Raw genomic sequence first — 470,281 nt, 5'->3', positions numbered from 1 at the left:
ATGCACGCTCACACTCATTAGTTATTCTCAATTTCAGCAGTCTCGAGTCATTAAAAGGAGCGGCTTGTTTCCAAGAACGGACACGCATCCTCTTATACGCTGCACATGCAGGGAAATGTCAAGGAGGTTTTTAGACGAGGCAGCCAAACTATATGAATGACAGACATATTGTACAACATTCACATTCATTCATACCATAACTGGTCCTGATTGAGAAGCGCAGAGTGGACATATTTGAAAAGAAAACTTTAAGTCTGTTCCAATTTGAAAGTATTTTCAAATAAGTTAAATATGGTCGAATTTTTGTTTGATGTGATTTTTGTAGGTCTTGGGTTGTTCCATAAAAACAAAAGTGGGTAGTTTTTTGCAGAAACTACGTTTTTGTCAAACATTTGTGCACTACTGAGACATTTTCTTTTAAAAAACATGTGAGAACATGCATGTTTAAAAGTTCAAATGCATGCTGCGTGTTGCCACAGCAACAGTGTTTTGTGAAAACTTGTTTCAACATCATGAAGGTCTAAACACTCTTCCAAGCAAATAAGTAGATCTGGTTAACCGGCTTGAAAGAATAAAACATTTATTTCCTGTAGCCAACAGGTAAAGCTAACACTATGACAAAAAGTAAGTCCGTAGATGTCTTCAGGCCTTAGATTCTCACCAATTGTATAAAATGTAGATATCATCATGAGTCTCAATTTAGAGTTGTTTTAATGAATCCGATCTGAACCCGGATAATTTCATTTGAGTCTCGTACCACCTGTGTCAAAATACTGTATATATTTTCGGACACTAGAAGAAAGCCAGATTACCTCAAGAACAACCATACAAGGACAAGGAGAAGTCCACAAAGAAATATCGTCAGATTGCACTCCTAGTTATTTTACCGGGCTTCATAAAGGCAATGCTGCTTTAAGACGGACACATAAAAACACATTGAAGGTTCAGATGGGCAAATGCCTGCAGAGACAGAGGAGGGGACAGGACTCCAGAGCGGCCACTGGAGGTCAGCAATTAGAATGTTTGCAAAAACTGCATGTCCCATATTGTTGAAAGAGTCTAATTAGTAAGATACAAAATGAATGATTATTATGAATGCTTTAAATAATAAATCACTTTTAAAATTATTAAAAGTACTGACATATCGATTAGGTTTTCTTAGCTTTTTGACATATAGAAAAGGAATAAAGATCGGTAGATTTACTGGGATGGACATGGACGAGTAGATGGTGGGGGGTTGGAGTCTTGAGTTGCGTCGGGTTTCTTTTTTACCTTGTGACACTGAACCGGATACACATTAAAGAAAATGGATGGATGGTCTTACAATGTGCTTATTAAATAACCTACTATCTTGAGGGGTCGGGATAATTTGGGACGAGTGCATCCCAAGCAATGAGTATGGCTTTCTTGCTGCTTCATTAGCCAGAAGCAGCAGAGCACTGTGGGCCAGTGTGAAGAAGCAAAAAGAGGGTTTGTAATCCTCTGTGGCTTGCAAGACAGCCCGATGTCTGTCCAGGGACACATGAGGACAGTTTTGTTCCACAAACAAGGGACGCACACAAATACACACATAAATGCACACACAGGCACAACTCTAGAAATCCTACTGCTTCTGGGCTCGTAATCTTCATTAGGTATTCTGACAGAGTTTTGCTTTGGACACCAAGTTGACAGACAGAGTAAGAGAGGAACAGAGAAAGGGTGCAAAAGGAGGGGGCGAATCAGACAAAAAAAAAATCCCCTTTACTGCTCTCCCTGCCATCATTGGTAGATGGCACAAGGTCTTTTCTGTGCTTTTTGCTAATTGGCCACCCAGGCATTGACTCTGGCATCAGTTCTCTGCCAAAACACATTCTAGCTCCCACCCCCTGGCTATTCTGCACTCACCTTGCCATTTAAATGTCTCTGATATCCTTGTTGCCATGGTGAATGAAAACAACCACTGAAGATGGTGGCAACAAGTCCTTTTTTTAGTCTCTCGATTACAAGTTTTGCCTTACACAATCTAATACAATCCAATACAAGAGTGGATCATAAATTCTGCCTTTAGAAAGATAATATTGCTCAGTGTGTACCGGCCCAAAGAAATCAGCTTTTTCAATAGTCATATCCATGAAGGTCCTCAGCTTTGAAGCAAAGAAGTCGGTGGACAAAAGCTGACGTCATTATTTCATTAACTTATTAGCAGAGGTCATCCTGCACGTTTGCCTTTCCTGCCTTGGAGTGGCAAAAGGCATGCAATAATTTATTTAGACAACCTGAAAGAAAGAACAGAGAATGGGGGAGAGGAGAAGAAGTAATTTGATTGTCAGAGGGTCCATATGGTTCTGTGGCATTTTGCTTCACCCTGACTGGCTGATGCCTTTCTTGTTTCAAGCTAATGACAAACTTCCTTATCCTCCCCGCGTCCATCTCTCAATAGCACCATGCCAACAACCAATCCTCCCCCCCCGCCCCCCAATCCCCAAACGCTGTGAATCTGTTGAGAGAAAGAATAGGCAAGGCAACAATACCGGTGTGTGAGGGGGTGTCAAGTGACCCGCAGAAAATACTATCAAACAAAACTGGAACTCTGAGGGCTCCACAATAGAGCGCCTTGCTCTGTTCTGTGCTGTGACACTGGTGAGGAAAGATAAGGGAATTTCTAAATACACCAAAAAGGAAAAAAAGGAGAGTTTTGCTTTTCAGTTATTCAAACCTTCAATCTAACCGTCCGTCCCCCCCAAATAGATTAGGTCTTGTGTGTTTAAAAGGGTCGCTGAAATAAAGAAGCACTTTGTTGGACAAGTTAGCCTTGTTGGTGTTGATCTGTGCATTATGAGCAGCGGTTTGATGGTGCTTTATGCAGATGGTGGGGAAATTTGCAAAGCCCTTGAAACTAACTTATAATGTGCACATCAAAGGCAATACATTTATCACACGCTTCTATAGAGTTTCCAGATGCAGACTCACTGCATCATCACACATATCAGATCTTTTCATCGTCGAGGTTTATTTCCCATGATGCTCTAAACTGTGTGTTCTAAAAGATAAACAGGGAATTTAAATTAGCCTGGAGGAAAGAACAATGAAATTTTGAATCATTCTAGTCACACACAAAACCAATCCCACCTGTTGTTGTTTTTTTATTATTGCTACAAAAATATGGTAAAGTTAACACATCACCCAATATTTAGTTGGTGACCCTTGATGAATGTTTTTAAAAAAAACCAACTCATTTTGCATTCTTCATTTTCTTGTATTCTTTCATAATCATGTCTTTCCACCAAATCGAATCATAACTTCAAAGTCTGTTTCAATGTAGTTGCTTTAAGACAATCGAGCCTCCATGTTTAAATAATTCCCAGTGTTAGCATATTCACTGGGTATGGGAGAGAATCAAAAATAGAAGACCGTTAAGACATTTCCCTGAAAAAAAAAAAACTAACCGAATGCTTATCTCAACGTTTGGGCCAGAAGGGGCTTTACTTTGGACAGAGCTACTCAAAAATGCGTTATTTGCACAGCATACAACTTCCCAGTCACTTTGGATTAGGCAAACAATACAGCTACCCCTATTCTGTCGTCCCCCCACCCCACCCAAAAAAAAGAAAGCCTCCACCCAAATTAGTCTTTCTTTGGCGAGTTATAAAGACCTGAGTATGAATGAGGGCCTCTGTTTGTCCAGAGAAGATAACACACGCACACTCACAGTGAGGGGGAAAACACTGTTGTGTGTTCCTATGCGCCATTTTATTGGCAATACAAGACCGGTCTCATCCGTTCCCACATATATATATATATATATATATATATATATATATATATATATATATATATATATATATATTGCACTGATTGTATATATTTTTTTTAATGATCGTGCCGCAAAAAAATACATATTTGTGTCTCCAAAAATCATCTTAACCAATTGGAGTCAATGTATAGTCAGAAAAATGAATGTTTTTTTTAACCGAAGTTTGTATGATAGTGTATGAATTGAATTGGTTTTTTGATGGTAAGATGAGTGCTTGAATATATTATTTCCATTAAGTTGGGGATTTACATAAACAAAATGCTTATTTGAGAAGTTAAAACAGAATGACATGATGAGTATGTTTTAGACATTATCAGATGACTTACTCATAGATGCCTCGGGCACATTCCTCATAGTCCTAATGTTGTATTCCATGTACTCCTCTGATAATTTGATCGAAGAACAGGACTTGTCTATTCTGCAATACTTGCATGCAATCCTCCTTTGAGGTGTCACTCAAGCCCTACTGTATGTAATGAAGGAACATTGTTGAAACAAGTCCAAAATGCTCAACTTCATCAAGTCCATCAGCCTGTTTACAAGGCAAATGGTTTGACTCGTCTGAGTTGAAAGCTTTTTGCCCCTCGCCGCCCTCCTGAAGATCCACCTGTAATTGGAAGACATGGCCAGATGCTAATGACAAGCCACTGAGCATGCTTTTTAAACCCCAACAAAGAATCCCAAGAAACAACAAAGAATCTGCTGGATGGATGGATGGATGGATGGATGGATGGATGGATGGACGGACGGACGGACGGACGGACGGACGGATGGGAGGTTGACTTTTGCAAGAATCGTTTTGCCATTGTAAAACGTTTTTTTTTTTGTTACTGACAATCCCAAAATAGTGGCAACAAATTGTGATTTAGAGATAAGTGATGGACTAAAGGATTGAGCTGGCTAGAAATAATGACGGATTGTTGATGACGGACTGGCGGTTGGGCCACTGGCGAATGACGGATTGGCAACATTTATACCACCACGTGCGACCTCATTAGGGTTCATTTGCAAAAAAAGGAACAGAAGATTTGTGATTGATCCTGCTGTTTTCCAACTTGATGAAGAGCACTTTCTGATGTGGCCGGTAGAACTAAGATTAGCGCTCTTCAGGTCCGACATGCAGACAAACTCTCTCCAGGATGTCTGAGTGACTAGGCAGCTCAGAGTTCGAGCCCCCTGCGCCTCAACCCTGTTCTCTTTATAGCCACAGCCAATCCAACTGTGCTCAGGGTCAACCCCTCACACAGTGGATTCACAGGGGGCAGTTTGCTCAACCTCAGCCTGTACCAGCATACATCCCGTTGACACCACCACTCCGGCTGGCAAATTCACACTTTTACAAACAACACTTCATTACGCTCCCCAAAGCACTGCAGACGGAGTTAAATAAAAAAGACCAGCACAACTCAAAACAAAGAAGTAGGCATTACTGTATTTGGTAAACATACACAAAGGAAGCATGTTTTTACTCTGGTAGGTACAAGTGTTACACAAACACAACTTGTTAACTAATTTAGGAATTGAAATGTGATGGCAGTGTAGCCAATTATGTTCGAGTGAGATCAACATTCTTGTGCAGACAAAGTACAATCAACAAGCGGGGATAATTTGATTAAGTGGCTGCTTTGCTGTTTCCGCTCGTAGTAGTCAAGTAAAATAAATACTGCTCCATTCACAAGTTAATACCCCATTTCAGTAATAGATGGAATGTAAATGGTGGAGGCCTCAACATGGAACAATCAACAGGGATTAAAGTGATCTCCTCAGCAGCACGTTTTCAAATTTCAAATGTCGCTCTGGAAACTGGAACATTTGAGACACAGTATATGGAACCTGTCTACTGTAGATAAAACAGTTTTCTAAATAGTTTTGAAAAATAACGGTCATCTTTGTAAGTTCTAAAGAAATTCTGATTTATAATACAAAAAATATATTGTGTTTTCATGCACTGGGACTCCCACAAAGTTATGTGTTACATTTTGCTGCTGAATCGTAAAACCTTGTTAATTTTATTGGAAGATGATATGGGGGGGAAAATGTGTTAGTGATGACAACATCAAACGTTACACATGGATGCAGAGCAGTAAAGTGGACTCTTCAACAAGTTGATTGATCAGTTCAACCATTACTATATACCTCATCCAACTATGCATCGAGGAGATGTATGTTTTGAAATTATAGCATACATTCACTTGACATATTGTTCTTACCTTCATTCAATTACCCTCAAATCTAACTGATAGTAGGATAAATAAGGGCATTTCTTTATAGATGTCCACCAAAAAGAATGGAGGTTGAACCACAGCTAAGGGAGTAGTTAGTTATTATCGATCAATATTAAACCGACTCGTAGACATGGACACGATCGGCACGTCTCTTCCCAATCACTCCTGTTTGGTGATAGCAGCAGAGCAAGCTCCCTTCCTGGGAAGGTTATGCTTATCTCTGTTTATCTAGCTGCAGGCCTTCATCATCTGATTCGTAACTGTCATAATCATTTGGACCACACAAAGCAGCTCAGTCATAAACCTGCACTACGTTTTAAATCACCTTCTAGTAACTAGTAGAAACTATCCATTGCTTGTCCTCATGGGTCTTAAGCATCTTTTGAATACGCCTGAGTCAATTTGTAAAGCCTTATATTTTTACTTTACAAACTGAGAACTTTAACGCTGTGTTCCACCATTATTGTTTAGGTTGCACTTTGTGAGAATGAACACTAAACAGGCAAAGTATTTCACAGATATATAATCATCTCAGAAATGCTCAGGTGGTGGTGTGTTTACAAATGTTTGCATTTTCAGTTTCCAAAGTATTGTAATGTAGAACAGTTAATCAACTTGTATTTTCTTGAAATATTGACATATGGTAATTTAGATTTTTTTCCATGTATGAATACAAGTAACTATTGCCTTTTGGATGAATGATAAAATATTACTCTCCAAATGAACGACAAGTAACGTATTTTACTTTACACGGGGTCCTCAGCTAATGACGTTCCACTCCTAGAAATTTTTACGCAAGTCAGGACATGTAGCCTACAGTAACACAGAAGTAAAGGCACGATGACGGTGAATGCAGCCCAAAATGAACCCCGACCACTTGTTCACAATCACTGATCTAAATGAATGCCATATGTTTTATATTCCTTTTAACTTAATAAAAAAATAGACACAAAAGTCACCTTATTAGTCAGTAAGACCTAACTGATGTCTGTACAGATGGTCAATGTGAACATTGACATAGAAATATTATTCATAAATCCACAATTGGTTTCCCATCAGATTTGAAGCCCAACATGTGTGTTTGTCTGAGGTTGTCTCTGTGTGCGCAAGAACCCACTGGTGAAAGTGTGTGTCTCGAGGACTTGCCTCTGGGATTTGGATCCAAATGAGTGGAGTGTTGGTGCATTAATGAGTAACACACATCCCTCATTTTCAACAAAAGCCCCTCCCACCCCAAACAAAACACACATGCATTCAAAACACACCAACACTCTTCGCTTGCTCCTTCCCCTTTTGACATTTCAAGGCCGTGTTGGGAGCCAAAGGAGGAACTTCTTCATTTGGAGTGTGAGACAATGTGGCAGCCTGGTTGGCTTTGTGCGCCTGACATCCCACCGAGGCACAATATGGCTCCGTCAGGGATCAGTGGGAATACACAATGCCCATTACCCACGGGGCTGTGCAGAGGACCACAAGGGCAGGGCTGCGACGGGCCCGTTTCCAGACTACAGGGTGTCTAGGCCACACTGAGAGAGCCATGGAAGGGTAGAACAAGGATCAGGGATGGCTGGTGCCACAGAAGATTTAAAGATGAAAGACAGCTAAGATAAAGAGAAAAGATAACTCGAAGAGAAATGCGCATGATGCAGATTTAAAAGAGAGGTTATGAGAAAATGGCAAGATCGAGGCATGCAAAGACAGAAGGAAATAAAAGAGGCCAGTGAAAAAAAATGAAGCAGGTCTTGTGCCAGTGAAAAATAAAGAGACAACGTTCTTCTGGGAGAAGAGGGGAGTCTTAGAGCTGAACTTGGTGCCTTGATCTGCATCAAGGCCACCTTGAACAAACAGATGAGGTCAGAGATGGATTTTCACCTTCACTGCTGCACCTTTGACCCCTCACTTCTTTGAGTGGGCACTGGGGGCGGACATCAGGCCCCTGAGAGCCAAAGGTGGTGACCAAGGGTCACGCAGGGGCACCAAAAGGGACAGAGACACAGATAGAGAGGGTGGATGAGGGTCAATGAGCCAGCTGAACTTAACCATCAATATCCCTGGAGAATCTTCCTGCCACTTCTTTTCCTACTCCAGTAAGAAGTGTTAAACCAGTTAGCTCAGCAAACAAATCTACAATGCGGCGATCCTACCTTTGAAGTTGGGTGGGAAACGGTGGCAAAAGCGATACAGTGACATCTGTGTTGAAGCTCAAGGTCAGCTAGATCCATTCAGTCTTATCGGGCGTGCTGACCTTACTTGAATTTCACACCAAATGTCACAGCGCTCCACTGATCTGAGCTTGGGAGCTAACTGGTACGAACCTTTAGAATACACTGATTTCAATGTTATCACATAGCCATTCTGTGCATTTCGGGTAATTCCATAACATGTAAACATTACATGTACGTATATGATTGTGGAAAGATAAATTAACTCTGGATGCCCAAGTTATTTGGGGAGAAAATGTAACCAATTTGCATCATTTGTGAAGAATATAAACTGAAATATCACATGCAGGTTCTCATTGAAAAGGGATGTTGTAATCTGTATTTTATCCCATTTCTGTGCATATCTAAAATAATCTAGATATCTATTGAAGCTGCATTTGCTCTTTAGTTTGACACAAGTTCATAGGACTGTCCACTACTACTAGATTTAGTAGGACTCCAATGAGGGCTGGGCAATCATGGGAAAAATAATCATCACAAATATTTGGATTGATATTGAAATCAAATTTAATAAAATAATTATTCATTGATTTCAGAACGTAGTATTTATTTCGCTATCAAAACTCGACTACTCAAAATTACCATCACTGTATGTTGAACACTATATACTCAAATATCCTACTCTCTTTTTGTCAAAAACAAAATCACTTTTTTGTCACGTGTTTTCATCCTGCTGCATCCACACCTTGCTACGTTGCAGCTTTCCACACTTTCAAAGAATAAAATAAGCACCTCAATGATATATTTATTGTATGTATTTTGCTGTTACATTTTAGTTTTGACAAGATTTTGGGACTTACTGTGCTAACCTGGGATCTCGAGTTATCCTATTTTCGTGGTATACCGTGTCGAACTGTTATTATGGTATGACAATAAAAATTTATTGAATCCTTGAAATCTCAACTTCAAATATAACTTAAAGAACAATTTTGAAAATAAAGTCAAACAGGGATACAGTAAGATAAATGCAACAAAACCATAAATCAACATAAATACCGGCTGTTCCTTCTTTGCACATGTTGTCCTCTTGGGACCTGAGGACTGCCGCGCATAGATGGAATACACACAAATAAATCAAGACTCAAAGAAGAAAGTTGCACTTGAGCTCCATTTAATTTTTTACAGATTAGGAAGAATATGTGCTTTTGAGTAGTGATGGGGCATTTAGGGTACTTTCACAACATTGGGTACTTTAAAACACATTGTGCCGTCCGGCACATTAATCATTTTACTTTGATTATAGTGATTTAAGAGAAGCCAAAACCTTTAAGAGAAGACAAAATCTTCAACATCACAATTCAATTTCAAGTAATTGCCCATGCAGTTCTATCTCCCAATATTATTATTTTTTACAAACTAAGAAATGCAGGGCAAAGGACAGTATAATGTATGTACAATGTGCTGCCAAAACCAGATTGATATGTTTTTATTGATTCCTGGGAAATAACGTTCACCTACCTAATGTCTGTTGTCCTCTGATACTACCCTGGTTGCTGCCACAGGTTTCAGGAGCTGAAAGACTCCACATTGCACAGCTTGTCTGAATGGAAACTTGGGCCATGTAGCGCCCCCACCCCTTACCAGCACTCACCATCTGGCCTGGTCCTTTCTGCACCATGAGAGCATGCACAGATGTAGGATGAAAATATTCCCATGCTTGGGAGCATATGGATCACCTCTTTTTGTTTCCTTTTTCTGCAGCCCATAGTTTTTTTATCACTAGTAATGAATCATGTAATACAATGAAAATTTCATCAGACTGTTGTATGACTGTTGGAAGCTGGCTATCGATAGTGATGTGTAACGTGATACCCGTGTTTTGAAATCATTGCACCAAAAGGGGGTTGGTCACAAATTTCATTCACAATGTCTGACAGTCGTGTGAGGACACGTTTCGTCAATGTAGCAAAATGTGAACATATTCAAAATATGAAGATTAGATTTCTCCCCCTTCATGCATGTGAGACTGACAAAAGGGGTGAATAGTTGATGGAAAAATATTTAGGAAGCCAGAGAGCTCAGAGGGTGAGATTGTGATTTGAGGTGGATATTGGATGGGTGACGGGAAAGAGCCCAGTGACCACCATGGTGGAGTACAGCCTGTTGTGGGGCTGCCAGTCCCATCTGTCTACGTTCACATCACCTTTGTCAAACACACAGAGAAAGAGACATAAATAAGTATTGAAGAGAGAGTAAATTAACCCTTGAATGGCCGACAAGTTGACATCATGGCCGCATATGTGATTTTAATAGCATGTCCCTGCACAGGGGCAGTGTACAAGTGATTGGTTTGAGTATGAAAGCCTGGAAAAGATGGATCACTGATATATAACCTGCATGTGTCTTCAACTGGATGTTACACGTCTCTGGAGTCGTTTACGCTCTGCCCTGATCAAAGTGGCTCATTCTTTCTTGACACAAAACAAATGTTCAACATTAAAGGTGTGCCTTATGCTTCCAGTCATCTCATTTGCGTAGTACCAAGAAGTACTGTGTTTGTTTCTGGGGGAAGGCTGTGTTGTAACAGTTAAAAGCCAAGTGAAGTTGGCCAAGTATCTAAGTATACACTTAGGGGAAACCCATGCTCAAGTGCAATGGTCTACCAAGTTTGCAAAGTAAACAAGTGAATGGCCAGAGGTCAGCCAGTGTGATGTAACTCTGCTGGAAATAGGGTTAGTATTGTATTGCATTGCGCATTGCATAGGACATGCTATTCAATGGTTAATGCAATGAAAATAAAAGCTGAATTGTCAGTATATGTAGTCCCTATAAGTAAATGGGGGTCGGAGTGTGTACAAGTCAATGATTTATAACTGTGTAAAAGAGACCGACCTAAACCTTCTAACAATAGTCGTGTCTTTTTTAATCAGTTTTATCTCTATCGCTTTTATCTCTCGAGGCGGTTGGTGTGCGTCAGCAACACAGGGCATTACCACCCGGTGGTGCACCTGAGGTCAACCAGGTGGAGTCAGCAACCCAAGCCGTCACAGGGGAGGGCGGGAAAAACTCCCCAGGAACAGCGATGGTGCCGCCAAAAAATAGGTGAAACGTAGAGTCCTTCTTTTGGGGTCGTGTGCATGCCAAAAAGTACCCATGCTGGAGCTGTGCCTTCCGGTCAGGTCCGGTGAAGTTGGCCATCAGGGCAGCTTTCAGTGCACGATGAGTGCGTTCGCTGCGGGATTGTACCTAAAAGAAATCAAAGAAACGGCCTCAAAGAGAAATGAGACATCAGAGAGTGTAGAGTAACAAATTGTGTGTGGACAAAGTGGGTGCTGCCACACTACCATGTTTCTGCTTGTGTGAGTTGCGTGCCAGACATACTATAGACACATTTATACAGATTTAAACTGTATATCTGCACACTGCATATTTATACAGAGGCAGGAAACAATGTGAAAACAGAGTAACCACTATATTTAGTAAGTAAGTAAGCTAGTAAGTACGGGAGCTCAATACAATGATAAGTACTAGGCCCTGTTGTAGAAAACACCCTATGTATATATTCCATTGCCAGCATCCTTTTTCCACTAGGTACTAGTACTTCCTGATGGTGTTAATGTGAATAGTTGTTTGTTTCCACAGATATAGACATACAGCCTTATTGCTAATATTTGTAGCTTCTATTGTCTTCAAGTCTACTGAATTACCATAGTGTCTTTGCAGAAAATTTCCGAGAGACTTTTCTCCATCCAATATGCCTTTCTATCAGCTCAGACCAGAGCCCGCTCCATTCGTAAAACCAAAGCAAACCTCGTGTCTGAGCAAATGATTAGATCATTGTTCAAACATTGACATCAGCTGGAAGCGCCTTATTCCCTGCTCTCTTTAACCAGACAAGGCTTTCCTGGTGCTACACTAATATTGACTCATAGTGGCTAATCCCTCACTGTCTTGTCAGGCCTCAAAACTCTGAATGCTCACATCAAACAAGCGATTTATCATATTTCAGAGACCCGGTCCAAATGGTTGCCCCCGTAACTTGTCCTGTCCCCACTCACACTTTCTTTGCCTACTGATTGTTTGGCTAATGCAGAGTTCAATGCCTGTCTGCACTTTCAGTTTTGTTGTTTGGTTTTTGTCACCCCTCCCACTTTTGCTATGCTCCCTAACGGACTTACAATGAGCTTCATTCTCTCTACTTGTTGTACTCTCCCTGTTTGACTTGCGCGTATGTTGTCTGTCTTTACATTACGTCCACACATGCATTGTGAATAATTGCCCTCCATGACCCCAAACGGTTCCCTCCCCAAGTAGCAACAAATCACCGCGCGTCAGTTTGTGTGTCTATTCGTATGCTTCTACAACTGAGTGAACATTTGCATTGCTGATGTGCACGGTCAAACTTTCTGAGTGAAGTCATGGTATTGTTTTCACGAACGTCTTTTACATTGCACAAATCGGACCTAATTCACCTGTGGCAAAATGAGTTATGCACAAAAAGGAAGAATAAAATCCGTTTGTTATGCACAGTTTTACAAATTGCGTTTTACATCTTTTAATGGTTCTCCTCCTCTGGGTGTGTAGTTAGACAGTTCAATCCTTTGCTCCCTCTGAACTGCTCTGAGTCCTCCGCCTCCTCCTTTTCCTCCTTATTTACAGGGGCACTGGTGTGCCTCATGCTCCTTATAGGGCCCCACTTTGCATTTTCCTGCATATGTGTGTGTGTATGTATGTGTGTGTGTGCGTGTGTGTGTGTGTGTCTGTGTGCATGCGTGCGTGCGTGGGTGCGTGTGTTTGTGTGAGTGTGTGTAAGAGCCGCCATGACTCCCCCCATACCATCCCATCACTAGCTGAAAACATAGAGACAGCGTCCCACTCCTTCAGCCGGAGGATAAGTCTACTATCATGCTAATGTCCATGTCCTGAGACTAATAGGGCCTTTTACACTGGAGGTTTTCATTCCCCTTGCCTCACTAAAGGGTTTAGTGGCAAGGTTCTTTCTCTTCTTCCTAAACTTTTAAACAGGATAAATATTTCTGTGATTCCACCGCCTGGATGAGATGTTGGTGGAGCGCTCCTTGTATAATTGGCCTCCATAGTTCAGTTACGCCAGCTGTAAATACATTGCTTAGATGGAGAAAGGTGCCGATCAAAACAAAAAGAAGATACAGGGTGGGGCTTTGCATTAAAGGGAGGCTTTAGGCATACATTTGTGTGTCATGTTGATAGTAGGATGATTTAGATGGGGCCCTCAGCCCCTCAACTCCTTACGTGCAGATTTAGATGTGGTGGTAAATTAAAAGGCTATTAGTCTATGACCTCAAGTGGGAATCACTATTTCAGTTATTTTCAATGAATTCCTTGAATATGACAAGATTTGATTTTAATGCTTCTTACATTTGTTAAAGAGTCTACAGTTCATTTATTTTCATTTTAGCTGTAGTTGTCGTGTCTCGCTCATTCATTTGTTTTTGTTTCCACCTGTGCTTGTCAACCTGGTTTCTTGTGTCAACCACTCAGCTCCCTCAGTCACTTATGTCATGTCCAGGTATCCCGTGTTGTCACTTCAGTTTTCTTGTATTTTAGAAACACAAATAAGATAAGAGTTAACCCTTTTATAAGTATAATGAGATCAAGTTAGCTCCAAATGAACAAGGCATTGGTTTGTCTTCTGCGCACATTCTTGCTCTACTCGCAAGGAATCTTGGTCTTTTTAATAAAGTATGTACTTCTAAGGGCGTCATCCTCGCAAGACAAACTTTAATACATTGTTTTCTATGCAGCATATTCACATTATTTCTGTCTCTATGGCAAAAATGACGTAACGTGTACAAACATGCTCATATGTGTGTGCTTAAGTTTGTCGAGATGGCCTAAACAATCTTGGCGAAGCTTAGAGACAGGACGGAAAAGCACATTTTTGGAATGACGGTCAAACCCAGATTGTTCTATTTCTGCGGTGAGTGACATCAATATATTGTGTTTTATTAACGGTGGAAAGTAACAAGCGGAAATCACATCTGGTTGTGTAACATCTGTGCATCAAGTTTCAAATCGGGTTATTAAAATATGGAACTCTGCTCATTCATGTAAACGGGTTCTTCCGAATATTTCCAAAATGGGAATTTCGACCTTAACCGGAATATTGACTGCATGTCAGTGACGTGACCAGTGCAGAACAACGTGATGACAAAACCGGTGTAGAATGAGCTGAGGAAACATGCAATGAAGTGAGTTGGCATCAACGTAACAATCTTGGACTCTTCCATTTTTCACCATGACGTAAGATCAATCCATCATTCAATGTGAATAAAATGGAGACTCTGTGTGGTCGTTTTAAAATCATTTTCATTTGTATAACAAACTTTCAAGTCATGTTTATACTCTAAACCCACAATTAATTTTACCGTTGATAAGGCAGGGAGTTCTGTAATTGGCTGGTGTCCAACCCAGGTTGTACCATACCTGTCGCCCAAAGTCTGCTGCGATAGCTTCCAAAAATAATGGATTGAGGCAGTTTGTGTGTGTGTTTTACCTGACAACACTGAGATCTGATTGGATAAGAGCTCTACCATGCACAAATTCAGCACTCAAGACTTATGAAATGAAGATCTACAGTAATGAAAACATGTAATATTCATATTTAAAAAAACTGAATAAGGTGAATCTGCCAGCGTTTTAACCAGCAGATAAATGCCTCGCTGCCAGTAATACCTCAAAACTAGTTCTCAGCCACAACCCAAGGCATTTTCTCCATACTTTTTGCATCACTCCAAATGACCTTTAATAAACAAGATAAAGCTCTTTTTTTCCACTGCACAGCCACATAAAGTTCAATTTGAAGGCATGCAGTCAGGAAGCGTTCCATGTTGAGCGTTTACAATGTTTTGGGTTAGCCTTATCTCACTGTGCAAAATACAAACACGCACCAACGTTGGCTACAGACATCAAAGTGTAGGCCAGCTGCCAATCCATCATTCCATGTGACGCACACACACGTAACATACTGGAGGCCCTGCTAGTGTTTTATTTACACTATTCTAATGTGATGATGGCGTGTGATTTTAACTTTAACTTTGTATTTGTAGTTCACTCTACAGTAGACTTCATCCTGGATCATCATAATTTAATGTCTTTGTTATCCATACATAATGTTAACTGTATTGTTTGCTTTAAACCATTTTGATCAGGGCGGTGACTATTAATTCGTAATATAATCATGCAGTAATCAAGAAAAAGAGCAAAATTTGGTTGAGAACATTGATATGAGGCAGGTATGATTTATGCATTTTGCCAACAGAGTAATTCATAGTTGTTGTTGTTGTTTTGCTTGCAGATTTGTAGAGCCAAAAACAAACTTAATCAAATTGTATATTGTACAAAGTGTTTCATATGTTTGCACACAAACAAGTCATTTGGCAGTTAGAGGGGCTGCCCGTCAGGTAAAAGGCAGGCCTGTTCACGTTTCACTGTCGAAAATGAACGTGGCTTGAAGCAAGGTTGGATAACGTCTAACAGTGTGAGTGTCAGCAGATCTCTGTAAGCAAAGATTAACATCACCAAATCATTGTTTGTAGAGATATTTCAGAGTTAATTATGCTTACATTTGCTTAAGTCACCAAGTGACACACTCCACTGTACGGAGGACCGTGCTTCCTGGATGATGAGCAGTACAGGAGCGTGACTCACAGGACGGATGGCTCGCAGGGCCCATCAGACCGTGTCCTACTCCACTGACTGGCAATGTCACTTTCTGTATGTTTGAAAGTCTGCTACTGCCTTTGTGCGGATGTGTCCGTCCTTATGGACAAAGACACCTCCCAGGTCATGTCCTCCCATTCTTGGATAGAAGAATGCATGCCCTGAACTCCTGACAGGCAGCGCCCAGGCCAATGTATTCTGACAGCTCTGTCAAGCACAAGAAATGACTGCTGGCTGTCGCTGCCATTGCTGCCACATCTTGCTCTGGCCACCAAGCAAGATGTCAACAAATGTTTCATTATTTCACATTCTTTCTGTAAGACAAACTACACTCTTCTGTATGTATTATAGTTTGATGGTGGGTACTTGGATTATACCACTGGTCAGAAGGCCTCCAAACAGTCTATTCTATCGATTTTGTTGTGTTTCTCTTGCCTTTTAAATTTCAGGATATAAAATGTTGATATGATAAATGAAAAAAAAGGTGAAAAATGCACAGAACAAATCAAATTCACATTTTTACTCTGTAGTCATGTAAAAGTGGAGTTTAAAATAAAGCAAAAGTCTTATCAGAAAAACGGAGGAGTACGTCACATATAATACATGACATTTAAGCATCAGCAAAAGTGGAAGCAAAAATTATTTTGTTTTTGAAGTTGTTGGAGGAAACAATGTAAAAATACATGCACAATAGTATTTTCAACTAAACGTAGGTTACAAAAATATTTGCTGTAAGACAGGGCGTTTACATGACAACAATGTTTTGGCACACTTGACAAACGATGAGTAAATGGGCTTTTTTCAAATGGTACCAGCGTCGTTCCTTTGAAAACAGAACATGAGCACACGCATTGAGTCATTCATGACGTCAAGACGGGCCAGACCACTCATAACCGTATTCCTTTTCAAAATATGTTGCCAAAAGAAATAATATAAAACAGGGTGGTTCCAAAGGACCAGACTTAGAGATCACTGATGTTAACTAATAAAATTGTATAATGACACAAGTAGTGCAAGTACTACTTTCACTGTGTGTTGTATTTTATTATATTGGTATTCATGAAACTATATTATATTAACATTCATATTTACAGCACCATTCTAACATAAGTGTTCATGGAAATCAAATGTAAAAATTTACCAATAATGTAGATAAAATATAAAAAGTTAATCCCAGTTTAATTAAAGCAAATTATTATACCCATTATGCATGACAATTATTTACAATCTATTGTACATTCATTGTCTGTTATTCCGTCCATAGTAGTAAAATTATATCTATCTACTTGTCCATCTGTGCGGTTTTGATGTTTATTGAAGCCAAGGCCTGTGAGCTGTGGCATGTTGGAATTGACAGGTAACCTTGGGGGGGTGACAGCCAGGTGTGCACACGTCTCCTCCACATGTGTGAACACTTGATAGCTCATGACAGGAAACGGCACCGGGCTAACTTTGCTTACCTTCACTCTTTTACAGTAAATGTCTCCAAGACAAACCACACAAAAAAAAAATGTATCAATTTTTGTCATAATAAAGGAGGTGCATTTGTAGGATGTTGTTTCATGATATCATTTCTCATAATGGTGGGATAATAGCTGTAGACCTGCTGGTCTTGATAGCCACTTACCAGCTATTGTGTCATGCCAATCTTAAAGACCACATGAAAAGGCACAAACATAAGGACATGTAGATTTATTTCACAGGTACTCTATTAAAACAGGTGATTTGTATTGACAGATTTATGTCTCTAAGTCTGTTTATCTTAAACCCTTATACACATGTTTGCACAGCTGACCTGCGACGGTTAACAGATGCAAGTATCCGTTTGAATAAATATACATAATACATAGTTAGGTTAAAGAAATGTTCACTGCTGCTCTTTATATCTTGTGTGGTGTTGTTGTCTGTAAAACAGCCTAACAGGATTACAGAAGCCTAAAAATGCATGTAAAAATGATTGTAGCTTCAGATTCCAAGGTCGTTTCATTCTTCATATGACATGGCGTTCAAGCTCATTTATAATATATTGATTCAGTTTTGGATCGTCAGCCAATTGCAATGCACTTATAAACAAAGAACCTGTCACACTCACATTCACAGCTATGAACAATTTTGAGTCTTCAACAAGATGGGAAGAAGAGTACCTGCAGAAAATCTACAAATGCAGGGATTTCATGCAAAGGCCATACAGGGTGGCCTGAGTTCCATCCGAATCCATCTTTAAAGTAAGGCAGATGTGCTAAAGACTACATGAAGCGAGTAAATTCATCCATCTGTGGGAGTCTTTTATTTAGGGCCCGATTAAAAAACAACAACAAAATGAATCTTCTATGGATGGGTAATAATCATTATTCATGCTCATGAGAAAAGAAAGAATTTACTGAGAGCATTTTATCATGATGTGAAAATATTTGCACCCAAATGACATCCCCATAAAGCTCGAACTAAAATATGAACAGTGGTTCATCAACTCATAATTAAAATCTGTAACAGAGACCAGCTCTCAAAAGAAAAGACAAAGTGGTTCATAATTAGCTGACTTCCCATCCCTCCTAGTACATATATATTTTGGGTCCTTCTGACATTTTTATGTCCATATATCATTTTCACAAAAATGTTTATGAATTTTACAGTTTGCAGGTTTCTATCAACGTTCGCTTGTGTTACTTCTTCAAATGTAAATGTTACATGTTGGTTCAAATATCACATGTTGCAACTTTGGTTTATTCCATCCGGGGTTGCCCCAACAAGTCACTCACATGATTTGTTTGGCATGGTTTTTTTTTGTAATGGATTCCTTTCCTGACGCAACAAACCGATTGTTTCATCAACCGGCAGAGGCTGACTTTTGTGCGTGTGCGTGCGTGTGTGTGTGTGTGTGTGTGTGTGTGTGTGTGTGTGTGTGTGTGTGTGTGTGTGTGTGTGTGTGTGTGTGCGTGCGTGCGTGTGTGTGTAGGTATTCTTTTAAGACTGGGGGAATATGCTTAGGCCCGCCTACAGCTGTGATGAATGGGTCGAGGCCTTTATTCCACAATGATCCTCACTTCATTACTGTCACATGGAACAGATGGTGCCTTTCACCATCACATCACTCGTACACAAACTTACAAACATACACACACGTTCGGGGATGTTGTCACTCTTTGTCGTTCAAACACTTGCGAGGGACAAGCAGGCTTAATGAATTCTACAGCGCATCCAGCATGCTCAGTAGATCGGGACATTAATTTACAGATCTGTGGTGCAACCAAACAAGAAATTAGATCATGAGTATGAAATGTTTAACAAACAAGAGAGGCTAATCGAATGGAGAAAATGAATAAACAAAGAGCCGTGATGCACGTTCCTATTGAAAAATGTTTTTTGTCCTCGGGAATGTAAATCTGCCAGCACAGCAATACACACCGTTTTTTTTACCTTGTGTGTGTACACTCGTGTCTCAAGAAGACAGCAGGCTGATCATTTCTCTTTTCATGCAATGTTTTAACAACATGGCAAACAAGCAAAGTGCACAATTTGCTCAAGTGCATTTTGTTGACATCATCAAAGCACAATAAATATTGATGCCAACAATATGCACTCGCTGTGTGTGGCCAGAGGCAAATGGAGCTCAAGCTATAGTGAAGGAGGTGTGACAAAGCAATGTGCTGTATTGAAAGCCCATTGGGTATTTGTTCAAAATCATCCTATGGAGAAACTCTCTGTACTCACAATAATTCAGCACTCAAATAGAACAATTGTCCAACTAGTAAGGTTTTCAACTACTATAGTGCCCCTTTTGGACTACTAGTACTGCAATAACACTTACTAGTGAACTACTCTGCTTTCCTAGTAACAATGGGATAGTATGTCCCCCTGGGATACAGAATAAAATCTCAAACAGGTTTATGGATGAATGTTTCTATTTTAGACTAAAGAGACACCATCTCTTTGCTGTTGTGTGCAACAATGATTGTCCACTTAAAGTATCTTTACTTGATAATGCTATTCTAAAAGAAGGCATAATTTCCTGGATTTGTGTCAAATTCAAGATGAATGATATTTGGGAAAACAAGGCCCATCAACAATAAAGTTCATTAGTTTGAACATAAAACATACTGCAGTGTATTTAATTGACTTTACATAGATTGAAAAAGATTTGCAGATCATTGTATTTTACTTCTATGGAATTTGGTTTTGTTTACATGTTTAAATAATGTTTTTAATATTAAAGGTTTGAATTAGTGCATGTTAAAGTAGCATCCACAAATCTCACAACATACAGTTTGGCCCGAGGAAGGGTTTTGTCAGTGCAACACAGAGGACAGAGTTCTCTTTGAAATGTGTGGAACAAATTCATTTTAGTAATTAGTATAAAAGAAACTTGAATCAATCCAGTATTCATTTTAATGTCTCCACCAACCACATATGTTCTCCCTGTTATCTCCCTGTTATCTTATTTTGTCATCCTGATCTAAGCCATAACTCACCTGTATTTATGAATGGTGAAGGGCAAAGTTCATAAGGCAGCACGCTTGCCAATTAGCAAGCCAGTAAACGCTATCTTTAGCTTTGCCCACATATACACAGCCACACATTGACCTCGCTATCTAACTGAAAATCAACGTGACTGATAAAAGGCTTAGACTACAAGCCTTACAGAACCCAAATCAAACGCTATCTATAAATGGAGCGAGTCTAGACTACACAGTGTCTGCATTATCTTGTTGGTTTAGCATTGAGCAAACTGTGGCAGCACACCAGACCACGAGTCGCTGACTTGTCACCTTTATCATATTTCTGTTTGCACTCCTTTACGGCAGCTATCTTGAAGGGACCCATTAAAGATGCATCTCTCTTTGCAAACACACCAAGAAAGTGTGTATGTGTGTGTCCAATGACTGTTGAGGTACGATCAGAAAAAGTAGGTCAAGGGGTCAATCAAATGAAGTCAGGAATTAACTATAGAAACTAAGAGATCAAATAATTTTAGGAAATCATTTAGTACGTATAATCCGCAATTGGTTTATTGGGGTGAAAAAAAAAGAATGGTGTGCAGCCAATAGAATTAGTTTTTGGATCATTAGTGCAGTAACTGGTCCCAAGGGCAGCAGATGCACGACAACCTCCCCACTATGCAACAATAGCTTCCAGGCTGCGCTCAACGTCATCTGCATTTGTCCAATACAGTAAAGAATCCCTGCAGGAAACCCAACTGGCCTTCTTCGGTTGTCTATTGTGTTAGAATTATCACTGGAATGAATCATTACGAAGACAAGCCAAACCAGTTCTGTGATCCCAAACGGAAAATCGACTTTGATTGATCAGGAACCAACTGGAGCTGATTCTTGCCGCCTGCCTTTCTGTGTCCAGACTAGCAAGTGAATGGCTAACTCGGTTAATTTCTGTGGCCTATAGCCTTATCCTTGTCAAAAGCTGACAGAGTGGCTCCCTCCAATAGGTGGCTCATGTAATGGCTTAGAGGGGGTGGAGGTTAATTCTGAAAAGCTACTGCTGCTGTTGGTATCCAGTATACGTGCAACAAATATAAATATATATAGTGGTATATATATATATATATATATATATATATATATATATATAATCCTGCGATTAGGATTATATACTGTCATATAACTGTATATATATATATATATATATATATATATATACTGCGAACCTGAACAGGATGAGCGGTGTTGAAAATGGATGGATGGATAGTAAAGGTGGATGTACAGGTTAACTGTCATCTGTTCCGCCATCTAGTGGAAGAGGTTTCATTTGTTCTATCAGTGTATGTTGCTGGTATAGGTAGACGAACAATGATACATTATTTGGAGTAAGACCAGTTAAGTGAAGTTGGATAATTACCCACTGCATACCTGATGATCACCAACAGAACAATCATTACGGAAGTACACCAGCTATTACTTACTGGTTTTGTGTTTTTTGCCGTTTTTCTAATAAATCAAGATGATTCTGTCTTTTCAGTGTGTGTTGTTTCTTGGTGTTCGAAGACATTGGATGATATACTATGTTGAAAATGTTGAACAGTTCACTCATTTTCAAAAGGCACTGGTCGTCAAACTATTTGGAATGAAGTGTTTGTCAGAAGTCTGTTCGTGCTCAACAAAGCATCTGTGCAGAGGAGGAGCAAAGAGCTAAGGGTGCTTTTCATCCTTTATTGCTCTTAAAGACTTGAGTTCAGGAAAAAAAAAAGGAAGAAAGAAAAAAAACGCTTAACACCTGCCTGAATGTTGACTTAAAATCTTTATCACCAATACCTAATCGCTTGGCCTCACACCTCCACCACTCGCTGATAAATAGTCTCATGTTGGAATTCTCCTCCTCGAACGAAGACATGCTAAACACAGGTGTGAGCGTATGGCGGACGGAATCAGATAGAGAGGAAATGTGAGCATTTGGTCACTGGTGACCATAGTTAATGCTTAAGCAGGTTGTGGTGTGTGTGTGTGTGTGTGTGTGTGTGTGTGTGTGTGTGTGTGTGTGTGTGTGTGTGTGTGTGTGTGTGTGTGTGTGTGTGTGTGTGTGTGTGTGTGAGTTTGTGTGGGCATTTAACACTGGATGGTGCATACATATGGGGGCCATGAACATGGGCGGGTCGCTAAGAGAAGGCTGTTAACACACTGTCATTAACGGGGAACTGTGCCGACTTGCAGCCACACGCCATTAAAATGGCCGAAACCGAACACCATTGACAACATTTGAACAGAAAGCTGCTTTATTATTACTATGTGGTTCTTAAAAATGAATGCATGTGATGATTCATCGAGTTTTCTTTCTTTTTTAGCATGCAAAATGAAGTTCTGACATTCCTTGCGATGACTAATAAGCAGAAAGGAGAATGAAGTGCAGCTAAAAGCTGAATGCAGCTGAGCGGCTCCCTTGGATCAACAACAATGATAGTTCTCTTTGGTGTGCTGCGTGATGGGCGATAGTGGCACACTTCAAAGTGTCTGGATTACACTCCTTTGGTCCTGTTAATCCCAGGAGTCGCATGACAGCAGCTCCCACATAATGACGCTTTAGCCTGAGGTTTGAGTACTAGCAGCAAAAACATATTGGGGGGAAACCTCAAGAGTATCTAAATATTGACTTTATTGCTGCCATTCACACAAGAACAAGGTGAGTCAAGATGAAAGCAAATGTGTTTACTGGAAAGCTTTACAAATAATGTACAAGGGATTTATAATAGTTTGGGATTTTTTATGATAGTTTTCAATTCATTTTGATTTATTATTATTTTATTTTTTTAATTCACTTCGTCCTAATTGGTTATGCTTGATTTTAGTTATGTTTGTGCTAGTTTTAGTTTTTTTAATACATGGTATAGTTGTTGAGTTCAAGGTTAAAAAAATGATTCACTTAGTATTGTGCAAACATGAATCAATGCGCTGTATTCAATATAAACCTCTGTAGGGTTGTTCAAGTAACACACGGGTGAGCATAATTTGGTTCAAGTCTTGGGACATATTTAGAAGGTCATTCACTTGCCTGTCTGTGGAGTGGAACAGACACACTGTCACACACACTGTCAGGAGAACTCAAGTCCCACGACACCCAGAGGTAGATGTTAGAAATGACCTAATGTTGATGGACTAAAGCCTAAACATGTGCAGTATATGCACGCATGCAACAGTGGTTACTAATGTCGCCATCATCCGCTCTAAGAAATCTATTTTCTGTAACTGCTAAACTTGTTGTGTTATTTTATGGATTTGCATAGAGGAGTTAGGACATGGAAGTAGAAGAAGCAAGGCAGGAGTGCAGGATGTTCTTACAGTTTTAATTGCTTTGAACTTTTTGAAGAAACTGGGAACCTCTCAGTCTTCATCATCACGAACAAGACTGGACACAAACCACAGGAAATCCGGACATAACATGAAGCAAAACTAAAATCTGGTTTCAATGAGTCAATGGCAGTGTAGTGGGTCACTTCTCTCATTTCTCTTCAAGCAATGTGGGTTTAGTTCCCATTCAGTGATTGTGCGAACTTGACTATGAAATGTTTGTATTTATAAAATGCCCTGTCATTGACTGAAGACCATTCCAGATCATAATCTGCCATTAATCTGTCTACCAGGAGAATCCCCTGTGTCTCCTGCAACCCTGAACTGAATAAGCTGCATAGAAAATGAACGGGCAGATAGATGTTTTCAATGAATTTTATGCTCAGCGTGCTGTATGTGATCTGCTCAAAACGATATCATATTGTTATTTCTCCCTAAATAATTCCTTCACAAATACATCTGCATTGAATGACATCAATGGCAAAGTAAATGGGACATCCGGGCACTGAGTATAACTCCACCTAATGCTCCATTTTGAGAATTAAATCCTATAATCATTAATCATAGTCCAACCTAAAACAAACCACTTTCCCTCAAATGACAGATTTACTATGTTTGAGTAGATTTCTTTCCAGAAGGTTTATCCATTGAAGCTCATTTTTTCCCATTGCTTTACAGACCACACCGGTATGAGTTTGCTTACTATCAGGAGTTTATGGAATAACACAGACCCTACAAGAATGTACAAAGAAAGTGAGGTGAAAGTACACAAATTATTAGAGATACCACCTAGAGAGCAGGTGAAAACACACTGTGAGCAAACTGAAGGTGTCACAGAACAATAGAAGGCCAGACACCTTTGGGAACGTAAACACACACTGATAGAGATCATCATGGTCATAAAAAAAAAGTGAGAGTTTTACCAATGAGACCACACAAGATCACCAGTAGTATACAAATAAGTGTGTTTTCTGGCTTGTGGGAGCCCATCACTGAATCACTCTAGCACACTTTTGTCTACTGTGTTACATTTGAAATACAGTAGATTGGCTGCTTGTGCCCTTGGTGTCGCTGAATACATCTGAAATGGGATTACATGGTGACTTGTCTTCATCTCTGTCCTGCACCCTTTCCTTTGCTCTGGACACAGTTAACCCTTCACTGGGTTCTAGAAAGCCACGCTGATGAGCCCAATTGGTCTGAACTCTTAGGGCCAGCAGTAATCTCTCTTTAGCCTCTCAGAAGGCTGAGAGGGTGGAGTGAGCAATAAGAACCCTCTCTGTCAGCTTGAACCAGCCAGTAGAAAGAAAAAGTCATAATTATAGTGCTCTCTCTGACTGGATTTGAATAAAGCTTCCTAGTCGGGGGCCCTATATGCGCACACACACACACACACACACACACACACACACACACACACACACACACACACACACTGCAATGCACTTCAATAAAAAGGCACTAATCAATCAGAGGTTCCCCTGCCATGGCTTCATTGAAGGCCCAGTCTGAAAGAGGGACTGACAGCCCTCAACCTCCCCGCATTGTTAGACGAGACTGATTAGGCCTCTGACTGGCTACCTCAGCCACCAGCCAGAAAAGCGCACAGGTCAAAGGGTTGCCATTTGAAATCGACAAGCACTGAAAAGTTCTGGACACCTGCTTTTTAAAGTGATGCTTGTCTCTGCGCTTCTATCCTCCTTTTTTGTCGTGTGCAATTTGAGGGCAACACAGGGTAGATGGAGAGAGTTGTTTGAGAGACGTGTGTGTCCGTGTGTGGCTCAAGTTTTAGAGGAGGAGCTTGGCTGTGGGCCCCAGGGCTATAACAAAGAGATGAGGCTTTTTACATGCACATCCAGACAGAGTAAACTGACCTGCGGCACTGACAGGCAAATACCATGTTTGAAAATATTGAGAAAAAAGAAAAATAGCGTTGTGTTTAGCTCACAGAAAAGGTGCTGAACCATTCAAACTGATTAGAATTGACATTTGTCTTCAATAGCATGTTGTGCTCTGTGGCCATGAATAATCATTATTCTTTTGCTCATACCAGTAATGAATGAATATTGTCATGGAGCATACATATATGGAACACGGGAGACAGAAGCATGGAACTTAACAGTATATGGAATTTAAAAGTATGGGCAATGTTTTGTTTATTTCGAATGGTCCCTATAGCGAATCAATCCTGAGTTGATATTTTGTACTCTGTCCATCCCAAGATTGTAAGAATGTGGACTGGTTTATCGTTTTTCTATATTCTTTCCTCCCTTTGACCAGAATGAGCTTTAAGCTTTGCAACAATTTCACCCTTTTAAAAACGAGAGCCACTCCATCAATGGGGGACAATAGCATATACTGACAAAAAGTCTGAAGGCTTTACGCCACCCTGCCATCACTGCTCCTTTCCATACAGCCGCTCCTGGTGACTGGTAAATGCCACTCTCAATCTTTCTCCTTTCTCTCCTCATCCCATTTTACTCCTCCTATTCCTTGGCCTCAATGGGTGTGTTAAGTATTGTGCACTGATGGGGGCGGTGAGTAAGTCAGCATCATTAAACGCAGGCCAGGCCTGTGGCCAGATCAAAATAATTAACTGGAGAGGTCACAAGCTAATGAAATGAAACGAGGGACTGAAAGGAGGCCCTAAAGGGTGCTCACTAATCCCCCTTTACCTTGTTTTAGGGAGGGGGCAGGACTTTATAAGCCAGGGCATCTCTGTTGAAAATAGAGGGGACTTGTGGTGTGCGCATGCAAATGCATGCTCGTCTGGATGCGTCTTTGCATGCTCAAGCACTTTTGACCACTGATTACATTTTCTAGACATATCATTCATGTGAGATATTGTTTGTCTTTTTCACATTTTTGTACAGTGTAACAATAAACTTGTGTACACAATTAGTTTTCTTATGTGACCCCCATACATAACGAGAAAAAACGTGTTTGCCACGGAATCCAGGGAGCGCCAAAACCGATAATGTCACTAATTTCCATGAACTTTTAGAAATGGAAAAACTAGTAGACCTATGCATTAAACTGCAAAGCAATACCCATAATTCCGAAAAATTCCGACGACGATACACCCCCCTCCTCCTCCCAGCTACTTCCCTCTGCTGCCCTCTCTTGGCTGATATCTGACCTTGGCTGATATCGAACTTGTCATTGAGACAAACTTAGTGAACATGTCAAAAAGACACCAACTGTAATGAGCAGAGGGAGGTGTATAAGAATAAGAATAATATGGTGAAATGAAGCATACATCATATTTCCCTAAAATCCAGTAACATTCTCTGCACCACTTGTCCCCACAGGGGTCACCGACGTGCTGGAGCCTATCCCAGCAGTCATTGGGCAGTAGGCGGGGGACACCCTAAACCGATTGCCAGCCAATCGCAGGGCACACAGAAACGAACAACCATCCGCACTCGCTCTCACACCAATTTGGAGTGCTCAATCAGCCTACCATGCATGTTTTTTGGGATGTGGGAGGAGAAAATCCATCCAGGCATGGGGAGAACATGCAAACTCCACACAGGGATGGCTGGAGGTGGAATCGAAATGGTAAAAGTGATGTTCAGGGTTTTTTTTTTGTTATAGTATGTATTTTATATAATAGAGAATCCTGACCTGAGAGGCAGCATGGTGGCACAAGACCAGAAAGCTAAGTTTCCGCAACCCTGGAAACTTAAAAAAAGAACGCACAGTAATAGAAATACTATTGAAGCTAGCCTGAAGAGAAATCCTATTTATTCATCTGCAACCTCAATTCTGACTCCTCTTACCTTCTTATGACAAAAACTGAAAATAAAAGACTAAATTTAAATCTATTAATGGTCCTGCAGCTAGTACATGCCCATTTTCATACAGTATGTCACTGTCAAGGGGGTAAAACACTTCCACAAAAGAAACTTCAATGACTCTTCACTTAGCTCGTCAAGGATGCTTGATTACACCTCATTGTGCATGTAAGACAAATGAAATCTTCATTCATTTGTCAGCTTGATTCCGAGCTAATCAAAGCATTTATATTGAACTGCAAGAAGAGCTACACTTGGGCATGATGATGTGAGGTGGGCACTTGGAGACTGTGTTCCACACCTGATCGTTCATCTCTGTGGGTTAGGGTTTGCAGTGTGAAGCACAGGATCAAAGTCAACCGTGTAAGCTAAAATCAGCAATAGTTTTGTCATTCCAACCATTTATAGTATCTATCCTCATTAGTAATAGTAGTTGTCTTTGTTCATGGAAAAGAATACTGCCCGTGACCCTAATGTGGAAAAGCGGTTCAGAGGATGGATGGACGGATGGACGGATGGCTGGATGTTTTTTATTTTACAGTACTCAAGTTTAGAGCTTCTACTGTGAATTCAGAGGCAACATTTCTGTCCAAACCGGGATTTAATTTGACAAACTCAAAGGTTGAATGTCTGGGTGTGCAACAGTAAGCTTATATAATGCAACAATGCACATGAGACAAAAAATACCTCTGTCTTAGATGAACAATAGACACATGTGCCTTATTGAGGATAGTGCGTGTGTTGCAGTGTGTCACTGATCAGGTTCTGCAGGAGCATGCACCAACCTGCTAAGAACTCAGACGTAGAACTTTGTGAGTACATGTGCGGGTGCATGCGCGTGTGCGTGCGTGTGTGTGTGTGCGTAGGTGTGCGTAGGTGTGTGTGTTTGGTGCATGTTTGTGTAAAACTGAGACCTTTAGACAGACAGCAAATTTACACAGCGGCCCATCTTTAAGACGTTACAACGTTTTGCTGAGTGAAAGAAAACACCTGATGGTGGCAAAAGAAAGGAGACAAGCCTTTTAAACTGTACCTAGAAAGGACATGTCTACACATGAGACATATTCAGACCGTTTGAAGCGTTCGTTACTGAGTTAGGAAAGAAGACTATAAATCAAGAGATTATTATTATTACGATCTTTATTATACAAAGTATTTCATCATCTTCTTCAAGTCAAAGTCAAAAGTCAAAGTCAAAGTCTGCTTTATTGTCAATTTCTTCACATGTTAAGACACACAAAGAGATCGAAATTACGTTTCCCACCGTCCCATATAATCAAATCATATTTTGATTAAAAATGTGTCTTTTGCATTAAACATCTTCTCAGGATGCTGACCACCTCTGCAAATATCGGCTTCATCTTTAATGAAATAATTCATTTGATTCTAACCCTGAAATAAAATCACGAATAAATATGATATAATAAGTATTTGTTTCTGTGTTTTTGTGTTTTCAGAAAATTTAAAACTGAGTTGGACCATGATTTAAGGAAGAGGATGATTTTTTTGCATCACCCCCCTGGCCATGGCATGTGCCCTGTGTTCTACTGGTGACAAGTCCAGGGAATATAACACTTCCCCATACGGCCCAAATGAAAAGCATCAAATGACAGGAGTCCATCAATAATTAGCAAATCCACGAGAGTAGACTTAACCTGTAAAATGAGACAAAAGAGAAAGAAATTTGGAGCTGTGAGTAAACGGGGAAAAGAGAAATGAGAGTGGACAGCAAGGATTAAAATTGTTTGAATTAGGTCCACGCTCGCCCCATTCATTTGGTATTCTGCTCAAATCAGCGCTTTTGTTGAGCCTGGTGTAAAGTAGTGTCAATCATCTCGACCCGGTTTTGTAGACTGGGCAAATTTATTATGAATTTCCCCCTGCAAATAATGAGTGGTACCCCCTGCCTGCGCTTTCCTTCTCCCCCAAGCCACCTCTTCTCACTCTGCCTTGCTTCCACCCCCGTATCAATGCTGCAGAATAGGCAATAGAGGGTGAAGTTAGCAATCTCAGGGCAACTTGCATTCTGGACCCACATCAAAGTGACACAGACGTCCAATCAGATTTGTCTTACAGGCATTACATGATGAATATGGTGCGGCCAGAGCACAAAAGCGCCTTTGTGTCTCCTCCAAGCAGAGACTATTCACAGCCCACCACAGCCAGCCAGAGTGGAAGTAAATGGCCAAAAGGGCCCGGGACAGAAAAAAAACACCCAAACTTGGGCAGCACAATAGCCCATGCAAATTGCAGCCCCCGCCACCTCCACACAACACACTACTACACAGACCCCCGTCCCCCCCACCACCCCACCCTGAGCTTAGGTCCTTACACGCAGGGGTGTCAGGGATTCACGTCTACGCTCCTTTCATTCCGTAGACTGAGGACTGACTTTTTTTTTCCTTCCCTAAGCACAAGTGACTTTGTGGTTGTCAACAGAAGACATCTATATAAGACTTTTGCTTGAGTGTGTATTTTCTGCCCCATCGAGAGGAAGAACAAATTCACGTTTGAGAGGTCTAATTAAATCTTCTGTCATTTATTCATTGACTCGATACACTCCGCGTAAACTGTAGCTATGTCTCGAAACAAACAAAAACCAAAACAAAACACACTATAGTTCATTTTGAAACTACTCAGATGTGTTTCACAAGCTCCATCAGGTTGGATGGGAAACGGCGGTGCACAGCCATTTTCAGACTTCTCCATAGATGTTCAAATGGTGACGCTAGGACCTCTTAAGCACACTCACTGAGTTGGCCTGAAGATAATGGCTCTGTGCTTTGGGTCATTGTCCTGCTGACAGATGAACCATCACCCCTGTCTGAGGTCAAGAGCGCGGGAGGAGGCTTGCATCCAGGATGTCTCTTTACCTTACTGCTTTCATCTGTCCCTCGATCATTTCCTGCCACTGAAAATCATCCCCACAGCATGTTGCTTCCACCGCCATGCATTACTGTAGCGATGATATTGGCCATTTTCTGCATACACATAGTGGCTTCTTTGATACAGGTGTGATTGGTAGATTGTTGGAAAGATGGTTGTTCTTTTGGAAGATTCTCTTCCTCCTACAGTGAAACACCGGAGCTCTGACGGAGCTTCCATCACTCAGTTTAAACGTGCGGTCTGTTCCAGAAAGAGTCCTGGGGGTTTCCAAAGTTCTTTCATCTACGGATGATGGAAGGGGGGGAGATGTTTATTGGGATTTTTAAAGCAACAGAAATGTTTCCGTCCCTCTTCTCAGATCTGTTGATCCTGTCTCAGTCATCTCCACGGTTCCTTTTACATACACTGTCAACTAAGGGATCTCCAGTAACTGCTGGAGCAACAACAACCTCATTTCTGTTAAAAAAAAAAAAATGGACCAATTTAGGAAGCCCGATAAATTTCACCCAAATTCTTGGGTCGGTCCAGTTATTTTAAGGGTGTGCCTTCCCAAATCATGTTCAATCAACTAAATTCACCAAATATAAATTCCAATTTAATTGTCCTTTCTTGCTGTGGCTAAATCTTGTCTATGTATGTATGTGTGTATGTTCATGACTTTTCTTCTGTACTGTATGAATACAACTGAGTACAAAAAAAACTACTTTGTGAATTCTCACTCATCTTAAATGTGTTTTACACACACACTGGTAAACATATTTTAGGTTTACACTTGCTTGCCACTTATTCAACAAGACATTTTGGCACGAGCACACACGCGCGCTACTCTTGACTCCTGTCACATTGGGCTGCACGCCCAAATGGGCTGCACATGATGGATTATTTCATGATGGATTGAAGTGAACATGGCCCTTATATTTGCAACATGAAAATGACCCTACAAGACAAAGTAGCATGAATAAATTTATCTTGTTACGCTATAGCTGAGGGGAAAATTGTGTATCAATCAATCCGTCAGTGGACAAACGTTTTCATTCATTGAGGGAGTTGGCCTCTGGTTGACACTAAAGGACATCACAGACATCATCAAGCGTGTCATAATGGGGCAGCGGGGTGTTGCACGCCCCAATTTGATTTGTCTTTTGCAGTCCTGGAGACGTAGGAGGGTTTTATACGACACATTATGTCCTTTAAGTCATTTATCACTTGTTTGATCCTGACTGTGCCACTGACCAGTAGATGCACCAAAGCTTTTGTCAGCCCCCACCCAAGTGCAGGCACGTGGCTAACACCTGCAAGTGGTGTGTGTGCGTGTGTGTGTGCGTGTGTGCGTGCATGCGTGTGTGTGCGTGTGTGTAGCCTTCTTACAGAGCATTCAAGGACCTGTAACTTAAACTCGAGCTGAATAGAACTCACGCCCTTCGACTCCCAATGAGACGTAAGAACCATAATATCTCACAGAGCCCATCAGAGAATAAATGTAGTCACAAAAATAAAAATGTTCTGACTTGAAAATGGTTTTATTTTGGATTTTGGGTCATGCCAACACTGTTAATTGTAACAGTGAGAAAGTGAGAGGAATTTGGAATGATAAACATAGAACCTGAAAGAGAACTTGCCATGTCAGAAAGAGGCACATGGAGAAAGTGAGTTAACATCACACTTGTTACTGTGCCACAATTGCACACATGCTATCAAAGTTTATTGTTAGTTGTTTAGGGATGCAACAGTACAGTTGTTAACTTATTTTTATACTGACATGAGAGCTGAGTACGGGGACAGAATAATTTACATTGCTTGTTATAGGGTATTTGTTTTGAAATGAAACTGGATTGTATTTGCTGTCAGAGGGTTTACGCTATTATAAATATGATCATTATTGTGCTTTCAATTGTGTACATTAAGACTTAAACAATATATTATTATCATTATTATTATTATTATTAATACTATTATATCAGAATGACTATTTTAATTCACGTTATATTTATATAAGTTTAGTAAATATTTATTTTATGTATAAAATATACATTATTTCAAACAAATATAAGATATGTACACAAAAAGTAATTGGGAACTATTATGAAATCCTACACATGACATCAGGAGGAAAAAATACATTTTGACTGATGGGCTGTTTTTTTCCATCAGACTTTGATGGCTATAATCATAAAGGCAATAATTGAGTTTAATCATTTACAATAAAGGCCCCAAATTTAAATAATGAGGCGCAAAGGAAGCACAATGGCGCCCACAGTGGGGTGTTGTGCTCCCTATTTTGAGAGAGGTGTGCTAGTGATTGAGCCCTGCTTGAAAAACACAGCAGGGATACAACTAGTCTACAAGGCCAGGTTTTTATTTAGATTGATTTTAGTCAGGCCAATACGAATTTTGACCTGACGTATTGTCTTGCTGACTTTCCCGGGGCCGTATTTCAAATGGGCTTTGAGAAGGGTGAATTGCCTCGTCCTCCTCCCCCCCCCAAACACTCTCCCTGCAGGCGAAATAGAGCACGCCTGAAACAATGCAATGCAAGAAAAGTAATATTAATCTCCCTTGCCTGAATGCAGACAAAGAGTCGTGGAAGGTGCGCGTCTCTAATGCGTACACACCCAGCTGCGCAATTTTAGCCCCATGCGCCCAATCAAGTCGGGGTGAGGTCATTGGAGAGGGGGGCCGGGGAGTGAACTTGAATGCAAATGCTCCATAGTTTGCTCAATTACCGCCATAAACGCGTGAACATAAAGTCATAAAGATGGAAGGACACCAACACATCCACGCAAACATGTAATATAAATAGATTATTTTATTTATAAAACTCGTTTTACACAAATATATCTGTTAAAATCAAATATGTACAATTGGAGGCTGCAGGAAGTGGAGAACAAGTGCATACATCAAAAGAGATCTCCTTATCACCTCCTATTACATATACATATATTTATATAAAAAAAAAGGGGAAATAAACTACAATTCGTCCCAGGTAGTAGCCTTGATATTGCTGATAAAACTTAGTCCATCAGTCAGTGACAATTTTCAGTGTACAAAAATAGGTCTTCGTGTTACAATGAATGACAAGAAAGTCTGTCCGTCTTCAGTCATTTGAGGACAGTTGTGGCCGTGGCTGCGCGCGCGTGTGTGAGCGTCTCCTAATAATTGCACTTCTTCAACAGTGTTTACTTCAGCGCGTCAACATGACACAGTCCAACTCCTTTACTCCTTCAACTTCTGTTGTTATTATTGCTTGGCTGCTTTGCTCGCAGAGTCAGGTGAGGGCGGGACGTCACAACACTCTTGGAACCCGGCACCGGTTCGCTTTTACGCACGGGCGCCGCCGTGTGGTGCTGCGTCAGTAGCGGTCGAACCAGGTGGTGAAGTCCAACAACTCCTGCTCTTCGGAGCTCAGAGGCTCGTCGGACGAGTACGTGGAGTGGGGTGACTCCGGGTCGGCCGAGTAGGTGTTGGAAAGCGTCGGCGAGGGCAGACCGCACTGGAACGCCGCCGACACCGCGTCGTGCTCGTCTAAAAGCTGCTGTAAAGCTCGGATGTACTCCACCGCGGAGCGCAGAGTCTCCACCTTGCTCATCTTCTTGTTGGCGGCTCCGTTGGGTACGTGCTGGCGCAGCGTTTGGAAGCCCATGTTGACCTGCTTAACCCGGTTCCGCTCCCGTTCGTTTCGCCGAGCCACGGCCACGGGTTGCTGCTGCGGGATGGAGTAGCCCAGGCCGTTGAAGCTCAGGCGCCGTTTGCAGCGCAGAAGCTCCGGCGAGTTGGAGCGCTGTCTTTTCAGCACCTTGCTACGGTTCTGCTCGTGCGCGGTCGGGAGCGAGCAATCCTGAGCCCCGGCGTGCACGCTCAAGCCGGAGCGTCTCTCAGTGAGCGCGAAGGAGAAAGCGGTCTGCGTGGTGGTGATGGTTGCCATGTCTGTGACAGCTCCCGTGATGGATGCGTTGACGCTTGGCTCTCGTGTCCTTCGCGTGGGGGGACCGTGCGGCGGCCGACTGTCGTCCAAGTCTCTCTTGACTGCTCTTCTGCACGAGCCGATGTGACCCAAACTTTGGCAGCACTCTTCTTTTTCAACACGCGCCCTGACGCACACCCCACCCCCTCCTCGCACGCTCCGTGGCGAGGCCCCGCCCCCGCTGTGTGATTCTTCCGCGGGCCGGCTCCCTCGGGCCAGGCGCGTGGCTCCGGGAGCTCAATAAACAATCTGAGCTTTCACTGGGCCCCGAGCACGCGCTGGCCTCATTTGCATTCCAATGTCTCCAACTTGAAGGCCCATTGGTCCATTCAAACGGCCTGCAACCGTGCGAGAAGAAAGCAGGAAGCTTGAGGGGCGGGCGGGGCGGGGGGGGGGGGGCACAAAAAAAAGACTGGAAAAAGGAGAGAGTGAAAAAAGTGAATGGTTGGACTCTTTGAAATGCCTTTTGAATTTGACAATGTACCCCTGGCAAGTCTTCAAATTATAAGTCCTCGCCCCCACCACCGTTCTCCTCTGGCTCTTTACGATCACAAATACCAAGACGCTCGGTGCTGTATCCAGGTTACAGCTTTACGCGGCCAAATGGATGATAAGCGTGTCGCTGAGCACAGTAATTGGCAATTAGACAAGTGGCGCGAGTGCGCGATTCACTACAAAGTAAATATTGCGTTTATGACATGCAAGTTCACCCCTGTAGGAATTTTAAGACATTGTTGTTTTATTCAAATGCAAGCAGAGGGAGTTCATAATCCCAAATCGAACTGCAGGTGCCAGGAGGCATTTCAGCACCACCTCAGAGTGATCGATCACTCATTCATCGTGCTAAGAGAATTAAACATGCCAGTGTAAATGTTCAAAATGTTTTGAAAAACTCAAGGAGAAAAGCACTGCTTTCTTTGAGTTCAGTTGACGAACATCTATGCATTGTCGGTCTTTGTGGAACAAACTCAGTTGCGATCCATGCGAAGGGGTGGAAAACAAGATCATTTTGCCATCTTGTGGTATGAATCAGTAATTGCAACAAATTCACCCTCTGGTTCAGGAAAGACGCCAAGATTTGTTTTCCTCCCACTCCTGCGGTTGGAGGCTTGACGTTTTGTGCGTGCGTGCGTGCGTGCGTGCGTGCGTGCGTGCGTGCGTGTGTGTGTGTGTGTGTGTGCATGAGGAGCGTGTAAAATGATTGCAAATTATGTTTCATTCATCAATGACGTTAACGTAAACCGAGGCAGATGACATGGCAATGACATATTATTCCACTAGATGGCAGAAGGTACAATTCACCTGCGTGCCAACCTGTTAGAATCTGACAATGGAGCAGGGCGATAAAAAGCCAATAATGCTTTTGCGTTAAAGATTACGAGTTCACACATGAGATTATTATGCTGAGATTTACGTATACAACATCAAAACATGTCTATGTGCCCCCAATTAACTATTATTCTCATTTAATTTCATTATGATTATTTTTTGCCCAGGTAGACTTCTGTTTTTATGAAAGTTATTTTGCTATTCAGCATTACTGTTGCTGTCCCATGAGAAGTGCCAAAGGTCAGACATACCACAATGCTTTCATGCCTGAAAGTGTCAACACGCACACACTTCACACTCACAGTGACATCTTGTGCAAAGTTTTCATTACATTTCCTGTTTGAATATGGCAATCTTGCCATAGTAGAGTGGCCTTTCATATTGATTGATTGATTGATTGATTGATTGATTGATTGATTGATTGATTGATTGATTGATTGATTGATTGATTGATTGATTGATTGATTGATTGATTGATTGATTGATATAACTTTATTTATTCTACAGTGGGAAAATTTTCTTTTCACAGCAGCATATCCTAACATCCCAACTTGACAAACATATCCTATAAGGAACAAGTTAGCAACAGCATTACTCAAAGTGTCGTGACATGCTGTATTTTGTTCACAGGGGGGAGGGAGAATGAGAGAAAGGTGTGTGAGAGCTTGGGTGTACAGTGTGCAAGCCATTGTGAAAAGGAGCGTGACGAGAAGGAGGAGGGACAACAACACAATTGAAAAAATTCCCTTTTTAAATCATTTCATCATATTACTGGTTACAACGGTACAAAATAAAATGTCATCATCAAGTTTGGATGAGGCAACAGTTATGACAGCAAAGGAGGAAATTATCAATATAATCATTCCAGAATAATGTATGCATTTAGGAAGTTCATGGCTGGAAATAAATATTGAAGTCTTCTAAATCCCAGAAGAATGCTGGTGAACATGAGCATCACAGGCTAGCTAACCTACCAAAAAGAGCAGAAACCATTGCAAACCATTTTTGCTAATCTTGAAAAATAGTTTTTCATAAGTCAATTCAGTCAAGCATCTTGTCAGGTTCTTCGTGGGCGAGAAGTGTGGTCACATGAAACGAACAGCCATGAGAAGTGAAACTCAAAGAAATGCAGTCAAGGCATTAGAGAAAATCAACACACAACAAATTTCAAACGCTGTCACGTCTCAATCTACAATCCTGTAATGAGGCTCTCATGCATTCCTCACCCCAATGGTGGCGCTAGATGGGGGGCCACAGCCCCCCACACACACACACCGGGTGCCAGGCCAGGTAATTGATTTTGGGGTATTTTCCAATTTTTCTGGGATTTATTTCCCCCACTAAGTATATCCCCAGGCCTCGTATGGAACATATTGAATGTTTAGCAGTGTTTTCTGAAATTCTCGGGGTGGGATGGGCGGGTTTAAAAAAAAAAAAAAAAAAAAAAAAAAAAAAAAAAAAAAGTCTGGTTTGCGGCCCCCGCGAGATATCCTCTCTCTCATCCTGCCTGATACAGAGTCCACATAGCTGTAATGGGGAAGTGTCCACATTAGCTATGTATCACTTCTGTATTACTGAGATCTCAACTGTGCATGTTTCTAAAGAACAAAGCTGGGGTAGGGGGGAGTTTAAGCAAAACATACTATGACCAAAATCCATTGGACTGCTAGCTAAGAAAATTGACAAGCCACTAATAGAAACCAACTCGATTTTCCAGTTTTGCGCGCCACTCAGCTGTGAAAGACTAAGTACGTCATGAAACCGGTTTGCACCTCCACAGGTTATTAATACACAGTTGCACATCTGCAGGGTCCTGATGTCAAAAGCCCTTCAGTATGGATTATGACACCTCATTTAGAGAAGAGAACTCAAAATCCATGAGTAGTTTCTTATTCACTAAAACCAAATAAAGCCAGGGCAGGTGGACAAGAGTCCATGCCACATAATGAGTCGCGATAACTCTTTCAGACACAGAAATTACATGCGTGTATCTAAGATCTATTATTATCTTAGATTGAAGTAGATACTGTGAATTATCTGTGACAACCTGTCATGTTTTAACATGAAGCGAGCAAAGTGGCTTCAACAAATTTTTGAGTTCACTAAAGTGCAATAAATCATAAGTGGGAGCTCAGTGACAATAATGATTCACTCAAGGGATTTTGACCTCAAGGTTACTGTTGGTTGAAAGAGCTGATGAAATACCAACGTAATTATACAAGAAAGGAGATGACGTCACGCTTCATTGACTGCTTTCATTTTCTCCCAATACCGAAAGTACACGCCAGTACAGGCAAACAGTTCAGGGTGTTCCCCGCCTACTGCCCGATGATGGCTAGGATAGGCACACTCGCGACCCTTGTGGGGATACAGATAGATGGGTGGATGGATGGACCGAAAGTATACCGGTTTGCTTAATTTATGTACCTGAAGCAGATTGTAGTGCAGTGTGCAATACACACTGAAACTGTCTCAAGCAGGGAAGAGTAGAGGAAATCCCCACCTCCCACCCCTTCTTAGGAGGAGGTAAGCCATGCTGTGTGTGAGCATGTATAAAATCTCACACAGGGCGAGAGAGAACCAGATCCAGCCCTGCTTAAGGAAGCAAAAACAAGAAATGGAATGGTAAGATTTTCCTCTGTCTTTATCTCATTTTCTTCTTGGACAATATGTGATTGTATCGTAGCAATTAAAGACAATGTCAATTGGTTAATTCTGCTCCTGTTTATCTGGTCGAGTTGTTGATAGAATATATCTTCCTGAGTGTCAGAAAAACAACTGGTGATGATTTAATCCAACATGTTTCTTTTCAGCCCTCACAAACCACCGTTTACCAGCTGGCTCATAGAGCAAGTGAATTCAGGCCAGTATGAGGGTCTGTACTACGTCGCTCCAAACAGAATCCGAATTCCCTGGAAGCACAACTCCAAAAGTGACTGCAGTGATGTCGACACTAAAATCTTTCATGTAGGTCTGAGTTCCTTCAGTGAGCTGTAACACTGCTGGCACAGTTGTTTGCCACATCTGGTTCAATATTTAATGAGCTTTCAATTTTGTAATAATAATGCTTTTACATTTTTTGCCTGTCAATCGCAGGGCACACATAGACAAACAACTAGTCACACTCACGATCACACCTAAAGACAATTTCAAATGCTGAATTAATCCTACCATGCATGTTTTCAAAATTTGGGAAGAAACCAGACTAGATGTACAGTTAAGACTAAATTTGGAGTTAAGGGCAATTTTAATGTCAATTTGACAAGTTTTGAGTTGGAAATGTCATTAGAATGAGACAAACATTATGTTTAATATTAAGCATTTTTGTTCGTATTTTTTCATGGAATTTATTCTAAATAGTCAAAACAATTAATTAGTTTGCACCAATCTAAAAAAATCTTAATTTCTTGGATAATCTAGTAAACAGTTTGGGCATTGAGAACACCGGACTGGACAATTTTCCTTTTTTTTTTTTTAGATAGATATTGAATAATTTTGGCCATGGAACATTTCCTTTAAAGAAAAAAATAATAATATTCAAAATAAAATAAATTCAAATTGATTTGACTGCAAACTTGGCTAGAGTATGAATAACTTTCAGCATAAATCAATACTACTGCTTCTCAACTGTTGGCACCCTGGGAATTGTATTGTTGCAAAGTCATGCCCCACTTTTATTGAGGTTAAAACCAATCAGCTATTTTTGCGCGTGTGCTTGACAATAGCCTCTGAAACGTTTGACACCGCCAAGAGCATATTGCTACCTATGCATTTGCTAGCCAAAGTGAATAGTTCCTGACACCTCGCCAATGCTGCAGTCTTCTAAAAAACACATTTTGTGACATTACATTTTCAACTAGCTGGCGACCCACGTTTGGGTCCCGGCCCCTCATCTAGACTGTATATTTACACCGACATACAGATCATAGAAACTAAAGACAGAGTTCAGCAAAACTGAATGGAAGTTCAGTTCAAACTGAGACACTGTATTCCACCTCCTGAGATGTTCCTGTATGGTTCACAGGAATGGGCAGTTATCAGTGGTAAAATCAGTGTTTACCCGGATAATAAGGCCAAATGGAAAACCAACTTTCGCTGTAACCTGAACAACCTCCAGCAGTACTTCAAATTGATTGAAGATAACTCCAAGACTACAGACCCTCATAAAATCTATGAGATTATCAACACTAAGAGTAAGTCGCTATTGATTGAACCTAGATCTCTCGTCAAAGCAAATGTATTGATTTTAATCTTTGTTTTTGTTTTTCATTCATTTGTAGGCACAGAAGAAAATAAACACTTTGCTGCTGTTTTTGTCTCCGAACAGCAACAATTTGCGAATAACTCTATAGCCTTAGAGCCTGGTTGTCATCTGTCTGGTACGTGCCATTTGTTTAAAGAAAGATAACATTTCTCCCGCTTTTAATTCTGGTCATTGAAATTTCATTTACTCTCTCTCTCAGGCGGGTGTTTAACAGAATATTTCCAATATCCAACCGTCTATTTCGGTGATGCAATTGTTGAGAATGCTGTTCCTCCTTTACAAGGTGAGCATTTCTTTTTCATTCTGTGTGGATAAACACCATTGCCTTACAATAGATACCGAAAGAAGACATTTTGGAAAAATATGTTCCCTGTGCAGGAAATGCATTGAATTGAATTGCATTGCTCACCTCCCATTCTGACAATGAAAAATTGCATAATACTTGCCCATCCGTTCACCTACCTTCTTCTTAGATGGGGGTTAGTTGAGGGGGTAGCATGGCAGAAAAGTCTTCACTCCAGCAACTTTGTCCGACTTCTTCCAGCAGGATTCTAAGGCCTCCTCAGGCCATCTGAGAGACAGTCTCTCAGGGACAACCCCAAGGCCCCCTCCCAGTGGTTCATGCCCCAACACCTCACCAGAGAGGTGTCCGTCCATGAAGCATTCTAACCATATATAGAGGGGGCTCTATTTTCAACCCCTCCCTATTGACGGAGATTCTCACCCTATCTATCAAGGAGAGCCTGGGCACTATCGTGCATCCTTGTTCAATGAACTTGTTCTTTCAGTCATGACTAAAACGTTGTTTACTTTTCTCTTCCCAGTAAATCCATACCTATCTCATAGGAACATTGACTTAGAGGTCTCCATCCATTACAAAAATAAACAAATGTTAAAGACTAGAGTGAACACAGCCCGTCTCCAACTCCACTACTTCCAAGAAGCTTTTGAGAACAACTCCTACCCTCTCTGCTTTCCCACCACTGAAGGCCTGCGGGACCACAAACAGGTGCCTTGTAACATTCGAGAGACACAATGTGACAATCAATGTGATTTAAGACTCGTATTTGATTGTCTGATTCAACAGCCATTAGCATTTTTGCAAGAAACCATCTACCATTTTATGTTGAATGGTTCAATTTTCCACTATAATATGCAAAGAACTTGACTCATATGAGCATAACTCGTCCGATACAGTCCGTTGTTGTCCAACTTAAAAACAAATGGGATGAACGTTTCGAGACGATAATAGGGAATGGATTTTCTACCCACATCTGTCTTTCCACCAGATTGAGTACACCAACCGCATCCTCAACAGCATCCAGAGAGGTCTACTTCTTGAAGTCCATGAGTCTGGCATTTATGGAATCAGGCAGGACACTTGCCGCGTGTTTGCTAGCATTGATAAACCCAGCGTGGCTCAAGCGCACCCGAGAAAATTACCCCAAAACACTAAAATGGAGCTCTTTAATTTTCAAAAGTTTTATTATGGTAGGCATAATTATCTAAAACCAATTAATATTGTAGAATTGTTGAATGAAAAGTCATCTTTTTTTATTTACATCTGTTTCAGAACTAAATCAGTTTAAGGAGAACAAGGGAGGCTCACCTAACTATACTATCACAATATGTTTTGGAGAGATGTTCCCGGATGGCAAACCACTGGAGAAGAAGCTTATAGTAGTCCAGGTGAGGCTAACCTTAGGTTTCATCATTCGTCTTTCAAACACACAAATGCTGTAAAAAGTCCTTCCCTGTTGCTAATACAAGGTGGTCCCGCTGATCTTCCAAAACTTTCATGAGATGGCCCTGAGTGAGGGAGCGTCTTCTCTCAACAGCGCCAACATCAGCCTCCAATTGTCACGCAACAGCTTATATGATTTTATATCTTCTCACCTAAGCCCACCGACAACTGAGTTCAGCCAACAGTCCAGTGGAGATTTTTGTCCCTAATTGTTCCATTTACCAATAAAGTCTTAGTAAACCCAAGTGTTTTTTTACAGTGCTGAGCCTATGTGACTAAAAAAGGTTCCAACAGACACATTTAATCTCGTGGTATTTTTTTTTAACTTTACTTCCTGACAAAAAGTCAAACAGTAAAAATGAGTGAAAATGACTTACAGTCCTAATCTCCAAATCAAAGCAGAAAAAAAACAATTTTTCTTCAGTACGCTCCTAAAATGTGCTTTTAATGCTGCAGCGCTACCTTAGCCGACCTAAACACAATGTTGTCCTCCCCTTTCTCTCTGTCTACATGTTCATAGTTGTGTCCTTCAGGAGGAAGTTCTTGGCTATATTTGGCATTGTTATTTTGGATGCTGCTATGTACCAATTAGTGAAAAAGACGTTCAATTAACAAAATCTTGCTCCATTTATTAAATTGAGACAACAGAAACAGGCAGAAATGACTGAAATAAACAGTTAAGTGGTACTAATGAAATCAAAAATATTTACAATATTGAAATTTCCTAATAAGACTATTGACATGTTTGCCAAATATTTAATAACAGTGACTTTCCTTAATGATACATTTAAATAGCTGCAAAAACTGCCTTTGAACCAAAACAGGAGCTTTGGCCACGGATGAATATTCTATTGACAAAAGGTTATGCCTGCCGAGAGTGGAAGTACTTAGAGAACAGTCTCTTAACAGCACAACTTTGGCTGTGCACAAAAAGGAAAGGTTTTGCCCCTGCAAAAGATCAAAATCCATGCTTGTCCACCGTGATGAAGAAAAGAAATGCAATATTGCACATTTCTCTCCTGCAAAAACTGTGCACGAGTGTTGATGGGATTTCAATCAGTGGCCAGACGTCTTCTCGGGCTTAGTTTCAGTTTTCTGGTGTTTCCGAGCGTGCTTGTATTTGTCCACATAAGCCTTTACCAGATTGCCGACTTTCACTGGGTTAATTTCCCCACTCTTGCTGTGGCAAACCTAGTGGAACAAATGTTGACTTCAACAATTCTTCAGTCTGAGCTGAAAACTAGCAATTTCATCTTACTTATCCTACAACCCACCTTCCGCACAGCTTTGCGTAGAATGTCCTTATATTCCTCTTTGTTGATGTCCCTCTTCTGGTAGAAGGGTTTGATGGCCAGTTTCACCTCTTCAACGGCTCGCTCCTGCATGTGAAGCTTCTTCAAATAATCCTGACAGCCGCTGCCACTTGGCAGAGTACCGTCGTCTCCCTTGGCCGAATCACCGACTGAAGCAGGTCCACTTCTGTCCTGTTACAAAATGCAAAGTGACCCAACTTAAAGCCGATCACAACAGAGCCATAAGGTTTTGGTGGAAGTCCGTTTTCCTGAGTTGTGAAGAATGTCAGTGAGAAATATTAGAATCAGAAAGACACTGATCATAGCAAAGTTCCGGAATAGTAAGTACCATGAACCAGATTTTTACCAAACTTTCAGTCATTACTATTTTAGGGCTAGACATAGCATCTTAATTTATAGATGCTGTTATTGTTATTATTCCCCGAGTAATATAATGCACTATATTTCATGATGTGGGGTTCAGTTTGATATAATCTGAAATGTCACCACTTGCCGATTTTAGTTTTAATGACGACACCATAAAAGGTTGCTCCATCAATGTTTGTTGAATAAACACTGCCATCTATTGGTGATTCGATTAACAGACATGTTATTGATGGGTGCATAACTGCACTTACTAAAATATAACTGTTGATGTAGACAGAAATAAGCATTAAGAAAAGCCAAAGCCACTAGAGTCACGCCTTGCAAAGATTTGTATTTTTGCATTTGACTTTGTTTAATTAATGGCTGGAAGTGCATCAGCAGCTTTCTTTGCGCGTCTGGCTTGCAACACCAAAAAATAAAATAAAACAAATCAAAGATGTCTTGGACCGCCCAAAAAGTACACACACGCACGCACGCACGTTCATATATAAAGGGGGCATATTTTGTAACCGTCTGAGTGTCATAGGTCTTACCTGGCTAATGTTAATAGGTGCGGGTTTATGAGTTGCCTCCTGCTTCCGCTTTTCTTTAAACAAAGCCAGCTCTGAGAGAAAGCATAGTGAATGAAATCAAGGAGATGCAGATACAATTACCGGACAGCCAAATGTGGAAATGAGAATAGCGACGCTTACTGTCAGCATATTTGTCTGGTTGGGCTTCATCGGTATCTTGTACATTCCACGTCACCCTTTTGCTTTGAATCTTCATTCTGGATGGCGTCAGCAGCTGTTGTGCCTCAGTGTTACCTTCTTGTCTGATATTTTGCGGTTTGATATTGGCACCATTGTCCACGGTGTGCTCTTGCTTCACACAGTCCAGAATGTCAAGCAACATATCCACAGAGATGTCCTCGTCGTATTCGGAGATGTGCTTCGTTGGGACGCTCAACTCAATTGCGTTTGCCTGGTCCACTGGGGCCTTCACGTCGGGCTGAAAGTGTTTGGGTGCCTCCTGGTGACCGCCTGAGGTGTGAGGCGAGGTGACTGGCAATTCTGAGGACACTGACTCCGCTTTAATTGGAGTGATTTCAGCCGTTTCTTCCATCTTGATTGTTTCAGACACTTGAATCTCGATGGGCTCTTTTTTTATTTCTTGGATGGATGAAGGTGCATCTTCTTTCTCGGTGCGTTGGGGGGTGGGACAACTTTCAAACATGTCTAAAGATGGTTGCTCAATTTTCTTTACCTTCTTAAAGATTTGTACTTCTTTCTTACTTTCTACAGATGTGGCCGTGGCGTCCGCACTGTCATTTTCCTTTTTAATTTTTGGAACAAAGGGAGAATCGGGCAAATCTTTTTTGACTTCTGGATTGTTTTCATCTTTTACAGAACTTAGTGAGACTCTGTTTTTGTTTTGAGTGTCCTTGTTATATTTTGAGGGTGGAAAACCAGTCACTGAAGCTTTTCTAAAGCTTTTAGATGAACCATCCTCCTTGCTTTTCTCTCTTGAGCTTGATCTCGACCGGGATCTCCTTTTGTATTTTGGTCGAGCCTTCACGTCTTCATTACGCGAGTGTGTGCGCTCTTTCCATTGTTCTTTGGATCTGGACTTGTGTGATGACTTCGATGGGGATTTAGGGCGGGAGCGTCCATGTTTCTGGGCCTTGGCTTTATCTCTGGATCGTGATCTGGACCGAGAACAGCCGTGTGTCCTATTCTTTGACACCCTACTTCTCTCGGGGCCACTTCTGCTGTCATCACTTCTTTCCGGGCTGCTTTCTTCATGTCTTTTTCTCCTTGAACGCTCTCTGCTGCTCGACGTGGAGCTAGACCTTCAGATCGAAAATCATAGAGGAACAATTAACAGAACAAGCGTATTTGGTACTTGGTAAATAGAACAAAAAAAAAAAACCTGTCACCGTACCTTGATCTGTGTCGTCTCTTATTTTTACGAGAGCGCTTGGGAGAACTGGACAGAGAGCTTCCCGACGATGAATGTGTTCTTCTGTCTCGCGACCTTGACCGCCTTTCTCTGTCTTTGTCTGTTTTCTTCTGCCGGTCTCCCTGCTTTGAGACAAGATGGTCCTTAGTCTTGTCTCTGTCAGATTCTGAGATGCTTGATGTAGTGTGTTGTTTAGATGGAACCACTTGGCTGGACGTTTTCTTTTCATGACTCAAATCCTTTGGAGGAGACCCGGAATCAGGTTTTTCTTGCTTTAGTCTTATATTGATAAAAGATCCAGAGCCCGAAGAATCAATCTTTCTGTCATTGGCGTTTTTGGAACTAATAGCATGATGCCCACTTTCCTCCTCTGTCTTCAAGTGGTCCAAGCTGTGTTGAGCAGGTGAAAACGTGACTGTTGTCTTTGAACCGAAACAACTTTTCACACTGTGTCCAAATATGTTGTCTATTCTTGAATCAACAAGTCGTGTCTGCCTCTGGATGCCACCAAATGGGGTTCGGTTGTCCATTTTTATGTCCACCAATATTGAGTCCTTTTCAACTTTGACAACTCTTGAAGTGCAGCTGCCCATCCGTGAGGGAGTTTGTAAATGAGCACTCCTCGGTTCTTCTTGTGCAACTTTACTCTCGGGTGTTTCGTTTTTTGTTTGAAGCAGCTTCTGCTTACTTTGTGCTCCGTCATAGGTGAACGCTGACCTGGAGAGTGAATTGAACCGACAAATGCTTCTGTCTATGCTCTCACTTTCACTGTCGGAACTGCTTGAGTCTGATATAGTTGGGTTCGAGGGGTCGTAGACATTCATGTCTTTTTTGTTCGCGGCAGCTGTGCGTGATGCCAACATTTTTTGTTGATCTCTGTGCTCTTGTCTCTTCCTTGCCTCATCCACCTTCTCTCTACTTTCACCTTGTGTGCTGCTTCCGCTGGCAGAAAATGATGGGAGGACCAGACGTCGCGAATGCAACGAGTTCCCGCTAGCGTTAATGCGGAAGCTTATGGATGAAGAAGTTGAGGATGATGCAGAGGAATTCGATAGTGATGCAGGAGAGACACTGGAGGAGCAAATAGAGAATGAGTTGGAGAAGGCTTGCGAGGAGCCAGCTCTTTGATTTTCAGGCTGGCGGTCAGTGTTGCTTTGTTGGCCAACATGTTGCTGCCTATTTTTGTCCCCGGCAAAGCTGACCACGGCTGTCTCTGGCATGCCAGAATTATTAATACTGGAGGAAGAATTACTATTGCTTTTATTAGAGCCACTATTACCATGATTAGTGGCATCTCGTTTTATTTTTGGTATCCTTGGGACGTTGTCCACGTCCATCCACATGGGCTTTGTAGGTGCTTTATTAGGTTGACATTGTGATTGAAGTGTTGTTTTGCTATAAGAGCTCAGGTTTGAGTCCCGACATGAAGCGAGGGCGCTGCACATGGAGGACCCATTGGTTCTCTGGACACCAAACGATGGTGCGGGTCGTTTTTTAAGAGGTGGCTGAAGACACAAATGGCCTCTTGATGACAAATCAGGAAAGTGAGGAGGCTGGATATTGTTGACATCTGAAGGTGCTGGCGAAGAACACTGAGAGAGAAGTCTCCTCAAGTTGCTGTGGGAGGCTCCTGGTAGATGTCTGTTGTCATAATTGGATGAAGAACTTTCTGCTAGGCTGGCTGAAATCACTGGCTGGGGCAGACGACTGGATTCCTCGGAGCTATTGCGCTTTTTTAAACCTGGCTCCAGCGTAGACAAACTGGCTGTGGAAGTTAAAGCACAATGTAAGCCACAACATGCTAATCATTGCAGGTATTCATATTCATGCTCACTGAAGTGAAGAAAAGTAGCCAACAGTGATTGCTAACTCTACTTGTGAATCTCTCCAGTCAGTGCGTCTGTCAATAAACCATTATGACTGAGGCCAAGTCTACAGGGTTTGTTATTGTGCGCGAGTGTATATCGGTTATCCTGTATGATCGTAGCATGTTAAAATGAAAAAGGGACTTTCCCCCTTGTCATACAATGGAGGAGATCTTATCTTTGAGCATTAAAAGTCATGTGAATAATTGGCGTGTTATTATTTGGATGAACTAAATTGAAGGTAAATATTCACCTCCTTTGAAAAGGAGCCAACTTCTCTAATCATGACTGTTGATCTTCAGCAAAAAGTGAGTTGTTGGGTTGAAAAACCTTCTATCCCCGTAAGATGATTAAATAAAAAAGGTCTAAGGTATAGTTGCACTATGTTCATTTTGTTTTCACTTGTCAATTATTTTACTGGTTCTTTTATCACAAACACTAAAAGATAAAAGAACCAGTAAAATAATAGGTCTACGGTATGATTATGAAGCTGTGATAAGAATTTCTAAACGTACCTGATTGAGAGGCATTAAGAGAACCATCCCGACTAATGACGACATCAGAGCTGTCCATTAAGAGCTGGCTTTGGCCCGAAAGAATGCTTCCAAGCAGGTCAGGCACTGGCACTGCCTCCACAACAACTCCAGTTTGGGGAGTATCCATACCCCGCCTGGCATCACACAAAAGGGAGTAAGTTGTCTCTTCATTTCGAAAAGAACATCTTGAAATTTTACCTTGGCACACAGCTTCTTTTTTTGAAATGTAAGATTCTATATTTTGCAATTGATAAACTCAAATATACACAGGACATTTATCACAGGGAAGTCAAAACCCCTAGACATCAGGATGGAATTTACCTTGACATACCCACACCGACAGGTCGGGCAACAGGCTGGTGAGAGCGAAAAGCAGAGTGAGAGATTCCTCTTCTCTTTGCCTCCAGCAAGGATGAAACTGTTTCTTCTTGCTCAGCTTCATCACTGATAAACAAAAAACAGTAGGATCAAATTGCTCAACCACTATCGGGTAAGTCATCACAGTACAAAGAACCAACAATCATACCGATCAGCAAAAGGATCCAGGTCGAAAGGACCCCCATAGATTGAAAGGGATGCAGCCCCTATGTCCACTCGCATGCTGCTTAGTGTGTGCTCTGAGGGTCGACATATTGTAGGAAGTGAACAGTTGTTCTTGCCCTTTGATAGTCCGAGACTATTGGCGATGCGGCTCTGAGGAGTCGCTACCTTTTTTCCCACCTATGATAAAGCATAAACAAAGACAAGAAAGACATTTGACATTGCGCTGACTATTGTGGAAGGCTCACAATTACTGATCAGAGACTCACCATTGTCCTTTTGGATTTAGTCTTCCTCCCTTTCCGTTTCTTTCTCGGTTTTGTTGAACGACCTTTTTTACCCTTGTTAGAGATCACCTTCTTTTTTGTGGTCTTTCTGCGAGTACCTGTTTGATTAACTGATTGATTGATTTACTGAACATTTATTACACAAAATTATATTACATTTGTTTATATATTATTAAATATGTTTTACATGAAAGGTTAAAAATTTGGAAGTATGAAAAGAAACTCATCACATATCATGGATCAAAGCTGTTTTATGTGCAAAAGGGGAGTGACAAGTACAAAATAACGTATCTAGCCCCCACCCCTTGTTTTCTGTCATATTTCACATCTAACAAATATTTTTGTTGCCGTTTAATTAAATGAACCCAACAACAAAAGCAGACCGAACACAAACACATTCCTATTAACAAGCTATTTCAAATAAACATATATACCGTATTTTCTGCACCATAAGACACACTTAAAAACCTTTAATTTTCTCAAAAAAAACAAACAAACGTGACAACGACGAGAGAACTGTCTTGCTCCTGTGACGTTTTTTTGTTTACCGTAAATTATGGCATGCATGCGCCCTATAACACGGTGCACCCTATGTGTGGAATAAGTACAGAGTGGCGCTCGCAATTGAGTCCCCGCCTTTTAATCCAAAGCGCTTTATGGTGCAGAAAATACTAAAACAATACATATAAGAGACACATACGTATAGTGTGTGCTACTTTTCTTTCTGATTTACTTATTCCCCACTCTTGTATTGTCTTAATCCTACTTACCAGTCGTACGCCTGCGTCTAGTTGGAGGATGAGGTGTGAGGTCCCTTACATATATTGCTGTGTTCAGCCCAGAAACCACTGCATTGATGGTCTCATCCAGCCAATTAGAGTGGTTCTGGTATGTTTGAGCAAACTGGAAAAGAATAGCGGCATATGAACGAGTGTCCAGGGTTTATTTTATCAGTCCATTCTGGTACAAGGGCCAAACACATGCATATGTAGTATTATATGACATGCATCACACTCCTGTTTCAATGGCACTTTAAAGGGAAGTGCATTTTCTATCCACTAAATGCTGCTGCAAATAAGGACATACTGATCCAGAGCCATACATGCGTATAAAAGAAGCAACACGTCATCATGCCAAACCTGCGATGTGCGTGCCTGTGAGATACGATGTCGATTCACATTGGCCCGAACCCGCTCACTGTGCTGAGTGCGAGCGATGGCTCGTATTGGACCCACAGCTCGAGACTGGGAACGACTGGTAGTCGGCCGGCCAGTAGAGGGGCGCCTTTGGGTTTGATTCCGTTCTTCTACTGATCCTTCAAAAACAAATGCTCTTGAGTGAAAGCATGCATAAGCTTTGACACTTGACAAAATGTACTGTTTGCTTCTATAGAAATCGTTGGGTCTCCTCTTTGTTAACAACTAAGTCTTTTGTTATTTCACTAGTACTTCTGAAAATGTATCTCTTTTAACCGATACATGTGTGAGGTGTAGCATATGAATCGCAATAACAACAACTGAATTCACTAAATAATACAGGAAGATATAATCAAATACATTGAAGCAGATTGTATCTCCAAAACCAAATGATGTCTAACTTACCTGAGTTGTTGTTATTAGCAACACATTCAGGACAGAACCATTCCTCAACAGGAACAGTGTCCAGGGGTGGTGTCAGACATTCCATGTGGTAGCTGTCAACAAAGGGAAGTTGGCCAATAACTCGAGTGCTTTGCTAGTGTGCGAGAATATTTGTTTTGCAAAAGGTTAGTGAAGACCTACCACAAAAGAGCAGTACAGTCAAATAATATCTCAAATTTAATTTAATAATCAATGATGAAGACTATGTTATTGCATAATGATTCAGTAATGACACAAAAAAACATTGGCACCCCTGTGCTACTGTTAGATCATGCACCACTTCCAATTACCAATTATTCGCTATGTACCTTTATTTCTTTTATTTGCACTGAAACAACACAAAAAGGAGAAACAAAATCGAAATGCTTTTGCTCTTCATATGTATGTAGATTGCTACAACTTCCCTCAGAACAAATGCCAGGTTAGTAATTCTCCAGAAAAATCAATCGGCTGCAGTTATGAAAGTTTAAAGATTTGAATATTATCAAGTTTAGCTTGAGCTTTTTGCTGCGTGTTTTTTAAACCTAAGAGTATAAGAGTAGAGCCAGAGGTTTTCGTCTGTCCCTTTCGGACAGAGATATGACACTGCCACAAAATTTGCACTTCCACAACTGTCGCGGCTTTGTGCTGAAGATAATTAGATGTGTGGCAGGGGTAGTAACTGGCTGGGTTTCATGTAAAAGACAGCAAGTAGCAAAGGAGGCTGCAAAATGTCAGTCTAAATGGCCCGTTTGATGTGAAAAGGTGTAACGTGTCATAGAATGAATGTCTCACCCAGCGTCACAGCCATCGCAGAGCAGAAGACGGTCCTCTCGATCACTGCCCTGACACACCTCACAGTTAGTCTGTTCCAAGTCCAAATCCACCGTCACCTCATCAACTTTCTTTGCTGGTTTTTGTACTGTAATCTGTATTGAGCATACAGTAAGTACATCAAACACTGCACTGTACAATATTGTACATCTTGAGATAACAAAGTCATGTCTGGTGTACACTTTTGTACACCACCTTTGTACGAATGACTTAAGATATTAAAGGGATAAGAAAGTCATATTATAGCAAACATACACTCATTAAAATTTTCATTCATCTGTTACATATGATGGAATATGCACTTGCCATTTTCTGCACTTTGCCTCCATAAGATATCCGTAGGTATATGCTGTTGAATGTAATACGGTCCACAGGGCATGAGTTTGCATTCTAAAATTAGGGATAAAAGCATCAGGAATTAAATGCTAACCTTCTCTCTTCTACTTGTAAAGACTTTTATGATGTAAGTCATGTCCACTCATCCAAACATGATAAAACAGACTTAGCAAAGAATGTAAATCAAAAGTACAGTAACAGTCAAATGAATAGCATCTATTCACCCATTTTCATACAATTGCCAACAATTTAAATAATAACATCCTATTACACATATCGCATTTATTGTACTCAGTGATCTTATAAACATTTGGAACAAGCCCCACATTACCCCCACTTTCTCCACCATGTTGATGTTGCGAACAAAATAAACACGTCTTACCTTGGACCAAGCAAGGATGCAGTCGAGGCAAAAGTAGTGTTCACAGTTCTCTGGTGTGGCCACAGGTTGATTGCTGAAAGTGTTCAGGCAGATGGGACATTTATCTGCATCCTCGTCTGAGCTCATGGCTGGAATGGTTGCAGAGGTCTCGCCTAAAACTCCATCCTCCGCCTTAGCGTCTTCTTCTTCATCCTCATCTTATGTAGATAATACACAGTATAGTTATATAGAGGAGCTTTAACACAAATAGAAAATAAGACGTAGTCAAGAGGATTTATCAATTAACTGTCATATCTGTATTCCCTTAATACGATGGACTGTATGGCAGGCAAACTTAACCATGTTACTAACATTAAACATTATTTACTATGCTTATAAACTGAGAGGAACCTATACGACACCGTGACGTAGGAAGACTATTACACACACACAGTTAAGCACACAATAATCATAGTTTGGTCAATTTCTACACAAGTTTAAAATCTGTCCATCATAGTATTTGTTGTGCACGATGAATGAAATATTCATTTGTTGAGGGCTTATTTTAATTGCGGTAATAGAAAAATTACACATTTGACACCAGAACGTAACATGATGTGGAGATACCAACGTGATGGATGGATCGTTTAAATGCATCTAACAAAAATGACATTACTATTACCATCCTCCACTTCATTGTCTTCTCCCTCCTCTCCCTCTAAATCATCGTCGTCAACATCTTCTTCATTGCTGCTCTCTGATTCTCCCTCTTCAGACCCATCAATGTCATCATCAGAATCTAAAACAACATTAGTGTAAGTATATATATATATATGACAAGACTGAAATATTTTAGTGTACAAGTTATTCATGTATGAAATGCCATGATTTTGTGTCAAACACAGATCACACACGACCTGAAATGTCCCATGGCACATCTCTTTTTTTGTGAACGCTGGGCCTTATCAGCTCTTCTGGACTGTCATCATCATCCATGACTGATTATTAAAAGGATTTTCACTCCAAAGCACGTCTATAATAAAGATGAAAAAACAATTTTAAAAACCACTGTTCTAACTATAAATGTTATTATGATTGTCACGGTTTAACTGGATTGCGTGTCCGATTACTCACTGTTTGGAAGAGAGGGCAAGATGATATGATCAAACAGAAAAGTTGATTTCTACGATGTTGCCTGTGTCAAATTAACATAAAAGTGAGCGTGAAGAATGCAAATACAGATCGTTACTAATACAAAAATCAGTGTTGTGAAAAATAAAGACTTTATGACATCATGTGATCCAAACTAAAGGGTGATTATTTATAGGCTAAGAAAGGAGTAAGGGTGTTTTCTAAACATTATTTACATGGGGAAAGATGCATGCATGTACAAAAGACAGGGGCTACATACAGTATGTAAACAAAGATGCAAACTCAGCACGAACGATACGTACGTCGTGTACTGCAGGAATTATTAACCAAGGGCAAACAGAGATATTTTATTACAAATATGTGCACTAATAAGATCATAACATCAAAAAGATTGTTTAGTTTAAAAACAACGACAAGCAAGTTAAATTTGCAGGAGCATGAATCCGTGTACTTAGCTAACCTTCGAGTAGCATAAGCTACATTTAGCATTGAGCTTTCACAGTTGAAATTTCCTCTTAATCGTTCCGCGCACGCGGAACATGCACTACATGCACCAACTCAAAGTCGCAATCGTATATAAAAGGCTATAAAAATAATTAAATAAAAATACCTACCATATTTGGTGGCAAATTGATAGCTACGCTGAGAGTAAATGATGTTTCTATGGGAAAGGTTTTGAGTGACACGGCCGGGTGTTTCGACGGAAATCGCCGAGTAGATCTTCTTTGCTGTTAATAGCGAATGGTAAATATTGTTGAAGTTTATGTTACCGCCATCTAACGGTATGGCGTGTATAAGACGTTTACAGTATTTTACAGTACAATATATCTTTTACATACCTTATTTTCATTTTGTCATTTGTCCTATTTCCAGACCATATTTTTGACATGTTCAATCGTTTCTCCATGTCCACAACATTGATATTTCCAAATTACCTTTGTTTTTCTGTTTTGAGGTGTGCGAAGAGCATGGTAAAATGCATTCCTTGAGAAAAGTATCTTTTTTTTTTTTTTAGAAATAAAACCAGTTTGAATATCGACATCATATGTACAAAAATATGTTTTGGGAGGATTATTGAGCTTTTTTTTGATAAAAGAAAATGGAAAATCATTGAAAAGGGCATCTTACCCCACCGCCTGGGGAATTTTTACTTGCCGTCTCTGTGAACTAATATCATCACGGAACTATTGTCTCATTTCTACATTTGTTTCTCCTCCTGCCTCACTATTATTCCACCAATCTCCTTCTCTTCTTGATGTGCCCACAAAAGGGTAATCAGTGTCAGGCAAAGCACAAACAAATGTTAACGGAGGTTGCCAGGGGTGAAGGCTGTGCCCGGGTCACAGCATCGCTGACAGGTGTCAGCCTGACACCACCCTCTACACATCCCTGAAGGTACACTAGTGCATGATGTCATGGCACTTTGTGCAAAGTCCATTGCATTATTCCTCTTTCTCTCACACCCCTTCATGTTCCACCACACCAACTCCTGTAATCTGTCACATAATGCAAGGTAATCCTTATTTAGTACTCTATGCCATTGGGGTTATGTGTATCCTGGATAGGAATAATCCAGCCTTTGGTTCATAGCCAAATGCTGTTTAGACAGAAAGGTTCAAATAAAGGTCTCAAACCGGATGCGTGTCTAGCAATATACAGTTCATAATGTTCTTGGTGAAAAGATGGTAAAGTGGAACCCCAGTGTTTCCTTTTCACATACTTGATTTTATTGTTTTATTATAAAATCTATTTCCTTTATTATATTTTTCAGGCCACGGTCAAATGAAACTACACATCATGTACAATATAGTCCCAGAATTTAGAACACATGATACTCTTATAATATGAATAATTAATAAGTATTTTTGATGGGCTCAGAATGTTCCCGAATGTCACGTCGTAAATATTGAAGTGCTCTCCAGGTCGTCATCGTGAGATCAGATTGTCATGCAGCATCCTTGCTACGTGCACAATCTCCCTCTGCTCATGGCAACACTGTACACAAGCGAGTCGAGTCCAACCACTTTGCATTGCACGCATAGGGGCGTCATTTGTTCAAAGAAGTTCAAACTACACGTATTACGTAAATAACAGCAGTTATATACACCCGACGCGTTTATATAAATATAAATACGGCTATTCTGGATAAAACTTTGAGTAAATAATGACATCATAGAAATTGGATTAAAAGTGGAATGGTTTGTTCCTAATGTAAGACGTGCGAAAATGAACGCACCGCACCCCAACTAGAGCGTGAACGGTAAAGTAACTGCTGGTTGTGGTAGGGCCACCTTTCTGGGGATTTCATTCGTCGATAACGGATTATAGGCGGGGCGTGGTTTGATTAGCAGAATGTTCATTGGCTGGACGCTGTGCCTGTTGACTTGTTAGTTTACATATCCAGGTCAGGTTGTCGTCGCACGGGAATGGGCTGGGTAGAGCCAGTGCAAGTGAAGTCAACTTCGGCTGCGTTGGGTATACTATAATCGAAAAATGACCCCAAGTTTTATTAAGATCTGTGGTTTCTGTAAAGAGAAAAAAAAATAATGTGATTAGAAGTAGGCGAGATATGCAAGAAATCACATTCAATTATTTTTGGTATGCATTTAGGAATACTGTACAACAAGAAAAACTTGGGACCGGTAAGTGCAGCTTTATTTATACACCACTGTTATACGGTATAGAAAATTGACGGATGGATAAACGCTCTATCTAGCTGAAGTGAATGAAATGGACTACATCCCACCTGTCTTTGGACTACAATTCCTGTAATGTTTATTACATATTTTGATGATTTGAATTAAAAATAAAACTCCAATCGCTATGTGCACTACACCGTTTGCAATGGGCCATTTAAACTACTTTATAATTATTTTTATAACATGTCTTATACATGTAAGTGACCTAATCTCACCGAATAGACTGCCCTGTCTTGTTTGACCATACAATGTGTGATATTCATGATATATCCATTCATATATACAAATAAAATTGTATGTGTTTTTTTTGCTGCCAGGGCAGTGATTGAAAAGCTCTAAAAGCAGGTAAGCCACTGACTAACGCACATTGCGCCCAATGCCAGTTCCACTGTGCGTGTGACAGCGGCTAACCTGGTTTTGGGAATGCGCCTTGGAGCAGGCAAGACATCATTCAACAAGCACGCCTTCACCATGTCCCAGTACTGTATTGCCATTCGGTCAGGCCTACGTTGGAGGTCCTGCCCCTCCCTTTGTGCACCTACTGTACTTTATTTATGGCCTGCATAACGAGTGCACGTACTTGTTGGTCCGACCTCTGTGACCTGTTCTCTCAAATACAACTTTCGTAACATTCATACTGGATACTAAATATAAAACGATTGCAGCAATTTAGCTGCAAACTAAACCAGGACATCTTATTACAGAAATTCCTTTGTGTGACATAATATGTGTTTTATAAAGAGACTATTTGAATAAGTGGGTGATTTAATTCCTTTTTTGTAAGAAGTCTTTGAATTTATGGGCTATATCATGTGAAGACAAGCAGCTTTACGTGTTCCTGGCAAGTGGGTGAGTTTACCTTACATTTAAAAGAATAACATATTTAATCGAAAGTCTTGAACCAATTTAGCCATTGTTGTTTCAAGGAGGACACACTGCATCGCTTTCGATTTGACTAAAAAAGCAGCAGTTTGGACAATTGAATGGAAACCCCTGGACGGCATGCAAGACTATTTATGTCCACAAGTGGGCGTAAGAGGTCCACCGTCTCGGGTCTGTCCAGACAGTGGAGCAAACACATGGATTTGGGAGATTACATAACCCTCCCAGACAGATCTCACTGTAATCCAATTCTTCATAAGTAATCATATCAAAAGTGGCCACTTTGTGAAGCTTTAATACCCCATTTATACAAGTAAATGGAGTTGAAGGTAAAAATTGAAGGTAAAAAAAGTTGACTGAGTGATGAGAGTGCCAAATAGTCGAGGTCATGCTTTCCAGTCCAAAGGTGGCCCGCAGCCTAAAAGCCACATCAAATATGCGGAATGTTGTATGTACAACATTCCGCATATTTGCACATTACGGGTGAACATGAGGAAGTGAGTGGAGTTTTATGTTGTGGTAATCACACATATATGGTTTTTAGCAATCGATTTCAATAAAAAAATTTTTTAGCAAGTTCTGATCATGCTTGTGTATTTCTTGAGAATACTTGTCGAACGTACTCAATGCTCAACATCACTGAGGTCAGCTAGCAGTCAGATCCACTTTAAGGGACAATGTAAAGCAGCTCCTTAGGTGGCAATAAAGAGCTGTGGTAGGTAGGAGGTAGGTTGGTCGATAATACAACAGTAGGGCCTACTTAAGGCGCAAACTGTTCAGTTTTTGGACAATGACAATTTTCATGATTTTTATGTTTTTATTTATGTATCGGTCGCTTTAATTGAAAAACGTTGCGATGGTTTTGGATGTTGATTTATTTCTTTGAATAAATCCAAAACAACTCATTGGCCTAATAATGCATATTAATGTTGTGTGTGTTGGCACTATTCTGAAATAAAACTTTGAGACTATATTCTATAATTTTGTTGCCAGAATTCTTAACTACTGTAAATATCTACACATAAACTCACTCACTCACTCACTCACTCACTCACTCACTCACTCACTCACTCACTCACTCACTCACTCACTCAAATATTACCCGTTTGGCTAGGGTAATAAACTGCTTTTGGTCTCCACGAGGCCCACACGTGTAGTGTCTTCATCGTCACATCTTGACAATCTACAATGTTCCATCACCTGGAACGCCAGCAGATGTGAAGCCACGGTGCCTGCTACATTTGCAGCAGCTGAACACAAGAGTGTACTTTTCAATCATCTGTGACTGCTTCCAGTAAAAAGCGAAGAAATAATCACTATGCATCACTGGGCCCATTGTGCCACGAGGAACAGAAAGGAGCATGAATAATTCAAAACTTATAATATATTTATATTTCATTTCAATTTTTTGGAATACTGTGTTGATTATTTACTGCTAGAGGTTAGCAATACATGAGTTTACGTTATATAATTACAATGATTCATAATGTATGTAATAAAGTACAATGAAAGCACAATAGATTCTCTAAAACATTCAGACATTTTTATTACATTTAAATACATTGTAATAATTACTCTAAGTAAAAGGTTTTACATTTGTCGGATATTTTGTAGCGCTTACAGTAGCAAAACTCTGTAAATATATTTGTCTTAAGTATTTACAGTATTTACGTCTATCATGGAATGAGAATTGCAAAGAAAGAGGTTAAATAGGAGGTGATGGTGACATAAAAAGTGAACAAGTTTCTCTTGGCTCTGTGGTCCATGTTTTATCGCCACGACGACTCTTGGGAGGTCAGGACTGCAAGACACAAAAACAAGCAGGGATAATGATCCCTTTGTTTACAAAAAAAAAACTTCAGGAGAAACCTATGGCATCAGGATATTTACACAAGATGGGGTGGATTCATTCTTCCACCATGAAACAAAGCAGAAGTAAAACACATCATTAAAAACAAATTCAACTGGCAGAGAAGAAAGCGTCAAAAGGAAAGGACTCCCAAAACACAGACTTCATTTTGAGCTGTCACCACATTATAAGTGCTTAGTATACAATCAACACTGGCTTGAGGGATTTGAAATTCATATTTCAACTCTTGATCACTTCAGATGAACACACCCTAAAGCTACAGTACACTGAGGAACAGTGTAGGTTTTGTCAGGTAAAATGTTAAGTGCAAAAATGTCGAACAACCAGGCACATTCAGATCAAGCAGAAAAAAATAAGCATCCTATACCTTGGCCTTTTTGCACATTTTGAAGACCTAGTCCCTTCTTTTAGTGTGGAGTTTACAAGATGACAATTGTTGTAGCTCCAGTTAAATACAGCAGAAATACATTTTGACTGATTTGCAAATAGGCCAAGGTTTTACACAGGAAGAGAATGGGACAGTGCAAAACATGCAGAGCCCTCTGTGAAAGGCTCTTGCTCTTTGGATGTTGATGGTCACCAAAGTACAAGGCAGTGGATACACCCAGCCCCTTACACATAAATAGCATTCACATATCAACGGAATCACATCTTTACATATAATAAAACAAATGCACATTATGCATGTGCTATCATTGTGGCAATACAGTGGAAAAGAAAAGGCAGCAGTCAAGAGTTAATGAGAATTGGCGACATAGTAAGAACGTTGTTCTGATTAATGCCCTGGGCAAATTTTCAGACACAAACACACTCATGCACACACACAGAGATAGGCAGACAGACAGACAGACAGACAGACAGTCAGACAGACACACCCCTCACTCAGTAAAACTTCAGTCGGTGAAAATTTGGCCAGGGTACAAATCTTTTATGTTCGTGTTAAGTGTGCCAATGCACAAAAGTAAACATAAGACAGAAAGCAGATAGTCCAGAAGAAAGACAGAAGGAAAGATAACAGATTAGGGCAATAAATGAAGAAAAATAAAGAAAATATCATTGGAAGAAGGAATGTGAAATTTCATCCAACAAAATAAAAGGGGAATCAGAGAGGATTGTTTAGTGGAGCTTTGAAAAGTAGAGCACGAGGAAGGCAGTTGAGAAGTTGCAGGAACCTCCACCTTATAAATGCTTCCACAACTCAACGCCAAAAACAGCAGCCTCAAACCCAAAAGAAGCCAGGATGGAGAAAAGTATGGGTGGGGGGGCAATAGTCCCGGGAACCAGGGAGGGGGGGGGGGGGTGCGGGCAGGGCAGGAGAGGGGCAGAGCGGGATGGACGTGGAAGGCGGCAGGGTCTCACACATACACACCCTCAGGGTTGAGGCTGGACACGAGGGGGTTCTGTAGGTTGCGTGGGTGTCCCAGAAACTGCTTGGCAGTAGGACGAGGCGGCGATTCAGCTAGAGTTATAGGGACAAATACAAAACAAAAAACATCAAGTGTCAAGAATAAATCCATAGGAAACAGTTGAATATTTCTGACTTGTGCCCTTACTGCCATTTGTGTATCCATCCTGGAGAAGATGCGCAAGTTCTAACTGCTCCAGTTGCTCTTGGAGATCTGTACGTGATTGGCTGTGTGCAGGCAGGACGCCGGCTTGTTGGATAAATTGCTGCAGGTTACACTGCCGCAGCTCCTTGTTCAATTCCTCCAGCTCATCCTGTTTGGCCTGAGATTAAAAAAACAAAAGAAAAAAATAGAGGGTAACATAAGAGAAGATGGCATATCGTGCCAAACACTAGTGGCAAATGACAAATGTGTTGAGAATGCGGATGTTTGCATTTCTAAGTGTGTTATTGAATATAGTATAATTAGACAACTCATCACCTCATTACTGGTGCTAGTGGTATTTCCTGCCATAGGGGGGCATCAGAGTGAGCAAGTCGATACTACTGAGCCTGCAGGGTCACCATTAGCAGACACATCCGCAGTGAATTGTTTCAGCGACGTTACAGTCTTCAATTAGCTTTTGTCATGTCATCAAATAACAGAAACGGTTAAACTCAGTTGCTTGATTCATTTACTGATCTGAGAGGCCAGGGTGACCATGGGGGAAATTTTTCAGTTATTGAAAATGAAAACACTCACAGATCAATGAACTGATTCTCTGTGTTTAATTACTGTATGCAAATACTGCATGCAAAACAGCCGTGAGCCATGATCCTCCAACATTGTGTTTGTTTCTGGACATATATGTGTGTGTGTATGTGTGTGCATGTATGGTGGTGGTGGTAATTTGACTGTGGCAGCCTTCTGCGTTTCACACTTGCAGGTCTGTCTCCATTAACCTAATGGCAGTAAAGTTAAACTCATTACACCTATAGCAATAAATAGTCTTGAGGCCGTAATGGCTGACAGTGCCTTCTTTTTTTTTTTTTTTTGTATGGTAATAATAAGCATATTTTTCCAGTGATATATCTCCACTATAATTGCTACACTTATAATGCTGTGTGCATATTATTATTCAAAATATAAATAAACCTGCATGTGGAAAAAAAAAAACAGAAGCCTAATACGTTGGTCTTGGTACGCAAATATATATAGTTGCACTGATGACTATGACAACGAGCCAGTCTCAGAGCATCAATCAGAGGTCCGCCAAGGGAATGACTTGCTGAAAGGCAAATGAGCTCTTAATTATTCTTTAATCACTTTTGCAACCACTTAACGATGACTTGGAACAGGACACAATGGTCAAACCTCCTGACTAAAAGTTGTCGCTGTACTTTTTTTTTTGGCGTGGAATACATCTCCAGGATGTTCCTGAACTCATCATCAGTGATGTAACCTTCAAGAGCTCACGACACGGATATTCAAGTCTCTGGTTTCACGTGGCCTACATGGAAAGTTTTCAACTTGGTTAAGCATTTATTGACATAGCCGCACCCAAGACAACATTCATCACTAAATAAATAACCAAGATAAGTCTTTGTTGATCCAATAAAGTGAAGCTCTTGTGCTAGAAAACAAGTCCCTTTAATCTCATTTCTATATCGTACAGAAATAGTTCAATAGACAATGTGTATGTGTTTAGAAAATGTATACAAAATGAGACATGCCAAGATGGCTAAGCAAAACACCTAATGGTTCCTATAATAACATGTAATAAAGTGGTTAGTGGAATAGTGGTTGAATATCGTTAGTTCAATACACAAGATGAATTCATAAAGTTATAATTTCACGCATTTGTATTTGGTAACTGTCTTTGTGCTGTCTGCTGCAGTGTTTACGCGGAGGAGAGGGATACTGTCTGTATATTCTACAGTCTAGGTAGAAAAGGGTCTGATCTACACGCTCAAATAAAAAAAACATCATGGCCTATCACGGCTTCACAGCCCCTTTTCCAAAACTAGAGCCTCTCTCCTTACCTGCAGCAGAGACTCTGTCTTCCCCAGAGCTTTATCAGTCTCTGAGAGGTGCTCCTCCAACTCAGTTCCATGCCTCTCCTGGCTCAGGAGCTCTGCTTTCACGGCATCAATGGACTCCTCTGGAACTTTGCTTTTGGCTTCCATTTGACTTTCTCGTTGAATCTCTTGCTCTAGCTGAGCGGAGCGTACCGAGAAGTCATGGAGCCGCCTTCCGCAGTCATCTAGCTGAACATGGAGGTCGCCCAGCTTTCTCCTCATTCCTCGCTCTCGCTCCGTCTCCGCTTGAAACTCCTCCTCCCAATATTGCTCGTGGGCGAGCTCAGCCTGGTTCATCCGCATTGTTTGCTCCAGAGTGTCCAACTCTTCTTGGAAGTGAGCATCATTGATGGGTGAAGGAGACAGAGATGGATAGTGGCGCTCCCATGTATCAGACTCCCTTTCTAAGGTTTCCAGTTGTACTTCAATGGCCCGTAGTCTCTCTTGTTGCTGAAGAACAGCCTTAAAGACCTCCTCTTTGGATGGGCCAATTGGTGGCGAAGGATATGGAGCATGAGGAGATGCAGGGATGGGAGAAGAGGAAGGTGAGGCTCTCTGGTCTGGGGAATCCTGAGGAGACCTCTGGAATTGCTTGGCTCTGGGAGATGTTGATGGGCCCAGGTTGAATGTGAGTGACTTTTTGGGTTGGCTGCGTTTTAAAAGGTCTGGCTCGCTATACTTGGGCAGGGGGGTTGGTTTGTCTTGTTTTGAGCCAGGACCGTCACTGCTGCTTGGACCAGTGCGACGCAGGAAGAACTGAACCTCATTGCCGTGTTGGCCTAACTTGGCCAGAGACTCAAGAGGTCTTTCTGTGGCCAGCAACTGTCTCTCTGTATCCCGCAGACGTTGGATTAGAACATAGCGGCCTGTCTGACCTGGGAACAAAGGGGGAAAAAAATAACAAGTTCAGAGCACATAAACAACTGTTACTTTACTAAAAACTTACGTTACCAATGTAAAACAAGAAATTGTTGTAGCTAACTTATGATGTTTCTGATATATGCCTCTGAGAACAAAAAAATGCAAACGTGAAAAAAACGCTCAAATAAACTAAAATTTCCACTAGGACCTTGAAATTAGGACAAATCCTCCCTTATGGCTCAGCAGGCATCACTGGTGGAAAATAGCTAGTGCTAAATCTGGTCTTATATTGTTTAATGCAGCCGCATTGTATGGCTTGAAAAAAGCCAGAGAATACATGAGCCGACTCAAATCCAAAATGACCTCATGGCAATCCAGCGGAGCTTTTTACTTTGTGCAAAGCTGCAACTGTAGGATTAAACATTATGCCCTCTGTTTTGTCCACATTATTTTTTTTTTTAACATCCAGCCACGTTTCCATTGTGGCCAATGAAGATGGCTTCATCAGCTACATCATTATTGGGACCTCACATTAGTTAGAGAGGAGAGACAAAGACAAACTAACAATCATCTCTCCATCGAACCACTAAATTGTGATTACTTTCTTTTTACACTCGTGTGACAGTTAAAAAGGCAGAAAAGTGAGACGACACCTGGAACAACTGATTCAGCACTGCTCGTGAAACCCTAAAAATGCACTTAAAGGTACAACTAGATGGAAACAGGTGACACTGCCATATCAAGAGCTGGGGTCACTCACCTATTGCCTGGGCCAGAGCGATGACCACATCCTGGCAAGATGTCTCTTCTGATAGTCCGCATACCACCCGCACCACTCCGTCCACCCACACTTTGAGTTCCATCCGGGATCGAACGAAGTGAGCCGATTGGTAAGATGGTCTTCCAAAGAGATCTCGATAGTTCAGTTGGGCTCAGCTCAGCAATGCATGTCCTCAAATCTGTATGGGATGGACCACAGAGACACACAGGTGTTGAAAGTTGTGAACAAATTGTGTCTACCTTACACACAACAGAGTCTGTTGACAGTGAGTTCACGTTCCACTTCATGTGATTACTAATTCATGCTGAGTAATTCATTTATGACCACACCAGAATATAAAGGGTGTAGCAGCAATCCTAGTGGTCTGTTAAGAGCTCAGCCAAGATCTTGAGGACCTAGGAGCATAACCGGCAATCTGTAACCCAATTAAACGCTCCGCTACCCTCCTTCAAAGCCGTTATGATAGCTTACTGCCAAAGGGAATGGACAGGAGAAGTGGAGCAACTCAAGCTTGCGTGCATCTGGTGGATGGTGTTTGTGTGGGTGGAAAAAAACATTGAGAAAAAAGGGAATGGTGTGTTTTCTAAGTGTCCTCCCAGTTTGACACCACTCAGCAGGATCAAAGGTGACTTGAGGTGGTAAATCAACAACCTCTCTCCAGGCAGGTTCTAAATTAATATCATTATGTTGACTTCTGTCTCCATCAGTATGTACTTTCACAGCCAAGCTTCAAAACAAGGTAATAAAATACTGCAATGTTCATAAAAAGAGGAGAGCCTCAGGCAGTTAAGGTTTATCTACAAAAGTTGGCACCAAGAAAGAAACTCTGTGGGTAAAACACAAGACTCAGACAGATGGCGTTCTCTTTCCGTCTGACTTTCTAATTCTCATTGGGAGCTGTTTTAAGTCAAGACCCCCCCCCCCCCCCCGCCCCCCAACACCCCACCTTATCTTGGCCTTCTTTCAGTGCCTGGCCGTGCTCTGTTGGCTGCCACTAAGATGTTGCCTCTGAGGAATGCACTGACTTCATCAACCAGCCGGATGAATTCCTACTTTCTTTAACAGATTACAGCCTTGCCCAGCCTACCCTTGCAACGTCACCACTGTACACCACCATTATTTCTCCACTTGTTTAGACAGCAAACCCACTGGGCAACAACATTATATCACACAATGAAGGTCTGTCGTCACCGCAATAAGACCAGCAAGCTTGATGGCAAATAGTAATGTCAGTATAATGTAGGCAAATGAATCTGACAAAAAAACAAAAACAAGAAATGAAATGGAAGTGCTAATCAAAACTAAACAACACTGCAGTGATGTCAATATTTTTCCTTGGAATGACAAACAGTGTTGCAAGACATTAATTAAACCTGTGCGGTTGAGCCATGGAGTGAAGAATCATCTACTTTGGCAGAGAGGCTTTTTTTTTTTCCTCTTTCTATCTGATATACAGGAAGCAACATTTCAGATCTTGGGGCCATCAACAGTGGAATGACACTCTGCAAGCCACGTCACAGGAAATACCGGAACACCTGCCTCACTTGAAATAAGTTCAAAACACTTCCACAGTCCAAGATAACCTATAAAAGTGAAGCTGAAATGGAGGATGAACTTTGCCCTGCATTTACCAGTAAATTAGGTTTTCAATGCAATTATGCAAACATTCTCTAGTCTTTATTCTAGTTGAAGGTTTCTATGTACCAAAAACAATGAAAAAGGGAACACAAGAATGCCACTCTCCCATGTTATTTAGATCTACTTCTCACTGGTTCGCGAAACATGATAAGCTGTACGAACAAGAATCAGACAGACCTGTGAGTTTCAGGTTGCGATCAGTTCCCTCTTTTGAAACCAACAACAGTGAGAACCTGATTCTTTCTAATCTCTACTATTAGTACTGGCTCAGATTTGCGTAGAGCTAGTTCTCCACTCAGCCTTCCACCAAACCACCCATTCCAACATGAGTTGTATACTGCACTCTGTGAAACAGCATGAAAAAAATCAATAATCACTTCCGCTGCTCTATACGTCATTGCCCAACCCACCAAAACAACCTGACACCCAGTTTCACCTGAAACCATGTCACATGTTGACTCAGTGCAAGGAATGAAGAAAATGCTCTCACTGGGGCTAATCAGCAACCTCGATCTAATCTCCATCTTAGCGATAAAACTACTTGAGGACGTTGTCTGTTCAATGTATGATGAAAGACAGGGAAAGAAAAAGGAAGACTAGAAGACAGACAATGAGCAAGGCGGTTTGGGAGATACATGTGAAAAATAGATAAAAGAAGCGGAAGAGTGGCTAAGAAAATAGCTATGATTGGAGCCATGTGCTTGCCATTCTCTCCTCTCTCATCAGTCATCTAAAAAAAAACGCCTCGCGTCTTTTATCACCCCGTCTGCGCCTCGTTCTGTCTCTCTTCAAAAACAGTCAGAGGCTCCTCTGTGAATTCCACTGAAGGCACAAGTGGTGACCACCGCTCAGAGCCCAGGGCGTGTTTCAGCCCATCTGAGTGGGGAAACAATGCTTGTTTGCAATTTACAGTTTCCCCTCCCACCCAACTGTTAGGTGGATGGTAGAAGTGCTCACTAAAACGAATTTGAAGACATTAGTTTACAATATTTGTATAAAAAGACTTACAGCTTTGAATTTGGAAGCAAAAACAAAGGTTTTGCGTTCAGATTTCTGCTCTCCATCAACCGTGCCAAAAAGTATCTGAAAATTCTGCACAAGGTTGATATTCTGCAGAGACACAGACAAGTGCAATACCATCGCTTTGGTCACAGGTTGGATACGCCTGCATTCATGTGTAAGCAGACAGGCCATTAACGCTCATCTTCCAGCTCACAGTGCTATCGCTGTAGCAACAGGAGGACAAGAGACAATGCAGAATGCGCATCACACCACGCATCTGGGCAACACAAAGCGGCAGTGTCAAAACAAACTGCACTTGTTTTTGCTTAAAATCCCTAACGATGGCCCTGCCTGGTTAAAGACTGTTGTAGGTTAGACATTGTTGCTTGATGACAATGTACAGTGATGGAAGAACATCCGTGTCGCTCTGCTCGAGATTGGCACAGACGACACTCAAATACTTTATTCCGCTGGCATGGATCGGCCCGCTCTCATCACAAGCGCAGACATATTGTTGTTCTGTTTTCACACTGGCCTCTTTTGTGGCCTCTGGTATCACTGGGTTGTGTGCAGTGCCAATTATTGTGGCCATTCTGCTGCGTCCACATGTTATGACTGATAAAACTAATAAAGTGCTTGCCTTTGTGTTCCCTGACGCCCCATTTGCATTCTTTATTCAGCCGCTCCTTCTTTGTCATCCCAAGTTTCAGCCTGCTGGGAGAGCACAGTTGCTGTGTTCAAATACCCATGAGGACAAAAACAAACCGTTTAAGTCCACAACATGCCCGTCGTCAAGAGCGGCAGTCATTATCATCCACTAAACCGTTTTGGTTGAGAAATTGCAGAGAGGGAATGAGTCATACATGTTTTCCCCCAATGCATATCAATTTATATTTTCTCTGAATAATGTCTTCTTTAGACTTTAATTTTAAAGCAGATCTTTTTGCCTCTGCATCTGTGCGGTAGTGGATGAGACAACCTGGAATAATGAGGTAGCTTTTTTTTTTTCAGAGCCCAAAGGGAAAATCCCATTTAACCACTTTAATGACCAAGCATTTTCACTTTCATTTTACCCATTTGGCATCCTCCTGAGCCAGCTGTGTTTTCCTTCAGTATTTATGAGGCCATACTAAAGCAGTAACAACCTCTTGGTAAGATGAGTCCAATGAGGAAAATGTTGAACGTGTACCTTTTCTAATGCTCAACAGGAGGAGTCCATCCATATTATTCTTTCCTTGCTCAACCCTCCTTTTATATGGCGATATGAGAATTAAAAAGATATCCCTTTGTTTTCAAAGGCATCCAATGTTACATTCTCATCAGTTTGTCAAGGTTAGTTCAAGGTCGCAAATGTTCACCAAACGGTCGCCAGATGCTCGGCAGATGTTTGCCTCTACGTTATTTGTCAGAAGAGAATTTTGAACCTCTTCAAATCACTAAAATTGTTGGTGAACTTATGTCAAATGTTTTGCAAACATTTGCAACCTTGAACGAACCTCGACGAACTGACGAGAACGCAACATTCGCTGTCTTTGTAAACACAATTGTTTGTGGTTAAGTAGGACAGGGGCTATACTAGGCACATACAAAAACAAAAAAGAACTGGTTGGACTGTTTTAAGCGGGTGAAAAAATGACATCGTATTGCGCTTGATTTTGTCACAATGTCAGTAGTTTGATGAGACCTCACCATAGGGAAAGAATAGTTTTATGACTCAAACGACAAAGGAAACACTCGTCCCCAAAAATTTTAAAAAGTAACATCAGTGCCTGCTTCATAAAAAAATGATGAAAGACATTAGGAATGGATAGGGAGATCCAATTTGCATTTAAGGGAATGAGGGGAACGTTTTCTTTTGACTCGCCATTTTTATCAAAATGGAATGGCGTCTTTTTTTTCAGATGTCATCCTTCCGAATAGTTCGATGAGACTCAGTCGTTGCTTTTGTGTAATGTGCATTTTCACTCTGGGCCTATTTAAAATGAATATAATTCGAGATTCAACTCAAAACACTGGAATGCCAGCTGTCTTCCAGTGATCCTTTGAGAAAGCAAAGAACGACCCCTGGCTTCAAAATAGCACAATGTTCCACAAATCAATAAATCTTAACCGGAGATTTGCAGTGTGTAGGTCAGACAGCAGGAAGTGGACCACTGAGTCAGGAAACTAAATCAAAGATTTGAGGGTCTCGATGAGTCACTCAATCACTGACATTTAGTGTGACGTAGTAATAAATGGTGGGAAAAATAACAGCTGAATAGTTTAGCAATTGTGTTTTTATTTGTGCTTTAAAGAACCAGGCAAAACACTAGAACATAGACATAAGTTGTATATTTTAAGCTCTAATCCTTCTTAGAAGGGAGGCTCGGCTTTCCTAAAATTCCAATTAATATCAGCTCACTGTTAAGAAACACGTGATAAAGGCATTCTTCTCACAGCACATTCATTTGGAAAATATTTCTTTGAAAAATGTGCTTACTTAATGTGCTTAGAATTGTCTGTCCCCAGTCTGCCTTAGCCTCCCTTTTTATTGGTTATGAAAATGGACTTACAATAAGGGAAGTAAAAACAACACTAATAAGATTTAGTCATTATAGTTGCATTGAGGCCCGGTATCAAGCACTGCACCGACTGGCTTGACCAACTGTGAACTTTTTAAATTAAATTTACTAAATATTTACAACCAATAATGTTAAGGCCACAGTATTGCCTTCAATTTTAGTTGCCCCACCATAATTTGCACATATCTTAAAGAATTCAAGACGTAAGCTAATCATGATTATATAAGAGTGGTTGATTTTTGGTGAGATGCCCTATAATTCAGATATGACCTAATTAGTCGACTAATCGCAGTTACAATTAGTGATTAGCTGAATAGCGCAATAATCATCTGTGGCAGCCCTAGTAGAGACAAGAACAATTATTTAAAATGCATCCATATGTCCATCACCAGTGACACAAACATAACTATTAATGCATTGCAAACCAGCGAGAGCAATGATTATTCACTGTTACAAACATTGTGAGGTATGTCAACATCTGGTGAAAATGAACAGGACCGTGAAACCACACCACATGAAATTGATGACTGAGGTGGGTTTATTGCTAATGTCGACAAGCTGAAGCAGAATTGGACATGGTCAGTGAGAGTCTATCACCTGTCACTGACAGTCTTGGCCAAGTCTAACTGTGGAGAACACCTCTGAGAAGTGTCAGTCGTTGTGAATCCTCACCAGTCATTTTCACAAAGATGGTTTAACTGGCCTGAGCAGGAAGCAATCAAAGGACAAGATGCAATGAGGAATTTCATTGTTGGTTGTAACTTTTTGTTCTTTTCAAAGATAATAACGGGACTTTCCAGAGAACGTGGCCAAAATGTGACCAAAATACTTTAAAGCATTGCCCCTTCATTATTGCTGCATAATTCATATGACCTAGAGACTTACTAATACCTGGCTTGTTAGTTATTTGTATCAGCTGAGAAACCAAGCAGAGCAGAGAATATCAGAGACAGGGACTTTGTTTGCGCTGACTCATGGGTACACACACACGCACACACACACGCACAGCCAGCAGCAAGCAGCAAATGGTGAGAATGATAACGGTAGCTTGCACAGGCAGCTCAAGCCTCCACAGAGAGCTGGGCTCAGGATGAGTGGGTTGGCCAGCCGCGGGCTTAGCCCTCCAAGCGCAATTCATATTGTCAGATGAGCCACAAAAAAAAAAAAGGTTCTCAGACTGCTGATGAGCACCCATGTGTAATTATACACCGCCAATATGAGTCAGCAATGCTGGTCAGGGAACGAGGACACTGCTCCTTTCCCAATCAAGCTTAAACACACAAACTGACAAGTATAGTGTGTGTGAAGTACAAACACAAAGCCAAAAATGAAATGATACTGAGTTGTTGTCAATGCTCTATGGAGGACAAAAGTAACTTCTGTAGTCAACTTTTAATTTCCGAAAATATTGTGTTTTGCAGATGAACAAATGCGAGTAGCACTCAGTTGCTGTATGCGTGCTTGCATCTGCCACAGGGGATTCACGTCTGCCGCAGCGTCCAGTGTCACAGGTTTGAAGCTTAAACTCATTAGTAATTTAAAACATTCCTCCACGTCTTCTCATATGAATTATTCACTGCTGTTTTTTTTTCATTTACCTTTCTTCTTTACTCTTATCAAATACTCTTTAAAATCAATTTCTAATATTGCTCAAGAAAATAATTGTAGGCTATGAGAAAGAAGTGATTTGCATATACCATAAAAAAGTGATTATTATGAATCCATTTTGATTTACATTGGATGGACTTCAGTCTTCAAGATGTATGTGTTGACTTCTAAAAGTACCTTAGAAGCCAAGCTGTAAAAAAAAAAAAAAAAACATGCACCTGCTCGAGTGTATACTTAAACATTGGAGTTATCTTTAACTGAGGTGAAATTCACCTGGTGTGTAATAAATTATAACACACCAACACACCACGATCCTCTTAAGATGAAAAGCTAAAAAATATTTAGTTTGTTTGGGTTTTTGTTTTTACAATGATTTGTTTTAATGGATTCAAACATATTTTCAAAATAAGTTTGTTTCCTGTAACTGTCTGCTTTATATGGTTCTATGTCTTATCGATCCTCTTAAGGTGAAAAGCGAAAAACGTTTTTGTTTAATTGGGTTTTTGTTTTTACAATGATTTCTTTTAATGGATTCAAACATATTTTCAAAATCAGTTTGTTTCTTGTAACTGTCTGCTTTTCATGGTTTTATGTCTTATTTTAATGTTTTGCTTTTACTTCTGTAAAACCATTTGAACTGCGTGTTTTAGGAATAGTGCTGTATACAAATAAACTTGCCTTGCCTAAAGTAAAGAACCAACATTAAAACTGTTGGCAAACAGTTTGCGACTTTGAATGAACCCTGACATCAACGTGCATTGGCTGCTTTGGCCCACACTTGCAAAGATTCGCTCCTCAGTGCGAAATGGGATTAAGCCTGCAACACACCACACCACGTAAGAAGAGAGAAGATGGAGAAGGTAATTCCTAAGATAATGTGAAATGTAGAGTCATGAAAGCAGAATAAGTACTAAGGTGTACAGAACACTTTTAAAAGTCGTCTGTCTGGAACTGCGTGAGGGCAATGAGCAAGCAGCTGCAAGCAGTAAATTAACATTAAAATAAATGTTGAGAGAGAGAATGATAGAACAGGTACACAGTAAGCACATGCTTCAAAATGAATCAGCAATCATATATTCGCAATGGTATTTACAATTGTTTACTTTATTTTGCAACATAGAGTGCTAAGATTTTCTCAGATTTACACAATAAAAGATCTTAAAATGATATTTTTTGCAACATTAATAATGTTGCAAAAAGTTATGTTATGAATGAATGAATTTAGCAAAATTTCATGTTTAAAAAAGGTTGCAAAAAGTTATGTTTACAGGAAACTTTGCTAAATTCATTCAGCCCTTATTCAAGGACTTGGATTGTTTCCTTTTTTGAGCAGCCGTTGGTGATAATGCTTTCAAAGGTACTAAAGCCGACTGATCGTGATAATATCTGCTCTAATCCTCTTCCTTAAAAGTACTCATATCGGCACAGTCCGAAGAATTGTTTTTTTTCATTGGCCTTAGATCATAGACTGTCAGACAGCCATCTTCCATTCATCAATTCAATTGAATATGTAAGATTACTGTTGAAGGCACAAAATGGTTTAATAATCATGCTGACAGCTAAATAGTGAGTGATTTCAATTGAAAAGGTGGTTAAGGCATGCATTTTAGTTTCCCTTAAAAAAAAAAAGTGCAATATGGTGAAAAACGTGGGTCTTTAAAACACATGTATCTATTTTAAATTCACAGAAACCAATGAATAGCATATGCTGGGTGAGGATCACAAGCGGCGAGATTGGACCCAAATTTATAGTTTGTATAGTTTGATGAGGTTGTATCATACACAACTGGACTCAATGCCCTGTCATTACTCCAAGGGGAGGCCGAGTATCAAGCCTGCCAATACTGCATGACTCGAAGATTTTGTGTGTGGCAAAGAAAAAAAATCCCAACTGTACCTCTGAGCCGTATTTTCTATCACAAGGAACATATGTAATACACACACAGACACCATGAACCCCAATGTTTCAGTCACCTGTCGTAACAAGTTAGACTACACCTCTACATCCATGCTCAATGTGGCCACAAAGTTTTGCAAAATGGACGACCAGTCTGTCAAATGCACCTGCCTGTCCTTTGTCCACTTGGCTGATTTAGTACGTCCAAGTCCCAAGGCAGACATTTCTCTCTTCTGGGTGTTTGACCTCCAACCCTCCCCCTCCCACACCGTCCAGGGCTTTTGGCAGAGGCACCCTTTTATTTACCACCAAGAGAATTCTGTGCGTCAAAACAGCATGGCTGGTTGAGCAAGGGGAGCAACCTGCTGCTGCTGCTCACTCACACAAAGAAGCTACGTGGCCATCCCAAAGGGCGGCAGAGATGTTTACTACAATACATTCACAATGGACAGGGAAGCAAATAGACTTGGACTCCATAACCCCTTCAACTAAAAGCTGTCTCTCCTGTTGAGGAAATACAAGAGTAGATATGTGGCAATGGGTTTTTAGTGACGTGACAGAACAAAGAGCCCTGAACCCATTGAGCCAACAACAAGTTTCCCATGACAGACCATGGCAGCATTCTCAAAGTGGAACTTTATGGCCAGTTGGACTGACTTGGGAACATGACCTTAGGTGGACAAAGCTCTGAAAGTTAATCCTGAGAATCATTGATGCAGCTCAACTACGAAGCAGGATATGTTAGTTCAATGAAAAGGGATTTAGAGAAGGGATCTCAAATAAACTTTACCCTATTGACTAAGCAAGGCCATTTGTGGAGTGGGTGTTTTTTTTTTTTTCAACAAAACGTTTTATTTGTTTCAGTGGTGTGGTATGGCTGTGTGTCAAGTAGGGCAAGGCATAGAATGTTGACAATCAATTGTAACCCAAACTAACAATATAATTCTCCCAAAATTGTTGATATATTTTTTTTTAATTCACACAAAATACATAGTAGATGCCAAAATGGCATCGGTTAAGGAAAGGGGTTTTTCAAAACGTATGCTGGTTTGGTGGTTTCCAACAATAACGTATTTGCAAAGGCACTTAAAACATCTTGAGGTCTAAATGCAGAACCACAATGAAATTCCTTTTTTAAATCCCCGCCTTCCTCTCAGTAATTATAGTCTACAAGCTGACAAAGCATAGGTCTGTTGTGTTTATCTTTGCCTCTTCAGATACAACAGGTGAAGTGGGGCTTACTGGGCTGTATGCCATTCTTTTTTGACTAGTTTTGTGAGCCAAATATATTTTTCCCATCATGGATCCGCAGACACACCTAAGTTATGAGAAGCCTCCCTTAGCTGCCAAAGCCCTCAAAAAAATAATGGGACAGAAATACTGTCACTGTGTATATCTGTCACTGCCAGCATGCATAATTTTTGAACGGGCGGGACCCTACCAAAAAAAAAAAAACCCCAGTATGGTCCCCGTTCATCAAACCGTGGGAAAAGTTAACTCTGTGAGGATGATTTATTTAAATGAGCAGAAAAGAGAGTGAAAAATCATAAACTGGGTTGACTTTGGATTGGAAAAGGGGTGCGAGGAAGGATGATGGGGCTGGGTGTGAGATGTGATGCAAGGAGGACCGGATCAATCTTTTATCACTGCAGTGTACTTTCATCCCTAATGGATCTGACATGAGCCTTCCGTCCCATTGCACAAGGACACGTGGAACAAGGAGTGTGAGACTTAGACGGAGCTACACTTAAGAAAAAAGACATTTACAGAGGCAAAGAAAGTGGTCTGAACCACATTCCCAAAATAATCATAGCCTGAAACTATGCAGACATATTATTTCATGTCCTAGCGTCATCCAATTACCCCTAGCCCTGAGTGCATCTGCGGGAGCCGGTAAACATGCCTGATAAGGACCCGAGAAATGAAGTCACTTCACAGCATGAAAAATTACTTTGTAAATTTCCATCAAGAATTCCCAACGATATCGTGCTGTGCATGGCCGAGCCCGCTTTCCTTTCCACGTGAGCTAAATGACAGACAGGCACTTTGACAGATGGGACAGACTACCTTACTTGATGGAAAGCCATCTTCGACATAAAGCAGAGAAAGAACATGGAGAACATGACTATCAGAGGATGCTCCACTCTCAGTATCCTTAACAGGCCCACGGAAGGACAATAAGAAAAGTCACTTAGACTAAGGAAGCTGTACGCTTAGTAGGAGGAGAGACGAAATAAGCTATATATAAAGTTGAGATCACTCTACAGTAAAACATACTACCGCCCTGCTGTGTGATCAGAGACAATAGCACTGGTACACTTTCCGGAACTCAAATGTTGGTTCTCTCCTTTGCAATAGCTTCCACTTTTTTGCACGATATGGGACTTTTTTTAAGTGCACATATCCAATTTCGGATATGGACACTATGATGATAACAGTGGTACACAAGGTGTAACAACATTAGAGTCCAAGTTTAAAAACTATTTTATATTTTGGGCGGTAATTGTTTTGAAATTTCGCGTTGGAACAGATAATTTGGTGAACAATGCAAAAAGTCTACTTCCTTTGACTGATTCTGGGAAACACAAAACATTCCAATACAGTCCAAGTTTAAAGACTATTTTATATTTTGGCCGGTAATTGTTTTGAAATTTGGCTTTGTAGGAGATAATCTGGTAAACAATGCAAAAAGTCTACTTCCTTTAACTGATTCTAGAAAACGCAAAACATTCCTACTAGTGGTCAGTGATATTATTACGTCAGCCTTTACATTTAAAGGCACTCGGACGTGTTAGTGGCAACTTATACAAGACAAGGTAAGCTAAATGAATGAAAAAAACTAAAATCTAGTTAGCTATCATCAATTGATTAGTAACCTGTACCTGGTTGAGATAACACACAGGGTGGGGAAGTTCCAATTGATAATCAAAATTGGTTAGAAAGAATGTTGGGCTTTGGATTTCGGAAGTTTATTTCCTGGTCATTAGCATACTGAGGAATGTTAACAAGAAGCTTGTCATGTGAGAGTCAATAATTAAAAAGGCTTTGACACTTGCATCGCTTGATATTATTTGAAATATGTAGCACTTTAACAGTTAAATGAGGCTGGGGCATGCAGTACTGAACTCTGCTCGGTCTGCCAATGAATTAATCTTTAATCCTCCAGTGATAAAAGCAGCAGCTGACTACAAGAAGCATGCACTTGTCTCATAGTTCTAATACCGAATGCTCCCTTTTGACGGAAAAACACGGACGCTGCTCTTAACTACTTAATTAAAAAAAAAAAAAAAACCACACACATGGAGAAGTAAAAAAAAAAAAAATCACATGAGTACAAAGAGGTTTCGCCAAACAGGTTTGAGTCTATATTACGTCAAGTTTGTTGTAAAGAAATAGTTGTTGAAACACAGAGTACCTAATTAAGATGTCTATTCATCTGCTTAGAAATAGATAGAGCCTATACGATAGTCATTCCTCTCTGCAAGTGTGCCATTATTCAATATGCAAAGACTAGAGCGTATGCCCCACAGCAAACAGTCGACTTTAGAGAAACTTCCCCGCACTGTCATTCAAAGGACACATTCAAACAAATAAAAACAAAAAAACAAAACTTTGCACTCACCAGGAAGAATATTTTTCTCTGTCTTTACCCTCCTTAGATCACACTCCTTCTCTGCCAAAATTCCAATAAAACTGGCACAGCAGAATACCTCTGGTGTGTGAGTGTATGTAAGGATGTACGTATGAGTAGGTGTGGACGACAACGACAGTCAGAGGCAGTCGGACGTGGTGCCCAAGCGATATCGAGGATGTGGCTTATTTTTTTCTGGCTCCGTCTGGCTGGCTGCCTCAGGAATGCACTGCTCCTGGGTGTCTCCACCACAGTCAAGATCTGAAAGCTTGGAAGAGTTTGCTTTTTTTTCCCCCTCTCTCTCTGTTTGTCTCTCTTTCTCTCTCTGTGGCTGACTATTCCCCTCCTCCTCTCTCACCCACAGAGAAGCACACCCTATCAGTCACTCCTCCTTCTGTCACTCTTTCTCCCCACCCTTTCCTGCTGTGCTGACAGATCAGGTACCTACCTCCTCCTTTTTCAGGTAAGTGTTTATACAACGTCATACTCTCTCTATATCCGTTTCCTTTTTTATCTGACAAATATACTGCATCTAGGCCTGCAAATAAAACTGTTTGCACAATTTATAACCAGAGGCATTAAGAATCCCACCCCTGACCTTGTGTGAAATGAACAGCTGATTACGCAAGTGAATGTCAGGTTTGTTTGTTTTTGCTTGCTTTGCTCAAGAATGACATCATAGATCAGGAGACCAGGTGCACCTACATCGTAGAAAAGAATGTGTTTAAGCGAAGACCCAACGAAAAACAACATTAAACTTAACTCTCTTGTTTTCAAAGCACCTTAAAACTGGTCTTTCTCTCTTCACTTTAGGGCTTGCCCACCGCCCATACATGAAACTTAAAACTGATGACTGATACTACACCTGATACCAACAAGACTTTGTGCGGAACAAAAAGACTGCTGTTAATCATGAAAATAAATACAGCAATGTCTGACCCAGAGAATTGTCTAGGTTAGGTTAGTATACTAAGAGGAAGTGGACAGTAGTATATTGGGTCAAAAGTTTATTATTGTATTTACCGAGACAGGCTGTACTGTACTTGACAAGGTTAAGCTCATTTTCATTGCGGGAACAGTTTTATGGTCTCTCTCGGTAGTGACTAAAAAAAAACAATTACATACAGCAATTGTAATCATGTCATATTATTAATTATTGGAACAAATCAACACTGATCGTGATTGGCATACAGTTTGTCATTCAATGCCCTTTATTGGCAACCACAAAAAAAAAGATCACCGTACTTTGGAGCCTGCAGCCAACCAGAGACCAGCCTGTGTGCTTTCCTTAACATTGCATGCCCATCCAGCAAACCAAACATTTCTGCAACACTTCCTCTATTGTCTGACACGTAACAGATCAAATAAGTGACCAATCATATGTTTGTGAATGTTCTGCACTGTTAATTTGAAATGAGGTCATGGTTTTTTTTTTGTAGGAATAAAGGGATGGAAATGTGGATATAATTTTTTTTTTTATCTTTCATATATTAATTGACAAGTCCTCTTTCACCAGCGGATGAGAAGCGTCATGATCTTAGCGTGCATGACATCACATACGTCTGCTACAAGATAGGTTTGATAAGTAAACATCTACTACAAGATAAGTTTGATGAGTAAATAATTAGATGTAGCAAATAGAGACTGAGAGAGGATGCTTCAGTTCCCCTGTCCCATTTAGATACGTGTTAACTCCAAGCACCGAGTTGCATTTCTAAGTACACCTCTATATTACGCGTTATATGATACAGCATGATATATTATTTAGTTTTGTTGTTTTTCAATACTTGCTAAACTTACATCCCTTTTTTAAACCAGACGAGAAGTGTTATTTCATACAATAAAGTTCTTTCAAATTCAAGGCAAATCAGATGCAGATCAAATTCGGGCCAAAGTCAAAACCGGCTTCATACAATTTTTTATATGGCATCTGATGTACAATATTCCAAATGAACACATAAACAACAAACATAGTGCTGCTATAAATATGTTAAGTAATGTAAAATAAGTTTCCATACAAGAAACTGCAGTAAGGTACATTATGCAAATAAAAGCACACACACACACACACACACACACACACACACACCGAGACCCTTTCGTCAGGCTAGCCCCCATGAGGAATTCTTTTCACTTCTGAGGGCTTTCGTGTTCGGTCTATGAAGCAATGCTTTTGGCACATCTAAGTTGTGCTGTCAGACAAATCACTTAAAGAACAGTCAAGAGTAAAAGTCTCCGGAGGACTTACTATACCAAAGGCCAAAGTGAGAAAAGGTTAAGGTGCCGCTGAGGGGTGACATTTTGAAGTAGCAGAAAAGTAATCACATCCAGTACCATGACAGCGTATAAAGCTTAAGAGGATGATGTGTGTGTCCATCATCTCAAATCTACAGACTTTTTTCAAGGGCTTTTTGTGAGATTTCCAAAATCATGCACAAATGTTTTATAGAGCTGAAGATAGAAACACAACAGGCCCGCAAGGAGGATTAGCAGTCCAAAGCCTCCCAAAGTTTCCTGACACCTTCCAGGCATTCTTCGGGGCACCTCCTACTGCTGTGCCTTCTTCAGTCCACCCTTCTCTGTCCAACCCCACATATATCATCCCTCATTTTCTGTGACTCAAACATTCTTGAACCCCCCCCTTTCTTTGCTCCTACTTGTCTGCCCCTCTTCATTCAACAATGAAGCCAAAGAAAACAGACAACCGAGCCCTAAAACGCATTACAAACAGTTCTTTCATAAGATTCAGTTGCTGTTTTTCCATTATTCATCACCACAAAAAAAATTACAATAATCTCAAACCAAGTGATATTTTCCCACCCACCTAACGAGTGGTGATCAAAACCATAAGTCCACTAAGAGGGGAGAAGAAGATCAATATAGTCCAAGTGGGTTTGCCAGGGGTTAAAAAAGGTTCAGAGTAGTGGAGGGCAAAGGGGAATGCATGCTGATTATGTCTTTGTTGGCTTTTATGCACCATGAATGAATAGCATTAAGGTCCGAATGCGCTTTGCCTCCTCCCCTCGTCCTTGTTGACACCATCTTCTCATCTAGTCAACTTCTTACAGTCGACCAAGCCTGGACAGTGAATAAAGAAGCATCATACTACCAAAAACTCTCCAAAAGACTGAGTCATTGTTTAAATCACTCTTAAAGCTAAAAAGGTGAGGTAGTACGCATGCCACTTCATGTGAAAAATGCCTTAATATAGTATGGCTGTCTCATTATGGTTTTAATTTATTTCATTTTTTTATGTTTTTTTGATTTTGCATACTTGTTTTAGCCTTTTCTGAGGATTTTCAAGATTTATGTCACATATTTGTACACGACTGTAAATTTTCTATTGAAAGCAGTCGGGTAATAAATCAGCCCTTACAAGGCAATTTCTTCATTGACATTTTTTCCCTATTTTTCTTCTTTCAACCAGTTCAGGCTGGCTTTACAACAGGTGTCGCATTTTTGGGAACCTGTATACAAAATGCTTTTAACCTAAACATCTGACCTACACTACCGTTCAAAAGTTTGTGGTCACATAGAAATGTTCTTATTTTTAAAATAAAATGGCTATTTTTCAATGAGGATAACAATAAACTAATGAAGAATACACTCTATAAATTGTCAATGAGGTAAATGACTATTCTAGCAGCAAACCTCTGGTTATTAATGCAATGTCTACATACTAGGTGTGTAAAGGCCCATTTCAGCCAACCATCCATCCAGTGTTAAAAACTCAGATAGTGACCATTGTTTTGTTGTATCTATAAAACTCTTAACAATGCATTTTTTTCATTCCTATTGGACGACATTTTTCATCCCCACCAACCTTTTAGCAAATGCACACTAATAGCAAGCCAGTCATCTGAGACAGTCATTATTTATTGTAAAACAAGATGGTGGCCAGTGTTAGGGTTACAACTGCTGATTTTACCTTTATCTAAACAAAAACCAAAACCAAAGGAGGAGTTGGGTGTCTAAAGAGACAGGAAATGTGGGTTTGTGGCCTGGGAGCTGTCAGGTGGTCCAGGTCAGGGGTCAGAGGTGAACAAAAGCTTCATAAGCCCCACACAGACCAAGGCTGAGGCCACCGGACATTCTCGCTCAGTGTTTGTCTCCGTTTACCTCACAGCGTTTGTTTGACTTTTTAAGTACTGCATCAATTTGTCAAGTCCAAAGGGTCTTCCAATTGGTCCCTTCACAGATCAGTTGTCTGTGCATTTACTCCCAACATTGTTTATCATATGGTTAAAAAGAACAATCCAAACACCTGCAGGAACAAGACTTTCAATTTCACTGGACCAGCCTTGTCAGCCTTTTCCCTCTGTGGTTTTCCAGGTCAAAACCAAGCGGTAGCTGTCAAAGTTAGAAGTCCTTTGTAGCTTGGATCATGCATTATGCACACAAGAAGCAAAAAACAAACATGTTGACAAAATTGCATATTAAGACTTGGCGTTCTCTTTTCTCACAACCACAACAAGAGATGCTGTGTTTTCAAGCAGAGTAGATATGCAAAACAGATTTCCCCCCAACTGCAAGCGTAATGACCTGTTGAATTTTAAAGAGTCCCATCACCATCCTCTTCAGGGTTGGAGTGTGAGCAAGACTGGGCGCACGTGAGTCTGAATTAATGATTGTCTGTTATCAGATATGCTATCTTACTCATCAGCTCCTAGACAATGGCCATGTGTGAAGGTTTTTGCCGCTTGCTGTCAGATGCCATGCCGACATATCACGAATAAGCTGATATGTTTGTATTCTCTGCACAACAGTGGTGACATAATGGCATTTGGTCAAATGCTTCAACAGGGCATTAGTGCCTGATTCGTCCTGGTGACTACCACCAGTAGCAAAACCCTCCTTTCAATATGTGCCTTTTAATGAAAGGGTGAAGTTTTTCCCAAACAGATGCTGGTTATGTGAATAGCAGAAGGTCCTTCAGGTCATCAGATAGAGGGCACGAAAAGGGAGGGGCAGGGAATGGGCGTCTCGCGTTTCCATAGAAACTAAACACAGACACAACCACCTGGTTGGTGGAGCCCAAGAAGGGGAGCAGGATGGTCACCACCGCACGTTTTGATTCATGTGTTTATTTGTATTCTGATGGGCAATATTTTCGGGCAAGTCAAGAGGAAAATGGACCACAGAACAAACATTACCATTACTTTATGGTTATTCATTTCAAGTCAATTGAAGTTCATGTGCTTTAGCGTAACAAAGGAATTTGTCCCAAAAACTAACTAGGTAAATAAAAAAATGTACAATTTTCACCCACAGGGATTGAAATCTGTTGTTTGACTCTTTTCAAAAAACACAATTAGTTGAATAAAACCCACCTCATCAATCCAGTTTTCAATCCACAAGACAACCTTAATAATATAAAGGCACAATGAAATAAGAAAAAAAAAATAAAACAAAACCCAAGAAGAACTCAACTTTATGTTTTACAATTATGGTCATTTTTGTCACTCACCTCTTGCAGCCAGCCTGTCTCTGTTAAGTGTCTGTCTTGTGAAAAAGGAGAAGAGGGAGCAGAGGAAGAGTGAGCCAAGCCTGCTTCTGACAGTTTGCACTACCTGATCCACCGCTGCCTATGGGAGAGACACATACATGCTTAGTAGAGCAGTGCAGAGGGGAGGAGGCAGCTGAAGAGCAATGTGAAGTGGTGCCGCCATTCCCCGTTGCCTACGCAACCGACGCGCTTTGAAAGAAATCATCCAATGGCAAACATAAGCAATTGTTCAGACAAAAAGTCACATGACTGCTCCAACACCACTCCCAAATGGCAGAGTTGAGGAGGGAGGGGGAGACAAGCGTGGTGCTTGTGGGTGGCATGTGAAGACAAGGAGAGCAGGGGGGGGGAGACGAACAAAAAAGATGATTGTTGAGAACTTACCAATGCTTGCTAGCACAAGAAAAATAGTGTGATTTTAGAATATATTGAACTTAATTTGCAACCCCAACATATATTAAGAGCTCCAAAATTGAGTGCAGAAATCTGTATGCGTGTGTGTGATTGTGTATGTATGCATACGTGTACACTTTGAATTCATTAGATTAAAGTTCGGATATTTATGTAAAAGTACTACTTTTATGAGTTCATAGAATGATAGATCACTGTTCTTATGTACCTACCTGTGTGACATTTCATAATCTGTGCAGATTTATTTTTTTTAAACCTGTTGTGTTTGGCCTTTTAATCAACCCCATCTATGAGAAACTGTCCTTGACATATTTGTTGGCTTTCAATTGGTATCATAGAGGCCACAATATTAGGTACAGACAAATGAAAGCCAAAACAGTCATATTAAGCGTTGCATCAAAAATGTTAGTCCAAAATTAATATGAATAATAATGTCAAAATATACTCTTTGCTGATTTGCATTACCACATTATATATTATTTGTGCAACTAGTGTTGCTGGGCCCAATGTAACAATTTTGATGAACTTAGACAGCGAGACGTGCAACTGCAGTATTTTTCTTTTTTAACGGGTTCGCAAAGACCGCACTGCAACTTTCTACCGAGAATAAATCTGCAGGTGCACCACTTGTTGCATCACCGAGCGAGTCTCTTATACAGTGCTGTATACCACATAAGCGACACCCAGCAACACACCAGATGGAATACAACTGAACGCAACTTACAGTGAGCGGTGCAGCAGCGATCGGCGTTTGATCGATACGATCAAGAACCGACTCTCGTCCCTGACAGTCCTTGATTGTTACGCCATCCCGGAAAATATATTTTAAGATTTCCGGTTTTTCATTTCAAATTAAAGCAAACGTTTTTTTTTTTTTTTTACCCGAACCGCTTCATCCTCACAAGGGTCACGGGTGTGCTGGAGCCTATTAAGAATTTCATTAGACCACGTCTTTGTTTTCGTGAGTTAAAAGGAAACAAATGAGTCATTTTTGCACCAATACAATTTGACAATGTGGATATAATATATAATTTTAAAAATTACTGATACAAGTATAGGCAGCACAGGTGGGGCACAGGTAAACACGTTTGCCTTAGTTTGGAGGGTGTGGTTTCGATTTCACCTCGGGTCCTCCCTGTGCATGTTCTCTCTCTGCCTGCATGGGTTTTCTGAGGGCACTCTGTTTTCCTCCCACATCCCAAAAACATGAATGGGAGGCTGATTGGGCACTCCAAATTGCCCCTAGGTGTGAGTGCGAGTGTGGATGGTTGCTCGTCTCTGTGTGCCCTGCGATTGGCTGGCAACCGGTTCAGGGTGTCCTCTGCCTACTGCCCGATGTCTGCTGGGATAGGCTCCAGCACGCCCCCAACCTCCATAGGGACTGGCATTACGGATGGATGGACTGATACAAATAAGACAACTTACTTGCAACATCCAGGAAATACCAATACAAATAAGACAACTTACTTGCAACATCCAGGAAACAGGATATTTCAATTCTAAATTATTTCAGTTTTAAAATTCGGTTCACAGAAAATAAGCTTATCTTGCCGACTATCGAACGTTCCTCGTGAAGAGAACTTTCTATTGACAGTACTTTACAAACAGCATGTCCCAAACCTGTCTCAACTCGTACTATCCGTGTTTCCAGGTATTCTGAGGTAGCGTTCCTGAATAAGAATGACTCATCTGAAGTCAAAACAAAGTTGTTTCTTAAGGCGAAAACACATTCCAGCAGTTTTCATGGAATGAGGGAAGTGTACATTACTTCTCCAAAAGTTTCCCTCCACAGCAGGGAATGGAAAACCATCCGTGCTCGCACTCACACCTACGGGGAATTTGGAGTGCTCAATCTGCCTATCATGCATGTTTTTTGGCAACTGGGAGGAAACCGGAGTGCCCGGAGAAAACCCACGCAGGCACGGGGAGAACATGCAAACTCCACACAGAGAGGGCCGGAGGTGGAATCGAACCCACATCCTCTGAACTGTGAGGCAGATATGCTAACTAGTGCTATGACATGCCACTGAAATGGGAAATAATTGTAACATTTTAATGATAAAATTGATTTATTATTTAGACTATTTATTTTCCAGCTAATTTTGTGAATCATTTACTCATCCAAATTATGTCAAATGTAGCTGAGGTTCCCAAAATAGACAGAAATGCAGATAAATAGCCTGTATAGGTCTATCCTCCTTTGGTGCAAAATAAAATAATATTCCGTCAAAGCAGTGGTCCCCGAGTGGCTTCTTGGTTATAGTGGTGGTCCCTTGGACAAAACCAATTGAAAACCCCTGCTCTACACTACTGTATTGCATTGAGTCTTTGTTTGATAACCTTACAGTCAAGATTTTAGCAATATGTTGGCGCAGTTGAAATAGATGTTTCACGTCTATACTCGTCAATGGCAGTGAATGAGTTAACTGTAAAATATTGTAGGATTGCATTGACATGTTACTCTGAATTTGCATTCTGGGAATTACACCTGCTTTAAGCATATTGACTTCATGGAGATGACATTTAAATTTTACAACAGTCTAAGGGGACAAAGTACTGGAGAAATGGATACTGTTTTGTAAAATCTGAACAGGACAAACCCTTTAATATGGATGATACAGCCATTAAGTGTTATTTATACATATTGTTTTGGTGACCTACCTTCTTTTTCTTTTCTCTTGATTTTCCTCATTCATTCTTTTTATGTTTGTATTCCAAAAAAAAAGTATAAATAAAAAAAAGTTTCATTTCTAAACGAAGGGTTTCAGCTCTGTTATGTAAAAACCAGTTTCATGGCTGAATGGCGAAGTTCACATACTGTACTTTAAACATTCCTGTTCACAACATGTTTACAAGCCTAAATCAACACTGCAGAATGTGCCTCAAGGATGTACAGCCAACAGCAAGTTTTTAACTCTGCAATTGGATCTTGATAAGATCCAGTCGGCGGCTGGCTGACTAAAAAATATTAAACTCTGAAAGACAATACACTGCCCGTAATCTTACAAAACACAGTACACCTAGTGTTTTTATTTAGAAGGATTACGTCATATCACATGGCTTTGATGATGTCACAGAATTGTTACAATATAATGATATCATGCCTATGATATGCCATCAAACATAATCTTGGGAGAGTATCTTTTGTTGAGATGCATGACCTTATAAGAAAGGTAGTTCACCCACATATTGACTTCATGTATTTCAATGACATTTTCCCCTGAAAGAAGACACTTCCAATCATGTTACCGGATAAGGTTAGGTTAGCAAATTGTTTTCATGGATTCCACAACCACTACTGCTCTCAATAGCATATTCTCAACTATATGTATGTATATGTTGTAGCCGTCACTTAGCTACTGAGGATTTATTCTCGACTGCTCAGTACAGCATAGTAGCCTATTGTCCATCCATGTATACTCACTCATCACATACAATATCACTCGACTATGTGTCATATTCTGTTTATCTACATTCAGCTCTGATTGTATTTGCGATTATTATTGCTGGTGTTTAATACATTCTCAACATCTGATGTCCACAAATTCTTGATGCAAGTATAGTTTAGAGTTTTTCATGCTACATTCAATGCTCCTGTCTATTTCTACTCTACTATTCCCAATCATTCCTGTATTTATTCATGTCCAGTCTGCCATTATGTGAATCTGCATGCTTTAAGCTGTTTAATGGCATCGCATTGAAGTTTACAAGCATTACACACATTCTATATTGAAATACAATAGAACATTCAAACATTGCCAGTGCTAATGCAAATCCCATTGACATGCGAACAGAAAAGTTTGCTTTATTAATTGTGATTCCAATATGCCTAAAAATAATCACGTGATTACTAGTTTTTCCATAACTGCCCAGCACTTGTCTGCCGTTTGCATCCACATACTGTATGGTATTTATTATTAATGTACAGTTGCCATATGTATTGCCACTCTATTCCTGCTCACTCTCATGATGTTCCGAGATATATATAGAGCACTTTTTGCGTTGTGTTATTTAAAGTGCTCTACAAATAAAACTGAGGTGGATAGAGATATTGTAAACATACACATAAATATTGTAGTTTTTTTTTTTTTTTATATTTATATTTTATGTGTGCTGATGTCCACTGAGCAGCTGCAAAAGTCGAATTTCCAAGTAGCGGTACAAAATTCGATTCTATTAATAATAAATAAATAAAAGAAGCGCTGCAAAGAGCAGCAGCTTTATGATAAAGTAATGCCCAACAATATTTAGGCAATTACAATTTCCACACCATGAATTTTACAATACAAAAGACAACCAAATGTAGACTGCAGAATATGTACAATTTCTCAAGTATTTGGACAGTTGACATACTATAATTGAAAACTAATTGGATGAAAATGCTTTGTAGTCATTGACTGTCTGAAGTCTAGAAGCCCTGGACATCATTCAACTCTGAGTTGGTGGAAATTCTTTTAGACAGTTTGTGGGTCTTCCTACATTGCCTTCAGTAAGTGACAAGCATGTTGCATGTTGTCGGGTTGAGATCAAGACACTGATGCGGTCACTTAAAGATATTCAATATCTTTGTCTTTAATTTTTTGTGTGGTATACTATCCATCTGTACTATAAAGAGCCATATCACATTTTTAAAATCATTTTGGATCATGTGAGAAGACTTGAGTTACAGTCAATACATCTGCTTGCAATCAAATCCTGGAGAGCCCGTTCATTAAGCAGCTGTCGAGTTGTTCCTTTTCTTGTCCATAGTTTTCTCTCTCCTTCATTCTGATACAAGTTGGCGTTGGTTTGGCCCAAAGAATCCAATTCCAGAACAGGTGACGCTGTATGGATGTTTTCTGACTTTCCTGCACTCACTATACTACACTTTTTTGTTTCAGAAAGATGTCTCGTGACGAGATTGACAATCACGCCCCTACTTTCACCAGCGTATTCTTGGTTTTTGTTAATGTTTCACTCACAGACAAAACAGTCTTCCTTCATCGATTTCAGTGGTTTTATTGCGACAGAAAAAAAATGAACCAAGACAATCTGACAGTACATAATTGAATGTTCAATGACAAAGTCAGTCACCTGATCTCAACTTTATACTTGCTGTGGACAAACATTCGGAGCAGCTAGACCCACAAACAAGCAGTGATTTTCTCCAAGTGTCAAATTACTGTTGTAAAAGTTAGGTCGCAAATTGCATACACACATAAATGTAGTGCCAACCAAGTAGAAGATGAATAGTCTTCATAAATGCATCTATACATACTCACAGTTAAACACCACTGAAAACATCAACCACAATTGTAAATTGCAAATTAAATTACTGTTCAAACAGATAAATAGGAACACATTATTGTGTCACATTTGGTAGTAAGTAAGTTATATATTCTTAAAAATGTTCTTTGTCGATTGTGCGACGAAAAATAAGTCACATCATATTACAACATTAATTCTTGCATTCTGCGTATTTTTGTCTCCAAGGTTGCTGCTGCAAGAACCAATCCGCCGCATATACCAATTCACAAGATTTGCTTACATCTCTCTGGGAATACCGTAAAAAAGTTGCGGAGTTTTCTGCAAGCTATCACCTTTGGCCTTCAGGAAACAGAGCTCAGTTGCCGTCCTTCCCAGCAGAGTCTCTTCCGCCATAAGCGTGAGCCTAACAACAAACCTGTGAGACAAGCTCCCTTAAAACCTGTGGCCCCCTATGTAACCAAACTGCGGAACAACATCCCAGAAAAAAGCACTGGTCCACCAAGGGCAACTAAACAAAGGAGTAGTGCACGGCAGTCTAGAGTCTTTCAACAAAGAACCCGCCCATCGATACATCGGTGTCCCAAGCACACGAAGAACACACTACCAATGGCTATTGGCCCTCAAATAACCAAATTGGATGTTAAAGTCAATCAAAAGAAAGTCCCCCCACCAATTTACAAGAATGCTAGTGGCACTCAGGAAGTTCCATTTCAAACCATCACCCTGGACTTTGACAAATCCAAAAAGAAGCTACCCATCCAACAGCAGACTACACGTCAACCAAGGACACATACTCAGAAAACCGACCTCCAGTGTAGTTCAGAAGTTAACCATATCTATCCACCAATCTACAGTGATGTAAGACACGGTGGTGAAGATATTCCACCACCAATTCCCTCGGTCCCTTATGTAACACAAGTGCAGCCTAGGCCACATCAGAAGAAAACCAACCCAGAATGCAGGCACAATCCACACCGCGTCCGTCCGCCAGTCCGCAAGGATTGTAAACACAGTCATCAAGAAATCTCAAAGGGTCTTCAGATAACCCAACTGGAATGTCCAAATAGGCAGACTTTGCACCCAATCCACAGGCATGAAAAAGACATTCAAGGTGCTATCCAACCCATCACCATAGTCCCTGATCTATGCCAACTGATGGGAGTCCAACATGGTGTCCGCCGACCAAATGACAAGCCGGCAAAAGTGTCTCATCAAGATATTCCCGAACCCGTCACCATGGGCCTTCAGATAACCGAAGTCAAGCACAGCACGGATCATCCATTTGTCCACGCATCAGTCCAAAAGAAAACTTGTGACACATGCTCTTACTTCACCCGGGTGGATTTTTGTCCTCATCAAAAGAACAGTAATGAAGTCCACAAGGGGACTGGGCACACTTGGCCAGTTGACCCAACTCCCATTTCTATGTGCCTTCAGATAACCCCACTCTAGCGTGGTCTCCTCTATACACCCAGTAATTCACAAAGATGCTCGACTCATTAAACTACAATTCGATGGAGGCCATTCAGAAACTGGATACATTTTGTGCACCCATCACCGTCAGCAGCAAAGCCACCACTATTCTATGCAAAGGTTCACGCTGGTTCCCAAAAACAAACGTGTGGACTTGTAGTTTTACGTGAACCATACAAGATTCCATCGGACTTCACTCAGGTCAGAGGTTTATTCTGAGAGCTCTTATCAGAGCTCTGTGGGCTGCATTTCAAATGGGATCATCGTTGTTTTTTACAGTCAAGGACCGTAGAGGTTTTTAAATCTGTCTCAAGAGGGGAAGAGGCTGTACAAGAGATACAAATCCCTGGATAGTACTCTGTCAGAATTTCATCTACAATACTGTATCTTCAAACGTCAGGTCAACAAAGACACATGATGTAGGGGCTTTAAGATCCGTCGAACTGTAATCACTTTGCAGAGACTACTCCAGGACTACTACGGCAATTGTTTTAGCTAAACGTTTTCGCTTTTACCTTTTGTTATAGTGTGTTGTGCGAATTATCACTTCGACAGCTGCGTGAGCTGAACTTGATAAGAAAATAAGTGAAGTGAAATAAAATACAAAAACTGGGGTGTGCTTGAGTCGTTAAGACGTTTTCCTACGTACCAGGGTTGGAAGCAGAATTATTACCCAAACCCGTGACCCTGCAGATTTGCCACCTGTAAGGTCAAGCTAAAGGGCCATTGTGGGCCTGTCAGAACTTCAACTAGATCAGGTTTCACCCATTTGGGTCCTCGGCATCTGGTGTGCTGCATGTTTTATATTTCTCCCTGGTGCAACACAGCTGATTGGCCCGTGACTGATGGGGCCTGAGAAAATATTCTTGTTCTCAACACTGACATGACAACCATTTCTTAGAGCACCCTGAGGTAGGCAGTGGCACATTACAGACCTTAGCAGAACTGAGTTTTTTCATTGACCAAGGATAACATGTTCCCCATGCACTTAATTTGGAATACATTTGTATTGCCAATTTGCCATTTACCCATCAAGATATTCTGGCTACCTCCAGATCTAATAACTTGAATTCAAGACTTGTCTGCTGAAATGCATCCTTTTGACATAGTGCCCTCATGTGGCATGTAGGGCTATCACACCACGAGTAACCAGTATGTACAGCAGTGAAACAATAAAAACATTTTTTTTTCACCTGAAACCTGAGCCTAAAGGTAATCACAATATGTATTCATATTTCTAATACAGTTTGTGTGAAAGAACGGTTTCAATAAAGGGACGGGCACTTGCAGGAAAGTGTTGTGCACTTGCAGAAATAAAAATAGATTCAAACCCCCCCAAAAAAGCATAAAAATAATAGACTTTCTAATCCTGATAATTCTGGTGTCAGTCTTAATTTGTGCTCACTCTGAAGGCATTTGAAGCTGGTGCTCTGTCCAGGATCTTTGACAGTTCGCTTTTGTTGCCAGGCTGTACACGTCCATCTCTAAACTGAAAGACAGAGAGATGTAATCTAATTAAATTCAAGTACAATTTATAAGTGAGTGAGTGAGTGAGTGAGTGAGTGAGTGAGTGAGTGAGTGAGTGAGTGAGTGAGTGAGTGAGTGAGTGAGTGAGTGAGTGAGTGAGTGAGTGAGTGAGTGAGTGAGTGAGTGAGTGAGGGCATGAATCAATCAATCAATCAATAAAAGCCAAAGTTTGTATCAAAAAAATATTTTAGCGTGACACCAACATATGGAATCCAACTGAAACATGATGTTTGTGTAACATTGCACTACTAAGAATTTGGTGGAAAAAAAAAAGACTTGAGAAACATTTTTGACAATGGAATGCAATAATTTCTCACCAGGAATCCTTGCTTTGTCCTCCCAGGCTACTTAATTTATATGGACGGGTAATGTTTAAAGGCAATGACGGGCAAAGCTTATTCATTTGTGTCAACTTCTGGTTAAATGGCAGGCCAGTCTGTGCAGTACTTGAGGCCTTTAAAACTTTGCATCCTTCGCTGCAGGAATGAAGATTGTGTTCTGAATTGGCCGGGTTGGTTCGAATCCGATGTGCACGGATTCCTATGGGCTTCTTCCTACTAGAGGCTGATTTGGAACTTAGTGGAGGACAAGGTGAAAATGCGTTGTCACTGAAAAAGGGATCCACATGAGTCGACATGGATTCAAATTCATCTGAAAATGATGTGCAAAAAAATGGGCAGAATTAGCAGCTCTCACTAAGTCACCTTTTACAACTTGACATCACATTAGGTTCAGCCTACGCTTCAGTTAACTGTTAACATTTTTATTATTAAAATTATAATTGTATTCAGTGTGCGTTTTTACCTGAACATATAGATTTGGAAGATGAATTTGATGGACTTGCGTCTCGAATATCCTCACAATGTTCTTCATCACAACTGTCGCTCATACAATCAAATCCTTTCTCTTCATCATCAGCCTCCTCATCATCGTTGCCGTGTCGAACAACCAGTATTTGTGGTCGTCTATCTCTTTGTACTTCTTCGAGATACCTGGATGTGTGTGTCACGTATCTGGTGAAGTCGCTTAAAGGGGAAGTAAATCCCAAAATGTTCTTTCCAATAATATGTTGTATGTGCCCCCACTAGTCTAAACATAGCATTTTGATGAATATTAATTTTGTGGAATATGAGTTAAGCCACAAAATTCAAATTTTTATGCATCTCCTGTCGACTGAAAACAAAATTACAGTTGGCAGGTCTCAGGTCACAACCAATCACGGCTCAGCTTCAGAAAACTGGTGAGCTGTGATTAGTTGACTGGCAAATTCAGCCTACAGCCCAAAGACTGCTGGGATAGGCTCCAGTGCACCCGCGACCCTTGGGAGGATAAGCGGTTCAGATACTGGATGGACAAATTGAAAAAAAAATGCTATTGTTCTGAAGCGGCCATCACAAATACATTCTTCAGTAAGTATTTCCCATGTCATCAAAAATGTCGGCACTGCACATTTCCTTGAAATAACATGATATAGTTTTGACAAAAAAATATAATTACTTGGCAACCCCTCTTACAAGGCCTATAATTTGATGATTTTTTTATCGAGTCCCACCCTTTGTATTTATATCCATTTCAGACTTCCATGAATTGACAGTCAGATTTTTAAGTGAGTTGTTGTTTTTCATCAAAAAAAGAATAATCTGAGTAGGTTACCTGCAGTGTTTTTCCTTCCAAGTTCTCAGTTCAGCAAGCACGTCACCACCACTCTCTTTGCCATCAGGGTCTTGAGGGGTAATCGTGTGCTCTGGCACATAGATGGGCAGGTTAAGGGGGGTGAAAGTAGATGTACAGGGTGCTGTCTGTGAGGAAACACAAACATATACACTAAATCAATGTATTAATCTAATATGGCTAGGTAAACAGACACCAAAATACAGAAAAAAAGTAAGCATGACAGCAGAGGCGACGCATAAGCACATATATAACATAATAAAAGTTAATAAAATGTATGCATAAAATTGTCTCCCTTCAAAAATAATGCCCAACCAAAATATTGAAGTTGTGGTTTCAGATGGATCCCAGAGCAAAATGTACTTTCACAACAGAGTGAAATAAATCTCTATTTTATGCCACTTACCCTCAACTTTTCACGTCTTGCTCGTATTGCCTTGACAGGGTTTCCACAGAATAGAATCTTACCAGCTCCTGCATACAGGATATAAAGATGCGGCCTCAATCCTGCTTTTTTGGATTATTTTTGTTAAGAGTTTGTCATTGTGAACCAATACTAAAAAGGGACCCAGAATCAAAAAAATCCATAACAGGAAAATACTATTTTTTTAAAAGTCTACAGTAAGTTAGCATTCATGTGAAAGATCAGAATATGTAACCATGCGTCAGGAAACTGCTGTCTTCTTCAACTTCAGCTAAGTCTGAATCCACAGAACCAGGTGTGGACACTGGACTGGATCGAAACCCGGATGAACTTGCTGATAGAGGTCTGGATACAGGTGTGCTCGCTGATGACCGAGGCCGGAGGCTGGAGGCAGGGCGCTTGGCTGAGCTGGACCAGCTATATGCACTATTTCCTTCGGCTTCTACAAAGAAATTGAGTGTGTCATTAAAACATCTTGGAACAACAGGTGAGACCACAACAAAAACATACGGTCTCCATTCAATGTCGGGGTGGGGTCCCTGAGGTAGTTTCGGAGAATTGCCCAGTCTTCCCACAAGTTGCTGCTTGAGCCCAACCGGCCATCCTCCACTCTTGCGTTGTCAAGGTAACGTAGCTGTGGAACCAACTCCCTCACCGCATGGTAATAATTGTACTCGATCTGGTGGGGTGAGCAAAATAGGCCAAATAAACTACTGTGATTGCAATTTTAGAGATGGCACAGTTTCAACAAGGCTTATTTAGATCAAATCTCGTCAAGTTTGAACCGAACATTTCTCATCTTCCGTCGTGCAGAAGAGAACAAATAACTAACTAATAAAGGGGAAAAGTAAGCAATGAGAGAGTGTGAGACTTTTGAGAGAGGAAGTGAGTGGTTGTTTGTGTTTGTGCGTTTGAAAGAGACTTTGGCAAACTCAAGTTGCCAAGTCAAACCCACAGCTGCTACAAAGCGCAAGCCTAATACATATTCAGCTCAGCCTCTCCCTTCATTGCTCTAGTTTCCTAATTAATTCTCTACTGGCGACCGTAAACTCTCTTACAGTGGATCCCAACTTTCCAAACTGTTGTAAATCAGCAGAAGCCGCAAACCATTGTGGCCAATGATGGCCATGGCCAACATTAACCACTCGCTCACAGGCCACCTGAATGGCCACCCACACGTCTTGGGGAAGATTTTGAGAAACCAGACGTCCGTCTTACCACATGGGTGCGTTACATTGGGGCATTTACATATGTACATTTAAATAAAAAAATCAAAAAGCAAGATTTTACTCCGAAAAAGTATAATTATCATTATTGTAAAGTACTGTTACATTATTCAGAATTTGAGCATGATTGCTTAAATCTTTTTTTTTTATTCAAAATGCAGTGCGGTTTAACAACCGTGCCTCTATAAACGGCCATCCTCCACTCGTATGCTAGCAAAAGATCAAATTCTAATATTGTTTGGTTGTATTTATTCCATGCCGGTGATTATCTTGCATACCACTAGAAGGATCCAGCGTACTAGAAGTATTTGTACCACATTTGAGAATTTCTGAGTTTCTGTATAAAAACACATATCGACCTACTTGTGTGGTAGTGGGGTTTGGCTGCTGGCACACCGGGTTTCCCTCCAAGGTGAGTGTGTGTAGTTTGCCACATAACCTGAGATATTGAACCTGGACAAGGTCATTCACATCATTTCCTTCCAGATCTAACACCTGTAGATTTTCCAGCATGCCAACCTGACTCAAGTCGGACACTTGGTTAAAGGCCAGGTACAACTCCTGAAAAAGAAGATAAAATGCCCCCCAAAAAACAACACTACAGCTTGTATATATTTGAACTAAACAAGTACTTGACAAGAAACTATAATTTGTGAATGATACCCTGAGAGCGGAAATAGTCGAAATGCCATCCAAGGCTTGTAGATGGCAACAAGACATCCATAGAACCTGCAGGTTTGACAGGGTGGTTCCCAGGTCTCTATGGCAAATTAAAGAGGACAAAGGTATATTACACCTGACTGTATTTATAGCGTCGTAAGATTGGTGCTCATTTTTAAGTTTATTTTTTTAATAGATCGGAATACTCAAAATTCAAAATCCTCACCAAATAAATTTGTTAGTGAGAGGTTATGAAAATGATTATCTTACACCTGTCCTACAATATAGGTATTCTATTCTATTCTATTCTATTCTATTCTAATCGAATACTACCTTACAAAAGACAAGATATTTAATGTTCAAACTGATAAACTGTATTTTTGTATATATAATCCATTCATGTTTATTTTAATGCCTGTAACAAGTTCCCCAAAAAACTGTGACACTGGCATGCTCGCCATTATTTTACATCACCAATGCTTTTAACAACACTCAATGAATGTTTGAGAACTGAAGACAGTAATAGTTGCTTTGTAGGTGGAATTCTTTGCCAATTGAATAACTAGGAACCTTACCCTTTTGCTTGAACACATTTCCCATTGTTCATGTTTTATGACATTTTATACACTCGGAAGAGAAACATTAGTGTCACTATTGCATATTTACTTCCTTAAAAACATTTAACTACACGATATGTATTGAACACAAGTGGTAGAGAAATTGATGGGTGGTTTAAACGCATGTTCACTGTGGAAGCTGATGTCAACAAATATGCAAACTCCATACGAGGTAGACAACACAAGGACGATAAGGTCAAGTATTGTGTCGGTTTTACTCACCTTACAGACATGAGCACACTGTTGCTCATTTTAAGCAGCACCAGCTGAGGCAAGTAAGAGCCTAGAAAACGATATCAGCTATTTAAAAGAGGAAAAATATGACCATTTGAAGCCCCTAAATTAAATTCCAGAAGGACAGTTCACCACTTTTGATTCTTACTGAAATAATTCATTTCCTAAAATGGCAATATTACCTTTTATATTTCCAAGCATATAAAAACTGTGACTTGTACCGTATTTTCCAGACTATAAGGCGCACATAAAAACCTCAAATTTTCTCAAAAGCCGACAGTACGCCTTATAGTCAGGTGCGCCTTATATATGGACAAAGTTGCGGCCCGCGTCTAAATCTAAACTGGCCCGAAGCATTGTGTCATAAAATCAATCATAAGTGGCCCACTGAAGACTATAAATCATGAATCAAAAAGACTATGGATCATTATTTTGTGATTATAAAGTAATTTGTTGCTTCTGAAGTTGAAATAAAAAAGATCAAATGGAGAATGATTTAATTTGTATTAAAAATCTGACATGATGCAACCTGGCCTTTTACTGCAGTTACAAACACCAATATCAGCCTTCTTATTCATACAACAATTACAACAATAAAACAAACTTAATACAAATTCATTCAACTTTCATAAAATTGTTAATTTGTAATTATTTTAATCTTTAACTTTGACTTTTAAAATGTACTGATCTATCTGACTGTTTTGTACTTATTAAAGTAAGCTTGACATGTTTATTTTGTGTGTTGTGTGATATTAACATTATTGGTATATTGTTATTGTTTTCACAATTTCAAATCATTATATTGTGATTGCATTAATGGTGCGCCTTATAGTCCGGTGCGCCTTATATATGGACAAAGTTTTAAAACGGGCCATTTATTGAAGGTGCGCCTTATAGTCTGGTGCACCTTATAGTCCGGAAATACGGTACATTGAAATATTGACATTACATACAAATATCTATCACAAGGATGAGTATTCTTATAAAAAGAACATACATAGATACTGCAAATGTATTCTTTCTCCAAGAATGACTCCACATTCAACACTGCATATGCATTGATGAGGTATGTCGCTCACCAAAGTTACCAAGGCTGTTTTCTCGAGTGTCCACGCAGATTTCCAGTGAGGTCACCTGAGTCAGATCTTTTGTTCCACACAGTAATTCCTGTGGAGGACAGTCTCAACTCAGCACAATTACCCAAGATGTATTGCTGATATCAAGGATTTCCATCTATTATAAAGGAAATTCACTTTGATGAAGCTACAACATGTAAGTTTACATCATAAAAATATAGAAGCCAGTGACAGCTTTTTGCCGCCCAAGTTGATAGACGATAGACGACTGCCAACAGTGAACCCAAATGATATACAGTGGAGCCTCGGTTTTCGAACGTCGGTTCTCGAACAATTCGGTACTCGAACAAAAAAGTCGATATTTTTTTGCTTTGGATGTCGGACGAAATCCGGTAGTCGAACCTCGCGAGATGAGCCGAGAGGCATGCCAACTGACTCCGTTCGTTATTACGTTCTCGTTACTCTGAGGATTGCATCAAATCTAATCATGCCTCCAAATGAAGCAAGTGGGAGCAAGAAAGCCATCCTAAAACACAAAGACGCTCCTCAAGCAATGCGACAGTGAGCGCCCGGCCGGCGCAACTGTCGCGATCGGACCAAATTAAGCTCCCTGCGCACTGAGGTCCACTTAAATTTTGGAAAGTTCATTAGGACTTTGAAAATATTTTCAAAATTTTAGCGACCGCTCTGTCACAATAATGCGACACGCGGTCAGCGGCGCGCTGCGGTTGCGCATTCGGACAAAATTAAGCTCCCTGCGCATTTAGGTGCACTAAAATTCTGGAAACTAAATCAGGACTCTGAAAATATTTTCTAAATTTCAGTGACGGCTCTGTCACAATAATGCGACCAGCGCGGTGCAGTTGTGCGGTGGGCGACGCGCTATGGTTGCGCGTTTGGCGGTGCCCTGCAGTTGCGCGATCGGACAAAATTAAACTTCCTGCGCACTGAGGTCCACTTAAATTTTGGGCAGTACATCAGGACTTTTGAAATATTTTCTAAATTTCAGCGACGGCTCTGTCACAATAATGCGACCAGCGCGGTACAGTTGCGCGGTCGGTGACGCGCTACGGTTTCGCGTTCGGCGGTGCCCTGCAGTTGCGAGATCGGACACAATTAAACTTTCCGCGCACTGAGGTCCACTTAAATTTTGAAAAGTACATCAGGACTTTAAAAATATTTTTTAAATTTCAGCAATCGGACAGAAATGCGCAAATGAAAAAAATGCTTAAAAAGGCGGGTTTTTTTCTTGGAACGGATTTTTCCCCCCATTATTTGTAATGGGAAAACATGATACGGAATTTGAACGATTCATTTCTGAACAGCCTTCTGGAACGGATTGTGTTAAAAAAAACCGAGGCTTCACTGTATTATGAATCGATTCAATATGCCATGCTGCATCGAACGAATACAACTAATTCATGCACAGCACTAATACACGTATCTAGGTAGGTAGGTAGGTAGGTAGGTAGGTAGGTAGGTAGGTAGGTAGGTAGGTAGGTAGGTAGGTAGGTAGGTAGGTAGGTATGGAATAGAATAGAATAGAATAGAATAGAATACAATACAATACAATACAATACAATACAATACAATACAATACAATACAATACAACTTGATTTATATCGCACATTTTACAAGCTTACCAGCCTCTCCTGGGATAGATAGAGTTCCACTTCACCCTCCTCACAGACTTTCATGGCAGGAGCTGGGTTGAAGGGGCCTGATTCATCCATCACAGTCACCTGGACCCGGCCAGAAGCAGGCCGAACTTCCCGTTTTGTTAATGTGCGATCCATTCTTCTCTGCTAACAATATGGCATTGCAAAAAAGGACCAGGCTTTACTTTGACCTTCGTCTTGTGGGAAAGATAATTCAGCCATGTTATTCATCCAATGATGGCCATCAGTGCGGTTGAATGTTTGCTTGGCAACCATTCTCATCTTCCTGGATACGGACGGCAAAGGCGGTCGAGTAGCTTCTTGGGAAATGTAGTTTCTTTAGTTTACGCCCGCTCTGAAAAGGTGTGGTACGCAAAATAACCTTAAAACGTTGGTCGTATTCATACGCATTTAAAGTTTTATGCGCATGTGTGTGTGTGTGTGTGTGTGTGTGTGGGGGGGGGGGTTATCATACACAAAGCCTCCTCGCTGCTTGAAACCGACTAGGAGCTTACTTGGACGCAAAGACAATTAATTCTTCTCTGAAATTGAATTGACAATTTGCTCAGAGCAACGTAGGTCGGTTTGTTGTTTTTTTCTGTTATTTGTGCGTGAACGCGCAAAGAGCGCGCGACAGACGGGCATGGCGCGTGCACATCGGGGCGGTTCTGCGTGGGTCTGCGCTGGGCGTGGGCTACACGCACTCCCCATTGCCCACTCCTCATCCTCTCGCCTGCTCTCACACTGGAGCCACATTGTTCGATCAGGACACATTTCGGTCTCACCAATGAGTGCCTCCAAGTCGCTCGGTGCTATTTAGGAAAAGTGAAGCGTTCGTGGCAAATAATAAAAATTTGGTGATTTGAAGACGACCGGAAACGGTGCGAAAACTGTTTGGAGATATTCAGTTGAAGAAGGAACTTGAGTTGGAGCATCTTTTTTTATTTTCCCCCTTTTTTTTTAACCCCTCTCCTCCGGAATAGGAAAAATCGCTAATTGCAGCCCGCTTGTTGTAAGTATGAAGCAAACACGTTCCAGTCTCGGAAATATGTTAATTACGATCTTGTGCGCCTTTGCACGCCGTGTTGTGTCTTGGTGCCCACAGTTACACGTTAGCTAGCAATGGTGAGGGTTTAATTGACAACCAGGACGCTTTTCCATTTACAGGCGTGAATTTAGTTCGAGAGCCGTGTGTGTTCCTAATAAATAATACATGTGGCATTATCATTCCGAACAACGACCCCTGAGCAGTATTTAACTTGGGTGGGGGTGACTGGATGTCTCTGCTGCCCATAAAACAGAACACGGAGTCATAGAAATGCCTGCACAGCTTAACTGATTGCATTGTTAAAGAAATAAAAATAAACGAGACTACTGTCGTCGCTAACAGGGGCCACCAGAAGGGAGACACCCTGCTCCACCGTGGGAAAACTGCAAATGTATCACTGCGGAAGTTTCATATACAGCAAGTGCTGCATCATAAACATCCGCCCTGATGTACATAATAATGCCGAGATTTGATTTGATTGACACTGTCACTTTGGTATTCATAACAGTGATTATTGTCGTTATCGGTTGCAGTGATGCACTGCATCATTCTGATAGCTGTTTGGTAAATCTATCTATCTATCTATCTATCTATCTATCTATCTATCTATCTATCTATCTATCTATCTATCTATCTATCTATCTATCTATCTATCTATCTATCTATCTATCTATCTATCTATCTATCTATCTATCTATCCATTCAACCAACCCATCCAACTTTCCATCCATCCATCAATCCATCCATCCATCCATCCATCCATCCATCCATCCATCCATCCATCCATCCATCCATCCATCCATCCATCCATCCATCCATCCATCCATCCATCCATCCAACTTTCCATCGGTTCATCGATCCATCCATCGATCCATCCATCCATCCATCCATCCATCCATCCATCCATCCATCCATCCATCCATCCATCCATCCATCCATTTTTAACATCGCTTATCCTGGTCAGGGTCGCGGGAGGGTGCTGGAGCCTTTCCCAGTTGACATTGGGTGAAAGGCAGACTGCACCCTGAACTGTTTGCCAGCCAGTTGCAGGTTTATGGCGAAATAGAGTGCACTATAGAGTAGACTTGCCACAAACAACTATTTTGCTATTTGACTTAACTGGTTATGTTGAGTGTTATAACATGTCCCTGCAATAATACACCAGAGTACAAATTTGGGCTCATGCTTGATTAAAAAAATATATATATATGATTATCTTGGTGATACAGTGGAGCCTCGGTTTTCGAACACAATCCGTTCCAGAAGGCTTGTTCGAGAAGTGAATCGTTCGAATTCCGTATCATGTTTTCCCATTACGAATAATAGAAGAAATAAAATCCGTTCCAAGAAAAAAAACCCGCCTTTTTTTGAGCATTTTTTTCATTTGTGCATTTCTGTCCGATCGCGCAACTGCCGCGCACTGCCGAACGCGCGACCGTAGCGCGTCACCGACCGCTCTACTGCAACGCGCTGGTTGCAATATTGTGACAGAGCCATCGCTGAAATCTAAAAAATATTTTTAAAGTCCTGATGTACTTTCCAAAATTTAAGTGGACCTCAGTGCGCAGGAAGTTTAATTTTGTCCGATCGCGCAACTGCAGCGCATTGCCGAACGCGCAACTGCACCGCGCTGGTCGCATTATTGTGACAAAGCGGTCGTTAAAATTTAGAAAATATTTTTAAATTCCTAATGGACTTTCCAAAATTGAAGTGGACCTCAGTGCGCAGGTAGCTTAATTTGGTCCTATCGCGCAACCGCATCGCGCCGGCCGGGCGCTCACTGCCGCACTGCTTGTGGAGCGTCTTTGTGTTTTAGGATGGCTTTACTGCTCCCACTTGCTTCATTTGGAGGCATGATTAGAGTTGATGCAATCCTCAGAGTAACGACAACGTAATAACGAACGGAGTCAGTTGGCATGCGTGTCGTCTCGGCTCATCTCGCGAGGTTCGACAACCGAATTTCGTCCCACATCTGAAGCAAAAAAATCTCGAATTTTTTGTTCGAATACCGAATTGTTCGAGAACCGGGATGTTCAAAAACCGAATCTCCACTGTAACTGAATTCACAGTTATTGAAACGATGTTATTTTTTGGTATAAAACAAGAACATATTTAAACATGTAAAAAAATATTAATTTCTTGGAACGCGATAATTATCTAAGTTTTTTTTGGACCAAGCAACAATAATAAAATTGGTCATTTTAAAATGAAAAAAAAGGAACTTATAAATTATTCAATATTTGAATTCAAATATGATTCCCTTGTATAATTCAACATATTTAATTGGCCATTAATGCATATTACAGTATTATTAGGGTTTTTAATAGTCATGCCAACTTTGTAATTGGGGAGTGTAATAACCGTAATTGTCATTTTATTTTGTATTAATTGCACAGCCCTAAAATGACAAGGAAACCTGACTTCTACCCTTTCCTCCCTCATACTACTTACTGCTTCTTCATTTACGACTAGTACAATCCCTTCCTCCCTAACTTTTTCCCATTCGTCGATGCAATACATTTAAATCAGCTTAGACAGATTTTAATTATTTTATATGTGTCAAATGAGGGACCTTCTGTGTTTCTGAAATGGTGACCCAGTCCTCTGCTTGCAAGAATTACCAAGCAGTGAATTTAGCAGTATTCTGTGTCTGATGATAAGCCACTTGGCTTCTATAGCCAATTGTGCTTTGTGGAGGTCAGCTGGCCTTTTCATCTCTGCTGCTGCCTGCATGGTCTCACTCTGCTCCAGCTGCCCAGAGAACGACCCCCGCCGGGAAAAGGTCACCTGCACACAAAATCTTTAGGAGAGAAACTGTTGAGATGGCACTTGTTTGAAAATGCAAAATGGAGGGTTTTCTTTACTGAGCTTTGCGCTTTTGGTCAGGCTTCCACTTGGCTGAAGAATGAATGCATTGCATGCATGCATGCTGAAGAATGAATGCATTGCATGCATGCATTCAGCATTGTTAGGCATACTTTACATGTGCATTTTGTAAAAATGTACATTAGGCTACCTTGGAATACCTAGTTCTTCTGGAATGGTCAAACCTGTAGCCTCAGAAAGCAGAATTGAGATAGTTGGCTGGCTCATCTGCCAGTCAACACTTGTTTGGATGCCGTTTAGGAGGATGATGTCATTGTAGTGGGTGGGTGTAGCGAGCTGTCCTGGAGCCTTGTATTGGATTGTGATACCTCCCTTGGGAGGGTCTCCTTACCATCAACGCTCCACTAAATATCTATTATCTCGGCAGTAGACTTGTGGCTCTGCCAGTATTGATTCTTTAACCAATTAAGCACTTAAATTGACATCAGAAATTATACTAGGAAAGATTACCCTCTTTGCACTTTTCTTTTTACACAGGTTGTGTCTTGACTAGTGCTGAAATACTGTACTGTCTATATTTACAGATAATCTAGAAAAAGATGAGCAGAAAGTTGGTTTAAAAATTGGAAAACTTTTTTTTTCTATTGCGGTTTTTCTTTCGTTTTGCAATAATCCTGAATTCACGTGCAAGACTGCCCATCAGTTCCCTTCATTTGCGCCCACCTTAAACTGTCATGTAAGATTATCCTCTCGGCTCAGGCAGGGGTCTAGGGTTTCCAAACCAACTGTTAATTTCCCAGGCTGGAGGTGGCAAGTTATAAAAAAAAACTCCAAACACAGACACACTAGTGATCCTTCCTCCGGCCGAGCCATGCAAAGATTTTGCGAGCTGCACATGTCAAAATATAGAATAAAACACTTCGACATAAACTGTATGCATAAAACCTAATGGACTTGCTTGTGAGAAGACAGGTGTAAAAATGGCCAACTGTAGTTCCAACTACTACTAACTATTACGACTACTACTACTACTAATAATAATGATAATAATACTAATGCGACCAGTTGCTGATGGTGTAGGGGTACATTCGCCTGACTTGTGAGCGGGCAGTCGGATCGATTCCCGATCAGTGGCAGTGTGCATGTTGGTTTGGCTGGTTGTTAATCTCCATGTGTGCCCTGCGACTGGCTGGCGACCAGTTCAGGTTGTAGTGGGCCTTTCGCCTGATGTCAGCTGGGATAGGCTGGGGCATCCCACACAACCCTGAACAGGATAAAAGGTGTTGAAAATCAACGGAAAGAGGTTTTATGATGAAAATGAAGGGTGACATAAAGAAGGATTCCTAAAGGTTCACATACAGTGCTAACATGATGATTATTGCTTTGTGTATGTTGTTCAACTTCCCATAGCGAATGCCATGTTGTAGAGACAAACGAGTTGATACGAAATCAACAGTCCCTCTTCAGGTTGCAGCCGAGCCCACCGTGTCATTTTGTAATCAACAATTCATTTTATACAAAAGACTAAAATGTCAACACTTTGATGATTGATAAACAGACCAGAGACCATCTTCATTTAGCCATTCTCAATTTTTATGGGAGAAAATTCCTATCAAAGGCACCCAAATATGATCCAGGTTTTAAGAGACAGACAGCACACTTTCTTCAGTCAACATTCTTCACTGAGCATTCTCAGCGCTTTTTATCTCCATGTGATGAAATATATTACAAAAATGATGTGCTCAACCTATTGATACATCAGCCCATGCAGAAGCTCAGTGTAAGCTCAATATTGACAAGTGACTTGAAGAAAGCAACAGCATCTTTAAGCATGATGAAGTTTTCGATTCATCTTCATGTGTGGATTATTTATCAGCGGCTGACATGGCCTAGTTTGAGAGGAAATGGCAAGGCTGTCTGGTTTCCTGCCTCCAATGTGCCAGCAGCATTCACGGTACTGTTGAATTTTCAATTTCAACTGTCAGTTACATCCATTAGGCAGGTGTGCACTTTCGATCCTGTGTGGCACGTATTTGTGTCAATTCTTTTTGTGGAGGTCTCACTGTTCATTCATATTGTGCCACCTCGCCACAGTTACTAAGTTTCTACGTAGTTTTAGTCTTAGATAAAAGATAGCAAATCTTTGTGACTGTTTTTAAAGGAAAATAAAATGACAGTAGTTGACACATCTTACTGCACGTTCACCTGAGCCTCCAGGTGTTCCAGCAGCTACATTTCTCGACACAACTATCACCTTGACACAACTCCTGCTTCTATCAGCAGACGCCTCATCAATAAACATTAGTGACGATCCAGTTCCATTGGCAGCCATGCCGTTACGGTGCCTCCAGAATATTTGGCATGCAATCTACAATGCCTTGATTCCTGACATGTCTTCCTTTCCCACCCTTCTAATGTATGTTTTCTCTGATCTCAATTCTTGACTCTAGACTGTCGAAATGACATGTTAGCTTCCTTTGACAATGCAATCCTAGATGATCGTGTTTTATTTACCATTGAAATAACATTTACGTTTAACTGTACGTATGTGGTCTTTCCACAAGCAGCCACCCAACAACGGAACTGCCTCTGGACATTATTTTGTCATGAAAATAGCCAAAAGCTTGAGGCTTAGAGAGTCAGACAGATTGCTGTTATGCCAGCGTGTTACATGAAGGAGGCTTTCGCTGACATTGGTTACAATGCTCAGAACCACCTGTTCCTGCAAGGCTCAGCAACAGTTTAGTCATGTCAGGATCTATTGCTGCAGCTAATGGCTATGTCCTTAGTTATGGAGTCTGCCTTTCAGTCAATCATTAACATCAGTGAGCAAGGCATGGCTAATCTTAGCGTGCTTCACAAAGAGGTTATTAAAGACTCACCACTCAAAGGCACATAGTATGTAAAATCATGCAATTATTCATTTGTTCTGAAATCAAATACTCGTAGTCCAACCTGAAGCACTTTAGCTACTTGACCAGAGTTGCTCCATACGTATTCTTAGGGTTGCTCAACAATTAGCGATATGATAATTATGGGGTTGACGTTGGGTTAACGTCATAAATCCGATAACATTCAAAGTTATGATTAAAGCGTAATAATAATAATAATAATATATCCAATAATGTTGATGAAAATCCAGTAAAGCCGTAATTTACTGTACTTGTGCTCCTTTCCTTGTGAAAATAGGCTAGTCCTAAACTCTCCTCGTGTGAACTCGCTCAGCGTCACTCATAACAAACAAGGTGAGGGTCATGTAGGACTTCTCGGTGAGCATGATTTAACAAGGGGCCAAGTACTTTTTAGCACTGGGTCAGATAGTTTTGAAAAGTTTTATTCTTTATTAATTTATCAGCCATTGAGTTGTCTTTTTCTGATCTTTGTATTTCCTTGATGATCTTAAACATTATAGAGGGAATGCTATGCAATACAATAAGAATTTTATAAGGGGCTTGTACTTTTTTATGGCACAGTTTATCAAGATGAAATCTAAGCCTTTCATTAAAAAAAAAGAAGGAAGCTGCACCCTAAATGTTGCAGGGATTCACAGTGATTTTCCTCTTGTAAATTTTAGTGAGACATTATCCTCATGACGACATTGCCTTGTCACTTATTATCATTATTATGCACAGTATGTGAAATTGTGATTGTAACCATAGGGTTGCTAGGAGCCTCTGGCAGAATGAATGTGCGGTTGGCCATGGATTACTAGCCCCAACTTGCATCTGATGTAATCTTGCTAAACCTCCATGGAAGCGTCACTATGGCGCTGACTCATCATGTACCATCATGCCTGCCACTGGTCTGTTTTCAGGTCATTTGCAGGGTATAGACTTGTTTTTTAGTAATCCAAGAAATAGAAGTGAGGACATTTCATTTAAAACACCTAGGACTTATAGTTTAGTGTGTTTTATATTGTATGAACAAAGCAGGATTTTCCCCTCATTTTAGCTGGTGTGGCTTATATTCAGGTGCGTTTTATAGTCCGGAAATTACAGTCCATGTTTCCACTGCATGTGACAGCTACGCCCCTATGACTGCTTTGTTTATACTTTGATTTCATCACAATAGCAAGAAATGTGTCTTGTCTGGCCACAATGTTAACCATTTAAAATTTCCCAAATTAGAAACTAGAGGTAAAGAACATTTTTACATGCAGTGTAGTAAATGACAACAAACGCTCAGACATGATCCCGGGTTTAGGCAAAGCTGCCCCTCGGGAACGTGTAGCCTAGACATCTCCCTATGTCACGTTTCTTTTTCTGTCCTCTCACAGTGAGCGGGAGAGTCGAACGCTGAGTACCTTCAGCACATTTTTTACATTCCCCTGTGAGGATCCTAACACAGGCCCTCTCTATTCGCTCTCTCATCATTGAATTCTAATAGTAACATCTGCTTTCTTTCTGTCCCTGATCATAGAGCATATCTCAAAGTGTGTTTAAACATTTTGAACACTAATGTGCTTTGGGTTTGTCAGTTTTCTAAATGGCAGCCTGTGTCTGCTTGCTTTTCTTCTCTACAGCTGCAGCAGCAGTGTGTGTGTGTGTGTGTGTGTGTGTGTGTGTGCGTGTGTGTGTATATGTGTGTGTATGCGTGTGTGAGCCGCATCGGGAAAGATGACAGAGTACAAGCTGGTGGTGGTGGGCGCTGGAGGCGTGGGCAAGAGTGCACTCACCATCCAACTCATCCAGAACCACTTTGTGGATGAATATGACCCCACCATAGAGGTACAACAATCTTTCTTTTTTTTTCCATTACATTGTATGTATTCCCGCTCCAGCCCTATTGGAATCTTCGGCAAAAAGGAAGTGAACACGCAAAACCATTTAATTTGAAATCACTATCACATCCCTGCTGTTCTTTAACATTTACTTTTCTTATGAATTCATAAAATTGGGTAGACTCGCGGATTGTTTCTGAAATTATTAACTGGCCAATGTTAGCGTGAGTACAACCTTCTTACATAGGTATCAGACATATTTGAAAAGTCATTTCCATGCTTGCTTGTAAGGTTTTGGTTCCCCCCCCCACCCTCGTTCTCTCCCATTTTTGTTCTCTTTTCTCACCACGCCTGCCTCTGGCCAGACAATGTCCTTTTTGTGTATTTGCATTCCTGGCTCCTATGCTCTAATAAACAAAGGGAAGGCACTCCCATGTTTTTGTGGCTGCACATTGGAGGGCTAAATACGGACTTGGTTCTTTGATTGTGGTGTTCATATGAGATGATATTCGACAGAGAAATTATTGGTAGCTGGTTAAGTCCAATGGAAAACTACAGAGCTATTTACGTCGCGACATCAATTTAAAAAGTTCTACACTGTGTGTCTTCAAAAGAGCTTTAAAAACGATATACATCATAATCTGTTCTGGAATGACTGACAATTTGTTCGAATTTAAAAGCAAACCTCAAACTCTCCATAAAACACCCGTATAACTAGTCAGTTTGAAGATAGTATTTGAACTTGTTTTTTTAAGAAATGCAAGAGTAAAAGAAAAAAATGACCTACCGTTGATATCACAATCTAAAAACAAGACACTGTACCTTACCGCAGCTGTTTTCGCACTGCATTCCCGGCTAATTGGCGCAACAGAGGAGTAACAGTAGAGTATAGAGTTGGGACTTATTTGCCTGTGCATCTCAGCTAGAACTCGCCAAAGTGTGAAATTGCCATGTACAATGTGTGCATTCACACAGGAGTTGTGGCTTACCCCTTAAACTTGCGCACACCGAGAAACGCAAGGATCGCCTGTACACAACATTGCAAGGACACAGATGAAACGATTAATCAAAAATCCACGACCCGACAGGTTACCTCTTATGGGTAGCCGCCCATCCCTCTTATATACTGCACATATTTTATATTCATTGTGTTTCTTAAATACTTTCAGATGCACCTGTAGTTAGAAATCAAAAGCGTATTGAGTCTGTGTTGCCGAAATGAACAGATCCAGTCAAACGGGCGCTCAATAGATATCAACAGCCTCTCGAAATGTCTTGATTCATCTTTTTTGTGGCTATTTGCTTCTTCTTTGTTAATCGTGCTATCTTTCCATGGTTCAATAAAAGAATATTACAGCACAGGTATATTTTATGTGGAGCTGCAAAATCTAGTACATCTTTGAAGTTTTTGGTGCTGTGCCACTTTGTGTGCGACTAAGACTTGCATCATTTTTTGTGATGGTTCACTTCAGTTGCTTTTGGCTGCATGGCTCAGGGCAGGCCATAGAATAATACTTCAATGTGTTACGACATCAGCATGTCAGCAACAATGGTTTTCGACGGAAAGCGTCATGGGCTTTGAGTTTTGAGTGGAAAAATACTCTGGACCCGACTGATGGCATTTTAATTGTTATGGGTCTGATTGTTTTATGGCGGCCAACAAATTAAACATCAAAACCTCATCTTGAATCAGTACACAGGGCAGCAAGCTGGAAATAATCTGGAAAAAAGGTCATTTTTAGGTGGCAGCTGTGGAAGAGGTTTTATTCATGTAGTATAATACTTCACTTAGTATCTCAATAATTTTTGATGAACACCTGACGCTGGCCCACATTTTGGAATACCTGTTGCAAAAAAAGACAAGAAAAAGCTAAACAGATTTACAGATCTGAGGTGTAACAAAAAATGCTGGGGACTTGTGTACCATCTGCAAACTTTCGTGCGACTTTAGAGATCAGGTCTATTGAGGGGCCAGAAAATGCCTTGCTATATTTTATGAGATGGTATCTCTTAAATTTGCTTTGCAGGACTCGTACAGGAAACAGGTTGTGATTGACGGAGAGACCTGCCTACTGGACATCCTTGATACTGCAGGTCAGGAGGAATACAGCGCAATGAGGGACCAGTACATGAGGACGGGAGAGGGATTCCTCTGCGTGTTCGCAATCAACAACACCAAATCCTTTGAAGACATTCATCAATACAGGTGTGGCAAAATGATAAGACTGGGAAAATTACGGCCTTGGATTTTGGCATGATGGGCACTGTGCTTGACAGTCCAAAGAGAGCGGCATGTGTGTGTGCCAGCTCTCTGCAGTGGTTAGGAGATGTCAGGCATTTAACACGGCTAAAGAATGCTTAGCCCCAACTGAAGGATTACAGCACCATGCCAATGACATCGATCCTGACTCATAGGGAAGCTGGCCATGGGACTCCCAAGGATGGAGAATGAAAAAGAGGAAGAGAGAGGAAGGATGAGAGGAGTTTCCTGTATCTTCTTTGAATTTGCAACATGCCAAGTAAACAAGGCAATATATATCTTTGATAGCTCTCCCTTCATTCAATTAGTCAAAGTGCCCCCAAAAAAAAGTGAATAGTTTTTGACAGATGATTTTAGTAATGCTCCGATTGTTGCAACACAACACTGGTCAAGACCGTAGCTCTTACTATTTGAATATTGTATATGAAGTAGGTTTATGTTGTGTGGCAAACACCTACGTAATTTGACTTATAATAAGGTAAACAGCATTAGTGGTGTTGATGGCAGATGGTCTAGCTTTGATTCATGTGGATGTGTCCTGCTGCACTGCAACTGGGGGGAAAGGAGTACGTAGATTGATCAGACACCCTCCTTTCTGTCAGTTTCCTTTCACTGCTGGCTGCTGTAGCAATGAGGTAATGCTCTTTGCCGCCTGCCTGTCGTCCATCTCCACCCCCCACCTCCCAGCATGCTCCCTCCTTCAGTAGATCAGCAGTCCCCTGCACCACCAGGGAACTGGATCTTCCTCAAGGTCCTAGTGCTCTCTGGATGTTTGTTTTTACAGTGGTGAAACAGCTGCTGTTTACAGTTTAAGCCAGGGAATTCTCTGATGAGGGGTGTGGCACTTGATATAACATTGCATTGTTGGGGCAAGTCAAGAAACAACTTAAGACTGCTCGTGTTGAATTATGTCTTCATTTTTGTTTTGTTTGCGACCTACAGAGAACAGATTAAACGCGTAAAGGACTCGGATGATGTTCCCATGGTGCTTGTGGGCAACAAATGTGACCTCCCAGCACGTACGGTGGACACAAGGCAAGCCCAGGAACTCGCCCGTTCCTATGGCATCCCTTACATTGAAACCTCCGCTAAGACACGACAGGTACATCTTGTGAAGCTTGAGCTCAAATAACAGTCATGTCGTCAAAAAAAACCCCCACATCGATCTGTTTTATTGTTTTGGTACATTTTAAGGCTTTCTCTCAGCCTAGAAATTAATTGTGCAAAATAAATAAATAAACGTGCATTGACAGCTGTTAAATCTGTTGAGATTTTATTGCTGTGTTGCGCTGGGGTCAGTGACTCATAACCAAGTTACCTGGACTGGAGAGCAGAAACCCATTTGAAAAGATTCAAAGATAGCGATAAAACTTTATATGCATCTGCATACAAACTAAGCTATTCATCAATAGACTAGCAGAAAGTCTATCATTCAAATGGAGGCAGTACAAAGAATTAAATAGGACATATTTTCATTGATATCTTGATGAAGAGCAGTTGAGATGATTGCCATGGTAACATTGTCACACGTCTCCACGATGTGCTCTCCTGAAGGCTCTGCTCTCCCTGAGGTGGGGGGAAGGGGGGGGCAGTGTTTGTTGTCCAACTCTCTTATGATTGATCATAGTTAAAGAATTCAACAGCTCTATATCTTGACCCGTTGATTAATCATGGAAACTTGAACGGGTTGACATAAACATACAGCAAAAACAGCAAATTTCGGTCTCATATTTTTTACAGGGAGTAGAGGATGCTTTCTACACACTGGTCAGGGAAATTAGGCAACACAAGCTGAGGAAGCTGAATCCGCCAGATGAGAGTGGTCAGGACTGTATGAGCTGTCGCTGTGTGGTATCGTGATGAAGGTGAGACTACTTTTGATTTTAATTTCGAAGCCCACACCCCACTGAGCGGTAAATGCTTGCGAACGTAGCCAATATCAGTTTTTTTTTCAGAAATGTTGCAAAAGGTTGCAAAGAGTGGCAATGTGTTTTTCTTCACTGTAAAGAATTTCTCTGGAAAAAAACACCAACTTGTCTGACAGCAAGGACACTAGTAATTTACTGTTATTTTACAATTCACCCACTGCAGTTTAACAGTATAGTACTGAATTATAAATTATAGTATACTACCATAGGATAACAGTGGGTGGGGTGGTAATTTTACATTATGTACTTTAACAGAATAGAACTGCTTTTTGGATTAAATTACCTGACAGTAGGACAACTGTGTTATTGTATTTTTGCAGTACACACCAGTTTTTATGACAATAATAATGTGATTGCATCCAATTTATACGGCGCTTTTCAGTCATGCATGCAAAGCGCCCACAATTCACACTCTGGTGCGGGTAAACGACGTATTAACCACAACAACACAATAACTCGGACAGAGCGGGATTCCAACAGCAGACCCTTTTGTTATTGGATGACACGCACTGCCACCTGAGCCACAGCGGCAGTTTGATGTCTCTTTAATTCTACTTAAGTTGTGTACCTGCTTGTGCTCCTAAAGTCTATAATACGAATACATCGGGCTACAAACTCCTGTAGAGGGTTGACGCAACAGTGCTAGTATTTCCATTTAGAGTGTAATACATTTATACTTTTGCATCCTGCCATCTTTTTCCCCTCAGGTCCTCTTCACAGCTTGGAAAGAAATGCTACAGCACAAGACGTCGCAGCATGGACTTGAAAATAGAATGAAAAAAACTGAATGATGAAAATGAAATAAATGGTTGCAATTTTTTTGTCTCTTGAGAAGAACCTGAACCAGAGCCGTTTTTATGGAAAGAAGGATTTGGACTGACTATTGCCTGCGTGGCTACCTGAGCAAGCTTGGCCAGCCCTCTCCCTTTTTTTTTTGCGCTTCATGTCGACAGGTGAGCAAAACCACGAATCACTATAATCAACTCCAACGTGGTCTTGCTGGTAACTAACTTATTGTTTTCAGTCTCTACACTGGTCTTATAGGGAGAGCCTTGAATTCCCAACCCCCTTTCAGCTCACCCTGAAACACTCAATCCACTTGCACCCCGGTTTTGCACTGGTCTTGGGTAGGCAATGGACATTTGTTTGCTCTATAACCACTCATGTAACCCACTTTGAAAAAAAAAAAAATCCAACTACCTCCCTTTAAAGGTGAAGGCTGACTTGGGAATTTGTAGAATGTGTTGCTGTTGTTTTAACAGTTAGCCTCATTGTAAAAGATGTGCATTTTGGTTTTGAACTGGAACATATTTAGTGGGTGGATAATTAAAAAAAAAATATTGAGCTCAACTGAGTGAGTTAAAAGAGCTCAACATTTTTCATGACTTGCCCATACATTTACTGACATAAAAAAAAAAAGAAAACACGTACGTCCATACAAAAATACAATCATGTTGTCACTAATTTCATTGATGTGAAACTACCCCCCTGTATATAATCTAGGGGTTATTAAAAAAAATGAATTGGTTTTGATTTAAAAGATGAGTGCATTCAATCAAACCAAATTGAATTGTTCCACTTCAAAATACTGTATATAGGTATACGTATCGAATTATCTTTGATTGCAGAGATTTGTCTTTGACGGAAAGACACTTTTACACTTACCTACAGACAAGTTAATTCCTATTGTAATATGACAACAAGAAACTCATTGCATCATATCCTCTCAGCCGTACTGCAAAGAATTGTAATCACACTGAATCGAAACAAATCAAAACATTCCACTCTAATATAAATCTTGAACTGTATCAACTCCCCAAGTGTCAAGATACGTACTGAATCGCCTTTTTTTGGAGAGAGAAATACATTTTGGTTCTGAATGCAGCTGCCTTACTTTCTTTGGTAAAAGTTGTTTTTGTGGAATAATAGTGATGGTGACGATGATGATGATGATAATAATAATCATAGCTTATTAACAGCAATGGTTACTGTATATTGGTGTGGGTATAGTAGGATTTATATCTGTTAAATTCACATTGCACTGGAAGCAAGGGAGGGTACAGTGCTTTTGCACAGTGCTACAGCTGGAGACATTTGCCTATATCATAAGAGCAACATGCTATGCTTGCACGGTTACAGGTTTTTGGTGGAGACACAATTTTCTTTCGAAAACAACTCTCTATTATCGTTTTATGCGCTTTTAACATGCTTTTTAATCTGCTTCTTAACCCCAATACAGAGGGGATTTTTTTTTCAAAGTGTCACCCTTTGCAGAGTGTAACACACACATTAGATTGCTTAAACTTTCCACACACTCCAATACCCTCCAAAACCTCAAAATGTGTCCTGTACATGAATGTGAGTGACTAATATGTGTCATGAATGCTGGATCATGGGGTGCGTCGCTGTGTTTCTCAAGTGTTGACTCGCTTGTGTTCTCGACTGTTGCATTCATTTGCTACTTTATTCAAAAGACTGCGCTTACCTGTTTCTATTTTGTAGCTTATTCCATATGCACAGGAGAAGTTTTGTCTGTTTACTTTGTGTGCAACTACAGAAAAAGCATTGGGTTAAGACATGCCGTGCACTGTACACAGATCTTGAAGGTAAAACTGCAACATTTTGAAGTGTGTCTAAAAGAATGAGTTTTTTGGTCGTGTATATCCAATAAAAACCAAATTGCCTCATTCTTGCTTGATTACATTTAGTTAGTTTAGTTGGTTACATTTAGTGGCTCTATTGGTTTATGAATCCCACTCATATCCAGAGTAAACATAAAACTGCTTTCAATTTACAGTGGAGGTGAGGTCACGTTTTTTTCCCCGCTACAAAGGATAAGTCATAAATAGCAGAAACAACCGTGCTTCAGTGTGAAAGCTAAGTAATTATTAACCATTCATTTTTGCTCGAATGAAGTGTATGAACTGTGAATGTGTCATCTGAAAGTTTTCAGCTAAAAGTCTGTTTAAAATTAATTTGGTTCAAACTGTTGTACTGAAATATTTTGATGGAATCTTTGTCTCGTCCTAAATGCTTGTTGTCGCCTTGTCAAACTTTATACTGTATAGCAAATCCATAATAATGCCACAACTCCACAAATCTATGCATAAATTCTCATCGTCTTAGAATGTCTCATATTGTTGCCGCATGGATACTTAGCCAGTAACCCCGAGAATACATGTCACAAAATGACTTGTACAGACCTGTAGAGGTTTGGACTTCTCTACTTACAATTGTATCAAGGGCTTCTCTCTCCCTTGAACACTATTGAATGAAAGTGTGTTTGGAATTTATAAAAAAAATGTTGGCTGTTTAGCTATTCAAGATGTATGTACTCTTTAAAAAAAATGTCAGATGTGTTGCAGGGCAGGAATAAAGATGTTATGATAAACATGTTATGTTATGATAGTCTTGTCATTTTTGTGTATGCCTTTCCGTTGTACAATTGCGTCTTCAATTTGCTGCCTCTTACAGGCGAGAGATGAAATATCAAATCACATCAAAATGATAAGTTTGCAGTCACATTATTGTTGTACTAAATAAAGCTGTCTTACAGAGGCCCTGAAATGCAGAACACAAGAGAAAATAAATAAAAGCTAATCAAAAACTACAACAGCAAATAAAAAAAAAACACGACAAAAAATAGCTAAACACAACAGCCATTTAAAAAACACAACATTTAACAAAACACAACTGTAAATAACTAAAAACAACAGCAAATATAGAACAACAACAAACAATTGAAGACAATACCAAATTACAGATGGATTATTGTTTTTTCTTCAACAACTTAAACTTAACAACTTATATGTAATATACACAGTGTAAAATTGGGATTTTACCTACAGTTGTTAGTAAGTTGGTTAAAAACACAAGAATTACTTTTATCAAGACTTAAAACTCACGTACAATAGCAGACAACAGTAGTAAAACATATTCTTTATTTATTGAAAGAAATGACCTTCTATGTAACAAACACGTTCATTTAATGGGTCACGGAACAGAGAACAGTGTTTTTTTGGGCCATATAACCTAATTATATTATGGTTAAGATAAGTCACCTGTTTGTACTATCATTATGCTGTTCTCTTATTGGTTCTTAGGGGGTCCATAAAGTTGTGTTCTTGCCCTTAAACACACAGAAAGAAAAAGTCAAAACTTAGTGAGTGTTGGTGAGCTAAAGACAAGGCAAGACATTTTTTTTTTTGCTTTTAGATCCACACGCAATCATGGCAACCTACAAAAACATAAAGAAAATGCTTCCAAAGGTAAGGGAACATAATATTGTATACTGTGTGTATGGTGAGAAAAATATTCCAATTCCTATTATTCTCTTTTGAGTGTATGCATACTTGTTTCCGTTGTACAGACTTATCTTTGTAAACATGTGGCTGATGAAATATGTGTTGCATTGATCCATTTCAAAGACCTTGTTCCAGTGGTGGATAAATACAGTAAGGAGCTTACACATACAAAATATTCATTTTTCTTTGATAATTGTGGGTTTTAAAACAGTATTCAAAACACTCATGTTCCTTTGTATAGTTTACACTGATGGAACCACCAAGGTCTTGATGAGTCTAACAGGAACTATCCCCATTCGTTTTGAAGGTAATAATTTCACATTTTATATCAGGTACAATAAAGCATTGTACGATCGTTGAGAAATATTCTAACTGTTCCCGGGATTCGTTTAGACACAAGTTACAACATCCCTATATGTGTGTGGCTCGAGGAATGCTACCCTAAGTCAGCCCCCATCTGCTACGTCAGGCCCACGAGGGAGATGATGATCCTGCGGGGAAACTACGTCTCCAGCAATGGTGACGTCTTGTTGCCATACTTGCAGGAGTGGAAGCAGGTGAGCAGCACACGTGAGAGGTTTGCAGTATGTGCATAGGATACGCTGACTTTTTTTGTGGCACTTTCTCAGAGGAAGTGTGACCTGGTGAGTCTCCTGCAGGTGATGGTTGTCATGTTTGGAGACCTCCCTCCTATCTGTATGCGGCCTCATCATCACCCTGCACAAACATCCTGTGAGTAAATATCATCACGTGTTTTGGCAAAAATGCATAAGATGCAGAAAGTAAAAAACAGATAGGCAACTTTCCACACAGAATTTGTGCACTAACCAACCATATCATTACAATGTGTTGCCTTGCACATACCAAAGTCAAATTCAAGTGCTGTATCCAAGAAAATAATGTCAAAAATGTAATCATGCTTAGTATTGATTGACGTTAGAGTGAAAAAAACAAAGAATAATTCCATGTGGTGTAATTTGTTTTGATTTAAGTTTGCAATGAATAAGAAAAATCAGGAAAAGAAAAAACATTATTCAAAAACAAAGAATAATTCCATATGCAGTAATGTGTTTTGATTTAAGTTTGCAATGAATTAGAAAAATCAGGAAAAGAAAAAACATTCTTCCGTGTCCAAGATATCAGCTAAGTTATAACTGGGTCATATCTAATCAAGTCTGAGATATTGTATTGATAGACTTTGTCATTCATTACCTGTCCTCAATATAGGTTCGCTGCAGTTCCACAAACAATCACAGGTGCTTTCCCGGACGGACGGCAGTTTGTATTTGTCTTTATCAACAGAAGATGGCCAACCTGTCCTTCAAGGAAATGAAACCAGCTGTTAATACGTAGATTTCAACATTAACTTGTTGCTTGTGAAACATATCGCGGGCACAGTATAACATGAACACAATTGGTTGTTGTTTGGTTCATTTCATTCTTTTGTCAATCAAGAACTGTAACATTTTGTCATTACATGTATATAAATTACTTGCAATGTAATCATCTGTAAGATTTAAGATGCATTCCCTCATATATACTGTTTACTATCATATTGTACATTAACCCTATGTGTGTGTGTATTGTAAATCATGCATGTATGTGTATATACGTATTTATTTAACATATACTACACATACTTATTATCCATCCATCCATCCATCCATCCATCCATCCATCCATCCATCCATCCATCCATCCATCCATCCATCCATCCATCCATCCATCCATCCATCCATCCATCCATCATTCAGCCATCCACCCATTCATACATCATTCATTCATTCATTCATTCATTCATTCATTCATTCATTCTCTGAACGGCTTTATTCTTGTGAGGTTCACGGAGACTATCCCAACAGTCTTTGAGCAGTAAGTGGGTGACACCCTGAACTGGTCACCAGGGAATTGCAGGGCACACAGAGACAAACAGCCATTCACAATCACACCTACAGACACTTTGAAATGGTTAAGCGGCTTCCCATCCATGTTTTTGGAATATGAAATAAGCGCTTTCTGTCACTAAAGTATTATGACAAGAGAACAAACTAAATTCCCGTTTCAATTGTTTCTGTGATCCATCTGATGGTTAATGCTGTATCATATGATGTTGCTAATAAAGTTTTTACAAATAAGACGTCATCATTTCCCCGGAAAATGTCAGACATAATACCGGAAATACGTCGTGTTGTTAGTCTCATACGAAGATATAATGTTGTTTGTACTGAGCAGTCAGTGTACCATTAGTCTTGCGTGTACTGCTTCGATCTGAGTTAACAAGATAAACATCCACTCTTTTCAATTGGACGATTTAATTCAAATAGCCGGATTTTTTGTGTTTAGTCTGTCCCGGGGCTTTGCTAATATTAGCATAGCATTTTCTGGATTCTCGCTAGCGAGGTTCAGGTTCTGCTAGCTACTGACTTATTTATTCGATTTTTATCATTAACAAAACACTTTAACAGGGAAACAATGGCGGTTGTCAACGAGGGAGCCCTGAAGAAAATGCTAAAGGTAAACCTTTCTCTTGCGGAGTATCGTAACTTGTTAGCATGTTAGTTAACATAAACGTAACATAACAGTACAGTGACCATTTCCTGGTTTGTTAAATGGCGTGTTAGTTTAAACATTGAATTGTTTAAGCCGTTTATTGTACTCCTTAACCCGATCGGTGTCATCAGTTTTTGTTGTTGATTAACCAAAATCTGTATTTTCTGATGCACTAACTTTTTTTTTTTCGTTTAGGATAACCATTTCACACCTTGAAGGAATGTTTAACATATTAACCCGCAATTTAGCTTGTTCCGTCAAAAACAAGTAGTAAGGAACTACATATGTGGGGTTTACACGATAGTGTTGGTACATGACAACAACTTGACCCCCCCAGACCAATGTCACCAGAAAGATCTTGAACAAAGGAATAAACCATTTTGTGAAGTATGTTTAGAATAAAGGAAATTGTGACATTTTAAAAGCTTCCAATAGCGGGCAAAAATGTCGTGCTGTCAAAACAATGGAATGCCCTGTGACTGAGTTTTTGTGCGAATGATTGGGACGTGTAAGAGAATTATTTAGAGTTGAGAAAAGCGTAGCAAACGACTACGTGTGCCATTAAAGCCATATTAGTTGTGCTACCCCCTTCTGCCTGTTGTTTACTTGGTTACCGGTGCTCTGGAATTCCTTCTTACCCGTCGAGACGTCCTACCAATGCCCTGTGCGCTTGTGTGCTCATGCTCACAACCTTCGCTCAGAACCTGCTTTTCTATGTATCTTTATATATATATACTATATTATAAATGAGTAAATTCAATTGTTGGAACGCCCTACCTGCTTATATGTATTCAGACGTATCATCTTAGGTTATTTGAATTGTCAGGATTGTCCTACCTGCTTGTAGTATTTTCTCAAGGGATCTTGAGAAGGTTCTACCTGTATTCATCTTAATAAAGCCAACTGAAAGCACACAATATTGTACTTCTGCTGTCAAATTGGCCATCGGTAGGACGTTTCTCAACGGGTAGGACATTTTGGCAGAACACTTCCAAAGTGAAGCAACAGATTCCTAAAGCAGCATAGCATGCATAACATAGATGCGATAAACACATTTTTAACTGGGCAGAACTGTTTTTTCAGAGAAGAGAATTTTTGTGCTCCCCACCAATACTACAGATTTCCTGTTGCAATTAAAAAAAATGACTAACACGTCAAACTTTTCATTTAGCTTTAGGTTGTTTTTAAACTATAGGGAAAAACTGTTGTCATCACTCATTTCTTGTTTATCATATTCCAGCAATATAAATACAGGGACCTGACTGTTCGTGAAATCACCAACGTCATCTCTCATTACAAAGACTTGAAGCCCGTAATGGATGGCTATGGTAAGCCAATCTTCTTATTCATTCCTTTCCTATAGTCATAGGTCAAACACAATCTGCTCTGAGTCCAAAGTCCAAGTTATATTAGAGATTCCACGCTACATCATTCTTGGATGACTGAATATACAGTGATAGTTAGTTAGCATCTCCTCACTGGCTCAACTTGCTTTTCAGTGTTCAACGATGGATCTACAAGGGACCTGATGAGTTTAACAGGAACAGTCCCTGTAACCTATCGAGGTACATACAGTGTTCTTATTTTTGTTTTGGATGTCACTGTAAAACTATTGATTCATTATTCTGTTAAGTATTTTGATCAGGTCACTTAAACATACAGTTTCATGCTGGTGCACTGCACATTAGCAAATGAAATAAATGGTTTTATGCCTGTCATTGTGGGGAGATGTGGCTAGAGATGAGACGTATTCCCGCTTTCTCTAATGTGTGCATTTCCTTGTAGGCAACATCTATAACATCCCAGTGTGTCTTTGGATGTTGGACACATATCCCTTCAACCCACCAATTTGTTTTGTTAAACCAACCAGCACCATGATGATCAAAACTGGTAAACATATTGATGCCAATGGAAAAATCTATCTACCTTATCTACACGAGTGGAAGCATGTAAGTCTATTAGCATTAGAGGCTACACTGAACACTTTGTTTGGCCAATAGGGCTGAAATTCTGAACAACTCACCTGTATTTTAAATAACCTACCTAGTAAATTCTGCTAAATACAAATTATTTTTTCTGAGAGATCTTTCACCGTCTCCGCTTTGTTTTCCAGCCCCAGTCAGACCTGTTTGGTCTCATTCAGGTGATGATCGTGGTGTTTGGAGACGAGCCACCAGTGTTTTCTCGTCCCACCACACAAGCGCCTTACCAGGCTTTCCAAGCTTCTGGACCACCTAATTGTAAGTGGTACAGGTTACTATTGTCCTTCTTTCCGCATGTGGTTAAATGACTATTACCCAGTCTAACACCAGGTGGCGCCTAATCCCCATGAGGAAATATTTTTAAAAACGCAGGCACCCAGATAATATGGGCTTTGAGACCACTAAGGCTAGACGATTATTGAAAAAATAATAATAAACACAATTATTCTGATTAAGATTAACATTGTGATTATTTGAAGAATTATTCATTGACATTTAAAACATAAAGTAGGGTGAAACCATTCTGATATTCTGATGTGACTCCAGACAGACCCTGCAGGGAATGTACCCTGATAGGTAGTATTGGCGTATCTGAAAGAAAACATCATTAATTCAACTAATTGATGCTTAATATCGAAATGAATTAGTTATTGCTGTGACTACCTTTCCTACTGTTCTACAAGTTCTTACGACCAGGTACTCCTTCTGCCAGGAATACAAAGTTCTTGGGCTTTTCAGTCTGAAAGCCACTGATGTGATTGTGTGTCCTCTTCCTCTCGCATCAGCTTCCTATGTACCTGGCATGCCCGCAGTTTCACCTTATGGCCCAAGTCCTAACGCAGGGTAAGGTGTTTCACCATCATGCGCAAACACTAGTTTTGTGTAATAAGCATGCTCAGTAGCAAGAGCTGTTCAATTGCTTCACTCCTTCAGTCTTGTATGTTGAGCCACAGTATGATTATCGAATCTTATTTTGCAGAGGTTACCCAGGTTACCAGTACACAGGGGGCAACTCTTACCCGGCTACTTCCGGTCCCACTCACTACCCCGCCCAGACTCCCGTGTCCACAGTGGGTGTGTATTACGTCTAACAGCTCTCATCATGACACACTCTTTGCAATGACACTCAATTCAAATTCTATAGTTTTGTAAAATACAACAACATAGCAATAGTTTCTCATTGTGACAATAGTTTTGCTCTACCTGAACATAGAGCAGGTACTTTTTTTTACTTTACCACATATGTTACAAAGTTGCTGACATCGCACAATAGTTTGTGCATTGGTGGCGTAAGATAGGTTAGGAATAGGTTTCACATGAAAAGGAGGGAGGGGGGGAAACCGTGTTTTTGTACAGTAAAGGAAAAAGAAGCTCGGTTACAGTGTTATATGTTGGAGTACCACTTAAATGATTTATAGTGAAGCCGATCAGATCAAATGAAGCGTCCCCATCCTTCTGTGGAGTCAACTGCAAATTCAGCCATGTGACCTTACTGAAACCCTCTCACCCTGGACCTGACTTTGGTGGCATGCTGAACCGACAAGCGAAAGGTCATCTGATGTAACTAGAGTTGGGAGCAATAAAGGCCAACAGGACCTACAGTATGGAAGAAAGAGAGTACTCTCTGGTTATTTGTGCTATATTTGGAGAGGTCAAAGTTACGCCACACAAAGACGGACCTGTGATCAGCTGGTTGGAAGCAGTATTGAAACACCAGTAGACTGTCTGCCATTTGTAGGACTTTTGGTGCTCTCCTATATTTAGTAGTGGGGTGGGGTGGGGGATCATCTCTGACATTTGTAGTGCTGACCTGTACACGCTGTAGTGGTGACTTGAAGAAGATGTACCGAATGCACATATTTAGGTGCTTTTATAAATCAGGTTTTGTCACTTTAAAAAAAAAAATGGCCTCGCAACTGTGATTTAATTTTCAGTTGACAGCAATAGGCGAAATGGCCACCCGCTGAAATGCATAAAAACGGCTCGATTTTGTTGCTTAAATCCAATTCTATCAACGCAATTTTAATCTGAATGCCACATGTTGACTTCCCCTGAAATTATTTCAAATGAGCTCTCGTGAGGTGCACTGATATCAAGCAGTATGTTGACTTTTGAGGCCAATGTTTCCTGAAAGTGGAATCCCATATTGAGAAAGGAGGCCAAAGAACACATCTCTATTAATCATGACAGGCTTAAAACAAGTGTCACTTTGTTTAGGCGCCAACAGAGACGGCACCATAGGTGAAGACACGATCCGTGCCTCGCTGATCTCAGCTGTTAGCGACAAGCTTCGCAGGAGGATGAAGGAGGAAATGGACAGGGCTCAGGCCGAGTTGGATGCCCTCAAGCGAACAGAAGAAGATCTCAAAAAGGGCCATCAGAAACTGGAGGACATGATCTCCAGATTGGACCAGGAAGTGGTAATGGGTTTATTTCTTTTTATGAATTTGCCCGCTGCATGTGACACGGTTCATCATTTGTGCCCACGCCATCTCGAAAGATAATTTGTTCACTGGACTGTCATCTTTTGGGTCAGGCTGACGTCGACAGGAACATTGAGTTGCTGAACCGCAAGGATGAGGAGCTGACCGAGGCCCTGGAGAAGATGGAGAACCAGTCTGAGAACAACGACATCGATGACATCATTGTGCCGACGGCCCCCCTGTACAAACAGATCCTGAACCTGTACGCTGAGGAAAATGCCATCGAGGACACCATCTTCTACCTGGGAGAAGCCCTACGTAGGGGCGTCATAGACCTGGAGGTTTTTCTCAAGGTGGCCATTTCAACACAACTTTTAGATTACAAACACATCCTACGTAATGTATGTGTATCAGTATTGATTCATCCCTTCTTTTCTTCCAGCACGTACGCCTTCTGTCCAGAAAGCAGTTCCAACTCCGCGCCCTCATGCAGAAAGCCCGCAAGACCGCCGGCCTCAGCGATCTCTACTGAGGGACACGAGCAGAAAACAGACATGTCTTTGGGCCCTCTGGTTCTCTTTCTTGTCCCTCTGTGTTGTGTTCCATCTTTAATGGACCACTGGGTTGTTTAGACACTCCTAAGATTTGTCCGTGACTTGGATCAAACCAAATGCTTGAGAGATTTTCCCAACACTCACACCCATGATCAGATTATGTGCACCATGTCTATTTTTAACCCAGGCAGCCTTGTTTGTTGAGTAAGCACAAAATATCGGGTGCTCGCTGTTGAGGGACCCCTTGTCAGGAAAAAGTTAAGCTCTGATATGAACACCCAAAGTGATTAAGAAGACCCTTGATATGCATGCAGCCTGAGCCACATTCAGAAGGCCTCCCCCCCCCTCTATTATGGATATGCTTTACTCCATCAATCTGTATTGTCTTGTTTTGCCTCTTCTCTTTCCATTTTTATTGTACGTGTCAGCTGCTCAGGTTAGCCCTCCTATTTGACTGTTTGGCTGCATTCGCAACTAATCATGTACAGTAGCTCTTCTACTCTGTACAGTCTCTCTAGAGGACATTTTTACAAAGAATATCCACTTTTTTTGGTGTCCTCTGTTGTTTCTGGTAAGAAATTAGTTCACTGTATACATCTTTTTTGTAGGGTACAAAAGATTATTACTAATCAAATGTTAAGTTAAGACACCTCTTGTTTAACTTAGCCCACTACTAAATGCACTTTGAAATGTATCATAGCGTATCTGCTGTTATTTTTTGTTTCCAGTTAAACCGTAAATCATCTTTTGTATCTGTAAATTTATGTAAATCCATTCAAATTAAAGACCCAATTTGATGGCAAATCAATAAGATTTTGTGGGAAAGACCAGTGCTCTTCAAATTGAGCCGGTCACATTCCCACCAGGTACAATGCACCAATTCACAACTCTATCCACGTTTCCAATTATTTGACCAGGATGGGCATCAAAACTTTTGATTGTTCCTCAATCAGTTGTTTTGAGACCATTGAGGGCATGAAAAGAGGCTGAGATGAGGATCGTGGGCACATTCACATCAGAGATATTTCCAGTGGGCCTTCCGGACGTTTTTGGAAAAATCCAAGGAAAAAAAAAAAAAAAAAGTCTAAACCTTGTAGCATATGGCATCATAACAACCTTAGTTTGGAATCGCTCTTCTATCACACTTGGCCTCATTCGTCTTGTGGGGCACATATAGACAAGACTGGAGCTATTTTTTTACCTCCTTTGTCAAAAACATTAAGATGAGCCTGGTAATTTTAAGACTTGAATATGATTTATTGATCATACTAAGCGTGACCTATGAAAGTCATACTGCGAAAACAAGCGGTAAATCTTAACGCTGCTTTTTATAAATTACTCTAGAGTCCTGTTATAAATGAAATGAAAAGGCAGACAGTTAAGTTCTTGTTTCTGTATCCTGGCTTTATTTGATGCTACAGAATGTAAAAATATGTCCAGATACAGTTGATCATCTTAATGATAAATAACACTGGAAACAATAAATATGTATCATCTGCAGTAACGGCTATTCAGAAAATAACACCGTTACACTTTGTTAATGTCCTTGAGAAATTAGATGGAGAAAAAAATATATATAATTCCCTTTGAGGGCATTATGGTGTGCAAACAACATATTTTTGTCTATATTGATGATTTCTATTCAGTAGCATCCCCAAACAGGAGTGAAGTGAATTTCCAATGTCTCTTATCTGACTTGTCAGTGCACTTTGTGTGTGAAGAAGGCCTTAGATTACTATTACAACATCAGTTGGACAGGAAATCTGCCCCCACTGAGAATGGAATGTCTCCATCAGACTCAAGAAAAAGAAAGACAAGGGGACCAAATGGACAAAAAACGGACATACAGCCTTTCCAGTGTTGACAGACTATACACAAAGCATACAAGGAGTGTATAGAATCAGCCCAAACAGTGCACAGTAACAATATTTATGTAGTATTTTAGACACAAATTCCCAGCTCTCAACACAGTGTGACCTGTAAAGCTAAATAGTTGTGATTCTTGTTATACGTATGGCGAAAGGAGCGGACAGCAAAAAGAATAATACACTTAATGCTTGTTAATATGTCAAAGTAGCTTCTACTTTTTGCAACTTCATAGGTCTTAATGGAGGCCTTTTACCACAGAGGGACACAACACAGAATGGATGCGCTAGGGCTAGGTTTTTTTTTTCGTTTGGGGTTGAAGTACTATACCGTGGGGCGCTACACTCTTCACAGAGTGAGCTCCTTCTGGACGGCCCACAGTGTCTCGGCGCTCTTCACCAGATGCTGTTGCTCCTCGGGCTTCAGGCTCATGTTGACGATGTCTGACAGGCCCTTGTTGCCCAGAACGCAGGGGACGCTAAGGAAAACGTCCTCTTTCACGCCGTACATCCCCTGCCGAACGTTACATGCATTAGCTGTAATATATCACTCAGCACAATCTTATAAGAAACCACATAAGAGCTTTAGCCACACTCTTTTTTTTTTAATTAATGGCACAGTAAAGTGTTTAACAGCTCTTGTAGAGATTGAGTTGCACAATACCTTGATGAGTGTGGACACGGGATGAACTTTGTGCATGTTCTTGGTGATGCTCGCCACCAGGTCAGCCACAGACATCCCGATGGCCCAAGAAGTGTAACCCTTCAGTCGGATCACCTCATAAGCTCTGCAGAGAACACGCACGCACGCACGCACAACACAGGATATGACACAATTACACACATTTCGAAATGCCTTTTTTCATATGAGCCGTATTGCTAACATGATAAGGTATTATTGCCCCTAATCTTAACCAGGAAGCCTATTGTCCTGCAATAAGAACACTGTGAGGCAGAAAAGTCATGTTTATTTATGATTGTGTCCTATTGCTGCAATCTGACCATTGGCGGCTGTTCCTAGAGACACTATATCTTATATATAAGCAGAAGTTCAGAGGGTATAAAGTTTTTTCTGTTCACCGACTCAACTATGGAATAACATAGCACACGCTAGACAACCCCCCCCCCCTCCCCCCCGACTCCTGATGCTATTATTCGACTCCCTATTCATTTTATGGTTTATACAGTTTTATTTTATGTTTAGTATGTTATTTGTTATGTTTCATTTTAATGTATCCACAGCATGTTGTTTCAACTGCGGTTGAAAATTCTCTCCAAATGCAATTGAGAAGACGATTTTTGATGATTTGTGAATTAACAGTAGTAACATGATATGTAAGGGGGTGAGGCAAATGCAGGCCGCTCTGTTCTTTAATCCAGTCCGTCAATCATTTACAAAGCAAGTCACCAATGTTCAACATTTATTTTACCTTATATTTGAATGACCTGGCCCTTCTCCCTGTTTTGAAAAAATTATATGGCCATGAAGTAGAAATGTTTGACCAAGCCGGGTCTAAGCGCATACTGTCGTGCTATGCTGTATAACCATCAAACGCCAGGATGAAGTTCCTCACTCGGGATGGTCAGCTAGCCTGAATCCAATTGTGGACTTTGTGCCGATTAAACTTTACTGCTATCTCACAGAGGAACGGAGAGCATGCAAGTACGTGATGGGTTTGCTTTGCAGAGTTGCGGGAAATGTACTCACCCATCAACCACCATTTTGTGCACCGCCTTCCAGTCTTCGCTATCTCCTTCAGTGCCCATCTTAGGGTTGAGGCCCTGAAGACTGACGCCAGCAACGTTCACGCCACTCCACACGGGCACTAAGAGAAGTCAAATAGCTCAGATAAGCCAAATTCAATGACTGGCAACCAATATGATGCTATATTTGCACTGTGCCTGCATATCAGCTCCCATTTTATTTATAGTGATGACACATACCACTGGAGTCCCCGTGCTCTCCGATGATCCAGCCATGGCAACTTGAAGGGTGGAGGTTCAGTTTCTCCCCCATGAGGTGGCGGAAACGGGCAGTGTCCAGGTTGGTTCCGGAGCCGATGACGCGATGATGTGGAAAACCGCTAAGCTTCCAAGCAACGTAAGTCAAGATGTCCACTGTGAGGGGAAAGAAGGACAATGCGATTACTAAACTGTATAGTAAGGCACAATGAGTCTAAAAATAAAGAAAATAAAAAGGCGAACAAATAAAGCTAGCTTCAGCCTTACTCTCAAACCTTATGACAGAAACATGACCAATCAGCTACTAATAAAGCTACTAATAAGCAAAAGTTACAAGCTACAACGCAGCTACAAGTTACGCCGAAAGCTGCAAGCTGCAAGCCACAAAGCTGCAGGACAGAGGACAACATCGTGCCTGTAGATAGACACGGGGGTCGATCTTGGAAACGAGGAACCTCCTCGCGACCAGCATTGACAATCCTGTCTGTGAACATCGAAGGGCTCTCCTCTGCAACACGAACAATCTTAGCCGATCTATGCAGCAAACAACATCCCTGCACAGCACCGGACTTAGCAGAGTTTAATGACACCATCTTCCAGCCACTTTTCATAATTTCTTCACATTTGTATCAGACGTTCATTCATAACCAACAAGACAGAGGGACAATCTCTACCCACCTTCCTGTCGAACATCACGCCATCAATACAACATCCATTTTAGAGGGCCCTCACTCTGGAATGAGCTACCAGTCCATATTCGATCCATATCTTCACAGGCTGCTTTTAGAAAACACCTGAAACATCACCTTCTCCACTCATAATCCTACCAGTCCATAATTATTCCACTGCACTCAGCTGATCCATCCTAAGAACATCAACCTAAACTACAATTCATACTTGGATTCTTCTTTGTGTTATTTTGTGTTTCGCAGTTCTTTTGTTCCCTTTTGGTTATTTCTACCTGGTGTCTCTTCGATTGCTTAAACATCGCTCAGTGTTTATTTTGTTTCGCTTGTTTCTTATTTTTATAGTGTATCTGATTATGTATATATACATATATGTATATATGCAAATATGAATATGATGAATTAATATTTAGCTTGTTATGCTTTTGTTTATTTATTTTTGCAAACACTTGAGAGATATTTGCCTTCACAGCACTTTATTGTATATATATATATAACAGGAGTGGAGCTCTCTACAAGCCCTAGGCTTCGTCTCCCTCCTTGCACTGTTATTGCTGTAATAATATGTGCTAAACAATAAACTACACTAAATTAAACTAAACTAATGAGAAGGGACAGAAATGTGTTCAGCTGTGGCTGAACCACATCTAGCCAAGCCTTGCAACTAACTGCCTTGTAGACACGATAAGAAGAAGAAGCTACTAATAAATAACCCTTAGTTATTTATGGATTAATACAGCTATTAAGAGCAGAGCAACAAGCCGTCTAAGTACTCCAGCAGGGAATGGACAGCGTCTTTCAAGCGAGTGCCAGTAGTCGGACTCCTTCCTTACCTGGGTTAGAGACGACCATCAGGATGCAGTTGGGGCTGTACTTGACAATGTTGGGGATGATAAACTTGAAGATGTTGACGTTGCGCTGCACCAGATTGAGGCGACTCTCTCCCTCCTGCTGGCGTGCACCAGCGGTCACCACCACCACCCTGGAGCCAGCTGTCACGCTGTAGTCTGGAGAATTCAAACATGCCAGCCTGATTGTAAGATCACCAGATAGTTGTGATGGTCGTCAATTTGTTTCTCACCTTTGTCTCCCACGATCTTGTGCGTCTTCAGGAAGAAAGAGCCATGTTGCAGGTCCATTGCTTCACCCTTCAGTTTGTCCTCCATCACATCCACCAGTGCCAGCTCATCACACAGATCCTGATCAAGCAAATACAAAATGTACACATTCAAGTGTGAGGCCATCAACTGTGCTGCAGGAAATATAATCCAATTCTAGTTATCTAGTCTAAAAATATATATTAGTTATTGACTATATGCCAGCAATGGAAAGTGCCAGGCGGAACAATTCGCTATTCTAATATATTTTTGAGTAAACCAACTCTATACATGTATATAATTTTGTAACATTTTTCTATGGCGGCGTGCCATGGCAATGTTATGCACTGTGGCTCAAGAAAGGCTTGACTGCTGTAGAGCGTATTCTAGCCATTACCAAAATTACAGAGAGGCCCACTCAAATTCCGAAAGAGGGATTGTAAAGCCCGAGAGCCACATCATGCATTTTCATGCTGCCCAGCTTTTGTTTTGGGGGGCCCTCTTTGACAGTGCCTCCATTATTCCGAAAGGCCAATTGTCAAGTGCATAGAATAAAAGGTAGGAATGTTCTTTAATAAAGCAAAGGTTGCATTTTCCATTAAATTCTAGCAGTCATTCATAAAATATATACATGCAACATGAACCTTTTTTCCTTACAGTTTCTATACACGAGTACAAACATCCACTTTATTTGATACCATTATTATCATACAATATGAATTATGACAGCTGCATTGTATGGCCAATGTTAGAGTCAGCAGACATTACTATATGCTTGTTTTTCTTGTCTCTTACCTTGAGCAGAACACTCATGGCAGTGGCCATGCCCACCATGCCTACGCCCACCACCGTCACCTTGTTCCTGCTGCTCCCTGGCTCCTCCTTCAGCACTTGGGTGATCAGTTTGTCTTTGGTGGCCATCTACGGAAAGAAAAATGAGACTGGATCAGCCAAATGGACACAATGGATGTGCAAATAGGTGCTGAAACATGAGTAAGGGAGTTTAAATTATTTGTATTGTAATGAAAGGCTCATTTAGTAAGAGGAGAAGCAAAAAGCAAAATACTAGAAACACACTCTGTATGACTGCTAAGACATTGTTATGAATATCTCTGGAACACCTGTCACTTGCTCTGATGGATTCTGCCATTGATTTGTTTGCTGAGTGAACTCATTGATTCCCAGAATCTCCCTTCCCCAGATCCCCATAGCAACCACTGCCTGGAAAAGTGCGCCCTGCTTCGTAACGTCCCTAGCGAGACGCCCGTAGTTTCTCAGGACAGGGGGGTGGGGATCATGTGTACGTGCAGCACAACCCATCCCCCAGCCAGCGTCACTCACCCACACACAATACTATTTATGGTTGGTTCCTTGACAGTTCACTACTTACAAGCCTTTGCATGTCAATGTGATGTGGAGGTTACACACTAATGTGGAGATGTCACACTCAATAGCAGGATGTCCTGTGGTAGGTGTGATGCAAGAGCTTTTGTGTTGGAAAGTTGAGCTTTGTTACCACAAAAAAGATCTTCTGTCACTTTCTGTACAGCTTCAAACTGCCACTGATAGACCATTCTTTTAGGGGAGCTTTAATTGTAGTACTTTGAAATTGAAATGTGTAAGGCAATCTATCCCATGAGAGATTTTTAAGATATGTTTTGAATGTGGATGACAATGCAAGTAATTTTATGAAAACACACATCCATAGAAACCATAGAAAATGGTTACATAAACCAGATCCGGTCTGTTATCAAAAAACCCTGGGTTTTTGGCATTCTTTCCTATCACTGGTCAACACGCAGGAAGAGAGTCAACATTGGAAGCACAAATAGACACACAGCAGTGGAATGTCACTAACAGGGCAGACACAATTTCCACTTTGCATTCATTACGTTCGATTGTTGAGGCTATTTTTTTATGCACTGGGGTTATGTTTGTACCACACATACGTTTAGGAGAGAAAAGGGTGGCAACGGATAGCTTAGTTCGTTATTACATTCTCGCTACGCTGAGGATTGCATCAACTCTAATCATGCCTCCAAATGAAGCAAGTGGGAGCCATCCTAAAACACAAAGACGCTCCTAAAGCAATGCGACAGTGAGCGCCCGGGGGAAAGTCCATTTGGATTTTAAAAATATTTTAAAATTTTTAGCGACCGTTCTGTCACAATAATGCGACCAGCGCGGTGCAGTTGCGCGGTCGGCGGCGCGCTACGGTTGCGCGTTCGGTGGTGCGCTGCAGTTGCGCGATCGGACAAAATTAAGCTCCCTGCGCACTGAGGTCCACTAAAATTTTGAAAGTACATCAGGACTTAAAAATATATTTTCTAAATTTCAGCGACGGCTCTGTCACAATAATGCGACCAGTGCGGTGCAGTTGCGCGGTCAGTTACGCGCTAGGGTTGCGCGATCGGCGGAGCGCTGCAGTTGTGCGATCGGAAAAAATTAAACTTGCTGCGCACTGAGGTCCACTAAAATCTTGGAAAGTACATCAGGACTTACAAAATATTTTCTAAATTTCAGCGGCCGCTCTGTCACAATAATGCGACCAGCGCGGTGCAGTTGCGTGGTCGGTGACGCGCCACGGTTGCGCGTTCGGCGGTGCGCTGCAGTTGCGCGATCGGACAAAGATGCGCAAATGAAAAAATGACGGGGTTTTTTTTTTTGCTTGGAATGGATTAAACATTTTTTCCATTATTTGTAATGGGAAAAAATGATTCGGAATTCGAATGATTCACTTCTCGAACAGCCTTCTGGAACGGATTGTGTTCGAATACTGAGGCTCCACTGTACCTGCGTCGGACTATAAAAATCGTCGCGTATATTACTAAAGCGCTCAAAACTCAGTTTGATACTACATTCTTGGAACAAGCTATAACGTTTAAATTCATCATATCATGTTTTAGAGTCAGAATCGATTATACAGATCTCTATTCTACATCAGGCGTTGTTGGTCAAGCAGGAATGTCAGGATGGAGACCACGACCAGTGGAGAAGAGGAAGGGAGCCTCCATTTCACACTTACACTGCGACACGCACGCAAAGACCCTCGATCAGTTGGCGATGGAGGTTTTTAAAACCCTGTCGACTGGCATTGCATTTAATGTAAACGTCGACAGTGGTCAAGGTTTTTACGCTGTCTGCAACAAGTAGGAAACCTAGGTGAGCAAATGTGATTGGCAGAAATCACTATGATCCAGCGAAAAGTGTCTGGCTACCGTCTCCAATTTGTGTTAACGCATCATGTGTATGTATTGGCCGTCTAAAACAGATTGTTTTTGTTTTGTAACTAAATAAGCATGGGATGTCTCGCCTGTTTGGCCATTGATTTCAAGCTTATTCTCAAAATAATGCATGCGAGTTTATCACGCCCCTTTCCGGTCAAATAAATCTTATCCACTCGGAAATCATCTTCGCTTTTTAGTTCATCTTACCGTTTAAGCTTCGATGTAAAGGCTGGAATGCTTGTCGTTGGTTGCTGTCGCAGTTTTCCCGCAGAAGAGGTGCCGCTGGGTGGAAGGCTTCGCTTGTTATTTAAACGCTATTAACGCCTCCTCTTCGCTCTCTCCTCCCCTTCGTTGTAATACGTATTCCGAAACACGAATGAAAACTACCGGATGAGGGAGTGGCCACCGGGCAGACTGCGTGCTGGATGTCACGTCCGAGTTAGGATGCGGAAGAAAGCAACCTGTCCAGCCGCACTGATCAAGCATCGGTACCAGAACTGGAATTATGGAGGGCAACCACAATACCAACCAGTTTTCCAATCGTATTTTACGCAAAGACGAAGCTTCATTGCATTGGATCCATCCATCCATTAACTTTTCTGGGTTATTACAAAACAAGTAAAACCTACAGTTATCATAGGTATGGTTTTAATTTCACCATGCATACATTTAGCACATTATTCAGGTTAACTTTAATAATGCTACAAAATATTATTGTATTCGAGAATGTGACTACTAAACCGCAATGCATTTTTTTTTTCAATTGCGTCATATATCTGACCAGCGCAGCTTTTGCGTCCCCAACTGTCAGCTTTTAGTAATGACAACAAAAGGATATCTTGCGCAACTGGTTTATACAAAAAGCTGTTGCAACGAGCAATTGTTGCGTTATTACAAGTACAATTACGACATCATTCTTTCTGTTAATTAGTATTCCATGGTGTGACCCAACCCACGATGAGTCACTTTTGAACTACTGGTATGTAATAAAACCTGCAGGTTTAATAATCATGATTATTAAACTTCCGCGATGCACACTTGGAGAGCTGTTGCCTCAAGTTAACGAACATGGATCGCGGCTCGAACACGAGTGATGCCAATGGAAACAAAGGACGGCATTATCAAACTTCTTATCAAAGATACATCATCAATGTTGCAAAATTCACAGTCAGTTGTACATCTTCAATGAATTTTGAGCACTTTTTCCATCAGGACATTTGGGGATCATTAAATAATGTACAAATTGATAATTCATCTAGCCATAAGGCAAAATCTTGAAAGAAAGAAAGAAAAAAGAAAGAAAGACATTATATACATAGATATTATGGCCTTCAAATATCCCGGATCTGAGTCCAATTGAACATCTTTGGTGGACGTTGAAGAAAATGGTCTATGACAAGGCTCCAACCTGCAAATCGGAGCTATTAAAAGCAATCCGAGTATATGGTACTGTTTTATCTCTCATTAAGCCTCTGAGACAGTGAGCTGTTAGAAAACAAGTCAGAGGTGGTGCAAAAAAGTACTCGTGGTGTGTTGAAGAGTTCTTTTATCCTTGTTGTAATCATTCCGTATTCCCACCCCCCCTCAGAAATTTATCTTTTTATTTATTTTTTTCTATCCGGAGGAACTCTCGAGATAAATACTGGAGCAAGATGTGAGTATATCAACCAGTGGTCCATTAAACGCAGTTCGCCAGCAGATGGTGCTATCATAAAGAGAATATGAATCTTCAAATGTACAGCACGATTAATTAACACGATGGCGTTTTAATTCATCCGAGGTAATGGAATTATAAACAGAAAAGAGAAGAATCTGTATAAAACTTTGTCAAAGTTCTGCTTATTCATTTATTTTCTAAGTTTGCTTCTCCTCCACTACAATATAATTAATATATAATTCAAAGCGAGCTGTGCCGCACTGGTTTGCATGCCCGCCTCACAGTTAGGAGGGTGCCTGTTCGATTCCACGACCAGACCTCCCTGTGTGGAGTTTGCATGTTCTCCCCGTGCCCGCGTGGGTTTTTCCCGGGCACTCCGGTTTCCTCCCACATCCCCAAAACATGCTTGGGAGGCTCCCGTGGGGACAGGCGGTATAGAAAATGGATGGATGGATGGATGGATGGATGGATGGATGGATGGAGAGATGGACGGTCCAGGGTGACTCCTGCCTACTGCCCAATGACTGCTGGGATAGGCTCCAGGACGCCCGTGACCCCCGTGGGGACAAGCGGTATAGAAAATGAATAGATGGATGGATCCAGGGTGCCTGTCACGGAAGTCTTTGGGCGGAAGGCATGGTTAACTCTGCCTGAACTAATCGCAAGCCAAACCACACCTACGGATAATTTGCAGCACACAGGAAGGTCAGAGCCGGAATTGACCCCTGCACCTCTGAACTGCGAGGCAAAAGTGCTGACCAGTGCGTCACCGTGCCGCCCCCTAGATTGCTCAGTAACATATATGTTTTAAAAAATTAGTCACACGTGTGCACTGACCAATAGAACAGATTAATAAAAAAATACTATAGTAAGTGATATGGAAAAACAACCATTCACACTTCTGTGGACACGTACAGAAAATACAGAACAGGGGTCGCTAACATGGTGACCTCTACGGACCATATGAGTAGCGCTCAAGCCTTTTGTAGCAATATCTCACCAGTGATGGGAAATTAAAATTTTCCAAGGCCAGTTAGAAATCCGATCTGGGTTGCATTTCCTTACCTGCAGTGTGTGTGAACTTTCCCCTTGCTACATGTTCTAATTTGCATCCGCCTCCATTTGGAATGTGATCAGTTAGTTGTATTCCTATCAGCCTTGCGGAGAAACTAGTTTGTCACATTAGCGCCTCCGTTTGCTCCACAGGGTCAACAGTTTGCTATTGCACAGAGCATTGGGAACACAATGTGTCTGCTTGAAGGTGATAGCATACACCCCTCGCAGGTTGTTGTATGCTGCAGAGCTATCTAATCGCCTCCGCACACCTTCCTCCTCTGTTTAGAAATGGGGCCAATGAACACAGAGCCATCAATCATATGACGCTCAACTCACGATGCATACTGTTTGCAGTTTCTTGATGAATTTGTCTCACTCCTCTTGCACATCTCCTTATCTCACCTTCCTTCCCATCTCCTCCACTTTCCTCACTCCCTCTGACTTCTTTTCTGGGTCCTAACACTCTGCTTGCCATTGATAACATCCCAGCTGGAGCTTCTTTTATTAGCCACCCACAGCCAGATTAAGCGGGGTAATAATATAGCAATCAACAGCAATTACACACCGTTAAGCCCAGGGAGAACTCTGCTGTGTACAGCAACAAAAGTGACACTTTTACACAAATTGGATGTGTTTTAATGCAGGATGAAAGAGTGTGTGCCTGTACATATATTTGCATGTGTTAGGCAAGTAGGGCAAATTCATTGTACCTTGTTTTGCCTGCAGTGCCAATTCCTTCCTTATTATCACTACTTAGATAAAACCCAGACTCCCTGCAGGTCATAATCAAGTGCTAATTAAAGCCCCGATTGGACAGATTGTATGCACATCTGTGAAATTATTATTGAAAAATATGAGCAGCAATGAAGTACATCAGAGCAGCTGAATGATGAAACATATCCAGTCCTGTGATCTTTATTGTCACTGGTGGAGTTACATGTGTAATGTATAATAATCACCTAGGAGAATACCTAGGAGTGCCTCAATCTCTACTGGCCAGACGCCACTGGTGGAAGACGTCAAAGTCGATAGACAACGAAAATGTGCTCACTATTTTGTTTTGAACTCTACATTTTCACAAACATGTGAGTGTTTAACAAACATATACACTACAATACAATTTTGTTGTAGGTCCTGATCACGGATACAGAAAAATTCTACCACCACTATTTTGTTCTGTGCAGTAACTTCTTTTAAATCTCAACCACTGGTGGAGCTAGAAGGGACCCTGCAGGGGCACTGAACCCCCCCCCCCCCGAATTATGATTGCCCCCCCACACACATACATAGGTTCAGCACCAAATAATTGACTTTTGGGTATTTTCCATTTATTTCAACATTTCTAGCTAATAAATAATCTTTAACAGCTTTTACTCAAGAATTCTTGGGGTGGTTTGTTAATTTGTCCACCAAAGGAAAAATAGCAGAGCTTTGCCAGTGCTTTTAATAGTGTTAACAAGTTGATTAAGAACCCACTTTAACTACCTTTACTGTGATAAATAATTGATCGTCTTATAACACGTCTGAGTCACAGTTCTGAGGTTGAGTATTTAAAACTGGGCTCCGGCTTAACTTTGTGGTGTTTGCATGATACCTATATGGTTGAGTGTTTTTTTTTTTTTTTTTCAGATACTCAAGCTTCCTCTCACCTTCCAAACACATGCATGTTAGGCTAATCAATGGTTATTTGTCTCTACAATGTGCCCTAACAAGCAGTGCACAGTGTAGTCCAACGCTTGCCCCAAGTCGGGTGAGCTGTCAGCGGTCAGCGTATAGAAAACTAATGTATAACAACAAATAAAACATAAATTTTCATTTTAGTGTCTCACCTTGCCGCTAAATCCTCCTCAATTCTTGTAACAAAAAGGCTGCCTTTCTCTCATGGGTCTATGTTGCTAATACACGTTGGTGACCACGTTGACAGTTGTTAGTGTCAGATTGAACAGCTGGCTGGCATTGTTTCAGAGTACATGATGGTGAAAACGGGTGGACGCATTGATAGGAGCTTCCAGCCTGCAGGCATTCACGCTCAACAGCCATTTTGGGTTTCAGGAACATCTGTGTGGTTTTGTTGTGCAACAAGCCCTACAGCCAACCCCCACGCAGCCTCCATCCCATCTTGTTTTTAGCCACACATATGAACACTAATTGAAAATACCTGTATTAGCTTACACAAGCAGAAAACACGCAATAGGATCAGAGAGTTCAATATAATCTCATTGGGCCACCAAGATATCGGGTTTAGAACACAATTATCTAAATCAGTCTTTGTGTTGGGGCAGTTTCCATTGAGTTGCTTTTTATCAGAGGAAATAATCATAGATTTCTGCAATTTAGTTGATGTTCCAGCATGCACACTTTTCTTCACAATAGGGATTTTTGAATTCTTCTTTGTTACGATATATTAACTCTTGTCCTTTATCTCGGATACAAATAATGTAGACAGTATAGTATTTTTATGTGACGACAATACGTAACAGACGGTGACAGGATGAACGTCTTTGCGACTTTTTGTAACCTTGAACGAACCCTGACAAAAAATCAACAGAACGCTCCGGGAGATACAGGCCTAATACGTACGATACAACGAAGTCATAAATAGTTGGAGGTCATAATGTTTACAACACGGTCATCTATCGTAGTTTTGTTTATTATTGCAAAAAAACTTTTGGGTTTCCAGTGCATAAAAAGTAGTGGGTGGCCTTACATACCTTTACATAATGCAGCAGAAACTGTGTGTCCGGAGAGCTTAACACCTGTGATTGATATAAAGGCGAGTGGGATATCCATGTGTGTGTGTGTGTGTGTGTGTGTGTGTGTGTGTGTGTGCGCGCATGAAGGGGTAAGGTTAATTGAAGTTGTTAGAGTGAAAATGATTCCCTCTGGGAGGATAGAAGGTGGAGGCGGTGGGTGGGTTCAGCAGTGGGTGACCAGAGGAGAGGGATGAGGTAGTGCGGAAAACCGAAAGAGGAGGAGGAGGAGGAGGTAAGAGAACTGCCCCTTTCCCCCTTTTGCTGGGAGGCAGTGACACATGAGGATGGCGAGGAGAATGATTCATCTAAAGGTCAGGTGTGTCCATCCCTTCATCCATCAGCACTGTTTTGTATGTTACTTTACATGTTTTTCTTCTTTGGAATTTGATTGATTTCTGATTCCTCATCCTCCTCACACTATGTCTGTCCAGCTCTTGGCTGTTTGTCTCCCCCCATGCGACCTTTCCCCTCTTTTCCCATTCTCGCTTTCAGATGACAGGTTGGCTCACTGTTTAGTCCAACAGATGCCAGGGCGGGCAGGCCTGACCAACTGTTTTAACTCCAATCAACTTTTATTGCTCTCCTGAGGAACTCCTACAGCGCTTTGCCAGCCTGACATTTTCAGAGTGGGAGAGACAAAATGAAAGGAAAGGAGATACAAACATTTGCCTTATACAGAGTTGATATTCCAAATCGTGGTACGGTGCACATTTTTCAAGAAGTACAGTTGATAGCGTTGACTTGAGTATTCTGTGACAAAAATAGACTAAATGCAGAATCAGCTAATAATAGCCACAGGAAAACACAACACTTGCGTGTGAGTTTTCAGATTTGACAGAATTTTTAACACCAGAAGTCGATGGTTTTTAAGCTGACGCAGGCCTCAAAGCATTTACCATAAATCCTTTTTGAATCCAGCACCACATCAAAAAAATTCTCCTAAATAAGACCATGGATGGGGATTATCTTGCTACTCTGAATTTTTTTTGCGCCGTGTTCATTAATGCTCCCTGGTTCATGTTCTTCTGTATTGCTGCTATTGCTATTCTTTTTCCAATTAATCAAGATCTCAACCACGACTTCGCCTCTCTCTATCTGATGTTTTACTTTGGTTTGGCATCCAAGAAGGTTGAAAAAAAGCAATGATCTTTTGTCAAATCAATATACATAATGAAGTACTGAGTATGTAACATACAGATACCTGAAAAAGTACCGTGATGAAGTATTTGAACTTCGCTACTTCCCACCACCATTTATGTGCATCAGTGTGTATCCATAAGTGTGCATTGATTAAGGCATGGGATCTGATTGCGAGTTATTATGGGCTGTGACAACTGCTGGCTTCAATCAACTGAGATTGAGTAAAAGTATGAATGTGCATGCGACAGCAAGTAAGAGAGAGAGAGAGAGAGAGAGAGAGAGAGAGAGAGAGCGAGAGAGAGAGAGAGAGAGAGAGAGAGAGAGAGGGGGGGGGTCTCAGCGGGGATGGAGACGTAATGTTAAGGCCGGCAGGTAATGCATCTGCCGCTGTCATTTGCTCCCCGACAGCTTGAGCCGCCCCTGCTTGGCCCACGTCTCTCGCCTTTTTTCTATTCTCCATCCATCTCGGCTGTGGCATCTCACCCTTCAGGTTCCTCCTCCACCTCCATCCATCCATCCATCCATCCATCCATCCATCCATCCATCCATCCATCCATCCATCCATCCATCCATCCATCCATCCATCCATCCATCCATCCATCCATCCATCCATCCATCCAACGAAATCTATTGGTCATATGATAAAAAGGGACCTGTGCTTACCTGATGAATAATTGGGTTTTATAGTCGTTGCGGGCCCACTTGAACTCGAACCAAACCTGCTGGGTATTAAAGCCACCAACAACCAATGGGGATCATCAGATTGTTTTTACTTCTCACATGTCGGGCTCAGTCAGCTCTGTGAGACCAATAAGACCATGACAAGGCAATCATGGGATATTGATCACATAACCTTTCCACAGTGTATAGCATGCCTCTTCTAATGGATTTGTTCTTATCCAAGCCTGCTATTCAAAATGAGAGTACACACTTCACGATTTTCTCCAACTATTCGGTGTAAGATATTCCACAACAGCAAAACAATCTCTATTTATGGTGAAACACAAACATACAGTACCAGTTTAAAGGTCATATAGGACAGCACAATTCATCACATTTCTGACAGAGTGTGTAATTTATGAGATATGAAGGTTTTATGGACTACAACATGGCCTACATGATATACAGTCACCAGACACAAATCTAATGAGATCCAACAGTGTATCCGAAAGTCTCCCTTTAATAAGATTCTAATGCCCTGTTTATTTTGGTGGCTGTATTGACCTTTTCATCGAGCTCAGTATGTAGCAGTGTATGTTGACTACAATAAGCTAATCATGTACTATCATTTTTTACTAAATTGCAGATCTTGGTCAAGGAGATGATTCTTCCGGACTTCAGTTGACTTTTTCTTGGATGGTCAACTTAAGTGAACCACTACAACCACTTGGACAACCACTAGGGGCCTTCAAGATCAATTATCATAAGAGTTTTCAAATCCTGTCACGCGTCCCTTTTTTTAGGTCTATGTTTCTCATTAAGTTGCTGTGTCCATCTGTGCTTGTCAATTTTTATTACAGTTTATTTGTATTTCGTCATCATTCATTCATTCATTTATTCATTTTTAACGTGAGACCAGCTCACACAACTGGGCCCCAAAGAATCCATCCAGGTTCCCGACAGCATTTGTATTTCTAACTGCATGGAGAGGAAAGCGTGCATTCGAATTTGTCTGAGTCATTTTCAAAGGTAGCCAGCCGGCGTGTGACTGAGTATGAGTTAAAGGTCATCCCTCTTACCAGTGTCACTTGCGCACAAACTGTTAAGATAAAACAGGACTGTACATATTTCTCCAGATTTATATTTATGGTAGTGCCCAGATGTTAACACAACATTAAAAAATCCACTTTACCCGAAAGTCAAAGTCAGCTAGGAAAGAACCCCCACACCAAATGTTAGAAAAAGAATGAATGGATGTTTTTCTTCACAACAGGCCAACCCATAATAGCGCCAGAGAGAAAGCAGGGGTTGTGCATGCATAATTAGTGACCGACGACATTAATTACAGCTACAGTAAATGTAGTTGTTTTAATCCAATGTACCACAAGTGTTTTATCAGTGATTAGTGAAGCAAGCAATTAGCCTTGCCATCTTAATTGCCCAATGATATCATTAGTTCATCCCCAATAATAACCAACTCTGCATTGTTTAACATTACATCTATGTAAAGTATTATGCATGTAATCATTTACATCCAGCAGAATCAAAAGTGGTTTGTATCAGCATTATGCATGTATTTAAATTAAAAACGGATATTTTACGGAGGTTGTTGAAGTTTTGCTTTGCGGCGAATGGATCCAATTTTCCGTCTTATGACTCACGAGAGGATAGAGATGTCTATTTTACATATTTGGCTGTGAAGCGACAGGATGTGCACAACTTGAGGGCTGTGTAAAACAGATGCAAAGTGGGTCAGATAAGCGCACGGAGAGATTTCATCATGCCAGTGGTGCTGCAAGAACCCGCGTTAGTCGACAGAATGCTTGCTTTGCAACAATTGGGTAAAATCACGCAATGACCATGTCTCCAGATTTTATTCTATAAAAAAATGATGGTGTCGTGAGTGTATGTTGAGTAATGATGCGGACCAGCAGGCGGCAATGTTGTGCTAAAGTGTCTTATGATTTGTGTGCTTTGCAGTACAGTGCATTTCCATATTGCATTTCAAACTCATTTGCATGCAGATGCCGCCGGATCAATTGTACGGTCGGCTACTATGCTCCAAAGGCTTCTTCATTCTCAGACAAGCGTCCTCAGGTGCAGAGATAATATGAAGCTTCATGCATGTGTGCGACAACATCTTTTGCGTACGTTTCAGTTCCACAATAGTTTCGGAAGAATTTAACCAATCAATATCTATCATGTTTTATTTGGACATGTGCACAATTCTGTATGTAAAAATATACCCATGAGATCCACTGCAGACCAGTTCGACTTACTATCTGATGAACGTGATGGTGAGAGCATCATGCCATGTTCTGTTTGTTGCCTAGAGTGTGCCCCTCTTTTAGTCCTTGCAAACACACACAACCCTTTTGTGTCTGCTGTAAGCGACAATAGATGTCTTGAGAAACAGTGTCACCTGAAATTCTATCAAAGAAGGATACTTCCCCTCATCAATTTTTCACTACCCTTTTGCTTTCTTCTGTGAAGTACTCTATGGAGGTCACATTTTACTGGCAGAGGTCAAACTGCAGCTTCATTCATTTTTCAGTCACCCCTCTCCCCTCCAGTTTTGTAAATGTTTTCAGGTGAACACTGATAGCCTCCACTGGATGTGGATGACAGAAATTAATCAAGCCCACCATGCTGGCCAAACCACTAACTGCCGACAGCATGCAGCTTTTTGCTAGCTGGTCCATTTTGTACAACCCTGAAGGGTTGAGAGTTCCAGCGCATCTGTTCTTCCTGGATAGACTTACACAATATTCTAATACAAGACGTTTAAGTTTGTGAGTGTGTGTGTGTGTGGGGGGGGGGGGGGGGTCCTATTGTGGGGGTGTTTTGTGTAAATGGGTACATACATAAATTTACGTGGTCAGATTATCCATCATCCATCTATTCCACATATGATCATACAAGGCACAGTGTGATGAGACCTTTCATTCTCTGAAATAATGATGATATGAAATAATAATTAGAATGAATTTATATATTTTCAAAATACATATTACTACAATTGTCAATCATTAATTTTTCGACACCAATGAAAAACTCAAACTATAACTGTGTGTTAATTTCCACTGCACTTGGAGATGAGATTTTTCTGCTTCCAATTAATTCCATGACAGGCTTTGTAACTGGGTCACATGGGAGACAAAAAGCCTCAACAAAGTAGAGTGAATTGAAACTAAATCAGCACGCTCAGTGTAATTTGTCCGTGCGGCGTTGCTTGGTTTCTTTCAGTATGTGTCCATTTGGTATTGTTGATGGTGTCGTCTTCCCCAATCAGGTCATATTTTGTTTCATCTTGTGGCGAGCCACCTCTATGTGCAGGCCAGAGTCTGACACCACTGTTTAAAGCTTTATGAGAGGGGGGGGGGCTTTGATAATTTAGCATTTTGATTCTTACCAGTGCATTTGTTGCGTATTTGTTTTAAAAATGAATTATTTTTAAGTGATACAATTGCTCCACTACATTTGAGCCCTTTACCTTTTGCCACAACACCGCACAAACTTGTCACATTAAATAGAATAATGCTATTGTGGGGGTTTCAAAATCTCAACTCTATCTCATCTTTCATTTTGCTGGAGCGCTACAGATTAAAGAATAAACTGCAAAATCATAGGTAATGTAAGAACAATGCATTATGGAAGGGCTTGTTATCGCACTGTTTGGTTATTAAGAAAAATACGATCAGCAATACTGCCTAACATGCAATCATGGAGAATTATTGTTAGACTGTTGGTAGATGAATAAATGGATAAAATAAATGTATTCTCTGAAACATCCAGAAGGAGTAATAAATTGTTGTGTTCATTGAATCAGCTTGAAAACGTAACGCATCTTCATTGAACTCCATACACATCCAAGCAGCACTTTTCATTGATTTCTTGCAAAAGGGTGGGGTAGAGGGGCGTCGGTAGGGAAGCGGGGTGGTACAGACGAGGTGATTAAAAACTCAGGCTACAGATGTTCTTAGAGCACTTCAAAGTGGCACTCCTGCCAGCACCATTGCCAGGCGTGATGCATTATTGAGAAGGTGCCCACCTGCCTGCACCTGGCACTGGATTCACATGCCTGGTCCACCTGATATCAAGCAGTCACCTGTATGGCACTTTGGGTCGCCCCTCCCCAAACAGACTGGCTCACGGTGGGATGAAGGGCAGCAGAGGAAATGACACACACTTGCATCAAGGACCTCAAAGGCACTCAACTAGGGCATATGCTTATGAACTCCATTAATGAAAGGCTACAAACAAGGAAGTGTTCTTGTCAAGTATTGCAATTACATTTCCTCACTTCCTCTGAAGGAGACATACAACTATTTTCCTGCAGAATTTGAAACAGATAATCTATGTCTTATTAATGATTTCTGACATTCAAAATACACAGTGGATTGCCATCCACCATTTAAAAGTGATTAATTCAAAATTATGCGATCATAGTAGGCCCCTCCTTGAGCTGTCACCTTATTGTGTACTGATGTCACTCGTGGCAAAAAAGGGTCCAAGGAACCAAAATCACTAGCTCACGTTTTCCCTTGCCCGGATGTAGGTCACGTATGATGTGAGGTGCCAAGCTTATACGTTCTTGTTGACCTTTGCTCGTCCCCTGCACATTGGGGTTCACCCCAGTGGGCAAGAGGAGGTCCTCTCCCCGATGTCCATGCGATGTTCGAGAGGTGTGTCAACTAGTGTCAGTACCAAATTCGCCCACCAAATGACAAATAGGTTATAATAAAATCTCCTCAAATAGGATTGGAACTTCCACTATCAGAAACATTTTGTGAATTGCAACGAATTCATATTTCTGGAACAATGAAAGCTGTTTATACTTCTTGGAACGTCCTTAGTCTTGAGGGACACGACTTTGTGTTAATCATCCAGTATTTGCTACTTGCTATTTCAGACACCCCTTTAACTTTGTCCTCTGTTTAAGAAGATTTGGAGGTCAAATTGCACATTAGTTTATGAAAGCGCCAGCTTGTATGTGTGTCCCTTGCATGCGTCCCTTGACATCTGTGCTCTCTCAGGGTGCGAGGAATAGACAGAGGCCAGAGCCACAGTCACAGGTCTCAGACCAGTGGGGTGTGAAATGAATTGGAAATCCAACACACACTCCAACCCCCCGCCCCATCCTGCACTCACACAATCACTTGAAAGTTTGTGTTGAGTGAGCGTCTGTGTGTGTGTGTTTAAAGAGCTGATCTAAAAAACAGAGCACAAGGAGTGGACAATGACAGAGACAAGAAACTCTTTGCAGACAGTATAAATATTTATGAACACATTTGGCACTTACAACATGTGCATTTTACAGAGAAACACATCTGCATTTTCTGGATTTTGTCCATTACAATACTGTCTCTTATTAGAAACAAAGCAAAGACTACATGTTGATACTTTAACCAATATATTGGCTAAGGTTTATATAGACAGTGGAGCCTCGGTTTTCGAACACAATCCGTTCCAGAAGGCTGATCGAGAATCGTTTGAATTCTGAATCATATTTTCCAATTACAAATAATGGGAAAAAAATTGAATCCGTTCCAAGACAAAAAACGCATTTTTTAAGCATTTTTTCATTTGCGCATTTTTGTCCGATCGGGCAACTGCAGCGCACTGCCGAACGCGCAACCATAGCGCGTCGCCGATCACGCAACTGCACCGCGCTGGTCACATTATTGTGACAGAGCCGTTGCTGAAATTTAGAAAATATTTCGAAAGTCCTAATGGACTTTCCAAAATTTAAGTGGACCTCAGTGCGCAGGGAGCTTAATTTGGTCCGATCGCGCAACTGCAGCGCATCGCCGAACGCGCAACCTGTAGCGCGCCGACGACCGCCGAATTGCACTGCGCTGGACGCATTATTGTTACAGAGCGGTCGCTGAAATATAGAAAATATTTCTAACGTCCTAATGGACTTACCAAAATTTAAGTGGACCTCAGTGTGCAGGGAGCTTAATTTTGTCCGATTGCGCAACTGCAGCGCACCGCCGAACGCGCAACCATAGCGCGCCGCTGACCGCGGAACTGCACCGCGATGGTCGCGTTATTGTGACAGAACGGTCGCTAAAATTTATAAAATATTTAAAAACCCCTAATGTACTTTCCAAAATTTAAGTGGACCTCAGTGCGCAGGGAGCTTAATTTAGTCCGATCGCGCAACTGCAGCGCGTCGGCCGGGCGCTCACTGTCGCATTGCTTTAGGAGCGTCTTTGTGTTTTAGGATGGCTTTACTACTCCCACTTGCTTCCTTTGGAGGCATAATTGTTGATGCAATCCTCAGAGTAAAGAGAACATAATAACGAACGGAGTCAGTTGGCATGCAGGTCCTCTCGGCTCATCTCGCGAGGTTCGACAACCGAATTTTGTCCGACATCCGAAGCAAAACAATCTCGATTGTTTTGTTCGAATACCGATTTGTTTGAGAACCGGGACGTTCGAAAACCGAGGCTCCACTGTATATTGATTGGGTATAAATGATAGGCATAATTTAACCAATATATTGCTTAAGGTTTATATGTATTCACTGTAATTGTGGTCATTTTATAACTTCTTTTCGTCCAATGAATGTATCGGGCATTAAGTTCAAAATATAATAATCAGGGCTGCTGGGAGGTCAAGGGTCTTCAGTCTAGACAGTTGCTGGAGACAGAGATTTCTAACGAATGAAATGTGGCACAATGATTTATTTCAACAACATCCACTTCAAGAGAAAGCTTTCTATTGTTGTGCCTCCACCTCCATATTTCCGTTTTGAAATAACACAAACCATTTTCATTTTCTGTAGAATTTATAACATTGTCACTGGTAGAGAAATTGCATTAGGATACAAGCGGTCAGTTTACCACTTGGTTTTAAAGATTACTGCTGTTTTTCCTGTGCCATGTATTCTCAGGTTCTAGCCCCTCCATTTTTCTCCATGAAGAAACTGTCATGTAAAACAAGGGAAAATCAATAGAAACGGAATTGGATTACTATTTGGTTAAAATATTAATGAAATAGTTTATTTGAAGTGGATGTTCCGCCATAGTTTCAGCAAAGCTCCTAAAGTCCAAGGTAATTAGATCAGCAGGAAGATGCTGGGGTGTGTCTGCTTCTAGTGTGCACCAATTTGCAGCAAATTATTGACACTTTTTTGGTTTTACCTTCGAGCTCTGTTTAGTTGTTTTTTCCTCGTTTTGCTGTTGTTGTTGAGGTTCTTGTGTTTATGTTTTTGGGGGATGGGGCGGGTTAGGGGATACAAACTTAACAAATTAACTGACAACTCTAAATTGTCTTAGGTGTGAATCAATGTGTGCAACCTCCTCCTGCCAAAAGCCTGCTGGGATTGAGTTCGGGTCACCTGCGACCCTACTGTAAAAAGGATGGATGCATGAATGAAAAATTAGTAAATTTCACCTTCGTATTTCAGATTTGTGAAACTTGTTTTCATAGTACATGTCAACACCCCCGCGTGCACCCAAAATGTTTGCAAACAGGTTAAGAGATGCTGGTCCAGCGACACAGGATTCCTCTGTGATTGGCTAAGAGCACCGCCAATCATCTCATACGCCTCCGCAGCACCTCCCACAGTCGCGCTGAGGCAGCGCAGCTCGTTCCTACAATGCTTTGAAGGCACTTGGCTGCACGTCTTCGGTGATTGGAGAGCTGTGCAGAAAGAAAAGGAACAACCTCGCCTCCTCAAACACCGAGCGAGGTTGTGGGCTGCGGAGACCGAGGGCATCAGAAGCAGGTGAGCCACAAGAAGAGGAGGTGACGTTGGTGGAGTTTTAAAAGCAAGACCTCAAAGCGGCTCGGACCTCCGAGGAGGAGTGCTTTTCATCGCCTGCTCTTCGTTTTAGAAAGTAACTGATCTCCAGCTGCATTCGTCATGTCATCGTCCGGTAAAGACAACAGCGGAGCCCTGCATGCCAATTACGTGGGACCGTACCGATTGGAGAAGACGTTGGGCAAAGGACAGACAGGTTAGTAGGCAAGCTTTGCGACTTGCTCCGTGCATCCTTTTTGCAAGTGCTTCATTCATTTGATGAAATCTTGCGCAGAGCGTGTGCATGTCATTTAAGCGTTTAGTTCGAACCCCCTCTCCGCGGCTCCTTGTGCTCTGCTGTTTCCCACTGATCCGCTGACATAATCATTGTTCGCGCAGTGTGGGACATGGGAGTCGGGAGGGGTTGATGTGGATTTAGGCGATGCTGGTTTACATTAGTTTGGACTGGCACTTTGTGCACGCGTGTGCATCCCGGGCCGACTGTTAGAATAAAGTTTTGGGGGCGTTATTCCCGCGCGTGTGCGTGCGTCCGTGCGTGCGTGTGTTTGTGCGTGCTCAGGTTGCAACCCTGTTAATCCCCATTTGCCCGATGCAACGATCTATTCTTAGTCCCATGGCAGGCAAGGCAAGGGAAGCAATCAGTCAGGCGGTTCTCCTCTAGGCCGTGGTTGCATGACGTGGGTTTCCTCCAACATGGTGCCGTGGGTACCACCCTGACAGGTGCTGGGAAATAAGAGCAACATGAATCTGTCTTCATATCGCCTCGGGCATATTAGTGGTTTCCCTGAAAAAAACGGCACATAGCTCACTATTGACTCCAATGACACTGCAGTTTGTTGTTTGTTCCTTGAGGTAATTCATAATGGAAACAGGACTTCACACCATCAAATTTGATTTGAGGGGATGTTTGGTTGAGTGTGGATTCTGTAAAGTGAGGTATGTGTTGCCCGTGGAGCCATGCATGCAAAAGAAAGCTCAAATGCAGAACTTGTAAGCCGCTAAAAAGAGAGAATTTTCTCCCATCTGTTGTTTAAAACGCAGCAAATAGGCGTTACTTGTGTTACCTGGCCCAGCTGGTCATGCTGCGCAGCCGTGTATGCGTGTAAATTGCATTTTCTTGGCCAGCGTTTTCTTCTTTCTGTCCATTTCCCGATTATTTTATGGGGATTTCCTCCCAGTTCAGGTATGTTCCATATTTCACCTTTCCCCCGCACTTTGTTATTGCTTTTTGCACTTCTGGTTGGATGTCAAAGTTCTTTTCGCTGTACTGTACTTGTGCTGTACATTGACAATACATTTGAATCTAATCTAATTTGGAATATCTTGTCAAGTTTTAATGGCAAGCTTCTACAGAAACCTATGCACAAGCAGCAACAGCATCAGGTGCACATGCAAAATCAAGCTGAATCAAGAAGTCCACGAGCCGCCAGTAATGTTTTCTTTTGCAAAATATTATACTTCTCAAGATGCTGATTGCTGTGGATTTTCTTTCCAGTACTGTAGAACTGCATCATCAAGCAAGCTAGCCAGTGTTACACCACTAAACAGCAAACATATTGTTAATTTAATACTCCTGACTCAAAACTTGAGAAATGTAATCCTATTAAAGATGGAATGTTTGGCAGTTTTGTTCAGTTAGCCACAATAATGTTCCATTCAAGTAAATCCTGATCAGGCTTGCGAAAATGGATTTGAAGGCAGAATGGCCAGACAGTCGTAATATAATTTGCTGACACAGAACAACATGGAGTTAGCCCAGTAATTAAACAGAAACTGAATAAGATGCAATGTTGTGGTTTGCCGATGGTACACCTGAACAAATAAACTCGTTTAAATCATCACTCTGTCATAATCTAGATTCATTTTTTCCATCCATCCATCCATCCATCCATCCATCCATCCATCCATCCATCCATCCATCCATCCATCCATCCATCCATCCATCCATCCATCCATCCATCCATCCATCCATCCATCCATCATTTTCTATTCTGCTTGTCCCCATTTCGGGCCATAGGTGAGCTGGAGTCTATCCCTGTGAACCGAGGCAGGGTAAACACTGGACTGGTTGCTTGCACATACAGCCAAACCAGAGCCATTTACACCTGTGGGTAAATTACAATCTTCAAATGACCAATCTATATTTCTGCAGTGTAGGAGGAAGCCGGAGAACCCCGGGAAAGACCCACGCAAGCACGAAAAGATCATGCAAAGTCCACAAAGGATGTCGAGATGCGAAGCACAAGACTGTGAAGTCGAGCTGTTCAGGTCGGCTTCGCAAAGGATTGAAACGGCGTATGAAGGGAACTGAACCGCACTAAAGCTCAAGTGTTGCACAAGTGTAGTTTCTGTTGTTGTTGGCTTGTGGTTAATAAACTCACTATATGATATCTGCCACATCTGCACAATCCTATAATGGAAATAAATGTTGCATGGTGTTTTCCACAAAAGATTAATTATGAATATATCGCCACAAGTGCCTGTGCGCTGCTTCCTCTCCGCTGCTCCTCCTGTACAATCGTCACTTGCAGAAAGACCCAGTTCAGTTTGCTCTCAGGAGAGGCTTTTGCTGGTGGTATGCTGCTGGCGCAATGGTCTACCGGGTATAGACTGCAAATGATATGGTGTCACCCGCATCATCCATGCCTCATGATGCATTTATGAGCTGCTTTTGTCCCAATTTCTGGCAAGGCTCGTTTGTCAGACCCATGTAAGCATAGATAAGCTCAAGTGTCAGAATTGCATCCTTAGCTGTCCTGTGTTGACATTTCATTTGTGAAATTCAGTGCCATTGAGACAATTATTAGATCAATCATTTTAATGTGACATTTACCTGCACTGAAGTAAAAGGCTTGTGTGTTCTGTTTGAAAAACAATTACATATCCATCCATATCCAGACTCCGTGCGGCTAATCCACGCTAGACCTATTTAGATTGATGACATGCATGCATAATATCCTGTTTGACCGTTGATGAAATATGTTAGCGCTCTCAGCCAGGTCTTTCAGAAAGGGCCGGCCTGAAACTGTGCATGCCTCACCCAGTCAGGAGTGACAGCAGGCACCATCCAGTGGGCTAAAGCTGTGGTGCTTGGGTGGTATTATTAGAGGAGAGGAGTATGTCCTCTGCTTTAGCTGAGCAGTGGTGCTCTTCCCCGTTCATTAAGTGATTAGTCCTGACACAAACGCACACGCACAGACACACACAGCCACCAAAGTGGTTCTGGTTTGGCTTCCTGATTTAATCCCCTACGCAGCCAAAGTCTCCAGTCGCTCACACAATCACGTGGCCCATTGGGCAGGCCCGCTCTAAGCTTAGCGACGTAGCCCTCGCGTGTTGCCAAATGCAGACTCATTGCGCAGACTTCTGTTCTGTAAAGTGATACATAATCATGTTTTTATGGTCTAGTGACGACAGATGGAGATGACATTTGCTTGCTCTACGCAAGCAGTTTCTGTCTGTCTTTACTGCTGTTTTTTTCTGTATTTCCTTGGGTTAGCTGGCTTTTTGTCCAGTATGTGTACCCGCACGGGCCAGAACAGCGTCCTTTAATAGGTTGTGTCTGCATGAGCGACTGCTCATTAGGGTTGGAGCCACAGAGCCAGTCTTAAACAGTTATTGTGCTCAAGGGTTGGGACTTAGTCAGACCTGTGTATCCGCTAGGTGAGCATTGCAGTCCTGCTTCTGTCCGGATGCTCGTTCTACTCTGGCTTTTCCCATTCAAGAACAAAGTGAACTGTTTCTGCTCTTGGTGCTTAAGATGTCAATAGTCACATAGGTAAAAACATTTGTACACTTGCAGAAAATACACTGTGTGTGTGTGTGTGTGTGAACTAACTTATTTCTTGCAATTTATGAAACCTTGCTATAGAAGGTTCACAATTCTGGATTTGTATTGTCCTCAGAATACCAGGAGCTGAATCATTGTTTTGTTTGTTTATACTTCAGAAACCGAAACCCAAATGTTTTGTTGTTGGTTGGTTTGTTTGTTTTTCCGTTGATTCGTGAGTTCGTTCTTTCCCTCTTTCTCTCTTTCTCTTGTAAGTATTTGACTAATGGAATAAATGCAGGCCATTGTTTGGCTAAAAAGGCCTCTTAATCTGGTGTAAATCCTTGTTCTTGCAAGATTTAGCTATTGACAAGCTGTGAGCTCAGGGTTGTGTAGTCTCCTTGATTCTACGCTGGACATTTAGCAAACCATGAGCTAGGCCTTCATTTTGACATATGCACCCAACAAAATGCATCCTGCAATGTTGTGTTGGTCTGTATCTCAGTTTGTATATGTGCTAAGGTGTTCTCTTTATGTGTTTGCTGCATTTATTCTGGAATCTAGCAGTTTCATTTGTCTTTGTGTCAGCACTGGTCCTGTTGTAGTTTATATAAGGACTTCACAGTGCATGACGACGCAAGAACAAACAAAATGATTTCTCTCTCCTCGTGCACACAGACAGATGATGGCTTGGACATTCCATGATAATGAAAAAACGTTAATTTGGTTTTGATTAATTGCTGGTGAGTTGGAGTGGTTCATTGAGATCAATTTCAAAGATTTCCTGTCTGGTGGAAGCAATCCATGGGTGTTTCACACTACATGATATTCCTCCCTGATTATGACAAGTGAGGAGAGAATGTTCACTCGATGGTGTCAATAAAAAAATAAACCCCTTGGCCAAAGCATGAAAAAACACCCCCGTCGCCTGTTGCTGATGCCGTTAAAAGCCATGCTGGGCGCTAACACAAGTGGTGACCCCCACCCAGGGTGTTTGCTGAATGACTCAGAATTTTTCGTGAGACTCTTTGTTAGTCCGGCAAATGAGGGAAATAAATTTCAATTAGTGTTTGGTGGATTTGTTTTAAAGGCTTGACCCAGTGGCTACTTTGTGTTACTCCTAGCTGAAAACCAGCCAGCCATACAGTATGTTAGCGCTGTGGAACTGAGCAGGGTCACATGAAGCCAAAACTATCTGGGCCCAGCTGTTTGATTCTCAAGCCAAAACCATGCTATCCCTGACTTGAAATGTAAACTAATTGGTGGGATGCGACTACACGTGTACTTCATCTGAGCCATATGTTCTGTCTTTGACGAGAATTACTTTATGATGACAACTTCCATCATAGGGCTGCGCTCCTGTCTCCGTTGGCTTCCCTCGGCGAGTCAACATTCATACAGGGATTCAACCATTCGGTAAATAAAACAAGACCTTGGTAGAATTGCATCGATTGGGAAGAATGTATGCAGCCGACGATTTTCAGAGATTAATGATGAGGAAAGAGGTGGAGAAGCAGTGGGGAGTAGAGTGAAAGATAAAGGTGAAAAGTAGTAATAGTAGTAAAAGAAAACAGGGGACCATGAACAGAAACACATGAAGAGGTCTTGATGTTTGTGAGTGCATAGAAAATTATTGAGTCAAGCAAAGTATTGATCATTTTATTCATTATGCTCCATTCTCATTCTTCTATTCCTGACCTCAAGAAGGGGAAGGGGTCGATCTTTAGATGGGAGGTCAGTGGATTAGTTAAGCATTCCCGAAAGTGATTTCTTTTTTAAAATTTGCCTCTCTCTTGCGTTACAACACTCCCATAATGTAAACGTAATGTATTAACATGAAATTCCTATCCCTTTGTCATACCAGGGGCTACAATGTAAAGCTTACTCGTCCATAGTGACTTAAAAATAAATGCAATCACCTGACACAATGACTATATTGTCTCATTCCAACTCAAACGCAGGCAGCCGCACTGTCACTGACCATCCAAAACATTTCCCCTCTCGAAAAAACATCAGCTAACTCCTACCTAACAACATAAAATGCAGCAAAAATGAAGACTGTTAATGAAATTAGCGTGTTGGTATTCACTGGCAGAACCAAGCAAGGTACTTACACGACTGTATATCACTGAAAAGCAAGCAGCGTATTGCTCTGTGTCGGAGAGAGGTGGGAGGGAGGAACTGGGCGGTACAAATCAATTTTGAGGCAAGGCGGGTGCTGTAATTTAGTGGTTGGAATATTACATTTCAGTTAAGTATTCTATGATAATACACATTTCTATTTAGTTTCAAAAGAGCACAGTAAAAAAATAATCGAAATTTTAGGGGTGGTAGAATGCAATACAAAGGTGATTGAGCACCTATAAAATGAGCTAGAAATGTCTGTCTTCTATCACAAGTTCCCCAATGAAAGGGATGGAGATATATTGGGAATCTTTAACAATGGGAACGACACAGGACATTACAAGAGCCATCACAGCAAGACACTTTTTTTCTCCCTAGATTAGTGTAGTTCTTTGCTTGCCATAGGTTTGTTTTATGTTCTCATGCCATTTAGGATTTCACGGTGATTGTGCTCCAGTGCAGTGGAGAGTGTGTACACCACTTCTTCCCCCCCTGCTGCTCCAAATTGTGATGATAAAATGTCTATTTTTATGTCCTACTGATCCTTGTCATTGCTACTCACTGTGTTTTGTCTTGTTTGGACAGTCATTACAAGTCAGCTACCACCAGGTCTTTTGTGTCAGTTCAATTTTAACCCTTGCTTAGCTGCCTGCCTAGCTAAAAGTGTGTGAACGCTGGGTCGGCTGCCAAGGTTGGTTGTCTGGTTGTCATGGTTTCTCCGCTTCTTGCTGGTTCCCAATCTGCCTTCATGAAAAACGGAAGGGATCGCTCTCTCTCTTCTTCCACCTACTCACTCTTCTGTTTTCTCTCGCTCTCAACCTCTGCAAGCGGCTGCAATCAGAAATCAGCATCATGTCTACATTTGAATAGTGCCAGTAAAATATGCAGCACGTTAGTTTAACTCATTCATACTGAGTGCCCCCCCATTTGTTCTGCTTCGTTGCTGGAGCATGTGCGTTGCATGGTTCACACATGCTTGTGCAGGCTGCATGGTTTTGCGTGTCGTCAGACATACGGCCATGGATCAGACAGGCTTGTCCTGCTCTTTGCTCTGCGCTGCGTTCTGTGTTCCCATTTTAAATCTGCGAGATTAGCACATGTGGGGAGCCTCGGCTTTAGTGACTGTCGGCTCAGCGTGCCTTGGCAGGATGTCCTGTGATTGGGGGGAGCTCCGTCCTCATCCCCCTCAGTGCTGGCTGTCCTGCTCTACTTCATCCATTAACAAATAGATAGGTAGGCCATTGACCTTGACTTTGGTACAGTTTTCCTCATTGCACCACCCTTGCACCTCATACTAGTGCTCCAGAATCCACCATAGGCCCTCTCTATAGACCATTAATCAAAGCAATATGGTAATTGGAAGATTATTCTTATTTTGATCGATACTTATCGCATTACTATTTTGCGTAACTCAGAAAGATCAGCATAAAACTTGGAGTTGGTTCATTTGCTGGATGAGCTCAAAAGAGTATGGATTTTTGGACTGATGTATTATATTTTGATTTGATTGTATTCCAGAGTTAAAAGAGGTTGTCATTTGACTTTTTTTTTTTTAAATCAACTATTTGGAAAATTTATGACCACTTCATCAATTGATTGTCGTTCCATCCATCTCATTTTCCTGCTTAATCTCACATAGGGTCCCAGATGGGCTGGCGCCAATAATGTCTGTCTGTGTCAAATGTAAATGACGGCATTTTGGCAGGATAGAAAAGTTGAACGCGGAATCAGGATATTCCCATTTGGCTCAGAACTGTCAAAGCATATTGTCGTCAGAGAGGAATGTTTGGATGGCACATCCTGTCCCCCTATGTCTGACCTATCTATGAGGGGAGTGCACTCGGGGGGGCTTGATTCTCTAAAATCTTAATCTGATTACAGTCACAATTTAATTTGATTCTCTGGTATATAATACTTGTTTTCTGCAGTGCATAATAATAATAAGACATTTGTAATAAACAAACAGGTTTTCAAGTAATATTATTTGCCTGGCAGGTCAAATGCTGTAATGAACTGAGCCTACTGTAATAAATTAGAAATTATTGAATTTTTCCCTTCCTGTTTTGGGGGATTTTGTTCATTAATTGTAGGTTTGTGAAGCCCTTTGAGACACTTGTGATTGAGAGCAATACACATAAACTTGACTTGACTTATAGGCCCCCCTATTACCTTTTGAGTCCATTGCATCACTGTAATTTCAATCTTATCTATTTTCCTTAGATTCTTTATGTGGTTTGAAATCACTGTTACCAATAGATCTGACTGAGTGACCATAATGGAAACAAAAGGGGCATTGCTCCATCTTCATCCCTGATGGCTGCTTTTTTTTACTCTAGGCGTAAAGCTGCTTCTTCATGACAATGCTAGTGATGCACTTGTGTGCGTGTGTTTGTGTCTGTGCGCTCCAGCTTCCTCCTCCACATCAGTCTGATGATCCATAACAGTGCCAGAGAGGCATAAATCACAGGAGTTTTAGCACATGAGATAGGCAGAGTGGACTCAGTGCAGCCTCAAAAGAGGAGGAGGTTTCTGAGTGTGATGAAAAAAAAAAACAACAACAGCGCAGTAAAGCACCTCTCAGGGTCAGCGCCTCTATTATCATTCAAATCCAGGACACAGCATGGGTGTCTCTCCCTCTCTTTCCTTCTTTCTCTCTGTCTCTCACATTCTCGCATTGTACAATGAGAACTCACTGCGTTCACACAGAGCAAAATGTGCTGCGCAGCTGTATTGTCGGAGAGGAATCCCAGTTATCCATTTGCCCACAGCAAGGATGTGACGTCGTGATAGAGAAAATGCAGCCACAGCAGGAAGGGCTGCACAAATGTTACGCCTGAGGGTTAAGGACACTCACCTCTTAATTAATTAATCAACTAGGGGTCGCCCACACAGTTCCCCCTGATTCTCAGTTATTTATTGCAGACCATTTTATGCTTCTGACTTTGTGGGGACAATTTAGATAAGGCCCTTTTCTATTCCAGCATCCCCCAGTGTGCAGAGCAAGGTGCATAAAAGCACTGAAAAATGCGCCGTTGTGTGGAAGAATGTACAAAAGTCACTGACCGTCTCTAAAACCTGAGCTACAACAGAGATTGTCACCGGGTTACCTGACCTGATACATGTTCTTCTCAGTGAATCCAAAAACATACACTGTAAAAAGCCCTCATGGAAGAGTGGGGAAACTACATTTTGTTCAGTTTGTGCATTTAGCACTTCATTGGTTCCTTTATCTCAAACAATGTATTTTAGGATGCATTACCTGACATGTTTCGGTGATTTACAAGTAAAATAAAATGAACTTAGTACAACTTGTGCATTTGTCCTTAAAGTGGACATGCTTTTGTTGCTTTTTGGACCATGTCCTCAGTTTCACCTTAGACGCCTTTATACTTGTCATTGTAAGCAAGTATACGTATATTGACTCTGTTGATAGCGTACATAGGGACGTGTATGCAAATCTATATTTGTCTTTTCTAGTGGCAGCATCTATTTTGATGTCTGTTGCCATAGCAACATGGTTATGGCTGTGACTGTCCTTGAGCAATTTCTTTTTTGTTAGCCTGTTCTTTTGCTGTCCTTAGTCCTACTTTGGTGTGTTACAGTGTGTTAAGTACATAGAAGCAAAGATGTACAGCCAGCAGTGGATATTTCCATTTGTTTGTGACTGTTTAAACAAAACTGAAAATGTGGAGGTCAACGCTTGGCAGAGCATTATTTATTGAGTGGCTTGTGTTTATAATGCCGATTTTCCTTGAAAATTTAATTACATCTAGAGTCAAATTAAATTATGTACATATACATTTAGCAGTGTCCACCCATTCTCTAATTTCTGTACGCTTATCTTCAGCCTTAACATATCCCAGCTGATTTGGGGTGAGAGGCAGAGCATACCCTGAACTTGTCGCCAGCCAATCACAGGTTATACAGTAAATAAACAAACATTCACACATATAAACGATTTAGATACTTTGGATTATTTAATTACCTAACTATGTATGTTTTTGGAAAACCCGTTAACTCCACACACGAAGGCCAAAGACCGAATTTGAGCCTATGCCTTCTGCTAACCATCCACCATGCCGCCAATTTTGGTGTCTGGTGGATTTTTCTTTTGTGCATTCACTCTGGGGAAAAACATTTCGAGTTAGCACAATTGGTGAATGTAAAGTATACACATAGACATACAACGTCCCTTGGAAGTTAAGCTGATGCATCCTCCTTTCAAATCTCAACCACAGTCCATTACTACTGGCAACGTTGTCATCTTACTTTTCTTTCTCTCTGTATTTTGCTATCCTTGGGTCTTTTTTTTCCCTTCATGTCTTATCACCCTCTTTCTTCTCGACCTTTGCTCCTCCTGCTTCCTCATTTCCTTGTTTCATGCCTAATGGATATTTCCCTGCCCCCTCCAGACCTTACATTACTGTTCTGCTCAGGTAGGTCTCATTTCATGCGGAGGTGATTAGATCTCACCGGAAGCAATTCAGTACTGATAAGCTGCAGTTTTTTGGATTCATACAACGCAGATAGAATTAAATTCAAGCATTTCATATGCTTCTTGCAGAATGCACCTGTCAATCACGGGACTGGTATCTCTTACTCATGTTCACATATTAAACAAACTTGAATCTAGAAAGCCTAGCCCGCACACAGTATACATTTAAGATTTATCTGGGGGGAGGCTTTCAATTAACAATGCAAACGTTTAGTGTTCACCCCCTCATCCCACTGTTCTATCTTTCCTGCTGGGGTAAAGAGGCGAAAACAAAACGTTTTTTTTGAATAAATATTACAAATCTCACACATAACCATGTGCAAGCATGCGTACAAATGGGTTAATTTAATGCGAAGGCAGACTAATGGAAGAGGAAGATGCTGTGTTGTCTTTTAATAGGCCTGTGCTTGTAAGTGCTTGTGAATACCATATTGAATAGAATGTGTCATCATACTTCATGTTATAAGTCATAGTCGTAAAAATAAGAAGTAGGTGCGCATATACTAATTCTAAAGCTTTCTACTTGGAATGAATTAAAACAAAACAGTTTTATGTGGTCCTGTATTTTCGATTGTCTTACAATATAATCTATATTGTGATTCAAGTAGAATTGTGTTTCATTATCCTGAATCTGTTCTTGATAATCCGATACTGAGTCACACATGGAAATGCACACAGACCGGTTACACAGTAAAGGCTTATGAAGCTCTAATTCGTATTCAACAGGAGTGTACGTCTCTCCAATAAAACATGATTCGATACATATGTATCTTGATACATAGGATAAGACATAATTCAGGTACACAATTCAATACAGTTTGATTCAGTGGAATTGCAATCCGATTCACAACGGGATAGCTGTAGCCTTTGTGACGTTTATTAATATGTAACCAGATATCCAAAGCCCACCCTATTCAAGTCAATTAAATTCAAAGAAACAGCAAATGATCAGCATTGTATATACCAGGTGCTCATAAAGGAAAAAGTCGGTACATTTCTCCAGACATGGGGTGCAATACGACTGAAGGACGATACATTTTCAAATGTAAAAATCTAATTCAGTTTGCTTCAATCAAAACTGATTCAAATCAGTTTTATTTACACCCCTATTATTTACTGGTACCACTACTGTTGCCCATAAGACATTGTTAACTGGGCATTGATGCAAATGCAATGTACACACAGGATACACCGCAACCCTCTCCTCCTTTTCCATAGCATTTTTATGATTGCACGTCAAATCCCTCCACTGAGAGATGAAAGAACACAGCATAATTTCTGATGTACTTAACGCTTCCATTTGTCCAAGAGAGGTACTTAATGTCCCTCTCATTTTGTTCGGCTTCAGGAAAATGTCCCCACCTCATGCGCTGGTACCCTTTCAAGCTCTCTTTACTGAAGTGCTCTTCATTGGCAATTATACAACAGTATCTGTGTCACGTAGAAGTCACATGTATGAAGGCAAGAAGAAAGATGAGCTCATAGTGGCTCCCTCCTGGAGTCTGAGGGATGTGTCCATCCTTGGAAGTGATTCATTAGCCTGCCCCCAGGACGAGCGCCAGGCCCCTTGTGGTCCAGACAGACTCCATGCTTGACACAGTCCTGTTTTTGTTCTTCTCTCGTGTAATCTGTCACACAACAGGGTGAGAATGATAGAGTGCCCATGTGGCACAACCTCTGCCTGGACATATATAGAGGCAGCTTTGCATTAAGTAGTGATGCAATGGAAACAACATGAATGATCGTCATTATAGAATAGCTTGAAGGTAGTTTTTGTTGTTGTTGTTAGTGTAACTGAGTTGAATGTAGACTGTAGTGTAAGGAGCAGTGAGGTAGGAGATGCTGTTTGATTACAAATATGGGTTTCCATGTTGTCATGATTTGATTAAATTCCATCCCCAGTCATCCTGTGTGGAGTTTGCATGTTCTCCCCGTACCTGCGTGGGTTTTCTCCGGGCACTCGAGTTTCCACCCACATTCCAAAGACATGCATGGTAGGCTCATTGACCACTCCAAATTGCCTCGAGGTGTGAGTGTGATTGGTTGTTTGTCTATGTGTGGCCTGCGATTGACCGGAAACCAGTTCTGCCTACTGTCCGAAGTCAGCTGGAATAGGCACCAACGTGCCTGGGACCCTCGTGAGGAAAAGTGGTTCAGATTATGGATGAATAGATGGACATTGGTTCGTGATTGATACATATCTTTTAACAATACTTCAAATGCCAGCGTTCCCTAAGAAAGAGGCCTCGTGTACCAGGAAATGTGGAGTGTGCAGACTCTTGCCGGTGGACTGTGGCGGTTGCCTACGATCTTGTCCTGGTGCAAATGGCTCCTTAAGATGGTGTTTCTTCAGCCAGATGTTTCGTACCCACCCTCCGCCTCTTTTTTTGGTGACTACGGAATAATTTTCAACTACTAATATGTATGTGAGTGTGTGTTATGGGATCATTTTTATCCTGAATGTGTGTATTTGTGTGTACTACAGTTTGACTGACTGACGGATTGATTGATTACCAGATTGACCTCTTAAGGCTTCAGTGATTGTGAGCGAAGCACATACTTCCCATAGCAACCTTTTTCCTCTTTTTGAATGTGTACTGTTCACTTCCATGTGATTAATCTCTGTGTACAAGAGGTAATAGGGTCAGTCTGGAGGTGCCTGTTGAGCAAATGACAGTGATTAAGATAGGAGTTGGTGGGCTCTGACCTTCTTCAGGTTTTCTTCCTTAAAACACTAGCCCCCCCAAGACATGTGTAACCTTATCACTGATGAGATGAGGAGAGTGTTGGAAGGTAAAACTAGCTGACTCACTCCACCGGAATTGATTCAGAAGCTCGTACAAGGACGAACCAACATTTGAAAATAATTTGATAGCCATTATCATTGCAGGGATTCGTGACTGGTCAAATGTCCCTGGAGTGATATCATTTTATATTCCAACAAAATATGCAGGGAACATTATAATGCTAATCATGTGTGTTTTGCTTCTTCTTTAGCGTTATGGCTTCAAAAATACAGACCACGGTGATGCATGATGCCATGCAATAAGACCTGTACTCAGCATCAATGTGTTTGGTCTCCTTTGTTTTTTCTTTGGCTTTTTTGTTTTCATTTTGCAGCACCTTGTCCAAAAAAGAAACAACATCAATGAGCAGTATTACAAAGAACTTACTATATACCCGTCAGTGAACTCACCGGTAAGTATCATGCTTAAAAAACATGCATTGAAAGCTAATGTCCAGTGTTTTGGTCTGTACACTTGACTGGTTAACTGTTAAACAATTTATTGTGTGATGCACGCCTGAGATCATCACTCCCATGTAATTTATGATTAAAGTTAAGAGCCAGTGTGATATAATAGTTGCAGCTTTTTTTGGTATCCTGGTATATTTATTTTGTTACTCCCCAAGCCTCCATATCTGGATACTTTTACTTGAACCTGATGTATTTATAAGAAGATGACTCAAACTTCAACTAGCCTCAACTTGCACATAACATCTTTAATATTTGATGTTAGATGAAATCCATGAACACTACCAACTCATCACTCGATTGAGCAAATAATACTCTCATTACCCAAATAACGACTGGCACTTCATTCATTCAGCCTGTAATGAAAATGAGGTTAATTAAAAGCTAAGCAACTTCAGTAATTGCAGTATTAACAGTTTTAAATAACTTTTAAATTGCCTCGATGGTTACAAATGTCTTATCAAAAATGTCAGCTTTTTTGTATCATCTTTAAATCACCTGGCTCTCTGCTTTAAAGGGGCTTCCTCAAATTTCCCAAGCCTGCCTTGGTATGAGCTGAACCCATATCTAAAATTCTGTCCTTTGGTGAGCCTTCTTAGGTGAGGGGCTCCTTATAATGAGTTTTCATTAAAGTCATTCGTTATCAAAGAGACTTATTTTCTGCTCAACTTCACCCCTTTTCGCCAGCCCCCCCCCTTTTTTTTTTACCCTGCCATGCCTTTCCCTTTTACTTTTCTCCACACAGATTCCAGTGTCACCCTTCTAATTGTCTTGTCTCCCGTCTCTGTATTCCTGCTGTCCCTTTCTAATAAGATCACCACTGAGCATGCCTCCCTCTCTGGCTTTGCTCTTCACTATATCCTCATTAATTGCTTGAAGTTAATAAAATGGAGTACCCCTTCTTCAATTGCCTTACCCCGTTCTTGCCGAGTTTCTTCACCCTTCATTTCTCAGGCAACCTGTGTCTTATTAATAACTAGGTCCTCCTTGGACATGATGTTGAAACATTATTACATGAGGTGCGCCCTTTCTTTCTCTTAGACTGCAAAGTCTTTTTTTCACATACAATGTGATACATTTGGCTGGACAGGTTTTTACAATTGTCAGGTATGACAATTGGTATGACATTCCAAAGTATTGGATTTGTTAAGGAACCGCTAACATTTCAAAACCCAAAACAAATTATATCGTGTATTTTTGGATTGTCAGAAAGAAAATATTTTGATATGGTCGATTGATTTAGCCTTTGCAGCAATAACAATAATTTGTGCATTTGCAATTCCTTGATTTTAGTGCAATGCAGTCATTGCCTTGAATGTAATCATCGAGTAAAATGATACTTAAATATTAAATAATGACTTATATCATAAATTTGTTAGAGGCCACTTCTGACAGAGCCAATACAAGCTGGCTCATGGGCCACCATTCAGAAAGGCTTAATATCGGACCCTGTGCATCTGTGAAATATTTGCAACCAGGTAGCACATAGCAGGGTTTCAAATGAGACAGCAGATGGGGCAACCAGGTGTCTCCCACCACCGAGAATGGCTGGAATTCAATTATTTTTCGGGTCATGCATTTAGCCTTCTGACTGTCACACTCATACGGGCGCGTGTTGCCCAGTGTGGGCCGCGTGAACTGCTTTTTCGCGGTTGCCGTTTTGTTGGTGTTTTTTTAAATGTCTCTGCCGTGTTCCTCTAAAACTCACCATGTTCCAACAAGTGTTTTTTCTTCAAATGTCATATTGAAGTCATTGTTTTGAAGCTTCAAAACATGAGGTGTTTGGTTTTGGGCTGCAAAGTACAAGTTACAGTGATTACCTTTTTTTGATCATCAATGGAAGGCACCAATCAAGATATGCCAATGACCTCCTTTTTCACGGCAATTGCCCGATCATGGTCTTTGATGGAACGATCTGCAAAACCAGACCACTTTGTTAAAATTTGCTATAGGAGGAGGCGCTTGAGAGAGGGGTAGTGGGAGAATCATGTACCATATGCCTCATTTCTACATTCGCTACACCCTCTTCTGACTTCCCCACATATGCACACCAATTTCTTGTCCTCCTGGTCACATCAAAAGTATTTTTCTAAATCACATCACAAGTATTTTTCTAAAGATGTAATGTGTCTCAGCTGACCACTGTAAATGTGCACATCAGGTGCAAAATTTTAAACGTACCTCCGTCCCAAACTCAAATAAAGCAATGAAAGTGTGAGTACCAACAGGAAAAGAATAGATGGATAGATAACGTCATAGAAAATGATTCAGGTTAGATGCTGGGATTAAATCTCCCCATGGCTCGGACTAGAGAGATTACCAATTTGCAGAAAAATGCTACAAGATTAGAAATACACATGTGATTGCACACATGCGGTGCCCTTACACGCACACATGCATGCACCAACAATGCGGTGTTTTAGGGCTCACTACTGACCCCAGGCCCAGGGTGAAGCAGATGGCTGCTCTTTGAATTGTTATGTAAGCTCAATGACTAAATCTTTTCTTGATACATGTGCAAACTGTTGTTAGACTCTATGCATGTCTATAAATGATATAAATATTGATTACTGATAAGACTATTTTAATTTGAATTTACTGAATGGAAGTCGAATCCCATGTTGACAACATGGGTTTTAAAAATAGAATGTGGTTGTGCTATTAAAATTTGAAGTGCGGAAAGAAGACAGACGGATTGTCAAGAAGTGGGAGGGCAGCGGTATGGTGCCAGGGAGGACTAATGAATTGCCAGATAAGCATCTACGCGCGTAGGCACACACAGTGACATCAGTCAGCCCTGTTGGCATGGCGACCCTCCCATCACTTTGTGTGGTCACCTTGACTTGTCCCAGCGCCCTAACATGGTAGTGTGTGCGTGTGTGTACGTGATTGAGTAACTCTTGACAAACTGAAATTAAGAGTCTCCTTATGGTAGGGGGCTATTACAGGGGTGAAATATCTTTCACAGTGTTCGGTCTTCATACTGGTATTACCCACTACAAAATGTGCCTCTCGGTTGTAATGGGAAATAGTTAACTTATATCCTCACTGATCATTTCACTTATATTGCCCGTGATTCTATGAGTTGCTTTTTTTTTTAGCCTTGCCCTGCTCATGGGACTCTTTGGCAGGTAGTGAGGCGAACAATGGCTTCATATATTCCCCTCCTTCTCCCATAAAGTTGGAACGTAAGACGGTAAAGGCAACTAATTATGGTTTTAGCACAGACTTCCATTAACCAATGAGTGACTGTAGTGATCAAATAGGTTTGAGTCATATGTCGTTTTAAAAAAAATCTTTTAGACACGTGTTATATATCACATATTTTATATTTTGCATTCCGATGCAGTTTACTCACTTTTTCTTACATTGGATTGCTTAAAAACTTCTCTGAGTCAAGTCTAACATGTTTATGCACCTTCAATGAGATTATTCTGAAATCAAACTCAGTGGGGTATGCAAGAAAACATGAGCAGTCTACTCTGACAAATGTATCCAGCATTAATAAAATACATTCGTATTATAAATAGAAGATCTATAATACTGTCATAAATAAGTAAATAAAAATCATATGGTATCTATTTGTAACAATTCCATTAGTTTTGTAAAAATATATTTATTATATTGATTTATGGATATATAAAAAATTTGTATTGAACTGTGGGTCAGAAATTGACGTACAAATCGAATCTCAACTTTGGTGCATAGTTACAGCCTTAATAGATACTTCGACATACTCAAAGCTGTGCAGTAAGTGTTTGAGTTCCATTTCAATTTTCTTTTCCATTTTATGGCAGCATACACCATCATCAGTCAGTGAATGACTGAACGAGGCAATGTCTTAAAAGCACTTTGCGTAATTTAAAGATAGAAAAGCAATATAGTCCACTGTATCGTTTGCCTTAGAATCTATACCACCGGCTGGTGTATTGTAACTGTGCATAAGGCATATTAATTGGAGGGCTATGTTTTTCATGAGAAACAATTGGTTGTGTAAGCATACTGTTGATTTCTTGTTGATATTTTTCATATGTACAATGAGATTGAGTTTTTGTTCACATCAATGAGTTTATTATGCATTTTAAGCTGTGTATTGAAAACATAGCATTTGGTTGAATCTGAAAATGTTTTATTCTTTCCATTCTGAGGTGCAGGAAGACACTCGGGATTACTGGGTTTGAGTTAGTATTTCGTCTTTTGATATCAGTTTTTATTTGTAGACTCATCCTAGTCATCGATAGCACAAGCACACCATCAGTTCTGACTGACTCATGGCCTTCCAAATATCAACACAGAATTTATAACATACAGGCAGTAACTGATGGATACTAAAACATTTTCTTGATTCTCATTAGTAGTGCTTGATATGAACTAGTTAAACACGTTAACCTAATCCGGGATGCACAATGAAGTGTTAAGACAAGTCATATCAGGTTTGGTTTAGAACAAAGGGCCGAGCAGCAGGAAACCTGTAAAGACATTGTTGCAGCAAAGGTTACACTAAGGTTAGTTCCTACTACAGCTTGTCTGTGAGCGTTCTCCTGGGAAACAAGCATTCAGCAGCTTTTCCCCCTCACTGTTACACTTGGGATGACGCTTGTCGGCCGTTGAGTGTCTGCTTTGAGTTCATTTCTTATTTATGTATACATAACATGCATACCTAAGATGTAGTACCACCAGTGTGGGGGCTAGTGTCATGGGCTCACATGACTTGACGAGGAATCTGAGGCAGTCAAGCAGAAGATGCGCATTTGAAGTAGGGGGGGGGACATGCTCAAACAGAAGTGCACTCCGCTGTACACGTGCATACTCATAGTGGAGGCGTTCATTATGGTCAATGTAATGCAACCTAATCAACATTTTTTTCTTTATTTATATTTTTATTACAGTTCCTATGAGATTTGCGAACCCCTGATGTGACAGAACCTCCACGGCTGGCAAGAATCAGAACCATGGCGCAATTTACCTTTCTAAATAGGCAGTGCTGCTTCACCTTCTCTCTCGCTCTCTGTCTCGTGCTCTCTTGCTTCGTCTCTCTGTTTCTCGCTCTGATGTTTTGACTTGGAGTAGGATTCATCAGTTGATGCAGGAGGTTTCCACCCAGTGACAACAACAATTTGGATTCAAGAACCATGATACCATTTGTGTTTGGGGAATGCTTCTGTTTTGGAGCAAAAATTGTTAAATTTGCCATTCTTAAAGCCCTTATACCACACTGAACAATTTTCAAAGGCAGCAAATGTTCTCGTCTAGGTGCATTCAAGGTCACAAATGCTCGGCAAGTGGTCACCAGACGTTCACCTGTACTTTAATGTCACAAGAGAATTTTGAACATCACAAAATCTGTCAGAGGTCTGGCAAACATTTTGCATATATCTGTGACCTTGAACGAACCTTGACTAACTCTTGACGTGAATGGAACATTTGCGGCCTTTGAAAACACAGTTGTTCGCTGCTCAGTGGGATAGGGGCTTAACTTGCTGGTGCAATCCGAACCAAACTTTGCTGCATGAATTTCTGAAGCCTACCCAGAGAAGAGGTGAAATGTTTTTGCCGACAAATCAATCCAATCCTCTGAGAAGGTTGGATTTTTTTTTTTTCTAGGCAACATGGCCATGAACTCTTTCTTACCCTCTTTTAATCATCATGACTAACAAGGCTAGAAAACTACAAGAAGAACTTGGGTAAAATTATTTTGCATCCTTGTCGAATTTCAACAAATTTCATTAAGTAGAGAAAGAGGAAATTGAAAGGTTAACAGTAATCCAACCATTAACAGCCCACCCTTTTGGGGGAATGGAATTACTATGTTTAAAACATCAATTGGACTCAGCTAGGTACACTTTCAACTTTGATCTGCATGCACCCCGTCACATATGCCAGACCTGTGTGTGTGTGTATGAGAGAGAGCGTGTGAATGCCTCTGTGTGTATGTGCACTACCCTAGGCTTCTTGAGACTGAACGCTGCTCCGTATCAGGACTGATCACCGCTTCAGGCCGGTTCTCGAGCGTTCGCCCCAGGCTCGTCTTCCTGAGTGGTCCCTGTGTGCTCCTCAAACTGACACTACTCATGCATGCTCACTCACGTTCAAGCACTTGTGGGAGCACACCTGGGGATTGCCACGTCTGTGTAAATGCGCACACGGCGTGTAGCCTATGCCAATGCGCAGTATGAATGTAGAGTACTTGTCATGATGCATGTACTGTACTGTACAATCTGCTGAGTTTAAAACCACACACAGGCAGGTTTTCACGTAGTGGACCCAGACATTAAAGATCACATGTTGCTTAGGATGGCTCAGCTCAGGTCATGGCTTAAGGTCAATAATTCACACATTAAGACAATGCTGTCAGTGAGCAACAACCATGAAAAATACAGATTTATTGTGAGACCAACAACCTTGTGCTCTTCTTGCTATTGCTGAGTCATGTCCGTTGACAGATACACTCTTTGAGTCTTTTGCAGCATTTGTTTCTGCATCTGCTTGGGGTGGCAGGCGCCAGGTATCAGGTCCAGTGTGTGCATGTGCTGAATAATTGTTGTGCCTCTGAGTGAGTTGATTCCTGTCAAAACAAGAACAGGGCATTTAAAGTCTACTTTAGGATTTGCTAGTAGTTCAGGCTAAGTGAAGTGTCTGTCCATCCGTGACACAGTAGAAGTTAACATTTGATTGAAATGTGAAGTGAGCTAAAGCAGAAGTAAGGAGGAAACGGCACTAGCGGAGGAGTTCACTGTGCTGGAATGAATTGCTTTGGAGCTGAAAAGTTTGCAAAGCGTAAAAGACAGAAATCGCTCTAGCCCTTATGAAATAGACACAGAGACTGTACATCGGTCATCTTGCTATGGGGAAGTGAAACATTTATTTTGGTTTTTACCTGTTTTGGGATGTTGTTTTTTTTAGTAGGGGGTGTCAGGAAAAAAAAATCCAGAACCGTTGTCAGGAAAGATTTATTTCACTCACTGCAAGTTTCCCTCGTCAATGTAGGTCAGACAATCAACCAGCGTGAGAGTTGCTACGCCATTTGCTTTGTTCAGTATTTAAAAAAAAAAAAAAAAAGATGAGAGGTGTGGTAGGAAAATAACAGAATAATTTTATCTGCAGGTCAAACATGTAGGATTGATTTTGTTAACATTTTCAGTAGGGATGGGCGTGTACCTACAGCAATACCAGTGAATAGAATCAAAACTCTCATTACTGTGAAAATAAACAGACTTTTATCATAAGGGCGTATCACTCAGTGCTACCACGAGTGTTCAAATATCAAGTTTCCATTGTACAGGCTTAGCATGATTAAAAAATGCTCAAAGGTCAGTAAGAATAAAAACTGGTCGAGAATGAAGACAATGTATTTAGATTTCATTCTCTCTGCTTCAAATTGAAATTGATATGGTTACAATTTTAGTCACCAATAGTTTTGTCCTTGTTTCTTGTAATAAATCACACTTTCTCATAAAGTACAACATTTGTTTTCCATCTCCTTCTGCATCTACTTCTTCACATGTGCCACTGGACCTCATGATTGTATTAGAGAATGAGATATGATGTCAATGGAAGATAATCTGATGGGAGTGACACAGCCATCAAAGTATAAAAAGGAGTCACAAAAAAATAGATTGGATGGTGAGGGTGTGGTGTTGCTATGGGTGATTGGCAGCGCAGATGATTTGTGACGCACTGTGTGTGTGTGTGTGTGTGTGTGTGTGTGTGTGTGTGTGTGTGTGCGCGTATACGTGTGTGTGACAAGCAGAGAGCAGCAGCAGGTTAGACAGGAGGTCAGTTTGATCTCATCGGCCTCTGCTGATTGAAGCTTTAAGATATGAAAGAAAATTGTGTGTGCTTGTGGTTGTGCGTATGTGTGTGTCTTTTTTTCAACAGTGTGCTTGATTGTGTACTTGCCATTAAAGCGGGAGCTGGTCGGGGGATGGTGAACTTGTCAAGAGGTCTCTGTATGTGACGTCAGTGATGGAGAACATAGGTTTGGGAGCCGGAAGAAGTGTTGGGATCGCCACTCATCCGCTTTGACAAAGGCATTCTGTTGTTTGTGTGAGACAATATTGAGTCCAACATGTATACAAGTTTCACAAGTGTGTGTGTGTTAATAGAGGTGGGAATTTTTTGGCCCTTCACGATTCAAATGCAATTCTGATTCAGGGGCTACCATGTGATTATAAAACGATGATTGATGCATCTTTGATTTATTTGTAATGATACACTTTTTTACGACACACATTTCTATTTTTTCACTTCACATTCCTATTTTTTCAATTTTTAAAACGTGTAATTTTCTCAGGATGCATCTATCTGTTTGCATTACATTTGATCAAACTAAAGGGAATGAGTACAAACTGGAAAGTTACAGAATGTCTGCAAGAGAGTAAAAATATGACTCTACTACTAAAATGCTATACCAAACTAAAAGGCAGCATTTCATGGAAAATAAAGCTTCTGTTTTGGCTGCTCAATATAAAATACAATTAAATATGAGCACTAAAACATTGCAGTTCATTCCAAATGTGTGTTCCAAAGTTCCAAAAAAATGAACTTGAATTCAGACTAAATGCTCAACACAGAATCCCTTTGACTACACAAAATATTGTTTTACAAGTGCTTTCAAGAAGCAATTGTAACAAAAAACTTAAAACCAGTCACAGGTCAATTGAAATGTGCTTAGCTAGTGAAGGTTGTGTAAATCCAACAAAACTTGGTTGACAGGTAGAGGGAATAGTGTACCTGATGCAGGAGTGCTCGAGATTCCTCATTTTCTATGATGGAATAAGGCTGCAAATCATTGCCAATAAATGCTAGGATGGTTCATAATTCACGTCGCCTTTTCTGATGAGGCTGGCAGCTTTCCATTTGCTTCCTCGATTCTTCTCTGGTCGGCCGCGCCACTCGTCCCTTCAGCACCAACAGCCAGCCGTCTCCTAGTGCAACACAGCATTTTACAAATTGGCGCACGTCCTGTTCGCTTCTGCTGTCGACATTGTCGAATCCAAAGTGTTTCCACGCTATGGACACATTTGTTTTTAAATTAAAAGGAGCTTTTAGTATATCACAGTGAGGTGGGTGGCGGTCATCCATTTTTTTGTATGTGTGTCAGATAAGATGGGTACGGCGCTTCTGAGTTCCAAATTATTTAGAACCTTGTATTACTTTAATGTGTTTAAATAATGGAAATTAGGATGTTTGTGGATCAATTCAGAATCGTTCACGTCTGAATCGCAATGCAATTAATATTCAGAAATACCCCCCCCCCCATTGTATTAATGTGACATTTTACATCTGGCTGCCACAGCAAGATTTAAATGATAATGGCTCCATTGACCCTGAAGAAATGCTGCAATAGCGAGAGTTTTATGGATGCATGCACGTGTGTGCACGCGCGTTTGTGGGTACTGGAAGCGGCTGTGTATTTGCTGTGGTCAGTCTTTTTCCCAGTTTTGTCTGAGAAAGTGAAACAACGAATCTCTAAATAAATTTGCCCAATCCTTTGTGTTTATTTTTTGGAGGCAGGGGGTTTGCAGCAAGACTCGCCAAGATATATATATATATATATATATATATATATATATATATATATATATATATATATATATATATATATATATATATATATATATATATATATATATTTTTTTTTTTATTATTTATTATTTTTTTTTTAACATTTTCTCTCTCAATATGCTCATTTCTGTCTACTGCATGTATTTTTGCTTTTCACATTCATTTTTCCACCTTGTGGGTCTGCCCTACATAATTTGTTTATATTTTGCTTCCTCTCCCCCTTCTTTGTCCTGAATGTGTTGATCTGGTCTCCTTCCCAACTGTGCCCTCCTGTCTAAATGATGCATTAATCCAGGTTACCCCAGCCTGTTGTTTATGCCACACAATGGCCTCGCACGCGCACGCATATTTGCTCACAAAGGCTCCCCTTGTCTTAACCGTCACACAGGCTTGACTCATAGCAGGCAAAGAACAAAAAGCCGATTGGGGCACTCTGCGTTGTTGTACATAATCCCACATCTTTAGGCACAGGCGTCATTTACAATACATTAAATTAAAAGATGTCATTGCTAATCATGTCAACAGGAATGTCTGAAATGAATTCATTGCATATTTCAGTTTGGTCACTTCCCTGCTGCTCAGTGTATCGATGTTGCTGTTATCTTTAAATAGTTTCCATGATGCCTAGCTGCGGCATTTTGCTCATTTTACATCATGTGATCAGGTGCCATAAATATCAGTGACTATTTCTCTGCGTTCCTGATTGGGATTATACATGTCTGTTGTGATTAAGCTTTGTGAAGGTCATATGGATAAGAGTCTGTTTGCTGTTTGATTAAGTATTAAGTCAACTTTCTGGAATATTCACAATTATGCTCGAGGGTATTTAGAAATCAGTTGAAGCTGTATTCTTTGGAAGACTGATTAATTTCCTTTGGAGGTTTGGCACTGAGAGCACTCTGCTCCTTTGTATGTTTTATTGTTGAATGGGCTAAGTATCAGTAAGTCCATCGTTGTTGTGTCCAATACGTGTCAGATGAAGAACTTTTTTTCTCCCACTTATCTCCCTCTCAATTGGAATATAAAGGTGAGCCTTTCACAGCTGACTGGGCGTGGGTGATTTTAGATTGCTTTCCAGTGAATCCCTGCACTCAAGTCAATACATGGGAGTCCCTGTGATGACCAGAGGAACGCACATGCATTTGTTGTACAAAAGGTACAATTGAAGATTCAACTCCCTCCAAACTAATGCTTGGGTTTACATGATGCTGTCAAAAATTAATTTACACTATATTTATTGCTCTTGCATATCTGTCTCAAAATAAATGATTTGGAATCTTGGCTCTGACTGTGATAAGCACTGGAAAGTAGATGAATTTCTACCTGATTGCTGTTTCGCAACCACACTATTTCCTCTGTCCTTTCATGCCTGTGGGAAAGGCGACAATGAAGACAGACTGGAAGAACGCTTTTTTCGCACTCACGCACCCACACACGTTCATGAACAAGGACACACGTTTCCTTCGGGCCCCATTGCACTTTTAGCCGCAAGTCAATCCTTACGAAACACTCTGAAATTATTTCTTCACTTTATCCTCTTTTATAGTCACTGCACAGTTTTTAAACGAAGTCGAGTTTGACCTGACCACTTAAAGTAATTTGAGCAACTTTCTTTTTGTACTCAGTCGGTGGAATATCTGTATCCAAGTTTCCATGACAAAGGTTGAGCTCAATCTGTTACACATACAAGTGCAATAAACAAGAGCAGCCGGTGCACTTCTCAAATCTGTTTGTCTAACGTTATGATGATTTCATCGTATCTCTGAATGAATTTTCAGTCTCTTCCTTCAAGCGTGTGATGCTCCCATTATTTGGTTTTGCAAGCCAATCATTTTGTCAGCGCCATAGCCATGTTTTCTGCTCCAGCTGATATTAGAGATTCCACTACACCCATTTATGCTTCATTGTCCAATATAGTGCATGTCACTCCCCATCACTGCTCCTTTGGAGCGCATCTTACAATTGCGTCTGTAAACTCTACGACAAACCCCGAACACGTTTCTGATTATTTTTCTCAGGCTTCGTTCATACCTTGACAACTCCCTCGCTTAATTAGTTCTTCACATTCAGTCGAGCATCCCGATGTGTTCATGCCTCAATGGAGGGATAACCAAAGTGATAATAGGGAATGAAAAGGGCTCTCAACCTGTGCATCATCCACTAAAGGAAATTGAAGGCTAATAATGACGGCACGTCTGTTCCCCGTGTCTCTCAGGGGGGGGCGCAGTACTTATTGAATGCTGGCAAGGCATCATCGAGTAGCAGAAAAGAAGTCCCCTTTAGTACCACAGTTGACCTCCTGTAAGAAAATACAAGTCCTCTTAACTTAATGGGCCCTACAGCCTCTCTTTTTATTGTTCCACTCACTCATTCTTTGTGAGCATTGTTGTGGGGCGGCAAGCACCATTTCCTTAAAGGCAATAATAACACACCTGAAAGGGATATGCCGTGTCCTCTTGGTAGCTCCCTAACCTGCCATGCCCCATCCAGCTTTATCACTGCCTCCCAAATCGATCGTGAGATGTGGACTGTCATAAAGCTTGGATTCAAAACGAAACAGAAAAAACGCCCCCCTCCCCCCCAAAAATAAAAAAAATATTTGCGCAGCACACATTTGTGAACCGTATAACGACGAAATCTGTCTATGATGTTTCGTTGCTATATTACTTTTTGCATTTCTGTTTCCATTAGCCCAACATTTTGTGTTTCTTGCCAAAGCCAATCAGTAAACACATGCATGGAGGAAATCATTCCATGAAATAAGGATGGTCCTCCCATCAGAAAGAACAATACATAGTATAGATGGATAGGTAGATCGATAGATAGATGGATATTGGAAATCCAGTCCTCTAGAGCTGTCTTTTCTTGGACTGCAATCTAATGTTATTACCTGGTAAAGGGATTTTAAATGGCTTTTATTGAGAATTGGTGAAAATTGCATCACATCACAGGGACATGTTATATTCTTGGGAGCATATGTACATTACTGGCAGCATTCTACCCTGATGTTACACTAAACAAGCCTTCAAGAGGGAAATGACTGTGCTTTCAGAAACAGCTCAGCAGGTACCTTTTGGAGACTGAGCCTTTCTTTGATCATTATAAAAGACCTTTTCTCTCTTCTAATTTGTTCGCATCTTACTTGCGACCAGAGGCTAGAACAGTGCAAGAAAACATGGAACCTTCTGAACAATTTGAAATGAGGAGAGGAACGGGTATGAAATACCAGAACGAGATGGATACTCGTCATTCAGTGTCCATCTTGCTACTATCTATTAGAAATATTTGATGAACAGAAGTTTCATGTTTTATTGAATATATTGTGCTCACAATGTTCTTTTATGCATTTGCTGAGGCAAAAACACCCCGTTTGTTGTAAAAGCAGCCTATCCTTTTTAACGAGACGCCTCTTTGCACCAAACTGCATACTAATGTAATGCCATATGGTTTATTCAACAGTCATTATTATTCTGCTGTCAAAAGCCATTGATTGCCACAATTCACCTATCGTCATGCTTGATGTGCCACACAGCACTTGACCCATTCGGAATGTTTGTTACTGACAGGGTCAGAATGATGTCACGTGAGTCACAGAGGAACTGTTGTGTTTTTTGAATGTCCAAATTCTTTGTTTTATGGGACTTGATACCCTAAAGGTGTGTATAGAATGCAATCAATCACGTTAAGGCATATTAAGAACTCATAGAGCAAGTGGTGTGAATAAAAGTGAGAATTTATAAAACAAATAAATTAATGGAAATGATTATGTATTATTTTCATCTAGGCTTTTTGGGTATATACTAATGTATTCTAACTAAATTCCAGTGAGAACATTCTGGAAGATGATGAGAGGAAGAAAAAGAATAAGAACTAAGGGTCAAATTTGACTTTATTTTCAAGATCATTTTTCCCGGGGGGGGGACCATGTAGGAAAATAGAAGGGAAAACGCAAGACTGTCAATCACACGCCAGAGGAAATTTAATTATTTTTCTTTAAAGATAAGAAACATGCAAATGTCATTTTCTTTAAAGCCTGAGCAAGAACAAGAGAGGATTGTGTTTGCACCACTGAATACAGCCTGGTCTCCAACTTGAAAGAAATGTAAACCAATTAAGTGTCATTGATGATAGTCTGTCATGTTGGGGGCAAATGCATTGTGTGTGAAGACGTGCGTGAAAAGGTCACCGAGGTCACTGTGAGTCAGCGCTAAGAAATGTATGACAACTTGTAAAGAGCATGAAAGGACAACAAGATGGCCACTGACCTGCAGAGCCAAATATTCAAATCAGTGACATATTTGTTCAGTCCTTCTCATTTCCTTTGGCATTTCTCTTGTGAATATAGATTGGTTTTAAGATGGATTTACTGAGGGATGCAGCGACAGGGTTACAGTGTACAGGTGGTTGAGAGAAAGGTGCTTTACTCTTAGATGGGCCTCATGCAATTTTGAGCTGGGCTCATAGATGATACAGGAATAAAAAAGCGCCAGGTGGAGGCCAAAACCTATTTGCACCTTAATACAAGAAGTGGCTTATCATTCCAAAAGGGTTCATTTTTTTCAAATTTATTTTTTGCATCAGTAGTGCACTTCATCTCCCCTTCCCTTCAATGCAAACTCTTTTGTCAAGCGTGGCTTTGAACGTTGAACATGTCCGTCACTTTTCTTCCAAATTGCTAATTATTTCAGCGGAAATGGCATTACCGAGATTCATTTATTCAGTTATTCTCACCCAAACTATCAGAATTCCAAAAGCTTTATTGACTGCTAAGTGAAATTCGTTCACCTCCACACAAGATTCTCCTGCGTGTCTTACGTGATACATGATGAAGGAACATTTTTGAAGATGTTGAAAGACGTGGGTGTTTGATTTTGGAGATTCCACTGTATTCAATCAGACTTAGTATTTGACACTCCAGTTTGTATTGAGCGTGCGCTGGAAGACGAAAGCCTCACTTTCTAATTTCCTCTAATTAGAGTGTCAATGTTTTGCACCTCTTTCAGATTGGCTCGCAGCTCTGTGAGGACCAAATCGGATGAGTGCTCCCCCATTACCTTCTAACTGCTTGGTAATAGCATGTCTGTGTAAGGAAATAGGAGCTGTGTGTATGCTTTTTCCAAAAATCTTTATGCTGCAGAATAGTTGCCTTGAAGCAAATATTTGTTTTTACCTGTCTGATGTAATGTTGACATATTTCAACGCCGTTGCTGTTTGATTTTGAGCTGTGCTGACAAATTCACATACCTCAGCTTTCATATAGGCAGCATCAGCAGAATATTGCAGACGAGACCTTCTGGACCTGTGAGTGCAGCACAGACTTCATGTGCAATTTACATGTTAATATGCCTGCGAAAGCTGCACAGGGACTTTTATGATTGTGCGTATTGGTGACCAAGTGTGAAAGTGAAACCTTAATTAGTTCTCATGTGTTTTCTCATTCATCCACATCTGAACATTACTGATGCAAAAGTCTCCAAGGTTTCTTCATTCCTTATTCTCCTTTCCTGGTTACTCTTAGCATTACCCGCTTGGTTAGGCTTTGCCCGTCTTACAGATGTTTGGGCCATTCTGTGATTTAGATGACTGAGGAGAAAGTAGCTGGAATTTGACCTGCCATAACTTGATTTCTCAGCATATCTAGTCAGACTGCAGCTCAAGGAGTATAGGAAAAAACAGAACTGTGAGTGTAGTTTTTGTACTAACTGATAAGAACCACAGCAAAGAATAATGGGAAAAAGATGAGTGCAAAATGGCTTCGTGGACAAACATGAAATTCTTTCATAAAATATTGCCTGTGCAATTAAAAGTGATTCATCGTGACAGTAGTTTTTAACTGATTACTTATACTTTCATTATTCCCAGTAGGAAAAAAATGGTTCCCTAATTGAAGCAAATTTTTTGGAGGTTGACCAGCAATCTGGAAGGCATTGGATTCAACCACGTTAAAAGCAACCCCCCCCCACTTTATTCTCATTTTGGAAGTGGGCCATTGTCATCCAACAGTGGTAATTGTCTCACACACACACACACGCACGCACGCACGCACGCACGCACGCACACACACACACACACACACACACACACACACACACACACACACACACACACACACACACACACCACACACGCGCACGCACGCACGCACACTATCAAGGTCACAGTCCGCACCTCCTCCCCTTGGCTTGTCCCCATTTATCCAGTATATAATGGGAAGTGCTGACTGGTTTAGGACATGCTTAACAGCCCCATCACATCTGTTTGTTAAAAATATAACCATGTCCATTTAAAGGTTTGCATTCAGTGTTTCTTTACCACAAAGAATTCAAATAAACCTTCAGCAGCTGATATGTTGGTGTCAATGTATTTATTCTATCGTGAGGAATTTAGCGTTTTATCATCTAGTAACTAAAATGTCAGCTTTTTGTATGAACTAATGGCGTTTACTAATGTTTTCCTATGAACACCCACTCTGGATTTGTGATCAAGGTCCAAGGTAGAACATGGAGGTCAATAGGAGCGGTGGATGCACTTCAATTGGTTTGCCTCCTCCTTTCTTTATTAGCTGTGTGCAGCTGCATTAGGATTTCCCCCCGGGAGGAGGGAAAGAAATTAAAAATGGGTAGAGTCAGTGGACCTGACCAACATTCATATTTATTGTGCCTTCCTCGACACATATTGCATTGCTATGTGTGTGTGTGTGTGTGTGTGTGTGTGTGTTTGCAAATATAGGGTAACAACTCCGAAGCCCCTGGGTCTATAGCTGCTGTAACCCTGACAGTTAGTGAGGCCAGGTAATTACCTTAGAATGACAAGTCTGCAGGGCATCGTATGTATGTATGTGTGTGTCTGCGCGCTCGTGTGTGTGTCTGTGAGTGTGTGCGTGCGCGTGTGTGTGTGTGTGTGTGTGTGCATGTGCAAAAATACATGTTTGCAGGGTTTGTGTCTGTATCCTATCATTTTATATTCAGGATAGGCACAGGTGAGTGTATTTTGGGAGGTTTTGAGAGATAAGAAATAAACAGTGAAGCGCAGTTTTTCCCATTCAATTTAATTAAACAGCATCAATTGATGTGTGCAGAAGACCACGTGCTTGCGTATGCAAAGTGTGCAGAGAGGCTCAGGCCAAATGCAGCCTTGTAAGAACAGCACAAACTGTATATTGTAGTTTGTGGGTAGACAATATTTTCCTCCAAACAATACTATGTTCTATTTTTATTATCATAATCACTTGTTGCAATTCTGACGTGAATGCACTCTAAACTATGCATGGTGTTTGTTTACAGATATATCTTTGTTACTAGATGGGGATCTGTTTTAATAATTTGAATAATTAATACTTAAATTGATTTTATCACAACTATATTGTTCTGTTTATTGGTTTCCTTCATGTATATAATTAAACAAAGCTGTGCCAACGTAATAATGATCAGGGACATTTTAACACCCTCGCTCGATATGTGGGTCTCCATAGGCCATTTCTTTGTCTTCACTGCTGGATGCTCAACTCATTCATCTTCTATTTTTTACATCTTGTTTTTCCTTTTGTGGCTTGTTTGTAATGTGTATGTGTGTCTGTGTTTGTGTGTAAAAACTCAAAGGAGAGGATTTAGGTTTCTCAGCCCTCGTCATGATTCCACTGAGGTGGGATTTGTCCAAGTGTGTGTTCAAAATGACGCCTCCAGCACAGCACATTACAACACCTTAATCCATAGTGGTTTATACAGAGGAGGAGTAGAAAAAGAGAGGACAGAACGGGCAAGGATAAAAGGCACAGCGGAAAAGACAAGGAGCAGGATTTGGAGTATTATGGTAAGGAAATTTCAAGGTCATACAGAATCGTAAAGAAGGATTGACAGCAGTTGAAGTTAAGGAGTTTCATTAAGTTTCTGTTCACTATAGGAGTGAATTGATTCATCTGCAACTAGTCAATTATCAAATCATTGATAATTACTTTGAAACACTGGTCAACAAATGTTTTTTTTTATCAGAGACAAGTTAACATTTATAGATTATTTTGAATCAAAATCTTATAATGATAATTAGTTGCAGCCTCAATTTACTACATACAACTCACGATAAAATAACATGCAGTTTACCACTAACTATAAGGAGAGATTTGTTTTAAAATTTTCTTTACAAATTCATTCGCAATTTTACGCGTTTTTCAGATCCCCAAATACATTTGTGATTTTCATGCGTTTTTAGATCCATCAATATATTTGAGACTTTTACATGTTTATTGTCGTGCATGCATTCATTATTTGTAAATATTCAATTTTACATATATGCGTTTGTGGATCAGCAAACACACACATTTATTTTTGACACAAATATCACGCTGTTTTAAGAGATTATATACACATACACGTACACACATAACTCTCAGGTATTCGTGTTGAAAGGCCATATTCCTAAATTTTGACATAAATCTCTCGCCATAACTAGTAACAACCACAATAAAAAGTGTTCTACGATGCATCTCATGTATTGGATGGACGAGGTTATACAGATATGGTTGTGGCCGGTGAGTGCACTAAATTATTTATTTCTACAACCATAACAACAATAATGGCTTTTATATCCCAGATTGCCTTGTACATTCATGCTGTGTGAATCAGACCAGACCCAGTACATCTTGTTGACTCCTTGGTTATTGCCAAGGTAACAAGTCAATGGCAGTTCTTTATGCTGCTGACTTTATTGAGTTTGTGTATATATTCTCGCGTCTGTAATGTTTAAGTGTGTGTGTGGATATAGCTGGGAGAAGCCAAGAAATGAACGGGTGGGAAACTCGCTTGTCCTCAAAGTCATTTTTTATAGGAATACATCAGGTAGCATTTCTCTCTCTCTCTCATAAAACACAGTGGTATATAAATTTTATTGCTGATTTCAAGATTCTTTGCTATAAGATGGAGATCCAATAGTAGATAGTAGGAGAGTTGTTTGTCTGAAGCAGCTAGGTCTGATCACATTTCTTGGGGGGGCGTCAAAACATGATCCATCCGTTATTAAGGATGGGCAATATGGTTGAAATATGTATTTTATATTAGTTGACATCAATACTTGATCCCCTCCAATCATAAGAAAATATACAATAGATCAAAAATAACATACAGAGCAAAAAACACCTTCCACAATATCTGAGCCTCTGAACGCTTGGATTTCACGTGACCATCTGTAGGCCTAATTCAACCTGCAGTTAGATTGGGGTGTTTACTATTTGTTTTTCCAAGATATTTTTTTTTCTATGGAACATTCTTTCAAAAAAAAAAAAAAAATTCTGTTTATATGGATCACGTGTGTATCGTAATCTTGGTTCAAAATATTTCTTCTTCCTTTGCGGAGCAGTTTTGCGAATCAATGACTATGTTTATATGATGTTAATATTCAGAGATTAAGGTCAAGTCACAAGTCTCTGCTTAAATGTCTTGACAGCTGTTTATTGTGGTCCTTGCACCATACAATTAATCTGGATTAGTCAATATCTTTCCTTTTTTTTTAACTCACTAAACACTTGTTCATAAACCACTGTAATATGATTGAGCATCCATCTTTTCATGATATCGTTTATGTAAATACTATAAAGTTGTTAAACTCAACAGCCAGGTGTCAATAATAAAAACAACTTCTATTAAGTCTTCAATGTCACAACATCATTTTAAAGATAAAGCCTATTGTAAAGCCACAGTCGGATGCAAATGTATGTAAAACTATGTACGACATGCATATTGCCCCAGAAAGGTTTCTGAACAATATGTTTTTATTTTTCTCTTCAACTGTGGCTTCTCCTTCTCCATATTGTAACCCCCAACTCGTCATCCCCAGCCTTCCCTCTTCACCTCCTATCTGTTTAACTGCCTGTTGTGTTCTTAAAAAAAATCTCTCCTGGCCACATCATCTTGGTCCACTTTTTAAGCAGCTTCTCACTTTGTAATATGTGCAGAAATTCCCCCTGGGCGTGAGCGTTTTCTGTGCTTCCTGACTATTTGTGTTCCACCTTTTTGTCCTACACTCACTATAAAGGAAACTCATTTCAAGGGCTTTTTATGTGTAATCTTTTAAGCTACACCTCTACTCCATAATACCTCTCTTGTGGTTGCCTGTGTGGGGCTACTCAGGGTAGATTTTTTTTCTACTTAAATATTTCATAATCGCTATGATCTTGTTTCATGGGCTTAAAATTCTTTTATTCAACTGGGCCTCAGCTGGATGGAACAGTAGGCTTTTGTAGAAAGTTTTAAAAAATGTTCCCTTACCATTGGAAAGGTATTAAATGATGTCAAAGGTGGCTGGCAGGCGGCAGTGTAACACCACCAATAGTTAAATTTGATTTATTATACACTTTAATTAGTTCCCCAACCCCAATTTTTTTTAAACTAGGCCAAACTCACGCTTTATTCATTTCATTTTCAGTTGAACATGTCCACCATGTTTGTGGGTGGTTTTTTTTTGTATATTCTTGAAAACATTTTAGTAAATTCATTTAGAGTTCTGCTATTTTTCTCTTGAAATATTCATTTTTTTCAATGTCTGAAATGTGTTTGCCTTTAAATGTATGTCAATCACGTTGAGTCACCCTCAATACAAAATGTGCCATAAAAATAAAGTCGTCTTGTTTACGGAAGTCACGACATCAGCTATGGGATGTTGCACAACATCCATGCAACTCCCCCAGACAGCCTTTTGCTGCTTCCGTTGTTTCTGTAAACAGGGGACATTAGGATTGTTATCATCCTCAATTACATGCGATAAGAAATGCAAATAATGGTAATATCATAGGTGGAATTGCAAAGTCTCCTCTACTGCAGGATGACTCCCCCCACTAAGTAAATATGAGAGCTGTGCTAACCAGGAAGAGTGAAAAGCTTTTATTTTTTATCTTGACAGAAAAGAGGGGCTTCATACTCGGGGTATATCCCCCTCCCCCCTCACTCACTGCTGTTTCCCCAGAAAGATTACTGAGCTTTGAAGGCATCCGACTTTCAAAATGGGGTCTGCTGGATTGGATGGAGGGGAAATGAGGGGAGATGAGAATTACTACAGTGCTTTGAGGGTTGGGGGGCGAGGGGGGGGGGGGGGGGGGGGCTGTCACACAGGGACTACCACATCGAATAGTCGGAGTCTTCATGCTCTAGAAGCACAAGTGCTGATGTCTTTTCAAAACGTGAAATATTTGTGGGTACAGTCGCACTCATCTATTGCTCTCTACCTCCCGCTCCTCTGGATTGTAATCCATTCAGACATATTTTTGATATATTTTTTTTCTTTCTATTTTTGTGCTGGCACTTGCCCACATACTCCCATTAGATCACTCCTACATGCTGTCTGTATTTTTCATTCCTCCCTTGAGTGCACCCATTTTTCTTTATGGACTGCTGTATTTAAGGCAGCCAGGATGTGAATCTGTTGTTGTTTTTATTGTTGTTGGTTTTAAGAACACTAGAGGCGGTGTGAAGAAGGCAGCCCTTGTCAATTTTTTTAAACTTGTTCATTGAAGCAATAACTACTGCTTGCTACTAGTTGCATAAATATAGATCCAGACAGATTTCAGAAGGTAATCAGAAAGCAGTTCAAGCAATATTCAGTTCGATTTTTTTTTGTGTGTTAGTGTCGATTTAGCCTCTGCTGTGGCTGTTGTGCAGGAACACTGTGCAAAAGAGGGTTGTCTTTTCTTTCCCTGCCCAACATGATTTGGGGCTCACTAACAGGCAATGCAATTTTGGGAAGAAACATGATGAACATGCTCAAAACCTACTTGTCCTTATTGACAAAAACATCCTTTGTTCTTGTCTCTGCGCAGAATGTAAAAGTAGGACTGTATAATTGCATTCAGTGTTTACAGGGAAAAAATAATCACATCTTCATTGAAACCATTCTTCCATCCATCCATCCATTATCTGAACCTCTTATCCTCACCAGAGTGGCGTGCGTGCTTGAGACTATCCCAGCAGTCAATGAGTGGTAGGCGGGGTACACCCTGAACTGGTCACCCAAACCCACAGAGGCTTGGGGAGAACATGCAAACTCCACGCAGGAAGGCCGGAACCAAACTCTGCACCACTCAACTATGAGGAAGATGTGCTATAATTGTGGTCAAAGCAGCAGTGTTCAGTCAAAAGATGACATAAATTGTACTGGATTTATGTATACAGAACAACAACAAATCATGCATGGGTACTTGTGGAGCAAAATGTCATCAAGTCATTGACGTCACATTGTCTCCTCTACTTCTACTTACTTTTTTTAGTCATTTGTCCATTACCCATTCATTAACGCTGAATAAAAACTAAATACCAAGGTCTTCCCTCCAGAGTGAACTTTACCTCCCAGGCGTGAGAATACCCATAATGCAACACATTGTTAATCCTATTGGCTGCTGACGACTCATTACCATTCTGCAGTATGCGTCACTGCAGAGAAGAGACCCAGAACCAGACAAAGCTAAATGCTTAACTGCTGCTTAAGCTTGTCAGATATGAATGAGCAGGAGGACACAAAAGCAAGTCGGTCTTAGATCGGTGTCATTTTGTATGTGTGCACAAATAAAATGTATGCGGTTGTATTGCTTATGTGCATGTGTGTGTCTGACATTTTATCATATTTTGGTTTTTTTAGGAGACCTCCCTTCCCAGTGAAGTTGAATTAGTAGAGTTTATGCAATAATTTCCAGATAATACTTGCAAATGCAGTCCCTTAATCTGGCATGATTCCTTGTGCAGCATGGATTTGCTTGCTGAAAAGACCCTGATTATTGTAACGCATTCATTAACTTTTACCCCTCTCTTTAGTTAAAAGCTTTAGCCTAATTTATTTCCACTCGTATGGTAACGTAGGTGCTGTGGAGCGGTGTTCGGGGTGAAGAACAAGAAAACGGGGCTAGAGGGGAAGGAGGAACATTCAGGGCCCAGGATTTAATTTCCGCTTTGCACCATGCGATAAGTCAAGTTTAATGAGCTGACAGAGTGTGATGGGCGAGGCAGGCGGGCAAGAGCCGGGGCACACATAGCAGGGCAAGGGGGAGTAAGAATTTTAAAAGGGAGAGAACGACAGGATATCCTGCAGATTTGTCGGGCACAAGGGTGAGGTGTTCACAGTCCTGTAAATTGGAGCGGTTTAGCATTTTCATTTTTATACACAGTTCATGTGTGTACGTACAGTTTGAGGGCATCCCGTCAGGGCCTTCAAGGCCTTCTCTGCCGGCCTAAACGCTATCAAAATACTGGCCCATGACACATGAGTAATTGGAGTTTTTGGTTTTAACCAATCAGATTTCAGATTTCTGTACAGGGTTTTGACATTGGCAAAAATTCATTTTCAATCAGACTTTTCAAGAAAAACATTGCTCGCTGGAGGATTTGTTTGGCACGCCATTAGCATGTCATTTTATCGTCTAGAAGTTTCTGGTTTGCACAAAATGATGTTTAAACTTTTCAAACCTAGGTTTCATTCTGATATTCTTTCAAACATTCATACATTATACAGTGCATGACTCAGTTGCATCAACAACAACAAAAAGCATCTTATGGAATGACTTCTGTTTGTCTGCAATGCTGTGTGATCTTGGCCCGGGTTATATTCTGTCTGAAAGAGGGTGAAAGGTTACTCTGCGATTAAGAAGCCCTCCTGCTGCTGATGGTTGGGGAAGCGGACAACTGGAGCTCTCCTTGGTGCTGAATGTACCTTGGCTGCTTCCATTCACTGTTGCTTTCCCTCTTAAAGACAGTTCAGAGTTGTATTGACAACGTTTCACATTATGGCAGTGGGCCAATAAATCCTCCCTTTATTAGACCCTGCGTATTGATCCATTTTCTCTCCCCTCAGACCTCTAATTCTATCGGCCCATCTCTGATTAATCCCCGTTTCCCCCCTTTCTGCTGCCTCTTGCTTTTTCATTCAGAGGAAAATGTCAGGCTCTATCTCTGTGTCTTCGCTCACTCCTGAGTGTAGGAGGGTATTGGTGGGGGGTTGTTTTATGAACCCATTTTAGTACTTTCTGGTCAGTTATTCGATTAAATATCAGCAAGTCAGTAGTGGTGGCAATAATGCCACTAAGGTAATATTTGATTTTTTTGTCACTGTGGCCTTATCACAGAAAAGCATCCAACTAAATCATATAGGTTGATGGTTTATGTCTCTTCATACACATTCTTCTGAATGTATTATTTCCTTTGTCTCCCTTGATACTGATACGATGTTGCATTTACACAGCATCGGGAAATGGTTAACAGGTGGAGGGTAAGCTTGAGTGATTTCCCGCACGATTTTCTGTTTGTGTAATGTGTGCACACCTGCGATAAAGTTCCCTAGAGATGTGACTTCTGATGTGTGATGACACATTTAAGTGTGTGTGTCTGGGCGTGTGTGTGTATATGTAGGCGTGGCTGTGATTAATCTGACTGTCACACTAAGACTGGTTTCTGCAGGGAAATCCTGTTATATCTGGAGTTCTCCATAGGCCTATCCAGAATGATTGCTTTCTTCTGTCTATTTTCCTTCCTTGACTGTTTGCCATAATTTAGATTTTTTTTGCCTCCCAGTTTTTTTCTGAATTTTCCTGCCTGTTTCCTCCCTGCATGTCGTGAAAAACATACTGAATGTTTATATGCGTTTTTCAAAGAATTTGTTGGGTTTGTAAAAAAACATGATCCATCCGTGATTAAGGATGTGTGGTATGGTTGAAATATGCAGATAAGAAAATCTAAAAATAAAAAAGTAATTAAAAATAAAGAAATGGGGCCACTCTGGATTTGTAGTTTCCAGTTGCCCATTGCTTTTTTAGAATATGTCTTTTATGAATGATCTTTTATGTACATCAGCATCAAACCAAATTACGTCAAACCAGATTCATTTGTCAATTTCATCAAGGTGAGGTGGCTCTTTCAACTAAAATTAATTGATTTGTTTTTGTCCGCACCCAACTTCAATTAGCTGTTCACACTTGACTAAACAAACCAAAATAATGATACAAGCAAAACAGCAGCAATTCATTTCCCTAAATTAATTGAAACACTGCCAAAAATGTGTATGCTTGAAAGGTAGCAAATGAGTTTGCTACTTTTGACTCCATCTGATCCAACAAAACACAAGACCTTATACATGCGTACATTAGTGCCTTGAGTTATGAGTGACTCAGCACTGTAATTTACATACAAGCACCGGCAGCAAATTTCACGATAAATTGAACTCACTTCATAACAAACAACAATTTGGCAATTTTCATCATTAAAGAAACCTGTTGAAGTTGTTTTTCCCACTGCCAATTGACATTTGAGCTCCAACTACATGGAGGAAAAGAGAAAAAATTGTCATTTTAAGGCATAGCTATGTGGTTGTTAAGTTTGCTTAGCTTAAACGGGAAGCAAATTTTCTTTACAATAACACAGTAGAACCTTGGAACTCAACTGCCTTGGAACTCAACAACAACCCAACAAGAAAACCCGTCCAGCTGTTGCACATGGTATTTGATCAATGATATTGTCAATGCATATATTGTAAGGCTATGACTAAACTGTATTGATAAATACTAACCATTAAGTCATCAGTATCCATAGTTAACTGTCTAGGAAAGTACAGAGAAGAAACTATAGGCAACAGTTTCCATCCGTACCCCCTGTCACATAATATAGCTGTTCACACTGTGCACATCTGTACACACACCCGCAGAGCCCAGAGGGGTGGTTGTCAATTGGACAACCTCGCCTTGACTGGCTGCTGAAACCACAACTCACACACGTGAACACACTCTTGCTTTGTATATTCTGTAAACACGCACGCATGCACGCACGCACACTGGCCGAAGGGCTGTCATTTGTCTTCTGTTATCCATTAGTGTAGATGGACGGAGCAACGGAAAGAAACAGGAAGCCACAACTGAGAGGAAAGCCATACAGCAAAATAGTTTGTGAGTTGCTTGCTGCAGGTTAGAAAAAGTATGTGAGACAGAGGGGAGCTGTCTACAGGAGTTTGTGTGTAGCAGTCTTCCCTGTGCACGCCCCTCTGTTGAAGTGAGTTGTAACAGACAGCAAGGCCTAATGTTCCAAAGGCCAGCAAGCTCTCGGCATTTGCATTATCAGTTGTCCACTTGTATCTTCTTCACAGCTGTCAGGGTTACGCTCGACAAGGCAGACCTTGGCATTTCTGACTGTCCAGTTAGCCCTGCACACACACACACACACACACACACACGCACGCACGCATGCCCGCCCACACAAAACACACCTTCACACGCACGCTTCCATGCACATACAAATGATCTTCTGTTTTGTTTTGTTAAAGGGTAGATGGTACTTGATACACACATTGAGGATCTATCCAAAAATCCATTTTCTGTAACAACCTCAAAAGGGTTGCAGGTCATATAATGACATCCTATCTCAGTTGCATAGTCAGTCGCAGTATAATGAAGACAATTGCATTTGTTTTTTTTATATATACACATTTTTTCCACGTGAAAACAATCTCTGAGACCAGAAACCCCAGAATTGAGATGATGGAACATCAGGACAACTGTTGCGAAATGCCAAGGCCTTTCTTATCAAAGAATAAGATGTTTCATTTCCTATAGACTGCTTTCTCTTTCTGGATGTGCGCATGCGTAAGTGAGTGAGTATGAGGGAGTGAGTGATGAGATGAGCGGTTTTCAGATGCTGTTAATCACACTCCATCTTTGACAGAAGCACTATGCTGCGGCCACCGCTGAGCTCTCCATCGCCACTGCTCCCCACTTGAGGCAGCTATTCTTTCCATCTCCTCCTTCAACAGGTCTCCTTGATCCCAAGAACCACATCGACAGTCGCAATGATAAATTCCTCTTAAATCTGTCTTAGCTCATTCTTCTTGCACCTGCTTGCACTAAAGATTTGCGACGCTTAATCATCCCCCCTCTAGAGCCCAGAGATGAATGGTTCATTTGGCATATTCCTGTTGATAAGCTTAATCACCATAATTACTGCCCTATCACTTCAATCAATCAAAGTTTGACTCCCTTAATAATTTTATCAGTGAAGCCTGTTCAGTATAAGTAAGCTAAAGTATTAGTATAGGATCCCCTGGCCAATCCACCAATAAGAGTTGGAGGAAAAAAATGATTTCCACTGAAAAAAAAACAAAATGGGAAAACACAAATGACATCGGTAGCTGCTTTCTTGGGACACATGATGATGACATATTCTTAAACCACTGTGTAACCTCAAAACATTACTCTGGTTGTCCCTGTCTATATTTCGATGTCTGACCCCAAACAAGTCCTGACATGAAAGCAAACACATCTACACCTTACTTCACTGACCCCAAATCACACACTACTCTTCCTGGGGGACTACAAGGTGTTAACGTGACAGCTGCCTGGGCTCCATATGGTGCTGAGACACACATAACCAGCGACACAGAGGGAGGGACACAGATATCGATGGCGAGGGAACACACAGGACTGTAGTTATAGCACACCGAATTGCTCGCAGCGATGGCATGGGGGTGGGTGGTGTAAAGCTGATCAAACCTGATAGCTGACCTTCTTACCAAATAGCTACATGCCTGAAATATTCCCCCTCGTGGGCTCATTTGTAAAAAGGAGACTGAACTTTGTCTGCCATTGTCTTATATCACGAAAAGGTCGCTGTGACATCTTTTTCCTAAATGTGGTTCTTTGCTTAAAAATATAAAGTTTAGTGTAGTAGTTTAGTGGTCCGCTGAAACTTTCAGTGAACTCCAGCGTCTTTCTTCACTTCCAGCCTTTTAGCCGGCGGGTTCTTTTCCGTACCAGATGGTGTAGCCCATCCCTGTTAACAGGCAGAAACTGCAGAAAGAAGTAAGAGTGAGGTAGGGTAGGAATTTCCAGGGAGGGGAGTCAATGTATTATTAATTGTGAGTAATTGGGGCATATTGTATGGCTTTATACATTATTTAGGGCACGTTATTCTGAGGGCATTTAAGCTGAAGTGGCACTTGGTTTAATAGATGGGCACAGAGTCACATTTACCAAGTGACAGGTTAAAGTTCACACGTATTTATAGCATTCTTCAATCAGACACTACATAGAACAAAGATTCAAATTGAGTTCCCGTTCCGCTGCATGCAATTTAATGAGTTAGAAAATTCCAATGAAGTTAGACATTGAATAAAATGTTAATTAAAAACAGAATGCAGTGATCTGCCAAAGACAAGATATTTCAGGTACCATCTGATACTTTTTCTATTTTACAAGTATTTATTCATTTTTAATTTGATGACTGCAACACATTCCCCCAAAACAAGGACAGGTGGATTTTAAGCTTTTGGGAAATGAAGACACTAATTGCCACCATGCTGTAGGTGAAATAGTTTTCCAATTTTTGCTTGATTTACAATTAAATTGCTCAACAGCCCGGGGTCTCCGTTGACGTTTTGCGCATCATAATGCAGAACATTTTCAATGGCAGACAGGTCTGGACTGCTGGCAGTCTTTTACCATGACGCACTGTTATAGCACATGCAGAATATGTCTCAGCATTGATAATGTCCCATTTTCGTTGGAGTTGGATTTTTACTTTGTATAGAATTTCTTCTGAAGGAACCTTGACTTACTTGAACACTCTAAATTATGGTAGTAGTGGTTCACATCGTTTTTTTGCAGCAGGCGATCAGTCTGGGGAATAGACTTCCTTTTCCCTTAGGTCAGCTGGGATATGTTCTGTCTTCCCCTGAGGCCCTCAATCAAGATAAGCGATAGAAAATAAAATTAGCACGTAAAAAGTGTATCTCAATTAAAGTTAATCAAATTCCTCATATTAACCTTCACTAACATATGTGAAGGGTGCCTGCCAGTCATCAAGGTCAGGCTGTCCAAGTGTTCAATTAGAAAAATGCAATTAAACTTAGCCAGTCAATTTAGGCTAAACGTTGAGGCATGTCAGTCATTTGTCAACACTTAAATGAACAGTTTTAGACTTAAGTGAAATACGCTTTCTCACTGCTTATGCCCTGAGGTGTTTATTCAAATTTCCGTTTCTGTCTCCGTGGCAAGAAGTTTGGCCAAGTGGTATTGTCGCACAACGTTTGCTGAAAATTTACCTCTGTATTCAGTTTGGGGAAATACAGCTCATATTATTTTATCAGTGGAAGTCCATTTGACAAGAGGTGAAAAGAATTCCAAAGCCAGTTCAATTGGACTTTCTGTTTTCACTGAGTCTAACTGTAAGTCAAGCAGCACTCACATAGATTGGCCAAACCCTGCCTAGTTTATTATGAAATGTTTCATCCCCAAGTTATAGCCCCACACTGATGTTCAGAAGCTGATGGTAGCGTGATTACGCTTCTATTTCTCTGCTTGCATGGTCAGCAACAAATGCAAAGTATGCGGTATCATGTGCACACTGCATAAAACAAAAAAGCACATTTTAGGGCTTCGTGTAATCTGGAGTAAACGAGATCTCGCAACTCATCACCCTGTTGAGCCTCAACAATATTCACAGTTTGATACAATCTGTTTGCTGTTCATGTGTGCCTTTTAATACCTTTCACTGCACCGATCAAATCTAATATTAACAGAATTGTGTTCCAGGTCTATTTTGCATGCAGCACCGATTTCTTTCCATTTCTTATGAACCCATTGGAATTATAGAGAATCTGATATAGAGTTTTTGGAAGGTGTTTGCTGTCGCATGAGTAATCTTGTATCAGCAGACTTCACACATAGACACACTAAGCTGTGTGCTGCCAGGATGAGTGTGAATGTCGCTCTAGGGAGGGTGGGAGGGTGGGTGGTTGGTGTGTTCGGGATCCTCTCAGCTTGCTGGCAGGTGCTGTCATTGGGAAGAACTGTATCACTATGCATTTACATTGATCCTTATTAGCCCTACTAGAGATTAAACTATCTGTAAATGCATGCCTGCACACACGCCTGTGCGCGCACACATACACACACTCGCACACACGCTTCTTGGACATAGTTATCCAGGGAAATTTTTATTTTCTAATTTTGTGCCCGATGACGGCTGGGATAGGCTCCAGCACGCCCGCGACCCCCGTGGGGACAAAATGGTTCAGAAAATGGATGGATGGATGGATGGATGTTTCACAACAAGTCAATGGTGTTTTTATTGTATTTAGTTTGTCACTGTCCAATTTCTTGCAAATTGATTATTTCATCTTTTTTTCCATATTTGTTTGTTGTAATATTTGTTCAACCTTTGTTACCCTAGAACCTCTTTTTAAATGAAAACTTCAACAAGAACCAGCCTTAATTTGTGGTTTCCTTCCTAGATATTTTTTTTCTTTTAATTTGAAGTTAAATCATGCCATGCACAAATGGATTTTCTTGTGTAGCACAGTATTTTGTATGTGTGGAGGTCTCCGCAGTAACAGGACGTCTCTAATAGTTTAAAGATGTTGTCATAAGGTATTGTTGGCTCCAAGCATTGATAAACAGTACACGACATCAACATTAGACACTCAATAGGCTTAAAAGTATGTATTAATAAAACAAATGTGTGGTTGCTCATGGTTTTATTTTTGTAGAACTGCATAACTAAATTGCACATAGTTTCCCTAATAATTTGAATGCCAAATATTTGTTGCGGTTACAATTATGGTATGTTTAAAGCAGGACCTTGTGCAACTCTGTTAAGATCAATAAGCAACACTTTGACCTCCCAAAATCTCTGCAAAAGTTTAGACTTTGAAATAATATAGTCTGCATCATTCCTAGAAAAGAAAAAGCGTCTATGACTAGCCAACTAGTTTTAGAACACTAACAGGATGCCCCTTGGTGTTGTCTAGTGACCATAGAATAAAATCAGAGGAGCATAGAGGACCAGCGCAAAAGGCAGCAATCTCTGCATTGGCTCTCTTAAATGTGCCACTGAGAGTCCGAGTGATAGTCATCAAGGGTGGGTTCTTGTGCATTGATGGGTGAGGAACTGCAAGTAAACCAGATCAGCACGAGGATCCTTTGAGGAAGGGATAGAGGGTAGTCTTCGGGCGATACGTATCAGGATCTGAAATGTGTTCTATTCATAGATGTGAGACGAGATGAAACTGAGAAAGCGGCAAGCATACAGGTCGCAGGGCATCAGCAGGGAGAGGTGAAGAAAGGTCAGCAGAAGACATTTTAGTGCTTATTCTCAGTAGGTGCATCGGGCAAAGGGATCAACGCTCGACATAAATGTCAAGGACTCAGCACGTTATACGGCTCAATGAAGACCAAAGCAGTTCCTCTCAGGCACATTGGTCTAATCCGCATTCTACAACTTCCACCTCATGTTTCTGTATCATTTAAGATGTTTAAAGCAATGCAAAGGGAAACGAAGCGAAATAACACAGACGTTTAAATGCAAGGCCTTGCAAAGAATGTGCTATAACCATGCATGCTAAAAATGAGTCCGACGTCTTATTATCTTAAAAATGTCTCGTGGAAAAAAAGATCACATAAATTGCTTCTTAAAGCCTTGTTTTATGTCAGACATTATCGTTTTAATAATTGTGGGACATCTGGCATCTTACATCCGACAAGAAGTTGCTGCATTGACTTGTTCTACTGTTGTTGAGATGCCGTGATCGTCTGGTGGCAACCATCCATCTTGCCGTCCACGCCTCAATCCCACCATCCATCTGCCCATATGACCTTTTAAAAGGTTAGAAGGGACATTTCTTTCTGGTTACTTCTTCTCTCCCAATAAACTAGTCCATAGAAACCAAAATAGTCATCATTGGACCATGGGGTGATCTTTAGACCCCACAAAGATAATTATTAAACCTTAGGGCAAAACCTACTTTATATTGACCAATAATATGATCAGTGTATTATTGATTCATCAGAAACTTTACTAGATGCTGTACAACCCAATCAGGGAAAATACGAAAGCTGTGTGAAAATGTTTGTCAGCAGACTTGACAATACTCATTTTTCATTGACACTGCACAGGATGAATTACTTTAACATTTACTAAAGTCATTTGCAATAACATAAAACTACAGTGCATTATGATTATTCTGTAATGGTTATTTACAATATCTGACTAGTGCGAAGGTAGCCTAGAAGATTTGAATGTAAGCATTTACAGCTGAAGCTCTGCACAAAAATCTTTTATTTCCACTCCAACCCAGTGGGAGACTTTGGTGGGTATCTCCCTGACACCTCATCACTGTTATTTCCAGTCGGTTGCCCTGGGCAACCAGTGGCATGTATAGCTGCAGGTGGGTGTTGATGACGTAAAGAACAAGCTCTGAAGATCACATGCTGATTCTTCTCTTGTTTGACAACCGGAGTCACAGACCCTGAAAATATTGCAGAATATGGCTGAAATGTGATCTCGATATATCGCTGAAGTTTTTATTATTTTTTTATTTTATTTTTTGCTTCCACCTGTTAACATGCCTCGTTGTCCTACTTGTGTGTTTGTGTGTGTGTGTGTGTGTGTGTGTGTGTGTGTGTGCGTGCATGCGTGTGGGTGCGTGATCATGTTACTAAGCAGAAGTCTCTTCTCAGACTCTTCATTGGTGGAGCTCCTCTTTGGCTGGTCTTACATAACTGCTCTCTTCTCATCTGATCTCGACAAGAGGGAGCACAACTTTGCAGGGAAATCGGCAGTCCACATTTCAAGTGGGGCCAGTGATTAGATTTGATCCAGTGTACACCATTTTAGTGCATGTTGTTGAGGAAAGCATTGAGTTAAGAAATTATACATACACCCTTAAAACTGCTGTGTTAAAAATTGGAATGACGCAGGAAGTACGGAAAAATTAACACAACATCCTGGGTCAATCCAATGTTTAACCCAAATTGGGTTGATTTTAACCCATCATTTTAATGGGGTAGACATTTGGGTTTGGTTCAGTATTTTAGTCATAGCACCTCCTGACATTGCAAAGTGTGGCTGTGACCTCGCTCCTATGAGTTTTGCTTGCTAAGGTATTGAGGTTGTGACCCGGCTTTCGAACCAGAAGACCGTTTGGAACTAAAGGAAATGAACAAAGTTGCAAAGCTTTTAGTGCTCCTTTATCTACATGACATGATAGCGCTACTCTTTTGCTGCTTATGTGTGTGACTGTCAGGTGTGTGTGTGTGCACCAGCCTTAAAAGCACAGACGCCTTAAGGCAGGAGATGCAAGTCACATCAAACAGACAGCTCCTTCAAAGCACTTCATAGTGGAGAAAAGTCCAAACTAAATACAGGTTGACAAATCCATCAATGAAGCTGTGCATGCACATTATTAGCGGAAAAGGTCTGACTTCAACAAGAGTTGACGAGAGTTGATATAATGCTGAATGTAGGAACCCGGTTGTTTCAATCAGGTTTTTGTTTCAATTAGAGCCCTGTCTAACCCGTACGTCTTCCCCTATGATTCAGACAAGACGTACATTCTCCTCATCCCCTCCCTCTTCGTTTCCTTGTAGAAGCCTTTGAAGAATAATAGGTGTGCACTGGGAGAGCTATTGATTTGGTCTTGTCGTGTTCAGGGAGAAAAAAAAAAGCAGAGCTTATTTTCTCCAAAACACAATCAAAAGAAAAAAAAATGTTTTAGAAAGCCTTTTCAAATCCAATTTGCAACTCATTTTTTTACGTTTTCTGCTATTTTGCTTGTTTGCGCACTATGTCTTCCACTGTTTTTCCTCTACTTTGATTTGTCTTTTGCCCTTGCTTCCATCTCATGATATAGTTTATTACATGTTAGCTAATCACATGCACGCCTGCACGCACATGCACACATATGCAGTGCCTTCATAAATAAACCTTACTGCGGCCTTTAGGTGTTCCAAAATAATTTTGTTCAGTTTTTCTGCTGGGAAATGTGCTTCAGGCAGGATAACACTCACGGTGTGCCTATAGTGCCACACAAATGCAAAATAGCACTGTGTTGTCCACCTCGGGCTCTCCTTTAAGCTACTGATGAAGGTTTGAGCCAAGTTTTACTTAATGGGGTAGAATGCAGCCAACTGTGCTAAATGAAAAGTTTGTCGATGGAAGATTTAAATAGATGAACAAGCTTCAGCCTTGAGGTGGCAGGCTAAGGAAAAAGGAACATTTAAAGCGAGCATCTTATACATAAGATTTGGCCATTTATTATTTATCATTATGTACTGATCCATGTGCCGACACTCGTCAAATCAAAGTTAAAGTGCTGAAACTGTTTGTAGATTGTGTTGATCTAAGTATAGATGTTTTTTATACATTCACGTCTGTATAGTTTTTTGTTTGTGTTTTCATTCATATCTCTCTCTATAGAATTTATTGCTGCCTACATACGTATATGATATTGTCATGCTGCACCATCTCATGACCCGAACAATTTTCCCCACCATTTGATAGTTTTGTTTATACAATGTGCTGTTTCTGTCCACTCTGCTGCCGTAAAACCGGCATTTTACGATTAACTGACTAATAAACGTTTCTTGAATTCTAACTGGCATTTTCCCCATTACCTGACTCATAAAGGTTTCTTGAATTCCATTTTATTATACACAGTCGCTGTTCTGACTCTGTTGTCTCTGTCACTTACTCTAAAGGTGAGAAATTTCCAGGTCAACATGCCACTCTCAAACTCACGTCAAGTGGCATTTATACACAACAGTGACACAGAAAACACGCTAGCTTTTACAGGCAAAAAAGAACAAAGCAATTAGTTGCAGTGCAAAACTCAATGAATATGGGAAGCGTCATCTACTCCTCTTCATTGTGTGTCTTTTTCATGTATCAGAGACTGCTTTTATTTTCCACACTCTTCACACTCATTGTCTTTGCAAATACCAGACAGATGTCTGAGTGTGAAATCTGTTGTTTTGTGATCTATAATGTGTGACCACAATAGCGCGAGTGTGTCAGATAGTCAATACTGTGTAGATATGTGCACTGCTTGTAGATTTGACCCCACTCCATTGGTATGCACTTCCTGGCTTACCCCGTCACAACAATACCAAAAATACTGCAAGTCAGAATGAATGGCAAATGGAGGCAGGTTGAGTCATGAAGAGGGTGTTTCATGTGTTTATATTTTTGGCTGAGAACTTCCCCTTGTTTTATAAGCAGCTACTTTCATCATTGCTCTGATTAAGTTGCATAAGAGAATTCAAGCTTGGCCTCATTTTGTTCCCCCGGGACAGGCAGCGCGTGGAAGTGGTTCTGCATAGAGAACAAAGAGGAGGAACGGAAAACAAGGTGTTCTTGTGATCACATTGTACTACTTGGGAATCTTTCATCATTCCTTTGTCAGGATTTGAAAGGCTCTCAGAGCACGTGGCAAGGCAATGATGACAGACAGTTCTATGAATGGAGAGTGGGTTTAGTGTGACAATCGGGAGGAAAGAACAAGTGTTGTCCGATGCTTGCCTCGAATAAAAAGGAGCCGCCCTTGGTGGGGTAGCCTCTGGAGGTGACTCAGGCATTGGAACGCAAAACAAAGAGCAGTGATCATAAACATGTCTGATAATAATAGAGTGTTATAAACCTTAACCTCCATAATAACATTTTTTATTGGCACTTGTGTTGTGAAGAGCGGCGTTTGGTATGGTTTACCGTGCAGCCCAGCTCGCAAATTGATAGTTTCCCATTTACGGCCACCCTAGTTAACGAGCAACGCTATCATTGGGTCTGTGTGATCAGCAGGTAGTGTGCAGTTAAGTTTTAAACCTTCTTTTAGTGTTATTGGATAGATGATTTGCATTTTACTTTGCCTGGCACCACATCACAGGACAGTACTTGAATGCTGGTTTGACGTTGAAATCTCCCTCTTGGTAACATCAGTGCCCAGTCTGTTTTTTAGACAGTGTGTTGTTACTGCTCAGGAGTGGAAATGCAACAGAAGGTCGTTCCACATCTGGAGAACTGCAGACTCAGTGAGGACTTGTGCTGAGGTGTAGCAAATATTGAGATTTAACCTCAAGGAAGGCAAATATTTCTAGAATGTTTTTACTATAGCATTTTGGAATTCGACCAGGTAAAATATCAGTGGAATTTCCCAAAACAAGTAAAAGAAAACTAAATGGTCCAAATTTGATCTTCAGGAAAAATGAGCCTCGAAAGTGTTAGAATGTGTAGAATTCCAACCATTATAGCGCTGACATCATATCATATTTGCAAATGTCATGAAACGTCAGCTCCTGAACATCTGAAAGATTACATTTTCTTCTTTGTTATGCCTCTCAGCACTTTTTGCTATTTTGGCTTTCATGTAATTTAGTTATAAAGTGTTAAACTTCTTTTATGCTTGTATGTCAGCGATGTTAAAATTGCTCAAATATTGCATATACCGTCAATAAAAGCTTTATGATTGCAACAGTTTTGAATTTGGGATGACTGAGGCTTTTAGGATTCCTTTGAAGAAAAACTGCACAGAATTCAAACAGCATCACGTCTTTGAGTCACCTTTTTGGTTTCCATAGTGCTTTGCTTCTTGGTTCGTCTATTGATTTCTCTCAATCGAATTAACATGAGCCACTGAATGGCACGAGCAGATTATCTACAGTCTCTCTGCATTGATGTCCGTCTCAGAGAATTATAAATGGACAGTATAAAGAGACTGCATCTGGTGACCCTTCAATGAGATTTTGCACAACAGTACATTCACACTGCATGATGAGACTTGGCCTTCATGGTCTTGAATCTCTCACATTCAAGTTGTTTTTACACGCATAATACACTTGGGAACTGTATATTCAGTCAGACACGCAGTGAATGAGAGAGCAGTTTCCACATTGAAAATTCTGACGCACATAGGCATCCATCCCCAGAAGACCTGGCTCATCTGCAGCCTGAATAGCACCACATGCAGTAAAGAGTCAACTTGCTATCTAATGGTGATGGAAGCAACTTCCAGTCCATGATGAGACACAGCGGCATTTACAAGGCACAGTAAATGAGGACACGAGTGTGTTGGCATTTGCCATATTGTCTTACAGGGAAAGACTTGCATGGTTCTACTTTGATTAAGAATGGATGAATAGGAGTCACTTGTCTATCCCGCTGTCTTTCTTTCATGCTCTCTGCAGAATTCTGATGTGGAGATGTCAGGAAGGGAAACGTGGAGCAAGAAACAGTGACGCGTGAAAGCTGCTGAGCCCAAAGGGGAGGGGAGAGACTGATGTAAAAAAAAGAGCGACTGCTCTAATTTTACCACGTGTAGATGTCTTCTGCTGATGATAAGCAACTATGGATGTGCTGCTGTGTGCTGCCCCCACCCCAAACCACCATCTTATTATTCTTTTCTTAGCCAATCATCACACCACACTGCTGTATTTAGGTCACTGCAACATGTTGCTACTGTCTCTCTCCTGGCAGATTTATTGTACTTTAATCACCCAAAAATAAGACGAGGACAAAGTCGGGAAGGGAAAGTGATACAAACGAAAACATTCTCTTTCCAAAAACCAATATCAGGGTTTTGAATTCAGCTACACGTTTGTAACAGAATATTTCATTGCATCATCAATCTATCCAGTTTCATTAGGGTTGTGGGTAAGTTCGAGAGTCCATCGCCTCTGATTTTGGGCAAGTACACCCTGGGCCAATCAGTCACAGGGCACATGCAACCATTCACTTCTATGGACAGTCACCAATCAGCATATTGTATGCTTTTTCAGTTGTTGTTGATACATCAACCACAAAGCTCGAAATAATGTTTTTTCCTTGATGAGCACTTTTGCAAGCTTCCTTTGAGCAGCAGAATCAGAATCACCTTTATTGTTGTTTTGGTGAGGACGCTGCAGTGATGTGACTTCAAAACTGTCATCAAAACAGCAGTTCAGAACATTCAAAGAGAGAATCCTCCATTCCATAAACGGACTGATTTAGTATTTTACTCATAATCTAACCAGGATTGAGATCATTAATTTAAACCCATGGCTTTCCCAATGTGTGTTTTGAAGTTCTTATCTTCACATTCGTGCAGCCCCTTAAAAATGTGAAAGGTTAATGTTAAAGATGAATTTGATGAAAATCATATGTCCTAATCCTCTTAACCCCAGACACACGTGACAAAATATAGCTCGCACAGCATGTCTGCTATGGAAGTAAATCGCCCCATTTTGTTTCTGTAGAGCTGCATATGCTCATGGACTTGAAAGCAATATTGCTCTCAACGTTTTCGTCCATCTTTTCATCCACCAATTTTGTACCCCTAATGTTCCTGGCATGCGTATTGTTTCAGAATGTGGGAGGAAATTGGAGCACCTGGAGGAAACCCACACAAGCATTCGGGGAGAATTTGCAAACTCCCCACAGCCAACCAGGATCATTTTGACTGTGATGCAGATGTGCTTCCACTCTGCCCCACATTATCAAATGCTAATATTACCAAAGAGAGTTAGATTCTCGAGGCTTCTTTCAACCAGCCTTACCCATAATGCATTGCTCCATTTACCCTCTCTGTGCACCGTCAGCAGCGCAGACGTCATCACATAACTCCAGCGACATGATAAGACTTTGTCAAACTTAACTTTGTCAAAGTGCTTTCTTCTAATAGGGTCATGAGTCATAAAGCGTTCAGAGTGAGGTTTGTGTGTTTCTTGTCTAATATGAGGTTTGTGTGTGTTCGTTGGGAAGAAATGAATGTTTGCCTGAAGGATCCCTCTCGCAGGTTTAACACATCAGTCCCACAGTGACTGATGACTCCTACACCCCCCCACCACCACCACCACCACCTTCTCTCACCTCCCTCTCCTCCTCCGCTTATTCATGCTTGCCCCCTCCATTTCCTATCCTCCCTCTCCCAGCAGCGGGAAGAGCCGTGCGCTCTCTGCCCTGTATGATAATTTCCTCACTTCAACATCCTCCCCTGCTGTATGTCTCACTGCCTGCTCGTAGGGTGTGGGAGGTGGGAGACCGCCTCACTGCTTTGCCTGCATCATTGCTATCTGGTGGACACGATAATGACAACAGAAGAGCAGAGCAGAGGAATTGAGGGGTTGGAGAGAGGGAAGCACAGTGTCTTCCATAGTGCCTGCATTAAGTAGTAACCTACAAATGCTGCAGTGCAAGGCGTCTGATGGCCGACCTTTATTTATTCATATGTATAAGCCTTACAGTGTTCTGCTGCTCTCCACAAACACCGGCAGTTTTCAAATGAAAACTCACCTTGTACTTAAGTAGAAGTACAATTACTTGTGTAAAACTAGTCGTGTTTTGACTGTTTGTACTGATTCAACTCACTAAAAAATTCAATCGTATGAAAAAACTCAAAAATGTACTTTTAATCGCTCACTCCCAAAATGAATACTCAAGTACGGTACAGGCAAGAGAAAAATGTACTTAAGTCATTTCATTCCCACTGCTGCACACAAGAAGATAAATAGCTTTGGAAATCCTATTTGTTCTGGCGTGGTGAACTACATACGACATGTTGGCTACGTGTACATCAGGGGCTTACAGTAGCGTGTGTGTGTGTGTGTGTGTGTGTGTGTGTGTGTGTGTGTGTGTGTGTGTGTGTGTGTGTGTGTGTGTGAAGTGTAGACGTATTGAAATTCACATTGTGATGCCTGACAACATGGGAGAAATTTTCTCCCAGACGCTGATGCTCGCGGGGCCCTTAGCTCCCACGCAGCACTCTCCCAATACTGCTTAACTTCTATGACCCAGCGGTGACTCCGCCCACTCGGATCATCCACTGCAGTGTATGTACACTCTGGCATGTCCTCATTGGCACTCATAGCGACTGATTGTCTCTGCTTCCTCGCCAAGCGCAAATGTTGTGGCGGTAGTGCACAACAGGGTGCTTTAGCCCGTTTGACTTGCACATGCTGCACCCCTTGGGTAAAGTTCAGAAATAGTTACATTGAAATAGTTGCATAGTTTGTTATTTTTCTCCCAGCTTAGAGATACTGTAGGTGTGTTTTGGTGAAAAGTGGTCTGATTTGTTGGAATCGTCGATATCAGTTTTTTTTTTTGAGTAGTTTGGAGAATGTTAACATAAGCGGAGGATCAAATAATTCTTTTGACTGGTCTGTTTGAATATCATCACATATCTATTTTCATTTTGTTTTTTGATATGGGGAAGCAGGAGAAGGAACGAAATGAAAATGTGACAAGAAGTTTGGGTGTTGTATCATATTCATGTCAAGCACTGCTGCAGATTGAATTAGTGGGCATTTCTTTTAGGGTGGGGGGGCTTTTTTTGCTATTTGTTTTTTTCCCTTGGTCTGTAAAGGCAGCTGTTGTGTAATTTTATTGAAGCAACATTAGACAGCTCAAGAACAAGAAAAACAAGATGAGATTAATTAAGTCCACGGTGGTTGCCACCCTTATTGTTTGTGATTTTTCTTCACATCATTTATTCATTGACAGAAAGCTACCATATTTTTCCCAGCCTGTTTTCTCTTCTCTTCCGGCTGTGTGTCTGTCTCTCAGCACATCATTAGTGGAGCTGCTTCATTCCTCTTATTCTTCTCATCATATTGCACACTTGAGCCTCAGCATGCCACAGTTTCCCAAAACTAGATTGTCTTTGACTTTTGGGTTTGTAACAACTCAACCCAGACCAAACATACTATTTCTGTCGATCAACTTGTTGGATTGACATTGTCAGATCTAATGTTGTAGATTTAATGACCTATTTGTTTTTCTTAATGTTTGTGGCATTTATACAGTATCATAAAACACATCAGAAGATGGTTGGGGACACATTGTGGTCTACAATTGCCGCCTCTCAAGAGTTCCTCTATTTTTTCACTTCATGTCGAGACAAATCCGTTGCTCAGCTCTCTTTGTTTAGTCTTCTGATTTGACCTTAGCTTGTACTCTCTGCATCCCCTTGGCTTTTTCTTTGACTGACCTGGCTTTTGCTCAAACAGCGTGGAAGCGTTTACAGAGCATCAAGTTTAAACGACTTGATCCGGCTTTGGTTTAGCACAGCAGCGGATTCTGATTTCTTGGGTGTAAAGCTCTGAAAAGTGTGACCATTCCATCCACAATCACAGCCTCAAGGACTTAGTGCAGGTAAAGGAAATATATCACTTTTAATGCAACAAAGAGTAAATGAAAAGAAAACAATGAAGGGAAATAACGCGCAATTTGTTTTGGTAGTGTCAGTCTTGTAGATATGACTACACAGGGAATAATGAGGTTGGATGGATGAGCTGTTTGCTAAACATCAGGTGGGACCGCTTGGATCACATCTGCTCTAGCAATTTTAAGCACATCAACAACAGCACTCTGTTAGCAATAGATTTCATTTTGCTGTCTCTTGGGGCCGCCACTTGTTTTCTTTTTATGTTCACATGAAAGCTCTTTCTTACATCAGATCTAATGTATACTGTTTTTCCCCCCATTCCATCATTATGTAATAAGGATAACAGTAACTGTCATTTCTATGGTGACCCTGAATCTCTTTCCTTAGTTGTTTATCATTTGTGTGATACTGTTCATAGTTGTAGTGGTGCCTTTAGAGACAGTGAAATGATGACAAGATGTCTTGGAATGAGATGCTACAGTGCAAACAAGTATCTGTTCAAAAGCCAATATTCAGCTCAGTTCACATTTGACAGCTTGCATTTTTACTAGGTTTTTTTTTTATTCACTATGGTAGTTTTATTTTACATCTTTGTATTCTGTAAATACCATTGCTATCTGGATTGCCCACAATGAATACAATGGGTGTGAAAGAATAGATGTAACCCTCTAGAACAGGGGTCACCAACCTTTCTTAAACCGAAGGCTACTTTCTGGGTACTGATTAAGGCAAAGGGCTGCCAGTTTGACACACACTTCTTAAATAGCCAATTTGCTCTATTTAGCTTTAACTATGTGTTATTATTGTCATTTCCAATTCACATGAATAGCAAAAATAAAATAAAATGGATTTAGCTCACCAATAAGCGCTGCTATTTGAGCTTATTTTAGAACAGCCCTGCGGGCGACTCACGGGGTCCTCACGGGCGACCTGGTGCCCGCGGGCACCGTGTCAGTGACCCCTGCTCTAGAACTAGGGTGCTTTTATTTTTTCTGGTCTAAATCACTTGATAGATTTGTTAACATTGTCTATATAATTAAATAATTAGATGGACAATCTAGCAGGCTGCAATACACCAGCTAAAAGCACAACACATTGTTCGCCTTGAGAAAAGATTTTTATACTGCCATCAAACATCTAAACAAAACAAGGCAGCAATTATTGTGCATGATTGCATACATGGTAAGCTAAATACAAGTCTGACAAGTCAACAATCTAATCAGTGTACATGCCACTTGAAGTTATATTGCAAGTTTCCATTTTCAAGCACGGCACCACACTTCATCGTGTTAACTGCCGATTCTATTTGTGTTGTTACGCCACTGCATCATGGCATGCAGAGGAGCCAGTTAATGAACCATTGAATTAATGTGCTGATATACTCATGTATGACGGATACCTGTAACATCCCAGTGAACCGCTCGTACGCGTGGTTTGGTCCATATCAAGGCTGGTCGATTCGGTCTCCACCACCGTTTGTGTTCACACTTTTCCAGCGTCACTCACATGCCCGCTTATTTATTTTGACACAAAAAATTTGCGATTTTCATCTGAGTTTGTGTTCATGGTTGTGTGCAACAGGCCCACAGGTGGTGTTTTCTAATTCATACCTAGCTGTCATGCTCAAAGTTGAGAGGTTTTGGACCACGTCCATATGATTTTGATCTACTACGGTCATTCAGTGTTCTGGGAAGCAGCCAAAACATAACCACAAGCCCATCAGATAGGATCTGTTTGGTGCCAAATAGACACTTACTTTCACCATGTCCACAAGGAGAAGCTAAATATAACTTGTTGGCTTTATTGTTCAGTTGTGTTATTGTGCTAAAGTTGGGCGGTAATCCTACATAATGTCATTGTTTTTTTCTAGTTTATGAATTGAAAATTGAGATAAGTAAATATAAAGATAAAGTTGAGAATTAATCTGAGGCAACATTATTTTTGACAGTCAAGAGTGACCTTCAATCAGAACAAATTATATTTCTCCAACAATATATTGATAGCCCACAAAAACATGGCAAGAGAATGGAAAGTATAATAGTCACGAACACCAAATTTTAGCATAATTCATTGTTGAAATTAATGTGACAAACTTCTCATACCCGTGGCGACATGCTTTCTTTGGTGCCTGAATAGTATATGGCTTTTATGCTTTATACTTTTTCCTTTCAAAATACAATTTAGATTACCTCATTCATGTTCACGATGGCTCTGAATTACATAGCATCCGGTGATAATGGGAACATCTTTATGCACCATTCAAAAAACAAAAACTATCTTTATGCACAGCTCTTACATTTAATCACCCGACATGTTTTAGGCGACCATGTATTTATTGACAGACTCGATGCTGCCTTTTATTTATATATTAATAATATGCATACATACTGTCAAAATTAAGGGAAGTCAAGGGATTTTTTTGGTTGTCTGTGTGACGTACATAATTTCATTCATTCCATTCAACTATTGATTTTTGACCGGACTGTTTGTCAGCCACTTACTCAAGTCAAATTAAAAAGCACTCTTTGTAGGATCCGCAATTCAATCGAATTGAATAGGGAAAACACTCCCAAATCAACACGATGAATAGAATGCTTACTGGGAGGAACAGCTTTCATGGATTGTGCCTATTTGCTCGGAGTAAATGGGAAATTTCCAACTTGGCAAAGCACGAGTTATTCAGCATGTAAGGGGATAGAAAGGGGGAGATGCACAGCACTGGTTGGTGTGTTTTACATTAGTTCCAGTCACTTACTCTAAAAATACTCTGGAGATGTACTATATTGAAGGCAAAGAATAGCAACAGTTGAAGATGTACTATTCTGAATTTTGCTCCCACCCATTTATAATACATGACTTTATATAAATAATTTTAACTGTCTAAAATGGCAAACTATATAAATACATAAAAAGAATAACAACTAAGGCAATTACTGCCTGTTGCAAAGTAATTGCCATGGTCAATTACGTACATGAATTCGCTTTGAGTTGGTGTGCATTTTAGCTGAGCGCTTGGATGAATTTATCTGTGATAGATGTAATTTTGTTTTGCCAATTATTATGCTTATTTCTGCAAATGATGAACCAGTGGACTGTATATTTTTCATAAAATATATGGTAACGCAGCTTCAACTAATGATCAGATTTGTGAGATATTTAAATACCTAACTATTCTCCTTGACCGTATGCTATAGATGATTTCATTGATGGGAATGTGACTCCATCCTTCCATTTATCCTTTTTGTTTTGGAACATAAAGGTCTGAGTCAAGGTGACTGGAGTAGTCAGTACTTAAGTCCAGACAGACTAAGCATTTTAGTGATGGAAGGTTGCAGCCTGAAATCACCAGACACATCAGTACAGCATCTGCAGTGCAAATTCTCAATCTCCATCTGTCCATCCGTCTGTCCATCCATCCACCTATCCACCTATCCACCTATCCACCTATCCATCCATCCATCCATCCATCCATCCATCCATCCATCCATCCATCCATCCATCCATCCATCCATCCATCCATCCATCCATCCATCCATCCAACCCATCCATCCCACAGAAAGCCTAACACACATTCGGATGGTTTTGTGTTAAAGCAGCATCAGCATTTGATGTAATGTATGCAATACTTGTCAAAAACCAACAATTGCTTCCAATACAAAGAGACAACGAGAATAGTGACTGTTAACTTAAACCTGAAAATAAATGCTGGCTTTTACTTGTAGTGTGAAAGTAACTATGTAGAGACATTCATGCTCACTCCGACAATACGACAGTGAAAAGTAGTGTTAATGATCTCCTTTCATGTGGTTGTCTTTGGAAAGGTACCAAACATGGGCCCCATCGCCAAGAACTCCGTCCACCTCCATCACAGGAATCCATTACTGACAATTAGCTCAGCTCTCACAGCACTAATGGACCATGTCAAATGCACACACGCTCTCACACACACGCACACACGCACACACACACACACACACACACACACACACACACACACACACACACACACACACACACACACACACTGTTTGTTACCGTACAATTGGGCAAATGGCAATCTAAATTTAGCTTGGGAGCTAAAAGACTGCAACTAAAACAGTAGTGTACGATCATAATATAAACCTGAATTGTATTAGAGACCTGTATGATTGAGCTCTGACCTCTGTAATTATAAAATATTCAATGCACCTTTGCATAACAAATGTATAGTAAGTCCAAAAAATATTATTCACTTGATGATTGGAGGACCCTCTATTGAAGCTCTTTTGCAGGGTGACAGACTTTTCTTTTTTCTCCCCTTCTCTTATGCCCTTTTTTCTGTGAGGTTGTCCAAATGTCAGCTTCTCTCATTTTCTGAGAAAACCTCCCCTCACAAAAAAACATTCAGAAGGGAATGAAACTTTAGGAATGAGTCAGAGTAGAGTCACATAACCAAAAAGAAAGCAATGAATTTAAGGCCATGAAGCATCCCCAAAACATGCAGGGTAGGCCGATTGAGCACTCTAAATTTGCACGTAGTTATTGTGAGTGGGAATGGCTGTTAGTCTCTGTGTGCCCTGCGAATGGCTGGTAACTAGTTAAGTCAAGTCAAGTCAAGTTTTTATATAGCCCTAAATCACAAGCAGTCTCAAAGGGCTCTGTCCTCTGCATTTAACCCATCCCCATGTGATTTTGATCCATCCCCTGGGGGAGAGGGGAGCAGTGAGCAGCAGCGGCGCCGCGCTCGAGAATCATTTGGTGATCTAACCCCCCAATTCCAACCCTTAATGCTGAGTGCCAAGCAGGGAGGCAATGGGTTCCATGTTTATAGTCTTTGGTATGACCCGGCCGGGGTTTGAACCCACAACCTTCCAGTCTCAGGGTGGACACTCTACTACTAGGCCACTGAGCTGGTTCAGGGTGTCCCCCGCCTATTTCACAAACTCAGTTGGGATAGGCTCCAGCACGCCCACAACACTTGAGGATAAGCGGTTCAGAAATTGGACGGATGGATGAATGTGGCAAGAGGCCAGGGAGAATGTTTAACACATTTTGAGAGGAGCAGATGAGTTGGACAAGGTCAGTGCGACAATTAAACATTGGAAACTATAACGGCTGTAAAACGGTGATGGAAGAGGATCATCAACAATTTTTACAATGTGTGTTTGTGTCCAATCCTCATGCAAAGCTATGCACATGACCTTCACTATCAGATATGGAAGTATCACTTGAACTGCCAATTAAAATGAAAATGTTCTGAGGACAGATGAACATTTCACTGTTTGTTGTTCTGTATTGAAATTAGAATTCAATTGAATACAGTCAAAGAGATGAGTTCTAAATTTAAACCTGCCTGTATACTTCTGTAAATCCTTGGGAACAAACTATCAATCGCAACATACCAGTGGCTCCTGAGTCTAGTTTTAACAATAACTTGAGTATACTCACAGATAATCAGAGATACACCATTCATGGTTGTTCATTTGCATTTAAATTGATTGTGCGTCACATGCTGAACAATACGTTGTGTTGAGTGCTAATGACATTCTCAACTGTTCTGTATACTTGTAGTGTTCTTTGCACTTCACAGGGATGCACCTGAGCCCAACTCCAACCAGTCCAATTTTTGTTATTCTGATCTGCCACCACACGGTTTTCACAGCAGTTCCTGTATGTGTGTCTGTGCGTCCATGTATGTGTGTGATCGTATGCAGTGGACAAGAGATAGTCGCTGACCTCGCTACATGACAAGCAAGGAAAGCACGCAACAGGCTAAGAGGCAGGGGATAATCAGATATTCCGAGAAATGTTGGTAGCATTACACTTGTACATTCTGTTTCCGTTTGTTCTTGTCCATTTAGGCGGCCAATTAGTCAAGCCCTGTGGTCAGGTTTATCCTTGTGATGCAATTTAAATCACACATTTTTTATTATCACACATCAATATATATATATTTTTTATTATCATGCCTCTCATTCCCATGCCTGAACTATGGTTGTGTAAACCATACCAACAGATCCACGATGAGTGGTTGTGCTCGGACATTTCACAGCGCTGCTTGTTTCCCCTAGTTTGGATTAGAGTGTGACGTCTGAGGCTACGGTTGGATTAATCTCTAGAGATACAAGACTCATTTGGATTATGCCCCAACACGAACACAGAAACATGAAAGCCTGCATGTGTACACATTTCTTGTTTGAAACTCAAATATGCATCCAGTCCACGCACAGACACTGGCCACAGTCTTTTTATTTTCATCCCACTATGTATTTCTCCTCCTTCTGCCTTTTCTAGATTAAGTCTACTTTTTCACTGTTTTAGTCATAGCATCTTTGGAGAAGTTTAATTAAAGGTTTGATTCAAAAATTTCTAGCTGAAATGAGCTCCTGAAAGGACGCGTTCAGCCAAAACCTTTGTTCTTGCTCGGTAGAGCAGCCCACGTTCTGCCAGTGCTTCCCTAAATATTCACTGTGTGAAGCAAAACCCATTTTTAGGGCAGCCATAATCAAAGCTGGCCCCGTTTCACTCTGACAGAATCAGGGGTTCAGCTATGAGGCATTTCATGTGAAATCACAGACATTACTAGTGGGTTGTTGTTTGGGTCAGTGATCGGTACTTTTGCCTCAATGTCGTCTACCTCTAATCGACAAGAGCAGCCTCTGTGTAGCAGGTCCCCGCTCACCTCCATCTTCCTTTTGTGCAAATGTCTCTGTTCATCAATCGTCATGCCTCTCCACTTCAGCCTCCCCCCTGTATCACCTCTTCTCTTTCCCACCAACAAAACGTAATCATTTATCAGTGCTGGGAGCTCTGAGTCAATTTCTGAATGCATCTTGTATTGTCTGTGCACATTTGTCCATATTTGTGTTTCAGTCTATTGTGAATGTTTTATACCTGGAAAATATCAATGTCTAATACCATCAATGGTTTTTGATCTGAACCTGTTTCTGTGTCTGTTCTTTGTGGCTGTCAAGCTCTGTCGGTCATTGCTCGTTACCTTTTTGTCTCATCAGTACTAACAGTAATCTATCTGGGCAGTTTTCTAACACGTGCAAAAAGAGCAAGCATGTATGAGGACTAAGATTCAAACCAAAAAGAAAAGGGATGGGGAGGCAAATAAAAAGGCAAAAGATAGTCTAGAATCTTCATATATGATGTTCTGAAGCAAATGAAGAGGGTTCCTCAGGCAAATTTCTCAACAAATTAAGATTTATGATATCAACAGAAGCCTGATGACAGGCAAACTGTCAAAAAAAATGGCTCACTGACTGGGGCGCGAGCAGGTATTCCTATACTCGCCTGCTTTTCTCCCTCCCCTCAGCTCGTTTACACTTTTAAGGGTTATAGATGATGCTCGTGCAGATTAATGGTAATCTCCCTTTCGCCTCTTGGCCTTTACTGCTGTGTGTTTATGTACTGTTTGTGAGACTGTATGCATTAAGAAAGTTGCAACTCCTCAGACATCTCTGGGCGGTTCTGTCTTGGTACTCGCTCTGCCTTTTTACTTCCTCATTAGCTGCACTTAATCGTTACACCGAGCCTGAGTTATAAGGCTATTTCCATCATCAGTTCCAGTCTGAGTGTGCATGCCTGTGTTTGAGTCGGTGGCGGTGAGCATTTGACAGGAGTTCACACACACACATTTCCTGCGTTAAGCTTTGGGATGAGTATTTTCCATTTGAAATTTTAGAGGACAGAGTCATAAGTTAAAGATGCACACATGCGCGGACACACGTACACATGCACACTTACACAAGCACACTTACATTACAAGCAAATGCTTCAAGAGTTATTGCAATGACCTATCATTTTATGGACTTCAGTGACACTCGAAAGCATCCACAACCACGACTTGCTTCAATTATAACCTGAGACTTACAAATCAACCATTCACCCCTTTAAAGACATTTTTAATTGAGGACAAACTAAAATGTAATCCTGGAGGTTTGGACCGCACAATTTTTTCCAGTCCAGATTTACAAAAGACCCTCAAGTATTAACTGTACCCTATATTATGTAAGATCTTGTGAATGGATTTTTGCAAACGTGGCGTATAAATTGCACGTCTTACAGTTGAAGGGTCAGATTTGAATTGATGTTTGTGTTCTCCCCATATGCGCTATGCCATAAAATAGTATGGGTTTTCCCTGGTTAGTCCGATTTCTTTCCCCATGCAAAACACGCATGTTAGATTGACTGCAAACAAGACTTCTTATGTCTACCAATGTCTGTAGACATAACCATAAATAGGCTAGGCTTGTCCCCAACAGTAGTTGTCCTTGGCTCCTTTTGTGTCTCTCCTATGTATGTTATCTTGTTTGTTTCTTCAGATTCACCAACAATAGTTCTGAAAGGAGGGCTAACCACTCAACTAGTTAGTTTGTTAGCTACCTACGAATATTTGATGGAAAAAAGCTGTGTGGTGGCCTGCAGTGTCCACAGTGTGACTATACAGACAGATTTCCCTTGTTACTAAAGCAACACTATACCAACCCTCTGAGTCATCCAGCTCCAACCAGAGCCCATGACGTGAACTCAAATCGTCATCAGAACAGAGAGACTGTCAATCCTCTATGCTGCCATATATGTATTGTGCAGACATGCATGCAGGTTGATCTTTATGACTGGACAAGAGTGGATTATGTACTTTTGGAGGGGATTTTCCTTAAGCAGAGCAAACATCCTGGAACTTTGGTTCTTGCCATGACCGCCAAAAAATTAACCAGGGTTTCAGTGTTTCAGTGATATAGTAAGCCCGAAATGGCCGTACAGATATCCATCATGGCATTGTGGCAGTCTCATTTGTTGCCTTTAACCAGGACCCATTCCAGTGATGCACAGCATGCGATAAGCATGTCAGTGAGACCTACTGCATTTGAGAGGTTCCTATGACGGGTTTATGTGGATTTCCAAGATATATAAAAACTATATATAAAATTTATTATATCATAGCCATTCATTTAATTTATACAATCTATAATGCAGTCAAGAAGGTAGTTTACTTCCTCATGTTGGGGTACTTTGCCTCAGTGAGTAGGTTCCAGAACTGCCCTCGAGCTATGGACTTCAGCTCAATGACAGATTATAAAGTCAGAACCTCCTCTTCCACTCCAGGTGAAACAGTGTTGCAATTTCTGATGCCAGTGAATCAATCTCAGCATCTTCCTGAAAAGGACAGCACTCAAATGTAGCGACTGGTTTGAGTAAAGAAAAGTCTTGAAAGCGTTTGTCAAACTCTGACAGACAATTGTCAATCAGCCGTGTGTAGCATACACTGTCAAGCTCCACACAGGTCTTCCCTTGCATCTCCAGCTCTGAAGCCAGTTTCCTGAAATTGTCCACATCATGGCACTGTAGCTTTGAGGAGAGATGTTGCATCTTTTGTTTGAAAGCATTCAGACCAAGCTGATCAAATTGATCAATGTTTTGTCTTTTCCTTGCAGCTGGAGAGTTAGGTAATTCAGCATGTTTGTCAGATGGGTTAAAAGTGGCAAGTCTAACAGTCGCTGACCGTCATTTAGTTGTTTGTATTGTATGTCCAGCTACACGGAAAAACCCTCTTTATCTCTGGACAGAGCTCTCAAAATCTTTGCAGGAATTTCCCTCGACTAAGCCGTCTCACGTCAGTATGTGGCAACAACTCAATGTGTCCAGCTGTTCACGGAATAACCGTCTTGAAAGAGATTGGGCTCGAATACGTAGAACAGGCGATCACATCCATGATCTTTTTTATGTTGAGCATAACGCTTGTTGGTGGATTATGCAGTAATTCAAAAAGTGTGGGAAAGCATCGTCTTGCCTACACTTGACATTAAATCCCTTCATGTGGCCAACCAACACGGGAGCTGAGTTCTCTCAATAAAGTGAACGACTGAAATATGTCCTCTCCTCGCATATGTTCTTTCATGGGAAGCAATTTTAATAGCTCCTCTTTTGCAGTGATAGCACTAAACACCATACGCATAAAAATTCACATCTCGGCTGTGTTACATCTGTAGATTTGTTCAACTGCAGTGAGAAACACTTGCAATCACTCTTAGGCATGGCTTCACAGCGCCATGTAACTGTACCTCTTGACTGCTGCAAAGATTTGATTGAAGTTAATATTCCTCCCTCATTTTTAAAGTCTGAACAATGAGTCAGCTGCCTCAACGAATGCCTCTTTTACCATCTCTCCATCTTGGAAGGACTTATTGTTATTATCGATGACGAGACTCACACAGAAAGGTGCTTCGGTGGCCGCTTTTGCTTTTGAACTTTGTTGTGTGAAAAATCATTGCTGTCCAGACAACTGGGATTTGAGTTCATTCACCTTTCTCTTTCTCAGCTCGCTTTTCGGCGGGTAATCGATGTCGTATTTTTGATGACAGCCTGAAAATGCCGCTCTTGATTTCCCTTCTTGGCATTGCGACGGTAGACTGTCAGATGAGGGATGACGTCTATTTTTTTTTAATGTCATGCGATCTGCCTTTGCAATTGACTGGTAGGTCGCGCCCGACGTATTGAGCATCTCTAGTGTAGAGTGTATCTTTGTGTGTGCCCTCTCGAGTGGTCTTGTATGTGGTGAACATTTGGACACTATGATGTTATCTCTTTTTCTCACTTTCCACTCACTCGGTCTCTCTTCTTTCCCTTTTATTACCCTCCTTTTGCTTGTGTTGAGTAACCTCGCAACTTCCCTTTTATAAGTACACGGTGACTCTTTTTTGCTTTTCCCATTCAGCCAATGTCTTGCTTTCACTCACACGTCAGTCTTTGTTCAGTTAAAAGGCCAGGTGAAATTGACTCTTGGTGAAATTGGCCCTTGGTGAAGTGCCCTTGTAGCTCTGTTTCACAGACTTATTTTTTTTTCTCTTTGTGATGTGAGTGCTTATACCCCGTGTTCCAATCATGATGTAAGAAGCATTTTCTCTGATAAAGCAGATATTCTAGGGTCCGGCTTGTACTGTATTTACATTCAGTAGTAGGGTATTGTTCCATGAAATACGTGTGTGACAGGGAAACACACATGCACACACACAATGCTCAGACGAAAATGAATGTCTGGTCAATGTGTGTTCATGGTAACAGATTACATGTCTTGAATTGAATTGTTAACTCAGACTGGAGATTGATGCAATGGGAAGTGTTATCGGATGACACAGAAAAGAAATCCATTGTTCCGGTAAGGCCGGCTTGGTGGGGCAGTGGGTAGCACGTCCGCCTCACAGTTAGGAGGGTGCGGGTTCGATTCCACCACAGGCCCTCCCTGTGTGGAGTTTGCATGTTCTCCCCGTGTCCGCGTGGGTTTTCTCCGGGCACTCTGGTTTCCTCCCACATTCCAAAAACATGCTTGATAGGCCGATTGAGCACTCCAAATTGTCCCTAGGTGTGAGTGCGAGTGCGAATGGTTGTTCGTCTCTGTGTGCCCTGCGATTGGTTGGCAACCAGTTCAGGGTGTCCCCCGCCTACTGCCCGATGACGGCTGGAATAGGCTCCAGCACGCCCGCGACCCCCGTGGGGACTAAGCGGTTCAGAAAATGAATGAATGAATGAATGAATGTTCCGGTAATGTGAGAATGGAATATATGTGCCCAACCTGCATATAATTGCATTTAGAACCCTTGAAAAACTGCTCTGGAAGAGGCCAGTGCTGTTTGCTGTAGTACTTTGAAATGACCTACAGATAAGAAAATGCATCGTTGAAATGAGTTTTGTCACAATTAGTATGGCATGACTACTTGTGACTGGCTTCAAGTTAGCAAACAGATCATTCAGAAGTTCCAAAATTGCATTGCTCAATAGATATGTTGTGACAACTTTTGTTGCTAGCATTTCATATTTTTATTGACGAGTGGAATATTTCCCCTCCTCACCTCTCTTTTTACACTCTACACTGGCATCACTACACCTGTCAGTGCTGGTCAGCTAAAACAGAAAAATAACCCATTACATTTCAGCTGAGGTATGTAAAATAGCATTGCTCGTGCAAAATTAATCTATTTGCATATATTCCTCCCACATTGCAGATCATGAATTATGTGGGAATATTGCTTGCTTGACAGATGTACTAAGTAATCCTGGGTGCACCAGTTCGATCAGCTTCCACATCTGTTTGCTTGAGCAGTCAACTTTGTGCATGTTTTTGTTTGTGTAGACCAGTAATATATCAGGCCCATTATTACTTTTTGTAAAAGAGCCATTGTTACTGAGGTTGTGGTAATGCATGATGCAACTGCAGAGCCATCCCAGTCAAAGTCCCACGGCGAGAAATATGGATAAAGGAGTGGATGTCCAGAAAATAGCGAGAAAACAGACCTCACTGAAGACAAGAAAAGAATGTGCAAAGAAATTAAATCGTGAAGGAAACGAGTGCCAATAGTTGAGGTAATGAAACTGGGTCCCACCCAAAAGGGAGAGAAGTGTAAAAAAACACAGCTATAGCTTTAAGTGGTGAGTAGAAATTCTCTTGTGGCCTCATTGAGATGCAGTGGTGGCTTGCCGGTTTAGGTAGCCGCTGCTGATGAATTGATTTAACCAGAAGACTCCCTCAAATTAACCCACTCCCTAAGAGAGATGTCAACAGCCCCTCCAGTGGCTTCTGGGATGATTACCGGCGCATCCTCCCATCCTAAATACCTCCATCTGCACTCGTCTCTTTCTTACTGAATTCTGTTGGGCCACAATTCAAGGCAAATCCAGTCAAACGCAGGGCACACACGAAAGGTTCACTCGTAGATTCACACCTATGCCTGATTTAGATTGCTTTGCATGTAGTCATGTTTTTGAAATGTGCAAGGAAATCGTGCAGAATTTACCCAAAGAAAATGCTGGAACCAAGATCTGATCCCAGATTCAGTTGGCTAATCACTCTGTGTTGCCCCAATGTAATTACGTTGATGAATAATAAATGTTATTCTTTCACAAATATTTTATCATGATAAATATTGGCTCCAAATACAATTAGGCTCAGACATCTGCCAGTGAACATGTACTTCCTTACGGTTAAGCCTTTGGAGAACAAAACATTTCAATTTCACAGAACAATTAATTTGACTGCGGAACACCTGTACATTATTATTTCCTGGGGTCTTGCACGAGAAGTGTATTATAATTTGATAAAAATAATATTGCACAATGTTGAGAGGAATTGATTTAACAATATGTACTGTAATTTTCAGGTTGTTATTGTAGAGCTTTAATACTCATATCAAACATGCCGTTTTGCAATGCATTCTAATCTATTGCTCTAACATTTTAGAAAAGAAATGTTATTACTATTATTATTATTATTATTATTACAACATAAATCAGTTAATATTTAGAAAGGCATTTTTTTAAGCCTGCATGATTTCCCATAAACTTACATTCCAAATTTCCAACAGTGGCTCTTTTTTTCTCCGTAAGCTCAGCAAAGTTCAGTTTTGAAAACCCATTCTTGCTGCTTTTCCTAAATGGTTCATTGAATCCATTCTTATATTCAACATCACTGTCTGGTTTAGTTCAGTCAATCTCACCCATTGTCAAACACAAAAATAATCAGAATCGGCAGCAAAGCAGCGCAGCAGTCATTCACTATCATTCAGAGGTTTTAAAAAGGGACTCAAATCTTCACATACCCGAGCAGACAAATACTGATTGGGTTTGATTTAGTCTATTGTTGAGAAAATTAAATTCCGAGCAATTAACCAATTCAAAATGAAACAAAAAATCTAAATGATTATCAAAAATAATTAGCTATTAATTTAACATCGATTAGTGCGCGCCTCTAAATCCAATATACTCTGCCCTCCTCAAACCTGTGTTTGCGAGCCACAAATTACATTACAAATGATGTCTGTGAACATATGAGCATGAGCTGCCAGATAACAAGTCTTGATGTGTCATTCCAACTCGGATCAAACTTCCTGCCTGCTCTTGATGTGCAGTGAGTCCGATTTTGTAATCATTTCCAATACTAATCGGAAGCTGTCTCATTGGACCTTCCAGATGGAGCCGTGTTTAATCATGAATGTGTAGCAACTCTCCACACCTTTAATTAAAAAAGTAACTTGGGGTGAATTTAGCTTGCATGATGTCCACCAAAAGCCTAGTGATGTCTTGTTTTCTTTTTTTACCTAGAAATTGTCGCAATGTACTACCCAGCACTCAGCAAGCTCACTACCAGCTTATATATCTGCACCTCATGTCTTATAGCTGAGAGGAGGTTAGCCTACACAGGAGAGGAAGCCGTCCTTTGTTTCAAGGTGTTGCGCTCACTCATTCTGGCAGTGAGTCATCGCCAAGACTCCTCTCTCCCTGGAGGCACATTCACGTAGGAATACGAATTTAGCATGCACACTGACACACACACACACACACACACACACACACACACACACACACACACACACACACACACACACACACACACACACACACACACACACACACACACACACAGCACCAATTCGTAGCCTTGTATCAATGGCTGTCCCTCCTTTTTCTGCATATAATGTAAAGAGTATGTCCACGTGCGAATGCCTGTTTGTCTCATCAGTTGCCATCTCCGCAGTGAGCCTGGAATGACTAATTAAAAGATGCCGGCTTGTATTATTCATGAGACGGTAATTATACATTCCTTTTGCTGATCCCAAGTCAGTGGAATCAAAAATAGATCTGAGTGCCTCGTCCTCCTAAGCCTGAATTTCTCTCTGTGTTTTGACTGCATCTCTCCTGTATCTTTGTTTATCTCGAGTACGGCTCCGTCTCCTTGCGCCGGCCACATGGTCATGCAATACTTTTCTACGCTCTCATCTCTTCATTATCTGTCGCCCTATTTGCTCTGATTTTCCCGTTTTGGGATTTTCACAGTACATCTCTCCGACAGTGTCACTGCAGCTCGACTCTGGTTTGAGCCTCCCATCTCTTCAGGCCAGAATTCCGACAGGAATATTTTGAATTTGCGGCGACATCTAGGCAGTGAGATTTCAAAGAGAAGCGGTATCGCTGACTGTGATCAAGTTAATGGGCGAGATTGCGTCCTCAAAAGAGACAGGCAGTATTTCTAAACACTTGACCTAAAATCTGGAGATGAACCATTAAATAAATACTGTATGTTGATCATGATCTATGATTGAATGGCATCCTGTCTAGAGTATATCGTGTTTGTTGCCCAAAGTCAGCTGGGATTGGCTCCATCTCATCCACGACCTTTATAAGCATAAGCAGTACAAAAAAAATGGATGAATATAAGGTGTACATTTTGTAATTAGTACAGGATATAAAGACAACATCACACTAAAGCCCATCAATATAAAACTGTGATATATGATGAAATAGATATGTAGTTTATAATGCATAAGTGGTGCACAGCTGTGTGCTTTTCTGGCTATTCGCATTCTTTGCCAGGTACGGATTCTGGTGGAGCAACCCTAAAATGTAGGCCCTGTAGGAATATTGCCTGCTTTCTCCTGTTCTTTTTCCCTTCCACACTCCAGAATCCAGCACCCCGTTAAATTGCTTTTCTGTTCTTTATTTCATTCAGAATAAAAAACAAAATCATGTTCTTTTTTGATACACTGTTCACTGGTGACAACGCATCAACTATGAAAGGTATTTTCATATTTAAACCGTGCTATATTTTCCAAATGGATCGGTAAACCTTGTGCGCCATGATTTACGTATTTAGTTGACTGCTTATCTTTTTTGTGTGTTGGCCTTCCTGTTGGGCCATTTGACACAACTACAGTATGCATCCAGCAAAAAGGTCAAGCAAAAATATTTTGCCCTTGCAAAAATATGCCATATTTGCAGCCTCAGTAGCTACTTTACCCCGATATATATTTTCTTCACTCCAAGGGTCTTTCATGCACACCGCAAGTATTTAAGGACGTATTTGCGCAGGTATTTGTGTGTTAGTGAGATAGTTGTAGACAGTGTTAGGGGGATTCTGAGATCTGCCAATCAAAGAGCTTGTAGGATTAGTCTATCATTCATTCACAGTCCCTTGGCAATACAGTTCATCATTTTCTTCTTTTTTGAATCCATTAAAATAGATGTGCCTTGAAGCCACTGTGCCTCCTCAGCAGTTCCCACTCCCAATTTCCCAGCCTTATTTTGTGTTTGTTGGAGTTGTTTTATAAATGTTCATACACTGCCATGCTAAGTTCATGAATCCAATCTGTTGGTGTACTTTTAATTGCCACAAAAAAAGGCAAAGTGTTTGTCAGGAGTCCCGCATTATGTGCAGAAAGTTAATTATAAAGACAGTCTTTTTCAAATGTTTTATTTTAGAGCTTCTGCATGCGTGCGTCACTGTGCCTCCGGCACTCCAGGGACAAGTTGCTCTACTTGCTTTTGAGGCTGTTTTGTTGGTCGGGGTCGCAGTTGCTCCTGATGTTTTTGCTTCGGCTGGTAGGCTTCAGAGGTTTACAAGGAGACTAACTGGGTAGGCCCTCATCATGCATGGCTGCCCATAGGAAAGGGGGGAGGGAGGCAAATGGCGCATTTTAGAAACGTTCCTGGAATTTTGAAGAATTTTCTCAATTGGAGATCGCAAACCATGTCAAATAATACAAGAGTGGAATGAATGGGATAGAGGCTGATTAGAAACAAGCCAACAGGCACGAGGACAGACACAAGATAGGAAAAAACGTGCCACAAACTAAATGGAAAAACAAAGCAGTAAGTTAATCAAACACAAGTCACGAGGAAACTCCATGACAGGAAGATTATGGCAATAGCATCCGACTTAAGCTTTTGCTTGCAATCTTACAATCTCAGCCAAGCAGGCTCTCTTTGCACTGTATGTTTTTGATGCAATCGGAATCAAAAGATTTTCAACAGAGATGAGAGAATTCTTCAAAAATATTTAACCCAAACAGGACATAATTAAAGTCGTGTCAGTAACTTCCAAACAAACATCGAATTCTGGGATAATACTTGTTCTGAAATGGAATGAAATTATAAAAATGGATGGATTGATTGATTAAGTGGTGAAAGGTGATGCTTTCCTTGTGCAAATAATGAACATTGTTTGAATCATTGAAATACTTTGCAATAAACCCACTGTGGGATTGTTAATTTGTGTCGTGTCCAATATGTACAGTCTAGCTGACAGGCCCACGGGGCTGTTGTGGGTAATTGATCGGTCTTAAGTCCTGTCCTTTGCACTAAAGCATGGGATTCTCACGCCCTACTCTGAGGACTTTCCATCTGATCAGAAAAAGCTGAAGTAATAAGCCCTGTTTGCACATTTTGCTTCCTTTCAAACTTTGATCCCAGTGCAGCGCTGTAGCCCTCACGTCAAGTATTTGGGGTTAGAGTGTAGCAGTAAAGAGCAGCTCATAGATCTGTGTCTAAGGGCATTGAGCTTCTCTGAGCCAGCGCCTCTTGGGGAGAGAAAGCTAAGCCAGCATAAGCTACTACCATCTGCCAGCATTGGCTTAGGGCTTCTCGAAGATCAGGATTCAAAGTAAGAGAGGTGCTCAAATGGAGCTTCTTCATTTGTCCTGTTCCTCTCTCCATAGCAGTTACTTTTGGATGAAAATGAAGCTGTCCAATAAGGATCCTTGAAAATTATTTCCTGACTGACTGTATCCGGATGTTTGCATGTCCGCATGTTGTTGTTTTTTTAACGCTCATAATAAAGATCCTACAGTTTAAAAACACGTGGAAATAGCTTCAAGACGCATTTTACTTTTCAAAAATTCTAGCAATGTAGTCACAGAATGTGGCTCAACAGCATCTTCATCCTTTGTTATAAAGTCATATGATGGACAGTTGTGATTCTCAGTGAGCTGTGGATCCAAGCTTACTCCAAAAGCCCCTGCGAACACAATATTTATCATAGAGGCACACAGAAAGAAAGAAGTGTGGCGCTGGGATGAGGATAGGGGTCAGTCGATGGTGGTCTCTCCAGCCCACAAGTCCCAGGCTGGTGCCATTATTCTATCTATGTGCATGAAGCCAAGGGCTTCCGATTCTATTGATTTGAAAGGAGGGTGAAGGAGAGGAGAAATTGATGCACTTGCTGATTCAGTGCAGTTGCAAGCCCAGGTTAGCCTCTCTGTGTATTCTTCCTATGGTTGTAAATAAAGCTATGGAAGCGTAGTGCGTGACAGTGTCTATCTGTGTGCGAGTGTGTTTGCCCCCGGCTGTGTTTATACCAAACTGAGACATTCAAGCGCAACATGAATAAGTGGGTTTTTTTTCTCCCCAGAGAGAATTCAGACACAGCTATGCCAACACTTAAACAATACAAAACACTTACAAAAACGGGGTGCACTCACATGCTTGTGCAAATATGCCAAGTTTGATTCATGCATTTCTCTTTGATTCAAAAAGAAAAGCCAACAACAAAGGACTCAAATGTAAGCAAAAATAACTGCGTTCACTGCTGGAAAGGTGACGGCGACATGAGCGGTTGGCAACAGACAATTTACTGTGCATAATATCAGTATGATATAAAGATACAATGGAGCCTCGGTTTTTTTAACACAATCCGTTCCAGAAGGCTGAATCGTTCGAATTTCTAATCATGTTTTCCCATAACAATTAAGGAAAACAAAAATCCGTTCCAAGAAAAAAAACGTGCCTTTTTAAAGCATTTTTTTCCTTTGCGCATTTCTGTCCGATCGCGCAACTGCCATCCGAAGCAAACAAATCTCGAATTTTTTGTTCGAATACTGAATGGTTCGAAAACCGGGACGTTCGAAAACTGAGGCTCCACTGTATATAATATGATATTATATTCATATAGTTGGGATTTTTTATCTAAATTCTTTAATATTAACACATTTTCAAAATAAATAGATGACGGTTCACTGAGCATTCGTCTGCTGTTTTACCTAATTGGTAAATTTGTGTTTAAATGACAAGATTCTAATTAGGAATGCAAAAACCATTTTCAGCCTAAGGCTTTTGTCACAGAAATGGAATGTTGTCATGACGCAATCAAACACTTTTAAAGCAAGCACACTGGGCTAGCTAACCAGTGTGTAAACCCAAGTCTCAGTCACTACGAATAAACATTGACTCTGGTATCAACTGAGCAGAAAAAGCCCTGAATGACCTCTGCCTTGGCCCTTTGTCTAGCTTCTCTGGGGAAATCCAGAGGTTTTCCTGTAGGCCTCTTCCCAAACATCTCACCAGGAAGGCATCCTCGCCAGTAGCCCGAGACAGCTTTTCTGACCTCCTGATGATGTATGAGAGAGATTCACACCCTGTCTTTAAGGGAGAACACAGACACCCTGTGGGGGGAACTCACTTCATCTGCTTGTGTCCCTGATCTTTTTCTTACGGTCACTACCCACAACTCGTGACCATGGGGTGATAGCGGTAAATGGGTAGCTTACCCTTTCGGCTCAGCTCCTTCATCACCATGACAGACAGAAGCAGAATCAGCATCGCGACTGATGCCACAGCTATCCTTGTCGCGTTCTTGGCTCCATTTCTTCAAGGTTCTCCTGAGCAAGGCACCAAACCCGTCTCATCTGATGCATGCACCCCATGAGCATTCCATCACTCCAAACTTCCTTCTTGCATGACTGCATGTGTGTGTTTTCTTTCTCAGTGTATTGTAAATCTAATAGATACGTACTATCAATGAGATTACATTTCCAAGAATACCTAGCCAGAACCCCCTTGATCTCTCACACCTGCTCACATCTGTCGCCACAGCATTTGCAGTTTGAATTCAGATCATCAGGCACCACCTTCGCCCACCACTCTGTTCAAACTGCCACTCCCAAAGGCAATGAGCCCATGGGAATAGGTGACCCTCATTGTCTCAAATGAACTGATATCAGGACAATTGATGTTATTTAGATGAATCAAATACTGTAATTACAACTACATGTAACTGTGACGTATGTCATGGTTGACATTGAGTTATTGAACATGGATTTCTAATGGCATACATGTGCCATGCCCAAAAACGACCATGCATTTATAAGTATTGAATTCATTGTAAATATGTTATGGAATAACCATTACGTCTATAAATACTGTACATGTTTTATTTATGCAAAACAGTTCAATTGAATTTAAAAATGGGGTGGTTTTGAAATCATAATGGATTTTCTGTATTGACTTCTCACCAATACACACATTAAATTTTAGAAGAGGACTAGTGAAGCAATAATCCATTTTTCTCTTATGTTTTCAAGACGATATTTTCTCTTTAATGCGTTTATCATGACTGAGCCATGAGCTTCTCTGGCTTCCATTAGCATATGATAATAATCACAGGGCTAATGGTTTTGACTGCTGTTCCACATCTTGATCAAGTGCCTTATGCTCTCACCCGAATCTTCAACATTTTATAACCTCATCTCTTCCCTCACTTCCTCCTCCCTATGCAACTTCATCTGCACTTTTGTGCCTTGATAGGTTCTTGATCTTTACAATCTTAATCTGTAAGGGTTTTGCGTCAGACTCATTTACTGGCTCTGTGTGTTCATTGACTCTCCAGTTACTTGTGTTGTAGCAAACACAGCACAACTGCATTGCAGCTATTTAGCACAATGTAAGAATCAATAACACAAATGGCCTACTCTCTTACTGTTTTTATGATTCAAATAAACCCAGGAGAGCGATTCAAGAAAGTGTCACTACACTTATGCAGTCAATAACTGCATTACGGACTTAACGTCACAAGCCATTTTACATCAGTGTGGTCAGTAAACAATGTCTTTGCAGTTCACACATCATGATACATCACATTTAATTCAGTACACACAGGTCCGATAAAATCTCAGCAGAAGCCTATAGTACAGGTACTTTATTTTTATTGGCCAGACGCCCACTGTCTTGCGCAGTGGCATTTCATTTGGTACCTGGGTCTTCAGTCACATTTTGCTCTAACAAACCAATCAGAAGATGGCAACATGCTGTTTTCACCGAGGGTCAATTTGGAGAATGAATTCAAAGTCTGATTGGTGAAAGAAACAAATGTGCCGTTTGGTTATTCATGGTCCACCAAAAACGGATAACGCAGCGACTGTGAACTTGGTGTGCCAGTGCATCAGACATTACAGATAGAAACATTTCAAGCACAAGCTGCTGATTGGTTTAGAACACGGGCTGCATTCTAAAATATACGGGAGAGTAGTATGCGCTGCCTTTCTGAAGTCTCACACTGTTAAAATCGTGCACAAGCATCGGAAAGAATTTGCAAGCGTGCACAGAGTTTACGTTGCATCAGGCAACTTTACATGATTTGACATGACAGCACATAGTGAAGCACATACTGTGCCTTAAATAAGTACATATAATGTAATATGTAATATATACAATTGCGTATACTGGAAGCAGTTCAGTCAAAAGAAATGCTATTATGTAAGGAGAATGGACTTTTAGGAAGAAATAAAAACAATTTCATAAGGAAAATATATGAATGTTGTTGAGATCTTACTGTTTTACTCAATTCAGTGTTTTGTTTGTTTTGTAGGATTGGTCAAGCTTGGAGTTCACTGTGTAACATGCCAGAAAGTTGCCATAAAGATAGTCAATCGTGAGAAACTCAGCGAGTCAGTACTAATGAAGGTAAGTCATGCATTCTTTATTATTCTTTATATATTACATAATATGCAGTTGTCTGTGTTTGACTCCATGAATGTCAACTAAGAGAGTCTGTATTAGCGTTCTCAATATATGTATGGGAAAGCATATTTATCATTTTACCAGAATATAGCTAGCTCTCCACTATCTTGTCCTTTATTTTCCTCTAGCTATCTTAACGTTTGATTTTAGGATTTTCTTTGAATTACCCTTCTTGGTACATCTTGGGAAACCTGTCATAGCTTAAAGTCTATGGTTAAGGTTCCTAGTTGCTTCTATATAGTACATATGTTTGTCAACTACCAGAAAGTAGAGATGATATAGAGATTAGAAGGCTATGTCCTCTGTTGCAGGACGCCTTGTTCTTCTTGTCTTTTGAGAATAGTTCTTTATGACTGGCTGTGTGTCGCTTGTCACTCTGCAGAATAAATTTGGGATGATCAGACGCCTCCGTCATGCCTCCCTGACGATTATGCAATCATAGCCTTCTCAATACTGAGACGATGTGCAAACCTGCTGCCTGTGAGCAGACTCGACAGGCAAGTCCTTGGAGCGCTAGGCTAAAACAACGTGTGGCAAAAACATTTTCCCCAGACAGCCAATGGTTATGTTACAACTCAGGCTGAATCTCCCTAAAAGGCTCAGTGTCATTTTTTTTGGAACTGCATGTTTCTGAGAGACAGGATTAAAAGAAATAGCAAAAAAAAAAGGCAGGTAATTTATATATTACATGTGGGGGTTGTGTTTTTCAATTATGTGTTATTATGTAGCTGTAATTTCATCACACTTGATAATAGTCCTATAAGAACTTTAGGGTTTGTTTATAGAAGTCATTAGTGGAATTTATTGGGCTTTGTGGAGAATGATGTGATGATGTCTATTGTTTTTAAATTTTTACTGTAGAGTGAAGTGTGTAAAGTGCTTTGTGGTCCCACTCATAAGAAGCATTTGTTTTGTGGAGTGTCTTGGGTTTTGATGGGGAACAGAAAGTTGATGTTTTATGTCATTAGGCAGTAATATAATGGTAATGAATGCTGGTTGATGGCCCTCCCTTGGGAAGATTTGCAGAGGACCCAAAACGCACTAATGTACATGAAATGTTTAGCTACCTCGACTTTGCACATAAGACTGCTTGAATGACTAATCTTGTTAAGACGCTGCATATGGAGTCCAAATTTTTACATATATTCCAGGTTTTACCCGCAAACCCTTTTTGCTTTTCAGGTTATCCCGTTGTGCAGTCCAGTTCACTGACTATCAAAATTGTCATGTTGCAAAATTGGCCCGTGTTTTAATGGAATACTTAAGAATAGAGGGGACAGCACTATACTGACGCCCGAAAATTGTCTTTAACTGGACACATGGTGAGGCCACAGTGGAATTGTTTTCTTAAGAGATTGAAAGGAGGGTGCAGACTTGCTTATGTTGCAGATTCTGCAAATGGAAAACAAATTCCTTCATTTGCATCTTGTCTGCGGCAGAATTCTTCACTCCCTTAACAGAATGTCAATGCTGTGCTGATAGTGGTGTTTGCAAAAAAGTCAGGATTAATAATCCCTTTAGTTTGACAATGTACCCTTAGCTCGCTCGCTCGCTCGCTCACTCACTCGCTCGCTCACTCACTCACTCACTCACTCACTCACTCACTCACTCACTCACTCACTCACTCACTCACTCACTCACTCACTCACTCACTCACTCACTCACTACTCTTACGCTGAAGGCACCATCTTTTACTTATTGTTGTACTTCATGATGGTTCCAACGTGTTTTCCGTGTACCGTGTAAAACATTTTGTCATATAGCACATTTATCACCTTACTTACAGGTTTTGTTTAATATTCATAATTAAGAAGGCTTTTTAAATATAAATGTTGATTGTATTTCGACTTTACTCCTGCATTATCATAGGTTAGTGATTTGAATGCTACACAACGACAGTAAAACCCGTGGCATTCTAATCCCGTGAGATCTTATAGTACGGGATCTCGCCCCATTATTACTAATAACAAATATTGAACTGCTGCTCAACTGATGGTGTAGTTCAGTTCGCGCTATTAACTTAGTCGCATGTGGCCCAGCCTGTGGTCCTGCTTGAATTGAATTGCATTCAAGAGATGGAGAGGATATTTCTGTTTGCAAGATTTCAAAAGTTTCTACAGTGTTTGATCTTAGGAATGCAACACTTGCATAGCCTACCCACATTGCTGACGGTACCTCAATCAAGGATGCCAGAATACTCACCAATACACAAGGGGGTACATGGGGGAGTGCACGTGAGCTGGTTCACAGTAATCGTCAAAAAAAGTGATCTGAAATAATGATAAAACTCTCACAGGGAGTATACGTACGTACATCATACACTGTATGGATCAGTTTCATTATTCTTTTTAAATGTGACCTAGGAAAGCTGCATGAACTCAATATTGAGTAGCTGTCATTCTGTTGCAGCACAGAATACAAAAACCTCCAGGAATATTGATTGTTATACCGATTACAAATGTGTGGAGAAAGGAAAGAATAGAATCCTATTGCTGTTAACGACACTCTGACAAGCTTTACCATTGAGATCAGAGGCTTCTTTCTAGCATTACAAGGAGTAGCTCTGTGACTTAAAACCACCCTTTAGTTTCAGGGCAGGTTAAATTGTTTCAAGCCGCAAGCTCTAACATCGAGCGGGGAGGCCAGAGTATCTTTAGAGTGCAGCGGTGTGTGTTTGCTGTTGATATTTTCCTCACATCACCCTTTGAGGTAGCAAGCTGGTGTCGAGTGCTGCTGCTGCTGCTGCTGTTGGGATAGGAGCAACTAATTAGTTCAAGTGACTCGCTCTGGTCCTCAAGCAGAACAACTTCAAAGTCCCTCTGTGCTACCCGAATCAGGATAGAAAAGTAGCAAAGGGGGAGAGAGGTCCAGGTGGAAATGAGTTTTGGATGGAGGGACAGACTGAGGAGACTGTTAAAAGCAATGTCTGAAGTGGATGGCTGCGGTTACTGTGCGCATAAGTGCAGTGATGGCCCTTGTTTGCAGACTCCTGATGTATGACACATCCCATAGTTTTAAAATTGAAGACAGTAAAAGAGAAAGAAAAATTCCTATATGCAAAAGGAGGATTTTTCTTTTGGGGTTCACCTGCCTACTTTTGTTCAAGTAATGATTACACAAATTCTGTAAATCCTATAAACGTCATTTCACTTCTCAAATATCACTGTGTTTGTCTGCTATATGATATATTGAACTGAAATTGCTGATTCAAACAACCAATGATCTATAAAGGAAAATCATGAAAATGATCAGGGGTGCCCAAACATTTGCATACGACTGTAAGAGCTGAAGGAAATCTTGCTGCAATACATGTAGCCGGACCCCGAAATACAAAAGAATGGATCAATACTCTTTTTCCCGTGAAGAGTTAATTAACACAATCAATGGTGGTTTTAATTCTACACTTTTCCACAAGAGAGTATTTCACTTCTTTTATGGCCACATGTTATTTTACCAGTATTTGTAGATCTGTATCACAAAGTGTTGCTACAGATGATAGCACGGTGGCTGTGCTTGAAACACCTCATTGAAAATATCTAATGGACTCAACATGCAGAGCAAAGCAAGTGATGAAGTAGCGGCAGATATTGCAGTGGGCGGCCAAGGCACAAAATGTCTGAGGCGAAGATGAATCGCACTTGCTTTAATCTTGTTATCCCGACATTTCAGTGACACCACTGTAGCTTTCTTTTTTTTCCGCCATCTCTACCTGCCCTCCTAACGATTACAGATTGACCATTCCCTCCCATTTTTGCCGTGCCGCAGGTGGAGTAGATATAGAAATGCTTCCAACACACACTTTCTCTGACTGAATGTTGTGCATTAGTGTGTGTGTGTGTGTGTGTGTGTGTGTGTGTGTGTGCATGCGTGTGTATGTGTGTGTGTGTGCGTACACACACTGCAGTTTTAATGCAGACATGCAGTAAAATAAATGGCTTTCATACGTTGCAGCCTTTCACCTTGATCCATCAGTTTGGGTTGCTGCAAAGCCACAAGCCAGGTTTTTCACTGTATTCATACCTAACAGGTTGGATGCACAAAATGATTTGGAAATTGTGCTGAGTGTTTATTAAGTGCAGAAACGGCTTCAAGTCCTACAATAAGAAATATCGTAGTTCTTTCACATAAAGATTACGTTTTGCCCTTGCTATACCACGCTCATGTCTACCATGCATTGTGGTGACTGTTCCACTCATTTTCATCCTCTTCATAACAAATTAAAATTGCGGTTCAGTTTTATCACCCATTGGAACTCATTGCATGATAATGGCCGGCGTGAACATGATTTTTTTTTCTCTCATTTTTTTTATTTTTTTTTATCAAGTGAGTAAAGAATACCCTTTATTATGTAAACCAGTATTTGTGCAAATTACTTCCCCACTCGAACTGCACATTCCACTCGGGAACCAGTAAGCTAATTATTAGTGTATTTCTTCTGATTGGTCACATGATCACATGGGTAATGTGATCAATCAGATGCCTGTTACTGTAACAAGGAAGTAAGGAGAGCATTGTAGCAGCCCTGCTAATTGGTGTGCCATTCGTAAAACTGACCCAATAACAAATTTATAAGCCCAACTGCTCATTATTTTATGCCGAGACAAGGTTGTGACAATTTGTAGCATTTTCAGTACTGCAACATTGTGATATCACAAATACTCTGACATCTTTGGTCTCCGTGTATTGTTAATTTTAGGAAACATATTGCTGAATTCCACTTTTCTTCTGAAAGGTATGTGTGTAACATCATATATTTTAATATATTTTCTTCATAACCTGGTGGTTAATTGTTCCTAAATAAATAAAAACATCTCTCTCTCTGTCTGAATTGTGTCACTGCTCTGCAAAAAAGAGGAAATAGATTTTACCCGCAGGACACAAGCTGTGAAGATTGAAAATTTCCCTTGACCTATATAACATTTGGTTTCATGCGAAATAAAGTTGGCCGAGGTTGAAAATGTGGTTGTTTTTATGACTCTGGCAACATCTCATCAAACTCATGAAGTGTTGTTTGGCTTATTTTGATGATAAAACAGAAATGGAGTGAAGGCCCAGAAATGAAATAGAGCAAGACAAGTCAAAATGTAAAGGGAACCCCCATTGGGCTCAACGGGAGATGCACAGACATCTGAATTGATTGCATGGGCTTCTCCTCTTAAAACGCTCCCATTGCTGTGTTGTCACATAGTCGTCACATCTCTCTCTGTTGTTTCAGAGGGTGTGACGACACCTTTCATCCAGTCGCTCTGCCCCCAAGTGGCTTGAAGTTTTTTAATCCCTCAAAGTTTTCTTTTCCCTTTAATTCCTTTTTATGTTGCTCTTCTTTAATTTTTGATTGGACTTGTTGACCCACTTAAGTGTTTTGTTTACATGTTCACCACTTTCTGTTGAATATTTATACATTCTCTTTTGTACCAGTTGTGGACTTTCATAAAAGTTTTTCAACAATGGTTATATCATTTCGTTTAGGGTTTATATTATCACACAAGGGCAGCAGTTTTGACCAATTTAATCAATTCTACTAATGCCAGAGTGACGCCATTCAAGGAATGCTGTTGTACACTCAGGCTCAAAGTGATGAGGCCATGTCTCATCCCCACTCACTAAAAACACATTTGTCACTTTTGTGAATGTCAAGACACTTCAAAAAAAGGTTCAAAACAAGACTTCTTATGCCTATCTGTGAGGAATCCACCTGACACAAAGCTTTGCAATCTCTTTTACGGTTTTTGCAGCACTTCCGTGCCTTGTTCCCCGAAATTCAACAATACAATAACTGATGAGCAATGAAGTCATGTTACTGGTAACGTAAATGTTGTGATATGTCTATTCAATACATGACTTTGCCATCACTGTAACTGGCACTATACAGGAGATGACAGTCTGTGTACAGTCTGTGTCAGTCACATCACATCAAACATTCAGGGCTATAGGTTGAATAATAATAATGCCTCCAGGGGAACCTAATATCATAACATTAACTTTAGTATCCAACAGTATCTGTGATCACATACTTAACATGAAAAGCAATGCCCCCGCAACGCTATACAGCACAGTGAGGTATCTGTCAAAAGTTGAGCTTCTGTGTGAAAGTGATGATTCGATTGTTGTACAGGTACAGGTTCAAGACAACAATTCACTTTTGAGTGCAGAATTCTCTCTTTGCTAATGTTATTGTTAATGTTGGGTGTGATTGTTGTAGATTCTACGCTGAAGCGGAATGAAATACCCAATGGATTTTCTTTATGTTACGTTTCAGAGTAATTGGCTCATCTCAGTTTACCAGTTTCACACTGCTTCCCTGCCATTATTGAGTCCAGGGCATAACCAGTATTGGGCCGACTCAGGTGTGAAAGATCAGGCTTTGTATTAATGTTCAGATAATTAGTGACCTGAGTGAATTACCCTCAGGTCATCCATTACCTCTGTCTGCTTGAATTCATAAACCTAAAAGAATAAGAAAGAGTGGTAAATCGTCATCACTGAAAAACTTTTCAAATTTCTCAGTTGTTTCCACACATTATTGCATGGCATAATACTGTATACTGTATAAAATGAATACATTGTGGAGTAAATTTGTATCTATTCCATCAGTTACAACTGTAGCATTTTTCTTTCTGTTTTCATTTCCCATCAGTTCAAATTCAAGGTCACCTTATCAGTCCTGTTGAGTAAATTAGTATCTCCGTTAAAGGATGGGAAGACTGAAAACCTGCCAAAAAAGACATTTCAGATGAGTGACACACCAACATAACAAAGTCTTACACTGCCTGCCTGCTAATGATAAATCACTCCTGTGGGAGCCTTATTCTCATGTTCATTAAATGCCCATTCACACAAACCTTTGCCTGTTGCACTCCATCCTAAGAAACTGTGCTGGAGTTCCTAAAGATTCATGATCACAACCTTTGACCTCTGGTCTGCCAGGCTTCTCCCATTAGACTCTAAGGTTGTCCATGGGCATATCCGTTAATGAGAAAAAATGTAAGACGCTCGATTCATCTGTCAGCATCACAAACCAGAATAGAACAAAAGATTAAGTGTTTTACAGAAAAAAACAAGGGCAAAAACAAGATTTGTAGGTGAAGGAGTTCAGTAAAGAATGGAGAGGGATAATGAGCAAGATTTGAGCAGGTGTTAAATGGATGAAGGATAAGGACTAGCAGAGACACTGTCAATATTGATTTACATGTGTCCGGCATTGATCAGATCACCGCGTGTGAGGAATTTACCGCCTCGTTGCTACAGATTACCGATACAATCATTATAAGAAGTGCCTGATGCATGTCTCTTCGCCAACGATGCAGTCATGTTAAATAGTCTAGATTAGTTACACTTTTAAAATTGAGTGGGTTATGTATTTGGAATTAAACTGGAGCTTTGTCTAATTCGATGGTAAAACGAGCTCAGTTTGGAGAAACATGACACTTCAAGAAAAAATAGGAGAGTTTGTTGCTGAATCCCCTTCATACTTACATTCTTCATGTTCTATCCATTACTACCTGTTATACCTATTTATGCTCAGCATTTCTCTTATTGTGTGTCACCTTAGGTCATCACACGTTACATAAATATGTATTATGCAGGCTGGCTTGCTCATTGACACCTAAAACCGCAGGTGTTTAATTTCATATTTCATGGCTGCGCAGGGATTGAACGACTTATTTGTACGCATACAATTAAAAAGTCAAATTTCCAAAATATGTCCCCTATGAAACTTAGATGGGATGCTTTTTATTCTGAGGAGTTTTACCGACTGAGGCTTCACACCGCAAAATGGATGGCACAGCTAACAGGTTGATGCTTCAGGTCTTGTGTTAATTAGCTACAAAAAGGCTTGGATGGGTGTGAGGAGGCCGTGGTACAGGAAGTGTCTGTTGTTGTCATTTACCTTTTAGCCTTCTCCATTGCGCAGCATATGCTTCAGCCCTCTCACATTCCATCAACATCTTTTGTGATGCATCGCTGGGACTCCCATGCAAGCTTAGCCACCCTAGTGTTTTAATATCTGACACACACATGACTGCCTAGTTGACTTTGATCCCCAGATTTCAGCATCAAGGGACCTTTCAGTTGTCTGCCTTGGGGGCGATGACAGAAATGTCTGTGTTTTCCCTTTCTGTGCATGAGAGAGACTCGTGGACCAAAGGGTACAAGATGCAATAAGCGGAGAGTGTGAGATGACAAAACTTGTGATCCAGTATTTTCCCCTCTGAGGGTTTGGGCTAGCTGGATTCCGGTGACAACACACATGTAATGTCTTTGCATGGTTGATGCTGCCTGCCTGTGTGTGATCTGAGTGCCATGATATTGATGTTCTCCATTATTTGTTTGATCATGCATTCTGAGGCAGGCCCATGAATTAAAGAATCAATCTCGAGTTGATGGGGCATTGCTAAGCAGGTTTTCATCTTTTTGGAATCGAGTGACATTTATTAATACCGGTGCAAACGTCACTTTATTTTTCCCATTTGTCCAGGTCTTAGAAGACATCATCTTACCGGTCACTGTTTGACACATGAACTAACATGCAATTTTTCACATCACGAATCACATCCTTTATGATGTTGACTGACAAAGAATCAAAGAATCAACTCGTCAAATGTGTTGTCTGTTATAATTATCATTAGCGTGAATGATGCTTGTCTTCTGTTACCTCAGTCAGGACAATTTTTTTTTGATGACATATATAAACAGGGAGATGTCTGCCAGTGATGGAGTCATCACAATGCAAAAATATCTGCCGACCTGGGTAATATAATTCTGAAAGATTTGAAAACCTATCAGGTGACTTTTCAGGTTGCAACAAGTGGTCACGTCCGGGCAAATGCTTCCTGGTCTACTTAATTTAAACATCAATTTTATTCGGACGTTCTATGATTGCTTTCCTGCTCACAACAGCAGCATCCATTGCCATGGTTGTAGTTACCACAACAATCCTCATCTGCGCTGGGGCCTATTGATCCTTTTAATGTGGCAGGATATGAAGCTGATGGATTCCTTGTGGATCGAATTGTGTTGGCAGTTAGCCCGTCCTGATGGGCTCCTGTTCTGACATGTTCATCTAACGATGCCCCGCCAAGAACAATAATCAGGCACTTAACGAGACAAATGATGATGCTGTCAAATAAACACATTCATTAGATCAGACCTCAGTGTATGGATACCTACCTATTCTTCCTTTTGAGAAGCTGCTTGGCAAATAGTAGAGGTCGTAGAGTTGCAGGAAATGCAGGAGTAACAAGAAGAATTAAGAAGCTGCCAGTATCCAACTACCTAAATGCATGCTTTCATAGAACACATAATGGACAAAGCTACGTGTTTCGGGCTCATGTCTTTGCATTGACAAAGCCCTTCACTCAATTTCTACCAAAACTTCGAAAGAGCATGCTGTACCCCAAACAATTCACCTTCATGAGTTAATGAACTGCTTAATCTTGCAATAATCATGTGGTTTTACAGTTAAGTCTCCACATTAACTTAAGCCTCATGCTTTGTATTTCAATTAATGAAGAGTGGGTGGCTAGAGGTAGCTTAACAAGCCTGCTGCAGGCTTTGTAGCATTTCGACAGCTCATCTCGCCTTGAATACCGTGTAGCATTAGTCTCTCTGCAGGGATGCTGGCTGCCAGTGAGAGAGGCGCTGTCAGCACGTTCTTATCCACACACAGCAGTGTCAGGTGAGAGTGTCACGATGCACTGCTGCTCATAATGCTCATTAGTCGAGATTAGCCCATATTAACCAAAGCAGTTTCTCCCAGTGAAAATCCCAGTGAAACCCAATTCGGAGAGCACTAAAAGGGCTCTGCATTCAACAAGTGGGTATGCTGGGAAATCAAGACAAACTCAGCATGTGTGCTCTTAAAAACAAGTCACATTACATGAGACTCGAGGAATATAAAAGCTGTCAAAATCACATGAAGTTGTGTCTTTGACAGTGAGCCGATCAAGACATGGTGGAGGAGTCTTCCCATCTCCTTCATTTGTCAAATGCCCACAAAACCGATGGAGGAAGGAACAGAGCAGCGAGGAGAGCCCAGGGCCGTAAACCCGACGGGGTAGCGTAGGGGCTTTAGATAAAATTCGACCATGCAGGCTCCCTGCTGACAATAGAAGCCTCTCAGCATTTCTTGAAGCAAAGGAAAAAAACACTAATACCTTGTGTGGAGTCAGCTGGCAGCTTGCGCTGGACGTGGTACTGTTTGTGTACTATCACAGACATCTGTTGAGAGAAGTTGATGCATGTGGACATTTTGCCTCCCATTCACTTACTAGCAGTATGTTTAGGAGCTTGAAACGCAACAGATTAATGTACTATGTTTATTTGCAAATAAATATTTTTTTCTCCACCTCAAGCATGAAAATAATTTACCTAAATGAGGCAGTGTATTTAAATGTAGAGGAATCAGTGGGTCCTGTTTATGAATGATATTTTTCCCATTCTCGTGATTCTTGTGTTCTGTAAAGCAGAATTCTCAAATCATTTTCAACTCAAGATGCAAATTAGCAATGCGGACAATGTTGAAAAATCCCTTGAACTGCTTTGACATAACATAATAGTGTTGTTAAGAATGTATCATCTATGAATTTATTACACAGCAATTCAAAAGAAAAGTTGTTTGCATGTTGGGAACGCTGCTAGAGATGTGTTCATTTATAAAAATAAATTCAGAGTTGCAAATCGTAAACAATTCATCTACGTAATAATGAACTTACCACTACTTAATCATTTTTTTCCCAAGTATTTTTTTCCATAATATCCAAACTATTCTGTTGAACTACATGCTGCGTGTGTTAGAGTGTTAAGATTTTATTTTATTTTCGCCGGGAAGTTTTATATTAAACCATCAATCCATTTTCTTGCCTGTGTAATTTAGTGCACTGTCATTGAAAATGCTACTGAAAATAGTAAAAGCACACTAAGAGTGGACTGTAGTCATTTGCTTTGCCAATTTAAGTGCTGGGCATCCCACCAAATTGCTCAATGTAAAAATGTTATTTGGATTGTGAACGTTTTATGTTGGCAGACACAACCTTTCTCTTGTGCATTTTCTGAAGGAAATTCAATTTGTTCAGTTTTGCTGAATGCTTTGAGTGTGGTTGAAGTTTAGCTCCACTAGCTCCTTGAATAGATTTTCTGCCTCGCTTTGAGCCCTTTTGCTGATTGTTGACTGTCACACTTCACCTGTCACCTTCACAGATAAGAATAAAATACAAATCATAAGTTGGAAATTTTGTACGGACCTTTTTCTTAAATTTAGATTGTCAAATTAGTACAACTGCGCTTGAAGAATGGCACTTTTATGTACAGTACATTGCCCTCTGACTAATCACATTTTTTTCTCTACCTCCCTTTCCCTTCCCTGCTCCTTCTCCTATTTCCTTTTTCTTTCATTCAGGTGGAGCGAGAAATAGCCATTCTGAAGCTCATAGAACACCCGCATGTTTTAAAGCTACATGACGTCTATGAAAATAAAAAATACTTGTAAGTATGATCTTTGGATTTCTTGCAAATATGCAAATAGGAACTGCACTTTACTGTTTGTTGTTGTTGTATGCAAAGGTTTGTTCTTTGTAAACTGTGAGGTGTTATTCCCCACAAATCTCAAACATTATATTGTTGGCCCAAAGGAGTATTTTTAATTGGCTTGGAATGATTTGAGGACAATGTCAGCCTTGGAAGGGCCGACACTCCATTAGTATTGGCATGAGGCATTTAATTTAGTTGCTCATGCTTGTGGAATGCTAATAGGGAGAGAAAGTATCCCTAATGTAAACAACATGACACACTCATCAGCCGCAGAACCGTTTGCAGTGAGATACATTAACCACGGAGAGTGGCAGCTGTATTACACGCACATGCACGCAGACACATTCATAAAGCAATCTGCTAACTTTGCCTGTGGTGAGTGACAAGCCCATCGGTCATTTGTAGCAGCCTCTTGATCCACGGAGGACAATTTGTCAACTCAATTCAATTAGCTCTCTTCTTGAGTTTTACAGCGCAAATGGGATAAGGCACGCTCCACTACAAGCTTTAAGATTTTAAAATGATCACACACAAAAAAAAAAAAAAATCATATTTGCAATATACTAAGTAGATTATTTGAATCACATTTTGAATCGTTGACCGTGGGTCACAAGTAGCTTGGTCCAGTGACTAATGCGCTCATACTAATGCTGTCAGTTTGCACATAGAGTATCTTTAGTGAAAGCTATCAAGTCGAAGATAAATAGTATAACGGTGCCAGCTGTCCAACAACGAAAGATTTATGAGGCTGTTGGCATAAATCCACTACAAGTGCTTTCCTGAGTGTGCTGATAGGTGTGAAGTAAATGGAAGTTGAGTTGTTATGCTGTCGCATCAATATTCTATGAAGGAATGCTTCATTGCCACAAGTGAATAATCGCATCATGATGTTGATCTACATGATACCTCGAAAACAAATAATAGCCATAACTGTGCTCAGCCAAAGATAACAAAATGCAGATGTGTAAATGTGATTTAGAATACTCCATCTTAAAAGTCTTCATTTTAATCTTTGCTGTCACTGCTGAATAGATATATGACTTCATACTTGCCGTATTTACAAAGGTCCCAGCGCGCCAGATGGAAGAGTTTTTCTCCTAGATCACATTAATTGCATGAATATGAATATGACACTTGACCTTTTGACAACAATTCTGATATTGATAATAAAAATCATAATTAATATAACAGTTAGCATTGTAAGATTCTTGACCAAGTCGAAAAGAATTGAAAGTGTTAATCATGAAATAACACAAATAGTCAATTATACTAAGTAACACTGCTGGAGTCGTGCCGTGTTGACCGTTTCCTCGACATTGTGTATAACTTAATGTCTATTACATCCTTCTTAAATTTTATATATATTACATTCATTTAATGTCAAAAATGTGCTTCTGGATTCCCTCAAACACACTCCAACATCTTGTAGAGTTTTCTCCAAAAGAGCAGGTGTTATCGCTGGAGGGAAGACCAACTACATATATGGTTTTTTTTTTCTCCTGTAGGTGTCCCATTACTTTCGCGATACAGTTTATGGGGAGGGAACAGAAGGTGTGTATTTCACCTGCTGTCTAGCATTCCGTTTGTGCTGTAGTAAAGATTAAGGGAGGTTGAGCACAGAATAAATGAGGGGAGACCGGTTGAGAGCAGAACAGGGCATGACTGGCTATCGGCCCACGGTTTGTTTCATGCGGGCCTCAGCAGAGATTCATCTCCTCATGTCTCCTTGGAGCACGGGAGCATGGCCGTGCAGTCATGATGACAGACTGCCACCAACCCCAGTGCTCCACCTTGAGTCGTGGCTAAAAAAATATGAGAGGAGGAAATACTCTGTGTGCCTCTTCTCAAAATAATTCATACTCCTTTAAGATCTTCAGTCAACAATAACCACACAAAGAATTCCCCTTAAGTCTCTTTCATGTGATGAACTGAATTCAGCTGTCATATTATGACTCCTTGATGTGTAAAAGTGTAACGTGTCATCTTTCTGATGCCTCCCACAGGAAGTGAGTTTGTCATAACCCTTCATATTTAAGTGCAGATTAAAAAAAATCAATGCAAAAACAGTGTAAGTGACTTTTGGGATCAAACATGATTGTTTTAGGACATTAATAAAAAACGCTTACGCATTACATCATCGAATATAAGCCTCGGTGATTCATTTTCTTTTTAGCATTGCTTCTTGTTTGCCCTTTCCCTTATTCCATCTATTTGTCATTCTCTTTAGGTACCTTGTACTAGAACATGTGTCCGGTGGTGAACTTTTTGACTATTTGGTGAAGAAAGGCAGATTAACACCTAAAGAAGCCAGAAAATTCTTCAGACAGATCATGTCTGCGCTGGATTTTTGTCACAGTCATTCTATATGGTAAGTGTCTACTAATGAGTGTGAATGCAATTTCTGTTTGCTTTGGTCCAGAAGCAAATGAGTGGAACCTTTTGTTTTTTTTCCTGAAACTAATCTAACCAGTACGCCCCATTGACTATATTGTGAGGTTTTAGTGTTCATCTGATATTTATGCGTATTTCTTATAGTGGGGGGTTTACCAAGAACTATCATGAGAAAATGAAATGGGTAGCAGTGAATTGCAAGTACAGCGAGATCCAAATCTTTCCACTCCATTGTAGCTGTAGTTGGCAATGGGGTACAACAACACTGTAAACTTATATTCAAAATGAATTTTCTGAATGATGATTGTATTTACTATGCCAGCAACATTCAGTCACACAGCTTTGTTCTTCTTCCTGTCACTGACCTTGCTCACTGCTCTAGAAGTATGAATACAAAAATATTTATTATTTATCTTGCCTTAATTTATCCACAAATATTCTTCGGTGTGAAATCTAGGCTTTTTCCATTGAACATAAAGCTGATATGTTTGCAGGTATCCGTGTGTAATAATTTCTTCACTTTCAAACAATTTGTGCCGTTTTTATAAGCTGTACAAATTGCCTCAAAATTAGGATTCCCAACCAGCCATTGCAGCCTAGTGCAATCAGGTGAAAGAAGACGTTCCGAAAGAGATAAGACATCTCATTTTACTCTGCCACTACAAATACGAAGATGTATGTGTTTTGTAAACGTTTGTTGAAGTGCATTATTTCAACAGAGACGGAGTCAATTTTATTTCCATTTTTTTAAATTTTAGACGGTTATTGTATTGTTGTTTGAATGTAAATGTTAAGAATTCTCGAGAATTGAAAGGGAATTGCTAATTCATAATTTAATGTACTTTAATATCATTATATCAGTGGCATGAACCCCCCCCCAAAAAAAATCTATCTTAACGTGATATTTTCTGGCGAGTATATATTATCCTTAGAATTTCATTGTGTCAAAGCTGTATGTATGGATCGTGACACGAGTATCATAATATGCTGTGTCATGCACCTTTATTGAGTGTGCCTCATGCTGGGGGAGGAAGAATTGCTCTGTCTGGGGAAGCTGTCGCACACAATGAGGGGGAGATAGTTTTTGTTTGTTTGTTGCTGGGTTAGTTAAAAAGAAACATCGTAATTGCATTGTTTTTCAAGTGAGTATGCAGAGTTGAATTTATATTTGATTACATGCAGGTGACTTCTTGGATATGCATCGCACACTTCATTTATCGTGAAAGCAATTACGTTCTGCCTGGTGCTATTTAATAATTAAAGCTATGCGGGAGCTCTTATATACAGCAAAAGCCTGTACAAAGGCTTTAACTTAGATGGTACTTGTTACTCGTGTTATAGTGTAGGTAGGATAGATTTTTCTCGCAAAATAAAGAACTGAATTAAGATTTAAGGCTATTGTACCGCTGATCTGACTTGCCTGAAGCAAAGTCTGAAGTGAATAATTAGTGGGAGGTAGTACGGATTAATCCAATTAGGGTAAAGCACCTGACTTCTAGTGCATGCACACATGAAGATTATCACGGAGCTTTTGCGGTGAGATTCCACAGCAGATTTATTTGCTATTGTCTTTTTTTTATTTATTTTTTTATTATACACTGGCTGCTCAAATCTACTTATTGACATTCTTGGAAAATAATGCCTTGTAAGTTATGGTGAGGCGGATTCTCCCTCTTTCTACCTTCCATCTTCAATTAGAGGCAAACACACGGGCAGACGCAAAGAGCACCCCCCCACACACCTCGCTCTCTATCCCAGCTAATGAGATCCCGGCAACCCCTCAATAAAAAAGCATTTCCACAATCATTTCCTCTGTTTCTTCTTGACTGCACAGGATATTTCTGCAGACCATTAGAACTGCTGCTATTCCTGTGTGACTCAATGATGTGAATGGTGGGAGGTAGTGGGACTAAACACATGCTGCAGAGCCTGCATCTGCACACCTGACTTGGCCTTGTGCTTCTGCTTGCCACCCACATTGTATTTCTAGATCTCTATTGCCACAGATGGATCTACAGCAGCATTTGCATAGAAGAAGAATTTAAGATGATTTATTATTTATTATTATTATTATTTTTACAAGTTCTCAACAATGTTCAGTTTATTAGAACCTACTAAACGATGATATCCATCAGAAATCAAAAAGCACTAAATTGTCTGCTCCTAAAGTAAGAAACATTCTTGTATTACTTGTAACATACATACCTGTATGCTACTGTTTGTGCGTTCTGATTGTGCAAATTGTAACAGTTACTGCCACCGACGAGGCCTCGACAGACAATGCTCTACTGATGCTGGGATTGAAATTGCCAAGAACATTTCAATGAGCATTATTTTCTTCATTATTTTCACTCCAGCACACAACAAACAGAAAATTGTTCTCCAGAGCAAACATTTTGCATTTTCCTTGTCTTTTTGACGGGGCTTACATGTTGCTGTTTCATTCACGGTTACGGATGACTTATTCATAGAAACAAATCTTTGGAGTGAATGCATTGAATAGAATCAATTGGATCCTTTATAACTTCAGTTGAGCTCAGCAATTGATTTTTTGAAGTGGTCTTCCAAAGAGTTGCTGAGTGCCACACCAACATGCTAACTTCAAATGTGTTAAATATGAATTTATTGAGCAAAGCAGTCAATTACAATGTTTTATTTAAGTGCTGCTGGGTAACTGTGGCATTTGTTAGGAAATGATAATGTCTAAAGAAAAGAAAATGGTTAAAACTATAATCAGGCAAAATAAAAGGACATATTCACACATATTAACATTAAATTACACAAACGTATGCCTTCAGTGTTCATATGTTGTCATTTTTAAAAAAAAATCCGCTGCCATTATGAACATAAACAACAATTAACAGTTAATAGGACTCATAGGACTTATCTTTCTTCCCCATCAAAAGAGCCTTTTTGTACAAACTGGCTCTCACGGTTACTCAGTCTGACCAACTTTCTATAACAACCCCAATGATTGGAATCCTATGTGAGCAGAAAAGCTATATTGTTATTTTTTTTCTCTTAGTTCTGTGAGGAAGGTGCTGATGACAATCAGTGAGAGGTCAAGTGAATTGACACCATACATTTTTAATGCTCCCCAGTCACTTTGTGCTCCCACACTGTCACATGTTGGTCATGCAGAGTTTTCCTGGACCATGCTATGCATTTTCATGACTTTGGGCCCCAAAGCTTTTAGAGAAAAAGAGCAGCAATCCGTGACAGACTCTACCCGATCCACATGATCAGGGTTTTGTTGCCTTTCGTCTTAGTAATGGCACTGGTGTGTCAGTTAACAACACTTTATGTGTGAGTTAGTATATCCTAATTGGCTGTGTGTGTGTGTCAGTGGAGGAGAATGGCTGTGCCCAAAATCCAACATCCAAGGGTGGTGGGGTTAACTTGTACTCCTTGCATGACTAATATACTTACACATATGTCTTCACCTGTTGCACTAAAATCATATAGGAGCATCATCATGTCCACCACCCACCAATCGTGTATGTGTGTCTCTCAGATCTACTACTAGTCCTTTTGGAGTCCTCTTCGAGGTGCTGTCTGAAAATTCAATGGCTGTCATTCCCTCACAATCACTTTCAGTGGGTCTGAATACAGCATAAGACACTCAAATCCACACAAATAAGAAGAGAGGGACTCAAGAGTTGTTTGAGACCTGGGATGACGAGAAATTCATTGTGAAGCCCTAAAACCACACCAACTTTATTTAAATGACGCATAACTTACTTTTTATAAGAACAGCAGCAGAAAGGAAAAATATGGCTATCATTTACAAACGGGTCTCTATATATGTGGTGGTTATGACGTGAATTCAACTCTTCAGAAACACCCCCCCGTAATATTGTGGTTTTGTGGGCGAAGATTTTCGGACACACACAACGTAACCAGACCACAGTCGATGTGCATTACAGTGCATGCGTGTGACCGCAACACACTCGTTCAGCAGGCGGTGTGAATTAGGTGTTACCCCTGCACTTGACACACACACGCATGAGTGCTTTTAATTTTAAGTCACTCTGCATCTACGGCAACAGTTCTCCAAATGTAATGAAATTGCTTGTCTTTTAAGTAAAATATTCAATTATCTTCGTTTCACTTCTTTCCCTGACGTCTTTTCAAGCATTGTTCTTTTCTTCTGCAAGTTTATTCATGAATAGTGATTAACGTTTTTTCCACTCAAGTGAGATGAATGACTTGCATCTTGACCTTTTACTTATTTCCATGGAAAGTCATTTTTCAATGCATTCCTGACTGTGTTTGTGGTAATCATGCAGTTGATATTTTGTGATCTACAGTATGTTATGACAAATCCTGCATATCTGCTGCAAATGAAATTAAAGGCTGGTGCTTGGCATCTGATTGAAGATGAGCCCACAGCCTTTTTAGAAAGCACAGATCTAATTCGTTCAAAAGAAAAATTAAAGAAGTATTCAGGGAGATGACGCAAATGTGTGCTGTAGGCTAAATGGATACATTTCAGGGTGCAATCATGTTAAAAGTGTCACTTGAGTATAATAATGGTACCGGCATGGTTTCGGCTTTTAGTGTTTGCTTCAAGCGTTCTGATTATGCATGAAAATACAGCTTTATTACCACCCTCCCAAAAAAAAGATGCAAATGTGATGGTAGCGACAAAGACACCAATACGTCTTTCGTTTGGATGAGGAACAGATATTTTTAAAACTGTAAGCCAATCAGAAATATGGCAGGAATTTCGATTGAACAAACTCTATGACTACAAAGCTACGAATCAAGATAAATCAGTATGGTGTGTGCATGCACATGATCATGTTAGATAGCAAGAACTATGTCTAACAGATCCACTGGGATGTTAACCTTGCTCAGACAGCTTGGAGATAGCTCTGGAACTGGTACAACTCACTGAAGAACTCTGTTATGGAATCCTCCAGAGTTTTACACGAAGCTTTGACAGCATATTTGTGTAAGGACTGCTGCATATGGGAGAATATAGGACAAAGGTGCACTTCTGACACTAATGTTCCATTTCTGGAGCCACTTAATCATATTATCACAAAACCCTCCAACCAATAATTCCGCATCCCTTGTGATGCAATTTGTTCTCCGAAACTTCGAGTAAATGATTTCATTTGTGCCTTGCTGCTTGTTTGGATTCACCTCTTGAGGTTACTTTGTTTTGCATATGTTTATGCCGTGATCACACGCTGATTGAAACAATCTTTATAGGTCTTCTAAATATTAATTTAGTGTGCTTGTTTTCCATCTTGAACTGATGGTCAGAGAGTACTTAGAAATTCATGAGCTATTTGATATAATGTTAAACACAAAAGAACTTTGGCCAGGCAATAAAACCATCAACCCTATTACAAACTAGAGTCATAAAACAGACGTTTTATGATAAATAGGAAGAGGGAAAACAAACAAAAATATGTTACTCAAAATCCAGTCCCATTAGATCAGGCTTGGTTGCCCATGAGCCTTTTTAAAACAGGCAGTAGATGGGCAAGTTCATTCAAAAATGAGTGAATAAAAAAATAAAGGAACATTTGGTTGATATTATGTAGTCTTTTCATAAAATAATAGTTTTATTGTTTTAATTCATTTTATTCGATTTAACTTGCCGATTGTATTTAATGTACTTATAGTTTTAATTCTGTTATTTGTAATAAACTAGTTAACTTTCATTACCATTACAGAAAATAATTAAAACATGCAGTTTAACTCAAATTATTTGTATTTTGCTTATGTAAATAACCAATTTAAGAAAAAAACCCGGCATATTGATTTAACAAATTTTACAAGACTCTTGATAATGCAAATGAAACAGTGAGGTGAAGAATGCAGCAGGGTTGGCCCATGGGTCACTATTTGTCCAACATGTTTTCTTTCGATACAGAAGTGATAATATAAGCATCTTGCAATCCAGTGTGGTTTTGACATCACCACACTTGGATTATCTTAATGTGGGAAGCCACAACTACTGTGTGAATACACACACATAAATATTGGCGAGTTAATTTTGAGAGGGACAAGCAACTAAAGCACTTGATGAGGCAATTTAAACGGAATGCAGTATGAAAGCGACTATTGTGTGCCAGTGTGATGCTAAACCACCTGACAGCAAATCCCTCAGGATAGGAAACAAGCTGCGCAGCATCTGATGCCAAATTAGGTTAAATGTCGATTGTGATGTTGCAATGTCCAAAGGCAAATGTGTACAGATGCTCTCCCTCTTATATCATTAGTTTCAAGTGGTGAAAGTCTACTTTGTGACATTCTGATAAATTCCAGTAAATGTTCCTCTCATTGCAAAACAAATATGAAGGTCAGTTGGTGATTTGGGGAGATGGGTCTACTGTCTGAGTTGGTTAGTCTTTCAAAGAGGCCTAACATAGTAGCTCATAGACATGCATCTACGTGTATAGAAATGAAATTTCTCTATGCATCAAATTACATGGATTCTTCATGGCTGCATAATAGCTGTATTATGTTGACAGATAAAAAAAAAGACAAGAAAAGATGTTGGTTGGATTGCTACCCTTTAGTCTCAGACCAAAATAGAGAGCAACAGCAATGGACCATGTTGACTGAGTTTATATAATAAAAAATAAAAAAAACTGAAAATCTTGACTTTGCTCTTGCGAAGATTAAAAAAAATATGTGTACTCTGGAATTTATAGAGTTCCTAAATTCTGCCCTTTGCAACAGTGTCCTAGATGCTCCTAATTAACATTTATTGAGTTTCACCAACACTTCAGTTCAATGAAACAGATTTATGACTGCACTCAATAAATTGAGGGAGCGAGAACTTAAGCCATAGTGAAGAAAAACCACTCCCTTCGTAGACGCAAACGCCTACCACAAAAATTCAAAAATATGGTTTGCGCCTATGTTTTTATTCTAATCCTCCAAAAATAAAACAAATACATTTCTTACATGTAGTCAACTGGTCATAGTTAAGCAAAATAAATAAAGATTTGTTCTCATTAAACTTTGTGAAAGATGGTGTACGCTACTAGAGCTGAGTGCGTTTGCTTTTAGGTCACTATGTTGTCCTGTCATCCTCAAGGTCGATATGACCTAAAGGTGATTGAAAGCCTCCTTGCAGCAACTGGATGGCAACTTTGCTTCTTGGAGAAGCTCTAAATTCCCTTCATTATTCTTTAAACAAAATACTTTCATGTGTATGTTAAAGTTGGTTTGCAGCCTTTACCTCTGCTAATAGGGCCAGGTTAGCTGCAATATAAGTCCAATTATAAATGTACTCTTTCAACAGCTGTCCATTCCAACACAGCAATGTAATACTCCATTGGCACAGTCAATGTTTTTTCTGGTGGTCTCTTTAAAGAAAGGTAATAGGTACCCCTTGCTGAGTTTAGTGATAATGAATGGCAGCTAATGAACTGCATGTCTGTGGTGGGTTCCCCTCTGTGTGCTTTACGCTGCAAGTTTGCTGGTGGCTGTCTGCGAGATGAGAGGAATGGGATTAGTGGAGGAGAGGCAAGGGAAATGGAAGAAGAAAAGGGCACAGTAGGGGGCTGTCACACCATGTAGCATTTCAGCGTGGAGGTGGGAGTCTCTGGTTTCTGCATGAAAGTGAAAGGAGGAGAGGTGATGCTGCACGCGGGGGGTCCGCACGCTGATTGGTAAAGGTGCTGAGTTGCAAGGATGAACGTGACCCTCGGGTGTTTGATCGACCAAATGTGTCCCTTCACCTTCACTTAATTTGCAGAACATGTATGAATTGTGTTCATGTCTCATTAACCTCGACATGCTCCTCTCTGTCCTGTTTCAGCCACAGGGATTTGAAGCCGGAGAACCTGTTGCTAGATGAAAAGAATAACATCAGGATAGCAGATTTCGGCATGGCCTCTCTTCAGGTTGGAGACAGTCTTTTGGAAACCAGCTGCGGGTGAGTACTTAAAAAAGTATTCTCATGCCTGCTTCTAAATGAATATGAGAGGGTGTTGCACAGGCACAAAAAAGTCGGCACAGATGCCGGTATATTGTGCTCGGTGGCGTGTTCTTAGAGCCTCTGCCGTGGTTGGTTGAGCTCTTGAGAATGGACAGACGGTCTGTCTCACAGAGTGTGCCATGGCTGCGGGCAGGGCCAGGGCCATGGCCAGACATTACTGTCTCCTCACATCAGTTGCAGGTTTTATGATGCGCTAGTCACGACCATGCTGGGCCCATCAATCCCACAATGACTGCAATGAAGTGGAAAAGTCACTTTCAAAGTGGGAGGAGTGCACACAAGTTTTATTGAACCCCAAAGTGTAATGACGATTGTGCAAGATGCTCCAAAAATAAAACCATAATACAGGCTTACTTTCGTGTTTGGTACATAAAAAAGCTGCAACAACATGTCGATGACACAAACACAGACTGGATGTAGTATTTCTTTTTGCTCATTTATGTCTAATTCAAAGCAGTTACTTGCAAGTCGTGTACAGGTACAGTGCAGGCGGTGGGCACACTAAGCCTCAACACAATCAGTCACAACTTTTATTAATTGTGCATGGATAATTATGGAAAATATAAATTCTAAACTTTTTTACCGTGACCTGTTCAATTCAATTTCAAATCAGCACGCTAAATAGGGCAGGTGTTTGCTGAGTCCCAGTTACCATGAGATTGAAGATGATTGGTTAATTGTGCACATAGCCACATCTATCACACTTTTTTTTTTTATACTTCTCTCTAAATATATATATTTTTTCAGTTGAGGTTTATAGTCAACTGTTTATAGTTTATAGGTCACATTAATGGTGGAAAAACGTTTTAAAAGTATTTATCTTGGTTTTATGTTGTATATCACAAAAATCTGACATTTGAACAGTGGTGTTGACTTCCCCCCTCCCACTCACTGCAGATGCCGAGGACTGCCGTCTGTTGTGACCTTTGATCAAATTTGAAATTGAATGACCTCAAGTGCATTTGACATTACAGTGTACACCAAATATTATGGTTTCAGTACATGTAAACTATAATTGCCTGATGAGGAATAACATTCCCTCAGCGGTGACACCACGTGACACCAAGCATGCAAGCCCTGTGGCATCTGTCCCAAACTCAGCCCTAATTCTGCCCAGATTATACCACAACTAGACACTCTCAAACACACGCAACATGAAAACATGTGCAGGGTGCTGACAATGTTTGGTTTGTTCAGCCTAACCTACGTTAAGAAATAATGTCTAAACTAGGGCTGGCTCTCTCCTGATATACTGGATATAGTTTGCTTTGAAAAAATATTTGATATTTTAAATATTTTAATAAAAATATTTATTTTAAAATATCTATAGAAAATAATTTTCCTCCTTATTAAATCATGAATTAACTCTGGCTAATCAATCACGTTTTGGGGACGCTCAGTTCATTTCATAGACCACACCCAAGCCTGATTTCCTCTTGACCTGTTCAATTGAGGAACCACTTCCCGGTAAACATAGTGTGTCTGATAAAATGAAGTTGGCAAAACAAGATGAAAGACATGCAGGAGATTTTTATATAGACTGATGAGACGAAAGATTAACTTTTTGAAAGGGGTGTGTCTTGTTACGTCTGGTGTAAATGATAGCTTTTTGGGAAAAGATTAGACCAGTTGTCGACATGCTGCTGCTTTGTTATTTCCAAACCTAAATGACTGGCTATGATTGAAGGTATCATGAATTCTGCTGTTTACCAGAAAATCCCAAAGGAGAATGATTGGCCCACAGTTTTTGTCCTCAAGCTGAAGCACACGTTAGTTCTGCAGAAGGACAACAATACAAAACATTCACGTGTGTTGATTTACATAACCTCACCAATGGCATTTGAAAACCATTTAAATAGTTTGATTCGACTTTCAGTTTAGTTTGCATGTGTCCTGTCGGTTCATAGGTAGGTGTAACTCTGTCTCATTTATTAATGAGGTGCAATAATGTAGCACTAAAGGAAATGAATAAGGCATCTCATTTAACTCTGCCACGACAGATGGTCTGTGGTCTTACACATATGTTGTAAGCCTGAATCATTTTTATTTTTTGTCTTAAGATTTTATTATTCTACATTTCAATGGAAGTGTTCAGTATTTTTGAGAATTGAATAGTAAATGTCCTTGAATTATTTTTGTTCTCAAATCATCACCACAAAAAATTACTATTCTGGTGGTTTCTGGGAAAATTAATCATCTTTAAATAGGTTTTATCATGACAGGCCTTCACACAGGCATTCACATTGCATTGTAGTTTTATGGTGGCTTAATCTCTTATGACTCATAGATGGTGCAACACAGATATGCATCAGAAGCATGTCATTTTCCTTGAAAGGGCACAGAACGCTTATAACTTCTTTAAGTCACACTAAGGCAACGGAATTCCCCACCAAATAGGATCTGATATCTAATCGAAAAGCCACACATTTTCACAGGACTTACTAAATGTTCCGTGCAAGGGGGAATGTTGACATGTCTTTGAACACCATCAGTCAGTCCGCGGATGTTCCATGCATGCTATACCTTTTTATTGATTCCCCATCTCCCCCTGACACTCTCATCTTCAAGTGCACGTTTTAATTAAATACATTTATTTGGCCTCATGTTGCCATTCAGAAGGCTGGCACAAATGCGTTACATTTGCCGCTGGTAATGGAAATGACTGTAGATGATACTGACCCCATGTAGATTTGATGGAGTCTCGAAGTACATACACACAGACGGCAGATGAGCAGACGTAATGACAAGTGCATACATACAGTATATGGATGTGTTCCGGCTGGCTGACTTCATCAGTGCTTGCCGTATGATTGTGTCCAAACATGCATGGAAAATTAAGATTTAGGCTTTGAAAAGCTGCACACATTTGGAAGAAAAATAAACTGAATTATTGAACTTCACCAGCTACCGAATATTCATTGTTTTTTCTCTCTATAAATGACATGCAAGGTTCAACTCAAATTGCAACTTCCTAAGTGAAGAAAAAAATGTTTTCTATATTTTGTCAGGAGAATATCACTGGTACTGTTTAGGTTTATTAATATTTATGTCTTAACTGAACATGTTTCACATTTTATTGTCTAAGTTTCCCGGACATATTTGAAAGATCATGCTATGATTGGCACACTATGATTGGAAATAATTGAGTGCACTAGACAATTATGTCAGTAATCTTTGGAATAGACACTGCATTGGATGCACACAAATAAACATGTCTCGATTAAAAAAATAAATGCTAAACAGTATGCATTCTGTCCTGTTTTGTTTTTTTTTATCAACAAAAAGTGAAAACATAACAGTATTATACTGTGCACTTTTCCACATTGCAAAGAAATATATTCTGATGAATTTTACATGACACTAATAATGTCAAGATTGTCATCTTTGTAAAGACAAAGACTGTCAACTATTCTAAATATATCTAATGTGAGAGAAAATGTGTGTGGGAGAAGCCTGAAATATAAAATTATGGCATGTGGAACTTAGGTAGAAGTTGTACTTGTCTGCATAATGCAGTTGCCATCAGGAAGGCTGTATTTACATAGGCTTACATGTAAACTTCCCCATTGACATTATGATGGCGTTGTTGTAATGGGCCAATATTTTGACAGCCAGAGGGAACCAGGGAAGCCAAGCCTGTCTTCCTAAGTAAACACACAAACAGGCCAGTTAATGGAAGCCATGTTTATACACACTACTTTCATTATTGCTGTAGAATAAGACTTGAGGAAGTGAAGCTGAGAAAGCTTTTGCTTTATCTCTTTGTAAGCTGTTTGATAAAAATAATAACGTCGATATACTAGTTATTCACCAGCCAAGTGCACATGTATAATCTAATGATCTAATAAAGAGCTGTAACAAAATGTGGTATTTCCAAACTTAACAGTGCACAGTTCACGAATAACTCATCATATTTAACCATGAAAGTAAAACATCTCTCAAATAAAATAAAATGCCATATAGTTTTCTTTTTCCTCTGACTTTCTGTGAGTTTGAATATTCATCCTTTGTGTTTCTGCCATCCCAACAGGTCTCCACACTACGCATGTCCAGAAGTCATCAGGGTGAGTCAACAAGCTCCTCACTGGGGATCTATTACCCATGTTCTGCTTCTTACTAAGTTGGACTTATAGTGGATATACGTGTAATAAGAATTCTACATGCCACCTGATCAAATGTGGGGTTTGTGTAATACCAAAAAAATTAAACCAAGATAAATAATTTAAAAACTCCATCCACTATTTTAACCTTTAAGAACTGAAAAAAACAAGTCAAAGTCTGCTTTATTGTCAACTTCTTCACATGTCAATACACACAGAGATCGAAATTGCGTTTCCAACTATCCCACGGTGAAAAGATATATCACATACTATATCTATATCTATATCTATATCTATATATCTATATCTATATCTATCTCTCTCTCTCTCTCTCTCTCTCTCTCTATATATATATATATATATATATATATATATATATATATATATATATATATATATATATATATATATATATATATATCATATTATGTTATATTGGTCCACAGACATTCGAGCAAACAATACAAAAAGTAAAACCACGAAGGCACATACAATGAATAAATCAGAGCAATGAATAATAAATAAATAAATAAATAAATAAATAAATTATTTAAGTCAATACAGACTTTTAGGAGTTGTGCATCACGCAGAGCAATGGATTGCCATAGTAAAAACGCAGAGCTTCAAATGTGAAAAATCTCTCTCCTAATATTGTTTTTCTGCTTTTTGCCATCTATCTTGTGCTCTTTTACAAGGCGTTTTCTTCAGGCCTCTGTCGGGTTTTACTAACACTAACATTAACAATCTCATCGTCAGGGGGAGAAGTATGATGGGAGGAAGGCGGACGTCTGGAGCTGTGGGGTTATTCTTTTTGCCCTGCTGGTGGTGAGTGTGTCAATTTGTTCTTTGCTAGCTGATGCTGTTTGGTTGCAACGTTTTGGACGCTATGGTCGCACAGTTTTGGTGCTCTTGAAGTTGACTTCAGTTGGACAAGAAGGGCGTGCGCCTTGAATGCAGTTGCATGGGCTAGAGTTAATGTCATAATCCATAAACACCCTCAAGCTATTTTGCCATCCACACCACACACTGCAGGATCCATTATCGTACCTTTTTGTCCAGCTTGATTATGTATGTACTTTCCCAGACATGCAGCCCTGCACATTTGTTTCATCAACAGTTGTGCTTTAGTTTCTGCACACTCCTTCTGCATGAATGATTAATACAGGCAAACTGCAAAAGGACAGTTGGAAAGGAATCCCATCGCAGACAGAGTGACTCTGGCCGCTGGCGTCATCTTTGTGTCTTGGCTGTCTTTCTTTCTGTCCATTTGTGTATACATGTGTCTCACCCCTGCATTGAATTAAGTATATAAAGTCAAATATTGTCTTAATAAAGCAAGTTTTGGCCATCACATGCTCTCATCCTTTTTTCCGTTATGGCTGCACGTTGCAAGATTGTGTGGATGTATGTCGCACTCTCCTGTCGTTAGAGCCAGCTCAGATGGCTAAGGCAAGCACCCCCTTATTGTGTTAGTCTGCCACTCTACATATCTGCCTCACTTTTTCACCCCCATCTCATCAGCCTGTAGAGTTTGCTATTCATCACACAGCCACATCTGTGAGATGTCAGCCCACTCTGATAAATGACCCCGATAATGCTAAATGAACAAGGTAAATGCCAAAGTGGGGTAATTATTAGAAATGCCCTTGTTTTTATGTTACTGCTGATTATTTTTCATTTTTGCATCATTGCTGAGAGCAGATTGCTCCCATTAGAGAATTTGAGAGAGAGAGAGAGAGAGAGAGAGAGAGAGAGAGAGAGAGAGAGAGAGAGAGAGAGAGAGAGAGAGAGAGAGAGAGAGAGAGAGAGAGAGAGAGAGAGAGAGAGAGAGAGAGAGAGAGAGAGAGAGAGAGAGAGAGAGAGAGAGAGAGAGAGAGAGAGAATTTGCACAGGATTGGAATTATGTTTTTATACCTCAGAGCTAACCCGTTGGATAGTGATGTTTTTTTTTCTGGTGCCCATTAAATATGTCAATAAAACAAGGAGAATATATTCTTCTGCACATCATTTCTTTCTTTTGCTCTGTTCCCTTTGTATTTTCAGGGAGCACTGCCATTTGATGACGACAACCTGAGGAATCTGCTGGAGAAAGTCAAGTTAGGAGTGTTTCACATGCCCCACTTTATCCCTCCAGACTGTCAAAACCTCCTTCGGGGCATGATAGAAGTGGATGCCTCCAAAAGACTAACGGTCAGTCAAGTGAAGAGGCTGTGCTGCTTGAGCTCCTTTGTTCTTGGCTGCTGTTTATCTGTCAGCCAATGGCATGTTTATATATTTAAAAAATGGCAGGGCACCTAGCAGGAAAACTTAGGAACTTTCTTTTACAACTGATGTACTTCTGAGATATCGTTTTGTATCTGCAATGTTATAAATGCACACATCTTCTTACACTCTTAACAACTATTTAATTGAATCTAGCAGCCGCTATAATTTGGCCTAGCAGAATTTGATATTTCTTTTGGTCATGTCAGCTGCTTGTCGCGAGGCAGACTTCTCTGGGTTCACTCACAAATGCACAATAGAGCAAATATTAAAGCCATTCACACTCATGTTCAAACCTCAGGGCATATTATTGCTAAAACAACTCTTACTAGACAATTTATTGATATCATCAATTTTACAATTGATTCTGGGTCATAAAATGCAAAGTATGAAGAAGGCAAATTGTGTCAATAGGTGGAGTGCTACCCGTCAAATCTTGGATGAATGAGCAAGGGTGCCTAAACATATGACTGCAAAATATTACAACTCTCCAGCTCGTTTATGTCCTTAGTAAATACATTTGATCGAAAAAACAGCTAAAAGCTTACTGTTTTTGCGGACCAGAAGTGTTGTAATTAGCAGTACATTTGCTGCCCGCTTGTCCGTAATTGTGCTTCTGGCATTCAGTTATTTCCTGATATTTGGATGCTTTGATATTGTTTGGAATAAGCAATTTGACGTCATCATTCTGTCTGTGATCATGCATTGGCTCTCATTTTTGCATTCATGCAAACATGACCAAAACTGCTCATTTTCAGGAGTGCCATTTAATGGTGTGTGTGTGTGTGTGTGTGTGTGTGTGTGTGTGTGTGTGTGTGTGTGTGTGTGTGTGTGTGTGTGTGTGTGTGTGATCTGGTAGTAAAATGAGAAACATCAAAGGCTCGGCTTCTTTTGTATGCCGTGTGGATATTAGAATGTTTATTTTGTGTTGTCTTTGCTAGACAAGGACGAGTCGCCTTGAGGACCCTTTAGTTATGTCAGCAAGTCTTCAACAAAGTGCTGCGCGTAGGCTAAGCCACTGAGAGAGAATATGCTACCTGTCCCCCCCCCCAACCCAAATCTGTCGTGCAAGAGAGGTCAAAACAGCTTCAGGGATGTGGTGTGACCTCACGGAAAGTCAAATAGCCCGATTCGATGAAGGTTTCATACTCTTCTGTTCTTAGTGCACGATCCATGATGGGAAGCAGTCAAAATGATGATGTTGACTTTCATAGAAGAATCAAACTGACAGGGCGTCAAGAACAAAACTATTGCTGAGCTCCATGCTCAGGTCACAGCACTGTAATGCCTAAACAGTGCTGTTCGTTCAAGGTTGCAAAGGAATTTTGAACATTTGATGGCGACTGTAACAACTCTTTGCAACGATTAATTAATTCTATTTGCTAATGTGTGCAAGAACCCTACAAAAAAACAAGATTCGCTACTTTCGCTGACGCTACAAAGCCTTTGGCTTTAGGATGTGCAACACTAAATTGCCCATATACTTTGGACATTCATGAAATTAGCAATATAAAGTCAAAGTCAGCTTTATTGTCAATTTCTTCACATGCCAAGACACACAAAGAGATCGAAATTGCGTTACCCAATTACATAGCAAGGGTGCACAGTACAGTAAATGCAAATGGCCAATATTGTCCTACTGCTGGAAGAACATAAGAATGGTCAGGTGCTCTAATGCTATACTCGCGTTGTGTACCTTGAGCTAAATGAAAGCTTTCGTGTGTCTAACAGGTGCAGCTGTTCTCATCTTCTTTTGTCAAACATCAGGCAATCGTTCGCTAATCAACAGTCCATGCGAGTTCATTATATGAAAGAGCAGTTCATCATACCCGCCGCACGCATGTCAGAGCCTCACGGGGCCAGCCAGCTCTGTGGCTAGAATAGAAATAGGACAGTGTTCTTTTTGTTGTGAACTCCAACCACTTGTTATTTTTGACCTGTGTGTCTTTTTAAAGACTCATTAACCACTCTTTGCCTTTCTGTCTAATACAGGGCTCATCAAAGTTATTCATATTGATGTGTCAGCCAAGGTTTCCCGCTGCTCAAGTCCACCCTCATGTTTCTCACTCAGCCCCACTAAATACTCATTTGATAAAGATAAATTGCATGCATGGATGTGTACATTTTTAAATTAGCTCCTTAAGGTCTTGACTTTAGATAAAAAGTATTTGGCAGGCCTATGGAAATTTTAACTGGTTATTGGAGCATTGCTAGTCTGCCTCCCAAATCCAGCCTAGTCTGACATTTTCCCTTATTCTGTCTGCCTGAATGCATTTGAATGGAATCTTTTTAGATGGTGTGATACATGTAAAATGAAAATCTCGATTTGGCTACAGTTTGCTGTTATAAGTGTACTAGATCTATGCATGTGTCTGTCTGCTTTTATTTGTGTACATTGACTATAGATATTCATCTTTTTTTTTTCTTTTATCACGCAAATCATTTTCGTACTTATAGCCCATCTTCACTTATCCAAAGTATCACGGCTGCGAGGTGTACGACAGAAATGGACCTATAGATTATAGATTGGACTATGAAACAGAAATATCGTCGTGAGCACCCAGGTTTTATATTATATAGAGAAAATGTAATTCGAAGCAATTCTAAAGAATGCGGTAGCCCTCGCCATCTATCAGTGCTGCATTCAACTGGTGCAAAATCTTCATTCTTCTGTTACTTGTGCCCTATGAAACTCACAGCACATTTCATAATTCATTTCCAATTAGAAAATGATATTTATTTGTATATATTGTATTTATTTAGACAATCAATTCAATCAATTGATTCCATACACAAGCATTCATTGTAGCAAACCACAAGCCACCACCTGGCGCATAGCTCGGTTCACCTACCAAGGCTGCAAAGCACCCACCCGTGTGTTGCCTCTGAACAGCAGCCGAGCAGCTGGTACCTGACTTTGAACCAACTGCACTGAGTAGCGAACATGCTCACATAAATGTCATGTTTAATGTAAGACACCAACAGACTGGACAACTACACACTTGGCACTATGCTTCTTTTATCCCGCCCATGACCACCTCGTGATTCTGGTGCCCACACTAAATTGTGTGGCAAATCTGCCATGTGGTAAAAGTTGGCGTGGAACAAGCTGATTGTGATGACACCTTTATTTACTGTGTAGTTTCCAGGGCATGTGAACAACCTTGGAACATAAATATGACATGGCCTGCTCCATCTGCCACCTACTCGGACATTGTTGCAAATTAAAAAAAGAAAAATACGGCACAAAGTGTAATACCCAATATATTTCAGAAGATTTATATTAGGCAAATTGGCACCAAACAAATTCTGATACAGATCATTTTGACCTACTTAGTGTGGGATCCAGTCACTCGTGCATTTATGCTTACGTGCACATAATGTTATTTCCTCAAAATGCTCACAGGCATTTGAAGTTATAATTACACAATATATAAAGTAGCAAAGCCCCCAGAAATTGCAGTTTTACCCTCATAGGCTTGGAGGGTCAAAGTTAGGGAATCATGTTTCAGACATGGTTGATTATTGTAATCCATAATCCTTGTCTCGTAAATGAAAAATGTTCTTGCTTTCCCAAACTAGTTTGTTTACTGGTGTCACTGGTCATGTTGTTTGGTGCCTTTCTTTCACGTAGTTTATCTTGCCTGTGTTAAATAGCCTAGTCGTGATCACCCTGTCATTGGTTGCTGATCAGTCCAGTGTTGCCGCTCACCTTAAATCAGATGGGATAGATTTTAGACTCCAACCAAGATAAGTGGTATGGAAAATGGATGCTCTCTTTTCTGAGAATAACAGATTAACATTGCCATTGTTCACAGGATGAAATTGTTCTCTTGGTGACTTTGAAAATATCATGATTGAAGAGTAGTTTGTGTAATAGCAGACCTGCACGCACTCTTAAAGGCAGCTCACAATACACCGTGCCAAGTAAACATACAAGGATGCACACTTTGCACGGCCAGTGGTGTAGCACAGTAACATTCCTCCATTAAAAGTGTCTGAAATTGGTGCTGTCACATCCACTGACTGAAGGATGAGAAATTGCACTTCAGACCACGTCTCCTTCAGCCCGTATGTGATATTGCTTCTTAGCCTGAAGCCTTTCAATAAAAGTGGGAAAGAGTAGGTCACGTTTCTTGCTTGTATCCGACTGTCACGGTGTCTGTCAATACGCTAACCAATGTGGTGACCTCTGTGGAAGCAGACTCGAGCCACCGGCATCTCAGCTCCGCCTTTGGAGCAATATTACATGGAGGCAAAGCAGAGGTTGCGCCTCTGGGATGGTGGAATCATCAAGAAGCTGATGGAGCCACACGGTTGAGAGAATGCCTATGAATGAATGGCAATAATTAGAGCTGCTATGTGTGGTTCCTCAGCAGCAGTGGCAGCAGCAAATGGAGGTCCCAGCAGATACATTGATCCAGTGGCCAGCACAGTCATTTGGGCAGGCATCTGCTTTTGTTGCCTTCTAACTGGCACTTTCTCTCTGGTTCTGGACGTCGGCCTGAATAAAAGACCTCATTGATAGTATTGGCGTGGAAGCATATTAAAATTGTGATGAGAAAGGATGTATGTGAGCTGCAAAGGGAATGAGAACTGGATGATCCCTTGAGACCTGTGAGGCTTGTCCAGGTCAACAGTGTGTATGAAGGAGATAATATTCTGTTCATAGCTCAGAGTTATCATCTCTCTCTCTTTTCAACGCGCCAGCCAGCGCGTCCTCTCCCTCATTCCGCTTTTGTTTTTCATTCTTCCATTGGCACTATTAATATTTGAGAGGCTCATTTTTCCTTTGCGCATTTCAATCATCCTTTATACGAACCAATCGCATTTCTGTTAGTACGCAGAGCTTATTGAGGCCATACAGCATTCACCTTCATTTGATTTTCTTTCATGGTTTACCCAGAAGTCACCCTCTTGATTTTGTTTGGATGTGAAGAAAACAAATTCAATTGAAAGGTTACTTTAAAAGAACGTCATTGCACATTAGATTCTCATTTGCCATCTGTCTCTTTTTTTCTGCTTTACAGTTAGAAAAGATCCAGAAGCATACATGGTACATGTAAGTATCCTCTCATTTTTACTCCCCACTACTCCACTACTGAGGTTGTTGCCCCGGGAGTAGCAATTATGTGACATAAGGCATGTACAGCAGACTACATTGGAGCAGGTCATGACTGTGGGGCTAAGTTGGTGGTGCTTAAAAAAGGATACAGAGAAAATGCAAGCAGCGGGGGAGGAGAAGCAGCTGGTAAGAGTGCAGAAGGGGCAGGTGTTCACTCACTTTAAGTTTTACAACACCTGGTTGGGCCCTCTTGAAACAAATTTGCAGTGTTTGCAGCAGAGTAAGGCGCCATCTCTTTTGTTGATAAAAGAAACACTGCCAGAGTTTTTAATCAAATTGCCTTGCTCTTGTTGGGCAAGCAAAGATGAATTATGGTAGACAGGATGAGCACTATCGAAGACCGAAGGGATAGATGGCTTGTGAGTTATTGTCTCTGTCAGAGAAATTCCATGCAATCACAGAGCGACTCGTGGCGTTATGGCTCAGTGGTAGCGTGTTTGTCTCCCAACTTGAAGGTTGTGGGTTAAATCCTCAAAACATGTCAAAGTGTCCTTGAGCAAGACACTAAACCCCAATTTGCTCCCCAGCCTCGCACTAGTGTATGATCCCAATTTCGTTGTATACCAGCTGTACATGTAACAATAAAGGCATTCTTTTTCCTCTTTAGTCAAACAACAGAGGAAAATTAGTCCTAAATGTAAATCAACAGAGCACTTAACTCTTTGCACAATTGTGTCTGACCAAACTAACTCTTCACAAGCCACAAGTGGTGCTAAATGGTAAAGATGGGCAAATGAAGCTTCAAGATGATTCATGAACCCGTTGTTGTGTTTATTTAGACCTCTAGATCTTCACCGAAGAGCTGAAAGCCCACCGACTTCCCATTTCTTAAAACCCTCACTTTAAACCAGCATTGCCATCTAGAGGAGCCAAAAAATACAACAACTGGTTCATGAAGCTTCATTTTGCCATCACTACTAAATGGAGCGCTCATTTATTTAATGGGCACCATTTACACTATGGCTTGCAAACTCATCGCTCAGCTCTCCATAATATTGACCAAGGGGAAAAATATTCACCAGATGATGCAACACAGTGAAAATGCAAAATTCTATTGGGGTCATAGGAAAGCCAATGAATGTCGACATTTGCTTACCCGTGGATTGTGGTATTAATCTCTAGCTAACAACCTATGTAAAACTATAACGCTTAGTTTTGTCCAGCAGTCTTAACGTAAAAAGATGACAATGCTTTTTTTTTTTCACAGTCAAAGAGTTATGTCCAATATTCAAGATGCTCTAGTTCATCTCATTGTGCTTTCTCAGAGGGGGCAAGAACGAACCCGAGCCAGAGCAGCCGGTGCCCCGGAAGGTGACCATACGCAGCCTCCCATCTGCAGATGACATCGACCCTGACGTCTTGGACAGCATGCACTCTCTGGGTTGCTTCAGAGACAAGAACAAACTGCTGAAAGACCTCCTCTCGGATGAGTGAGTGCACTTTCAAACGTTAATACAGCGGTAGGGGAATTAAAGGGCAGCAAGAAATTGACAAGGATAGGGTGATGGAATATGATTTGTTTTTTAAATATATGTATCAACACCAACAGCTAGGATCACTGCTCTTACCACACTTAAAACTTCCCTCCTACGCGATTCATACTGCATCATAAAAGAGCTCAGGGCGTAATCCCTATTCATGCTCTGCTTTTAATGTTGGTACAAATGCACACACAACATGCACCATCAATCAGTCTGAAAAGCTTTTTATTAAATCCGCTGGGTTGATTATTTGAATCGCCCGTGGTTAAATTATTGCTAATCATATCATTGCATAAAAAGTGCTTTGCCAGTTTTTAAGTGCAATATGATTGAAACTGTAAGTAGATGTGACTTGCCAATGCTCTAAATCCAGGTTGGCTATTTTCAAGCATAAATAGGACTTTTTGTCTCAAGCACTTTACGCTGAGCAAATATCACTGCTGCAACAGAGGTCATAAAAATACCATGTCATCACATCAATCCCATTGTCCTCAGAATAGCTCTGTCCATTTACCTTATTGTCATCTTTTAGCAAAACAAGTTTGCATCGCTCGTAATAGAAGGTGCTTGCTGAATTCAGATGAGAACGGCTTGAAGTCTTTGTTGCACAGTGTCATGCTTCAATCCATCACATCATTAGCCTGCATGACACCGCTTTCATACCATGGGGTATGCCTCCCTCTCTCTCACTCCTGTTACACAGGTATACCAAACAGCAGTGAAATGAGGACGCTGAGAAAACTTCAGCGTCGTCTGGAGTGCACAAATATAACGCTCACTGTTTTTTCGTCATGTAATTTCTCCTCTGATTAAATTAATCCAAATGATTGCTTAAAAAGTCTTGACCCTTCGCAAAATACACACCCATGACACAATGACTACAAAAGGAACATTACTATCGACCTTTTCCTAATGCCTCTGTCCACTTTCCCAGGCAAAAGCAGTAATAATGCAGGACAAGGGGAAAATGTGCTGTCTGCATTCCTTGCCTCTGCTTCATTTGAGCTGAAAGTGCAGGTCCTCTTCTTTTTGCCTCCTGCTGCTCTGCAGTCTGCCTTTATTATAGAAGACCAAACTCTTGCTGCTTCACATTGCTAAAAAACATGGGCCAGAGGCAAAAAAGATATCTGATGTTCCGAATGACTGAAAAGATACGTAGACAATATTTGCACACTTTCATATACCTGCAAGACAGCTCTGTCCTGTTATATATGTGCACAACATTACAGTGATATGACGATCTTTTACCAATCAACTTTTATTTTAAAAATCAACACATTTTGACGGGAGAGATAAAACATAAATGCTATATATAAGTACAGGGACTTCAGTTGTATTTTGAATTTAATGTACGGCAACATCTAGTAATATAAAACTGCTTTTTTTATCTACATTTTCATCAGTGACAACCAAGAAAAGATGATCTACTTCCTGTTGTTCGACCGTAAAGAGAGGTACCCCAGTCAAGAGGACCAGAACCTTCCCCCTCGCAATGAAATCGGTGAGACCTGAACAAAAGACAAAAAGTGATGACAAGTAATGCAACTGAGCAGCCAATAAATAATAGCATAGCAGGGAAAATAATCATTTGTTTCAACAATTTCATTCCATGACAATAAATTTAGGTTACTTTCCATCCGTTACTTATCATTAGAAGATTATTGCTTCGCCTACAACTTTTGAATTCTCCTGGTGTACAGTCTGACACACTTGTCATCCTCCCTCTGAAGAAATTGGATCGGTTTCCCGCAGTGGTGAATTGGCTCAACAATAGATATTGTTTTGTTTATTTATTCCTTACCAGCAGACATGCTCTGGATACACATTGGTGCAAGAGAAAAACTTTTAAATAGGGCAGGGTTTTTTTTTTCCTTTGGAAAACTTACTGGCACAGATCTCATCAAGAAAAAGAAACCAAGACACGACGTTTCCTGCGTCAATACATGTCACTGTTATTTTGGGGGCTGTAGTCAAATCTTCCTCACAATTTCAATGTCTGTGTCAATCTGAATGCTCTTTTAACTGGTAGTGTGAAATGTGAATGTTGTGCCACTAACATATGCACATAATGTAAAAAGCTGTCCTTTATATAAGGTATTGTAAATGTGTGTCCAGTCACATACACATAAATTGATCATCTGTCTATTACACTTGCAAAGGCAGATGCACTTAGCAGGTTTACCAACACTGCTTTGCTCATTTGCCTACAGTACATCAAATATAAAAAACAATGAGCAAACCAATAGCTGAATCAGTTTCGAAAGGATCGGTGAGTCTGCTTAGTTGTTTTGTTCCTATCCGTTCAACAATACCAATACAACAACATTTGATTAGTAATCGGGAGAACATTTGTTTTGTTATACACTTTAATGCAAAATAAAATTGTATCCAACTATTCAGTGGAATAATCGGCTGAATAATAGATTAAAAAAATATTTCATTGTGAAAGCTCTCATCCATTCTCATATATACGATATAAATATTTATACATGATATGAATATTATTCTAATTATTACATTGCATGCACAATGGCACATAATGGAAATGTGAGCAGCCCTGGAGAGAAAATGATTTAAAAAAGAAAAAAAAGCTCTGAACATTTAAGCTCATTATGGACATCGAAGCTCTTTCGTGACATTTTGATGAATACAGCCTCCTTATTGAATGTGGTAAAGAGCGGTCATTACTTCAAGGTCTGGGAGGACAGCAATACTTGTCACCATTAGTGAGGGTTAATGCAATTAACACTAAATATCACTTCAACATTGAGAACTACAAGGGCCTCGCGTTTGTCACACAGATCCTCCAAAGAAACGGGTCGACTCTCCCATGTTGAACCGACACGGCAAACGGAGACCAGAGAGGAAGTCCATGGAAGTTCTCAGTGTCACAGATGGAGGCTCACCAGTGCCAGCCAGGCGGGCCATCGACATGACACAGCATGGACAACGGTATGCATTTCATGTGACACGAGATGAATTCAATTTGATTCCATACAATATAATTCAGTTCAATCCAAAAACTTTGTTCTCTAGCAGCACTTAAAAGACCGTAAATAAATGCAATCAATAATCAATGCAACAAATCAGTGATCCAGATTATCACTGACCCTTGAGGATTAGAGACAATCCAGAAGGATTTTATCGTCACCTCAGAGTACGGACCACCTCCAACTCCTTTCACCTGGCTGCACGTGCATGAGGAGGCAGCCTTAAATCCCTGAGCTGCCTTTCTCACTCATCTTAATTCGACTCAACGGGCTGCCATCAACAACTACAAGTTTATTTGTTGTCTGAGTTGTTATCACGCGTGTGTATTTGACTGACATCAAAATTGCATTCACCAGGGATATCCAATCAGTACGTTCGCGCTGCAGTCATGTTGGCAGGGATCTTTTTATACCCTTTCATCCAGACGACTGATTCTGGTGTGAAGATGTGCGATTTCGTGCGTTTCTTTTCTTTTACACAGCCGTGAATCGTATTCAAATGATGTCACTTAAGAGCAAACAATTGCAATTGTATCACTAGAACCGTGCAGTGTGAATCGAGGTGTTAGGATTTGAAAAGGCATCTGAGGTGATGTTTAACGTCGCAGAGGTCTTCATTGTTTCTCTGTTGTTCTTGAAAGAGCTCTGTTCATTTTTTTTTTTAACACGTTTCTTGTCAACACTCTGCTGGTTGCACCTGCCAAATGATGTCCTTACAGTGTGTTTGTGACAAAAATCTGAATTGGGTGCTTCCTGATGTGTGTCTTTGTGTTAGTGTTGGGCTAAAGCTCTCTGGGCAGAGCAAGTTAACCAACACCTCACCATTAGTTTGACAATCTCCTCGCTCTGTCTCCTGTCTGTCCGTAGTAAGTCAGTATACAGTAAAAGTTTGGATATTCCCGGCGCCAGGAAAAAATGCAGCAAAGAAGAAAGGTATTCACTCTCTCCCTTCCTTTTTGCTTTTGCTCCCTAACCTAAGGTAGACGTCTATGGACGGAGAACGATGCAGAAGTGGGCTCTTTAATAGGTGGATTTATTTGAATGTGTGTGGGTGTGTTGTATTTAATTGATTGAAAGAATCATAAATTGAACAATAAATTAGGTTCTAACCATTTAGGGCCAAAAAATAGTCAATTTGAAAGTTAAAGCTCATTTTCTTTTTGAAGATGTGCGAGGCAGAGCTTCCGTATCCATCTCCAACCTTGCCGCCTCTTTTGGTACGAACTTAATTATTCTCTCTTGAATGCATTAATAATCAGTTCCTCCCGTGCTGTGCCCCACTTTCTCTTGAGATGCCGAGGGTTACTTCTACTTTGGAAAGCGGAGCTTGAGCCATAACCCCACAAGGCAAAGGCGGCTGATTTAAAATATATTTGCACTTCTTATTTCAGCCAGCAATATATCATCACACCACACATTTCTGCTCGATGCCAGTGACATTTTTTGACAGCCGGGAAGATGGACTGGGAGTTAGCGTGATCAGCCTAATGACAGAGTGCTGCTTTACTGGGGAACCGACTTGAATGCAGAGCCAGCTAGTCATATAATATAGCCGCACTATAGAGATTTGTGAACTCATCCCAATGTCAGATCTATTAATAACTCCTCACTCAGGCAGTTTGGCAACAAGTGCACATCAAGAATTCATTCCACGCCTCTTTAAACTTCCATCCACAAGACACTTTGGAAGGATTAGAGCCATTTCCGCAGCTCCCACCTTTTAAGATGCCCATCTTTGAATTCTATGTTGAGATTCATCTTCTTGTCTCATCCCCTCTGCTTCACTCCATCATCCCTTCAGGGCATAAAAGTCTTTATTTTAAGGTTTTGCAAGTTTTGGCTTTGTCTTCCTCTGCCATATTTCTTCTGCATTTACATCAGATACAGTCAAGAAAGTTTACCTTTATAATGCATGACATTCTATACCAGGTCAAGTGTTAAGTTAATTATTTTTTTTTTTTTAATTGTCTCTGTTATCCCAAACACATACAAGCATCCCTTGTCGAATTTGTTTTTTGCACTGGGACACAAGCAAGCCAGAACAAAAAGGCCTCCCCCAAGCTGTTCCCACAAAGTTAAAATCATACAATTGTGCAACATGCCTAGGTAAAAGGACAAATTAATTTGCGATGAGCTACGAGCTTTAGTCCAATTTAAATTGTTTGGGGTTTATACTAGGAAATGTTTATGTTAACTCTATATTATTCACCCAAAGAAGCTCTACTGCATCTTTCCTCCTACTTTAATTTTTTTTCCTTTGTATTTTGCTTCATATAAATGTCAACAGTGGGCTCCTCACTAGATTTTCATATCCTCACTCACTCGCTCGCTTGCTCACTCGCTCGCTCGCTCACTCACTCACTCACTCACTCACTCACTCACTCACTCACTCACTCACTCACTCACTCACTCACTCACTCACTCACTCACTCACTCACACTCTTTGCTTCCCTTGTGTGTCGCTCATCCTCAATCCTAGTTGCGCCATAGCCCTCCCCCTTCGCTGTTGGTGTGGAATCGCTTCACTAATGTACAAATGCAGCTTGATTTTCTGTCTACGGTTCTGATTTGGTTGCTGGTTTTACGCGCTGCAACATCTCCAAAGCAAGTGTCTCTGTATATTTCTCTCCCTCCGGTCTCTTGTTTCATAGCTTTCCAGCAGATAGCAGTGGTAAAAAAAAATGTGTTGTTAACCAGGCAAACTAAATTTTGAACTGTTCCAGCCTTTTTTTTCCCCCCCATGAACTCAGCCAACCTCAGCAGAATGATAAAACGTTGAGGGAGCATTCAAGGTGTACTGGACAGAATGACTTGTATTAGCTGGATGAATTTACATCAGGGTGAAACATAGGGGAGAGTGTTCATTTAAAATCCTCACAGCGTGCAAGGAGAAATAAAGGCTGATTAATGATATGGAAATGAAACATGAAAAAGAGCAATAGTGAGTCATAGCTCTTTTTTTTTCTTCACTGACCGGCTCCCATCGCTTGATGGGGTTTAAATGAGTTAGGTCAGTGGAGGAATTTTAAGTCTTAACTTTGATGCTAATCATGGACTCTAAGTGTTTAAGGTACTCAAAGAAAGAATCTTTATGACAGATCTTGCCGGGGAAAGCTGCAGGGGTCTTATTGCATCTTCAAACTTGAGGAGCTGAACTGTGGATATTAATTTAGTGCTTCTTCGGGGAGTTTGGCCAGCCCCGGGAAGGGAAACGACTTTAAATAGTGCGCTGATTGATAAGGCTATCTACTTCACAGAGAGGAGACACTTCTAAAATAGGGTCAAAAGACGAGAAACGTGCAGTCTGATTGTGTTTGGGCTTTGGTGTGGTTACTCCTGGCACCACCCATGATAAGTTGTATCAGTTTCATTTTATTTCAGTCTATTCAGTTCTCTCAGATCTGTCTGTATTATTTCATCCCACACAATCTCTCATTGGAACCTGCTGAGTGTTTTTGATGGAGCTCAGACAAAGCCTCTGGTCACACACTCCGGGACATTGGCTTTTGTTAGTTGCAAATAGGAAGAGCAGTGCATTGGTGGGTTTGATGAAAGAGTGAGCTTACTTAAATCGGCGTGGGCCTTCTGAAGAGTCTTTCTTTCTTTAAAAAATAAGCCATTCATTCTTCAGCAGTCCATTACTGTATTGCGTATAGTGTGACATTAATTGTGGTCAACTTACAGTAAGTACAGTAAGTTTTTTTTTTTTTTTTTTTTTAGGTAGTCTGCAATGACTATTAGCATATTTCCTACTTTTCCATGCTTAACATCAGAATGTTACAAAATGTAAACATAATTAAAATATAAGCTGGATCCATGAATGAACGGAAGGTTTTGAATTTGAGCAATATGGCCTTGGAAAAGGTCGATTTACTTAGTGAAACCTAAATCCTGTAGAAGTTCCTACATAATCAGATTTAAATTTGAACTCTGATTCAATTTTTTTTTTAGTTTGCCTTAAATGTGTTTTCTAAGCATAGTTGTTAGAAATTTGAACGCCAGACTTGCTTACATGTAAATATTCAAACGTACGATTAATTAAATTTAGTTTTGTGTGCTTGTGTTTACACTAAACAGCCAACAACGGTTAGTCATTGTCCTATTGTAACAATAGGACCTCTGTGATGGTGCGTTACTGTGCAGCAGCATTGCCATCTGTATTATTATCTCTATAGACCTGCTGGTCCAACACTAATAGATGCAGAGTATGTCCTACAATATGCTCGTAATAGGCCGAGGAGACCGAGTGTATCTGTGTTGTCATGAGGTGCAATTGGCGACGTGGGCATGTCTCGGTGAACTGCGGGCTTTCAATTCAACTGTCTGGTCAGCTGCTCTCTCAAACAAGTCTTAGTTTATTTGTTCTCACTCTCACCCACCATTACGGTGAGCAATCACAACGGAGATATTTTTAAAAATAACTTGAGTGGGAGAGCTATCTTTCCGCTGTAGCAGTTACTCTTTTTTTTATTTTTATGTCTCAGGAGGAAGATATTTCTTCACACACATGAATTAAAAGCTTCCCGGGTTGACATAAACCCTAACTCACATTCTTTTATGGTAGTGTCTGCCTATTGCACATTTTGTTTTCTTCTGTTACCATGTCAGTAAACGTTTCCATTTTTGGATCCAACATATGGGAGCAGAATCATTCTCCATTACTACGCCAGTCTTCTTCGATCTCAGGGGAAAACTCCCATTTTATCATTTCCTTTTGTTTTTGAGAAGCGTGGTCCACATGTTCGCAAATTCATTAGCGCTTGAGTGGGAAAAGAAGAGGAAGTGGTTGTAAAATCAATGACAAAAACAAGCAGTGTTGTGACAGTAAGCAGCTGGCGTTGACAGGCACTTTGTGCGTGTTGTGTCGTGTGTATGTGTGCTGTGCGTGATGGAGACAGATCGTCCTGTGATTGTTCAATTTGGGGCTCGCCTCGCCTCACAATGGTATTGACGACATCTGCATGGAAATGGGAAATGAATGGCTTGCCACCAAATGCTCCGCTTTATTTCCCTCCTCAAGATATCAGCTACTGATGCGGTGCAAACAGACTTAAAAGTCACCATGTTTTATTTATTAGCAAAGTGTAGACTGAGTAACACCAACAACAAAAAAGGCTAATTTAAATGCTAATGTTTAGGACGGCGCTGAGAGATTTCCAGGTGAGTGTGCAGTCAAATCAACACATTTGACATCGCTGCGAGTCACTGCTAAATATTGTCTGCTGACAAATGAGGTCATGCACTGTGCGCTGTAGTGTTCCCACTCCTCCTCCTCCTCGTAGTCGCTCGCTGCGTGGTTGGCGTGATGGTGCCAGATGCTCTAGTACTAGCCGATGCAACATTTGACCTCCAAGCTTGTGACCTACGCCTTTTTCGAACAGCTTCACATGTTCAGCCCACAACTGACTTTTTCCTTTGCGTGTTTGGTCCACAGGTCACGGTCTATTAGTGGAGCCTCTTCAGGCCTCACCACCAGCCCGCTCAGCAGCCCACGGGTAAGTCAAGACCTTCTATACCCTTACAACTACACGCAGGTATGTGACATTACACCTCTTAACCTAGTGTTCAGGTTTCTATGAAGTTGGTTCCACTGTGGGATGACCATCTAACTGCTGCTGATCTCTTCTTGTCTAAGGCAGCAGCAGAAAATAATGGATGGTCATTAGGGTTCCACAGCAGCACCTCCTGACCTTTAACAAACTGCTCAAACAAATGTTATACTGTCCCTTGAATATGATCTATTATTTTCCCAAACACAATTGTGTTGTCAATTTATGCTTAATTTTGCCTAATTTATGCCTAATTTTCAATTTGTTGGGTGCTAGCGAAAAGACACAAGGAGAAAGGTTGATCAACGTTTTCTCTCAAACAAAAGGATCTTCTCGCCCCGTCCTCTCGGCTTATAATAGTTTACTCTGTTTTTGGGAGCCTTAGCATGTGGAAATCCAGCTCAAGGAATTATTTTCAAAATCCTACTTTTCTATCTTGAGTGGGATATAGGCTAGGAGCAAATGTATCCAGCTGACTAACCTTCAGAAGACTCAGGGTTATCCAAGATCCTCAAACAAGCTGCTCAAACCACAGCTCATCTGAAAGGGAAATTGATTTCAAAGGCCAGATAAATCTGAGCTATTCTGTCCATATAATTTAATATTTTTCCCCAATATGGCTGCACTTTCAAGGTTAAAACTCAATAATAGATCAAGTGTAGTCGTGGCCGTTATTGAGATCTGTCTTCCTAGATCATGTTTCTTCCTTTTGTGTCTGAGTCTACTGGTTATTCTTTTGTGACACCGCTCCGTTTTTTGTTTGTTTTTTTTTAATTGTTTTTTTACATGTCTTTGCTTGCTCTTTTTATTGTTTTATTCCCATATCACTTTGCTTTGTTTTCTAACTGCATGGTCTTTTCTCCTTTTCCTTTCCAATCTTGCGCATGTACATCCATGGCATCTGACTGCTTGGTGGTTGTATTTACTTGATTCCGTTGTTTGTATTCCTTCACCTGTATGTCTTGAATCAATAAGCCTGTTAGAAAGTTTGGGATTCCACCTCAATCCCCTGATTTAGCACAGTCCCCAAACAGCAGCCCCAGTCCCTCCCCTGAGCCACTTCCAAATCATACGGGTCCTCGTTTGTCCACACCCAACTCGCTGGCCCCGAACACAGAGGCACTGCCGGCCGCCCTTAACAAGACACAGACGCTCCCGACCAAGCCGAAACTTGCGCCGAAGCCTCTTCACGCGACACGATCCAACCCGCTCCCCGAAGCTTCATTAGATGCGGCATCCTTGTCGGATTCCTCGGCTTCCTGTCATATCCCGTCACACCTTCCATCTGCCTCCGTGCCCCCACCCACCTCCCCGCTTTCCCCAACCCCCCCGAGTCCCACTGCTTCAGTCCAGAGCAGCCCCCAAGTCCGTCGCTCTCATTTCGCTGCCAACCCCCAACGCTCTGTGCCCTTCATCCCGGTGGTGCCTGCCTCCCCCATCAGGCTGCACCACTTTCACCCTGTAACACCCACGCCTTCGTCATACGCTGACCACTCAGCTAAATGTATCCCCCTCATACAGGTTACACCCCATCCTTCCCCTCGAGGCAGTCCCCTACCCACTCCAAAGGGCACCCCGGTGCACACACCCAAGGACAGCCCGGCCGGGACACCCACCCCGACCCCACCGCCGAGCCCCTCCATTGGCGGGATGCCATGGAGGACGCGCCTCAATTCCATCAAGAACAGTTTACTGGGCTCGCCACGCTTCCACCGCAGGAAACTCCAGGGTTTGTACACTTATATTTGATAATTTCGTTTTATTTTTGTTTTCATTCCACCCTAAACACTCGTTTGTCCACAGTTCCCACACAGGAAGAGATGTCCAGCCTCACTCCAGAGTCTTCCCCAGAGTGAGTAAATATTCCACCTTTACAATCATAATGATGTATAACCCGGCCATATCTCAAAGCCACCTTCTCAGACAGGACTGCACATGGTAATTTAAAATTATTATGATTAAGAATTTTTGAAGCTGAGCTTCTTGCACTGACCTTGTCTTTAGCTCGAGGTGTCTGGTTCTGAGTAATGGCTGGCTGCCTGTGTGTCAGCCTCCTGAAGGGTGATTACTTAAGTTTTGGCGAACGCTGTGTGCCTGTTTGGTTGGCTGGCTGTTCATTTCCACCTGGCAAAGAAACATGAGGGTTGATTGGAGAGCTTCCTGCTGAAGATCTTCTAAATAGATTGCACTCAAACACCAGTTGCATACTGTATGGCTTTTATTATTAAAATACCCATCCTGCAATTTCTCGTCTGTAGTATTGCTGCAGTATGTAAACGTCAGTAATTGATTTGATCACTTAACAAAGTTTGGGTGATCCTTTTTGGGTTTCTTGCAGTGGTAAATAATCGTGGGCCTAAGTACCTTTTCTGTGGCTGACTTTTTAAAAAGCTTTAACCCGGCCTGCTTGTAAGAGGCCATAACCTGTGTGTGCACGTGAGACTGCCCACAATTCTCTTTGTCAAAAGCAATTATTTCTGTGTCAGACCCCGGTGCTGATGTCACCGTGCATCAAATTATTTGAACGTGCAAAACCACAATGGCTCCATGAATATGCATGGTCCTGCTTAGGGGAGCTAACTTTAGAAGGCTCAGATTGCTGACTCTACCATTCTCAGCCTAATTATGGGAATTTTTGAAAATGGGCTCTTGACTCAAAATTGAGGAAATCCTAAAAGCAAGTTTGCTTTGAAAGTATGACTCCCTTTTCCCTTTTGCATCTCAAATGGGGGTTTAAACCTTATAAGAAATTATTACATTTCTCATCTTGCTTTCTCTCCATAGACTTGCCAAAAAATCCTGGTTTGGGAACTTCATCAACCTGGAAAAAGAGGAGCAGATCTTCATTGTCATCAGGGACAAGCCTCTCAGCTCCATCAAGGCTGACATCGTTCAAGCATTTCTCTCGGTATCGTCAACCACATTTATTATTGATCTCGCTTGTCCACACAGTTCAGAGTGAGGCCCCCAACACAGCTTTACTTACTGACACTTTTTCACTGGTCAAACGAGTGCCTTATTTAGAGACAAACCATCACTTACATTCACACCTCGGGAGTCTTAGCTGAGTGCTTGTTTTGGGAATACAGTTGGATTATACAAGTATGGGGAAAACATACAAAGATCACACAGGAAGGCTGAATATGAATCATTAACCACTGTTTTCTAACCACTCTTCATTGTGCTATTTTTTAAATCATATGTTTTATGAAATATGCTCACAGTTTCAAAGTGCAGCGTGAGGCACTTCAGATAAATCCGATAAAATGAAGAAGAAAAAAAAAAGTAACATTTGTGATTGCTTTTCCTCGATTCCAAGAGCCTAAACTGTCCTCTGTAGTCTTGATTTTGTACACTGCAGTGTTGCACTCCACAGCTTCCACTTTACTGCAGTGGTCCTTTATTCTTGCAGTCCTTAGTCTCCTCCCTGATAAAATGTGTCTGCATCCCTCATCCAACGTCCACTTCTCTCAAAGTAAATACAGCAGCGACTTGTTCTCCATTTTCTGTCTTGTTCCTACTCATTTGTTCACTGCATTGTGGAAGAACAGAGCGAGTGTTGTGCACAAAAAAAAAAAAGAGCTTTAATTCTCTTCTTTATGTGCCTTCTTCCTGACTCTTCAGACTTGTGGGCCTTAGTGAGTGTGGCAGTGGTGACTATTTGCTGGCTTTCTAATAGTGGGCTAGATATGTGTCTCATGAGTATGTGTATATTGTTTCAGATTTATGTAGCAATTCAGCCAACTGCTTTTGTTCATCGCTTCTATTTCCCACCTGACTGCAGACTCAATGGAGGTCAATGCAAAAACTACCAAAGGCATTTGCGATCCACCTCTCCAACACATACTCTCAGTTTTATATATTGACTCCATATTTATGTTGCTGTGGTGTGTATGAATAGAATACGTAGAATCTCGCATGTATGTAAGTGCCGCACAATCTATTTAGCATTCAACCTGTGTGATTGAATGGAACCTTTGCTCACCCCAGTTAAATTTGAACAAAGTTGCCATTAATTGCAAGCAAGATTGGCCTACCTTTTGAGGTCAATGTCAAATATGTTTCCCCCATCCCTCAAGGTAGCTTTTATCCCTCCCGGCCTTTTGCTAGCCGGTAGGTATTCCCGACAGGAGATTGGCACCTGAATCAGTGGAATTATACCTTGAAGCACACTCACATTAATGGAATGTCAAGACATCCACAGCACTAGGATGGAAGGTGCCAATTTTACAACTCACCTGTTCATAGGGCGCACAAATTTATTTTGGAAGGGAGAGTGCAATGTTGTTGGGTGACAGACAACTACATTAGCTTAAGTCCCTCGTATGCATGGCGACGCCCCAAGGTATTAATCTTCTTCGAGTTTGACTGTGGCTCATATTTTATGGAGAGTGTTTCATTGACAGTTGTCTTTTTTTATCACGTGGAAGAAAAATTCAACGTTGACGCTCCCTATGTTTAATTTCATCGCTCACTTCTATTTTTTTCTTTTCATCTTTGCTTCCAGATCCCCAGCCTGAGCCACAGTGTCATATCGCAGACTAGTTTCCGAGCAGAATACAAGTCCACGGCCGGCCCCACAGTCTTTCAGAAGCAGGTCAAATTCCAGGTGGACATCACCTACACGGAGAGTACGGCTGCCACAAAGGAGAACGGCATCTACTCCGTCACCTTCACCCTGCTCTCAGGTAAGGATGCGCCTGCATGTCATCATCCATCCTATCAGTCTCTGGAAATATCATTCTATCACGGGCCTGCCCGCATGCCAATATACAAACCACTACCTAGACTATTTGCTATGTGCTGAATCCCAACAAGTAAATAGCATAAAATAAAAAAGTATATTACTGAGATAATTTATGGCATGAATGGTATGAGCGCAAAAATACAATCATCCACTATGTGACATTCCCCAGTATATCTATCAAGAAGATCACCAATAATGATTTGTATATAATGACATATCATATTCATGATACACAAAACAGCAAACATATCCAGATTGAAATTTTAAAGAAAGCACAGTTATTTCGTATTTACATTTGTGTCCAGCAGTCCATTCCACAGATGTGTGGGATTTTACAGGTTCTCCCCATCGCTGTGTGGATTTTCTCTGTGTTGCAAAATTGGGACCTGGCAATTTTTCTTTATATCACACACCTCAATTCAGTCAATTTCAATCCAGTCCGAATAGACTTTTCCCAACTTTGCACAGACGCCACCTTCTCTAGGTGCGGTAGTAGTATTAGACTTTACTTTGGCTGTGTGGTTTGTCAAGAATAGACGCTGTCAAGAAAATTGGCATGATTAGCCCGACTTGTATTTTGCATTACAGCAGTGTGACAGGCAACCATTTTGTAATCATGCTTTACTGTTAATTTGGGTGCTATTTGGAAGGGAGTAAATGTTCAGAAATCCAAAATCTTTTTTTTTTTCTTAAACATGGCATAGGTATCACTCATCTGTAACTTTAAGAGTATATCATCATGGTATAACTAAATGTTTTCGTAACAGGTCTTGCCACACATTTCGCCTAAATGCAGCCTGTGAAATAAAGTTGGCAGAACTTTTTTTTTTTTATATTTCTGTTTTTTCTTTTTTATTGGACATGCTGGTACATGTCGTGTGGCGTTGCAGATGCAGGCCCTCCAGCAAGCACTAACTTTCTCAAGCTCCACTCCATGCTGTTCAGCTTCAGGGCAACTCGTGTTGTCATCCACGTTAACCTTGAAATATTTCCCAGTCCACACGGCTGACATGGTTCTTACTCTACCAGCATAGGGGGTATACATCAGGCTGGAAATGTGTTTTCAGTGTCACTGTATCACATTTTCTTTCTTTTAAATGTGAGAAGGAGTGCAGATTTTAGTATTGCTAGTATCTACTGATACTGTTATTAATATCTATGCATCGCTACGAGAAAGGCACTTTGTGAAGCACGGATCAGTAATGAAATTATGTAAGAGAAAACAACGTTTCCAACATCACAAATTCAAACCTTCATAGCTTCTTTCCTAAAGATGACCAGAATGCACACCATAAACGGCTGGTTGCCAACTGCCAGACAAGGAAAAAAGAGAAGGAGTTTCAGCTAAATATTATTTGTAGAATAATAATGCAGACACAGAAAGACATGACCAAAAATCTTTACATCCCAACAGAGGTAAAAAAAAAAAAAAATCATACCCATCTGATAATTCTGCTCAAAACTGTGCAACATCTTTGTAAAGGCCGCATTTTTTATGTAACACATTTTCAATCTCAATGTGCGTGTTATACATACACACACTTGCTGGGCTGTTTCTTGAGTCCTGTGGGGGTTCTGGTCAAGAATGCAATAACCAATAACAAAAACCATGATGATGATGAATAAGCAAAAATGTGTTTTATTTAATAATACATTAAATGAATAAATAAATTGAGATTCGTATCAATTTGAGCATTTGACAACAAATGTATTATTCTGCTGAAGGATAACTGGCATTTTAGGATTAACGTCTTGCAAAATTGCTCATGACATAAATGTGTAAACACATTCAAACAGATACAGTATATATTGTTACGTTCACACCAGTTTGTTAGCGAGCTGCTATTAATAATGCTAGTAAATAAACAGTAGAAGGCAAATTGGAATCGTAACTTTTAACAGATATCCATTCCCAATTGTACTCTAATCAATTGTTTTTTCTGATGCCTCATTTTGGAGATTCCCGAATCTTTACCCGTCATTGCGGTAGTTTTAGTTGTGTTGATGATATGGACTAATATCATCGAGCTTTCGGGGTACCCTACTCCCCACGAGTCACCAACAGCTAGTCAGGGGGCCTACGCGAGTGATTCCTGAAACATTGTCATCACAGCATGCAAACCAGTGTCAACGTTTTGTCATGATATGGGCAAATGTCAGCTGTCCCTCGGGAATCTCTTGAGCTTGATGCCTTTTACAATTCCCAAAGTTGCACTGTCTCTGCCCCTTCAGTAGCATACTGCTCACACTATTTGGTCTTAGTCTCTGCACTGGCCGTGCAATTGGCTGGGGACCAGCATGTCTCACTGAAAGTCAGCTGAGATACGCTCCAGCGCAAGGGTGTTTTCCCCAAAGCCAAGTATCTGTTCTTCCTTTGGTTTGTGTGTCTGCGTTATAGGACCCAGTCGGCGCTTCAAGCGGGTCGTGGAGACCATTCAGAGCCAATTGTTAAGCACACATGACCAGCCTGGAGTCCAGCAGCTGTCTGGTGAGTAGGATCCCCCTTTTACACCTCCCCCTATCAGCATCACTTTCACTCTCTGCCTCACCAAAAGCTTCGTCAGCTCTGCTTTGCACGCTTAGCCTCACAGCATTCTCCCAGGGTCAAAACATTGTCCGGTGGTGAAAATTAGACGGAAGGTATGGAAATACAATTTGCATTCTTATGTAGGTTTTGTCACCATGGCAACACCACAGCGACATCATCTTCTCTTCTGAATACTTGGGTTTGTCTCACTTGACATCCATGTGGCAATGCCTCTCCCTGCTGGTATAATAAGGAAACACACTAGCCAATGATCCATTTTCAACAAACCTTTATGGAGGAGACAAGGCACATATTTTTCATTAGAAAATTGCTGTGAATTTTCAGAATGTCATTGTTTTTATTCAAGGGGCAAAAAGGAGCAATGTTAGTTATAAGCAATCAACCATGTGTTGTCTAATTCTTCAATTAATGGCTCATATTTTTCCATAACAGGGATACATACAAGCGCACGGCCACAATATGACTTTTAATTGGCTCTGGAGTCACTGGGAGTTGTAAGGATTAGCTGTGATATTTTAAAATGTGTCTCTAATTAATAGACTAGAGCCTTGGTACAAATGGGAGCCACCTACATCTAAATATGATCGTGTTCCGCAATTAGTGGGCAATGGAAACACGTGAGCATTATGGCGTGCCTATTGCGAAAACTAAAGGGCATGACTGCACCTTTTACAGGTTAGTCAAAGATTTATCGAAAATACTTAACATGTTAATGAGGTCAATATGTACCGAGCAATAACTCAGACTCACATTAAACTCATCCTGTTGGGGTCTTAGCACACTTTTTGAGCTTCCCCACCGCGGGGCCTTTAAAATGAGATAAGGGTCGTTAATAGGAAGAGCACAAAGAAGTGGTTTTGCGTGTCATCTTTTCAAACAAAAAGCCATGTCAATCCTTGTCATTATGTCCTTAATCTCCAAAGATCACCTGGAAGCCAGTGAACGAGGACAAAGGGTTACTGGGGACACATGTGGAAGAGTGTGACAGTTCAATTAAAGTTCACAGAGGAAATGCATTCCCTTTGTCCTTTACTGCTGTTTTTAAAACGCGGAGGCTCAGGTGTAACAATTGTAAATTATTCACAGCTAAGTAAGGGAATAGTTGACAAACTGTTAGATTCGTTACATGCAGACTGAAATCATGTTTAATTTTTTTCTATTAGCTCAATTATCTGCTGGTCTATCTTCTAATAAATGCAATATTTCTTTACATAGAAACCTTACAAATACCAGTAGTATCAATGTAAAATCTTAACAACTCAAATACAATTGTAACTTTGATACAACAAAAATTCAACTAAACCACACAATTAATCGGATTGCTTTTCATTGTGGTGTTGTACACCTTTACAGAGAAATGTTGTTATTAGGCAGAAATCATGGTGCACAATCAGTATAAAAAAGTCAGCAGCTATAACATTTTTCTTACTGCAGTGTTGCTCAGCCTTGCTTACCTCGATCTTTAACCAGCAGACAACTTACTTGATGCTCACTCAGTCAGCGGATCCTGCAGGGGTTTCATTCGAAGAGTGCAAGGCATTTAACCTCCCTTCCTTTAAGATGTGAAAAAAAAAAAAACATCCCTCCATCCATGCTGTGCAGCGCTTGTCTTCGGCGAGCAGGAGACAGGGGCGTAGCTAGAAATATTTCAGTGTGGTGGCCAGCGTGACACAACATCTCACTCAGGGGTGGCCATAAGCCTCTGTATCTAAGAAGTCATTTCATTTCATGAAGCAAAATGTACAAGACTTGTACCGTGCTCAACATACTTAACTCATAATACAAGCGGGGTCGTGTAAAAAGCAATATTTTGCTGAGCTAAATTTACTGTTATTTTATTTGCCATTGCTTGATGTGCTTTGATGGCCCATTCATTCAATTTGTTCATCAAATATACAGTTAATCTTAAATAATTGCGCAAATGATCATAACCATGACCCCACCACCTTTATTTACATCAATGAACCACACTTAACAACATCAGTGGTGCAGCATTTGTGGCCCACAGTACTCCTCCGCCATGTTTCCTCCCCTGACACACTCGCCCCCGTGTGCCTCGTCTGCACCTCGAGTAACGTGTCCGCCGTAATCCGACACCTCTTTCCAGACGAGAAGAACGGCCAGGTGCCATCCAAGCGCTGCCTCTCGCCCGCGCAAGCACGCAGGCAAGAACAGGAAAACAATGCCGCCAAATGTCCACTCGTCAAGTTGACACTACAAGAGGAGTCGCTAGATCTGAACTAGATTGGGAACACCATCATCATCATCATCTTCTCATCCCTCCTTTGCACCTCCTTTTTCATGCTGCTAAAGTGTGTGCGCTAACCTCACTTGTCTCTCATCCCAGGACTTATCCAGAAAACCTATTAAGTCCCATCCCCGTTCCTCCCCTTCCTGAACCGTCCCACCCCGAGAGATGGACGTGCGCATGGAGGACTGCTTTTGAGAGGTTTGCGTAACCACGGAAACAGATCCTTCATGCAGACTTCTACCTTGATCTTTCCCAACCCTGCGTGCCCTGACAGTAGAAGTAGATGACAGTTCCTTTGGTGTTTCTGATACCCCGCCCCTTCCACGCCTGCCTCAGAAAACAAGCATTTTGCTAAGAGACTCAACATGCATACCAGCACATTTCCAGTATGCACACTAAACTCTGGGATGTATTACCAAGGAGAAGATAAGGAGGAGGCGAAGAAGAGCCGACATGGACGGTCGCCGGATTGTATTTTTTTTTTTTTGTTTAATGTGCTTTCTTTGAGATGAACTATGTGTAAAGTCCCCACTTGACCCGAAATACCAATACTGCTGCAAATGAACTTTTTCGAGAGAAGCTATGGGTGGGGCGGCGGGTCATCAAAATTTGGACGGGTGGGTGATTATCTGAAAATGAATGATTTATCCTGTTGTACAGATTTCAGTCATTTCTGATGTACAAAGAGTTGTTTTGTTGTGACGCGATGTTTTGGTAGCCAATAGGAGAAATCATCTGTAATTTTGGTCTCATGATCATTTTGTCTCTCATGTTCTCTGCAGCACTTTGTCTTCATTTCTCCATTCAGACTTCTCTCTCTCTCTCTCTCTCTCTCTCTCTCTCTCTCTCTCTCTCTCTCTCTCTCTCTCTCTCTCTCTCTCTCTCTCTCTCTCTCTCGCTCTCTCTCTCTCTCTCTCTCTCTCACGTACTTACCAGCAGTAGGAAAAGAAGAACAAACATTGTGTGATACGTGCTTATTTTTGTACTTGTGGCCCTTATTTATTCATCTCACAGTGTCATTTCCTAATTTATTATAACTATTTATATGAACAAAGCTGTTAGGTCAGTTGAATGTTATTTATTATTGCCCTCTTGTGTGTTTGTAAATGGGACATCATTTGACGAAAAACAAGATGTCATTTTAGTTCAATGATGAATCTTCTTCAATGACCAGGGGAAAAAGAACTTGTGAAAACAAAACAAAAAAAAAAGAAACATACCAGTGATTTAAGAATGTAGACTTAGCCTCTTTTTGGAGAGAGGGAATGCTCTTTTATTGATATTTGTCAGTTTCTATATTATTGTTTGTGTAGGCTGGGTCTGAGAAGGACGACATTGATCCACAGGTCTTCTCTTTGTAAATAGATTGTTCCAAAATGGGGTTGATTGTCTTCTTGACCATGCTGGGGATTCCTGCTCTATACATTTAGCTTGTATTGCTGTGTGCATGTCAAACATGAGCTTTTCTTTGCATGGCTTTTGGTGTAAATGTTTCACGCTATTCAGTCGCCACAAAACAACCGTTTCTGTTGGCCGGCCCTTCCTTACTTTTTAGCTTTGCCTATAGTTCTGTCTTTTTTTTTTCTTTTAATCTCCCCCTCCCATCCAATTGATCTGTTCCTCTTGGTTTATCTTGCACACAATGTTTTTGAGCAATGCCTCTCAGTCTGTGCCACTCCATGGAGGACTTGGACGTCTGAGCTGTTTTATGTGGGGGTTCAGAAAGCACAGGGAGAGGAAATCATTACATACCAATAGAAAGCAATACCCTCATGTCAACTCTCCTTTGTTTTCTACAAATGAAAAGCAAGCAGCTCAAAGGACAGTCAGTGATTCAGAGAGCCAGAGCAGGTGCAAAACAGGCTGACGTAATCCCAATATAACATAACTACGCTACGGTGAGCATCATCAGTGCTGGAAAAAATAAAATCATTCCGTCATAGTGTCTTTCGTTTTCTTCCGTGAGTACTGTATGTGCTTGTGTTGAGTCCCCAGCATGTGTAGATTTAGGCAGGGGTCACCAAACTTGTTGAAACAGGAAAAGACACTTCCTGCATCCTGGTTCCTGTGGGCTGCCAATTTGATACACACTTATGAAATAGCAAATTCAAATGACCTTCAATTATATATTAATAACTTACATCCATGTGAAGACATTGATCATGTTATTCCTCACATTATCAACAATGATTTATCAATACAGGAAACAGATAATATGCAACATTTTTCTATCAGTCTTTGCAATTTCTTTCCAATAGTTTCTCCTAAATTCCTAGCGAATTCCAATACCCTATGACTGGTGAACTATTTTCCGAGGAGCCCACAGGCTCCATGTTGGTGACCCCTGATCCAGTGTGTAGTGAGTTAACTGTTTGTTGATCTTTCCTCGACTCATCTTGGCAACATTAAAACTCAGTACAATTATTACAGAATTCCAAATAGACAGATAGTGTATACCAAATGTATATTTATTAATATAGTCAAACAACTTTTTTCAAATCTTGTATTATGATTCTGTTGCTACAAAGTATTCAGCCTCAGCATTAGCTCAAGTGACTGTTAAGAGTGTACCTCAAACAGTAAAAACAATATACAAGCATAATTTTCATTAAAAAAAATGAATAAAAGGAAAGACCCTGTTAAATACTCTCAAATATTTTTTTCTCATTAAATAGAAACCAGAAAGTGTGGATTATGTGGTGATTTAGTATTGGGACTGAAAACAAAAGCGCATGTTACTGACCTTATAACAATAAGTATGATTGGGTAATTAAAATGAGCAAGGCCACAAATCCAGCATGGCCTCGAGTGCTTCAGTGGGAGAGCCACTGGCTCCTAGGCAGTTGGTTGTTTTCACTGTTTTCCCACACTAGAGGAGAGCAGTGGGTAACATTTCCACTTGCGTTTCTCCCATCAGTTTCTTTTCGACCAGAAGCTTCCTGAGCCCTTATACAAACATTCTGTACGCCACAAATACACCCAAGTGGTGTGCTTAGCATACTTAATCGGTCACTGCAGATATTCTGTGTCACACGTGTGTGTTGCCAAGGGAAAACAATGTCTATGTTTTCACATGTTGTCATGGTGTCCTCACACCCTGGACGTGACATATAGCGAGCGTAATCGACGGGCCAGAGTGCCCTCGAGCTCCTCCAGGGGTGATTCACTGCCTTGCCGGGATCCCAACAGAAGACACCTGAAAGTCTCTCGCTCCATCAGCGCAGGCATCTGCTGCAGGAAGTAGCCTTCGCAGAACGAGCTCAGCTCCACTGAACCGTGAGCCTGAGACAAGACAGCAGGAAACAATCGGATGTGTTTATGCCTTACATAAAGCTTAATACAGCAAGATTGTGTGTGTGTGTGTGTGTGTGTGTGTGTGTGTGTGTGTGTGTGTGTGTGTATGCATTACCTTGGCAGTCTTGTAGATGTTAACTGCGTTATCCAGGCTGATGTGCTTAGAACAGATGCGCTCGCAATGTCTTTGCAGCGCCCCCAGCTGGAACGCACAAGCGGCTGACAACAACTGAAAGAAACAAGGCGCATATGTTTTCAATCAAGTTGACCCAAAAAGGTCAAAGACTGAAATCTTTAAAGAATATGAAAGTATGCCTAGGCCTGATGTTAATTAAGATGAAATGTGATCATTTTAGGATTCTAAAATAATTCTCACCTCCAACAAATCAGGCACCTTTGTTTTAAGTGACTCTGTTCCTCCGCAGTACAGGTATGACATCATCAACTGCATACATGTCAAAGAAACTCATTACGTTAGATATGTCGTGCTCCATTAATTTGATGGACAATGTTCTTGTATGTAATTTTATATTTCAACTTACCTGGAAAACATTATATCTGACATCACTGATCTCAATCCTCTTGTTGGCATCAGAACCAGAGGATGCCAGTAGAGATTTGAATCTAGATAAGAGAGGAAAATCATCTTTTTAAAACATCTGCGGGCAAAAACATGTTGACTAAGGAGTGTGCACAAACTTGACTGCACTTACTTGTCAGAGGCTGTGATGAGCAGGACTCTGTGGCCGTAGAAGGGTTTCCCTTCCACCAAGAAAGTTACATCTGACATCTCCCGATTATTCAGGAAGTGAGGATCTGGAGGGAAACATTGCAACTTTTTGAACAAAGTGGTGACAACCTGCATCAAAGAATTCAAATGGAAATAGAACATCAATTTGATCAAATCAGAGAGTCGTGTGTAATATTTTGAGACAGGCTGCAGACACAGCCTGAGAAAATCCACCTTTTTGTATTGCTGCTAATGTGTGCATTTGTTTTTCCTGCTTTTCTGTGTTACTTTAGGGTTTTTCTCTTGACTGCCTAAGCTGCATGTCTCAAAATAGTTGCATTTGTAAAGTCTTAAATTATATTTTTTCCAAATGGAGGCCTGGCTTCTTTTCCAGTTGTGGCAATACTTCTTCGTTTTGTTGAATAGACATGAGACGCATTTAGCTAGTTTGCATTAGCTCTAAAGCACGTTTCATTCACTTCACAATCTCTTTATAAAAGAATAACAGCCAAGCTCATACCCAACTGTGCAGAAAGAGTTGCCTTCATCTCGGGGATAGCTGGAAGAGGAGCTGGGCCAAAACAGTGGCTAAAAATATGTGACAACTGCTGGATGATGGCATCACTCTGTAACGAAACATTAACCGATGATGGTGAGCTTGTGTTTTTAATGTGTGTGTGTGTGTGTGTGGATAAGATTGCGACCTACCTTGGTCGTGCGCAGGATGTTGAACATGAGGGGCAGGCCCACAGTGAGCAGCTCCTCACAGTAATCTTCCTCTCTGATGGAAGTGAATTCCCTGAGGAGTGACAACGTGACACCCATCCTGGACTGCTGCTGGGCACACCGCAGGGACTCGAGCCACACATGAAGCTTCCACTGAACACCTAGTAAGAGCCAGGAGACGGGGGGGTGGCATTAAGGCTTGCAAAATTCCAGGATTTTTTTTTAATATGAAAATGTTCTATTCTACAGGAATTTATGGAAAATGATGATAGTGAACTATAGTTGTGACAAATGCAGAGACAAGATACACATGCACGCAAACAGTACAGTGGGCATGTGTTAACTACCCAGTGCTCGCAGCTCCATAGTGACATCTAGGTATCCATGTTCGGCGCTGTAGTAGCTGGCCTCCTGCAATGCCTTCATCCGAGCCTTGCAAAGTCTGGCTAAGCCTCCCTCCGGTACTGCCCCGGGGCCAGAGGAGGAGTTGGGGAGGGTGGAAAGAGGGAGGAAAGGGCAGATTAGCGCCTCTTCCCCCTCCACTCCCTCAGCCAGTATCTCCTCCAGAGACAGGACGTCCTCTTGAACCTTCTGAGGCTGAGTCAAGAGCTTTCTCAGCACGTTCCTGACGTGACAAAGGAAAGGAAGCCGGCGTTAGAGTTACAAGAAGGAGAGAGGCGAGAACGCCCAGGACAAAGCGCGGAGAGATTTATAGGCTCTCGTGTCGCAGCGCATCCATCCGCGTCTGTGACCCTGCGGCCTCCCACTTGTCTCGTTCATTGTGGAATGTGACGTGTTGAGTCTATATTGTGTTCACACGTTCTCTAAAAGAGCAGGTGCAGAGATTTATGCGACCAGCTGGTGCTCACAGACAAATGGATAGTAAAAGCAGAAGGCTGTTCATTCTACAAACCAAAGGTAGCCAAGTAGTTTTTAGTCGAATATGACTAAAAAGTAGTCTCTTACAATCCATCCAATTTGTTATTAGTTGTTGTTGTTGTTTTTAAATCAGGTTCTCCCACTCCACTTTCCACTGAAGTTGAAATTAAAGAATTTAAAAGACAAGACCTGAACATTTTTTGATGGTGTGTTCTTGGTGTTTAGCTATTTATTTAATTATTTCTTGTTAGTAATCAATTCTCAAGCCTTGTTGTCATTCCAGAGGAAGAATGAGTACCTGTGACCATGCGCTGCAGCGTGACTGAAGCAGTTCATGTCTTCGTGGAGGGACGACGTCAGGGCGTTTCCATCGTGGGCCTTTGATAATGGGTCAGCACCTCGTGCCAGCAGCAAGGTCACCATCTCATAGTTGCCTGGACACAAAGTCGTTGCAAGTTAATATCCTGACCTAGCAGCTATGCGCAGTGAACAAAACATAAACGTGTAAATATATTGTTGTTGAAATTAGTAACTTCTGACTATATACTGTATACAGTTCCATATGCTTTATCAAAATTAAAGAGATTGTATGATGAGATTAAGAAAATTCTGTTACACGATTACTCAGGTTCAGTTGGTAGCGAAATGAAAAACATGGCAAGGCAACATTTTAAGAATTGCAAGCATCTGTGGGAACCCTGTTACACCAACTGGGCCAAGACGGCATGACCACTGGACATAATTTGTAAACGCAACATGTTAGAACTGTATTCAAATTCATTCTGGTCATAGTAGTCACCATGTTGTGGTTTTTATAGCAGCAAATACAGTCATATTGGCCTCTTCACACGCTGTCAGTGTGGTTATGCAGAGAGTGCCTGTCCTCTCCTGCTGTCCTTGTGTGCTTCTACGAGGAATGTTGCCCCCAAGCTTGCAAACAGCCGCAGGCAGCACTCCTCTGCCTCGCTAAGCCTCCATTTAGCCTTTGATTTTCTCTGTCCAGTTTTACATTCACAACTCAATAGTGTGCTCGCCCTTGCTTTGATGATCAAATGGTGACTTGCACATTGGCACTCATTTGGTCACCTATATAAACACGGTTAAGTTGAAGACCACCAATTTGAAACAGCGAGGAGTCTAATGACAGTTTTGGCTTTTGCAGTGTACGTGTGTTTGTGGCCACCTGCTGCTGAAGCCAACTGCAGTGGAGTGTCCGCCGTGTTCTCCTGTCCATTACGAACTGCTGCTCCCTCCACATTAGCACCGGCATCCAGCAGTAGCTGCAAACAATACACCATATTTTTTTCTTTTAAACAATGTCTGACATCCACCTTGTCATTCATGGACTGACTGCAGAACTCAAGATTTGTCAATGCACTTTTGAAAGGCTTAGCACCTCATGCGGTACTTTTCCACTATGTAATTTATGTATGTCCATCAAACTAAGGACGACCAAGCCATGAGAATGTGAGTGTTTCTTACCTGCACTACTGAGATGTGCCCGTGCAGCACGGCAAAGGTGAGCGCTGCCCAATGACGGCTGTCAGGATGCACAGATGGGTGCTTCGGGGAGCACGGTGGAACCTGTCAAATCAAGAGTTACACACTAAGATAAGACAGAAAAAAAGATCATAAAAATACAAGACAAGTTATAAGGACCACATAACATTCTGGCTGTCTATGCCAAGTCATTAAAAATGAAGTGCTGCGTTAGTGTTGCCACTGCTGTTATTTTATAACGATGTGATTTGTTTTCTATGGCATGGTAGAGCGTGTGGTTAGCGCGTCTGCCGCACAGCACTAAATCTCGCCTTGTGTCTGTCTGTTAAGATTTAGTCCCTTCTGCCCGTGCTTGACTGTGTGTTCCAGTTTCTCCCCACAATCCAAAAACATGATCATTATCATTAAAGACTGAAAATGAGGTTGGATGATATAATTTGAATGTGACTGACTGTTTATGTGGCCTGCAATTAACCGGGAGCTATCCTCTACTCAGCTCTTAGTTTTGTGTGGAGTTTTAACAGTTTGAACGTGTTGTGTTCTGCATCCAAACACTACATAAGGTTCAATAATTCAGTAAGAACTTTGTTTACCGCCACATCAAGGTTGGCGCCAGCATCAATCAGCATCTGAACAAGGGCCTCATCTCCGGCGGCACAGGCATACATCAGAGGGGTCATTCCCTGAGAGGTAGAGAGAGGGGACAAGAAAAGAACCAAACAGATGACAAACGTCTCTTGGCACATCTCTGTACATATGTTGCTGCTATTTCTCAAAAGAACAAGAAAAGAAGGCTGCTCAGAACCTGGTCATCCATGCTGTTGACTCCATCGGGCCCCAGCAGCTCAATGGCTTGGCCGATAAGATCCGTGCGACCGCAGTTGAGCATCCGGAAGCCCAGGTCGAGGTGGAATTTGTCTGTGGCCGCCTTTGAATCTAAACGCTTGAAGGAGCTGAAGCAGCACTCGGGCCTGGCGAGAAGACAAAAATGATGTGAGACGTTTTTTGTTTGTCTTGAGGAAACATTGTGTAAGATTTTAACAGACATGCTCATTGTAAGGATACTATTTTGGATTTATTTGTTTCAATGTTAAAAAGCAGTGCATTAGCAGGAAGTACAACATTGGTAGCAATATTGTTGTGTGACATTATATGACATTCCACAGAGTGCGGGGTATGTGTGTTGACACGTACTTAAGCTGTCTGGGTTCACAGTCCAGTCCAGGAAGAAGCAACCTGGCAGTCTGTCTGACATCATCAGAGTCCACCAGCAGACTCCTACGATGTTCAGCATGAACGATGGCCACTCTGATCCACTCCATCAGAGGTGGCAGCAATAGGAACGGCCTGTAAAGCAAAACAGATTAACAATTACCTATCAGTGCTTTTGAAGTGTGACGCAATGATAATACTGACAAACTGGTTTTCATCATGTGTTGACTGTGTGAATCAGACACAGTGCTGGAGAAGGATTTGCTCACTTATTATGATTCAGACATATTTCAAAGAAACTCATAAAGCGTCTTCAAACATGACGTATGTGTGTCTGGCAGCTCTTTCCTGAACCTTGACACGCCTTTTACAGCTTGTGTTGCCTCCCTTACAGACACACGCATAGTCATGCATTTATCATGCAGTTTTAAAGTTGATTCAAACACATGACTGTCACCACCAAGGTTAAAGGAAATAGAATCAACTGCAACAAAAAGAAGAACTCAAAGAATAGATAAGAATAGATCTGACAGACAAAAAGGATATAAAGCTGACAGCAGTTGAAGAAAATAGCTTTGATCACAGAGAAGTAGAAGAATACACACTAGACATGCCCTATGGAATGCGCCCATTCAAACCATTTGATTTGCTTTATCACCGCTGCCCTGTTTCTCTCCCCGTTGTCCATCACACTTCTTGCTCTAATAGCGTTAGGTACTGACCATGTCTTATCTTTTATCAGTTCCTTCTGCTCTGTATTCCCTTTTCCTCTTCTAGTGTCTATTTAAACAATGGTCATCACAAGAAGGGTCATTCTTATTTGCTTTTGGTTCAGCTCAGCAGTCACAGAGAATGTAATCATTGTTTGAACAATGTTATCATGGCTACATTACCCCTGCTGGGATGTTATGCTTAACAACTTCAACATTCTTTAGGGGAGACGCGAAGAGTCCCAATGCATATAATGAATAAAGGTGGAGATAAAAAGCATGGGAGCTTTATTACATCATGTGTCACTGCTGTGTAGATGCCATAGCAAGCACAGAACTATTCCAAAGTAACGTCATTATTACCATTGGATAGTTTCAGTGATTTCTTTTCTCGTTTATATTGTCTATTTATAATATGCAATGTAAAGAGTTTATATGCAGTCAAAATTCTCAAAACACTGATGGTATGTCTTTCGTGACAACCTGTTGCTGAAGGCCATTTCTGTTAAGTAAAGGAGAGAATAATATACTTTCCCCAAATGGTGCATTTAGTGGCTTAAATGTCTTTCATTTAGCTATTTAAAGCTCGTCCAGGCTGTAATGTTAACGACCAGACAAGTGGCAGGAGTAGGGATAAGTAAGAGATGGATGGCTGAAGGGGGTGTTGGGAGCCTGCAGGGATTGTCTGAGTGCTGGGGAAATGGCTCGGAGGCAGGTGTGGTATTTCTATATTAAGAAACTGGGGTGGGTGGTCATTTTGCTTATAGTGTCGCTGGTGTAGAGTGATAAGAAAGCCATGTTTTCGGGGGAAAAGATGCAGAGCAGAGCACCCCGGAATCAACGTCAAACCACTTTTAATGGAATCCTCTCAACACTTGTTGGCCATTTGCACACTTGCGCACAACTGTCTGTCTTCCTGATGGCCACAGGACATCCGAGTTTGCTAATGTTGTCCCTTATTGATGACTGATGCAAAGCCAAACCATGAAGCCTGTACCGGTAATCATCTCTACCTCAACCTTTAGTATTCTGCAACTCAAATCTGACCTCAGGTCTAGGTTGTGCCCCACAAACTGAAACGCAAAACCCAGCTTCATCCAAAGTCGTTGCAACATTAAAGTCTGGATGCCTGTTAACAGTGAAACCAGATAGCCCTGAAGGTTAGCTTGACTGACCCAATGTGCTCAGGCTACATACTGAGAACAGCAGGATAGACTAACTTTCACCCACTTGTTTACACAGAAATATTAGCTCTGAGGCTTGGCGCCTTCTTCACTACAACCTGGTAGGCTATAAATTAACATTCGGCTACGAAATCTCCTCAGCTATGTTGGAAAAATTCAGATACTTGACTCATCAGGCGGTACTGACCAAGTGCACTAAAGTCTACGTTTGAACTAACTTTCAATGAGTTCTCCATGCAGGGCCCATCGTGGGCTGTAAAATGGTCAAGTTTACACACTGATCTGATGTATGATTATTCTTAGAAGAACACCATAGACGGAGTGTACTAGTATCTGATATCTAGCAATGACATATCGCCTAACATTAAAAAATCATCAAAACTTGTTAGGACATGCCAGGAGAAGTAAAGCAAGAGTGTTTATTTGTGACTGTTTTCCTTGATGAAGAAATGAGTTGCCTTTTGCTCATCAGTATTGCACGTCTGGGAGCCAGCTGGTTTTCTGGGCAGCGTGATAGCCGATTTAAACACCAAAACTTAACATGAATGATCCCATATTTGGCATATCCTTAGTAAAATACATCACTCCCAAATGTCAAAATAGGACTCAGTTTGGCAGTGTTTACGCATGAGAGATGGTTTTAGTGTGTGTCACACAGCTGTACTGGATGCCTACATGTGTAATTAATTTTATGATGCACTTTCAATTATAAGTAGTACAGTTACTTTAACTGATTGAGATATTATATAGACACACTTTCCTAGTTAGAACTCCAAAACAATAGCACAAAAAATAACATTTTAGGATTAATGCAATATTGCTGCTAAGTCAAACAACAATCATTATCGCAGCTATATCAAACAGAATCATGTGCGATTAGCACCTCAAACGTTTTTTGGCCTAATTTGACCTATAAGATGACCTATAACATCAACATTAACACCTGGATGTTCTTTCTTACCTGTTATTCACCCTCAGAACACTTGTTAAAATGTAAACTTCACACAAGTGTTGATAAAGGAGTGATACAGAATATTCTTCAGCTAAATGACACTTCATGTGTTTGAATATCGTTTCTTTTGGCAGAGGTTATCTGTGCTTAGAATAATTCATGTTGTGAGCCAAAATAAACCCATCATAATTCGAGGCCCTTAATCTAACAAAAAGAGTCTGAAATACATTTGATCTGCGAGCTAACTTTGTTAACAAACTAAAGCTTTCACCTCTCTTTGCTTAGTGCCATACGCGGGGGATCTAAATTAGGATTCTCCATGGACTCCATTTGCGGGCAGCGCAGGAAGTAGTAAATGGTGTGAAGAGCGTCAGGCGACCAGGACACAGACTGCTGTGGGCGTGAATGGCGAGCTGGACTGAGCCCCGGACGCACTGAGCTCAGACGCTGCATGTGATGCATTGCACGAGATACCAAGTCACCTGGAAAAGACAAATTGGCATGTTGACATGACATGATAGTGATTGAGAAGATTTGCATTTACTCTCTCCAGTGTCATTGTTCAGCATCTATACGGACAGACATGGCAGGAGCAGATACTTGATATATGAGTAAACCTCGTGGGTTTCCAATCTAACGGGAATTCCCCTTAACCACTTACGTACATTTAACATTCTTGCCCCTATTACTCTCCCACCACACTTTGCCTTTAGCGGTATCTGTCTTTAGTGGCGTCATTAGCGGTAAGCACAGCCAGGCGGCAAGGATTAATTGTCATTTATCTTTTATCAATACTGTGACAGATAAGCAGCCCCAACAAAGTGTTTATCCACTCCGACATGATAGTATAGAACCACTGCATTCCCTTTATACTGTAATTGCTGTAAATTACTTCTGGATCACTGACAAAATCAACGTGAAATAGTATCGCTCAAAACAACTGAAATGGTAAACAGTGTTTTAATGAGCTCATACTTGAAGTGTGCATAGAGTTGGCAGTCTCGGCAATAAAAAGCAAGTTATCCACTCGAGTGTAACTTTATATAAGCGACCAGAACTGCAGAAGTCTTAATTTAGAGGTTTGAGATGCTGTTATGCTGGAGAGCTTTTGCATGCATATCAGATGAAAAGAGCAGTGGCTAGACTATCAGCCATCAAAGGAAGGGGCTGCTGGGGGGAAGAGAACAAGGGTGAATGAAATAGGCCAATTTGAACTTGGTATAATGTAGCGCTCATTTAGTATGATTACCACGGGGCTAATTTCTAACCGGATTAGTATGAGTAGGGTGGGGGTTTTGGGAGTTGTTATGGGCACATTAAAGGGTTTGGGTTAGATAGGGTTAGCCCTTCTTAAACAGTCCACACTTCAAGCTGAAGGGCCTCCTTTGTGTTAACCACAAACAGCATTTGACCCAGGAGGTTTCCTCAAAATTGCACCCAAGATGGAGAGCTTTCTGTGGCTTTACAGCCCGTTTTGTGCCCAGGGGCCTAAACTAGCTGTCAAAGGTCAAATGCATACAGAATGGTGTATTTCATTCTGAGATTACTTTTCAGATTCTTTCTAGGCGTCTGTGGGGTTACTGGGTGATAAAATAGTACAAAGTCTTCAACAGTAGATTTAGAAAATCTATCAAGCACCCCCGACACAATTACAAAAAGTGCATACTGGACTTGGTCGGATAATTTCTTTTACTTTAAAGACCCTGTAAAGTGATTTCTGTGATTTTTTTTTCTAAATTCATTATACGTGTTGGAACACAACTGGTGTAAATGTGCTAAGACTGAGAACTGCGTACTATTCACTAGTAGAACTATAGTTCCTATTTTTTAGGCGTAATATTCAAACATAAGCAGTTCAGTTAATTTATGAATTGATGTTCAAATCCGGAATCCTGTCATCTAGAGTCCGTCTTGTTTAAGTGTGCTTTTTTAACGGCTGGCCGACTGGACCCACTGTAAAGATTCAAGAGGACTGCGGAGTCTAATACAGATGCTCCTGTGTCTGGATGGTCTCCTTAGGCTCCGATTACAGTGGCAAGCCCCATGCATGTTGGTTGTGTACACAAGTATCAGTGAACACATTGCCTGTGTGTGTGCCTGTTTGTGTATGTGGGCACGAAAGGGTGTGAAGCATGCCAGCCCTGCTCAGAGCGGTGTGGCACAAAGAGCCCACTGAGAAAGTGGGAGAAAGACTGTGTGTTGCAAAGAAGTGTGTTCACTTTCTTAATGTCCAGCTAACGATGATGGTGTATGAACGTGGCCTTGTGCTTGAGGAACAATTGGCAAAGTGTTACCTTGTTTGGGTGGGGAAACCTAACCTGCACTTGCACCAACGCTGATCTCTATGACCCGATTGCTCTCTTCCTTTCACAACAACCTTTCTATTTTTTTAACCTAGACCAAAACATTAATTTTCCCAAGTATGTGCACAATCTGTCCCCACCATTCCATCAACCCAGTTTCTGATGACACTTTGAAGAGAACTTTGAGTCCACTTTCATTCATTGTCACATGGCATCAGTTTTAGCAGACCACAAGTAAAAGTAATGCAATAAGCAGCAAATGTATGCACTATAACATAAATATACACAATAGACAAGTAAATACATTCCACTAAAATAGTAAATCCGACACATGGTGAGTGGATTGCAATGTACGCTGAAAGAAGACAAAGTTGCATGTGATTGTATTATCTTTCGGATTTAAAGACTTCCTGGCTTTCTAGAGTTCAGCCCTTCATAATTTTGAGTACTTAAGACACATAAAATAGCGGGTCACATTTGTATCTTTTTGCAATAACAGGTCTACCTACGTTTAGCTTCTTAGAGGATCAGTGTGTTAAGTAGACATGACTTACTGAGTTCCGAGATGCTGCCCACACAGGTAGCAAGCAGTGACTGTTCCAGCGTTCTGAGCTCCAGTTGGGCATAGGCATCCTCCCTGCTGTCAACAGACGTTTGATGATTCTCTGTGTAGGGACTGAAATGGGCCGGCAGTGACAAAACACCTACGCAAACAAAAGAAGAAGAAAAGAAATTCATGATGGGTATCCAGTTTTGAGAAAAACAAACAAATCTTAGCATCTTCCCGAAAGAACAACTGTTATTGGTATTTACTGAGGCACTAAAGGAAAACAAATCGACCGGCATCTTAGCACACTCATTCCTAACATTTTGTTAACTTTAAGACCCGCACAAAGTAAACAAAGGAATGCGTAAGATTTGCAGTTTCTTTTTAAAAGACAATATAATTTTCAATTCAAACATGTTTTTAATCATAACAATGACCTTTAGACACAGATCAAATCGTAATACTTCCAAATCCTTGAACATTTAGTACTGTGAGCCGATGGTGGGAAAGGACTGGTTCTCAAGAGTTTATACACAGCATTCATGGAAGTGGAACAAGACAACATTAATTATAATACTAGGCTATATGGATATGCTGAAATGAGGCTTCGTCTTATTAGAGGATTACATTCTCGTATCAAACACTTAAGATGCTCTTATCCTCTCCCCAACAAAGGGACTATACGCAATGTAATCTTATGAAGTACATATTTTTTAAAATGGACTTTGTGGAGTATGGACTACCAACCTGAAACGTCTCTGTATTAAATTATACTAATGGCGGCTTTCCCTATGAAATGATTTAAAACAGTAGAAAAATTGCTGAATCAGGTTTAACTGTAGTGACAGCTGTTGCCCACCTCAGCAGGCTTTTACTTCTTTTCAAAAATACTATTTTCTTCAGACATTTGACATGTTACAGGCAGGGCAGTATCTCCGCAAAGCAAAATATTGTTCACACAACAGTTACAGTTATTGACAGGTGGCCTATAAGCAGCGATCAAGCTTCATTTGTCAGCCCACCACAGGTAAATGCAAACCTGGCAAACACTGCGGCCATTATATCTCATTTTGTGTAGCCAATCAATGACCTCGTTAACAGGATTGGCAAATTTAGACTTTACAGCCAATCACAAAGGATGGATAAAAAGCAAAATGTTGCCGATCTGCAACAGCAGATGGTGTAAAGTCTGATTTTAATCCTGTGGGAGTAATGCTGACTATTGGAATGAGGTGTGTATGTGTGTGTGTGTGTGTGTGTGTGTGTGTGTGTGTGTGTGTGTGTGTGTGTGTGTGTGTGTGTGTGTGTGTGTGTGCCTCTTTCTCGCACTTTCCATGCACAATCCAACAAATACGTATATGTGCTGACTCCCCATTCCAAAACAAAGGGAAAGCCTGTCTCTCGTAGAGTGCTCTTACTACAGTCAAGGCCATACAAAAAACTTTTGTGCACAAAACTACAAATAATGAGAACGTTTGTACTTCTTGTTTGTTAATGAAATGTTTTTTTTTTACCCTTCTAAAATGCTTTTTTAACTCTGTGCTTTCAGTTCTACACTGATTAGACACAATTAGATTATTGCTGATGCAATGCATACTCTCCAAAACCACTTCACTTTATTTATGTTTAAATGTATTGTATTTATTGAACAAGATGACTTAGCATTAAGACATGAGCATAATTATTGGCGATCGTCTTACATTTGTATGGGTGGAAGTAAAGTGTGATCTTGGATGTCTGCATAAGTACGTTCGTGAGCATGCAACAAGAAATAATTAATCTTGCAAATGCAAAGAATATTCAAGGATGTAAAGTTCTTTGATTGAGATTATTCCCTTTTACACTGTATTGTAATAGTATAAGACAAGAATGATTATCCTGGATACTAAAATAAAGTACTAGCGTGGGGGCCTCCCATCACATTCTCAAAAGTTTCCACAGTCCCACCCTTGTTTTACCACTAAAGCAGAGTCATCTCGACCTGACAGGGGTTTACGACTCAAGCAGAGGCTGGCTCTCTTTATGAGTATCAACAAACAGAAAACGATAGCACACAACACAGTGAAACTGGTGATGCAGGGGAAATCTTCTGCGGTTATTATTGTTTAATTATTGAGGTTCAACCTCAAAATGCCATGTGGGAATCAGGGCTACAAATCAAAGCTCAAACAGACCACAAGTTTGTGGTATTCTCCAGCCATCGAACTACGTATCTCCGAAAAACATTGTATTTCAGCCAAGCTGTCACTCACAGCTCTAACAAACTTTACAGACTACGGCCAAAACACAACCAGTTTCATTCTTTGATTCAGCCAAATGTTTTTCCAAGACAAACTTTGAACTCCAAATGGTGTAAAGCAACACAAGTTGAGGAGTTCTGTCAAATTAACAGCTAACATTTCAAAGTGGATTTTATTTTCTTTCATTCAGACCTTGGCTATTTGATTTCATGTATGTTCAGCTCAGCTCTGAAGAAAGTACTGTACATCCTTGGGGCAACTGGTGTGTGCTAATTTGTTTTGTCTAGTACAAAGACTGTGTGAATTTTAATCATAAAAAAAGATAAGGTTAGCTTTGTCCAAAGAATGTTGTGTGCATATTTTTGTCCGTTTGTATACAAACACACAACTGTCTTTCAAACCCAAACAGCCTCTTCATTCACTACAGGGTGGATCAGAGAGCCAGGAAAAGGAGGCTTCAAAGTCACTTCCCCTAGCGCGAATGGAGCAGTTATTTAGGACAAGGAGGCTTTAAGCTTGGGCCTGTGCGAAAGGTGGATGATGTTTGCGAATGGAAAGTCACTCAATGGTACAATGTTTACAAAGGCTGTTAGTTGATTTACTTTGAACCCACCATCACCTGACATCCTTGGTGCTTCGCATGAAAAATACACACATAAACACACACACTTGACTTTTCCCATCAGTGAAAGCTCCACCCACCTGTTTTACACACTTTCAGTTACATCCATCCCACTGTGTTATCAGTGTGTCCTCTCATAAACCGTTTACTGGCGGCACATTTCTAGTGTAAACAAATGGAATGTAAAATGCATGTATGTTCAATGTGTGGGTTACATGTGGGAACTGTGAAGTAAGGCTGTTCGTTTGGCTTCAGCGGTTGTAAATAGAAGGATTCACCATGTAGGGTTAAAAAAAAAATGTTTGCTTGGCCTGGTGGGTCCTTATGATCCTTATCTAAACAGACTTCAAATGGGACAGAGGGGCATTTAGGGAGCCTACGTGGTCTATTAGTGTTTGGGCTAAAAATAATCATCCGTTTTAAAAGTAAGCACATCCACACAATCAAAGCCCTCTTTTTGGATACAGAAAAGCAGTCATCTATTGAATTACTTTACTCTTACAATTTGAATTGGGATGCCAAGCGCCTTAAAGCTCCTTCTTGTCATGTACAAGCACCCATGCAAATGTCTTACAATGATGATAATGATGATTTAGGGTTTGCACAATGTACCCAGACACCTCTGGTGACATGGGTCAAGGGGTCAGAGGCTGTGCCCAGCTGGAATTCAAAACACAAGTAACCTTATCAGCTGTGAAGAAGGAGGCTTGTCCAAATGTTGGGACACCTACTCACATTGTGGATCACTGAATGCTATAAATTAACAGCAAGTTGAAAAATAAGTGGTTCCTAAATTTGGTTATTGTGAAAGAAATGCATCTTGTGAATATGTGTAAGTATGGCTCAGAAATCTGAATTTATAGAAGCATAAGCAAGGATGTCTGAAAAAGTGGTGTGAATAAACACTACACAGTGCATACCATTTCAAGTGTGTCACTGTATATTGGCAACCCAAGCAGGAAAATACCCCTTGATAAAGGGGGGTAAATTGGGCCAAATGCAACATTTCAGTCAAAAAACGACATGCGCATGCGCACATGCAGGGTGAGATTGGATTTGCCATGCCTGGCTTTGGTTTTCCCACAGTCTTGAAAAATATCATATAAGCTTCTCAGCAACCCTAACCCTAATCCTAAACATGACTTCCAAATCCCTTCCTCAAGCTCCTACTTTGTACTTCTTTCTTCCAGACTTCTCTGTCCCCTTCTTTTTTCTCTCTAATCATGTTTTATACAGTTTACATTCCAGGCCAACTGTGGTGCCTGTGGCTATCTGGTCTTATTCAAGACTCCCTGTTTCCATGTGTGATGCCACTTCATATGTAGCACCAAGAAACAGCATAGCACCATCATTGGGTCAAAGGGTTTTATAGGTTTCGCTCGTTTATTGTCTGAGAAATGTGGATAAAAATACACTATCATTATAAAGGTTGGTTTCCTCTTGTGACAACGGATGGTGGCTATTATAACCACACTGCAGTTGCAAAAGCGCATGCATATTCAAATTCAAACCCACTCTCATAATCCACTTTTAATGGTTAAATGATGTCATCATCCACAATGCTGCCAAGAGCTGAGCTTGACAAATAAAAATGTCATTAAAATAGAAAATAATTGACAAGAAAATGTAATTACTGTAAGTGTGTCTTTTTTTTTTAAGATGTAAAGAATAAACCTTTCTGGCCACAAGATTTTATTAGATTTTATTTTATGCAATATTTCAAGAACAAGTTTTATTCATCTCTTTATAGACTGTGGGGTAGGCACAAAGAGCATAATTTGTTTGTGAAATTGAGTTTGAACAAATTGTTCCCATTCTGTCAGTGATCCACTCTTTCTCAGCCTGATCATCAACACATAAACACGGCACCCTTATTGCATCAGATTCTATTTTTATCCATTTCTTGTTCTCGGTTTCTTGAAATTCAGCAGTGGTAAGACAGGTGCAGTTCATGCTGTTTATTTCTGTACTCGGGCAAACCAGTTCACAAAAATCAATCCTTTCAACCTTACAGTCAGCTATAGCCAACTCAGGACTTCAGCTAGTAGTTCCCAAAAAGCAATGAGCAATTTTGATGCAGAGACCTTTAGATTTTGATGTTTCAAAGTTCCAAAATGGTTGTTACAAATGTAAAGCAGCTTTCTGCTGATTAACATTCCATGTTGGGCACTGTAGAGAGCAAAATCATGACGCAGAACCCACTGAGTCAAATGAGGAAAAGAAACTACTACTGGGGTTAGTGGGCGCCAAAGAGTCCTGTGTAAGGATTCTGACTCACCATTTAAAAATACCTATTTTCTTTTTTTGCCTGCTGCTCTCTCAAAATAATATTTGGAATCACTTTTACTCCAGAATTGTACCTAGTAAAAAAGTGGTGTTTATTTTTTGGGCTGCTATAACAAATGTGACCAAACTTACCATCCCAATGCCATTGTTAACAAACTCATTGTGCACTGTGAAATAAAGAAAGCATCGAATATAAGGGGAAGCACATAAGTCATAACATTGGTTAGCTGGAGAGGGTGGGCAGGGTATCCTGGACAATTGGAAATCAATGCCACTGGTGAAATGTGTAAAAAGCCACAAAAGTGGTTATAAATAAACAGACCACCCATACTCAGGCACAAAAGGGTACCCTACTTATGCACTGGTCACTAAGGTGTCGTGCAATGCACAAATCATGCGGACGTGTCAGTGTGGCCGATGACAGCAATGCACAACTCTCATCAGTGTGTGTGTTTGTCAGGGAGAGAGTAGCCAGTGAGTGACATGCTTGTGTATAGGAGGTGTAGTATGTATGTAATAAGTGTACTGCCCCTCATTCAACAGACTGCAACACCCATCTGACACCCAGGGGGGTTGCTTTAGAGCTCACCCCCTGACCCTCTCACATACCCTATGCATACAACACACACACACAACCAGAAGGGGGGTGTTTCCAAACAACAAAAGGAGCCTGCTAAAAAGGACTGTGCTCTAAGCAGATTTGTCCCATGTTGCCCCTAAAAGGGTTCCATTGAGCACAGCAAAAAACATTTATGGGAGCCTATACTGAGAGAATGGGGGCATGGGTTGATTACTTATACTCTTCACATGCACTCAAATGTTAACAAAGCCCAATTGCCTCACAGAGCGCCCGTACTAAAAGAGCACAGCAAAGTTGCAGTGGTGTCGGAAAGTGTCTGTCAGCCCCGTTATTGACTGTGAGTCTGTCCATGTATCAACCCCCCTTCCAGGCAGTAGGCCCCAGGTTCCCCGTGACATCGAAATGGATATGAGAAGAAACAAATTAAATGGATAGAGGGAAAGCTGTCCTTTAATTGATGCGTCATTCAACATCTAAGGAAAAAAACTCCTGGTTAACTTGTTTTGTTTATCCATCATTTGTACTATGAATAATACAGACACACAAATGGGCTATTAGCGGTTGCAGAAACATTTAAGTCTTTGGCTGGAGCCAGACTAGTAAAATGATCACTGTATCTTCATTGAGCTTCCTGTGGAAATGAGAATGTCTGGACTTGCTTGTGAAGCACAATGAAAGAGAAGGAAGACAGCACTGAAAAAACAAAGGCACAAAGGAGAGACGTACCCGCCAGCAAAAATGTATCTTGAGGACCCTGATGGCCTTCCGTGCTGACTTGGCATGTAGGAGATGGCTCTCAAAAACATTCCGTCGGATGTACTCTGCTTGCTGAAAGTACTGACTGCCTAAATGCATGTTTACAATGCGGTAGCTATAGCAATTATGAATCAATAGTTAGTCATAGGGAAAAGTATCTTGGCAACAGTCAAGGAGGGAAGATGACCCAAAATCTCACCTTCACCGCAACATATGTGTGTTTTCGCTCGCTTTTCATGTTTATTTTAACGACAAAGTCAGAATTGTTTACCTCTTCAAGAATTGCCCCAAATGCCAATCCATTTGCCCTTCAAAATAGGAGAACTCTGTATATTTTTGTGTTAATGCATTTCTTCCTGAATATGGGGAAAGACCCAGTCAATTTGCTTGGACCAGTATTTCCCACAGTGCTCGCCAAAGCCACGGTGGTTAAATAATTGCTGAGAGTAAAGCTCTTTCAAAAACAAAGAAATGCATGCCCTGGCACACGGACATACACATTGTAGAGAGGCCGCATTGTGTATTGTCAAGCCCACCCTGTGGAGAAATAATTAAAGCTTGAGAGGGAAGTGCTGATCGATCATGGCCACACATCACTTACTGTCAGCTTGCATGAAAAAGTTTACAGATCTTTGAACTGTACTGCAAACATGACTGCACTAACCACCATAGGCATTGTTCGTAAAAGAAGGCTAGTGACTTGACTTGAACACACAAAGCTCTACCCTACCCAGAGAAGGCACGCAACCCAGAAGATGCCCTTTAAAGGAGTGCTGCGTTTTTGTGTGTACGCGTAGCAGATCGGGGAGAAGGACTATTCTTGCACACGGTCACATGGTCCCTGTACAAACAACACATTGAGTGACAAGTGTGTTTTCATTCTTCTCCCACTGTTGCCTCCTGTCTAGGCGTGATGATGATGGCTGAGCATGTGTTGTAGTCATCACCATACCCTACACAGTGGGGCAGAATTTGTTCATTATTTATTTGTATTATTTATTTATGTATTTACTTGTTTTTATTCTGGCTCTGACAACTTTCCAAGCTGAAGCAATGTAACTCTAGGGGATGCTTCATTGGAAATGTCATTCAATTGCATTCCAAGTTATCAGATTTTGTAGCTTCCATACTCTTGGGTAACATTTGCCCCTTTAACCTTTACATTACAGTCTAGCGATTTCCAGAAAAAGCACAGGGCGATCATGAGCAGCCTTACCTGTTAAAGTTCTCCGTCATTGCTCCAATAGCCCCTGCAGCTGTCCTGACAACAAGCACCCAGAGATTACAGTGTATATCTAAAAACGGGCTGTGCTTGTGGATAATGATGCCTTCCCCAGCTGTGTAAGAGCCTTCCAGGCAGCAGTAGCCCTGTGCCGGAAGTCTATGGCTGAGCCTTGGCCACTGGAGGCCTGGCAGAGTCTAGTAGGATTCGTGCCGAGATCAACTCGAGAGAAAACAGAAGAATGGGAACAACAGCTTGGAAAAAAAGACTCCTGCGATTGATTTGATAGTAAGACTGAAAGAACAATTTCCCAAACATCATCAACACAAAAATGGTGGAAATGCACATGCCTGTGCATGAATAGACATGACCTAGTTGCACTAGCCAGCAAACCGCTGACCTCTCTTTGTAGCTCCCATCACCAGTTGGTGTAATTATAGGCTTCAAGAGCAGAAATCTACTCAAGCCAAGAACCTCAAGGCAGGTTCACAACTTTACTCTGCCTATTTGGGATTCTTGGCTGCCTGTTTGTTACGTCACATGATAACCACTTATAGGTACTAATTGACTGCTAGAGTAGATAATACAGTATCTGCTTCTAAAAGGAGCAACATCGGTATCTGCTATGGCCTTCAGGAAGAGACAACGGATGATTTACGATCCAGGGGGAAGCGAAGCATCTTAATCTGGGTTATCAATTGATTGTTAATTTATCCTTTGGTATTGTGTAGACAGTGCACATGGTTAAATAAACTTTGCCCTAGTGTTCCCTCAGCGGGAAATGATGACATTTCAAGATAGGTTGTGAACTATAAAAAAACAGCAGCACATTGTAGAAGGAAATAACAGGAGGAGGGCGGACAGGGAGCAGAGTGATGGTGTTGAGGGATGTTTTCACAAGGTCAAGACAAGAGAAACAGTCTCTATTATTGTCAGTTCCTTTCAGCAAGGGAGCGGGGATGCAAACTTTCAATTCAGGCATTGTGATAATCAGGAATAGTGGTTTCCCCAATTCTCTTTGTCACTAACAACAGACACTATTGAGGCTGAGGAACAGAGCTTGTCCACCTACATCCTGGAAAAAGGCCTGTTAAAATGGTGATAGTATAATGATGAGGTAAATGCCTTTGCCTGCTAGTGTGTCTCTATCTCATTGTATTGTTTAGGGGATACCCGCAGTGCTATCTAAGTCCATTCAGACATCAGGACAGCTTCAATGTTATCACAACTACATAGAGATACAAGGAAGATACCTGCTCAAGTTTTCAAGTATGGGCTGGTCTTGCTCTCTCTGTTGGCCCTACACATCAGCACAATGGATCCAGTTTGCACACTACTATATGGTAGCAAAGATTTCAATTGAAAGCAGATCAAACGAATAATGTTTGTATGAAACCAGTGAATAGCACACATCCAGCTTGTCTGGGGTCTTTGTTAACACATTGGGTGGGTGTTAGTATTTATGGCCTCCAGAGTGACCTCTCCCCTCCCTTCTGACCACAGTACACTCCTGACACATCTGCCCTCTTTACCCCGCCAACACATACATATACTAACTTGGATGTCTGAAAGCTGTGATTAAATCAATGGGGAACTTCCCAAAAGTTGACGACTCATGGTGAACAAAGCATGGACTTGTTGTTAGGGCTGCGTAATAGCAGAAAGTTGTAAAGCTTGTACGTTCTTCACACCTTCTAAACGAGTCAATACAAAGCTAGTCCTGATACAACACCTCATTAACAGCAGATCACGGCCAGTCATTTACAGTGAACAGGTGTCACTACGTGGAATGTACACGTCACCTCATGTCCAACACCTGGAATATTATAAACACGCATGCTCAATAATAAAGATTACACATACTTCTAGAAGCAACTAGGTGGAAACATTTTTCAAGTTTAATAGATACCACCCTTTTGGCTCATATTAACATACTGCTGACCACTATCTTGGGAGTGGAAAAGGCTGTACAAGCATTGAGGGGCGGCTTTAGCTAACTGTTGTCTCACTTACTTCCTCTGCACTTTTCTGTCGGACACACTACCAGCACAAAGCCATCCGAGATAACGATAGACACCACTGCAGCCAGTGACTTGGACCCTGTTCCGAAAGTCAAATCTCTTAACTTTTCTGTATTTATTGGATTATGTCATCAGGTCAAGAAGAGATGAAAAGGTGCTTCCTATCAAACCTAGGAAATGATGTTTAAATGAATTTGATTCCGCTTTTCCTAACTGATGTCAGTGTGTAATGGAGAGTATTTGTGATGCAAGATGCAAAATATTATGTAAAGAACATTACAGAAAAATCTGGTAAATAATGAACAGATTATTCCCATGTAAAGTGTTTCCACAACAGTTAAAACAATTACATACATACAGTAGATACTGTTTTGGTGAAAAATCCATTGAAGATGTTTTTCATAGACTATGAAATTGTGCATTCTCTAAGTATGGCAGGGTAATTAAATTTCTGTTTGTATGGAACCGCATCTTTCCTTTTGCTTTGAAAATTGCTAGTCTTCATTGATTATGCACGCATGACCCAAAAAAACACAACGGTTGCATAGTCGGTAAAATTTGTTTGTGGGCTGTTGCTTTAAATATTGCTTCCCTAAAGAGTTCTGGATATATCATTTCCTTTTGTGGCGCTTGGTCAGATGTAAGCTTTGCTAAATGTAGCTTACTTGTATGTCATCTCACTCAGACGGGATAGGAAAGTTCAGAGGCAAAAATTTGAATTTGAAGATGGCCATGAAAAAAAAGTCCATCTTCACAATGAATTTATCTGTCTGACAAGAAAGCCAAAAAGAAAAATGACTCTTTCTTTGGACACCCACAAACAAGGCATCCTTTCAACTGTGTAAAATTCCAGGACATACTGAACCGCCAGTACTGCACTACAGTATTTCAAGCATCTCCTTCCACCCATCTCATTTCAATGTGTAGATTTTGCCAGAGAGATATTAAATGTGGCCACCTACATCTGAAAATACTCAATAATAACACAAAGAGCTGACTACAACACACCATTTCAAATTTGTGGTCACACATGACAGTAACACAGGAGAGAAGAGGACTATAAGCTTTTATGTTTTCAATGGAAAATGATAAAAGCAGTTGTGCGGAGCACATAAACACCAGACAATGAAGTTCAATTCACTTAAAAAAAATTCACCCCGAAAATCACATTATACTGTAATTATTAGTTCCACCACCCATCTTAACATGTGTGTTGCTAACTTTCTCTAAAATACAATCATCATTTGGTAATTGTGTGTTTATAAGTGTTTATTTTGGTTTCAGAATGGTGACCACAAGAGGTGGATGTGCAGAGCAGAGCACATCAGCAAAATGACGTGGGGTTTTGGCTGAGGCTGTCACGTCTGTTTTTCTGTGGCCACATATGGTCTCCACATGCAGGTGCTTGAAATGTGCTGCTTCCCTCCACTAACCACAATGAAATTCATGAACGTTTTACTGTACCGTACATGGTTTTGGTCTAATTGTGTTGTGTGCGATGCTGTGGCTCTTTTAATTACACTGTGACTTGGGCCCAACAGGTGACGTTTCCATGAAGTGTTACTGGTTTGCAGTATGGTACATGAACACAATTATGGGAAACTGATTTGGGAACCTGGCGATGGCCAGGTGCAAAAGCAGAACAATTGCATTAAGGGTAGGGCCAGGTACCTTTGTGAACCTGGCGATACCATACATACCTCGATACATAGGTCACGATACGATATGCACTTTGATATCATTCAAAACAACTTTACAAGATATGGTACGGTACAAACAAACCACTTAGCCATGCTGTTACAGATACTTGTGTTTTCAAAATGAATAGATTTCACTGTGTATGTGATTGAAATTGTAATGGGTGAGCAGTAAGAGACAACAATATTGTAAATAAAGAAATATTTTCATCAAGATCTCATCGTGGCACGGCAAACTCCTTAAGTGACATTGCATCTGTTTGATCACACAAGGTTGCATTACAAGGTTGGAATGCTGTGGGGGAAAATGTTTAGAAAAATAAGAGCTGCAATGTCCTTATATGTCCCCTTGAGCCTTATCTAGCATGAGAAATTGTACAAGATGATCCAGCTCTAAGTCCTTGAGCTGTGGTCAAAATGTGTTTACCGTTTTAAAACTGGATCTATGCATTAGGACACGAGGCAATATAAATACGACTTAGAATAATGATTATGAACAACAACAGTGTATGCCACTGGAAATACCAAATTGTAAATTATACTATAATATAGTACCATAAAAGCTGTTTAACATAAACAATCATGGCACATTTCATTAAACTCAAGATGGACATTTTTATTTTGGTATTTTATCTTGGACCATTATTTGGACCTTGTCACAAAGATAAACAGACCACATTCATAATAAAGAAAAATAATACTGAAGCTGCAAGAAAAAAAATCACACACTAGAAATACCAAAGGCAATGATGACTGAAATACACACATACAAGCACGTACATACAAATGTACCTTAGCTTCCCTACACTTTGCCTATTGTCATATTTAACAACAAGTGAGTGACTCATCTGATTCCTTGTTTGTGTTTTCCAGAATCTCTTTCCCAAATCTCCTTGTGGAAAATCAATTTGCAAGCATTTTCAGATACTGAGGAAATGGCCTTTAATCTTCATGTAAACAAGCTATTACTACAACTTGCAATTATTCCACACATTACTCAGCAGGTATACCAAATAGATCATCTATAACCAGCTCTACTTCCCTAGAATAAATATATATATATATATATATATATATATATATATATATATATATATATATATATATATATATATATATATATATATATATATATATATATATATGTATATGTTTGAACTTTACAACAGCCATTTCTAAATTTGCTTTCCACAGCGAAACATTTTGTTTACTCTACTTTGAACACTTCCATGGTTTCCTTTAACATATCTTGTCTAATGCGTCTATTTTAATATTCCAAAAAAAGACATTTCGCTCATATCTGAAAACCAAATAATACAATCGAATGATATCATTGTCAGCGTATGCTTACCCCTGTGTGTATATGAGAATATGCTAATGAATGTTAGTTTATGTAATGGGAAAAGGAGTGGGCCATGTGTGGAACAGTGCTGCTACAGAGGAGTGTGTTTACTTTAGCAGTGCAACACATCTGAGTTGTTCGGCCTTAGCACACTAACTCTCTGGTTCCACTGAACAAAGAAGTCTCTGACCGACAGCACCACAAAAGCTCTCTATTGCAAAGATCTTTAAAAGGAAAAAAAAGGTAATTGGTAAAGAAATCACTTCTCCCACTTGGCTGATGAAAGTCCAGAAATGTGGGCCCTTTATTAGTATTGGATGCAACTCATGCGAATGACCACAGCACACTCAAAGATGCATGAATCCAACCTGGATAGAATAATATGGAGTCACTACTGCATCCCTCCTTCAAATGCATCCTGTCGCCGCAGCTTCTTATAGCAAAGCCAGTATGACTCCAACAGATTTCACGAGAGAGCACAGTAAGGGGTTATTACATCCAATTCTGGGTCAGGCAAATGTGTTTCCACTTAAACTATAAACTCTGTGCCACCCCCCACCCAACCTCTCCACTTCCCTTTCGTCCGATCAAATGATCTGTTTATATAGTTAACGGGTTCTGCATTGACTGTAACTGACTTCCGGTTTGCAGATCCAGAGAAGCTTGCAGGCTAAGGCCAATGAAACGATGATGACTGATGAGAATACTGCATTGCTACTTTTTTTTAAATTTGAACTGGATGTTTAAAAAAGTGGATGTGGTTATTGTTGCCGTAAAAAAACAACACTAAATGGAAGTAGACCGATGAACCACACCCCTCAATGCAGATGAAGTCATCATTGAGGAAAATGACTGGGTGTTCCTGTCACTCCGACGCAATGACAGGTTCTATGTTAACATTTATGACTGGATGACAGGTACAATTTCTGCCTATTTCTCTCACTGGATTGGTCCCTTACACATTGTGCCCAGACTTTTAAGTGAATACCTAACTCTTTGGTATATTACAGATTTGACCTGACTTGACTTTATTAATTCATGCTTGCAGTGGAGCCAAAAAAGGCCCCATTGAAAAATCAGCAGAACTTTACAATACAACAACACAACATTGTCAGCTATATTTATTGATGCATGCAATTAAGACATAATGTGTCAAGATGTGCCAACTAAGGTTATTATGATCCAAAGAAGTACTCATTGGACATTTTTTGTGATACTGTGATTACTGATTTGGCCTGAACTTTGCAGAGATAGTACTACACATGCCCTCCAAAAAGAAGTGGATGACAAGTGCACGTTTTGTTATACTGTGGTGTAACACAGATGGTAATATTGTGTCTTCAAGAACGTCATGTTCAAAATGCAATTTAGAATATTTGACATGCTGCAGCTGCTCTACCCAGCATTGTGAAATTTTATAAATGTTGCCACAGGCTAAATGTGTGAAATCATAGAAAGGATGCAGCATTTTCTTTTAAGCACTGCAAAACCTTTTGCCCACTGTGAACGCCACAACCGCTAACCTCTGACACTTAATGGTTTCCTGTGACCGAGTCTCGTTTGCAGTTATTATGGGCACTCCAGATGACAACACAGGTGCATGAAGCATTGCAGTCTCCCAGTCACCCTCCAACCGCCTGCTTCTAAGTTAACCCTGTTTCCCTATTATCTAGCCAGGCAGAAAATTCATTCCACAGGGCTGGACAGATTGCCTCACAAGCCGTAGCCAGGATGCTGTGGTAATGCACCCTTGCTGCGCAGTTTCCAATTTAAACAAGAAAAAGGAAGCCCAAAACCAATGTGGGCTGCACGGAATAAAACTCACTTCACTGTCATCCAAGAATTTGTCATGAAGGGCTTAATCAAGATGTATATCTAAGGACGCTTTTGAGACTGTTCCCACTATTTCTGTTCCTCTATTTGAGTCCATTGCTTTTCTGTATCTGTCAGTGTCAGCTTTATTCTTCCGCCCTGTTAGTGATTTACTGTAAACTATGTTGCGAACCATGACTCATTTCGCTGAAACGCGTCTGAAAGGAGCGTAACGTCATCCAAATGAAGACCGACATTTCCTCGAGATCGGAGCAAAACATCACAATGGAATGAGCAGAGAAGAAATAGAATGACTTTGAGAGATAAAATAACTACTCTCGTGATGAACTAAGTGAACTGAATCCACGTTATTGTCATCGGTTCTGCCATAGTGTGGTGTTCTATCTGTGAAGGCCTTCTCTGTCTTCCAAGAATAGTCTGAAGCCACACAAAGACCCACATATGAGCACAATATAAGACATGTGCAAAAGAGCAATCCAATGAGTGTGTGTTGTTACAGCTGGGCCCAGACTGGAGGCCAGAGCTAACAATGACATGCGCCATCAGTCTGCTGGTGGCTATGTTACTTAGAAACATATCCAACACGAGAGTCTGTGCATACACAGACTCATAAACTTCTGTAATTTAGGATGATCAACCTCTTATTATTCACTTAAAGCTACATGACTCGCAACTTGTGCGTTCAAGCCAAAAACTGGATTGTTGTTATGTCAAATTTGAAACACGTTGGACACGCATGCATCATACAACATTTATGTCACCATGATATAAAAGCCATGACAAGTTTTCCAAAACTGCATATGATCCCTATTCCAGATGTGCAGAGTAGGGCAGTGTATTTTCAGAGTGCTGGTTTCCCCATCTGTGCAACAACCACAGTGCTGGGATGTTCTCCCTGCCTGTTTCTCCACACGGTTCCCACGCCGCCTTCTGGGCTAAATACATACTTTGGAGAATAGCGCAACATACACAAAACTATCCTGTGCTCCCAAATCCATGCCTTTTGACTATGTTTAAAAATGTGAAGTAGAAATATTTTTTGTTATTACTGAACCAAATCAAAGTTTATTTATCTGGGTCAATGTCGCATGCTATTAATACAGTACTCCCCTTCAGTTAGGTTCTGCCTCAAAAACAGTGAGACAAAACCTACACACACATCTGAGCCTCCCACAGGTGGAGAACTGGCTCATGGCGGGGTGCAGTGCAGCATGTGACACTGTGCTGCAGTTGCCAGTTGAAATCACCTTTCAAATGCAGCGTGATATACGACTAGTCTGTTGTGTACAGAGGACTAAAAAAGGCAAGTGTAGAAGCCTAAACCTGCAAAAAAGATTTCAGGTGTCTTTCTTGCCTTTGCAGGAACAACATATACAATATTGTTTATTGTCATAAATATGCTAGTTGATTAGATTTGTAATGCAAACATATGCGTAATCATGCCTGTTTCTGAATGACGTGACGCTGATGAAAGCTAGCTAAAGCTAAACCTAACCAGCCGTACTCATTGTGTTTTGCAACAGTACTGACAGTATTTATAATTCAATTCGTACTTGTGGCTCTAAAATAAATATGAGCTCACAATTAAAATAGTAAACACATGTATAAATCAAGACAGTAAGTGAACGTATTGATTTTTGCTCCAGCTGTAGTGGGATCTAACATTTATGGTATTCTTTTTGCTGATGAAAACTCATGACATGGACATGGTGATACTATCAACTGTAGGCTACAGTACAAAATATGCAAACAGAAGACTGTTTACACCTAACAGCCAATAAGGAGTTTACTAGATGGTTGTACGATCACAAAGATCAATGATTCCCCTTTCTACTGTCCATTAGTGAAGCTATTTCCATCGCAAAATGCCCCACAGTGCTCAGGAAATGCTAAGACAGAAAGAACTTGTTTATGCGTTTGGGGAGAACTGAATGTCAAATGGATTCTTTACTACAATGGTGCTGCACAATGAGTTCAAACTGTGTTGTGGAGCCATTTGAATGCTGATAAAAGGCAGACTAAACAAGTTCAGGGTCGACATGTGTACAACCCCGCGCATGCATGAGTAATGAATACGATCCTAGCACATCCCAAACAAGTTCCTCTAATGCACTCCCTGTAGACAAGAAGAAATAAACAGTTAAAGATGAAATGTTTGTGGATCTGAATGCATGAGCAATGAATACAAAAGAAGAAGACAGAACCAAGTAGAACGAGAGGCAAGAAGGAAGTTTTCAGAATTGTTATTGGAGCCCTTGCAAGTCATTGCTTTCTTAAGGACTTCCAGATGTGAGCTTGCGCCTGAGAACCAGTTGGCGAAATGAAGAGAAATCAAGAGCAAGGGAGGAGCATTTTTTTTCTGAATGTGGCCTTCCCAGTGATCAGCAGCCTATCCCCTCCCATTCATGAATTATCATGTTGAAGGCCAAAAAGGAGGTATTTGCTTTTTTAAGTCATGACTGTTGTGGGAACATCAGCAAGAGCAGGAGAAGAAAGGGGCCGGCTGACGTCTGACTGTCAGGGTGTGGGGTGTCAGGTGGTAAGGTGGTAGAAGGGAATGTGGCTTGAAGAACCCAGTCATGGACCTATAAAAAGCTGGGGTGGTCAGAATAATGGTGTGTTGTTATAACATATGTGGACACAGACACGCACGCACACACACATGTACATGCGCACATCACTGAACCAACCAAAATAGGTTCATCCAAACCCAACCAAAATACATCTGCCGAAATGCTGAATACCGAGGCTGCTGTTTAACTTAGCCGGTGATTAAATAATAATTACTTCCTGCAGAAAGCTCTGATGAAACAAATATGGATGTGTAGAGGTTTGTGAGGCATGACTGTATAGCGGAAGAATATAGTTTCGACAATCGATTGGGCAATTAGAGTGTGGACAGCATTACGCTACTTCCTACTCTCGCATGGATAGCATGCATACTTGAACTAAAAGGTGCTCTTTACTGATAGCATATTCTAATTGTAGCCCTACAGATAGAGCTTGCTTTCGGAAAATGTCCCTCCCCCTATGTATCCTGTATGCATCCACTAAGCCCGTGTCTAGCTTCACCAGCATTTGTTTAACTATGTTGGGCTAAGCAGGACAATCACACAACAAAAGGCCATTGTATTGAAACCCAAAAAAAAGATTCGCCCCACTGACCTAGTAGTAGGCCACAAAGAAAGACTATGAACTGACTCAACATCCGGTTACCCAAAGCATCAGCCCGGTGCAGTTGCGCGGTCGGCGACGCTCTACGGTTGCGCGTTCGCCGGTGCGCTGCAGTTGCGCGATCGGACAAAATTAAGCTCCCTACGCATTTAGGTCTACTTAAATTCTGGAAAGTACATCAGGACTTAAAAAAACACTTTCTAAATTTCAGCGACGGCTCTGTCACAATAATGCGACCAGCGCGGTGCAGTTGCGCGGTGGGCGACGCGCTACAGTTGCGCGTTCGGCGGTGCGCTGCAGTTGCGCAATCGGACAAAAATGCACAAATGAAAAAGTGCTTTTAAAAAAAGAGCTGATGGAGCGCTAGCACAGCAAGGGAGTGTGAACAGAGAAAACTCTTGTCTGTACTCCAAACCCCAACATGATTAGACGCACAGCAAGGGTGCGTGACATCAGAACTGAAGGGAGAAGCGCAAAAACACTACAATACAGTCTAATTGAGCCTACAGGCAAGGCACAAAGACCTGCCGTTTCTTCTCACAGGACTTCCTATGAAAGACAAATACTTCCTTTGTTCTAGCACACAACTCAGCACTATTATTTTCCTATTCTGTTGGGTCAAATTAGAAACAATCCATCAAATGTCTCACACAAAGGGCTGCTATTGTATCCAGAGCAAATACCTAATTTAAGTGTTTCCACACGCATTGGAAGGTGAACGAGTGGAAAGTGGTGAGCGCAACTCTGAAGGGAAACGGTGTGAGAGGAAAACGTTAGGTGGATGTTGGAAGTCATCACACAGCAACACACACATTGAAGGCTCCCATTCATTCACTTGAAGGAACTTACCACTTGCATTCTTCCCACAGATCAGGTGCTCATAGTGCTGGAGAACTCCCCACAGCTCCGCTTCGTTGTTCACCACCCCCTCCAAGGTCTCGGCACTCACCGCGGCACACGGTGACCCCGAATCTGGCCCAAGGTGACCCCGTTCGGACATGAGCACTCGGGCAGCGATCTCTTCCACCAGAGCTTCCATGCAGGCGGTCAGGCAGATCGCGGCATACTCGTGGATACGAACAGATATGCGAGTGTCCACCATCCAGCGGAAGAAACGACCCACGGAGAAGGACAGGCCGCAGCGGGCCGACTTGCCCTTTCTCAGCATCTCGCCGGCACTCATGCTGTACATGGAGATGGCTTTGACTGTGGCTGAGACGCAGTAATCGGCCAGAGCCCAACTGAGCACAAGTCTCATGGCGCTCTGCACCTCGAAGCGTGTGCAGCGGCAGTGCATGACGCTCAGCCGCTGGGCCTCCCTGGAGATGCGGATGAGAGCCTTTCGGAGCAGGACGGACAACCGCCGTACAGCCTCCGAGGTGAACACAGGTGCGTGGCCACCCTTCGTAGTGCCACTCTCAGACACTTTGCGCAGTATCTGAGACACCTCGTCTTCTGTCCAAGGGAACTCTTCCAGATCAGGCAAGCGGGGACATTTGGAGAATATGTCCTCCGGGTCCTCAGGAAGGACTGTGTTGACCGTGTCCCAGCTGTTGTTTCTGCTATTCATGGAGCCCGAATAGTACCACCAGTTGCCCCTATGAGGGGTCGTCATGAAGGCCTGGGAGTTCGATTTGGAGGAGGACAGGCTGAGGGATTTGCACGAGTCCCCGGCTCCATATCCCGAGTCCAAAGTCAGGTCCTCCAGGGTTTTTACGTGCGCACTACTCACTCCAGCCATGATGTCTCTTCAGAAATCTTCTTTCAAAAAGCAGCACTCGTCCGTCACCTGAAGTCAAACCAGCTTGAAACTCCGAGCGGAGCTGGATAAACTGGTTCCACCGCACATCATTTGTCAGACAAGCCACTGAATAAATTTCACAATGTCACACGAGAGAGGGCATTAATGATCGAATTATGAAGAAAGGCGAGGAATGTTTTCCATTTCCAACTTGCAAGTCGGGGAGATGCAATTCCCGACTCACCTTTCTACAGGCAACACAGAGCTTTCAACTTTCCTCCAACGAGCGTTGCGGAGCCGAAGCGCTCCCTGTCTTTTTGAATTCCACGCTTAAAAAGAGAAAAGGGAAAAAAAAATCTCCCTAGACAAAAACGTCTTGTATTTTGAACCCGTGAGGAAAAAAAATCGTCTTAGATCGTCTCGCCTGTCTGCTTTCAGGATGACGTGTGTGCGAGTGCGGCTGCGAGAGAGAGACCCAACAACTGCTCGTGGGTTTGCGAGGCGGGGCTACCGGAGAATGACAAGTAACTGACCAATCAGGAGACGACCAAAACAAAGAGGAAGCCAATCAGACCGAGTAAACGTTGCCACTCATAAAGTGCATACTTCTGTGCTGGACCTTCCTGTGTCTTTTCTCAATTGCCAATTTGCAACAAATTGTTTCAAAAAAGCCAACTTCTGTTAAAAGTTTTATATGACAGAGCCCAGATAGAGAAATTCCTGTAGCTGAAACGAACAGATTTTTTTTTTTTTATGGAGTCAGCTGGCCTTCCTTTCAACTCATCTCTTCCCTTTGGCTCATTGAAAAATTGAAAGGATTTTTCATTATGTGCATGATAAATGCAACTTTAGAATTGTTATAAAATGTCACTGAAGAGACAATCAAATATGTCATTTGTTTACATGTGTGGTATCCTTCAGAGAACTGCAAACATGCCTCATTTAGTTCACTTGAGGTTGAAATCGTAATTGTTACTTTATCACATGAGTTTCCGGTATTTCAGCTCATGTGTTTGAAAACGAGGTGTACCAAAAAAGCTAACACTCATAAGCAGATTGTGCCTTTCGGGATAAAGTTTGAGCAGAGCATTAACATGCATACTGCTGACTATAACTGGAGGTGACAATGGCTATTTTGTTTTTTTTACTTTATGTTGCTGCAATCATCACAGCAAAACGTATTAAGCACAAGAGAATTCCAGAAAAGAGTGTTCCATTTTCGGTTTGAGTCAAAGGCCGTGATGAGAAGAGAGGAAGTGCAAAAGCCTCTGAGGCCATTACAGGAGGTTAATGCTTGCTTCATCCAGACAACACGTTACTCTTGTGAGGCCATCACTTGCGTCATGTCATACGGTTGAAAACATCAAGGACATCAACCAGAGCAGTAAATGTCTAAGTCTGAAAATGATTCAATTTTACATTACACAATTACCAGCACACATGATCTTTTCTGTGAATTTTACACTCATCAGTTGTTGTTGTTAGTTTTTTTTTTGCACCGGTGCTTGTGATAGACAATAAGTCGAGTTGGGAATAAAACAGTCCTTTTCTATTCATAAAACTTATCTTTTTAAAGCTCAACTGATTTTACAGTAAATGTGTAATATAATTATTTAAAAACACCCCCTAAAATAGTTTCTAATGCAAATTTCAACGTGACTTTTTAAAAGAACTTATTGCACCACAAAATGATGTAATCAGTTTGTGTGCAGTCGTTGCTATAGTGCTATAGAGTTGTTGGTGACGTATTTTAAACTTAATTTCCCCATGTTGCTCAATTCTTAAAGGGTGAGGCAAGTTAACCCAGGACTTGCGTATGTGAATTGATTGCCCTCTTGTGGATAGATATGGGACACATCATTTCTTAGTGACGTTGAACAGGTAAAAGACCAAAAAGATCAAGACAGTTCTAATATATCCATCCATCCATTTTGTATACTGTTTGTCCCCATGGTGGTCGCCGGCGTGCTGGAGCCTATCCCAGCAGTCATCGGGCAGGAGGCAGAGGACACCCTAAACCGGTTGCCAGCCAATCGTAGGGCACACAAAAACGAGCAACCATCCACACTCGCACTCACACCTAGGGGCAATTTGGATTGCTCAATCGGCCTACCAAGCATGTTTTTGGGATGTGGGAGGAAACCGGAGTGCCCGGAGAAAATCCACGTGGGCACGGGGAGAACATGCAAACCCCACACAGGGAGAGTCAGAGGTGGAATCTAACCGGCACCCTCCTAACTGTGAAGCAGACGTGCTAACCAGTATATCACATTTTGAAAAAAAATAATAATAATCACACAGAAAAGGATGTGAGCATAAGCGTACAATTTTGTATTAAAAAACAAACAAAAGTACAATACATTTTTAAAACATTTTCTCTACAAAACAATTTCACAGAAATTACCTTGGAATGTATATACCTATTTCCCATCAATTTCCTTTTTAAATATATATCTAGTCTAGTTATAGTGCTTCTTCTGCTTTTTAAATTGCCCCTTGCGAATGTTAAATGACCTTACATTGTTTTGGCCTTTCCCAATAGAGGCAAAGATAGGGCATTTACCAATCATACAGTCAATAACAGGTCTTAAATTATTACTCATATGAGTCCAGCGTGGAGCCTACCAGCCACTCCTCATCATAAGTACCATGCTGTATAAAGAGGCAATAGGAATCCGCCCTCCAGGCAAGCTAATGGGAGCTAGTGAGCCCCTGCTGGACTGCAGCTGCCAGTGAGTCTGGTTCTGCTCAGTAGTCTCTTAGTTTGCAACAACACGTTCAATGCACAACTACAGCAAACACACATAGATACCTGTAATCCATTGTAAAGGACCGTCACTCCTTCGTGATAGTGTAACTGAAGATATAGTGACATGACAGCCCATTTGTAAATAATTTCTGACACTCTTGTATCAGTCATATATAACTGTATAAAAACTGCCTGCAGCCCAACTCAGATGAAGGCACACATTTGAGAGAAATTGAACGTTCCCGCTTCTGTTGAGTTTAAGTTAAGCGTTCTCTACAGATAAATATTTTGAAAACATTTAAATCCAGGATTTTCAACGCAACAGCAACGCAACAATCAGCCCTCGTCTTCCCTCGTTAGACTTTTATGTTCCATGTGAGGTTAGAGATTTAGAGGGAATGGAGGATAGAATCAGTATATTAAAAGGTGTAAACTGTTTACAAACCAATGTTTTAGAAATAAAACCACAACAGTTGGTGCATAAACTAACAAAAACTACTGAAGGCATTTAAAAGCAGAATGTGTAGTTAATGAGACAGGAAATGTCATAAATAGCATATGATAGCAATATGATGGTAAAATGCATCTTACAGTGCACAGAACAGCAGTTTTATAGAAACGTTCAACTGTATAAAAATAATGACACTGAAACTCAACTGATAAAGCTCGAGGCAAAAGTACATTAGAAATACATTTTCAAAAAGGATGAAAAGGGTGTGTGTGCGTGTCTGCGTGTGTGCATGTGTGTGTGTGCATGTGTGTGTGTGTAGAACCTCTTGCAGTATATCCGAAGAATAGATGATTTATTAAGCATTATCACTATTGGGGCGTGATGACACACATTCATGTTAGTCTGTCATGTGTGCACATCCTAGAAAAAAATAATCTTAGGTTAGCATCACCTTATGAGGAAAAAAAGGTGTTTTCTTCACACATTTTTATATACATATATACATGTGCACATTCATACATATGGAAAAACAGCTGCTTTCCAGTTCTTCTAAAAACATTGCACTAAACTTGAGCTATGAGAAGGAGAAAAAAAAAGTCTCTCCCTCAAGTACTCCAGTTGATGATTCAAAGTTACTCAGGATGATCTTTGTAAACAGCTCACTTCCAAAGTTCACATCTGGACTTTTTCGGGTCAAACAAACAATCCTCGAAAGGATGCTGGAACCTTGGGCATCAGTGAGCGAGCTTTCTTCAGTCTCTCATACCCACCCACACACACACACACACATGCATGCACATACACACAAACACACTCGCACGCACACACACTTGCACGCAGGCACACACACTTGCACACACTGGATCTGCAGGTAGTTTATTATTCAGGTGCTGTATTATCCCTTTGCAGTTTTCTTGTTTTGGGCATTCCACATTCCACGTTTGGAGTGGTAGTAGTGAAAGAAGTTTCTTAAGCGTAGTCTCTCTACTTCCAAACCATTCTGCAATACCCTGTAGATATCCGGAAAGAGAAAGAAATGAAATACACTCTGAATGTGAGCATTTTTCAAATGAGATCCTTGTGTATTTTTATGAGGTATGGAGGCTTTCATCAAACATGGCCTATGAACTCAAATTCTAATGTAAGCTGCTTTCTATTGAAACTATTGTTTCAGAAAAATTGGCGTTCAATTCCAGGTACATCTTTATGTCTTCATTTATTTTTACATGGTATTGTGAGATAAACAGAAATTACATTGATGAAAGCACAATGTGTCATCTGTTATACTATCTATGGAGACGAACATGAATGTGGGAAACAAAATCAAATATTCAAAATTCTGTCATTGCTTTTATGCTGAATTACCTGTCCAAAAGCTCCCAGTCTTCTCCGCCCCAGCGGTCTTTAAATTCTTCGGTGTTCATCCCGCCAATTTTGTCAAAATCAGACTTGTAGATCCCAAACAAACCGAAGCCATTTACCTCCCAATAACCTGTGAAAAGTAAAAACTCGCATCAAAAATGAAGAACTACCTACCAGTAAACTGAAGAAGAAAAGTGAGTCCCAAGTGAATGTGAAAGCAATCATGTCTGACATTTTCATTTTTATTTGTGCGTGTTACCATCAGGCTCCTGTGGCGAACTCCCGCAGCCAAGTCTCATAACAATGGGAGCGAAAGCAAGGCGCCCTTCAACACAGTGCTTCCTGATGCTCTCCAAGATGTTTAGAGGGAAATGAATGTGGAGGTCACACAGGAACACAATGCTGTGGCTATCCTGCCGGAAGGAAAACGCACAGTAATTATAACTGCAGTATTGTTTATGTGGTGAGTACAAGGTAGCGCAGTTTAGGAGATTCATTTGTTGTCTGAAAGATGTTGGGTGAAAAGGCAAAACTCACAAGAGGTCAGTGCTGTAAAGTTATTTTTACATATTTTTTTAATATATATATTTTTACATTGTTATTTGTGCGCTGGGTTACAGTCATGCTTCAAATCATTAACTTATTGTCAGAAGCATCAAAATCCTCAAACCGGTACAAGTCTAATTTAAGACTAATCAATCCATTTATTAAGAAGCTTTGTCAGCACTTTTTGAGTATGTTTCTTTTTATTAAATATATGATTAAATATTAAATTTAAATTGAATAATAACAATAACAATAATAATAATAATAATAATAATAATAATAATAATAATAATAGCAACTAACAGCAAGCATTCCTAGCATCTGGCCTCAGAATCTGCGACCTGTCTTAAATGATTCCGTAGTGATTGACAGGCCTGTCATTGCATTGTAACGGCACTGACACTCAACTGACGGATCAACGTCGAGCTAGAAACGAGCAGCCTCTCATCACCAGGTGGGGGGAAAGGGTGCACAAAGGCACGTGGGATTGAGACATATTCAGCGAGTCAAATAACGGACAGCCATGGCATACACATGACAGAAATGCAGCTAACTGTTGAAGCACTGCTCTTCCATTGTGTTTGTCTATCTCACCTCAATGGTATCCACTCCAATCTGCAGTCCAGCTGAGCGCTCAAAGTTCCCTTCTCTCCTCAAGTACTCATATCTTAATAAAACAAAGCAAATCATTGCTAAGTCAACTATTAAACGGACATGGTGAGATGTATGACGCACCTAGGAACAGTGCTCTCTCTAAGCGCTTGCTCCACATCCATGTCTTCACTCTCAAAGTCAACAATGATGATGTTGAAGTTGTCATCCTTGGTTCGATGATGAAGATTTTCCATGTCAGAAATGAACTGCTGGACCCAGCGAGCTTGGTTCTTTACTGAAAGGCAGGAGGAACAAGAGAACTCAGATGAAGTGCAAGCCCATTTGTGTAAAGTGTGAACTGATTAAATATCTCCAAGATCCTTATTTCTAGATGAGAGAACATGAACAATGAATTCATGACAGACTATTCCAACAATAGCGTTTCTGACTAACCTGGTACCACAAAGTGCACCATGACATCTTTCCTCCATTGTAGCATGACCGGCTGGCACAGCAGAGGTTTGGCAAAGGCTGTGCTCCAGGCTGTGGCTCCAGGCCGTGAGGGAGATTTGGTGGGGGGAAGGTGTGGAGCGGTGCTGAGGTTGGAGGTGGCAGCGGAGGGGCCCGAGGCCGGGATGGAAGCCGGAGCAGTGTTCTCTGTGTTCTCAGGGCTTTCGTCGACTTGCCTGCCCCGGTGAAGCAGCAAATAGATGTATTCGGACAGACGCACAACACTGCGACCTCTCTCCATCAGCTCCAACTCCACCAGGTAGCGGTTCCCTCTGGCAGAGTCTCGCCGCTTCTCCACATTGATGATTCGCAGCAGAGTATAAATCCTGGATTCCGGATACGGACAATCGATAAAGTACAGAATTTCAAAACAGAAGAATCACATTGTTTAATTTGCCAAATAAAAAATGATGCCTTCATTTTAGATTGGATTAAAACAAATGTATTAATGTGAAGTCGATAAGTGTTTTTCTTACCCGCCGTTGCGTTCGTTGAGCTTCTCCATGTACTGAGCCAGCACGTCCACCACCTCGCTCTCTGCCAGCTGGAGGTTACCTGACACATTGCAGCGAAGGTCATTCCAGTCGGAGCGCAGAAGCTCAAAATCCATTGGGTTCACCGAGAAAGTCCTCTGCCAGTTGATGCTCTCCTCTGCCCAACCTGGCCGCGCCTCCACCTCCTCGTAGCTGTAGTCCGACATTTCGCCCTCCTCGGGTTCTGGTTCCAAGTCAGGATTAGAGCGGTTTGTGTCCTGCTCCATCTCTGCCAGGTTGACGTCCGGCTGCGACTCTGTGATCTCGGTGGTCTTGAGGTAGGAGGTAACTCGGACTTGACCTTGGGGGCTTTCGGTGGAGTTCAACCAGTGAGGAGCATGCTGGGTGGGGTCTTGGTGTCGAGATCGTGGGGTTAGAGGGTGTGATTTGCTGGTAGGACCTGTTGTGGCTGTCATCTTTAAAGCAAGGTTCTCCCCTTTGCTGAGGCGCTCATCTGACCGTTTTAGAGCTGTCAATTTGTCGGTAGACTTTAGTACATTATCATTTGGAATGTTGATGCTTTTATTGTGAAGGGATGATTTACCCCATTTTGTGGGTGGATTGGGCCAGAGCTGAGGGGAGCTAACTGGACTCCTGCCTCTGCTTTTAACCCATCCAACATGCCCTCTGTCCCCAAGTTTGACCAGTCTCGTGGTCCTCCCAGTTTGATACAGAAAGACCCCAGGGAAAACCTCTCTCGGGTGGTCAGATGCCCTCTCCTCCCTTCTCTCTCGACGCTTCTCCCTTTCCTTCTCTCGCTCCCTGTTGGGCCGAGGCCTGGTGATGTAGATCTTGTTCTCTTGCGTCTTCTCTTTCTTGTTTCCAGCAATCTTATTTTTACTATCACGGACATTGTTGGTGTGGGCAGAGTTGGTGAGGATGTGTTTGGCATGACTAGTTATGGAGGACTTTTTCGGAAAAAGGAGAGGTCGAGTTACTAATTTAGGAGTAGCATCGACCTCCTCCTCTCCACCACCTTTATCGGCCGGGCTGAGTGCTGCAGGACTGTTGCGGCTCCACGACAGAGAGCGGCCTCGGACCACGCTTTCTGTGTCCGAGCGATGCATCTTAGTTTGGAGTTCTGACAGACCGTCTTTCGCATCATGGCTCCTGTTAGCCCTTGGTTGAGCTCCTCTCCAATTTCTCTCCCTTTCTATCTCATCTCTGTAGGCAAAGTGTCTCCTTTCTCTGCGGTTTACTATACTATTGATTGCGCCATCTTCCCTCTCACCAGGATCCTCCTCGCCATCCTCTACTTCTTTACTTGCAAATGTAGGTCGTGGTTGAAGGTGATGATGGGAGGGCTTGGAAGCATGGCTTGTCTGACTGAGGTGAAGAGGCTTCTTGGGTGACTGTGTGCCAACAATCTCTACCTCGTCTTCCATATCCACCACTTCGTCTTCCTCCAGGAAAACTGGAGACAAATAAACGAGGCATACGGTGAGAACTAAAGGTGTGGGCCTTAGAGTAAGTGTTAGCCATACGTTACCATCGGGGTTGGGAAAGAAGAATGGCCTGTCATCTTCCTCTTCATCCATCTTCATGTACTTATAAAAGCCGAACCTTGAAGACAAACAATACCCTTTTTAAAATAACTTTCTTGAAAATGTGATATTTTAACTCCTGTTTGAACAAATGGGGGGCCATGTGATTGAATGAAGAGATGTACGTTTTGAGTGCAAACTTATCATAAACACGTTAATCATAAACACGCATAATCCCAAAGGGCTATAAAGAGTAATACACTGTAGCTCATGCGTTGGTGTGCACATTGTTATCACTGAATCTTAAGACCTGATTCAACCAAGTGGGATCTTTCTTTTACTGTCATGTTCCTCCTCTTTGTTGAAAAAAGTAACAGGTTGCACTGGGTCACGATGGTGTAATTATTGTTGCATTTTACATATCTGGATGTGTTCAGATGAACTGAAGATTCCCTTTTGATCGACATACTTCTCTAAGTAGATGGGGGACTCTCTGTAGAAGCACTTGTTTTCTCGTTCCATATGTGTGAGACGGGTGAAATCATTTGGGTAAACAAATGACAGATAAACCTGGAAAACAGTATAGTGTCAAACATAAATTGCAGATAGTTAAACCATCATGCTAATCAAATGAATTGTAACTTGTTTTATATGAATGTAGTAAGTCATAGTTTATGACAGGGGGCAGCAGCGCTCCGTATTGGCCGCAACTTACTACAGTTGAGTTATGAGAGAAGCAGATGAGTTAATGGTAAACACTTTATTTATTTATTATTATTTAACAGGTTAAGTCATCTACATATGGCTGCTATAATTAGATGCACTGCTGATGACCCACAAAGATGATTTTAGAAACCCTTTCATCCAATTAAAACAGCATTGGTGAATCGCAAGCGTAGTGGTCCAAAGGGAAGACGATCGAGAGGTTACTTACAAACTGCAGGCCCTGATATCTTGCAATGGGAAAATCTTTGACGACATAGGTGGGAGAGTAAAGACAAGCAGGCAGAACATTTTCTAGTCGGGAGGGGTGGATCATGGGAGCTGAAAGGGGAGAAAACATTTTGCATGAGGTTATTTATTCAAAAATATTTTACAGACAATCTGAAATGATGGACAGACTTACTGCTATAGAAGGTGTCCCTCGGGTCTGGCTTCAGCATATCTGCTCCGTGCAGTGGCTTGCCATCTTCTTCCAATTTTTGGGGCAGAGACTCCTCTGGGAGCCGAACATGACTGGCGAAGGTCTGAGGGATGTGATCGACGCTGTTCATCTTGAGGCTGGACTCGTCTGAAAGATTCAGAGGAAAAACATGACTGAGAAGGAGTTGGGACAGTAAATGACAGGTTTTTGAAGGACAAAGGAGTGCAAATTGTTTCTTATGTGACCACCACAGATCACTTAGGCATTAGAAGGTGAAGCACAATCACTAGAGTACTATTGAGATACAATATCAAAAATTGTATAAAATAAATCCAGAGCTACAAAACAATTTACAGATATTACAAAGATAATAATGTTCACTTTTGATTGACTAGACCATAAAAGTCTTCTGTTTCTGTTCAGGGATGTCAATCACAATGCACATATTGAAAAAAAAAAAAATCATTTACTCTCACACTAACTGGGAACCAAAATTCTAGCTGCATTAGAGCGATAGGGCCATGACACCCTTCGAGACTTGCTCATTCACGCATCATTTAAATTACAATGGGACATCAAAGGTCAAGCATATTGATAATTGTGTCACACTGTCACCATAAAACCTTTACTACAGTAACTGCACTGGAAGTATTATTTAAAGTATTTTACCATTCAAATAACGACTCAAGTGAAGTTGGATACATTTTCAGAGAAACCCCTGATGACCAGCCTTCCGACAGAACAAGCAAGCAATGAAGATTCTGTCATCCTAGTGGCCATTATTTGCTCAGTGTTGCATGACATGTACTTGTCATTACACTGAAACACTCCATCTTGAAAATAGTGGTAGTTAGTCAACCTACAGGTAGGTAGCATTACCCATTCAATCGAGCAATCACAAACTGTGCCGGTGTACAGATTGTTGCGTTTTGAGAGTAAAAGCCGAAACAGAGAGAAAAAGGAGTAAGATGAGAAGTGGAAAAACAAAGACGAGGAAAGAAAGTTGGAAGACAAAAAAATAGTGCAGAGGAGAATCATAATTACACCAATCGATCGAGTAGAGGCAGAAGGCAGGCATGTGTGATTAATGGCGCGTCAGGTGCATTGCCTGATGGGAGGGATGCCATGTAATTAACAGGGTGGTCAGCAACATTTTCATCCTCTAGGGATTGAGATTGGTGATGCACATTCATACAGTTCACACAAGCAAAACAAATTGCACCTATTTTTTCCAAATGATTTTCAAGACACCTGTTGTTTACATGCCTGCTTTCCACAACGACAACACTTAGTCAAACATATTTAAATATCTGCCATGAAGGAATATGTTCTATTCTCACAAAATTCAGGATATGGCCTTGGTTTGCTATGTCAGGTCTCTGAAGGTTCCAGCTTGTCAATATTTCACAGATCATTGCTCCAAGGAGGTCAAGAACTACCGGTATATCCAATTCAAGATGGTGAAGGTCAAATAATAAGTAATTTATATTCAGGGACATTGAAAATCAACTAGCAACACAAAAGCACAGATTATGCTGCCACTTGTGTCGCCAGTGTACATGACCCCAATTGTACCTATGGGGCCTTTTAGCATCCGGCCTGTCTGTTCGTAGCATCTCAGTCCTGATACAGAGCTGAGATGTGCTCACAAGTGTCATCTCACGGAAAATCGATAGCCAGTTCACAAGGACTTGAACCTAGTGCTGACATTTCCTCAAGTGAGCAGAATAAAAAAATAATAACACTGTGACCTCACATTAAAGTGATTCTAAATTCAAATGTGTGTCAGTTTCCTTGTCTGATACAAAGTCCCGTGAACCACTCCTAAACTCATTTTCATATTCTTAGTGCTGATATTTCCTCAACTGAGCAGAATAAAAAAATAATAACAGTTACCTCAAAGAAGATCATTCTCTGTTCATATGTGTGTCAGTTTCCTTGTTTGATACAAAGTCCCTTGAATCACTCCTAAACTCATTTTCACACTCTTCCTCGTGTTTCTTGTCTTCAAAAAGAGTACCCAAGTTTGCCACAAAGGACAGAGGAAAGAAATCCAGTAGAGGAAGAACTCAACTATACTTCTTATACACAACCTAACAAGTGTTACCACCCCTCTCAAAAAAAGAAATCAAAATCATGAAACCTCTGTTAAAGTTAAGATCGAACTCTTGTAATTTGAAACCAATTTGGTACAACACACAAGCACAATTTAATGACACAATAAAACAACTGGTATGTATGTATGTATGTATGTATGTATGTATGTATGTATGTATGTATGTATGTATGTATGTATGTACGTATGTATGTACGTACGTACGTACGTACGTACGTACGTACGTACGTACGTACGTATGTATGTATGTACGCACGTACGTACGTACGTATGTATGTATGTACGCACGTACGTACGTACGTATGTATGTATGTATGTACGCACGTACGTACGTACGTATGTATATGAAGTATGGATGTACGCTCGCTTAACTTCCCTGTGGGGATAAAGTTTTCTGAAAAAGTACTACCAGATAAGTTCACATTTTAAACTTAATTAAAATTAAACTTAATTAAATCAACAAAATCAAACTTTTACCTGTATACAATGAGATGAAGGCTGAGTCTATCACTTCGTATTTCAGACCAGGTAGGAATGGACGCCACTGTGTGTGAAAAGAAGAGAGACAAAAACAAAGAATGAAGTGAGGAGAGCAAACGTAAGCGAGTCGAGAGACATCAATCTTATATTACAGTTTATATTCCATGCTGACAGTCAGAGTTATTGATTTGTGCAATTTCATGACATCAATGTGCTGCTGGAGTTTTGTACCAACACGGAGAAAAGAAGGAAAACAAAAACTCAACGACTTAGGGCGTTAGCAAGTGAAAAGTAACATAATAAATGAAATAGGTATGGAAGCAAGCAATAAACAGTGACAATCAGTGATTTAAATCAACACAATAACGTGACATTAGAGAAACGCAGAGAGTGAAGCCAATACAAGAAAGGGAACGACAAGCTACAATTCTTTTAAATAGATTTAACAATTAACAAGTCACTTCTTGTTAGCCTGGCTGTAATTACAGGTGACAGCTCATTTTTGCTGTGCCTTCTTGAGGACATAAATAAAATCACACTCTAAATCATGCAAATGCCTACACACACACAGCTGCACACACAAACGTATGCACGCAGACGCACACGCACGCACGCACGCCCACCCACCCGCACGCACGCACGCACGCACGCACACACACACACACACACACACACACACACACACACACACACACACACACACACACACACACACACACACACACACACACACTAAAACTAATCAAATTGTAGGTGTTATTATGTGACGACTTCATATTTAAATACATGCTAACTACAACTGAGCAAACAGCACAGGTGTTAGACTGACAAAAGGGGTTTAAGCGACATCATGCTGTGATGTGGCAGGATGGGACCGACTGGCCCAGCAAGGTTTTAATATACTGTAATGCACAGGTGTCAAACTCAAGGCCCGGGGGCCAGATACAGCCCGCCACATCATTTTATGTGGCCCGCGAAGACAAATTGTGCATCAAATTTGTGTCATTACTAGAAATGCAAATTGTCTTCACTTTTAATCATATCTTTTTTTTTTAGAATATTTGACCAGTTTTTACTCGTCTGAATTGAAAACGAGTTATTTGTCAGTTTGTTTTGTAGCTTTTACTGTACTGTATATAAAATGAGGTGCTCATACATTTATTTGGGTTGACAGTCATAATGGCCCTCCGCTATGACTACACTGCGGACCGCGAAAAAAATGAGTTTGACACCCCTGCTGTAATGCCATTGTTTTACTAAAGTAGACAGTCTAGCAAGGTCATGTAGGACAGGCGGCACACTTGGACTTGAACGACAAATAAAAACACTAAGAGTGCTTGCCTGCTTGGTCAGCCGAAGCTGTGTTAAAATGTTGAATATAAATTAACTTGCACTTACTACAAACACTGTAATTAAATTAATTCAAGCGATAAAGATTCAAGCGATACTGTTCTGTAATTACGCCTATTTGGAGCATACTGTACGGTGTACATTTTATAGTTTGTTTGTGGTGGGCCATTACCTATTGAAAATATGTTTTAGATCAACATTTCATTTTGAATAAAAACATGTCAGCTCTCTGGGATGCTCACGCAGCAGCCATGTTAGTGCATTTCTCTACCCTGTCACTTTGAAATAATTGATTCATCAATTAATCGAAAAAAGTTTATTAACTCCTGAAATAATTGTTGCATGATTGAAAAAGGTACTTTTATTCTTGTATCTATTATTGGTATTTATTGTTCTCCTTCTCCATCTATTATAATTTAACATTCTGTCCATTTTTCTTTTTAATTTACTGATTACAACCTTTGACTTGTCAGTTTCCTATTTGACTATTGAATGTGATGCAGATACATTTTGAAAAGCAGCATAGAACGCACCAGAATTACAAATGCATGTGTTTGACAGCTACTGAACTTGAATTGAACCTTAAGAGAATTATAGTGATTAAAAAGCAAGTAGTATCAAATTTACTTGTACAATGAAAAGAGACAATCTACTTTAATGGCTCCCTCCAGGTGGCACAGACCACTTGCAGATTTATGGTGAGATGGGAACATGTGAGGCGGATATTGAGAGACCTCTCTGTGTATGCTTGCGTGCGAGAATCTGCCTTTCCTCGCGTGCGAGTTTCCAAGGAGAAGGTGAGTGTGCACACAGAACGGCATTGGTATTAATTGGTCGACGGACAGAGACTTGTCCTGGCAGGAGTGATAAAACAGGAACATTAAAGGCACGAATTTAAATCCTACACCTTTGCTGCCATCGCTAATTAAGCCGCAACTTTCTTCTTTTACGTGTCGTTCTCTCAGTGGCACCATTTAATGACCATTGCTTTGCTTTATGCTGATAACAGCTGACACTTTCCATTAGGTCAGTGTGCTTCTTAGACAACGAGAAAGCAATTCAACAAATTTAAGACCTATCTACAGCAACAAAACAAGTAAATAACTTCATCTAGAGGTTGAACACTACAAATGATTATACAGATGCCTTACATCCAATTAGGTAACACCGGGGCTTCCATGCAGATGCGATGCCACCTCAGCTTTTATCCCTCTACGGCAGGGGTAGGCAATTAATTGTGCAAAGGGGCCATGTGTGAATGGAATGGTTGTCAAGTGCCACACCAGCAAGCTAAGCTGAATTGTATTCTACAGTGTAAAAGCATTCAATTGTATTGCTTCAACAAGATGTTTCTTGATTACTGTTATAATTGGGATACAAAACTACTAAATGAAGTTAGATGCAGAAAGCGTAAGTTTGCAGATCAACAACAATAATCATTTTGTTATGTGTTAAAACAGTGCAGATAATGTGACACAGAAAAGGCCAGTTCAAATGTACCTCTCTAGTTTCATCTTGTGCTTCAAATTTTATTTTTAACAATCATTTTAAAATTTGTCATAACAAGAATAGCCTGTCACAGACATTAAAAACAGGCGACGAGGTATTGTGCCTCATGGACAAGGTGCCGACAGCATTAAGATGATTGTTTATTTTAATCTTTAGCCAAGTTATAACTATCCTCTATTAAATTGAAAATACTAGAAAAAAAAGTAAAAGCGCCTCATTTGATGGTGTTTGCCACCCTGACCTCTGCTCTAATGGAGTATGGCGCTGCTTCATGGCACTTAATAAACAACTGCAAGGGAACTGTTCGTTCCCAGCCGAGCGCTGTTGGGATATGACATGACATTTCCAGTCCGCGCTCGGCGTAATAATATAGTTATGTCACTGCGCGACTCTGCTAACTTGCTTACTCAAGCTAAAAAGCAACAAGCTCGTCATTCATGGCCTTGGTGCTCCCTACAACACGAACTACTTTCTGTTCCTTTGGGGATGCAGTATTTTCCTAACCTGTTTCTTTCGGTGTCTATCCCACCTTTTTTTCACACAATGACATGGGCCAGTCATGAATGAGCAAGGTTTTATTTCTTGCTCCAAGATAAGCATGCATCTTTGTATTCTTTATTCTTTGCATCAAGCGCTGCTAAACAAATGCTTTCCCACAGCAACGGCTCACCTTTGACCACCCAATCACAGCTCGGTATGCAAGATAGAGGGAAAAAGCCGTGAATCCGGGCGACGCGCCACAACAAATGAGCATCTGCTTTTATGTGGATTTATGTGAGTACTGTACTTATGCTGTTTTCCGCCACTTCCAATAAATCTGATATTTTTGTAGAGGTGTAAAAAATATTTACTGTTAAATCTCAAAAGGGGGCCATAATAGCGGATCGAAAGGTGCATCACACGAACACACATGCATGCACGCACCCACGCACACACACTATAGTGATTTGCTACATGACTTTTAGAACTTTCATTAAATTGTTCCTGGAAGTATAAAACACTTTGATGGCCTCAGAGATGGAAGGGATGGATTCATATTAGTAAGCTATTTACACCATCACGTCAATAAATTGTGTTAATGTGATAAAACCATGGGACTTGAAAAGAGATATATGTAAAATAGCACCATACAATGTTTTGGGTACTTTTGATGCATGTTCACATGAATGGACTCACAATAGACTCAAGGTTTGTTGGTGGTAAAGGAACATTTTTTGTCAAATGGTCAAAGACTGCCAAGATAAATTTTTCCGACATGAAAAGTTCTTTTGTATGAAATGATTTTCATGGCTCATTACCAGTGGGCATGAAATTGCATGTAATTTAAATCATGTTGGAATTAATCGGTTTTGGTTCTATGAAAAGAGTTCCAACTTTGCTCAATATCAACACAGCTGAGTATGAACACTCATTTATTACTTCTCACCCACACACAGTAATCCTCTTGCAAACTCTTTCTGACTATGTGGCATCCTTCAGGCAAGTCACAGCATCTCGTCAACACCTCTCAAAAAACATCCTCAAGCATACTGTCTTGATGTCTTAACATCAATCAATAAATTGAAATTACACACAGAAGCAGTAAAGCTGCAGGGAGCAGGGTTTTAAATATTTGTGGATTGAGGTACAACAAATACGGCAAAACAGATAAGGCGCAGGGAAATTTAAGATTTAATGGAAGGCCCAAAAAAGAGAAAGCCTTAGCCAGTTAGAGTGAGGGAGGTGATTGGAGACAACCTGACAAAGCAAGGAAGTATAAAAATGGCTCTGTGAAAGGAGAAAGTATAACCAGTAATATCGGTCACCATGACGATGATAACCCCGGGCTTATAATAATAATAATTAAAAAAAAAATCCATATACACACAGCGATGATCTCTTTTCATCATCATCATGTGCCCCCCCACTCCAGGTCAGAGCACACAGGAGGTATTTGAAACTTCAGCTTGAAACAAAGTGCCACTCAGGTCTAAGCTTTGCCTCAGGTGCTTGAACACCACTTCGGCGAAAGAAATGATGCAGAGCAGAGTCAGAGAAAATAGAAAAATGAACATTAGAGGTGGACAATGAAACTCCACCTTCTCTTTAAGTTCATGCTTATCACACAATGAAAAAACAGTCAGGGTTGACAAATAGAGCCAAATGAAGATTGAGGGATGGATAGGGATTCTTTATATGACCAACACGTCATTCTACACGCTTATCATGGCACATTTTGAAAGCAAATGCAAAACAAGCAACAGGCTATCACATATGCAGAGGTGAAGAAAATGATAAATGAATGTCATCACATTTTCACTCACCCCAACCTCCACGTGATCCGAGCCCTTGTCATCCTGCTTGTGCAGAATCTCAAAGTAGTAGCGTCGAGACGACATCAGGCTGAGCGGGAAAGAGAAGGTGTTTCTTACTTTCACACAGAAAATGAAATGTCACCTTTGAAAACATCAGTTCAACAAAAACACTGCTGTGACACAGTGGAATGCAAAATATAACATGTTTTTTTAATGTGTTATACAATGTTCACTGTGTGTCTTTGTCAAGGATTAGGTTTTTTTTTTTATTGGATTAAAGTAATGCGTTAGTTACTGGCATCGCTGGTCACAAGAAAACATTTTCCTCACATTTCAAAGAACATTTTTGCTTATTTGCTACTTCACTGTTTTTTCCTTTCTTTGTTCAGGTGTTATGTGATGCTGTTCCCCTCCTCTCCTCTGTAGCCCATCTAAAATAATCACCACGTCTTCTTTGATTAACTGTGTTTGAATTTGGAGGCAGGAAGAAATGCTTGGAAAATCACAATCATATTCTAGACAGAAAGGAAAGTTATTCCAAACAATTCCTTTTTTATAGCTTGATTAATGCATTATTATAGAATAATTTACAGTGTTTTTTGGGGGGATTGGGGAGGGACTAATAAATTCTATTCCAAAGACAAAATCAGTTTCCCTTGGGTAAGGCAGACATTGAACAGGAGGGGACCAAGAAACTCCTAAACATTATCAAATGTGCATTATAATCAATGTCATACTGTGAAGCCAGCCAGGAGTGAAACAAAATATCCTTTCATCCAGAGAAGCAAGTCTTATTGATTCTTACAAGATTGCAATATCCGTCTCACTTCCATCACTTAGTATGCATGCAGTTGTCCCTTGAATCCCTTCAACAGACACCGACAGTCGACAGTCTAACAGTCTTATCCACCACCTGCTTGAAGTCTGGTAACAGATTTGTGAGATTACAAACAGAGGCTAAAATATTGCTGCTCCTATGTTATAAGAAGAGAAACTTGCATTGGTCACTGAAATAATAATCATTTATATAATAGTCATTTTTCTGTTGGGGTGCCCAAATTTATGCACCTGCCTACTTTAATGATTGCACACTTTCTGTAAATCATATAAACTTCCTTTCACTTCTCAAATATCACTGGTTTTGTCTGCTACATCATATATTGAACTGAAATTGCTGATCCGAACAACCAATGATTCATAATGGAAAATCTTGAAAATGATCAGGGGTGCCCAAACTTTTGCATACGACTGTAAAATCAGCAAAAAGCAAACCAATTAAAAATAGCTTGACTAATTAAAGACATTTTGGCATTGCTTTTGAAACCCTAAAGCTTAACCCTGATGATCATCCATCATCCATCTATCTTCCATCATCCATCCATTCGTCTGTCCGTCCATTTTCTGAACTGCTTTACCTCACAAGCGTTGTGATGCATGATTGCATAAGATCTGAAAGCAATCAATGCAATCAAATAATTTTTCTAGCTCTCAATTAGACTTGTGCGCCGCTCAATGGGAATTTTTGACCAATAATTTTGTGTGAATTGCTCCAGCTGCCTCCTCCATATTTATGCAGAAACAATGTTGTATGGTTCGTTTTTGGATCTACATACATACAGCTGAGGCGACTTGCCCAAAAGTTCCAGTTTTGTCTCATCTGTCTCCAAGAAGCTTTGTATCGTGTCATTTATCAATCTGCATCTTGGCAAATTCTAGTCTCGTTTCTGTCGCCATTATCGGTTGTCACTTGCTTTAATGGAAGGGCACCAGCAATTCTGCCTGCATTGTGTGTACATAGTAAGTCCTTTCTACTTGTTATCGATCTGCTTTGCTATATATGGGTGTCTGTTTGAATCTCAAGACACTCTAGAATGTCAGAAGTGGCAGTGAGCTTTGTCTCAACAACAGATCAAGGGCCAGCCAAAAGAATAAAAGCCTAAAAAACACCCCAAAATGGCTGAGAACAAAGCAGACTTTTCCAACGTGGTCTTGTACGACTTCTATCCGACTCATATTGAACACCTGTATGAGACAGTTTGCATTTAATGAGTGGGCCTAAATGCAGCTACACGTCACCACGCAATGTTAGAACATGCGTTATTTACGAGGCAGTTGGATTGGACAGAATCCAGGGATAAGATGTGTCAGAAAAGCTCCCCAAATGCTGTCACAAAAGATTGATTTCAAACTGGTATTACAAGTTTTCCCCCTTAATATGAAAGCAGGTGGCTTGTATAGTGCCTTAGACTCCAGGGGGATTACTTTCAAATGGGAAAAAAATTGCAATTTGGAGTTTGGGGTTTGGAAGATACCTTTTGAGACACCAGCTCTGAAACCTTTCTCTACCTCAAACAGCAAATTACCACAGATGTAGCTGTCATATAATGAAAAAATGGCATATTTTGTCATTCTTGCTATGTTGTTAATGATTGATTGTGGTAATTATCAATACTGATGAAAAAGGTGTCAAAAGAAGCTTTTTTTTTTCCCAGCACATTTTTTACACACGTGATTTTCACATACAGGACAGGAAGACTCATACAGATAATAAAAATACTTGGTGTGAGAGACAAAGTGAAATGAAAAGGGCAAAGGCTGCTGGAGAAGGTGTGCAGAACAAGTTCTGCCACGTGCACATGCTGTCATCGTTCCGTGTGTGATAAATCACAGACAGTGCACAAGAGGTTAAGCCTCATGAATTGTACTCATCCTTCAGAGTCGCCGCTGAGAGGCCTGCACAAGTACCATTTTCAAGACTTTCCAATCTGATTGACTGTTTCTAAATGATGCCACCTTAACACTTTTCGAGCTCCTAATTTACAAATTGGAGAATACTTTGACAATAATGAATACAAACATTGACAAGAATTAACATGACTGAGATGCACGCACCGATGAAGGTGGGCAGAGGTACGTAGATGTAACCCCAACATTGATAAACTTGGATTCCAATGTCTTTTTTGTTTTGTTTATTCTGCTGTGATTATATTATTACTATTATTATCATTGTTTATTAATACTATTGTAATCATGTAATCATATTATTATTAGTAGTAGTATTATCATTAGTAGTATTAGTATTAGTAGTAGTAGTAGTAGTAGTAGTAGTAGTAGTAGTAGTAGTGGTAGTAGAAGCAGTAGCAGCAGTAGTAGCAGTAGTAGTAGTAGTAGTAGTAGTAGTGGTCCTGTACAAATTCATTGTGTGGAAATTTATAACTGTGTGTGTGTGTGAGTGTGTGCGTGAGAAGATCAGTTTCACCAGTTTTCCAGTGACGGATAACACAGATAGCCTGAGTTAAATATAATGCAGACACACAAACGAGTGTGAAGAAAGATCGAGTCGCAATGAAAAGCAGATGAACGGCAGGAACAAAGAAAGAACTTAAAATGAATCAATCTCACTGAGACATGATTTGATTCACAGCTTTGTGCCAGAGAGGTGAGACACAAAAGAATAAGTGAAGGGCAAGAGAAAGACAAGAGAAAAGAATAACTATTCTCATGTGACCATAGATCAGAAGAGGACACAGAACAGAAGCCTAATTTCATGAGTAATTAGCTTAATTTGGAGTGTTTCTTCATTCACGCATGCTGTTCTCCAGAAAAGTAGAAAATGGGAATTCCAGAACTATGTGTACTGTGATACTAGGCACAAAAGTGTCATGAGCTACCTACAAGTGTTTCAACTCACAGTATTGAAGCAAATCTATCAAAATTTTGTCCAGAGTAATAACAGGGTTTTAAAAACAAAACGTAAAAGTTAAAATTGTTAGTGTAGCATTTGTTATTATGCAAATGAATTAGTAGTAGTAGTAGTAGTTTGCCAAGCTATTGACAAAAAAACTTTTGCAAAGTCCCACTGGTGAAAAAGAGTCGTCACACTTGCTTTCTGTTTTACTTGGATCGTGTAAGCTTTCTCATTCTCCTGAATTCTCAAACACAGTATAAAATGGAGGAAAAAACTGTGGGCATAAACTGACCCACAATTGAAGTCAAAGGTACCGTATTTACCGGACTATAAGGTGCACTGGACTATAAGGTGCACCATTAATGCATCATGACAGATTTTTAATCCAACTCAAATCATTCTCCATTTTATCTTTTTTATTTCAACTTCAGACACAACAAATTACATTATAATCACAAAATAATGATCTATAGTCGATTTGATTCATGATTCATTGTCTTCAGCGGGCCACTTGTGATTGATTTCATGACACAATGCTTTGGGCCAGTTTACATTTAGGAATTTGGTCCATATATAAGGCGCACCGGACTACAAGGCGCTCTCTCGGCTTTTGAGAAAATTTGGGGTTTTTAGGTGCACCTTATAATCGGGAAAATACGGTATTTTTCCAAAATGTGTGCGTAGGGGGTTGTTTTTTAGCTGAGAGAAAGCTGTTGGATTGCTTCTGCTAAAGGTAGAAAAACCAGAGCACAAGGTCATGGGGATATTTGCATTTACTAACCGTCTAACACATGTATGCATACACACAACATAACATAGACACATTATGCATCGCTAAATGAGAGCAGTAAAGAAGACCGAGCACTCCAGTCCTGCGTGAAGCAATATACATTCTGCCCTGGCAACATAAAACCCACTTGCTGTCATTCGGTTGCTCTCCCTGTCACCACACATCTCCACTGTGTCCTCCAGCCTCAGCAATTTCCTCATTTTGCTTTTGCAGCTCCGTTTCTAATTAATGCTATCTGACTTGCCACCCTATCCCTTGATTTTGCCTCCTCGTCTTGGCGACAGCGATGATTGCAGTGTTTGGAGCTGCCCCAAGGAGATGCACAAACTTTACTTTTCTTCTCCTCGTTCTCTTCAATCCATTTCTCACGCATTCCTTTAATCCAGAGTACTGCTCATGCTGCGCTCCCCTGCAGCCACCATATATCTTAGTTGCTCCATCCCCTCCCTTCACTTCATTCTCACCCGCATCTTGTCGTTGGCTTTTCTCAATACGACCTCTGCGCATTCCCGTCTGCTTATATGCGCCACTCTCCATCCAATTTGCCAGCACATTATCATCCAAACAGAGCATTACAAAAATGGTTTTCAACACGCCTTTTTTTCAGCTTTTCTCACATGGGTTTGGAATTCCTGACCAAGATGAGCATTGGTATGACTGTATTTACCACCAGGTGGTCTTGCATTTGTGAGAAGCTATATTTTCAAGTGCAACTACAGCAATGGCAATGCATCAAAGTCAATAGAAAGAAGAATTCATCAATAGCACCCATTATTATGCTACTATACCTTTGCCGACACTTAATGGAAATGAGAAATGAATAATATAGTAGTCGAGTAGCGCTACTGTTCTTCAAACATATGAATCATTTGTAACTGTCCTACAATTTCTGTATGGCAAATCTACAGGTATGTGTTTAGGTATGCATTAGGAACTGGCTTTGCATACCTGTCGACTGGAATGTTTTTTGTATGCCGTCATTTTCAAATGATTTGGTTTTTACTTGTTTTTTCTTCCTGTTCTTGGACAATTAAAATAATCTACCTATACCAAACTAAACTAATATGCGCAAACATATTTGTTTGTATCACATCCATATGCCCCCTCGGGACATTTGATTAAAGAAAAGTACTGTCTGGTTTAGAAGAACACAGGTTAATGTGAGGTGGCGTTTATGCATAACTGCCAGCCAAACATCACGCAGTCTTTCACAGCTAAAAAGATGCGCATCAACAGCCACGAGACATTCTGATTGCACACCAGCTACCGTGCATATCGACACAAACTGTCACACACTGTGAGTTGTGTCATCAGACTCCCATCATGTGTCATTACAGGCAGGCAGGCAATGAATGAAGGCCAAACAGAAGAGACTTGTATAGACGTCAAATGACACTTACGGTCTATTCAACAGATAACTTTGAATGGAACAATGTTAGAAACACACAAGTGAAGGAAGTAATATATGCAGGTGTATCGCAATAGTATAGAATATTGTAGAAAGGTTCATTCATTTTAGTTGCTCAATTAAAAAAAAAATTGAACACTTGAATTTATAGAAAATAAGTTTCAGACGGGCAATCTTTACCCAATTTCTACACTGTATTGAGAATATTTTATTCATCTTTTTAAGAAAATACGGTATTTGAATTTCTTGAGAAGTTGAGCTTTTTGTTAGCTGTGTTATAGTTATTAAAATGAATAAAAATAAACTTTTCTACATTTTCTGGGCTGCTATCTTAGATGTATGTGCACTATTGTTGCTTTGTGAAATAAAATGTGGACTATTTTAGAAAATGAATGTTACTCTTGAACTGACAGTATACTTTTATTGCACAGTGTCCCCAAGTGATTGACTCAAAAATAGGACATACTTTTTTTTGCCATTCATGTGTACACGTTCTGATGTCAACCAACACAGATTAAATGTATGCATAGTCACGACTGAGAAAGAAATACCAAATTTCCAGGATACAAAATGTTTGTAAGAGGTAAAGAGGTAAGATGAGGAGAAAATAAGGCAGAGGGATTCAAGAGTATGTGCAAGAAGGGAGGAAGTTACATCATCGCCCACACGTCAGATAAGGGTCAGGTGTAAATGGCATTTCCTCCAGTTTTTGAACTCCTTCAAAATGCTATCTGCAGCATCATAGACAACCATGGGATGCTGTTCTGCACGCCATAGTCAAAGGTCAACCCGTTTGTCAGTTTCACTTCTTGTACATGAATGTGCTGAATCCACCAAGCTTGCAAATGCCTGTCAAATTTAAAATAATCACATCCACTCCTTGCCTCTTAACACTGGCTCAGGATTCACCAAGCGCTATTCCTTTTCCGGTATGTTTTACAAAAATTCCCTTTGATCTTCAGCTAATTGTCAATCCTATCCCACCGTGTTGCATAAATGAAGAAGCAGATGCAAAGTTAGTATTCAAAACAGTACTTCTACATATAGAACTTTCAGCTAACTGTCAACCCTGTCTCCACTGCCTGAGGCTCTGACTGCAGTACCAGAGAACAGAGATGGTGTTGTCTGACTTATCTGGGTTCCTCATCTGACTGCTAAAGTGTCGCCTGTGACCCCAAGCAGACGCTACCAAACTGTCACTTCCCTTCTCAGTCACTGACTTTGAAACTCAAAAAAGTCAGTAAAATCATTTTAAAACTCCTACTTTCAGATAAAACACACGTTTTTAGTTCAAAGGCATCCTGCCTTTAAGAAGATAGTCTTTTCGTCCAGATACGGTTCAAGGAGAGGAAACAGAAATTTATGCCTTTTTCACCCTTGTCAGGTTTGATTTATGAATACTTGTACAATTGCACTGATGGTGCAGTTTGTTTGGTCAAGTATGACACTATCCTACACTGTCCGAACACATGAAAAGGAGGTCTTGGTTTGCTTGCAAGAAAACTCTTAGGCATTTGTATGCTTTTGCTCAGCATATTTGCGGCTGAGGCAGCCCGATAACATTTGCACAACTTGGCCAAATGGAGACCACCGCAGAGGGAGGTTTGACTAGCTGTGTTTGCAAATAATCACCAACATCTACATGGGAGGTTGAATACCCCCCACTCAGATAGTAATAAATAAATAAATAAATAAATAAATACACTGGTTAATCCAATCCAATCAAACTAATCCAATCCTGGTTGATCCAATCTACATTTAGGCAAATGAGTATAAAATGTTATGCCTTCTACACTTCCAGGAGGTTCCATTCCAGCCAGGTGGCCTGTACGACCACATTCTTTTATTTGACTGCACTTCTCCATCTGTGCTACATTGGACTCGTAAATCCTACCCCAAGGCGGGAAAAAGGTCACAGCCCATTGGCAGTGGTAAACCCAATTTAAATTCACTACCCAACATGCAATTGCCATTGTTTTGTATCTGTAAGCTAGAGAAGGAAAAGCCAAATGAAAGGAAAAAAGTCAATGAATGTTGGAACAACATATGGAGAGTATAGCAAATACATGACATGTAGGTACATTATTTGAAATCCCTGTAGATAGTTTGTCTATTCATCCAGGCATTCCTTCATGGGCCGTGCTGTGTGGAGGATAGCACATAGTCATGTGGAACAGAAAAGGGTCTTACCAAAACTGTTCCCACAAAGATAAAACAATCAAGGTGTGTTGTAATCATCATTCGTAACTAGGCACAACAAAAGGCAATAACACAATAATTGACAAAGTGATGAAATCACTAAGTCATTTCTCTAGATTTAGGAAATCAGTAAAGAGGCCAGCTGTTCAACACACGGCATAACCTGTGTGTGTGTGTGTGTGTGTGTGTGTGTGTGTGTGTGTGTGTGTGTGTGTGTGTGATACACAACATCTGTATCCCAATACAGCGGGTGGCAAGGGTTCAATACCTCTGGACTGCATCTATGAGCCTTCTGACAGGCGAGTGAATTGTTTGTAGTGAAGCCCTCAACCGCACAATGCTTCATTCCCTGACAGTCTGATTCAGGCCTACAGGAGCCATTAGTCACTGTTCGCTTAACTGCTGCTGCTGTGCTGCCCCAATGATCCATAACATAAATAACCATGTTGCAAAGCATGAAAAAAGAAACAGAAAACCTGACAAAAAGCGTTTTGTTTTTTCGTAACTACATCACTGAAATGCGCTCACTGCTTATCTGTGTTCTTGTGTGAACCACACAAGCAGGTTTCTTTCATGTTAATTCAATCCAACAATGAAATTTGATCTAGAAGTAGAGGGAATAAACTGAGGCTCGATAAAGACAGTGCGTGAATGGAATGGAGAGTGCAAATAGCCTCTAATGATCTTGAAGCTACAGTAGGCTACTTTCCAGGAGTTTGCATGGGTAATGCTAATGCATTTCTCATTCACAAAGACTTATCATGAGTACATAACTCAGATCCTCACTAAATGTGTACAACTGATGCAGCACTAACTTTAACAGAATTGATATAAAACCTTTATTCTTCATTCTGATTATTTTTTAATGGCATACCATATGGCCGACTGATTGCAAATGAGATTTATGTGCACACAAAAACCAAATCAACTAATTCATCTGATGTAATATTGCTATGTTGCACAAATTAGCACAAGAATGGCAATTGTTTTGAACATAAAACCACAGGTAAGTCTAACTACATACTTTTCAATGGGGGTGTATTCATTTATGATGAACATAGATGAATGGTATCCAAATGTCTCCCAATGGTCAAATAATAAAATCTAATATGATAATGATGCCACTGTGAGGAAATGGAGGTGATTCTGAAAAAGTAGTACTTTATAAAAAAAAAAAAAAAAAATGTGACTATGTACTGTTAACCAATTGTCAGCATCAAGGTCATGGATGCTGAAACAAAGCCCCTAAAATGGGTAAACAAATGCAAATGAAACATGAGCATGGTAGATACTGGTATTGTCACTGCCCTTTGTGTCACAGTGAAACAAAATCATCCATAACCTTATCAATTAAAGTTGTTCTCCCGTTCCTTTTAATATGAACAGTGGCAGACAGGGGGAGGCAGCAAACTCAATCCTCAGACATCTCTATTTCCAACACTGATGCATTTGTGATAAGAATCAGTTCAGAAGAAGGTATTTGTTAACAAGCACACATTTGCTTGTGTGGAAAAGCATGAATATATGTTTTGGAACACACACCCACATAGAAGAACGTCAAATAACATGTTGATGTTCATTTCGGCTTTCACGGTATCTTTTGAAGCTGGAAGGCAAAGTGAGGCTATTTTATTGAACTCCTCAAAATCAGTCAGAGGCTTCTGCTGGATTTAGTGAGAAGGTACAATTAAGGAATTGTGCCCACACACTCGAGGAGAGAATACAGTAAAGTTATTTGTCCAGTTGAAGTAATTATATTGAATAATGATCTTCTCAATTGTTTAAGCTGATTTGTGCAAACTTAAATGAACAGAAATACTTTTACCGTGACATCGCTGTGAAATATGCCTTTGACAAAATCTACCTGTGTCAATTTACAGTATATTCAGAAATTTGACAACAGAGGTGATGTTAATACAAAGCAAACGTTAACATTTTGTTGCTTTCTGGTTGTTAGAGAGAGGAAATTGACTGCTTGGGAAAAAAGTGAGCATGTCACAGGTACTTACTGCACAGACTTTGAGGACTGGGACCTGAACTTGTTGAACTCGCCTGGAGCGGTCCACTCTGTTCCCAACTGCAAGAGACAAGCCGAGACATAAGAATCTGAGCTGGTCGTCAATAACAAAGAAGGGAATACGACAAATGGAGGAAATATGGAGGGGCAGAGTACAACTCAGTGGCGAGCAGGGAATACAGTAACAGTATGGTAACCATCAATGATGCAGCTTTAGAATTGTGCTCTTTCAGCATCTCAGTGGTTAAGGGAGACACTGTGGGAGATTGATATAAAAATGTTCATGTGCATATCCACTAAAAAGACATGGCACCTGTCCTCAAAGGCCAGAATCAGTCATGTGACTGTAAGTCACACATGAATCTGATATTTGCAGTGATAGTGGTCAGTGAAGGTGGTAGGTGAATTAATAGTTAAGGAGCAAAAGTCTGAACTCCACTATGAAGCAAAATAATTTAAAGGGGGCCAGGACAGTAGGCTATGCCTCCTGGGAAATCCATGAGCAAGGTAGTGATGCTTGGCCAGTGTGCACGCCCGTTCATTTGGCACCAATGCATGCTGACAGTTGGTATGGTCTATAAACGTAAGATATTGAAAATTGCATAAAAAATATGCACAATTAAGATTTTAAGCCATTCTTGATGTTTGATAAATGTTGCGTGCCCTTGGCATATTTTTATTTCATTCGACAAAAAAATACTTTTGCTTATAATATATTATGAAAATTTTACTTTGCTAAGTTGTGAAGCCACTTTCAAAAAAAATTGACGTACTACTATGCTGTCAAAGCAGAAAGGTGAACAGAGTTGCATTTGAGGGATTTGTTGCTGTTTGTTCCCCCACATAGCGATGGTGGTGAAGTATTTATGTTTAGTGTAGTGTGCATCAGCCACACACAAATATTTGGGTGTAGCGTGCTGCTTTTATGCCTTTAAAAAAAAGAACTCAGTTTTTTTGACTATTAATTTTTTTTCACCGTAGCCCAATCATAGGTAGGGCCGAGTATACCAGTACAATGGCTTGCATGAGACAGGGAACTTAAAACAGCCCATTTTGCGCAAAAGAAGTGTGTAAACTTGTAAAGTATAATTTCATTCTCCATCCTCAAGACATTTTTATGAAAAGCATGTCGCAGACATGTTATTTAAATACGTATAACCAAAGCTGATTTGAGTAGTCACTGCAAAATTTCAACCCTCTAAGGCAACTTTAAAGTTTTCATAAGGTTTTGATCAGCTCACAAGTGGCAGTGACAACCGAAGAAAGTAGAGCATCAGGATTTCTTCTCAGGTTTTTGGCTTTGCAGGAATAATCCTGAAAAAAAGAACATGCTGATGGTTTCAAAAAAAGAAACACGGCACACCATACGCGCACGTTCAATAACTTTGACAAATCAGAACTGAATAAAACCAGAGCCTCAGCAGAAGTTACGTGAGGAGAAACCTTAAGCTTTCACTCATCAAACAGTCCATGGGAATAAAAAATATACAACACAGTATCTTATTTTTATCTGTACATCAATGAAAAATATCAGCGTGCCGGAGGTAGACGCTGAATGGGATTATTCAAATTTGTGTGAAAAAAAAACCACGATTGCACTTCTGATTCCTATTATTTGATAAGTGCAATGCTAACCTAAAAAGCATGATCACGTTTTAACATTAAGCCTTAACACTAAACATAAATCTGGTATCAAAGTCGAGGTAAAACAACAACGTTAATTAGAGATAACAACAACAAAGTAGCTTTCTTGTGTTTACGACCAACTTTTTTCTGTTTTATCTGATTGTTATGCAGTTGATGTCATGTACATTTTATGTTCCTTGGCTGAAGATTTATGAGCTGGAAGTAATCAAGGTGGTACTCAAAGACACACAGCTCATTAGTTGAGTACAAGATTCAAAGCTTTGTGCATATTTACATGCAAGAATGCATGATCTTTCCCTCAGTGTAATGAGTCACTACTTACAGAGAGCAGCCTGCTTACACTAGAGTTGGCAGGAGCTGAATTCAAAGGTAAGCAGCCAGGAATAGCGAGAGCAACAGACACACCGACACACATATTCACATAATTTATAGAGATGAACACCCATACAAGTATTTTTTTTTAGATTTGACCAATATTTTCATGTATAATACCCATACAAACTGTAATCCTTACTTTGCATAATTTGCAGTCATCACACTTGTTGCTTGTACCTTTTTTTAAATATTAACAGTAATTACAGCTGTGAATAAAAAGCACCATGCATGTGCTGTATTGTCGACAACTCCAACTTATTATTTCTTCAAATCCAAACATCATCAGGGCATTATTAAATGTTATTTCGCCCCAAAAATATATATTTACAATGAAGTGACACGTTAACATCAGAGCCCCTCTGCAATATCATCGTAAGAACTCTCTCAGCCAAATTGTGAGAGCATCAACAATTTCTGCCTCTATTTCAATTGACGATGTAAGATTTTTTTTGACAAGAGTTTGGAAGTGTAATGCTATCCAGGTTCATAGATGCTCCTTTTTAAGGATACACCACAGGCGCTAAATTAGGTTGAGATCAAGGGTGGCCACGCTGAGTTTTTCAGCTGCTGCTCTTTTAATGTTACAATGCCAAAGGTTCTTCTTATACAATGACACAAAATTATCACTCAAGAAAGCCTGGTGACATAATTAACAGTCACTGTGCCATCTCACTTCCCATTATTCCAGTCCAAAACATCTATTCAACACCTTCTTGCTGACATAGCAGCTTTGTTGTGATCAGCGTCGGAAATAATGACATTTGAGCATAATGGTGTTAATAACGGTGGGTTATTTTTCCAATTACGGAATAATATCATGAAGTACTTTACAAATCCTTACAAGACCGTTGCCGAAGCCATTCACAAACATGGACGCTAATGACATTATCAAATAGACCAAACAGATATCGATGGATTGATACTTTAGTGATTCCCGGGGAGAAATTCAGTTCCCAGCAGCTAAATACACAAATAATTATTACACGCAGTGAAAATAAACAGGCATGAATGACATTATGCGCTTGGCCAATTTAGTGCCAGCTAATACTACCTTTAGTGTGCATCCATTTGGTAGCAAGTGAACGCTACACATTAAATAGCAATGCAACTCATCTCTCATGGACGTCACAGGAAAAAAAACCTCCCTTCAAACAAGAACCCCTTCAATGGGTCGTAAATCATTTAACAGCGCACCTTAACCTTCGACCACAACCCAAAGAGCCCCCATTCCTAAAATACTAATCTCAATGCAATTGAGCTTAACTCAAGAATGGGCTTTTGGAGAGAAAAAGACAAAAATCTTGTATTGTGGGAGGTTATAAATTCAAAATAGCTTGAGACATTTCTGCATGATAAATGTAGAGTATTGAGTGCTGACCTGAGATGGTGGATCTGCTATTGCTGTCAATTGTCCTATTGATTTCACCATTCTTTCACCTCCGTGTTGAACATGCCCTCCAAACCACCACAGTACAAACTATAGTCCTCAAATGTATGCATTCATGCATGCACACAAACTACAAAAATGTCTATTTCCCTTTTCAGTCCATATTAGATATGCATCCTTTTTCATTGAATGGACAAAAACAAAATTCTGTGTAACCAGTTGATGAGAACATTTTCATTAAAGCAGTCATTTTTAGAGTGGGTAGGAACAATGCCTGCTGAAAGTCTGAGACCCTTTCTTCTTTACTGCGCACAAAAATGCAATTACTCTTGTTGGACAAAAAACATAATCTGCGGAATGACATACTCTGCAGTCTGGTACAAATGTATCACATACTTAGACTGACTGGCCTCTCTGAGAAGATATACAGGACTGGTATGGAACTAAAAGATGGTTATATCTTTGTTGGACAATGAATGTCCATTTAGTGCCATTAAACATTCTGCCATATGTCATTTCAATAAAACAGAAGACAAAGGTATGGTTTGAAGTGTGACTGTGTTGTCTCTCCGTGCCCTCAACTGGTCGACAGCCAACTCCAGGCACGTTAACCAAAAATAACCTTGATGCAGTGTAGAGTCTTTAATTAACCAAGCTTGTAGGTTTTGGAAACGTAGGCGGAATCCAGAATAGCCAGAGAGAACCAACTCAGGCACATGCAAAACATGCAAATTCCACCAAGGAAGGCTTCACTATGGATTTGAAACCACAAGCTGTGAACTGTGAGGCTTATGTGCTAGCCAGTCAGTCACCATGCAGCCCAAAGAGATATGATTCTCACAATCCATCCATCCATCCATTATCTGTACCACTTGTCCCCACAGGGGTCGCGGGCGTGCTGGAGCCTATCCCATTTGTCATCGGGTAGTAGGCGGGGGACACCCTGAAGAGGTTGCCAGCCATGTTGAACTATTGTTATTGTTATTATATTAGTATCTTGTTAAATTGATAACTTGGCAATCATCTTTAGGTAAAAGATGGAGGCTGTCGTATTTATGTGTACAGCATGTAGAATTTGAATTGAATATATATTTGAAATCAAATGATTTGATGAGGGTAGATTGCCATTTGATAGATTGCCATTTAAGGTCAAGGGTATAACAATTTAAAGTAATATTGGAGGTGAAGTAAAGAGGATACATTTTCCTCTAAATAAATGACAGAAAATAATTTGAGATTGCAGACTTGGAGAAAATGCCTCAAATCAATCAAAGCATAAAAAAAAACTTCTTGCAAGACCTCTACCTGCTCTTCTGTACAAGAAAGGAAGATGTGTTACAAAATGAGGACAGGAGTTAGATACCTTTGTGGAAGGTGACGTCTCGAGAGACAATGGGTGTGACAGACTCTATCAAAATGAATGATTCGTAGCTACAGCTCCCCTAGCACTAGCTCCATCATATTTCTCCACTGTTAAATGTCACATCAATATTCAGAACTGGCTAATTAATCTCATCTTCTGAGTAACCTAGTGACATGTCACATCTTATTGGAATGCAGATGATTCCATAGCTGGACCTTTGCTCTCCTGCTCATCACTCCTATTGTGACTGCATTTACAACATGTGACAATTTGGTCAAGGTAGGCAAACATTCAGAGGTTGCTGGATGCAAATTGTGGGACGAAAAACAATTCGTCAGGAGGGAACTTGCCTTGGAGGTTAGTCATTTGACATGAGGTGACTATTAGATGAGTTAGGACGAACAAGGTTAAAATGCTCTGTTTCCTCCCTGTTTATTGTGTATGCTCGAGCACTGACAAAAGAACAGATGATATTCCATATGCATGGCCCATTTTCAATCAAACTGCAGCTGCTGGAGCTCCATTAATTCAGAAATCTCTAGGAGTGCTGTATTTTCCTTAGAATTAAATGCATTGGATGCCATTTACAACCATGTATTCAAATATTAAAACAAACCATCAAGCCTCAAAAGAGTCAGATGATCACGTTTGTCTGTGTACATCGGCTTTCGCACAGTACGAGTGAAATTCAAGAGTTTGTTCCAATTCCTTGCTCTAGAAAAATATTGCTGCCATTCAAACAAAAGACAATTTGGAGTCAGAGGATTCGCTTAAGAGAAAATAACGGATACAAATGATGAATGGACGCTTAAACATGGTTATCGCATTCATCTGCTGATGACACAGCATAGGAAAGTGGAGTTAAGTATTGACATTGTTGCAGGATGAGTGGGGATCAAACACAGTTTTTCAGGTAGGTAGGCAACTACTCAACCAGTTGTTCCAAGTCGGCCCTCAACAACTCATGTTTTGTTAACTGATGTTGATCTGAAGATGGTGTGACATGTGATTGCTTACCTGTCCTACATAGACCAGTAGCCTGGAGTTCAGGGGACTTTCATCCGGACTCAGCCAGAACTCAGAATTATCATCAGATGAGACCGAAAACTGGAAATCCGCTGAAAGGGGAAAAAAAAGGTGATACAAGCATGGTGGAGGAATGTTTATCTTGAAGGGCAATTCTTCAGCTAGCAGGAGACTATCAACATATTGAAGAAATTGTAATATCATAATAGAACATTGGATTGTGACAGGGATTTCCGAACAAAAAGTGCTACCCATTTTAAAATGGCGACATTTGTGTGGCTCTTTCGAACTATAAAGCTCACAATCATGCATCCAACAAACTAGCCCCCTTTGTGTATGATATCCGTTGACGTGAATGGGTTCCCTTTTCGGCAATCTGAGGGAAAATGTTCGAAGACATGCTTTGAAAAAATGACTATAGCGTCAAAACATTAAGTGTACTGATCAGAACTTTGCCAGTTGCATTGAAGAGGTAAATGCTGTAAAAATGGGCAGAAGCTTGAATTATGACCATAGCTAACGTGCGTGTGAGAGCTTTCAAATAAATATTCCGGCTAAAAAAAACTGTATTCCAGCGAGAATCTCAGATAATAAGCCAATCTTTACTATTTGTATGAACCCTGATGAAAAAGCAACATTTGCTATGTGTGCACATACCTCCGCCATTTATTGAGATACGGCTTTTATAGAGCACTGCAGAGTGTTTTATTATGCCAGTACATAAAGCACTACCAAACCTAATTTTTAACACTTACATTAGGATTTTATTTCTTTTAGCATGAGTTGAAAGAATCTTGTCTTAATATAATGGTTAGTATACATCACAGTAATCCATAAAAACGACATCACACTCAATGTCAGATTAGTACCTCTCTTTCTATTTTAAAGAAGAGCAATATAGGCTTTTTATATAGTTATGCAACATTATAAACATACTACATACAACATATAAAAAATTTACCTTTGTCCACGCTGCCTCACCGAGGCACTTGGTCTACAGTCCTAAGGTGGAAAGCTTTGACCACACAAGACCAAAAAGGATCTAATTCATAGTTTGCTATTTAGCAACTCATCTACTAGGGTTCTGAGGCTTCTCTGTTGCCTTAGTAACAACAGGACACTGCAAAGAGATTCCATTCAGAGGGCTCTACAGTGGTGATTCCGAATCATATGACGTTTGCGCGATGTGGAGGTGTTCTATATTATTTTGAAGGACACTCGCTAATAAGATGAACTGGTTACCATCACGATAAGGGTGAAGAAATCCAAAAATTCTCAGGCCATAATTCTTCCACTTTGGAGCCACGGCCAGTTTCTTCAAAGTCGTTCTTGTCTGCAGCATGAAGCAAAAATTGAAACGAAAGCATGAACAGTGCTGTGCGTGAAATCGAGATGTTTTGGTGCTAAACTCCTTCCATCAGCAGGAAGTGTCCAGTATGAGCTAAGCAACCGTAAGTAGTGAAGTGATAGGACGAAGTGGAGCACTCAGGGCCAAAGACCAAATTCTGATTCTAATATAATAAATCCAGAGATTGTGTTTCTCGTTATTTTAACAAACTGTAGGTTCATCAGAACTTTCTTTTTTTTTGTCATTCAGGCATCCAGTATTTGTTGTTCAATCCAGTTTAAGCGTCAACACCATCTTACAAGAGTGTTTAAACAATATGCATAGTGAAGAAAAATGCCTGCCCACCAATAAGTGAAAATGTCTTATTTAACATTGCAGGGTAGGATAGAGTAGTAACATAGCAAAATTATACCTATCTAGCTATGTTGCACATCCTACACTGATAAGTGATGGAATCTGCTGCTGGCAGCCTGCAGCAAATGCCACGAGTTTTAGTCTTAGGCTAATGGGAATCCCAAGGCCATAAAATGAAATCCCTTCACTCACAGCTTGAAGTATACTTCTACTGACTTGAGGGTATACTTCTACTTACATGAGGGTAGAGGGGGAAGTGCAGGTTCTTTCTGAGTTGGGCTACGGAGGAGCCACACCAGTCCTCAAACACATGGAGGTTGGCTTGGCCCTTATACTGCAACAAAACATCACACAGAAAGAACTGTTACTGTTGACAGTGACGAGACAACGTGAATGTTCGATAAATTGGTAAAATTAAAGGTACCGTATTTCCCGGACTACAAGGTGCACCTAAAAACCTAACATTTTCTCAAAAGCCGACAGTGCGCCTTATAGTCCGGTGCGCCTTATATATGGACCAAATTCCTAAATTCAGACTGGCCCGAAGCATTGTGTCATGAAATCAATCATAAGTGGCCCGCTGAAGACTATGAATCATGAATCAAATAGACTATGGATCATTATTTTGTGATTATAATGTAATTTGTTGCATCTGAAGTTGAAATAAAAAAGATAAAATGGAGAATGATTTAATTAAAAATCTGACATGATGCATTGATGATGTGCCTTATAGTCCGGACACACTTTTAAAATGGGCCATTTATTGAAGGTGCGCCTTACAGTCCGGTGCACCTTATAGTCCGGAAAATACGGTACATAAAATCTACCCCATTGATTCTAACTGGGATAAAAATCTGAGGAATGTGCTATAACAGCCATGGAACATGACCAAAATATTGTCTCTGTCTCAGATTTAGATTTCTTTGCAAGAATTTGGCCTAGTTTATGAGATCTTGATCTTTTTTATCCAAAAAGTGTTTCATGGAGTTGCAGTCAAACTCTCAACATTCCTTGTTTACCCAAACTTATCCAAGCAGGCCTCTCTGGAGCTTTTGACACTGTGAACACAAAAGGACTTTCCTCAAACTACCCACACACTGTCCACAATAGTCAGGTGTAACTCAGGGATCTACTTCAACAACAGATTGATTAGACGGTGCATCCCAATATTTTTGCTGATGCTGTGTGTTGATCTATTGGATCTCTGTGTCTCTCCACCACAGACATGAATAGCCAAGCATATTGCTCATATGATTCAAATGAGAGAATGTTGCATATCTGCAGCGTCATGGGATAGCATGAACTGAGAATATCCAGCAATTAGTCAAAGCCCATCCCCTGACCATACTGTGACATTTGTCTGCAATAAACAGGGAGCACACAGGACACAATGAGGACAAATGACATAATTCATTTTTATGGTCTCCGATGGATTAGTTTACACACACACGCATGCACACACGCACACACACACACACACACGTTCTACATGTACAGCTAACAAATCACAAAAAGATTGTGTTGTACTGGTTGAATACCTTTAAATTTGATTTGAGATAAATGTGATTTAAGTCTTGTCGAACAGAACTAGTCCTTAATGCCAACATTGATATTTTTTTGTGGCGTATAAAATGATAAAACACAGGAGGAGGAAATACTTTGCAATAATCTACTATATTTTCTGACAAACCTACACAGAGCATATGTTAGGAAACGAGTGTATAAAAATGATTCACTCGCTGTGAAGGGATGATTTCCGAGTCAGAATAAATAGAATCCACTTTCTTGATGCGCTTACTACTGGAACGGCTAGGTAACGTTTGCACAACTTGGCCATGGTTTTGAAAATCACAGCAAGCTATATTCCACAATGTAAACTTGCTTTCACATTTATTCTGCAAGAAACAATAGTCCTCCAGGCCTGCATGCAGATAAAACATACACATCCCTTTTCAAGTCAAAATGGGATCTGTGAATAGGTGGTCAACAACTTTGCTTTGACTTTTATTTGGCCTTGGCAGCGGTCTGCACTCTACTAAGTGCTATGTTTAACCTCTTGTTAGATGTTAGCTGCCAAATCTGATCCACCCATCCATGAAGTCAAAGTGACCTGAATGACAATAAGCAAGCAAGAAAGAAAGAAAGCAAGCAAGCAAGCAAGCAAGCAAGCAAGCAAGCAAGCAAGCAAGCAAGCAAGCAAGCAAGCAAACAAGCAAGCAAGCAAGCAAGCAAGCAAGCAAGCAAGCAAGCAAGCAAGCAAGCAAGCAAGCAAGCAAGCAAGCAAGCAAGCAAGCAAGCAATCAAGAAAGAAAGAAAGAAAGAAAGAAAGAAAGAAAGAAAGAAAGAAAGAAAGAAAGAAAGAAAGAAAGAAAGAAAGAAAGAAAGAAAGAAAGAAAGAAAGAAAGAAAGACATGCTGTGCTTCCATCCCAAGAGCTGAGCTCATTAAGCGTTGGTTATCAGGTCAGATAAAGGCTCCTTTTTATTTTTTACTCAGACTATTTTTCAATTTCAAGCAGAAAGATGTTGATGGGAAGTGTCATGATCCTACATTATCACACAGACATTTCAACAGATGGCCTCACGTGAAGGGAAGCCTCGCATTTTTCCAACCGCTCCGTACGGTCTATGAAGATCTGAGCATTTACACAGCAGGGCAGCAATTACTGCTCATGCATTAACCACAAGATACTTTGAGGAACAAATATGTATGTTCAATTCAGACACAATTGTTCTTAATATTGTGTCTCAAACTTTGTGTCTGTCAATATTCTAAAATTAGGAGACCATAAAGGGTCAATGGATATGAAAGTGAGGCGTCAGAAAGGTCTCATGTTTGAGTAGGAGTCCATTGCAGTGAGTAGAAGTCAGACAGAGGTTAGCGGAATTCAGCAGACGGAATGCGGCCCTGGGTAAATGAGCCTTGTTAGCAGATTTTTAGAGGGTTTCGAGGCTTAACCCCCTGCTTACAACTCTTTTTGTTCAACAGGCACCATTAAAAGTCAATGATTACATGCACAGTGTGGAGAGGCCATGGGTTGTAAACTTTCTTGGAGGGGGTGATGGCTAATTGGTGAACAGGATACATGTTCAATTCCAACAACTAGAAAACTATTAGGGGTGTAAACAAAAAAATGATGTATCTCAATTGGAAAATCAATTTTGATTTGAAAGACATGAGCGTATCGAATCAGACAGAATCCCAATATTCCACTTTGAAATATAATGCAAGCTGTACCAAAATGTCTTTCTTGAGACATATATACATTTGAAAGGAATCTAGCATTTAACCTAAATATTTTACATTGTTTTCCCTCAGGCATGTTACATAAACACTCAATTAACCACTACAAATTTCAACATTGTAAGTTATGAGAAAAAGTATGGCCATATTGTATATTAGTTTCTTTATTCACAACCAAAGTACGGAAAATGCACTGAAACTAAAATGTCAAACATCAATATTTCTTATCATTGCTTGTCTTATATGACAACACATTGTAGCTATGACTGACATTAAGTGAGATAGGAGCGGAGGCTGGCAGTTAATCCCATTTGTTGAATAAATGGCATGAAACCACAAACAAGCACAATGATCAAGCACAGGAACGATTGCACGATAGTGTTTGAAATAAAATAGTGTCCTCCTTCATTTGTCTTGGCGTATCTCCCTGTGAGCTGCTGCGCAAAATCTCCACTCTCTCCCACCCATCTGGCTGTAATAGCACAAATCACACAAATCAGACATTTGCTCTCCTCCGAGCCTGGTGTAGCTTGCTGCATTCACACTGGCAGCAAACACTGACAAATGGTCCTTCAGCGCACCCACTGACGAGGACTCGCGCCAGCTGACACTCTGAATCCCATTTGGATAAAGGAAGCGAGACATGATGTTCCTGGCAAAAAGGTACATCAGGATAAAAACAATAGCACTCAGCGCAAAGCCCACAGGCGGGCGCGTTGTATCATGTGCTGCAGTTTTATAGAGTTTGTTGAAATTTGAATGATCAAATTGTGTGATTCCCTCTGCGATCATGCTGGGGCTGTTTTGTAAATGCTCAGATTTGACCCTTACCACTGACGCCTGTCTTTCTTTTACAGTGAAAGATCAATGAAGATAATGACAGTTGGACAATTAGGAGGGGCAGTAAAATGTATGGCAGGAAAGAAGCACAAACTATTTTGGACTGTTTAACAATGAAAGAAGAATCAGACATAGCAGACAGTGATCAAATGATTTACATCGCAACCTCATGAACTTCTGAAATGGGATTTTTAATAAGATGCCATCTGCTCAGTGATTATGTCTATTTTGACAAGGATTTTTGACTTGAAGAAGATGAAGATGACATTCCTCCATCTATAAATGGACCCACTGCACAGTGAACAGAATTCTCCTTTAAATCAGGTGTTTTTTTTCTTCAAGTTTTTGGAAAGACGCGAGACAGACAAGTAGAGGAATACAAAAACTATTGTCATTGCAGCCTCGAGTTTTCTGCTTTAGTCACAATTGCCTGTTGAGTAGCACCTCGTGCTTTGCAGCTTTATGCAGTGTTATTACATCCATAAAAACATGAGTGTGCTTGATGAACAGCAAAATGGCTTCTTCCATCTAATCTTTGGATGCCAAATGAGACCGCACTGGGATTGAGAACAAGTGCTAATACGTGATCGTCATTATTCAATAGTTACACGGCATTTAGTCTGATGGTTTATTCTTAACTCGTTAAAAAATACAAATATAAATATCAAAATGAGAAAAAATGGCTGAACAAGAAACCAACATTAGCGACTAGAACTCATTTTGTGCACTCCAAAGTTTTAATTTTATTCAATACTATTGTCCTGCATAAATAGATTTATTTAGCTAGTCATTTTTTACTCTGTGTGGGCCGACCCGCACGTGGTCCACCGGCCCACAGTTGCCCCTCCATGCTCGAGAGTCCGATTCCTTAGTTGGAGTCCTTGGCATGCCTGTGGCTTTGACATTCAACTCCAATGGATGAGTTCACCACTTGTGGACATCAAGTCCCACATCAGAGGTCATCAATATGCTTTTTAAAACAGAATCTATGCACGTGTGTCATTACAGTAATGTCAGCATATGTGCACGAATGCCTTATTTGGTAATAGCTATGTATATATGCAAGTGTGCATGTGGCTTGTATGTCAGCCTCTGTGTGCCTGTGTGACCTCTGTCAGCCTGTGACAGCTGGCATATGGCCCCACTTTACCTCCACCATCTACAGACTATGCCTCTGACAGCGACAGCTTGGTGGACCTTTGGACCACTGCTATTTTGGCTGTGCACCAGCAAAACAAGTTAGTGTCAGTAATTAAGACAGATAGTGAGCAGAGAGACCAGAGGAAGATCTGCTGTGCTCTAAAACGTCTGACAGTAAACACGGGAAAGAGAGGAAGATTTACCGGGATTCATCGACTATTTGTTTCTAGTCCTCTGAGGAATGCTGTCCCCAAACTCCTATGGCAAGAAAATACTGTTGTGCTATTCAGACAACTAGTATACAGCATAAAGTTCACCTATAAAATGTATAAAAACATGTAAGCTTAAATACTGCTGGTGTTGCAGAAAAAAAACACATGCACCGCTGGAATAAGGTCCAGAATCTCTATCGAATGGCACCTTGACTGTATTTTTCCATGGGTCTATCACTTTCAAATTGGAGGGTGCAGTGTCAGCATTATGTCCAGTTTTTGTCTTGATGACGATGTGTGCTTGAGAGTAGATCTAAATCCCAATCTGGATACTTTGATTTAAAAAATGCAAAGACTTCATTACATTTACCATGGGGCTCACTGAAAATTTCAAATTTCGTGGGTTTAAAAGAAGCTCTGAATGAACAGGGGCATGATGTTTTGTATCAGGAAAATACAAATCAAATCTGCCATAAAAGCCAAGTTCTCCCCGTGCCTCTCCTTTTGTCTGTGCTACACAAGACCATCTGAGCGGGCCAGTTTGCACCTTTCTCTCAGGTGCTGTTTATAAAGACAGAGCTGCCACCAGCTCAGGTTTTCATTACATGTGTTGAATTCAGCTCTTTGCATAAACATCTCCTGGAACGTGCAAGATATTGCCAGAAGAAACTTTATAGAGCAAAATTAGTATGTAGGTCGAGCACTGGACTGAATCCACTGCGAATGAGAGTTATTTGGTAAACTGTCTAAGCCTGGCACAAAAAGATTAAGCTTGTTTCCTCAACTGCTTAGAAGACTCACATTGTCTGTTCACAAACAAAGCAAATATTGGATTATCATGCACCACAGACATGCCTTTTGTTGACATTCTACTTCCCTCAGCTGGGACATTGTGAAGCGGGAACCATAATGATGAATATTTGGGCTGAAAAAAAAAATGAATAGCTCTCAGGATACTTCATGCAATCTTGTTCCATTAAAACATATGACATTTTGCAATTCCATGCTTGGCTGTCAGATGTAATAATTACATTTAAATATAAAATTGGACAACATTTGTGAAAACAGAAGATTGCTCTTTATTGTACAGTATAGCAGCTGTGACGCTGATGTGGAATTAAAGCATTTGAAATGAAGAACAACGGCATAAATAAAGGCCTCGTGTTTGGCTTGGAAAAACAAACAACCATCAGCATATTTTTTATACCGCTTATACTCACGAATCCCTCAGAATAATGTTCACAAATATCCAGTAATTAAGCATAAAACAAAGAAAATCAGCTCAAGCGCTCTCTGTTGACGGTTTGCCAATTAGTTAACACATTCACGCCTTTGATTCCCCCTCTTTTTGCCATGTCCCATATTTGGTAGATTAAAAAAAAAGTATGCTAAAATTATATTTCACCACATACACAATGTGAGTCTCAAATGTTTCTAGGTCAAATAACACAAAAGTAGGAAGTCATCATATGAATATTTACAAGTTAAAAATCAGAAGTACAATGATTGTTTTGTCCCACATGTTTTCTGCTGTTGTGGTGTTAAGGTACTAAAACATCATAATGACATGCTTTCTGGTCAAGTACGGTTATGAAAACTTAAATGTGTGTACAGTATGAGTCACCAAGTTTAGGTGATGAGTCATACAAATAGAGAAAGCAACAGGACCAGAAAGTAGCCACTCAAAACAAGCATATGGGGCTAATTGAAGAGACAAAAGTAAAAGAGAAAGAAAAGCAATTACCTCTGGTTTCCATTGTAATTTCTTATGGTGCTCGGTAAGAAACTTGCGGATCTGGGCGTGGCCTCTGCTGTTGGAAACTCTTGTAATCGGCTCGTCATCCTTGAAGAGAAAGAATTTCAACACACTTATTCTCCTCAAATGACAAAATAGCTCACCCCAGAAAGACACATGCAAGGAAGACTTGATTCCAAATCAACGGTTTAATCCTACCGTCGACTCACACATCCATCTCAGCATAGAGGCACAAAATCCATCCATCATCATGAATACTCTCAATAACAGAGATGAAGTACCATCATTAGCTCAAACCGCAGGCCTGTCTCATTGATGGGATTGCTAGAAGCTTAAACTGTCCATTATGCTCAGAACACACACACATACACACATGCTGAGGGTTATTCCTCTTGTTAAAACCTCCACTCCAGCCTTGAGATATTTTTACACCCACCGCACCATTGCAAACAGGTAAAAACTACACTCGTCTGACTTAATCTCCAATCCACTACTTTTGGGTGGTCTGGTGTAGAAATGAGACAGATTTGAGGTTTACTCTCAAGGCCCGTCAACACTAAAACTATGGCGACATCAGTGCCTCGTGTATGCAATTTGTTTCAACCATTTCCTTCAGCCCAGAGATTGTGTCAAAGAATGAAAGATGCATGCGGTCAAGAAAGGGTCAGTGTGAAGTCGTGAGGACCTATTAGTTTGCCCGTATTGTCAGGGATTGTACTCATTTTTAAGGAGACTTCAGGTAAAACCAGACGGGTTGGCATCTTTACCCTCCATGTCTTAAAAGCGACACTTTTCTTCAAGGCCATAAACATGATAGATTCCCACTTGGGCACAATTTGCCACTAAAGTTGTTGCAGTCCCTCCCTCAGCATCACTGTAGAGGTTTTTGTGTAGTGGAGCATTATAATCAGACCTCAGTATGCCACACAGAATGCTAAGTGCTACAATTCTGAAGAACAACCAAACACATCTTGATTTTCTGTTGATGTTTATGATGGAAACTAGCCATTCACATTTCTTGTGTACTGTATGTGAGCTGACCATATGAAGGCTTGCACATTTTTTTTTAATCTTCGTCATCGTAGATATGACATATAGAACATTATGATTTTTAACCGTGCAACCCTTAACTTGGTCTGGGTTAAGCCTTGTTCTTGCATTGGTTCTTGTACATTTACTGTAACTTGTGGACAGTAAGATTTCTCTAAGTTTGTTCAAATCTGAACTCACATAATCAATGGTGTGTCCCCTAAAAAGCTCATTCACAGTATTTTTTTTTCCTAACATCACTAACTACGGCAGCCTTTACAGTTTTGTTAGACTCGTTTTGACAATGAAAGAAAAAAAATGGGTACCCATGAGCAATTCCATAATGATCAACCACCCTGCTGACAAGGCCTTCCTCCCAAAAGTCTGCAATGTCTCCACAAATGTGCCATGCGACAAGGGTACCAAAAGCTATTTAATATGCTATGAGGCATAATAAAGTTAACACGGTCATGTGAAGGGCAGGACAAACCAGTGGGGAGCAAAAAGTTCTTAGCAATGAGGAGATAAAAGTTTGCCGTTCTAATGGTAAGTTCCAGAGGAGCAGCACTGTTCAATAAGTGGTGAAGCATCCTCCATTGAGCAGAGATTTTAAAAATGCGTACCTCCCCTGTGACAAGTTTGAGGGGTTTTCAGCACCCTGCAACTGAGGGTATTTGTAGAGAAGGTGCCAGTTTTTGAAAAATATTTTTGGGAGCAGCAGAAGTGATTCGACAGCTGTCGGATGGTGAGTCTTTGATTTCTTGTTTAACTTTCAAGGGAGCGAAATGAAGGGTGGCAGAGAAGGTAATGATGAAGCAATGTGACAACAGGCTTCCCTCATGCCACCTACCAAATTAACTAAAGGACCCTGATGCGTGTCGTTAACACTCACTTTCTGACCTTTATCGCCAAGTGTCTCACTGAGTACGAAACTTAAAATAATAAAGAAATGTTGAAATAACTGCACACAATCAATAATAATAATACTACTACTAATAATAATAATATGTTGTTGTTGATGATGATGATGATGATGATGATGATGATGATGATGGAAAAACAAGGAAAAGAATGGGAAGAAGATAACAGAAACCGCTCAAAGTATTGATCATGTCGTGTCGTCATCCACAATCAGATATTGTCTGAATTTAATGAGAAACAAATGTACTTTGAAAAAAAAGATATTTTGAATGCATAAGATTTTCTTCTTGTTTCATTCTTTTCAGATAAGCACCGAGAGAAGTGGGACAATCAAATGTGGAATTGACTGTTTATGATGGCATCTGGAAGCAACTGAGGCAAAAACAGAGTAGGCTACTTGACTGCAACCAGCAGAGACCCTGTGGGCAGTCCCAATGGCGTCTTGAAGAAGAACAGCATGACATCAGTCAAAGCCTACATTTCCATTCAGACTCCGACACAGCCCCTCCCCAAGCAGTATAATTCTGCTTATATTGCAACTCTGACATGAAAAAGAAGTTCTGGGCATTCTAAGAATGAATGTCCCGTACTTTAATTAGAACTTTGAATTGAGGTGAACAGAGTAAATTTAAGCTGTCAGGTGAAGCTATTTGTCAGATCATAGATAGAGAAGTCCACTCTACATATTCACAATGTCAGTTCCCATTTCTTTTGTCATCCTCTTTCAACCAAATAATCAAACTAATGAATAGATGAACAAGCCAACTTAATTCTTCAGTTTTTTCCACATTTGTTAATAATTCAGTCAAAGAACTGATTGTATGGAGTCATTATAGAACGACCAAAACGGCTTATCTAATAGACTTATCAAATACAGTGCATTGAAATTTTAATATACCAAATACGCAGAGACATAAGCAGTGCCTATTTTAGAATGATTAAGAAACTCATCTCAAATGTGATGACTTCTTGCAAAAGTTGCCGTGACATTAGTAAACTAGGATGCATATGCGAAGTCAATTGAGCTGACAGCTAATCCGCTTTCATTATCAGGCCTAACCAACTATGATGGCTGTAGAGCAGATAATATATGATTATCCTGGAAAAGTAATGATCTTGTACATTCATTTTACAAAAATGCTTGCTTAGCTCAATCGACCCGTCTGCTTATCGATGCAACTAAAAAGCTTCAGTTTAAGTTGTCGACCTACAGTGCATCACATTCTTCCCTCTAACGGACTCGATGTTGTGAAGCTGTTGTCATCACTTATCACAAACTACAAGTCTTTAAGAATCAGTTAGTGTCTAAATTTGAAGCAGATCTACTTTTTTTTCTGGCACTGAGCCCAAAACTGTATCATCATGTTTCTGCAGTAATTAAAACTGATAATAAGGAGCATGTCTCCTGTATTAAAAACAGCAAAACAGAGGAGCACAAATCACGCTAGTGAATGCAACTGTTTATTAAATCTTTATAATGCTATCCATCAAATTACTTTCACTTAGAAGGATACAAGATTGAAAATAATTAGGGCCATTCAAGTTTATGAAATTTACTGATAGCAGTAGTTAAACTGGGTTAGTTGCATGTATTGTCATGCCTGCATCCAAATGAGTGCATGATCGTTATGCAGGTTGACTCGTTAATCCCTCGTACCGCTGCATTGGGAGTTAGCGATTCCCTTCTTCCATGTTAACACAATACACACGTGTCTTCGCAATCAGAAAGAACCAATGTGTCCTCAAATATCAATGAGTTTAACGAATTTCCCTTATTAAACACAAACAAGCACAGGTCTGCAGGGAGGATGGAGTCCGTGTGCGAGACAGAGGGAAAGGGATGAAGTGGAGCACAGATCTGGGGCACCTCACAAAAATGGCTTCATCACCCACCCTCCAGGATCACCCATGCACGAGTTCAACACGTCTTAGTCCACACACACACACACACACACGCGCGCACGCACACACACGGACTCATGCACACACAAAAACAGCAACAAACAAAACATGATCAAAGTGGAATGCAGCTTCAACGGTTGGACAGCATTATCTCAGTATAAACTTGTCTTATGTAGTATTATTTTAACATTCATGTGCATTAGATAGGTGCAATCATTAATTCTGAAATATTCCTAAAAATCTCTCAAGTTTGATGATGAAGGGTAATGGCTGCTAATGCACCACATGTTTCTAACAATTTTAAATGTCACAGAAGTGACCAATTAACTGTTGAAGTAATAATGATAAAAATGTCTTTACTATCTTTGTTTGCAACCACTGGAGTCATATTGCTGAAGAGTTACATTTACATAAATTTATACCCAGTGTTTATTCTTCATCTCGCATCACTTAACACCCCTTGTTTAACTAGGTGCAGTCTTCTTTTGGAATAAGTGTTGCACAACAGCCTAATGAACAAGCAAAGCACACACAGACTTAAATCTGTATCGCTCGCTAAAATGAAGTGTGTGGTCCTGTCATACACAGCAGTAGGCATGTATTAAAATTAAAGTCCCAATGATCATCGTCACACACACATCTGAGTGTGGTGAAATTTGTCCTCTGCATTTAACCCATCCCCATGTGATTTTGATCCATCCCCTGGGGGAGAGGGGAGCAGTGAGCTGCAGCGGTATCGCATTAGATCATTTGATGATCTAACCCCCCAATTCCAACCCTTAATGCTGAGTGCCAAGCAGGGAGACAATGGGTCCCATTTTTATAGTCTTTGGTATGACCCGGCTGGGGTTTCAACCCCCAACCTTCCAGTCTCAGGGCGGACACTCTACCACTGGGCCACTGAGCTGGTGGAATTCAGTTATACGGCCTCATTGGTTTTCAACTAGAGGTTTTACTGCAAAGAGATGGGTTGTCTATCTGCTTTAAGATTTGATGGGCACATGATTTGAACTGCCAGTGGAAACGGGGAAGCTTCCATTGCATCAAAAAAGTCACAGAGACTGAGAACAGAAAATGAAGCAATAGACTGTGCTAGACAAGAAAGAACAAATGAGTAAATGAGAGTTGGAGATAAAGGGAACAATTGGACATACAGCGCTCAGAACACTAAATAATCGAAGGCTGTTAAGAGTTTAATAACCACTTCACTTTTCTGGATGAGAAAAAAAGGGCTGTTTGGTTAATTTGGAAACTTTCCAGCCCAACAGTAAACACAGCAAAAGTAATGCGAAAGCTCACAAGCACCGATTTGCACTCACAACACCTCTTGACTATTGTCTCATAAACTAATTGAAATGTTTCCAACCGCACCTTCTCAACTAACAAGTGTATTCATATTTGATAACACACAAATAGTCTCTCTCTCTAATGTAGCAGAAAGTAGCACAGTAAAATCAAGCGCTGTAAAAAATACCAACAAAGTAAATTATAATGAATTTTTACAATTGGTAACAGAAAAAAATGGCATTGCTCTCTCAATGTTTGATGCACATTCCAATTTTTCACATCACACATTTCCATACCCACTTGTTGCTAGGCAGATTTCATTTCACGTGCAATCACTGATAAAACAATACTTAACGTGGAAGAGGAAAACTGAGATTTAACAGAGTCACCGTCAAAATGACCCCAGTCACCTCCGATAGCCATTAAGATCTAGCAGAGATTGTCCTGGCAAACCTGGCTCAGCACTACAAATTACTACTCAAAGGTGAAATAGGAACATCAGAGCCATGGATCTTGCAATCAGCCATTTTAGTCAGCTCAGTATCAATTCTACTTTGGGAGGCATGAGGTCACATCCAGATTCCAATTTTCTTGAAGGAAAGTCTGTCAAAAAAAAAAAAATCTGATTCAACTATTCAGTTGAACGCTTGTAGAATTTCAAGCCAAGAGGAAATCAGTGCTTCTATTTTTGCTCACCACTTGCATTATTCATACGACATTATGTGGCGGTCACTGAGACAACAGCAGAGGTTGGCTAAGTGAGGAAAAGCGCTAAATGAAAAATGGAACATAAATAAGAAAAGACTGCAGCAGTCGATAATGGGAGTGATAGAGTCCGCGGCTTCAATTCATTGTTTGGAAGATTAATGGCTATTGCCAAGATGAGATGAGAAGAAGGAGAGTTAGAAGAATAAGATATATTTGAAAATTTTTAGGAACACAATTTATTTACAAGAGAGAAGAAAAAACAATACCAAGACAGCCAAACGCCACCATGAATTATATTGAACTTCATCTTTTTTCACTTGGAACACACTACATATAAAATCCCTTTATAACTCCAGATTTACAAACAAAATCTGTCCTTGCAGAAGCAAAACTCTTCCATAAGGCCACAGCAAGTAATGGACAGTGTATGTTTTCTCTCACTGATATAAATAGACAACTTGGCTTCTCGACAAAAACAAACCGGCACTTAAATATGTCTTCACTGTGCATTTGGCCCCACCAATGAAGAGAAAACAGAACCAAAAAGGAGAAAATCATTTGTAAAAGTAAAGAGGCCATTGTGGAGGTTTGTATCCTTAGTCTGTCTGCCCACACAACCATTTCACTTGCAAACATGACCTTTGTTCACAGTTTTTACATAGTTAGTGCGCAGATCCGGTTTCCTCGGCTTTGTATCGTTAATGCTTGGACTATTCGGGAGGAGGCGATCCATCTTTGAAATGTGATTAAACTAGAAAAATATAATGTAAATGCACTTGGACAATCTTTACATGTCAACGTGGTATGGCCTCCTTATTACACTTTGATGACATCAGGATCAACAAAGACAGTATTCAACTTTTTGTTGTATACATGAAATATTTATATACTTTGAATACAATTTATATAAAAAGAAAACTACTTAAACTTGTGATTAGGCTGTGATAAACTTTCACTCTCCCTGGAAAGTAGCTTTTAATTGCAAAGTGAAAAAAGAAAAAACATTCTTCGCAGGTACTTAAAAGAAAATGGATATTTAAGAGGGCCTTGTCTCAGTGTTGTAAACAAATCACAATAGCTTCACAAATACACTCGTTTTAAGATCAGGTGTAAGAGAGAATTTTGCAGAAGATTGTCAGACTTTGGTCAAAGTAATTAAAATGATCAAGGATGGGTTTCAGTGCAGCCTCACGAACCTACTCGGAGAGGTAGGCAGAGGCAGCCTTTAATCATAACGTAAGAGGATCTTACACTTGGATTAGTAGGAGAGGAGAAAGTAGTTTAAATGGATACAGGCGGAGAACAGTAGATTCAGGATAACAACGTGCATGACACAGGCTGCTGGACGAGTGATTTTGAAACAAAGCAAGATAACCAGCCGCCGCTTGCCATCTGCGTGGGGTTTCTGCTTTCAATCCAGGCTGATTACTTGTGATGGAGTGTGACAGGGGGGCAGCAAGTAAACACAACAGCTGCCACTCATCTTGGATTTCTTGGTTTTTAGTGTCACCTAATCATCATTCAGTCTGTTGCAAGAAACAGAAGTACATGTACTCAGGAATAATGCACATTCCTTGTAAGGATATGCTGATCTTTAATGAATGATATCCCCAGCACGTCTACAATTTAGAAACGACTTATAAACCACATTGATTTAACACTACTTACCTATGGTACAAGAAAGCAATGGCATTACTTTGCAGATCATTTTCTGCCCGCTTTTTTGTTTTGTTTGTCTGTCTGTTTTGTTTGTTTGCACATGAGGCTTAGTAGGGGTTTGGTGAGTTCCTGGCTGTGAGAAAGAACCAAGGACATATTTTTAAGAAAATCAATATGGGGAAAATGTATTGGGCCACCTACACCTACACCTACAGGAGCTTTTATGACATCACTTTCTGAATCCAGGGCCACAGTGTGGGTTGTTAAACGCGTGGGGCAGGTCAAATACTTGCATCCCTGAAGCTGTGGCTATGCACTGCAGCACTCACTGTGTCTTCTCCACCAGTCCATTTTTAAGCTGATTTTAGGTCCAAAAGGTTGCCCCTGTATGTGCTCACAAGTACTGAGCGAGATCAGGAACTGCAGCAGCACTTTGGTTTGAAATATGTAGGGATGAAATATACGTTATGCCAATTGTATACTTATTGTTGTTCATAAACGAAGAGGAAGTTGTTACATTTTTGTACCATTAGAAAGTATATGACAGTATTTATCATTATGTAGTATGCAGTATTATGGATTTTATTATAATAAGTTATCATATTTTCTGTAAACACAAATAACAAAAAGTTGGAATGAAGTCAAACAATTGAAACTTGAGAATTAAATAAAAATGGGATTTTCAGTTCATTTGATTTGTTCTAGGTTCTGGTAGAACACTCACATCCATAGAAATAAGATTCATCTTCAGTATGTTTGTATTTCTCTTCAATACATATTTTTGCTCCTGCTGGCAAACCATATCAACATCTAGACCCCTAAAAGAGCCAAAGTCAACAACGTCGCGTCACACATCTGTTCATTAATATGCACTTGCTATGCACCAATTGTCCACCCGAGAGGCAATAAAATTACTGGCCCTTTGAACACCTACGACCATGCCAGACAGACAATCTTTGGAACCTCTACTGTCTACATATGCTTTAGTACGATTTTACTCAAAGGCTTGGACCTTTCTGCATAAAGTTTCCACATTCCAGTAAAATGTCTTTAAAATGACTGCAGACCGTGTCGCAAGGAATACTTATGTTGAGCTCTTTGAATTGTTAGTGTGACATCAGAGATTGGCCTACTGTGGGGTGAAGGTGTTCCCAAGGGAAAAAAACCCACATCTTTCCAATCCTTATTGTCATTCTGTTTTGTTCATCTGTTGCCGTTACATGGCCAGCCTATCTCCACTTCTGTTGAACTTTGATTAGTTTTTGTGTATGTTAGTACAAAAGTTTTTTTTTCAACGTTTGACTTCAAGTCACAATGCCCTGGATTCCATGAATATATTTATTCCAAGACACTGTAATTAAATACCAAACGTTGAAAAAAGTTGAACTTGATCTCACACAGTCATACGTTTCACAATCTTGGGCACTATCCTCATTTGCATGCAAATGTATTTTTGTGTTTTATCAGTTTTACCATGATTTGATAGGTGATTTACATACACTACAGGGACCAAATGAAAACCTTTCCCACACTGATATAAAGTGTACAGATACTTTTGTCCACACGCTGTTCCCTGCAGTCATTACTACAAGTGTAGCAACACTATGATTAAGATCAAATCAGCCCCATTTTGGGCACATTGGGTAATGGAGCATGACGGTACAAGATTAAACGGGAAGGATTTGAGGCCGCTAAAATTAAATTGCCGACTATGGGCGTTTAAGTGACATGTCATTCTCACACAGAAAATAAAACGTGAAACTCCTCCATCACTCATTTAACACCTCACTGCTTCACTCATCTGAAAACAGTCTTTTACGCGCATATACTTGCCTATACATAGTATGAACATCGTATAGCAACAGTATACACGTACTGGACACTGTACTATCTGCATTAACGGTCTGTTTGTTGTCCGGAAAGTGTTCTGCAAGTCCTGGTTTAAAAACTGGACTGACCCAAGGAGTCGAGTTTGCTCGACCCAACTATAGGTTGATCTTTTAAGAGTGTAGAGGCAATTGAAACTCAATAGAAATACCAAAAATTGAATTTTCTCTATGACTAGGAACGTTCCATTCCATCCTGCAGAATCCAGTGAAATTCAAATGAATACAACTGAATTTATCACAATGCTGAAATATTCAACATCCAAGATAGCAGTATTTAAAGGCAGGAAACATCAAATATGTTGTGGCTTGTGAGGAAATTGGACTGTGCAGCATCAATTTTGTAAAGGTTTGTTGGTTGATTATGAATAAATTTTGGGCCTATTCAAAATGGTATGACATAAAATAATTTGGAAAAAATGAAGAACCCCAAATGCAGTGAAACAAAGGATAGTTTAGGACTGCAACCAAGAATATTTTTTTTTTATTTTCAATAGGCTCTGAGATATGATGCAACAAGGCTTGAAAGAGCCCTTTGCCACATATCAACTATCGTTTCGGCAATGTAACCCGTTGGAGGCGTTTTCCTGGCCAACGATCTGAGAGCCAAGCCAAGATTACACTGGCCATCAGACAGAAAATACATTTGGTCCAATTATATAAATTATTATATAAATATTAGATATGCTACCCGAAATCAGTGTGTTAGCAGAAGCACAGTACTACATCCATTATAATATACATGAAATATCTTGTAAAATTCCAAGAATATTAATCAATTGAGCCAAATTCTTTTTCAAACCACCCTCAGAATATTACCGCTATTACTCGAATTGCCTCTTTATTTTGAGACACCAATTTGGAACTCCAGCTCTTCCCCATGTTGTCACAAGGACAGCAAAACAGTGCAATTCAAAGTGCTCATCTGACTAAGGATTAAAAATCAATTAAATGACATTTTGTAAAGAAATTTTCAATATCTTATTCATCAACAATGCCAGTGATGCACTGAGCAGTGATGCCAGGAAGTCTTAATTACAGTGACGAGGTAAGCTTATCTTCAACCACTACTTTTAGTCTATTCACATTATTCCATCCAGGGATAAAGAATTTTCAAAATCTGAATCTTCCAATTCAGAATGTGGAGCCTTGGTAAGCAAAATATTCTGTCACCAGTACCGAAGAATATGGATGACGTTAGCAGCAACGAGTTCATTTTTACACGTTTGATGGGCAGTCCTTTTTTTTCATGTGTCCCCTTTAGGACATACCCACAACCTCCAATGTGAAACAAGAAAAAAAAAATGTTATAGTCTGACAATGTTAAAATTTGAAAAGTCAAGAAGACACTGAAAGGAAAATTTGATTTAACAAGCTAGTGAATTACATTTATATATATATTCCTATCAAGTTTATTTTGCACTAAAACAATTTAATACAATACACTGCAAAGCTTTTATTAGCTAACCACTAGAAAATCTGAGTCTTGAACACAGCATAGATAAAGACACTCTCACAAAGAATGCACCATTGATTCCTTCTTTCAATTAACATACACTTGTTCCTGTCCACTCAGCCCCAAATTGAAAACGCCAATGAAAATAGGTTTTTTTGAGCTAGTTGACTCTAACCATGCATCCCAGACACTAACTTCAACCAATGTGTCAATACACCTGCAAACTTTTACTGGCTCGAGCAAGAAAAATCAAGGCGGAAGGGTGTTTAAGGACAGAATAAATCTACTGAGACACTTAGAAGAATTGATATTCTGACAAGCAGAACTGAGGCAATCAGATCACTCAGTTCTAGACAAGAGACTCGGTCAGCCTGTTTAGGCTGTTTAAACAGTGTGAGATAAAGGATTATGAAACTATAAGAAAAAGTAAATTTGCTCAAAATCAAGTTAAAATGATATACGTTTTAAAACAAACCTTTCTGTTGTTCTATGCATTTCTAAAAAGATAACATCCCATTTGTGATTAAATGAACTCTGAATGGTGGTATTTTGATTAAAGTCATGATTATTAAAAAAGGGAGGTAAAAAAAATAAAACTTATAACCTATTCAAGGCACACAGTGGCGGAAGATGAGTAGAGAACACACAGCAATTGTGTGCAGCCAAACAGTCGATAGATCATGAAGAGATCAATCAACAGGCTCCCGAAGACCGGCCTCTGTCCGAACAGTGCGGTGACAGCAGAAATCAATGATGGGTATGAGTCACGGGCAAACTCACCACAGGCGCCAATACATTATTGCATGAGATGGACATACAAGGACACAAGGTGAGGGCATCTGAGAAAACGAAGGACACAAATTGCTTCAGGAAAGGAGAAACGGCAATGATGAATCGAAAAATGACACTTGAGAGCAAGTGTGTTTTTTGGAATCACGAAAACATGATATCCAGACTTGCTCTTCTTGAAATCCACACAAACCAATCTGGTTCAGTCACAGTATTGTAAATTCACTCCATACATTGAGAGTAATGATGCTTTTAGGCCCTTGGTATTTATCCGTCTAGGGGGAAAAAGTTCAGCGATTTGGCAGATGCTTTCCTTTTACCATTCCAAATTTAGAGATGGGATTTATCCTTCCTAGCTTCTATTGTAAATTCCTTTGTGCAGAAGAACAATTGAGGCGTTCTTCGTTGTCCTGTATCAAGTGGCAACAGGAGCAGAATTGGCCTAATCTGGCATGAGCGCTCAAAGATTTAGATGAGTTAACACCACACACAAAATTTTAAAGGACTGCAAATAATTCTTCAATGAGGTCCATTGAATTTGGTCGGACAGACCACATGTAATATTGTTACATACAGTAATTATATTCAACACAAAATGTTCTGTCATGGTCTGTGTTTTGGTTTTCTTTCATGTTATGTTTTGTTTTCTTTTCTTTTGGTTTGTGTCCGGTTTCACTCGATTGGTTATTTTTGTTGTTTGTTTAAGCATGAAGAAATATAGCTTGTTAAATTACACAAAAATGTTTATCAAAGACATGGCCCACATTAGAACTGTGATTTTTGCTCAATATAAAGTGCTTGATTTTATGAAAAATCCTTTAAAAGCTTGAATAGCATTCAGGATTTGAACATTGGTGGCACTAATCTGTTTGCAAGTCATCGTATGATGATAAATGTTTGATTATATTTTATTTAAATTCATTCGACCAAAACGAGCAACACCAAGTGCAACAGAAGCAGATAGGCTTTTGTTACAAAAATGGTTTCCATACTGAGCTAGGTTTAAAAAAAATATATTAAAAAAAGAATTATAGCAGTTAACATCATGTCTACAAATACTATACAGCTAAGTGTATTTTTGTTTTTGTTTAGACATAGGCTTAACTTTAGTCATCCTTTGGAATTGCTCCCTCAGGAAATTCCTGTCCAGCAACATTCATACCTCAGTGTGGATATACAAAAAAATATAAAAAGCACACAGATGACATGAGCAGAACTTAATAGGCTCCAAGAAAAGGGTGCCAACTCACAACGGCACCATCAAAGGAAACTAACAAGTGCAACAAAATACAAGTCATCAGAGCAACAAGACAAAACTCAGAAACAAAGGAAAAAATAACTAAATACTGGCCTCCTGGTGAGAAGCCTAAATAACACAGACGAGAGGTCCACCACAAAGCCCCCCCCAGAAGAACACTCCAAAACACACACACAGAAATGCAGGCTGCGCCTGATGCCTCTGTATCAAGTCAAGAGTCACTCTGTCTTTCAACTGTATGAATAAATAATGTACATAGGGCTGTCTTATTAGATCTTTTTCAATATTTGATCTGCTCACAAGAATAGTGATGCTATTAATAAAAACAAACTTGTACAACAGTACAAGTGACTCTGCCCATTATTAACGTGTAGATGTACGTATTGTATCCAGTATGTAAAATGACGTGATGAAAGCATTGCCCCGCCTGCAACTTGAACTTCTGGCCTGTATGAACCGATGGCAAAATTGACAAATGCCTGAGAGGTGATTGAGTGACTGAAAGCAAAGAAATACCCATAGGAAAAGCAATTCTAGAGTGAACCCTTCAACAACCTCAAAAAACAGATCGGTAAACACCCCAGAGCTTGAAAAATTATGAACTCACCGTGGTTACATCGACTAACAGCCGGGTTTGATGCTTAACCAAGGTCTTTGAAGTTTAATTATACACTCTCAGAGACATACATTAATTACAAATGGCATCTGCCTTTCTATTAAAGTGTAAACAAAAGATAAATGCTGAAGGCATTGCCACACATACTGAATGTCTGGGCCTAATCCAGAGGCATCATACATGCAAAATAATTAAAAGATATTTGTGGAAAACAATGTGTGCAACTTGATCAGACACCAACATTATACAATTAATATTTTCCCAATTCAATGCAATTGGCGACAATAAACACTCAGATTCCTAACCTCTGCTAAGAAGTATAAAAACAAGATATAGAAATGATAGATAATAGAAATAATCATCCATCCAATTTTGACATCCCAGTGAATTTCTGGAATAACAATCCAGTGCTGTGATCTTTTGAAATTTTCGTCTGACCACGCACAACGATACTTGATATACTTGAATACTGCATGTGCACATTTAGTATTGTTTACAACACCTCACAAACTTTGTTGCTATAAGTGGGAGAAACAAATAATCAATCCTAAGGACTCATGATTGACGGATGGGGAATTTAATGTCTTAGGTTTGCAGCATTGAAGTGATCTCGATCGCACAGTGGCCCAATCATGCCTTTGATTGGCATGCTATACCTGTTCACAAAAATGTGCATCCACCATGCAAAATGAAGACAGCTTGGCAGCTATGTAACATTGCTCAATGACTTATTGTCAAAACAATTTATTCACCGTTTTATATCTTCGTGGCTGCTTTTCCTTTGAGCCCAACAAGATTTTTTATTTTTTTTACACTCAGTTCATATGTCTCCTTGAATTGGATCAAAGCCTTGACAGACTTTCAAGGAAAGCAAACAATTGTGTGACAAAATGAGACAACTCTTGTTGGTTCGGCTATTGAGAAGGATGGCGCCGAAGTGCCTGAAAAAATGTCAGTTCATTTGGTATAAGAGGAGTGATACACCAAATGAGAGGAAATTGGCGGGCAAAGTGTGTGCAAGATGCAGACATCCACAGAGGGGCGGTCAGGCTGACGGACCGAACGCCTCATGGGACATCCATTTCCACTTGGCCGGCTGCAGATCCAATCATCAACCAACCAGCAAGCGAGCGAGAGAGAGAGAGCTGCCACTGAACTGATTTTTCAGAGCGTGACAATATTTAAAATGCAAAATATACGTGGTACCTGCAGAATTGAGTCCTGTTGCTCATCCCTTAGGTCATTTGGAAGCCAAGGAATTACAATATCATGCCAATTCTGTAACTTAGCAGTGTATCGAGGGGATATTGTGTGTTTATTTACTAATCAGTTCCGGTTGGTTGCCCCTCTTCAGGCTCAGGGTCTGTGACAGAATACCACTACCTCCCATCTCCCATAAACTATCAACAAGGCCAGGGAGATATGTTGTGGTCATATTTACAGCCTTGAGATAAACTGGAGGTGAACAAAGTGGCCATGCGGCTGCTGCAATTTATGTGCCGCTCTAAAGCTGCCACGATTAAAATATTTGTCTGTTTAGACACAAATAGTGAAGATGTTGCTTTTCATAGTGGTTAGAAAAATCTGCTATTGTTCTCCCTTCTTCTCAACTGCCATCTCCTCGTGACCTTCGTTGCAGACCTTAACCTTGACTAACGGGTGTCGTTAACATGGAAGAAGGATGGCTAGCCTTCACTTGCTGAATCGCGAGGTACTTTACATAATGCATGGCACATGATTTATCAACATAAGAAATAAGAGCATTTTTCTTCCGTCATTATCCGCATGAAATATTTTAGAATGTAAAACAGGGACCAGGTGTCTTTGTAATTTATAAATTGCTGAACAGCAAATATATTTTCTTACAGCACCCCATCAAAAACCTTTTGACTTGAATTGTACTACTAAAATACTTTTATAGTTTTCTAGCAACCGGTAGACATGCACATATGAACTGTACAGCTATTTTTGTTAAAATATAAAAGTAAATAAAATTAAATAAATAGCCTTAGCATATTTGGCAAGACACTTTGCTTTTGGACCATTTACTTTCACAGCTTGCCCTTTAAAGGTGTAAAGAAATAGATTGCAGTAATGATTCATTTTCACTAGATCAGTCCAGATTGTATCCTGTGAGATGTAATTGGACTCCCACTATTAACCAAGATAAAGCTCAATATGCATTACTAATAGACCGTGGAGCATGGGAGGGAGCCTTCGGCGAAGGGCTGCAACATCCTATTTCCGATATTAACACCTGGCTCCCTCTCTGGTTCTACTTGTTTCAGCATGGAGATGTCATCCAATATGCCCTTCTGCAGGAGTGTGTTTCTTCTTTTTATTTTGTGGGAGAAAAAGAACAGCGATTTTACAACATGGTGACATTTACAGTTAATTTATTGAAGGAAACAGATTGTCATCTGTGTGAAATTTAACATCATGTTTTAAAATCACACAATTGTATGTGCAATATTGTTAAACCGAGTCTAATTGATGTGCACCAGTAAAGCGAGATTATAACTATGAATCACGCTCGGTTCGATGTAGACGTTAAAAAACGATGGTTGATTACATTGGTACTCTTTCGTCATAGGTCATTGAAATTATTTAGTTAAAATCTGGTCAAGTCAATGCTTATAGTGTAGAAGGAAGAAAAACTAATGATATAGAATAAAGCATGTTTTGAAGCTTTCATGTGCAATTTCCAGCTAAATGACATGCATTGATTTTCTATACATTTTATCCTTCACCAAATAGAAACACACTATAACTCACACACAATGGAATTCCTTCTCCAGTTCTTGCAATGTTGCTTGTGATGTTGTTTCCAAATGAAATTCCATGACGCTGAAGTTGTCTTTGAGTATTTAAACTAAAATAGAAATATCAACACGGTGTGAGATAATAGGTTATATAGATCATAGCAGGGCCTCCTTCACAGAAACAGCTTTCTATCCTAAGGTGTATTTGGCCTAACATGACTTCATTGTTAGAGTGTTATCAGTGTTTTCAAAGCATCGTTGCGTGTGTATTAAAAACTGCAGCATAAGAATGTAAAAGGCTAATCTGTGCATAAAACATATGACGTCAACAATAAATCAATATCCATTATTTATGGTGAGTTTTTCTGAAAATGTTTACTTTGGTCTGAAATTGTTTTATCTTGCTCCTACAAATGTGACAGAGTGTGAGAATGTCCTTGGAACTTCTTAGTTTCAAAGCACAAAAGCTCAGTCATGAAGCCAAATCCTTATTCTGCTTCTGAAGTTCTTGAGATAAGTGAAGGGGAAAAGAAGTTTAAATAACACTTCTACTGAGGGACTTTTTTAATACTATCATAATACTGGCATGTTTTCAAAGGAATCATATAAAAACCAATGCAGACTATTTTTTGACTTGGAGACAAAATTCTGGCTATAACAACATGGCTGACCAAAGCCAACACAGAGCTTGTACAGGGTTTTCTCAGTGACACTAAAATTAGCTGTACCCTCGGGCCATGTTGACAGAACTGCTGTATTCCCTTTCCCACCTCAGTGGTAGCAAATGTGATGTTTCTTCACTTGTTTTAAACAGCAGCAGCTCGGTTTATAAAAATAAATCACAGATGTTGCGACATGGATGGTTCTTATACGTTACAATACTTATCTTCAAGCCTTTATTCGACACTCAAGTAGTTTTAAGATATGTATTGCATAAAAAAAATAATAAAACAATCATGGACGTTTTTCATGACTATTTTCATGACCAACCAATTCTGGTGTGAGGGATTTTGCAAATCTACACGGAGGTTGGTAAAATCGGGTGTGTTGGTAATTTCGTTGACGCACGCAAACCGGAGCATTTTGCTCTGGGCATTGTTGGTTCTGAACACATCTTTTTTCTGCCAATCTTGGGAGGTCAGAACGTCCAACAAGCCACAGAGCGGTCAGTCAAATTTCCTAGATTTGCATCAAACATTGTGTCTGCACAAAAATAAGGATACACCCTGTTGTGAGTTTTTACTCTAAACATCCATCCATTCATCCATCCATCTATTTTCTATCCCGCTTGTCCCCACGGGGGTCGCGGGCGTCTTATGCAAAATACACGTGAAAATGAACATTTGCTTCGCTGTGTGAACCTTCCACAGCAAAGTGAAAAAAAATGTCAATTTTCACCTCAGTCATGTGCTCACATTTAAACATGTAAATTTTGGTCTCTGCTTCTTCTATTTTACACCCCCCCCCCCCCCCCCCCACAGACACACACAAATCTATGCTTGGTTTCATTTTAAATGAGAATCCATTTTCTAGTGTTTATATAGACTCCTTCATGATCAAGAATAATTTTCTAATTATTTAATTTGTCAAAAAATAGCAAAGGTCAGATAATTACGATTTAAAATCTCTCTGAGAGACAAGTCGTTGTCATTTTTCAATCAGGTCAATCCATATTTTTGAGGTACGTATGTAGATATGTATTTGTTTCAAGTGTGTGCAACCGTAAGTGCTCTATTTATTTTCATCCATAATAACTTAATTCCATTGTATAAAATGTCGAACATGAGCTATGAATGTAGCACAATCAAGAAATTTAACAGAGCAGCCAAATAATGATGAGGGGGTTCTGTCCCCCTGACCCATATAACGGTACGTTAAACTGAATAATTCCTCTGAATAATGTCTCTCACTCCCTTAGAGACAAACACACACACACAAATTGCTGTCTGACATTCAGGCCCCAGAATGTGAACAGCTTTGACCTTTGGCAGTGACATTTTGAAAAAATGGACCGCTCTCACAGGAATACTCTAATAGTTAGTTTCATCCTCTGGACGATGTTGCTGTGCCAGCTGCCAACAAGACAGAACTGTAAAAGGTATGCCATCATAGGTCATGTGCACAAATGCACAAGCAAGCACACACATATTCAGAGTCAAAGGGTTTGTAATGAATGGTTATCAAGAACGTTTTAGTTTTTTTAGGTTCAGCAAAAACATAATACGTAAGCACATTAGGAAAGGCCAATATTGTTGTTTACCACTGAAAGACAAAATGCAATTAATTGGACGCTGGTAAAGCATGATACAATTTCAATTTTGTTGTGGTAAATAATGAAAATAATATATTTCATAGTCAAACGGTTGTCACCACATTTGAGACACAGTAAGTTGCAGAAAATGCAAACGTGCGTGACATTTGTCCAAATATACCGAGAATTTACATTTAGTATTTACCCAAAGTATTTTATCTTGTTGCCTCAAGCAAGTTAGCTCACCTAAATATACTGCTGGTTCAATGACAAGTACTGATGCCAATGACAGCATGGGATATTTATATTTTGAGGGAGTGTGGGAAGACACTTCAGTGAGCAAACTATTTATATGCAAGCAATTAAAGTTCATTTTCAATGTCTCGTGTCAGTAACGTGGAGTCTTGCACACGTGAAAATACGCTTCTGTTTATTGCCGTTGCTCCTTCTAACTTGTAAAAAGTTCATGCAGTTGATAGATTATTTTACATTTTGTGTTCAAACTTGTCATCATCCTGCTATAGGCTCATGTAACTGTAATTAATTCAAACAATACTGACATAATGCTCAGAGCTATGAAATAGGAGTGTTTCATACAGTTTTATATACTAGATAGTGGTTCTAAGATGTGTGTCCTACCTGTGCGTCACCATTGTGTACAACCTGAGAATGAAACCTCCAGTAATCATTTTCTGAGGTAGCCTCAGAAAGGGAACAAATGATCAAGTGACACATTTAAAATGATTCAATAGCAGTAGGCTATTCATTAACTTTCTAGCACATTTTAGTGACTTCAGCAGAATTTCGCAGCTCCGTCGCACTCGACTGACTCAACGAGAATATCGCTATCTATTTGGTCGTCGTTGAGGCAAAACCTGAGTGCTATAAAGCGGATTTAACGCTCTCTTCAACACATTTCCTCAAATGTTCTTTCAAATCGATTTGGAAGACAAAGGATACACAGTAGGCCTACAGTTTACGGCATTCAGCCTAAACTGTTTATTTGTGGTTAAGCGTGATTATGGTGTACACGGCAGCATACAGCCTTACAATTTGGTTTGTCTGCAACTGCTGTAAGCCACTTCTTACCCATAGTCAGCAGGGATAGGCTCCAGCTCACTACTACCCGACTGAGGACGGACGCGATAGAAAATGGAGAGAAGGATGAATCATCATGCACTTATAGCTTTAAAGTGTAAGAAACGAGGGAAGGAATAGGAAATAGGTTTGATACCTGAGATAATACATGCGAGAAATGGCAAGACACTGAGTCCCAAGACAAGGAATATATTTGGTTGATTACACATCTTTTCACACTGAATTACATTTGAAAATATGACACTTCATGTATGAATAACATTTTTAAGATGATTAGATTCCGCATCAGTTACTAGAAGATCATTTTAATGTGATTGATGATTTGTGGGAAGGGTCAAGTCATCAGAAGATTCGCTTCACACTTTTTAGGTCTGGAGTTTGAATCTGTTGCAGACTTAATATCTGGAGTTTACATGTGTGCTTATGTGGGTTTTCTCCAGGTGAGCAGGAACCTATCCCGGCTGACAGCAAAGACAAAAGACCACAAGCAAATGCACACGAGAGACTCACCGCCGCTTCGTCCTCCCTACTGTCACTGGTGTCCTCATTTTTATGGTGGCTAGTCGAGGAGCGAGTGTCCCTCTTGCGGCTGGTGTCTGAGCCCTCCGTCTGTCTCTCTCCATCTAGAGGAAAAAAACATGGACACTGTTAAGAAATCTGGCAAGCAAGACTGACGTCATCGTTTGCTTCACTTTAATCATTTTAGCGTAATGATCATAGTCATGTAGATGAAGTGCAATCCTGATTAGCTTCATTATCATCATTTTTATTGTCAATCATGGTTTGAAGCTATTCCTTTTATTTTTTATTTATAGCCTTTGCACTATAGTTAGTCCATATAAACTCAAGTTATCATGGATAAATAGAGGGCCTGGGGAGATATGAGTTCAGTAAAATCTGACCTAAAAATAGTGGCCCAAGGGAGACATGAGTTCAGTAAAATCTGACCTAAAAATAGTGACAAGATATTAGCATACTAGTGTGCCACAGTCATCTTTCTGAACAGCCAGAAAACTATGTACTGTATTCGCATTGCTGTAGATGCTCAAATCAAAGTGAAAAGAGCAAAAGATAGAGCGAATCAATACAGCACAGTGACAGAATGGTCAGCACTTGTGCATCTGCGTAGTTGAAGCCAAAAATTGAAGAGAAAAAAAAAAAAAAAAAAACAGTGTGCACACATAAGGGTTTGTGTAAGATCATACAACAAAGAAACATACAGCCTATTCACTCTCATCTTTTGTATTTGGATTGCACTCTATTTGGCTTACTTTGTCATTGCTATTCAGATGGGACGCAATAAAAGGTGGCGCCTTCATAGCAAACATGGGTTGAGGTGAGTGAGGGGGATCTCTATGGTTTTGGGTATGGATTACACAAAGAGTGGTTCATTGCCTGCTGGAGGATGGCGGTGTGTGTGGGGGGGGGTGGTGGTCTCCATAAAGCTAGACACAATTGAAAACACATACATGCTTGCACACGCGCGCACACACCAGGGGACGGATTGTGATTAAAAGACGAGGTGGGGAGCGCTGGTAGCAATAAAGCTTAATGAGAGCTAAAGGTTTTCCAATATGTCCCATTAACAAAGAGTCAGAAAAGACTGAATTGGGGGGAGGAGGCAGTGTGTATGTGTGGGTTGGAAATTCAAACTAGTACCACAATGGCACCTGGTAGAGTACAGACATCCACCAAGGCGGCATAATCTAGTTTGCATCAGCACCAAATGTTCTCAAAGTCACCAAGAATTATCTTAGACCCTCAAAATTGTGAGCTTGCAAACAAATAACCTTTTGATGAAATTATTGCCTCCTACATCAGAGGAACATAGTAAAATGTTCCTCGAGCAAAGTGAACATTCCAAGAACGCCTCCAGCGTGCATAACTTAGGTTGGTAATTTATTTTCCTCCTACACTGAAGATATAGCGCTCTTTGTTATTTCACAGATTTTCACTCAAGAAAACTACGATAAAAACTGTGATTTGATCTGAAACATTTGTCTCGCTTTCTGAAGGAATGGAATGGCAGAGGAAATTGCTATGTTCAGATGGCATGCTCTTTCAAACTGCAAGACCATCATTCTCACCAATGTGCACTGTGTTCCGACTCTCATCCCCTCTGGAACAAGAAAGCCTAAGCTTTCAGAAAACGTCATAGCAGAAAATGAACGTCAGAGAAGCTTTCGGTGGCAGCAACTTCCAAGAGGGCCCAAGCCACAGGAGTCATGCCGTTAAGGCTTCAAGTTTGTAGTCCGATTGGTCGTGGTGTAAGTGTAGCCTTCAGGCTCCTTCAGAGCTCAACATGATCAAAGGGATGCTCTATCCGGCTATGTCTGATAACTGCTCCAATTCTCCATCTATTGTTGAGCAGAAATCTAAAAGCAGCAGGACACTTCCAACTTTAACCTTGATCTGTGAAAACCTGCAAATGAAGCAGTTGTCAAGGGGAGATGAGGTGAGGGAGTCATAGGCGATAACCAGGTACCCTGTCAGTCATAGGCTCCTATAAGTTAGCAAAAAGCTGGTAAAAATTACTCTATAGTATAAAGAGTAGAGAAAGTGTATTCAAGATATAGTGCTATTTGAATAAAACGTGAATAAATCTTTGTGTTTGTAGTGTTATAAGTGTCATTTAGCGTTGCTGTACAGCTACGCCTAACCAGGTTTATTTAAATTTTAGGGTGTGATTTATCTCTACAAGGATGTCCCATTAAACAAGACAGTGTATGTCGAGTAAACCTAAAAGTATTCAGGCCAACACATGCAGAATGCAGAAAACTAAGCCTCTTTTTTGTCCACCCACTGAAGTTCACGCATCCAGAAAGTGCTCCAGAGAGTTCTCCACCAAGCATTTCCATTCATAAGCTGATCTCAAGGTGCAGCATGCAGGTGGGCGAGAGAGGAGGTGGTGAACTCCAGCGAGTGCAGAGAAGTCCGTACGAACTACTGGACTGTGACGGGACTTCCTCATGCCTCCATGCTGCCTCTAATGAAGTAATGAATAGCAGACTGGCAGGTTAATAGAAGCCAATCGACCACGAGTCGAGCCAGCAGGAGGAGGCCATGTGGAATACTGATCACTTAGCCGTTTCCTCTCTATTCTTCTCCCTAATCTGTTCATGCCCCAAACCCAAAAGCATCACAAGCGCCAGCATCAATGATGTTGCCTGCCGCAATCACTATTTAGCATTGTATGTGTAAGGTTAGTACTGTTTGGTTCATCCACATGCATGGGTGCACTGTGTAGTAAGCATAGTTATGTAAAAATAACCACTCATAAATATTGAATGAATGAAAGTATTTTGCTGGGTAGCTCGGCCATGCTATTCAGTGCGGAGCATTTGACTAAATTCAAATAGTCCAGTGAAGACTGAAGGCAGTAGAAGAAACTTAAAGCGAGAAAAGAATTTGTGCCAGACAGTTGATTTGCTCTCGTCAGGATTTTACTCAGAACTCTTTGGCTGAAGAGAACAAGCATGAAACACATGATCTATTTATTTAGATTTAAAATAGAAAAACAGTTGCAAATTTTGCATGTGTGAAGTCCATGCAGCAAACATAAACATATAAAGTATATCTATTGTGGAGATGACTTTTTATTTCTCTCTCGAACATTTTGACAGTCTTGAGATGTCCCGTGCACCAATTCAAGACACCCTGTGCTGTACCCTGGTCGCAGTTTTACCATTGTAACGTATTTGATTAATGTGTAAGCATCCACGTGTGCGTTACCCAGTGTACTTTTGCCCATGTTGTTCATTTCAGTCGCATTCAGCCACATTGTTCAGGTTGCAATAGGTCAAATAAGAGTAAATATATAAACTTAGCATGACCCATATTTAGATGGGCCTCAAAATATGAATCATGCTGGTAAACAAGAAAATAAAGATAAAAAGGCATGATCACAAACTCTGTTGCCAGTATTATCAATAGGATGCTAGTGGGTCTCATTAAAATACTAACTTCCACTCATCTTATAAAAATGCTGTAAGAAATAGACCACAAGAGTTACAACATGGATAGAATAATTCGATAAACATATAAACATCAAAGAGGAAATACATGCACAGCCTTAAATAGGAATTCAGTCTAATTGTGCATTGATTAATTCCTAATCTCTTCCTCGTGTTGGAATGAATTGCATTTACAAAATGACCATACATGGCAACAGAGCCTAGTTTTGGCTCATTACGACATACAATTATCAAAATTAGTACAAATTAATAAAAGGAATCAATCGGTTTTATACTGATAATCATACGTTGAGATTTCTCTCAGAGGATATCTATGCCAACAGTGAGGCGTTGAGTACAAAACTTTTTTAAAAAACTTTTCAGAATGTTTAAACAAACAAACAAAAAATTTTAAAGATTCAAATGGATCTTGCTTTATTCAAATAGCAGAACCCTCTAACAGAGCAGACAAAAGTTTGAGCTGTTGTACAAGATGCATAATGCGCTGCTCTCCTCGACCTATGACCTTTCTCAATGTTGAAATGCTTTGCTGGCTTCCTAGTGATTTCCTGGGTTAGACCATGTGGTTGCTGCTGTAACCATTGACACTACAGGAATTATACTTCACTTAAGATATCATTAAGACTTATTAAGACTCTTATTAGTCATGCTGTGTTTAATGTATTAAGCAGCAAATTAACCTCTTGGGATGTCCTGAATCCTAAAAGTGGCATGTTTTGATTTGTTTTATGTTAAAGCAAGTCAGCCCATCAACAAGCAGGCTGCACGAGTGAGCACGCCGCTGCTTCGCCATCCGCCAAAGATTTTTTTCTGTGTACTGCTGATCCGGGCCGGGGCATTCTCTCTATCCGCCGTCACGATTGTCGAAAAAAGAACCCCCGGTGCTTTATTGATCCGTAATATCCAATATCCTGTCCAGTGTGTGCATGTATGTATCTCATTATGTCCTTTCCATCAAAGCGAGGTGTGAATTCACTTGGACGGAACGTTGAGAGATAAATGCTAGTTTCCTCGCCACGCTCCACTGTTAATCACTGAAGTGCTGGCATTCCTTTACTGTCGATGTGGCTGCGTGAACAAACGCATGCGAGAATAGTCACGTGACGTCCAGAGCTCTATTGGGAAGGCCGATCTCTTGCCTTCATCTGAATAATGTAGGTGACACTCCTGCTCAATACTAAATACCTTTCCTTCCTTTCATCTTTTGGAACATGATTAAAGATGTAAAAGTAGCCTATTAGCTTTTTTTAAGCTTTTAAAAACAGGAAGGGCATATCAGGCAGTGGGAAGGATTCTGAGAGACTTTGGACAAGGTGATTAAAATGGGTTTACTCATGGTGGAGAGGCGCTTGAGTGGGATGTAATGTAAGGATAAGAAGTTGTGAGAAAGAATAAAGAAAGCAACGTAAGTTTCAAGACGAGAGGAACCTCAAACAGCCGGGGTTTTTTTGGTTTTGTTTTTATTTTGCCATAACTAATTATTCCATGTTAACTAAGTCCCTCAGTCTCACCCTGCTGAGTTTTACAATACACTGCATTTAACAGACCAAGCGCTCATAAAGTTTAACAAGGCTAATGGCTTATTTCATTGGAATCCGGCGTGACACAATGCGAGCTGTCAAATTGAAATACAGTGTAGATGTTGTAATAACTCTTTCAAGATAGGTTCAAGAACACAGACAGCATGATGTGGCAGAGGGCAGCATGAGGCAATGATGGCCAAATGGGAATGGCTAATTATAGCAAATAAACTGCACTGATGTGTGCCATTAACTACACAGTAATGAAGCCAAGTGATGGGCTGCTGTGACACTGATGAATGGGGAGGGCTCTCTCTGGCCATATATAGTTCACACAGCCTCTCGAGGAGAGTGAGAGCACTTGAAGATAAGTGACAGCAAGCTGTGGAAGTTGAAGGAAAACAAAGAATAAAAGATGTTGAATGTGGAGCGGTGCAATAGTATAGGTGTTTGTAGACTAAGGGCGTGCAGGGCAGAACAAGTGATGCCTTATGTGCCGTGATGTGGATCAGGGCCAATGAGGTCACACTCTCCCTGCTTAGTCCTCAAGGCCGATCTGAATGTTATGCATTGCACGAATAACTCGCTATAGCTGCTATTTACGAAGCATTCAAATATCAGAAGAAGAGGAAAAATGCTTTAGTTGAAGACAAATATCCGATCAAAGCCCCGAGGCGCAGTGCACTCAACGATTAAAAGGCAGCCGGAGACAAAGTGGAATGACCTGATTGCATTGATGGAGCCCAACCACAATCACGCACAAAGAAACTGGTAGAGAGAGAGTATTTTTTTTTAGAGCCCATCTAATAAATACAATCAATAATGTTTGCATTAGAGTTAACAAACATTTGGGTGCTACATTCAGACTAAAAGCCAGTATGTAAAGAGCTTCTCATGATATATTTACAAGAAGGCAGCTCGATAGTTAGTGTTCTATCAATGCATCTTTACTACTACTCCTGCAAACAAAAAGAAATTGAACAATCAAATGCACAAAGGCTTGAGCGTAACCAGAATTTCTTGTCTATCGAGAGATTACATGCATGTTATATTTCACGACAACAGCGTCCATTAAAGTGACTGATTAGCAAGGAAATCTGTTCAAATTCAAATGTGGTTTGACCCCAACTCATCAATTCACCCATCCATTATTTGAGCCGTTTATCCTCACAAGGATCGTAGGTACATTGGAGCCGATCCCGGCTGACTTCGGGCAGTAGGTGAGGGACACCCTGAATTGGTTGCCAGCCAATTGCAGAGCACACAGAGGCTGACAGACATTCACACTTGCAATCACACCTAAGGACAATTCAGGGTGCGCAATTAACCTACCATGCATGTTAGAATGTGGGAGGAAACCGGAGTGCCCGGAGAAAACCCACAAACATAAGGAGAGCATGCAATATTCACGCAGCCGGGCCGGAATCGAACCCTGTACCTCTAAACTGCGAGCCAGATGTGCTAAGCAGTGCCACACCGTGCCGCCCGAGCTCAGCTCAACACAACATTCTATTTATAGAGCACTTCAACTGAAAAGTGTGAAGGCCTTCCACTAAACATCCAGCCATCCATTTTATGTACCGCTTTGTACCCACGGGGGTCGCGGGCGTGCTGGAGCCAATAGGGCAGTAGGCGGTGGGACACCCTGAACTGGTTGCCAGCCAATCGCAGGGCACACAGAGACGAGCGAATCAAATGATATAATATTATATATAAGATTATTTATATGAGTATTTTTTTTCTAGAAGTACAAGATAATCAAGGATCATATAACTTTCTACAATGACTCTAACCGTTGAATGAAAACTTTTTCAAAAACCACAAGATCTCTTTGGGGGTAATAGTTCCTTTTCATCTAAACACTCAGTTGTCATAGAAACAAGATGGGAAAAGCAAACATCCCATGAGCAATACAATTTCTAAAACAAGCCAGTTCACAAAAGAATGGAGGGCAGGGCCAAATATGACTCCAAGGTATTCTCGCTGAATCCACATGCAAGTGCACGGACACAGTGTGAACACAGTGCACAAAGCAATCCTAGTGACACCCAGAGGAGGCTGCTCCAATCCCAGCGGCTGAGATAAGAAGCCCACAACCACCATCACAGCTCATGTGTCACCGGGGAAGCATTAGGAGAGAGCACAAAGAGGTGACATGCTTCCCAACCCCCCTCGCTTATTTGCATACATTTGTAAACACAAAAACAAAGCCAACATGGGCCATCTCGCTAGACTAATGCGTTGGCTCGAGCCGGAGCAGAAAGAATCATCCAAATGAGGCGAGGGCGCTAGCCGTAACCTTTCTGTGATAATTCATCCATCTTGTGGGCTCCTGACAAGCGAGACAGCGCGGCAGACAATCGGCCGACACTAAAGGCGTCCTTTTAGGAAAAATACAACAGTTCAACTAGAATGCGGACCCACTAAGGCACGTGTGCCACAAAACGGAGGGGAAAATGGCATTGTTCTTGATGGGGCAACGAGGAAGAAGAAAGAGGTGTGGGAATATGAAAGAAAAACTGGAGACATTAGATATGCTTGACTTAAAGACAGACCAGTATCATCAGTAAAGCCGGAAAATACTTAAGACTGAACCCCAAATAACCTCACTCTGTTTACACCCCCCCCTTCCTTTTTTGTGTGGGTCCATCATTGCCCATGTAGTTCTTTGCTTCTTGGTCTTATTTGTACTTCCAAAATCACCCGTCTCATTTATTCTCACCTTTTTGTCATTTTTCTTTCAATCATGTCCCTGCAGCTCATTAATATTGGAGTATCGTTCCCTTGCAAGGCCACGGAGAGGTCAATGTCTGAGGGTCATTAGATCATTTTGTCAGTATGCTGAGAGGAAAAGATGGATAAAAAGAGAGGTGAGGGTGGGAGGATGAGGAAAGAAAAGTGCAAAAAAAGAGGCAATGGTAAAGCTTTACAGCACAAAAACAACAGATAAGAGGACACAAGGAGTGGAAAGGAGGACAAGAAGTAAAGAAGAAAAGGAGCTCCATACAAAAAGAAAGGCAGACGAGGACAGAAACAATAATAGCCTTGTCTTATCACTGCACAGTGATGAATTTCCTTCTCACAGGAGTCTCCCGGCCCGGATCGTGCCTGATGACAAACCCCCTCCATCCCTCACTGCACCCATTGCTATTTATGACTGCCACTCTTCCACGAGCAGCCATGTAGGAACCAGCTGGGCTTCATTTCATCTCAGGTCAATGTCGACCCTCCCGGGACCTGATGACAGCGTCAAACGGGGCCTCGCCTCGCTTGTCACGGGCCTTTCAGCACATCAACTCTTGATTACTAAGGATCAGTGACTTGATTGTTACCTGATGCTTGTGAAAGTAACAATGGCGGTATCATAGGATGGATGCACAGAAATTACACCATAGCAAAGTTATTGATATTGACAAAGAAATTGTCTGTTCAGCATGTATCAAAAGCGATGAAGCTTGTGTGCTTTCTTTCATTCCATCTTATTTTATCTGTTGGTCAATCCGTGTCTATAATAATTTGTGTCTTATAAGGAGCTGTTTCAATAAGGCTGTATATTGTGTCACTCTTTTGTAGATTATTCCCGGTAGCTCCCCATAATTCTCCAATAACAAAATTGGCATGACTCAGCCCCAAGAAGCACTTTGCCAGGCAATTATTTCATGCAATCCGCTGCAACTGTTTGCATTTTGTATGTAGTGTCTGTTTACCAATTCACATCTTCCTGCCTGGAATCAATTATTCAAGGGTGTTACTTTTTGTACCCTCCAGCGACAGCACAGGCTGGTCTCAAACGAAAAGCCGAGTCATTGATCGGCACCTCTAACGACACTGAAAATGAACAGGAGACGTAAAGCGGCAGGTTCAGCACTAGGACAAATGTGCCACACGTGCGCAGGAGGCAGAAATAGGAGAGATCCAAGTGCAGAGACACATGAAGCACAAAGAAACATACTAAGTATGGAGGAAAATTTAGAATGGTGGTATGCGGCCAAAAATGCCAACAACGGGAAAGAGTTTGAGGTAAGAGGCCGTATGATGGGGAAAATGTAAGCATGTTTTCATTTGATATAGTTTTGGTATTTACTGTGCAGCATCTCACGCTCAGACTAGCCGTATAATAAACGGGTCACAATTTCCAATGATGAAGCATTCAAAGAATGGAAAACTCACACACACGGACACACACACACACACACACACACAAAGCTGTAGCATATGAAGCCAATTCAACGCCGTAACCGTTTCCTCTACTTAGAAAAAACAGTGACGAATAAACGACCTAACTGATGTGGAAAAAGATGGTTGTCAAGTTAAAAGGGAGCATGTTAGTCAGTAATTGGCAAAGCATTTTGAAAGCTCCACTTTGATTGTGAAAGCATTGTCAGGGGAAGAAGACACAAGCGGGCTGAGCAAAAAAGGGGCAAAATGACATATTTTTAATCTGCTTAATGGAACAGATGCCTGGCGTACTTACTTAGTCTTTGAGAGACCACCATCCAAATCCCAGTGTCCAACACAGGTGTGGAAATATCTGTGCCTTGGATGTGTCGCTGCTTGGCAACCTCCTTAACAGTAATGAATACATCTCATGCTGCGACAGGTGCAGTGTTCAATTGTACTCTGTAATCTTTCTTTGGTGAAGCCTTCGGGGATGTGAAAAGGTTCACACACCCTGGCACTTCCCCTATAGTTTGTCTTTTAAGTTTGGTGGGCGTGGCTCGGATATACCTTTATTTTTATTTTTTTTATTTAGCTGTTGGTGGACATATGATCATGTTCTATAATTTCTGCCAGGAAGCAAGAGTCAAGCAAAAGTGTGAAATAATCCCATGCATTGCATTGACCTTTAGTTGCACCCACAAGATAGCTAGTGTTTTTTTTTTTTTTTATCAAGTACCACACAGGCCTTATTTTAAACAGCTTTTGTTGTATGGATCAAAAAGCAGTTTTGTTTTTTCCTTTTTCCCCAGCCAACCTAAATGAATAGAGTATGACAATTTGCACATGAAAATATGGAGTTATCAAAAATATATTATATTATATAAAATAATACTATATGAGAATTTTCACATTGCTTGCTAAATAAAAATCTTAGAATACAAGAGTTTGTTTGTTAATTTAAAATTGTCAAAGAGATAGGCAACGAGATTGTTATTTATTATGTGTGTCATTTTTTTTCGTGCAGCTTTCTCTCGAGCTTTTGGGCGAATGTATTTTTTTTCTAGCATCTACTCTAATTCCCGACGCTGATCTCCTCTAATCACCCAATTAGTTCCCCCCATGCTCTAGTTTGGTTTTCCATTTCAAGTTTTAATTGCTTGACGAAATAAAATGGATGTTTGCGATTAAATAATAATAGGTAGTCTTTTTAGATTACAAATTGTCAGAATATAAGATCTGAAAGCACTCACAAACCTTCCATCATTTTAATGTGAAATTGTCACTATTTTAGCGCTACTACATAAAGAAAACGAAGAAACAATCAAACTTTTTACACTGCAGAATGTGCAAACAACGAGTAATTTTTCCATTGAGGGAAACAAAGCCATAGAAGAGGTTCTGACAACAATGAGATTAAAGCTCCGCTGTCTTTCGAGGCACACCAGAGGCTGGCATGTGTTTCCCTGGGCAACCAATCATTCTCCCAAGAAAATGACTCATGTTGAAAATAAAAACTATCATCGGGAGCAGCCAGGATGCCCGAAGTTTAAGTTGAAGAGGAAAATAGTTACGTCAGTCAGATGAGTCACAACGACATGCATGCCTCTGCCACAAGCTATATGTTCCTAATAGTTTCCAGTTAATTTATGTCAGATTTATAATCATTATATTCATCACATTACAAATTCAAGGTGTTTAATTTTCATTTAAGGAGCTGTATCACACATTTTTCACAATTTAAAACAGATCCCATGAAATGCCTGTGTCTAAATACCCTTATGAATGAACTATTACATTCATATTTATGCAGCATACTTCTTGTCATGCTAAAATTAACCCATTTCAGGGACAGAGCTGTCTCATTCAGTGAGCTGGCCCTCATCCTCCACATAGAATGCTGCAATAGCAACCCAGGGTTTTGGTACAAAGCTAACCAACTGGCTGGATCTAGCTGTGTGTGTGTGTGTGTGTGTGTGTGTGTGTGTGTGTGTGTGTGTGTGTGTGTGTGTGTGTGTGTGTGTGTGTGTGTGTGTGTGTGTTCTGGCTCGCGTTTAGCCGGCAACCTTCCCTTTTCCATCCGTTGGCACTAAATGTGTGCTGCAAACGGCTTCTTAAAGTCTTTATGCAGATGCAGACTCCAAAGTGTGGAAATGAAGCATTTGATCCGGGGAAAGGGCCACCGCCGAATTGACAACGTCACAGAGCAATCGAGTTAGTGCTGCTTATGAGAAGCTAATGCTTAAAGATAACGCTAATCTGCACGTTCAGCAAAATAATGTTGCTCTAATCTTGCCTGAAACCATCACTGGCAAGCAGGCAAAGTCGGATTATGAAAACCATTACTCAAACATATTTTCTCTTAGTAAAAGGGAAATCAATGATGAATTTGGTTAAAATTCTTGCCACAGATTGACATAAAATTTTCATGTGGCCAATACTAAGGAACCCACATTATTTTTGCTTCTCTAAAATCAATAAGTCGGACATATTTGGATTTAAAAAATATTTTCGATATTTAACTCGCAGCTTCGACTGATTCGTAGACAAACGCAGGACATGATTTCAAATTGACAGTGCAGGAAAAAGTGCAAACATTTAGTATGTTACTGGTTTGGTAACGTTTAGGAAAGGGACTGGGAATGCTTCACAGCACACAGGCTTGGTCACTAGTTAGTTGCAGACTGCAAAATACACACAGGTGAAGGGTTTTTGCTATCGGCATTGAAACGCAGTGATCAATATATGTCAATCACATCCGTCGTGAAAATCGGCCGATCATGATCATTGGCCAAGCGTAATCGTATCTACTGATAAAACAAATGATTCACATCAAAAGCTCATGATGTAAAATATCTGCTTGGTAAGTGATCAAAAACGCTTCCACTATCTTCAGCCGAAAAAGACAACTAACTCTAAATACTGAAGCAAGTCTGAGTTATTCTATTTGACCGAAAGAAAATAGAAACATGATTGGGAGTGTGATGTTGACACAAAAGTTAACATGTGAAACAAATAATGAACAGATAGAGGCTGAGGCTGAGAGACAAAGAACAGCCACGAAACAGACAAGAGAAACGAGTGGAGATGAATGGTAGGAGACAGAAAAAGGAGCGCACGAAGAAGCCAGACAGCTAAGATGAGAGAAGTGCTGCAAAAGTAATGAGACGAGAAAGTGGATGACCTTAATCAGTCACTCTCGAGCATGTGCATGCACACACAAACACTTACAAACCTGTCTAGCGTGCGTTTGCACAGTGAAGCTCTTGGTTTCATTACTGGCCCATTTCCTCGGCCTAATACCGCCACAGGAGCCAGTGATAAGGAATGTGCACACACTCCTCTGTGCCCAACATCTCATTTGAACGGAGGAAATTGGAAAGAAAAGGAGAAAGGAGAAATGTGTGCAGAGGTGAGAAGGACAGCAGATGAGGGCTGAGGGAAGAGTGGACGGAGAAGACGAGGGATGGCGGCGTGGAATGGAATGGATGTTTGGCAGCAGAGCCCAGATAAGCCCCGTCCACCACTCGGTGGTTAAAAGGTGTGCTTCTATGATTAAGGAAGGGAGGAATGGGCTAAATGTTAATAAATGCGAAAAGAATTCTTAAATGTACCAAAGCAACAAAGTGACACACTTATTCCTCCACATGCTTGCCTTTTGTTACTTCAACTCATGCATTATTCATTGAAAGAATTTGGGAAAATGCTCACTAAATATCATACATGTAGATGTTGTCGGCTCGAGACTAATTGGACCTAACCCAAGGCCTTCTTCCATTACAGGAGTTGGAAGGGGGCGGTGCTACTCTATGCCGCTGGCCAAAGAGCCATCAAGAACACAATTGTTTGAAGGAGGAAAAAAACAGTACTATACGCTATACGCCAATTCAGAGCAGCCTCCACCCATCTGCTTCACAAAGCAAAAGCATCAATCGCACCGTCTGATGATGGACTGGCACTGTCAAGCGCTTACTGGTCATGAATGCGGCGCACACTCACCACCACAGACCAGAGCGGCGCTTGGCACCAGAAAACAGGTCAAGTGGACAATGAATGGACAGAGCTACAAAGCAGACACATAGAAGATATCAAGTTGTTATGCAGGGCAGCGTGTATGAATGCACACACACAGACACACACACAGGTAAAAGACAGGTAAAAGGTGAGTTGTTGCGGAGGAACGGATTCCTCTTTGCGATTTACTTTTGATGACCGATAGTGCTGTGAGGAGCCAACCTACAACATCACCGCTATTGTACCAAAAACATCTTACTAAAATGTCTTCGGAAAATCTGGAACATGAGTGGCACTGTTAGTTTCACATAGCCAAGGCATGATTACTGACTGACAAGGCCAATTACACTGAAGCCAAGATTGACGCTATTCTGAAGAAGATGAACAAATGACCGACTGCTGCCAGACTTACCAATTTAAATGGTTAATCTGAAGAAAGGCAAAGTGGAGAAGCAAGGAAATCATTTAGCATATGAATGAATTATACATGAAAATTCATCTCTTGTGCTGTTGCAATTGTAAAGCAGGCAGAAAGAAACAAGCTCTTCTTTTAGCCCTGATGCAAAATGCAGACTGAGAAGTATTCAAAAGTAAAAAGCATGAAAGACGCAATCAAAAAATCAGTGCATTCACTAAACAGAGATTAGATGATGATGTACCAGTGAGATTTCTGCCCCTGTGCTATACCTCGTGATTTAAAGGCGGAGTCAACCTCCAAATTCTCTTTGTAATAATATGTTCTGTGCGGCCCAACTAGTCAAAACACATTCTGATTAATTTTTCATTTGTGGAATATGAACTAAATTTCGACTTTTGTCCCAGTCGAGCTCATTGCAGGGGATGGCCATTTTGCTACTTGCTGTTGACTGAAATTGACATCACAGCTGTCAGGTCTCAAGTCACATCCAATCAGGGAATGCCAGTTTTCTGAAGTTGAGCTGTAATTGGTCATGACCTGAGACCTTGCAAGTATGAGGTTATTTTCAGTCGACAGCAAGTGAATAAAAACAGTTGCATTTTGCTGTCTAAGTCAATGTTAATCAGAATGCTATGTTTAGACTAGTGGGGGTACATCCAACATACTATTTTTGTAAAGAAAAACATTTAGTTGCCTTTTAAAGATGCCGAGGAATGTCTAACTCAAATACAATCAAAACAAAAATGTACGTCTAGCTCACGGTTGAGACAATTTGGGTTTAAAATTGGGCAATGTTGACTTTGCATGTTCTCCCAGTGTATTTTCTGCGGGTACTCTGGCTTCGTCCCACATTCCAAATAGATGCATGTTAGCTTAGTTGAAGGCTCTAGAATGTCCACTGCGATTGTGAGTCTGGTTTGTTTTCTTCAGGCGACCAGGTTATCCAGTGATCAAAGGGTTGTCCGTTCAAATCCAGGCTCTGACTCAACTGTTGAAGTGTCCTTGTAAAAGACACTGAACTCTGATTTGCTTCCGGTGCGCCTGGCACCACCTTGCATAGCAGCAGCCACCCATCGGTGTATGAATTCGTGTGTGATTGATTGAATATAAAGTCAAAAAAGTCCAAGTCTGCTTTATTGTCAATTTCTTCACATGCCAAGACACACAAAGAGATCGAAATTGCGTTAACCACTATCCTACGGTGACAAGACATATACAAAACATCCAAGAAAACAAGACAAAAAGTAAAAACAAGAAGGCACATACAATGAATAAACAAGAGTGATGAATAATAAATAAATAAATAAATAAATATGAGGCGCAAAAATGGAGCAAGTGTCAGAATATAGCGCGAGAGTAGTGCAAGGCACCATGACAATGTATCTATAGATAATTCCACTCCATTTACGGTTCAGCTTTCTATTTGATGATGGTTACTGATATTGATATTTTAAGTGTAGATCGGTGTAATTCAAATTGTGGATATCTTTCTTGCAGTGTGGGGCAAAAGGGCGGGCGCTGCACATATTTAAAATGATTGTGATTAGGACGAATGTATTTTGGAAATTTTCTTTTTGCTTAAGGCTTTTTGTTGATACAATAATTGTATATATATTTTACAGACAATAATGAAGTGCTTCTTGAAGGCATTGAGAGCACGTGCCCACACGCATTTTAAAAGATGTCAAGATGTGGATGTACTTCATGCAGGTCTGGCTAGGAGCCAGAACAAGACTCTCAAGGCAATATGTTTCTTTTCACAAGTATTCACAAAAGGCGACTTTGCAGGGAGCCCTCCGAGGTTCTGTCTAATCCTGCTCACTCTCCCAATGCCACTCAAAGCTATTGTTGAATCATGAAAAGAACCACCAATCTCCACAAACCCGAGTATTCGGGTTAGAAGGGTCAGCGGAGTGTGTTCGTTTCTGTGAAGAATGAAACCACAGCTGTGTACAGCTGGTTCGCGAACAAGTCTTGATACTTTACCTTGACATATTGCTATGTAGATTTTTACAAAATAATCTCATTGCGGAAAACATTTTCACATTTCATCAGCCCAATTTAGACCCCGTGGGTATGCTTATAAGGCTTGTGATGCAAACAATAAATCACCATCACCAACTTTACAGTATATGTATATCATAGTATAGGTTTTTGTTCTTACTGGGCATTTTCTTCTCACCTGGTTAGGAAGTTCATGGTCCTATGTGGCCCACCAGTAAAACTGATAAAAAAGTGTTGCCCCCTCTAGCATTTAAATTCTCCAATAATGTCATACATGATAGAGTCTCAGATTTTGTCTTTTGTCTTTGGGGTTCTGTGTCCGAAGAGAGTTCGGAAAGCTGATCTGAAAAGGAAAAAGTAGATGTACTGACCTTTGAGGTATTGACCAGATAAATTGCAACCATTGACAACTAAAATGCCCAACTACAAACTGTACGGGTCGGTCAAGAAAAAGCTTTCATCCCTATATGTGTGTTTTGTGACATAAACACTTTGCTTCTTTCAGAAGCTGGATGTTAAGTAAACCTTCCAAAATGATTGATTGAATAAAAACAAAAAGAATATCAGTCACGGAAGCTGTCAAGATGCTTGCGGCAACATTAAAGGCCTCTGGAGTTCTGGCAAGTACTAGTCATGTACGACATGTGACAACAATCTGTCATTTTCCTCAAGGAAGCCTTTCATTTAATCATCAGGCAAGCTAAATGTTTCAAAAAAAACATCCAATGGTCTACGGAACAGGAGGCTCCCCTCGCAATCTGGCAGATTTAGAAATCTTTCCTCGAAAGATGCGGCCAAATGTCGCTAACGTGCTACGAGCTTACAAAAAATTAAATGAGTATTATCTGTGGCCTGAAAAGATTTCAGAATTCCCACAGTCGATCCTTCCCCTAAAAATGTGGCCTAATCGGATATGACAAGCCTAGCAAGTGCCAGCGGAATCACACCATGAGCTTCTCTCATCTTGGCTGAGACCAACACAAACATTTTACAGACTCTCTCATCATCGAGTCGCCCTCTAACTAAGTAATTTTATTCTTGAAAGATGACCAGCAGTGCAACAGCAAGAGAGTGAATGAATCAACATGCTGGCTTACATTGGAATATTTCTGAGGTGATTAAAATGTAGCGCACACAAGTCTGGCATGCAGAAGAGACTAATGATTTCCAATCCGCAGTTCAAATGGGATGAACTGAGACCCAGACTCTCCATTTATTTTCTTTAATTAAGTCAGCTGAAGCAGACAAGAGTGTGTTGTCCCTGCAAAGTGAGGAAAATGGGTGCTAGAAATGTTGACAAATTCAAAAATTAACATGGCCTTGCAACATGTGCAGAGTAACAAAACAGGAAAAAGTCCAAATTGAGAAATGCTGTATCTTTGGTCATATACATTTAGAAATATGTCAAGATCAGTTGAAAGCTGACATCTGTCAACTTGAATTCTTTTACCCTTTTACAATGCAATCACATTTTTTCAAAAACTTTGATGTTAGTATTTCCCTGCTAGAATAATTAATGGAAGTGGATCGACTTCCACATGAAGCATTAGTGGGTCAAAGTGACACCCTACGGTTTCCCAACCACCACGAGTCAGTTATTTGACAATGAGAACAGTACACATACGAGTAATATCGATTTGTCAGATGGCCCAACAACCCTGTTTTTACTTGTAAACAAATTACCAAATAAAATTTGTCATTTTGGTCATTCCTATATGCACCAAAAGAATTTCGAATACTTCAGGCCTTCTTCAAAACAATATTTTTTTGTTGGGTTACAGTTACATTGCAACATAGGTAGAAATAATTTCCCAAAGAAATAATGCATTAAATACATCATTTGGAATATTTTTTAATCAGTAATGGTTAATTATTTATGATTAATAATAAATCAGCTAAAGAGTGGTCAATTAAAACATTAGAACCCTTTAAGGCTTGTTGCCAGATGAGCGATGCAGTCGAACTCAACTGAAGTGGACCACCACGGAAAAATTATTTTGCTGCACTGTATTGTATTATTTGAAATGTGGTGCAATTGTCAAGTGAGATGTGACTGACCACAAAAAGAGGCAGCAGGTGTTAATAAAGGAGAGCGGCCTTGATTGTGTTGGTGCAGCATTGTTCCGTCTGCCTGTCTGATTAATGTATAGAACCAGAAATATAATTTAGGGGGCGACTGAGTTTATGTGGATTTTTTTTGCTGTTACATTTTTGCCACTGTTCACCAGCGATTCCAATTTTGAATCGCACCAAAGCCAGCTGCTGACCATCAGCTGGTCATAGCAATTTACGGAGCTGTGTGACACTCGAGGTGCTTCGGTGTGTAGCAGAGCCTACTTTCAGAAGCTGTTTTCTGGCTGAATCATATTTATACCATGAAGGACATAATTTTTTTTCAAAACATAATGTCCGGGTAGAAGACACCATCTGGTCACAGCAAGTTCAAAACTCAAAGCTTATATTTGTCCCAGCAGTGGTCACCACCTAAACAATAGAAGAAGAGAGGCGTAGTCTTTACACACTATGCATTGCGCAAGAGCTAATCGTAAACAATATAATTTGGTGTACAGTGCGGGCAGACAAGAAAGCAATGAGATCACTGTCATCGTCTCATCATGCGAGCCATAAGCCCGCAGTTACATCATCAGAGTTTCCTTCCTCTAGCCTTGCACCGTCTGTGTACCACTCAGTGTGCGTGAGGGGGTGGTGACGGCAAAGAGCCACAGAGGGCACACCCGGCGGGAGAACTCAGAGCTCTCTCTGTGCGAGTCAATGTCACGCTTGTGCACTCACGAACGGATGCCAGGACGTCGGAGTTCCGAGCCAAGGAATCGAGTCAGAGCCAGAGAGTGTTTTCTGGAGGAGCAGTCCAACTTTGGAAGCCACGAAATATAGCGACTTACCGAATGTGTCAAAAATGTGACACATTAAGGAGTAGCTGGAATTAAAAAATAAAAAAATATACAAAATACAAAAAGTTCAAGATTGTTAACTAGTCACTCATACTAAAGCAAAGAATTCTCACAGAATATAAAGTTGTTGTTCGGTAGAGACTCGGCCCATGCTTTTCACTATGAGAATTACATGTTGTCTATGTTTGTCTGTTTGGACTTCAATTGGGGGAATGTCAATTCGATTTTCGCAGTTGAGAACAGGGCTGGACTGGCCATCTGGCATATAGAACGGGCATCTTTGGGGACCGTTGCGGTTTTTTATTCAATTATCTTCCTTCATTTTACCCCAAGAGACTGGCACACAATTCTGAGACAGCAGCCCATTAGCAATTTACAATGTAGACAGCAAACTGGACCAGTCAACATCAGTGGTGGGACAATGTGGTAGCCAAGGGTGCTCAGGAGTCATGTACATACATAAATGTGTCCTCACACAAAGTTCGTTAGTTCACGACTTGGCAGCTACGTTGGGCAAAGATCTACCATTTGCAAATAGTTGCTTGACTACACCATGTCAACCATGTCAAAGTCAAAAGCCACATAAATTAACTTTGGCTTTCAATAGTGTTACCTTTTGACACGCGCCACAAAATGTTTTGCAAGAGGGTGGGGATGCTGCAGTTTGACAATATGCCACATTCATATTTGCTACACTTACTGTAATCAGTAATATCATGTACTATAAGTGTGATGCAATTCTCCTTGGGGTAATGTGACAAAAGCATGTAACAGCTCTTTTGCATCCCACCTGGGAACTGGTTATGCTCATCAACTGGTGGGGGGTAACTGCTGCAAGGCACACTGACACAATTTGATTTTCCATTGTTGATTTGAATTCTATTATCATGTTTAGTCATGCTGAGTACTTTGACAAATGACTAAGGGTATGCTTTTTTTTTTGTCAATTGTGAGTGTTGAATGCTTGCTTGACTGATATGCCTTTTTAGGAAAGGCCCCGGTGCACAATAAATGGTCCATAAAAAGTAAGCTTGCATTGGTGGGGAAGAACTTGAGGGGCCTGACCCCAGCCCAATTTTTTCATGTTTTCATATAAATGTGAATTTGAACTGAAACACCCCCACGGTGTTATTTGATCTATCTATATAGTATTTATTATTTAAGCTATATTGTCTATCTGTTTATCTATCTGTGTGTTTCTGTATCTAACTGCTGGCTCCTGAATTTCCCCCGAGGGATCAATAAAGTCTGTCTATCTATCTATCTATCTATCTATCTATCTATCTATCTATCTATCTATCTATCTATCTATCTATCTATCTATCTATCTATCTATCTATCTATGGCATCCCTAAAGAAAATAAATCCTACACTTTTTTTGGTTCTTTTATCACAATTAATTTTAGGTTGCATTACCTGACATGTTTTGGCATGCCAAAAAAAAGTGATTGACAAGTGAAACAAAATGAACTTAGTAAACTAAAATAAATCCTAGCTTTGCCAGTCAACATAAACAAATCAAACCGTTTCGACAATGACATATAAATTAAAAAAAGCAGATGTTTTTTTTCTGCGGGATCACAAACTAATATCCACAAAAGCTTCATTAAGACATTAGTTCATTAGTTTGTGCATGACTCTTATTGCTCTTATATTTATCTTATTTTGAACATGACTTAACGGCCAGCATTTGTTCACATGGCCTCCTTAGTAATGATTAAACACCTAACTGCATTCTCCTCCCTTCATTTGAATTGTTATATGATGATCTTGCCTTTCATCACTAACAAGTACATTTGCGGAAAGGTTTGTAGAAAGTAACATTAATGAAAGTAATTAAAGAAAAAGTCTTCACCCCAGGAACATTTCCATATATAGCCACCAGCACACACTTACAGTCTAATTACATTCCTGCTGCAAATACATCTTGACGTTTGAACTTCCTGAAGGCCCAAGGAGTTAACACATGATTGCGTGCAGCAACGACATGGCCACACTGCCCCCGAAGCCCTCCTGACACCCCAATCTACCAATCAGTGATTCATGGCTATTATAAAAAGAAATTCCGCCAGGAATCCTGGGAGAGACAGAGGGAGGAGAGTCTTTTACCAGAAAAGAAAATGTACAGCACAATGGTGTGGAATTGCCCACTGGCCAATTTCGTGTGCTATTATTACTTTTTCAAAACAATCTAGTTTTAGCTTTACTCTAATATTTATACTGCATTTTAACCTACCTTTTTTTCCACTGATGTAACAATCTAATTTTATGATGTGTTTTCTTTGCCATTGTTATTCGGTGAAGAAATTTGATTTAGCAATGTCTTAATGTAGTTTGGGGGACAGATCAGGTGAGGATTTCGAGCTCGGTTGTGCAGGTGATGATATTGTTGTGGCTCATGCACAGGTCATTTTTCATCTATCTATTATCTGAACCGCTTATCCTCATGAGGGTTGTCGTGCTGCGATACTGGTATTTTAAAAAACATCTCAATATATGCTTAAAGCGTATAGCTTTATTCATGGGCAGAATAAAACATATTTAACAATACACAGAACATTTTCCATTCCAGGGAGATATGTTTGGTTTATTTTTGGAGCTGACAGAGCTGTTATTTAACATTGGGGACATTCAAATCCCAGTGGAGGGGAGCGTCTACTTGATATGAAGGACATGTTGATGTTGCTGAGGGCAGCAAAGAGTTGTCTTGAGCCCACGAAACCAAATTGTCAGAAATTTTCTGTCAAGTGCAAGTTTGTGTGTGTGTGTGCGTGTGTGTGTGTGTGCGTGCGTGCGTGCGTGCGTGCGTGCGTGCGTGCGTGCGTGCGTGCGTGTGTGTGTGTGTGCGTGCATGGGGGTGTGTGTGTGTGCGCGTGCTCGTGTGATTTGCCGACTTATACGCAACTGCGAGTCAAGATGCTGACAGGTGAACGCCACAGTGGACTTTAGGTGGTTTTACTGTCATGTGTATGACTGCTTGAGTGCAAAGAATAACACGCACACACAAATACACAAGCTGACTTCATTTGTACCAAACTTGACTGAAGTTCAGCACATCAATGCTATGCTTTCACAAGTTTCTTTACGAGTAGCTGACATCATTACCAGGAATATAAAAAGACCATGTTTGTGGTCGAGAAACATGAACACGTTCTGGTTGAAAAGCAATTGCTCGCCATTTTGCAATGTCATATGGTATTACACATCAAGCCCCTTTTTAAAACTCATTTCAAGTGACAACTAAACCCTGATAATGCGCCATTTCCTTTTTTTGTCTCTTTCCTCCCAAATGCAATTTGGTGGACACATCTGAGTGCTTCCGAGTTCTAAAGCAGCTGAAATGGGCCATATTCACACGAGAAATTATGGGTGCATGTGATCCCCCCACAGGTGCAGATTGACACTTCTCCGGAAGGAATGGAATAAAGGCAGCAAATAATCATTCCCTTGTAGCCTATGAATGAGCAGAAAGAGCTTGAATGAGAGGGGTGTGCCAGCGAGTGCGGGTATCAGTGGGGGTACAATCCAGGGGGAGTGGGGCCTGCATTCAGCACAAGTGTGAAATTCTGCATCACCATTGCAAGCATGGCATAGTGTGTAAAAGGTAGGAAACAACATAGTGGGGAGAAGAAAAAAAAAAAAAGAGCACGCAAACCACAGGTTGAGAAGCCATCGGAATACAACTGATAAATTCTTCTTTAAAAAACGACAGAAGATTACATTAAGTTAGTTTTTGTTGGCGATTTGACTCTTTCTTGATGCTAAATGAAGTCAAGTTAAAAAAAAACATACTTAGACTTAATGTGTCTCTATGGAAATTATACATTCGTCCGTCACATTATATTTGTTGGAATAATTTAGCGGTGAAGCCTTGGCCTGCCAGAACCGGGGCCTTATATTTTATGTGTTGAACTCCTTTTCGTTGAACTAACTTCTTCTTGTCTAGTTCCGGGAATGTCCTTTGACCCCCAATCAGGTTTATGTATCCTTCCTGTCCTTCTCTTATCTGTTTTGTTTCTGTAAGAGGTCTTCACTAGCAATGAGCAGAGCTCCTTTGCACAGGTGAAATGTTATTTGTTTAGTTCAAAGGAACTTCATCCCTTTTAGTTAACTGTAGCTTTGATTCATAGATTGTTGTTGATCAGAACTGTTTTTCTTTGTTAAGTTTGAAGTAGTTGCATATAAGTTATCCCATATTTACTCCATGTTTCTTTAAGGAACTGCATACCAGTTACCTCACATTTACTTCATGTGTGTTAAAGTGTCTAGTTACTCATTATTATTCTGTGTCGTGTTAGAAGATACACTTAACAAAGGTTTAGTTGCATTGTTCCACAGGAAAGCGGCATTCAACGTGCTTCAAGTTATCTGATCACAGTCGAGGACGAGTCAGCCAACCATGGAGAAGACAGCCGGTTGAAGAAACAGGACAGACTCTGCAATTCCAGTGTTGGGGTCACGGGCCGACAATTAAATGCTGAATCACGCCACACTACATTCTTTAGATAGGCAGCGTCGCTACAGGTCCAAACCCCCTCCCTTTAGTGTAGCAACGCCTCGGTAACCAGGGCAACCAAAACATTAAGAAGAGGAGTACGCAGAGTAAGGACTTCGAATTGATGGAGATTGTAACTGAGTTTCCTTTCTCTATCGTTCTCCTCGCGAGTAAGCCTATCCTGGTTGTCTTCTCCTCTTTGTTCCAGCGTCTCATTTAATGTCTGATCGTACTTAGACCTGACAATATTGTCTCTGAAAGTAAAATTATTTCATACAAATCAGTTTCCTTGAACAGCAATGTTTAGAAATCCTTGTGTCGTGATGAGTTCATAGAATTTATTCAAAATGTTTAATCATCCACCCACATTCTTGGAAGATACTCTGGATAATCTACCAACAGTATTATCACCATCACTTTAGTGCTTTTACTCACCCTGAATCACAAAAAGCGAATCACAACATTTATGTGATGTAAAGAGCAAATTGCAAAAAGATGGAGCTCAGCCTCATATCTTGGTCTGTTTCCTCATGTTTTGGTTGTTTTTCCACCCTTTTTCATTTATCGTTGTAATAAATTGGCACGAGTGGCTGTGCATCGTCTCAAACATGCTACCAACTAAAGGCACCTGCATATTATCAGCGTTGCCTCCTGTGAAACAAACCACTCTGTAAACACGGTTGTGATAACCGCTTTCCACTGTTGCTATCTCAAAAGCTCTCTGTTGTTTTCACGTCGATAGAATCAAATGTAATCTCCGGGGCTACTCAGTGTGCCCGCATGACTAATTTTTAAAAATGATTTTCTCCCATTCAATTAGCAATCCAACAGCTGATTCTGCCTACCAAGGTAAATTTATTTTTTAACTGGCTGCCATATTTATTTATTTTTTCTAATCAGAGCTGGTCCTGAAAGCAGTAATACCGTTGCTTTCCTTTTGGGACAATCAACACCTCTGCTGAGAATGGAGGAAATGAAAGCACTTTTGTAAATAACGATTTCTATGCCCATTACTTCACGCACATATGCTGAATCATGACTCTTTAGGAAATAACTTTTATTGTGCCAAAGGGGTGATTGAAAACAGGAAAATGTTGTTTTTCTTTTTAACATAGACTATAAACGCTAAAGCTTGCCATAGAGGAAGATATTAATTTGTATACTCCAATAATATCACTAATATTCTGTAAACTGAAAACTATTTGAGAGCGAATGAATGCATCTTTCGATTGTAGCGAGGGTTTCTATTTCATTTGACCTCAGCCGCTTCAAGCTTCAATCACTCAAACAACCAATCAAGTCCACAAAATCAGCAGAATTCCCAGTGATCAACAAATTTGAAAGCAGCGGTGTCGTTTACAGCCTGGATCGACCAGACAGTCACTAATAACACACCTTTTATTGCAATCAGGGAAATTTAAGCAGTAATCATCACTCATAAGCAGTAACTACAAACAAATGATACAAACTGATGACGTTTGAGCATCTTGAGTACAAATATTCAAAATACTCTGCCTTTGCACAGAGAATCATTGAGAAGAGTTGTAAATCATGGCTGATAGAGAGCTGACAAATCCAATCCGTCTACAATTACAGGATCATCAGCACCAACTTTTCCCTAGAATACAATCGCTGATATAAACTACCTGGCTCATTGCAATGTACTGTTCACGGGTTTGTCACAGTGCAAGAACATGCCAGAATGATGTCAAAGAACTAGCAGCCAGCGAGGCCAACTACAGTGTGACGTTGTGACCTCATGTCTCCTGTGCCTGAGCCAAAAAAACATGCACTTGAACACACCACAGCAGATGGTTGACTCCCATGTCCAGTGCATTCTACGCCAGCATGAGAGGAAATAAATCTGTGCCAAAGGGATGTGGACATTTTGTTCATCAAAAGGAACACAAATATTTTCAAGGCAGTCATTTTGGTTTTCATCAATATACTTCCTAATTTCTATGACTTAGTTTTCTGTCTTTGAAAGAGTACTGCTCTTTGTTCCTAAATAAAAGTGAAAATAATTACAAATGTAAAATGACAATGAATATAGTAGTAGTGCAAAACAAATATTCAGAGGAGATCCATCAATTTACTAAAAATATACAAAGCACTGGAATAATACAAAGAAAGATTTTTTTTTTTTAATACTGCCTGCCAAGTTCATGTACTGTATTTGCTTCATCATGACCCTCCTTTTTCTGTTGGTTGCTAAGAGCAGCTTGACTGGACCACTAGATAACCTCTCAAAATATTTTGTTTTCTACCAATTATGTTTGGGTATCTGTGAGAACCATTAAATATCTGAGTGGAGTTGTAGAAGATATAAAAGAGGCCAGTACGGGTTTTGGAATTTTCATCTACTATGATATTGAACCTGATCTTGACATTCAGTGTGCGCAAGGGAAGCAAAACCTGTATGCACAAGCACACACACAAACATGCGAGTCACATTCAGCTCGTCTTTTGTCCTTTGACGAAATGGATGGAGAAATGCTGTAATGTGGCAGTTCAACAGAGAAAATTCAACAGACGAATAGGCATGATTCATGTTTGGGTTGCCTTCCTGTGAGACTTGGCAACTCCTACCCAGATCTAATCCAAAAGTAAATATTGTAGTCATAAAACAATACAGATGACAGAGCAACATCAAACAATTTAGATCAGAAATTCAAATTCAACAGGGTTTTGCTTTGGCACATCAGATGAAAACGTTCAAGGACAGGAGAACAGTTTATCCTCACAAGGGTCGCGTGCGAGCTGGAGCCGATCCCAGCTGACTTTGGGCAGTATGTGATGATTTAAAAATGTGAACACTGTTGAAATAATATTGTCTGTCTTACAATATCAAATGAAGCACACAGCAGGTAGATGTAAAATGATCTCATTTTGATTCAGCCCGGACAACAGAATCTATGACGGCAAATAAAAAACGTAAAAGGGAATGTAAATATTTTTAAAAAGGGGAAAACTCCAGGATTTGGAATACAACAGCCATGTTACGGTCTATGGAATTCCTCACATCATGCTGACTTTTTTGTATGAGGACTGGTCAAAGAAAACTCTGCAAAGCTGATTCCAAAACGCAGCCTTGCCTCAAACAGACACGACTTTTTTCTCGATTAACCACTAGCAAAGAAAGTTCATTGAGAGCAATGGGAAGCACATAGATTTGGACTTTTTGGGTGATTGATTGAAATCCACCAAGCTGTGAATTGCTTACAGAAGAGCAACACCAGAGCTGATACCGCCCGAAGCTGCACACAGACCCCATGAAAGAAAATCCCCCCGCAAAGGTAAGGAGTAAAGCTAAAGTACAGGGAAGCTGACAAATCCTGACAGGACCAGGATCATGCCCGTCCGCAGTCAATACGATTACCACAATTCTGCCTCACTGACATTTCTCACCTCCTCTCTCACTCTGGCGTTCTTTCTCAGCTCCTACACTTTCTGCATAGTAATGAACACCCAACTCCTCTGGATCCATCAGCAGGGTCAGTTTGAATTGTGCAAGTTTTAGGAGTTTTGTCAAATTGGTTTTACAGTAGTTTTTCCTTGATCATATATATATATATTTTATTTATTTTTTTTTTTATACTTGTTTTGATTTTAATATTGTTTTTTTATTCTTCGTATTACAGTAGGGCGTTTAGTATCTATAGCTCCCTAAATTACTTATGCTAATTATGTAAAAACATGCAATAATTAATCTGGTCTGAAGTTTTAGCAAACAAGCACATGTATTGTGTTCCACTGCTATAATCCAGTGAATACAAATTCATACAACAGTTACTGTAAATATGAAGCTGCCAACAAAACACAGGTTCGTGCTTTGTCATTGTCAAAAATGTGCTGTAATGCTACATTGGCTCTTGACATAATCCAATCTCTTTGGACACTTTTGACACTTCAATGGCATTAAACCTAGTTGTGGTGAACAATGCTGTGGTACATTCAAGTTGTGTTTTGAGGGTGAAGGATTTCTAGTCATCACATATGTGTTTGTGCAAACTGTCAAAAAATTAACAGTACATTTTTTTCTATTTTTCATTTTGCTTTAGGTGTTTCATTTACATCATTGCACTAAAATGACCTTACCTTGTCATTGAGCCAGTACACCAAGCTAACAAGCTCTAAATCTGTGGAGATTAGAATAACACATAAAGTAAAAGCATCATCGAAAATCTGGAAATGTTTCCCCTTTACAATAAGATCACAAGCTTATATTTTAAAGGGGGTGCACTGCATGCTGCATTCCTGTTATCATCTTTGATGTTACTGTTAGCTGCTTCAATAAAATATACAGCCTCTTATATAACACCACACAGCAATGAGCCCTATTTGCCAGTACAAAATTATTATTTAGCAGTACATGAATTACAGCTCATGTCACGTTAATAACGAAGCCATTTGAAAAGATGTATTTCATTCCAACCAAGACTAATTGACCCCTACCGTGCGACATCATAAGATAGTTGTCTACCCCAGGAAAAGGCCAAAAACAATGCTTTTGCATGACAAGACTTCTCGAGGGTACTGCTTACATCAGTTCCTTTTTCGGAATATGGCTTTGCATGTACACATGTACCACCAAGAGTTAGCTACCGGTATATCCTCTCTTGACGCATCGTGTGTGACGGTCATCGTCAGCGCTGTTCTACTCCCTGGGTGCAGGGCGCCTGTCAGCAAGCACGGAGTGCCAACGTTCAGCTGCTTCCTCTACCGCTCACCCAAATACTGAGGCCAAAGTGCCGAAGGACAGAAAAGGGTAGCGAAGCGCACAAAATAAGAAATAAAACATTTACTCCCAAAAGGTAAAACTGCTTTCTTATGGATGGTTTATTCACCAGGCTGGGACCAAAATCCATTTTCAAAGTTTAACACATGCTGTGCTAGTTCATACACTTTTCACTTAACCACCCATTCAAATACTGGCCTAATGATATATATTTGTGAAATGCAGTAGTATGACCATAATATGTGCACCAGAGCAAGAAAGTAAACAACAAAGACATGGGAGACCCGGTTTCTTGTTCTTGTTGGACTAAAGATGGAAAGAAAATGTCAGTTGTTGGTCCCCTGGATTTCCATTCTTATGGGATGCCATCAGTAGTCAGTGATGTGACTCCACAATGCTGGAAGCACGGGATTTTGACAACTCAGTCTCAGTATGCCAACACATTTAGATTACGGAAGAAATCGGGTCTAAGGCTACGATTGATTGTTTCATGTCATGATTCATATTAAGGGGGGGGGGGGGAATGCATATAAATAGCACACAATTCCTCTTAATCCCGAGCTTGTCTCCACTTGAGCCAGGCAGCTCAGCTACCCAAGTACGGGAAATGAGTTTCCTTCATCCTCACATTAGAATCACCAACAGAGATATTTATTGTGTGGGTCATATAATTTATTGGTGAGTCTATGACAGGCCTCACTAAGTACTACAGGGCTTTAATCCAATCAAACATTGGACAAACTCCCTCATGGTGACTCTTATGAAAGTGACCTTTTAACCAAATCAGACCTTTAAGATTTCAGCTGCTTCTGATTGAATTACTGTACCATATTATAATACATTTTCTATCATCTGTCCTTAATATCTGACTCCAAAGGATTTGATTGAGGTTCTCGTGATCCACATCTGTCATTTTTCTATTTCATGCAACGATGTATTTTTCTGAACGTTCAGTGGAGAGTGTGAACTCGTCAGCTAAAAGCTCAGTGGAAATTAGTTGGAAACGTGACAAATAGCTTTAGTCTAATTAATTGTAGGCCACAAGGAAAAAAAAAAAAATCACAATTTTGTCACTTGAACCATGTATCCTAACGATTTCAAACCCATGAGAAGCTTATCCAAAATATAAGACGTGATTTTCCAGGAAATTACTCTTCACTTAGAACTTCAGTTGTTTTCTTCTGTTCTCCTCTCTCCAATTTGCCACTGTTCTTTTTCATCACATGGAAACTAGATTCCATCTCTTTTAAGAGAGTCACTTTCTTGGAACACTGGAGCGCTTCCAGTGGTTCTCAACATTCCTTAGACAACTATTCCACCCAATCAGCTTTGTATTGGATCAAATTATTCCTTTCCTAATAAGGAATATGTCTTAAGTTTACTTTTCTCAAAGCAAAGGCCACACTCCACAATAACTGACCTCCTTAACATGAAAAGTGCATCTGCTGTGGCATTAAAAGACCCATTTGAACAAAATATAAGTTTGGAACATTTGTATTTGAATATGTATATGCAACCAGGATAAGACCTTCTCAAGGAAACCAATTTGTTTTCAATTACCATCATCACTCTCATGTTGATCATTGGTTGGAAAACAATTACATAGTTGACCAACTTTGCAGGTAATTCTATTTCCTGTGTCATACACCTGGCCATTAAATCAATCAGTTCAAGTGTAAAACCAAAACAAAAGTGCATGAATAATTCCCATCACTGGGCATGTGAGATATTTACCAACCCTGACAACAGATATGTGTTTGTGGCTCAAGAGAAAACATTTGTTCTGCTCACCTCTGGTGTTATAGCAGCTGGAGTAACTGTCATGGAGGTGAGAACTGTCATTCATATTTCATATCAACAGGCAGAAATGTTTTGAAAGATATATTAATCATCAGTTTCATCTTTAGGTTTAATAAGTAGCTTCTGTGCAGGAGTTGTGGGATCAGCATATTCAACATGATTACAGGATGAGTTGGAGTAACTGTATTAAGGATTTAATTTGGGATTCAACAAACACAGAGGTAAAGCTGACCAACATGAGAGCCACAAGAGCTAAAATTAGGAAAGGTGACATCAGAGGGCATGGTTGCCATGACAGCAAGGCAGCCAGCAGATATTGCTGTTGCAATGCAACTTAAAGTACATCCATTTTAGTTTTTGAACGATGCATACTTTTGTGTGAATAAGATATTTGTAAATCAGCTTTATACTGATATGCCAAATACAGCGACATTTTATTGTAGATTTCATGATGCTCGATAAAATCTATCTCAGCTGTGGCGAAAGAAATAACCTTCCAGTATGTTTCTTCCTGCACAACCAAGCAGATTTTATTTGTGTTTAAGAAGTCACGTTTTACGATATAAGATATTTCACAACATAGTGAAGTCGGTTTGCATTTATGCGTGTTAACTTCTATATGTGATGCTTAATCAATGGAAGCCTGTATGAGGCATTCACAACCACCCTCCTCCTCCTCCTCCTCCTCCTCCTCCTCAGAAGACCTGTTGATGCTTGAAGACAGGGGGGCTGTTGTGCAGCTGGGTGGTCACATAAATGTGCCACTCATCTAATATGCACTGCTGTGCTGCCTGCCAACACATTCCTCATTTAAATTCTGATTAAATAGAAGGTCGGTGGAGCTAGCGTACATTCGGAAAGCTATGTTGATATACTTAAAAGGCTTCTCCAGTCTAAATAGATTGGAGGGTATTTTTTTTTTTTTTTTTTTACGAAAATAGACAAAAATGCAAAGGGCCCTTTTTGAAAGTGCTCAGTACTAAAATTTCAACGGATTTTATTCACGTTAAATACGTAGTAGATTTTGTAAGACGGGTAAAAGCTTGTGCTGAACATGACTTGTGAATTTTCATGACTAAAATGTAACAAATTATCCGAACCAAGGAAAAATGTATACTGTCTATTCATTTCCTAGTGCTTGTCCTCATTGGGGTCAATGTTGTGCTGGAGCCAGTCCAAAATGACCTTGGTCAAAAGGCAGATTGGTGGTGAGCCAGTTGCAGGGCACATCTAGACAAACAACATTAACACTTAACATGATTTTTTTTTCGTCTTTAATTAACCTAACAAGGATGTCTTTAGGGTGTGGGAGGGCAATAAAACTCACAGGAACACAGTGAGAGATGCAAACTAGAGTGCCAAAGCCGAGATTCAAACCTTTGATTTTATGGATTATTGGATCCAAAGGGGTGTATTCCATAAACCTTGCTTTAAAAAAAATAAAACATTAGTTTTAATAACCTTGAATCATTTTCATTTCTAAAAGCGAAATAAAAATGTGTCGCGTGTAGTCCACATTTAAAAAACTGTTTGAAAAAGAGAGAACACTTTAAAAGCTATTACGCCCACCTAAAAAAAATATGATGAAGACAAAAATATGAAGCCATCTTACATGTATGTTAACTTAGGGTAGGATATACACACTCAGTTTGTTTTGAGTAAAAAGGTTCGCCTTGAAAATGTAATTGGCAAAGAGCAAGAAGGCTTCCTCTCAAAGTTCTGGGATATGTTGTTGACTAAACTTAGCTGCAATTCAGCACATGGGTGATTTGTGAATCACTTCAGACTGTGAACAAAAACAAGCACCTCAAACATGTTTTTTTTCCCCCTCCAAATACGTCACAGTGACACACTGGGCAAGTTTAAATCATATCAATTACATAGCAATTATATTCCTGGGCTTGGTATAATTTTCTTGAAAGGAACTAAAACGACGTGCTGCTAGACAACCACAATTCATTCCACCACTGAATGTCAGTAAACTAATTACTATAATGTAGGAATAATGCTGTTGAAATTTATTTTAGCTCTCATTGTGTTTGTGTTTACTTAAACAGGTCCAGAGTTCACTAAGAAAGTCATGAGTATATTGAGACAATGTCATGGTTATTTTAGAATTCATACTCATTTTCTTGTGTAAAATGGGCTGAGTAAGGGTTGCGAAAACGCCAAGCTCCAGTCCATCGACTCCTCAGACACAAAGTGTGCAGATTCACAATTAACGGATGTGAAGTTGTGACTTCTATGTTCAAATAAGAGAAAAGGAAGTTTATTTTTTTTTCCCCTTGCCAAATCAGGCACCAATGAATACTTATGTGGAGGGACTGCAAAACAGCTCGATATGAATATTTACACACTTCTTATAGGTCCATTCTCCATAATGGCTACATTTCACTTAAGAAACCAGTTGGTGCAAGAGGGGACATGTTATTCGTAAGAGGTTAAGTGAGTTGACCTGTTCAGATGCCAGCTTAATGGAAGGCAATAAATTAGACACACACCGACCTGCAGTGCAAGGATAGCTTCCGCCATTGACAGCCGGTTTCACGAGCATTTCAAGAGGACGTTGGGCTTTATTGTTCACAACGAGATAATGATTTACCTTCAAATGTAGAACTTTTTCCATTGGTACCTTGCACTACACACATTACATTCTGAATCCGGAGCCAACTATAAAACATCTCATTTCTTCAACAACTCTCTTTTTTTAAAACTTCTTAAGCTCCTTGTCTTCCAAGCAAAAGGTTTGCTATATTTGAATACGACAATCGCTCATACTTCTTGGCTGCAATTATTTTTAAATACAGCATAGTCAGCCATTGGGGCAGGCGCTCGTGATCACAAGTAACACAGGGAAATGATTGTGTGTGTGTGTGTGTGTGTGTGTGTGTGTGTGTGTGTGTGTGTGTGTGTGTGTGTGTGTGTGTGTGTGTGTCCACTCAAGGACATCTTAATCATCATGTATCACTTTACACCAACACCTGCACTAGATAGTCTTCCATGTTAAATGCGTAATGGGATCGGGTACATTATACATTTATGATTAACCCGTGGCAGCAGGCTCCAATCTACACTGAATGATCTTAATCATTCCTCAGTCAAAAGAACCAGCAGGGTAATGATGGACCATTCATACTCGCATGGTCTCCCACGTTGAATGGCATGCTTGCTGCAGTGACCGGCATCATAAAACCTGTGATTATTTTGTTTCAAGAGTCAGCGAGTTTTTGTTTGCTATTTGATGGGGGGGGGGGGGTCATTTATGATACATGCGTCCTCCTCCTGAGCTTCATCTGATAACTGTGTGATGCAGGCTTGTCAAAAATCTATTCACTGAATAACTGTGGTGAATTTTGGCAACACCTGCAATCCATTCTCTATAATCCTAACATTCTTGCCTCCATGATTAGGCTTTTTTTTTTTTTGCTTTCACCCTGCTTCCCTTTTCTATGGCACACTTGGCACAGCTATTAATTGATTTTAGTTAAAGCCAAAACCTTCAGTAGGAGCAGCCGGTATGGTTTGTGCATGTGCACGATGACATTCACACATAACGTAATTGAACAGACATAGAACACATCTGTGTTAAGTCATAGCCATTCTAATTGCCCAAGGTGCAGCTGTGCTAACCACCGCTGTTTACATACCACCCAATGCTAACACGAACGTAATACCTTCTGATGCAATAGAACCTCTGACCACAACCATCCCCACAAAACTCAAGGATGCGCCTGTTCAACTCCAAGACTGTGAAGTCCCTTTTGCACACAAGGTCGCTCTTCTAGCCTGCATAGAGTTCTGCAGTCGGATTCTAATTGTAGACAAATACAGAAGCAACCAAAACAATCAAAGACAAAACTGTACAGGGTAGCCAGAAGTGAACTAAAAACAGGAAGGACCAGGAAAGTCAAATCTGACTACAGGTAGCAGATTGCCAAGCAGCTTCTTCAACAGCAACCCCAGTTTGTTGTGGCATGAGAGCCAGCAGATCACCATCTTTAGGGGGTAGACAAACACCATGCCGCACTGGCTGAGGAGCTGAAAACATTGTTTACACTCTGAGGTCCCACCCCAGTGGTCTTCACCACCACCACAACCAATCTCTTAGGTATAGGAGGTGAAACAGACATACTGTAGAAGTGAGCAGGTGTGATCATGCGCTTAGAATGTTGAATGCACACGAGATCCCTATGTGCCATTGTGTAGCAAGAATTAGAGCAGTGGATGACGAAAGCAAAAGAAGGTGTGTTTTTTTCGTCGCCGCCTTTCCACAATAGTCAGCTGGGATGTGCGCCAGCTCACGCACATCCCAAATGAGCATAGTTGGTGTAGGAAATGTGGTGTAGAACTGCACTGAATTACACTGATGTATTTTTGGCTGCAATAAAAGCCACTGTCAGCTCCACCCAACCAACATGGTGAATCTTGAGTATTCACACAATATTCTGCACTGGAAAAAAAATGCATGATACAGCAATCTTTGCCTCTGTATATTTCTCCACCGATTTAAAGTATTTAAACTTGAACATATTCACCACATTCAAGACATCCAGGCAACTATTTCCCACATGACCCAAATCCCCACTTTTTCCAGATTGCACAATTTCCCCATCAAACTGTTTAGCTCTTTCAGAGCTCTTGGGAACTCTTTTCTACCAATAATTTCCACACTATTCAGAATAGAATTTGTTCATTAAATTAATTAAAATTAAATAATTTACATATTTACCTCCTCCCATATTTGTTGACTAATTCAAACCAAGCCAACTTCAAAACAGTCAGCTCATTCAGGAAATATTAGAAACTGTGTATGAAATTACCCAATTTTACAAATGTGAAATCCCCAAATTACAGGGTTTTTGCAAATGTACCCCCTACTTCCGCATTTTGGGAGCATCTCATATGTTCAAGTCAAGTTTCCCGTAATCCATATCAACAATGCAAATAATTCCACAGCACTTAATTTCACGGCAGCTCTTTATTACTCACAATTTCTACAAAATAATAAAGCAAAAATTGCATTGTTTAGCGTTGTGCTTTTCATTTTATTTTTTCCCAAAATTGGGCAAGAGTTTGTGTTTTTAGAAAAAGAAAAAAAAAACACTTTGTGAGGACCGCTCTTGCACATCTGACTCGATCGTACCTTTCCCGTAGTTAAAGTGGAGTTTGATGGTCTTGGCCTGGTGTATATGCAGGTAGGTGAACCACACAGCGGAGGTGAGCAGCACCAGTAGCAGCAGCAGTTTAAACTGCTTCCGGATCTTCTTCACGGGGAAGCGCAACATCCTCGCTCCAACATCCTCCGGGGGGCAGCCCGAGAGAGAGAGAGAGTCACAAGGGGATCCAGAGGAGAGTGTAGATGGGCTCAGGCGCGATGTCCACTCTACACTATTTCCTTCATCGTGGGAACAATATAGTAGAGTCGTGGTCTCATTTCCCCCCCCCTGCGTTGACAGCGCTATATGAGATCACGCAAGGCTTGCAACCACGCCTGCAGCTCTCATGTTGCAAAGCCCCACGACCTTGCGTGGGCCAACGGGGGAAAAGGCAGCTGGTTAAAAGCCGCTAAATTCGCTTTAAGAGTGTGACCCTGGGAACAAAATAGCAGTCTGGCGATAATCTACGCAAATCCCCCCCCCGGTGGCTCAAGCGTTCACTGGTGATTGCAGGATCATCTGTGAGGAAATGTCACGGAGCGGACGACAGTTTGATGCCATACACTTGCAGAGCATATGTCCCACGTCGTTGGAGTCAAAGGAGAAGGTAACCAAATGAGGAAGAGGTGTCAACATGTCACAGCTCCATCTTGAGTGAGGAAAGCTTGTGAAAGTGAGACCGAAGCACGGGAGCGCCTTTTTATTCAAGTCCCGTGAGAGGAGGGGCACTCAGCTGTCACCGCGCCCGGCTCCAAGCTCAACACTTTACACATGCACCACAACAACTGGGCATGTGCCATCGCGTTTCAAGCAAAACATTCAATTGTCCGATTTAAAATCCATCATGAAAATTGCATGATGCTCCAACGAGTTCCATATTCCACGGCAGGTGCATTTCACCCATGACTGTAACGGCACCTGTGTTTTCCCCTTGAGATGATAATAAAGGACGAACATCAGCGCTGGAGAATGGAATAAAAAAAAAATGATTTAGAGCTACTGTAGACGTGTCGCGTCTTTTCAGGGTAAAATGTCATGAAGCGGGTACAGCGTCGTCCAAATCCGCGAGCCACGGCGTGTCGCAAAAAAAAAATGGACAAGCTTCGTGAAGGGTGAAACGATCGCAAATAAGCTCTGCAAACTAAATGCAGCGCGGTTTGGTTTAGTTTTAATAAAGCGCGTTAACGTATCCGCTTTAAGCTCGGGACGCCCATCAATTGAGCATCTGAAAGGTGCAGAGCAACCTACCCTGGGAAGATAAAGAGTGACGCGTCCAACAGCCAATTAAAACGGGGAAAATTGATCAAAGGGGGAGGAGTTATATGATCACTCATCACCCCGATTGTTTTTTGTTCGTTTTCTTATACTAATGTGGTTCGTGATCCAATAACTGAGCGAGATGCATGAAACCGTTTCATTTAAACGAATTCAGACAACAGTGCATGCAGATCTCTAATTCATTCAAATTCACTTGTGAAATGTTTCAATATGTTTGTCTCCATGATTTAAGAAATGAAATATTCAACCTTTTATTAAGTATAACGTGTAGATTATATCACACTTTTATTTCACTTTTTTTTTTTATATATAAACACAAATATTTGCCATTATAGTATGCTTTAGCAATTTAAGCAACGGCTAAAAATATTACTCCACTTTGCGACTAATTAAGCTACTCGTTGAAGGTAATTAATTACAAGGTAGCGAGCGTGGGGGGTGAGTGGAAGGCAAAACTCAAGCGGATGCTCTCAGGTTATACGTGCACTGCTGCCTCCCTCTGGCTAAAAACTGTTGTAAACGAGTAAATAAACTGAGCCAGCACCTTGGGATCCAAAATTTCCACTTATGAGATTGCTCGTTTTTCTTGGCATATACACTATTCACAAAAGTTTAGGGGATTTCAACTTTCTCGTTGAACCTCAAATGCAGCGTAATCTTTCCAAGTGAAATTATTTGACCTTCTCTAAACTTTGGAATTTGGTAAATGGTAAATGTTTCAAGAGTTTTTGCACAACTTGGGTCAACAGGGAGGTGGCTTGCAAAAGTCACCACAGGTCTGTGACAAAGGAATATTAAAAAAAAAAAATCTTAAGATTTCCACTTCTATGCCTTTTCTGTGACATTTCTAGTCTCTCTGTATCTCTATCGCTTTCAACAGACTGATGACACTGTGACATCTTAAACCCAGTCGCAACTTCCCTCTTGGAACATCCTGAAAAAAAAAAAAAAAGTTTACTGCCTGTCAGAACTGTGTCCTTGGTACATTATAGTGAACCAGACAGATGTTATCAGGATAATGTGATAACTAGATTTAGTCAAGAAAGTTGACTTTTACAATGGATACATTGTGATCAACCTTTTCTAACTGACGCAGGAAATCATTTTGTCAATCCATTGTTCAAACCCCTTTTCGAAAACAGCATGTTGTGCAATAAGTGATAAAAACATTTATTGACAGATGCCTGAGACAAATCTTAGATACATTATCAGTTTGGATTGACAAAATTATTCATGAAGAACAAACCAAATCAAGAACCCATTCATTCAAATATACAAGACACACACTTGAGGAAACAAACATCAAATATATATAAATCTTTTATGGCATTTAAGTGAAATCTGCAAGGACCGAGAGAATCTGGAAGACCAAAGCCAGCATGGAGCAGATACCATAAATACACCGAGAAGCTCATCAATGACACTGTGTCCTATCTTGGTACGATTATGTCATCATCTGTCGATACTGCATTTCCTGATTTTCACAAGCGGCTTATGGTAAGAGGTGGTCACATCCTTAATTGCCCAGCAAACTGTCACATTATTTTCTTCCACAACTTGAGAACCCACACAAGGAGAACATGCACTTCCTGTCCCCAGCCTGCTAGTTCAAACCTTCTTGCCGCTAAGCGACTGTAACAGTATACCCACTCATGAGAGGATACTAAATAATTTAAACAAGCTACTTCTGTCGATTTTCACGGTGAAAGAAGAAAGAAATAACTTGAAACAAAAATATGTGATTCTCCCTGGCCACATTTTACTGTAGTGTACACCATGCATGTGTTTTATCCTTTATCCAATCATCCTTCTGCAGCAAGTTAGTGGTGCCTTTATAAATCCAGACAAAGGATGAAAGGACACAAACCTGACTTCGAAAAATATGACCTCAATTTATCCCAGATGCGCCTTCCCTATCAAACCATAATCCTCGGTCCGTGTGGATTATTCATGTAATCTTCTGTGCAAACACCGCACAGATAATAATAATAATAATAATAATAAATTATATTTATAACGCACTTTATATTCGGAGGAATCTCAAAGTGCTACATGGCAAGTAAAAACAAGAATAAAAAGCAAGGACAAGTATAAAACAACTGGACGACAACCAGGATATAAAAACAGGAATCACAGAAATGCCAAATTAAAGAAGTGAGTTTTAAGTCCGGTTTTGAAAGAGTCAGTGGATTGGGGTGCTCTAAGGTGGTCGGGGAGGGAGTTCCACAGTGTGGGGGCTGCATGGCAGAAGGCCCGGTCGCCCATGGTACGCAGCTTGGTGTTGGGGATATGGAGAAGGTGAGAATTGGATGAGCGGAGGTTTCGGGTGGCAGATTTAGGGGCAAGGAGTTCTTTGAGGTATGGGGGAGCATGTCCGAGGATGCACTGGTGAGTGAGGAGGGCGATCTTATAATTTATTCGGAATTTGATGGGGAGCCAGTGCAGAGAACGGAGGATGGGTGTGATGTGGTCGCTTTTCCGCACCCTCATCAGGATCCTAGCAGCGCAGTTTTGAATGTACTGGAGCCTCTGGAGGCTCTTGCTAGGGATCCCGATGAGGAGTGCGTTACAGTAGTCTAGCCTGGAGGAGACAAAGGCGTGGACAAGTTTCTCAGCATCTGTCAGGGTAAGTGTGGGGCGGAGTTTGGAAATGTTCCTGAGGTGGAAGAAGGAGGTTTTGCAGATGTGTTTTATGTGTGACTCTAGGTTGAGTTGAGAGTCCAGTATCACACCCAGGTCGGTGACAGTGGCTGAGAGGGGGATTGTGTGACCGGCGAATGAGATGCTTGTGATTGGGCAGGTATGGATCTGATGGGAAGTGCCAAATAACATGGCTTGGGTTTTATCGCTGTTGACTTGTAGGAAGCTGAGATTCATCCACGCCTTTATCTCCTCCAGACACAGTGAGAGGATGGATGAGGGATGAGGGTGAGGCTGGGTTGCAGAGGGTGGGGGGTTGAGTTTGAGGTATAGCTGGGTGTCGTCCGCGTAACAGTGATATGAGATGCCGAACTTCCTGATTATATTGCCAAGGGGTAGCATGTAGAAAATGAAGAGGGTAGGACCGAGTACAGATCCCTGGGGGACACCGGAGGTGACTGTGTGTGTGTCTGATTTTTTTCCTCCCAGGGAAACGTACTCGGTTCGGTTCGAGAGGTAGGACTGAAGCCAGGTTAGAGCAGTGCCAGAGAATCCAGTGGAGTGAAGTTGGTTAAGGAGGATGTTGTGGTGGACAGTGTCAAATGCAGCGGACAGATCCAACAAAATGAGGAGTGACGAGGAGCCTGCATCGGCAGCCATGAGAAGGTCGTTGGTGACCCTAACAAGGGCTGTTTCGGTGCTGTGGCCAGAGCGAAAACCGGATTGAAATTTCTCAGCGATGTTATTGCGGGTGAGATGGGCGTGAAGTTGGGCTGCTACCATTTTTTCCAGAACCTTGGAGAGAAATGGGAGGTTTGATATTGGCCTGTAGTTGGCAAGGTTGTCCGGGTCAAGCGAGAGTTTTTTGAGCAGGGGGGTAATAATGGCTGTCTTCAATGCAGGGGGTACAGAGCCAGACTGGAGTGAGAGGTTGATGACATTGGTTATTAGGGGACTGATAGCTGAGATTTGATGTTTAATGAGGGCTGTGGGGAAAGGGTCCAGGGCACATGTGGAGGGTTTCATCTTTTTGATGATGTCCTCTACCTCCGACTGCAAAATAGGGGAGAAACAGCGGAGAGGCTGGATGAAAAGCATTGCAATTCATCGACTGTATTGAAAAAAAATATGTATTAAATGACCTCAATGGGACATTGTTTATGCCTGGGCTTCAACTAGACTGTGTTCAACTTGTTGAAGTCAAAACGGACTATCGAAACATCAAAATCGCTTCAAGTGAGCCACCGCATTTGTTCATTCGCCTGTCAACACACCAAAACTGGATTGTGATTCATTTTTAACACCTGATGATCGCTCTGTTGTTTCCTCAATTACATATTCTGTTTTAACCAAGGACAGGCAAGCATCACAAGCTCAGCAGGGGAGCGTCTCTTTGTTTTAACTTTCGTAAAATCTAGTCACAGGAGAAGGTGTTTGTGCAACCACGCAGCCTTGCTTGCTAGTTGTCATTCATCAGATGCATTTAGCTTGATGGCCTGCCTGCCTGCCTGCCCACAGTGGGCAGAAGAGGTGTGGAAGAACAACATTAAAGACATCAAACACGATGGGGATGTTTTACTGCCTCTGATGTGTTTTGATCTTGATTTAATGCAAAGCCAAAAGTATGAGCAAAATTATTGGGACAACTAGGGGGTTACGGTACCCGAGATAGCGTGAAAACTCAGGATAAAACGATTTGAACACATCTATAATTCATTATAGGCAGTCTCCCCTTTGCAGTTTTGACTATTTTTGAATCCCATCTCTTCAACGTTGTTGGATGTCATTTTATGTGGCCCATTAAAGATCTTCTTCTCGCTCGTGCTTCAATGGGATCCTCGAGTTAAATGTCAAGGAATTTTTCCCTTCAGCAGACCACTTCTACTTTTTGTCAGAGGTGATGTACCTTTTGAATTTCACTCCAGGGAAACTGCTTTCCTTCATAAAAGAGGAGAGGAAGAGGTCAATAGTGGTGAGATGTGAGCACTGAGGGGGCCACAGACAAAAAAGAACGTTAAACTAAGCATAATGTATTCGTTACCTCCCAATGAATTTCATGTAATTTGATTTAGAGATAAATGAGATCATTTGTACAATCTGCTTGGACTCACCGACATTTGTGAGCAGGTGTTCCCTACAAAAACCTTTGGACAAATTGGAAAATGATGTCTCCGGAGTAGTACAGTTTAAACATATAGTTGCACTTGCAGCTGCTTACACTTGAAACAGTATTTAATTATTACCACGGAACTATCAACATTGTAGTGATTTTGCGTCATGTGCTTGAATACATCAGTCAAATATATTGGTTTTTTTTTTGTATCAGCATGTTGATACGAGACAAATGTTGGATATTATTAAAATTCTCTTGCCATGTCTAATCTAAATGAAAACCCCTGTCTTACACAGAAACAGAGATGGCAGCCACAAATGACAAAATGACACATTGTGATCTGTGATATGAATGTAAGAGGGAAATGTAGGTCACCTTTCTATCACTATGCCACAGTCAGGTGTAGCACAGAGGATTAGAGGAGAGCATTTTCAATAGGGTGCACTGTCTAGCGCTTATTACATTACACACTGTCCTCTCTCTCTCTTGCCCGACGGCAACACTGTATCGAATAAGGGCTCGGGCAATACTGTGGGAGTTTCCTTGTCCTCCCAATGTTTGGGTGTTTTTTTTTTTTGTTGTTGTTATTTTTTTTAGAGTACTCTGCTTCCTCCTCAAGTACAAAACATGCATGCAACATATACTGAAATTTAGCAATTGGAAGAGCATAAATGGTTGATTTGTAACCTCTTGACGTTCCAGTGTCCCGTATGCGGGACTGTTGCTATGTATAGAACAACCCGGAAGGGAGGGGGTGCATCATCACTTGGGCACTTGCCTGGTCATGTGATATACTGTTAAAAAATTGATTTCCTGGATATTTAAATAATGTCCAACATTTTAAGATACAATCCTATTACCAGTCCAAAAGTGCACTCACTAATTAACTGACTGACTGACTGACTGACCGACCGACTGACCAAGGGAAGGTATTAATTCTCATCTAACTCGTAACACCTAAGTTATTCAGATCACTGCTCTATTCATGCAAAGATCATTACTCTGTGTGCCCCAACAGTAGATCATGGTTGATGGTGAAACTTTTTTTTTTTTTTTTTCTCAAATAATTTTTCCACAGAAAGAAAAAGAGGATAAAACATCTTGTAATTTGCCATCGTGTATCCTGTGAAAGCGAGGATAAGTTGATACTGCGATCAAGGACACTGGACAAAAAAGAAACAGAGACGTTGCGCTTGTTCTCAGACAGTAACTTATTTATCACTTTGTAGCTCCTCTAGTCTGTTGATGTTTATAAAGCAATTGTGTTCTGATACCTCTTATGAAAAACAACTCCCCATAGCAACCCCGATATGATTTATTTATTTATTACTATTGTGGCTGTCACTGAACAATGTTCTTTTCCACGCTCTGGCCATAACATTAGGCACACCTGTGCAATCATATGGCATTCAATCTAAAAATGATTTTGTAAATGTTCAGTTTTAATTATTTATTTGAAATACTGCTAAATTAACATTTTACATCACCATCATCAAAACAGAACTAATTAATTTTCATAAATTTTTCTATTAACAATTTTGAGTCTTCAATTAATTGACACTGTGTGTTATGCTACCCCACACAAGATGGGTATTAAAAATCCAGTCACACAAGAACTGCTTTTGTTAGCCTTCATGAATTTAAAGCCTTTCTTCCCATCTCTATTTGTGTCTTACCAGAGTAGCCAGACATCATTTTAATAAAGCACAACCACCAGCTCTGCAACAGATATTTTCGAAGCAACTGGGAGCAGAATGGAGCAAAAGGGACATCAGATAAAAATGACGTCAATGCAGATGTCTTCCTCTTCCTCCACCAATTCTTCCATCAGTTCCAAAAGGGTGCAAAAGGTCTCCCTGCCTTGGATGGTAAAAATGTTGAGAACGGAAATTGAACTCAACTCATTCCACCTAATTATCTGAAGCTCTTGCCAGAATTAAACTCATGAATATGTGCTATTATTTATGTGCCTATAAAATGTCTTTGATAGTCCATTAGACAGCACTCGCTTACATTGCAAAACATCTGCCGTAGTCGAGACTTTAAGTCAGGTCCAGAAGTCCTCACGCATTTCAGAGGGGAAGTCCATGCCAGATTTGGAGGAAAAACTACACCCTATTACTTTCCCATAGCTCGTGAGGTGTTCCAGTGAACATCAGGTCAATTTGGACCTTTCATTGTTTCCCTTACTATATTCCTGTTTTGCAGCAACTGTGAGTTCTTGAGTCTGCAAAGTCTAATTATAGACATTTGCCAGGATCCGCTTAACTCCACAGGGACATATGTAATAGTAGCAATGTCAACTTAAAAGAATAAATTGTCTCTCAGTATGCAAGTGTTTCAAATACACTCGCTATCAATCTCTTATAGCACAAACACTGTGTGATGTCGATAACATCCAACTTTTCTGTAGAAATGGAGTGGTCTCCAAACCCTATACAATATGGCTCTCCTTATAAATTATAGATCAAAGACATCTGGAGAAGTTACGGTATCTGGAGCATTGCAGAAATTGCCATATGGATTGACAATCCACTCATGTAGGGAAAGGAAAATTCCTGCCAATCTTCCAATTGTCTGGTCTGGTCATTCAAAGGTGACGGCATTCAAGGCCGAGGTGTCAGGGAGGCCCAAAGTCACAGCCGGGTGGGAGGGAGCCAGTGGGAGTTCATTGTGGGACACCACGAAAGTTTTTTATGATGGCATTAACAATTAATATTTTCTCAAGGTTTGTCACATCATGTCTATTATTTATTCCTAATTCCCTGACAATCACAGGTTCTTTTATTTTTTACATTTTGTGGCATCAAATTAAAAGTAGTACATACGAGTTTAGCACAATGCATCAGGATGAGAAAGTAGAAAGGTAAGGTAGAAAGTAAACACTCTGGGATTCTATTATCTCGAAACAACCAAGGTGGATTTTTTTTTTTTTAGCCATTTGTGCCAGTCGGAGATCTTAAGTGAAGCTTAAATAACCTCTATAAGGCAATTAACTTGTGGCTGCTGACATATGCATCTCCATTTACCATCTGCCCATCCGTGGAGTGAGATCACTGCATGTTTGAAGTAGAGGTCACTTGCACATTAGTGGAACTCTACTGCCACCTGCAGACATAAATAAATACTGCGATGAGTAGCTTTTAAATTGACAGTTTAATGAGCTCTTGAAAAGAATCATAATACGGACTTCTTTGTATTTTAGATGGAAAAAAAACCTGACGCTGGAGGATGCAGATGTCTATAAATACATTACCTCTAATGAGCACCTCACATCTCTAACTGATGAACCCTCATTCTGTAGATTGTTTTTTATTTTTGTTCCCAGATCCAACACCGGACTTTAAAAAGATGCTGAAGAAACGGTAGGTTGTCTTTTACAAGTCTTCACACTCCCAGAATCTGTCAGCATTGAGTGCTCTTTTATCCTCCTCCGCATCATTTTTTTTTTCCATCTTTACGCATCCATAAATATCCACAGGATGAGATCTAAAGACCTCACTGTACAATAGTGTTGTGACAGCAGCAGAGGAAGAGGCCTCTGACTGAGCTGACATCTCACATGTGGAGTGTGTGCACATACATTAAGCTTGAACAATGTATATTTGCAAATAGTCCATTTTTTATATTCCTCGGAGATAAAAAAAAAAAAAAAATGGTCTGGACCGAAACTGATGGGCTAGCTAGATGGATATTTCTTTAAATATGTTCTATGTGCTCATCTAAAAAATGTATTCTGATTAATATTGTGTTTGTGGAATATGATTAAGCAGAAAAATCCACTTATTTGTTTGCATTTTGCCATATACAGCCACTTTCTAGTAATTCGCTTTCCATCATATGTACTTTAATTGGCCACTTAATGTATGGTATAGGGGCAGCGTGGGTCAATACTTCAGTAGCGTGTTCTCCTCTCAATTCCAAGGTTGTGGCATCGATGTGGTGACCATGTCGAAGTCTCCCTGAGCAAGACACTGAACCCCAATTTGCTCCCAGTGTGGATTTTCAGTTTGGGCCTGGCACCTTGCATGGCAGAAGCCTCCCATTGCTGGGTGAATGGGTGAATGTGAGGCCTTGCACTTTGGGCACCATGTGGTGTAGATGAAGCGCTGTACCATTTACCGCTAAATGTATGGTATGCATGCACAACTGCATCGCTTCACCAAAAAACATTCATCTATTCTTTTGATTTCTATCAATTAGTACGATGGGTCTTTGGCGCTGGTAATACAATAAATAGACACTAGAGGTCAGTCATCTACTTTTTTTTTTAAATAAGCTTTTCCACATGGCCTGTGTGCATGCAGCTAAAAAATATAATACTAAATAACAATCATGAGTTAGCTTTTCAAGGACCGTAATCTATCATTTAGGGAGAAAGGTCGGTGGTATACTCCATAGCATATATTGATTCGTTCAGAGTCGTAACAGTCCTCCAAGGGAAAACATAACTACAATGTAGCCCGAGACAAAAAGGACTTTGACACCCGTGTTCAACTCAATTGGCTATCTTATTTTTGTGTAAGAAAAAACAACAACCAACAAATTAGGTTATTTTGAGCAGAACAACCAAAACATGTGTCAAATTGACCCAAGTTCGCGTGAGTCGCTCAAAAGTTTGACTCAGCAGTTTTACAAGTGTACTGACATCCTATTGACTCTCGAATACATCTTAAGACCAGCATGTTGTGAGTGACAACAGTTGAAACATAACCTACCACTATGCACGTTGGGAGTGACAGTGTAAGACAACAGTTGAAACATAAGCTACCACTAAGTCAGCAAGATGGGAAGGTGCTAAGTCATGTCATATTTTAAGTAACAAAATTACATTTCAAGTCGACCGAGTGCAACCTCGTCCGAATATGATCCAACGTTCCAAAATAAGTTCAATGTTTCAATACTTTTTGCACCACTAAGTTAACAAGGAACTGAATGAGAAAAACAACAATTTGATCCATGAATGCATCGAAATTTTGTCACTTGCGGTCTATCTGCATCTCCATTGCCACCAACTGATGACAAGATCTGTGGCCACTTGTCTTCTGAGAGTATTCTATTTGAAGCCTTGCAATGGCGAGGTCCAGTTGGATTTTGTCTTGGCCTCATGATGTCAAAACGTGAACAGCGCGATGAAGAGGAGTGTGTAAACTATTCTAATTCCGATTCATGAATTATTGTGTTCAGCCTCTTATTAGAGAACAAAATATTGCGTCAGAAAGTTTCCTGAGGAGTGTATTCGAGTGCCTTTATGAATCAAAAGACGTGGAAGGTCTTTTTTATGCAAAGTAATGGAAACTGTCAAATGTGTTTTGGCACTGACAGCGTGTGACTGTTTGTGTTAGGTCACAGCGGCCTGACAGCCGAGGTGTGTGACATTGTATGCGCAAATGGTGCTCGAGTGTGTTTTGAGTTTGCTTTGAGTCCGAGGAGAGCTGAAACCGATCTCCAGACGTCATCGTGCTGGCTCACGCAAATGCTGTGTCAATAGATGCACGTGTCAGGTTGCCGAGCGGGAATCAATTACGCACTGACGAGCTGTGAAGCGATGTATCGCTTTCTTCACTGCTCACGTACGGCACAATAAAGTGCAAGTGGGGTGCAAGCCTGAAGAGTCAATCTCACAGAATGTAATTGAAAACGAAGGCTGCTGCTCCAAAGGGAAGCAATCGGTGTAGCATTTCTGATTAGTTTGTGTCGCTTGAGTGCACTGAGTTCAAGCCACTACCTTTCACTTCATTTACTTCCATATTCTTAACACAACAACATTGCAGAAAAATCTAAAAGGCTCATGTGATCTGTTCTTATATTGTACTAGAATTTCTTACGTGCCTGTACATGCAGTAGGCCCTACTTGAATGTGTTGAGTGCAAAGAAAAGCACCTCAGAAAACGTCTTAAGACGACATGACAAAGTGAACTATTGTCTTGAGCATGGTGACCACAGGCACAATGTCGCCCCCGATAAGTAGCTTGAGCAAGTTAACCAGTGATGGGAAATAAAAGTGTAAAAGCGATTATTAGAAAATGTGAATTGGGGCATATTTGTAAAACTATTGTGTATTATGTATATATATATATATATATATATATATATATATATATATATATATATATATATATATATATATATATATATATATATATATATATATATATATATATATATATATATATTTATTTATTTATTTATTTATTTATTTTTTTCCTATTTTCGGCTGACGTTTGTTAAAAACGTTTAGTATTCAGACGCCTCATTTTAGGAGAAGGATGGAGCTCTTTGATGGCACAAACTTGGCAGTGAATGAATAAAACACATTTGTGGAAAAAAAAAAAAAGGCCAGTTTGTGTGTCATGAAAGTGAGGGACAAACAGGCAAATGAAAGTAGGGGAAACGAGTAAGAGGGAGCTTCATAGCAGCCTGGGTGGCCTTCTGCAACTTCCTACCTTAATCAGACAACAAAATGTAACTATTCCTAAAACAGAGTTGTGTTTGCACTTCCTTCCACCGTATCTAAACTAAAAGCAGCTGAGGGCCTATTGACATACTAAACAGTTAGCTGACATTTGGATTCAGGCAGTAGGACACACTAAGAGACACATTGTTCTTTTGAAGTTGCATTGCAATTGCATTTATTTCTCCAATAGATATTCACATTCATTGCAGTTTCACTACAGCAAAGGAACTATATTTTGTCTATACAGTCTTGAAAGTAATCAAAAATCACAAGTGAAAATCAACCACAATAAGGGAAAATATACAGTATCATAGCATAGAAATGCAGGGACAAGGTTTTTCCATGAAATAAACTTAAATTATACATGGCCATCTGAAGTGGAGTGAAAACATGCTTCTTTGCACTGATTTCAGGAGGGAAAAAACACCGATGGGTTTGAAACACTTTCAAAACATTAAATGCCTCGAACTAAACCTCACACTTATGCATGCTTTATTGTGCTTCAACAATCAGGAAAACATTCTTTTTTTTTTCCATTTCATTGCTACAAGGGTTATATCATAATAGCAGCACATAATATATTCTGTTTAACATTTGGACGAGATTGATTGCATTGCTTGTACATTGAGCTGTCTGAGATTTGACTGAAAGAGAATTTGGATCTGTTGAAATGACACAAGAAGAGTATGAACATTTCTTTTTCTTTTTTAAATTGCCCGATTTCATTGAACAGTTTTGAGAAAATACCCTGTAGGGTCCATTTTAAAATAAATAAAATTGTCAGTAGCCATTACTACTCTATTTAAACATTGGATATGCATTAATTGCCCAACTTTATTACACTTTGGTCAAAAAAATAATCAAAAATATCTCATTTAAATAGCCAATTTTTCCATAAAAATTATTCAACAAATACATATGGCCAGGGTCATTATTTTTTGTTTGACCGTGCATGGTTTACCCTCATGGGGATGTTGGTAGTCTGTCAGTCCTACAATGAAAAATAAAAAAGCTAACACACACACATGTTCTGAAGTTTCCATCATAAAGAAACCAAGAGAGAAAGGGCAAAGTACAAATGAAAACATGGACCTCTAGATCAGCTAATGGTTCTCGATCATTATGAGAATCACGGACCGTACCAAAAGGCCTCCTATAGCTCTTATGGTTTCTTCGTGTCGTCTTGAGAACAGGGCTATTGGCTTCTGATGGACAGGGAGAAACTCACCTTGGTATCAGCACTACAGAACAGCTTGAGGAACATTGCCTGACTAAAAATGCAGCGATTTGCTTTGGTTAATTGTTGAAGTCAGCTGTTTGACAGAAATGACAACTCGCAGCTTTATGATTCAGATCACGGAAAAGCAACTTCGGCATACATGGCTGACAGGGGTGTCAAAACTCTTTTTTTTCGAGGGCCGCATTGTAGTCATAGCTTCTTTCGGACGGCCATGACTGTCAACCCAAATAAATGTGTGAGCACCTCATAAATACAGTAAAAGCTACAAAACAAACTGACAAATAACTTGTTTTCAAATCACATCAGTAAAAAGTGGTCAAATATTTTTTTAAAAAGATATTATTAAAAGTGAAGCCAATTTGCAATTCTAGTAATGACACACAAATTTGAGGCACAATTTGTCTTCGCGGGCCACATACAATGATGTGGCGGGCCGTATCTGGCCCCCGGGCATCGAGTTTGACACCTGTGTTGTACAGTGTGGGTTGCTGAACAAAAATAACTGAAGCAACTGTTCATCTTGTCTTACACATTGAAGCCAAGAGGACAGAAGAGCAAACATCCTCATGCCTTTATTTGGCAAAGAGTTGCTTATATAAATTGCCCACAGATGAGTAAGACCTCTCGACTCAATCTTTTTTTTTCTCCGACATGGTTGGACCTAAAGCTTATGACAGAACAAGGAGACCAATGCATAGGATGAGAAAGAATGCCACAATGCTGTGTGGACAGATTAAAAATACATGGTCACGCTGATGGAACTGACTGACAAAGCGATTATACAGACAACGACGCTGACAGGCCAAAAGCAGATTGAGGAACTATCTGGCGAAACAACAGCCAAAAATTTAGTCTTGATTTATTTCCACTCCTGTTGATGTCAGTAAAGTGAAATAAGCAAAGTCATCGCTACGCTCTGCCTGCAGATTCGTTATGGTGAAATGGAAACAACAACAGTGCGTGTAAAGATTCCTTGCCGATATGAGGGTGGATGAAGTTGATGGATCTAGTCACATTCTTTCCCATTCCAGTTTGTTCTGTAGGCTACGGTACCTATCAATTCTCTATCATACTAACTAAAATAACCCTTTACTATAAAAAATGTTTTGGAATAACGGTGATTTTTCTTTTATTAAACAATTGGTGGTATTCATCTTAATATATGCAAAATAAAAAAAAAGTAGGGAAACCTCTAATGTATAATTTTGGATTTCACACCAAAATACACTGCATAAAACTTCCGATTTTCAACACTGTCGGGCTGCATGATGTCAAGTTGGACATCCCAGTGTCTTGTGAGGTTGCTGTCTGTCTTTATGGGGGCCGGCGTTTTTGTGTTTTTGCAGCAAATATCATCACTGGAGCACTATTGCATTGAGTGAACACATGAATCTATATGACCAACTGGTGTGATGATGACTCCATTCTGTGAGTCCCAGCATGTCTGACCTTAAGACGGTCCTACTGTGCATACAATAGACGTTCACGGTAATACGCACAACTTAATAATAAATGCACACACACAAAAACATGCATATAATGTACAGTATGTATGCACATGTGTGTGTGCATGTGTTTACAGCTTCAAGTTGTAATATTCTACAGTCCACACTTCATTCTATCCGTAAAATGGTGATGGTGTGAAACATAAAAGGTGGGATAGTGACAAGATAAACGAGATGTCACAAGGAGTACATCCCACTGCCAAAGCTGAACTGTTTAAAAAAAAAAAAAAGCTTGGAGTTACGTGGTTTGTTAGTTCATCAGTTTGTTGTTGTCCAGGCCATTTTCCTGGTTCAGGGAGAATGACATAAGATGTGAGGAAAATGCTGCTTGACTATAAAGTCCTGAATTCGCACCATCATCAGAATTTCAAAAGATGATTCATCTTCCTTGGCCTTAGTTTTTGTGCAAATAGGTAGTGGCATTGTTTTTTTTGCTGGTCCTACCTATATAAGGGCAAAACTTTTTCCTCGCATGACAAGACAGGTGGCTTTGGTTTAAGATAAGGCTTCTGAGAGCCCAAATACAGTATATCATCATACATATTTCATTCAGAAAACACTTTCATTTCAGTCAACGGGACACAATTGCAGGCCATTCCAACTAACTTTTCTCTCATAATGGGAACGCATCAACATTAGCAGCTCAGTATTGCCTATATCATACCGCTTTAAGAAAAGCTGCAGTGAATCTTTAATAAAATTGGCGTAAAATGGACTACACGCCAGACATGTCATTCATTACTCCTTAATGATAAAGACAACCATTCACAAATGAATGACTAACCAGCTTTACCCGTGAGGAGCTTTAACTCCACATAATGAGGATTGAGTTAAAAGACTAAGACTGGTTTGTGTTGCTGAGGTTGTTGAAGAGCAGAGCAAATAACAAGCATGATTATTTGTGAGTGGAATGGAGGGGGTCGTAGATAGACACCGGCCTGACTTTTAAAAGAGAATTAAACACAAGAATAGTCTCACCAAAAGTTGTATGTGTCCCCACTAGTATTCTGATTAATCTTGCATTTGATTGTTTGTCAAGGGTTTTCAAGGGTCACTGGTTTTCTGGGTTTGGTCACGTGAGATTCCTAATGTGAGCCCGAGGGCAGTTCTGACGACAATTTTAGTTGACATCAGAGGGCGTTATAATGTCTAAATGGCGGTCCCCTGAGATGGATGAAAATGGATGGATTAGTCTGTTTCATTTTCAATCTACAAATGCAATATGAATCAAATTAAGACAGGTACAGGGCACATGCAACATATCCGTGCTGGGAACATGTTTCTGGTTACTTCCCTTTAAAAAATAAAATTTTTTAAAAAACAGCACAACAGAACAGAATCTTAACAGAATAAGTGTGGAGTCAAATATGGGCAAGTATGTAAGAAATCCTTTTTTAGTGGGCAGCTAAAGCTACACCACAGAAGGTAAATCAAAGTCAACTGCACTTCTTGGTTTTCGGCTAAGACATCCAGTTAGCTTTGATTCAACTTTTGTGGATGATTTTGACCCGGTTGAATAAAAACCTACACAGATATAACATAACATTATACATAAAGTTAGACAGTAAAAAATTCAAAATTATCACAAATATTGAATTGCATTTCTGGACCAAGTTAAGTTTTAAATGTGGAGATGATATACGATTGCTAAAGGATAGGTGAGGTATAGGACCTGAAGAAAATACATAATTCCAGACTCCTCGACCACCAACACATTCCTTAAAAGTCCCCAATGACCTGCTCCCCTGAAACAAAAACAAAAACTAATACTTTGTCAGGTAGGTTTGTGGTACCGTGCACGTATCCACGTTCATCAGGTATCAGGATGCATTCCTTTCAGGGATCAGAAGAGGCGGGAAGTGCTGCTGTTGGGAGAGGCTGAAGATAATACTATGTGAATCTACCATACGAGACTGTGGTGGTCTAGTTGCCATGGCAACAATGGAGATGAAGGACTGAGTGATGCGGTAGTGAGATGTGTCCACAATCACTCGGGGAGCAGCTATCACCTTGTTGTCACAGAGACAAGAGCGGGCGCTCATATTCTCTTCCGCGCGACCTCTGCATCCTGGCATTCCACGGCCGACAGAGCGATCAGCATTTGGGCAGCGTAGTAGGTCGCCATGATGATAGCACGCGAGTGGGGCACAGGGAAACAGAACTTGTTGACGGCAATAGTGAGGTCGGACACCATGAACAGCACGGCGCCCAGGCAGGCGGACAGCTTGGTCCAGGTCCACAGGTCATTGGCTAACTGCAGGCCCGCCATGGCCCTCCAGCCCATGAAGCCAATCAGGGCGATGTAGACGGCCACCAGGTAGGTAAACGGGCCCGACAGGTAAGGGTAGAGAAGCATGTAGCTCACACTGGACACAGCAGTGATCACAAGGCCTGCTCGCACGTTGATGGGCTTCATTCCAAAGGCAGATGAGTAGAGGATGTGAGTGATGGCAAACATCAGTAGACCTGTGGAGTCATTAAAACATCAGACTAAATGTAAACCTACAAAAGCAACCAGCAAAGTATAGGACTGTCCATCCTGCATTTATAATTTGGGACATCACACACACACACACAAAAAAACTGCATAAATTGCTGAAGTGTGCTGAAATGACCAAAGTCACATGACTTCTTCATGTAACAGCCTCCAAGTCAGCTCTTAGATGTTTTTAAACGGACCAAAACTTTTTGAATCGATGATATGAGGCGATATTTTTTATAATTGAACTCAAAAACACACACAAACCTCTACTATACAAGTGATATAGGTTTTAGAAATGGCTTAGTGAAATGGTGGTATAGTTACGTCATCTCCAAGCTACCTGGATTTTTCTTTGAGTTTTATTTGGGAGTTTTATTTAACAACATGCAAATTATATACTATTATATCCTGTTTTTATATATGGTATAATTTATATTGATTGCATCCATTTTCTATACATCTTATCTTGTTCATGGGCATTTCATGTACGACTTTCATTTTTCTTTGAGTTTTATTTGGGAGTTTTATTTAACAACATGCAAATTAGATACTATTATATCCTGTTTTCATATATGGTATAATTTATGATTGCATCCATTTTCTATACATCTTATCTTGTTCATGGGCATTTCATGTACGACTTTCATTCCCAGTCCTGTTGTCAAACAGAAGTGACTATTCTCTGTTGACCAATCAACAAAAGTTGAGTGTTTTGGTACAACACCATTGAAAGAGTGCTGAAGGTCATGGCTCTGTTTGCTTTCACAACAATAAAATTAGAAACATCAAGCAAAAAACATGGCTTGGTAAAAATATGTGTATCTACTAGGACAGGAAAGCGACAATTAATGTTCCTATGCTGTCAAAGTAACTTTTAGGGTTCTATTTTCACAGATAGCATACATGCACTTGGCATGAAATTTGATGCAAATTGATTTTTGTGCCAGAGGAGAATTTAAAGGGAATGAGCGGAGTCCCTTGGCTGGTTGGTTATGTTCACTCCCACAACGGTGAAAACGCCCCTTTCTACTTGTGCCTATCTATGAAAAGACAAAATGAAAGAAAACTCCACTGATGCGCACATTTAGACTGCGAAAATAGGGCTCTTAGAGTAAATCTCCGGTGATGAGGCAAACGTAGGTTAAATGACATTCAACTAACACAACACTTTCTGGTGGATTTTACCGCTTTCAATGAGTCAAATTATTTTCCTTTTGTGTAATTCAGCACGTGACATTTCAGTCTCACCGTGGACGAAGTAGCCTTGCTCCTGCCAGATGAGGAAAGCGTCACCCAGAGCAGAAAAGATGAGGCCGGCTAGGATCTTGCGGGCACTGGAGTGAGCCCCCAAGAAGCTGAAGCCATGTGCCAACAGAAAAACCCAGAGGCAGAAGATGGGCAGGCATTTGATAAGTGCGCTAAACCAAGATGGACTTGAGGTTGGTAGCCAGAGGACAAAGTAAACACAGGTTGACTTGAAGAATGGCACCAGCTTGGGGCCTTCACTCTTGACCTGAAAACAGATTAAATATGTAGATCATCATTAGAATCTTAATGTGATGCTCTTGCATCTTCTTTGTTTCTATTATTTATTAATGCCCATAAAGATAAAACAGGAAACAACGTCTAGACAAGCAGTCGTTCAAGGTACTTCCTGTTATGGGCAAGAGTGGTTTGAATTAGGACATAAAAAGCTTATCCTCCTTTGTGGTCTCCAGTTAGATGCACATGACTGAAACAAGAAATGCAAACATCTAAGTCCATGGAATTGTCTGATTCCCTATAACATTTTCTCTTCCTCATTTTTGACACCTTGTTTTTCTCATCCCTCTTCTTTCCTGTACTTTGACACTTGAGGCTCATGTCCTTAAATACTGCCGACTATGCAAACAATCCTGCTTGTTTCTGTAAAAACATTTGAGTCTCAAGTACGTTGTTATCCCCCCCCCCCCCCTTCCAAAAAACAAAACAGAACTGTTTTCTAAGAACTTGAGAACCGACATCCACCCGTGATTCTGAGAATCGAACATCCAAAGGCAGAAAGCGATGGGTGGTCCGTACAGTTGAAGGTTGTTGATTTCAGTGTGAAAGTTGAGAAAGATGAGATGCGTGAGAAAAAAAAAAAGTTAGGAAAGGAAGGAAACGGTTGATACAAGGGGATGTGGCAAAACCAGTGACTTGCTGTCCCTCTGCCAAACCATTGAGCATTAAAACATTGTGTGGTAAAGCAAAAGCAGCACTTTGACTGCACAGTTCACAAACAAATAAGTGGGGCAGAAAGAAGTGAATATACATGACAAATGAATACGCTGAAGGAGCAATTGGATTCAGCAATGGTCAAGTGATGTGGAGGAGAGTTGAGGAACAATAACCCCTTTCACGTTGCCTTTTTAATCCGGCTTTTTCACTAGGTTTTCCAGACTTCCTGTCCTGGGTATAAGGTACCATGCATCATGGAGGGGGGGGGTCCACCCAAACATGCACACACCAGGTTTAGATCAAGACTTGCGTGCGTGGGATCGGTTCACACTCAGTGACTGTGTGTATGTGTGTGGGACTGGTTGCTCGCTTCGATGTGTGCCCTGCGACTGGCTGGCGACCAGTTCAGGGTGTAGTCTGCCTTTCGCTCATAGAGAGCTAGGACATGCTCCAGCAGAAAGTAAATCATGGTTTGAGCTTTGTATGTATGTGTCGTCTCTTGCTCGCCAACAATAAGAATGTAATATTATATACTGCGGCTCAGTGGCGCACTGGGCAGCATGTCCGCCTCACAATTAGAAGGGTGCTGGTTTGATTCCACCTCTGACCCTCCCTGTGTGGAGTTTGCGTGTTCTCCCCGTGCCCGCGTGGGTTTTTTCCAGGCACTCCGGCTTCCTCCCAAATCCCAAAAAACATGCTCGGTAGGCCGATTGACCACTCAAAATTGGTGTGAGTGCGGATGGTTAATCGTCTCTGTGTGCCCTGCGATTGGCTGGCAACCAGTTCAGTAGAGCTTTACATGAACACAATGCATTTTTGTTGAATCCATTAATAAACAGAGATCACTTGGAACACGAGACACAATATAGTATACATAAATATAGTTTTGTAAAATGTATCACATTACACGTCTCATCGCAAGCAAGGTGCAGTTGCCAGCTCATCGTAACCATAAAACCCAAGTAAAGCTTTGAATGGCATCCCATGAGTAGGACATCCATTATTCAGACTGACTCATGTTACTCAAGGGTCAGAAACATGATAGAGAGAAACATAAACCACCTGTAAAAGGCTGGATGAATAGAGATGTGTAACATAAGGATAGCTTTGACAGACATGAGTCATAATATGAAGTCATTCCCATTTAACATCACACAACATTGCGTCTTGACACAAAATTAAACGACAAAAATACCGTCTTACAAATCAAAGCATTTGGAATGCTGTTTTTTAGGAGAAAAAAACAATTCACAAGAACTTTTAACTCAGTTAAACTCAGTGCCGGTGGTGGCCTGTCTCTGTAGCAGGAACACTGACCCACAATTACACCGGAAATGAACATATTTGTGGCATGAAACTGCATTAGTTTAATCTCAGAAGTTTATTCTCTTCATTTTGTGGCATTCCTTGGCTACACTGCCTCCGGAAAGTGTATGTAATTGAAACTTTTTTTTTTTAAATTGCCCAATCAGATTTCTTTTGGGTGCATTAAAATCACAAATTAATGTAACGTGAGCACATTAGCAAGGGGGCTGTTTCTTGACCCAAACAAATTTCTAATTAATCCTCATGCAACAAGCTGGTTCTCAATGCTATCAGCAGTTTTCCATCCTCTGGTTGGTTGGTCAGAGCAAAACTAGCAAAGCTTGTTAGTGATGAGCTGCACAAATTGATATTTCATCACAAACACATTTTTGATGAGTATAATGTAGTTCATTTAAGCATGATAAAGGATAAGTGGTTCAGGAAATAGATGGATGAATGGATGGATGAATAGATGAATGAAAGTACAGATGGACGGATGGATGTTTTGGTCATGTTATTAGACAAATCTGAATTATAAACTGCTCTGAGGTAGAGTGTGACTGTGTGCTTTGTATAGCAATGATGGTTTCTATAATTGCAAACCGATAGTGGTGGTATTAAGAGGTGGATTAAGTTGGACAAATCCCCACTGAAGGACAAGCAACAGAATACATGGCCCACCAGTTCCGCAACCACTGTCGTATATACTGTTTAACATCGATAAAGAATGGTGCTTTTGTAAATATAAAACGTAGTGGGAACTGATTGCCGGTACCTTTCTGTTGTCTTGACATAAAACTTTGTCCTTAGATGAACTTGAGCCGGGGCCTCTATTTCAGACAGCCTCTATTTTCCGTCTCATTGTAATCCAGGGGGCCATGGCCGGGTCTAAACTAATTTAATAAATTCACACTGCTTGGGCAGCATCACTGTGGGAACAGGTCTGCCTGGCTTGCATTCCTTCACACAGGCTGCCTCCACAGTAATCACAGGCTTCACATGAGGGTTTATGGGTTTACAAGGAAGGGACCGAGCCATCCTTCATGGCCACTGCAAAGGAACAAAACCTTTTCATAGTTGCTCAGTTGTTAGGTAAGACGATGTTGGTGCAAGTTGAATGATACAGATTGCTGACACAACTGTTTTGTTCAAATGTTCCATCGTTGACACTTTGAGCAATATGTAGGCTACACTATACAACGAGTTGCTGCATTACATCTGAAAGTATGTATGGCGCATGTCCATTAGAAGGACAAGAATAAAACCACAAACAGTCATACACAAAAACAAAGGGTCGTCACGTGATTTTTTTTCCCTTTAGAAATGTCTGGATTGGACACTTGCTGTTGGAACTTGTGTTCGAAACACCACCGATCTTCCGTCTTCGTATACACTTGGGAAACGACTAGACTAACAAACATAACAAATGTGCTGGAAGAACATGATTGTAACGACAAACTGTTCATGATGTTGTCCCCGAAAGCGATCACGTTGTAGCCTCAGTCCATGCGTGACATATCGTGGCATGCCGAGTAACAGCGCAACAAAATACCTATGTTTTACTGGTGACTCCACATACAAGCTTCGGTTTGTTACGGGAACATAATCAAACCAGCAATCACAATTTGTACCGATCGTTATGTTAAAGCTACTTTAACGTTGATACTCACCACACTTACTGGAGAAACCATGTCAAGGACGTTAGTAGAGACGTTGTGTAGGTAAATTTAGGTTATGTCCTTTTGTTTATGTTCTTTAGCGAGAGAGATGCCGATTGTTTTTGTCCTCTCTCCGGTGGGCGGGCAGACGTTATGTAGGCGGTGAGCGGCGCGTCTCTCTTGACCAATAGGAACAGACATTGGACTGTTAGTAGGCGGGACGAGTGAGTGACGCCCAGATAGGAGGGTCAGACTTATGTTTACATCTGGGAGCAGATGGCCTATTATTTATGTTTGACGGAGAACTTTACATCGAGATCAAGGTGGCCCATTTAATGAATTCGCGTCAGTAAAAATGAAATCTCAGTTTTCTTGTTATTAAGGGAGCAGTCACGCTACACACTTGACAGCACGGTTTTCCATTTATCCGCTGATCCACATGAAAAAAACTTGAATCACATTTATGATTGTTGCATGATACTTAGCTTTATTGGAGTCTGCTAGTCGTATATTCGAACAATCTCGATTATAAGAGTTTTTCCTCAATTAAACATTATATTTTTATTATTATTTCAAAAGGACGTTGCATGAAAATTGTTAGAGCTAAGGCATACTGTAGTACACGTAGTACACATAACGTAGTACACATAATATCAAATAAAATACCTTTAAAATGCTTTCAACTACAGGACGGTAAGGCTGTTTTAATGCAAATATCATAATAATTCCGCTGGGAGGAGACATCTTTGATCTAGTAACAACATCCATTCAACCTATTCATTTTCTATAGCATATAAAACAGTATGTCATGAAATCATTTCACATACTGCAAGAGAGCTGTAACAAATAGAATGAATTATAAGTGTATTGTATAAAATGAAGATGCTAAGAAGCTCACCAATTTCTAACACATAATAACCTATCCATTTAATATGCTTCATATTTCTGACCATGGCTGTGGTTTGATAACATGACAAGATTTGGAGATTGATTTATTTTACTTTGTGCCTATAACGAATGTGTGAAGTAAAAGAAACCCAGTTCTGGAGAATTCCAAGTATGACGTATGCTTAATGATAGCGCCCTCACGTGGTGAAGCCATATCGGGGCAATGGGAAAGAAAGTGCAAAGTGGCGGTGAATGGGAAAATAAAACTTTACTGTAACTTAATTTACACCCTGCTATATGTAGAATTCATGTTAAAAAAAATCGACTTTTCTTTTTTTAGCGTCTGGATCCTGATGGCTCTTTCTAACACGGAAGTGCGTAACACTGAACGACCTCATTTCCGCAGAACTCCCTCTGAGTCCATTGACACATCGGTGTTTCCCGTTGCGAGCGTCGACCAAACACCAGTCGCTTATTGCGTTCAACTATTTATTTTGTATTTCATTATGATTGAATTTGACTAAAGTGCTTCTAGTAGTCAAACGTACGTTGCGTTCAAATCCAAGGCTTCTTGTTTAGCCCTGACATAGGGTTAGCTAACTCCTACTCAATGTTAGCCTAGGCAAGGACGTAAATTAGTTTTGCACCTCACTGTTTGCCCCACAACTATCAAACATTTTTACTCGTTTTGCTAATAACTTTCTAATAAGACATACTGGTGTTTAAGCGCAACGCCAAATCCAGTGTTACACTTGTGTGAGCTGTAGAAGAACGGTAAAATCTGTCTCATTGCTGGAGTTTTGCTCCTTGAAAAAGACAGCTGACACTATATGTTCCCAAAATGATGGACTTTGACAACGTTCTGTCAATCGCCACCCAAAACAAGGGCGTCGGCATGACGCAGGTAAGTGAAATGAGCAAATATCTTACCTTTTATTTAGAGAAAAAAAAGGGTGATTCGAGTCCGAACGCATGGGCACACAAATGCCACCTCATCGTGGGTGTCACCGAGTTTCCCAATGAAGCATCTTTTGAAACTTGCTACTGTCTTCCACCTTGTTGCTCTGAATGCAGCAATTAAAATTGCATTCCCGGTTGTCTCAGGAGCAAAAGTGAAATTGAATAAATTCAGTTCAAGTTAAGTACACGTACACATTTTTTTCACGTGCTCATAGTTCACCACGTTATCACTCATTGGCATATAAGTATTAGTATACACCGCAGCCAGTCCATGCTTACTTAAGACACAACAATAAGCTTACAATAAGACACTCTTTAAACTACAGATAGACTGATGTGTTTTTTTATATGTCGTAGTTCACATTGCTAACTTTCATTTGACTTCAGCCATCTCAGGGATGAAAATGTGCTTTGTCTTTTCGGATCATACGTTGACTAAAGACGATTCTCATCTTATCTGCATTTTTTGTCATCCTCTTTTCAATAGAAAAGGTATAGTTTACAAGCTGGTCCCCCTAAAAAGGATCCAAAGTCAAAAGGGGTCAATCCTGCTGCTGTGCAGGCACTCCTGAGCAAGCGACAACGTGAGGCCAGAGTGAAAGGTAAGAAAGGGAAATTGTTTTGCATAGGTACAGTGTTTACACAATGATATTTTTACTCAGCCTCTGTTTTTCAGAGAATGAAATGAAGAAACAGAAGGAGGATCTTCTCGCAAAAAGGGTTGAGCTGAAGTCTGATCGTAAAGCGAGAGCCATGGCTTCTAGGACAAAAGATAATTTCAGGGGTTACAATGGCATTCCACTGGTGGATGTTCCAAAGAAGAGGTCAAAGCAGGAAATGGAGGGGGAACAAAAAGACAGTGAAGGAAAATTTAGAAATTATTGTGTTGACCCAGAGGATGATGAAGATAATTATGAGTATGAGCAGACCGATTCCGAGCCCGATCAAGATTCTGAAGCTCTAAGACCCGGCAAAGATTCAGGTTTTGGCAGAAGCAGTAGAGCCTCCCCTAAAAAATCTAGTGGTGCTCCCAAGTCTGCTCCACCCCGCATGAACTTTGCAGACTTGCTGAAATTGGCAGAGAAGAAGCAGCATGAGCCGGTGGAGGTAAAGGTAAAGGGAAAGGTAGTGAAGGAAGAAAGGCTGCGCACAGCTGAAGAGTTAAAGGAGCTAGAGATGGAGCGCAGAGCCAAGAGCCGCAGCAAAGACTTGAGGACAGATAGAGAACACAAGCCTCAGTCTAGTTCTCTACGAAAAAATGCGCCTGATAAAGAGCCAAAAAATTGTAAACCACAAAAGAGTTTATCGGAAAAGCCAGATCAGTCCAATGGGATAACGAAAAAATCTGTCGCAACACCTTCAAAGGTCAGCGCTGGTGAGAGAGAAAGAGACAGACCCAAAACTCAAAATCCTTCAAAAGCTACTTCCTGTCAGGTTTCAGCCAAACAGGGGGGGCCTAAGCCCTCTTCTAGTCATGCATCTGTCATTTCAAGTGACCTTCGAATAAAAAAGAACAGCACTTTATCTGTTCAAGGACGACCTTCAGGCATGCCTCCGTCCAAGCCTCATGCTCTGTCTGGCAGAGATCTCAAGCCTTCAAATAGTAACCCACCAAAAAACAGACCTACACAAGGTAGCTCAGTAAAGCAGGAGCGCCCACTTTTAGGAAAGGGAGAACCACCAAGATTTGCAAGCAATCCTGCAGAGAAATCAAGTGGCCATTCGATGGTCAGACCCTCCTCCAGTGGGCGCCCTAAAGAAGGGAACCAACTTCAGTCAAGGCCAGGGGGAACACTGCAGCCAAAGGCTTGTGCTAGTGGCTTACAAGGTCACCCCGCAGGTAGGGGAGGCCGGCCACCGGGTTTCGGACAGGGTCGAACCTCTGTCGGAGGGCCAGGAATCGGGGCGGGTCGAGCTCCTAGCGGAGGACCCCTTGTCAACAGGCCACCCTCAGGCAACTCTGGCTCAGGACCCGGGAGACCCAAGTGTACTGTGGTGTCTGAGACCATCTCATCCAAAAACGTCAGCGGAGCCAGACCTGGAGTTCCTCCTCGGCCAGGGATGCCACAAAGACCTGGCATGGCCCCAAGACCAGGAGGTCCACCCAGACCTATGAACAGACCACCAGGTACAATCTAATAATACGATGCAATACAACTACTCCCATGGTTTAATATTTTATATCATAGTAATGACATTTCAATTATGGAAGGGGGTTTATATTGGGTATTTAGTTTTAATCGATTGATCGTTCTGTCTCTACATGTAAGAAAGGGGTGAGCTTTGAATTGTGGAAGGAATTGAAATTAAACCATGTAATAATTGTATCGTCAATTGGATGCAGTACTTTGTTGTCCACGATTTTGCATTTCTAGTTAGAGCAAGTGAATACTGCTTTGTTATAGCATCCATACTTTTTCTTTTAATATGTAGGTACAACACTCCCACCCATCACTATTGCATACAAAAGAAAATATGAGGAGGAAGAGGACTATGATTCCGAAATGGATGACTTCATCGATGATGGCGGTGATGAGCAGGCAGAAGTTTCCAAACACATTAAGGAAATCTTTGGTTATGACCGAAACAAGTAAGCGTACATGCATCTGTCTTTTTCTATCAAGTCAATGATTGTGCAATTTATTTATTTATTTTATTATCCCATATACAGATACAAAAATGAAAGTGATTATGCACTCAAATTTATGGAGAGCAGCTGGCGAGATCTGCAGAAAGAAGAAGCCAGGAGGTAACTTAATTGTACATTTCTCACCAGATATTTTGTGCCCCTTTACTAACTTTTTTTTTTTTTTTTCCCTTGCCTATCGTAGTCTGAAATTGGCTGTTCAAGAGGATTTGGAGGAGGAAAAAAAAGAGCAAGAGGAGATGAGAAGGATGAATGCCAAGAGGAAAAAATGAACTGAAATACTAAAAATTGTTGTCATGGACAAGAAAGACTCCATTTGCCTGGCCAGCAACAGCAACTTTGACGTCATTTCATGGAAAGCACAGTGGCACGCACATGAATTTTATTGGACTCTTGTTTGTTATTTTCACTTTCTCCCATTGTTTTCACAATCATCGAAAGAAGTGATACATGACATTGACAACAGAGGGACCTCGGCGGACACAGATTTTGCGTGAACTCAATCAAGAAATAACTTTTAAAAGTCAAATATGCACAATTCATCCCGACGCTAAATGCAAGTGACATTTTCCTTTCTTTCTCCCCATTATTTATTTCCTTCCATTAAAAACAGAGTCCCATTTTCAAAAGCAAATTCCGTTTAAAAAGTAAGAAGAGTGTTTTTGTTAAAAGCAGGCATACAGTGCCAGTGAGAGATATTTTTGAATAGCTGTACCATATTTCACACCAATTTGAATTGTAAATACATAAAAAATGTGTAATTTTGTTTCTTTCTAAAATATTTTGAAACAGCTCTGCCTCAAAGTGTTATCTTCTCAGAATTTGCTGTGCAATGACAGTGGACTAGTGATAAGCATGTCAGAGTCCAGAGAAGTTCAGAGTTTTGAATATCTGAATTTGCATGCTCTCATTACTCTCCATTTGTTTGCTTTGGATTTTCTCAGTGAACTTTGACTTCCTACATCCAAAATTCTTCCACAAATTTTTTTACACATTATTGATGGACTATTCACTTTTTTATTTTTTTTATTTTTTTATTTCACATAGCAGAAAAACAGCCGTTTCTTCTGACATTCCCAAAATACACATACTGGGTTAATTTAAACACTCCAAAATGATCCATATCTGTGAATGTTAGTGTCAGTGGTAGTTTGAATACGTGTTATATTATTGACTGCATGGTTATCAGTTGCTGAGTCTGTCAACTGGAATAGCCTCCATCTCACCCTGGACCCTAAAAAAATTCAAGTGCCATAAAGAAACATGAGTGGTATGGAGAATTTGAGTTGAGAAAATGGAAATTGTCATAACAATAATAATAATAATAATATCTTAAATATTTTTTTCAGAAAACAATCAAATACTGGTTACAGGTATGTTGTTATTTTAATAATTCAGGGGCAGCATTGAATGATCGGTTTAAGGATGTAATCTGAGAGAAAAAAAAAAGATTTATTAATTTATTATAATTTATCATTATTCCGAGGTTGACAATGTGCAAACTTACTAACTCAGCACAACTCTAGAGCCCAATAATAGCCCCAAACCATATTCTTGTTTTGCCGGTACAAACCTATTAAAAACAAAAACAAATCGCCTATTCCTCTCGAGCCACCGTAGCCGATTCCAAAGGGGCGGAGCTTGATATTACCTAGCTACTCGGGAAAGTTTGCGGAAGTTTTTCGCAGTCAGGTAGAAGGAACCGAGGTCGATCGCTCCTAACTTTAGCGTTCCATTGATGGACCTCCGGTCGGAGAAAATACAGTGGGTCTTATCCAAGGTGAGTTAAAGACACACTCAAAAATATGGAACGTTGATATTCAAACACACCACGAGCGTCTATGTAATTTGCCGGCCGGCCCGTGATAGCCCAAGCTGGCCGCTGTCAAGTGTCAACAACTGGCTCGACCAGTTCCGTGACTCCTAAATTAACACGGAAGTGTTGAATCATTTTGACACAATGTATTTTACTATTTATTCTTCATTAGATCCGCAAGAGAATTAATACATGATTCACTTTAATGCTGTAGTCCGCAAAGTTCGTTGACAAATGCCAACTTGGCCAGAGCACGAGGTGACTCATAACCAAAAATAACTTCCACATGCTAGTTAAGCTTTTTAGTGAAAGATTATATTTTACTTAGAGAAAAGTAGGTACACTGCAATCATCGTAACATACAATATTTATTCATATAGAGAGTTTTACAGAACATACAAAAACAACAGATGAAAGAAGAGAGATGCAAACACTTTTCCTCAATGGATCAAAGACGTCATTATCCTAGCGTTCGTGACGTCACACATATCTGCTACAGGGAAGTTTGAAAAGTAAGCTATCAGCTGTGCCCTCCATTGATGTGAAACAGAAGATGAAAAGATACATGTATTTGAACTTTAATTGTGCTTTGCCTTGTATAGTGGTCTTGCTGGACTCCGCCGCTCCTCAGGGGTGTCAAACCCCAGTCCTCGGGGGCGGCATTCCTACAATTTTTTGAAATTTCCCGCGTTTAACACCTGATTCAATTCATCAGGATCATTTTCAGGCTCCTGCAGGATGAACTGATCCTTTGATTCGGGTGTGTTTAACGGGGGAAACTTCAAGTACATGCAGGAATGCGGCTCCCGAGTACTGAAGTTTGACACTAGTGTGCTGGAGGAAACCTGCAACAGCATTATAATAAACACGATTTAATCTGATACACCAGTGAGAAATAATTTAACATAACATGAATCATAGAAACCGAATTGAATAAAGGAGCTGTACGTCCATCTGAACGTCTGTCTAATTTTAGTACAAGTTCCACGATGTTGCTCTTGAGGAGTTGGACAAAATTGAGACCACCTTCCCTGGGATGGTCCCTTCTGTAGGCAGATATAGTGAGTTTTTGTGCATGTTCACAATTATGTCTCACGCGGTGATCACAATATCTTGCTAACATCTGTTATAAATTGTAGCGTTCAATGATGGCTCCCAGAAAGAGCTCCTGAAATTGAACGGCAACCTTCCAGTCAAGTATGAAGGTAAGATTTACATCTGGGAGCATCTTGTTGAGTTTCGTGTGATGAAGCACACCGATTTTATATCTTTTACTCTCAAAGGACGCTCCTACAACTTCCCCATCCAGTTGTGGCTGATAGACTCCTTCCCGGTCACGCCTCCCATTTGCCTCCTCAAGCCCACGCCGGACATGATAATCAGGGAGGGCAAACACGTGGATGCCCGAGGACGCATCTATTTACCTATTTTGCACAACTGGGATCACGTATGTTGTTCTTCTTGTTTGTAAATGTTGAATGTCACCTGCTTTCATGAGTTGTCCTCCAATTGCAGCCCAAGTCATCAGTGGTGGCTCTTCTGGAGGAGATGATTTCCAAGTTTCAAGAAGATCCTCCACTGTCCTCTTCCGTCCCAGGAGAGAAAAATCCCCAGGAGCTCTTGGCGTTTGTTAATAATCTCCGGATCAATGATAGTACGTCATTTGAACTGCTCCACTTGTGCTCCCATTCGCCAACGTTTACCTTTTTAAATTTCAGGTACCGTCAGACACCATGATCAGCCGGTCCACAAAGTCTCTGTTATCGGAGGAGGGGATTTAGGGATGGCTGCAGTGATGAGCATTTTGGCCAAGGTTTGTATCTTTCAGAGATGGAAGGCATGATTGTTTGAGTTGGTTCTCTGAACGCACCCACAAACCCGGGTAGCACTTTAAGTTGTACCCAAAAGGAACAGGCCAATATGGCCCTTGCTGTTCTGTTTGTGAATAAATGAATGAATAAAACCTGTACGTTATTTCTGGAGACTTTCCATAGGGAGCAGTGCCATGTATTTCCAAATTGTATCAACAGTTCGATTCTCAGTGGCGAGAATTAGCTTACAGCCAGTGATTTATGGTGCGATTATGGTCATGATATCAAACCGACATCTAGGATTTTTGCGTAGTTCACGGCTTGTTATGTATTTGAAATGTATCCAATGCTTGCGTAGAAAATGAATCCCTTTTTTTCTGTCCTCAGTGTAAAGTAGACAAGGTCGTCTTCATTGACGTTGCCGAGAGTTCCACCAAGGGGGGCAGCACAGATCTGGAGATATTCAAGCTGCCAAAGATCGAGGTGTCCAAAGGTACACTCACAAAATGTACACACACTAAACCGTTATTTAATTATGCCCATTGAGCATATACAGTTAAGGGTCCTACAATCCTTTAGCTTAAATAATACACTTGACACAGTTTTTCTTGTTACCTCATCGACAAATGACCTGAGCCTTCTCGGTTTCAAAAATCAATTTGACCCTTGAGCAAAAGCTAACCCTTCATTAAACCATTTGGTTGGATTCCATTTACACTGAGGAATTGTGCTGGCGAGGAATTCCCCACATTCTTCATCCGCTCTGTGCTTTCCCTCGATGACACAGCAGCCTTTTTTTTTTAACATTTTGACTCCGCTCTTGTCAGATTTGTCTGCCTCCAGGGGCTCGAGGGTTGTCGTGGTGACCGCTAACGCGTGGAGTGGCGAGCAGTCGTACGTAAGCGTGGTCCAGACTAACGTTGACTTGTTCAGAGGGATCATTCCAACCTTGGCGCATCTCAACCCTAGCGCTGTCATGATCATCGCTTCTCAGCCAGGTAAGTGGCTCAATACTGACAAAAGTATTGGGACATTAGGAAATTATTACACCAAGCACTGTTGAGCTTGAAAGTTCAGTACAGGCGAGTTTGTGTCCTTAAAGTCTGTAATTGTTGGATTAGAGGGGCAGTTTTAGTTAAGCGCAACGGTCCTCAATGGGAGTCGGGTCAGGTTCTTCCACGGCAAATACGTCTTGCCCAGGTTTGTGCCTTAGTCTCAAACATACACATAGTTTTTTGGGATGTATAATGTTTGATAAAAGTAACCACAATATCAGGAACAGCTGCTCACACCATTGCAAAATACAAGCACAATAATAAACATAATTAACTTAGGCTATAATTGACTAAGTGAAGAGCTGTCTAAAAACTTTCTATGCGTCTTTCGGCCTTGTCTCCAGTGGACGTGATGACCCACATTGCATGGAGGCAGAGCGGGCTGCCACCAACACAAGTCATCGGGGCGGGCTGTAATCTGGACTCTGAGCGTCTTAGTTACATTCTGAATATTTCCTTAAACGCTCACAAACAGGCCTGGGTCATTGGAGAGCATTCGGACAACAAAGGTGAATGTGAAACTCTCAATGACCTGCTAGTTTTGTACTGCTTCCCATTGACACTAACTTGTCAGCACTTTGTCACCCAGTCCCTGTAATAAGTAACAATGAGCCGGGCTCCAAAAAGCCGCTGGAAATCACAGGATTGGACGCCACCAAACCATTGCTCGGCAGGTAAGGTCATCAGTTGTGAATTCAATTGCAGCGCGGGATTTAATCGCTTCTGAATATAGTTGACATCATGTGTCCCTCCAGAGCCTTCGATATCATGAAGAATCAAGGTCAGCGCTCATGGTCTGTTGGTTTATCTGTTGCTGACATCACAAACAGCATCCTGATGGATAAGAAGAAAGTCCACTCCATCACAACTCTTGCCCAGGTGACACATCATTATAATATATATCCTCGTCCCTTTTCTGTATGTGGCCCTCAATGGAAAACGTTTGAACATCCCAGACCTAGAAGAAGAATGTAGATATCTGAATTCCTATGCATTAAATGAAAATAGTGTTTTATAATTAGGCACGCAATTTATGTTCTTTAGAAGTCAGTGTTCAAATGGCTCATGCGCACTCTTCGTCTAGGGATGGAGCGGCATAGGGTCAGAGGTGTTTCTCAGCTTGCCGTGCCTCTTGGGGTCAAGCGGGTCCATGCGTCTGGCTGGTGTCTCACTGGGGAAGGAGGAAGATTCCAAGATAAAGGAAAGCATCAAATCGCTCACTAATCTCATGAGTCAGCTGAGGATATGAAATGTGGTGATTGTAAGCGCTGACCTATCAGGGAGGGGATGTTACTGACTGGCCTTGCTCCAAAGAGGAACGTCATTACACCATGTTATCGGCGCTCATAAGTTCATGGTTAACCAGCAAGTTTGAATGTATGGACAACCTGTCTTAATCCTGTATATTGACATGGAAGCGGAAAGAAATCACATATTTGTACAAATTCTATATTTATACTAAACATGGAGATATCTATCTTATTTCCTCACAGAAATGTTACATTTTACATGAAGCTATTTACCTTGAGTGTAAAAAATATGATTTTTCTGTTTGAGATCATTTAAAAGGGTTTGTAAATTTGATGTGATTTTTTTTTTTCAACCACACAAGCAAGAAAAGTACTAACAGGGTATTTGATTTTTTTAAATTGAACAGAATTTGCTCTTTGCACAGCTGGAATAGAAGAACATTAACATTTACATGTTTGTTGGAGTGCAAAAAAACTAAATATTCATCCACATGTCTGAATGAGAAGGAGAAAACATGCACAATTTGTTTTTAGAACTCTAATTGTTATCCAACTATAAATGCACTTTGTACACCCCCAAATTCTCACTCAGTGACTGTGAATATTAATAGTTGTCGCTGTTTGACTGGTGACCACCAGTCCATGTAGCGGTTTGCTAAATGTCCGCTGAGCCCAGCTTCAGCTTCCTGCATCCCTCAACAAGAAGAGCCATAAAGAAAATGAATGGATGAAAAGTTTTCATTTATCAGAAGATGAAAATAAAATACAGTTGAAGTTACACAGTACAGTGCTTTTCATCGGACAGTGACAAATATGCAGAGAAAAAGCTTTCATTTGGTCTGCTGCCAACTCTCCACCACAACATATTGCAATAAAACTATTTAGGTCCATATTTTTATCTTGGATACTAGATTCTGGAATCATCTGCCGAGGAGTGAATACATATAAAAAACTGTTTTGCACCACCAAGGTTTTCTTTTTTGCTGTTTTTAGTCTCATTAAAAAAAAAAAGGATAAAGTGATTGATTAAGAAGATAGCTAGCACTCACTCGTGGGGTCTGGTATGCATTAATTTATCAGGCAATACATTTACAGCAACAATGTACAGAATATATTATGTGGGATTTAGCAATAATCCTGATAAATAGTAGACTCTGCTTCAATCTCTTGAGTTCCTAGTATGACTTAAATTCCATTTCTCAGGAACATTTACACTGAGCCATTACAATTTTAAAGTGACCTAACCTCAGACTGAGCATAAACACAAAAGATATTAAATATGTCTTCATATTCTCACAAGGACCTTTGAAATGCCATCATATAGAAAAGTAACTACATGCCCATACGATATGTTCTCTTGTCAAAAGCATCACCCCCTGGACAAAAATGCAGGCTGTAACCGACTACCACTGGAGGGAGATGTTGTTCATAAATGATCATTTTCTACTTCTCAAGTTTGCATGACATGTTTTTCATCTTCGGTTTATACAATGTGGGATTACGAAAAAGAAAGCTAACACTCAACAATAAGATGGCAACAACAAATGGTAACAGCAGAGTAACCTGTGATGCCTAATAAATGAATCAACTTATTGCACCACAACCTCTCTTCTATTAGTTTACACTCAAATGAAGTTTCTCTTTGACCTATAAAGATATGCAATACATTTTGACATTTAAAGGAAAAGCTGTGAGCCAGCTCACTGTTCAGTGAAGGCTTTAAGGAAAGCAAAGGACCAAATGTGAGCTTTGAGACCCTTCTTGAAGTCCATTTAAGACACTGTGGGAAAAGATTCAGCATAACTGTACATGAAGCAATGGTAGCTTCATTTCTTTGTGCTTGTTGATAAGGTGTGAAATGACCATAACGCCAATGCACAAGCAAGGCAAAGAGCAGTTTGAAGTGCAAAATGACAATTAGAAAAGAACAAAATGTGTGCAGAGTGATAAAACAACACAAAACAACCTCAAAGCCATTCTAGCATTTATCAAAACCCCACCAGTGTGCTTAATTGCCCATATACTACTATGCTGCATCTTCAAGACAATTCTTACGGGAAACTTATTTTCCACTACTGTATGACATCACTGTTAATGAACGGAGTACACAGGTATGTGTCTGCGTTGTTCGACTAGTGTGCAGAGATGTTATTCAGAGGTGGGGAAAACAAATACCACTAGAAAGTCAAGTTGTTCAACTTGTGTGCCAGTCATTCTACTAAAAATGCACCGAGTTGTCTTATCAGGACAAAGTGTGTTGTAGTAGTACATGGAAACTTCAGCGCGCTCGTATAATACTGTACGTATCAAATGCTCAAAAGGTTTGCCATGAAAACACACTGACTGGCTACTGGCCTTTTAACTCTAATGCTTCATTCCGGTATTATCAGTCAGTATGTCAAGTGTACTTTAAAAGGTGATCGACTTTGGAGGCTGCTGTCCTGCAGGAGGCATTCTGCAAAAGTCTGGGCTGGATCGCACCTCGGGCACTCCCAACGTAGACTGTCCTGAGAACCTGAGGTGGCCCGGGGGAGACCTGGTGTATAAGAGTGGCGCCGGGAAGGCAGAATGGTCCCTGGGGCCCCGAGTGAAAGGCTTGGAGTAAGTAGGGGACGAGGTGGTTGTGTGACACGGCTGGGGAGAGAGTCTGTCTGCAAAGTTGGGCGGAGGAGATGGAATGATAATGGAGCCCTCCACCCAGCGGTCATCTCCTTCGTATTCTGACTCCTGAGGCAAACTGGGAAGAGTGCAGTGCAAGGGCAGCAGAGGAGACAGCGATGACGAGATGAGGATGGGAGGTGGAGGCAGCGGATAAAGAGCAGGGTCGTAGTCTCTGTGGACAGGAACCTCCTTGGGGGTGAAGCCCAACAACCTCTCTGGGCAGCGATCGTCATCATCAGCTTCGGAAAGGTTGTCATACTGGGAGGTGTTGGAAGGCCGCCTGTCGGCCGAAGATGCTGGAACGTACAGGGACACTGGAAATTTTGTGGGCTTGGGTGGAGGGTGCCTGGGAGAGGTAGATGATGGAGAGGACACCTGCGACTTGGTTGGCGCCTTTGGAGAATGCGGGGAAAGGTTCTGGGACGGTGGACTAACTGTTTGCTCTTCTTCTGTAGAGTAGAACAATGGTGGAGGTGGCAGCTCTGGCAAGTCCAACATCTCTGTATGCATGGTAGCATCATCCAGAGAAGTGGCTTCATAGGGTGGGGGCCATTCCATAGGCTCCTCCTGGGTGTCCGGGACTGCACAAAGTTCCTTTCCTTGAGCTTTTTCAGGGACCCTTCCCTTCACATCTTTGGCATCATTTACCTCGGCGCAAGGTTTTGCTGGTTTGGGAGGTAATGGAGGTGCTCTGGAAGGCATACACCTCGGTGTCACTTTCGGGGGCAATGCAGCTGAATCAGGTGCTAGCAGGGAGGGTGTGCTTGACCTGCTATGGCTTTTTGAGGCTTGGGGGTTGGTGTGCTGTAAGGTGATGCTCTTCTTATTAGACTGGCTGATGGGCTGCAGATCACTTTTGACTTGAAGAGGACAGCTAGGCTGCAGAGGGAGCAGGTGAATCGGCCTCTCTTGACCAAGGGGCTTCTTTGGTAGCTCCTCTGACTTTGCTGAAAAGCAATGTGTCAGAAAAGGCAAAAAATTAATTGGGCCAAATTTGGACATTACCCGCCTGTTGTGATCAGTCATTTTGTGGTTCATATATGTTCATATGGGGAAAGACTGTACCCGGAGGAGGATGGTCCAACTTTTTACTGCGTAGCTCCGACATGGCAGCCTGTAGTTGTTCCACCACTATGTCGTCTGGAAGTAAGAACGAAGCAGCCAGCTGCTCCTGAAGAAATTCCCTTAGGTCCTCCAACTGAAACTTCAGCAAACGCTCTGATTGGACACAAAGAATAGGGCCACATTGCATTAAAGTAATGTAACCATTATAGAGCACAAGTACAGTATAAAAAGTCAAGGCACAGGAGCCCGATCCAATTTTCCATGACCTCTGATTTCAAATTCAATATACAATATACAAATGTGTAATTGTGTATTATGCAATAATATGAGGTGACAATAGTACAATTCATGTTTTTCAAAGCCAAAATGGTCTTAAGAGGGAAAACAGAACTACAATATGTCATTCGTCACAAATTTATTTGAGCCCCCTGCTCGAGAGTGACAATAATTCATTGTCTTGTTAAGGTTGGCTTATTAAAGTATCTACTGTGTCAAAGTGATGCTCAAACTGCAGAAACAACCAATCAAAAGTCAGGCTTCCAATCTTCTCCTCAGCAACTACTTGCATTATGTAAGCCATCTGGTCGGCAGCCAACCAGAAGGCTGCATACGGCGGTCTAGCAACAGCAGGCATGTTGACTTCAAAAAGCTGCGTGTCCAACGCGTACGGAGGAGACAAGGCACGGAAGAACAGCCAATGGGCCTCAAACTCACTCTTGTGTAACTTGAGGGTTGTGTAAGCCATGGCCGTCAGCATCTTCTCCCCCTCCAGAATATAGATGTCCCATAAACGCAGGGTGAGTGTGAAGGGGCTCTGTCATTTGACAAGACAGCACAGACAAAATTATAATATCATAGGCTGTAAATGACCAATTAATTACCAATTCATTAATCAATATAAAATGCTCAATAAAAAGTTCATAATTCTTTAAGATTTTGACCATGTTCATTCCTTCATCTGGTGGTTTATATTTTATGAGATGAGCTTATTGGTATAATGGTTCACATAGTAGACAGGGTGTCGGCTGGGATGTGTTACAGTAGTGGTTCTCAATTGCTGTGGTCGGGTCCCAGAATTTGATCGTGGACTCATTTTGTGTGGGGTCGCAGGTAGCTGTTGCATGGATTGGTATTCTGATATTTTCTGAAACTGTGGGTCAGGGTGAGAACAGTTGAGAACCACTGGGCTACATCATCCAAGCGATCATGTACAGCAAAAGGTGAAAAGGAAAATGGACAGAATGGGAAGCAAAGCAAACACTCACTCTGTCAATAAAGCACTGGAGGAACCACTTAGTGGTGTAAACCCCACATGACATCTGTTCCATGTCCTGTGAAGAAAGAAAAGTCTGGTTTTCAGACTACAAATGAATCTAGCGTTATCTTGTGAAAAAAAAGCACTGGTGCAGGACTTTGGTAGACGTCATTTAGTCTTCCAACATGGAGAGAAAGAGCAAAAGAGGAGCTTGAACTGAATTGCTGTCACTCACCAGGTGCTTCCTCAGTTTAGGCAGCATTTTGGAGAGTATCCGCTCATGGTGGGCTTGGAAACGCTGCAGTTTGGGAAATCCCGGGATGAAGAAACCTAGCACGGTGGAAAAACATACATCAGCAGACCATAGATGGCGGATGGGTGACACATAATATTTCAAATTAAACATTGGGTCTTCCACCAACTGCACCGAGGGATCGGATTATACGGTAAACATATGTTTACCCAAGTATTACTCAACTCGATCTGATGTAGATTTTACTCAAAGGCATATATAGCAACATGTATTTTCAATCATTTTCCAGCTCGGATTAATTTGTGTTGTCTCACCATGCATGGCATGTTTGGTGTTGGTAAGGAGCTGGGACAGAGCCCAGAAGGCATCCTCCTCATTCAGGTACATGAGCAGGATAGCAGCGATCTGACTCATCCCCTGGCAGTAGCTCACCTCCTGGGACCAGGGCAGAAGAGACAGTTCAACTCGACTGGCAAATAAGAGGAATAATTCATAATTTAGCAGAGCACGCACAGGACTAGGTTAAAGAGTGTACTGAATGTCTGATGTGGACTTGTGCAGGGTCTTTTTTTTTTTACACTTCGACCTCACAGACCTCCTAAATGCACTGTGGCAATATTATAAACATTTACACCAAGGTTGTGCAAATATTTACGGCAGTCCCAGAATTTTCATGTCTTCATCTTGAATTTCTATACACCTTGAACCCACAGTGAGTAACATGTGCATAGTGCCCTTCTCCATATTTGGGCCTAGGAAATGGCCCATTCATCGTAGCCTTGAAAGGACAAAAGTAAATGTGATTACACCGAGGTTACACAACATTCTTCACATTCTTCTCTGCTGTCACATAGGCGAAAGGACAAACCCCCTCTGCCCTACCACTAACAGTACCCTTCCTCCCGTTTTCATTCCTGTGCTCTCCCACTGACCCACTTTCTATTGAGCAGTTTGTGAGTGGAGGGATATGGGGAAAAAGGGAATTAGCACATGGCCATTTCCTATGGCTCAAACACCTCTTCCACACAGGAACCACTAACACATCCCTACCAGAAACAAACAGATCTGGATGGTGCTTAGTGAGCACTGGCATGTTCTTTAAAAAAATAAATAAAAGTGTATCCCACTCCAACTGACAGCAATCTGTGTCTTGCATACAAGTATTCTGATATTGGTGAGCCACTAATTTCATTCGGTTGTCTTTAATAATATTTATTTGTCCAATGCTCACAATATTGCACTGTAGTTGAGTTCATGTGTTCAAAAGCCTTAATTAAGAATATTAGCAATATGGCGTTTAGATGGTAAATATACAGTGAAACCTTTTGACCTTTTCAAATAAAATACATGCATGGAATATCGACATATTGCGCGAAAAGCTCACTGGCATGACAAAAAGATATAGCTTTGCAGTGGCATTTTTTTTGTGGGAGGGGGGGCAACACTTGTGTTATTCGAAGTAACATTTATTGTCTTTATTTATATAGGTGAAATCATTCGCTTGTGAACGCAGGGGCTAATCCACATATCTTACCGTGTTGTAGACAGAGTAGGCTGCTAGTACATGAAAGAGTGCCTGTTGCCTAAAAAGGGAACACAGAAACCAACCGTTACTATGAAAATATGACAATTAGAGAAGCTTAAATACCACCCTGGCTTTGTGGAGTCTGTTAAATCAAGATTAAATGACCATATCCCCAAATTAACTCTACCAGCAGGGCACATTAACACATTAAAATAGCTGGAAGAAACACTTGAGGCTGACAATCTTTGAAGTACAGGTTATTAAATTGGATGAAAATCCATAAACATAAGAGACCAAGAACCATGATGAAATGCTTTAAAGAATACTCTGGTTTTATGATTCATGATAAATTTGTAAAAATTGAATTTAAGACAGCATCTGTGTAACACTCCCCCCAAGAAATAAAGGTAGTAAATAACTATAATTTGACATTGTTAGAAATATCAATGTGATGACTATTTTATCTTTTTTGGAAAACACATTTTTCTTAATTGAAACTTTCTAAAAATAAATAAAAATATTACGATCAGTTATCACTAAAAAATAGTATTTTAGCTTTTACATATTAGAGAACTAGCCACTTCAAGGACCATAAAAATATTTGATATGTTGTTAATGATCAAATCAGGGACTATAGAGTATAATATGTATTATGTTAAAGCTGTAGCATGTAAGCTACTATCATAAGGGCGAACTTCCTCTTCTAGTCTGTTTTGTCAGTTCCCCATTCAAGTGAAATGGGCCTAGAGGGGATGTACTACATTGATCAATCAATCAGTCCAAGAATCAGCCATCAATTAGTCAGTCAATCGAGCTCTCGATTGCTTACAGGGCGTTACAGAGGATGTCTGGCCACCAGACCCATCAGAGAGTATGCACGTCTTACAGACACTCACTGAGACAGGAAAGGAGCTTTAAATAGTGGATGTTGTTGATGTGCATGCGCATGTGTGAGCATGTGTGTTAGAGTGGGTGTGAGTGTGTGTGTTGGTGTGGGGGACAGCTGTTGACTTGTAGGAAAAGCGTGGGCAACAAAGCAGGATGGAGTTGTGTTTTGGTCTCACTCTGTCTCAACTGTGGGGGAAGAACACTGACACGCACAACTCACTTTGCAAATTTCAAAAGAAATGCAAATTGGAAATCTCAAGTGGATGTTTTCCTCCACACACAAATCTATGTTATGTCAAATGAATAGGTCATTGTGGTTGTGATTCTTCTGTATGAGCACTTAATGTCAGTGCACATTTTTGAATAAATGCCACTTCCTGTGGGGCTTCGTGCACTGACAGGAAGGCTAATAAAATAGAGAGAGGAGGAAACTAGCCTTTTAGTCTGTGTGCCCATGTGTGTGTGTGTGTGTGCGTGCATGTGTTGGGAAGCTCCCAACACACACAAGCCAAAGGTCACGCCCAACCGGACACCAGCATGAACAAACCTGAACTTGTCATGTGGAAAGAAACACACACAAAAAAAAAAGAACTCTCAATGGTCCTATACATAACAAGAGACAACATCCAAAGACATTTGGAATGAAATCTGTGCAAGGACAGTGAAATGTTCATTTTTTAATATACTGCACGACTGCAGTAAAATTTGTATCGTCAACTTTCTGTATGTAATTTGATACAATGATCAAACAATATATTTGGACCGTTCAAATACAAGATGTTCCTCAGAATCTCGCTCAAGAAAAAACTCACTTGACTCCAAAGCGGTCCATGAACATGATGTGGTTCCGGAAGGTTCTGTTAACATCTAAGTCAATCTGTTTGATCTCTGTGGAGAAGCTGCGAGCCTGCTGCTTCATTTTCTGAAAAAACAAAACAAATGTCAAGGGATTGGCTGCTGGGAGCTACTGGGCAAATTTAGTATCCATACCTCATATTTTCCCTCATTGTCTTTTTTAACCTTCTCTATGTCCAAAAGTAAAGCCCAGGCCTGGCCTCTTAGCTGGAGGGGGATGCCTTTATAAACACGCTTCATCAACTGAAACACATGAGACAGTGGCAAAATAAACAATGATCTCTCAATCAGTGAAAAGAAATTGTGACTTAAATAGACAATACTAGACAGTCCAATCAAAAAGTAGCCCTAGACAATTATGAATGACAATTAAACGAAAATGAATGATCACATAACAAAAAGTGGCATTTGTCACTGTAAATGAGAACCGATTCTCAAGTGCCTAACTGGGTATTTAAAGGTAAGTAAATAAATAAAGTCAGATTGGTTGATTAATTATCATTAACACAAATGTAGTTTGTTATTAAAAGCGTGTTTGCTAAATCAAATGCATGGCATTCCCAGAGCAGGAGAGAGAACTCACTTTGTCACTGTTCTTATACTTGCTCCAGTTCTTCACCATCTTTAGCCACTTGGCCACACGCTCAAGCTCTTGTTGCTTTTGCTAGAGAAGCAAAATATGGAAAAAGAATAAATGCCAGGACAGTGACAGTGGTCAATGCAGGGGGCAAACGCAATCATAACAGTTAAGATGAGCTAGATTCCGTATAAAGAAATACCTTTTCTTCAACCACACTGGGCGTCGGTAACTCTTTCTCACTAAAACAAAGATTGAGATAAAGAGGACATTACAAAAAAAAAAACATACGTGGCATCAATGAAGAAGAAATGGTGACAGAAAACCACGGATATGGTCTAAGGAAAAAAAAACATCAGCCCTTACAGCTGGTTAACTTACTGCAGGAAGCCGAAGCGGTCCGTCACCTTATAGATGCTGTAGTCAGCATCCTCCCAGGGGTCAATACTGACACCCTCTTGCCTGCCCTGAAACAAAAACATGCCATAAACAAGAAGACAAATAGGAGTTAGGGTGACAAGGAAACACCTAGTGTCGTCTCAAATCCCCATGAAGCCTTAACTTTGGCTTCATGTGCACGACGTAATTAGACGCAGCAGTTTTGCGTTTCTGTTTCTCTCACCTTGTCATATTTGGAAATGATGTCAGCACGTTCTTCTGCTATCAGTGTGTCTATGTCCTTCTTCATGGCTGAAACAAAAACAAAAATAGTTCTCGAAAATGTTAATATCAGAGGTTAGTAATGTACCACAAAAAAGTACATAATTCTATTTTAAATCATGACATCCTTGATAACACAAATTCTTAGTGTTTTGTAGAATGAAAGAGGAAAGTCATTTTTATTTAGTTTTTTTACTTTAGTAAACTCTATGAGGTTATGTGACAGACAACATGTCTCTGCAATTCCTTTGGGAAGGGTCTACTATGGGTACAGGAAGCATTTCGGACACCGAAGAACACCAATTACCTTCGTATCAACAAATCTGCGAACATCTTAGGCATGCTCTGATATTAGATTATGATGACATGAGAACCGTGAGAAAAAAATATTGCAGTGTCACATGATCATGGTATTAAAATTACAGCTCTATAATGACCTTTTAGAAATACTGTATTTGTGTAGATAGAAACAGTATCCCTCCTCGTAAAATAAGGTACAGAAGAAATCGGTTAAATTTAAATGAATACATGTTAACATCCTTCCTCTGTTTTAATTCTTCTCGATCAATCACAGTGTCCCATCATTGTTGAGCTCCTCGTATTTTTAGAACAGACCCGTGGGCTATCAATATTGTCCTTGAGGCTAACTTATACCGGCTGGCACATTTTCTATTGTTTCTTCTTTTTAGGACAATCCAAAGATGCATTGTCCAAAAAACACAGCAAAGAAGGCTTTTGTCTCTTTCTCTCCCTCCCTACTTCTCCTCAGTGCGCAACTGCTCACCCCTCCCCTCTCTGGCCAATTCATTCAACTTTATTAACTTTTATTGAAACTTTGACTTTGTAAAACTAGTAAGCAGCCCTTGCCTAATTCAAACGCTTTCTAGATCAACATGTAAATACTGGATATCAAAAAACAGTGAAGAGAATAAGAATAAACACCAAAAAACACTTGCTTATCCACTCTGAATCTATTATCGCCAACATTTATATGTCTTTAGAAGTAAACAACACTTCCTCTTTCACTGATGCTGACCAGAATATGTCATCAGCCATGATTTTTTTTATGTATCACTTTGTGTAGGAACAGGTGTCAATACACCTGTCAAGCACACAAAGATCTTTTTACTTGTGTCTATGAAGCATGCTCCATGTAAAACTTGGTGTATTGAAAACATACTGCTTAGATTTGATTCCAAAAACTAAGTGTAAAAAAAAAAAAAACATTGAAAAGTAGACTGTTCCTGTTACTACTGATTTGGATGATAATGTCAAAGGTGAGCAATTTAAGGAATAAAATAATAACATTAGTGCAATGGTTTTAACTGTTGTACAGAACAGCTGACCCTCCCTTCCAACAGTTTAACAAGATCACACAACAAATGTATTTTGCTGTTCTATGCTTTCAACAACTCTCCCTTTCTTGTCAGTCTCTGATCAGGCTATATCTTTTATTGTTTTGTACTACAGTGATAGTTGTAAGAAAAAGCCGACATCAGAAGTTGTTTTCATCCAATTCTAAACATCGCAGTTCGAAACCATGCTTCACGGTTTGTCCAGTAATTGTGTCTTTGGTCTGTTGCGCTTCATCATATAGCTTCAAGCTGTTTACTTCCTGTGTTGAGTCTTCTGACTACAGATAGTATTGTGTAGGGGTCAGGAAGAAAAGGAAACCAGTGACTGCCACTCCTTCAACAACAGGTTGAACAAGAACTGTGTGAAACAAAAGCTTTAGCTGAATAAAGTCTCAAATTCTCAGTTTAAAAAGTCCTATATAGCCTGTACAGCTGAGATGGACCTAAAATTGCGTCCTTCCAGATGTTGAAATGTCAAGGTAAGTTACAAAAGACTTGAGACTAACTTTTGTCCAAAGAACATTGTGTCAGACAGAAGGAAAACACACCAGGAGGTCACTAAGTAGAAGATCAAGCAGCACAGCTGGAGTTACATTGCTCCAACAACAGTTTTTGGCAGTGCATTGCTATCAAAATTCATTTTTATTTAGCACACAAGTACAATCTGCTGATTTCACAAAAAGTATAATGATTATTATGAATTATTATTATTATTATTATTATTATTATTATTAAGTGTGTATGTCAAAAGAAAGCGGGGAGAATGAGAATTTTTGAGGAAGTGGTTAAGTGGTCTTAAAAATAAAGTACCGTGAGTTTCCAAGCAACAACTATTGACTAAATAGAGATAGCCTGGTTGCTTAAAGGATACAAGCCTTTGAGACAGAGGCCTGAGTGACATGACATCATGTCCTGTTTTGACATGGCTCCAAATCTAACTTGTTCTCGTGCATAGCTGTAACCACAAACAGTTTGCAAAGTATTCGGAATCCGGACTTCTTTGTAGTGTGGTTTAAAGAGATGGTGTGCTCAGGTGTCCTTTACATTAGAAAAAAGAAGAAAAAAAACTGTTTAGAGCAGTCGTCAAAAATCAATCTAATCGACAGAGGGAATATAATGATGATTATCTGATTAATTTTTGTTGCTGGAAATGTGAGAGTATCTGAATGTACCTCAACCTCACAGACATTTTTGTTGAGTCTCAATTAAATCAAATGAACTATTTTTGTTGAGTCATAGCAACAGGGCTATGAATGCATGGGAACTCTAACATGCTATTTCTGAGGCTAATTTGAGAGAAAGAGGGAGAGAGAGAGACAGAAGGAGAGAAATAGAGAGACAGAGAGACAGACAGAGAGACAGCGAGAGGATAGAGACCCTAATCTGTACCCAGTCAATGTGCACCATCCGAGTTTGTAAACACAAACATGTCTATTGACGAATCCAAAATGTAAGCTTTGCAGCTCCTTCCATTCCCTTCATCCCCAAATCATCTATTTTTGTGTCCATAATCAAACTTCATCTGATTCGGGATTTACAACCGAGGATTACATGAGAGAAAATGAAAATCTTAGATTAAGAGTCTGGCGTTGGTAAAGTAACTGGAAGACCTTTTTGCCGTGGGATGATTAGTCAATCCTCAGTGGTCATCCAAACACTATATATAGTAAGCCATTAACTACGCATGCAAATTGATGGCATTAGTTCCAGTACAGAAAGGATTTGTAACTCTACTACAACAGGGCGACCCATTTGAAGGTTGGCTGTGAGGGTATTTCCAAAGCTACACTGCATTCTTTACAACTAAAGCTCTTGATTAGTCATAAAAAAAGACACATTTGCTTTGTCGGACAAAAGAAGAGTCATCACCATCTGGTCTAATCAAACCCAAAGGCTTTTGTCCTGATAGTGTTGTTCACTCTGCTGTGAACCAAAACTATTCAGGGCTAATTTTGGCTGAAACAAGACTACGTGGTTCCATTGACACTTCCGGTAACCAGAATGCATTAAAGGAATGTCTGCTTTCATTGGCTGTTTTGCAGTGTTGACAGTAAATTGCAGAGAATGTGGGCAGTCCATCAATCAATTAAAAAAAAAAAACTGTTTAACCTGTTCAGGGTTCATGCAAGAGGTAAAAGACTTTCCTCGCAGACTTCGGGTAAAATGAATGACTTCAGTATTGCGTTGGAAACAGCCCAATGTCATGCAAGAAAATCCCTTACCTATACTTATCATTAACACAAGGTTTTCAATATCAGCTGTCATTTTTAGTATCTTTTAAAAGCATTAAATTCTGTCCCTTTCATCCGTTTAAAATATTTCAACAGTTTTTACTAATCTCTGATTTCCAAACTAGTTATTCATCAGTTTGTTGTGTAGCCTATATTGTATATACATATACTATAAGGCGTTGACAGTCATAATGGCTCTCCATAGGAAACTATGACTACTATACGGCCCACGACAAAAAAATATTTTGACACCCATGATTTAGATGCTGTTCTGGCTTTGTGTTATTCCACTGCATAGATGATGGGCAGGAAGCTGGTCTCAAGGTCTTAAATACAATAGGTATACAATAGGCATGTTGTTTGTGTGAGCAAATTGTTTTTCAGGCACCACAAGCAGCCTATATTTAGTGAACGGTTTTGGCTATGCTTTCTTCTTGACAACACTGATGCGTTGATACAAATGAATTATTAATCGAACAGAAAGAGTAAAATGCATAGCAGACCAAATACAATCCTAAAATACAAAAAGTGTGGAGGTATTCCTACTGTGATTTCTCTGATAGATTGAGAGGGCTGTCACTGTAATTGGATAAAATGTTATTTGGCATTGAAGTGTATTGCAAAAGAATTTTCCTTAGTTACGGTTAATTCATAAATTATTAGTATTTGGTATTGCCTAGTGATGAAAACAACAAGCAAACAACATTTAAGCAATATCACGCGCGAAGGATTAATAATGTACTCACCAAGGTTTGTAAAGTCATTTAGTTACTGTTTCTGTCATTTTTTTCCAAAGTAAAAGCACATGTTTGTCTTATTTTGGTTCCAAACAGAAGATAGTCACTCTGCTTTCATGGAGGATGATAGAAATCAGAGAATAATCACTATTGAGAGGCCTAAATCGGAAGAATTTGAAATTACAAAAGGACTTTAAATGATGACTCGACTTTTTTTAAAATCGTTATTGATACATTTGATAATTGATGACTCGATTAATTTTGACACCTCTATAGCTTGAACTCAATAGTTGTTGTTTTTTGTCACTTGAGCCTCTTTTTCCTCCATCCCTTTTTATGGCAAAAACATTTTCTGGTTTCAAATTGAAAATAGTAGTGGCACAGACACTCTGTGACTGTGACCCATGGGTGAACCATACAGAGGGTGACAGTGGAAAAAGAAAAAGGCTCAGAATAGCTTGTGGTCCCTAAAGGAGCAAGAGCCAGCACTGTGGCAGGGCGCTTATCATTCTCCCAAGGCTGATAACACAGCAAGTACACACTCATCAACACCACCCAAAACCTACCCGACATTTTCCACATGTTAAGGTTTATATGGTCAGGCTCGGGGTGGGCTCTTCCACTTCACTTTGCATAGAATGTGTTGGGCCAGAACACCCTGTGGTCCTGTCCTTGCTTCCCCATCATTACCTTGGGGAGGGGGTGGGATGTCTAAATATAACAATGACCACTACGTTTTAGATACTGGAATGGCTGGCCAGCCAGTTGTTTCCCAGACTAGGAGAATATTTTAAACGGGTGGTATGAGAAGGGCAGGAATGTCAAGGGAGCGTTATTCTTAAAAAATAAAACCACAGGATCATACTCAAAAAGTCAGAGTCTTATAAATGAAGCATCTTACTGGCAATGATGAAAAAGGGAAGCAGTGGTGAGCTAAAAGCTATCATCTACAATTTTAATGACTGTCTGGTATATAATGATAAAACAGAACATCTTAAATATATTTGGATACACCGGTCAATCTCTCTAAAGCAATCCCAAACCATAGACAAGCACAAACATTGAGAAATTGTTCACTGTTGGAATATCACTACAATCTTGCAACTGTACCACACACTGGATTGTTTTACAATGCCAAACAGACTAAATAATTCACGTAGCTAGGGAACCGTACTGTAGTCAGATCAGCTGGTTTCAAGTCAAAAGCTTGATGTACGTATATTAGGGTTTTCATGTTCAGTGAGGTTTGCAAGCACGAAAAGAGGATTATAGCACGGGAATATACACGGGGAGGAGGTTAACGCTATCTCAACATGATCCTCCTAAACATGTATTCGCGAGTAGAACCAAATGTAAGAGTGGAAACAATCACGGAGGGAATTTCCCAAATAGCTGGATATAGCATTTATGCAAACACAAGCACTTATTTTGGATATCATGCCTCCATTTGGTCTTCTCAGTAAAGAAAGATTGACTTTCAATCAAGTGCGAGCGATTAACATTATAAAATCCTTGGGAAATTTGTATCCAATTTAAGTGGCAGCATGCCCAGAGCACAGCTTGTTCATTCCAATGTGGCACAAGTAGTGCTAAAAATAGGTCTACACTTTCTTGTTCATTCAATTCAGGTTCTACAATGTTGCAACATTTTCAGAAGAGCTGCAAATCCATCGTTCTGATGACTCAATCAATTAAGTCGTCTGTGTTTTATCTATGAGCCAAATGTGTAATCGTTGAAGGATTTGTGTTTTGCCAATTACTTTGATGTCATACAATTGACATTTTAACTGTATGATGTGGATTATGTTGAAGTGATTATCTCATTTCAGATCAATCATAATAGGGTTGTCCAAATACTGGCAATTTTAATTGCGTTATATTAAATGAAGAAAAAAAAACCCGTATTGATCCTGAACATCAACACCCAAAATGTGCTGATCGTCAGCAGTCTTGCATGACGAGAATTTACAAGGGGGCTTTATGTGCAGAGCAAGAATGTCTTACAGGAATCAAACATGATCTCAAAATAGCATCAAAGAGGCTGTGATGACATGTCATGTGAACCTGTGATTAGTTTGTCATTCTAAGAATTTTGATTCAGTCAGGAATTGATTCAAGTTACTCTTATCACACAAGATAATCTGCACCTTTGAAACTCCAACAAGATAACTTCCAGGCCCAACAGTGGAACAAGATAACTTTTTTCCTTCATCTTGTCCAAACTCAAGCCTCCTACACTTACGATTCAACGAGACATCGATGTGAGCAGTACAATGTAACGTGACAAATCAACCACTCTACAGGTCATATGGTTGGAAAGTAACCAAAACTCAGAAGTGGAACTCTTACACTTGTATAGCAATTAGAATGGGAAAGTTAAAATGCCACTTTTGCCTTACAGGTTCTGATGACAAATACTGACCAGCGTTGCATAACTATTCCTCTTTTTTTGCTTTCTGTCACTCTTGCCATCTTTAAAACACTGTGTCTCTGTGTAATTTTACAGTGCGGGATATACCTCCAAATAGCAACATGCACATCTGCTACATCATACTGAAGACCAAAACACACAAAATCAACAATGACATCTGGCATGGGATGAAGGATGAGTGCTGTCCTGCAGGAGATTTCCCATTCAAATGGTCTGTGGCCTTCCCCCTCCCCCTACATGAACCAGTTAGACGCCCAAATAACGTTCTGAAGAGGTCTGGCCATGGATGAGCATGACGTAGCACAGCAAAACAGTCACTGGCCTTCTTGTAAGCATTCGCGTGGTCAGTGCAAAACGGTTATCAGCGCACATAATACAAGTGGAAAAGGTCACAGCTCCTGGGTGCATATCAATAAGCACTTTAATAATGCAGAAAATTATTTATTATTATTAATTGTTTATTTATTTATTTATTTTAAATAGATACTGCAGGTAATACAGTCGTTTGCTATCACAATGATGTTTGCGTGCAATCAAACCCTGGGAACATCTGACTTGACACTGCCTAAAAAAAACACGGGGATAATAAATGGACCTCTAATCTTAGATTTTGATTTTAGAACGGATGTTGAACTTATTATCCAGCACATCCCTCTGGGAGTGTTTATTCCGAGCGTTAACTAACAGACGTTAGGAACGCAAACGCCTTGACTTGTTTATTTTCCAAGTTGTAAAACAAACGAAAAGGAATATGAAGCGCCAATTGATCGGGACTTCCAAACAGCAGTCCTACTATCAGAAAGTCATCAAATGAAGTGATGCAAATCAATAATTAGAACTATAAAGTTGACTTCCGGCGCCTCTGCTTACCTTTCGAGTCAGTTCTCTTTTGTGCTGAGTGGAAACAAAATCCACTATTCTCATTCTCTCTTTCGCCCTTCAATCGAGCCGCTCATGCCAGTAATGCTTGCAAAAAAAAAAGGCTTGTTAGCTGCAGTCTCCAAATCGAAGCGATGGTCGGACCTAATTCCACGACCCTGCTCAAGTCATCTGCACGTTTCACGAGCTGGCAGGCGGCAGCTGTTTACGCACGCGGCGGCGCTGTGCTGACAGTTGGGACGCACGCGTGCGCGCTACTCCAGGGCGGGGGCGCGCTCGCCTCACGCGCTCAGCGGTTTGGCATGATGTCAATTCATTTCCGTCTCAGCAAACAGAATCTTCATCGTGCTAATTTACACCAACAAACTGCATTTACATTCATTATTCTTCGCTTGACTAAGCAGATAACGTATTCTGTTACATGTTACATTCACGTGGAAAGGTCCCGCTCCTAAATATGCACGTCAAATCATTTGGCGCCCTCTATTGATGAAAAAAAAAAACTCGTTTACGGGGTTGGCCAAGTTTAAATCGTTCCGTGAGCATTGAGGAAGCTCCTAACTGAATTTACTGGTGTATCAAACAATGTTTCCAATGAGGAATTGAAATACCATTGGTCTGTTCCAGCAGCCGAATGAAAATTGTCTTGCCACGTCCTCATTTATAAGAGGGTGTGTGGACTTGTGCAACTGCTTTGAAAAAGCTTCCTGACTCCAAAGGCCTAACTTTATTCAACAGATATTTACAGTATTATTTTGTGAAAGCGCTATAGAGTATCTGTATTTTTAGGTTTTCAACTATTGTTTTAAAAGCGTCAATTTATGTCGCCCCCTAGCGAGGATTTGTGTTCATAAGACAGGCATGTCTCAATAAATGAAAACACAGTTTTCAGCAGTTATGCGGCGCAGTCCCACCAAGTATCAGAAAGGTTGATTGTCCGCTTATCAGCTTCAAACATCAGAGCTGTAAATAATTCAAGACATAATATTATTCTGTTAAAAATGTGGATGGATAGTGCTTTATTGACAAGATCGTGAAGCAGAGTCGAGCACACAGAAAACAGACACAAAAAATCCTGACGTCACCTTTCCGTGTACTCACTCACCACTTACAATACCGGGATGGTCCTCTTAGTGGCGCTGTTCCACTCAGGACGCAGGTGACGTAGCAAAAGAAGTAGGCGTTGGACACAGGCTCTCATTCGCGTACCTTGCTCGTGTCAACGTTAGCGATCTACAAGCTCAGCCGCCGAACGGTGTCACACAGCGTGCAGACGCAAAAGTCTTGCACACAAACTCTCGGATTCATCGGAGGGCTTGGTGAGTAAAAGCTCTCCGTTTCATTGTCATTTCCCGCGATCTTGTCTTGCCCACTGTGCAGTTTGGAAAGCGCTCGTCAAATATGCCTGCGAAGGATTTGATCACGAAGGTTTTCGGATGTGGTGGAATATAGTCCAAATGATCTATGGTGCAGTGCATTCGAATATGAGACTTAAGTTGTATATGAAATATTCCAACTTTAATATGAGTCAGACAAAACGCATTCCAGCTGTTAGAGTAGGACATTTTAGACTCATTAGCATCCACTCATCATCCTTCCGTGTGTTGCTAAATTTATTCGGCAGGTCTTTTTGTTGATCGTTTTCAAAACACTCCTCGGTCATTGTCCAGGTGGTTGGCAGCTATCACGAAGGTAAGATGTCCTCCCAACACTTATGTAGGCAATGGTGCAAATAGAGGTCATTCATTGTCAAAGACAAACATAGGGCACTCGATTGTTCGGTAATAATTAATTGCATTAGGTCTTTTGCAGCACGGTGGCCCGTGATGCAACTAAACTAGGCATTAATCTATAGTTTCACCTGTTCCTTAACGTCAAGGGGGGAAAAAAAGGCGCTATAGTGTTGTGGTTCGGACTTGTGTATCAACCATGCACTTGAAAGGTTTATCTTCAGGAAGGCTGCATTATTGCACGGAAACTCCAGAATATGGTTTATTTACATCGGGGGGTGCAAAATATTGACCCAGTTTCGGACGTACCACGTGGTCATATGTTGCCTCCCAGAGCATACAATTACTGAATGGCAACCACGTATGTTGTGCGTCTTTGCTGATAAAATTACGTGTTTCTTTATGGCAGCCTTTTGATCGTGATTAATGATGACGGAATGATCAAATCTGTAATGCAAATGAACGACGTTACGCATACGATGACAGTGGGGGGTGGTTGTCATGATTTATTACCATCGGGGTAACATTTTAGAAAGATTGCCTATTTAGCTAGATTTATATATTTAGAAAGTGTATCGATACACGCTTCTGGAGAAATGCACGGGAAGGTTTGCAAGTGCTTTTCCCGGTTTTCCTTCTGTATCCAAGCGAGCGGCTCTCCAGGGCGACCTTTCCCCTAGTTTCCGCAGTGAAGGCTGGATCATGTGATCAGGTGGGGGTGGGGCGGTCTGCGGAGACGCTGCTTTCAGATTGAAAATGTCCATGCGACTGTGTCCTTCAGCATGGACTTTCCCCCTGTCATTTTCATCCTGAGCTTTTCACTGTCGGGATAATCCCTTGTATTGCACGTCCCAATGTAAAAGGTTATTCAAATGCATTTTTTTTTTGCACCAGACTACCGTAAAGCATGAGAGCGCTTACGCTAAAACATTTATAAACAATGCAGTATTTACTATACAGCCTAAAATTTTATACTTTTGCTTTGTTCAATTATCTACGCCACGTTATCCAAAGTACTTTACAAATCCACCTAGTAGTTTTTTTTTTGTCAGCAAATAATGATTTCAGTTGGGCATTTTCCCTATGATGCCACAGGGATGACTTTTGCAATATCCAATTCAATATATGTACTGGCATTCTGGGAAAAAGCTGTTTTTAGAATTTAGTCTGCATTTGATGAAGAATTTGGATTGTACGAACTCATTCGAATGAGTTTGCAAATACGCCTCACAGACTGCAATGACATTGTCCAATTGTAGAAAATAAATCTCCAAAGATTGAGGGTGTTATTTATTTGTGCATGTCATGATAACTTGAATCATACTGTAGCAGTTAAAAAGTCCTGGAAAAAAATACAAGGAATCCCTGGAAATTCCTGGAAAATAATTTTAAGAAAAGAGTGAGAACCCTGACAGTAGGAATTTGATTGGTGTGCATGGTCTGGAGCTGCTGATATAAACCTCGAGGCCATATCGACAATACTCTACTCTGGAAGAGTTTAATGGAGAGGATGACCGGTTTTCATAGGGGTAACAGTGTGGTGGATAATGATGCCCTTTCTTGAGCAGCTTGCCGGAACCTGTTGACAATGAACACTTTTCTCAAGAGTCTCAGTATTGCATTTGATGATCACAAAGAGCCCCTGTTTAAACAAGTCTGAAATCTCTTCAGCTCCTCAGTAAAAAAAAAGAAAAACTTTTCCTATTGGATTGACGTCACATTCATTGGCACTGTATTAACAAGGACAACTTACAAAATATGACACTACATTCACAAAAGTTGTCGGGTTCCTACACAGCAACGGCGAGGCTACATTCAAAGGCTTAACGTAATCATACACTTTTAAAGCGGCAACAACGATAAAGGTTCGAGACAACTTTCATCATGCATTGCATGCTTTTTTTATCACGCTTTAAAGCCTTCCATATCACTGCTTATCTATCAGAAGTTGAAAATAAAATGCGGCAGGTATGCCTCTGCATCTCTGTTTACTTCATGATAATGAGGGCATTCGTTCACTTTGTGTTTCCTTCAGTAATTTTGCACAGAAGCAGCCACCATGGCAGAAGCTCACCAGGCAGTGGCCTTTCAGTTCACCGTCACCCCAGATGGCATCGACCTGCAGCTGTGCCACGAGGCTCTGCGCCAAATCTACCTCTCTGGTCTTCACTCGTGGAAGAAAAGATTCATTCGCTTCAAGGTGAGAGGCCCTCTGTTTACGTCACGGAAGCAAAGTTCGACCTTTGAACCAGTCGGGCCCTTCCCATCTGCACTTAGTAAAATCCTGCGACTAACTTATACAATATTGATCTTATTTTGTTTTGGAAATACTAAATTGCTTTATCCAAGAAACGTTTGACCACATTGTTCTTTACGATCGTGTCGATTAGTGTACTATATTAACATGCTCCCAATCCCATTAGAAGGCTACTCACTCACAAATGCCTTGGGTGTCAATTCTGTGTTTGTCCTTCAACCCTTTACTCACCACTATATCAAGTTACTCAAACATAATAAACTGATAACATTGTCTTCATATTCACCAACCTCACTATAATGCTATAAATCATTGTATTTGTTTCCTGGCTCCCCCATGATCTTGTTTTTCCTGTCTAAACCTCCACAGAATGGAGTAATGACTGGTGTGTACCCAGGCAGCCCAGCTGGCTTCATGGTTGTGGTGGTGTCTTACATGTCCTACAATAAATACAAACAACTGGATCCATCTCTTGGCTTGATTGCTAAACTGGGACAACACATACCGATTAGGTAAGATCCTTAATGACCTGCGTGCAAAACAACAATTATGTGCCAAATCAATTGGCCAGTACAAATTTCATACGTACCATATTTTTGAAGCACTTTTCAGATCAGGTTTTCTCCTTTTTCTGTTTTTCCTGTACAGTAAATATATGTCGACAGACAGTCAGAAGATTGTTGGTGGGGTATTGGTGGGTACAGGTCTATGGGTGACCATCATCATGATCATGAGGAATGTCCTCAAGTGCCTGTTGTCGTGGCACGGCTGGATGTATGCGCGCCATGGCTCGGTATCCTGGTCGACTCGGTTATGGATGGTGAGCAATGCTCGATGTTCTTGTACGAGCTGTCTCCATATGTCCTAACAATCCAGACATTTTGAAAGACAATTTTTTTCATGTTTGACATTGTTTTTACTTCCGATGGCTCAAAATGGCCACATTTTTAACCTGATTTGCCCTTATTGCCCTGGAGCATTTAGGTTTTTTTTATTATCCTTTAAGGATTACTTTGCAGAGTTAGTTAAACCTGATTTGTAAGCTGTTTAACGTAGTGTTTTAACACGATGGCAGAGTTTTGTTGACTGTTCTATTTGATAACACTGAGCAATACTGTTTTTCTTTTCCAGTTGTTAGTTAAGGTGTTCTCTGGAAGGAAACCCATGCTCTATAGTTTCCAGAGCTCCTTGCCACGGCTGCCTGTTCCACCTGTGAATGATACTTGCAAACGGGTATGTTTACCTTGGGAAAAGGGTCATTGTTTTCTTCTCCAGCTTTTTTTGTTCGATCTTTTGGAGCTACCAGGAGATCAAAGTTCATTTCTTTTGTTTCCGCTATTATCGACTTAGCTGGATTTTAATATGTAGTATGTTGTCATCTGCCCTTTTTGCATCCTTGCAATAAATAACATTACAGCTCGACTTCTTTTCCTCACTTACTGTGTACACTTAGTTAACTGTTACCTTTTCCTTATGTGTCGTTTTAATGCTTAGTACCTCGAGTCAGTCCGCCCACTAATGGATGATGAACAATTTGAACGGATGAATAGACTGGCTAAAGACTTTGAGATGAAACTGGGTCCTAGACTGCAGTGGTACCTAAAACTGAAGTCATGGTGGGCCTCCAATTACGTGAGTCGTAAAGAATTCTTTTACCCTTTCAAATTGCTATCGATTGAACGTACTTCATAATATTACCTGATGTTTATCTCTGTTGTTCTTCTCCTGCATCATCGCAGGTCAGTGACTGGTGGGAAGAGTATATTTACCTTAGAGGTCGCGGACCCATCATGGTGAACAGCAACTACTATGCTATGGTAGGGGAAAAACTCAGTTATTTGTTTGTGAAGCAATAGAAGTCTGATTAGAGAGTTTCATTCTGCCAAACAACTTCTTCTCCCTCCAGGACTTCCTTTATGTGTTCCCCACCTCAGTTCAGGCTGCCAGAGCAGGTAATGCCATTCACGCCATCATGATCTACAGGAGGAGGCTCGACCGAGCTCAGATCAAGCCAGTGAGTACGAAGCAACGTCTTTGGGTTCTAACGTTCTTCCCCCATGGCTTGTTAGTGCAGCTAATGCTTTACTATCTAAATGATTCCTTAGTCAAATAAATTCAGCTGTAGTTTGCGTTTTCATGTTCACAATGCTCAACACTCGTTACTGTAAAAAAGTTTATGTGTTACTTGGCTAACAATTTGCTTGTTTGACTGGAGATATTGTCCTGATTGCTGGCCAAATGAGATTTGACCTATATTTTTAACTTGTCCTTCTGTTTCTTCAGAGTGCTGTTGAAAGAGTGAATTGTAATGCTTTTCCTGATGGCCAGATGTATTACAGCTTTACCTTGACTATTTTCTTTTCTTGTAAACCCCCCCCCCCCCCCCCACCAACCCGCATGATGGAAATTTCTAGACTCCTAATGAAATAATGGCACTTTTTTTTTTTTTAAATAGTATATTGTGTGGCCTCAGCAGCAAAGCTTTCACTGTATGAATATGTACAACTCTCCCCGCGCATGTGCTTGCAATGTTAAACACTCACGTTCAGTGTTTCTGTGTTTTACTGTTTTGTCCTTTCGCTGTGTCGGATGCTGCGTTAAGATATACTTGCTGGCAAACAAGGTTCCTCTGTGTTCGGCTCAGTGGGAGCGGATGTTTAACACTACCCGCATGCCCGGTTTGGAGACAGGTAAGATGAGGGCACCTGTGCCATGCCCTCTGAACCATACCCCCTTCCCCTGTGACCCAAACCATCTCAATGGCAGCAGCCATTGGAAACCTTTGCCTACTCTCGTCTCTTTTTCGACAGCCAAGCCCTGAAACAATCCAATCTCTGATTGGCTTTCATAGATGTGACTTGTAAGATGACTACAAGTAAGAGGTGATGTATATTTCTGAAACGTATTCACATTGGCCATATGAGGGCTTTGCTGTTGGAATTGAAAGGGTTGGTCATTGGTTTCTGGTCCCTGTTTAAATCCTCTCCCCTGGCAGCCTGCTGAGGTTCCTCCAGGCAGCCTCTCAAACCAATCCTCGTCATTTCCTCTCCACTTCATCCATGCTTCTGTCCCCGTAGGTGTTTGTGTCTGCTGCTCTGTCTGGATTATGGTGATTTAGAATGTCATCTCGATTTTGTTTGACTCTCCCCTCTTGCGTTTCAGCTCATGCTCCTAAACACTATCCCCATGTGCTCCTCCCAATACGAGCGTATGTTCAACACCAGTCGTGTCCCAGGTGTAGACACAGGTAGAGTCTGCAGTGTTGCTCTCCTCCACGCCATTCTGACTGTACTTCTCCTTGGGCGATTTTGTCTGTCTGTGGAAAAATTCTGACCCAGTAGAGTTTGAAATACTCATGTGTTCTGCTCTTTGCACACGTGGTGAATAATTTGCATGTGGCTGAACCAGGCTCTTTGTATAACATGGTGATTGAGACCCGGCAAGACAAGACCTGGCATGAGAAATGTGATGAATGATAAGTACCATGTTTAAGTACTAATCGTGTACATTTCATCTTATAAAACCAGTGAGGTGGTGTAGTGTGATTTTTGACCATGATAGTCACGTCTCAGAGGAGCTCTTGGATTGAGATCAAATGCCAAAGTCATTTTAGTTCAGTTTTGTTTCAGGAAGTACACTGTGGCATTGAAATAATGTTGATTTGGTCATTTCAAAGCCAGACTGAGGCTAAAAATGACCCATTCACCACTGTCACGAGGCAAAACTGAATGTAATGCAGCACTGAGCCACCTTTGACTGCAACCTCAGTTTCCTGTTCTTAGCTGACAGGGCTGCTCACTGGTTTGTTCTTCTTCCGCTGTTCCTAATTTTTTTTCAGGTATTGCATTGTGTGTGTTCAGAGATGTGCTTTTCGATACCTCAGTTTTTGACACGTCAGTACTGTAATGCGTATAGCCCCCCCTGCCCTTTCCGATTGCTTTGAACAATAACGATAAGTATGGGTTTTCTCAATATGGTTCTACTGATAGACACTTTTCTGTGACAAAATGGGGTACTAGGAGGTGCTATTTGTTAGGGGAGGACATGAAGGTAGCTGGTAGCTGTTTATCTTTATCATCAGTATGTCATTGTAATGGTTGAAGACATTGGGATGTCGTGTCACACGTGAATTGAAAACAACGCATCATTTGCAAATCCTTTTCAAGCTATGTTCAATTGAATATACTGCAAAGACAAGATATGAATTGGTCAAACTGGTGAATCTTGGTTTTATTTTGGTCTTAAACTCTCATTTTAAATTAAATGGTTAATCAGAGGTTAATTAAAGACAGTTAAGTAGCATGTTTGCTTATAAAAGGAGCATCCCTTAAAAGCTCAATTGTTTGCAGTGAAGGATGGCTTCACCGCTTTGTTAACAAATGCACAAGCAAGTAGTCCATAAATTGAATTTGTTTTATTGTGTTTGATTTTGAATTGACGTGAGGATTTAACAGTCAAGTAGTCATAGTAGATTTGGTCCATATAGAAGAGCTGATAGGAGTCGATGAATTGTTAAACCCATTAATTGTTAATTGAAATGTTCCTCTTGGTTGGCAGACCAAGCATTTTTTATTGATGGAAGTGGCAGAGCAGAGCAGACTAATCTGCACGTGTCGTTCTTGGTGTTTTGGGGCTTCTTCTTAGTATCTACCCTCCCTTGTTTGGTGGCTCTTTGAACACTACAAGCATCACAAAGACAATGTATTTTTGTGTCCTTTGAACGCACCAAAACTGGTTTGTCTTGATGCTACACAATAGTGTTCAAACAAGCTTTGCATCCAACTTCCATGTTACATCCTCCTCCCTGCATGCACCCTCCCTTCAAGCTCCACTTTTCACTCAGGTAGTCTCTTCTTGTTTCCTTTTAGATGATCTCAATGACTTTGTTTTCCACCGTCGTTTGATCCCATAAGAGATTAATCAAAGAGTATATTTTAAATTGTTGTAGTAAATGTTGCATCCAAAGTGAACAGCATTTTATTCCCCTAAGATCATATTTACTGTTAAGTGCATTCAGAAAGTATTCTGGTCCACTTTAATTGTTGAAATTGGTGTCCTGTGTATCCCATAAAAGATGTTTTCAGAAAACAATATGAACGCCTTCAATTTGTCATTCTATTCAATTTGACTGGAATATCTTAAATGAAGTTGAATTACCTTCAACTTTAATTTAACTTTTCAATAAACAGAATGTCGTGTTTAGCGTAGTGGGGGCGCATACAACATATTATTGTCAAGAAAATCTGGGGGTTGATTTCAAATTGTAGAAACATCTCTAAGGTGATACAAATGGCCAGAAAACTTTGTGACTGCACTGCAGATCCAATTAGTTCTAGTGAGACCCGATAGGGGACACAGGTAAACCGCTAAAACAACACTGCTGCTCCTCTCTGACTCCGTCCTTCTGCAACTTACTATTTGTACTTCTCCTCTAGATGTCCTACAGCACACGAATGAGAGCAAACACATAGCCGTGTACCACAAAGGGCGCTTCTACAAGGTGTGGATGTTTTATGACGGAAGGCTTCTCTTGCCACGGGAGATCGAACAACAGATGGAGAGGATCCTGGCTGACCGGTCGGAGCCCGCGCCAGGAGAGGAGAGGCTCGCTGCGCTTACTGCAGGGGACAGGTCAGTTGGCATGCATTGCAGAGAAGTGTAAATAGTCTAGGTGTCCTACACAGTTTCATGAAAGACCGCCCAAATGCTGAAATCACTCCGCTGTTCCGTGAAATTCACACATGATACTGTTGGTTTTATTATGATCTGGAATACACCTGAATACTTCATTAGGGCCTTTGGACTTATCCAGAAGAAATGCCAATCTTCTAGCTTTTCCCCCAATTCTGTAGAAGAATTTCAGGGTTGTTAAGAAACGGAGAGTGAGCCAGTATAAATGGTATGAAAAAGGGGTTGCCCCCCCCCCCCCCCTTACTTATTTAATTGTTTATTTACTTACTTATTTTTTTTTTTTCATGTTTGTCACGCTTTGTTTCCCCGTGACCAAAAATTGCCATTTTTTTAACTGCCAATTGAAGTAATGCATTTCATTTTCTACACTTTCTACACAAAAAAAAAAAATCATTTTTACTTGTGTTCATTTTGTATTTTGCCAGTCTGATTGTAGCTGGGTGGGGGAAAAAACAGTGCAAGTAAAATAATAAATAAACCCTCTTAGTATGCTGCATTGCACTGCTATTCTCTTTCCGTTCGTTCTCTCTTTGCAGGACACCATGGGCAAAGTGCCGCGACACCTACTTCAGCCGTGGCAAGAACAAGCAGTCTCTGGATGCCATTGAGAAGGCAGCCTTCTTTGTGACACTGGATGAAACAGAGCAGCGATTCGAAGAAAGCAGCCCAGTCAAGTCTCTGGATAGTTATGCAAAGTCTCTGCTGCACGGAAAGTGTTACGACAGGTAGTACCAAAGAAGCATGGGGAAAAGAAAAAAAAAAAGTCAAAGGATACAGCACAACTCTCTAATGATATTTCTCTTTTCATTTAGGTGGTTTGATAAATCCTTTAACCTGATCGTTTTTAAGAATGGCACCATGGGTCTGAATGCTGAACACTCCTGGGCTGATGCTCCGATCATTGGTCATCTGTGGGAGGTCTGTCATTGTCTTTTTCATGATACTCTTGTCGGGATTTTGTGTTTTAAAACACAATTGAAGTCAGAGTAATGCTCAACCTGAAACGGCATTTGTTTTGCAGCATGTGCTTTCCATGGACCCATTTAAGCTTGGATATACCGAAGATGGGCACTGCTGTGGGGAGCCCCATCCCAACCTGCCTGCCCCGCAGAGACTGCAATGGGACATCAACGATGAGGTCAAATAAGCTACAGTTTCCGATTTGCATTATCGCGCGACTTGCACCCCCCCCTGCTGGTTGCTATAACTCCTCGCACGAGTCTGAGTCGTATGCAAAGCGCAAAAGCAGCATCCATTTTATGCTAATCAAAGTGTACAAATGCATGTTAAGCCAAGCATGTCGTCTTTGCATTACTTTTAGTGCCAAGGAATCATCGAGGGCTCGCTGACAGTCGCCAGGACTCTGGCAGACGATGTGGACAGCCACATTTTCCCCTTCAATGATTTTGGCAAGGGTCTCATCAAGAAGTGCCGCACCAGTCCTGATGCCTTCATCCAGATTGCCCTGCAGTTGGCTCATTACAGGGTTTGTACTTTCAACTCCTTGGCCAAAATAATGTGATACACACTGTCAATTCATGAGCTTTGCGGATGTTACTATACTGTACATTTCCCGCTGTATTTCACCTCTGTTTTTTTTTCCTCTTGGAAAACATCACTGTTCAACACATCTACTCAATGAATCATTTGTTTTTGAGATGTAAATGAGGTTCACGCTGAAAACCAAACCAAATCAGATTGATTTAATATGATAAAACCAATGCAATGTTATTTGCCACCATTTTGTCAAAATCATAAGTTGAGTTTGTAAAGTCACAGTATTTTTATTCTTTTGTTGGAATTAACATAACACAGGAATGCTCATTTTCATTTTTTTTTTTTACACCTTTCACTGACAACTGTCCAGCAGAGGGCAGTCACAACTTCCGTACCACAATTGGGCTGCTGCAGTGCTTTAAATAGTAGTCTGTCTGTCTGTTTCAAAACGTAACCACTTGAATTTTCTATCGCCAACCAGGACAAGGGCAAGTTCTGCCTGACCTATGAAGCCTCCATGACCCGTTTGTTCCGTGAGGGTCGAACGGAAACGGTCCGCTCCTGCACCTCGGAAACGTGCACTTTCGTCCATTCTATGATCAGAGATGAGACTGTAAGAAATGTCTTTCTCTCTTGTTTCTTCTCCTAGTTTGGATTATGCTGTGCTTATGTGGACCGACACATCTTTTTTTCTCTCAGAGAGAACAACGTCTGAAGTTGCTCAAACTTGCTGCAGAGAAACACCAAAACATGTACCGCCTGGCTATGACCGGCATGGGCATTGATCGCCACCTCTTCTGTCTTTACGTGGTTTCCAAATACCTGGGGGAAGACTCGCCCTTCCTCAAGGAGGTATGAGCCTGTGAAAAAGCTGTCCTGCAAACTCAAAACCTGCAATGCAATGGCGAGGGGGGTCATAATAACAGTTTTAACACAGATTTATTTTATTTTTAAAATTTAAATTTAGACCAAAAACATGCAGTGTCCCCCCCGGAACTGTATGATAACTTTCCGGTCTTTGTTTTGTAGGTGCTGTCTGAGCCGTGGAGGCTGTCCACCAGTCAGACGCCGCTGCAGCAGGTGGAGCTGTTTGACCTTGTCAGACACCCTGAATATGTGTCATCTGGAGGTGGCTTTGGACCGGTAGCTCCTCACTCAATCACCTAAATCTACAAAAAAAAAAAAAAAAGATTGCTGCAGAGTATGGTGGCATTATTCGCAGATTTGGATGAACCTTGTCTTTTTTTTTTTTTTTTTCCTCGTCCTAGGTGGCTGATGATGGTTATGGTGTGTCTTACATCATCGTTGGAGAAAACTTGATCAACTTCCACATCTCCAGCAAACACTCCAGCCCAGAAACTGTATACTCACTTGTATTTCATTCAATTCATTCTTTTGATGGTCATTTTCGTTTGTTTGAATATTATGGGGGTTTTTTTCTCGACAGGACTCTCACCGTTTTGGCGCCAACATCAGACAGGCCATGTTGGACATACTCGATCTCTTCCAGCTCGAGAACAAAGTTTCCAAGTGACGGTCTTTCTCCGCTCGATCTATCGATGTGTATCCTTCCTGAAGCTGTACAGAATCAAATATAGGGTTGGGTTATTTTACGTGACGTTGCAGTTAAAGGAGAACTGTTTGATTGGGATGCATTTACAAACCTTGCTTTCGTTTTATGCGTCAGGTGTTTGTGGACTACGCATCGGACAAATTGTGGATTCTAGTGGCGTTTGCTACAGGTCGTGCGCGGAACATTTCGATTTACTGGACCCTACGCACCAGTGCCTTAGTGATAAACCACTTGTGTAAAAAGGGCAGAAAGGGAGGAGAGATCAGATCTGACGTCACTCTGATCTCCCCGCCAACCAAAGTACTGAGCAATATCCACTATTTAAGGTTTTAATTTGCAATGTGGTGTGAGATCTTTTTGCTGCTTTGTTTCATTGTTTGAGTTCTTTTAGGTCTTCTTTCATTTCATTCGTTGCAGTTGTATAGTTGCACTCGACTCCCAACTTGTCAAACTTCATTTAGTAACGTTTGCAAAAAATCATGATCAGGTTTGGGCCAGAAAGTGAGCTTGATTGTAGAAGGTTGTTTCCATCATTGGGCCCCCCCCCCCCTACAATGCCTTTCTGAATCGAGCACATTCTTTTAACATGTTGCGTGTGATTGTATGATGTAGCGACAAAGGTTTGCCTTTGTTTTCATCCTCAGGTTTTGCAAATTTGGCATATAAGTGCTTTTATTTCCAGCATGTACATGTGCAACAGTAAGTTGAGATGCAGTAGAATGCAGCTGTGATCGAGGATGACGGTCCCTCGCGCATTCAATGTAATATAGGGCTGGAATTGCTCTTAAACAAATTAGTTGTTGTACACTCCATGAATGAAATGGGTTTTCTCAACACATATCAATGTTCATTTATCATCCTTGTAACAGAAAGTGGGGTTTGGGCATCTCTCATGTCCACCTGTGTATATGGAGTGGTTGTCTTCCTTAGAGTGCATTTCGAATGTGTATATGTTAGTATATTTTATTTATTTTGTTCTGAGTTTTAGTAATGCACAGGAAATAGATGTAGATCTGCTTATTTTGCAAGCCCTTTTCCCTGGGTTAAGTACTTTTCTGATCTAGTTTTGACGGCCTTTGCCTCTGTAATTGTTTGATTTATCTGTCAACTTTTATGTTTACACTGCTGCATGGTTTTTGAAGATGATGCTGTATATGTTTGCTTCTAATTTAAGGTAAAAAACAAACAAAACAAAACAAAACAAAAAACGATAAGCAGCTGGTGCATACCAAAAGTTTTAACAATAAAGTGAATATCGGAAAGTTGTATGAAAACTTGTATGCTAGACTCTCGTGGTGAGTTGGTGTCAAATCAATCAAGTCGAGGAATAAAAAGTAAGCTGTCACTTCTGGTTTCACCTTAATCGTGTATCTTGCTGTTTGTATACTGAACATTAGCAGTTCTGGTTGACGACTTCTAATGTGAAGATGAACTTTTTCTTTTCGGGTGACTGTGCACTTATTTAGCCATATTAAACAATAAAAGTTAATATTTGGCCTGTAATTTGATTATTATTTTTCATGCATATATAATACTTTTAAGAAACACATTTTGCCATCTGTGCAAGTTCAGCCAGTCACTCACTTTGAAGGAAGATGAATAAAGCCATTGCAAGGTGACACAAGTCCAAGAAGGGCACAGGCAGGAAGTGGTAACTTGTAACAGTTGTCTCTGGAGCTCCTATCTACCATGTGGGCAGTTGCCTTTTCACTCTCTCATTCACTCTCACAGCCACCCTTATGTCACACTGGCCTGGGCTAACATTTCAAGATTGTGTTACTGAGGTCCGCTTTCTCTCTTACTCTGTTTGTCTGATTAAGAAAATACAAAAAGGTTTTATTATTATAGTACAATTTATGTTTGTTGTTATGGTCACATGAAGCAATATTTAAGATGTCCCTCAATGACCCCAGGAATATTTGATGAGTATTGCTACTGAAGAAAACACTGACTACAATAAAAAAAAAAAAAAAAAAAAAAGAGAAGTTAGATAAATCCATGCAACCCTAATAAAAATGTTCTTTATGAACAAGAACTCCAGATGTATACTTAATTGGCAAGCTGGAAAACTCATT

General features: G+C 40.5%; 18 protein-coding genes across 24 annotated transcripts; 9 read left to right on the top strand and 9 right to left on the bottom strand.

Moving 5' to 3' along the window:
* Positions 1–33,320: 33,320 nt before the first annotated feature.
* Positions 33,321–34,351, bottom strand: ascl1b (achaete-scute family bHLH transcription factor 1b). The gene has a single exon (XM_085914897.1). The coding sequence runs from the start codon at positions 34,277–34,279 to the stop codon at positions 33,707–33,709; it is 573 nt and encodes a 190-aa protein (XP_085771023.1). The 5' UTR covers positions 34,280–34,351; the 3' UTR covers positions 33,321–33,706.
* Positions 34,352–37,987: 3,636 nt separating this feature from the next.
* Positions 37,988–41,895, top strand: irf7 (interferon regulatory factor 7). The gene is made up of 9 exons (XM_085913993.1): positions 37,988–38,272; positions 38,461–38,614; positions 39,672–39,840; positions 39,928–40,026; positions 40,111–40,194; positions 40,736–40,920; positions 41,201–41,402; positions 41,485–41,600; positions 41,682–41,895. The coding sequence occupies exons 1-9, from the start codon at positions 38,181–38,183 to the stop codon at positions 41,862–41,864; spliced, it is 1,284 nt and encodes a 427-aa protein (XP_085770119.1). The 5' UTR covers positions 37,988–38,180; the 3' UTR covers positions 41,865–41,895.
* A 173-nt stretch (positions 41,896–42,068) lies between these two features.
* phrf1 (PHD and ring finger domains 1) lies at positions 42,069–53,543 on the bottom strand. Of its 3 annotated transcripts, none has more exons than XM_085914775.1 (19): positions 53,420–53,543; positions 52,788–52,848; positions 52,571–52,686; positions 52,336–52,452; positions 51,675–51,871; positions 51,263–51,346; positions 50,918–51,051; positions 50,105–50,196; positions 49,643–49,818; positions 49,274–49,406; positions 48,486–48,613; positions 48,203–48,396; positions 47,998–48,120; positions 47,656–47,810; positions 45,258–47,040; positions 44,027–45,165; positions 43,868–43,938; positions 42,930–43,139; positions 42,069–42,846 (listed from the first exon to the last, which is right to left on the bottom strand). In XM_085914775.1, exons 3-19 carry the CDS (start codon positions 52,647–52,649, stop codon positions 42,712–42,714), a joined length of 4,950 nt encoding a protein of 1,649 aa, XP_085770901.1. In that variant the 5' UTR covers positions 52,650–52,686; positions 52,788–52,848; positions 53,420–53,543; the 3' UTR covers positions 42,069–42,711. The 3 variants fall into 3 exon arrangements, with proteins under 3 accessions (XP_085770901.1, XP_085770903.1, XP_085770902.1); XM_085914777.1 differs by having other exon boundaries at positions 48,486–48,601; XM_085914776.1 differs by having other exon boundaries at positions 49,643–49,812.
* A 4,364-nt stretch (positions 53,544–57,907) lies between these two features.
* rassf7a (Ras association domain family member 7a) lies at positions 57,908–82,479 on the bottom strand. The gene is made up of 7 exons (XM_085914033.1): positions 82,340–82,479; positions 81,166–81,283; positions 63,341–63,539; positions 61,684–62,594; positions 59,810–59,984; positions 59,626–59,715; positions 57,908–58,187 (listed from the first exon to the last, which is right to left on the bottom strand). Exons 3-7 carry the CDS (start codon positions 63,441–63,443, stop codon positions 58,156–58,158), a joined length of 1,311 nt encoding a protein of 436 aa, XP_085770159.1. The 5' UTR covers positions 63,444–63,539; positions 81,166–81,283; positions 82,340–82,479; the 3' UTR covers positions 57,908–58,155.
* Positions 82,480–84,817: 2,338 nt separating this feature from the next.
* LOC147055940 (uncharacterized) lies at positions 84,818–89,605 on the top strand. The gene is made up of 2 exons (XM_085914034.1): positions 84,818–84,872; positions 87,088–89,605. Exons 1-2 carry the CDS (start codon positions 84,858–84,860, stop codon positions 88,312–88,314), a joined length of 1,242 nt encoding a protein of 413 aa, XP_085770160.1. The 5' UTR covers positions 84,818–84,857; the 3' UTR covers positions 88,315–89,605.
* lrrc56 (leucine rich repeat containing 56) lies at positions 86,604–97,655 on the bottom strand. Its single transcript, XM_085914032.1, has 12 exons — positions 97,415–97,655; positions 95,774–95,861; positions 94,683–94,743; positions 93,847–93,943; positions 93,547–93,744; positions 92,468–92,636; positions 92,193–92,399; positions 91,940–92,007; positions 91,516–91,661; positions 90,667–90,854; positions 90,180–90,513; positions 86,604–89,824 (listed from the first exon to the last, which is right to left on the bottom strand). Exons 1-12 carry the CDS (start codon positions 97,565–97,567, stop codon positions 89,737–89,739), a joined length of 1,797 nt encoding a protein of 598 aa, XP_085770158.1. The 5' UTR covers positions 97,568–97,655; the 3' UTR covers positions 86,604–89,736.
* A 495-nt stretch (positions 97,656–98,150) lies between these two features.
* On the top strand, positions 98,151–113,597 carry LOC147055938 (GTPase HRas). Of its 3 annotated transcripts, XR_015066389.1 has the most exons (7): positions 98,151–98,441; positions 105,826–106,030; positions 108,051–108,229; positions 109,226–109,385; positions 110,024–110,148; positions 110,919–111,164; positions 111,236–113,597. XR_015066389.1 is itself a non-coding variant. In XM_085914066.1 (6 exons), the coding sequence occupies exons 2-5, from the start codon at positions 105,920–105,922 to the stop codon at positions 110,141–110,143; spliced, it is 570 nt and encodes a 189-aa protein (XP_085770192.1). In that variant the 5' UTR covers positions 98,151–98,441; positions 105,826–105,919; the 3' UTR covers positions 110,144–110,148; positions 110,919–113,597. The 3 variants fall into 3 exon arrangements, 2 of the variants coding, with proteins under 2 accessions (XP_085770192.1, XP_085770193.1); XM_085914066.1 differs by having other exon boundaries at positions 110,919–113,597; XM_085914067.1 differs by lacking the exon at positions 98,151–98,441 and adding an exon at positions 105,081–105,165 and having other exon boundaries at positions 110,919–113,597.
* Positions 113,598–114,440: 843 nt separating this feature from the next.
* On the top strand, positions 114,441–116,593 carry LOC147055937 (tumor susceptibility gene 101 protein). The gene is made up of 6 exons (XM_085914068.1): positions 114,441–114,479; positions 114,581–114,665; positions 114,757–114,822; positions 114,909–115,072; positions 115,145–115,247; positions 115,743–116,593. The coding sequence occupies exons 1-6, from the start codon at positions 114,441–114,443 to the stop codon at positions 115,859–115,861; spliced, it is 576 nt and encodes a 191-aa protein (XP_085770194.1). The 3' UTR covers positions 115,862–116,593.
* A 68-nt stretch (positions 116,594–116,661) lies between these two features.
* tsg101a (tumor susceptibility 101a) lies at positions 116,662–123,841 on the top strand. The gene is made up of 10 exons (XM_085913910.1): positions 116,662–117,029; positions 118,306–118,393; positions 118,565–118,630; positions 118,851–119,014; positions 119,179–119,305; positions 119,833–119,890; positions 120,027–120,121; positions 121,265–121,467; positions 121,584–121,823; positions 121,913–123,841. The coding sequence occupies exons 1-10, from the start codon at positions 116,988–116,990 to the stop codon at positions 122,000–122,002; spliced, it is 1,173 nt and encodes a 390-aa protein (XP_085770036.1). The 5' UTR covers positions 116,662–116,987; the 3' UTR covers positions 122,003–123,841.
* ldha (lactate dehydrogenase A4) lies at positions 123,408–131,206 on the bottom strand. Its single transcript, XM_085913911.1, has 8 exons — positions 131,069–131,206; positions 128,430–128,555; positions 127,619–127,736; positions 127,371–127,544; positions 125,834–126,007; positions 125,598–125,715; positions 124,554–124,677; positions 123,408–124,403 (listed from the first exon to the last, which is right to left on the bottom strand). The coding sequence occupies exons 2-8, from the start codon at positions 128,553–128,555 to the stop codon at positions 124,239–124,241; spliced, it is 999 nt and encodes a 332-aa protein (XP_085770037.1). The 5' UTR covers positions 131,069–131,206; the 3' UTR covers positions 123,408–124,238.
* Positions 131,207–145,745: 14,539 nt separating this feature from the next.
* On the top strand, positions 145,746–274,499 carry brsk2a (BR serine/threonine kinase 2a). The gene is made up of 21 exons (XM_085914251.1): positions 145,746–145,865; positions 145,975–146,097; positions 221,413–221,507; positions 232,963–233,048; positions 235,321–235,461; positions 243,274–243,390; positions 247,484–247,517; positions 248,310–248,378; positions 249,597–249,743; positions 254,846–254,877; positions 256,206–256,370; positions 257,825–257,922; positions 259,223–259,373; positions 260,279–260,344; positions 264,846–264,906; positions 265,936–266,689; positions 266,764–266,812; positions 267,745–267,868; positions 269,468–269,648; positions 272,106–272,195; positions 274,363–274,499. The coding sequence occupies exons 2-21, from the start codon at positions 146,004–146,006 to the stop codon at positions 274,497–274,499; spliced, it is 2,691 nt and encodes an 896-aa protein (XP_085770377.1). The 5' UTR covers positions 145,746–145,865; positions 145,975–146,003.
* Positions 274,500–276,958: 2,459 nt separating this feature from the next.
* abtb2b (ankyrin repeat and BTB (POZ) domain containing 2b) lies at positions 276,959–308,514 on the bottom strand. Its single transcript, XM_085914250.1, has 17 exons — positions 307,166–308,514; positions 288,551–288,700; positions 285,965–286,175; positions 282,830–282,982; positions 282,441–282,606; positions 282,229–282,318; positions 281,618–281,719; positions 281,319–281,415; positions 280,434–280,569; positions 279,604–279,881; positions 279,239–279,417; positions 279,051–279,156; positions 278,514–278,616; positions 278,343–278,424; positions 278,177–278,245; positions 277,916–278,029; positions 276,959–277,788 (listed from the first exon to the last, which is right to left on the bottom strand). The coding sequence occupies exons 1-17, from the start codon at positions 308,055–308,057 to the stop codon at positions 277,597–277,599; spliced, it is 3,120 nt and encodes a 1,039-aa protein (XP_085770376.1). The 5' UTR covers positions 308,058–308,514; the 3' UTR covers positions 276,959–277,596.
* A 1,927-nt stretch (positions 308,515–310,441) lies between these two features.
* On the bottom strand, positions 310,442–405,988 carry b4galnt4a (beta-1,4-N-acetyl-galactosaminyl transferase 4a). Its single transcript, XM_085915162.1, has 20 exons — positions 404,770–405,988; positions 370,104–370,216; positions 349,960–350,058; positions 343,020–343,115; positions 342,322–342,412; positions 341,071–341,171; positions 335,274–335,341; positions 325,189–325,267; positions 320,024–320,090; positions 317,413–317,577; positions 317,221–317,330; positions 316,756–316,856; positions 316,292–316,365; positions 314,746–316,216; positions 314,213–314,595; positions 313,901–314,054; positions 313,760–313,832; positions 312,879–313,032; positions 312,623–312,749; positions 310,442–312,267 (listed from the first exon to the last, which is right to left on the bottom strand). The coding sequence occupies exons 1-20, from the start codon at positions 404,909–404,911 to the stop codon at positions 312,153–312,155; spliced, it is 3,783 nt and encodes a 1,260-aa protein (XP_085771288.1). The 5' UTR covers positions 404,912–405,988; the 3' UTR covers positions 310,442–312,152.
* An 11,437-nt stretch (positions 405,989–417,425) lies between these two features.
* tmem86a (transmembrane protein 86A) lies at positions 417,426–427,798 on the bottom strand. The gene is made up of 3 exons (XM_085915226.1): positions 427,672–427,798; positions 423,746–424,010; positions 417,426–422,481 (listed from the first exon to the last, which is right to left on the bottom strand). Exons 1-3 carry the CDS (start codon positions 427,690–427,692, stop codon positions 422,054–422,056), a joined length of 714 nt encoding a protein of 237 aa, XP_085771352.1. The 5' UTR covers positions 427,693–427,798; the 3' UTR covers positions 417,426–422,053.
* Positions 427,799–428,935: 1,137 nt separating this feature from the next.
* On the top strand, positions 428,936–433,168 carry spty2d1 (SPT2 chromatin protein domain containing 1). The gene is made up of 6 exons (XM_085915179.1): positions 428,936–429,451; positions 429,995–430,109; positions 430,184–431,635; positions 431,941–432,097; positions 432,179–432,256; positions 432,339–433,168. The coding sequence occupies exons 1-6, from the start codon at positions 429,389–429,391 to the stop codon at positions 432,424–432,426; spliced, it is 1,953 nt and encodes a 650-aa protein (XP_085771305.1). The 5' UTR covers positions 428,936–429,388; the 3' UTR covers positions 432,427–433,168.
* Positions 433,169–433,775: 607 nt separating this feature from the next.
* uevld (UEV and lactate/malate dehyrogenase domains) lies at positions 433,776–438,667 on the top strand. Its single transcript, XM_085914513.1, has 12 exons — positions 433,776–433,934; positions 434,947–435,031; positions 435,110–435,175; positions 435,254–435,417; positions 435,486–435,624; positions 435,689–435,783; positions 436,169–436,274; positions 436,609–436,779; positions 437,181–437,345; positions 437,426–437,510; positions 437,592–437,715; positions 437,921–438,667. Exons 1-12 carry the CDS (start codon positions 433,893–433,895, stop codon positions 438,083–438,085), a joined length of 1,407 nt encoding a protein of 468 aa, XP_085770639.1. The 5' UTR covers positions 433,776–433,892; the 3' UTR covers positions 438,086–438,667.
* On the bottom strand, positions 438,474–455,697 carry LOC147055928 (USP6 N-terminal-like protein). 2 transcript variants are annotated; one of them, XM_085914511.1, is made up of 15 exons: positions 455,450–455,697; positions 447,788–447,855; positions 447,547–447,632; positions 447,368–447,407; positions 447,172–447,252; positions 446,724–446,831; positions 446,546–446,655; positions 444,855–444,903; positions 443,635–443,755; positions 443,303–443,397; positions 443,078–443,143; positions 442,527–442,626; positions 441,813–441,965; positions 441,517–441,694; positions 438,474–441,438 (listed from the first exon to the last, which is right to left on the bottom strand). In XM_085914511.1, the coding sequence occupies exons 2-15, from the start codon at positions 447,851–447,853 to the stop codon at positions 440,496–440,498; spliced, it is 2,196 nt and encodes a 731-aa protein (XP_085770637.1). In that variant the 5' UTR covers positions 447,854–447,855; positions 455,450–455,697; the 3' UTR covers positions 438,474–440,495. The 2 variants fall into 2 exon arrangements, with proteins under 2 accessions (XP_085770637.1, XP_085770636.1); XM_085914510.1 differs by having other exon boundaries at positions 438,474–441,694.
* A 913-nt stretch (positions 455,698–456,610) lies between these two features.
* Positions 456,611–469,551, top strand: cpt1ab (carnitine palmitoyltransferase 1Ab (liver)). 2 transcript variants are annotated; one of them, XM_085913768.1, is made up of 19 exons: positions 456,611–456,777; positions 459,224–459,388; positions 459,815–459,957; positions 460,094–460,265; positions 460,577–460,678; positions 460,940–461,077; positions 461,185–461,262; positions 461,352–461,459; positions 462,608–462,692; positions 464,881–465,076; positions 465,673–465,861; positions 465,949–466,054; positions 466,158–466,274; positions 466,458–466,622; positions 467,115–467,246; positions 467,333–467,485; positions 467,663–467,776; positions 467,902–467,994; positions 468,081–469,551. In XM_085913768.1, the coding sequence occupies exons 2-19, from the start codon at positions 459,248–459,250 to the stop codon at positions 468,165–468,167; spliced, it is 2,319 nt and encodes a 772-aa protein (XP_085769894.1). In that variant the 5' UTR covers positions 456,611–456,777; positions 459,224–459,247; the 3' UTR covers positions 468,168–469,551. The 2 variants fall into 2 exon arrangements, with proteins under 2 accessions (XP_085769894.1, XP_085769895.1); XM_085913769.1 differs by lacking the exon at positions 456,611–456,777 and adding an exon at positions 457,042–457,150.
* The last annotated feature ends 730 nt before the right edge of the window (positions 469,552–470,281 follow it).

Source organism: Syngnathus leptorhynchus, chromosome 6 (assembly GCF_054491065.1).
Source record: "Syngnathus leptorhynchus isolate UIUO chromosome 6, UIUO_Slep, whole genome shotgun sequence".
Classification (NCBI taxonomy): domain Eukaryota; kingdom Metazoa; phylum Chordata; class Actinopteri; order Syngnathiformes; family Syngnathidae; genus Syngnathus; species Syngnathus leptorhynchus.
This window is presented reverse-complemented; position numbering and strand designations above follow the sequence as displayed.

What these genes read in the sequence shown, in the direction of transcription:
- b4galnt4a (XM_085915162.1), bottom strand. Translation starts at nt 404,911, where the DNA reads ATGTTGCGCTTCCCCGTGAAGAAGATCCGGAAGCAGTTTAAACTGCTG. An exon ending in GATATCAGGGCCTGCAGTTT is followed by an intron (nt 316,857 to 317,220) that starts GTAAGTAACCTC and finishes ACTGTTTTCCAG; the next exon opens with GTTTATCTGTCATTTGTTTA. An exon ending in CTTCTTTCCCAACCCCGATG is followed by an intron (nt 316,217 to 316,291) that starts GTAACGTATGGC and finishes ATTTGTCTCCAG; the next exon opens with TTTTCCTGGAGGAAGACGAA.
- irf7 (XM_085913993.1), top strand. Translation starts at nt 38,181, where the DNA reads ATGCTGTGTGTGAGCATGTATAAAATCTCACACAGGGCGAGAGAGAAC. An exon ending in TGAGATTATCAACACTAAGA is followed by an intron (nt 39,841 to 39,927) that starts GTAAGTCGCTAT and finishes ATTCATTTGTAG; the next exon opens with GCACAGAAGAAAATAAACAC. An exon ending in AGAAGCTTATAGTAGTCCAG is followed by an intron (nt 41,601 to 41,681) that starts GTGAGGCTAACC and finishes TGCTAATACAAG; the next exon opens with GTGGTCCCGCTGATCTTCCA.
- rassf7a (XM_085914033.1), bottom strand. Translation starts at nt 63,443, where the DNA reads ATGGAACTCAAAGTGTGGGTGGACGGAGTGGTGCGGGTGGTATGCGGA. An exon ending in AGACAGAGTCTCTGCTGCAG is followed by an intron (nt 59,985 to 61,683) that starts GTAAGGAGAGAG and finishes TTTTAATCTCAG; the next exon opens with GCCAAACAGGATGAGCTGGA. An exon ending in GGATGGATACACAAATGGCA is followed by an intron (nt 59,716 to 59,809) that starts GTAAGGGCACAA and finishes CTATAACTCTAG; the next exon opens with CTGAATCGCCGCCTCGTCCT.
- cpt1ab (XM_085913768.1), top strand. Translation starts at nt 459,248, where the DNA reads ATGGCAGAAGCTCACCAGGCAGTGGCCTTTCAGTTCACCGTCACCCCA. An exon ending in GGTCGACTCGGTTATGGATG is followed by an intron (nt 460,266 to 460,576) that starts GTGAGCAATGCT and finishes TTTCTTTTCCAG; the next exon opens with TTGTTAGTTAAGGTGTTCTC. An exon ending in AACACTCCAGCCCAGAAACT is followed by an intron (nt 467,995 to 468,080) that starts GTATACTCACTT and finishes TTTTCTCGACAG; the next exon opens with GACTCTCACCGTTTTGGCGC.
- LOC147055928 (XM_085914510.1), bottom strand. Translation starts at nt 447,853, where the DNA reads ATGAAGAAGGACATAGACACACTGATAGCAGAAGAACGTGCTGACATC. An exon ending in AGTATAAGAACAGTGACAAA is followed by an intron (nt 446,832 to 447,171) that starts GTGAGTTCTCTC and finishes CATGTGTTTCAG; the next exon opens with TTGATGAAGCGTGTTTATAA. An exon ending in CTAAACTGAGGAAGCACCTG is followed by an intron (nt 443,144 to 443,302) that starts GTGAGTGACAGC and finishes CTTTCTTCACAG; the next exon opens with GACATGGAACAGATGTCATG.
- spty2d1 (XM_085915179.1), top strand. Translation starts at nt 429,389, where the DNA reads ATGATGGACTTTGACAACGTTCTGTCAATCGCCACCCAAAACAAGGGC. An exon ending in ACGTGAGGCCAGAGTGAAAG is followed by an intron (nt 430,110 to 430,183) that starts GTAAGAAAGGGA and finishes TCTGTTTTTCAG; the next exon opens with AGAATGAAATGAAGAAACAG. An exon ending in TTTGGTTATGACCGAAACAA is followed by an intron (nt 432,098 to 432,178) that starts GTAAGCGTACAT and finishes TCCCATATACAG; the next exon opens with ATACAAAAATGAAAGTGATT.
- ldha (XM_085913911.1), bottom strand. Translation starts at nt 128,555, where the DNA reads ATGGCCACCAAAGACAAACTGATCACCCAAGTGCTGAAGGAGGAGCCA. An exon ending in CCATGAGTGTTCTGCTCAAG is followed by an intron (nt 127,737 to 128,429) that starts GTAAGAGACAAG and finishes TTGCTTGATCAG; the next exon opens with GATCTGTGTGATGAGCTGGC. An exon ending in CACAAAATGGTGGTTGATGG is followed by an intron (nt 124,678 to 125,597) that starts GTGAGTACATTT and finishes TGTTCTCTGCAG; the next exon opens with AGCTTATGAGGTGATCCGAC.
- lrrc56 (XM_085914032.1), bottom strand. Translation starts at nt 97,567, where the DNA reads ATGGATCGCACATTAACAAAACGGGAAGTTCGGCCTGCTTCTGGCCGG. An exon ending in CAAACCCCACTACCACACAA is followed by an intron (nt 92,637 to 93,546) that starts GTAGGTCGATAT and finishes TCACCCCACCAG; the next exon opens with ATCGAGTACAATTATTACCA. An exon ending in GGACAAAGCAAGGATTCCTG is followed by an intron (nt 89,825 to 90,179) that starts GTGAGAAATTAT and finishes TCTGTCTTTCAG; the next exon opens with TTTAGAGATGGACGTGTACA.
- tmem86a (XM_085915226.1), bottom strand. Translation starts at nt 427,692, where the DNA reads ATGGTTTCTCCAGTAAGTGTG. An exon ending in TGGTTTCTCCAGTAAGTGTG is followed by an intron (nt 424,011 to 427,671) that starts GTGAGTATCAAC and finishes ATCTGTTTTCAG; the next exon opens with GTCAAGAGTGAAGGCCCCAA. An exon ending in GCAAGGCTACTTCGTCCACG is followed by an intron (nt 422,482 to 423,745) that starts GTGAGACTGAAA and finishes ATGACTCCACAG; the next exon opens with GTCTACTGATGTTTGCCATC.
- phrf1 (XM_085914775.1), bottom strand. Translation starts at nt 52,649, where the DNA reads ATGGATGATGATGACAGTCCAGAAGAGCTGATAAGGCCCAGCGTTCAC. An exon ending in TGTGCCATGGGACATTTCAG is followed by an intron (nt 52,453 to 52,570) that starts GTCGTGTGTGAT and finishes ATGTTGTTTTAG; the next exon opens with ATTCTGATGATGACATTGAT. An exon ending in CTGGATCCTTTTGCTGATCG is followed by an intron (nt 48,121 to 48,202) that starts GTATGATTGTTG and finishes TTTGTTTATCAG; the next exon opens with TGATGAAGCTGAGCAAGAAG.
- LOC147055937 (XM_085914068.1), top strand. Translation starts at nt 114,441, where the DNA reads ATGGCAACCTACAAAAACATAAAGAAAATGCTTCCAAAG. An exon ending in ACTTGCAGGAGTGGAAGCAG is followed by an intron (nt 115,073 to 115,144) that starts GTGAGCAGCACA and finishes GCACTTTCTCAG; the next exon opens with AGGAAGTGTGACCTGGTGAG. An exon ending in TCACCCTGCACAAACATCCT is followed by an intron (nt 115,248 to 115,742) that starts GTGAGTAAATAT and finishes TCCTCAATATAG; the next exon opens with GTTCGCTGCAGTTCCACAAA.
- brsk2a (XM_085914251.1), top strand. Translation starts at nt 146,004, where the DNA reads ATGTCATCGTCCGGTAAAGACAACAGCGGAGCCCTGCATGCCAATTAC. An exon ending in GTTGGGCAAAGGACAGACAG is followed by an intron (nt 146,098 to 221,412) that starts GTTAGTAGGCAA and finishes TTTGTTTTGTAG; the next exon opens with GATTGGTCAAGCTTGGAGTT. An exon ending in CCACCGCAGGAAACTCCAGG is followed by an intron (nt 266,690 to 266,763) that starts GTTTGTACACTT and finishes GTTTGTCCACAG; the next exon opens with TTCCCACACAGGAAGAGATG.
- LOC147055938 (XM_085914066.1), top strand. Translation starts at nt 105,920, where the DNA reads ATGACAGAGTACAAGCTGGTGGTGGTGGGCGCTGGAGGCGTGGGCAAG. An exon ending in AATATGACCCCACCATAGAG is followed by an intron (nt 106,031 to 108,050) that starts GTACAACAATCT and finishes TTTGCTTTGCAG; the next exon opens with GACTCGTACAGGAAACAGGT. An exon ending in GAAGACATTCATCAATACAG is followed by an intron (nt 108,230 to 109,225) that starts GTGTGGCAAAAT and finishes TGCGACCTACAG; the next exon opens with AGAACAGATTAAACGCGTAA.
- ascl1b (XM_085914897.1), bottom strand. Translation starts at nt 34,279, where the DNA reads ATGGCAACCATCACCACCACGCAGACCGCTTTCTCCTTCGCGCTCACT.
- tsg101a (XM_085913910.1), top strand. Translation starts at nt 116,988, where the DNA reads ATGGCGGTTGTCAACGAGGGAGCCCTGAAGAAAATGCTAAAG. An exon ending in ATCTACACGAGTGGAAGCAT is followed by an intron (nt 119,015 to 119,178) that starts GTAAGTCTATTA and finishes TTTGTTTTCCAG; the next exon opens with CCCCAGTCAGACCTGTTTGG. An exon ending in CCAGATTGGACCAGGAAGTG is followed by an intron (nt 121,468 to 121,583) that starts GTAATGGGTTTA and finishes CTTTTGGGTCAG; the next exon opens with GCTGACGTCGACAGGAACAT.
- abtb2b (XM_085914250.1), bottom strand. Translation starts at nt 308,057, where the DNA reads ATGGCTGGAGTGAGTAGTGCGCACGTAAAAACCCTGGAGGACCTGACT. An exon ending in GGGCAGCATCTCGGAACTCA is followed by an intron (nt 286,176 to 288,550) that starts GTAAGTCATGTC and finishes TGTCTTTTCCAG; the next exon opens with GTGACTTGGTATCTCGTGCA. An exon ending in ACATCTACAAGACTGCCAAG is followed by an intron (nt 277,789 to 277,915) that starts GTAATGCATACA and finishes GTCTTGTCTCAG; the next exon opens with GCTCACGGTTCAGTGGAGCT.
- uevld (XM_085914513.1), top strand. Translation starts at nt 433,893, where the DNA reads ATGGACCTCCGGTCGGAGAAAATACAGTGGGTCTTATCCAAG. An exon ending in CCTTCCAGTCAAGTATGAAG is followed by an intron (nt 435,176 to 435,253) that starts GTAAGATTTACA and finishes TTACTCTCAAAG; the next exon opens with GACGCTCCTACAACTTCCCC. An exon ending in TTTTGCACAACTGGGATCAC is followed by an intron (nt 435,418 to 435,485) that starts GTATGTTGTTCT and finishes CTCCAATTGCAG; the next exon opens with CCCAAGTCATCAGTGGTGGC.